This window comes from Neocloeon triangulifer, unplaced genomic scaffold (genome assembly GCF_031216515.1).
Source record: "Neocloeon triangulifer isolate White Clay Creek 2 clone unplaced genomic scaffold, ASM3121651v1 ptg000014l, whole genome shotgun sequence".
Lineage (NCBI taxonomy): Eukaryota > Metazoa > Arthropoda > Insecta > Ephemeroptera > Baetidae > Neocloeon > Neocloeon triangulifer.
In genome coordinates, this window is record NW_026775556.1 from 18,142,080 (window position 1) to 18,618,178 (window position 476,099).

At 36.2% G+C, this 476,099-nt stretch overlaps 42 protein-coding genes and 1 long non-coding RNA gene across 70 annotated transcripts; 19 read left to right on the forward strand and 24 right to left on the reverse strand.

The window, feature by feature from the left end:
• Positions 1 to 1,429: 1,429 nt before the first annotated feature.
• Positions 1,430 to 3,340, reverse strand: LOC132200756 (collagenase-like). 2 transcript variants are annotated; one of them, XM_059626449.1, is made up of 7 exons: positions 3,206 to 3,340; positions 2,995 to 3,148; positions 2,759 to 2,933; positions 2,390 to 2,541; positions 2,237 to 2,338; positions 2,050 to 2,189; positions 1,430 to 1,998 (listed from the first exon to the last, which is right to left on the reverse strand). In XM_059626449.1, exons 1-7 carry the CDS (start codon positions 3,251 to 3,253, stop codon positions 1,828 to 1,830), a joined length of 942 nt encoding a protein of 313 aa, XP_059482432.1. In that variant the 5' UTR covers positions 3,254 to 3,340; the 3' UTR covers positions 1,430 to 1,827. The 2 variants fall into 2 exon arrangements, with proteins under 2 accessions (XP_059482432.1, XP_059482431.1); XM_059626448.1 differs by having other exon boundaries at positions 2,390 to 2,550.
• A 662-nt stretch (positions 3,341 to 4,002) lies between these two features.
• LOC132200755 (brachyurin-like) lies at positions 4,003 to 5,569 on the reverse strand. 2 transcript variants are annotated; one of them, XM_059626447.1, is made up of 7 exons: positions 5,483 to 5,569; positions 5,268 to 5,421; positions 5,026 to 5,206; positions 4,777 to 4,937; positions 4,611 to 4,715; positions 4,401 to 4,558; positions 4,003 to 4,351 (listed from the first exon to the last, which is right to left on the reverse strand). In XM_059626447.1, exons 1-6 carry the CDS (start codon positions 5,531 to 5,533, stop codon positions 4,410 to 4,412), a joined length of 801 nt encoding a protein of 266 aa, XP_059482430.1. In that variant the 5' UTR covers positions 5,534 to 5,569; the 3' UTR covers positions 4,003 to 4,351; positions 4,401 to 4,409. The 2 variants fall into 2 exon arrangements, with proteins under 2 accessions (XP_059482430.1, XP_059482429.1); XM_059626446.1 differs by having other exon boundaries at positions 4,006 to 4,351; positions 4,419 to 4,558.
• Positions 5,570 to 20,212: 14,643 nt separating this feature from the next.
• LOC132201829 (collagenase-like) lies at positions 20,213 to 21,539 on the reverse strand. Its single transcript, XM_059628329.1, has 7 exons — positions 21,474 to 21,539; positions 21,254 to 21,410; positions 21,008 to 21,194; positions 20,790 to 20,950; positions 20,629 to 20,733; positions 20,439 to 20,578; positions 20,213 to 20,383 (listed from the first exon to the last, which is right to left on the reverse strand). Exons 1-7 carry the CDS (start codon positions 21,522 to 21,524, stop codon positions 20,213 to 20,215), a joined length of 972 nt encoding a protein of 323 aa, XP_059484312.1. The 5' UTR covers positions 21,525 to 21,539.
• Positions 21,540 to 31,292: 9,753 nt separating this feature from the next.
• On the reverse strand, positions 31,293 to 32,627 carry LOC132200720 (lipopolysaccharide-induced tumor necrosis factor-alpha factor homolog). The gene is made up of 4 exons (XM_059626393.1): positions 32,565 to 32,627; positions 32,274 to 32,334; positions 31,699 to 31,819; positions 31,293 to 31,638 (listed from the first exon to the last, which is right to left on the reverse strand). Exons 2-4 carry the CDS (start codon positions 32,326 to 32,328, stop codon positions 31,536 to 31,538), a joined length of 279 nt encoding a protein of 92 aa, XP_059482376.1. The 5' UTR covers positions 32,329 to 32,334; positions 32,565 to 32,627; the 3' UTR covers positions 31,293 to 31,535.
• A 2,493-nt stretch (positions 32,628 to 35,120) lies between these two features.
• LOC132200718 (uncharacterized) lies at positions 35,121 to 36,190 on the forward strand. The gene is made up of 4 exons (XR_009442185.1): positions 35,121 to 35,230; positions 35,281 to 35,463; positions 35,748 to 35,960; positions 36,029 to 36,190. It is a non-coding gene; the product is annotated as an uncharacterized LOC132200718 (long non-coding RNA).
• Positions 36,191 to 44,552: 8,362 nt separating this feature from the next.
• LOC132200717 (mucin-5AC) lies at positions 44,553 to 141,106 on the forward strand. 2 transcript variants are annotated; one of them, XM_059626388.1, is made up of 12 exons: positions 44,553 to 44,835; positions 69,883 to 69,950; positions 92,171 to 92,265; positions 121,048 to 121,230; positions 124,274 to 124,692; positions 125,322 to 125,618; positions 125,807 to 126,075; positions 127,078 to 127,303; positions 134,040 to 134,309; positions 138,165 to 138,308; positions 138,625 to 138,976; positions 139,402 to 141,106. In XM_059626388.1, the coding sequence occupies exons 3-12, from the start codon at positions 92,196 to 92,198 to the stop codon at positions 140,037 to 140,039; spliced, it is 2,868 nt and encodes a 955-aa protein (XP_059482371.1). In that variant the 5' UTR covers positions 44,553 to 44,835; positions 69,883 to 69,950; positions 92,171 to 92,195; the 3' UTR covers positions 140,040 to 141,106. The 2 variants fall into 2 exon arrangements, with proteins under 2 accessions (XP_059482371.1, XP_059482370.1); XM_059626387.1 differs by having other exon boundaries at positions 44,555 to 44,835; positions 126,889 to 127,303.
• On the reverse strand, positions 102,530 to 104,489 carry LOC132201016 (brachyurin-like). Its single transcript, XM_059626875.1, has 8 exons — positions 104,408 to 104,489; positions 103,995 to 104,103; positions 103,793 to 103,931; positions 103,567 to 103,738; positions 103,354 to 103,514; positions 103,197 to 103,298; positions 103,008 to 103,147; positions 102,530 to 102,946 (listed from the first exon to the last, which is right to left on the reverse strand). Exons 2-8 carry the CDS (start codon positions 104,043 to 104,045, stop codon positions 102,746 to 102,748), a joined length of 966 nt encoding a protein of 321 aa, XP_059482858.1. The 5' UTR covers positions 104,046 to 104,103; positions 104,408 to 104,489; the 3' UTR covers positions 102,530 to 102,745.
• Positions 107,291 to 108,577, reverse strand: LOC132201424 (brachyurin-like). Its single transcript, XM_059627584.1, has 6 exons — positions 108,430 to 108,577; positions 108,209 to 108,380; positions 108,001 to 108,158; positions 107,738 to 107,839; positions 107,543 to 107,682; positions 107,291 to 107,488 (listed from the first exon to the last, which is right to left on the reverse strand). Exons 1-6 carry the CDS (start codon positions 108,575 to 108,577, stop codon positions 107,315 to 107,317), a joined length of 894 nt encoding a protein of 297 aa, XP_059483567.1. The 3' UTR covers positions 107,291 to 107,314.
• Positions 109,989 to 111,849, reverse strand: LOC132201023 (brachyurin-like). Its single transcript, XM_059626884.1, has 7 exons — positions 111,773 to 111,849; positions 111,554 to 111,713; positions 111,323 to 111,494; positions 111,099 to 111,265; positions 110,490 to 110,594; positions 110,283 to 110,428; positions 109,989 to 110,224 (listed from the first exon to the last, which is right to left on the reverse strand). The coding sequence occupies exons 1-7, from the start codon at positions 111,821 to 111,823 to the stop codon at positions 110,048 to 110,050; spliced, it is 978 nt and encodes a 325-aa protein (XP_059482867.1). The 5' UTR covers positions 111,824 to 111,849; the 3' UTR covers positions 109,989 to 110,047.
• On the reverse strand, positions 112,516 to 114,242 carry LOC132201426 (collagenase-like). The gene is made up of 7 exons (XM_059627585.1): positions 114,192 to 114,242; positions 113,980 to 114,133; positions 113,751 to 113,922; positions 113,530 to 113,696; positions 112,952 to 113,056; positions 112,747 to 112,892; positions 112,516 to 112,692 (listed from the first exon to the last, which is right to left on the reverse strand). Exons 1-7 carry the CDS (start codon positions 114,240 to 114,242, stop codon positions 112,516 to 112,518), a joined length of 972 nt encoding a protein of 323 aa, XP_059483568.1.
• Positions 141,107 to 147,483: 6,377 nt separating the features above from the next.
• On the forward strand, positions 147,484 to 194,455 carry LOC132200375 (tetraspanin-2A-like). The gene is made up of 5 exons (XM_059625800.1): positions 147,484 to 147,684; positions 164,727 to 164,924; positions 173,494 to 173,670; positions 188,883 to 189,068; positions 193,998 to 194,455. The coding sequence occupies exons 1-5, from the start codon at positions 147,592 to 147,594 to the stop codon at positions 194,076 to 194,078; spliced, it is 735 nt and encodes a 244-aa protein (XP_059481783.1). The 5' UTR covers positions 147,484 to 147,591; the 3' UTR covers positions 194,079 to 194,455.
• Positions 194,456 to 201,100: 6,645 nt separating this feature from the next.
• Positions 201,101 to 211,929, forward strand: LOC132199302 (protein O-mannosyl-transferase Tmtc3). Of its 2 annotated transcripts, none has more exons than XM_059623910.1 (12): positions 201,101 to 201,367; positions 206,462 to 206,660; positions 206,909 to 207,045; positions 207,108 to 207,189; positions 207,246 to 207,461; positions 207,873 to 208,045; positions 208,102 to 208,357; positions 208,468 to 208,838; positions 208,980 to 209,291; positions 209,352 to 209,424; positions 209,562 to 210,032; positions 210,344 to 211,929. In XM_059623910.1, the coding sequence occupies exons 2-12, from the start codon at positions 206,463 to 206,465 to the stop codon at positions 210,623 to 210,625; spliced, it is 2,571 nt and encodes an 856-aa protein (XP_059479893.1). In that variant the 5' UTR covers positions 201,101 to 201,367; position 206,462; the 3' UTR covers positions 210,626 to 211,929. The 2 variants fall into 2 exon arrangements, with proteins under 2 accessions (XP_059479893.1, XP_059479892.1); XM_059623909.1 differs by lacking the exon at positions 201,101 to 201,367 and adding an exon at positions 204,524 to 204,863.
• A 656-nt stretch (positions 211,930 to 212,585) lies between these two features.
• Positions 212,586 to 218,702, reverse strand: LOC132199303 (uncharacterized). Of its 5 annotated transcripts, none has more exons than XR_009442098.1 (10): positions 218,545 to 218,702; positions 217,938 to 218,152; positions 217,712 to 217,858; positions 217,404 to 217,627; positions 217,246 to 217,349; positions 217,048 to 217,195; positions 216,588 to 216,972; positions 216,350 to 216,491; positions 215,323 to 216,274; positions 214,753 to 214,901 (listed from the first exon to the last, which is right to left on the reverse strand). XR_009442098.1 is itself a non-coding variant. In XM_059623912.1 (9 exons), exons 2-9 carry the CDS (start codon positions 214,746 to 214,748, stop codon positions 212,721 to 212,723), a joined length of 1,320 nt encoding a protein of 439 aa, XP_059479895.1. In that variant the 5' UTR covers positions 214,749 to 214,872; positions 215,323 to 216,111; the 3' UTR covers positions 212,586 to 212,720. The 5 variants fall into 5 exon arrangements, 3 of the variants coding, with proteins under 3 accessions (XP_059479895.1, XP_059479896.1, XP_059479894.1); XR_009442099.1 differs by having other exon boundaries at positions 218,549 to 218,689; XM_059623912.1 differs by lacking the exons at positions 216,350 to 216,491; positions 216,588 to 216,972; positions 217,048 to 217,195; ... (3 more) ...; positions 217,938 to 218,152; positions 218,545 to 218,702 and adding exons at positions 212,586 to 212,839; positions 212,897 to 213,047; positions 213,336 to 213,720; ... (2 more) ...; positions 214,239 to 214,456; positions 214,515 to 214,661 and having other exon boundaries at positions 214,713 to 214,872; positions 215,323 to 216,111.
• A 4,739-nt stretch (positions 218,703 to 223,441) lies between these two features.
• LOC132201237 (LIRP) lies at positions 223,442 to 232,981 on the forward strand. 3 transcript variants are annotated; one of them, XM_059627234.1, is made up of 4 exons: positions 223,442 to 223,614; positions 230,389 to 230,545; positions 231,116 to 231,247; positions 232,266 to 232,981. In XM_059627234.1, the coding sequence occupies exons 1-4, from the start codon at positions 223,540 to 223,542 to the stop codon at positions 232,445 to 232,447; spliced, it is 546 nt and encodes a 181-aa protein (XP_059483217.1). In that variant the 5' UTR covers positions 223,442 to 223,539; the 3' UTR covers positions 232,448 to 232,981. The 3 variants fall into 3 exon arrangements, with proteins under 3 accessions (XP_059483217.1, XP_059483215.1, XP_059483216.1); XM_059627232.1 differs by lacking the exon at positions 223,442 to 223,614 and adding an exon at positions 227,207 to 227,446; XM_059627233.1 differs by lacking the exon at positions 223,442 to 223,614 and adding an exon at positions 227,207 to 227,446 and having other exon boundaries at positions 230,389 to 230,521.
• LOC132201238 (mitochondrial import inner membrane translocase subunit Tim8 B) lies at positions 232,771 to 233,695 on the reverse strand. Its single transcript, XM_059627235.1, has 2 exons — positions 233,476 to 233,695; positions 232,771 to 233,390 (listed from the first exon to the last, which is right to left on the reverse strand). The coding sequence occupies exons 1-2, from the start codon at positions 233,596 to 233,598 to the stop codon at positions 233,217 to 233,219; spliced, it is 297 nt and encodes a 98-aa protein (XP_059483218.1). The 5' UTR covers positions 233,599 to 233,695; the 3' UTR covers positions 232,771 to 233,216.
• Positions 233,696 to 233,974: 279 nt separating this feature from the next.
• Positions 233,975 to 240,970, forward strand: LOC132200111 (cytoplasmic FMR1-interacting protein). 2 transcript variants are annotated; one of them, XM_059625317.1, is made up of 22 exons: positions 233,975 to 234,114; positions 234,274 to 234,487; positions 234,554 to 234,733; positions 234,790 to 234,971; positions 235,027 to 235,357; positions 235,419 to 235,814; positions 235,876 to 236,090; positions 236,200 to 236,327; positions 236,885 to 237,055; positions 237,115 to 237,197; positions 237,530 to 237,598; positions 238,041 to 238,114; positions 238,167 to 238,340; positions 238,398 to 238,629; positions 238,691 to 238,890; positions 238,951 to 239,084; positions 239,197 to 239,388; positions 239,454 to 239,657; positions 239,710 to 239,804; positions 239,934 to 240,172; positions 240,236 to 240,383; positions 240,442 to 240,970. In XM_059625317.1, exons 2-22 carry the CDS (start codon positions 234,278 to 234,280, stop codon positions 240,661 to 240,663), a joined length of 3,879 nt encoding a protein of 1,292 aa, XP_059481300.1. In that variant the 5' UTR covers positions 233,975 to 234,114; positions 234,274 to 234,277; the 3' UTR covers positions 240,664 to 240,970. The 2 variants fall into 2 exon arrangements, with proteins under 2 accessions (XP_059481300.1, XP_059481301.1); XM_059625318.1 differs by lacking the exon at positions 237,530 to 237,598.
• On the reverse strand, positions 240,958 to 243,659 carry LOC132200112 (protein spartin). The gene is made up of 7 exons (XM_059625319.1): positions 243,275 to 243,659; positions 243,088 to 243,212; positions 242,728 to 243,023; positions 242,279 to 242,413; positions 241,841 to 242,215; positions 241,529 to 241,781; positions 240,958 to 241,475 (listed from the first exon to the last, which is right to left on the reverse strand). Exons 1-7 carry the CDS (start codon positions 243,416 to 243,418, stop codon positions 241,238 to 241,240), a joined length of 1,566 nt encoding a protein of 521 aa, XP_059481302.1. The 5' UTR covers positions 243,419 to 243,659; the 3' UTR covers positions 240,958 to 241,237.
• Positions 243,660 to 243,864: 205 nt separating this feature from the next.
• On the reverse strand, positions 243,865 to 256,681 carry LOC132199753 (alpha-N-acetylgalactosaminidase). Of its 2 annotated transcripts, none has more exons than XM_059624710.1 (11): positions 256,536 to 256,681; positions 252,398 to 252,566; positions 247,527 to 247,701; positions 246,468 to 246,642; positions 246,186 to 246,280; positions 245,419 to 245,580; positions 245,163 to 245,360; positions 244,847 to 245,011; positions 244,598 to 244,670; positions 244,412 to 244,546; positions 243,865 to 244,350 (listed from the first exon to the last, which is right to left on the reverse strand). In XM_059624710.1, exons 2-10 carry the CDS (start codon positions 252,553 to 252,555, stop codon positions 244,431 to 244,433), a joined length of 1,317 nt encoding a protein of 438 aa, XP_059480693.1. In that variant the 5' UTR covers positions 252,556 to 252,566; positions 256,536 to 256,681; the 3' UTR covers positions 243,865 to 244,350; positions 244,412 to 244,430. The 2 variants fall into 2 exon arrangements, with proteins under 2 accessions (XP_059480693.1, XP_059480692.1); XM_059624709.1 differs by lacking the exon at positions 256,536 to 256,681 and adding an exon at positions 254,124 to 254,284.
• A 374-nt stretch (positions 256,682 to 257,055) lies between these two features.
• LOC132199752 (protein kinase C and casein kinase substrate in neurons protein 1) lies at positions 257,056 to 274,712 on the reverse strand. Of its 3 annotated transcripts, XM_059624705.1 has the most exons (10): positions 274,483 to 274,711; positions 260,793 to 261,180; positions 260,311 to 260,499; positions 260,185 to 260,196; positions 259,666 to 259,892; positions 259,485 to 259,605; positions 259,173 to 259,280; positions 258,850 to 258,992; positions 258,423 to 258,604; positions 257,056 to 258,361 (listed from the first exon to the last, which is right to left on the reverse strand). In XM_059624705.1, exons 2-10 carry the CDS (start codon positions 261,153 to 261,155, stop codon positions 258,255 to 258,257), a joined length of 1,452 nt encoding a protein of 483 aa, XP_059480688.1. In that variant the 5' UTR covers positions 261,156 to 261,180; positions 274,483 to 274,711; the 3' UTR covers positions 257,056 to 258,254. The 3 variants fall into 3 exon arrangements, with proteins under 3 accessions (XP_059480688.1, XP_059480691.1, XP_059480690.1); XM_059624708.1 differs by lacking the exon at positions 259,173 to 259,280 and having other exon boundaries at positions 274,483 to 274,712; XM_059624707.1 differs by lacking the exon at positions 260,185 to 260,196 and having other exon boundaries at positions 274,483 to 274,710.
• A 6,100-nt stretch (positions 274,713 to 280,812) lies between these two features.
• Positions 280,813 to 283,829, reverse strand: LOC132201017 (E3 ubiquitin ligase RNF121). Its single transcript, XM_059626876.1, has 7 exons — positions 283,723 to 283,829; positions 283,451 to 283,491; positions 283,243 to 283,384; positions 283,028 to 283,182; positions 282,741 to 282,969; positions 282,555 to 282,688; positions 280,813 to 282,383 (listed from the first exon to the last, which is right to left on the reverse strand). Exons 1-7 carry the CDS (start codon positions 283,771 to 283,773, stop codon positions 282,161 to 282,163), a joined length of 975 nt encoding a protein of 324 aa, XP_059482859.1. The 5' UTR covers positions 283,774 to 283,829; the 3' UTR covers positions 280,813 to 282,160.
• Positions 283,830 to 285,283: 1,454 nt separating this feature from the next.
• LOC132200313 (uncharacterized) lies at positions 285,284 to 288,473 on the forward strand. Its single transcript, XM_059625695.1, has 3 exons — positions 285,284 to 285,443; positions 287,424 to 287,520; positions 287,864 to 288,473. Exons 2-3 carry the CDS (start codon positions 287,485 to 287,487, stop codon positions 288,221 to 288,223), a joined length of 396 nt encoding a protein of 131 aa, XP_059481678.1. The 5' UTR covers positions 285,284 to 285,443; positions 287,424 to 287,484; the 3' UTR covers positions 288,224 to 288,473.
• A 553-nt stretch (positions 288,474 to 289,026) lies between these two features.
• On the forward strand, positions 289,027 to 297,166 carry LOC132200085 (AP-2 complex subunit alpha). Of its 3 annotated transcripts, none has more exons than XM_059625278.1 (16): positions 289,027 to 289,170; positions 291,217 to 291,323; positions 291,708 to 291,919; positions 291,982 to 292,175; positions 292,316 to 292,547; positions 292,609 to 292,717; positions 292,771 to 292,921; positions 292,973 to 293,141; positions 293,195 to 293,332; positions 293,430 to 293,942; positions 294,049 to 294,389; positions 294,520 to 294,788; positions 294,843 to 294,987; positions 295,066 to 295,270; positions 295,410 to 295,448; positions 295,642 to 297,166. In XM_059625278.1, exons 2-16 carry the CDS (start codon positions 291,260 to 291,262, stop codon positions 295,717 to 295,719), a joined length of 2,859 nt encoding a protein of 952 aa, XP_059481261.1. In that variant the 5' UTR covers positions 289,027 to 289,170; positions 291,217 to 291,259; the 3' UTR covers positions 295,720 to 297,166. The 3 variants fall into 3 exon arrangements, with proteins under 3 accessions (XP_059481261.1, XP_059481264.1, XP_059481263.1); XM_059625280.1 differs by lacking the exon at positions 289,027 to 289,170 and adding an exon at positions 290,328 to 290,445; XM_059625281.1 differs by lacking the exon at positions 295,410 to 295,448.
• LOC132200086 (uncharacterized) lies at positions 297,166 to 316,872 on the reverse strand. Its single transcript, XM_059625282.1, has 4 exons — positions 316,553 to 316,872; positions 301,041 to 301,410; positions 298,837 to 298,985; positions 297,166 to 298,201 (listed from the first exon to the last, which is right to left on the reverse strand). Exons 1-4 carry the CDS (start codon positions 316,628 to 316,630, stop codon positions 298,049 to 298,051), a joined length of 750 nt encoding a protein of 249 aa, XP_059481265.1. The 5' UTR covers positions 316,631 to 316,872; the 3' UTR covers positions 297,166 to 298,048.
• Positions 316,873 to 320,162: 3,290 nt separating this feature from the next.
• On the forward strand, positions 320,163 to 326,337 carry LOC132200931 (BOS complex subunit NOMO3). Its single transcript, XM_059626726.1, has 14 exons — positions 320,163 to 320,336; positions 320,491 to 320,590; positions 320,652 to 320,780; positions 321,164 to 321,408; positions 321,461 to 321,761; positions 321,812 to 321,980; positions 322,039 to 322,333; positions 322,398 to 322,796; positions 323,729 to 324,258; positions 324,315 to 324,678; positions 324,926 to 325,097; positions 325,158 to 325,478; positions 325,537 to 325,610; positions 325,784 to 326,337. The coding sequence occupies exons 1-14, from the start codon at positions 320,200 to 320,202 to the stop codon at positions 326,082 to 326,084; spliced, it is 3,537 nt and encodes a 1,178-aa protein (XP_059482709.1). The 5' UTR covers positions 320,163 to 320,199; the 3' UTR covers positions 326,085 to 326,337.
• A 923-nt stretch (positions 326,338 to 327,260) lies between these two features.
• On the forward strand, positions 327,261 to 328,828 carry LOC132199754 (uncharacterized). Its single transcript, XM_059624711.1, has 4 exons — positions 327,261 to 327,451; positions 327,577 to 327,844; positions 328,294 to 328,431; positions 328,489 to 328,828. The coding sequence occupies exons 1-4, from the start codon at positions 327,325 to 327,327 to the stop codon at positions 328,655 to 328,657; spliced, it is 702 nt and encodes a 233-aa protein (XP_059480694.1). The 5' UTR covers positions 327,261 to 327,324; the 3' UTR covers positions 328,658 to 328,828.
• Positions 328,829 to 331,532: 2,704 nt separating this feature from the next.
• LOC132199927 (uncharacterized) lies at positions 331,533 to 332,960 on the forward strand. Its single transcript, XM_059625034.1, has 2 exons — positions 331,533 to 331,693; positions 332,138 to 332,960. Exon 2 carries the CDS (start codon positions 332,142 to 332,144, stop codon positions 332,670 to 332,672), a length of 531 nt encoding a protein of 176 aa, XP_059481017.1. The 5' UTR covers positions 331,533 to 331,693; positions 332,138 to 332,141; the 3' UTR covers positions 332,673 to 332,960.
• Positions 332,961 to 333,025: 65 nt separating this feature from the next.
• LOC132199926 (uncharacterized) lies at positions 333,026 to 335,523 on the reverse strand. Its single transcript, XM_059625032.1, has 3 exons — positions 335,379 to 335,523; positions 334,255 to 334,740; positions 333,026 to 333,650 (listed from the first exon to the last, which is right to left on the reverse strand). The coding sequence occupies exons 2-3, from the start codon at positions 334,736 to 334,738 to the stop codon at positions 333,358 to 333,360; spliced, it is 777 nt and encodes a 258-aa protein (XP_059481015.1). The 5' UTR covers positions 334,739 to 334,740; positions 335,379 to 335,523; the 3' UTR covers positions 333,026 to 333,357.
• Positions 335,524 to 335,897: 374 nt separating this feature from the next.
• Positions 335,898 to 337,308, reverse strand: LOC132201029 (uncharacterized). The gene is made up of 2 exons (XM_059626890.1): positions 337,107 to 337,308; positions 335,898 to 336,597 (listed from the first exon to the last, which is right to left on the reverse strand). Exons 1-2 carry the CDS (start codon positions 337,265 to 337,267, stop codon positions 336,153 to 336,155), a joined length of 606 nt encoding a protein of 201 aa, XP_059482873.1. The 5' UTR covers positions 337,268 to 337,308; the 3' UTR covers positions 335,898 to 336,152.
• A 2,069-nt stretch (positions 337,309 to 339,377) lies between these two features.
• On the forward strand, positions 339,378 to 341,342 carry LOC132201089 (uncharacterized). Its single transcript, XM_059626993.1, has 3 exons — positions 339,378 to 339,527; positions 340,085 to 340,323; positions 340,868 to 341,342. Exons 2-3 carry the CDS (start codon positions 340,094 to 340,096, stop codon positions 341,178 to 341,180), a joined length of 543 nt encoding a protein of 180 aa, XP_059482976.1. The 5' UTR covers positions 339,378 to 339,527; positions 340,085 to 340,093; the 3' UTR covers positions 341,181 to 341,342.
• Positions 341,343 to 342,256: 914 nt separating this feature from the next.
• Positions 342,257 to 355,409, reverse strand: LOC132201088 (major facilitator superfamily domain-containing protein 6-like). Of its 2 annotated transcripts, none has more exons than XM_059626992.1 (10): positions 355,293 to 355,409; positions 349,677 to 349,793; positions 347,853 to 348,007; positions 345,882 to 346,283; positions 345,380 to 345,690; positions 344,760 to 345,182; positions 344,247 to 344,410; positions 343,984 to 344,187; positions 343,757 to 343,924; positions 342,257 to 343,002 (listed from the first exon to the last, which is right to left on the reverse strand). In XM_059626992.1, the coding sequence occupies exons 2-10, from the start codon at positions 349,768 to 349,770 to the stop codon at positions 342,656 to 342,658; spliced, it is 2,268 nt and encodes a 755-aa protein (XP_059482975.1). In that variant the 5' UTR covers positions 349,771 to 349,793; positions 355,293 to 355,409; the 3' UTR covers positions 342,257 to 342,655. The 2 variants fall into 2 exon arrangements, with proteins under 2 accessions (XP_059482975.1, XP_059482974.1); XM_059626991.1 differs by lacking the exon at positions 355,293 to 355,409 and adding an exon at positions 354,005 to 354,197.
• An 888-nt stretch (positions 355,410 to 356,297) lies between these two features.
• LOC132201356 (uncharacterized) lies at positions 356,298 to 362,766 on the forward strand. Of its 2 annotated transcripts, XM_059627468.1 has the most exons (16): positions 356,309 to 356,456; positions 356,896 to 357,013; positions 358,157 to 358,236; positions 358,308 to 358,497; positions 358,696 to 358,867; positions 359,105 to 359,476; positions 359,868 to 360,141; positions 360,201 to 360,382; positions 360,474 to 360,585; positions 360,641 to 360,782; positions 361,091 to 361,236; positions 361,294 to 361,503; positions 361,561 to 361,707; positions 361,767 to 361,927; positions 361,986 to 362,229; positions 362,347 to 362,766. In XM_059627468.1, exons 3-16 carry the CDS (start codon positions 358,188 to 358,190, stop codon positions 362,490 to 362,492), a joined length of 2,547 nt encoding a protein of 848 aa, XP_059483451.1. In that variant the 5' UTR covers positions 356,309 to 356,456; positions 356,896 to 357,013; positions 358,157 to 358,187; the 3' UTR covers positions 362,493 to 362,766. The 2 variants fall into 2 exon arrangements, with proteins under 2 accessions (XP_059483450.1, XP_059483451.1); XM_059627467.1 differs by lacking the exon at positions 356,896 to 357,013 and having other exon boundaries at positions 356,298 to 356,456.
• Positions 362,767 to 363,364: 598 nt separating this feature from the next.
• Positions 363,365 to 366,398, forward strand: LOC132201360 (sedoheptulokinase-like). 2 transcript variants are annotated; one of them, XM_059627474.1, is made up of 9 exons: positions 363,365 to 363,454; positions 364,313 to 364,475; positions 364,537 to 364,684; positions 364,739 to 364,950; positions 365,011 to 365,233; positions 365,314 to 365,454; positions 365,522 to 365,671; positions 365,743 to 365,935; positions 365,988 to 366,397. In XM_059627474.1, exons 2-9 carry the CDS (start codon positions 364,320 to 364,322, stop codon positions 366,169 to 366,171), a joined length of 1,407 nt encoding a protein of 468 aa, XP_059483457.1. In that variant the 5' UTR covers positions 363,365 to 363,454; positions 364,313 to 364,319; the 3' UTR covers positions 366,172 to 366,397. The 2 variants fall into 2 exon arrangements, with proteins under 2 accessions (XP_059483457.1, XP_059483458.1); XM_059627475.1 differs by lacking the exon at positions 363,365 to 363,454 and adding an exon at positions 363,561 to 363,823 and having other exon boundaries at positions 365,988 to 366,398.
• Positions 366,366 to 367,463, reverse strand: LOC132201362 (uncharacterized). The gene is made up of 5 exons (XM_059627478.1): positions 367,218 to 367,463; positions 367,032 to 367,153; positions 366,841 to 366,968; positions 366,706 to 366,785; positions 366,366 to 366,652 (listed from the first exon to the last, which is right to left on the reverse strand). Exons 1-5 carry the CDS (start codon positions 367,372 to 367,374, stop codon positions 366,534 to 366,536), a joined length of 606 nt encoding a protein of 201 aa, XP_059483461.1. The 5' UTR covers positions 367,375 to 367,463; the 3' UTR covers positions 366,366 to 366,533.
• A 49-nt stretch (positions 367,464 to 367,512) lies between these two features.
• LOC132201357 (calpain-5-like) lies at positions 367,513 to 370,588 on the forward strand. Its single transcript, XM_059627469.1, has 11 exons — positions 367,513 to 367,799; positions 367,853 to 367,984; positions 368,043 to 368,248; positions 368,304 to 368,526; positions 368,599 to 368,717; positions 368,782 to 368,871; positions 368,925 to 369,071; positions 369,131 to 369,458; positions 369,511 to 369,740; positions 369,795 to 369,916; positions 369,968 to 370,588. The coding sequence occupies exons 1-11, from the start codon at positions 367,608 to 367,610 to the stop codon at positions 370,285 to 370,287; spliced, it is 2,109 nt and encodes a 702-aa protein (XP_059483452.1). The 5' UTR covers positions 367,513 to 367,607; the 3' UTR covers positions 370,288 to 370,588.
• On the reverse strand, positions 369,968 to 372,994 carry LOC132201361 (polymerase delta-interacting protein 3-like). 2 transcript variants are annotated; one of them, XM_059627477.1, is made up of 6 exons: positions 372,756 to 372,994; positions 371,936 to 372,257; positions 371,618 to 371,783; positions 371,204 to 371,558; positions 371,048 to 371,120; positions 369,968 to 370,979 (listed from the first exon to the last, which is right to left on the reverse strand). In XM_059627477.1, exons 1-6 carry the CDS (start codon positions 372,809 to 372,811, stop codon positions 370,818 to 370,820), a joined length of 1,134 nt encoding a protein of 377 aa, XP_059483460.1. In that variant the 5' UTR covers positions 372,812 to 372,994; the 3' UTR covers positions 369,968 to 370,817. The 2 variants fall into 2 exon arrangements, with proteins under 2 accessions (XP_059483460.1, XP_059483459.1); XM_059627476.1 differs by having other exon boundaries at positions 371,912 to 372,257.
• Positions 372,995 to 373,101: 107 nt separating this feature from the next.
• On the forward strand, positions 373,102 to 376,787 carry LOC132201359 (ras GTPase-activating protein-binding protein 2-like). Of its 2 annotated transcripts, none has more exons than XM_059627473.1 (6): positions 373,102 to 373,262; positions 373,982 to 374,102; positions 374,188 to 374,575; positions 374,762 to 375,190; positions 375,394 to 375,849; positions 375,986 to 376,787. In XM_059627473.1, exons 2-6 carry the CDS (start codon positions 374,005 to 374,007, stop codon positions 376,145 to 376,147), a joined length of 1,533 nt encoding a protein of 510 aa, XP_059483456.1. In that variant the 5' UTR covers positions 373,102 to 373,262; positions 373,982 to 374,004; the 3' UTR covers positions 376,148 to 376,787. The 2 variants fall into 2 exon arrangements, with proteins under 2 accessions (XP_059483456.1, XP_059483455.1); XM_059627472.1 differs by lacking the exon at positions 373,102 to 373,262 and adding an exon at positions 373,542 to 373,752.
• Positions 376,788 to 377,806: 1,019 nt separating this feature from the next.
• On the reverse strand, positions 377,807 to 383,745 carry LOC132201358 (uncharacterized). Its single transcript, XM_059627471.1, has 7 exons — positions 383,492 to 383,745; positions 381,319 to 381,528; positions 380,997 to 381,167; positions 380,255 to 380,632; positions 379,674 to 380,104; positions 378,919 to 379,271; positions 377,807 to 378,547 (listed from the first exon to the last, which is right to left on the reverse strand). The coding sequence occupies exons 1-7, from the start codon at positions 383,580 to 383,582 to the stop codon at positions 378,085 to 378,087; spliced, it is 2,097 nt and encodes a 698-aa protein (XP_059483454.1). The 5' UTR covers positions 383,583 to 383,745; the 3' UTR covers positions 377,807 to 378,084.
• Positions 383,746 to 383,960: 215 nt separating this feature from the next.
• LOC132200701 (nuclear transcription factor Y subunit alpha) lies at positions 383,961 to 389,028 on the reverse strand. 2 transcript variants are annotated; one of them, XM_059626366.1, is made up of 6 exons: positions 388,869 to 389,028; positions 386,402 to 386,769; positions 385,989 to 386,122; positions 385,748 to 385,936; positions 385,607 to 385,695; positions 383,961 to 385,325 (listed from the first exon to the last, which is right to left on the reverse strand). In XM_059626366.1, coding segments are annotated over exons 1-6 (942 nt in total). In that variant the 5' UTR covers positions 388,871 to 389,028; the 3' UTR covers positions 383,961 to 385,165. The 2 variants fall into 2 exon arrangements, with proteins under 2 accessions (XP_059482349.1, XP_059482350.1); XM_059626367.1 differs by having other exon boundaries at positions 386,402 to 386,799; positions 388,869 to 389,026.
• Positions 388,601 to 390,461, forward strand: LOC132200700 (uncharacterized). Of its 2 annotated transcripts, none has more exons than XM_059626364.1 (2): positions 388,601 to 389,175; positions 389,367 to 390,461. In XM_059626364.1, exon 2 carries the CDS (start codon positions 389,392 to 389,394, stop codon positions 390,343 to 390,345), a length of 954 nt encoding a protein of 317 aa, XP_059482347.1. In that variant the 5' UTR covers positions 388,601 to 389,175; positions 389,367 to 389,391; the 3' UTR covers positions 390,346 to 390,461. The 2 variants fall into 2 exon arrangements, with proteins under 2 accessions (XP_059482347.1, XP_059482348.1); XM_059626365.1 differs by having other exon boundaries at positions 388,980 to 389,171.
• Positions 390,462 to 395,540: 5,079 nt separating this feature from the next.
• LOC132201625 (homeodomain-interacting protein kinase 2) lies at positions 395,541 to 414,144 on the reverse strand. 2 transcript variants are annotated; one of them, XM_059627927.1, is made up of 17 exons: positions 413,808 to 414,143; positions 402,892 to 403,287; positions 402,347 to 402,730; positions 402,074 to 402,292; positions 401,814 to 402,021; positions 401,245 to 401,657; positions 400,945 to 401,187; positions 400,627 to 400,887; positions 400,092 to 400,572; positions 399,794 to 400,034; positions 399,377 to 399,490; positions 398,573 to 398,812; positions 398,245 to 398,520; positions 397,847 to 398,143; positions 397,547 to 397,615; positions 396,887 to 397,096; positions 395,541 to 396,750 (listed from the first exon to the last, which is right to left on the reverse strand). In XM_059627927.1, exons 2-17 carry the CDS (start codon positions 403,282 to 403,284, stop codon positions 396,540 to 396,542), a joined length of 4,260 nt encoding a protein of 1,419 aa, XP_059483910.1. In that variant the 5' UTR covers positions 403,285 to 403,287; positions 413,808 to 414,143; the 3' UTR covers positions 395,541 to 396,539. The 2 variants fall into 2 exon arrangements, with proteins under 2 accessions (XP_059483910.1, XP_059483909.1); XM_059627926.1 differs by having other exon boundaries at positions 400,627 to 401,187; positions 401,847 to 402,021; positions 413,808 to 414,144.
• On the forward strand, positions 406,403 to 420,209 carry LOC132201626 (uncharacterized). Of its 2 annotated transcripts, none has more exons than XM_059627930.1 (5): positions 406,403 to 406,549; positions 417,953 to 418,279; positions 419,331 to 419,543; positions 419,591 to 419,780; positions 419,915 to 420,209. In XM_059627930.1, exons 2-5 carry the CDS (start codon positions 418,216 to 418,218, stop codon positions 419,943 to 419,945), a joined length of 498 nt encoding a protein of 165 aa, XP_059483913.1. In that variant the 5' UTR covers positions 406,403 to 406,549; positions 417,953 to 418,215; the 3' UTR covers positions 419,946 to 420,209. The 2 variants fall into 2 exon arrangements, with proteins under 2 accessions (XP_059483913.1, XP_059483912.1); XM_059627929.1 differs by having other exon boundaries at positions 406,405 to 406,549; positions 419,591 to 419,806.
• A 692-nt stretch (positions 420,210 to 420,901) lies between these two features.
• LOC132200625 (signal peptide, CUB and EGF-like domain-containing protein 1) lies at positions 420,902 to 429,823 on the forward strand. Its single transcript, XM_059626242.1, has 21 exons — positions 420,902 to 421,034; positions 421,660 to 421,849; positions 423,004 to 423,267; positions 423,708 to 424,064; positions 424,309 to 424,428; positions 424,997 to 425,254; positions 425,897 to 426,136; positions 426,199 to 426,315; positions 426,536 to 426,778; positions 426,838 to 426,960; positions 427,097 to 427,315; positions 427,368 to 427,490; positions 427,544 to 427,802; positions 427,861 to 427,964; positions 428,022 to 428,168; positions 428,230 to 428,397; positions 428,668 to 428,829; positions 428,893 to 429,087; positions 429,243 to 429,395; positions 429,451 to 429,530; positions 429,585 to 429,823. The coding sequence occupies exons 2-21, from the start codon at positions 421,780 to 421,782 to the stop codon at positions 429,732 to 429,734; spliced, it is 3,552 nt and encodes a 1,183-aa protein (XP_059482225.1). The 5' UTR covers positions 420,902 to 421,034; positions 421,660 to 421,779; the 3' UTR covers positions 429,735 to 429,823.
• Positions 429,824 to 430,697: 874 nt separating this feature from the next.
• Positions 430,698 to 475,062, reverse strand: LOC132199604 (ras association domain-containing protein 10-like). 3 transcript variants are annotated; one of them, XM_059624450.1, is made up of 3 exons: positions 467,127 to 467,314; positions 444,877 to 444,994; positions 430,698 to 433,151 (listed from the first exon to the last, which is right to left on the reverse strand). In XM_059624450.1, exons 1-3 carry the CDS (start codon positions 467,182 to 467,184, stop codon positions 431,825 to 431,827), a joined length of 1,503 nt encoding a protein of 500 aa, XP_059480433.1. In that variant the 5' UTR covers positions 467,185 to 467,314; the 3' UTR covers positions 430,698 to 431,824. The 3 variants fall into 3 exon arrangements, with proteins under 3 accessions (XP_059480433.1, XP_059480434.1, XP_059480435.1); XM_059624451.1 differs by lacking the exons at positions 444,877 to 444,994; positions 467,127 to 467,314 and adding an exon at positions 474,764 to 475,062; XM_059624452.1 differs by lacking the exon at positions 444,877 to 444,994 and having other exon boundaries at positions 467,127 to 467,288.
• Positions 475,063 to 476,099: the final 1,037 nt, after the last annotated feature.

Here is a 476,099-nt window from a genome sequence, read left to right on the forward strand (position 1 = left end):
TTCTTTTACGAAAATTAGTCAAAGAAATAAATAGAAAAGTAGCCATGCTCAAATTATGCAACATATTTGTAAAAATAGTTGCTGATTTATATTTTTGCCCGGTCACAGCGGTCACAGTTTCAGTTAATTGCAGGAAGAGACGTGACGTGTTGTTGTAATTTATGCCTTTCTTTGACCGGCGGAGTATCTTAATGATGGTGGCCGCGGGTCATTAAAATAATCACTCTGATAAAAAGTGAGGAAGCAGAAAAAAGGACGCAATTACAGCGCCATAAAAAAAAAAATAAGGTTAGGTTGATGTAAACACGTGGCTTTTTTGTCAAAATTCTTTGTATAAAATTGCATTGCCGTTTCAACATAAATTTGCTTAAAATGAACCACATTTTTTTAATCACGTATACATAGCTGATAATTTGTAAAGTAATCAAATAATTGTTTAAAAATCCAATCTCTTATAATTTACCGTCTATAACAAATTATTAAAATATACTATAAAATATCTTTGTTACTTGTCTGATCTCACATACAATCAATTTAAGACCAAAACCCAAAACTCACAAGTCGTTGATGCACTTTGCTTGCTTATTTGCAGTGGTTAATCCAATTGTCCAGGTGCCAAATCATCGCCAATCAAAGAGAAGAGACCTCTGCTGCAAATCAAATCCGACACATCAAAGCTCAAATGTCTAATAACAGAGAGAGAGAAACCCCTAATTCGTCTAATTCCTCTTCGGCCCCGGTGGCAATTAAGCATTGAGGTTAATTTTGCTCTCTACCAGAGAGAGGGAGGCAATAGAAAGGCCGTTTTCGCAGAAAGAGCGGGCAAGAGATGTTTAATTGAATAATAATGACACGGGGCAAAACTGCCTTTGAAAGAGAAGGCGGCTCTATTATGCGGCCCGTTTGCATCTCTCTTCTGGCAGCACAAGTCAAAAGCGGCTGCGAAATTGAACGTAATTGGCGCTGTATGCTGTCTCGTATGAAAACTTTATTGCATCACACGCTCTGTGAGGTTTCGCCTTGTCGGGGATAATTGAAGTTATTCATAAATTGAGCAAAACACTGCGTTACATATTCGCGAACTGTGCACCGCCAAGTTCTATGTAATTCTCTCTGGTGCCTTTGCAACCCTCCGAACAGCAATAAAGCAATAGTTAGTACTTAGAGAAAGTGTTTATTTAAGCTAACACCTTATATCAAAAATTAATGATGGTAGATAACAATTAAAAACTACGGAAATTTAGTTACAATAGGATTTTAAATGGATTATAACCTTTTTTATATTTTTGATGTAAAAAAACTTCTCACTATTGGTTCAATAAGTTAATCAAATTATTGTATCTTTTTTCCTTTTGAGTTTGTGTAAATAATTTTTGTGACATTTTAATGTTATATTAGAAGGTGGAATAAATATTTTCCTGCCCTTTATTAAATCGTTTTATTAATGTTTTCAAAACTTTTCTAAATTATAAATAGTACAGATACTTAAAATGTGCAAAGTTTATAGCAGTTATTTGTCTTTCCCTCTTGGGAATGGCACCAGCGGTGGCGTCAGGACTTCTAAATCTCAAGGGCTGATCTCCCTCTCAGGTCATTGACATGATTGTTCTGAAGCAATTACATAAATTTAGTCTAAAATGAGAGTGTATCATGAGAGCCAATCTCTGTCCATTTGAAGTAAGAAACATCATACATTATAAGAAATGATAAAAAAAATTAAATCAATTAAAAATACAAAACGTTAAAAAAGGAAGGAAAATTTAATAAATTTCGTTCGAAATTTTTTTCATTTTAAATATAATAAAAACAGATTAGCTTAGCAGAGGATCACGCTAGAATTTGAATTCCAGTTTTCTCAGAAATCCATCCCAAAAAGCTGGTCACTCTGGTGTAGGTTGAGATGAAGTTGATGCAGAGATCGGGTCCAGAGGACACAATTCCTATTGCGGTATACTTTTTATCTTTTTCTTGAACGTTCAAAGCGCCTCCGCTATCACCCTATTAAGAAACCTTATTTTTGCAATGATTTCTGTTGTTAAAAAATCTCACGTAGCATGCTGACTTTTTCTTATCAGGTCCCGTGCAAATGATTGAGCTGGTCACATATTCGGGTGCATAAAGCAGCGCACATTCAGTGTTCGTAATCGTTTTCATAAAATTGTACATCATATATCTACTGGATGCTCCCACTAAAATAAAGAATTTTTAAAAATTAAAAATTGATTATATTGTTTACCGTCGGCAGTTTGTCCATATCCAGCAAGTAGGACTTTCTTGTTGTCAAATGCGTTAGTAGCGTCAGAATATTTCGGCAGGCGAATCAAATTGACAAATTTATCTGAAAACGAATTTTAATTGTGAATAATTTAACACGTTATTTGTGCACTACCTAGGGTGAATAAAACTTTAACCAATGCAATGTCATTTTGGGTCAAGTTTGCATCATAATTTTCGTGCTTAATTAATGTCGCTGAACTGTATCTCTGCTCGTTTTTTTCTTGCTTATTTTTCTGATCAATTCCACCCGCATAGATGACAACACTTGAGGCACTAAATTAAGAAATTTAATGTTCAATCTCCTTTAACGACTTAAAATTATTAAATTGAAAGCAAAATAAATGCTTGAGGTGTATTTCATTAATATATTAATGCTAAGTATAATTTAATAAATCTATAATAAATGATCTTTACTTGAATATTTAAGGTTGTTCAAAATTCAATTTCCATTAGACATCTAGACAAACGAAATTTCTCTCACCCATCAACACAATGAGCCGCAGTCATGACCCATTCGGAAGAAATAAGTGAACCTCCGCACAACCAACCTTCAGTAGCAAGTAGCAAGATTTGCCAGGGAAACATCTTTTGCCGCGCTCTCATTCCACCAGTGATTTGCATTGAAATTCCAACGTCGTAGCTAATTCCAGCGCTCTCTGATTGTTCAAAAAACACTTGAATAAAAAATACTCAAGTATTTTCAATTAAAATGAGTACGATCTTGAGGCTTGGTGGATTTATGGTAGACATAGTCAACTTTGGGCTTCCAGTTTGACGGGTCCTTTTTGTACTTGAGCCATTCTTTAGATGTCACCGTCCGATTCTTGATGCCTAAATTCTTAAATTTGAAGTTTTCTTCCTGACATTCGCCCTGCAAAATGAATTAACTTTAGGTTTCACTAAATCCTCTAAATTATTGTTTTTTTACCGTCACTGAAAAACTCAGAAGAGCAAGCAATATTGGCAGAGCATTCATTTTCCTTTAAGAATGCTGCGTTTAATGAAAAACAAGACAGGTGTTTTCATTTTCCCATTAACATATTCGCACTCTTCCGCAATGGTAAACTCGGTTAAAGTCACAGCAAATGGATGCCAAGCTTCCGGCCTGCTTGCCCCTGTGCTACTTTTTATTTGACGTCATGCGCAAAACAAAGTGAAAATATTATGATGGAAGAAATAATTAAAAAATTCCAAAGTTCAAAATTTTTAGTAATAAACTTCAATAAATTCTCACTGTCGAGAATTTTAAAGAGCTCTGCATGAAGTTTCTAAACGATTTCCTATAATTAAACGCATATAATGAAGCCAATTTTCCATATTTTTACATAATTTATGTAGGTTACATTTAATAAACTGTTAACAATTTTTATTTATTAATAGTTAATCATTAAAAATAGTAAAAAAATAGAAATTGATTATTATATCATAGTTTTTAAAGTTTGATTAAAATAAGATGACGAAAATTTAAAAATTTTGACCCATCTTTCGAAGTGTTCTGCGTTTTTGAAAATTCAAAATTCAAGGTTTCCTCGCTTTTATATCACTGAAATTTCAAAAGTCAGGAAACTGAGTGAAACGCCCAACTGTAATTATTTTTATCAAACGGCAGCGTCATTAGCGTCAAAGTCACCAGCGTTGACAAAGCAGTAAAGTAAGTGTCATATCATAACTTGCTTTGATATATACAAATGAATTCATGGTTCAATTATAAATAAATTATAAATTACTTAAAATCATAATTGCTTATTTTATGATGGAAAATTGGTTAGAAAGTATCACTGGAAAACAATTTTTTTTTAATGCGTTAAATTTCCAGTGTAAAGGTTTATTCCGCATTTTAAAATAGAATTTCATTATATCATTGATCAACCATTTTTGCTAACTCTCGAAATCCTCAGAGAAATCACGTTAAAATTTTGATTCCAGTGTTTTTGGAAATCCATCCCAAAAAGCTGGTCACTCTGGTGTAAGTTGAGATGTAGTTGATACAGAGTTCTGGACCACCAGAGACGATTCCAATCGTGGTGTATTTTTTATCTGCCATCAGAATGTTCAAAGCGCCACCGCTATCTCCCTGAGCAGTCAAGAAATTAAAATAATTGGCAGCTAATTACATTTCCTACTTGAATAGATCATCTTACAAAGCATGCTGATTTTGTGGCATCGGGTCCTGTGCAAAGAACAGAGTTGGGCACATACTCAGGTGCATAGAGCCGCGCACATACATTGTTGGTAATCGTTTGCATGGTAACATACATCAAGTATCTGCTTGAGTCGCCAGCTTTTAAGTTTTATTATGTAAGGTAGAAAGAATAGTATTTAATTAAACTTACTATCAGCGGTCTGTCCGTAACCAGAGAGCAAAACATTGTCCATGTTTTCAAATTTGTTAGCCCCGTCTGAGTAACGTGGAAGGCGAATGAGATTCACATCTTGACCTTTTTAGGAAATTTGAATGTTTAAAAATGGAACGAAATCATCAATAACAAATCATCATACTTAGATAGAATTTAACTTTGACCACACCAATATCGTTATGAGCAGTTGTTGAGTTGTAATTTTCATGCATATTTGCAATTTTTGACAGGTACGTTTGTTTGCCTTTTTCCCGATCGTTTAACTGATCGACTCCTCCTGCGGCAATAAAGAAACTCGTGCCCCTATTTTATGATAAACATTTCGTTATACACAATTTTAAAGTCACTAATTTATTTTTAATCGGAATTGACTCTATTGATATTGTCTCACCCGTCGATGCAATGTGCCGCAGTCATGACCCATTCGGTGGAAATAAGAGAACCTCCACACAACCAACTTTGGTCGGCGATTAGCAGAATTTGCCAAGGAAATTGTTTTGGTTTTGCTCTCATTCCACCGGTAATTTGCGTTGAAACCTTAGATGGTATCACAAAGCTAACTCCCGCGCTATCTGATTAATGAAATAAAATTTTAAAAACTGGGTGATAAAACGACCTTGCAAACTACTTTACCTGGTTGGGAATTTTTTGATCCACGGTAGATGAAATCAACTTTGGGTTGCCAGTAAGAAGGGTCGCTCTCGTACTTTGCCATTTCTTCAGGCGTCACTGTACGATTCTGAATACCCAAGTTCTTAAATTTGAGGTTCCCTCTCGCACATTCGCACTGCAAAAAATTGTCCATTGTATTCACTGAATCCTCTAAAATAAGCGTGAATTTATTTTGCCTCCATTAAATGACTCAGTAGAGCAACCAGAAATACCAGGTGAGCTCTCATTTTCCCAGCTCCTTTTGACAAGGAGTGAGAAATATGAGTGCTTCAAAAAGCAGAAAATGATTTTTCGCATTTTCACATATTATCATTCTTTCCATCCGCCTGTGATGTCAAACGTATTGGAAGCTCCAGCAAAAGGAAGTTGGACTTCCTGTTTTCCTGTTGCCCCTGTGCTACAATCCACTAAAGAGTCGCCAAATTCACTAATGCAGCAATAATTTTGACGCGTGCTCTGATACTCTCAATATTTTGAGAATATTTCACATTTAAAAAAGTTTACGTCAACCAAATTGTTATCAAAAGACTGGCAAATGAACATTTAACAATGATTTTGATTAAGGAATTGCATCAAATGAAGTTTTTGACAATGTTGTTTTGAAAGCTTGAAATTTTTTATCAAATATTTTTTTTCCAATTGAGAATAATACCTTAAAACATAAAAATAATTCAGACACGCATTTGCGAATTTGAAAATTTTTCTATTAATAGAAAAATTAATTAATATTAAAATTGATATTTTACTTTTTAATTTGCTTAAAATTAGGAAAGCCTTAATAATATACAGATATACCCCAGACTCTTCAATTATCTTTCTTGCAACTTTAAGTTGTTTTATTTTATAGAAAAGGTTAGTTTTTAGTGCAGTAAGGAATACTAGATATAATCTAAATAATAGTGTTAATTAAAAAAAAAATACCTTACAAAATGTAAAATATTTTTATTTATTTATTTTTATTTGTGAGTTAATCAAAAAATTCATTGCTTCACAAAAACGTCCAGTTGTATTTTATTGGATAGCTTTATTTGCTCATTCTCACATTTCTCAGAGAAATCACGTTAAAATTTTGATTCCGGTGTTTCTGGAAATCCATCCCAAAAAGCTGGTTACTCTAGTATAAGTTGTTACCAGGCCTGCACAGGGATCTGGGCTGGACGACACAAGTCCGATCACGGTATACTTTTTATCTTCCATCATAATGGTCAAAGCATTACCACCATCACCCTGTTTATTTAGAACATAGAATTATATTGTTATTTTAGATTCATAATTTAATTAACATCTCACAAAGCATGCAGATCTTTTCAAGTCTGGTCTCGTACAAAGAACCGAGTTGGGCACATATTCAGGTGAAAAAAGTCGCGCGCATACATTGTTGGTAACTGTTTTCATGTAAACATACATCAGGTTTCTGCTGTAGTCGCCATCTTAAACATTTAGTTATGTGAATGAATTGAAAAAAAAATTATTTTTTAGCTACCTGCTGTGATTTTTCCATATCCAGATAGTACAACTCGATCTCTATTTTCGAATTTGTTGCTATGGTCTGAATATCGTGGCAGACGGATAAGGTTCACATTTTTATCTTCAATAGGAGGAGTCTCATGATTTCAAATCTAATAATAAGCAATTCATATACCGAGAAAGAAATTAACGTTGACCAGAGCAATGTTGTTTAGGCCAAATTCGGGGTCATAATTTTCGTGCATTATCGCAATTGTTGACAGGTATGTTTGTTTGCCATTTTCACGATCATTCAACTGGTCAACTCCTCCCGCGGCAACAAAGAAGCTGGAGCCACTAATTATTATTATTATTTTAAAACAATTTTACATCTGCAATGCGAATTTTAGAATTTTCTTACCCATCGACGCAATGTGCGACAGTCATGACCCATTCGGTTGAAATAAGTGAACCTCCACACAAGGTACTTTGATCAACAACTAGCAGAATTTGCCATGGAAATTGTGTCGGCAACGCTCTCCATCCACCGGTTATTTGCGTGGAAATGACCGAATTTTTCACATAACTCTTTCCAGCGTTTTCTGATAAAAGTAAAATAAAATTGAGCAAATCTCCATAAAAAAGTTCTCAGAAATATTTTACTCGGTTGGGGATTTTGTGCTTCACGGTAGACGAAATCAACCTTGGGTTGCCAGTAAGTAGGATCTTTAACGTACTTTTCCATTTCTCCAGCCGTCACTGTTTTGTTTTTGAGGCTATTATTCTTAAACTTCAGGTCTTTTGCCGATTGACAATTAACCTTTAAAAAAAATCGTGTCCCAAAATCGAATATTAATTTAAAAACTTTGAAAACAGGTTGATTTTTACCATTAAAATTGAAAGGCCAAGGAGAACCAGAAGCGCCCAAACCCTCATTTTCAGAGTGAAATGTTGTCAACGAAATTTAAACGTGAACTGAATACTTTTTGTGCGTGTCTTTTAAATAATAAAATGCAAAAGGGGCCTACAGCTTTTTATCAATCTAGACAATACATTATATTGTCACTTTTAAAGGCGGAAACGCAAAGCAATTAACAATTTTATCTTTTAATTGCTTTTCTCTCTAAAAAAACGTTTTAAAGTAATTGCACTGCTTTCTCCAGTTGGAAAATAATTTATTAACTGTATAAATAATTAATTTTACTTAAAAATTAATCATTAACAATTGCACCTTTTTTCTATAATGTAGGTTTGGAGCACGCAATCCATTTTTAAATAATTTAAATTTTTAAATAATTTTTTTGTGAGAATAGCCACTTTCAGTTTCTATATGAAGAAATGAGTGAAATGCGGAATGGGAGCAGTAATTTATTTTATCAAATGTGAGTGTTCCAAAATTAAAAATTAACTTGATAAATTTGAACCCTGACTTTTTTACCATTAAAATTGAGAGAGCAAGGAGAACAAGAATCGCCCAAACCCTCATTTTCAGAGTGAAATGTTGTCAACGAAATTTAAACGTGAACTAAAAACTTTTTATTTCCGTGCCTTTTTAAATAAGAAAAAAATGGAGTGGGGCCTTCAGTTTTTTATTATCAATTTAAGCAATAAATTATAATGTCACTTTTAAAAGCGGAAGCGCAAAGCAATTAAAAACTGTACCTCTTATTGCTTTTCACTCTTAAGAAAGTTTTTTTTATTCATTTTTAATTGCTCAGCTTTTAGCAGGTAAAAATCTGGTAAAAATTAGTTTTATCAATAATAGTATAAAAAAATTAATTTTCCTTTATAACCAATCATTTACTGATTGCAATTTATTTTTATAATGTGTGATTGGATCACGCATTCATTTTTAAATAATTTTTTGTGAATAATCACTTTCGGATTTTATTGAATTAAAAATAAATTATAGCTTAAATCATTACCAGAATAAAGTCATGCAATCTACTTTGTACTTTCTTTATTTAAATTCAATAAATGCAATAAATTGGCCATATCGTAATGACTTGAAAAGCTATAATCTGTTTAGACAGAGTAGTTAATTTTAGTTTTGTTGGTTTTGATAAAAGTCTGATAACAATTAGATTATATTAAAATTGTTATATTTCTAGATAACTGATTTGAATAATTATGATAACTACAAACAATTATCAAATATTTTACCACTTGGAGTTTTTAATGAAAATGAATGATAAAATTAAAATGTGTAATTATAATATTAATGTATTGAATGGTAGATAAAGAAATAGATAAATAAATCATTAAAATATAAATTATCAAGCATTTTGTCAGTCTGCATTTCCCCCCCGTTTAAATTCATAGATCTGACCAAATATCCATTGCTAATTACCTTTATTTTTTTCAATTCACGATTGATTTGACTGATTGAAAATAAAAATCCGGGGCTGAAATACTCTGGTGCTGTATCGATTTTTACCGTTTCGTGTTACCTGACACGTCTTGCGTCGTTTCGTAGGTGCAGGATTTTTGCGCGAAAAAATATCCAAAGCTTTGAGTCGCTTTCTTTGTCTTCAGGGTGCTGTTGCCGCTGGGTAGAAAAAAAACCAAGTAGCATAAAAGAGGTTTGCACCGCAAAAAGCTGCTGCAGAGCGAGTTCAAGTTGGCAAGAAGGGCCCTCTCATGTTTCAGCTTCTTGTGTGACTCAAACAGCAGTGCAGCATACACGCGCGAAAGCAAGAGCCGTTGAAACTCTTAATTGCAAAGTTGCTTTCCGCGTGTGTGCGAAACAATGTGAGGCCAACTCGGTGCCAATTAGGCCACCGTGGAACACGTGTTGCCGGTGAAAAGAATTAAACAGAAAATTATTTTCCTTTCTAAATAAGAAGAAGAAGAAGTGTTGGTATTTAAAACCTAATTAATTCCCGATAATGAGAAACAATTCATTTATTGCTCTTAATTACCCGACTAATTACTCCTTTCTGAGAGCGAACGTGATAAATTGTTTGCAGCTTTAGTTGATTCCGGCAACCTCTTTCGCAAATAAAGTGCCTCGGCGCAATTTATCATTTTCTCTTTCCCTCCTTTTCCAGCCGCCTTTTGCACCCTATCATATACATATCTAGAACGATTAATCTAAATTTAGTACAGGGCGCGTATTTATTTATTTATTAACTTATTTTGGCTGAAAGTTATGTAGGTGTTTCGATTAAAGCAAAATATATATAGAGCCAAAGGAGGAGATACGAGCGGCGTCTGCCACGATGATAATTGCATTTGACGCAAGTTTAGTCCGCGCGTCGCTGTTTTTCTTATCAAAGCTGGCGAGACAAAGATTTATAGCCGGTGGCCATCTCGTTTTTCCGACCTGCACCCCGTCAAGGAGAAAACTCCCCCGCGACGTTTCTTTATCTATCTGCTAAAAGAGAGAAATAAAATTAAACTCTCGGCCCTGCTGCTCTTTCCGTGAGACGCAGGCGGCAACAGCCAGTGGAGGAAAAAGAGAAGGACAGGGATTCTCTTCGCCAGAACGATTTTTTTCTTATCTACTTGCGTTGGAAATTGGATACCAAAGAAAAATATAAAGCGAAGGTGATTTTCTTTTGTTAGATCAAGAAAAAAGCTGACATTGGCTGACATGAAGATTTAAAAATTAGAATTAATATAAAAATATAAACACTTTCGCTTTTGTTTTTAATCCTCGGTAGATTTTTTGAGGGTTGATTTATGGTGATTCGAATTTAAAGTCGGCTTTTCCTCTATGGGTTTTGTGAGTTGCTTATTGCTTAAGAAAAAAATAATATCCTGCTCTGCATGTTTCGGATGCTGGCTGCAGCCATAATTCATGAGCTGTGAAAACATTTTCAAAAGAATTAGTTCAATAATCAATCAATTTTTTGTACCAATTCTTGTCAAAATTATTTCACAGCGCATGAACTATGGCTGCAGCCAGCATCCGAAACATGCAGAGCAGGATATTGTTTTTTTTTTTTTTAATATGCAACTCACAAAACCCATGGAGGAAAAGCCTACAAATCAAATCACCATTTAACTCGGAATTCTCTGTACCAAAAATTTCAATCGTTCATTAAAATAAATAATTATATCATCTACTTAAAAAAAATTATATACTTGTTATTTCGTTTTATTTGAGCTTTTATGAAATTATTATTTACCGCGACAAAATATACTTCTCTTTGAATATTCATGATCCTCTTTTTCAATTTAAAGAAAAACAAACATTAAATTCTATTTATTCATCTGTTTCCAAACAACATGCATGTATGAAGCTTTCTGTTTTCATATTAAATTTCGCTCTCTCGTCATTCACAGAGTTATGATTTCTCATTTTGAAAAGCGTTTCAAGCTCGCATTCATTCAGCGCTCAACTCGAACTAGCTGTTTGTGAATGCCGTTGTGCAAAAGTAACTCATTTCGCCATTTGTTCAGTAGCAGAGAGTTTCAGAGAAGCACAGAATCCAACCAACCACACCAGACCAACATCTATTCTGCTCTCAGACTGCATGAGCGAGCAGTTGACTCGCGAAACACACACGCATGTACATCAACACAAACAACATGAATAAGCAATTCAATTAAACCTCACCCAACCCAGCTCGCAGATTATGAACACGAAGAAAACGCGAAAATTGCAAATTGCGTTCTCTGAAGGGAGACAAAACAGGCTGGAGAGAAGCCGCGAAATGATGTTACGCATTTAAAGTCGAGCTAATTAAGAGACACCCACTTGCTAAATTCAAGTTTGTTTGCTACAGGAACATAATATGACCTTTATATGTATAATGTGCATTGCCAAGATTGTGGCTTTTGAACAGAGAATGAAATTTTTAGGTTGACTCTGCAGCAGATTGTTATTATTTTTAAATTTTTGAGCCTAGCTTTCCGGCAGTGAGGATTTTAATTTCTTTCATTCGGAGAGGTACTTAAAATTTCGAAGAATTTGAAAATTTAGGAATTGATTTTTAACCATTTTCTTATTTTATAACTATTATAATGAACATAAAAACCAAGTCAGGAGAGGCCTTTCAATTATTCTGATGTGTTTAAGAAGATTATTATGTTATTTAGCGTCCAGTGAATTTTTGGCACGCCTCTCTCTCTCTATAGTTTGATATTCCACTGTATTTTGCGCGTCCTTTTGCGGAATTCCATCGGCCTTCTTGCTTTATTTGCTTGGGGGAATTCAGTCAATTGATTTGAATGCGAGATGAGTTTTTGCTCGCAGTGCAGAGGGTTATTGCTCTCTGGTGGCACTTTTGTTCGAATCCGCCGAGTCAACGTACGTGCTTTTTAAGTTGGAAAAAATCGCGCGCCGGCCTTTGTTGGCTGCAAAAGTTCGTCAAACTGCGCGCCTTCTCTACGCGGCCAGGCTGAGCAAAACTCTGACTTTCAGAGCAAAATGCAGAGAGGGACTCTTGTATAAAAGGCCGCTGTTCATGTCAAAGTTTCGTCTGCTTTACATTTCTTTGTAGTTCATTGCAAGCTTGAAGATTAATTGGTGTCTTACTAAGTTAAAATAAACGTGTAAATTTCTAAAAGTCAATAAAAACTTTTTAAAGCCTGATCACATTGAAACAATTTATTTGTTTCGTTTTCAGTTTCAAATTGAAATGTTGATGTTACAAATTAAATTTCTTATTATGAGCTTTATGCACCAAAATATTAAAAAATTTCTAGTTTGATTAAGAGGGTGGAAGTTTGAATACTTATAAATATCAATTTGTTTTATGACAAAAATAACAAATATATTATTTGATTTTGATGTGAATATAATTAATGCCTCTCATAAAAGGTTAGATTATGTTAAAATAAGTTTCTTTCAGATATTTTTTATTTACATTCAGAAGTAAATTTCGTAAAATTCATTGTTTTTTTTAACCACCAATATTTACGTTTTAATCATTTTGAGAGAATTATTTGCAAAAAAACTATTAAGAAATATCCATATTTTATTATGATGGCAATAAATTTAGAATACTTTCAATGCCAACTCTCGTATTATCTATCAAGGATTACAAGAAGAGACAACTAATTAAAGCCTTTACAAACCATTTAATTGAACTCGACAAAGCTCTGATGAAATCCTCAGTGTATAAAGAAAATTACTCTTTATAAAAAACGGAAACGCGCTAATTAGCTATTGAAGTGATGTATGACCATTTAATATAGAAACTAGAGCAAATAACAAGAAATTTTTTGTTTGCGAATCGTTTTTTTTTCTTCCCCGAGATTTATTTACTTTGCAGTGACGACGGAGTGTTAGAATGCATGTAGATTGTGATTTAATGAAGTCGTTTAATGCGCATTGTTTCACTCTCTGCAGTGTTAGTGCAATAATAATAATCTCGAGCTGCGCCGGTCCGCTCTTTGTTTTTATTTACACTCGCTGTGAATGCATTGTGCTCTGGCATTGGCCTTTCTATTATGTAACTGAATGCGGCAGTACATTATGTGTGTGTCTATAGAGAGGATGGAGTTTCTGCGCCGCGCCGGAATGCGGTTACATTAAAAATCCACGACACGCGCGCTTTGTTTAGAACTGGATCTATTTGCCTATATATCTCTGCTACACACGTGTATATAGATAAATTTGAATGAGATAATTAAATTACATAATTAAGGTTGCACAATTAGAATGTCTTATGAGGAGAGCCCGGAGGGGGTCAGTGCACCGGGATAATTCTGCCTGCAGGTCTCGCTCCTTTGTACTTATTACCGGGAGGTTTTATGCATGCTAGACTCTCTGTTCTCGCGTCGAGTGGTGTGCAAGTAGCATTACATTCCGACTAGTTAAGTGCTCCCTGGCTCCGAGCGTACTCAGTATGTACGTACGTATGCTCCAATTGGCGTCGCGAATAATCGCATCATGCATGGCATGCGGCAGTGCGCTCTGCGAGGGAGTTTTGCACTCCGACAGTGCAACAATCGCAACTGCTCTGGGGCTCAATCAACTTTGACAGAACAGTATAACAATGCTTAATTACGAAAGGCGCACTATTACTCATATTACAGCACAATTACACTGAATAACACCGCAGCTTACGGCGAATAAGATATTTGGTGCTCTAGGCACAAACTCGCAGATTTTATCCATTTGTTATGCATAAATTTCTAAAATTGCATATTCTTTTTTGTCCCAAACACCAATTGATCATGAATTTTGATTGACTCCCATATAGTTAACAAAAAAGTTCACAAAATTTATATTCTTAAAAAAAATTATATTTCCGAGCTAAATGATGATTTAGCGAAACGGAATAATTTTAAATAGCAGATATTTTGAATTATAATTTTTATAATTCAATATACAGCTCAAATAATGGGGATAAATCACTTTAAAATTACTTGAAACTTTAAATGAAAATAATTTTCTAGAATGAATTTTCACTGGAATAAATAATTTTTGTTTTATGGCATAATTTTTTGATCAAATATTAATTTTTTTAGTCTTTTAAAGTGCTAAAATTCCAAGGTGTGAAGAGTTTTGCTTACAAGTAGGCACAATACATGCTTTTTCAATAGAAGTTCTTGGAAACGAACACAATTTTTCTGTGCTTCCAAAGTATCTGAGAAGTAATAAAAATAATTTAAACCCATATTTATCAAAATGATGGAAACCTTATCAATTTTGAAATAAAACTAAATCTTTATTACAAGCCATATGGATGCTTAGATTGCAGTGAAGTTAATAAATAATAAGAGATATTTTGAAATTAAATTCATAATCATGGTGGAAATGAATCTTTGTTTTAATTCTAAACAATTAATCATTATTGATGCAGAAGGAAACAGAGGAAAATTTCCAAGTAATTGAAATATATATATTTAAAAAATCGTATAATCATTGTGTACTCTTCACAAATCAAGTCACATGTAACTTTTAATTTGATGGATTTCATGACACCAGGTAAACCTTGTTGCAAGAAAAAATAGAAATTTAAAAAAAAATTAAAGACAACTGACCCTAACCCTATTTAATAAACAACAACAATAAGTTTCAAAATAAACGAGTTCTTTATGTAATCTATTTTTATCCTTCAGAACTGTATACCATGGAATATAATCAAGTATCCGGCTTTCTGCGTCGTTTGCCTTCATAACTCCATTACATTTTTCTACTTTTTCTGCACACACATAATTTATAGGCGCATTTTCGCAGGCCACTTTGTGCACACGTACCATTCCATCAAGCCGAGATTATTTCTTCAAAGGCACGAGAACGGAACAAGGCCGCGAGTACGTCGTTGAGAACGCCATTTATCATCTCCCTCGCAGAGCGAGCCGTGGCCAAATTAGATAATAAAAAATACACTTTCGACCGCGATTTGCGACTAGACATCAAAAGCCAACAACTTCATACACACAACACACATACGCGGAGGTCATCAAAAGGACAAATGGGCCTGCTAAAAGCTCAGGTTCGGATTGCGCCAGAAACTCCCCTATAACTCACAGTCACCAAAATTCTTCCTTTCTTTCTCGTGCAATAATGAGACCCCGCTCATATAAAAGTAATGGCCCGACATACGTTATACGTTTGCGCAGACCTTTTCCTTTTCCCTCTGCTAAAGGAGGATTATTTCAAAGATAAATTAGCCCGTCGGCAAAAAATCTCAATACAGTAGCGATCGCTCAAGCTCGACCGACATCAATCAGCTGACACATGCACACATAGGCGAGTGAAAGTAAATTATTTTGCTTTGTGTGTAAATTGAAATTTTATTTAATCTCCAATCTCTGATGTGAGTGCGTCGATCGAAGTAGCGCACAATCACATTCTTTGTCGCCACCGATTGTATAATTACCCGCGTGGCAGATCATGCGTAAAATTAAGTAGGCCATGCCACACTGTATTATGCTCACTTCTTCTTCCGGATTATCTTTCTGTCGGAAGTGTACTCGGGCGCGCGCAGGCGGCGAATGTAAATTGATGACTCGGCTGAATTTTTTTCCCAACCGTGTGCAGCGCATCGATTTTACGTCAGCCTCAGCGCGGCACAATAAGAAAGGAAAAAGGTAAATGATGAGCTGCAAAGCGGCCAAATTATTTTATAAACGCCGCAGACTGCGCTGGCTGGAGAACCGCCGCCGTCGCTTATCGAGCGGAATTAGACGGTGCTGGCGCCGACGGAGGGAGCAGGAAGAGAGCAAACTTGGATTTGAAATGAAGAAGGGTTGAAACTTATTTGCTCTTTTAATTTATTTATATTTATTGATATCTTTGGCGAAAAATTTATTTTCAGTCACTTTGAAATAAATTTTAATTAAATATTATATGAATCTTTAAGATTAATTGATATCATAGATTTAGATTTTTTCAAAATTATTTTCGTTATAATAAGATATGCCAAGGCTAACTTCGCTGCCTTCTTTTTCAGGGTGACACGTTTTGGAAAAAATGAGAACGTGGACAAACAACAGTTTTTCTGTGCGTCACAACTTTTAATTAGGAAAAAAATGCGGGTGGGCCCCTGTTGCAAAGAGCACTTAAAAAAACAGAAACACATGTCAAAACAAAAGAAATCATTATCATCCTCTAAACTGTCAACGATTATCTTTCTTACTCATGCTTTGTGCTAGTAGGACTATGACGTACTTCTTCAAAAGCAAAAATTATGTTGAATTGTTGGAAATAATATGATATAATTGTTTACCACTGAGCAACTATTTTTTTTTAATTGATTGTTACATATCACATTTAGCTGAACAGAAGATGACTCGTGAATTTTGTTCCCCAATTCATGTCGCACATTTAAATTTACAATTAGACAAGATGCATCTGATTTACTGAAGGAAAAAACTGGTTATTCAAAATATATAAATCTTATGTTTTAAGATATATTAAGAAAATATCTAAATTAAATTTAAGCCTTTTATTATATTTAAATTATTTAATAAGGAAAAGTGATTACAATCCCCCTTAAACTTTATATTTATTCTGCATCAAGTAGTCAAGTTTTGATAAAAAAAAAAAAAATCGCACTTACTAAAATTTGACAGTAAGTGTCGATTAATTATTTATTGCATTGTAGCGTTTGCAATTGATCTGGAGCGTGTAAAGAATGCGTATAAAAAAAACTCATTTTTTCTTCTATCACTCTGCTCTGCTCTGTTTCCATTCCCAAGTGTGGCCCTTACTAAAAGTGTTTTACTTGAATCCATCTATCTTTCTCTCCACTAGTTTGCTCCTGCAGGAAAAGCGGAGCCGGTCACGTCTGGCAGATTAAAATTTAATTAGAACGCGTGTAAACAAAAGCTGACCCGCGGGTCGCGCGCCGCTCTCAGGTAACGCAATTTGCTCCATATTTTTGAATCGCGCAGCCGGGGTGAAAGGGTTATCAAATATCCAGCATAATATTATATAATGTATACGCGAGTGGATTTACGAGCCGAATGGAAATTAATTAGAACGCATGCCGGCGGTCTCCACATTCATACCTTTGATTAAAATCGCTCGAATCAAGGCCGCTTGAAATCAAAACCACCAACAGAATTTTTTTAGAACTTGCTATTATATTTTCGCAGTTGTGCAATTGCAATAAAAGAGGCAATTAATTTTTGAGATCAAACTATTATTCTGAATATGAAATACCTGCATAGAGCAATTAAATTTACATTTCTATTCTAGTATAATAAACGATTATCAAGTCATTTTAAACTGAAGGGAACCTTTTTTTTGATAATTTACTTAGTTGCAAAAGAAATTTGCTTTACAGTAGATACAATCAACTTTAGGCTACCAGTACAAAGAATTGCTTTCGTACTTTGCCATTTCTTCTGGCGTCACTGTTCGATTATTAATGCCAGTGTTCTTAAACACTTCAGGTTTAGTGCTTTTTGACAAACAACCTGTAATAATATCGTAACACAAAATGAAATAAATAGTAGAATTAATATGAACAGTGCTTAATATTTACCTTTAGAGTTGAGAGGCCAAGGAGAAAAAAAGTGCCCAAACACTCATTTTAAGAGTGAAAACTTGTCCACGTTTTAAAAACGTGAGCTTATTTTTTTTTGCTACCTGGGTCCCTTTTATAATGATTAAAAAGAAAAAGGGGCTCCTTGTTATTTTTTATCATTATAATAACGTATAATAATGTCACTTTTAAAAACTTTGGCGCAAAAGAAAACAGCATTATCATTTAATTATTCAGCACCAACGCCATATCTTTTTCCCTTTTTAATGAGCTTTTGGCTTTTAATTGCACTGCTTTCTAGGTGAGAAAAGAATAACCGACAGTAATTTTCGATTTCACTTTTTTTAATTCCTTTCATCGAATACACAACATTTTTATATCGGTAAGAGAAAAACACGCAAGGAACAATCCATTTTCTTAAATATTTTGTGTTTATTAAATTGAAAAATAAATTTCAAAATGTAATTTTACCTGATGTTTTTTTAAACTAACTAACAAAAAAAATGTATCATTATTGTATTATTGTATCTTAATTAATGTTGTACACCTACGGTGTATAATAAATACTTCATTTATTCACTATTTCATTGGTTCAATATATTATTTCATAAAAAAATAAACAAGATTTCATTGATCAGCTTTATTTGCTAATTCCGGAATTTCTCACATGCACAGAAATCAAGTTAAAATTTTGATTCCAGTGTTTTTGGAAATCCATCCCAAAAAGCTGGTGACTCTGGTGTAAGTTGAGATGTAGTTGACACAGAGCTCTGGACCACCAGAGACGATTCCGATCACAGTGTACTTTTTATCTGGCATCAAAATGGTCAAAGCACCACCGCTATCGCCCTGCAGAGTTCAAAAAATGAAATTTCTTATATTATTTCTCCGTTTTGTAAAATCTCACAAAGCATGCTGATTTTGTGGCGTCAGGTCCCGTGCAAAGAACAGAGTTGAAAACATACTCAGGTGCAAAGAGTCGCGCACATACATTGTTGGTAATCGTTTGCATGGTAACGTACATCAAGTATCTGCTGGAGTCGCCATCTTTCAAATTCCATGTGAGTAAGAACAAAATTTACTATTTAATTCAAGTTACTATCTGCGGTTTGTCCGTAGCCAGAGAGTACAACATTATCCAAGTTTTCAAATTTGTTTGCCCCGTCTGAGTAACGCGGCAGGCGAATAAGATTCACATCTTCACCTTTTTTGGAAATGGGAATTTTTAAAAATAGAACATCGTCATCAATTATTATTTGACATACTTAGATAGAATTTAACTTTTACCAGACCAATATCGTTATGACTAGTTTCTGGATCGTAATTTTCGTGTGCCATCGCAATTTTTGTCAGGTATGTTTGTTTGCCTTTTTCACGATCGTTCAATTGATCTACTCCTCCTGCAGCAATAAAAAAACTCGTTCCCCTAATTTACATGTGTTTAGTGCTAGCACTGCTGGCCCATAATGGGATAGTCTTATTTACATTCAATTTCATTTACTAAATTATCCATTTTCAATGCAAGTAATTTATGAATTTTCTCACCCGTCGATGCAATGTGCCGCAGTCAAGACCCATTGGATGGAAATAAGAGAACCTCCACACAACCAACTTTGGTCACCGATGAGCAAAATTTGCCATGGAAATTGTTTTGGTTTTGCTTTCAATCCACCAGTTATTTGCGATGTAACATTTGAAGGTTTCACAAAGCTTATTCCGGCGGAAACTAATAGTTATTTTAAATCAATGTATCTAAATTCTAAAATATTTTACATGGTTGGGCATTCTTTGCTTTACGGTAGATGAAATCGACTTTGGGCTGCCAGTAAGTAGGATCGTTTTCATACTTCGCAAATTCCTCTGGTGTCACAGTTCGATTATTAATGCCAGTATTTTTATACTTCAGGCCTTTCGCTTTTTGACAATCAACCTTTAATAAGGTTGTATTAAATTTTAAATAAACAGGAACACGGCTTCATGTTTACCTTTAAAATCGAGATGCCAAGGAGAAAAAGAAGTGTCCAAACCTTCATTTTCAGGCTGAAACGTACTCAACGACCTCAGAACGTGAACTTATTTTGTTTGCTGCATTTTTTTGTCCCTTTTATAATGTGAAAAAAGGTAGAGGGGCCTCTTGTTTGTTTTTATCATTTAAATAATAATATATTGTAATGTCCCCTTTAAAAACCCAAGCGCAAAACAAAACAGTTTTATCATTTAATTATCCAGCACCAACGCCTTATCTTTTCTCCCTTGTTTAATGAGTTTCTAGTTTTTAATTGCACTGCTTTTCTAAGTGGGAAATAATTAACCGACAATAATTTTCATCTACACTTTTTTTTAAAATCTCTTTCAATCACATTTTTATATGTTAAGAGAAAACACGAAGAGAGCAATTGATATTACTAAATATTTAGTGTGCTCAAATCAAGTTTTGCCTTTAGAAAAAAAATTAAGTATTTTTACCTGACTTTTAAATGGTTTATTTCACAAAAACCAGCATAAATAATTCAGTTATCAGCTTTATTTTTGCTTTTATTTTTATATTTCTCACATTCAAAGAAATCACGTTAAAATTTTGATTCCAGTGTTTCTGGAAATCCATCCCAAAAAGCTGGTCACTCTGGTGTAAGTAGAGATGAAGTTGACGCAGTTCTCTGGACCAGTGGACACGATTCCGATCAAGGTGTACTTTTTATCTGGCATCAAAATGGTCAAAGCATTGCCGCTATCGCCCTGCAGAGTTCAAATGATGAAATTTCTTATTATTTCCAATTCATTGATATCTTACAACACATGGTGATTTTGTGGCGTCGGGTCCTGTGCAAAGAACTGAGTTGGGCACATACTCTGGTGCAAAGAGTCGTGCGCACACATTGTTGGTAATCGTTTGCAAGTAAACGTACATCAAATACCTACTGGTGGCACCAGCTTTAAAGTATTCTTGTAAAAAAGAAGTAATAAAATTTATTTTAAGTTACTATCTGCGGTTCGTCCATAGCCAGAGAGTAAAACATTGTCCAAGTTTTCAAATTTATTAGCCCCGTCTGAAAATTGTGGCAGGCGGATTACGTTCACATCGGCACCTTTTTGGGAAATTCAAATGTTTTAAAATTAAACAAAGTCATGAGTCATTACATACTTAGATAGAATTTAACTTTGACCAGACCAATATCGTTATGAGCAGTTTCTGGATCAAAATTTTCATGCAGGATCGAAATTTTTGTCTCGTATGTTTGTTTGCCTTTCTCGCGATCGTTCAATTGATCAATTCCTCCTGCGGCAACAAAGAAGCTCAAACCCCTAATTTGTATTGTTTTGTTTCAATGGATTAGTTCAATAATTTAAAAAGTTTCTCACCCGTTGATACAATGCGCTGCAGCAAGGACCCATTCAGTGGAAATAAGAGTACCTCCGCACAACCGACTTTGGTCCACGATCAGCAGAATCTGCCATGGAAATTGTTTTGGTTTCGCCTTCATCCCGCCGGTTATTTGAGTTGCAGCGTTTGAATTTGAAGGCTTCAAAAAGCTTATTCCGGCACTATCTGTTGGTTCAAATAAATTTAAAATAAATTCGATGATATAATATTGAGAAATATCTTACAAGGTTGGGCTTTCTTTGCTTTACGGTAGATATAATCAACTTTGGGCTGCCAGTAAGAAGGGTCGCTTTCGTACTTCGCCATTTCTTCGGGTGTCACTGTTCGATTTTTAATGCCAGTGTCCTTAAACTTCAGATTTTCTGCCCTTTGACAATCAACCTAAAACATAATCGGATTTAAAAATTAAATAAAATGTTGAATAAAAATGAACACGATTTATACCTTCAAAATTGAAAGACCAAGGAGAAAAAGGAGTTTCCAATAAGCCTTCATTTTAAGAGGGAAATGTTTTCGACAGTTTTTAAACGCGAACTAAATTAATTTTGTTGCAGACCGCTTTTATAGGAATAAAACTGTTAAAGGGGCCCCTCTTGTTTGTTATCATCATTTTGTTCCACAATATTATAAACTAAATTAAAAAAAATGGAAGTGCAATTAAATAAAAAACTTTTATCACTTATAATTGCCGGTCTCCAACGCAATAATTCTTCTCCATTGTAAAGTGCTTCATTTTTAATTGCGCTTTCTAAGTTGAAGAATAATTAACTGATAACAATGTACGTCACATTTTTTATATTTCAACAAACTTGAGCCTAAATTTTGAGGGCGGAGATATCAGATTTCAGTTTTCTTTTTAATTGAATCAATTTGTAAAAGATTTCCTGAATTTTATTTATTAAATTCATAATTTAAAATCGATGCATCAGCCAAATCACTTTACCTTGAGAAATTTGTGACTGAATTTTATGCATTAAGTTATTGCCTCATGGCTTAGGAATATTGACTAGTTGCTTTAAAATTTTTGCTGTTGTTATTTTCAAAAGTACCAGCCATTTGAACATCTGAGCACTTTGACGTTTTTGTGAATACTCCTATGAAAGTAGAGAAGAGTTTACTTAAATGAAAGTTCATAATGTATTCCAATAGAGTTCAGATATTTTGATTTTGCTTAAATTGATCCAATCGATCAACAACCAGTATTAATAGTAAGAGATTTAAAAAAATATATATAAAAAGATTAAAAAATGAAATAATCGTTTCAAATTTATCTGTAAATTCGAGAGTTCAAAGAGACAAGTAAATTTCTTTTTCAGAGTGAAATGTATTCAATTAAATGAGAACGTGGAGCAATTGTATAGGCACGGTTATTCTGTGCGTCATACCTTAATCAGAGAAATAAATAACGCGAGCCACTAAGAGTTTTTTCATGACGCAATAAATTTTGAATGCCACTTAAAAAAATAAACCGGAAGCAAAATACAAAGTAAAATTATCACTCAACGTTGCACTATCGCTTCAACTCACGTCACACGTGCGTACACGTGCGCATTTCTATTTGTTGGACTTCTACGCACTAAAAAATTAATTAAATAGCTTAATAGCTCAATATTTTAACAGGTTTTGTCACAATTAGTAATTAATTAATTAAGGTATTTAATTTATTAAAAATTTCAGTTTTTAATGAGAAATTATTTACAGGTTTAAGTTTTAGCATCCAAAATATTTACGATTTTTTTAAAATAATATTTGCAATTTTGAAAGCAACGCATAAATCAGGAAGCTCTTCACCTTCATAAAGAAGAGAAAATTTTATATCGAAAATGTTCTTAAGGAATTCAATAACAACTCCATTGTAATGAATATATTTATTTTTCTCTTTTACATTTAGTGTCGAATTTATTATTAAGAATATTGCTTGTGTTGTATTTTCCTCACGCTTTTTAAACAAATTGATTAAAATTATTCATTTTAGTCAACATAATTGATCATAGCAACAACTTTGTAATATTTAAAAGTAATTTCGTAAATAATTGCTCTTTAATTGGGTTAGTTAGTTTACAGAGGGAATAATCAAAGAGCACAGAGTGAGCAATAACAATAACATTTCACCCTTTCTCAACTGCTATGTAAACAAACGCATCTCTTTCTCTCAGAGTTTAGGGCGCAAGGAGACGATTCATCTGGGAAATTGCGTTGCAGGCGGGCCTCGGTTCATAGGCGCGTGGCTTCTTTTTTGTCTCCTCTTTTCCGCTTTGCCGGCCGACCGAGTTTCTCACTCACTGCTCATCGTCCTCGGCAAACACAATCAACTTGAGTGAATGAATGAGCAAAGTTAGTTGCACTCCGACGCAAAAGCCGGGGTCTGTGTTGTCGGTGTGTAAGCACAAAGTGTGCGGCTGCATTTCGCGAAATTGGAGGCGCAGCTAGGCAAAGATGGAGGAGCAAATAAGCAAATATTGCTTGTGTTGGCGGCGGCTCTGGATGTTAAATATAACGAGCTCGCTGAATCGAGAGAGAACGTTTCGAGAGAGCGAACGCGGCAACAACATAATTTAGACTGCGCCAGGCCAAGAAAGCTAGGGGTGCTGCAACAGAATGGCAGAAAACGCGCGATCCTTGATATTATTATATATACTGCTGAGAAGGCAACAGTGTGCGTTTCCCGGCGGAAAAATAATTGGGACCAAAATGCTCACTGCAAATTGGCAAAAAATCGAGTTTCTCGACAGAATTGTATAATAATGACCTGAATAAAGGGAAATTAAGGTGGAATAAAATTTCAAGCACACAGCCACCACACAAATTTTTATAAATTTTTATAAAAGATAAAAATTTAAAGTATTAAATTTAATACAGTCTCTGATATTTGAATTGCCTCTGATTGAGCTATTTTTATTTAATTTATTCTCAAAGAGGCAAAAAAATGATGGAAAAGTAGAAAATCAAAACAAGAAATTATAAGTTATACGGCCAAAGCGTAATTAAATACCAGAGTTTGCTAAGTTTATTTCTGCTTCTTCCTTTTTCTGTATTTTTTAACCTGCCATTCGATTCTTTCATGTCAATTTAGCTTTAATGTTTAATCTTCAGAATTTCGAATAATTTACTTACATTCTGCTTCAATTTAATTCCCTTTACTTTACATGTCTGCAAAGTTTCCGACTAAAATAAAGATTTTTGCTCATTCATAGGACATGTTAAAACAAAGACAAATTAAAAGCCAGTACTATTGACCTGCCCTAGTATTGCCGAATAAAACATTATATGTCTGGTTTATTATTATTAACAATTAAAAAAAAAGTATATAACTACGAAAAAAGAGTACTTATATTGAATTAATATTTGTCCTAATTTAAAACTTGGTGAAAAGTAACATAAGGCACAAAGTAAAAATAAAAAATGTGGACAATCTACAACTTTACGCAGATTTTTGTTGTATCATCTGACAGCAGATTACATGGACCATCAGATAGAAGCAGCTTTTTCCCCAAAACACCTTTATTTCTGTTGTGTGTCTTGCGTGTGTTATTCCGGAGCCGCGTAATCCGAGCAGACACCTAACACTTTTCGCGCACTAACTAGAGAGAGAGAAAGAGCCATGTGGCGAAAACAAAGCGCATCAAAAGAGGCGGAAATGTGCGAACTTTGAACAAAGCGGCGGGTGCAGTGTGTAGTGTGTAGAGTTGCGAGGGACGACTCAACTTAATTAGAGTCAGCCAACTACACTTCACTTACTTTTCTTTCCACTACCAGCAGCAGACAAATCAAAATCCACGTTTCGCAGGGAGTTTTGTTATTAACTGCCGCCACCGCGCGCAAAACTTTCCGACGGCGAACAATCAGCGGCGGAAGAGAAGAAGACAGACTAGAGTGGATGAGAGAGCGGCTCTTGTGTGCTAAAACTCTGGAGTTGCAATGAGAGAGACTTGATTAAAATTAAAAAAAAGAGGAAAAAGCAAGAAAAGGAATATAGGGGGAGATTTGCGGCGAGGTCTCTTTGTCGAGTTTCACAATTAGTTAAGCGTGTTAAAGATGAAAATAAGACTGGCATAAAATTCCTCCTATTGTATTATTCTTCATAAATTCTTCTAAACAAACTTTGTTTTTGCATTTTTGCTCCACTCTGCACCAACACAACTCGTACAATTCAAATAAGTCTTCAATTCCAGACGAACATAAGAAGGTTGTTAAAAAAATCACTTTTTATGTTTCTGTTCTGTAAGTTTAGAAAATTATCTTTATATTCAAAAATAAAAATTGATTAAGCAAATTGCTCCCAAAGTTTCCCGAGCGCTAGTTTTTACCTGAAATTTACTTTGGACATCAATACACATTTAAGTATAGACTAGACTTATCAGTTTTTTTAAGCTCAAAACTAATATGTAATATTTTTGTTCATTTGTTAGAAATTAAATTTATTATTGACTTTTCACTTGTAAAAAATGTTTATCTGATTATATACTATGGATTTTAGTATTTAATAGTAAATTGTAATTTATTTTTATATAATTTATGATTCCCACTAAATTCTATCCCATTTAATATTTTTTACATACATTTTTGGATAAATTTTCACAAGCACACTTCTATAATAACATGTTTATGAAATTAAAATTTAAATGACTTTCACTTCAATTGTAATCTACCTTGTAAATAAACTTCTTTAAACAAAAATTTTATTATTTCCAGCAAATTTCCTGGAGCTTCACAAATTTGTTTATGGTTGGACAAAAATTATGACACAAATATTTATAATTTAACTTCTTCATTTTTTGTTTAAAAAAAAAAAATCAAGCGTCCCACTTTTAAAACGTGGCTACTTTGCCACTTGAGTTTGGCTTGGTCTGGAGTCGGCTCTGCCAATCTATTTGATGACCTGACTGTCTATGTCTCCCGAGTCCAAGACAGAATTGGCCGGAGCATACATAGTCACCAAGTTGCATCTGCCGTCTCTCGAGCGACTTGCTTGTGCAAACAAGCAGGGGGAACTTTGACCTTAATTAGTCGAGGAGCACTTCTTGGGCAGCGATCCAGTAGAAGCACCTCCCTTGCAATATTCCAATCGGGATGAAAAGCAGCCGGGCCGCCGTTGAAAAGCAAATCTGATGATTCATCAGAAAAAGCAGCTGATATATGGCGAGAGAGTGGAGCGCAAACTTTTAAGAGCACCAGCCCGGCCGGCGTGTAATAAAAGTTGTCAATAAGGCGGGCAGCAAAAGTTCCGGCGGATTTTCGTCCGCTGAATGCAAATCAAAGAAAGGCACGTACGTTTTGTCTCTCCCCAGACGAGCAGGCGTTTTTATTGTGATATTTTATGGCCGCCAGGTGCCGCTAAAAATGATGAATTTCGTCTCGGGGAAAATGTATGTGTGTGTTCAGGAAAATGAAAAGAAGTTTTTCCTTTGTTTTTTATTCCTATATGCAATATCAGCACGTCCTTTTCTCCCTTTTTTGGGGGATGACGTGTGAGATATATATGTGTGTGTGTGTGTGGAAAAAACAAAAGATCTAATATGCGTGCCGCGGCGGACGTGCCGAATTTTCCATCTAACAGAATTTTCTCGCGAATATTAATGTAGCTCAGGCATCGGGAATCGGAGCACATTTCAACTTTGCATCTCACCTCTCTCTCTCTCTCTGCCGGCAAATGGGCAAGTTTCTAACAGGATTATTAAACTTTTGACGAGCAGCATAGTGAGAGAGGAGCAGATAAATTATGCATTCTGCATCTCGGCCATCGGCGGGGTGCATGATACGTATATACGCAGAAAAGCTTTTTACTCTGTTCGGCAGGAAAACGTGCCTTGGGAAGAAAGTTGTCCATTGGTTGTGCAAACGTCTATCGCGAAAGAAGCTTTTATTGTTTGCCAACTTGGAGGCAAAAGTATCAGAAAAGAATAAGACGTATCTGCAGAGGAATTCTTTCCATAAGTCAAACAGTACAAAAGTCGTGACAGGTGCAAACGTTACTGACTTTGCATGAAAATAACAGCAGTCAGTAAATTGACTTGATGTGCAGAGTAACTTACTTTTTTTTTTAATTTTGTGTGTAAATTATTTTAACATTTATTATTATTGCATGGTCTAGTCATAAGACAGTATTATGTGAATTTAATGTAATGAATTTAATTCGAGCGTGTGTTGGAAGCTCCGTAAAAAAATAAATTTGATTCACTGTTCGCAAAAGTTTATTTGTTCCAAATGTATGAATTTTAATTTTTTAATTTACTTCTTCTGTAAAACATGAAAACGTGTTATAATTTCATCACATTAGATCTAGTTTAATTGATTGTTAGAATAAACAATTGAAACACCGTACTTTATTGTTATTGATAATATACATTGAATCAAATTTAAGGTGTTATAGTTGCATAATATTATATTTTTCTAATATAAAAATTTAAAAAATCTTAAAAAATATATACAAAATGTTAAGAATAAAATACAAACAATAGATAATTTAAAAATACGTTTTTCTTATGTTTATAAAATTTAAACATTCTTTAGTTTGATTAATTAACCTTGCAATTAGGATTTAGGTAAGTCAATTTAGAATAATGAGCAGCGTCAATTTGCTTAGCATTTGCATTGTCCAACGATTAACACGTCAACTAATGGCCTTTCGGCCATAGTTTGCTTTTCTTGCAAATAGAGACACATCGTCATCGCTCTCGTACCAAACCAAACCAAACAGCGCGGCAGTTTTGCGTTTTGCCCGGGCGACCGTTCGACTTCTACGGGCATTGTTTATTCAGCACTGCTTCATGCTTGGCTAATTACTCTGTTGTTTGCACGTAGAGAGACGACGGCAGTTTCATCAGTTTAGCTGCTTGACAAAATGCAATATACGCGCGGCGTGCGCGGGATAATGAATGGGCCCGTCCGAGCGAGCATTATCTGTTTGAATTATCCGTCGGCCAGCAAGTTACATCACCCAGTCACGAGAGCTTACTTTGCGCCGTCTCTGAAATATAATTAACAATTAGCAGGCGTACGTGTGTAGGCATATTATCCGCACACACACATACACCATCGGCCGGGGCAATGACAAAACGAATGCATTAGCAGCGGTTGTTTATGAACTACTATGGCAAATTATCCGCCGTGTTGTGGCGAGCCGTCCCTGTTTCCATTTTGCGTTTTGCTGCAAATATGTGTGTGTGGGCAGACGTGAAGTGCAAAAAAAGCAATGTTGATTACTTTGAAATGGGCTCATAACCAACATGCATGTTCTGCCACACACTGCGCTGATGGATAATGGACATTTGTTAAGCCTCGAATTTTTTATTATTTGCTATTATTTAATTCTATTCTGCGAAATGTTGTTTTCAAATTAAAAAAATTGCCTCGGATGCAAAGTTTTTGATTATAAACTTACTTTAAGATTGAAAGTATTTTTGATTACTTTCGGCGACAAAAAACTCAACAACTTTTAAAATCCATTTTGCTTGGGATGCAAAAATTGATTACACAAAACAAAGTTGCAGTATAAGATAAAAAAAAATACATATAACCAGAGAAAACAACCGTGGTGTCAAATTAAATGATAACTTGAGGCAATACAAAATTTACAGCCTGAATACAAATTTATTTTGTTTTGTTTTGTTATATTTTTCGTCTTTGTAAGTAAGAAACTAATATAAAAATTTCAATGAGTTATTTTCATTCATTAATTATTTAAATAATTATTTTTTAATTTAAAATAAATCTTTAATTAATAAATAATAATAAAAAATTTCCACAATCGCTTAAAATAAAAGCTTATTTTATTATTATAAGAAGTAATTTCTTTTGCATTTAATTTATCATGTATCACAGAGTCTATTGCCGCCTTTAATTAAAGATATGTTATTTTGCAATCAAACTTATCAACTACTTCTCACAATTTCGTGCATTATAATTTCCTCGACACTCCACTTTCAATATCGAAACGTCCTTGTTGTCTCTTTATATGTAATGTATTTGCATAAAATGCATCTCTCGGCGTTCCTCTGCATGCAAATAAATTCAGAGATTCAGTGCTCGATGTTATTGGATGTGTGTGTAATCAAAAGTAATCCCGCCTGCATTTAAATGTTCTACATAACGTGTGCACTCATCCTTCACATCCTTCCATCGGTTCTGATCAATATCAGAGAGAGATGCGGCGGCACAAAACACTCGATTTTTTTCCACATAAAAAAGTGTAAAATGGAGGTGGTGCAATTTCCTCCCAGTGGATGAAAATCGCGACAAAAAATCCGCTCTGATTTATGTTTGCTCGCGCCCGACTAATGATTTACGCCGCTTGGAGGAATTTTAATCGCTTTTGCCGCCGCGCCAATGCAATTTCCCATTTCGATCCCGCGGATCGCTCCCACACCAATAGTTTACTACTTTTTCGAAATGGCTTTCGTTCCACTTTTTCTTGCAGCTCATTATTATGAGCAGCCGAAATTTCGATTCGTCGCTCTTGGTGAGTTATTGAAAGTCTAACCTTTCACACGCACTCTCTGCTCTGATATGTGTGTAATAATTTATCGCGGCGGGCAAATGTGAAACCGATAATATGTATTATGTTGAGTGCTCGGCTGTATAATGTTGTTATTTTTTTCTCCTTCTCTGCAACCACAAACGCGCATTTCAGTCGGCGGGTAATTGACTTAATGCTCACGCCGCATTCCTTTTGATAAAAAAAAAGCGCGCACATGCGATTGAGTGATCGATTCGACCGCGGGCCGAAACTGACGTAAAAATTGATAAATCCGCGGTGACCTACAATTTGACGTTTAGGTGCAAATCAAACAACACGCCCACTGCCATAAATGTGAGTGGTATGCTTGGAATTTAATATCTAGATAAAAGGTTATTTAATAGTCATCATGCTATCAGATGTATTTGAAAAAAGGTGTCCAGTGACACGATTTACAAGAACTTGTCCATGTGATCTTTTTGTAACAACAATAATCTGATGGCAAATAAAAACCATCAAATAAAAAATAATGACAGATGACAGATTGTTTAGCCAATTAAAATATTTAAGCTTTACAATAAAATTTGTAAAATTCTATCGACGAATATGTATTTAAGTTTTCATAATTTAGCATTTTAACAATTAAGACAATCTTTTTTGATTTGAAACAGTGTGAAATTGGAAAGAAGCTTTAAAATAGAGTAAAGAGTGAAGTATTTTTTTAAAATGCCATTAATTCTAATTTAATCTCATGAAAAATGGAAATAAAAAAAATAAGGTATTTATAACTTGAGATTGTACTAAAAATATTAAAGACCTCTCTGATTTTTAAATAAACAAAACCTTTTAACCAGTAGAAGTTTTTTATAAGAGAAGGTTGCAGTTTCTAAATAATTTTTAAGTATTATTAAGAAAAGTAAAATTTGAAATTTTAAAGTATAAAAGAGAAGAGAAATTGTAAACAAAATCCAGAATTTTGTTTCAAAGCAAATATTAAAATAAATATAATATTTTGACTTAAATTTTTTGCAAGTCTCCATAAGACTAATCGAATCAAATGAAACCTTTAATAATTATTGACTTACTTTTTGAGATACCAACATGAATTCATTTCAATTAATTTTATGAAAATAAATTAAACGTTTGTATTATTTTCCTTAAAATATATTTTGATACACATCCTAAATTAATTCATATTTCAACATGTTTATTTGTATTTCCATTTTAAAACTCCAATTTGCATTCCTGCTTACAAACATCTTGCATTTCCCACATAAAATTAATTTCCCTCGCATTTTGAATGTCATAAATCATAAATCATCAATTAGAATTTCAAAATGATGGAAATCGTTGGAGCGTCCTTGACAAATTTGCCAATTCACCGCATATTAGTAAATTTCAAATGCTAATCAAAAGCTGCACAATTGCCGGCGTCGGAATTCTATTCTCCTCTTCCCACGCGCAAATTACTAGACGGGTTTGATGATGAGCAAATCCGTGCTGGCCTCCCTAATTAAAACGCAGCTCAATGTTTTGTTTTTGAAATTATTCAACGAGTTTGTGTGGGTCGGCGCTGATTTATTCGAATAATAACGGAGCATAAGGGCCTGATGAAATTTTTCAGCAATCAACATCGAAATGAAAATTCCTCTGCTCTCATAGCACAATTTTCCTCTTGTGTAATATGTCCAATTATATTTATTTTCAAACGGAAAAAATTAATCATCTGCTCTGATTTAGGTTTAACCACTAAACTTCCAGAGAATTTTGCTCTAATAGGGAATTGATTTATATTAAAAAATACAGAATCCAGATAATTTTGTTTTATTGCCTCCAATGCGTTAGTTTTTATTAATTTTATTTATTATTATTTTTTTTTTGTTAATTTATGGTTTGACAAACTTTTGGCTTTAACTGTATAAAAAAATTTTAAAGAATATCGGTTTTAACAGCAACATGTATAAATTTTAATATTAACAAATACATATAGCCTTTATTTTGCATTCTTTTAACCTTTAAACAAGACAAATGAATAGGAAATAAACTTGTGGCTAGTAAGCAGCGTGACCCAAGTAGGCTCCACACTGGGGGCAGAAGTGGTGCGGCTCTTTGCAGTCATTCCTGCAGTATGGCACCCAGGCAATGAAGCAGCAACTGTAATTAAAACAGATTTGAATAATAATTTTGTTGGCGTAAAAACTTATAAATATTTACGCGCAGCAGAGAAGCGTAGCAATGAAGTGAGTCTTAGCGTTTGGGTGATAATCCACTTTGGTCACCACTTGGTGGTCACAGCTAGGGCAGATGCGCTGGTAAGGCACCGGTGGAAGAGGCTCTAAAATTTTATTAATTCGTTGAATTTTGTTTGTTCTAAAGCGGCAAATTTTTATCTTTTTCTTTTTCATTAAAAAAATGTCTTATTTAAAACTAAAAACGTGATAAGTTTCAATAGAGGTTCCTGTAGATGGTTTTCTGGAACCTTTTGATACTTGATGTGTTCATTTTCAGATGAAATAAAATCCGGCCACCTCTCTGTGAAGATGGGCATCTTTATAGTTACAGAAAATCCCTGAGCAGAAACAATTAAGTTGTTCGTCTTATCCGAGGAAGCAGGATTATGTTTCAATCAAAAATGTGATTATTTGGCTTGATCACTTTTATAACACTTTTTCCTTAATGCGAAAACATATTTGAAAATTCTATTTGATAATTAATTTAATTAATTAATAATGGATAGACTAATTAACATTTTTATTTAAATTACATTGAATAAATATAGCATACGTTACCAGGTTTTTGAATGAATAAGGGCTGGGAAGTGACAACCTTAGGGTGAGGTTCCATTTTGTTCTGAAATTTTTGGATTAATAGATCACTGTAAATCAATCAGATACACAAGTTTGCATAAATAGTTTATCAAAATTTCCTTGCTCTCTTTAAAAACAAGGCATTATACAATAATTTTTAAAGAGGACTGCAAAAAAAACTTTTTCTCTTACTGTAAACTGACCCTTCTCAGAGCCACCCCAGCAAATTAATTGTTCAAACCACTAATTAAAAGTTAGGAGAAATATTCTTACTTTTCGGGGGAGTTGAGAATGTAGTTTAGTTGAGCTGCTCTGGCTGCCAAAACAAATGATAGCCTGCCGTCAATTCTGATTGGATTTATACCAACGAAAAAGATAAGCTATCTTTTTTGCGCACATAATGCACACTCCTAGTGTAAACGTATTATCGATTACGATTACACTAATTTCATGCGAGATTTAATGACGTAAGAACCGCTCGTCTCTATCTTGGACGCAACAAATCAGCCTCTTAAAAAAATTCCCAAAAGTCGTCAAAGTTCTTTAAAGTGTACTCTTTTATTCAATGACAATTGAAAGTTCAAAGGTTATGACGAATCGAAGTTGTAGAGGTGAGAAAGAAGTAAAATTATTTATATTTAAATAAGGAAATTTATATCTAAGAAAGGAAAATGTTTTTTTCGTCTCGTCATTTTCAAATTATAGATAGTCTCAGGGAAAGTAGTTTTAAAGCAAACAATTCTTATACATTGCGTAACATTGCTGTACATTGTATAGCAAGTTTTGTTTTTCAATTCCTTATAGAAATCAATAACCTATGAAGATATGTTAAGTGTATCCTTGCTGATAAGTAATTTTGGCATACTTGGTTTTTTTATGGAAAAACCAAGCATTTTTTTCAAAAGTCATTCCACAAATTAGCATAGCAATAGCTTAAATTTTTAATTAAATTTATTAATAACTAAAATAAATGTTGGCAAAACCAATCGAATGTATACAAAGTTTCTTACTCATTCAGAAATCCAAATAAGGTCTTAAAATAATCCATTTTTTTTTCTTTTTAGAAAATAAATATAAATTTAAGCGTTTACAAGGCTTCTACCAAATTTTTTAACTAAATGACTACATTTGAAAATCGTCAAATTAATTCAATAATTTTGAAGCTAATCAAAATGGTCAAAATTTACAAAAATAGTCCAGGTATATTATAATGAGCAGGGAATTGTAAATATGGTGCTTGAAAAAAGGAAAATATGGGGGAAAATGCCGAGCAGGAAAAGCAAAGCAGCATCTAGTGGTTCGCTTACAGCATATCTCGATAATGCGAATGGCGGCAGGAAAAAAGCAGAAAAGAGTCTTGCTCTCGCTCGAGAGTGTATAATAGCGGGCGGCGGAAAATATGTATATGTGCTTTCGCAACTTTGCATGAGAGCAGCAAGTATAATATTTGCAAAGCTCTTCCCGCTGCTGCTGCTGCTGCTGCGGAGGAATAAATGCCGAGCGCATGTTGCTCAACTTTTCTCTCTTCCTCCATATTTATATTCATGAGACGCGCGCGCGGCGCACGCACTCAAAAGAATCTTTCTTTCTTGCCGTGTGCAGCCATGGGCTCGCTCTTGACTTGCAAAATCCCCTAAATTCGCACATTGCGGATACATCCACCCCCGCGAACACCCACCGCTCGAATGGAATCATTATTTTCTTCTACAAGCGGTTTATGTTGCAAGAGCTTTTCTTCCTTTGTGTGCTGCCAACAAGTGCTGATGGAAATGCAAAGGAGTTTCTGTAAAAAAAAAAAAAAAACTAATGACACACACGAGCTTCCTGTTTTCAAAGATTTTTGAAATTCGATCAGACTAAAGTGATTTGCATAAAAATGCCAATTTTGTGTTATTTTCTCCAAAAAATTAAATAATAATAATAATAATTATAATGAGAATCTATAAGAATACTCCATTCATTGGTAGATCAAATACATTTTTATGAAAATGGAGATTTTTATTTGAAACGGTTAAATAATTTAAAATATATCTTCATAAAAATATTATATATAATTATTGTTTTTCTCCTCTGAAGCCAAGGAATTATACTCAATATTATTTATTTAGAGTTTACTTAAATAAGTTTTGGTATTTTGATCGTCTAAACCTCATTTATTAAATATTGCAGTTGCTGCTTTTATATACCCCTCTTTCTCTTCATTGGACAACATGGGAGAAAATATTTTCATTGTAGTATATTTATTCAGAGATAATAAGGTTTAATTCTTCTCTACAGTAACACTAATTGTAAACAATTTAGTTTACTGGGCAAAGGGTGAAAATGATGCGATGCTAGAGCTTTCTCAAGCAGGGTCTCCCACTAGTGTGTGGCACGTTTTAATAGAACAAGGACTCTTTGCTTGTGTGGCTGAAGTAGAGATATAAAAGTGGGTAAGATGGGCTGCAATGATTCCACAATCAAGTACCTCGCGTGTGTTATATACCTGATTTTTGCTGTGCGTTCCATTTTTTTAAAGGCAGAAAATTATAAAATATTGTTTAGGTTGGCGGATTGTCGATTGCAGGCATCGGAGCAGTTTTCCAATGGAATATTGGTTTTGCATTTAAGGTTTTTCATTTCATTTAATTCTTTAATTGCTTTATTTATTTTGAGTTTGCATTATTCAATTTACTAATAATTACTTATTAAAGTGACAACTCTATTAAGTAAGAAATAATAGAGTAAAATTATAATATTGAAAATACATTAATAAATTATTATTACAAAAATAGGAGCTTCACATGCAACTGATACATAAAATTATAACCCTGTAGGCGATGACGATCCCTGCAATCTTGATGATAATTATCGGAAGCTTAATTTGCATAATTGCCTGTTTCGGATGCTGCGGAGAGATTCCGGTATCGCTAAACATAATGACAACAATTAATTTATACGTATAAAGATTGCTTTTTACTTTCAAAATTAAATTTTACTGTCTTTACAGTGTGCAGTCATCTTGCTGGTTGTTTTTGTTACTCTAATCGTTGGCGGAATTTTGGCACTTCTATGTCAAGATAAATTGGATACGTACCTTAAAAAGTCATTGCGCGATCAGATGAATTTATATGTGCAAGAAGGAAATGAAGCTGAATTCGCTCGGAAATACTGGGACTCGATCCAAATCCAGGTAAAGAAAATGTTCTTTTATTTTACAAGGATTGCTTATTTTGCTGGTATGAAATAATTCTCAGTGTTGTAAAAAAAATATAGGCTAAAAAATATTGTATTTATATACATATTTTTTCCTTAAATCTGTCAAGGCAAACGATTAAACTAAAAATAGTTATGTATTGTGCGGCCCTCAACTTGAGAATTTTGTCACCGACTTACTAAATTTTATGTATTAGAACAACAATTATTGATAAAATGCTATTAGTGTACATAATAATCAAGTCCATGTTTACTCGGCAGTTTGAGTGTTGTGGAGTTGATGGACCCCTTGACTGGACCATGATGACCCCTAAAATACCGTTGCCACCAGCTTCATGTAGTTGCGACGCAATTTTGACCAGTGAATGCGTCGCTGGTGTTTACATAAATGGATGCTTCTCGAAACTAAGCGAGTGGATGAGGATGACTCAAAACATACTTGGTGGTGTTGCTATTGGACTTGCAGTAGTCGAGGTACGGAAAAATTGCTTATCTAATGGAAGGGACGATAGTTAAAAATAAATTATCTCTCTAAATTTTAGTTTATAGCCGTGATCTCCATCCTAGCGATTGCCATCCGTGATAGTTATAACAATATTTAGTACGATATTTTTATTTTGCAATAGGAATAATGACCAGAGATTACTATTTTTGATTTGTATTTAATTAAATCAAAATGAAAGCACGGTTGTAAAGTACCTCCAATAAAGTCTAGATATAATTGGAAATGAGCTTGTTTTTTTTTTATACTAACAATTTTGAAAAGCTGCTTGTTGCAAAAAAAAAAAAATCAAACGAAGCTTAAAATTTTGTTACTTTTGGTTTCTTTTAATTTTACATCTCAAACAAATTAATTTAATTCATTTTATTTTTCATTCAATTGAAAACTTCTATAATTGAATTGGAATTTAATTTTCAAAAAATTGGTCCTATGTACCTAAAAATGTTTGAATTTTACAATATTTATCTTTTTTTAGCTGATTTATAAAGACAGATTTCTCATTTTTAATTAACATTTTTTTTTAAATATTCTAATAATTTGAATTTAACCTTGTGGTCAAATCACTCAAGCAAGTGAGTAATTTTTTAATGCATGTGTCTGAAGGTAAAAGTGGAAAAACTGCGTTTCTCTTTCCGCTCTGCGGGATTTGGGCGCGGGCACGTCCGAGAGTTGCAGAAAAAACACCAAAATCCGGCGGCGACGGCATGTGGGTGTTGACGGTGCGTGTCGCAGAAGAATCAAACGCACACCAGAGTCAAAACACGAAACAAAAGCGGCGTCGGCGGCGTGTGAATGAATTTACATGCCGCGCCGTGTGAATAAATAAATCCACGCACACAGTCACAAACAGCTCGTTTGTTCAGGATGCGCTCACAGGGAGACGGACAGACAACCTTGTTCGAGTTTCGGTTCGGCTGCTGCGGGAACTTTTTTCACTTTTGCTGTGGTTTCGGGTGTGTACTTTGAATTTTTTTTTCGTTTGTCTACGCCGATTCCGGTCGGTTGAGAGAGAAAGCTGAAAAGTTCAAACGGCTTTTGTTTTTCTTTCTCTCGTCTTTCGCCGGCGCGGCAGATGCAAATTTTATGACGTGTGTGAGCTGAAGTAAGAAGTGTGCCCGGCCGGCAATTTTATTCATAAATGATGAAAAATTCTCTCTCTTTTTCGCCGTGTCTTTTTGCTCCCAGACGCGCATACATGAATTTGCAAACAAGAGACGCGCCGAGCAAATTGGGTCGCGCGAAAGAGAGAAGCAGCAAAAAGCGGCGGCCTTTTCGCCGCCGCGTGTCTCTTCCTCGCATCGTGGGCGCATAAAAGCCCAGCTTTTTCCTCTAAAAATCTTTCTTAACAAAATAAAAGTCCTTTTATTTCATGAATGCAAGACGGAAAGAACGCAAGTACACTCAAGAAAGGAAAACATTAACGCAAATTTTGAGGCTTGTTGATTAAATATGTATATTTAAAAAATGTTATTCTTTTCAACAATTTCTTTCATAAAACTCAACAGTCGCAAAGAAACTGAAGCTTGAGGAACATACATTTTAAATCTATATAGCCTTATTGTGGGAAAATTATTAATGTTTAATTCTTACATGTTAAATATCAATTTACAGAACATCGAAATAACTCGATAAATTGGTTTTACTTCTACACAAAAAATTGTATTTTATTTTATTTAATATTTAATCTAAAATATATATAAATACTCCTATTAATCAATTTAAAGAATTTTAATATTTTTAATATCTTTATAAGATTTTTATTGCTATAATCTCAAATTCAGATTTTTAGTTTTTAAAATCATATCAGTTATTGATGATGTGTCTTACTATGTAAAAGAAATAAAAAAGATTTTTATTTTTAATAAATTGTACCTCAATTTTTACATTGTGAAATGCTATAATGTAAGAGAAAATCGATTTCCTACTTCTTGGATACATGTTTTATTTTATTTATTATTTATTTATTTATCATACATTTTATATACAGTCATGAATACACAGCAAAAAACCTTATGTAAAAGTACAGAAAAGCTGAAATACATTTGAAAGAGACACATACCGTTGGGCTTCATATTTAATTAATGTAATGCGTAGTAGTGAATTAATATATCCAATTAATAATTATTGCTGCCTGAGTTCAATTTTATATATTACTTTCAGTTCCGGACCTGTGTTTGCAAACATTTCGGGTTTTAAAAAAATCTTCCACTTATATGTTCGGACACAAGCGTGTGTTGAATTATCAAACTACAAAAGGTGAAGAGACGTGCCTATCCATCATACATTTCATTTATCTCTTGAAAACTCATTCTAATTAATTGCACTCACTTTCGAATAATTTTCACGCTTGTCGCTTTTCTCGTGTGTGTGCAAAACATCTCTCGCCAGGGATTTCAATTTGCTCTCCGCCGTAATCAAACTTTCACATAAATGTGTTACCGCATGGTGTGATACATAATAATAGTAAAGCAGTCCAGCCTGGGATGAAATATTATGTATATTGACGGCGGCAGGTCGAGAGGTCGCCCAACCGACTTTATTCCATTCAGCGACCGGGCATTCAAACACAACTCATTTCATCGACGGCCAGCGCCGATTTTCTGACGGCTTGACACTCCAAGTATTGCACCAATGCTTCAGGAATGTGAACCGAAAGGGGTTTGATTCAATACAGATATATCAATAACAAAGAGCCGATGCATAATAATAGTATTATTTTATAAATACGCTTGATAGCATAATTATTGTATGGCTTGTAAATTTAGCTTTCAATTATGGTAACGCTTTTAAAAAAAATTGTATTTGATGTTTTTGAAAGCGTACTACTATAATATATATTTTTTTATTAAAAAATGTATTAAATTTTCTGTATAAAAATACTATATTTTAATTTTTGTACATTTAACAAAATTATTAATTTTTATTACTTTATATTTTATAGGATTATAAAACATTATTTTTTCATAAATATGTTGTAAATAGTATTTTACCAAAGGAAAAAATTAAATCAAAATATATTTTTTTGGAGCACAATTACGCTGTAAGAATCGATTGATATTACATACTAATACTACTAAATGACTTACTTTTTCTTTCTTATATGACAATTTTTATTTATATTTTATCAATAAAAACTGCATTCATCATTATGATAATAATGAAATTTTTAGCATTGAACTAATTATTTATGTCAAACAATAGCTGTAGCTTTTCTATTGCTCAGCTTCTTGGAATCAGAAGCTTAGTGAGCCTCTCTGGTGCGCATAATATCAGAGGCGAATGGCGTGTGTGTGCAACGTGCATTCACAGCGGGTAATTTATCGCCTTGCATGCTGATTGACCAGCGCACAGCTCGAGCTATCGGCCCGAGTTGCAGCTTGGACGCCATAAATTATCATTCCGGTCGCTGCTGCAGCAAACACAGAGCCATTGTTAATTAATAATTGCAATTGATAAGCGCGACGAATGGGGCCATACGTTACCAATTTGCCACGCTGCACTGACAAATTAATCGCTCTCGATTTTTGGCCCAGCGTAGCGACACAGAGTGTTTAATTGAAAATGACGTGCACAAACAAACGGTACGTGCACCTGCCAGATGAATTTATTGATTGCGATAAACATGCTGTTAAAGGCTCGAAATACATTTTGACAATATTTATGCATTATTTATTATTTGTGGTTGCCCTTTTAGTAAATAAATTCTATGAAAATTTTAAATAATGTTGATTGATTTACCTGCATTAGGACGAGGAAAATTTTAATTGAAGAAAAATATGTTATTTTATAATCGTGGAAATATTTTTAAATCGCTCCAACATTCATTCTGATTATATTTTATTTCAAAATGAATGCAAGACTTCAAACGAATGATGATTTAAAAAATTTCTGGACTCTCAAGTGAAAGGCGCAGATCATCAAGATTTTTTTCTTGACCTGCGCTGATCTACTAAAAAAATTGAATAAAAGTGCTTTCTATCTTCTGTGTGATAAGGAAATGACTAAATGAATTTGAATTTTTTTCTTCTTAATTTTATATTTCCTCGATTAAAAAAAATCTGAGGCTCACGGCGGCGGTGATCTATGAAAATTATTATTAAGTTATTCTACTGTGATACAAAAAATTTGAAATTAATAAGGAAAATGAGTTTTAAATTGTTTCAGAATATATTAAATGATGTCAAATAAATAATAAATTATCCAAATAATTACAGAAATATGCTAGAAGCAAATAGATTGTGTAAAAGTCTGATTTTTTACATGATATAATACATAACTCATTATTTGATTTTAATCAATAGTTTTTTCATAAAAATAAACGATTTTTTTTTACAATGTTAGCTTTTACCTCCGGGCAAATTTTTGCCGAGTAAATTTTAATATTTAAAATAGTTGCTATCCGTCGACCATTGATTAAATTATAAGTGATTTATTGCCACATACATAATACATTTTTCCTGCTTTTTTTATTTGATTCGGTGCAATGCTCCGAGCAATGGGAAACGTGCGAAATCAAGTGTGGAAATATAATCGCGATATCGCAGAATAAATTGCGCAGCACGCGACTTTTATTTTTCATTATTTATGGTGCTGCACTGATATTCATTCGGCCCGTCACAATCAGCGCTTTTAATAAACGGTGGCGGCGGCGACCGGCGGGTTGCATAAGCGGCAGGGCGGTTGGCCAACTTGCGTTTCGCAATCCGTGTTCGCAGTCCAGATATAATTTACAACCCTTTCTCCCTGGGCTAAAAAGCAGCCCTTTTCCCTGCCAGACAGGGGCCTCGTGTATTGATTCTCTGCGGTTTAAGACGCTGCATGTCCTGCAGATGCCGATTTCTCATGAAGCTTTTACGCTTGTGTGTGTTTCTTCTTTTCCCACCGACCTTTTATCGGTGGCTTGATGAGAGATGAGTAGAAGTGAGTAGTGAGTGCTCCTTGCCTCGAATCCGAGAGAGACGCTGCAAGCAAGAAGTGAAATGCACACCACTTTGCCATTTACAACACCTCACCAGCGATGTTACTTTTGATGGAATGGCATGTTTTTCCATCAAAAATGAAAAGAAAGGAGAATTGCGAGAGAGCAGCGCAGAGTGCATTTAATAGAATCTAGAACATTTTATATAGAACAGGCTTATTTCTCATTTTTTTTTCAGGCTATGTGATTCTGAAAAATGTTTATTTAATTTTTTATAAAAAGTTAATTACGTAATAATATTTTCACAGCTATATTAAATAATATATTTTTATTGCAATACAATATATTTGTTTTTCATAAATAATTTTTTATTTAAATTTACAGAATAATAGCATTTACGATGGATGAAAATATAATCAATTGTGGATAGACAAAATTTATTTACATATTTAACAAATATACAATAAATATATTAATATATATTTTGCAAGAACTTCGTCATGAATCTCTTAATGATTTTCTTCATTACAAGAATTAAATTGCTCTTCTTTTATTGTATAATTCTTCTCCACACAAATATATTAAACACGTTGAAATTTACTTTAAATGATAAATATGTGATATTCAAACATACAGTGTAGCTGTAATTTAATTTATTTGTCTACCTATGCGGTGTGCACTAGTGTACTTTATTTAAACATAAATCTTTCCTCAACTCACTGAGATTCAACATTTGCCTCGTTCTCATTTGCCTCGGCACGACAGCTGCATGTGTTCTTTGAGTTTGCACGAGATGAAAGGCTTTTCCAGCAGCGAAGCTGACGCATCATCATCGCTCTTCTCTCGGCTTAGCATATATTTTATTCATCGTCGGCATCACCGCCGCGCGCGACGTTTGGTAGTGAAGTGCATTTTCAATTTTCACATGCAGAGAGTCGGTTGCAGCTGCATTAATTTGCTCTTTCGCAAACGAGCGTCCCAGGAGAGTTGCTTGATTGCCGCGGCGGAAAAAAAGAAACAAACGAGGGGCGCGCCGTGGAGAGTTGACCCAGGTCAAGAGGTTACAAAGACGCGCTGTTTACAATCGGCTCGTCTCGGTGGTTAATGCACTCTTGGGAGCCGTATATGCCAGGCTGTGTGTACGGAATAGCGTGTGTGTGCACCGTGCGCCCAACACAACTTTGCAGCTGCACTTTCCGAAGACCTATTGCACAAACTAAGTTTAAGACGGGGGCAGTGAGAAAATGGGAATCAAGAAGGGAAATTCAAATTCAATGAATAAATTTAAAAAAAAAAATTGAAAATTTGATAATTTCCTGCAAATGTGAAAGTTTTTCCAAGATTAATAGGCAAAACAAAGTTCTAAATTCTGGTCGTTCAATCGTTAATAGGCATTCATAAAAAATTGCAGTATATGCTTTGGAATACAAAAGTAAACTCGGTATGTGATACTGAACAATAATTTTTTTTTATCCGTACATATCATTTACAAAAACTTAAGATTTCAAATGTATTTTAAATTTTGTTGTTCTAGCTATTTTACTATTACATATGTTTAACGTTTAAAAATTTAAGAAAATCTACATAATTTTAGACACTTTAATACATTTTAAAAATTATATTAAATAAATTTATAATTTAGACCATTACACAAAACATTTCTTTAGAGGAATAATACAAAATTTAAGTGCGATAGCAATGCAAAAAGACATTTTATAAATCATGAATCATGAAATTCTACATTTTGAACATCTTGAACATCTTGCTAAAATTTTTAATTCATTTGATAAAAAAAATAGTAGGTAATTGTGACGTGACCAGTCTGATTTTCTTGGTGGAATAAAATTACTATAAATAAGAAAGTCTAAATTCATTTGTTCAATATCAAATTTAAAGCAGCATCTTCCGTAATTTTTCTTCGTCCATTTATCACTGCCCTTCAATAATATAAAATCTCTCCAGCGCACCTTCTCGGCCGCATTGCCGGTCGATCTCTTACCTGAAGTTAAAGCATTATTTATATGGCTGGCGCGATGCATCTTCTATTAATGTTTCCCGGGAAACGACGCTCCTTTTACTCTCGAGATCCGCAGCAGCTGATTCGAGCGATGGAGAGAGAAGTGGCCACGGGGATACATACACACATTAAGCAGCTTCTCTCTTTTTCATCTCTCTCTCGCGGTACTGCGCTAAGTGCTGCGGCTTCAATTACTAATGAGAACAAGCTCTATATAAGAGAAGCTGCGTCTCATAATAAATTGCCGGTGGTCCTCCCTGGAGAGAAAAATAAGAGACCTTTTCCTTCGGGACTGTTATCGTAATACATACTCGCAATGCAAAATGCTTATCGGCCACATCGGCGAGGATAAAACTTTACTGCCTCTGGATTTTCTTCTTTTCTTTTTATTCGTTTGCTCGAGGCAGTAAAGTGCAATTGGCGAGTAATGTCTTATTGGAACGGTTTCAAAAGCGGCGGCTTTTCGCTCTTTGTTTCTTTTGCTTATCTCCCGATTCGTCAGTGTGCGAGGAAACTTTCCTCTTTTCCAAATCAGATCCGACTTCCATAGGTGAAGTGCTTAATGCCCACGTCACGTCGTCGCCCGCCCGTTTCATTACTTCTTGGGCAAGCGACGAGGATATTCGGTTACAACGATGGGTGCGCTTCGATAGGCGGCGTCATTAGCAGTCATTATGGCCTGCATTCACTTTCAAACGCGATGGCCTTTTGCGGCGTTTGAGACGTCTATTGTTGTGATTCAATTATTCGCTGATTGGTGCATCACGCCGCTTGCCAAATTTGATCGCAATTCGATTGACCTTTCTTTCTTGGTACATTGTGCGGAAAATTGTAAACAAACCGCGCTTTGCAAGTCGGATTGGAAACGAGAGATAAACATGCATGATTGTATATTTATGTGTTGCAATTTATTTCTGCTGCGCTCTTTTGTTTGCAATGATTACAACTTAACATCATCAAAGACAATTAAGTGATCAAATTCATTGTTAAACGATTACATACCAATTTATTTAATATCTCAATTTAAAACAATGTTTCGTTGTTGAAACATCATAAATTGATATAATTCCTAAAATTATATATAAAAATTTCAAAAAAAACTTGTAGGAAAAATAATTCTAAAATCACCAAATATTATGAATTGTCAACATTGAGAATATTTAGAAGAAAATAGATCTTTGGGCTAAAAAAACTACTTATTTTTCAGATAAAATGATTCAGTTTTTTTTATTAAAAAGTTGAATCACATGAAAAATTTTGATGAAGTTCAACTTTTAAAAATGAGTGGATTTAAATATGATACATTTTCTATTAAATTTCACTTATCATTCAGGATATTTTACAAGTTCATCAAACAGCTTGAGAATATTAATTAAAACAAAATGTTTTTTTTGTCAAATTTTCAAAATATTGTAATTTATGATGCTATCTTGTTCGTCAGATATATTTTTAAAGCTTACTTCATCTTAAAGCATTCCTTTTATTTAATTTTCCTTAAGAATCCGCCCACATGCAGATAAACGACAATTATTTTACATTATCCTTTTCCTTATTGTTGCAGCTCTTCACATACTGGTCGGTGACTCATCAGGTCATTCAGCTTGACTTGGGCTCGGGAATGTGCATTGTCGACGGCTGCCGAGAGCGAAATGAGGCTGCGGAGCGCGATGCAGGCAGGGAGTCTGGGATCGCGAGCACCTAGCCAAAGGTGGAAGGTGTTGGCGATTGAGCCGGTGCATTATTTTTTTTTCGAAAGAGTAGGCAGAACGAAGGAAAAGGTAGAAGGGAGCGCTCTCACTCACATCCTCGGCACCGATCAACAGTCTCGTGCCAGCCGCTCTACCTTCTGCTGCTCCTCCAAAGGATACCGGCGCTCCGAAGAGAAAGAAAGAACCTCTGGCAACAAGAAAAGGTAAGTGAACGAACTCTCTTTCTTCTCTTCTCTTATTAAGGGGAAAGTGGAGCCGGCGGGCAGGGGTCATCCGGGGCAGATCGCGCGTCTCAAATAAGTAGGCAGGGCCTTGCGTGCAGATGAGCCTCGTCGACTTCCTACTTTTTATTCTAGAATTTTTATCGCTGGGCTCGGCGCAATTACTCTCTCAAATGAAAATAATAATAATAAAAAAAAAAGAAACGAGTGGAACGGTTTCTTGCGTTATTATCATGTGATGCTGCAATTGCACACGAGGGGCATTTGTTATTTACGTACTTTTGGCCCTTCACCAACTTGCATAACGGTTGATGTACTGTGAGAGGGAAAAAGTTTCCCGGTTTGCAGATCTTCAGCCAAGTCTTCTTGTGCAATTAAAGTAAACGCCTTTTTTAAGTAATAAAATATTCTTTTTTTTTATAACAAACTAAATTCTTTTATATTATGATATTGTTAATATTTATTTCTTTTTCTATTAAATATTATAGTTATTTTCTCTTTTAAATTAAAATTTTCTTATTCCAAATTTTGAAAACATTAGTTATCCTACTCATTGACTTATAATCTGTAAATTTATTAATTTTGACCATTACCAGCCTTGCATATATTAATTAATAAATTCATATGAAATTAGACCGCATGAAGATTATTGTTAATATTATTATTAGTAAAATATTATTAGTTGATTTTTTTAATCAAGTACAGTATCGGGATACTTCAAGTAGCCTATCTCTGTCTATATTCCAACAAGACCATTATAATTTAAAAATTGTATAAGGCAAACTATAAAAAAGAGGAGCGTAAAAAAAATATACATATATTTATTTTAAAGCTTTTCGAGAAAATCACGGAGTTCTATAAATGTACTCATTCAGTACATTAATCATTGATTTTGAAAAAAAAAATTAATTATTATTAATAATTTTTCAGTTATTGATAATTAATTTTAACAGCAAGAATTGATACATTTTGATTACTGTGCTTTCAATTCTATTCACGATTAGTGGGAAATTTTAATGATAATTTTTTACAAAGTCAGCATCACACTTTGAAACAGACCCTGTGAAAATATTTCAAACATTTGTAACAATTTACAGAACTATTCAATTGAAACAATCAGTTACCAGATCGGGCAAAAAACTCCTACAGAAAAACAATTTATAGCCGTTTATTGCAGCAAGAAGAAATTCTCGGTGCAGCCAGATCGCACCGCGATTCGCGACTGCAATAAATTTCCGCGTGGAATGCAATATAGTCTTACTTAGATCTCTTGTTCGCGCCAACAGGGGTCAACGCGGTTCAAATTGCAACTCTTCCCGTGCATGCATCCACGCGGAAAACCATTTAGTATTATTATATTTATTAAAATATATCTGAACGCACCACGTCTTTCACTCTGCGGGCGCTTCCTTAGTTTCTCTATTTATTACACGCTCTTTGAACAATTATATTGTCTGGCGAGATTCACGTCAGCCCCGCGGCCACAACACTCTAAATTTGGCAAAACTGCTTTCACGTTTGATGGAAAAAAGCAAATTTTAAAACAGTTTTGTTTGCGAACGAAATGAGAAAAGTGGAACGAGAAAAAGAGATGAGCTTTTATATAGAAAGCGCTGGACGAATGCCATCTTTCTAATTCTTACATGAAAATATAAGTATGTTTCTTATCTCTGGGCAATTTCTGTCGATATATAGAGTGGAGCAATAACGTTGCATTTGCATGCCAAGCCGCGTGAATTTTATTATAATACGCGAGCATATCCATCTCTCATGCTCCACATCCACCGCAGCAGGTGCACATAGCTGCGAGATAATGCGATCGAAATAAATTACGGAGAGCAGCAAGAAGTGCACACGCCGTCTTAAGAGAGTACATGTTTGTGTGTTTTGCCAAGCGGCAAAATTATTATATCGCCTCTTAAGTCCTGTAAGATGAACGCGGGCTCAGTTTTGTATACTTACGGACGCCCTTCCTTGTGAAATTTCAATTACGTAATCCATATGCAAGAGAAAGAGGATCTGAAAAGCGATTGAATCACTCGTCTGTGAACGCACTTCCGACATTGCAAATGTGTGTGCCAACTTAAATGCTTTTCACAAAATTTATTTTGTCTTTTTGCAAATGACTATTTTTATACGTTTTGTTAGCTACTTTTATTTTACACGTAATTAATGTTAAATATTTCATAATTTTAAATTTAATAAAAATATTGAATTACTTTATATTACTTTTTTTTATTAATTTTTTTATTAACATTTTTAATTGCTAATTTTTACTCAAATAATATAATTTTGTAACAGTTTGTTACTTTGAATAAAATAAATACTTGCACAAGATCATTAATAGGCAATCGAAGTGTTTGAAGTAATTTGATTAGGTGAGCCTAATTATTTTTTTGTTTTTATAATTCGTCAGAATCCGCAGCTGTATTTCATGAATACGAACTCTATGTTTAGAAGTAGCTAAACAGTTATTTAAAATGTTACAAAGGAAATACAAATTATTCTCCTATCATTTTATAACTATTGATTTTTATATTAATTTCTTAAAATTTATTGATGATGCAAACAATGATCATTCAAATTAATATAAAGCTTTTTTTACCGTATTGAATGTTTCTTTTCTCGTTTTAATAAAGTTCTGTTTTTAAATTAATTTTTACCAATATAATATATTAATTTAAAATGATTAATAAAGAGTGGAATTTCATGAAGATTCAGAAGGTAGAGTCGGTGACGTGACAAGGCACAATTAATTTCGCGTATATTCGAAAATGTTAATGCCCTCTCTCGTCCGTGCGGTCGGCAATTACGGCAGCTTTTTTTTCACTGACCCAATTTCAGCAAAATTCTTCTCGCTCGTAAAAATCGCGAGCGCGAATTTTTCTTTCAACGCCTGCGTTATTTGTTGTGTATATTTCCACGCAGTCGCACACAAATAAACATTTCGCGATGTTTATGTTCTATTCCTGAGAACGAAAGTAAATTTGAAAAGCATGAAATTCGACGAGCTGTGAAAAAAACAAATCTCACAACTCGGTGCACGCAGCTAGGTGTGAAAAGTACATTCACAATTAACGACTTCGCGCATTTCTCTCTAATTAATCGATTTGAATTTTTTGCTTCTCTCCACACAGCTACGATAATTTCCATCGGATCTGTCATTATTAACTCGGAAAGTGAGAGAGATGCTATCTTAATTAACCACTGCCGTCGGTATAATTAGAACGCTCGATTTGTAAGCTTTGCTGTTTTTCCATCCTGAGCAGTAGAAGGAAAAGACTAAAAAAAATTATTATAGAGTGAGAAACTTTTATCGCTCTTTACATGCACATCCAGGTGTGAAACGAGGTTAATTGGAGGAACCCAATTAGTGCCGTGCTTAGAATTTTTGCATAGAGTGTGTTCCGGGAAAATGCATTAAAAAAACCTAATTAAATTCAGTGTAACGAGATGGGGAAATTGCTCGAGGTGCGAAAATAACGAGCTTAACGTCCTTGCCAATTTGTCAAAAGAAGAGAATTTATGCTCGGTTCGTGCCGATGAAAACGTACAAAAAACTTCATACCTACTGCTGAAAAAAGAGAATAAATCCATCATGCGGTTATTCAAATTTTTCTCACCGCGATAAGTCACGGCTCACTGCCAAGGTGAAAACGTCTGTTGAACAAAAAATGCTTCCGTTTTCACACTTTATAATATTATTTCACAATTAAAATGATAAAAATTGAGAATTTCATTCATGAGCCGAATAATATTGGATTTCTCTAGCCATGATTTAAATAAAAATTGACAATGTGCTAATAATAAAATATTCATACTTTTGGCATAATTTAAATTACAAATCTTTATCTTTGATACGGAAATAATTTTGATTGCAAGTAAATTGTAAATTGTTAGCAGACAAAAACATGCTAATTAAATATGATAAGCTTTGAAAATAAATCCGCATGTTGAAATTGCAATCAATCATCAGTTTTAATCCACCAAACCGATTTATATTTCATAATCATTGTTACCTTTCATTAATTGGGATTGCAGAGTTGTATTCATTTTTTATTTTATTAATCCTTACCGCTTCTAATTAATACTCTCTGTGTTGAATCAAAGCAAAGGGTTATTATGTTTTATTTCATTGCTCTCGTTCATAAGCCGATTTCTCGGTTCTCGTCTGACGGTTAATTACTCATTTCTGATAAAAGCTGCAACACAAGAGCAAAGCAATAATGCCCGCATTAAAGCGAGATTGAACTGAAATTGCATTTCTACAAAACCATATCATTGTGGATGTGGATAAATGTTTGATCCTTGTCATTGATAGCAATATCACAGGCTTATACAATATTGCATTCCTTTGTTAGAGAAAAGAGCTATTGTTTACAATAAAAATATGTAAAATTATCAATTAAAAATTATTACTTATGAATAAAAATAATTTTTTTTTTTAAATTAAATTTATATTATTATTTTTATGCGGACTTAGCATATAGAAAAATTTTATTTATCTTAATAATAACCAAAATTTGTATCTAAATAGAAAAATATAACATTAAATGAATCAAATTTATTATGTTTATTTTCCGGAAATTAATAATTTTTTCTTTTAATTTTTATATAAAAAAGATGCCAACAAACGATTAAAAATGATAATAGTTCAAGCGATATGATTCGGAAATTTTTCTTCTTTTTATTTATTTTATTTTTTTTTATTTTATTTTTCTTTTTGGGTCAGGCCAAGACAAAGTCTTGTCGGCCTGTGCCCTTTATTGGTGGTACAGAAGGCACCACCCAATTTATTTTATTATTTTTTATTTTTGTTTTTAGATTCAACTTTATTTAAAAAATGCTTATTACAGTTATTTTACAGTTATTAATATAATTTTCAATTATCTTTCATAGTTTTTACAATCAATTTTTTTACACAAGCATCTCTTCTTCATCTGTATGGCGGTTGAGCAAGTTGTCGCACTAATTTAGAGATCACACACGTGGCCCATTTTTGGAGATTGGATCGCGAATACTGAAGAGTGTGATAATAGGGGCAGTTAACATTTCATTTTGTTCAGTACAGAATAATATTCAAGATCAAAGCCACGGCCTACAAATTTCACAACTCGCCTTTCAAACTGGTCTGGGCGTCCAGCTGCATTCTTATATACAAGCGCAATCTGCTCCAATTCCTGACCGAGCAATTACAAATGTTAGAAAACATAATGTTTTATCGCCGGACGATACCGATCGGAACACGACCCATTGTAATTTAAATGCAGTTCTTGTAAAAACTTTTACACAACGTAATCGAAAAAATCTCCGGTATTAATTACGAAATGGAGTGAATTATTGGCGGTTGTGCAAATGAAGATAATCACGCACTGCACGTGTGCAAATGCCGCGGTTAAAAATAAAGTAAAAGACATTTTAATGAAAATGTGGGTCGATTTGCGTCTGCCGAAGGAAAGGAAGTATTTTAGGTCGCATCTCTTTCAAGTAGGCAGAGTCAAGGTTAGGAGAAAGTAGCGAAACAAGCAAGCCAGCCAGCTGACTGCCGCAGGCGAGTCAAGTGAAATGATCAATTTATTCATTCCACTCCTCCTACAGCTCCGAAGATGGAGCTGATTTATTTGACGTTCATCGTTAACAGTTTGTTGCAAAAAATCTGCAATTGATTTTTTTTTTTAAATAATTCAAAGAGAAAGCAATAAATCTCATAATATCATTTGCTGATCTATAAATTTATTAATGGGTCTCTTGAATACAAAGTTATATTTTTGGATTGAAATTAAAAAATTTAATCCAAAATTTATTTTGGAAAAAAAATTAATGCAATCAAAAATCCATCTTTCTGTCAAATAGAAGAGGCAGAAAAATATGCAGCACTCATTGTTGAATTGACAGTGAAATGGAGTGTCGGCTATTACATTATTAGATCTATATTGAATATTTGATTTTATCACCATTACAAATTTGCACTCCAAGGTTTGAAGCAGAGGTTCGTTTGAAGGCTCCTCTTTTCCGCACTTCATTTGAATCTTCTGTCTTATTGGTTGATAAATCAAATCATTCTTTACTTCTTGATTTAGAGGGTTTTCATGTTTTTGGTGGGCAAAGATGAATCGTTGAGAGCGCAGCTTTTTAATCACAATGTCTTCATCAGTCATGAAATTTCGTCCTCTTTTTCAAATTGAAGCGTAAAAATCATAACTGTAGAGGCCCTTAAAGTGACTGGTGATTGAGTCTAGTTCTGCTTTTTTTTTCATTGAGTGACATAATCGCTCAGCGGGAAGAGCAATTGTTGATTAGAAATTCGGCGTTGGCGCCAAACTGCGCTCTCTATATTACGTTGCAAAATGGGCGCGGGAATAATTTCGTGTTCACTCTTCACTGCGTCGCAGGCATTCTTGTCTGGAAATGTTATTTGTGTGTGAGAGTGTGTGTGTGTCTCTCTCACTGCTCGTTAAATGTGTTCACGGAGAGTTGCACAAAAGCATTTGCATTTTTAGCGAGTGTGGCACCAGGAAATAATAATTCCGAGCCGCCGAAAGTGAGCGTGCAGCGTGATTTTTGTACGTGCGAAAATGATGCCGAGCAGACGATTTGAAATTCAAATAGAAAGAGCTTCGCGTGACGCAAGCATTTTTTATTATTACTATTTTGGCAGATGCAACAAAACGTAATTTTTCTTGAACAAAAATTTACGAAACTTTTTGGGAAACCTAAAATAATCATTATAAACATAGCTCATGCTGATTATATAAATAAATAATACACATAATTAATCTGCGGAAGTTCTTTATTTATTTGAAATATAATTTATTCATTTTTATTAATTAAAATTTGAATTTTTTTGATCAGGTTGTTTAGCCGTGTTGTTTTTCAATTAGAGCTAAATCAGACACTGAGATCTTAACAAAAGCGTGTAATTTAAAAGTTAACTTTGAAAGCAAATTGAATGTTTTAAATTTATTGCAAAACAATTTTTTATTTCTTGATTAGCTATTAACTCATTTTAATTCAGAACTATTGACCACATTGAAAGTATACTCTTAATAATAAGAACTTTATTAAAGAATACCATTGAGTGATGAAAATAATATTTAAAAATTTATAAAATATATATAAAAAGATCGGGATTTTTCAGCAAATTTTTTTTACAGTAAAAAATTTAAAAAAATAACAAAACATTTATTTTGCATTAATAAAAATATTAAATTATATGTAAAATTTAAATTTAAAAATCTATAAAATTCAAAATACTATTGCGTACAAATTTTATTAAATGATTTTTTTTTATAATTATTTTAAAAGTAAAATATTATTATTAAAACGACACTTCTAAGTCTACCCTCTCATTAGATTAACCACTCGGAATGGCCATCCGTCTGTCTGGTGGCTGCTGTACTGACGAGTGAGGCTATGTGAATAACGGAGCGCAATTTAGAAGCATTTGGTGTGGCGCGATTCATCTTAATTTACTCGCGCCGCACATAAATATCTCGGCTGAATAACGAAATTAGCCATTTTTCGCCCTTCCTCCAAAACGCTTTCACGCGAGCAGCTTCGATTGCGTCCATAAATTTCGCCGCAAATTAGCACCGCAATTAGCGAGATGAATCGTCGGCGCTTTCTGTCTCTCGTCACCAGAAAATTTCCAGCTCGAGGAAAAAATTCTTAAATTCGAATTTTAATAACCGGCTGCTGGCTTTTGTGCGATACATTATATATTTTGTACACGCCGCTAATGAAGGAAATTAGATTGAAAAGCGAGTCGGTGGCGAGGAAAAATTGAATGAAAGCAGCTCTGCTGCTCGTTTGGAAAAGTTCCCTTCCGCTGGATTAAATTATTTTCATGTATTTATACATACAGAAAAGTGGAAAAGAGGCAAAATTGCTGACGCTCGCACGTGAAATTATTAATAAAAAAGAAGGGACGGAGTCGTTAATGACGAACGAGACGACGGGAAAAAAGTGGAGAGAAAAATTATCGCTCTGAAAGGGGAAAAGTACGAAGCCGAGAGATGAAATTGCGTTTTCAAAAAATAAAAAAAGGCACAAGCTCTTTTCTACTAAAAATTTTGAATTCACAAGCGCGAGATGCTTTCAATTACGATTATTCACGCTCGAGTTAATCCACAAACAGAATTTCTGAATTAAACCGTCCCGTCGCTTTGAATTATAAATAATTACCATTCGTAATTTCTCCTGCGAATGAAATTAAAAATTAAATTTGCATGCTCATTTTAATTAGAAGAGAGTAATTTCACCGTGAGAATTTCGCTCTTTCTCTCCATTGTTCATTCAATGCACGCTTGACTGATTGTGGGATGCGTTATTTAACATACATTTATACATATTGGTCTCACTTTATTTTATCTCAAGGTACAAGTGTACGGTAATTGCTACCGTGTGCGAGTGTTAATGGGAGTGGAAAATTGCTGATAAAAATCTGTGCCTCGTCGTGTTTCACTCGGCGTGTCGCGAGAGAAGAGGAAAGATGATCCTGTCGGCGCATTTGCATTTTAAATAACACATTGCAGCCGTGATTACATTGTCACGATGAAAAACAACAGCGCAGCACACTTTCCTCTCTGCACTATAGTTTCTCTCCGCAGCTGAATCGGACTCATGAGCATACCTATGCATACTAAGCAGGATTCAATTTGTTTGTTGTTGTGGAATATATTTAATTTTATTATGCACATCTGACAAACGTATTAATTTATATTCTATTGAGCAGATTAAAATTTAAAAAATTGAATAATCGTAGAAAAATCAATTGTTAGTCTAATTTAAATTTTCAGCTAGGATTCATTAAATAATAACAATACAAATTTTGTAAGTTCATTATTTAAAGAAGTTTTTTTATCATTTGATAATTAATAGAGTAGAAATACAGGCCATGTAATTCTGTTTCCGTTTGGTGTTTAATTGCAGTTTTAAATTTCTTATTAGTTTTTTTTTCAGCAATTAAATAGCTGAATAACATGAAAATCTTTCAGTTAAATTAAAATACATTTGTCAAAATAAACTCTATATGTTGAGCCTGATTTTTGACCGCTGGATTGATTAATTTTAATCCTGATTAAAATTAATATAAAAACACTCCAACAAATAATGAAACAATTGAAATTTCGTAGTGGAGATTTTTGGGGAAAAGAGCTTTCACACATTTTCCCCAAACTTTCTCGTCAGGCAAGCACAAAATGTGACACCCGCTGTTTGTTGTTGGTGCCAGTCCATGCTGTCGGCCGCGGCCACCGCGCACTTTTTCATTATTAATCGAAAAAAGTCTCGTGTTCACGTCGCGCTCGGAAACAACGCCGAGTCGTCGTAATCCATCCAGTAGAGAGCGAGCGAGTTGTGCAACTCGCTGCTCGCACTTTTTTCATTTCAGTATAGTATCCACATTAAAAAAGCATTTTGCTGCACCATACATGCGGATATAATAGCAACACTATATAAGTAAAGCCGACATACGGCCGGTCATAAATGTGCGCATCGAGCGCTTGTTCCGGACTGGAAATCGCACCGTCGATTTTTATCTCTCCGCCGGAGAAATTAACCCTTTTTACAACCATCCGCGTGGAAGCATCTTGGGAAGTGGAAAAAAATAATAAAATTCATCCGAGTCACGCCAACTGCGAGATTATCAAGCTGATGTGCACGATTAAACGGCCGTAAAATTATATGCATTTGACACAAATTTATCTTCACTTTAAGTAGAACGGTGGCAGCAGTGAAATAAAATTTCTTTCTTTCGTCCTATAGTATTTATTCCTCACTAAGGGCAATGAATTTTTAATTTATCAGCGTATTCGGTGAATATTTTTTTTTTATATAATAATTTTTGGTATGGTCCGTGCATTGTGGATATATCGATCGGCAAAAAGGGCGGCTGGCCCTCGAAGTAATGGGCCATTTCCCTCAATTTCCATCTCGCTTTGACAGCCTTTTACATACAGGCAGGGCCACGCGACACCAGACGGAAAAAGGCTGATTGCATGTCGCGCTCGTTATATTCGGGAGCGGCTCATCAATATTCTCCTCAATGAGAGAACAGCGAAAAGTTAAACACGAAATTTGACGGCGGATTATCGATCTCGGTGTTTGATTTCCGTACTGCGATGGGGAAAAATATGAAAGTCAAACAACGCTGATAATCAATTCGAATTTTGTGCTGCCAGGCGTGGGCGAAGTTTGTGTGCCATGAGAAAATGTTATTCTGGGAAATAGATTCTAAAATTTATGAGCATTTAATATCAAGTTCCACCCTTCACTTGACCCACGGCGTGGGTATTGTTGCTTGAAAACTTCACAGAACTCGCTGGACTGAAAAAAATTTACTAACCGAATGCGGAATAAAGAAAAAAAAATATCTAATTTTTTTTGTAAATTTATGACACTTATGAAATCAATCAATGTATATTTAGAATTTATAAACACAACTCAGTTGCAAGAAATTCCATAATTATTGTTTGATTTTTTTTTTTTTTGCTTTTATTGAATCCTTGCTGACCAGAATAGCATATATTATATCTTAAAATTGTGTTCAATGACCGATAAATATAAAAATAATCTGTTAATCTAATATGTACAATTCAAGAATGGAATAAATAGTTTTGTAATTTTTCAATAAAAATTTATTATTATAAATTGTATTACTATATAGTTTGTTCTCTTTTAGAACAAAGCTTTACTTTCAAAATGTGATTGCAATTTTAATGCGACTTTTAAATAATTTTCAAATGCTAATATTGTTCCAAATTCACAAAATAACAATTAATTATAATACAATTCCTATGCATTTTATTTTAATTTAATAATTTTTTTAAATAAAAATAAAGCATGCAATGATATTTTTATAATTTTAAAATTCCGTTTTCGATATAATCCCACTCTTTCATTACAAATTTAGCCCGAAAAATAAAAACAATTTCATTTACTATACAGCCTTTCAATTCAATTATTAGAAGTGGCCCATCAGACTTCTTTGGGCTCGCTGCCTCTTCTCTTTTTGATGAGAAGTGTCTAGCCTTCCTTTTCATTTCTATCCTTTCTTTCACCGCGCGATATTTCTGCGCCTCCTCCGACGATGAGAGCAAACCGGTCTGGCAAGGCTGCAATTTCTTCTTCTCGCCCTGACCACCGCAACACGCTTCCTTTTTAACTAGGCTAACGGTGCCCCCGTCTCTGAGGCTTCTTGTGCGAACCTCGTGCTCCACTTCATTCGGCTGTATTTTCGCGAAAGGAGGCAGAATAAAAGAGAGATGGAAAGGGAAAAAAATGAAGCCAGTAAAGCAACCGTTTGCTATTGTTTCACGCTTCGCTGGTAATGAAGCAGAATGCTCGTTTCTTCTCATAAAAAATTCATAACAATTCGCTCTTTTCACAAAACATTTCCAGCGCTAATGGGACAATAAAATTGCGAAATTTGCAATTTTCAGTCGCTTTGTTTATTTTTGAAAAGGACAATTTCGGGGAATTTTTTGTGAGATCGCAAATTGGGAATGGAAAAGCCGAGTTTTTCCTAACTAACGAGCTCCATTCCATTTTTGTTTATCAATTTGCCGTTTCAAAAATTTAATTGCAATTATATTTTTACTTTTGCTGTCAGAGAAAACAGACATACAAAATTTCAAACAAGTTCTCTTTTGTCTGTTCATTTCTTCTCTCTTTGGTGCTTCATATTATTCAGTCCTATTCTCTCAGGTCTCGAATTTCCTGATTTCGCATTCACGAAAAACAAATAAATATATAATCCACCTGAGGCGTGTCTCTGCTGTTCGTTCGCTTTATTTTCTCAATTTCTGCGAGAAGGGAGTTTCCATGTTGCCGCTGATTGCGCGCCCTTTGCTCTGTGTGCAGGGTGCGAATCGTGAAGTGGAGCACACCGACGCAAATAATAATATCGCTCGCGCCCCCGGCCGAATCAATACTACAGAATACTACAGAGCGCAGCACATACAATGATGATGACTATACAAGAAAATGTACTCCAGCAAAAATATGAAAAAAAGCAGGAGAGCCTTTTCCCACAAATTATTACAAACTTTTTGGCACTTTAAAAACATGACAAAAATCTTCATGAAGTAAGCAATAAAAAATATACAATAATCAATAATATTGTATACCAATATTTAATTTACCGTAAATTCATTGTCGAACTTTTAAAATAAATTGATGATTTCATTAAATTTCTGTAACTAATAAAACTGATTTCAAATTCTCCTTGCAAACTTTCATTGCTTTTTTTTAACAATTTTTATTTTTTACTTTAAATACAATTTTAGGTTTCTAAATCTTCTGTAAATCTACCTGATACAAGAAATTTTAATTAGAAGCATATTATTACCATAGGATATAATATCAAATTCTACTCGAAAGAAAATTAACCATGGATCTATCTATATTAAAAATTCTTCGTACGAACCCGTCTAATAATGTATTACATTAAATTTTTCAGATTTCATATATCCATATGCACATTGTACATCTCTAATACATGTATGACGATATTGCAGAAAAAGAGGAAAAAACTAACTCAAATTAAAATCTCCTATATATTGAGTGCTATTTGCGCATCTCTTTATTATTTCTCCTTTCAGAGTATATAAAGTCAAAATTAAAAATTCCACAAGCCATATCTTGCAAAAAGCATCCACATTATTTATTTATTCGCCTCTTTGATGGAAAACTGCAAAAGCGATATACACGGTGATGCCGAAAAGTATAAAAAACGGCTCTACACTCATGCAGCCCAAAAGAGAGAAATGCTTTCAATTCGCTCACTCTCGCTGATGAAGCGCCCTGCTCTTTTGAAAAATAAAGAGCCGCTCACGTAAATATGGAAAAAAAACTGAGGAAAAGCAGTAAAAAGGTTTTGTGTTTCACCGAAAACGTGTAATTTCGATTTGCAGGAGGAGAATTTTACTTAATTGTCACCGGATTTAGCGGCGGTGACCCAACGGAATGCAAATTTTTCCGCGTCAGCTTGCGTTAATTTCGGTCGGTGAATGTTTGGGGCAAAAAAAGGCAGTGTGCAGTGCCGTCTCTTAATTAGCGGAAAATGGAGCCGTTAATTACCGCGAGCATTTGGCCAAACTCCTCTCTCCCTCGGTGTGTTGCCGCAAAAATATGATTGCACATCATGCACGTGGGGACGTCGGACTAATTTTTATATACATCAGCCGGCGAAATTATAATTCCACGCAAAAAGCTGCCCATTGTTTGCTCGTTTCGAGCAAATTAGGATTCTGGACGCGCTGCTTTTGCCACTTTTTTCAACTTTCGCTGAAAATTAATAAGAAAAGAGGCACAAATTTTCCATTTATAGCAACCATTGGAGGGCGAATGAGAGAGAAAGTTTTTTATTGTCACGCAGGCTGGCGCCGGAAAATGATTTTTGAGCGGAAAAAACTTTGGTCGCAGAGCAAGCAGGCGAGTAAGTTGTAAAGTAGAAACGTGACAGATTATTTTTGATTTGGGACTTTAAAAAAAGGAAAGAAAAGAGCTGGAAATTTCTCTTTCTTTTCGCAGAACAAAACAAAAAGACAGCGCGAGTTTTTTATATTCTTGCCGGGACTTTTCTTCTTCTTCTTCTTTTTCGCACAGGCACGTGCGCATAAAGAATTCATTCGGCACGTATAAAATCAAAAGTTAAGCCCGTCGATGCGCGCGTAGAGCAGGGATAAAATTGAAACTGACTGTACGTTACTTTTTCCTTCGCTGTCATTCTGCTGCCGAAGCCAAGTTGTTTCAATTCGAGAGTGAATTTATGGCCGGAGGAAATGAAAATGTTTCTTTTTCCTGCTTCCCTCTCATAAGGAGATGCACCCTGTCAGTTTCGAGCAGACTTCGGAAAATAAACACGTGGCAGAGACAACCTGCTGTTCGGGCGAAATCCAATTAAGACGCTCGGCGGAAAATGTAATAAAAAATTTTATCCTCCCGCGTTCCGTTTTTTACCTTGCGCCGAAATGAAGTTCTCTCTCCCCGTGACATGATTTTATGAAAAAAGTGGAGCATAACCCGAGATGACGGCGCACCATTTTTCCTTCGAGGGGAATCTTTATTTATCTTCGGCGACAAAGACGCAAGCGGCAGCAAAAGTTTGGAATCTTTTAAAACTTTTCCCTCAAGGCGGAGAGACATAAAAAGTGGAATATTCGCGCATCTGCCATCCAAAATTGATGCATTTTTTCATTCGCCCGTCATAAAATTTATTGCCCCCGCGGCGACGCTACTGCTTTTCTCGCTCCCCGTGATTTGTGGTAAAGATTCGCAAATAAATTTTCCGATGCATTATTTTTCCATGGCAGCTCCAAATCAGATTGCAGGGTCAATATTTACCTTGTCCGAGAATGGAAGGGAAAAGTTTGTTTTGCCATTTTTCCCTCGTTCCCTTCCTGCGGAGAGCAAAAAGGCAAACAGCCATCTATCAATTTTCACGTGAATGATGTTTCGGGAAAATAATAACGCCCTATTTACTTTCGGCCCACAGAAGTTTGACGCACAAAATTAATGGCCGCTTTTCGAGTCCAACTTTTTAGGGGAAATTTGCAAAACTCCGCCGCGCGCTGCAATGAGATCGATTCGTTCACAAAATGCTTCCTTGGGAAATTTCGGGTAAATAATAAATTCCGGTTTGTTCCACATAAACACGTCAGCCGAACAAACAAACAAACACACACGAGAGAGCGTGGCTGTATTTTCGCGTTTCGGATTTGATGAAGTGCTCCGTTATAGCGACCAGGGGTTGGTTTTGCCGCCTCGTTCATTACGAAAACTACAAAAAACATGGAACTCTGTTTAGGAAAATGAAAATTTATGTAATTTTTTACTTTAAATTACTTTGAAAATATGCTATGCTCAAAATTTTGAGAGAACAAAAGAGAATTTCTGCATCGTAAAAATATATAACTTAATAAATTTAAAATCCCTCCACCTTTCAAGCGTAGTTCTAAATTAATGATCATAAAATTTTGCCAGAAAAAAACGTTTTTTAATACTTGTAAAACGCATATATCGGTTTCTGGATGTAATAAAGTTTTTAAAAATGTGTCCATATTTTAACATATTACTGACATCTAATTACTCTTAAATTATAATTTTTTTTTTCAAATAAAGATCAATCTTTTAATTATATCTCTTTTGAGAATATTTTATCTTAATGATTTGCAAAATTACGACGTTAAAAAAATTAAATTGTTGTGTAGTTTCTGTGGAAAATTTTCCCATTATTAAATAAATTTTTCCACTAAAATTATAAATCCCACTTTCTCAAGATTTACGCATGAGCCGTTGACTGGGGGAAACTTTTTTGTTTTTGTTTCGAGGAGCACCAGAGTAATGACAGAGCGGGTGTGTTTTGACAGAAATATTCAGCCTCTGCGCATTAAGTATGCAACCCACAGAGAAGAAGAAGGCGAAGGTGGGCGAGGGAGATGATGAAAAGGGACTGACACTCTCTCTGGCAACTTTTAAGAACATGATGGAGCGGCGGCCAGCTCCGTTTCAGCATCCCTGGATTTGGCTTGGCTTTCGGCCCTGAATCTTAATATGCTGCTTAAGTTGTCGGCCGGCGTGTCAAAGCTCGGAGAACGATCTTCGCGTTGTTGTTTTGTTCTCTCCGCACTTTGGGCAACTTAATTAAAACAATTATTGCGAATTTGAGCACCAGGCAGCAGAAGCAGCTTGTTTAGGCGTTCGCGCGCCGGAAAATTGCGTCAAAGCGGGCGGATGACTTTGTTCTCTTGTGACGGGAGAGAATCAAAAGTTTTGTCGCTCGTAAAGGGGTGAAAGTGAAAGGGCAAACTTAAATTTGAACAAGATTACCTTACGTCTCTCTGAACACAAAATCTCGCAGAGCACCAAATTTGGTGCTTTTGCAGGGATTGTTCTTCAAAAAGGATGTTTGATGTGTAATTGCATAAATTCTACGGAGTCTACAAGCAGCTTAAAATAATTTCAATTGTTATAACAATAAAATTACAATATTTGATAACAAACGTTTTTTTTTAAATGATGAAATTTCTATATTGTTTACGCCTGGGAAAAAAGTTTTTTTTTTAGAAGTTGTGACCCCTAGGTACTATTCAGAAATAAGGGTAAATTTTTATAACATTTTTTTTTTGTGTAAATTGCTAAACAATAATAATACTAATTAAAAAAAAAAACATTTCAAAAGTACTCTGAACAATTTATTAAAATAAAAATAAATTGCAAACGCCATGACCAATAAAATGGAAGTTTACAATGAATTGGAAATTGAATTACTGCAAAATATAAATCCGATAATGTATAAAGCAACGATATTGACATGGTTAGCATGGAAAATGAAAATAAAAATAGAATTAATGGATCCATTCTATCTTTAATTAGACCCCTGGTACAAAACTGGTTTAGACAAGGTTCAGAAATGGTATAGAATTGATGCAGAACAGCTGAACCGATCCTGCACCATTTGTGTACCATTTTTGCATAAGATCTGCACTTCTTATTCTAAATTTGAAAAATTTTATACGAAAAAGCTTTAAAATCCTCATTTTGATCTATTCAGAATAAAAAAATTATTTCAAATGCAACAAATTTATTAATATAAAAATAAACTACAAACGCCGTGACAATTTTAATGTCATTTTCCAATTCATTGTCAATTTTAATTTTATTGGTCACGTCGTGTGTAGTTTATTTTTATATTAATAAATTTGTTTTTAGAGTGCATTTGAAATGATTCTTTTATTCTTAATAGATAAAAAAATCAGGATTTTAAAGCTTTTTTGTATAAAATTTTTCAAATTTAGAATAAGTGCAGATCTTATGCAAAAATGGTACACAAATGGTGCAGGATCGGTTCAGCTGTTCTGCATCAATTCTACACCAGTTCTGCACCTTGTCTAAACCAGTTTTGTACCAGGGGTCTAATTAAAGATAGAATGGATCCATTTCCATTTTTATTTTTATTTTCATGCTAACCATTTCAAATATCGTTTTACAACTTATTAAAACTTGCCAACAATGGAATTATATAATAAGTGTTTTGTTCACATCATATATTAGGATATATAATTTATATGAAAGTAAAAAAAATCATTTTTAAGGAAGAGATAGGTGATAAATTTTGACAATATAAATTTAAATTTTGATTAAATTTTTGGGTGAGGTTAAAAAATAAATACGCATTCCATAAAATTAAGTGATATCACTGATATCATTTTTGCCTATAGGAGAATTTTCAGGCAAACAAATATTATATAATAGAAGAATTGAAACTCCATTTGAATGCTGAACTCATAGTGGTGGACATCAAAAGGGAGAGATGGAAAATGTATTAAAAAAAAATTCAATTTCAATTTTGAAATACATCAAAATAATTTGTAAATAAACATTATATATACACTCTCGTCCTGCTCTCGTCACCAAATATTTGTTCTGCATGCAAAAGAGAGAAGCAAAAATATTTTTTTTTGTGAAGAATGGTCTCTCTCGGCAATTCTCGCAATTCGTTTCCCCTTCACACTCGTCGCATCCTACACACACTGAAAATGTGTGGAGCATCTCTACAGTTTATTACCATACAGAGGGACGAGAGAAAGAGCGGCGAAAATTGGGTGAAATCTGTTTTGCTGGTGCGACACAATGCGGCCAATTTTCCGGCTGACGGACCGCTACTCTATCATACACGGGGCGGTGGCAGCGCCGATCAAAATTGTCATGTGCCGGCGTAGACGGTCTCTTTGAAAAATGCACGCCATTGTCGCAACTGACAATGCCGGACCATAGCAAGTCGGCGAAACGAGCTGCTTTTGCTGATGCTGCGATTGGCAATTTGGAAAACACTTTTCGCAGTAGAAACGAATGTACGGAAAGAGAGGAAAAACGCCCCGTTAGCATCCTTTTTGTCTGCCGATTATGCGACCTGTGTCCAATTTGCGTGGGCGTTCTCTTTTCGTCAGGTTGGCAAAATTTCTCTCTTTTTTTGCATTAGAAAAATGTGAGTCTGTTTGACATGTTGGTGGGTGAAACGAGCGCCATTTTTCTCCCCATCATTTGCCGCACAATTTGTTTCCTCCGCGAGCAAGATCTGAAATTGGCGTCTCTTTTCTTCTTTTCTTCTCCCCCGCTGCTTTTTCATCATCATCAATGCGAATCCTTTGGCAAGCAGCAACCCTCTTATACGTACCTTTCTCCCATACTGCTTTGTTTCATTATTACACAGAGGAATTCCTTTCATATTCCATCTCTTCGCTCGTCAATAGCAAAAATCCCCTCGCTCATATTCCACGTGAGGGAAGCGAAGAAAAATATATAAAAGCTCTCGTTTGATCAGCCTGATGATGAGATGCACTCTCTCTTATTCAGTCGAATGCAAAATCTCCTTTTCTTTTTCAACTGAAGGCATGGCCGTGAATAAAACATCAGCCGGGTAAGTCGAAGGAGAAGCGGAAAGTTCGATTTTTCACTTTGCTTGAATCGGAAAATAAGGAAGATTAGTGTTTTTCTTGCCAAATCCAGCACTTATTCTTATTGTTGGACTTGCAAATTCCTGGCAAGGGTTTCTTTGCTGAAAATAGACTAATATTTTTGGTATGTTATCGGCGAATTTCTGTTTGCTGCTTTTCCAGGGGTTTCTTTACGAATTCAAAGTACATGCTGTACATACTGTTTGATAACAATGATTATTTGCTGATTTTGAAAATCAGTATTTTAGGAAATATTAAAAAAATACCGTTAAAAAGAAATTCCAAAATATTATGTAGTTCATTAATCATAAAATTAAGTTTTAATAATTGTTTATTAAAATTATGCTTATTCTTACCGCAGCGTTTAGAATAATGAAATATTATTTACATTAAATTCAAATAATTTTTTTCTAATTGTTTGTATATTCCTTATTATTCTAAATAAGGAAAGCACTTTGCCTGAACTAGAGACGTTCATAATTGTTCAGACTGAAAATCAATAATCGAGAGCGTGCAATAAAAAAAAAAATACGATGGTGTCGGAAACACCATTATAAAATTACTTTTCGCGGTTCTTGATTTACGCAACAAAGCGGCTCGAATCGCGAGAAACTCTCTCGGTGGCGACGACCGCACGCAGCAACTTTGCGTAGCTCAATTATTCAGCCGAATCTCGTTAAATTCATCGCTCACGGCGGCGGCAGCTCGTCCGAAAATATGTTTTGCGGTGCAAAACTTCGCCTGCTTTTGTGCGTGCTAAACGATTTTTCTCGCCCGGCACACAACTCGCGAGAGTAATAATAATAACTCGGGGAGGAAAACTCTGCTGATGCTGGTGGTTTATGTTGCAAACTCGGGGCTGCTCTTAATCTGTCCCTCGAGGAGTTGCGTAAAATTTTATTAACTTTCGCCCCGGCGCCGACGAATATCCTCTCGCTCTGATCAACAGCTTTTTTCATTATTTTCTTCTCGCCCTGCAAAATTTTATTAAAAACTTTTCAAATAAAGTCTGGAAGAGACGATTTAAAACGGTGTATGATTCATTACGTTTTATTGCAAAAATATGCCCTGCTCGTAAAAAGCTGAAGATGGCGAATATATCTCTTTATGGAGCGCGCGTAAAATGTATAAATTCAAGTATTTGCGGATAAAACGTCTCGGTGGTGCTAGAAAATTATGCGCCGCTTAATCTTTTAATGCGCGAGCGAGAGAGTGAGCGGCAGTAAAGTTTTAAAAGCAGTTGCATGCATCAAGTAGAGAGAGATCTGTCGCTCGATATTTTAATATACACGTGCACACACCCCATAAATTCCGGGCAAAGTTTTAATTGCGCAACTCCCCGATTATAATACCCTGGCGACATTCGAGAGTGTAAAAAAATCGTCGCCGAGAGATTAGAAAAGTTATTTTAATAAAAAGAGCTCAGCTCGGGAGAAGAGATTAAAATATAAAAAATGTGTATCTCGTATAAACAGGTCTGCGCCTCGCTTTCTATTCTAATCCTCTTTTCGAACACAATAACAATTGACAGCGAAAGTTGTGTCGATAATTGCGGTTGATAAAAATTGCACGCCGCAAACAAACTGGCTCGCTCGGCGATTGCCAAAGAGTTGCTGCTCTTCTCGTCTCGATGCGCGATTCGTTTCCTCTCCGTTCGAGAGTAAATGTCACGCGGCATGCACGATATTGCAAAATATCGACGCCGAACGACATTTTTGCATGAGATGCCTTTTGGCTTTATTAAAAAAGTGGGTTGAGCGGCAGTTGAAGGCGAGCGCGCGCGGCGCCAAGTGTGCCATTTCTCGAAGAGCACCACAGGATCAGCCGGCTGAATGGAAATGTCACAAAAATGGGAACAAAAGTCGCGTTGTTTGCATGGATGGCTTTGTCAAATGGTGCTTTTGACCCGTTTACTGCCATGCAAGTAAAAAGCATCGAGTGTTGTTTCTTTTAGCAGATAGAGTTTTTTTAATCAATCAACTGTAAATCTGTAATTAAATTCAATAATCGAAAATTCTAAAAGCATTGAATGCATATTAATAATTTATAATTTTATATATTGCTCATGTGACTTGCAAGCTTGAGCTATTATAAATAAAACTATTTAATCGTGTAAAAAATAAAAGATTGAAGTTCAAAACGTTTTTATTTAAAATTGTTTTAAAATAAAATAATTGTAACAAATATTAAAATTATATTTTAATTTTTTAATTGTATTTAACTTTAATTTTATGTTAAAATTGTAGCACAAAAAATTAATCGAACACATAATTTTATATATTTATTATTTCTAATAGACCTCCATGATCTTAAGAAAAAATACTAAATCTGAGACAAAATATATTTTTAACTTTTAAAATTTGTGGCTGACTTGGCGAATAATTTCTTTTTTGTCGCAGAAGTTTTAGTAAAATTTTTGCAATTTTTTTTGTCAAAAAGGTGAGTTTCCCTCGATGCATTTTTTCTATTGATATTTAATTTATAAATTTTTGTAATAATTTGGACGTATAAATCGCAATATAAATCATTTTCTTTAAAATTGATTAAATTTTCTAAAGTTGCAAAAATATTTGATATTACCGAACTTTTATGATTCAATCTAAAATTGAAACATTTGCTGCAAGGTGATATTTATTATCAGTTAGAAAATTTACATTACCAATAAGATTTTTATTATTTTAATTTTCAGAAAATGGAATAAATCATATGTGTTCAGAAGAATAATGCTCTGGAGCACCCCATTAATCCATGAAAGTCAATTTTCCCCAAGATTTCCATTTTCTTTGCCACCTTTCACATGCACTCTGCTCGATCTCTCACTTAAGCTTAAGCCACTCTTGAATTACATCCTTGCAATTTAAATTTAAAATCAACTCTGCGCGTATGTCTCTCTCGAGTGTCTGATTAGATTTGCAGACACCCGTGCAAGTGCTTCCTTTTCCTCGAGTTCAAAAGTGGCTCTGAAATAAATTCACCGAGACAAAGAAGGCAGCCTGGGTGCTCGATGCAGTTGGGAATAAAACGCGCGCGGCCGTCGTTATGGATGGGGCAAAAGTTGGTATTACACAGCGTAATTCCCCGCATAAGCTTTCTTTAGCCGAGCTAGAGAAGTACGGGTGTGTGTGTGTGGATCTCTTCCAGCGAGGGAGCAAAAAAGAAGAGCCGTCGCTCGCATAAATCCGCACGAACACATCTCTCTCTAGCGCTCTCAGTCCGACTTGGCAATCAAATCGAGCACAGCCGCTTCTTACACGGAAAATTTTCCGCAGCTGCAGAAGAAATTTATACGTATTTTGGCCGCCGATCAATTTGCTCAGCTGCGGTTAAGGAGCCTCGTGGGGGCTGCAAAAGTGCATCCGGCACTTTACCCTTTTATCAAATGAAAAAGTCACAGTTTATTTTCAATTTTGTGGAAGAGTGTGTCTTAGTATTGATCTTAAAATTTTATTGAAAACGTTCGCTACAGAAGCCAATAATAAGATAACTGATTAAATGTAAACACAGTTACTATGAATTTAAAAAGTAAAATTTAAATATTTTGTTTAAAATATTTTTTATGTCATTTATTAGTTTTAACAAATATTTGTTTTCTACATATTTTACATTGAATCTAATTAACTTGTTAATTTTCATGGAAGCTCAAATTCAATCAATCCACCAATTATTGGCAATATTATTTGGCAAACTAAATAATGATATATTTAACAATCCATTCGCCTACTGATGATCATGTGTTTTTCCACAATACCTTTTTTGTGTGATTCCTTTTCTCTAATTAAATTACATGAAAATGCAATTTGAAATTAAAATTAAAGTCTTTCTCAACCACAGTCCCTTTTGATCGCGTCGGGATGATTTTTCTCTTCAATATTCTTATGTACTAAAATTAAATTTCAGTAAATAATCTTAAAATCAGAAGAGGATTAAGACATAAATATTGTCTCATTTTCGACGCACGTCTTGCCCAAGCATGATTTTCGGCCTAGGTGAATTTGAATAATTTACTGAGACGAGCGAGCGTGCAGAGCAAATGTTTACAATAAAAGAGCGGCGCGGCCCAAAGTCCATTAATTACAGCTTGCGCGACGTGCGGCATAATTAAATCTACTTAACACGCGGATTAAGCGCGCGTCGTCGTCATTCATTGGAGCGTTGGTGGAAGAAGAAGAAATTGCACGGAGCCTTTATTAAAACGGCGCAGAATTTAATTAAAACAAGCCAGCCAGCCAACAGCCAGACTGAGTTAAGAGAGCGAAAGAGGCAGATTAAATGCATCTTATTAGATAGAGCAGCTTGTAAATTTCGACTCTACTGCGGGTAAAAAACTAATTAGAAAGAAAATTGACGATGCAGCGCGCATACACGGGAACCAACTTGTTGAGACATACTCAAAAAAAAAAGGAAGCAGGGATTCGACTGCTTGGCTGTACAAAATAACTTTTTAAAAGGAAACATCTCAATTTTGAGAAAAAGGCGGAAAACGGCCTTAGGAATTTTCCTTGATTTTTTTTCGAAGCAAATTAAAGCAATTTTGCGGGCAAATATTGTGTTAAATTAAGGACCATCAAAATATTCGAAATTCAATATAATTATTATTCGAGTCGAGAATATCAAGTTTCAATCAAATTTCTAATTTGAGTCCAATAATTTTTTAATGAAATAATCTGTAAAAATTAAGAAAATGATCATTACAGGGGATAATAAAAATCAAAGTCTGCAAAAAACTTTTTCGTTTTAAATAATTAATAATTAAATAGAAATCATGGCAAGAATTTTCTTATGTACATAATATGTACTAAAAATGAGCACACAGAAAACTGTATTTACTATCAATAAATAAATTAATTGTATTTTTTTTTTAAATGTGTTACGTTTGAACACTTAACGATATTTTATTATCTTCTTTCCCTCTTGATTAGTTTAAAATGATCCAATCAATTTGATCAATGTTTGTCTTTGTTTATACTTTCATTCAGCCATCACCATTTATTACGCCTACTTCATCATGTTGAATAGAATTTATGGTCACAACAAAGATATACAAAAAACATCAAAACATGCTTAGAAACTACTCAGCCGTTGGTATTATGTTGAAGGTGTTACAAGATAAAACAATGGTCTTGCGCCCATTATGCAACGCTCATGTTCCCACAACACACGTCGGTGTCGGCGGATTAATTGCGCGCCCAACTGACTCACTCACGTGTTTCCCTCTACCCAGCAATCTTCCCATTGTTTAATTCTTCTTCGGCAGACTTTCAAATGCCGCCTTGAACTACTAATCCGCCGTGATTACGCGACTGATCATTATTATTATTACGAATCGATGGATGTGTCGTCTGCCTGTTTTAATAATACAGTGTTTGATGAATGCATTCACTACACAGAGAAGTACATTTTTATCTTCGGCTTTTATCAAGGCCGGCGAATGTATTAGTACGTGTTGTAAAATTTAATGCAGCCGCAAGAAGTCTTATCTACATAATATTGCCCAATTTTCTCACCCAACTCCACTCAAGGCTGCGCTTTAACACATTTATACGTGGAAATATTATGCACTCAAATTTTATAATCTACTTGAAAGGCTGGGATAGAGGGGAACATAGAAATTTTACTCGTTTGAAGACGGCACCTTATCTTTTGTGCTCAAAAGTGACTATTGAAAAGAGAGGAAAATTGTGGTTGTAAAATATCTAGATAGGTGACTTGTCGATTTCTTTGGTATCTCAGAATACTTTTTGTCAATTAAATTCATTGCATACGGGAATATTTGTGCTTGAAGTACTTAATGGTGTGACAGAGAAATTTATTTTTTAATCTAGCAGTTTTTCAACTCATCATAAAGCATTTTAAGCACAAATATAAAGAGAAAATCTTTTAAAAATTTTATGAAGTTACCTTGGTTAATAATTTTATTATAGTTTGAATCAAAAATCTTAAACTGGAATTTTATTTTCCCCAAATTTTGCAATGGCAATTCCTTACAGTTCAATAAACGTATAGATTTACTGGATTGAAAGCTTTCAATAATTGATGGAAATTATTTTACAATGCAGTATCCTTAAATATCATCTTAATATGAAGCTAATCAATAATAATAACCTTGAACCACATGCAACAGTATGCAAACACTTATTTTTAAATTGTAGAGTGTCATAATAAATAAGTGCATCTGAGGATTGCAAAATTTATATTTAATGTTTCATAAAAAGAAACTTTGTTTTCAATTTCAAGGAAATTTCACGAAATATAAAAGCAAAGTTAGACTGCAAACTATAAAAAAATAAAAAATTATTATTTAAAATTTAAACTTAAACAAATTAATAAAGCTGAAATATCAAATATTAAATTTAACTGATATGTTAAAATTTATTAATTTAACATTATATTTTTAGTATGTATCTTTTGTAATTCTTTTGATGTCGGGCGTTTTAACAGACATCTGCTAGTTGTGAACACTTTATTATCTATTTTTCCATTTTAAATTTTTTTGTATTGACTGAGAAGAATAAATAATATTAAATCTACATTTGCTTAAATGTTTCAATATTTCCATTCTTGCCTTTTCTAGATTCTCCCAACGCAGAGTCGAATATACCCTGCAGTCCTCTTCAACCAGAGCTCTTCTTCTTTTCCAAGGTAAGCAATTTTTCTATAACAAAAAAGGATTCAGCAATTTTCGGTCGTAAAAGTAACCTGCGCGCGGAAAGAGATTAAACTGGGTAGATCCTCTCATGCCGTGAGGGGCAGCGGCAGATGGGAAATTTCAAAAATGTCACTCGTCGCGCACACTTGCGTGTGTATGTCTCTTAGGTCTACGCTTTTCCCTCGGGGGCCATTTTCCAATCCAAAGGTAGCGATCAAATGACGAGTCTTTTTACTGCGCGTCTCTGTCTCCTCGCCTTTCATGCTCAGCTGCCCTAGCCCTGCTCTCGGCGTCCATTCGAAACTACTACCGTCCGTCCATTCCGCCTTAAAAGCCAAATTAACTCGACTTGCTGCTGCTTCTTCTTCTTCTTTTATTTTTATTTCTCTCGTCCTTTTATATACAGCTGCTGCTGCTTTCTTACTTTCAAGAGACGTGTGGCAGATTGATGATGGTGCAATTCTCGAACACCCGCGCGCGAGACCAATCGGTGAAATGAAACGCGCTTGTCAAACCGTGCGGTAATTAGTCCAATCTGTAGAGGAACAAAAGCACGAGACAAGGTTGTAAAAATATACAGATTCCGATCATAACATCCATCATGTTTTCCGATTGTTTGTATACAGAAATGTATACAATTGGCAACTTTCAGCCTGGATTGAGACAATCTATTGTATAAAGTGAGCAGGAAAACTTTTGTGTTAAGTGAATGTAAACCAACATGAACAATTTATATTATGTTCATTGACTAATTTGTTGTACACTACTTGTTCTAGTTTATTGATAATAGGAATTTAAGTTTTAACTAGCACTAAAAGTATGAAGAAAAATATTTGTCTTTCGCATCCAATTTAAAACGTTATTAAAAAATATAATAATAGCTTAAAAGTCGAAAATTAAGTGATATTGTAATTGATGGTGGCCTTCTGGATAAAAACTAGTTCCTTTTTATTTATTATTAATGCCAAAAGAATAACGTCATATCTGCGTAATGAATATTTATTAGGCTTGTAATAAAAGTTTTAACTTTTAATTTATCTTTCTTAAATAATTTTTAATTAATTTGAAAAAGTTATTATTTATTTTTTAATGCCTAGTTTTAAACTGTTATTTTTTTATTACATCAAAATTAATTCACTTTTATCATTTTTGTTAAATTTTATAATTTTTTATTATTTATAATTAAGCTTTTTTTGCTTTATATGAATGATTTTAAATGAAATTATTTAATTGTTTTAATTATATGAAAGTTATGTAGCAAGATATCAATACAATATGTTGTCTCTTGAGAGTCATACCATTTTTTTTAATGTGCATTGTGTAAGACTGTGGCTCGACTTTAAAGCCATTACACTAATCCCTGACTTAACTGTCATGAAAATTATTTAATAAATAGAGAACATATTTACATCCTTTAATTTAAAATCATAAAAAATATACATGCAAAACTCTCTAAATTTTGTTCTTTATATCAAAATTGTCTTTAAAGATATCAAACTTTAATTAATAAGATATAATAAATATCAGCTAAACATTTTTTAACCAAAAAGTCGTTTTCCTGTTTCATAATTGAACCTTATAAAATAACTTTCCAGCTCTTTCTGATTTTTATTTTTATCTTTTTACTCCAAATTTGTTTTCTTCTATATTTTAAACACGAATATTAGAATAAAAAAACAATTTTAAAAGAAACTTAATTAATAACACAAAAGAATAGTTTTGAATTATTCGTTCTCTTATCCTTTGGGCGCGCTAGTCAAATAATGAACGCGCCGAGTGCTGTTCTGCTTTGCTTTCATTGTTTTTCCGGCTTAAGCACACGTCGTCTTTGGATTCTTTGGGCACATTCCGCGGGGCACGTATATGTTTGGAAGTAGACAAAAGCCGAGACTTTTTGAATGTTGTCTTTGCGCAAACATTTGCGCCCGACGCCGCCGCTGCTGGGCTCGAAATTAATTACTTTGTCTTCTCGCTCACTCCGCCGCCGAGAAAATACGCGAAACACGACCTGCAGCTGCGTGTCAAGTAAAAAGGAGCAGCCACGTGAACGAACGAGCGATTTCTCGGAAAGCACATCAAAGAATTACAGGAGAGCTGCATTTGGATTCTGGGCCCAGGCATTAATTCACTTGGGTGCGGAGCGAAACTTTAGCCAGCCGGCTTGAGAGGCTCCGACCTTAAAAAATTTATATTTATTTTGTAGATTGAACTCTCCCACTTAGGCAAGCAGGTTGAGAGCCGCTCGGCAATCGGATCCGAATTTGCTTGCTCATCAACAAGCAACCACTTCCTTCAAACGCTTTGACACACTCCAAAATGTCATTGGTGCTAACTCGAGTTGAAAGTGAGTTAGGTTCACTTGGTCCAGAAGGGAATAACGCTTTTGGATTTTGGTTTATTTGATCAGAGTTTGATTTCACTCTCCAGGTTTAGAGTTTCTTGTTCACGAGAAGGAGAAAAGACAGCTTAATTTAAAGGAACTTACATATTTTTAATAAAAAAAAAAAAAAATTTAATAATAAGACTTATTTATTAACACATTAAATTTAATACATATTATTTTGTAGCTTTTTTTATATTCAATTTTTAAAAAATATTAAAAGTATTAAATATTACAACTGTAATATATTCATGCTAAATTTTTAATTCCTTCAAGTAATTCTTGCTGTTGACAAAGATGTAATAAAAATTTATATAATAAGTGCATTCTCAATGTGAGCAAAATATAAGTTTCTCGATTAAAATTGTCTCAATGAAAAGAGTTTTCTTGACATTTAAAATGATATATGAACAAATTAAATTGAAAAAAATAATTTAATATGATTTTTGACGCCGAATCACTGTGTTTTTGCTTTTTAATTGTCATTGATTTCCACTGTTTAAATAAAACTGCACGTTAGCTCAAGTCGTCTCCAACTTTCGCTTTCAAATTTACCTACCGTTTTTGGAGCGCTCGGTCAATATTTGGCTGCTCATTTTTCCTCTCCCGAAAAACTTTCGTGATCAACGAGCAAACTTTGGAGCTCGATTTTAATTTGCAAAAGTTTCCCTGAAATCGGATCTTCCTCATTATGTAGCAGGTGGAAGAAAACAAGTCCAATTTTGGCGGGGCCTCTTCTTTTTCGGCCGTAAATTACGCTGCAAGAAGTCGAGCGAGCAAGTGGGTCTCCAAGCGTGAAATGTCGCAACAGGAACTTGTAAAGAATCCCACGGCGTGTTTCTGGCCAAAACGCTCCCCGTTGTTTTGGCGCAAGAATTATATTATCTAATGACGTTTTTTTTTTTGCTGCTGTCGCCACAGGTTGCATTTTGGCAGGCGCCTCGACAAAATTATTTGCATTTTCGCTTTTTGATTCACATGCAAATTTGGTGACGAAAAAAAAACAGAAACTCGCATGCGCGCTCACCTACCTGTAAACAAACGGGTCCACTTAACAATTTATTCGTCTTGCCTCATAATAAAACGCGGCGGCCTTTATTGTCCCGCGATTTAATCAACGAATTCGTTAGCGTGCACCGTGGCGTGCTCTGCCCCAATAATATTCCGTTGCGACCCCTCTCGGTTTATTTTTGGCCCTTGATGTATTCATTTGGAACATTTTTATGGGCCCGCGTTGTAAAATGGGTGAAATAAAAAACGGGGAAAAAGGAAACGAGTGAAGGAAGGCTTACGATGAAAATCAATGCTCGTCGAAAATGACCCACTTAAAGTATTAAGATGAGGGTTTCGTGACTCGTCCGAAAGGAGAAGTAGAAATGTCATCCGCCTGTATAGATTTGATAAAACTGTGCCGCCGAACATCAATGTCGAGCCGGTTGCATAATATTATGTATTTCATAAATCACTTTTATACAACACAAATTTACTCGGAGAACGAAAATTGCCTGCAATTTTAATATTTCTTATTTATTTCCCTCGTTTGAAATGAAAAAAAAAATATTTTATTCCTGCAGTTTTAAGTATTCTTTAAAAATTAATAATAAAACACCACGCATTTAGGACTTTGCTTAATGAAATACTCCACTCGTAAATTCCTCCTGATTCATTTCAAAAGTATTTAAATTCCTAGCCGTCGGAATCCGCACGTATTTGCAACAAAGTATGTTTACGTCCTCGGCTCTCGCTCCAATTAGACACACAGCGGCGCAGGAATGCTAATCACGAAGTTCTCCTCTCTCTCTGTACCCGGTGTGTGTGTTTTAGTAAGTATATGCGTATGTTCGCTCAGCATGAACGTACGCGGGGCTCATCCGCACGCAAATTCAAGCCATCAAGCATCTCGTTAGAGAGTCGTAATCCGCGCCGGGGAATCTTAAAACTTCCCTCTTCTCGCTCCCATATTTTCCACTCGCTGCATCTACGTGCCGACATTATTTTCGTGTGCGATAAAATCCGCCGCACCTGAGGCAAGTGGAAGAGAGAGGCACATCTCAATCTGCGAGAGGGAAAACATGTGCCCACCCTCCTTGCATAACCTGGCGATTTTTCATTGCGCCCTTAACACTCCCACGTGGAAATTGTGGAAATGGAGCTGTCGGGATGAGAGACGGCCGGGATTGGGCACGAAAACGCGCCCTTTGTGTTTTGCAATTCATGCTAGAAACGTCAGAATCTAAATATTTACTGCTGTTTTACTTCCCTTGTTCTGAATAATTTTACTTAAATTAAATTCAATGTGAAGCTCAACAGCTTAACTTCATAGAAGCTGAGTGAATTTTTAATTTATTTTATAAATTTTGAAAAGAAAAAATGCCTATCGTTAATTTTATAGACATGACAGAGGGTATAATTTTGGAATTGTATTCACATGAATAAAACTTATATAAAATATAATTTTTCTAGGAGAAAAAAGTTTAAGAATATTTAGAATGAATTATTTCCTAATAATTTAAGTATTTTTGCTATTCTGTTCTTATATAATTCGTTATTTCTATTCAGTTGCATTTTGAATATCTCCAAATTACAAATGATGTGTTTTATAGTAAACAAAGAAAATGATACTTGGATTTTTTTTCAAATTTCGTGAAGAAAATTTTAATGACTCAATTTTTCATTAGGCGCTTTCAATATCTGCTCCACACAACAATTGAGAGCAAATTTAGACTTCTGGCTGCTACTAATTTTATTCCCAGCAATCAGGAATCTCAAACAATAATTCTACAGTGATTCACTGTTTTCAAACGTGGGCTTTCAGTAGAAAAATTCCAGTACTTTCCTAACCCTCATTTCTTGAAAATTTTAAATCAGTCGGCTTATTTTATAGAATTTTGTATGCAAATTTTCTGCACTCTTAGCATTTTATCTCGGGGTTCCAGCACGAATAGCAGTTGAGGTTTTCCACTCCACTTTCCGCTGTAAAAACCACCCTTACGCACCAGAAAGCTCTAAAATTTCGATATCAGCACCCCTGCCTGCGCGACACGCACGCCTGCAAATTGAATCACACTTTTACTTTTGCACGTTGCTTTGATAGCGCAAAAATCCGGCTTTGATCTCCGGCGGGTGCGGAGAAAACTCGAAAGCGAATGAGGGAGCGCCGGGTTATCGCGCGTTATTAAGCATAAATCTCGCCACCGTGCGCTGAGATAGATTCTGCAGAACGGGAAAAGCGACCGGCCCTTCCGAATTAGATTAGTCTCTTTCCTCTCTCTCGATATAGCCGCCAGAGTTTACCTGCCGACCCAAGCACGGTCTAATGCAATATCAATACACGTGAAGTGACGTAATGGCCCCTGGTCAAAAGACCTGCCTCGCGGCGAAAAACATTCTTCCTTTTGTATAATTTGAAAGGAAAATATTTTTCATGGAGATCTGAGGGGAATTTCGGCATCGTGTGTTCTGCGGTGGATTGCAGGGGCAGATTAAATTTGCTCATTGATTGCGGCTTGACGGGCAAAGGGAAGCCCGTCGTCGATGCGCGCTCTCGGCGCTGATGGCCACAATTTGCGGCTATTCAGCTCCAGCCAAATGTCAGTGGCATTAACTCTTCAAATAGCGAGCCCGGTGCAGGAGTGGCTCGTCTCGCTTTCGCACAATTCGCCAGCTCCGCTTTGGTCATCGGCAGACAGACACTGGCTCGTTACGCGTGTTTTTCCGGCCCGTGCAAATCCCGCCAGTCAAAACTTCACTCACACTTTGATGATGAGATAAGCCACAAACCCCAAACGTTGCTGTAGACACAGCCCAATTAGGGGTGGAAATTATTTATTTTCAAATAAAGTATCCATTTTGATCACCAAATTCTTGAATAATTTTAAAAGAAAAAAATCAATTGATGAATTATATTATTTTGAAAAATTTAATTTATAATAATATAAAATCAATATGTGTTGTGTGTTTCACATTATCAAAATGAAACGGATCCATCATAATAAAAGAAAATATTAAGTATGCTAAAGGTTATTACTAAGTAAAATTTATTCGTTTAAATTTTACTAATATCAATTTTCATAATTACTTGATCTGAATTATGTTAAATATATTTTTATAATTTTTGTTACATAATTTATGTAACCAGAATTTTCACCATTCCATCCTTAATATCAAGCATAACTTTTTTATGATTATTAGCAAGTCCAACATTTTCTTGATAAATTTTGAAGAATTAATCTAGCCGAGCAGATTTAGCAGCAAATAATGGAAAAGTCCGCAGGCGACAGCCAAGCGCCCTAATTTCGGTCGCTGCAGCTGAAATCTCATTTCTGCGCCACTAAACAGCAGCGGCAGCAACTGCCGTGAAAGATTGCCGCCGCGCAGCATAAGTGACATTTTTATTCCAGCGGCTCATGTCGCACGGAAATGTTTGCAATTCTTCATCTGTTTAAATAAAGAATATGTCGCCGCGCCATTTTTCGTGCCCGCCGCCTGTCACATTATACGCCGCGTGTGCATGCAGCGCACACATAGAAAGATACCTTTTGCCGCCGCCCTGCGATAAATAAAGCGGGCAGGCGAGTCGAGCAGCAGCAAAAAGAAAGAAAAACGCGAACGCCCGTGGCGCTTCGGGGTGGTGCGCCCTCGTAATAAGGAACGCTCGTAATTTATTCAGCACTTTTTACCCCCGGCGGCCCTCCTTTATTTTGATTACGCGCAAAAAGTATTGCCGGTATTAAATCCAGTGAGCTTCGTTTATCTTCAGGTAAGAAATTCCTAAGAAAATAAATCTGTGATCTTCATCTTTATTAGCTCAATAACAAAGATTAAAATAGTGAAAATACATTAAAATAAGAAATAAATAAAATTTATTAAAAAATGGAATGTAAATCTTTAAGAGCAATTTATAATTAATAACTGATTTGCATTGCAAATTTTGCAATTAGGAAAATGTACAATCGAAACAATTTTTAGAAAAAAAAAAACTTTAATTGCATTTTTTTATGAAACATTTTAACTCAAAAGGGACAAAAACTCAAAAAGCAAAAGATAGCGCGTCCACTTATTTTCCAAATAATCACACAATATAACATTTATTCTAAGCTAAAATGATAAAATAGTTTAAAAACTAATTTGAAACTATTTATTTTATTTCTAATCATTTTTGTTAGGAAGCATTATAGTTTCAATTTCATTACATCTACACTATCTCCCAGAATTGCGAGACTTTGAAAGAAAATTTAAGTACAAGTCCTTTTAACATTAATTCGCAAAGACTTATATTCGTCATAAAAAACTTTTGCTGGTTAAACCAGTTCGCTTTCAGATGTTGCTCCTCAGCAGATTTCCCTCGTCTGGCGTCGCCCATATAAAAGTAACTTTCCGTCGAAATCATCATCATCTACTCTCGTCAACAACTTTGCGCGAAATTTCACCAACTTTGTCAATACCGCAGCCAGCTTTCTCGCTTCGTCATCTCGCCGTCGGCAAACAACAAACAGATTAAAATCCATAAAAGCAGCTGCCGTAAAAAGAAGAAGAGAAGAAGTAATTTCGTCGAAAAGCATCCCACCCGCCGCCGCCGGCGCGTCTAATCCTGATGGATTCGTCAGTAAATGTGTGCTCGCCGCGTGCACGCGCGATATTTATTGTTTGTGTGGGCGGCAGGCCCTAATCCGGCCTGACTAATGTTGTCTCCCCGGCAAGAAGCATCAACCGACCGACCTTTTCCTTCTTTCCAGCCGAGATTGCAGATCTCGGGCTGGCCAAATTTCTCATCGGTCTAGTCTGGCCGCCGCCGCCGCCTCTGATGTTTGCTTTGCCCGAGTGAGTAGTGAGAGAGGCACCTTAATTTATGCCCTGCCGGGTCGCAGGCCGCGCCAATCGCAATCAATACGGATCACGCAAGGTCTGGAAAAGCAACGGCCAGTCTAGCCAGTGGACGAAAACCGATAACGGAAGACGCCAGGTCTATAAACGGGGAAAAAAGATTGAACGGAAAAAGCCATGTCGCTGCCACGTTGATAACAAAAAATTTCTAATTCATTTATAGATTTTTAAAGATAACATGATAATATTTTGAGTTTTTTTTAACCGAAGGATACAATGAAAAGAACGAAAAATGTAAAATTTCATTGACATTTTGAATAACCAAAACAATTTCTTCTTGTTTGACTTACATAAAAGTACTAAAATTTTATTGTTTGACTTTTCCCTATAGAGGTAAAAACACATTTCTAATAAGGAAGAATCAGATTATTTACATTTTGTGAAAGGTACTAAAATATTAATAATATTTATGTGAGAAGGAAAGCATCAATATTTATTCAATAAAATTATTAAAAAAAGCACATTTTGCAAAATTTGGCCAGATTTATTTATGCTGCCTATATCTGATTTTAAGAATAGTTATTGCAAAAGCATTTCCAATCATAATTAATACGGATTTTACATATTTATGAAAGTTTTCTATTAAAAATATTTTTATTTTGAAATCGGTCAGGCTAGAATGTTTCATCAGTTTGAAAAGCTTATGATGCTCCTCATTATTCATTAAATCATAATTTAAAAATTAATTTCAGTAATTTAATTTAACTTTAAATTTGCATGCATCGCAAACTATCCAATGCACGTTTATTTTCTTCCGACGAGATGCAGATTTTGTTAGGTTATGCAACCTGCTTCACAAATTGGTCCAGAAGGTTGCATATCTCTGATCTTTGACAACACTGCGAGTTGCTGCAAAGTTGAAAATTAATGAGATCCTCGCGTCACACGAAAAAGAAAATTTATTTCCTCAAAAAGCACTTCTAGACTTTTCACGGAGCGCACACACGCACACTCCGATTGTCAGAACAACAGGCTGGTCCTGGGCGCTTGAATTAAAAATTTACATTTTGAGAACCTCATTTGCGTCGAGCTAGAAAGAGTGCGCGTCGGTTTCGTTTTTTCCCCCTGCGCCGTCGTTTTGCGAAAAGGGAAGAGTTTATGCAGAGCCAAGGACGTGCCAAAAAGAGGCAAGAGACACCTTTGATGTTGTCTCTGGGCGACATTTCCGGCGGTTATTGCGCACTCTGGCATGCGAGGCGCAACAATAACCAAGGTTATGAGAGCGAAATATGCGAACGAGTGCTACGTACATATATGCCGGCGACGATGGCAGAGCGAGAAAGAGCTCTTGAAAACGCTCTTGTCGGCGCCGAAAGGCTTAAAAAGCTTAGTCGTGTTAACGCAGCTCTGCCAGCGAGAGAGAAACGTGTCTTTTGAACAGTGGGATAAACAAATTTATATGCATAAAAAAAATGATGCATTTTACTTAAAAATTTTCATTATTTTTGTAATAAAAGTTGCAAACCGTTTTTGACTCAATGAAAGTCACGATAAATTTAATTATAGGAAGTAAAGTTTTTCAGTCAGGGGAGTATGAGAAATTTAATAATAATTATTTATTAGAGGCTCACTGAGGACCAGGTATTTTTGAACTGAGAAGTTTAAGGAAATCATGTATTATGCTAGTGGTGGTTCCGTTTTGTCAAACTATTCCTTGTTTCACACCGAGAACTTGAAACTGCTTGAAACGGTTCAAAATTTTCATAAATGAGATTAGTTTTCTGTGAAAATTTAATTATTAATGTTGGAAAAAATTAGAAATTAGTTTTCAATGTTTTGCTAACTATAGGAATCTTTAATATTTTCATTGTGATATTTTTCAATTCATACCTTTTATTCACATTGTTGAATTTCCTTTTGAATGTGAAATTACAGACCTATTAAAACTTAGTTGTGATTCTAAACGTTAAATATTATTCTTGAAATCATTAATATATTTTCCTAGACGCATTTTCTTGTAATTTTGTTGCCGGCATTTCTGCAAGCTCTGTATTATTTTATTAGAGGCAAAATAAGAGCTGATTTAACACAAAAATTAATGGCAAATAAGTACCCGAATAAATTGTTTAGAGCGAATAAACAAAAAAAAAAGGAAGTGAAATTGCAGTTGCTCCTCATTCTCGTGCTTCTCCCCTGAGGCCGGGCGAGAAAAATCAGCTCTCGGAGAACGGATTTGCGCGCGCGACCGTTGAAAAACGAGAGTAAATTGCGCCCAGCGGCGCTGGCAAATAAACACGGCGACTTTATTCGCGCCAAGCGTGACTGCCGCTGCTGCTGCGATGGCGGAGTCGTTGGGGAAAAAAACGGCGACAGTCCATCTTCTTAAATAGTTATAGTTATGTGCTCGGCTCCCTCGCCGCTGCGCTGCTCGACGGCCGTAAAATAAAATGACGTGCTTGCATTCTATTTCCCTTCGAGGCAGCTCGACTTATTGTCACGACCCCCTTTGCCCTCCACCATCTTTCTTTTCTTCCTCTTTAAAAATTGACGAGGAACAACGCAGCGCAGCGGCAATTCGATTTGCGGCTGCAACTCGATTTCAGCCGTTTGATTTTTATCCCAAGCTAGATGCAAAGGGATGCAGTCGGGAAGCATTTCCATCACCATCCAACTCGGCAAGAGTGTTGGACTTACGGTTATGTGTTTTCTTTGCCGACCCATATATAGCGGAGGGGAACTTGCTACAGAGAAAAAGATTTATCAAGTTGTTTTATTTAAGAATTTCTTCCACATTTCTATTTAGTATTTTATTATTATTATAAAGTAAGTTGTAAGTAATACATTTGAAAATGAAATTCAATATTCATTTTTTAATTTTTTTATTTTTTATTTTTCAATTACAAAACCGTCAAATAAACGCATTTCCAACTTTTGGCAAAGTTATTTAAAAAATGCAATAGAGATATTGTATTATTAAATGATTGCAATATGAACTAGATTTAGAAATTATTTGATACAATTGTTACTTAAAATCTTGATAAAAATGCACCTTTAACGCTAAAAAATAAGAAAATTTCTTTCATATTCAAATATTTTCTTCATTTTGAATTGCAGGAAATTATTTGATTACTTTATCAGTTTAAGACTGTAAGTTTAGAAATTGAACTGATGAATAGTGATGATATATGTAAAAATTTCAATTTTTATATTTTTCAAGCTTTGAATATCAAAAAAGAAAATATTGTATTTTTAATTATCAAAGTATTTTAAAAATTTTTATGCTAGCAAAATTCTGGTTAATAAAATATTTGAAGAAAACTAATTAAGTTCATTATTTTGACAGAAGATTATCTAGTTGGTTCATTTTGATCCAAATGGGAAGGGCTTTCAATCACCACAGCTTTTTCAAAGAGCTGATTGCCATATTTTGCATAAATATGATTTGCAAAATTCCAAAAATTTTCTTCAGAACGCCCCTTCGATGAAGTGAGAGTAATTATTGTGTACATTCACTTTGAAAATTACGCGTAAATTTCCTTCCATCGTCACACAGCTTTTCGAAGCTTCTCCCTTTGAAGTGCTTAATATGATTAATTCCGGGCGCACATGACAAAAATACATGAGCCTTTTGAAAATTTTCCCTCTCTTGGAAAGTTATATATTTAATTAATTTCCAATCCTTTGGAAAACTTCCATACGAAGCAGATTTTAATTAAAAAAAAACCCGCCGCCATTTTTGCAGCTTTTTTATGCCAAAGTCTGCTTTTTATATTCGAAAAAGAAACGCTTTTCCATTCACGCGCGAAATGAGGTGAAGAGACAAAAAGCGGCCGCTTTTTACTCGCTGGGCAAACACAAAACTCGGCGCTGGAAATGAATTGGATGAAAGGGCGCGCGAATTCGACCGGCGACCTCGGCTCTGTACAACAGCCCTTTTGACATGTGAGCCGGCCGCTTTGATGTCGCGCCCGCTCGAAAGTGACCGCACCACCACTCGTGCTCCAGCACTCTCTATTTGCCCAAGTTCTTATTTATTTTCTCCGCTCGGCCCCGCCGAAAGCAGATAAAAATAAAAGAAAAGAGAGAGAAAGGACAAATTCGTATTCTGCTTGCGGTTGGTTAAAGCGGATCAATCCTCTAGACAGGGTGCAAATCCGTTTTTCCGTTTGTGTTTTAGAAAGAATATTCTTGATTGAATGAAATATTCAAGGCAGAAATTTATCAAAATAAAATTTAAAGCATCAACCCTGTTCCTTGAGATCCTGACGAGTATTTTTAGATTTATGAAAATGCAATTTTTTTTCGAATTCAAACAGTATACATTTTAGGCTCAAATTTTGGCTGAACTATAAATTTGATTCCAAGGCAAAAGGAAATTTTTTTGTGAAAATCCTAATTGTTCAGCAAATATTTACGAATTTATTAAACGTTTTTTTTTTTTTAATTAACAAGTCATTTCTTTTTTATGAGTTTTTGAATTGTCATGAAAGATTACTTTTAGGCAGCAAATTACTTGCTAAATTTGACTTCCATTAAATGTGTGATTTGGCTTCACAAGGCCGGTTGAAAAAATATTCTCAGTAGGGTAGTTAACGTGTCACTCAAAGCTGGGCTTCGTCGTTTCCGAGTTGTTGGAAACCAGGGTTGTAGCAGAATCTCTCAACTTTCCAAAAAAAACCTCAGTCAAACGTTAAAAGAAAAACCTGAAGTTTCTTGATTTTTAATCTTAGCACTATTTTTGGTTAATTGTGTTTTGTTTCAAAAGGAATTAGTAATTAATTATAATATTTTGCGAATTAAATTAATACTAAATTAGAATAAGAAGTAAAAAGAGACTGTAAAATTGAATATTACTCCAGCCCTCATTGATTTTCTTTGTCATCAAAGAGCTCATTTATGAATAATATATTCAGGATTATTATTATTTTTCTTTCTATTTTTGACATTGTGATTCTGCCTCAAAAGATTTTCCACCTTGCGCCCCTTGCTCAAGGCCTCTCTGCTACAAAAGAAATTTCCTGCTTTTCTCTGCGTCCTTTGTCGTAGAAATTCAAAACTGCTCGGTGGGAAATTTTGAATTCAAGTGCATTCACCCGTTTTATTGGCCAAATCGTTGCACAGAGCTTTGAATAACAAAATACGAACGCCACCGCAGTGCATTGAATATCGAATTCCCGGCGCGATTATTGTGCGGCCGCAGGGAAAACTTTCCTTCTCCCCTCGCAAACACCGGTGCGCGCACATATATGGTAATGCTTAAACATTTTCAATCTTTCCGCCTCCTCTAGCAAGAAAATAAAATATAAAATATAGAATAAAGAAGTAAAAACTCTCGTCTCATCAGGCACCGTTCCCTTTCCGTTTTACGAGCGGCGTAAGGTACAATAATGGGATCCATCATTTCGGTCCCGTTTTATTGTTGCTGCTTTTTAAGACGTCCGATAAATTTCGCCCCCGCTCCTAGCTTTTATCGGTTTGTTTTGCGACTGCGTATATTTCCTGGCGGAGAGAAATAAGAGCGGGCGTTTATATAGAAAAATGGTCCGACATCTTTTGGACACATGCCAGAGCGCGGCGGCCGGCGTTCGGGCAGAGAGTGCGAAAAGACGCTTCCAGAGCAGGCCGACACGTGACGCTCGTTTTCTCTCTTTCTCTTTTCACTCCAGGAAACATAATACACCATGTCAGAGCGACGAACAAAACCACCCCTATTATTGCGTCCAAAAAACACACCTCATTTCCAGCCCTTGCTTTCTCTCGCCCGTCGGCCGGGCCATTTGCATCTCCCTTTTTCCTTTTCCCTCCTCTCGAGAGCTGCGGCCGCCGAGGAGGGAAAAAATCTGCAAAGGAAAGCGGCACTTTTTGTCTAACGCTTTTGTTCGAGTGCTTTCGTTCCGGCAACGCGCCGGCCGTTTCAAAAGTGGAATGAATCAAACAGAGCTGTTTTCTTAATGCGCCAACGGAAGCGGAAATGATTCCTGTCTGTTCTCGTTTCTTGTTCCGAATTATTCCAACAAGTGAGGATTTTTAATGTTAACATTATGAAAAGGGTTAAGAAATGTTTTTTACAGCATGTTCTTGATAGAAAAAAAATTGAAGATTAAATTTGTTTGGAGGAATAAAGATTATTCCTCTTTAATTCTCTTTTTATTCTTTTCTTGAATTCAATTTTTATTATTCATCACTAATTCAAAAGTTTTCTGTAATCTAAAATAATTTTAGCTTCCGCGCGATTTACGAATTTTGATGGGAATGGTAAAATTCATGTTTCTATGAAACAGCTCAAAATTAACTTTCCGTAATTTTATTTTTTTTTTATGAGGTTTTCGTGCATCCAAATCAACTATATTTATAAAAATGAGCTGAATCTCATCTATTATTATGAAAAAACCAACATAAAATAACTCCAATATTTAATTCCTATTTTGAACATATTTTTATAACTTTGAGTATGTGAGTAAATTTGTCTGATGTTTGCGTTCCTTTTTGTAATCAAAGGGACACAAAAAATAAGTAAATGTTATTTGCACAAAAACAAACAAAGCTATATTATTTGATAATTACTATAAAAAAAAAAATTTAAATTCATGTTAATTTTTTTCCTGCATATATATAAAATTTGATTAAAAGATAATTATGTTTTAATATTTTATTTTAATATTAATGTTTACCTTCAGGTTTATTTTTTGTTATTTAGTTAAAATGCAATTATTTAAATTACTGACAATGAGTGTATGTTTACAAATAAAATATTTATATTATAAGTTCATGATGAAAAAGTCTGTTCACTGTGCAACCAGAGGTAAAAGCTGAATCAATCCTTTTGATTTGTGTTTCCGCCATGTTATATGTCCTCATACTTTCATAGAAAATAGAAATAAATGCGCAATTAATTTCATACGGAAATAATGTTTGTGTGTGTGTTAAATAATGTCTTATTATCAAATTGCATAATCTCGTCTCATTTTGCACAATGAATTTTGCTCCCTTGTAATCCAATCAATGAATTTACCATCCTATATCAGAGACGTTGTTTGCGTTGAAGCTCTCTCGAAGGAATATCATTCGCGAGTCGCAACTTCCCGTCCGTTGTGTGCTCTCGATGGGAAATTAGCAGGTGCCATTATTAGATAACAGCTTTGCGGGCTTGCGGGTGATCGCTTTAACAATCTCGTAGGCGCGTGCAGATTATACACATTAGTCCAAAGTTGCATCCACCTGCCGCGCGAAGAATCGTTCGATCGCCGCCAACTCGGTTAAATGCAAATTGCGTCGGCGGAGTAACGAGATAAATTATTAGCGCAACTTGTATAATCGCTCGCGTAATTAATTTCGCGTCGCATCTGCTGCTGCTTGAGATGAGCAGCAGAGAGAACTTGTAGCACAATGCTTAGGCTTGTAGTAATAAAAGTGATATTGCACTTCTTGCGAAAGACGAAAGACTCTGTGTTGCTAATGAACACCGAGCCGGATTTAATTAGTTTCAATGCGAATGTATTGCATACGCTTGATTGGGAGTGCATTCAATTTTCCACTTTTTAGAATGGGGTTAATGAAATGAGAGGAATTCTCTTCAACAATCAACAAAAGTAATATGATCAATGGGAAATATATAATATAAGTATACTGACTTAATTACTATATTGTCAAGAAATTGAAATATTAGAAAGTTTCACAAGTTATTGTTAGCTATAATTAATAATTCAAGGCAAAGACAAAATACAATTTTACCTATGTATTCATTTTCTGGTATTTAGCTTTCAGAATTTATATCAGTCATCGTCATCAGTGGTATTATTATTTATCAAGCAAAACCCCTTGGATTTCTTCATCAATTGTTAAATTTCATTTTAAAGCACCTGGATTGAAATTATTTTTATACTAATTTATGTTCAAATATTGCTCTTAATATGATTTTATAATGCGTTGATAAACATTTACTTTATTACATAAAAGATAAATTTATCAAATTAATCAAATTAATTAATATAACCTATTTAAAAATAAAATAATTTATTGAGGGGAAAAAATAATATTACCTAAAACGTTATATTTAAATTATTTTTATTTTATAACCTTAAAGGTTTTTGCCATGTTTTCTTGATTTCAACCAAAAATCTTGGTTCTTCTCTTATTTCTTCGTCGTCGGCTGAAAGGCTGAAGTGTATGTACATTACACTCGTCAGTCGCATTTACATTCAAATTTATCTCTCACGGCCTGCTGGTCTCGGGAATAAAACCTCTTTCCCCGGACGCACCCGTCTCGATTGTTTGCAAAAGACAGCAGCTTAAGCTCGAGTGGCGGCGGCGGCGTTAATTGAAGGCGACGCCGAATTAATTGCCTGTTGTGTACTCGCGCCGGCTCGAGTGAGAGCGAAAGATTATTTAATCACAGAATTAATTGTTGTCTGCGTGAGAGAGACTCACAGAAGGACACTCTTCTCCCAAAAGATGGTTTGTTTGTAATAGAAAATTCAACCTTGGCCGATTGCAAAAAAAAACCTTGGCCTCGAACGGGAGAGGAATTAGACCTGAAAATCGATCTGCTGGGCGAAATTAGTTTGCGAACGAACGAGTCCATTTGCACGTGGATGAAAACAGCAGTATAGGCTGTTTTGTAATTGCGTGTCTCTTTCCAGTCTGAATCAAAGGGCTCTGTGAGAAGAATTGCACTCGGCCAGCAGGCAATCGAAAACGTGCGCCGAATGCCAATTTTGATGAGAGCGGCGGCGGAGGCTGATTGAATGGCCGCCTCACTCTCTCTCTCTCCCGGGCTTTGTTTACGTTTTGAGTAATTACAAATGACGCACAGGCAGGCCCACAGTCGGTTCGGATTTGAGCTTTTGTCTTTCCTCGTTCTCGCAAATATTGGCCGCGTGCCTTTTGATCTTCTCTCGGCCGACGATATATTCATGTCGCAAAGCTTGAAGAGCAGTTTAAATGAAGAGGGGTTCTCTGATTGTTACGAATGGACCTCTAATCCAGCCAATCCTCAAATCTCTATATATCATAGCTTGACTTTCGATTTCAAATAAGAGCTTTTCAATCAGAAAAGAATGGATTTACTAGCTAACTAAAAAGGGGAGAGCATACAAAGCTTTTTTGATAACATTTTTGCAGTAATTGAAAAAAAACTCACTAAAATGGAGGAGAATCTAAATGTTAAATTGTTCCTTTTTAAATCAGCCACGAATTAGTAAGAATTTTAAATTTATAATAATTCTGAATTGTAACACTTAGGTGGATTTCATATGTGATAATTTAACTTTTTTTATAATAATTCTGCTTATTTTAATAAGATATGTTACATAATCACATAAAAAATTAATAATTTGTTTGTACTTTTTAATTTATATGGTAGGACTTAATAATTAATATTGAACTTAAGCCACAATTTATTCTGATATAAATAAACACAAATTTAATTAATAAATATCAGATATACAATTTTTTTAATTGCTTTATGAAATCACTACATATAAATTTCGATGGAATTATGAAGTTTATTTATGAGGCTAAAATAAAAATTAAATCATTTTCAGAGAAATAAATTTTTAACATTCTGGAATGAAATATCAATTTGCAGAAAGAGTTAAATATATGGAATATATTTTATCATTTTCAATTGTAGAAGTTGCAAGTTTTGTGTCACGTTTTCCAATTACGCGCAGTCTTATTATGAGGAATTACATTCGTCGCTTTTGCAAACTCGTCGCGACAAGCAAGCCGCTTCGAATTATCGCGATGAGCCAGCCGAGCAAACGCGGCGTCTTGACAAACACATTCCATTACCAACTTCTTTGTTTCGCCTCGTGTCTCGGCAGGCGCGGCCTAATTAAAGCTGATTAATGAGATTTCTATGCTAATTGGATGGCGAGAAAACACGCAAGCTTTTATTTGCGCACACAACTCGAAACAAATTTGCTCCGACGCGAATCCGAATTAAACAAACAAATTCATGGAGGCGCCCGCGTTGATAATTTGTTCGGCGGCAACTTTCAGCCCCAAATATGTGAAAGGAGAAAAATAACACGTTTCGAATTAACCCACCGAGCAATAAAAGAACACGCGGTGCTGATAATTTGGCAGTAAAACTCAATTATACTTTGCAACAGGGGAGTCGTAAAGCCTGCAGCATGTTTTCGGCCGGTTTTCAGCAAACTCTTTTTTCATCCTCTGCGTGCCTATTTTTGCGCATAATATCCGCCCGGCTTATCCTTTCTCTGCTGAAATTGGCTCGCAATGAAACGACGATTATGTTTACTCGCATGAATTATTATACGCCACCGGCGTCCAAGGTGCACGCACAATAGATGCTCGCTCTCTGTGATGTCATCTTTCGGCGCCACCGCTGTGCTGCTGGCGCTTTCTGGTTGCAGATCCTTTAACCGTGCTAAAGCGTTTGATCACAACCATAATTTAATTAATGCTTTTTATATTGATTTAGTGGCCGTGATAAGTGTTTGGATGTTTTTGTATTTAGGCTCTAAAATCAGATAAGATTTATTTTGATGATTATATATTTGATTATATATTTTTAGTAACTTTTATATCAATTTTGAAATCTGATATGAAAACTTAATAATTAAAATATCAAGAAATTTTCCAAAATTACAACTTTTTTCATCTACCTGGCTAATTTTATGTAAAAGGGGTTAAAATCAATCAAACCAAGATCACAATTAACACCCTTATTTAGTTATAAAGGAAAACAATTTCCTCAAAATTTTTAGAGTGTTAGGGAAACGTTGCAGTTAATATTTTTTCACAATCGGTGTGAATTATAACTTGATAGATTTACAAAAATTTAAATAAAACACTGATAAATAAGAAACAAATAATGTTGAATTGACAAATAGATTAATGACGGTAAAAATACTGTAAGCAGCAGATTCGCTTTTATGCAGCAATCTATACTAATTCTTAGCAGGCGTGTCCAGCAGGTTGCATTTTTCTTAATTTTTTTTCTCCAAAAATTTAATAGTGGTAATTGATAATGTTGAACTAGAGCAAATGAAATGAAAATTGGCACCTTAATAATCATTAGTTTATCAACTTAAAATAAAAAAATCAATGAGGATTTTTTTCTTAAAGTCTTTTTTTTATTGAAGTTATTTTATTTTAAAAACTACTTGGAATCTAAGTAATCGGTATTCCAAACAACTTTCTTGATAACTGAATGCAAATTAAATGTACTGTAGTGGAAAATTTACTCGAGTAGGTCTTTTCACTGTTCGAACGTGATGTGCAAAACTCGAATCAGTCTGGCTGCTGCCACTCGCACAAATTCCATTTCTCAAGAGAGACCTACCTTTTCAGGCTCTTTCACCATACACAAGCCCTGAATGGAGACACTCCCATTTAGCGGGACAATGGCAACGAATTCGCGATAGCGAAAGGCGCTGCTGCGCGCATTCAAAGCGCGACACACACACACAAAATAGAGGCGTGCGTGCAGATACAATATATTAGCGCGTGCACCCGGCTAGGCATTGTTCTTACTGCCGGGTGAGGGGGTGGCTCCGCCGGGGGTGGTTGCTCGTTACACCACCGCAGCATCCAGAGAGAACGCATTACGCAATCCTCACCCCAGAAACGACATTGCGAGCAAAAAAGAATCATCGCGGCGGCGGCGGCGAGCGAAACAGTTTTGCGGTTTCGCTCCTTTTTTTCTGTTTTTGCTCGACCGGACCGGCAAAGCACCAACTTTTTACGGCCGTGAAAAATGACGCCGAGGAAATGGCACAAGGAGCAGCCGTCCCTCTAACAGGGGATGAAAATGAGTGGTTGTTTTCGGGGGCAAAAACAGAACGTGTAATTCCGCCGTTAACGTCGGCGCAATTCCGTTTCCAAAAATATGTGGAGCTTTTTCAGTTTTTTTTTTCTAATCGTAGTTGGCCTTAGTAAAATAGTTGAACTATAAAATTTAAATATGAAAATTAACCTGCTCATAAAATTTACATTAAGAAGCAGTACATCCCAAATAAAAATTGTTAAATTTATAAAATAATTTAATAGTTATAAAATATTGAAATTATTACAAAAATTCATTTTTTTTAACAAAATTAATTAATAAAGAATTGAAAATAAAAATTTCTTAAATAAAATATTATCATGCTTAATTGATTGTTACTTCATGATCTGGTATTGGTATTTCTCAGATGTTCTTGAAAAAGTGGCCTTATCCTCACTGAGTGTTTTTTATCATATTTTTTTCGTTTTTAATAAATATTTTCCTGATGACTAAATCTATTTCATGTTCTTCATTAATTGGTGATTGTTTAAAAATACCAATAATTTCCATTTTCTTAAAAACAAGAAAAGAATAACAGGAATATAAGTAAAAGAATGTAAGAAGAGTCAATTTTCACAATAATTAGTGCCTAATTGCAATACAGTGCGGTGCTAATTAGGAATTGAATGATGCATTCGTGACGTGGGTGTGTCTCGCTCCGATTGTTTGTTTAATCAGCTCCGTCCTCTTCTCTCTCATTCACTAATTGGCAGAACGCTGACAAGTGCGAGCTAATTAACCTGCGCGCAAGCAAATCAGCGCGTTTCGCAAATGCAGTCGGCATCATAATAACGCGCGGCGACTGCCCTGTCATTGTTGGCGTTGAGATCGTGTTTCCAGCCGCGGCTGGGTTTCTTGCTATGCATATATTATTGTACGTAGGTTGCGAGCAGCAGCCGCGAGCGATGCGCGGAATTAATAACGAAAGCTCCGATAATGATGCTCCCCTGCTTGTTAATGAGCGCCTTTTTCGACACTCATTATACACGTACAATGCACAAGCAAAGCACGTCCAATCTTGTCATCGATCGCCTCCCTCTGCTCCCCACGTACATATTTATGCTCCGATACCGCCTCTTTGCAGCATAAATTTATTTTCAAGGGCTTTTCATGAAAGCCTGGCTTTGAATTTAGGAAAATTAATATTAAATAAAATATTATTTGAGCTCCTTCTTGAAATTTTATTTTAAAATAATAACTTTTTGGATAAAGTTGTTTGAGGACTGTCCTGGTTCAGTCCAATCTTCTTCACATTTTAGTATCCCTTTATAATTTATGAAGAATCAAAAACAGTTATTTAAAAATAATATAGTTTTAGTATACTCTATTTATTTGTCCTTCTTCTTTATAATCAAGCCCGTCACTGTTTATTGGATATTGCTATTGTAAACTAGTGATAATAAAACAAACAATTTCTATAGCATAATTGAAATATGTTTCCATAAATCGAAACAGCACGTTCGATTGTTTGCTATTAAATTTCCAATACACGTCCCGATATGTGTTTTTGTATACCTGCTCTTTGCAATACGCTCGCTCGGCTTTAATTACTGCGACGAACGTCAATCAGACCCGGAAAGCAATTACTCTGTAATACCAAATATATAATGGAGAGGGTTTTCCATTAGTTGAGAGCTAGCTAGTGGTGAGTTTTTCCGCTGGAAAAACGTTCGACTTGTTGGAGTGACTTGCTTTTTTAATTACATTGGCTGAACTAGAGTTTCGTAATACTTCAATCTTTGTTCTCAATCCTACTCTAATTGATGATCTCTCTGATTAAATTAGATTTGATTCAGGCTCTTCAAATTGAATTCATAAATTATCTAAATAATTATGACACACCGATAATGCTTTGATAGAGAGTAATATTAAATTTATATTAAACAGTCAACTTAAAAAAATTGCTCAAACGCAAAGATATTGAAAATTTATCATATTTCAATTCAACATAATTTAATTATTTTATTGAAAGTTAAATCCAAGGCACCCTAAATATTTTTTACAATATGCGTATTTTTTAATTTGTATTAAAACGAATTAAACCAAAAAATTTTTTTTATTATTATGAATTTGTGATAAAATTATTCTCTAAACCTTGAATTTAAAAAGGCTAATTTATTATCGAATAAATTTACCACTTCAACTTTGATCAGGAAATTTAAGAATTGAATTTTAAAACTATTGATTTCTCTAAATTGTTGGCACTTGTGTTTCAGGATACGTTCAGGCGATGAAAAAGGCATGAGGCGTCGCGGATCTACCATCGCCATGCCAGCAGCAGCCTCCACCATGTTCCTTGTCGCCGTCGCCGGTGAGTACATTTAAAGAATTGGAAAACGCGCGCGGATCTATTTGAAATGAATGCAAGCGGCGAAACCGCAAACGTACTCTGCATCGCCAATAAATCGCGAACTGGGCAGCGGTCAAACGACTGCTAATTGGAAAGAGGCAAACAGACGGACAGACCGTCGGAATAAAAGTCCAATTACGGGCCGGGTTCAAAGAGAGCCACTCGACCTGGCCGAACTTATTTCCTGCGCCATCAATTACAAATGCTCCGATGCCGAGTGAAATAAAGTAAGGGACGGTACCGCGTGTGTATCAATTAGGGCGACGACTCGTGTGCATGACAGACGGACCGACAGACAGAAAAGCGGCAGCCGACTATGAAAGGCATTTGGAAAGCAGGACCGGCCGGCGAGTGTGCTTGGCGTTCCATTCGAATGGGGAAATTTCGCCTGTCGGCGCTCCTCGAGCGGAAAACGACAGCTTTTGTTTTGGCACACGAATTGCCACTATCTTCAGCATTTATTATTTGTTTATTATTCCCAGCTTTTACTATTACAATTCAAACTAAAGCAAAACACAACGTTTTAATATTTTGTCATTTCACTCACATCAAAGTTAATTAGCTAATATTTAAAATCTTGATACATATTAAACAGTATCTTTATGTCAATAACTGTCTTCAGTTCTAAGTTAAACCATATTTTATTTAACATTTCGGTACTTCTAATTTTTACTGATTAATGCTTTATGACAAATGAAAAAAATTTAAATCACTTCCAAATTGTAATAATTCATTATTTTTTTACAAAAAAAGCTTGTACAAAATAACATTTTTATAACAAAAAGAATCCTTTTTTTATAAATAAATGATCTAGAATTGGCAACTTTCATAAAAAATTGAAAAGTTAAATGAAAGTTTCTTTAAGTTCAACATTTGTTTTTAATTGAAAATATCGGTTTGCTTTTTTAACTTTTAAACTGCAAAATATTATTAGGCCAAACATCAATAGGGCCTTCCTTAACTTGCACTTATGCAACGCGCTGGTCACCCGTGTGTTTAGCCTAACTAACAGGGGCTCACTTTTACAAATAATTATTAACCAAACAAACTATATTAATTAAGTTTGGTTTGTGTAACTGTACTTTGAAACAACATTTAAGAGAGGTCGTTGGTGCGAATAATTGTCTTTTTTGCCACTTTAAATGAAATTTCATCACAAATGGCGGTGGCCGTGTGTGTTGCACTGCGAATAAAATAGGGACGATAGCGCTGTTTACAGCTCGTGTTGTTAACAGTGCTTTGCCGCGGGCGCAAAAGTTTTATGTTTAAATTAAAATTAATTACCTCGAGTAGTTGCATACATATTTCGCATGTCGTTTTTCAAACGTGTTTGCAGCATTTAATATGGAAATGTATTAAAGCAGGCGGAGCGCGAAGAGCTTCATATTCAGAGCAAACGGCGGAAAAATAAAACACACAAACGAAATGCACTTTTATATTTGCATGCATAAACAGCAACAAGCCGTGCGCGAGAGAGGGAAATATAATTAGAAATATTAATTATTCACGCAGGACTAACTGTGAGCAGGTTTGTTTCCCTCTTCTCATGATTACAATTCTGCGGCGTTATTTTTTTCCCCGTCCAAACAACGGGGGCACACAATGGGCGACGTCGGCGACGAATAAATGAAGTGGAGATTTTTCTCCCGTATAATCTCATTATCAGGTTCGGGCGCACGAATTTAATAAATTACGCTCACACAGGCCGTAATCAGAGAAAGAATGAAAGAGGGTTGGTGGGTGGGGGTGCAGCTTTTTATTAATACTCTCGCGAAATCCCCGACGGGTGACTTTGAAAGAGGGCCGGATCAACGTTCGCATTAATTCCGAGCGCGCGACGGGGGCCCCTTTTTCAATGCAGAGAGCGAGCGCCTAATTCCTCTAGGCGCGCACGCATTTGCATCCGCTACCGCCGAGAGCTCATCGCGTCACCGAGAGCTGAGGGGACCTCCCATTATTTGCGTGCACAGACTTATTGTTCGCGCACACCTACGGGGTTTTGCTCTTATCCAGTGCGAGCGACGAGGGTTGCTTCTCCGCATTGAAATTGAATTCTATTCAAATTTCTCAAAGCCGATTTGCTCCGAATGCAATTGTTTACCTACAAGATTTACAACCACTTTCAAAGTTTTTGAATTTAATATTTATGAATTCCACTGCTTTTGTTCGTAAATAATCTTCAAAATTTTAGAAAGGAATTCCGAGTTATTATTTAAATAATCATTTTAAACCAAAAATTAATGCATAATAATTTTAAATTTTCTGAACGATTTGAATTATTAAATTTAGCACTAAATTTGAAATAGTTTTTATAAAATAATAGCCAATTGCTAGAGTAATTTGAAAAAAATTAATTAATTAGAGTGATTAAAAATGGTTTAACAATTTATATAAAATCATCTGCAACAACAAAACATTTTATTAGGGAAATTATCTGAATATAAAATTTCGTGCTATTATTAAAAGAGAATCTCTGCATGTTATATGGAATATTTTAGTTTCCTCAACTGCGCACATATCACGTATACCGGGCCTCCTCATTTATATTTGACTTCTGAAGTTTTTCACCCTTTTGACTTTTGAGGAAGAAATCTGATTTTTTTTCGCACCCTTTCACTTTTCACTTGACGACACATCGCAAATAATGAGTTGTCAGCAGATTCCTGGCTTTAATTCGTCTTCGACGCCTACACACGGTTGCGGCGTGTGTAATGACGAGAGAAGGTGTTCTCTAATGACGCCCTTCTATATTTTGACGCAAGATTTAACAACCGAGCGGCTCCTTTGATGCCTCAGTCGGCCCGATTGTGATTCGTAGTCGAGCAGCAGAAGTTGACACGCTCGTTAAGTCGAGCGTCTTGGTTTTAACAAGGAATCTGTGTCTTATTATAGACACATGCGCCCTCAAAATTAGACGCTCCGTTTAATCCTCGACGTTTCATTTCTACCTGGCTTTAAATTTCATTTCAGGCGCACGCATCTCGCAAGGACCCCTTGCGAAATATAACACTAGAGAGACAGAGTTTAATTGTACGAAAGCAAATGGAAAAGCTGGAGGAGATTAGTGTTTGCGCCGGCGGAGAGGGAATTTCCTGTGACAAGGATTAGAGCGGCAAATCTCCTTGCTCGCCGGCCACAGGATTAGCTTTTGCTGCGTTCATTATTTCAAAATTACAGTACGCCAAGGTACCGAGCCCCTGCGTACGGCAGCTTTTTGCACGCTGACCTCTGGTCTGGTGTGTTGTGAGAATTAAAATAAAATGCACGACGCCGTTCTGCCGGCCAGGCTGGCTCCCAGTCGTGCGATAATTGACAGAGGAAAACGCCATCGTCCACCACCGAGCCTATTTGCGCCGCTCCTAAACAAGGGGCACCTTGTGTAGAGGATGTACTAATTATTTGGAAATAATTTTGAGTAAGCTTTTCATAAATATTATTCTTTATTAATTGTTTGAAATTGCAACAAAACAATGTTAAATGAGAAATAACAGGAAAATAATTTTGTTAATTAATTATTAATATATGTTTCAATTTATCATTCCTTTTTTTGGTCAGATGAAACAGATGTAATGTTTTCCAATCTTAATAAATTTTTTAATTTTTTTAAATATATAAATTAAAATATAGTAAGTTAAATTAATTAATGAAGTTTATTCCCGGTTTATTCATAAATTATTTCTTTCTTGATAATTGTTAATTTATTGAAATTTTCTAAGTCCCAGAGTCTTTAATTGAATAAGCAATCGGAATACTAATGAATTTATCATTTTACGTGTTGTATTCGACAACTTTGCCTGCTCTTTTCATTCTTTTCTTCCTTGGCCTACATTTTAGAGAGCGTCATCTTTCTCGGTGTGTTTTTGCGAGAGTCGCGACGCTTTTCAATCAAGTAAGCTGCTGTTGCCCCAGAAAAGAGAGCAGCGAGATGGATTTTCCGCGAGCCGGGCGCGTCGGATAATTTTCCCGACCTGCTCAACGCGCGAGACAAATGAATGAGGCCGAGTGGAGCACCAGAGCTCTGCAGCTGCAATTTGCGTCGCGCACTCTGGCGCCATCTTGGAAATTTCACGGCCGAGCGCGTTGAATTTTTCTGCTCATCAGTTTTGACGAGGGAGGAAAACGGAAAATTGAATAGATGGTGGAGCAGAAAAAATTCCGCAATGTTGTCATCTCGAAGAAGAAATAAGCCTCGGAGAAAGATAAACATTTCTCTACGAAGTGCAAGCGTTTCTATGTATGTACATTCATACTTATTGATACAGGGAGAGACGGGAGTTTTTTTTTTTTTTTTTATTAATTTCGTTTGATATTCCTTGATCCTCAGGGAAATTACTTTTTCTCTTCTGGCTAGCCAGCCGGCTTTGAAGTACACCAGATTTGTCGCAATGCTCCTTCCAATGCATACAAAAATAAATTGAGACCGATACTCCGGACGGTTGACAGACAGTATGATATGGCTGGTAGATTATAAATCCTCAAAATACTTTTCTCTTGAAAATTCTGTAAATTTTTATAATAATTTTCCACAAATAAGCTAAAGTCACCAGAAAGAGAAAAAAATATCCATAATATATATGAATACTCTCATCAAAAACGAATTTGTAAAAAGTCTTATTAATAATTTTGTTACTTCACAATTATAAAACTTCCTGATTGGCTTCTACTGATATTTTGAGAGTCAATTATTATTTTTGTAAAAGTTTTGTATTATAACATATTTGAGTTTCAAGTTGACGACCCACAGAGAGGACGACCCGCAGGTAAAAATGCAAATAAGCCGGTAGAGCCGATCGAATAAGGAACTGGAGATTGAAGCGACGAGATTGCTTTTTGTGTTATTGCGCACCCGGTGAATAATATTTGCCTTATTGGTCGCCGAAAATCGCTGGCTGTTTTTCCCTCTCCGTCGAGTATTAAATAAAAAGCCAATACTCGCCGCCGAGAGTACATACGTCTCAATAAAAGCGACCGCCGTTTGATTCACGCAAACATACATTTTCCATATTGAAACACGTGCATGCATGTCAAAAAGGAAGCGAAAAAAGCGGGGCTCGATTTTTCACGCTCGCCGGTTTTCTGTTCGGGCGAGATTTCTTCCGCTCTGATTTTCCCGAATGCAGGCGAGGAGGAGTTTTTCATCTCGTCCCGCAGGATAATTATTCAAAGTCCAGCGGAGCGAGATATTGCAAGGCTTAACGTTGTTTTTCGGCAGAAAAAGGCAAAAAATATCTCTGATGGAAAGGGTGAAAGACGCGACCCCGTCATCCTTTGATGAAAATAATGGCAGCAAAATTTAGTTCAGCAAAAAAAAAATTAAAATTTATTGTAAAGTGAGATTGAATTTGAAAGATGTTCGTGGATTAGTAAAGAGCTGTGAGCTTTGCCTTGCTAATTTTTAATCCACACGAACATTCCATTTAGATATAAATTACGATTAGCTGCTTGATTTGGTGGAATACGCGGAATTACAAGCCACGCTTGTTAATGTTCGACACCCGAGGCCATCTCGTGAAGCGTGTAAAATATTTAATGCATTGCACGGTCCCGGTGTGTTTGTTCGTTGCTGCACGGTAGTTAAATATTGCTTTGTATTTTCCCTATTTTCCGTCCGCCACTCGCTGCGCCGTAATGGATAATTTTAATAAACCCGCCTCGGAACAAGTGTACGGAACACGCAGATAAGCAGATTAGCCGCCACCGCCAGCCAGCGAGGAAAAATGCGGCTGCAAATGGAAAATCAAAATAAATTATCTGGCGTGCCACCACTTTCGGCGCGCGCCCGAGAGAAAAAGGGCTTATCGGTGGCACTTTGTATTTCTGGCAAGCAGAGGGAAATATATATATTTTACATTATGGAGGGCAACACGACGAAACACGCATTTAATGGGTCTGTTTTGAGAGGCTATTTATGGAGGAAACTTTGGTGACCGTATATTAGATAAATAGCATGCTAATTGTTTTTCATAATGGGGGTCATTTATCATATTTAATGAAAATTTGAGCTCGGAGTTGATTTGTTTTGATTTCAAAGCAATTTTCAAATGAAATTATTTTGCATTATTAAACGTAAAAGTTTTGGAAGATGTAATTGCGTTTTTTTTTTAACATGCGATTCATTGAAATTACTAGAAATATACTGTAAACAGTAATAAGTTTATTTGAGCAACAATTTTAATGGAGACACAAATTGGTGTAAGAAAATTAAATTTTAAATTGAAATGAAAAAACCTCAAAATTCATTAAATAAATTGAAAAAAATGCAGCTAAAAATTTATTTAAAATTGAAAATTTCTTCAAGAACATAAAAATTAATAATTAGATTTGAGGAATTCTTGGTTTTTTAATCTAAAGAACCATAGACGATGCTATTAAAATTAAAATTATCAAACAGGTTAAAAGATTAATTTGAAAAGTCTAACAGGTAGAAAAATAACAGGAAGGAGAAGAACGTGCGTTTTCCATTGTGTGTCCAAAACTTGGAAATTAGTCGGAAAGTTTAGTTTCCACTCGGGGTCACGTGCGCCCGGCAAAAAGCAAAAGCTAGTTTTCCCCAACCGAAAGTCTTAATCATTTTACTGCGAGCCGGCGGCTCCTCTGCCGTGCTTGCCGGTCTATATCTAATTCGGCTGCGCCTGCTGGCAGCAAAAAGTTAAGAAAGCAATTGTCGGCGAGGCATCAAGAGAAATGGAGCATAAATTTAATCCAACGCCGGCTGACGCAATTACTCCAATTATACGTCCCGCAAAAAGTTTCATTCTTGTTTGCTGTGGCGTGTGTGTTTTCCCCTCACGGTGTTTATCGGCGCGCGCGTTTCTTATAACTCGGAGAAGAAGGATTCAATTATTTCATTAAACGTCCCCGAGGGACTCGCTGGCAAAAATGGAGCGCCAACAAAAGCAACTCTATGTTTCCAGAAGGAAAGTTTGTGTATTTTTTGCTCCCTCTCCTTGGGTGTTTTTTTTCCTTTTTTTTTCTGTGTTGTCATCTTTCTGTGTGACGCTCGCAGGCGCTCTCTTATATTCTTTTGTTTAAGTGGCAAACTTGTGTAATTTTAACAAAAAACCAGCCGAGAAAAGAATAAACACAAAGGAAAAGCGTGCGTGCAAGACGGGAAAAAATACTCGGATTTTTTTCATTAACTTTGGCGCAATTCTCATCAAGGAGAGATGCGTGCAGATTGTGCCCCAAAAGTGCCGTAGAAAAAGCAGAAATTTTAATTAAGAAGGTCGCTACTTTTAATTTAAGAGGCCGTAGAAAAGTTTGCTCGCCGCGCGGAATTTTGATGAACTCTTGCTTGCTTTGGGCGGGCATGAAAAATTTACTGCTGGAAATGAAATTATTTTATTTAGCAGCTTACCTTTGCCGCCAGAGCGAGGAGATAAAATCTGCATTTAAAGTGAAATTAAATTTGCATTTTTCGAGTTGATCTCATATTTGAAAAACGGAAAGAGAAATTTATCAAATTTATCATTGGTGCAGGTTGGGAAAAAAACAAGGCCGTAAAAGTGAAATAGGGCGATTTTGCTCGATAACTATAATTTTACTGCCGCAGGTGAAGAGCATCAGGCGCTCTCCAGTTTTATGTGTTTTTGCGCAGGTGCTTAAGTGCAGAACATTTCACTTGGCAAAAGAGCTGAATTATCATTTTCAAGTATTTTATCTTATTAAGATAATTGAAGAAGAAAAACTATAAAGAAGGTCATAAATCAATCAAAATTTGGTTCATTTTTCTTTTGCCATTGTTCCTTTTCTTGGAAGAAAGCATAAAAATACATACCAATGCCATTTTCCAGCTGCTTTACGATGCGAAAACGTCGGAATGCGCGACGTCGGCAGAGGAATTTTTCAAGAGGCTTCTTCCAGCAAATGGATGATTAAAGCGTAATTTTTTTGGTAATTTTCATAGAAAAGACCCTCTTTTTACTGCCGACGCTGAAAAATTCATAAAAGGCTTCTTGTGCAGGCTCTTCTTCGTCTCATTTCTGCGCTACTCTCGAGGGCCATTATATCGCCGGCTAGCATTTAATAAGGGCACACATTCGCTCGCTTTCGCGCAGACACAAAAAGATATCGCGCGCCCCCGGGATAAAAAGGTCGTAACCTTTGCGGGCCGAGCGCGGGACCTTTGGCTGAGCGCGCAATAAAAAACATCGTAAAAGGCCCGCACGGAATTACATTGTGTGCGGCCCTATGCAATTTTCATTACGTCCCCCCGCGATGAATACATTTTATGTATTACGGTACGTGTATTTAATCAGCCCGCAAAAAAGCATATTTGAAAGAGTAATTATTTTTAATGCGAGCGCTCCTTAAAGCGGGGGAGTCGACTGAGCTCCAGATTACGCCGCCGTAATGAGCAAAAACTTACCCCCTCCGGTACTCACGCTCTCCTGCTGCTCGACCAGATTTTCCACCCGCCTTAAGAACCCCGAAACATCCGAGCAGATGAGCAGCGGCCGTGAGAGAAGGAAAAGCAGCGCCGGCAGTAAAAGCAGAGAAATTCGGGAGGCATTTGTACGTGCGGTTGTAAAATTGCGCTTTAATGCTAACAACAATTTGGCTCTTCAAGCTTAATTTACTACCCACCATGTTTGAATTCGAAATTTCTACAAAAACTTTTTATTTTATAAAAATTCGATCAATCATTGGTATTTATTGTTTTTTTTTTTTTTTTGCTTATGTCTTTAATTGATGCAAATAATATATGAAAAAATTATTGAGAAAATCAATATTGAACTGCAGATGAATAGAGGGTATTTGAGGGAAAAATCAAATGAAATTTTCATCTGGAGTTAGTCACCGTGGTATGTTTAATTAAATTAATTGGCGTATTAATTGAAATTAAATATTAATCTATTTATTGAAAATTTAACTACAGAAACTAATTTTTTATATTTTTAATTAAAATATTAGATGAAAATAGAATCAAATATTAAAAAGGGTGAGAGTGTGAGGAAGGGTTGAATAATTTGCTAGAACATCGTCAGACAGTCAAGAGATGGTTATAAAGTTATAATATAAAGAAATGGCACGAAAGTTTTGATCGTTGATTTTATGATGCCATTATACCAAAATTTTAACTCGTGTCTCTAATAATAATTTTCTATTTGTCATCTCCCTCGTACATAGAACTCTCTACAGTCCTAAATATTAATGGATTTTGGATAAAAAAAAAAAAAAAAAAAAAAAAACTATGAATTCTACCTTTACAAGTAATTGAGTGGAGAACTTTTCCCATGTAACCAAATTTAAAAAAATTAGTTTAAGCTATTATGTCTCTGCCATAATTAAAATTTAATTGCAAATTACCACGTTTTTTCCATTTTGATCTATAAATAATGGACTAAATGGCTTCTCCTTGCAAATTTTCCACTCGGTTACGGAGTTTTTTTTCCAGCTAATTGCCGATCTGCAGCTTGAGCGAAAAGCAATCAGCGCCCAAATTGAGCCGCAAAAAACGTGATTGCGCGCCATTTTTCTCATCAACGCGCTCACGGGGCAATTCGCTGGTGGTGTGTCTCGTCTCTATATCGGCGCGGTTGCAATCAATTTTTAATTAGCCGACAGGAAATGTGCGCGTGCTCGGAGGCGTCAAAGTCAAAAAACAGCCAACCATGGCATATTGTGTGTACTTTTTCCAGCGGAATTTTCATCTCCGACGGCGAATTGACGTTGTTTGGCTTTTTCCTGCTGATTATTAATTCGCAATTTCGCTTCCATATCCCTGGTCGCGGTCCCTCGCGGCTTTGTGAATAATTCGCCTATGTACTCATCAGATTTTTTTTTTACAATCGGCACAGGCTTAAATCGCATACTAAATGTAAGTTGGAAAGTTTACAAAATTAAACGTATTGTGCACAAACATTTGAGCTGAATATAATTTATGCGATTCAGAGTTGTGCGATTTTCCACTGCCCCATCCAATTGGCAGTTGGGGATTGAGATTTGCCAACATGAATTGTGATTACCTATTACTATGAATGAAAATTGATTGCGTTAAAATTAGTCAGGTGAAATGTCTCTTTTAAAAAATTAGGTTTAAATTTCATTGATGAAATATCCGATGTTGATTATTTTAATGAGAGAGACACACTTATTAAAAAGATCACGTGAAAATCTTTACAGGAGAAGAATTATACATTATGTATTAATAAATCTAACAAGTAGCATTAGACAAACTTTATTCATTTTTATGACATGTTCACTAAAATGTTACAATCAGTACTTTTCACATTTTTCACATCCACAATCACCTTTTTCATTTTTGTGATATTTGTAATTTTTGCAGAATAGGAAGTGGAATGATAATTTTAATAAATTATTTTGTTTTAATTAAATGTCTAAATGTGGTGATTTAAAAGATGCAATCAGCTCAAATCTTGTAGTTGAAATAAAATAAAATCAAGAATTGAAATTTTAATCTTACAATGATAAACAATAATTATTTCCTATTTTTAATTTTAATTTTTCTGTCGTTCAAAATTTTAATTCCGGTCTGTTGAGAAATCCATCCCAAAAAGCTAGTCACCCTTGTGCACGTTGAGAGATAGTTGACGCAAATATCAGGTCCCGCAGACACAATTCCAATCGCAGTGAATTTTCCGTCCTTTTCCAGAATTTTCAAAGTGTTTCCACTGTCGCCCTATAATTTAATTAAAAAAAAAAATAAACAAAGGCAATCAACCTTTGGAATAAAATCTCACAAAGCAAGCAGATTTTGCAATGTCCGGTGCGATGCAAATGGTCGAGCTGATTACATATTTATCGCCAAAAAGTTTGACACAATCGATATTTTTCATCGTCTTTAAGACCGCATACATCAAGTATCTACTGGGGCTTCCCCCTGTAAGGAAATATTTAGCATTTGAATTTTTCATTTTAATTGTATTTGCCATCAGCAGTTAGTCCGTAGCCAGCAACATAAGCATCTTTGTCGGCTAATGTAGCATTGCCGTAAGAATATGGTGGCAGGCGAATTACGTTCACATATTGACCTAGAAAATATCAGGTCAGTTTTAAAGAGGAGTACAAAATAAATCAAAATTTTACTCAATTTGAAGGATACCGCTATTAGGGCTATGTCATTTGTATACAAAGTCTTGTTATAGTCTTTGTGGACGATAGCCTTTGTTGACGTGTACGATTTTTCGCCAGTTTCATTATTTCTGCTGCGATCAATTCCACCAACATTAACAGAAAACGTGTAACCACTAAAGCGAAATTAAATTATGGCTCAGCTTTTTCAATCAATCATGTCCTCACCCATCCACGCAATGGGCTGCAGTCATACCCCAATCACTGGAGATCAGTGAACCTCCGCAAAGCCAAGCGTTGTCGACAATCAAGAAAAATACCCACGGGAACATTTTCTGCCCTGCCTTGGTACCACCAGTGATCATCCTGGTTACATTTTGGAAAGAAACTCCCGCTCTCTCTTAAAAGGCTTGCAAAATCAATATTTAATTATTCCATAATGATATAAACGCACTTGTTTGGAGTTTTCGTGCTCCTTTGTTGACATAATCGATTTTGGGCTGGGAATGGGAAACGTCTTCATCTACCTCCACGTCTCGAATTTTAATTAAGTTTCTTTTAGGTTGAAGGTTAGCAATCCTATCACCGCTGCCCTAGGAAGAAAAATTTTAAACTAAATATTAAAAGAATTAATATTAAATCATGATTTTTCTCACGAAAATTGCAGAAAGCGTCAAGACGACAACGAGTTTCACTGGCGTCCTCATTTTGACCAAGCTACTAATAATTCAGAGCATTGCACTTTGTTTGATTTCATTATCAGAACTGAAAAGAAAACAAAATATTCATAAACCTTGGAATTTGCTACAAACTCGCAAAGAGAAGAAAACAAAATTATGTAGAGCGTGTCAAAATTTAATCTGTCCTCAGTGTTTCACTTTCTGAGCATAACAATTTAAAATTTTGTAAATCATCAATTTTAAAACATATAAAACATGATACAAAAGAAAGAAAATTAAATTATTAAGAAATTTAAAAAAAAAAAAAAAAAATTATTTATAACATTAAATTTAATGGCTTCCAACGCTGATTGTGATTGAGTGTTTTGGTTCAGAACTTCTTAAAATACCTGATAATTGATTGCAAAGTCAATATTAATTTGCAAGTTTCCATTCCACGGATCGGAATAAGTTTTGCAAAAGCTTTCTCGGCGCAAATCGGCTTATGCTGGAACTGCTTCGAGAGAAGCGAAAAGTCATCGGAGAGATTCGCGTTTTGCATATTATATACCTGCACGCGGACGGGCTGGTGGAAAAGTGCAGCGGCAACTTGTTGGAAGCTCCGTACTTTTAATTAAAGCCGGGGTCGCGCGACGAAAGTGGGGCGTTCGCCGTAATGCAGTTAGGGGAGGAAAGAAGAAAAGTATGGAGCCAACTTTTGACGCGGCCAGGATGTAATAACACGGCGTTGAGTGGCAGCTCGAGCTGGTTCTTCTTACATCGCATAACGGCGGAAATTTATCGATCAGGGCGCGAAAAAGCAGCGATGGACGGACGCCCTGCAATATGTGTGAGCGCCTTTTATTTTGACAAGCGCCCTCCAGGAGAAAGAAACATTTTTAAGAGCGCGCGTGTTATTTTTATGAGCGACGTTGAATGAGAGAGTTGATCTAATCAAGAAAAATGTTGCGCATCTCTTCTTCAAAGAGTGGAAAACACAATTTTTTGAGCAGATAAATCTGAAAAGAAAGGTTAATACTACTCAATAATGCATATATATGTATATCAATTTAACAATACAAAGTTAAATAAAAATTAACTTGTGTGCTTTTGATTATTTTTCAAGAATTCTGTTCATTATATAAATGTTTTAACTGGAAAAAACAAGCATTTTCTTGCTTAAATAAAAATTTTACTTTGAACTGGTTATGGAACCTTCTCTATATTTTCAAATTTATTTTTAATTCATCTAAATTATTTTGTTAAAAAACTAATAAACTTCAATCCAGAACACAAATCATAAGGCAGATATTAAGCTACACAACTAACCTTAGTAATAATTATGTTAATTGCAATCTGCAGATGCGCAAATATTTATACTATAATTTGTAATCTGATTATCAAATAGCGCATTTGAAATAATATCATTTTTAAAATTTTTATGTTACAAATATCCAACTAATTTTATTTAAAATCATAAATTAAAATTTAAATCTCTTTTAATAAGTAATTAAGTACTTCTTATATTTGTGTTAACTAGTTTTAAATTAAAATAAAATGTATATTTTTTTTTAATTTATTAATAATTATAATAAAGTTATAAATTGTTGCCCTTTTAAAGATTGTTCCAAAGAACTGCTAAACCAGTATTGACCATAGTGACTACCACTGTAAAATTGTAATGATGTCTCATGAGATCAGACGCATTTACAAAATTACTTAACTTAGGCTGAATAATTATAATTAAACCTTATTACTGATAACTTATAACATGTAATATTATAATTTGCGGAAAGTAGTTATTTTATATTAATCATAATAATTTCCAATATTTCTTATATTATTCCCCTTGTTAACGGGTTTTATCAAAAACTCTGAACAATAACACATCTTACAACCTTCATGGCGAAAGCCCGGTTCTCTTTTTCCAGCATCAATTATTTGTTATGAATTAAAAATATATAATTACAAAACACTGCTCAAAGCGATGCGTATGACGTCATTCCTTTTTACGAGTGGCTTTCAGATTTTCGTCCGCGGTTAGAATCTCTTCCAGAGAGAATTGCAGCCCTTTCTTTTTCCCGGGGTCTTTCTTGCTCGGCCGCTTTTGTGTCCGGCCGGCAGCAATCCTGATGGTCTCCATGTATATCCACAAACACATTTATATTTCGTGAGCAAGCCGCCGCTATTCAAACACGTCTCGGCGATGATAAAATATGGATCCGACCAAAGAGGCCCTCTGCCTGAATGAACGTTTGCTTGCTTGTTTACCCAGCGAGCAGAAAGAGATTCTCTTGTGTGTATGAAGGGAAGAAGAAGAAGAAGTCACCTCCACACTCTCCACCTTTCCTTCTTGCTGCCCCATGAAATATTCATATTTCTATCTCGGCGCAGGGATAGTTTTGTCCTGTGAAATCGCGCACAATGAAAAGCGAAAGCCCTCTGATGAAAATGGCCCGGCACACTTTTGTCTCCCTGCACGCGCAACAGCATAATGAGAAGGAAAAAGAGGATGTGCTCCCGCAGGCTTGGGAAAAAAGAGGCTGCAGAATAAAGGTCTGCGCTTGACCTGAATTCCTGCTCTTCTCGAAAGGAAAACACACCGAGGAATGGCTTGTTTGTTTGGTAGCCATAAATAGACTTGGGAAAGGGATATTTTCAGTATATTTTTTTTTTCACAAAAAATTTATCCTCATTAATTTGATTTCGTTTAGCATAAAGAGTTAAAAGAGACTGAAAAATTGAAATTTTTACAACATCCTCGGGACACGTCCCTGTAATTTTATATTTAAATTGGAACAATTAAAAAAAAATTAGGCGCGTGCAAATAAAAAGGATAGTTTCCTTTCATTTTTTATTTTTTTTTCTGTTGACAATGTACAAGTATAGCGTGGAATTTCAACTATATAAAATTTTCCTTCCAAATATAATTTATAAATTAAAAAAAAAAAAAATAAAAAAAAATAAATAAGTGGTAACAAGAAAAATTAGTCGCCTCTGCGCTGCTAAAAAAAGTGGCTTTACCCATTTGTCTAAAAATTGCAAAATTAAAACCATGAATACAAAAATGAGCAACAATCAAACAATGCCCTCCTCTGATTTGGATTGATCAAAAGTTCCTCTTTACTTAATTGTGTTCAAAAGTTAAATTTTGATTTAAAGCTCCAGCAAATATATGTTTTTATTTTTTTTCATAGCCACAAATTGAAAATTGAAACATTTAATCAAATCGCTCCAAAGCAAATTAAAAACTGAAAATTTTCAAAACGAAAAAAGGCTCACTCCAAAAATAATTAAAGATTCTCATATTTTACGAGTCACTTGTTTATCTTGATGTTGGTGTTTGCGGATATCCAACCCAAAAAACTGGTCACCCTGGAATATCCCGCAGGATATTTGTTGCACGAGTAAGCCGCTCCAAAAGAGACAACACCGATTTGCGTGTACTTCCCATCCGTCTCCTTGTACATCAAAGGGCCACCACTGTCACCCTTTTTAACAAAGTTTTACTTTTTAATTCAACGTGACTTTAGATTGGTTTTTACGCTGCAAACGGATTTCGTCGGGTGAGCTCCGGTGCAAATGATCGACGATATTATGAAATCGGCTCCATAAGACTCTGCGCACTTTGCGTTGGTGATTGTTTGCAGATTCACAAAATTCATGAACCTGCTCACGTCACCGTCTATCGTATCGGGAGTTTAAACGTTTTCTTTTCAGACATTTTTACTAATAGTTACTGTTTCTCGTGATGCCATAGCCTGACGCGGTTACAGTAACACCGGCAAATTGGTTGCTTGCTTGCGATTGTTTTGGCAGACGAATTGCACCAACAAACTCATCTGATATATTTATTTTCATTAAACGCAAATTACAAATTTATTTTTAAAATTGAACAAATGGAAGATTAAAAAGTAGGAAGAAATTGATTAAAGTTTTTTTTTAATTAACTATTTTTTTTTTTAAATAAGAATTTTAGTAATTTTAATGGTTTAAAAATTACCTAAAACGAGAGCAACTTGGATCACGGCTACATCATTGATCAGCCATTTGTCAGAGTAGTTCTGATGGACAATCGCCTTGTACGACGTATACTTTTGCTCGCCCGTCTCGCTCCTTTTGATGTCAATACCTCCCGCAGAAACGACGAAAATTGATGCCCTTGCAATAAAAATATGCGAAAATCCAATTATTTAATTAATGAAATTTACTGATAGGCGCAATGGGCGGCGGTCAGAGCCCAGTTTTTGGAAATGATCGATCCGCCACAAACCCAAATGCCGTCGACCTCCAAGAAGATCTGCCAGGGAAACTGCATTTTCTTTGCTCGAGAACCACCCAAGATTTCTTCTGACACTTCCATGTTACTTTTTCCGGAGTTTTCTAAGATTTTGATTAATCCTGTATTGAGATCAAGTGGAAAATGAGATACTTGGCTGAGGGTCGGTGCCAGTGGGAAGGAAGTCAAGTCTGGGTTTGTTGGCCGGATTTTTTGCGTAAGCGGCAATTTGTTTTCTTGTGGAATTTCGCTGAGGAAGCGTTCGGATTTTCTGTTTGAGCCTATCCTTTTCTTGAGCCATGGCCTGTTAAGGTAATATTTTAATACAATCCTTTGGACAAATTATTTAAATGATACACTTATGGTCAACCAAACAACAAGCAAAGGAAGAACGTAATTCGCCATTTGGAAGAAGTAAACGTTCTGTGAAAAAATGAACAAAACGCATGTGGCCTTTATACTGTTGAGACAGGACATACTGTGCATTTTTCAATTTTAAAAGTATATTACATGCATTTTTTTAATGATTTATTTATCAGGGTGCTTCCTGTCTGGCATGAACACGTACGTCCAGTTTTTAAAGTTTTTACAATTAAGCAGCAGTTGCAATTAAATGTGTTACTTTGCCTTTTCCTCGTATTTGATAAGACGGTAAGAGATAAAAATTGTCAATTTAAGTCGTGTCGCAAAAAAATAATTGGGTAAAAAGCAGGAAAAAATTCCTTTCAATGGCCAAAATTTACTGAAAACTTTATAGTTTTAAAAATATATATTTTTATTAAATTCCACACATTAAAATCAAACTATGAAGTTTTTTGAAGAAGTTGACACTCGAGGAGATGTTCATGGAAAAAAAAGAAGTCGGGCTGTTACTCGTTGCAAAAATTGTCTTTTTATTAAAAAACAAACTTTTGCAAAGAGGAACAGCCTGACTCATTTCTCATTTCTATGAAGTTTTTATTATTGATAATTAACATTATATCAATTTTATAATTTTTCCGGTGGTCTTATCGATTTCCAAAATTAAAGAAGATACATGCGTGATTTACTATAGAAAAATAATACTATAATATGTAACTAATGGCATTTTGTTTTATAGAAAGAGAACATTTTTTTAACAAACACATCATGTGTACAACTTAAATTAACAGGAGAAGAAATACAATTTATGCAATACAATAAATTTTGTTTTATAAAGACCATTAATTAAAATATAGCAATCTGGTAAGGGTCAAGTAAGGGTTGACGGGATTATAATTAAAATGACTATTAAATAATACAAAATAAAATCAATTCACCAATAGAATTTTGATCTAATACTTTTTGGCCAATCAAAAGCTCAGTACCATTTTGATAATATCAGCTCTGATTTGTCCACTAACTATGCAAACTTGATTATTTGTTCAATTAGGCCCTCACTGAATATTTTATAAATAATTTGAAACATAAGCGAGTGAATATGGGGGCAATAATTGCTGCTAACGTGTACAGTGTAAGCTACTCACTATTTTAATTTTTCAGTTAATTCTACTTCAATTTATATTTTCAAATCTGTTTGCTAATTCTAGTTAATTTTCATCGGGACTTTTACTTGATTATATATCATTTTTTCCTATTTTTAAACCTTCATCAGCTTTTTTTCATCGTGCTGTTTTAACTTTATACAAAAATCGCTTTTTGTATGAGGAAATTAAAAACATTACATACACAAAATATCAATCTTGCCGATCCAGGCACTTTATTTCACTTAAAAAAAACGGCATGATGTATTTCACGGTCTGATTGCCAAGTTCGTCACTTGAGAAATCCAGCCCAGAAAGCTGGAGACACGTGTGTACGCTGCTGGACGATTAGCGCACGAATAAATTGATCCAAAGGAATATATCCCGATGACCGTGTATCTGCCGGTTTCCGGGTCTCTGTACATCAAAGGAGCTCCTTCGTCATTCTATAAATATTTTAATTCAAGATTTTGATAATTTGCATGCACTCAATAGCTCCCTTACATGGCAAGGCGCCTTAGTGGGATGGGGGCTGGTGCAAATATTAGTAGAATAAAATTGGCTAACTCCAAAGTTAGCGACACAAACGGCGTTGTTCACTGTTCTTAAAGTGACGTATTGCATGAACCTGGAACCGTCTGTTGCAGAATCTGAAATAAAATTAGAAAAAAAAATTAAAATTTTGAACACAAAAAATCATAAAACGATCACCATCCGCCAGGTTTCCGTAGCCAGCAATTACGGCTGACACTTTTGTAAAGGTATTTGAAGTCTGAGACAGTTTTGGTAGGCAAATCGGTCGAATGTACGGATAATCTATTAGAAGAAAAAATATAAATTTCAAATTTTGATTTCTTGCCACTTATAATTCAACTTGGAAATTTTTGTCTGCCGTTTTTTTTAAGCATGCATCGTGCAATTAAAAGTAAAAAAAAAAAACGTATTGTATAAAATTAACTGAATAGGCAAAACAAGAGTGCTTGTAAAGAAAAACCCAATTAAGAGCATTGATAAATATGTGCAAAATTTAAAAAAAAAACATCACACCTTAATATGTTGTCTGTTTAAATATTTGCATTTGCCAATTAGGATATTTTTCTATGGTTTTTTTTAATACGTCATAATTATACTTTTTTGTTAATTGTGCTTAGAAGCAATGAAAATTATTGAAATTTTTATGAAATCAAGTGTACTTCGATTGTCAACAATGTGCTTAAATAAGGCTGAAAAATTAATTATTCTAATTGTAAGAAAAAGTGTGCACTTTATAAAAATATTAAGTCATTAAATTGTTGGAAAAAAAACTTAAATTTTACGTACAGTAGTCGTTGAAGGTTAAGTTGACGGGGATGAGGGCAATATCATTTTCAAAAGTGATTTGACTGTAGTTAGGGTGTAAATAGTAATTATCCGCGAAAACGATTTGCTCAAATTTTTCCTCCACATCTAAATCGACCCCGCCAACGTAGATTTCAAACTCATTGATGCTGCCAGATTAGTATTTTTATACTTCTGTCCAAAATATATAGTGTCCAATTAATTACTCGTAAACGCAGTTGCCAGCGGTCAAAATCCAATCTGCAGAAATGACGGCACCACTGCACAGCCAACGGTCGTCACAAGCCATGTAAGCGACCCACGGAAACTGTTTCTGCGACGCATTTGTGCCACCGAGGATCTGCGGCGCGAGATGATATTCACTGAGGCCCGCACGATCTGATCAAATTCAAAGTAATCCATTATTACTCTTTTGAATGAAACAGAAAGGGATATACTTGTCTGGGGATATCTTCCAGTGGGCTTGAAGTCCAGTTTTGGTTTGTTAGCTGGATTGTCCATGTAAGCTTTAATTTCAGCTTCGGTAATGGTTTGCAGGCTTATGGGTTTTGCTACATTTCTTTTCTTCAGTTCCCTCAATGTCTGTTGTTCAGATCGCTGTTGGCAAAATTCAAAAATTTAACCAACTGAATTTAATTTTTAATTAATAATTTTACCAGGATGGATATTATGATTAGTAGGAGAAAATAAGCAAACTTCACTGCCATGGTTGTCAAAGGAAACTAAATTTTCAAATTGCAATGGTGTTTTTTTTTCTTTCTATCTCTGGTTTTTGCTCATTTTACTGCTTCCGTTTCACAAATATCAACGTATCCGACAGGAAGCTTTTAAACGTTTATCTTGAAATGAAAAAAAAACCGTGGCGTAGGAAAAACAAAAGCCTGTGGTGGCCCAGCAAAAGCAATTAAAACCTGAAACTTTATCAACCAGGTCGTTCGTGTCTAACCTGAATGTTAAGCGAGGTAGAAATAATGGCATTGAATAGTTTTGAGTGTTAAAAAATAATAAAATATTTCATGTGAAGCTTGTTTGATTAAATTGACTAACAAAAGACGGTCAAGCGGAAGATAATTTACTAGGCCGAGGATTCGTGCAAATTATTTATATTATAGTTAAAGCTAAATTTTCAATTTTTAATTTTAATTTTGAAGTTCTGTATTTTTTTTCCAATTACTAACATTTCGTCACATTTTCGAGCGATAATTTTTGTAGCTCTCAAATCTCTGTCTGCAGTAAGGCTTTTTCCATCGTGTTTTTTTTAATTTTGCAAAAATTATACTTTTTGGTTGTTGAAAGGATTAAGCATTATTATTAATTAAATTGCTCATAAAACCAATATTGCCGATCACGGAACTTAATTTTATTTCACACAAAATAAAGTAGTTCTGCATTACATAGTTTAAGGTCTGATTGCTAAGTTCGTCACTTGAGAAATCCAGCCCAAAAAGCTGCTGACACGAGTGTACGCCACTGGACGATTGTCACACGATGAACTTGATCCAAAGGAGTAGAGCCCGATGACGGTGTATCTGCCGGTTTGCGAGTCTCTGTACATTAAAGGAGCTCCATCGTCATTCTGTGGATAGTTTAATATAAGATTTGATGTATATTTTCATAACGTGCCCTTTACATCGCAAGGCGCCTTAGTGGGATGGGGACCTGTGCAAATGTTGGTGCTAAAAAAATCGGAAGATCCATAGTTGGCGACACAAACGGCGTTGTTGACCGTTCTTAAAGTCACGTATTGCATGAACCTGGAACCGTCTGTTGCAGAATCTGATGAAAATTAATTTTTTTTTAATTTAATTACACTTTGCAAAGAAACAAACACTCACTTTCCACCGTGTCTCCATAGCCAGCAAGCACAGCTGACACTTTGTTGAAGGAATTTGAAGTCTGCGATAGTTTTGGTAGGCAAATTGGTCGTATGTAGGGGTAGTCTAAAAATTGAACAAGTTTTAATTTCCTTTTTTCATCCCTCGATTAGTAATTATTTTTTATTATAGATTTGCAAAATACGATTGGCTGCATTTTTTTTTAATTAGGATGAATCGTGAAATTGAAGTAAAAAAAGCATTTTTATAACATTAAAAATTAATTGATCAAAGCTGAAAGTACATTGGTAGAAAGTCTACTTTAAAGCGAAAAGTGAATTTGATAAAATGTGTGAATCATAGACACACAAAATTATGTTTGAATTTTAGCATTACGATTTTAAGATACTTAAAGTAATTCTATGAATTTTCAGCAAATTCAAACTAAAATCTGCTAAAATCTATGAAGTATTTAAATTTTTGTGAGCTCTAATGCGCACAAACAAAACACTATACTCATGTTGGATATAATAATTTTTTCAAAACAAAAACAAAAATATTCTGAGGAAAACTAATTAGGTCCAGATATTTGTACGCACAGTAGTCATTGAAGGTCAAGTTGACTGGAACTAGGGCAATGTCATTTTCATAAGTACTTGTGTCGAAGTCGGGGTGCCTATAATAATAATCCGAGAAAACGATTTGCTCGAATTTTTCCTCCACGTCTGTATCCACCCCACCGACATAGATTTCAAATTCGTCGACGCTGTCAGAGAAATATTTTTCAATGGCTATCAAAATTAAAAGACAAATTACGTACCCATAAACGCAATTAGCAGTGGTCAAGATCCAGTCTGCAGAGATAACGGCACCATTACAGATTGAACTCCCGTCCATAACCATAAATGCGACCCACGGAAACTGCCTTTGCGACGCATTTGTGCCACCGAGGATCTGTGGTGCCAGATGATATTCGCTAAAACCCGCACGGTCTGCTCAAATTCAAAGTATGTGATTATTTATTTTGAATAATTCTCAGAGGGATCTACTTGTTTGGGGATATGTTCCAGTCGGCTTGAAATCAATTTTCGGAGTGTTGGCTGGATTTTTCATATAAGCTATAATTTCATCTTGGGTGGTTGGGCGTGCGGGTTTGGTAAAGCCTTTCATCTTCAGTTTACTCAACGCCTGCTGTTCAGATTGCTGTTGGACAAAAAGAGAACCATAATTTAAACGACTGAATTTAAGTGCAGAAATTTACCGTGATCAAAACGATGATCAGGAATACAAAACAAGACAACTTCACCGCCATCGTGGTGAAAAGAAACTAAATTTTGGAATTCCGATGGTATTTCTCACTCTGATTTTTATTTATTTTACTTGCTCCCTTTTCACGAATATCTCATTGCTATCAACTTACCTGTCAGGAAACTTTAAATTTTTTATCATTAAATGAAAAAACACAACAACCTTGGCGACGCACAAACAAAAAACACAATCAAAAAGGCAATTAAAATTTCAAAACTTTATCAACCAGGTCATGCGTTTCTGACCTGAAAGTGAGGTAAAGTAAAAAAAGTAAAATGCAACAATTTTTTTTAATAAAACAAAATTATTTGTTCAAAATATAAGGTTCTTCTTATTAATTAAAATACAAATTTTTATACAATAATCAATAATATTATGTATTTTCATTTTAATAATATTCTTAATTTTGTAATTTCACAGTTATTCAGAAAATTTTACATTAAATTATTTCTCAAAATGTGTTTTTTTCTTATATAAAAATATGTATTTGTTCAGCCATTTTTACTACAGCACAATCATTATTTTTAAAAGTCTGGTAAAGACAATACAGGATTCTTTGGCGTGGCATTTAAAATGATAAAATTTGAATAATTAATGTGATTGTACTACTTAATATTCTTAATACCAACTTCTTATTTTGAGGAGTAAAATTACGTTTTAAATAAATAATTACTGCATGAAGGTTGATTTTTTTTATTGACTCTTTGCTATTTAGAAGTTTCCTATCATCTGCTCGGAAAATTGTCGCCATTCTCCTCCCACGCGAAAAGGCAAACAATACCAAACAGAAGTGCTTCGAACGCGACCTAATAGTGGCTGCAAATTCAATATGACGTTTCGAGCATATCAACGCCAATTGAAACGCTGCTCGGCTCATCGTCATCAGTCCGTCCTAGCCAGCGCAATCAAGTCACTCATTCAATTCAGGCGGGTCACTAGACTGATTGAATTCGCTGCAAACACACACAAAACGTGCCGGCTGCGAGAGTGAGAATAAATTTTCGCCGGCGAGAATTCCTAATTAATCGGCCGACGTGATTGGCAGCACCGAGCAAAAGAGCCAGTGGATTTTTTTGCTCCAACTTGCGTCACCGGATTTTGTGATTTATTCGATCCGTGTTATTTTTAACCGCCCACCTACGTGTGTGAATATAGGAACGCACTGTTTTTTATACATCGCTCCCTTTTGAGGGTGGCAATAAATTTCCCCGGAACTTTTTCCACCACCACGTGATAGATAGATCCGTATAGATAGTTGGGTGCCGAATCGGTTTTTGTTTGCCGATGAAAAATTACCAGATCCATCAAAGCGCGGTATCAAGGTGGGAATAAATTATTACTTGTGTGGAGGAGGCGGTTTGCTCTGTGTTTGCGAGGTCGCTTGGGGCTGCGAAGAAAAGCGGCGCAGGCAATCGCGGATAATAAATTCGCGCGCCGCACGAAAAACGGCGGCACAAGCTCCAGAGGAAAGGCACAGATTTGCTAGTTTGCCACTCGATCGAATACCACTTTTTCCTATCCATTCTCATTTTCTCTGCAACTTCACACCTTTTTATTGACTTCCGAAAAGAAAAAATCATAATTGTAATTAACAGTTACTTATTTACCAAAAACATAATATAATGAATTGAAATTTGAGAAAATGATAGGGAAAGTAATCCTTCAGTTTCTTAAAATCTGTAAAACGTGTCAATTTTTAGCATTATATTTTTCACACACACAAAAATAACTAATAATTGTTATCATTTATCTCTTTGAATCATCTATCCCTGGGAATAATTTTCCCTAAAATCATCTATATTATCCAAAAAAATTACACCTATAATTTCCTTTTTCAGTTCAATCATTAAAATAATTTATTTCACACAAAAAAAACATTCAAGAAATTCCTTTCAATTCATATCCCAAAGGGACGAAAAGAAAATTTCAAGATCTTTGTGCATAAAACTTCTGGGCTTTTTTAAATGGTGGGATAATTATTATAATTTATAATATTTAAAGTTTCCAGAAACCATTTATGATTTGGACATATTATTGTGATGGAAAGTTTCAACTTCTAAATTTTGTTCAGAAATAAATTTTCTACAAAAGTTATTAAAATCTTATAAATTAATTTATTTATTGTTATTTTTTAATTTTCACCTTTTAAATGAAATATATGTCATGAATTTTTCTTTCTTCATTTTTAAATGTCACTTTGCGACCGGTTTTTGCTAATTATCTTATGACAGCCTAATTACCGAGAATTTGAACTTCAGAGCATTTACGTATTGTCATAATTTTCCCTGCTCCCATTTCGTCAACGACATTCGAGTAATTGCACTAGTTTCCTCGGCGTGAAAAATTCGGTAAAAATCTTCAAGTGGCTCGTTCGAAGGGCACGCTCGACCGTCGCCCGTCGACGCAGATTGAAAAGGAAAGCGGCGAAGTGCCACTCGCATCACAAAAGCGAAAAATTCCTCGTTTTTTCCTGCGCTCAGACTCATTTGGGCGAAGCGGGTCGGGCTCTTAATTTGTGCAATCTCGAGAGTGGATCTCTGAAGTGCCCGAAAGGGGAATTCGTGCTGATATTTAGGGCCGGTTTTTGAAGGAGAGCTCGGCAATCTTGGAGACGCGGAATGACGGGCCGGCGGCGACGCCGGAGCCAAAAGGCCGGAATGTCTAAAGTGGCCCCTCGGGGTCAAGGGATATGAACCGGCGGGTCTCGAGTGCGCAAAAAGAAGAAGCGGCCGCCATGCTGGCCGGCGACACTTCTTTTTTTTTATGCGTTCTCGCCGAGCTTGTTTTTCACAACGAAAAAAGGGAAAAGAGAGAAAAAAAAATATATAAACGAATTGATAAGAGTTTTGCTGCCGTCGCGGCCAACAACTTCCGTGTATTTATCGCTCGAAAAAATAAGAAAGTGACCGCGTTTTCTTCAACGAAATAAAAAAGAAAACGCATTTTTTCAAGAGGAAAAATTGCCGGCTCGGACGGGCTCGCTTCTTATTTTCTGATAAATCTCCTGCCGCCCGTCAAGCGGCGCAGACGTGACGCAGATAATAAAGAGCCTTCCTTCGTCTTGTAATTGAGATTTTTCCGAGAGACGCTAGCGCGGGCCACGCACAACAACAAACATTAAACACTTGAAGGGCCAAAGGGTTCGGCCATGATTTATATTCACTTTCAGGCCAGATAACTGGATGAACTTATTTCCTCCCCGAAAAAGTCCCATTTCCGGGGGAAAACGCGCCGCCGCAAATCGGCATTATCAGAGCTCGTGTGTGCGTCGAATTTATTGAAAATTTGATTTATTTATTTTCCCCGGCTCGCGCGGCAGGTCTTAATGGATTCTCTCCCGGGTACGCTCTCTCGCACGGGAAAACTCCATTAAAATTTGCGCTCGTCGTGAAACAGGAATAAATCTGCCAAACCAATTGCGCCGAGTGGTTCGGAAAACGCACAAGCCGATGACAAAGGAGGGGCACTGGATTTGGCCCAAAACCAAAAGGTGGCATTCACCCCAAATGAGGGATGTTTTATTGCGCTCTGCTTGTGGTTGGGGACAAAAATTGGAACTTTATAAAGAGAATCATAAATTGAGAAGATATTTTGATGTGAAATTCACGCCCCAGTCTCACCCAAATGGCCATTCAATATATTATTTATACATCATATTTATTTAAAAATCTATTTTATTGCCAGCTTGCAAAATAATCCGTTTTATACAGAAAATTTGAAATACAGAGATTTTACATATTTCAGTTCGGTTGATGAAAATTTTAATTATAATATTTAAATACAAATTTGTTTTTTACCTTCTTCGTCTATTTTAAAATTTAAAAAAAGATAACTTAATTCATAAATATTAAATATAAAAATAAATAAAAAATAATTCTTATCAAAATTTATTGAATAATTTTATGTATAATCTAGGTTTGCAGGGAACAGTCTTCTGTCTTTTCATGGAATTTTAAATCCTAGGTTTGACATAAAAAGTAATTGTGGCTTTATAAATAGCTTACGTGCAGTGTCATTTTTTTTTATAATTATAAAACGACAGTACAAAGTTTGAGTTTAATTTTTTATTATAAAAAAAACGAATTAAATTAATCTGTTCTCTCGACAATGACGTCGTACTATAATTTAAATTATTTTGTGTACATTCAATTAGCGCACGTATGTATTAAATTTCTGCTTACCTGAACACGTCCCAAAAATTATAGCGTCCTCTGACCGCACCTTTGGTGTTTGGACGCCCTCCCAAATGGGATTAGCTTTTGCTGCTAGACGAGGAGCTAATTATGTTGTGGTCTACAAATATCACGCGCCTATGAATACTGGCAATATGGAATAAACGCAAACAATATCTGCACAAACACCTCCTTTTAATTTTAGACAAATTCGTCCAAAAGTCAATTTTGTGAATTTTGATCCTTCGGTAGCAGAGCGTTGGCCAAAGTTGATCAATCAATTAGGCAGCATAATTGAGCGGTCGGATGCGGCAACGTGCGGCCATAAATCGCGGCGCTGCTTTTTCCTCGCCACGCGCTCTCATCCTAATTGCAGGCGATTTATTTCGCGAGCTGCGCAGCTTTAGCCTTTAGCTGGTAAAAATAAATCGCTCATTTATTGAGCGAAAGAGCGCGGCCCACTCGGGATTTGATCGGATTATGAGAGAAACTGCTTGATTTTTTCAACGAAATTGGTTCGGACGCGGCAATTTGATGGCCTTAAATTGAGTGATACATACAGATAGCTTTTTTATTCTCTTTGGTGTATTTTGTTTTGAATTTTTGGAAAATATTTATCAATTTTATTGATATTAAGTAATATGCATTGATTTTACATGTTAAATGAAAATTGAAGGTAATAATTTATAAAAAAAAACAAAAACTTGAATTAAATTGATCAAAAAGTGAAAACAATAAAAGAAAAATACAAAATCCTAAAGAAAAATCAGTTGGCAAGGGCGGCTTTCATTGCTCATGTAAGGGAAATGTGAATTAATAAGTCACAAGTTCATACAAGAGATAATCAATTTTATTGAGAAACGAGTTAAATTTGTTTAAATAGTTGCAGTTGCATTAAATCATTGATGCCGTCAGTCACATTAATGGAAATCGTGATTTATCCTGTAAATAGGAATAAAACAACTTCTTTGAATAAAAGTGTTTATGAATCCTTTGCGATTGTTAAAAGAATTGCATTTAAAATTGGTTTCCTTAAAAATTAAATTTATTTTTTTAAAGATGTAATAAAAATCATATTAATTCTAATTCTATTCACTTAACACATACAAATGGAACCACTTTTTGAATTCAAATCACGTTGAAATTTTTCCGTATCCGAATAACATGTTTTCCAGTCCGCTCGTTCCTTTTTTTTCTTTTGGATTCAGCAGAGCGACTGGTATCGGCCTGGAATGAAAAATTACCCTCGCGTATAAATATTTATGGCAAGGAAATGGGCGCGCAATTTGAGTTGATTGCAGGCAGCAGTGCGATCGGCGGGCGTCGGGACGAGCGGTGATCTGGTTAAATATTTGGATCACACCGGCCCCATGTTATGAATTATTAATCCGCTCTGCTCTCGATGACCGTCCCTGGGGATGTCTATCGGTTTATGGCGCGCGCCGACCGCATCTCCATTGTGCTGTGCCTATTTGTGCATGCGGACGGATCCCGGGCGATATTCTCTGTTTGTCCGTCGGCAAACGTGATCGACAGACGGCACTTTATTCCTTGGCGAGCAAAGTCTAAACATCATCGGCCGCTCTCAAGCGGCCCCCGGCTTTGAATTATGCAACCAAAGGCGTCCGTTTGGTCCCTGAGGCGCCGAGAAAGGGATCAGCCAGATCAGCCCAAGAATCAGGGGGGACTTTCCAATTAAGGCCGGCTTTGAATTTCAAAAAGGAAAAAATGGCCCCTATGGCAATAGGAATAATTTAACCAATAATATTCAAGGAAGAGTTCAAACTGAAAATTTTCAAGAAGATATCGGGTGGAAACATTGGAAGCTTTATCAGCATTTTCCTTTTGATAAGACAAGATATTTTTCTGTTTTTTTTTCAGTTATTTCTAATGCTTTTTATATCTATCAAAATATACCATGCCTAATATAAAAAAGTTTAAATAAATAAATACAGTTCGCCTTCAGTCGTTATCCTTGGAAATTTTCTGATAATGCTTTTTCCATGAACTACTTCATAATAACGAAGCTCTTGTTCTGACGTTCTAATTGAATTAATTCCACGACAATTAGTTTAGCAAAGTTTGGCAACGATTCTCTTGCCAAAAAAAGAAAATCATTAACCTCATTACCAATTTCTGAGAAAAGCTCAGCTCTGTATACAATAAACATAACTAACTTAAGGGTTCTACAAAACAAACACATTTTTTTTGTTCTCATTACAAGGTCTTTAAATTTAGTTCCTATCAGTCCCTGCCTCTTTAGAAGATGTCAGATGATTCCTTATTCACCTAGCTATCAAAAATTAAAGTTATGATCATATTGTCCTTAAAATCTCATATTTTAGCTATAAAATAAAATAAAATACATTTTACTTTTTTCTTTTTAATTTCTGAAATTTTATACATGAAAAATAAGATTTATGGTAATAAAATGAAAAATTTTATTTTTTTAATTATAATATAATTTTTGTTAAAAAATAAAAATTATAGAAAAATAATAATTAACTAAAGCAACAATATATTAGTTTTTAAAATATTTGCGCATATTGGGCACAAAAGTAAAAATATTGTATTTTTTATTTTTGCAATTTATACTGGTTTTAAATAATTATTAAACTTAATGTTCTTTGTTCACAGCCGCCTCTATTTTCGGCGTCGGAGCTCAAGTTTACGTCAACCCTGACGCGCCCAGTTCCTCCTCGGCAGCGCCGTCGGGCGCCGACCTGGTGACGCAGACGGTGTACGGTTTCCTGGACTTCACGACCACCATCGGCAACACGGTGATGGTCTTCTCGCCGCAGAGCGCTCCCGCAGCCCCAGGTTTGTAGTGCACATTACATTACAAACCCTCATTAAAATGCACAACGATAAGATTTTACGGGGGTGTCGTAAAAAGTTCGCAAAAGAGGCGCAAAATAATGAGCTTGATAAATTTTGCCATTTTCCATTTGCTTCGTCTGCGAAAAAAAAGTGACTAAAAAAAAGAATTTTGTGTAAACAGAACATATGCATTGTGTGCGAAATAATTGGTAAATAGATCAAGATTTACAAATTACAGAGTCAGTTTTTTGTGTGTGAAATAAACAAATTATTTTTAGTCTGATTTTGTTATAATTTCTTTGAATTTCAAGTTGCTTTCAAGAAGGTTGAAATGGTGAAAAATTAAAATCAAGATTTATTAACACTTTCAAGAAAGACGGCCGATTGAGTTATTTAGTTTTTGGTTATTGATTTAGCCGTTTATGCTACATAAATTCTGTTTCAGCGTTGGAGTTGCCAAAAATTCATAAATTTCCTCACATTATAATGCAATTTTTTAATTAGAAAAAGAAAAAAAAAATTATTTTTAGTATTGAAATCAACTATTTAATAACGTTTAAAGGCGGGAATAACAAATGCAGGCAGATTTTATGTATTTTTTTTAACTTTGGTATTGAATTAGTTCATTGTGATTTATTTGATAACTTTACAGTAAGATCAAGTAGCAGAAACAATTTGTCAATCGATTAAGAATTTGCAAGTCGAATAATATATATATTTAAATATTTTTTGTATTTCCATCTGTGAAAAAGGCACGTGCTGTGTATAACTTTTCCAAACGCGCGAAATGGCATTCCGCAAGTTGCATTTTTGCAGAACAATGCTCTCTTTCTCCGCAAGGAGCAGAGCATTCAGGGTACGCAGCCATGCAGGAAAAGCAGCTCCCGCCGAGCTAACTGCCAAGGCCACCACTCGTACAATGGGCAAAATTATTTTATCGCCCGTTCGCGCTCGCCCGCCTTCCTCTCGCCGGGAATTATTATACTTTCCCAGCAGCCGGCTGCTCATTATTATTCCGGACATTATTTCTTTCCCATTCATCTTGGGCGACGACGAATGCTGGTGCCGGGCGAGAATAAATGCTGCGGACACAATAACACAATAAACTCGCCGCCACCAACTACAGATTTTTCTAATCACACGCGCGCACAGCAGATGAGAGCAAAATACCAATCGCAAATTGCTTTGTAGTCTTGAAAGAAAAATCCGACAAGTCTTGCTTTTTTTGTGGATCAATTTTATAACTGAGAAAAAAAGATTCATTTGAAATTTAAGGAATTTTTTTATTAATCCTTTTCTCCTTTATTCTTTTAAATGTTGTACACTAATGAGAAAAAAGGACTATCAATTTATTTTTAAAAAAATTGGCTTTATGCATGTCTTAATATCTAGTTCCCAAACTTTCAAATTGTTAAAAAGTTTATTTTTTATTTGAATTGAAACATGTTTATTGTGGCTTGTAGCTATTGAATAGAATATAACAGTAGAGAAATGATGGAGACATTCATGTTGTTCATTATTCATTAAAAATATAACACTACATACTTACTAATTACTTTGTTAATTATAAAATATTATAAAAAATTTTATGTTGAGACAAATCTTCAAATAAAAAAACACAAAAAACATTTTGACAGAATATAAATATAAAAGTATTAATTAAAATTAAATTTATAGCAAAATTTGTATTACTAAAATAATTTAATAAATATTTCTAACAAATTAAATTAAAATAATAATTTTTACACATTATCTTACGCGTCAATGCTTTCTTTTTATAAAGATCAATAACAAAATCTGTTTATTACTTAACTTTTTTTATTATGAATCTTGTCTGCTTTAAGCACCCTTTTCATGCAACCCACTCGAATTTAGTAACATGAAGTTCATTTCCCTGCCTGTTTTTTGCTTCGCGTTTCGGTTATGCACGTTAGCGAAAAGTAGCAAGTTAGTGTTTTTTACAGCCACGCCATAATCCGAAAATAATACACAATCGTAAAGCCCTGCTTCTCTTTCTCTCAGCACTGTATACACCCTTGCTGGCAATAATAAAACTATACTCACTGCCTCGCAACTGCAGAGAGCGAGAGAATTGTTTATTACGCCACCAGGCAATAAAAAGCAGCAGAATCAAAAGAATCTACGAGTCTGATGAAAAGCTTTATACATTTAACGCCGCCGATTATTATCAATCATTTTATTTGGATATAATATTCGGCCACAGCAGATTGGCAGATTGGAAAATTTATATCACTTACACGGATCGCAGCAGCAAATTGAAAGGGCTTTCCTCTATTTCTCTCCATAAAGGAACCGGAGCGTACGAGACACTTTTACAACTTGTAAATTTGCCGCCGAGCAGCAAAGCAGCCGCCGGCGGTTGAAATAAATTTCGCTTGGCCACTTTTCAAAGTTTTACTACCACGCCAGCCGCTGCTTCTACTGCTACACACACACCCTTTCTTTCACATATTGATTTTTAATGGCGAAGGAAATTCGTCGCACCGAATAAAAAAACAAAAGGCGTCTTGGAAAATTTATATATTTTTTTTTATTCAGGGAGGCAGAGTCATTTGCAGAGTGGAGAGAGCCAGAGGCGCGAAATATGAAGCCGAACCTGTTGAGTTATGGAAATTGTTATATCAAATTGGTCGACGACGCGCGCGCCGGGCTACGCCGCATAACAATGCGAAAATCCACCCCACGTATCGATTTCTTATTCCGGCAGCTAGAGCGAAACGATATAAAAATTCAAACAACTGCCGGACCGTGTGTAATATTCGCGTAATGATGCTCGGCCGGAATAAATTTTTTATTCATGTAATATTTTTATCGACGCCTGCGGTGCCGAAATAACGATATAGATGGAAAATGTAGCGCGCAAATTGAGCCGTCCGTTGAAAAATCTCTCCGGCCGGGAATGCTGATTAATACGAAGCGATTTCTTTCTCGGTGGTGCCGCCGATAAATTAACTCTCGTTTTTTCGCCGCCAGCAACACCAGCTCGATTTATTTTATCCCTCTTTTTTTCTTGTTTCTGCAGAGCCGCCAAAAAACACGCCGGCGCCCAAGCCGATCGAGACGAAGCCGCCGCCGACGGCGTCGCCGACCGCCATCACCCCTAGCAAGACCGTGACCGCCGAGAAGAAACCGGTGGAGAAGAAAAAGGTGTCCAGCGTGGTCGAAGTCCGAGTCTCGTCGGCCGTCGTCACCCCTCCTCCTCCACCCCCACCGCCGGTCGTCTCCAGCAAGGTCGAGGTCAAGGAAAGCGTGTCGAGCAAGGTCGAGGTCAGGGAGAGCACCCACGTGGTGGTCAACGCCGTCCCCGCCCAGCCGATCGTCTCCAGTGTGGTCGAGGTGAGGTCGAGTGGCGGCGACAGTTCGGACAATTTGCTGTCCCCGCCCGAAGTGTACGACTTCCAGCTGACCAACCCTCAATTTGTCAACGAAGAGTCCTCACGGGTAACTAAAAAAATTATATTTCAGCTGAAGACAAATTTAATGAAATAATTTTGATTTTATTGGAAAAACTCATCTGTGAACAAATTTGTTTTAACGTCACTTTAATTGTGAACACAATATTGAAGGATATTTAACAATCTTATTGAATTACTTATTTCATATTTAACATTTATATTATAACATGACCATAAATAAAATAATCATTTAGTAGGATCATTAACACTATACATACATTATCTCTATTTCATCTCTAGTAAAAGATTCATTTCACTCTTGTGGATCCCCTCAACATTTATATTATAGATTTTTCTAATAAAAAAAAAAAATAGTGATATTAACTTACAAATTTACTGCTTTTTTAAACTATTAAGTAATTCTCTTTTTATAATAAAATATAAAAATTGCAATATTGTGTTTATAAAAATAGAAATATCATTTATATATAATAAACATACAGAAAATAAAACAAATTAAAACTTAAAAATTATTTAAATATTAGTGCACATGTATTTTTTTAATTGACATAAGTTGTATTTGGCCTTTAAGAGCTACAGAAACTAAGTTAAAACTTAAATATTAAAAAAACTCACCAGTGTGAAAAATACAATTATTTTTCTATTATATTATAGATCTATGACCTGAAAGGCCCAAGCAGCAAAATTCTAAAGAATCTGCCTATCTCACACCGCCACGTCAAGCCTCAGCAAGTGGGCATCATCACCACCAAAGTGGACACCGTTGTTCGCGACGGTTTGACCACCGTGCACGAAACCACCGTCCTGGGCACCGTCACCAACGGCAAATACAGCACCATCGTCCAAAAGACGTCGACCATCAAAGCCGAGCCCGAGCAGCACATCATCAGGCCCTCAAATGTTCAAAGCATTTTGAAAACCGCCGTCCCCGTGTTTGCTCACCACGATCAGGTAAATACGAGATGCAATTAAAAAAGACACCTTGTTTGAAAAAAAAATTGGAGCAAAAGTAAAATTCTTCTTCACTTAATATTTGCAGTAAAAATTATGATATTTTTTTTTAATTAGTTCTAGGAATTTTTAATTTTGCTATCAAGATAATGATTATGCTAATATTTATTAAAATGAAATTTTTGCAGGCCCATCTGGAGCCAACACCTGCCGGTGCCGCTTACGTAGAAGAGACGGCGTTTAGTCCCGACGGAGAACAAGAGTTGAGCACCAAACCCCTGCGTCGTTCGGCTGTCGTCGCTGGAAGGAGCGATTTCTTGACCAGACTGCACCGTAGCCGCAGCGCCACCTTTGGAGACGATGAAGATGACTATGATGTCGACGCCAGCCCCAAGTTCGCAACAACAAAAAGACCAAGCAAGTCCAGGGTTTTGCAGCAAGTAAGACCTACCTCAAGGTAAGACAGTTTGATTTTTAAGTATATTTTAATATTTTTAGAAAAAGAGTTAGTTCTTCTAACTCAGAGCACATTATTCTAATCCTTTGAATTAATGACAATTATTTCATTAGATCCATGCATGACTTTGAGCATTGTAATTTGTGTATAGCAAAGCAAATTATGAAATTAATTTGAAGAAATTATGATATTTTAAAGGTTTTAGGAAACTTTTTTTTTAAGAATCGGGTTGATCTTTGATTAGTAAAGTAAAAATCTAATTTTAAATTGTTTTGTGCAAAAATTGGGAAAAACATTTAATAACTTTCCAAATTTCCTGGACTCAAATCAATTTTTTTTATAAGTTCTTGCTACCTATCCGAAAACCTGAAATTCATCAATGTTAATATTCCAAAAATTTATTTATTGAAATTTGTTTTTAACCAGATATCTTAATAGATCTCAGAAAAGAAAATTTTAAATTTTGTTCTTTCTAGACCCTTGAAATTAAATGATTGACTTAAAAAGGAGAAGGTTTTGCAGAATCAATGCTTTCGGAATTGAAAGGGAGATTTCTTCTAAATTTGCAAATAATTTAAACTTAAAATAAAAATTAATTAAGAATTTTTTTGGTTTAAACATAAATTTTTATCGGTTTTGATCTTCTCCTTTTTTTTGTAAATTTTGTAAATTCCATGCGCTCGCTCGCACGTCCCAAACTTCCATCGCACCACCCACCCTTTAATTTATAATTCGCACACTAATCGTCACCATTGACTAACTTCGGCACTGTTTCTCTGTCCCTGTCCCTGTGTGTGTGCACGTGTTCGGCAGCGCCCGTTTCGCCAACTCGCGATTCGGCCGCACGTCGAGCACCTCCGAGCTGGCCACGGTGTCCGTCTTCTCCGGCGAGCCGCGCACCCACTCGACGGCCAGCGTCGGCGGCCCGCCGACCCGCTTCAAGTCGTACCGCAACCGCGTCGCCACCAGCGCGCGTCCTAACACGATTACCGAAACCCCCAGTTACCAGCGCCGCGGCTACAAGTCCTCGAGGGCCAGCACCGGCGGCCAGGCCAGCCAGGAGGAGCGGCCCAGCGTCTTCCAGGCCCAGTCCAGCGCGCCCCTCAACAAGTTCAAGCTCAACCGACCCGCCGGCCGATGGCAGTACAAAACCACTGTCAAACCCAGGGTCACCATCCGCCAGCAGAACGGACCTGTCAAGACCAACGCAGTAGCCAACTCTGAACAGGTTAGTGAATTTTTGATCAAATTAACTCTAAAAAAGTAGATAAATTAAGGATTTTTAAATAAAAAAATTAAATTTCATGTTTTAAACAAAAAGTTTAATTTTCCACAGCTATAGAACCAAAATTTTTCTTTTTTTAACTTTTGAAATTGATATGCCCTTTCCCAATATACTTATATCAACCTTAACAGGAGCTTTTTCTTATTTACTTTAATTATTGATTTAATACCCATTGTACATATACATTTAATAATTGTGCTACCCTAATTCTCATTGCAGGTTGATTTTCTCTGCATAATGATACATGATACTCATGAACATGCATATCAATTTATAAAAAAAAATGCATTTAATATAAAAAATATATAAATTAGATTTGTTAGCTAATAGAATTAAACGTAGCATAAAAATCATATTATTATGTATGTAATAAAATTATATAATTTTATAAACATAATTATAAAAACCATATAAATGGTTATATAATATTTGAATTTAAACCAGATGTAAATAATAATCAGGCAAATATTTTTGTAGCTATGTTAAATAGCAATTTTAACATATTATATTTGAGGCAATCATATTAATTTTAAATTTCATTGTTTGCATTATTTATCGGTTTTACGTCCTGTTATTTCATTTTTAGAGTGCATAGTTGACCAACAGTCAAAATACTCATAATCTTATTATTTCCTCTACTGGACCAGGGAAAAATTCAAAATTTTCTTAACTTCGACGATCAAGATTTAACGTCTTTGCAATATTTTTGTGTAATTTTATATTTTAACTAAAAAAAAGCGTTTATACTGTCTCATCTGTTTTTCAATTAATGATAAATCAACATACATTTGAAATTGTAAATTAAAGTAGTTAAATTTCGAGTTCATTATGTACTAAATAAGTTTATTTTTCAATCCAATTGATTGATCTGGTTGACAGGAGAGCCAAAGTTTTTTTTCCACCGCAACGAAATTAATCCGCCGAGTAAATGATTAGTGGCGCCAGCAACTCCGTGGAGTACGTGCGACGTGCTCCACTCCAGCGGCCTTAACGAGATTCGTCGCGATCAACAAAGGCGGGCGTATTCAATTAAGTCGGTCCAATGTTGTCTCTGTGCGTGTGTGGCAAATTAGATTTCTGCGACTGCCGATCGTCAAATTTTAATTCGCCCCGGGGCTGCATAGTGTCTTTGCGGGGATAAAGCCAACACATAAACCAGCCGACGTTCGGCGGATTTTAATAGATACAAACGCGCTCGTGGGCGGATAGAGAGGGTGAAATGCCATTACTCGAGACCAAGTCTAGAAGCGAGCGGCAATTCCCTTGGCAGCGCTGCTTTTGATGTTTGTCACACAGAGAGCTAGCGAGGGCAAACTTTCGCCATCAAACCCCGACGATAACGATGATTGCCAAATATAATTCGACAAGTTGAGGAGCAAAAACACGCCGGCGTCGTAATTATTTACTGCGATCGCACCGGCAGGCCAATAAAACGTACGGGCCAAACTTTCGAGCCGAGGATCACGCGTCGGATTTTATTGTTATTACGGACGGGGACGAGAAAGAGCGAAAAGCCCGCGCATAAATTGGATAATAAAACCGGCCCGGAGTTTGACGCTCGACTGAGGTGTCACGCGCAATTAGACTTCGGATACGCTCTAATTTAGTACTAAGCCCTCTCGCAAATTGAAGTCCCTTTGCCTCCGGCTAAAAATAAAGCTTAATTACCGGCGCTCGCTCGCTTTTCTGCTGCATTTGCGTTAAATTCCCGTATTACACTCGGTCTGCCTGGCGAGTTATGCAGCAAGCTGGACGTCGCTGCTTTGCGGTCGGGCATAACCATCAGGGGCCGTGGAATGCAGTCGCCACAACAAACACAGTTCTCAGGAGCAGCTTCAAAGCTTGATACTTAATTAGTTCAAAACGTTTGCACACGGTCTTGTTTTTCCATTAAAATAATGAGGTAATAATCCAGTTTATAAAATTTAATTTAAATTTAAATTATTGCTGGAATAAAATGTAATATTCATTGAATGTTTCATTGAGGGTCTCTTTATTTACATAACTAAAACAAGATTCTACCAATAAGGAGTCCCTAACGAATATAATCGTAGCTTGAATTTGGCAAAGGCAAATACCTCTGATGACAATTTATTGCTGTATTAACAAATTTTTTGTTGAAAGGCATTTCAATTTTGAGTTTAAGCTAAAAAAAAATCGTTGGTTGTTACTATAATCTTCTGAAAAATAATCAAAGTGAATAATTTTCATCAAATGGAAATAAAAATTTACGTGCCTGTGCACATTGAACGTTAGGTATAAAATACTATTAAAAAAAAGTAAGAAAACTGAAATTTTTTGTAGAATATGAAACAATTGTGTGATGTTTAATAATAATTTTAGTAGAAATAAAAAGTATTCTTCACAACCGTGACAGTGAATTACTTTTTTGTGAATTTTTTACATAGCAAAAAATGCTGTGACTCGTTTACTACTTGTTTTCCAACTCCCAAAATAACTCCAGAATTCCAAATTAGAAAGTCTTGATTAATTATGAATGCAAACGACGTTGTCAAGTTTAAAGTGGCCAACCCTGATGTCCAGCAACGTCGTTATCTGTTTTATAACGACGTTGTTGATGCACCGGCCGTCGCTCCGGAGTGCACGAGGGCGCGAAATTCCTGCCGGCTGGTTTGCTTTAGTCGGCGTGGATCCATTAATAAATTAGCACGCGTGCGTGTCCAGAGGCGTAATTAGCACCTGGATAAACAGAAGCATCTCTAGTGGTGCGACGAAAATATGTACGCCGGTCACTCTCGCAAACTCGGACGGACAAACCGAGAGCGCTTTCGGGAGCTGCTCTCGCCACCTGGGACCGGAAGCAGGCGGGCGAACGAGCCGGCAACACACTGCCGCGCGCCGGATAATTGCAAAATTTATGAGTTTCGAAAATGCGGTGCCACAGCCCCGAATGCTCGGCGGCGCTTTTGTTTCTAAGAGCAAAAAGGAAGCACTAAATGTTACAAGTGCTTTTTTTACCTCCACGGTCGACACATTTTTTGCCAAATCTTTTATATAAAAGTAATTTTTATAACATGATCCTAACTCGTTCTGAAAATTTTCTCCAATATAAACCAAAAGAAAATAAGCGAATTTTTTAGTATAATTCCAATATCCAGGTTCCGTTTGACTCATGATGAGTTTTTCTGGTGGGGAAGGGGGAGGGGATGAGATTTTTTTTCTTTGAAAGGGCGGATCACATATTTTAGTAATGAGAAAAGCTTAACGTTTCAATAACCTTAATAAATTGGTCTATGGAGAAAGCGGAAAATATTGTATTGGAAGAGAAAAAAAATATTTGTATTTATAGCAGAATTATTTTTATGATTTCAAAATGATGGGAATTCATTTTGATGAAGTGTACAATATTGGTTTTCTTTATTAATTGAGGAATTTTTGTATTATTCCTGAAAAAAATCCACTTATTTATAATTTTCACAGCATTAATTATTATTTTAATAGAATTTATACACACAAATATTATGTTTAAGAATTTTTCATTAATGAAATCTATTCTAAAGAACATTATATTTTGACAGATAAAAAATTCATTATGACTCTGTGATGATTGTGATGAAGCTAATTTTGTTCCCTTCTTCAAATTTTCTGCTTTGATGCAGACCCATAAAAACAATCTGAATAATATCACTGGATGTGCTGTTTTTATGGGTTTTTTAAATCTCTGACCATCAGGCAAAAATTAAAAGGTCGGAGCAAAACAGTAAACCGGCTGCAAACTAGTTAATGGTCATTTTCATCAGCTAAAACAACAATGGGCAACATTTGGGCTGGAAATAAAACAAACAGCCGCGCACCGCCACCGCCACTTTCGCTTCGCCGCAGCTAAAAACTAGCGAAAGCACTCTGCAAAATTAATGGTGGCGTAATACAATTTTATTGGATCCGACGCGGTTCGATGCACTTTTGCCGCGCGCACACGCGACGTAATTGCGATTAATGCAAATTTCATAGTCACACACATAGGACAAGCTCGAATTGCACCAACCGTTGTCGCCAATTAATTATACCAGAGGGTCCCCGCGGTGCATTGATTAAACGACAAACATGTACGCAGTGTGATTGTGAAATTTTATTCGTCATCTGCGACGCTTCCGTTCCTGAGCGGATTAAGAGCCACATGGATTATTTCCTGTTTTTACCTTTTGCTGCATGAGCTGTTTTATATTGATTGCATTCTGTCTGCAAAAAAAGATTGATTTATTTTCTGCACATCAAAAGTCAGATGAAAAGGAAATTTGTGTAAAATAAATATTTTTATTCAAAGGTTACATTCTTCATCAAACTGGCAATATTAGTCAATCATGGAGTACTTATAGTCAAATCAAGTCTTTTTACAACAATGTTTTTTTCCCCTTTAAATTTACAATCATTTCAAAAAATAAATTATATTTTTGTAAGAACTTGATTTGAACTATACCAATAGGGAGTCCTGAATTAAAAATTTTGTAATTATATAACAGTTTAAATTGGTTTCAATAACGAATTCATCTTCGCTCACGTTATCTTTTTTTTCTTTTGAATATTTCTATAAATTATTTTTCAAAACTTTTCATGATTGACAATTATTGCAGAGATTTTTGCGATTTTTTTATCTTTCGGATATTGTAATTTTAGTACAATGTATTTTTATTTTTATCAACAACACAATCATATTTTTTTTCAAATTCATTTTTTAAAATAATTGTGGTTAAATGAGCCTCCTTTCTTTTAATTACTTGTGCTCCTCAAGCTTTTTCAAATTGAACTAATTTTATTGAACTTTCAAAAAGCAATAATTGCTTTTTAGATGTAAATTTGATCAACTGGCACATTTGCTTATTATTCAAACGCCAAGTTTAGAGCTCATTTAACGAGGCTTAATCGCCGTCGGATACACGATTTTAATTCGCCGCGGTGCAATTTCGGCGCGCTTCCTCGTACGCACGTGTATAATGAGCGTTTGCATAAATCAAGCGACGATTATTGTCCCCGGCGAAATTATTTCCAACGGCGCGCGCGAGCGAGCGAGCGCCTGCCCGCCGATTTAATTTGCATTGTGCGTGCGCGCGTTTCGGGGGGCGTCCATAAATTAGGCGGCGGCAAAACGTTTATTGCCCCCCGTTTTACATCCACTTTGCCGCGAGCAAGCGAGAGAGAGGAAAAGATAAAGCGCCGGCGTTGCACTTTGCAAAAATGCTGATGAGCGCCGCTTTTTTCGTTTAAAATATCGTGCACTTTTTAGCCTTAATCGCCTTTTTCTCTCTCGTCACGGCAGCACCAGTTTTCGGCCCAAATTGAAAAGGTGCACCTCCATTATGGGATTAAGTATCCGCGCCTTTTTAGCACTCATCTCGTTCGGCCCGGCTCTAACGCCATTAGCATAACTTTCCATTATTGTAAACACAGCAGTGGGTGGAAAAAACGCTCACACACACACAAAACGCCCTCGAGGCTTATCTTCTGTTCCTCCTCTTCTTATTTCTGGCCCGAAACTTTGTTATCAATATTCGGAAAGTTTGCCCGACTCGCTTCTCCTTGTAATATTTTATTGGCGCAAGCAAGTTTTTCTCTTCCTCTCTGCTTATGGACCGCGCGCTCTGTTATTGGGGCGGAATTTATATATTTTTTCCCCGCCGGCCGCCCCGGGGAAATGTAGTGGGCAACTTTTCTGACGGGAATTCCATTAGAATCTGTGGAACACGCTATATTGGACTTGATTAATCGCTACTCCTCTCTTTCTCATCCTGGGCGAGATCCAATCAAAGTTTAATTCGCCCTTCAAAGGCGAAGGAAAAATGCGGACCGGCTTTTCTCTTCATTAGCCCGATTTAAGAAGCCCTCCCTGCCTGCTACTTGAGCCGCCTAATCTCGAATAGATAAAGAGATTTGCTCACAATGAGGGTGGCGAGACCGATTGCTCGGCGGATTGTGAAAAATTGCACACAGAACAAAGAGAGCAAATCCCTAGACGGGGCAGAACGATGGGCGCGTTTTTATTTTTCCTTTGTAATTTATGCTTTGATGCAGAAATGAAATTGTCGTTGACGAAGAGCTTAATGCTAATGAAATTTGATTTTGCATACTGAGCCGTTTTGAGGATTGATGTAGTTTTAAAAATAAAGTTAAAATTTTGGAACTCAAAACGTTTATCCAAAAGTGAACCGTAAAAATTTATTTACTGCCTACAATGTGTTCCGTAATTTTTTAATTTTGAAGTTTTTTAGTAATTATTAGCAGTTATTAAAATTTTGTATAATTAATATAGGCAGTAATTTTAAACTAAACATTTATCTGATTTATATAATATTGACAATAATTGTTTTTAATTTATTATTTTTTTATATTTTGCATTATATGAAACTTAAACTGTTAAATATAAGGCTTCAAATTTGAAAAAAATTTAAAATGTTTTAATAAATAATCAAGAAATTTTCCATTCACATTGTTTATACATATTAAATTAACAGCTTAAAATGAGTCACATGCAATGGCAGGCCTTGAGTGGTAGGCCGTGAGTAAAAATTAATTGTTTAAATCCTTAATAATTGGAATATAATATAAAAATTCGATGATGAATAAAAAAAATCCAATTCTAAGGTTGTCTAGAAAATTAATTTTCCACAATATTTTTTTCAAACATCCAAATTAAATAATTAAATTCCTTTTTGACACTTTACAGAGCCTCGAGGAGGACAATGTGAACGGCCTGTCCGCCTCTCATGCGGCGCTGACGTCGCCGACGCCTGGAAACGGCATCGCCGAGCACCGTGCCGACGACAACGGCGCCACCGAGCCGTCGCCCGAACTTCAGGCCGAGGGCGCCGAGGAGCACCACGTGCACGAGCCGGCGCCGGCCCAGGAGACGATCCGCGTGGAAATCTCGACGCCGGCTGACTTCAGCGACGTCTACTTCGAAATCGCCACCATCAGGTCGCCGTACACCTTCCAGGTGAGTGACGAGATAGAACGCGCTGGACCGTGTTACTTTCTGCGGGCGTTTTCGCTTCACCTGCCTAATCTGCCCTCTCGAGAGTGAACGCCACCGTTGCACACCAAGTTTCCCACTTTTTTGCACGCGAAAGTTTATAGGTCTTTGCGCAAAGTGAGAACAGACTTGGGCGGTTCGTGGGCTTTTGAGTTCGCAGAAGCAGAAATAACGGCCAAAAGCTCTTGAAAATCACTCAAGTAAATATAGGATCAAAATTTTATTACGAGATTTTTTTCCTTGAAGAAAGTTAAGATCTTGAGCAATAATTTCAAAATTAAAAAATTGAAAAAAAAGGAGAAAGCATACCGAATATGGTGGGTTTTTATATAATCCAGTATAAAAATAAGCAATTTAGATTTTTACAATGATTGCACATGCAAGTTGTTTGAATTAAAATGTACAAAATGATAGATTCGTAAATTTCTAGGATTCTATACGAAAAATACTCATTTTGAGATTGTTTAATATTTCAAGTTTCAAGGAAGAAATTTTAAAAACAATATTACTCTAGGAAAATGTGAAACATAAGACACTCTAAATTAAATTGAATTTTTTTTCTCTAAACATTATAATGAAAGAATCTACCAACACCAATCTATTTAATTTTGCTCCAATAAATTAAGACCAGGTAATTTTATAGTAGCTTGTATACAGTTTAAACAACTTAATCAAGGATTCTCTTGGGAAAAACTCGTTATACACTTTCAAGGAGATGGTTACAAAGATGTAAATATATATTGATTTTTAACCTTAAATTTGATTAGATCATTTTGAATAAATTTCTAAAAAAAAAATTAGAGCAAAAAAATCCAAAGGAAAGTAATCAAAGTATTTGTATAAAAATTTGAAAAAGTCCAAGTATCCCCACAATTCAGTGAATTTTTTTTTTACCGAACCAGTCAATTTAGTCTCATATTTTGCAAATCAAAATAGCACAATTCTAAAATTAAAAAAAAAATACCAAAAAGACTTTTTCACCAAACTAGTCACGCTTTATTTATGCCACTCGCTGTTCCATCTACAGAACTTTCGTTCTCCCCCTCTGGAATGGCAGTCGATTCTTTTTTCGAGGAGGATGCAGAGAATTTCTCCTTCTCTTCAAAAGTGCGCTTATTTTGTGGTTGATTTATGCGAGGGCGGCGGAATTCGCTGGCTTCGTGCATCAATAAATGTTATTAACTTGAAATTTGAGCGCGCTCTCGCTCTCGCTCTTTTGCTAAGAGAGTCGTATATTGCAGGGTGTGCCAAAAGTAGAAAAATGCTCCCCTCGCCGTGGCTGCGGCTGCTTTTTATTGGAAATTCAAGCACTTGCCGATAAACCAGCCGGCAGCTGCGGTCGGGGCCGATACACCGATGCTCGTTTTTCGCCCGCGGCAAAATTAATTGCCTCGTTGCAGCAGAGCGAATTTTTCTTCTGCTAAAACAATCTGTCAAAAAGCGGCGCCGAATTGATTCAGCTACGGCAACAACACAACTCTGATTAAAAAACCATCTCCGCCGGGCCATGTTGCGTATCATGCAAATCAACGGGTGACTTTTAATTCACTGTGTACACGCACCGGCGCTACTTGTTTGCGAATTCGATTCGCTTCCAATTACAATAAACCCGCAGCGGCAAATTATTCTGCGCATATATGCAAATTCAAAGAGTTCCAAGCGAAATTGGTGGTGCGAGCCAACGAACGAGCGGATTGATTTGTGTACAGCGACGCAACAAAATGAGCCCGCGCCTCTCTCTCTGTAAAACTGATTCGCAAACGAAATTACGCATACCTTTTGCTCGTTTCGTGTAATGATATGCAACATGAGGGCGCATTTTTCTCCCTTTGTAAAACACGTTTCACAATATACAGGCACATTGTGGGGTTTTCATTGATTAAAATCTGCAACATTCATCTGGTTCTTTATTATGATACACGCTATGTAAGCCGATTTTATTAATTTAGAGTTGGCTTTTTAATCCTCATTCGGGTTTTTGAGCCGTTGATTCAATTTTTTGTATATCCTGCTCTACATGAATGTATGCAGCTGTGAAAGAATGTTAACAAAAATATTTGAAAATATTAATAATAAGGGAAAAAAATTGTTAATCAATCATTAAAAAAAATTATTATTTAATGAAGCATGAACTATTTTTTTTTTTTAGTAAAATTGAAAGATAGACAAAATATTTGGTCCAACAGGAAAGTTCAATTTGAAGAAAAATTATATTTTGAAAAAAAAAACTTGAAAAACTCATTGTGGAATGGCCAAATTTAATTTTTGAGCCTGAATCGTGAAATTCTCCTACAAATAATAAGTTTCAGCCTCGACAAGCACGATTGAGTTGCATGCATAGTTGGTGTTATTGAAAATGGGAAAAATTGATGTTTGTTTGTGGAGGAACTTTTCACAGAATAGTAAACCAACTGAGCATAACTAATTTATTTAAAGACAGTTAAGACTAAGAGTTGTCATATTTTCATTAGCCTGACATAATTATGATCCTTCAATTTAGCCTTTTCTCAATTAACTGTACCAAAGTGTGCTCATAAACAACAGTAAAAGATATTTGATAATTATTTTTATCGAAAAACCAACTGTGCTACTTTATTTTTCAAAATTTGTTAGTGATTTTCTTGAAATATAAAAAAAAAAACTAGCTTCATTTGAATTATTAAATATTTTTATATTTTTATGTCTTTCTACCATTTGCATTCAAATAAAAGTGAATTAACTAATTCACTTAATTAAAACTACATAAAATATACTGAAAATTTTACACGCAATTATGCCATTGTAATTTGACTCTTTGTCAACTTTGCTAATTTAGACATTTTGATGTTGCTAAAACAGACCAGTGCAATTACGAGTCTCACTACTTTGTCTTGCACGCGCGCGAACATACAGGCGAAACAATTAAATTAATGAAACGCCGCGTGGACGAACGTCGTGTTCAAAGGTGCACGACACACCTTTCATGTGCATGCGTGTGCCCTTTTGAGAGCACGCGCGGCGATGCGCACATCAAATTTCTACGGCTGAAATCCAAAGCCGCCGACGCTCATTTTATTTCCACCCTTCCTTTCTTTATTTCCCTTCCATTCTCTTTCCCTCTCCGTCATTACCGAGACAGGAAAACACACACTAGAAAATTTGCGCTCACACGGTTCCAATTAAAATCTCTCGCCTTTGTTCCTCGACTGGAATTTCACTTAATGAGAGAGAGGGGAACATCTCATGCGTAGGTGGAATTCAAACACAAATAGTCCGTTTTCGCGCTGAAAAACAGCAGCTCGAGGGTCCTCAGCATCCCCCTACTGATTTTTGCTTTGATCGGTTTTCTTTATGTATATTTTTCTTTTTAATAAACCATATCAACCAAAGGAAACTTGCTTGATTGCTTTTTGGCCTACGTGATTAATTAATTAATTTTTAGAAAAATCCGCTTCTGCGAAGATCAAACTAATTAAAACTTTGCCCCTCACGGCAAAGGACCTTTCGTCTTCAGTACCCGAGGGGATGAAATTCTTCCGAAGCATCACACGCCGGAAATTGAAAGAAAATAAATCGAGCTCATTTAAAGGCGAAGCAATAAACTTTCTCGTTAAAACCTCCCTTCCGCCTAATTTGAGGGGAATTTTTCACCGGGGCTAACTATAATTAAAGGGCGATTTGCGAGAGTAAAGTGGCGGATTTTATGCGCTTTTTATTTCAATTAGGCTTCGTTTGCCTGCGCTGCGCGAGCGAATTTATTACACCCTCTGCTCTCCGACGGCCGACGTGTCGTGCGCTAGCACTTTGCTCTAACAGTTATTACTCTTGTGCTGTGTGCAGGTCGGCACCGTTAAGAACACCCGCTTCATCACGGTGACGTCCACGATCGAGAGAAGCCTCGTCACGCCGACCGAGAGTCCCGAAATTCTGCCCACCGAGCCGCTCACCGAGAACATCTTGGCCACGTCCACCCAGTCCTTCGAGGTAACCACGAAACTCATCAAAAGTAGAACTTCTCGAGAACCATTAATTATAGTTCTTGCCACTAACTTGAATAGAATTATTTAAAATTTCTTTAAAATCGAAATTACAAAATTTTGAAAAATTATATTTTTTTCAATTGTTTATCTATATTTTGAAAAATATCACATTTTTGCTGAAAGGATAGCTTTGATAAACATTTTATATTCTTAATTTTTATGCATTTATTACAATTTTTAAAAAAATTTCAAATTAAAAACGATTTTATTTATTTTTATTTTACTTTCAATCTAATTATTTCTCTTTTTGTAACAAATAGGCTGCGAATCAGTTGCCAGTGGACGCGAGCATCGCCACCCTGCCGCCGATCGTTCTGGCGACCAATGTTGAAACGCCCCCGCTCGAGACTGTCACCGAGACCTTCAACACCACGCAACTGATGCTCAAGACGCACGTCCTGCCTGTCATCCAACAGGGTGGCGTTGAGACGAAAATGTACACCCTCATCCAATCTTATCACATCACGCGTTTCGTGACCGCCGTGAAGACGCTGCCGCCGTCAGACGCCTTCCAGTTCCTTCCCAGTCGCGCCCTAAATGAATTCAACACTCGTCTGGATGAGGCTGGATCCGAGCTGCACGAACTCGAAGTCTCCGAGAATGACCAAGACGGTAAGAATAGAAATATAGCTGTGTTGCAATTAGGATGGAATCCTTTGATTTTAATTACTTTTTTAATACAGTTTTATAATAATATGAGAAAATTGTTTCAATTTTCAACATTTTTTCGCCCCTTAAAAAGCAGTCAAACGAGCAAATGACGCTCCTGGATGAACTAGATATTAAAAGTGTCAAAAATAAACTTTTTTTCTACATCATTTTGTTTAAAAAACATATTTATATTATAAGCCCAGATTTTTTTAACTGTTTAATTATAACGATCATGATTATTGGAAAATCATTCAAATAGTGTCAAAATTATCTAAATATTTGACTTTTAACTTGAAATCTAAAATTATTTTTAAAGGTAAAACACAATTAAATTTAATAAAATTTAGAGCTAATTATGAGGATTTTCTTTGACTTTTCTGTTTTAGGCGAAGATGAGCAGCGCCGACTGATCCTCCCCCCTGACCTTGACCTGGCCCAAATTGGCGGTGACTTTGACCTCGACCGCCTGCCCCAGCGTGCTCTCACCCCTGCCCTCCCTTCAGCGTCCACCACCCCCGAGCCTCCAACCACCCCTGCCTCCCCTCAATTGACCCCCGAACAACTGCAGCAATACGCCCTGTTGCGCTACCTGAACCCCCTGGCGCCGGTGCCCGCAATCACCACCTCCAAGCCCATCGTCAAGAAGGAGACCATCTACGAGAGCCACGTCATCCCCCTCTTCAACGGCCTCAGCACCGTCTACACCACCATCTCGCGGCCGGTCAGCACCGTGGCCAGAACTGAGTACGAGGTCACCACGATCGCGCCCACCGGCCTCATCCAACCCCAGTTCACCATCAGCAGCCAACCGGTGGTGACCCAGACCATGGTCACGCAGACCAACTCCAAGGTCATCAAGCTGCAGTTCGGCGCCAAGACAGTCTTCACGACCCTGTACCAGTCGACCGTGGTGCCCACGGTGCTCACCACCTACATCACAACGCAGGTGCCAGTCCAGCCCACGGCGGCGCCTTTCCCCGGCTTCTTCCCTGGAGGCTTCCCCGGATTCCCCTTCGTCGGGTGAATTTGATTTTGAAATATAACACCCATTATTTATGAAGAGCGTATATTGTTGTACTCCCGAGCGCCCCCACCTTCTTTGTATAGCAGAGGAAGTAAAACAATAGAAAGATTGATTACACACTGCAAATTTTAGGTTTAAAAAGTTATTCCCAAATTTTCATTCTAGAAACCTGTAAATAAAACACAAACAACTAAATTTAGTTGAAATATTGTGGGAGTAACGAAAACTTGAATTGAATTTCAGAAAATTTTTATGTTACTTTTTTTAGTTTTTAAACACTTGATGTATGAAAAATTGATTTATTTTTGACCATTATTCTTACGAGGTAAACACAAATTATGTGGATTTTGTGTCTTTAAAACATAAAATGTTGTAGCTAGAATTAATTTCCCTCTGCTCAAACTTTTTTAAAACTCGCATATTTTTCTCCCTGTGCATTTCCTCAAACAGAATTTTTAGGCCGGGTGTGGAATTGTTAAAATTTTCAATTTCCTTTGCCTTTTTTCTCGTCTTTTGTGTTTTCTGCGAACATTGTGTGCCTCTCGGAAGTGAGAAAAAATTTAATTCCGCTACGCAAACGAGAGAAGAGGAAAGTCGGCTGCGAATTATGCGATGATGAAGGCCGTATCAAGAGATTTGCGACAGAAATTACGGCAGCTCTCTCTCTCGGCTGGCGAAAACACACAAATGGAGCGGAAAGAAAAGTGACTCCCTAAGGATCCGCGCCCTACTTCCCACTCTGCTGTCTGTCTGTTGTGAAAAGGTGCATGCATTTATAACTAGGGTGAAAGGAAAAGATGATGAAAGAGAACGAAAGCTGAAGAAAAAACTGTACAAATGAAGAAAGAAAAAAGAAAGAGAGAATCTCTTGTCAGAAAAAAGACTCGCACGCGGAAAATGGAAAAAGTGATCGTTTATTTTTTTATGCTTGGCATATTCTTTGCGTTGGAAAAAAGGATGTATTTTTTTTTAATATAAGTTGTGTGATAAGGAGCTGTTTCTTTTCTGTAATATTTTTTGTATGAAAAACCGAGACGTGCGAAATAAAACTGCGATTAATAATCTTACGAGTCGAGTGTTTATATTTCATCCCTCGGCATGAAAAAACAAGCTGCTGCTGCAAGCAGATATTATTTTCGCGTTTCGCTCTCGCGGCGCCGCCCGCTTTTTTTCGCTTCCGTTATTGCGGAGAGGAGGAAATGTGTTTTCTTTAATGGTTTCTAAACTCGGCGCTCTTGCTAGACCCTCTCGTGAACTTGCAAAAGGAAAACTACCGCCATCAAGGCCAACATGAGAGAAAGCAGTGAGAGAGAAGAAAATGTAATGGTGCGTAATTTATGGAGTTCGTTTCTAATAAACTCACAGAAAGAGCGAGCGAGCCTTAAAAACACGGCCCATTACGACGAGTCTGCTCTGCCGGTTCGCTCGGCACGTTGGGAAAATCTGCTGGATTGCGTGATGAGCGACCTTTTGCTTTAATACGCTCCTAAATTTTTCTTTCACCGAAATTTTTTGGCACTTTGCTGCAGAAAAAGTAAAAAATGGGAGCAGCAGAAACTGGCTTTTGACCTCAAAAACGAAATAATAATAGCGGCGTGGAAAGAGGGCCACTAAATTTACAAGCCTGCAATAGCTTTAGGTTCAACAATGTTTAAAAAAAGTAAAACTTTTCCCATGAGAGTCGCTTATTATAATCTTGATAATAATTCTTTCATTCTTTATTCAATTTGCAAGTGAGAAAATGAAAAAGAAGCCTTTTAATTATTTAAACAAATTTTTATACAGAATATTTCATCCAAATAGAAAAGAATGGAATAACAATTAAATATTTTTTCATAATAAACAACAAATTTATATTTTTTGCTTTAATAAAAAAAAAATTAATTTGAATAGTCCCTTTGCGATGATTTAATTTTTTTATTTATCACTTTATTATTTCATTTTATTATTTGTTTTCATCTGTCAACACCAAAATTTAAAAATTAAATAATCATCTTAAGATTAATTTGAATTATTATATAAATATTAAATATTTAATTAATTTTAAAACAAAAAAATTGCTTGTAAAAACTTTTGCAAGATCAACTTAGTTGCATTTTAAGTTTTACCCTTCAAAAGAATCTCTGAACTTTAATTAAGTCGGCCGCCCCTGTACTTGGAAATATATTCCACTTTTTCAAATTGACACCCTCAGCTAGGCCGAACGAGAAGCTCGCCCATTAATCAAAATGACAAGTGCATTAAAAAAAGGTATAGTCTCGCTCGGTTGACAAGTTAACACTGACACGTTTATGGAGCGGCGGCCGCTGCTTCTCTTTCCAGTTGGCACAGAGCACCAAAGGACAATCTTCATGATAATGCTAGAGAGGCACCATATTCTTATCTATATTTATAAGCGAGATAAGCCGCTTATATACGAGCGCGGCGCCCCTCTTTCTCTCTCCGCGGCCGTCGCCGCGCCGCTGGATAATGCAATCACCGACAAAATATCAGCTCTCTATATTGGACGTGCGAGGCGCGCATACCTTGCAGCAAATCGTAAAATACAATACACACACACACACACGTATGAAAGAAAGAAACTGGTATTGATCCGCCGCCGGCGTGTGTGTATCTCTATAGAAATGAAATATTTTTTATGAGCGTCCCTTTTCGGTGCGACGACGAGAAGAACAAAGGATAAAAATTTGATCGAAAGGAAGCTGCAGAAATAAATCACCGCTTTCCGAGAGGAAAACACGCCAATTTTTCACCGATTGTCCCGGGGTGTTTTTGCCCTACGTTCGGCATAACATATTGCCGGCAGCGAAAAATCGCAATTTCAATTGATGTGCAAGTATTGTTCTTATCTCGGAGGGTATTTGTTATATTTCCAGACGCCGACGGCGAACCGAAAATAAATCATATTGTGCTGAAATAAAAGTATAAGTGAGGCTTTAGTGAAAACGCTCAGGTACTGCGCAAGCTACAATTAAATTAACAAACAGGGTCATTCAAATTATCAGCCTTTTTTCATGTCAAATTATTTTGTAAAGTTTGACCGACAGCACGTTTGGCGCATCATTATTGTCAAATGAGTAAAAACGGTTAGCAGAGGCTGTCAATTATAATGCTTGTTTTTTATGTCGATGCCAATTAAAAAAGGATCAATGATCCGTCTTTTTACAATACAAAGCCGAGAAAAATACTGAGAGGGACCGAGAACTATCAAATTTCAGTTACCTTTATGGTCTTTTGCAATAATATTTATATGCAGGAAAAAAGCTTTGAGAAGAAAAACCCGCTCAATAATTATTTTAATAGAAAAAGCAAGTATTAATAGTTTTGAAAAATGTAGATCAATTTTTCAGTTGTTTTAAGTATATATTTTTTTTTATTTAGTTAAATAAATAAAGTACAAAGTTGCAAACATTCAGTTAATAAATATGTCAATAACTACATTATGTATTAATATTTATTTAAAAGGTTTACCGCATGATTTTATTACCCCATTATTTATCAGAAAATACTCAACGCACAACATAAATTAATTGTAAGATAAATTATAGGTTATGTCACTACATCCAATTATCAGTTACAAAAAGCGAACTCTCTGGTGAAAAATATGAAGGCTCCAAGGATTTTCCGAAGGCTTTCCAAAGTCAAAATCGAGAATCTTGAGTGCTGGTGCATGGGTGCACACCACTTGGATAAAAAGGCTCCACTGGTTAGCCAATGTTTCAGTATCAACTCCGTGTTCATCCATCCACTGCTGTTGAAAGCACGCTGAGCCCCGAAGTTCAACAAGGCTCGGGGAAACGTCCTTTGGCTCTCGGTCTTCCACTGCTTTCTCCAGGGTTGACGACAACATCTTTATTTTCCAAAGATGCAAACACTCTAGCTTTGGAAGAGAAAGCAGTTGAAACAAAAGCTGAATGCGCCAGCTGAGAAAAAATAATTCTCCCGTTGAATTTTACATAATTTTAAAACATAAAAAAAAAAAAAATGAAATTTATTTTATTGTATATTTTACAATGAAGCTAAATTAAACATACCTATAATCCCAATTTGTGATAGTAATTTTTGTCAACGTAGGCAAGAAGCTGGAGTGCAAACAGTTGTTGACCAAATCGAGCGTGAAATTGAAGCAGAAACCAAAACTTTGCAAGTTGGGGCAGAGTGTGTGAATCTCGTCCATGGAGATGCCAGGATGTGTGCCTGAGCAAAGCATCTTCAGGGTAAAGCTTTTCAGGCGAGTGCCGTAGGTTCGCAACATTTGGAGCAGCGGTTTCTTGTCGTGAATATTTTGTTCGTACCAAATCAAACTCTGTAGGTTTGGGAATTCAAGGAGTGTACTGACACTTCTGTTTAGATCATCTGTCAGAAAAACCTTAAAAAATAAACTTCATATTATTTTAAACAAAAGAAAAAATTTTCAAATTACTCTGAGAGCAGTGACGTTGGGCAATCTTTGGGCTTGATAGGGAGTCAAAGGTTTATCAACGGCCAAGTGCTGCAGTTTGCGGGGTTCTCCATTTTTGAGATCATTTTTATCTAATTTGTGAAAAGTCAAAGCCCCGACTCCCTCTTGATGATAAGTATCTCGGTCAGTCCTAGTGCCAATCACCTTCAGGTTCGGAAAGTTTTTCAGAGAAATGCCCATGTGGCCCGAGGGATTCACCCAGTAATATTTCTCATCGTCCGCAACGTATCCTAGGAGATTGAAAATAAAAACTTCAAGATTTTTCGCTGGTTCAATGGCTTCAGCAAGTTTTGCTGGTTCCAAATTGTGAATTTCGCAGCTGAGGTGTTGTAGTTCCTCAAGAGTCGTGCACAAGAGTCTCAGGTTCGCCTCTGAAAGGATGTTTCTATGCAGCTGCAAGTGCTGCAGATTCTTCAAGTGTGTGATGGTGGCCATGCGCTCAATCGACATTTCCCTAATCAAATTGCAACCAGGCTTGGAGTGGGTAAGTCTCCGAAGGTTGGGCCTAGGCTCAGAAACTAAAAAATTGTAAATCTTATAAAGAAAAAAATTAAAACATTTATTATTATTAATTTTCATTTTTCAATTATACCAAATCATGCAGCTTTTTATCTTGGCTAGGCATCGCATGGCCTCGCCATTCAATATTAAATTCATTGACATCGGGACTAAAAAGACAACCGATGAGGTGCACAATGCGTTCTCGTGAAATTAGATCAAAAACGTTGACTCCGTAATTGGCAACCTCAAGCTTTTTGAGCATCATTTTTTTCACAGTTAGGGCTGCAATATAATATTATCGTGTGTCATGTTAACAATTCTAAAAGTAAATAAACATCTAACTGCACTTACGAAGCTTTTCAAGCACACCCTTCTCGACCTTAAACAACTCAGGCTCACTTCCATCGTCTCCACATGACTTGGGCCTCAAGTTTTCAATAAGCACGTTAAGGCACAGATTTTGCAGGGACGAGTTAAGGAGCAGTTTTGAGGTGTGACGGTGAAGTGTCCTTGAGCAGTAGCACACAAGGTAACTGCATTAATTCAAATTAATGCTACGATATACAGAAGTTAGATTTGAAACCTGATTTCAGGTAACAAGACCCGAATTCACGTCTCAAATATGTATAAATAAATAGTAGCATACTCATCATAGGCATCACTTGGAAAGTCTTCAGGGTCAGAATCCCAGTTGTTATAATCCTCATCATCTTCAGTTTCATCTTCACCTGCAGTTTCGTCGCTGGAACTGGCTTCGACCGAATTATCTGACTTATCATCATCACCACACATGTTATTCCTTTTTTTAGAATTGCCAATTTGGTCAGCATTAAAAATTCCGATGAAAAGGTAGCCGCTGAAAAATGCATGCATATGTATTAGAATAATAAAATTTGTGTTTATGTTGAATCAGGGGACGATACATATGTATGTACGTTTTTATAAATCAGGCCAAGATGTTTTTCAGACCTTATTTTTCTGGTGCAGAAGGTACCACCCATTTTTTAATTAATAATTATTATTTTGTGTTAATAATTTAATTATTTTTGGTGGCATAATTATCATCATAGATTGGCGGTCAAAAATAATAATAAAGAGACCCTGCGCGTAAACACAGAGAGGACTGAACTAATAATCCAAATATATAAATATAAAATTCAAACTGACCTGTTTTGTATGCAGACTCTTGATTCAAGATTTATCTTCGAATGAAATCTGAAAGCAGATTGAAATAAGTCTATGACTGAATTGACAGAAACCTCGTGGATGTCGTGCTGGTGGAATCGTAAATTAAACTGATGCTCTCAAACTGATTGTGCTTTGATTGTCACAGTCGACAAGCGTTATTATATAGAGTCACCAAAATCAAACAAATCCAGAGACCGCCAGCAAGAAACTGCTGGAAACCACCTTTGAAATCCCAAAAATAGTCTGGACATCTCGAAAGTTTTTGACCTTTCCCTTGTTTATGAATATGATGTATCCAAAATAAATGTATTATAATTATCTCGCACCACACCAAGTGGCCGTGGTTGTTTATCACTTACTGTCACGTACGCCAATAAATAAATAGTATCGCTTTTCACTCAGGAACTATACGCACGACAGTAAAATTCATGGCTATTATCAAAACATAGTATAGGACATGTCAATATAGATTTTTCAATGAACAAAGGAGTTTATTTGTCATCACATCCAAGTGTAAATAGTATAATATGTAATGCATGCAAGTTTATAATGCACTTAATCGCTTTAAGTGCCTTAGGATAAAAATTGGAAATAATTCATACTTATTTTTTCCAATCAGTTTATTCAATAGTTGACTTGTAATATTTAAATTACATAAGTAAGAGCAAAACAAAGCATGTATACAATAAACAATAATACATAATTTCATTTGATAATTTAGCAAATAAGTAGCGCGTTACAAAAGAGAAGATAAAAAGACCAAATAATAAAATTTATATAAAATATTTTAGAATGTATCTATTTCACAAGGATGGACAAAATCGCAATCTTTCACGATTTTTTGAAAAGATGATCGCAATCGCAAAAGGTGGTCGATCGCAGTCGATCATTTGCGATCGCTGAAAGCAATTTTAATGCTTAATCTGGAAGAATTTAGTGCAAAATCTGGAAGAAAAACTGTCAATTTCAGGTAATTTGATAGAAAAATTTCTTTAACAAAGACTTTTCATTTACGAAGTTCATTTTTTTTCCGCCTGCTTGTTCTGAAAACAGAATTTAATTAAAAACCATTCAGAAATTTGTTTTTTCAAAAATATATTTGGTCGCAAATAATGGCAACGTAGACCATAAATATTCTCCTTCCCGAAATACAATTTTTTTATTTTATTATCTCGTATCTCATCCCAAATCCTGCACCAGCTGAGATAAGGAGAGCGAGAAAGAGAATGAGCCGAGTCGTGACGTGTATTTTTTTTTTTTTATCAGCAGCGCAGATTAGATGAGAGCGGGCACACCTCATCTCGGTCGCTCAGCAGTCGTAGAACAGAGTGTGCGGCCTCAATAGTCGTGGATAATATTCGTCAGTGCCGTTTTGCGTGTTAATCAGGACAAAGCAAGGATATGGCGGGCAAAGGCAAGGGCCGCGGCACCGGCTTCGAGAAGGTCATCAGCGGCACCAAGTACACCCTTTTCTGCTTCACCATCATCTCCTTTGTGAGTAAATAATTCCGTTATGTGAAAATTTTAGTAAAATTTAATTTGCTAATAATTATTTTAGCTTAAATAGAAATTATTTTGCAAGAAATTTATTATTAGAAATTGATATAAAAAGAAGTGACTATCCCGGTTGTCGTTTCGTTATTAGAGATGATTTTATCTCTGTTTGCGGCAGAGGTAGGTGACTTATCGCGCGTCATGTGGACTCGTGGTGCAATCTGATGTGTTTACCTAGCCGGTTACTCACGCTTACTTCTTCCTTAAGCGCGCCTCATCATCGCGCGGACACGCAACCGTCCGAGCAATTTCATGAAACGGCAGGAAAATTAATCATCGAGCTGAGTAAATAGAACACTAATTCTCAAGTTTAAAGTCTTCCTAACAGTGAATTTATGAGATTAAAAAGATTGTTTAAAAGGATTAAAATAAAACTGCCAAGGGTTTGAATACATTGCAATCGATTTTAGTGTCAGCGGCTGTGACCCTAGGAAATATTAGTTTTATTCATATAAGATTTTTTTTAATTTTATGTTTGCTTGATTTATATCACATAATTATATTGCAGGTTAATAACCGTTTTTCTCACCATTTTTTTGTGATTTTTTTTTACAAAGTTAATTATTAATCACAAAATCAACTATTCATTGAAAAAGAAAATTAATTTTTTAATGCAGTAATTCACTAAAGAAATTTGATTTTTCTTTATAAAATAATGTCATGCGGCAAAATGCGTGAATCGTTCAATTTTATCACAGATCTCAATACTTTTGGCGTTTCCATACAACTTTTAATCAAGAAAGGAACAGTCTTGACTATGGAACTGTTCTGTGGTTTTAAGCGCATAAATATATTTTAAATATATCTACTAAATATAATGCGTGTTTCTGCTTGTTTCAATTTCATGATTTCATTTTTTCTCTTCTAATGCATGCACTTTTACAATGTAAAAAAACAGACAAAAAAAATGCAAAAAAAAATTGATAATTTGTTTGAAGAAATTGACACTCGAGGAGATGATCATGGAAATGAAGAGATTGGGCTTTTCCTCGTTGCAGAAAAAATTAATAATATTAATAATAAAAGAACAGTTTCGTAATAATAAAGGGGAGATTATGTTATAAACTGCTAGAAAATAATTAAAACAACTTGAGTAACAATATGATAATTAGATAGAAAATTTTCCTTCCCCTGACGTAAATTAACTTGTCAATTTGGCCAACCTTTCTGAAGATCCACTCTTGCCCCCCATTTTAATAAACAAATTAATTTATTTTGAGCCGCGTATCTGCGTGAAACAGACGCTGCAAAAGTGGCGAAACCTCAGGAGTTTTTCCTCGACGTCAGCGGGAAATTGACTTCTCTCGGCTCCAATCAGATCGAATTAAAAATTTCCCTCCGGCTGGCAACAATCTTTCCTCCGACGGAAAACGACCGCAGCCAGTGGCCCTGCTTTCCCTCCGGAGAGAGAACAGAAATAATCAAATTAAAACACGCCGCGCGCTCGCTTCTTATTAATAATCAAATTAGCGCGATGAAAAGAAGGGCGGCGTGTGCGTGCATTAGGCAAAAAGTGGAAGAACGGGAGGAGGTCGTAATTTGATTTCGGCAACGCCACTCCTTCTTCTTCTTCTCTCCTTTCTTGCTCTCTCCATCGATGTATGGGTGCAACTGTAACCGAGACGCACCCTTTGATACCGCCAAATGTATTAAATGAACCCTAAAAAAGAGAGCCAGATGAAGCATGACTACTGCGCGCCCCGACCAAAAACCACGCCCTATGAATAAAGAAGCCTCGGAAACAATATCCGACGACGACGACTACTCTTTCTTTCCTCCTTGTGCGTGTGTAAAAAGCAGAGAGTGAATTCACAGATGCTTCCCTTCTTCCGCTAGTGCCCTTTTTTGCGAGCCAATTTCCAAAGTTTGCGTTCGTCATCGCACTCAACTGCTGCTGCGACGCGCGACGACAACGCAGTCGGCTCTTTCCCAGAATCGAGAGACAACCAACTTTTGACGCTGAAGTGCTTTTTTGCTTTTGACTCTTCCCATATATGCGCTTCACAATTTTAGACGGTGACAAGCTGGCAGATTTCCATGAGACAAAAAGTTGAAATATTCATTAAAATTTAAATAAATTAATCCACATCGGAGCTCATGAAATTAAAGAATATTTCAAACTAAATTATTTTATTAAAACTTTTTTAAATCTCTCAATTCTTATTTATGTTTTTTAAGTTTTTTTTAAATGATAAATTTATTATTTAAATATAATTTAATTTATTAATTATACTATTTAACTTAATTAATATACTGTTTTTTTTCTTTTACTGATTTTAACAAATTGGAGCGCTCTTTAAATAAATTTGATATTTTTTTAAATAAATATTTTAACTAGTCTGATGCAGTTTAATAGCATCATAATTCTGATGAAGAAAATTTACTTCCTTTGGATTTGATTAAAGCTGTGAAAAATTAAGCGCTCACCTGAAACTATTTCGAAAATTTTTTATTTGTTACAAAATCTGTTTGGAAAGATAGAAGAAATTCTTCTGAAGAATACACTTAAAATTCCTAATTACGTCCAATTCTTACTATAGTTTTATATAAAACTCAATTTGGCTTTTTGCATTTTCACTTACAAATCTTCTTCTGAATTTTTTCAATCGTTAAAAAAAGTAGATTTCAAGGAAATTTTTTTTTTGAAAATTGACTTGGTCTAAAAATTAGTGATTATATTTCTTTTCGAGCAAAAATTATTAAGGGCTTAGTGAACTATTTTTCTCATTTTTTTCCTATTTTATTTTAGTTTTTTTTTCGTACTTATTACTGTAGAATTAACAGCAATGCAATAGGCATTAACAAATGGAAGTATTTTTTTTATATTTAAAAACTTTAAAGCGTCTTTTTAGACTCCCTGTGGCTTCTTGATTGCCCCCTGCCACGCGTTTCCCATGCAGAACTTAAATTATTACTTCTTCCCCTTTTTTTCTTGTGATATTTTTTCAACTTTGGCGGCGGCGAGATGTTTTCTTCTCATTTTGCAACAAGGAACGAACCTTGGCGTCGCCGCCGCCGCTTTTGAAAACTTCTTTTGCCTGCCGCTCTTCTTTTGCCTCTGCCTCATAACGTCTAATAGATAAAGTTTCGGAGGCTCTTCTCCGCGGCAAAGGGTGAGTCTCGTGTAGCAAATCAAGTACAAGAAGAACTTTCTGTGCGGCAAAGTCAAATTCTATCAGCTCCTCTCTTTTGTAGCAACGAAAATCGCGTATGCAGATCAAAAAGCACTATTTCGCCAATTCTTCGCCGCGCCCTTTACTTACCGCTCGTTCTCTTTCTCCTTTTCCTCTGCGCGCTTCTCATCCGGTACCTTTTTGACGAATTTTCCACCCAACTAGCTCGACTCGCATTCACGAGAAGGGAATAATTTGAAATCTAGCCAATTTTGTCGAAATGCATTTACGTGGGGGCACAAAAGGAGCTCTTTATCCTTTGACGGAATACCCGATAAGGGTTTTTTCTTAGCAAGAAGAGTATTTTTTATTCAATTAATCTAAAATTTTGTTTACAATTATTGTAAATCTTCTCTATATTCATTTCAATTTAATCGTGAAGGAATTATCTAGATATTAATTTTCATAATTGAAGCAAATTGTGGTCGAAAAATAAATTAAAATCGAAGTCAATTTTTTACAAATTATTTGCCACATTTCAAGAAAACAATCCAAGATTATTTTGATTTCTCCGTTGATGCACTAGTAAATGGGATTAGAGCGTCAAATATGTGTTGAATTTATAATAAAAATTGAGTAAAATAAAAAATAAATAAATCCATTCACAACTACTTAATGGACTATAATGCAGAAAATATAATATAAAATATTTTAAAATAAACATTAAATTAAAATTGTGCTTTTAAAACTGAAGTTTAACTTTAATTGTTTTGTTTTTATGATGGTTTTTTTATATTTTATACATTATTTAAAAAAAAAAAAATTTAATTTCTATCGTATTTTATAATTTTCAATCGTACGTTGATTCAACTTATTATTTAGGGGGGTAATTTATCCCAAACAAGAATTCTAGCAGGAATGGTGAAGAATTTATAATACTTGCAGATTAAAATTTGACCAACATCTTTATTTTGGCAGGTCAATTATTTCAAAGTTGAACTTTTGCAGCACTATTCAGTATGCTTTTAATGCCATTTCTAGATGTTTTCAAGGATTGCAATTAAATACTGAGATGTGAATCATTTTGAAAAAAATTGAGAATTTTAAGGAATATTATTTTTTATAAAGTGCGGATTTTTTTTATAAATTAGAGAAGGCTATGAATGTCTGTAATTAGGCCAAGTTCGCGTCTCCGGTATAATATTATTTTCATTTATTTATGAATTATTTATAGAAAGTTTGTAACTTTTTCATTAATTTTTATCCTGTATATCAGATGAGACAAGAGAGGAGTGACAACATTATGTTTGCCACGCCAAATAAGGCAGTGACGATAATTCGTCATCACCTGTGTGTGTTTCTCTCTCACTCATTCAGACAGCCATCTTGCTTAGCTAAACGCACTTGTCGCGAGATAAGAAAAGCTCTCGTCGTGACACAATTAGGCAACGCGAGCAGAGACGCGCCATTCAAAAGCAGCGTTTCCTCCAAGGAATTGGCGCGCGAACTGTTTATTTGTTTTCTTCGCCTGAGCCAAGTGCCGAAATTTGATAAAACGGCGCCGTCGTCATCGTGCTCGAGTTAATTTCGAGCCGCGGCTTTTTGCGCTCAGGTGCGTGCGTGCCAAGCGGAAAAGCTCCAGACGGAAAACACTGGCTGAGAGAGAGAGAACCTTGTGCGTTATAGAGCTGTTTGTTTTTCTGATGAGTATCTGCGCCGTCGACGGAACTAGTTCGATGTTTGCGGCTCCTCTTTGTGGCGCCGTTGAGAGAATTTGATCTTCTCAAACTAAAAGGGGATTTTATATATAGATGGTGTGAGGAAACCTATATTTAAGTAATTAGAAAAGATAATAATATTCTTGGCAATTTAATACCATAACATTGGCAACAAAATTAGAAAATTGCATACAGTATACAGACCACAAAGTTTTTTGAGTGTGATAAATTTTTTTAAATATTCTTCATAAAACAAATAAATATTATTTTTCTCTTTTTTAAACTACATTTTAATTTTAGTAATTAATAATTCAATCCATTTATTTTAAGACAATTTTTTTTTAAATTTATTTATTTTATTTTCTATGTCTATTACAGAGAAATTGATTTAATCAATTTTGTCCCTTAACCAAGTGAAAAAATTTAGATTTTTATCAACTTCTCTTAGAATATAGAATTCTTTTGTAGTAATTCTTCTAATACTTTTGAAAAGAAAATGCTGAAGTCCAATTTCATGGATGCTTTAAGAAAAGCAGGTTTCCCTGTAATTAATTTGCCAGTTCATTCCCCATATTTTAATTACAAATGTCATGGTGATGATTTTAAAATAGCATTCACCATTCAGCGTAATTAATTGAGAAAATAATGAGGAGTGAAACATTCATGCTCATAATATCCACACAAAAATTTCTCCAAATATATTTCCAGTGTTCTGAATTTGCTTTGAAAACGCAGAAATGAATCAAAACTAAATATAGCAAAGATTAATTATTGGGAATCTGATTTTATGTGCTTGATATACGTATATAAACTCTGAATTATATCATGCTTCTCAAAATTCCAATTTCACTTTAATACGCTTTCCTCGTCTGCACATCGAGTTTGTGTCACTCGCAATCGTCAAAGCCGCAAAAGCCACTCCGAGAGATGTTTGATATTAATTAATAATTTAATGTGTTTCCCGAGTGAATCATCTGCTGAAAAGTCGCAAAAACATGAGCGGTCTCATCTCTGTTTCCTCGAAAATAAACACACACTTGACAGGTGATCAATTTGCGTGTGCAAATTAGAGCTGCCTGGGGCAAAAAGTGGTGTCTGCGTTTGGCATTAATATCGGTTGTTTTTGGCCGAGCAGCAGGGCGAGGGTGGCCCGCAGCGAAATTGCAGCGCAGGGGCTTCCTAATGCGACTTGGCGGTCCGCAAAAACGCCCAGCGTTTGTTTAATCTCTGGCCCGCCGGAGGTTAAGACTTCGATTTTGGCTCAAAGCAAGAGGGACGCCCGATGAGGATTCGCGTCCTGCTGGTTTTTGCGACCGCCAGCGGCGAGGCAGCCTGGGGTTGAAATAAATACGAGCATGGAAATTGATTCTGATACGGAGTGAAGCTGAACCAAAAAGGGTTTATTGTGAGAGGAGGGTCCCTGCTTTAGTAATTAATTACCTACTAATGCAATTAATACCTGCAGACTCTGCGATATAACAAAGGCGGATAAAAGCATTCAATTAAAATTTATTTCATTATAATTAATCTAATTTGGAATTTAGAAAAAATTTATAAATTGTTATTAATCTTTTTTGATTTGTTTGAAAATGATTATAATTTCAATGCAAATTCAAACAATTGATTTAAATTTAAAGAAAAAAATGAGTATATTTATTTCTTTTCACTCCTATATGGTAAAAGATAACGCGATCAATAAGAAAGGAATTTTTTTGTTTTAAAATTGTTTGTAAATTTGTTTAAAGCTGAAAAGTCACCTTTTTAAAAACTTAAAAAGAGACTCTCTAAACAAGTTACCAGTTTCAGTGTATTATAAAATAATTTTTGTAGTTTTAAGCGGTTTTAAGCTTCTCTAATGCCAAAATATGTTGAAGAGATTAAAACGTTTTCATAACAAGATTGTGTTGTACTATTAAATTTCTGAACCAGAGATACCTCGAAATTATTATCTTTTTTCATTATTAACTCAGAATAAAATTCAATTTTTATTAACTATTTATATAATAACTATTCAATCGCATAGGCCCTCTACAAATAAAACAAAACAAGAAAATCCATCTATAAGCAGCATTTCACAATAATCGCATTCAGCAGACTAGAAATAACAACAGACGCAGACATGTAAACTTATTCAATGGTAAACCGAGCCATTTCCGCGCAAAAGTAGGTCATCCTAGGCTCTCTTGGCTGCTCATATCGGTTACAATGTGACGTATAGATGCACCTTTTGCCGCACATTTCACAGAATTCTGATCCGCTCTGGCGTCGCATAATGCAAAATTGATGTTGTTGTGTCGCTGCGCTGACACGGTGTCGCATATCGGAATAAAAGAGAGACGCGCCTTACGGCTTTGCGCCGTTTCTCGACGTTTGCGTAAACAAAATTGAAAAGTGCGCGCAAACGAACTGGCTGCAGCGCCGGATTGCCCGTGCTATCCTGGAGGGCAATAACGACCCCCGCCTCGCCGCTGGTAATGTTTCCCCGCAGAGAGATTGAGCCACTGCTACTAGCTGCTCTCGCGGATATTGATAAACGGCAGATTATTAGGGTGGAAAAAAGGGAAGAAGATATGCGGACGGAAAGTTTTCGTTCGGGGTATGCAACCCGCGCGAGCCCCGTGACAGGCAAATTGCCTACCTTTGTCGACGGGGAGGACCACTTTCCATTTATCTCGCACGAGCGGAGGAGAGACACCGCCAAAGTGGCTCGAATTTTCATGTCAATACCAATTCAGACGAGTGTGTATTTTTGGATGCGGACGACGTCGTCGGTGTCGAGGTGCTTTAAAAAAGAAATAACGGCAAAGACACGCCACTTTGCCATACAGGGGGGAGGGCTAATTTTGGCTGACGTGCAATTTGGAATTCTAAAGGCATGAATTTTTCTAGAAGTTAGAAAAAAAAGTTGGAGGATGTTGCATAATAGATGTTATTTCATTTTCAACTAACAAAGATCATCATCATCATGAGTCTAAAGAGTTTAATTAAATATTTTTAAATGAACTTATTAAAATTGTCATAATTGGTGTAATATGAATTAACATATTTTTTATTTAAAAAATATTAATCTTCAGATAACTCAGTTTTTCTTGCAATTTAAATAATTTACGTTTATAATTAATTATTATTTATATATAATTAAGTTAAAAGGTTTACATTTTTTATAAGTAATATTGCCATCGCATTTCTATCCATTTTTCCGCATTTTTCTATCTATTTTTTAAATTTGTATTATATATACATTTTCAATAATGTGATGCTAACTTAATCTAATAAATGATGATCAATTATCTAGAATTGGGATAAGAGCGTTGTTAGTCTATTATATCATTCAATTTCGTATCAAATAAAATTGTTTATATGGATTCAAATATTTATTTAGTCATTATTTTTAAAGAGTATAGGTCACTCTGAGCTTAAGCTAACACCAGGTAAAAAAAACACACCAGACAATTCTCCAGTTGAATTTTTTGCGACTACTTTTTAGAACAATGAAATGAACATATTATTTCAAGATAAATGAAAACAAAAATATGGGTGTTTTTTCTTCATATAATAGCATTTTCTCTGTTTTTCAAATTACAACATTTCGATTACAACGATATTGACTAAAGATACTCCTAATTTATTTTGATAAAGGATTTTATGAAATAAATATTATGTTGCCACGTATAGAATGGAGTGCAGTGAACTGTACTCGTATCTGCCAAAATTAGTAAACAACGCAAAAAGCCTGGCGAATTAACCAAACAGAGCACATTCGTAATTTCCCACGAGATCAGAGAGGCTTAAAGAGAGCAAAAAGCGTAATCAATTCGCGCACACTGGCTCAAATCATGCGCTCAATCAAAACACGGCGCGCCTAGGCTGAGGCCTGCGGCAGGCTCGGAATAAATTTCGGCACTAATCGAATGCAAAGCCAAACATCACAGTGGCTGCGTACACGCGTGGGAAACCGGCGGTGGCTAGATTAATTAATGGGATAAATCATCGGCTGTGTGTGTGTTCCTATTTCGAGGCTATGCACTCTCGGGCGATGAACACGTGCGAGAGTTTAATCCGCGTTATCGGCGGGGTCTTCTACGTGAATCATCCCCAGCGAGAGAATTTAATGGGAGAGCAGACGAACTGCTGGCAGCGATGTGTGTGTGTGTGCGTGGAATGCGTGACAAATAAATATTAAATCCGCAGCACATGCCACGCTTGCTCGCGGAGAGGAGGAGAGAGCACAAAGCGCTTCCGCAACCGCAGAGACCCGTCAAATGGGATCATTGCCGCCTCACACTGCGCGATGTGGAAAAAGAGGCGAAAAGAGTGAGGAATTTCGGGGTTGATGAACACACAGGGATGAACCTTAGCGTGCTCTTCGATTGATTTTTTGCTTCATTAATCAAAAATTTTATAGGCAACCAAATCTTTTATTTAACATTTTTTTAGTATGTTGAGAAAATTAAGTTTTTTTTTTGTTAACTAAAAAAATTTCAAACATAATTGAGATTTCTTTTAAAACTTCTCAAGAAATTAATATTAAGAAGATAACTTTATGCATGATAAATAATTATCTACCAAAAATCAAAATTGTATAATAGTTTTTCACAAATTGAAACATGGTAGACTGAGATAAATTTTCAAGCAGATTTTTATTTTTTGTTGATTGAGAAAAAGTAATGTATAATATGTTAAAAATAGAATTAAAAATCATACCCTGAGATTAATTCCATGGATCCCATATTTTTGTGTGGATCTATCTCAATGCACCCATGAAAAATTTTTTTTTCCATTTTTGTCAATAAATAAATAAATTTCAAAATTTTGCATTTTCGATATGTAAAGTAAATATTTATTTTAAAATTATTTTTCCTGTGAAACAGTAAATAATTAAAAAGCCCTATTGAGGAAAGGCTGACTTTTAATTAAAGTCACCCTATAGAGAATTCAAATAAAAGTCAACTTTTCCTCAATGTTTTGTGCAGTCATTCGTTCTTTCATAGAAAAGCAATATCAATCCCTACACGCCTCAAGTAGAGCATGATATTATTATGTCTATCAAACATTGATGTACTTGAAAACATCCAACGAGGAAAAGCAGGCTTTAATAATTTCAACATATGGATCGATATAAAATTTCCTGCACTTATTTATTTTTATAAAATTTTTTTATAATAAAATTAATGTTGAAACAATGTATGCAAAAATATTGTTTCAAGTGTTGACTGTGAAGTTTTTTTCAACCACAAATTTTGTCACAACGGGCTGAAAATATCTGAAATCATAATTATCAATTTCTAAATATTTTAATAAATAAAATACTTTACTCGCCAAAATTCATTTTCCTTTTGAATCGTTTTTATTGCAAATATCGCTCTATATGCCTTACTAAATTTGATTACAACCCCGAATTTTCCAGATGAAACTCCAACTCTCCCTATATACGTTTGGGAAACTTGCTGCGACGATGATCATTCGGAAGTAAAAATTAACGACCCCATCGGAAGTTCCAACTTTCGATTCCGCGCTATAACCATTTCCAACTTTTCCCTTTTTATTGCGACCATCAATATACACACACTCGAGAGAGCCTCGTCTTGCGTGCAGCTTTACTATGCGTGTGTGTGCGCGAAAAAGCGACGCCGCATGCAAATGCAGGAATATTGAATTAGCAGGATAATATAATAGGTCGGCCTCTCTTCTGTGCGGCGCAGCAAGGGAGAGATGAAACTATCGAACTGCTGCCGGAGCCGCCGCCGCCGCTGCCTCTCGGAAAAACTTTTAATTTATGACGAAACTTATCCGTGAGAGCAACACTGGAGGAGCAGCCGAGCACCCAAATAAATACGAAGAGCTAGGGGTGCGCGCCCCTGAGCGTCTTACACTCTGCATGATTTGTTGCTCGCGCCCCACAATGCGAAATCGAATGGAAGAAGCAGGCCATTGTTGCGAGGAAAAAAACTCTGGACTTTGTTGCCGAATCAGCAGGGAAATGAGTTGCGCTTTCGAGAGAAAGGATGTAATGCTGAATAATTGGAAAAATCTTCTTTTGTATCGTGAAAAGTTTTCTTGACAGAAGCACTCCAAGTCGAATTAGTTTTCTTTTGTTAAAAGTCTTTTAAAGAAAAATCGCTGCGACTTATTTGGTAAAGAAGCCTGCTTTTGCTCTAAAAAACGCCTGATTAAAAAAGCTTCAGCTTTTTTTACCTCGTTCCAGCAAAAGATCAAGACGAAAATTCTTGAGAAAATTTCAAAATAATTGCAAAATGAGAAAATAGTAAAAAGAAAAGTAATGAGTCTGTAGGTGAGAAACAAAACTGTCCATTTCTCAATGAATGAAACTTTTATTATTGTTATTTGATTTTTATTGACCCCCGGAGAAATATTAAATATTTTCATTAATCAAAGAACTGCCTCTCAATAATATAACACGTGAATTAGCATTTGAATGTTTTCAAAAACTTATCACAAGTTTATTTTATTATTATATCCAGTGACTAATTTTCTTTTTTAGACTAATTTTTTATTTTGATTTGTTAAATGTTTCAAGTTAAGTTTTCTAGCTCAATAAAAAACCAAATTTGTTGCAGCTGTATTTCTTTCAAATTGTTCCAACGGAATTAACCGGTTCCGACGAGCAAGAAAATTGCCGTTCCTTGTTCAGTTTAAGTGGCCGCATTTGGCCGGAGTTGCTGCATAATTGATATCCGATAGTGGCCGCAGGTCGCGTTCTCCCTTTTTTTTCTCCAGTAATGCAGCCGCAGATTTCGGACGACGAGAGGTGTGTGCGAGCGAGCGAGAGCGGCGTGTGCACGCGGGCGGCGCGAAGGTATCGATCCCCCTTTGGAGGATGTTGCACTCTTGGTCGGCAGCGGCGGGCGGGCGGGTGAGCGCGAGATCGATGCGTGTGCGCGCAAAGTGAGAGAGAGAGAGAGAGAGAGAGAGAGAAACCACCCTCGAGCCGGCCCGAGCAGATAGAGAGAAAGACGGCGGCGCAAGGCTCTCTCTCTCTCGCACACATTTTCGCAGAGAACAGCGCGAGAGATGAGCATTTGGGAAATGTTTGTCTTCGCAATGGGTACGGATTGTCCCACCAACCACTGAAAATAATTCTTATTAAAGGTTGGATCAATGAAAATAGAGTTAAATAATTAACGTAAAAATTATATAATTTTAAAATTATTTAACGCAAAATTATTTTGCAGTTTTTATTTGATTTATACTTAAAATAAGAACATTAGTATTTATTTTTAAATAATTTATCTAAATATTGCTGTTTAATAATGTCAGATGATTGCAAAAGTAGAAAGCAAATTTGATATGTCACCTATTAACGAATATTGTGACCTATTAACGAATATTGTGACCTAAAAATATATTTAAAACAGAGCACATAAGTTTCATTAAGTTAAATCAATTGCTTGTACTCTTTCTGTACCTTTTACTTTGAATTTGAATTTTTATTTAGCTAGTTAATCATTCAAAATAAATTGTTTAAAATTTAATCAAAATTATATGCGTAATAGTTTGAAATTGAACAAAATCTGCAGTGCTTAAACTTTTTGTTAAGGAAATTTCCGTATTAATAGTTCGTAACTACAGTTGCAATTGTTTCAAATGATTATTTAGTACCATGACTTGTCATGCAAAAAAAATATTTTATTTTGAATTTATATTTGAGCTCTGTCCGTGCCTGATCACGCTCGTGGCTGGCAAGGAGAAACACACACCCCGAGCACATGCACTTCTCCTGCGAGACTGGCTCGTTTTCGCTCATCCAACGTCGCTGCTGATGGAAATTGCGGCCGTGTTGAGGTTCGCCCGCTGTTTTGCGCCGGCCGCACTCGTTTCCAGATTAATTACGCAATAATTAGAGAGCGTTTCCTTTGAAGCGTATTATCATTTCGGGCGCAGTGACCAGCATAGAAGCTGTTTGAAAATAAATTTCCAGCTCGGACGGAAACATATTGCACACGCAGTTGATACGGAAAGGGGGAACACGCCGGCGGTGCGTGCTTGGAATTTTCTCTTCTGGGGAGAAAAGAGTTGCAAAACTAACCAGTAACGACCGGCAAATGCAGCTCGGTGGAAGAAGATTTTTTTTCCCGCCAAAAGACATGCTTGCAAGCGGTTTTTTTTTTAATTTCTTTATAAAACCGTGGTGCTTTTCACGGCCGATGAAAAGACGGGTGCGTTTTCCTCTTTTGAATATATGCGGGAGAAAAAAATGAGCAGCCGGAAGAGGTGAGTGGGTGATTTTTTGCGCTCTCTCGTTCAAAAGTAGCGAAGATTAAAGGCTTCGCTCGCTCACTGCTTGGATGTGTAGATCATTAACATGTAGTCGCCTTCTTTCCTGCTCCGTTCGCGGGGAAAACGCCGGCGCCACGCTTTTCAAAAGAAGCAACTTTTAATTGACGACGACGGATTCCCTGCTCTTTCTCGCCCTGGCGTTGCACTCGTCGTCGCTCAACGCATTCCTGCGGCTTTTTAATTAATGGCGCGAGAATCTTTGAAGTGCCCCCGGCTCAGAATAATTTATGGTTCTTTTGTGCCAGATATCTGCAGCGAAAAGTTTACTTGAGATGCTTGCTTGCCACTGGGTGAAGCGAAAAAGCAGCTGTTTGTGAAAATAGCATTAAATGTTATGTCGATGTAAATTAAATCCCATAAAGTCTTTTTTTATAATCTGATTAGAAAGTAAGTGACTATTTATTATATTAAATTCGTTCCCCATGCATAAAAAAATCAAATCTTATGAACTGTTCATTTCAAAACATTACAATATGGAAGTAATATGCTAAGAAAACTAACAGAATTAAATAGCTCAGTGTTGCAATTTTAATTGAATTGTTGAATTTCAATTAAGAATAAAAAAAGGATCTATGAAATATGTCATGCATAAAATTCAAAATTAAAAGAGGAGAGTAAATAAGCATTAATAAACACTTAACCAAAATTTGATAAAAATTTCATGAATTTGATCCGCAAGTATGAAAAATAGAAATATTTTTAAAATAAAATCACCATAGCTATCAAATCTGGTCAAAATCAGTTTTAGGTTTTAAGTGGGTTTCAGGTGAAATATATTCAGTCAAATGATGATGTTTTTAGTTTCGCATTAAATATTCGGTAGGTTATTTAAGCTAATTTTAAGCACAATAAATAAATATTTGGCCCAGTTGCGTTCAGTTTCCGCCACTTTGTTCGGTCAAAAGCTGTTTGTCGAAATTCCTATTACCAAAATATTTTAATAGCTTCTTGTAAATTAGCACCGCTCTTAATTTTTCAAGTTGTATTAAACCATACTAATTTCAATATATCATTCCGTTTCAAGTTAGTACTTTTATTAAGTTTTAATGCACTCAGAACATCCATTAATCCGACCAAAACCGTATTCATGCCTCATTCAAACGGTGGTAGTAAAACTCACATTTAGTCGCAAATCGCCGCGTTTTAAGCGCGAGACCGAGTTGGTCGGCATATTATTTTTGCGCCGGATAGGTGCCTAATGCAGGAGTGGTGTATTTGCATTGTACTTTGCTCGCGGCTGGATAATAAAAGCGGCAATAAACGGGCAAATTTATTGTGGCGCGTGTTTTCGCACACACACACATGCACGCTGTTTCTCTCTCTCTCTCGGCAGTATAAATTCGCTCGCTAATGAGAATAATATTCGTAATTGCGCGATAATTAATACAGATTCGAGGTCTTTAGCCACCCCTCTCATCAGGCGAGCACAATGCAGGTGGCAATTAAAGTCGGCCGTAATTCATCGCGCCGATCCCTGGGAATATAATGGTAATTGCCTCCTTTCTTTTCCTTCTTTTTCTCTCTCACACGCGCGAGCGGGCGAGGCTACCGGAAAATGTGTGATTTTTACGACGTGTGGCGGCGAGATTTGTGGACCGAGCTCTATCTCAAGGGGAACTAGCACTGTTTGTTTCTTTTATTTGCACGGCATGAGAGTTTTACGGCCAGCTGCAATTCGCGGGGGTCGAAAAATGGCGCCCCGCAAGAACGGAGGAATAAATCTTTGAGCGGCGCGATAAAGATGATTTGTGAACGCGAGAGAATGTTGCTTTTGATTGCACTGCTTTCTGTGTTGGTATAAATTTTTGAACAACCTGTGAACCCTAGATTGTAGATTTAATTCAATTCAGTGCATAACTATATTTTTACTCATATGGCATTTTCCTAATAAATTAAAAGAAATGGCAACTTCTTAGATTTTAAGTTTCAAGCTCTCTTATTGTTAACATTTCACCTTTTCTTTGATAATTTGCCTCAACAGCGATTACTTAAAATTCAATTAGATTTTATTAATTAATTTACTACATTAAAGATTTTTCATCCACAAAGTTGCATGCAGATACACAAGGAATATTTACTCAAAAGACTATAATAATGTGTTGCCACAACATTATATAAATGTTTGAAAATCATGTCTAAAATACTCGTATAAAATAATTTGTCACTTCACCGATAATTCAATTGTGATAAGCGCCACTTATTCCTATAAAATGCTATTATGTAGTTTTATATTTTAAAACTTTAAATCTGTAAATTTAATATTAAAATGGAAATAATTAAAGAATAATATTAAATAAATATTGTTTTTTGTTAACTTTCATTTCTTTTTTTAAATCCATTTACGATAAAACACATACCCGTATGCTGATTTTGTAGGTATTTAGTACTATGAAAACACTGACAGCCAGCAAAAATGCATTTAACCATAGGAATTCCTCACACATTTCATTGGGAATTCGATGCGCAAACACGAAAATGAAGTTGCGAGTTATGCAACCCGCGTCTCGCAGGATTCCAGCGGGCTGCATATGTGTGCAAAGTCGGTCGGAAAATTCAAATTCAGAGAGCGGCCGCAACACTTTGCAGAGCTGCTGCGGCTCCTTTGTGCGCTGCGAACAGTGTAATCAAGAGCAGACGCGAGTAATTAATTTAATAAAGCCGCCGAATAGATGGCTGGCGTGCCTTTGGTTATTAGCACACGTGGGGCGCCCCACTCACAGAATGGGCGACAAACATGTCCGGGAAAGTTAATTCTTGCCGTTTGTTTTCTTTGCCGCGGCAAGGGACACGAAAAGATAAGAAAAGGAAGAAATGATGTAAGTGGTGCTGCAGTTTCCACAAAGTGCAGCGACCGGATTTATGTATTTGTTTTTGCTAGGCAGGCCGCGCGCGCGTGACTCGACTCGGGAAAATGAGAGTTCTTTCTCCGTAATTGGCCGCACATCCGTCCGGGGAAAACACACAATGCTGTCCAACAAGTGCGCAAATTCTGCTCTCACAGTAAACACGTGCAGCTAAAAGCATTCACGATCCCTTGAAAGGATTGAAGCGCTGAATTTATAGATGTAGTTTGCACATTTTCCATTACATTTAATAATTCTGTTGTGATACGAGCTTTTTTAGTGTAATTGTTTGCAAATCTATAGTTTAATATTAGTGTGTAAATTTTTAAAACTTGCATTTATTGAGTTTTTTTTTTTAATTTTTACAACTAAAATCTTAACATTATTGCCAAAATTCAACTGATTTTCCAACCATTTTTCCAACGCAAGAAAGAATTTCAAGTTTACAATTAAATTCACCTTTTTACTTGATGGGTTGCTTGATTGTTCAGTATTTCAAGCAGGATATTTTATTTCTACGCAACAATAAACCATTCACCTATAAAATCTGAGTATCAATTCAAACACTGTGAAACAATCCTGTATCGCGAAATCCTTCTCCATAGAGTAGCTAAAAAAAAAATTGTTTTATGCTGAATTAAATTATTCAAATTTATAATTATATATTATTTCATTGTCTGTTAAGATTATTTTTATTCCAATTACATTGATCAATGTGCTAAACAATTTTTTTCTTTAATTTAAAATAACATACTATAGTTTTGTGTCAACCACAACATACTGTGGTAGGAAAATTATGATAAAATGTTCTAATGTTTGAAAATTTTCTGTCATTATTATTTTTTTGTTTACATTTCCCTTAATAATGGCATCCCTCTACCCATTCATCAACGTGAATAACTTTGAATTTTTTAAAGTCCGCCCTTCACTTGTGCCTAAGGTCCTTTGATGTCCCCAACATTTCAGACCGTGTTACCAACTCACTAACTTTTCGGTCGTTCTGCTTTCAGGCCTTGGGTATTGCGATCATCGCTCTGTCGCTATGGATGCTGCTGGACAACGATTTCCAGGAGTGGGTTAGCATGCTCGAGATCCCGCAGTTCTTCGCCGGGATCTACGTGCTGCTGATATGCGGGATTGTCGTGATGCTCGTCTGCATTTTGGGCTGCCTCGGCGCACTCATGGAGCAGTCGGGAAAACTCAAATTAGTGAGTAAATCCTTTGATCTTTTGAGCGTAGAAAGTATTCTCGAGGAAGAGAGAATTTCCGCGAACACATAAAAACAATTTTTGCTCGCTTCCGCCGTAACGCAATTTCCAGACAAACACACTCGATTGGCAGAGAAATTGGCAAAGTTCGAGAAGCAAACTCATTTTGCGCAGCAGTCGCTCTGAAGTGGCCGGCAGTTAAATCAATCAGGCTGGAAATAAATATAAGAGTGACTTACGACGCAAACCTCGAGTGTATTAAATTTCCACCCTAGGCCCCGTCGAGCATAAATAAAATATAAAAAAGGTCTCTGGTGCCGCGTGCGGAATTTTAACTCTTTTCACGCACGCTTAACCCGACCGGCCTTGTAATAATGTCTTAAGCGCGCACTCGCATTTACCACCGCTTTTTTTCATTCCATTTTGCTACGAGCCTAATTGAATCACTGGCCGAGAGTAAGAAAGAAAGAATGAGGGTCCACAACACCAAAAGTTGTGTGTTCGCCTTGAGATATTCACTGCAAATTAATCAGAGCAGCTTAACAAGTTGTTTTGTTAAAAAAAACTATACAAAAAAATATAATTTACGCATTTAAATATTTGTATTATTATAATATATCTTTAAAATTTTCAATAATTATTTATTTTTTAAATTTTATGTTGTTCTATTTATTTTAAATTTTATTTAATATTATTTTAATTTTACAAGTTAAAACATTTGAATGAAAGAAAATTTAATTCATTGTTAATTAATATATATTTTAATTACCACCAATGACCATTCACGTGAAAATGTGAGAAAAATTTTATGCCTTTTAGTCCTTTGATTATTGTTCGAAGTAAAAATTCAAGATCATGAACGAAAAATATGAATTTGGCAAAAAAAGCAACAAAACTCCGCACTTTACAACAATGAAATACACGATTTGATTTCGTTTGAGCTCCATGATTAAAATTTTATACCCAATAAGAATGCTTAGTGCCATTCCAAATTTGCAATAATTGTTGCAATTAACTGACGACTTTGTCGATCCATTGGGGAACATGGTTTAATGAGCTAAATATTCTTCTATTTTAAGCACATTTTAAAAAATTTATTTCAGTTTTAAAGTTCAATTCCAATTCTGGAAAAATTTCAAACACTGTCAAAACACCAAGTATGTTTGACAGTTGTTGTTTTTAGATTTTAAACGTCTTTAAGGTCAAATGGTTTGTATATTTTTTAATTCTTAGTTTTTTTTTTTACTAACTTGGTTAAATTCAGTGAAGAAATTATAAATTGATTGCGAAACTCAGAGCCAAATCAACTCTTTCAATTTCCATGGCAGTTCATTGTTGATTATTATTGCGAACGAGAGAGAGTGTTCGCTCGTCAGCCGCTAATTGCGTCAGAAAGGCATGTTTTTGCGCCGACAGCCCTCTTTTTTATTCATAAGTTGGCCGGGCTCGGTCATCATTGAAATTTCATTCGGTCTGGCTTCCAACGCCGCGGGTTGCTCGCTCGACAGAGGAGTTGGTCAGTGAGTGCGTTTTTTTTTACACATCCAAAGGTAAACACAAAAGGCAAAACGGAAATTGGCTAAACAAGAGTGCGCGCGCTGCTGTTTGCGTTTCCTGTCGAAATAAAATAAAACGTCTCTCGCGGCATGTGCCATTTTTCAAACACGGGGGCGTCCTGGAGCCGAACGCGCTGTAATTTGATTAAAACGAAATGTAAATTTCAGCGGGACGAGATAGACAGAGGGTCAACTTTGGATTGTTTGCCGACGGAAGGGACTGTTTGCTCGGGAATTAATCGACATTTGCTGCGTGTAATTGCAATCAGCGCGAATTTGCTTTCCGAATTTCAACAAATTTGAACAAGTTTGGCATTCAGGAAAATTGGGACTGTTTTTCGTGAAGCGAAGCCTGAATTCTCTTGTGTGGAGTTGAAATAAGAATGAATTTCTGTTATAATCAGATGATTTTTTATAAAAATTGTTACTCAATGTCAATTAATGCAATTGAGTATGGATGAAGTTTATTTGATAAAAATCATCACTTCATCACACATTTTATTGCACCAATAGTGAAGTATTTATAAATAAATTTTCTTTTACACTAATTGACTCCTGAAATATTAATATTTAAATAAAACATTTAAGAAAATGTAACAATTTTTTACAATTAGTTATTATAGTTCTAAAAATAATTATTAAATTTTAATATTTTATGGTCTATTTTGTAATTTTTTTATTTCATCTTTATGTAAAAGAATTTAAGAAAATAATTTAAAAATTTTGCTTTTTTAATTTTTTTTTTTTTTTAAATATGACAATCAGAACAGTGAATTGAATACTCAGTATCCATTAAATTGAAATTTATGAATTTTAATATTTTTACGAACGTAACTTATTTTTCATTTGATTTTTGATGGATAATTTTATGGGCGAAACCAAATCAGATCCCAAAACAGTTCAACTCTCTTAAAAAATGAAATAGGCCACCGCACTCATCCCACCATACCTGTTTAAATAAATGCTTTTCACGAAAAGGCTCCTTTCAATTAAACATTTCCACAAAAGGCGAGCCTTGAATCTATTTCAACCCTTCAAGTTTCTGCGCATAATGCGAGTCTGCGAAGCAAATGAACTCTTATAGAAGAGAAATCTCAGGAGTGCGCTCATTGAATAAAGAAGCCTCCTCTTTTTTTTTTCATTGTGAGCGAAACCGCTGGTGAACTTTTTATATTCTTTCCGTCTGGATTCTTTTTATTCACTCAGCATTTTTCCTCTCTCTCTCCGTCTGCTGCACGCACTCTTTTATTCCTGGCTAACTCGAAATGAACCTCTTGGCGGTGTACGTCGAGCAACACACACGCTTCGAGGGCGAGACACGATGTGCGCGGATGATTGAGCACGCCAAACAATCCGAGTGAACGGAAGAGCCGCCGAGACTCTCGAAAGTCCATCCATCAATCGGGGGATTACGTCCTGCGTTTTTGCTCCAGTCGCGGATTGACGAACTGAACTAGGCGATTAATAACATGAAAGGATCAAAATATTAAAAAATAAAATCTGAAATATAGCATTATGTATTTTTTATAATTTTTGTAATTTATTCTTTTCGTGGAGAGATTTAGTGTTTAATAATTTTAATTTCCTACAAATTTCACTACATCAATTTTTTTTAAAGTCAGTAGTGCCGGGCCAAAAAATTGAGGCAATATTACTATCATCAATTTATAACTTAATTAATTATCTAAAATTATAAACTTATACTGTTAAATAGAGCTGATGCAATTTTAAATTTTTTTTATGCAATTAATTATGTATAATTTAGAAAAGATTCGTTTTAAGCTCAAATTTTCTCCCGCTGAGGTTAGTTAGGGATTGGATTTTAGGTCTACGAGGGCTTTTCTGCAAAGCCAAACCACTCTTGATATCGCGTAGATTTGCCTGTGCTGCTGCGGTCGGCGGTTTGCAATCCACTACTTCTCCCCTAGCTATGGTTGCTTTCAATTCAAGGCGCACGTATTTTTAATCTCGGTCGGAAATCGATGCCGAATTCACTCAACTCTCTTTTGCGCGGGAATGCAATTTGGGAAGAGCCTCCCCCGAATACATGCACGATGGATGTTTTCATCAAAAGCAAATTATTATGATTGCGCGCCGAGCGAAGAACAAAAAGCAGCTCTTTGAATTCAAAACGTCGGCAGTCCATTCATTCGCTTCTCTCTATTGAGTTTGCGCTCGTCAAAGAAAGAAAAAGAGAAAAGAAAGTTGATCGAATCACACACAACTGCTTTATTGAAATGGAATGCAGGGGGAGACGAGGAGTGCAGACATAAGAGAAAAGAGACCTCTTTTATTTTCCTCTCCCGCTTGGCATTTGCCTTTTCAACTGACTGACTTGACTGACTCGTGCAATTTCCCTGGCAGATATGCAATTGCGCCAATGTCTTTCTTTCCTCTTGCGACCCCGCGAGACAGAGATGCGCCGCGTAGGACTTTTCAGCGAAATGAATGCAATTTGCGAGACGAGATTGGCTCGTTTGCATATTTTACGCTGCAATGGTGCGCTTTCTTCATTAGAGATTATGGAAATTACCGAGCTACTTGCATTAATTCTGTCTTTGCTACTCGCTTGTAGATGCTTCATTCTTTTGTCTTCAAGTGAATTGTAATTGATTATTTAATCACCTGGTTTTCCACGACGATGGAATTAAAATAATGAGGTCTGTGATGACTTCCAACTTCAAGTGTTCCAGATTGCAATAAATTAACTTAATTACTTTTTTAATTGGCTGCGTAATTTGACAATAATCAGTAACCGTAAATTTCATGGAGCAAAAATTTTATTATTATTCTGCATTATTTTATTCTACTTTGGATGCTTCAGTTAAAAATTCTTGATTATACGTAATTTGTAGCTCAATGTTATGCTGGTTGAATATGTCAATAAATTTATTTGCAAAAACGGATTTTCCGAAATATTGTCTGTTTTTAATATTACTGCTTTCAACTTGCTGGAAGAGAAATGAGAATAATTTATTGAATATTTGTTACTTTAATTATTAGAATTTTTGCCTCCAGTACTATATAGTTCAGCTTTTAAACTTAATGTTTAAATTAAAGAAACAATTAATTATAATAATTTGTTATATCATTAAATGTGTAAAAACGTTTTTAATATTTTTGGATAATTGTTCTAAAAAAATGTCTTTAATTTGATTATTATTTTTTTAATCAATTAATTTTATAATATTATTTGTATTTCATGATTACATTATTCAAATACAACATTTAAAAATGTATTTATATGAATATATAAGTAAATAGTTATGTATTATAAGATTTTAACTACAGTTTTGCGATAAAGTCAGATACCCCAGTAAGTAAAATTAAAAAAAAAAAAACTCCATTTTAGAACATTCTCGTAACTGATATAAAATAGCCTCAAAAAAGTTTCACAAAATTATAAACAATCAAATCATAACGACTAACAAAAAATGGTAGTCATGCAATTGTGCATTTTACTGACCCATATTAAATCTAACGTAAAACGTGCTCGACCCAAGTAGATTTTAACGACCCCACTCGCTTACGTACAATTTTTTATGTTGGCCCACGCATATGTGTGCGATATTCATCTGCAATTGTTAAACTGTCTGGATGGAAATCTAGCCGGCCAGCCATTACAAACTCAAACTCGAGTAATTATTTTCCCGAATTCGGCGCGTTCGCTGTCGCGACAACAAGTGACAAATCGCAGTTTGCCAGCACGAGATGCAATTAATTACATTTTCATTGCGTACTGGAGACGGAAAGAAAGTGGGGTTAAAAATTATGCGCGCGATACCGTCATTATCAAATAAAGCGCCGGCGCTAATTCGCGGTTCGCGTGCTCGGCTCGTACGAAAATCTCTGCTAGATTTTTATCGCGAGGCGAAATTCCATCAAAAGCCCTTCCCATTTTGTATGCTACGGCAACTTGTATATATATTTTTATTTGTCTCTGTGAATGGAAATGCTGTTTATTCTGCGCGATCCATTAAAAAGATTGATTCGCGTACAACGACCAAAAGTCGGCCTGGCGAAAAAAAATTGCACGCCAGCCAGCAGCAGATGAACCCAAACGAGATTACGAAAGAACGTGCACGCTGAAAATGAAAAAGCTTCGGTGCTTTACTCTCTGTCTTTAATTTCCTGCCGATAAAATCTTTTTGCCAGCACTCCGTGAAAACAATTTGTGCACAATTGTGTACAGCTTTATTAATTTTAACGTTTCCATTTTGTCTTTTATTGTTGTTAAAAGATAAAAATTTACTAAAAAAATGTAAATAGCTAAAAAAAAATCATCGTTGAAGAAGTTAAAATTGAATAATTGAATAACTTCAAAATTTGAGAAACAAAAGGAGAAGTTCCAAGTAATTGAAATTTTTATTTGCCATTAAATCCTTAAGCAACGATTTTTTTTTTTAGCTTGTTCTTATCAGATAAATTAAAGTAAAAGGATGAAGAGTCGAAGTAAATAAACGAAATTTGATACAAAAGTATTACTTTTCCTGGATCAAAACAAAAAATGGTAAATATTAATACAAAAAAGTGAGTTTTTATTTTAAAAATGAAAACTCATTTTCTTTTGCATTTTCCTCTCCAACCTGCCGTGAAAACTGATAACCCGCCCAAGGCATTACACTTTTGAGCACGAACTTTTGACAAATCTCCCTTGTACGTACACATTCCCTATCAGATTTCACAAGAAACACGCGTTTTTCAGACTTGATTTCGAGCCGACAAGTGATCTTGTTAAATCCCCCGAAAAATCCGTTGCAAAGAAACCAATTTCCGTTTTCTCTGTACTGCTCCCTCTTTCCGATCAGTCTTTTGAAAAGTTTCTTGATGTTTTACTCTACAATGAGCAGCAAATAATTTCATTGTCTCTGTAATTTATGGCGTGTTTCGTGAGCAAATACATCAATTCCGTACTCTGAAAGCAGCTAAGAGCGCTTTCCGTGTTTACACGCGACGCGAAAAAAAACCTTTATTTCTCTTTCTTTATTTTCTCGCAGCCGCTACTGATGGGAGATGCACAACTATATACCAAGGAAAGGGGTAATAACAATTTCGAGCGCAAATGGAGCTCTCGTGTGTGTGCGGGCTGAGTGCATGCAGCAGCTAACTCAAAACTCACCTACCTGCGATCGCAGATTTTCATGGCACGCGAGTGGAGAAAACGACGGCAAAATTACACCGGCGCGCGCGGGATTCCACTCTATTTCATAATTTTCTCTGTCTGTTTGTTTTACCCTCTGGAGGTGAAATATCGGCTGAGAATTATTTGCCAACAGCACTCGGCTGTTATTAGCTCCTGACGCTATTTTCTACAAAAGTAATTCATGGCTCCATATTATATTTTGCTACAATAAAAAAGGGGAAATTTTTTAAAGGTTCTTTTTTTCTCCTATGTTGTTTATTGAATAAAAAAATGCCTTGCTACAACTTAACACTTGCAGCATAAAATTTAATTCATTTTAATTATACATTTTGCCGCTTTAAGCAGGCTCATTTTTTTCATTTTTTTTATGATACTGTTTACGTATTTCACCACAATATTTACATTCATAATTATCCAGTGCTTCGCTTTTCTCCTTTAAATTTCATTTTTAGTATTCAATTTAAATAATTGAATTTGCTATTTGGTTGCATTAATTGGTCATAGCAATAAGCATTACGTCTAATTTTTCATGGCACACAATCTGCTAAAATTTAGATTTCTAAGCTGACTATAGCTTTGATAGTTTTAAGATTTTATACGTGAAGTTAATTAATTAAATAATTCCTCATTCAAGTGACACAGACGTTACGAGCATCCTCTGGGAGTTCTTCTTAAGAGTATTTAACCTATTTTTGGCTTCTAAATAATTTTTTTTTTTTAACTTTAGTTACAATAAATTTTGAAATATCATAGTTTTAGGTCTCAGCCTTGAATTTCTAATTTTGATCAAATAATCATTAAATTATTTATAAATTAAATGCAATGTTAAAAAATATCCACAAAAATTATAATTTAAGCCTTAAAAACAAAATAATTTACGAGTTATAAAATTTTTAAGTAAAATAATAATACTTAGCTTGTTTAAATTTTTTTTTATATTTCTCTATTCATGCTATGATGTGACCTGATGCAATTGGTGGCGAGTTCGGGGTCATTTTGGCCGGGCTTTTCCCCGTTTTGGTGGAATCATACTCGCGTCATCGTATGTTTTTAAGAGGATTAACAAAGTAATATGCCCGTTAATGGGGGTTGGCTTTCGGCAGCGGTCGCACCTGCCCCCGCCCGCTAATGACACGAGGATTACGCGGCTGAAAAAGCTGCACCGGGGCCGTAAATTTATCAAGACAAAGTGGTGCTGCTGCGAACGACCGCAGGTGCGCCTCAATGGAGAACGAAATTTTTCCCCGAAAAGCGAATTACACACTTTTAACCGAACGAAGGTGGGAGGAAAAAAATAAAATGAAAAGGAAAGCTAAAGATATATAAAAAAAAAGTAGTGTCTCTTTTGCTTTCTTAGCATGCACAAGTAGTTTGGGGTGCATTTTCTTGCAAAGGGCGGACCGCGCGCTCGGCATGCAAATGAGAACTTTCGGCGACGGCGGCGGCGCAGGTAATTCCGAATTAATTTCCTTCTGCCACCGCCGCTGGTGCGAAACAATGGGCTGCTGAGTGAATAACAATCGCGAAAGTGCGGCGGTACTCCCATTTGGCCACCTGCCAGCCCGGAGCCAATTCCGAACCCTTTATGAATTTTAAACGCACGCGCCGCCACCGCACTTCCTATCGGTCACTTTTCTGCTCAAATTGGTCAATTTGGGCTGAGAGCAGCTTTGTAATTTCTTCGCTAAAAGCTCTCTCTGGACAGGAAAGGAGAGGAGAGGAAAAAATTGACACAAAATGGACTGATTGACCTTAATTGTCGCTGCACTGCTCGGTCTTCACCGGAAGCAAAAAATTGCACAAATTGCTAGACCTAATCAATTTTCTTCCAAAGAAAAAAAAGTAATCAAATGGTTTTCTCTTTCTTCAGTTCGCAGGTCTGCAGGTTTTGTGTTTCATCCTAGCCGTGGTTGGCTCGGGTACGCTGATGGCGTTCAGCACCAAGGGCTCCGAGTTGCAGCCGCTTATGAGACTCACCCTTCGGAACCTCATAATGGACTCCTTCAACCATAAGTCCGTCGAGAAACTCCGCATTATCCAGGAAACGGTAAGTTTCGCAATTTAATTTATTACGTTGCGGAAATTTCCAAGCTTGAAATTAAAAAAGTTTAGATTTAAATAAGTTTAACGCGTAAAACTAGTTAAAACATCAGGTTAAATAGAAAATGAAATACTTTAAATTTGACAATATTAATAATGCCAATCGCTACCCAATTAAATAATTTATGCATTCAAATTCAAAATAATAAATAATTAAACAACATAGTAAAGACACACAAAAACGAATGAAAACTAGTTATAAATAATTTTTTTATAAGAAAATAGGCTCTAGCTGATTTGAAAATTATCTCTTCAATTAATTAAATAGAAATTTGCAATCATGAATCTGAGAAAAATCAAATCAAATGTTGATTTTTGTGAGGATAAGAAAAAACAATTTATAAATCCGAAAAAAAACCTTGGTCCTCATTCGATGCAAAAAGCATTCCTCTGTGTCTCTTTTGCACATTCAAATTAGAATTTTGATATACAGAACAAAGCAATACCTTAGGGGTAGTTGTTGACTTAATCCAATCAACAGAAATGTAGCAAAAGGTAGCACCGGGCAGTTTTTTTTTACAAATCTGAATCCTGACGTAATATTTTTTACACCAAACAACATTTTTTTTATCTAAAAAAACTTACTAAACCTACAGATTAATTTTTAAAAAAAATTAATGATTAAACAAAATTTTATTTTTGTATTTTTACCTGAAATTTGTTTATAAATTATCTTAAACTTATTATTAAATTATTATTAAAACACTCTTTTGAATTGATTTATGAAAATAAAAAATAAATTAATTTGAATATTTTATAATATGCATCATTTAAATTACATTCAATAGTGAATAATTTATTTGTTAAACACGGAAATCCACAATTTTATCTCAGAGTTTCGAAACTTCCCGAATACTCATTTTCCACTCGTGCAACGAAAGCTGAATGAAATCTTTATCGCTTTTATATTCATTGGCTTCTCTCATTACAAATTAATTCAAAACACAGAGCAGAAGCGTTCCAATTCAATTCCGACTTCTTGTTTTCCCTTCCTCTGGGGCCTAAATAAAAGTACATTATTATCGAGAGCCTCGGAAACTTTTAACAAGCCCATTTTGGTCGTTTACATTAATGCAAGGCATGGCTTTTTGTCGACCGGCGGCGGCAACGACGGTCCCCGCCCCCAATTTAAAGTCAAGTGGAAATTAAAGGGGAGCCACTTTGTCTCGTGAAATCGAGCCCCAATTAAAAGTAACACGCCGAGAGCGAGTCGATCGATTTCCTCCGCCGAATAATTTCCCAGCCCTGCGTTAATGCCTGATAAAACAAAACGCGAGAATTGTGGTTTTATTCAATTCACTTTTGAATCAGGAAGGATCAGAATTTGGAGAAATATCCCCTGCGGCCGAGGGTTTAATTTTATCTTTCGCTCGCACATTGCAATAAAGTGCGCTTAATTCTTAATAATAATCCAGCCTCCTGCGGACAAAAGTTTAACTCTGTCATTATGTTGAATAAATTTCCATTTCCTTTTCGGGGAGAGCGGGAAATGGCGTCGAATTTATTTCCATTGTTAAGGGTTGTTTACGCGGCACTCAATAAACATGGGGCTGATGTAATAATCATCGATTGGCGCGCGACACACAAAGAAAAGTGCGTGAGAAACGCGGCATGTGATCGCATATATAAATTTTGCATCCATTCGTCCTGTCAGTCACGAGCCGAATATAGACCGCTCGGCAAGGCAGTTAATGGCCAGGGACGTGTGTCTGAAAGACCCGTCGAAAATACTCGCGAGAGACGCCGCAAACTACTTCTTCTTCTTCTTCACTTCGAGTGCTCGGCAGAGAACACGCGAATCAAACGAGCAGAGCACGACTGCAGACAAATAGAAAAGTGGAATGGGGAATAGGGAGTACAAAATAATGCACTACTGAGGCTGTGGGACAAAATGTATACATTTTATAGATTCATCGATCTGCATGAAAATCGGCAGGTCAATAGATAAATGGTTCAAATTGGAGTATTTCCCGATTCTCGCAATATTTTTTTGTGTGAATAAAACATAATTAAATTTGATTATGTGTATGTATAAATTTATTGATTACTGACGATATCCAAGGGAAATTTTTTCAAGTTACTTAATGGTTTAAACTAAACAAATTAATTTTATCTGTGTGTATAATAATAAATAATATTATTAAAAATCTCTGGAGATACAAATTTAACTATTAAAAAGAGAATTGTGAAATTTTTTTTCTTTTTGAAAACTGATCTTTTCTGACGTTTGACATTATAATATCGGTAACTGAATAATCTAACTGATATTTGTGATATGTATTCTCCTCAAGGGTGTGCAGCCAACTATTTCTTTTTGATCAAATGTATTTAAAAAAAAATTAAAAACCGGAGTATCAAGAGTGAAAATATAAGGCAACTTATTAATATTATCACCTATCAACTTCTGCGTTGAATATAAATTTCAAAGATCAAACAATGCATATTATTAAAATATAAATAAGAACAATGTTGGATTGTTTTTTAAACTATTCAATTTAATAAAAATTGCAAAAAAAATTAAAATAATAAAATTTAAAAAAAAATTAAAACTGATAGTATTTTGTAAATCATAGTAAAAAATTATTGTAATATAAAAAGCAGTTTTTGACACAGTTAAAATAATTACTTATAACATAGCAAATTTAAGTATTTGCAATGTTCCTAATGGATTTTAGTAAATCAAAATCACATTTTCTATTATTTAATGCTCCTCAGATTCTTCTTACAATTAACAATAATTAAATATTATATCAGTTAAATTTGCTGTTGCATAAAACTTTTCCAATTAATTCACAGCAATCATAAATTGTAGGATAATCTAAATATATATACCTTTATTTACAAATTGTCAATCCCGTCAATAAAGCTGTTGGAAAAATCTCCCCCATTTGGAAAGTTCATTAAATTTTGTATTCAATTTTCATTCGTAGCTCTAATTCCCAGTAGCAACATTTAAGCAGAATTTATGAAACAATTAGCTCACCGGGGGGCAACAAGCAAGCTGCTGGCTATAGTTTTATAGAAACAACCGCAAACACGAACTTTTCCCATGTTAGGTTCAGAAAACCAATAATGTAGAGACAAAAGAGAGTTAGGGGAGGAGGAAGCGCGTGATTGTGTGCATGATGAAAAATAGACGGGGAGATTTTAATTAAGCGCGGGAGGGGTGGCGCAGGTGAAGTGAAATTTCTCTAGCCAGACAGCGTTTGTACATACAAGGGAGGCCGGGTGCTGAAAATTTAAGATATTGCCGCCGCCGGTGTTGAGTGTGCGCGCGTTTAGGGTAATCTCGTTTCCTTCCTCCTAGAGAGAAGAGAGAGAGGGAAAATGAAAAATAATTGGCGGTGAGTTATGGGTGCGTCTCGCGAGCGGAAGGAAGCCTTGAATTCTGCCGAATTACTCGCGGGCTTAGGCAACTAAGTCGCGCTTTCTCGAGTTTCGAGCACGCACTTGCTCACACCAAACTACTGGCAAAACGCCTCGCAGCTCCGAGAGGAAACAAACGTACGTGAGCAAGAGAAGAAATATTTATAGAAATATACCTCAAGCTCAAAACTACGAAACTTGCTTACCAAGCAGAGTGCACATACATTTATGCCTCCAAGCGTGGGTTTAAATAATTATTCCAATTACCCCTTGCTTCTTGTGTTTTGGAACAAAAATTTCATCATTGAATATCAAAGTTTGGAAATTTAGAAGCAAAAAACGTTAAAATTTGTGAAAAATATGAATTCAAAATGTAATTTATTCGTAAAAAAATATATGGAGAACATTATTTCCCTTAATTTTAATTGAAGTGTTGTGAAGCGCCCGCGTTATTTAAAATTAATTTTTGCAATACTTTTTATTTTTTTCTCTTCATTTCACCCAATTTAAACAATTATCGCTTTTTTTTTGGTTGACAGTATTATTTATAGAATTTTAGTCTAAAGACAGAATTGCATTATTTATGGGGGAAATATAATAATATATTTATAATTAAATATAATACGTTTCCACATTTTCCAACTTGATTTTGCGTTTTCAACACTCATGGAAATCAAATTTTACACTCTGCACTAAATAAACATTTATGAATATTTTTTCATCTCTTATAGTCCATTATCCATTATGCTGATTTTAATCACATATTTTTTAATGAAGATTTTTTATTGAAAATAAATCACAATAATGAAGTGTTTTTTTTTTTTAACTTTTACAGACTTTCATGTATACTTTTTCGCCCTCTCAATTCTTATTTCCACGCTTTCCCATCCACTTTTTAAACGTTTTGATAAACTATGTAAATCAGTTTAGGCTGTTGATTGATTAGCCCCTTCTGTCATAACAGAGTGGCCCAGATAATTTTATTACTCCACTCTCTCCTCAATGTTAATATTCGTTGCCGCACGTGCTTTTGATTTCCACCCCAACTTCAAAGGAAATAGAAAATAACCGATAATAATAACTCTCTTTCCGACGTGAAAATAATAATAATGACGCCCCTGGCATTTTTGATGACCCCCTTTGATCCTTGCAGCTTTTGAAATCAGCTTAAACGAAACTGATGAAATATTATCTCGCATGTGTGTCTCTTTATTATACGAGGCCCGGCGGCTTTTACGATTGCGTATCGCCACACGTAGTACAAGAAGGAGTTCCTTGTTGCACGCAGGCAGGCAGGCAGGGGTTGTTGAGCAAGAAGCCCTTCTTTTAATATCACTCGTGCATATTTCCGAGGGGAGCAATATTCGCTGCCGACGCAACAGCCGCTTATAAAACTGGGATTAAGCAAAAGCATTTGAAGAAGCGGTGGCGGCGGCGGCTTCTCCTTGGGTGCTCCTCCACTCGTTACATGCGGCTCGCCAGATTAACCCCCACCCTCGCTCCGACTCGACTTGACGCCCCATTAATTTTTCGCAGAGAGCGGCGCCCGAGCGAGCGAGAGAGCGAGCGACCCTGTTAACCATTTGCGACTCAGTTTCCTGTCGCGGCGGCTCAACCCGTTCGCTTGATCTTTCGCTCGCACACGCGACTTTCGACCCTCTTTGAAGCAGCGAATTCGGTCGAGAGGATTAAAGGGCGCGTCGTTTGTGCGGATGAGCCTTTCTTGGAAAGGTTCTCGACTTGTTCTGACGACGAGCGGCTTAAAAATGGCTGCATTCGTTAACTTATTAGAATATGTGGGTCAAAAAAACTTTGAAAGGATTAATTTTTACACGGGTTTCTCAGGTTAATCATCCAAAGTGGAGAGATTGAAAGGTACATAGTACATATTAATAAAGTTCTTTTTTACTAGAGTAAAATATTACTGCGACTAATGAGCCATGGAATTACCAGGAATTCCGTGATAATGAGATCTTTATATGTGATGATTTGATGCAATAGTTTTAATTATAATGTCTTAGTTCCTAGACAAAAATAATTAATTAACATTGGAAAAGAATTTAATTTCTTATTCACGAGAATCTCAGCGTATACAGCAAATTTTTTCTTCTTTGAAAGGCAGTAGAATTAAAATACTTTATAACTTACAATGAATTACAAAAAAATGCCTCAATAAAAAAGACTTTCCTTGCAATTTTCCAACGAATTTCTAAACTAAAATTTTAGCCTTAAAAGTGGCTAAAAAAAGATACTTAATTCATCAAATTAAATATTATTTCAATTCCAAATTAATAATAAGATGGTAGTTTAAAGAAAAATAAATTTTAATGTATTGTATTGTATTTAAAGAACTCTTGTGAAAACCAGGTCCATTTTTCCCCACATTCGGCGGAATTCAATTCGGCGTTTAAATTTGCATGGATTAATTCCGGCTGATTCGGCGCCCAAGGGCAGGGTCTCTTTTGCAACCGAACGCACGCACACTCGCGGTCCACTTATTTATCTGTGGGCTCAAATGCAAATTCGGCGGCTCCGTTGCTGCTGCTGCGGTGAGCAGTGGCCGTTTCAATTCGCGCCGAAATTGTTCCCAGCGTGGTGCTTTTATGCTCTCGCGGCGTGTCCATGTCAAACGTAAATGATGATAAACCGCACTCCGTGCGCTAAAGGGCCTCCGCCGCCGTTGCCGCCGGTGCTGATCATTAAAATATTTGCGCGCGCATTACATACACGGGGCTTTTTCCCTCGAGTTGTACAACGACGAAAGCAGCGAATGAACGAACCCGTGGCCAGAAAATCAATTAGTTGTATGAGCAAGGGTGATTGATGACGGCCGCCCGGCCTGTCGTGGCGCTCGAGCCGCCCACTTTGTTATGCCAGAAAGTTGCGAGTCTGCCTGGTAATTTGCGTTTGCACCATTATTGCACATGTAAGTGACGCAAAAAAAAATAGCGTGGAAAATATATAAATTGGAAAGTAATCCAGATTAAATTTCTCGAGCTAATCGTGTCTGCTCATCGTTACCAGCCCAATCGATAAGGCTGACAATGGGACTACCCATTCACCCCGAAGTCTCCCTTTTTCACATCCGAGGGCTGATTGATGATTTCTGTGGAAATTTAATATGCGAGTTGCGTCCATTAATCTTAGAAAGTATTCTACTTTTTTTAATTATTGCTACTTCTTGAAAATTAAAAGTCTCAGAACACAATGACTGAGTTGCTTGAATTTTAATAATCTGATAAAATCAGATTACCCTCTGAAATAAAATTAAATTAAATTTAAAACACTAACTTAAACAATGATTTGGATGTTTCTTTATACAGGAGGCTGTTTTTTTCCCAAAGATACCAAAACTACACCTAGGATTTAACTCTGTTTGAAATTGATTTTTTTTTTAGTTTACTTTTACATTAGTTGTAAAGTTGCAAATTGAGTTCACTTAATAAATAATTATACAATACATTACATTTTACAGCTAAAATCAGACTCAAATATATTTTTAGTCTTCATAGCAAAGCAGCCAGGTTCAAGTGTTTTCAACCCTGATTAAAAAAATCTAGAAAAATATGTTAGAAAGCTCAGCCTGCTTTGAAAACCCTTAAAGAACCAGTAAAACTCTAAACCCACCCTAATTTAAACTAAATTAGTTGCCTATTGTAAAAATAAATAGTTCATTTTCTCTCTCATAATTTGAAGCTTTTTTTTACAATCACTATTTTGATGATGTATTTCAATTTAGCATAGATTTAATTTTAATTTGCAAATAAAATTAAAGTAGGCAACCCGGACGTTCTATATGATTTGCCGGTTGCATAACGTTTCTTCCGCGTTCTGATTTGTCTATAATCCACTGGGAACTTTTCCTGTTTTGCTGAAGCAAATCAAGTTGGCGAGCGGCCGTTTCTCCGTAATTAAGCTGTTTGCTCGCGAAAGGGTTTTCATTCTGCACGCTCGGCCAGGTTCGGTAATCAGATACTGGCATGGAATCGAATACTTTGAGAGCTCTCTGTTTGTTCGCCTCGGCGTCGGATTTCATCATATTTCGCTCGATATTGCTGATGATGATGATGACGGGGCTCTCTTTGTGTATATGTTGTAATCATTCCCGAATTAGGAGCACGCACGGAACTGAATAGTAATTCGCAGCGTCCGCACGAATTACGCTTTGTTTGTTGTTTAAGCTCATCAGGTCTCTCTTCTTTCGGTATATAATTCTGAATTTACAGAGGGAAAAAAATGAAATGCAAGAACATGTTTATTGACGCACCAGAGGGAGTTCGTTCGTTTGATGCTGATTGAAAAAAAAAGTTGATTCGGCGCTCGTTTTTTTCTTTTTTTTTTTTATTCAATCAGGGCGTGTTCGTCGCTCTCTTCTGCAGAGAGCAAAAATCCACTGTAATGAGAGAGTGGCTGCTTGTTATTTCACACAATGCACGCGCTCGCCGAGGGCTCCCGTCGACTTTTATTATTACAACAATGGTGAGGCGCGACCTAGTTTTTTCCATCCTCTCGCGTCTTCTCTCTTTAATTAAGGGTCTGTCGAGCAGAATACGCGCGCGAGAGATGCATCCGCTGCTTTTTATCCTCGCGGGGATTTGCTGCGTGCGCCAAGTAGAAGTGCTGCGCCCCGAGCTGCACTCGCCTCTTTTTTCCTGCAACGCTCCCAACTGCCGCCGGGGGCAAAAATCGTTCGTTGCTCTCTCGCAACAAAAGCTGGTTAAGTTTGCGTTGCTTTTAAACTGCATAAGTGAGGGAACAGTCAGGAATAAATTCAAGAATTCATAAATTTTATAAAATTTTAAAAGAAAAGCCACTCTATGAGTATTTTATAATATTAGTCGCAAAGTGCATTTATTGATTTATCATAAGGCAATTACTGCCCAAATTAATCAGTGAATCTGCAGTACTATTACGATTTAAAAAGGTAGTACCTATTATTTTTGTTGTTTGTTTCTTCAATTGATATACAACATACTTTTGATTCCATTTAGAAAAAAGCAATCTTTCAGTTAAGCGGGGGAAATGTTGTAAAAAAAAGAAACGGTGCCAGCCACCTCTAGTCAGAATTTTGTTTGGTAAAAGAGAAAAAAAATTGAGTTGAAATAATTGATAATTATTACTTATGTTTATTGAATTAACTTTAATTTTTTTATTGTTTATAGGATATATCGTTTCACATGTCTGACTGAAAGGCACTTTGAGAAAAAGCTCGTTGCCAATGAATTTCTGTTAAAAAAAGTTTACTAATAACATAATGTCGACATTTGATAAATATAAATATTTAGAAACATCCCTATCAATTAAAACAATACGTTGGAGTTACGTTTGGAGGTTCTAAAAAACTGAAATAATCAAATCTAGATTTTTATAATTATATTATAAAAATATTTAAAACAAATTAATTTGTAAAATTAAATTAAAATATCGGTTTTAATTTCGTTAATAATTATTTTCTAAATATAAGATAATTTAGGTTTAAAAAATGTTTATTGTGTTCGAATTTAGGGCAACTATGCCCCATACATGAACTCATCCAAATAATTTATAGCTTTAAAAAAATATTTATAATATAATATTAATGAATAACCAAAAGTGTTAAGTTGAGTTTTATTTTTCTTTTTCTTTGCAACCAGACAGCCCAATTTCGATTTTTCAAAAAAAAAAAAATTTGCCGCTACATTTTTCATCTTCCCATAAAAATTTCCAAACAATATTTCATGGAAACCCTTTGATTTCTCTCATTTCATTTATCAAAGAAAACGTTTTTTTAATGCACAAATCTGTGAAATTTTCTCTTTGATTAATTTGCGAGTCAGCTGCATGTCGGCGGTGTTTTCGCGATATGAATTGCCTTTCATGTTTTTGCCGGAGCGAAATAATCATCCAGCAGCTGCTCGCCCAGCAGCCGCGCGCGATCCAGTCAGTCGAGTCCGGAAACAAAGCGGAAACCGTCATTCCAGATGAAACAAACTGATTTTGACGAACAATAAGAAGAACAGCGCAGCCAGCAACTGACGTGTAGTATGCATGCGGCTGACGAGAGCGAGATATTCACACAGAGTGCTTTTAATTCAAAAGCAGTGCTCGGATGCAAGTAATTATTTTATCACCGCGACCGACAAAACAAAACACACACATCTCTCGTTTTGCAAACAGCGAAAGAGAGAGAGAGACACACACGAAGAAGAGTGAGTATAAATCCAAATGAAAACGTCGCCAGCAAACGAGGAATTATTCGCGGCAAACACACGCGCTGCAGCCATTGTAAATTCAAATTTGCACGAGAGAGTGAAACACACGCGGATTATATTATTCGCTGTACTCCCGCCGCGAACGAATAAATGGCTTTTGTGTCGCTGAGAGGTAATTGGATGCATGCACACGCCGAGCGCAAATGCACATCCATGCTTTTGCTTGCTTGCTTTCTTTCTTTCTTGCTTCTCTTTATATGCAAGATGATAAAAATGAGCCGAGTGGGATTGCGTCTCTCTCGTTGTTGTTTCCCACTGAAAATAATGCTGCCGGCTTCGCTTTTTATCGCGACTGTTGCATCAGGTCATGCATGCACTTCTGTGCACTGTGCCCGTCGGATCAGCTGCTGGATAAGAAACCTAATTTCCAGCTGCATCTACGTGCCCTCGGACTTATTGTAATGGAAAATCGAGCCACTCCTCTGCTAGCGTTATTTACAATTTGTTTTATAAAAATGAATCTGCAACAATATGATTTTTAATTTTGATTAAATAAAATAAATTTAATTATTAAGTTTTTAAAATTTAATATTAATTTATTTACTTTTTTATTAATTTGCATACTACAAAAATTTATAATTTTAGTATCAATATTTTAATTTTATTTAGAGTTTTGAAGAAAATTAAATTTATAAATTTTTATCCCAATTTGGGATGGAATTCATTATCCAAGGAAAAACCCTCATAAAAATGGTCTGGCAATCATCGCTTTTAAGTTTTCTGTTTTACATTTTGCATTATGAACAAATTTGTATATATAACATCTGATCTGATTGTGGGAAAGAAGGGAATTCTAGACTTTTTATGTTTTAATATGGAGAAAACTTTCTGTAGAACATGAGAACTTTGAAGAGCTGTACAAAATATAAATAGAATATTAAATACAAAATTAACACCAATGGATGTAATTGCGTGATAATTGCCTTTATTATTCAATGGGAATAAGAAAATAATTAAATATTTTAAAATTTTAAATTTATCTTGACCAAAAAAAATCGTGTTTGTGTGTTTTTCATACATTTTCCATATTTTCATTAGTGCTTATTTCAAAACATTATTAAATTTTACCAAAATATCAGTTCCATCTTAAACAGTATTAAAAAATTAAAGGAAATAAAATATAAATCTCAATTTTTCGGCTTTTTTCTCAGACACGCTTGGACTCCAAAATAGATTTCATTCTTTCTTAGAAAAGAAAATCTATTTCCCCCTTTCCAAAGCTGTTCCCTGAAAATCGCCGAAGAAAAATCGGCGGCGTCATGGCAAGTAAATCTGCACGAGAGTGAATACAGTTTGGCGCCTAGACGACAACAATATCGGACCGATAAGACTTTCTGCTTGTGCTGAGCCGATTCGCACGTGAGCGGCTTATGTGCTGGGGGTTCTTTTGAAAAGCGGCCGGGTAAAAAATAGATTTACCTGCTCACTCGCTGAGAGTACTTTGAAAAATCGCCGCGCTCTCGAAATGCTAATCCGGGATTTCTGCGAATCGACTCGCGCATTCGCACGTCATTACCGCGTCACCGGCTTGAAAAGAGAGAAACTCTCTTTATTTCTGCTGAATAGAATGGAACTCGCTGCTTCTTTCTATCTCATCCAGCCGAGCAGAGAGAGAGAGCAGGCGAATTCCGGCGTATCTAAATCTTATTGCTTCGCCTGCAGCATATTTGCATATCGCATTTGCAGACGCTGCACCTCCTCTCTCGCTCACTCGCTTTGTTACGTTTTTCTCTTTGCCTTCACTCAGCTCGTCGCTCCGAACGAAAGAAAGAAAGAAAGAGGCGACCAAGCAGAAAGAAATCAATTGCAAGGAGAAGAAAAGAAGGCGACTTTTCTCTCTCTTTCTTTCCTTTTTCCAGCAGCAGCGGCGCCCATTATTTGTTTTGTTTGTGCTCGGATTTTCCAATTCAAATTAGCCCAACAGTGACGGATCGAAACGCCTCCTCGCCTTTTGTTTCGGCCGTTGTTTACGGCGTGTCCGACACGAATGTTGCTTGCCACGCGTTTTCTCCTAAAATCTTTTTGCTAGACCCACATTTTAAATCCGAGGCTGTCAAGCGGCTAGTCCAGAGGCAGACACAAAAAGTTTTGCCATGGAGGTTTTATATTTGTATAAAAATACTTGATGCAATTTCAAATTTAGTATATATTACTTTTATTTTTTTATCTGTTAATATAATTTTTAATAAATTATATTTTATGCATTTACAATTTTTTTTAAGAAAATATTTTTAACAATGCTTATGAAGAAGTGAAATCAATTGCAATAATAATTAACAGTTACAATAAATAATATTTTATCTTTCTCTCAAAGTAATAAAGTAATGTTATCTGAAAAGATATTATTTCCTCATGTACTTTGTTCCCCACTAAATTTGCCAATATTTGAAAAAATGACCTCAAAATAATTCCAACCCATTTATTGCTTTTATTTGGCCATTATAAGAGGTTCCATGAAAAAATTTTCCGACTTTTCCAGAAAATGGCGAAATTAGTAAGGGTTTGCTATTAAGCTTGTATCTCATTAAGTAAAGGTCCTACAACAAAAAACAGCATATATTCTGAAAGCTGATTAAATTTCCTATGTTTTTTGCATTGACGATGTTTTTCTATGAAAGGGTTAAGTACCCTGAAATCAGGGTCAAAAAATTTAGATGCCTGCCCCTGAAGGTATGCAACCGGAAAATTAAATCTGAGATAGCCAAAATTTGACGTCACTCATAGGCACAAACTTCCTCAAAGGAAATTATTTTTGCATATTCCATTTTTGAGAAAATCAAAAATTTCCCAACAAGGGTCAAATAGGGTTGGAAAATATGGGAAAGCCAGGAAAGGTTGGTCATATGGCACATTGATCGATTCGTCATCATGTTCTTACTTGTGTTTAAAATTTCAAAACTTTTTTTCATACCAATCAAAAGTTACAGCTGATTTACTAAAATGGCACTATCTCCGAAGCAGGAAAATTTACAAAATTTGATTGATGAAGAGAAATAATTAACATAACATAGAGTTTTATGTACAATAATTATGTTATTAGTCAGATTTATATAATTAAGGTAAACCATTTAGTAAAGAGGATCCCTTCTTGCGAGAGAACAAAAATTTTTGACGTTTGAAGTTTATCAAAGATATGGCTTTTCTTAACTAGTTTTTTTATTTTGTAGAAAAAAGCAAACATCCTGCTCACCTTAAATTAGATTGTGAAATTCTTCTGCAAAATTATATTAAATTCATTGTGTCAATAATAAACCTCAAAATTTGGGTTTTTCTTTGATTTTCTTTGATATAGATATCAAGTAACATGTTATGCTTCACACTCGTCGAACTGAAAACGAGAGCAAATCGGAAACAGGGTCGATTTGTTCTTTTCATCATTTCTTTCGTCACATAATAATTTTCCCGGAAGTGAAATGAAACAAAATGATTTTGCCTGGCAAATGCCGGCTCCCCTCGACGGTGCGAATCAAATTGGATTTGGCCCCGCGAAATCTAATTTCCTGCCTCCTCCTCCTCCTCCTCGCTGAGATTTTCCGAATTAATTTAAATATATTCACGTGCTGCACCTCTGGCTTCTACGAAACGTGCTGTGTTTCTTTCTCCAGCGCCCCCGGCGCAGGAAATGAATATTTTTTGAGCGCCCTCCTCCACGTGCTACGCAGAGAAAGATAGGAAGAAAGAAAGAGCTTCTGCCGAAAGCGTTGGCTTTGCAGAACGTCTTAATTAAAATTTACGATTGGCAACGGGGTGTGTGTTGGTGTATAAATAAAATTTAATATCGTCTCTGCTTTACGACGCCTCTAGTAACTATACATTCTTTGCAGAGTTCGGCTCGCGGCGTTTATTGCTTTCTCGATACGACGATAATATCAAATTAATGCCTTTTAATATTCTGCCAAAGTGCGCGTCGTTAATAAACTTCGTTAGCGCCGACCCAATTGATTGGCTTATTATTATTATTATCGCGAAATCGGGCCGGGGAGGAAAACGACTTTGCCGCTTTAATTGGCTTCACCTGCAGATGAAACGCGCCAAATTAGACCCACACTAATTATACATCAAGAGATATATTAATTACTCTTCCTTAACTTTCGATGGGGATAAGTTTTAATGCGCCCATTAATCCCACAAATGCCCTTTAATTATGATTAATCCATCTTTGCCTTCAACGTGATATTTTTGAAAAATTTCCCTCTCACCAGACTCTTCTCATTTTGTGCGAAAATAGAAAGAAAAAAATCGTCGTCGTGTTTTGCTCTCTCGGCAGAATTTGCATATAAATTTGGGCTGCTAGGCAGCGAATCCTCCGCCGACGCGGTGTTGGCGGTGCGCGAACGAAAAAGTGATGAGCGGCTTAATGAGTTTCAAGTCGTCCCACGACGCCTTTTTCGCTTTGCCGGGAACACGAGAGACGTGCCGTCGCATTTGCAAGAAGTAGGAAAAAATAAGCGACGAGATGGAGAAATTTTTGTAAAAGAAAAACGCACCTTGAGTTAGGGTTACGAGAGCTGTGAATTCAAGGGGGATTTCCAGAAGTTTCCAACGTTAAATGCTGTTTAGTGAAATATGAACGAGAAATTTCCTTTGATTAAAACGAATTAAATAATTTTTTTCTACATTCTCTGTAATTTTAAACTTTATGAAACAACTCAAAAACAATGTCAAGTGAGTAAAACTTCCGCCTTTATTTAGTTTCTTCGATTTCCTTAAGATTTATGATTTTATTTAAAGAGGTTTAGATGTAATTTTTTTCAAGATGAGGATTGTGAGGTACGAGTGTACATATAAAAAGGAACCCTGACACCAAAAGTCGACCCGCGGTCTGCTGGTACTTAAAAACCTAGATTTTTGTTAGATCCAAACTAAACTCAAGTGGAAGTCGGTTGGATTCAGTAACTGAAATAAAGAACAACTGATGTTCTTTATTTTTCATGTAATTATGTTCTTTGCAATGAGGTTTGCCGACTTTTAATTTTTTATGAAATGCACCTCCAGTGTTACCATTCAAAGTAAGATAAGTTTTGTGCATTAGCTAAATTGTGCTTATGAGATTATATAATAATTTAAATTTTTGCAAAGGCAGCAAATCTTGAAAAATTAGTTATGTTAATTACTATTTTCTAATATTCAATATCAGCTCTTTGTGCTCAGCTTATTTTATATTTAATTTTAGATCAAAACAGCAGTATAACTAGAATTTTGTCACCTTTTTTAAATTAAATTTTACGAATTTTATCATTTTGATTTGTGACTCAATAGCTTAATAGTTGAATAAAAAAAATTAATTCCCATAAATTAAAAATAACACAAATAAAATTATATGTAATATAAATTATTTATACATTTTTTAAATAATTTAATATGAATATTTATATTATTAATTACGATGTTAAGTTTTGCACTCGAACAGTGCAACTTCTTATAACAGAAATTGCCATAACATTTTATTTCAATCAGGAAATGGAACTTTCTCACATCGTGATGACGAATTTATAACCGCGACAGCTCTGGGCGAAATGTAATCGTGAATTTATCATTGCAGATCGGATGCTGCGGCGCTGACGGGGCACAGGACTACATCTCGCTGAAGAAGCCGCTGCCAGCAGAGTGTCGCGACACCGTGACCGGAAATGCCTATTTCTACGGATGCGTCGAGGAGTTCACCTTTTTCATCGAGGAGAAGGCCGCCTGGCTCGCTGGTATCTCCATGTTCCTTGCCCTCTTCAAGGTGAGACACACTAAATTATTATCTGTCTAATTTTCTACAGCGAGAACTGATCGTTCCCTGAATTCAAAATATGTACATTAAACTTCTTTCGGGCTTTTCCAAGATGCAATTTAACCAAATAAGGCCAAAAATATTAAAGCATACTTTTGTCCCTTCCATCTGCATTTTAATATTTTTGTCTTTGAATTATTTTATTAGGCGCTTTTAATCGGAAAATTCAATTTTTTTCCTCTTTAACTTTCATTAATCATTTTGCCTTGATAATTAATTTTCAATTTAAAAATAAACAATAATTTTTTTTCCAGAACATTTTACGAATTTAATATGACTGAAAATTGATGGCTATTTTCTTTCTAGTCTCATTATGAAATTAATTTTTTTTTTTTAATATCTTTCTGATTGACAATTTCGGAACATAAAAAAAAAATATCTCAATATCTATCCGATTGGAATCTTTTTTCGATGTCATTCAATAAAGCAGTGAAATCCGGTTTTCTTTTCCTTTTCCTGCTTGCGGCCCTGATGGAGAAAACACCAAATGAAATTTCGAGCCCTGGCTCACGTGGGCCGAGCCGAGTCGTAAAAGCTGCTGCCGGCCAAGATTGCGGATCGGCCCTTTTTCGTTGGCTTGCTTGTATGTATAATGGCTTTTCCATACACACACAAGCAATAAGGCCGCTTGCTCTCGGGCGCAGGCATCTTATATTACCACACGGCCCTGCCTGCGTAATTGAATCCTTTCTTATTGGAGAGAGCGAAAAAATCGGCAGTCAGGGCGGACATTTTTCCTGCTCCGTGCCAATCATCAGTTTTTTTCTCTGCCTCTTTAATCCCCGAGAGCAGCGAGGGATCATATTAAATTTTGGAAAGAGAGAGAGCGCGCAGGCCAGAGATTATGAAAATTTATGGGCCGCTCAATAAAAGCTGCCAGCGGGTGTATTGGAAGTGCGGCGGAATTCGATGCTGATAACAAGATTGATGGAGACCTGCTGAATTAGGACTCGCCCGCTTTTCACTCAAATGTATATATTTCGCCCTGCGGCCCCGATTGAACAGCGAAAGTCGCTTCCCGCAAGATCCCGCGGGCCGATTTATGCGCGTTTGTTGACGTGTTCAAGTGTGCGCAACGAGAGCGGTTTTCGCAAATCAGCCCACACGCGCTTGAGTGCTTTCAGCTCATTTTCCTCGCATATTAATTTTGCAAAAAGCAAAATCATTTTGGAAACGTTTCAGGCAAGCCAATTCCAGATATCCTTTTAGAACAATCTAGCACCAAGTAATTCATGTAAAATTAACCAATTGAAATTTTCGGAATAATTTTCCACCAAAATGAAGAAAAAAATTATATCATCACAATATTTCAATGAAGTTGTATTATTGTTGTTGTTTCCACGTGAAAAATCATACAATTGCAAACTGTTTTTTAATTACAAATTATTCGTTCTCCAAAAGTCCGTTTTTTAAATTAGAAAAACAGCTAAAAATACCTAATTTTTACCTTACATCATTCTAAGTTTCACCAGCTATAATTCGCTCTTTCGATTTCTTTGATAAATTTCTAGCAATCGCTCAAATCTGCAACTGAATTTAACAAAAAGAAAATATGACCCCCTTTGAGCTTTTGAAAAAAAATTATTTTCTTTAATCTGAAAAAGTTTGCCCTGGAGGATTATATAATATGGGATTTTACAAGCTTGATCAAGTTCAAACTACTTCCATAAAATTTTATTAACATTTACTTGGCCGCCCCCAGCCAAGAAAGTTCCCAAATTTCTACTTCCCCGATCAGCTTTCTGAAATTTAAATCAAAAGACTTTGCTCAAGTCTTGAGCAAACAAATCCTTTCAGAAGCAAAAAAAGAAAGCAGGCGGCTGCAAAACTTTCCAGGTGAAAAGCGTCCGCCCGCCCGCCTCCGAGCACCCACTTTTGCGCGCTCGAATAAAATCGCATTAATTCAAGCCCAACTCACTCACTCCCTTGCTCTGATGCTGCCAGGCCAATAAATTTGGTGATCGGTAAGAGCTGGCTGCTCGCCGGGAAATAATCGCTTTTTGTTTTCAACCGCACACCAGATAAATTATCTCCACTTTGAAATTTAAATCTTGAACCAAGAGCCTATATTTTATTCCGATACTTGAAGGGAGAAGCGCAAGTTTTGATGCCAATAATTTTATACTGATGTCACTATTATCCAAATTCAATGTTTGAAAAGCACTTTTTAAATTTAAAATTAAAACAATGCAAGTAAATTGCGACAATGTGAAATCATTTTGCAAGTGTTTGAACTATATTTTCTAAAATTTATAATTTTTAAATAAATAATAAAATAAAATTATATTTTTTACAAATTAATTTATTTATTTATTTATTTGTAAGTAGGTTTTTTAAGCAATTGGGGAAGGCAGCTCCTTTTTCAAAGAATTAAATTATGTACAAATTATTTAACTAACATCTAAGAATCAAAATTATTTGTAAAGCAATTTCCATAGACAATTCTTATCTTTTTCTTATGTTTCTGTTGAATTAATTCCAAGAACTATTTTCGCAAATGTGAATCTCCCTGCATGATCTTTGGTACGAATAAGACGTGGCAATTCCTAGAAAATCGAAGTCGCTCCATTTGCATTGGCGTTGCAGGCATAAATTTTAATGAGCACCCAAATAATATACACACTCGTATAAAACACCACAAAGATCGAAATCGTCTCGGCGGCTTGGTGTATAGGAAGGAGCGGGCGCACGTGAAGCAGCGAGCATCTTGATAATAAAATCGTTACTCGGCTGTAATCAAAGCAAAAGCACCCAAGTCTTGCTTTGTGCCCGTTGGAAGAGGAGTATCTTCACGGCGAAATTAATGAATTTGCACGAACGCAGCCGGGTGGGAGGAGGGAATTCTTAATAAAAACATCAACTTGAGCGATAACAAAAGCTGTTTGCATTTTAATTGAGCAAACAGCGGCGCCGCCGCCCCGCATATACACAGTCTTGTAGTGTGCTTATTTATATACCCAGAATCCGAGAGCAGGCCGGAATTACACAAGTACTCTCGGCACATATACGCAAATGGCGAAGCGATAAATATAGTTATTTCCAGCAGTTCTCTGCGGCGAATTCGTTCGATGGAAATTCGCGAGAGGAGAAAACGGCAGACACGCCTTTTGTCTGCCGCGCTGAAATCTTTTTGTTCCTTCTCGCGTTCATTGCTTTTCCAAGTGATTTTTTGCGTATAAAAGAGGGAAATTGTTTGCGAAACGATTTGTCTTGCAATCACACTACATTTTAGCAAAATTTCTTGAATAAATTGTTAAATTGGACTACAAAAGCGATTCACATATTCATTTTGTTAAAAAAACGTTCTGCTGATATTTTTTTTTTTTACAAAATCATTTTAATGATTTACCACTTTTCTGAAAAAAATCAATCTAATTCTAATTATCATTTTAATCTGTTGACAAGAAAATAATTTATTTTATTAAAGCAATTCAATTACAATTATAGCGGGTAAAATCAAAATAATGTTGTAAATCTTTAATTTTCCCAGCTTGACTTTCCCTACATTGACATATTATCATTATAAGAGGTTATTTTTCTAGCTTTTTGCATTCAAATAAGTTTAAAATTCATGAAGGGAAAAGTCAAGGCGTATTTTCAAAAGCTGTTTTGTTCAGAGCAACATTTTTCCTATAGAGCAACTTTTCGCTTTCCCATTTGCCTTTGCTGAAACACACGTTCGCGGCGATAAAAAAAATTCAGCCAAGGTTGAAAGCTTTATTTCGCTCTCACCGGGAGAGAGCGTGAACTCGTCTGCTTTCAAAAGAAGGTGCGTGTGTAGATGTCAAAAAGAGGCCGCTGCGCTCCTTCCTTTCTGAATATTTAATGCGTTCATTTCCATCCGCGTGATTATTCTTCATGAGTGTTTTTCCACGCAGCGTGTTTTTGCCTCTTCCAATTCTCTATCCCTCGTCAACACTTTTCTTTTCTTTCTCTTTTCGAACAAAATACATGTTTATTATGTGAAAAACCAAAGCTTTTTCTGCTTCTCTTTTTCATTATTTTTTTCCTGGAAATAAAATTTCGACGGCTCGCAGCGTAATTTGGAGTTCTTTTGCATTCGACACAGGGATCTTTTATCCCGGCGAAATAAAGGGTTGCGCGCGCGTGTCCCCTCCGCCCTTCAAAGCGCAACTTTTGAAACTTCGCCCCGTCTATTTATTCGCCCGCGGCGCCCCGGCGCTCCATGCTGCTTTTTTGCCAGAGCTTGTTAGATCATTTTTGCGAGAATAACCGAGCGAAGTTGAGGGAGCGCGCATAGGTCGTTCCAGTGCAACATATAATAACGCGCGAAAACCTCCGCTTTGATATTGATGCCTGCAAAAAGCAGCAGCGTGGGCTTGGAAGCTGAAATTTGATCCTAGTGCCCGATATTGAAAAGGATATCTGCTTGTGTATGGGAGGCGTTAAAGTTAAGCCCTGAGGATAACACAAAGATTGAAAATACCTTGGTATATAGAATATCTTACACCCAAATTATTCTGAATCCGTATAATTTATTTGCAAAATATCACTTATTTTGGTATTCTGCAATATCCAATCAACAAATTTTTTGAAGTTATTTTTCTCTTCTGCTGATGATTGTATTCAGCAAACTTTGAGTTTTTGTGTAATTTGTTTTTGAGAAAATACCGTTTTTATTAAATCACTTTACTTTAATCCTGATCTCTTGAAAATAATTTATATTTTTTCCATCAGATTTGTAATTTAAAGAGGCAAAATCTAATTAAATTTAGTTGCCTTTAAGAAAAATTATCACCGATTGGATCGTTTTATTACTAAAACGTTAATAAAATATTTATTTTAAGACAATAATTATTCTATTAATTATTGCACGTGTTTGTTTATTCTAATCTTTTGTTTCATCTTTGTTTTTAGGCGGTGAATTTTGTGATGACGCTGATTCTGGTGAAGGCAATCGCCCGGGAGAAAGAAGAGCTCACCGGCTACAAGGAGTAAAAACGCCATTTTCGTCCTATCCGGGCGTGAAATTTACTGCCTGACACTCTTTCCTTTTCCCTCATCACACACAGTATATTTTCAGAGCGCGTGTCATTTTCTCATGCAAATTCGCCTGTTGTTCTTGTATTATCTTGTGAATAGCAAACAACAGACCTTTTTCCCGGAGCGTTTCTTGTTATTTTTAATAAATTTAAAAGAATTTTAACCTTTTCATGTTAACATTTTTGATAAATATTATATATTAATTGTTTAATACGCTCCACTTTTTATACCTTAACTTAGTCGTGTGCGTTATTAAGCTGCTTCTTCTGATACATAATACCTGCTGGATTATTTAAGAGTTTGTATTAATAATTAAAAACGGTAGTAAAACCACCAAAGACTGCTTTTATTCGCTGCTGCGGCTTCCTCCTTAAAAGCCTTCTCGCTTTCGTTTTATATTTATTATTTTTCGCCGCGGCCGAGGAGGAGCAGCTGCTGCTCTTTTCCGAATTAGCCCCTAAGTAATTGGCCCACTCGAAAGCTCATTATCGCCCTGCTGCTCGAATATGTACATAATTGAGCGACTCCACTCTTCCTACTGTTTGCGCAAGGGCTAAAAAGTGCAGCGGAATTTTTATATTTTTCCTCCACAGCCTCCACAGCGAGCTTGAGGCTGAGCTTTCGTCATGATCTTTGTTATGCAAATCTTTGCAAATTAAACGCGAGTAGGGATTTTTCTTCTTTCTTTCTCTCTCTCTCTCATTCATTTCTGCTTTCCTCTCTCCGGTTTTGATATGAAATATAAAAATGGTGAGAGGAGGCTTTTGCTCTTTGCCAGAGCTCTTTTTAATTGGATTTCTTTGCCCAGTGGATTTACATTTTATATCCCGGCGGCCGGGCGTCTCTCGTCTCTCTTTTTCTCTCTTTCTTTTGTTAATTTCGCCCCCTGCTTATTAAAATATCCTCTCGCAATTTTCGCGGCCTAGCGAGCCAGTGAGGAAATTTCATTTTCGCCGCTCTGTTTGCTTTTCTGCGAACAAGTAGTGAAAGCAGAGAAGAACCAAAGAGAAACTGACGGATTTTGTTCGCATCACAATTTGGTCTGCAAGAAGAGAGAAACGAATGATCCGCGGAGAGAGTATAATTTCGCGGCAGACACGAGTAAATTGTGGCTTTGGGCTCTTCGAAGAAGCACTTTGAATTCATTCAGAACTAAAATGAGAGATGGAGAAGATAATTAAGTTCACTCATAGAGCGAATTTTCTTCCGTTACCTCCTTTTAAAAGTTTAGTTATTAAAACTGTATTTTGGATTTGTTCATTAAGTTTAATAAAATAAATTTAAAATTTTTATTAAATTTTTTTTTTACTTTTTTTAATTATTTAAATATTTATTTGATAATTTCTTTTAACAAAATCAACATTCCGACGTTTTAGAAATGCAATAATATTTAGCTGGTTTTAATACTACCCATTATGAGTTTCTTTTCTATTCATACTGGAGATGTCGAGTAAATTTAATGCTCTGCAAAAATGTGAGGTTAAAAATAATCCAATATTGGAACAGATTTAACATATCTGTCAATGTTGTGAATGGGATATTATAATTCTTTGTTAATTAAAATATCCCTATCATACTTCTATAGTTTTTTGTATTCAAGCCCCTTGTTCTGTTTTTCTTCCCTCGCAGCTGCTCTCTGTGCTCGTTCTCTCTCGTCAAACAATATTTCAAGCGAACAACGAGGGGGCTGCAGCAGCTCTCGTAGCTCGACACGCACATTCGCACGCAGAAACCGCACCGAGGACAACTTGACGTGTCGTAAAGGGCCGCGTGTGCAAGAACTCGCGCTCTCCTCGTCAGTCGGAAAGGTAGGTACGTTTCAATGTAAGTGCAGTCGGAAGCCCCGCGGGTACCACAACTGCTGCACAACCCTCACAGCACCCTAACAGAAAGATAGGGTTGGCTGTGCAGTAGAGAAAGAGTGCGGTGATCGTGATCGTGCAAATGGCAAAAAAAATGAAAATATCAAATAAAAAAATTTTAACTTTTGGAATTCAATATTCTGAATTGTATTGTTAGTAGAAATTTTTAATAAATTTAATTTTATGATTGTATAATTCTTTCTCACGTGTATGGGAAAAATGTGAAAATTGAAAAATTAGTCAAAAGAATAATAATGTAACATAATCAGCAGAGATTGTCAAAACGCAAGAGGGTTATTTTATTAATATACCTAATTTTTTTTTATTATTGTACAAATTTATTAGTTTAAAAATATTTTAGTTGAAAATAAGATTATTTTCCTGAGATGTTTTACAATTATCTAATATAAATTATTTTTAATTATTAAATTGCATTTATTTTGCAATTTCTTATTATAAAAGAATTATAATTTAGTTTTGTTATTCCAAATTATTAAAACAAAATAAATTAAAAAAATTTAAATAAAAACCTTTATTTGGAATACTAATACTAGTCAGGTTAAGTTAAACTACATGTAAATCTTGATTCTTGCGTTGCCAGTATTTATATTGAAGCAGAAATTAAAATACAAATTATTTAGGCTATCAAATCATAGAGCATTATTACGTAGAACAGAATTGTAAACTAACAAAGAGCTGTATGAAATTTTCAGTTTAACATTGATTAACACAAATAAGCCTTTTCATATTGTAAAAAAAAATATATTAAAGGAATCACAAGCAAATAATATTAATTAAAAAAATCATACCAAAGGATGAGGGTGAAGGGAATTATTTTATATTTTCCTGGATTTAGCTTTTCTATCCATTGTTATTCCATGGGCCCACAAATTTTAGCGCTGATTCTAACTGAATGCCTTTTTCTCTCCACGTGTGTGACAGAATCATCAACAAAGGTTGGAGCTCACAGCGATAAATTTTATTCGCGACATGTTTTACGGTAGAAATAAAAATGCCTAGTTTCGCTTTCCTCGACTGCAATAAAAGCGGGCAATTTCACATTTCACCCCTGCTCGCTAACTCGCCTTTGCTGTTGCGTGCGCCCCCTAAATATCAGGTTTCCATCTTGCGACGATTCCGCCCGCCCGCTCCAATCCCGGCCGAAAATTGTGACAATTTTCCGGCGCGAAACCCAATTTCCCGCGCATCTCTTGCCACCGAAAGGCAACAAGGCGTGAGGGAGACAAAAAAGCAGCTGCACCATCGCATCCGCTGCTCATTTCGGAGAAAATAAATCCGGCACTGCCGTTGGGAGCAACAAGCAAGCGAGGCGAAAAGCATTAAGAAGGAGATAATTTTTCGTCCAGAATTGCTCGGCGCGGCGTAAATTTCTCATCAACCGGCTGCGGCTTAATGGCGGAGGCGAAATTAAACCCAAAATAATTGCTCTCGCCTCGAAAATGAGTTTCTTTCCAATTAAAACCAACGCATTGTTGTCTCGCTCGCCTGTTGATGCCTTCTGTTTTGTAAGGTGAGGTACAGAAGTTAAATCGGCTTTTATACAAGAGGATTAAAAAATATTACAATTTCATCCAGAATGGAAACGCAACATAAAATTGAAAAACAAAATACCTAGGCAAACATTAAAATGAATCTTTTATAACTTAAGCTATTTTTAGACAGCAGAATTATAAATTTCAATTAATTGTTTTTGCTTATATATTTTGGGAACGACAAATCAACAATAGAAACTTAAATTTATAACAGAAGTGCTAACTTTGAATAAACGAGTAAATCTCTGGGACAACTTATTACTTTGCACGTTGTTTTCGCACTTTTTCGGCCAGGATGCATCGATCTTGGTGCTTCTCTCGCTGCTATTTATCAGCAGCAGTGGCCCTGATTTCCTTGGGGAGCGCTCGGGCCTCTCGTAGTGCCGGCGCCCCATGTAAATAGGCCTCCGCAGACATAATCCAACGAACGCTAAGTGCGCTCCGCCGACGATTATTTGCCTTCTTCGCCTCTTTCTCGCGATTTCCAAAGAAAGCAACAAGTTCGTTTTCCGATTTGATTTGGCCTCGCTCCCCGCCGCGTGCGTTATTTATTATTCACCGCGCGCGCCACACACGACTCGTCGTCGTCATTTTCATAAACGCGCGATGAGCGCACGGGGGAATGTTGATATTGGATTCCGATCTTATTTATTTTCATCGCCCGCCGCTTTCTCGGCGCGATTTTCCCTCAAGATTGCTTGCCAACGAGCGAACAGCAATTTCCCTCGATTAGCGCGAGCGACAGTGGAGCAATTTTCAAAACGCTCTTCGCTCAAGGGTGTTGCTTTTTGGAGAATTTTAAATATTATAGTACGTTGTTCACCCTTGAAAATCGCTCCAATTTTCTATTGCAAATCTTTCCCAACAAGAAATTATCAAAGGGAGTTTAAAAATTTATCCGCATTGTGGAATAACTAAAGTTTCTTATAACGCGTCTTAGCGAGTAGATATTATTTTATAATTTTGGCATATGATCAGATTTAATAATTTTCAAATTATTTAAATATATATCGTGAGAGTTTAGTGTCGTGTATTACCTTTAATAATTCTAAAATAAGATACCATTAAATTTCAAAATTTTATTTAATAAAAAATTTAAAACGTTATCTCCGTTATTGAGGATTTGTAATTTTGCTGTGAAAATTTCCAATTAACCAGAGAAAAATGGACAAAAGGATTTAAGCTTATCTCTTAACTTTGCTGAGGATATTTAATAATTTTCTTTTTTTAAATTATTTTCCTTGCTGATATTTTTCCTCTACAGATAAAAAGTGATTAATTTGGAAACTTCGGCAGTGATTTGTTCCCGATTTTCCCCCCGGAACTTCCTTCTGACGGTATTATTTCTTTTTTTTTGTGCTCAACAGACCTCGGAAGTTGGCCGGTCCCCGAAGGGATTATCAATATCGTGCACGTCGGCCAATCTCCTGCCGCTTTGACGAGACAAAAAGCGACGGATCAGCCAGCCAGTCCGGCGATATGTTTGTCAGACACGGTGCATTATTAATAAAATGCCGTGTGCGTACTGTACATACATGATAGACGAGCCGAGAGACGACGGAAGCTGGCAGACCTCCGCTCCCGGGGGATGCGAACGAAACACAGTCAGCGTCCGACCGCACGCTAAAAATACAAAAAAGCTGCACGCGGCACTGGGTAACGTCGCACCTAATTTATCTGAAAGAGGAAAGGTCGGTGGAAGAGGACGTCAACCGGACATTTGATTTTTGTCAATATATAGGGAGGACATTGTGTAACAGGGCTATTCAGTTTTTTTTAATAATCTTTCTATTTGTACCTTACATTGTATCTTTTTTACTACAAAAGAAATATTGTAGTGTAAAAAACCAGAGTAAATGCTATAAAAAGATGTCATTACATCGAGAAGGGTAATTTAAAGGTGATTTGAAGCTTAAATTTTATTAATTTGAGATTGTCATAAATTAAACAAGAATTTTAAATTTGTTTAATTTATATTGAGTATTGATCAATTTAGAAAGTAGTCTCACAAATAGAAATAGAAATTTGAGTCAAATGAACTATCAAAATTATGAAAGACAAGTGAAAGCACCCTAATTAATTTCTTGCCTTTGTCGCAGCGGGCGGAATGAAATTTCCCCGCCGCCGAGTAATTACATCCAGAGGCTGCGAAACGCCTTGAGTCGCGGCGAGTAGGCAACGCGCGCGACACGTGTGACCGGCGGAATGCCTAGCGAGCCGCAGACAAGGCCGCCGCTTGTTATTCGCATTCGCCGGCGCCGCGCTTTTAATTGCCAATTTAGACGTTTCGGCGGAGAGCGAGCGAGCAGGAAGTCGTCGCTAATTTGCGGGAATTAAGAGCAGCAGTTCGTCCAGCCGCTCGCCGAATGCGTTTAATTGGGGCTTGTGCTGCGGTGGGCGCACGGCTTTTTCGGGCCACAGTGGTAAACAACAAAGAGAGCGGATGATTAACAAGGCGCTTAGGGGAGAATTCTTTCTTTATTGTGCAAGTTTTGCTCGAAAATTCGGGCTTTCCGGATTCAAATCTAATTAAGCTGAATGTAAATTTGGGGGAAATTAACAACCCTATTTGGACGGTTTTAGTGTTTTTGTAAAATAATTACAAATTAATTTATTAACAGAGCAATTCACAGATCATGCCGGTGAGTTTATAAACTCAAAAACTGTCCAAACTGAAAATTTGTTTCTTATTCTATTTTACTATAATAATTTATCACACCAGCTATTTATTCTAATAATTAAGAGGATCTTTATAAACAGTAGTACAAATATACTTCAACGTCCTGAACAATGCTACATTTTAATAGTAAATAGATGCAACAGTTGATAAATTATTAGACGCAATATTAAAACAATAAATACTTCAAAAAAATCATGGAAGTACCATCGATTTGGATTTTTTTTTTCAGATTTCCATTTCCCTTTGTTGTATGATCTATGTTAGCAAAATAATATTTTGCCATATTATATACAAAAATTTCAATCCCTTAAATTTTTAAGTCTACAATATTTACCAAACAAATATGGAATATTGAAGACATAAATTAAAAATAAAAAATGAAACAAATGAATACAGAGAAAACTAGCAATTTTTTTAATTATTTATATAAAATTATCCAAATAATTATTTTCATACAATTTTCCCATCAATTTTTCTACCCCTTTTTCTGTATTATAGAATTTATATAGAAATAGATTAAAAGCAAGCCACTAAAATTTATCCATTATTTAGCTAACATTTGATTATCACAGTTTAAGTCTTTGGAAATTGGGCGTGGGTGTGCAAATGACAGGCGTTCCAAAACCAACTACGCTGAACCAGATTTTAATTAATTCCCTCTGGAAAAGACACACGCTTTTGCGGTGGAAATTTTCCTTGCCCGCTTTCTCTCTCTCTGGGAGCTATTTCTTGACGAACCGCCTCCGATCGAGTGGTTGTTCGCCTCGGTCGCTCACTCACCGGCGGCACCATCGAATGCCTCTCTTCAGGCATCGCATGCGCATGCCTCTCTGCGGAACGTGGATTTAAAAGCGGTCTGCTCCGACTGCCGTCAGATCCTGGAGAGTTGCCGGACGACGAGGTCCTCTTGCAGTTGAGAGCTCTCATCGAATTGTCCAGCAGCGAGTGCGCCAGCTAAAAAAAAGTAGTGAATCAAGAAGTGCGACTTTGATTATTGTCGTGTAACACAGCAGGAACCAGTTTCGCCCTGCGCTTTTTTGAGTGTTGGATGTGAAAAATTGCGGCCAGAATTTGCGTGTGCCATGAAACTCGGTGCTCCTGGAGCGAAGCCGTTCGCGTCCGCCGTCGGAGACTAATACTGCCCAACAGGTAATTACTCTCTTTGGATCTGAAGGAATAAAATGGAGGTCGGTGAAAGAGCGGCGTAATTGGCGCTCGGAGAAAGCGACGGCTCTCCGCACCGGCCGATAATGAGCAAAAACTACCGTTCAATCCGCCCTTTCTTCCTTTGCACCCTCAACGGTCTCTTTTTGGTCTTTTTGTTCTGCGGGAACGGTAATCAATTCGACGTAGAGCGCCGCAGAAACACCCATTGTTCGGTTGCGCGGCTGATTGGGGCTTTGTTTCCCAACTTCCGCACTCGATTCCAGTCGTAAATTTTCATTTGGGCATTGTGGATGGCCGTAAAAACGCGCGATTCCCCAGCGGACATAACTTTTCTGTGTTGCCGGAAAATAAAAATAAACTCGGAAGTGGCTAAAAAAAAACATGTGAATGGCACAAAAATGCCATAAAAAATTAACGAATTATAAGCGGCAAAAATTTGAACAAGAAGTTTCCAAATTTGACTGGTTCTCGTTTGGTGAAAAAGACCTTCCGGTTTTTCACTCACCAACCCCAAAAAGAGCAAAACCCATGCATGTTGGGAGTCTGGCGGAACAGGTCCGCAGAACGGTTGCGCTCTCGCCCCGCCGTTTAATGAAAGGTCCGACTTTAAGGGGGATGTACGACTCACTCACTCTACGGCGCCCCGACGAGCCCCGGCCAGCACCAAAAACTTTCCCAATTCGCACGCAGCATTTCTCTCTCTGCTCTGCTCCTGAGCCCGGCCGCCGAAGCGACCCGGCCGAAATACATAGAGAAAGAAAAGAAAATCAGCCGCCGTGAAAAAGTGGGCGAAAGAGAACGCGCCACTTTTTCGCACGCAAATTTCACCGAGAGAGAGAAAGAAAGAAGGGCTTCCAGGTGGAAGGGAAAGGATAGCAGACCGAGGCGTGCAAGAGACGAGAGCAGGAAAAGCGGAGGAGGAAAAGAACAAAAAGAAAGTTGTCACTGGATTACAATAAAGTTTGCCCGAAAATGCGCACTCGTGCAGATTTTCCACCACTTCACTCTAAAAAGCTTTGTGAAAAAAATTAATCTTTGGAAACAAAGCACCAGAAATGTAATTTTTATAAAATCTAATTTTAGCTAGCGCCATTGAAAAAAAAATTAGGGGAAAATTTGTTAAAATTTGAGTGCAAAATTAAATTTGTGGTTAAACAATGGGAAGCAATTTTGTTCCCATTCCAAACAGTTTCCCTCCCACTCGCGATGTATATTTAAAATTCGAAAAATGCTTTACCGAGCCAAACAAAGGAGAACGATGAATTGAATGAAGAATTCGCTTTACTCTGTGTGAAACAATTTTTTTACTTTGTTGCGAAACTGGGGTCATTGGCTGGGCGATGAACGGCTGGCTGGTTTTATTTCCAATAACGGCGGACGAACCGGCAGATTAAAATTTTATCGCGTGGATAAATCTGGTTTTGTGTTTGCCTAATGCGCGCGGATTATCTTTGTGTGTCGAATTTATATTTGCTCGTCGGCGCCGAACGATCGTTCCGCCGCGCGCCCTAATTGGACGGAAAACAATGCCGTTTGTTTTTACGACAACCAAAGACAACAGCGCGAAATCCAATCCTCCCCGTGACTTGCGTCAACTCATTATATACTTTGGTATAAAAAAAATATACTATTGGCATGTTCTGATAAAATTAATTCTCGCCGGTCATTTCACGCTCGTCTGCCCAACGGAAATCGATTCCGTGGGCCAAGCAAAGTCACGTTTTTGTCAGATGGACGTGGATTTCATTTGGAAACAATAAATTATCCGTTTTATATATAACTGAATATATATTCAAACACGCAGCGATAACAGAAGCGCCATTTATCTTCTTTAACAGGGAAAATAAAAAATGACCGCTCTACTCTAGAATGTCTTTCCATTTTATTTAAAATTCTAATTTGGTTCAGTATCAAAGTAGACCAGAAATAAAGTCGGAATTTAACGACTAGAACTACCACACTTCATGGTGAATAAATAATAACGCCTGGAGAAAACGAAGGTGCTGAAAATAGAGCCGGATGACAGGTGCCGCAGACGAGAGTCTCAATTTCGCTGCTCTGCCGGAGACTCACAGAGAAAGATATTAAATTTTGCAACAGAAAGCGTCTGGGCGGCAGATGCTGCGCGTCGAAATAATATTTTTATTTACTCTCCGCGATTTTATTAAACAGCTGGAGAGAAATTGGTTAGGGAAAATGAAAGTTTCCAACAAGAGGTCGATTTGCATTCTTTTTTTAAATATTATCGACGTGCGCCCGAATTTCGAGGCAAAAATGCAAATTCAGCTCGTCAAGTTAGATTAATGTGCAAACGCGTGCTCGGCAAAAAAGTGCTGGCGGATGCATTGTGAATATTTTACAAGTCGCGTGGGGATGATAAATAATATACACGTAACCGGCAGCGCCGCGTTTTCTCTCTCTGGCGCGCGTTTAAAATTTATCATTAAATTTTTAGCCGCGCGTTCACCACGTTAGCAAACAATAGAGGGATGGTTTCAATGTCAGCCGCGGGAGCACACATAGCAGAGAATAATAAAAAATAAAATAAAAAATGGCAACCCAGCAGCTATTAAGAAATTAATTTCGATGCCACGTCAAAATTGTCGCAATTCCGGTTAATCTGGGTCGTTTTTTCCCTGCGAGGAAAAAATCTGATAAGTTTTGGCTTCATTTGCATTTATGCGTTTATTTAGTAGGCAGGCAATTTTCATTTAAAATTATATAATCGTGGTTCAAAAAAAGTTCTTATATTAATTAATGCAAATTTTTTTAAATTTAATTTCTCCGCTCATTTAACAAATATGTACTACATATTGTACATAGTTGTGCTAGTTGTAAAATCTTTCTTCTCTTTTTTTTACCATTTTTAAATATGTATTGACCGAGAAGAATAATTAATAACAATAATTTCTCAGCTCATTTAAAAAATATGTAAAATCGTAATGTGGTTCATCTAAAATCACGATTGAAATAATCATTTGCAAAATTCCTATTTTAATCTTTGGAAGGCTTCGGTCCGCTCCCTTCGACAGCCCAAAGTGGAAGAACCATCTCTCCATGCAAGAGCTGAACACCGTTCTCCGATCGTGTCCGCAGCGCCCCTGGCGGCAGGGTTGGCAACTTCCGTGGTCACGTGACCGCAGACGCAGTGAGAGAAATGGAGGTCGGGTTGCGGCCGACTCTCGCGAATTTGACCAATTTCGGCCGCTTTTTGCGCTAATATCTGACGCCGGCGGGATCAACGCACCCCCTGAACGTGGCGTCGACGCGGTGGGGCCGACGGTGGGGCCCGCGGAGTCGACACGGCGCCGCTGTCGATCGCGCAACCAGCTGGGGTTGCGGATCGGAGCAAAACACTCGGAGCTTCTAGCTGGTGAAAGTGGCACCAAAAGCAGGGTGGCCGCCCTCCTAGGCGCAGGATGATGAGGCCCAGGGGCGCCAGGGGCCTCTTCAGCAGGGTGACGGCCCAAATAGAAAGGTGAGAGGCTGCTGGGGTCCGTATTTAGAGCGGCCAAACGTTGCCACTCGAGATATTCCGCGGTGCTTAAATATTCATCAGGGGCGGGGAAAGGAAAGGAGCAGCAATTAGTGTCTGGCAACCCTGGTAATTTACAGTTAATTTGCCGGCCAACAGGAAAGGGGTCAGCGGAAGCAGGAAGTGTAAACGAATTTTATGCGTTTTCATGACAATTATGCTGCGTGAATTACTGTGGAATTTTTGCATATTTTCGTGGAGACGGAAAATTATATTATAATTTCCCGCCGCTTTGGCAAATTTGCAAATTATTTGCGGAAGGACAATTTTTGCAATGTTATTTTTTTCTGAATTAGCTGCTTTGCGAATGATCTTTGGAAATGCTTAAGCAATTTTTAAATGATTTGTATTTAATAATTTGTTATCCTTTTGGAAAAAAAAATAAATAAGCTTGTCCCCGCATCAGTTAAAAAAGTTCACATACATAATTAATAAGTCTTACATGGAATCATAAAGAACCGTTACATCGGCAGGTTTCAGTCAGATTTTTTACCATTTGTAATTGAATCCCATTTTTTTTAAGGATCAAGTGCTAAAAATATAATATTAATTGAAATAAAAAAATTGCAGTAAAAAATTCATTATTTCATCCATATTTTTTTCCAATTCTTTATTAAATTTTTTATTCAATTCAATTGATTTTAATTGATGAAACAAAAATTATTGTGATATTTCACCATATTACATAATTTGAAGAATGGCTTTCTTAAATTAGTGTGCATTTATCAATTAAATTTCCCAAAGATAATTTTAATTCAAATCTGTAGACATTCGCAATTTACGAAGAAACGGACAAGTTTTACAAGTTTATTTATGTAATTTACTTTGCTGGAAGTACTGAATTTAATGGATTACACAAAACTTTTATCAAACTTGCTCGAACGTCAAAGTTTAATCTGCAGAAACGATTTGCGTTGGTGTTTTGACAAAAATTCGGGCCGTTTGCGAATTGGCAATTTCCACGCTCTATTTTTGTCTCGAGGAGTCGAGTGGTGAGTCAATCAGGCGCTGGAAACGCGCGACCGGAGTGTACTTGGATGTGCTCCAAATTGAATTCCAGTTCTCTCGTGTTTTGCATAAAGAGCAAACAAGATGCCTCGTCGTCGCTGCCGAGATGTAGCCCATAGTGTAGCCGCCTCGCGCGCGTAATGCGAATAACTCGTGTGTATGCAAAGTCGGTACAGCGAGCTGCCGAGCGCCAATCTCGTCGCACCCTCAAGGCGATTTATTAAATTTGTTGCCACTTTTCCAAAATATACGTATCAGACGTGCATAAATATACGCGCACAGAACTGGTTTCCCCTAGAGAGGCAGATGGCTTTGAGACGCGTATCGAGTTTGACAAATAATTTTGAAAATTGAGTGTTGAAATTCTCAACCCTTTAAAAATGTATACATATAAATTTTTTTAAGTAATTCTAATTTTCCTGTATAAATTCGACTCTCATTTCAATATTTTTATTTTAGTCTGTTTTTAAATGATGCTTTTTTTATTCGTCAATAATTCTATTTTTAATCATTTGTCTTGTTCGTGTTGACAGAATGGGCGTGGGTGGCGAGGGAGGCCACTTGCTGGCCGCCGTCGTGGTGGCCGCCTGCGTGGCCTGCTACTTGAATTGCCTGCAGTGCAGCTTCGTCTTTGACGACGTCAGCGCCATCAAGGACAACAGGGACCTCCGCCCCCACACACCCCTCGCCAACATCTTCCGCAACGACTTTTGGGGCACACCCATGCACAAGGTACACCCCCAGGGCATTTGCAAATAAAAAATTCACTATTGAAAAGTCAATAAAGTTGAACCTAGAAACTTTCAAAGAAACAGTATCACCAAAAAATGATGTCTTTTTTATATAAAAAAAAATGAGCCATCATGTGAAAAAAATATTTTAAAAATACTGTCAAAGTTAACCATTTTTATTATTTTAATTATAATATAATAAAAAAAAACTTATTTTCTAAACAATTTTTTTTTCTTAATAATTTTCAGGAGCAAAGCCACAAATCCTACAGGCCTCTGTGCGTCTTGTCCTTCCGACTCAATTACATGCTGCACCAGCTCGAGCCCTTAGGATACCATCTGGTCAACATGCTCCTCCACTGCCTTGTCTGCTTCATGTACTTCCGGTAAAAACTTAACCTTTGGAGTTAGAAGATTTTATAATTGTTCGAATAAAATTCACTTTCAGAATGTGTGCCACATTTTTATCCGAACTGGCAAGTTTCGTGTCAGCTTTGCTATTTGCAGTTCACCCCATCCACACTGAAGCGGTGAGTTTTTTTCTTAAAGCACATTAAATTTAAATTAATCCTTTTATCTGATTCAGGTGACGGGCGTTGTAGGTCGAGCGGAGACCCTTTCATCAGTATTTTTCATCGCCGCCTTCATGTTCTACACGCAGGCCACCAAAAACAGGCGACACACGAGGTGGCGGTCGCTTGTGTTGGCCTTGCTGTGCGTGGCCACGGCCATGCTTTGCAAGGAGCAGGGCATCACCATCATTGGCATTTGCTTTGTCTATGAACTCTTCGTTGTGCAAAAAGTGAGTCAAAATAAGAATTGTATTCATATCAGCTTTTTTTAAATTTGTTTGAAGAAGTCGACACTCAAGGAGATGATCATGGAAATGAAGAAATCGAGCTTTTTCCTCGTTGCAGAAATTGTTTTTTTTTTTTTTTTTTTTCAAAAATAAATGGCTCAAACCGCCTGCGATCCTATTTCATGAGCAAAAAAAAAATAGAAAAAAAATCACCAAAATTAAAAAACACACACACACACACACACATTTTAAGATGAAAAATTTACATCTCAAACTAACAAATTCAAGTACAAATCCAAGAGCCATTTGTTTTTCAATGAAAAACAATTTCTGCATTGGGGAAGAAGCCCGATCTATTAATTTATATTTTTAATACTCCAAAAATATTAACAAAAATTTATTTAAATCTTTCAGGTTCGTCTACAAGACTTAATACACACATTAAAAGCCACCCTGGAAGGCAAAAACACCCCTCTGCCGTGGTCAGTGGAGACCAGTAAAAGACTAGCAGCCCTTGTGGGCTCGGCGATTGCCCTGCTGGCGCTCAGAGTCCAAATCATGGGTGCTCGTCTTCCCGTTTTTACAAGGTTTGATTTTAACCTGCCTCTCAAACATTATAAAAAATTATCATGATTTACTTCAGGTTCGACAACCCAGCGTCGGCCGCAAGCACACCTGCCCGTCATCTCACGTATAACTACTTGCTGAGCGTGAACCTAGGTCTGCTGTTGCTGCCGTGTGACCTGTGCTGTGACTGGACTATGGGCACCATCCCCCTGGTCGCAAATATCAACGATCCAAGGAATGTGGCCACCGTGGCCGCGTACCTCTTCCTCATCATGCTCACCTACGTTGCCGTGACTTCGGAAAATCAACAGCAAGCGACTGCCCTTGTCATGGTTAGTTATTGTTTGATTATTTTTCTCAAATTATATTCATGAATAAAAAATTTTCTAATTTATTTTAGTAAATAAAACTATAAACTAATTTTTATTAAATTTTTCAACAGAGCCTTGCCTTCATGGTCTTGCCCTTCCTGCCTGCATCGAACCTGTTTTTCCCGGTCGGCTTTGTGGTGGCCGAGCGCATTTTATACATGCCCTCGATGGGCTTCTGCATGCTGGTCGGCTACGGCTGGTCACAACTTGCGTCACAAGCAAGACTGAAAAAGTTTGCCTGGTTCATGTTGGGGCTTCTGGTCCTCACCCATGGCTGCAAGACTTACCTGCGCAACCAGGACTGGCAGGACGAGTACACCATCTTCAGCTCTGGCCTCAAGGTCAATCACCGCAATGCCAAACTGTACAATAATGTGGGACATGCCCTTGAAGGCCAGGGCCGCTTCGGGGAGGCACTTGGTTTCTTCCAAACTGCTGTCAGGTGAGTTTTAAGAACACATGTTATAATTTTTCCACAATTCAACCCTTCAATTCTGGATCAATCAATTAAACTTCCAATTTTTGCATGATCTTATTAATTTACCTTTTTTTTTCATTTTCTCAAATAATATGTAATCAACAGGGTTCAGGAGGATGACATAGGAGCACACATCAACGTTGGCAGGACCTTGAACCACCTTAAAATGTACAAAGAGGCTGAAGATGCGTACTTGAAAGCAAAAGAACTGTTGCCGAAAGCAAAGCCTGGAGAGTCGTACCAGGCGAGAATAGCGCCAAACCACCTGAATGTGTTCCTGAATTTGGCGAATCTGATTGCAAAGAATGAGACGAGACTGGAAGAGGCAGACATGCTGTATAGGCAGGCCATCAGCATGCGAGCCGACTACACGCAGGCGTACATTAACAGGGGAGACGTACTCCTAAAACTCAACAGGTTAAAAATTTGATTTAAAAGTGAGAGACAAAAATTTAATAAATAAATTTATTGCTGCAGAACAAAAGAGGCGCAGGAGGTTTATGAAAGAGCACTTTTCTACGACAGCAACAACCCAGATATTTATTACAACGTGAGTTGATTTATTTTACCATTTTATAAAATCATTCATACCAAATATTTTTAATAATCAATTGCTACAAAATCACTTTCATAGTGGTGAAAAATTATCATGCAATTTTTAAACAAATTTAATTTATTTTCTTTCAGCTTGGTGTTGTCTTCATCGAGCAGGGCAAGTCGTCTCAAGCCTTAGCCTACCTGGACAAAGCTCTTGAGGTTGACCCTGACCACGAGCAAGCCCTGATGAACTCGGCCATCCTCCTGCAAGAGTTGGCCAGACCTGAATTCAGGCAGTTGGCCAGGGAGCGGCTGCTTAAGCTGCTGACCAAGGAGTCCGGCCACAACGAGCGTGTTTATTTCAACCTCGGCATGCTAGCCATGGATGACAACGACATCGCCGGTGCTGAGTACTGGTTTAGGAGGGCCATTGCGCTGAGGGAGGACTTCCGCTCAGCGCTTTTCAACCTGGCACTGCTTCTGGCCGATGACCATCGGCCTCTGGAAGCGGCGCCTTTCCTCAACCAGCTGGTCAAACACCACCCCGATCACACCAAAGGGCTCATATTGCTTGGTGACATCTACATCAACTTTATCAAGGACATCGATGCTGCAGAATTGGTATGAATGAAAATTGTACATCTAGTAATTAAAAATTTGTGAAAAATAATTTTTCAATAATAACAAATTTTTTTATAAAATATAATAATTTTATAGAAATTTTAAAGAACGAGTGACAAATTCAATTCAATTTTTCAAATTATTGAGATAATTTTATTTTATTTTCTAATTTATATTTACAAAATGGAACAAATTATTAAGGCATATTATTTATTTTATAATATTAATTATTATTATTTTTTTAAATGAAAATTTGATATAATAAATATAGTAAAAGAAAAATATTAAAATTAATTATTTAATTTCCATAGTGTTACAAGAGGATTCTGCAGATCGAACCCAATAACGTCCAGGGTCTGCACAACTTGTGCGTCGTTTATGTTGAGCGTGGAAATTTGGTGCGTGCCGAGGCTTGCCTGCGTCACACCCTGCATCTGGCGCCGCACGAAGAGTACATTCTGCGGCACCTAAAGATTGTGCAGGCAAGACTGGCCAAACTGAGCGAGCAGCAAATCAACGAGCAGCGGGCGCACCGAGACCCAGACTACGACAACTTCATGGCTGCCCTGCAGGCCAACGAGACAAAATCCTAGTGCAGATTATTCGTTAGTTACTCCTAATTTTTCACTCACTTTCTACGACTAGTCATTCGGCATCTACTGTGCTAGGTTCAAATTTTTTAAATCTTTGCTTTTTACTTTTTGGTCACAATTTAACGCGCCTCTTCGGAGCAAAGAATCCCACGGACAATCAGTTCTACTCGAAACGCGGTTGTTGCATTTTATATGAGACCTTTTTGCACACTTGAACGGCTGCGAATCATGCTACGATCAACATAGACTTACTCGACGAGATGATTTCTGAATAGCAAGAGAGAGATAAAATTATATTGATGTTAAATTATTGTGCCTTGTGAGAAAAATGAATTATTTAGCGAGCATATGTGCGAAGAAACAATTATCAGAACAAAAATTTATGTGACTCACGCGCAACCGCAGAAATTTTTTATGTCTACGGATAAAGCAAATTACGATGAAAGAGAAAGGATAAATATTTTTCTATGTTGACAGAGAGTAGAGGTTGCATATGGAAATAATATAATGATATAAAAGTATTCTATAAATGGATTCATGTTGTGAAATTAACGCTATCATTCAGAGAAAAGTGATAATGCTTTACTTAACATACTCAACAACACAGAACATTCCTCAGATGTGCAATTATTCTATTTTATTTTCATACAAAACAAAAAGTAACAATGAATTGAAAATTGATGTCCTCAGTTTGCATTTTTGATTGATTTCACTGCATTTACGAAAAGAAGATGGTCCAAAACAATCAACAAAACGAGATGTTCTGTGAGAAAAAGTAGTTCAGTGGAGTAGATTTTAAAGATAGGCAACGCTGGCTAGATACACGTAATTGCTCTGTGGATGTTGCATTAATCAATTCCCGTGATGGTGTCCCTGATGTTGAGAAATTAAAAATTCGTTTCCATCGAGACTTAAAAAGAAGTAAAAACTGCCTCACACTAAATGTTGTTTTTAACAAAAGAAATATCTAAAGATGCAGAGTATTATAACAGAAGTATATATGAAGAGCATATATTTTTTTGAAGAAACCACCCCACCGATAAAAATTTTCCACCCACCTGTTTTCATTCAACAACCACTGTACATAAGAATGGGACATTGATCACGAGAGAAAGAGGTACACACTTGAGGACTATGTTTGGTAGAGGAGCAGAGTGTTGTAAAAGAGTTTTGATGTGGTGTAAAAAACAAAAGCAGACCCTCAGCAGCTACGTATTCTGTGTTAAACGTCACTCACGCTAAAATTGCTGGATGTGAACCCTGTCCTTACAAGTTTCGTTTCCTTCTTACTGGTGGTCTCAATTTAACAAATGAAAAAATATTTTAAAATTTAGCAGAAAAAAATAAACTAGACCACCTGCGCACTTTCGAAAGCCAAATTAAGTTATAACAGGGGAACAAAATCACCCCAGCAGCAAAAGGAGGGACGATCTGAGTGTTTAGAGATAAAACTCGGTGTAATTACAATTAGTGTCAATTGTGTTGTCGGCGGACCTTGATAATTGCTTGGAGACGGTCGGCAACATGTTTGCCAACGATGTTTATGTTAGAGGCAGCAGCTATGTTTGTTTGTGAGACTAACGCAAAGCAACCCCTCTGTGTCTAAATGGTGTAAAATCAATTTTTCGCTAGCGCCATCATGCTAAAATCCTGGGCCGAAATCGAATAGAAAAATTTGTGAAATTATCGCCGTGGTACGAGACAATCCGCTTATATTGAAATTAAGGAGGCCGACAGAGATGGCAAGCACGCGATTCTCATTTTTGCCCCCCTGAACTTTTTTAGGTATTTTTCGAACCCTTGAAATGAATTATAAAGAACATACAGCATGTTCCCCCACAATCTATACTTTTAAAACGCTGAAAACAATGAAAAGATGGCAGAGAAATTTATATTCTAACTGAAATGTGGCACTTGGCCATGAATGTTTGTAAGTGACATTGTAATAAAACGAGGTGGAAATGGACCAAGAAACGATTTTTCCTTCATTTTTAATCCTATAGTCAACTAATACACAGCATCTAAATAATTAGCTAACTATAGCAAAATTAGAATCAAAAAACCAAAAAATACTCATCAACAGCTCACAATAGAATTATTTTAACATGCCGTTTTGATTTCTTTTCTTGTTCCTGTTTTGTTTGTTGCCAAAATCGGCTTTCTGCTTGGCATCGGCATCTTTGCAGTACTCTAGCAGACTCAAGTATTCTTCACCTAGAGATTATATTCAATGAACATAAATTTAATATAAAATTTTAAAGAAAGCTTTACAAAGATTACCAACAGTCTCTTTGCGATTGCAGTTGACATTTAACAAAACCGCATTTTGAATCTCAGTCTTGCCGAAGCAATCGTAATGAATTATTTTCCCAGCCTCGGAAGCAGCAAGCATTTGAATTTTGGCCTTGAGAACAGGATCACCCTATAAAATTGTGTTCGATCATTTATGAGAGAAAAAGTTTTTGATAAAATGAGATGATTTTTCAGTTTAAGTAAATTAAAAACAATTTTTTTTTTAAATTCCATTTAAGCAACAAAATTCACCAATAAATAAAGGAAAAAAAATATGAAAATTGTAATAAAACTAATACTGTTTGCACTTTTACTAGGGCCTCTGGAAGTCTTGTGACTGCCCAAAATTCACATCCTGATAAATCTCCAGTTCTAAATTTAATGCAATATAAAATACAATTTAAAAAGGCAATAATACCTGGAAACAGCCTCCGCCCCAGTTTCCTGATAAAATAGGCATTACGTCCACAGCACTGAACGCAGCATACGCCTTGCGCAGCTCTCGGTCCACATTGTGTTTCTCATACTGATACCACGATGGCTGGTTGCTAAAATCTAGTGCATCCATGGCCACAACTCTGTGACAGAAGCTTTCAGGGCTGCGCAAATCCAGGAAGCCTGTGCACTTGAAACTTTCAGCGTAACCCTGGTGCAACGAGTACTGGCGCAATCCTGAGACAAAGATTGCCTCGTTGTCCTTCATTTCAGATGAAAAAAACCTGGCAATGATGAGCTCAGGGCATGTGATGAACATGATCTCCTCCTGCAATGAGCCAGTAGCAAGAACTCCTCCTCCAATGCGTCTAAATAATATTTTATAATATATTAAATAAAAATTACTAGAATTTATAAGTGTATTATAAAATAAAAATCTCGTACTTGTTGGCAAAATCCACCCTGCACATGCCACTAGCTGGTACGCCTACAGCAATTCCACTTAAAATCAATTGTGGGGACACAGTAGGTATTTTTGAATTTGACCAATCCGGATCCTGCCTTACGATGCTTCTTGTCAGATTCACGGTCTCCTTCATGACTAAAAATATTGTTTTTTAATCACATACACCATACATTAATCACAGTTGATCGGTGATCACAAGGTATGAAATTTTGGTTTGAAATATAAAATATGTTACCATCTTCACGATAGTACTGAGAGGCTAAATTAAAGTAATTAAGCAGGCATTTGATTTTCTCCTTTTGCACAGAATCACTCTTCCAATTATCTCTCTTTTCAAATAGGCTGCAAAAAATTATAAATAACTTTTCTATCATAATATTGTAAGAAGTTTTGACAAAATTTAAACAATTCTGTTCTTACGTGGAAAAATTGAGAAGTTTGTCTTTGCCTTTACTCTCAGGAAAGCAGCAGAAGAAGCAGCAGGACAAGAGGTTGAAAATTTCTTGCCGAGAAAAAGTGACGTGGTCTTTGTTAGTGGTGAACTTTCCAACCAGATTGGTGCTTTTGGCAAAATCAACTCCCTCCTTCATGAGTGGAATTGTACCACCAAAAAATCGCGTTTTCTCTGCACCTGTTAGCTATTTTAAAATGATAATTGAAGAAAATCTTTGCAAATCATGATATTAAAAATTTTACCTTGTTGGCGACTTCAACCAAAAGATCAAGGTTTTTGCTCCACATAGAGCTACTATTGGCTTTGCTACTCTTGAAGCGAATCAGGTTGACCAGGTCATGACCATTTTTGACAGCAGGGTCGGAACTTCTGACCAGAGTTTCCTGAAGCTGAGCAAAGGATAAAAATTAAAATAAAGTGGCAATGATCAAATAACGTACCTTTTTGTAATCTTGCTGCTGCCCGTCTCCAAACATGACGAGCACCGGAGCCGAGTGTGCAAGGTACGCACCAATTTGACCCAGGGCGAGATATTTTTCGACAAGAGCCTAAAAATCCAAAGGCAACCAACAAACACGTTCTCCCGGCCCTAGTCTTTTCCTTCAAATCGATATTAAATATGTAGAAAGCTGCAAAAATATGTTAAAATCTCAAGCAGGAATTTGTAAAATGCAAGGTCATTATGAGGATCTTAAAATAAAGCTGAAAGAAAACACATATTTTGTATTAGATGTATGTACATAATATTATCTATACATATTTTTATTTTAAGTTTAATTAAAATTGTTATAACTTTCAATAATGCTGAACAATGTTTTCCATTAAAAAAAGAGCCAGAAATTGAAGGACTTTACAAAACATAAATCATCTATTGACACTAATGCTTGAGTAATTCTAATGATTAACAAAACCTTGCACTATTTTGAGGTGTCTAAAAAATGTAATGAATTTATATGCCAGTAGGCAGCTGGTGCTCAATTAAACTTGGTGTGAAAATAAAAATAATTATTAAAGAAAATAAACAAGAGATACATAGTAATTAATAAATACTTATCACAAGGAGGGTCGTCAGCGCTCAGCGCGGCTGAGTAATTCACCAAATTCTGCAAAAAGCTAGCACGACTCATATGTACAACTGAAGCATTGCTTGCAAAGCGAAATTTGATGCGCCTGCTCCATTGCCTACTCCACCACTACACCCGCTACCCGCTCCTCAAATGCATTCCCCATTCTTCAGGTTGTGCCAGTTGCATACCTCCCAAAAATGCAGGCGTTTCTATAGACCTAGCTATGCTTCACAAAATAACACAATTTGGGCATTAAGGCATAGAAATTTTTTATTATTTATTCCTTTCTACGTTGATTAAATCTGTCTGCAAAGTCCATATATTGAAAAATAAAATGCAAAACCTCTGTGTCTTATTGGTGTAAAATAAATTTCTTCTCTTGCGCCAACAGCCATCATGCAGAAAACCTTGGCCGAAATCATATAATGGGATTTTTTTTTATTTCTGTGGTACTGGACAATCATCCATTGAAATAAAGGAAGCTAACAGAAATCACATCAAAGCTAGTGACTTTTTTAACGAGCCCCCCTAAACATTTTAGATTTAAGAAGAGCACGATCGCTGAAAAAACAATTAAATGATGGAAATTTCAACGGAGATGTGACCATGAACATTATTGTAATAGGACAAGGTGGAAACAGACCAATAAAGGGTGTTCATTGATGCAACAAAAAAATATGAATTGCCTCACCTTGCACCTAACAGCAAAAAAACAAAAATGGAGTATTTGGATGCTTTTTAGTTTCAGTGCATTTTATGGCCCAAAAATCACCAGTTATAGGATCCACTTGTATGGCTATTAGAGTCAAGGCTATGCTTCTTGTAATATTTTCTATCTGGTCCTTTGTCAGGTCCTTTGTATGATGACATCGATGATTCTAAAGCTGAGCGAGCCTTTGCAAGGTAGTATTCGACCAGACTGTGGTATTCATCAGCTAAAAAAATGTTAAAAAAAAAATCAACCACAAACATACAATAATATATGAACACATCGACTCATGAGTGCTTACCGACTGTATCTTTGCGCACATTATATACTAGTCTTGACACATCATTTTGCACTTCCTGATTTTTGAAGGAATTGAAGTGGACCTTTTTACCAGCCTCGGAGGCAGCAATCATCTGAATTTTGGCTTTCAAAACAGGATCACCCTACAAAATTATGAGATGCAAATTTATATAATTTATTCTTTCATTTTAAAATTTTTAATTAATGAAATTGAAAATTAATAACAAATAATCAATTACCTTGAAACAGCCGCCACCCCAGTTTCCAGAGGCAATTTCCTCCGAACCAATAGCACTAAAAGCAGTATAGGCCTTGAGCAGCTCTCTATGAACACATTCTTTGGAGTATTGGTGGTAGGGTGGCTTATGAGTGAAGTCCAAAGCATCCATTGCCACAATTTGCATAGGAAAGTCAGAACTGCTGTCCAAAGAAATAACTCCCTTGAACTTGAAATCCTCGGCATATCCATCATAATTAGAATATTGGCGAACACCAGTAATGACAATGGCCTCGTTTTCCTCCATTTTTGAAGAGAAAAATCTAGCAATGATGAGCTCAGGACAGGTGATGAACATGATTTCCTCTTGCAATGTGCCCGAGCCAAGAACTCCTCCACCAATGCGCCTATGTGATTTTTTTTACAATAATTACATTTCACCACATAGCTTCTTAGGTTATTTGATTGAAGTAAAAACTCACTTGTTGGCAAAATCCACCTTGCACATAGATGCCATCATTGCGGTGTCACTGTATGTTACCTCCAGAGGAATGATTTGTTTCTCAGAGGATGACCAATCTGGAGCTCTCAACACAACATTTCTCTTCAGGCTCACAATCTCTGCCATGACTGAAATAAGAATTTTAAAATTTAAATTATGTAATATACTCAAAACAAACCTTCATTGCAGTAGAATTTTGCAGCCATGCAAAAGTAAGCCATCAAACACTTAATCTTCTCTTTCTGTGCCTCACCTCTAGATAGATAATTTTTTTCAAACAGCCTGCCAAAATAAGTTTGTAATCTTGATGACATGAAGATGAAAATTATTTTTTACTGAGAGAAATTGAGCAGTTCCGCTTTATTATTGTCACCACTCTCTGGAAAACAGCAGAAGAAGCAGCAGGATAGAAGGTTGAAAATTTCCTGCCTTGATAAGACAAGGGCATCTTTACAGGAAGAAAATCTTCCAAGCATGTTGGTTTTTTTTGTCATCAGCACACCATCCTCCATGACAGGAATTGCTGTTTCCAAAAACATTCTCTTCGTTTTGTTATTGGACTGCAGGAGAAAATAAAAATTAGAAATTTCTAAAATTTATTTTAAAATAAAAAACGAAGCCACGATTGGAAAGTATTATCGCACCTCATCAATAACCTCAATCAAAACTCTAAAGTCATTATTTTTTAGGGCATTGCCAGTGGCTTTGCAACTCTTCCAACGAATCAGGCTGGCTAGTTCGTAGCCACTCGTCAAGGTTGGTTTAAAAAGAGAGACCAACGACTGCTGGAGCTAAAAATAAAAAATAGAATGCAAAATGTTTGTTAAAAAAAAATCATTGTTAAAAGTAAAAATGCTAGAGACAAAATACCTTTTCGTAATCTTGCTGCCCCTTTTTCTCCCCCACATCTTCAGCAGACATCATTGATTGAGGGTAGATTGGAGTTGAGTTTTTGATGTAGGAAATAAATTGACCCGGCAGGGCAAAAAGAATCTGTTTCAGAAACCGCAAGACTTTGATAATCCACAGCAGGTAGGAATTACTTATGTAGCCAAGTGCTCTTTCCATCCAACTCGCAGCCGACCCTGAAAATTTTTTGAAAACGTGGCATGAACAAAAATGGATAAAAATATCACGGAAGCAAGGCTGCGAAGGAAATTCTAATTCCTACAAAATCTTATGCATTATAATGCATGTTTTTGTGTAAAAGATGTTTCAAAATTTTCTAAATATCAAAATTTGCCTTGCATCTTGCATTATTGAGTGGTTTAAAACTTTTTTTAAATTGCAAACTTTCAAACCAACGCCTCACATTAAATTTCCCACAATGCCTGAAGTTTTGTGCGTTAAAAAAGGCAAATAGGCGTAAAATTACATAGAGAATAGAGATACTTTGCGACGAAGGTTGAATGAACAAGAACAAATACACATCCTAATCAATATGCTAAAATAAATCAATTAATTTCATAAACCTTACCAACCACGAGGACTTAAATCTCCAATCTCCTTGTGAAAATTCTAAGACACAGAGATTTGTTACACAGCTGACATTATTGGTGATTCACCAAAACTGCACGAATGCATGAACAGATTGAACAGGAAAGCTAAGCGTCGCTTGCTATTTTGGAATGCGGCGTGAATGCGCTTGCTCAGTCCTCAGGAGACCCAACGTTGTACATTATTATGTACATACTACATTTGTTGTTGTACTACATTTTTCAGAGTTTTCAGACACGTACATTATCTCCTTTCTCTATACTCCTGACGTCAAGTCGTGCCAGTTGCATACCTCGCAAAATTGCAGGCGCTAAAGCCGCTCTTATTTCATTATAGATCAATTATTGTATTTTTCAGGATGAAGCGAGGAAAATTTAAGTAATAAAATATATAACTATTTTCCAATTTCATGTTAAAAGTTGTACTTTTTTGCAAAAGTAACAGTTGATGTATAAAAAATCAGCAAAAAAATAAAAATACAATAATACTTCTCCATACTTTTCCCATACAGTCTACCAGTGTCTAAAAATAAGAAATTATATTAAAAGCCTGAGTTAAGATTATTTTTAGAATGTTTCTGGAATTAAAAAAAATAATAAAAACAATGTGACAACTTGTGCTATTGTTTTCTTAAATTTTAGAAGAAGAGAATAATAATAATATAATAATAATAATAATATTTTTATTTATATAAATAAAAAGCTGTAAATCGTTCATTAAAATCCGTTAAAAGCATACAACTGATTAAATTCAATGCAATTTGAGATTGGCAAAAAAATTTCAATTTTATGATTTCTTATTTCGAATCAAAGAGAATTTATTTATTTTTAATTAAAATGATAATATTTAGAAAAAAGTTAAAGCATTAAATTGGTAGACGACCACTCCCATGCTTGACAGCCGCGCTTCATTGATAAATAATGATAAGTCGTGGTCGAGAAAGTTGTGCAAAAGTACAAAGAGCCGTCGCGATTGTGTTATTATTGGCGCGGACGCCTCGTGTTGCTGCAACGTGATTTTCTGATTCATCTCGTAAACACTAGCCGTGGCAGTGCGTGTGTGCGTCTGTTTTACAAACAGGGCGCTGCTGATCGGCGGAGGCGTCGCGCGTGTTTCCTCGATTAATCTGAAATGCAGGTCGCGTCGCGTGCGATCTGCGGCTGGGAGTAAATAAATATAGGCGCCTCGCGCGGTCAAGGGTCAACGAGGCGCAATTCAAACCTGCTCATGTCGTGAGTGAGTGTGTGGACTATAATAGCTAGCGTGTCCTTTCGCCAAGTGATCGTCAAAATGCGAGGGCATCCCCCTTTGGATTATTTGTAAATAGAACTCCGTGTAATAAGGATAAGACGAGGGTGAATAAAATTTCTGTTTTTTTCTACGCAAATATTTGCAATTTGTAAATATTTAAAAGAAAAATTTTCTTTTTCTTTTAGGAAAAATATTGTACTAAGCAATAAACACACAGTCAATTATTTATCTTCTCATTTGATTTAAAATTTGTTAAAAATAAACAACAATAATACAAATTTTATCATTGAAATTTTAAATACAAACATTCATAGGAAAAATTTTTTTCTTTTTATATTTAACAATGAAATTTTATCATAACAACAACAATGATTTAAAAAAAAAATACTAACGGAATTTGTATTATCCTTACTTGTCTGGCTGTGCTAATTTGTTCAATTTAGACTTTTTAAAGCAGACTCAAATTGACACAAATAAAATATAAAATTTCTTGTTCTTGTTTCAAACATTATCTTTTTATTGACCGGCGCTTCAAGGTTCGATTCAAAATAAAAAATAATAATTTTTATTGTCTGTCTGGACAAATAAAAATGCAGACAATTGGCAGCTATTGTAGAGAAGTATACTAGGCCTGGGTGCTTCGCCGCCGCAACCGTGAGATCTGCAGGCTGAATTCAAATGGGCTCTAATTGTCTGGTCGCTTCAAACGAAAGTGCCGCCCACGACACTGCAGCCGCGGCACAGATTTGCTGAAGTGATGTCAAGAGGGATTAATGCAAATGAACAGTACAACTTAAAATCAATACAAAGTTGCCCTAAAAATAAATTCACGAATAATAATAATTATTAATAAATAATATGAATTAAAAAAGATTTATGTAACCTCAAGGTCTGTTTTTAGTGTTTTACTTCTCAGAAGTGACTGGGTGGGAACAAATTGAAAATTTAGCAGAATGTAAATAATTTGTTTTTTGTTAATTCATTATTTTTTCCTGAATCATAGCATATACTTTCAAGATAAAAGATTATATTATTGATAATTACTATGATTGAGAGTTAATATTTATTTTTTTTACTGTAAATCTTGCTAATTATTTAAGAAATATCCAAAATATGTAATCGTTAATTAAATTTTATTTTCAAATTCTATGAATTAAATGTTAATTGTTCACTCAATTATTAACTCATTTATATGTGCATTCAGCATTTCCTTCCTTTGCCGTTGTATTATATTGCACTCGGAAAAGTTTTAACAAACCGTAATCAACAAAATAATTTTTTTTTTCTATTTGGAAATTGGAATTGCGTTTCTTTTTCTTTATTTTCTTTAACATATAATTAATATGAGATTTATTGCATATTGTAACTTTCAAAATTTAAATTTTTTAATATTAATCAAACTCAAAACGCTCTTATTGATAAATAATTACAAGTTAAATGATGATTTTTTATTTATGCAAATAAATTTAAATTTTCACCATAAAATAAATTGTCTCAAGAACTGCGCAATATAAGTGCCCGCTTCGCCTTATAAATAGCGGGGAAAACAACCCCTTTCTGCATTTAGCCTGGCCAGCAAGATAATTTTTGCGTGTGTTCGAGGGAAAAACCAGGACGTAGAGCTTCCGAGAAGTGTGTGCATCGGAGAGAGGAAAACATGAATGGGGGGTGCCCATGCACGCGCCGGCAGCGAGGTCGAGCTCTCGAGACACCTGCCTGTTGCGATTTGGCGCGCGGGCCGCTCAGCCGTGAAATTTGTTGCCCCGATTTCGGTTTGGCAGCAGGTTGTTCGGCCACACACGTGTCTGCTCTGTTTACACGTTGAGTTCTTTCCGGGCGCTCTCCTGGCGACGTCGGCGGCCCAAAACAAGTTTGTCGCCACCTAATAATCAACAGCCCGTGGGAGCAGCACCAAGAATGAATCGTCAGACAAAATACGCTTTGCGCCCCCAAGATGGTCAGGCCCACGTGCCCTAATCTTCTCCCACGCAATAAAACTCACAGACCCCGACGAGGAAAGATTTTCACAGAGATTTATAGGTTATGAGTGTATGAAGTCAGAAAATTTAGTGAAAGTTGTTTGCCTAAAACATGGGTTTGAGATGTGTTTTTCTTTTAGAAAACTTATTCATTTATTCAAGTTTTTGTTTGACTTTGACGTGTATGCTCTCCCCCAAAGAAAATATTTTTGTTTATCTTGATTTTAGCTTGATTCCAAGAGTTTTGCGGAAAAGATTTTTAATTTATGTTTGGCACAAACATTGCTTTTTGAACAGAAATTTGTAATCCTGGTTTTAAAGACTTAAGAAATCTAGAAAAAGCTTTAAATTAAAGATAAAAATTTTCTCTACTTGATCTTTAAAAAGTTGTTTCACATCAAGTATTTGTTTCCTATTTTTATTTCTGAGATTTGTTTAACTGGTTAAATTGTCTCCATTCAGCCTTGCAATATCGTCATTGGGTCAATTTAAACAAAATATAATTTAAGAATGCTATGTTTCGCTATGAAACCTAAAATATTATTTTTTAATTATTTCCTAATTTAATATTTTTCAATAGATTTCCCAGAGAAGGTATCAAGGAATACAATTTCAATTAAAAAGCTGGAAGTAATTAATTTTGAAAACGACAAGAGTTGGTCGTGTGTGCGTTTATAAGGCTGAACGCCTGCAATGACGAGGCTAGGCAACCGGCACTGCACGTTTAGTCATGATTATTCAATTAATTCAGGAAAAGCCGAGTAAAAGCTCTAGAAGTTTTATTTATTTATTTTTTCGTTTATTTATTTTCATTTTTTGTTTTATTTTTTATTTTATTTATTTTTTTTATTTTTTTGGGTCAGCCCAAGACGGAGTCATGTCGGCCTGTGCCCTTTTATGGTGGTGGAGAAGGCACCACCCAATTCCATCTATTAATATATTTATTTTAGGGTTTATCTTTATTTAAAATCAAGCATCAAGGGACGAGTTAAGAATAATTTTGTTCTCTTCGTTCTAGATATCGGGCATATAACCTTCTCTAAGAAAAAAAACTAATATAGTCTACTGAGGCTCACTGCGGTGGAGTGGATGGGTTCTCGGTGAGTTGATTTCGGAAGTTTTCGCGAATTTTTTGCAAGTGGTGTTGTCTTTTGGTCCAACAATTTGGAAGAATAAACAGCAATAATGGTAATACTAAAATTTTCAAAATAAAGGATTACGTATAAATTTTTTTTAAGAATTTTTCAAAAAAATGTTTATTTATTAATTTTGCTTCATTTTAATCAGAGCAAAAAATCAGACACTAATTTTTTTTTACCACTTTTGAAAACTTGAGAATTGCGAGTCATTAGCTTTAAATCACTGGCTGGCCGTGAGTTAAGCTTTGCTATACTTATTGCAGAGCGATCAGAGCGGAGTGCAACAGCACCATAATTCACCGCCCCCAGCTGCAAGTACTTTAACCTTTGCAAGCAACTAACAACACTGGCTCTTTTATTCTTGGCGCCGCAAACTTTTCTGGAAGCGTCTCTAGTATTTCGTCGACCTTGTGACCGTCTGGGAATTTTCGTGACTGGGTGTGTTTTGCAGAAATGCGGCGCTCTTTTGCGGAAACCGAGACGCGCGGGCGACCGAATGAGTTTTTTTTTCAGTCGTGGCGATGATGCGTGCGTCTTGGGCTGCCGATCTGCCGCGGAGGGGTCGCGCGTGCTCCAGCAGGGGTGCGATTCCAAGACGCCCCAATCATGTATAAAGGCGCGCACACACCTTGCGTCGGCGACACTTTTCGTCGTTCCCTCATCGGGCAACAACCGGATAAGGTGAGTTTTCAAACTTTGACTCTCAAGCACAGGTTATTTTCATTAGTAAAAAAGTCACTCCGATGCTCATTCATAATATTGCAGCACTACAAATATTTGTAAAAATTTATTGTTCTCTATTGTTAATGAAGTTTTCCATTTATTTAAAAAAATATATATATAAATATTTTCGAAGCATAACAAGATAATGAAATTTTTAATTAATTACTGGTTTGAATTATTTAAGATTGATAATTTGCTGATTATATGCTTTTCATGAAAATCTCCTGTTGATACATTTTTTATTTTAATTTGAACATCAATTGGTGTAAAAAAAAATTTGATCAAATCTATCTTACAACAAATTTTCTACCTATTCTCTTAACTGTTTTTTATTTTGATATAAAACATTCATTATATATTTTATATACATGGATGAGACATTATTTTAATACAAAAAAAAGTGTCTCCAAGATTGATTTAAAATTAATGTTGATCTTTGAAAATACCCAAATATCAATCTGCTTTAAGAAAATTCAGTGCTGTCATTTATCAAATTTTTTATAAATTAAAAAATTTCAAACAGCAAAAATCTGCGCTTTGCTTTCAAATTATAACAGTTTGTTTATTCCATTGAACCATATCACAGAGACCATTAAACTCTCACAACCGGCCGGATGGAATCATGCCCCGTCATTTTTTATTGTGTAAGACACACAAACGTTTTTGCAACACGAGAAGGCAATTTGCATCAGCACTTAAATATCACTCTGATTTTTTTTATCCGAGACCGTGTCTCATTTCGCAACAAGCCCGCCTCGTATATACGGCCGCACGTATATCATAATCATTCCGGGTGCGTGCATGCAGTTTATTAATAGAAATTGGCAGTTCATTGCTCCGCATCACGTCTCGATTTCCTGTATAGCGTCGCTCTTGAGATACGCAGCCACGATTTGTGCCAAACGCGATAAAAAGACCGAACAGCGGACGTTCGATCCTTTCTCGGTTTCTACAGAGTGAACAAAAAAAAATACTCTAATTACTATCCCACGTAAAAACTGAGTTGGTGGATAAATGGATTGAAACAAAGGATACGGGAGAAAGATCAGGAAGGACGACCTTTCAAAGTCAAAAGGGAGAAATTGATACTGGGCTAATAACGGGCTATTGAATTATTTATTATGTGGGAAAAAATAATAATGGATTGTGCACTTATGCGTGGGAGGGTCGCTGCCAACACCCGGAAGCCTATTGTGCAACCACCGAATTGGGGTGAAAAGCCGCCCATTTGGTGTCAATGCATAGGCCAAAGTTGAGGGTAAAAGCCAAAGGGGAGCGAACTCATTTTGTTTTGTTTAGGACTGCGTTACATTTAGTTGCAAGGGCTAATCAGTAATCAGAAAATAGCATATCCAAAATTAATAAAAACCGGCAAAAACTTTATTTTTTTTATCAAACAAAAATGAAGGCTAAAAATGAATTGACTAACGATTCTAATATAAAAATAAACAATTTAATAAAAAAATATATTAAATTTTTTTCTTCTAAATTATACAATAACTTACGGGGCAGTTAGTTAGTTATGAAAATGACTCCCAATTTCATTAAAAATGACGTAAGATAAATATGTAAAAATGGATCGCGATCGCAAAAAAATAATGACTTCAAAATTTGCCCTAACAAAAATCAGTATACCTGTCTCAATATTCATAGGCATCTTGTAATAATTTTTTTGTTTCAATAAATTAAAATACTTGTTCCTTATTTTTGCAATTCTTTACTACCACATCTAAATGAAGCATGATGTATTTTTTCAACTTCCAATATCATAATCATCCAGTTTTATTAAGAATATCACCTTTGTGAAATTTTTCTCTGTATTTGGTGGATACTTCGAATATCAAAATATAAAACGGATTTTTATTTACGAATAATTCACAATTAATTAGGCTTACCCGAGGCAAAATTTGTGATATATAATGAGAACAAAAACTTAGTCAATCAAGGCTCACAGCGGCGGATTGAGTCTTTTTGATCTCGGGAGTTTTAGCAAAATTCTTGCTCGTGGTGGTGCCGTTTTGTCCAATAATTCCTTTTTTCAAAAATTGTTTTCAACAATTGAATGCAAACAATGTATTTGTAACAATGAGGACAAATAAACAACAATAATAATTATTTATTTTTCGAAAGGGTTGCATACCATGCAAAAACTTCTCGCCTGATTTTGTTTTGGAATAAAAGCAAATTTAACTATTTATGCTAAGCCAATTAAAAAAACACTGCTAATTATTGCTGAAATGATAGCAATAAAAAATACACAAAGTGTACCGAGATTTCCAGTTTCTCCCACTCGTCGAGCGCGTTGGGTGCTGTTGGTGCCGCAATTATTGTTTGAGCCTTGAGACAAAATTGAGTCGATGGTCTTCCCGAAATCATTGAAACGACACCGCGCTCGTTGCGTGGAAGACCGAGGGCCCAAAAAAGGAGCCTCTGTTGCTATGCAGCCGTGCAATAGCAACAATGTGTGGCCGCTTTGTGAGCCGCGCCGGCTGGACTTGAAGGCGCCTGCATAATCGCTTCCAATCATCGGCTAACAAACCTCTGACTCGATATTTTAATTATTGCTCACGTCTTGCCATTTAAAACGCATCAATTTTCATGATTGCATACTTGGCGGCGCGGCGACTTGTCGGCTATTATGGAACTTTAAACGACCGCCGCCGTCTTTGAAGAATAAGTAATTGCAATTATTTCTGAGTAATTGGAAAATTGCTTGGCCCTTTGGCCACAAAAGTTGATAAATAATTGTTCTAGAAAGCAATTTTCGTACTATTTTCAAGGAAGATTTGCGTCTCACATGTAAAATTTTAAATAATTAGGAGACGATGGAAGATGGTTTGAATAATTGATCCAATTATAAGATAATGTAATAATACAACTACGGTTATGAGTTATATTTAAAATTTTTATTTGGAATAGACAAGATTATAAATTATTCCAAATACAAATAATATAAATTTGATTGCTTTTCATATTGTTTGAAAAAAAAACCAAACACTTCAGGCCCTTCATATTTTTGTTTTCAATTTTCTCCTTTCAAAAACAAAAAAAATAAGTCAATTCCTGTGCATTCTTAATGACAACTATACCTTTTCTACGTTCTGAAATCGCATTAGCCATTTTACATACGACTTAACCCTTTGAAAAATTCACACCCAAAAAGAATCAAAATCATAATAGCGTGAATAATGCAGATCGCGTTTACTTCAAATTTTTCCCTTCCTAGTAGTACTAAAAAAAATCAGAGACACGTGGAGGTTTTACTTGAAAAAAATTCCGATTGGTTTGTCGAAAGTGTGAATGAAGGTCTGCGTCTGAATGAACTGTCCGGAGACTTTTTTGGCAATGGCGCTTTTTGCCAATTTCGGTCACGCGCCAGACAAAAAAGATCAAAGGCGCGGAAATGCATGAAATACTTGCTCAGAATCCCGCAGAGAGCGTTCCGCCGAATTGGCAATCAGCGAAAAATAAAAAATCCTCCCACCACGAAAATGAATTATGAACCCAGCAAACGGCGCTGCGGAGTTTTTAATTGCGTTAATCACGTGATTATTTATGCACTAGTCTCGCGGGCAGTTAGTACTTGATGAGCTTTTGCCGAGTTCGGACGAGCTGTAGAGGGGCTTTGCGCGAGAATTACAAGCGCGGCAGGAGTGACCAAAAGCCTGCGCCCGAGGACACGCGAGAGACTTCGACGCGGCCGGCGAACGCGCGAGGCGCCTTCTTTTCCAGTTCCTCGGCCGACGGCGGACGGACGGGCAGTCGCTCGCACCTCACACTTTACTCTAAGGTACAGACAGGGTTTTTGGTAATCTGCAAAAATGGCATTACTTTTTAAAACATAAAATCCTCTTTTCAAGCGCTTAACATTAATTTTTTGTTGGGTTTTTTAAGGTTCTTTTAGTCAAATTAAGGTGGTTGGGTTGTTGATAATCGAGTTTTTTACAGTAAAATAAAATTTTAAAGTAGAATTATGAAAAATTAAGACAATCAGAAGCGATCTTATTTCATACAAATTTAGATGGATGCATAATAATTTAGCCGGTATTTGAAGAGATTTCATTTTAATAGTTAATGCTTTAGCAATAATATTTATATTAATACAATTATCTGATGCGGTAGTACGTAATGGGTGAAGAGTATTTAAGCAAAAAAGTGTTTCAAGTAATATAAATTTGAATTTTGACAATTTATTAATCTTTAATATTAATTGAGTCAAATATATTTTTTTACTTAAATTCCTCATTTAATGTTTATTCATTGTTCTATAGACGAAAAAATATTTAGAAAATTTGTAGAGAAAAGACTAAAAAATGCTCAGTTAAAAAAATTTAACTAAAATAATATTTTATTGACACGAAAGAATTCAAATTAAGATTGGTTTTGAGTTGTTTCATAATTATTAAAATTTACATGCGGTACACCAACAAGTGTTTAACTATTTTCTTTGTACCTTGATCAGGCTGTGATTCTATGGCAATCTGGCAAGTCTTGATAAAAAAAATTGTATTAAAATTAAATAATTTCACCTTTTTTTAATTTATTTTTTATTTTATTCTAATGTTTAAAAATAACTAGAAAAAATGTTCAATCACGATAGCTTCATTTTGTTTCAAAAACAAAGCTCTGCTCCTCCCTCTGTCAGATATAGACAAACATTTTTAAAGAAAAAAGAATACAAATTTATTTAAGCAAATCAGCTGTATCGTCTGCAGCTCTGAAATGTTTCCCGTCGAACTCAAACACGACCATTTTTAATTTACTTTCGCTCTGCCCGCCTCTCGCCGAACATTTTTCTGTACAATAGACGGATGAGAGAACGCGCAGCCCCTCTGCTCTGAATAATAAATTCTGCGAGTTGACATAATTTGTTTACCTACTGTCTGGCAGCAGAACAAATAGACTTGCACGCACTTTCATTCCTTTTCTCCAGCGGCGTATTAAATAAATATTTCCAAAAGGGCAAATGTAATCGAAGGCGGCGGCGGCGGCAACTTCGGCGGCGGCTCTTTCCAGGCCTAATCGATAAAGGCCTCTAAAAATTTCGGCGAAAAAAGAGGTGAATTTTCTGCATAAATAAACCCATCAATAAAATTTATTTACTAAAAACTTTTAAAGAAAGTAAAATCTAAAAAATATTAGCATCGATTTTGAATTTTAACTATTTTGCAATTTCCATGGAACTGGTGGCCACAATAAAATTAACACTTGTAACTTGAGGTGTCGGTCTGTTTTATCACAAGCACCTCCTGCACCTGTTCATCGCCAAACAAATCATTACGATTTGCACATTTGGCGCTGAAAATCGATTTGCCCACATAAAAGCCGAACCGGACATGCAAAGTGTTTTCCCCGACGCATTACATAAAAGCCGCTTTTCCACAGTACGACCCTCATATAATATGATATTATTGTGTGCCCCGTCCGTCGCCAGTTACTCAAGAGCAAAACTTGACCCAGAAACCCAGCTAAACTCTATTATATAGAGAGACGCGCCTCGTGCGATGTGTGCAATTCGGGTTAGAAAATTGCACTCACCATATTTTCCCTACGCCTAATGAGAATATATAAAGCGCGCGTGCGACCTCAAAGACATATTCGTTTTGAAAACAATTTTTTCTCCTTACAATGGTATACAGACGGAATAAAAACGCTCCGTCTTTCTCTATTTTTGTAACTGCATCAGGATCTCGGGTGAAAAATGTCCAAAAACAGAGGCAAAGGTTGATACGGAGTACGACGACCAGATGGGAAATAAATAATGTTCTGAAATAAAACAAACGTGACATACAAAAAGCTGCGCTGGCTCGATTACAAGCGTTGATTGTGATGAGATGAGGTCGAAGTGTATCAAAAAATAAATGACACACGGTCGGTCATGTATCTCTTCACTTCTTGTTTATCTCACAAAAACACCGAGATAATTAGTATGGTATGAAAGGGGTAAGAGGAAAATCAGAATCGTGGGAAATCCGCCAGTTTGAAGTTTTCAGAAATGTAAAATTTAGTTATTTTTTTTTAAAAATAATATGGTGATTAATTTTAAATTTCTTCAGTAAATAATTGCATAAGATTGAATACGCATTGTACTTTATCATTATGAATAATATTTCCTTTTTACACTTGATTAATACCTACCCAAGTGAACAATGTCTATTGTATAGGATGATGATAAGAGGAGATAAATTATTATTGATTTTCATCGTGCATAGTTACGTAATACCATTTATTCCGCATATTTTTCTATTTTTTATAAAAAATAATTCCAATTATAATTTCTTTCAATTTGATTTCGTTTGCTATGATTATTATTTTTCAAATTTTAACTTACTTATTTTCATTTGTCAGAGTCTTAATTTTATATAATAAAGATTGTTAAAAAGTCGATATTATAAATAAAAAAAATTTAGATTGCTAGTTTTTGAGAAAAAGTGAATATTAATATAAGTAATTTTCCTTATACTTCCCCGATTTCCAAGTCAAGAAGAGCTATAATTAATATAAAAACAGTGAAATGAGAGCGGTTGGTATGCCGGCATTTCCTCAATTACAGGCGCCTGTCTGTAAGTGAGCCAATTAATTTTGCTAATAATACAAAGACTGTGTTTATGTGTTTTTCCCCAAACCCTTCCGAGAATCGCCATGAGCGAAAAGATGTAAATTCTAATTTAAACACGCAGCACAGTATAATTAAGCACTTTTACTAATTCGGCTTGCTCTTATTTTTTGCAGATGTGGATCTCGATGGTGCGAGCACTGGCCGCCGTGGCCCTCTGCACGCAGCTGGTGCCCGACGCGAGCGAGGCGCTTCCGGCCGGCGTGCAGGACTTCGACGACATCAACTCGTACGCATCCTCGCTGGACGGTAACTCGAGACGAATAAGGCGGGGTACAGTGCACCACAGGATTTACTACTTGATCAAATTCTTATTTTATAAAAAAATTAACAATTCTGAATCGAATCTTATTCTCATAGGATAAATAATTTTACTCATTGGCATGGAAAAAAATAACAAAGTAGACTCTGTAGTGCATGAAACTCCTATCCTTAATTTAATTTGAAACATCAAACTAAATGTAGCAAGGGAACTGGCAAATTATTAAATCCAAAATAAATAAATAAATAGGGATTACAAAAATTAACAAGCAGCAATTTTTGCCCTTTTTAAATTACATAATTCCGCATAATTCCAGATTAACATAACATTTCCATGAAAATAAGAAATTCACCATTTGTTGAAAATATGGATTGATTTCTCTAATTGAAAAAAAAAAAATATATATAACATAATAAAGTTGCAAATTCAAGCGTGAATTAAACTAATTTTTTTACGCGACTCGCGAATATCAAGTTTTAAGTTATAAAATTCATGTGACCCTCGCTACATTATCTGCCTAAAAAAGATAGCGTTTATCTTTGACTAGAATTTTCTGGAATGTCTAATAATTTTTGTTACAGATCTTTTTCAAATCGAGTCCAAAAGAGGGGCTAACAACAAATACTGCGGCAAGCATCTAGCCAACGCACTGCACTTAGTCTGCGACGGCGTGTTCTTTAATCCTGGGACATGGAGTAAGAAATCCGTGCCAGGTAATTATTATTATTATTTATTTTCATTAAAAAACTGTGGGTTTGATAAAAAAATCATAATAATAAAAAAAATTAAAAAATTTGTATTCTATTATGAAGCACTTGATGAGGCGTACTTTTTTAATGGGGTACGGACGTTTGTGGATTATTTAAAAATAAATGCACGACACACGAGAGTCGTAGGTCAGGGTTTGTGCGTGAGGGCATCCAACAGAGAGCAAGCCGATTGAGAGCACTGGATCGGAGGCATTGACATTGCGCCATTATATAAATATATACTGCGACGCTTTTCCTCGTTGGGTTGTTATTGCATTCAAACTAAAACGGGACAATAAGATAATACTGGAATTGGCAAGTTGTTTTTCAATATCAATATTTGATGAAAGAAATTTTTAAAACAAAATATTCTTATTATTTATTTTTGTTGAGATTAATTAAAAAAATTAGTCGTATTTATTTTAAATTGCAGGTCACATGAAAGCAAAAAGTATCGAAGGCTAATATCATTAAAAAAATATATTAGAGCTATTTAAATCATAACTATTCTTGTTAAAATAGATTGGATATATAAATTAAATTATGCAAAATAAAAAAAAAACTTTTAAAGTGATCAAAGGGTACATTATAAGGAAAAATTTCACATCAATTAAATATCACTGATGCTTTTTTTATGTCTTTACTATATTTCTTAATGTCTTTTGGACTTTGGACAACTCAAAACTCAATTGAAAATAAAAACTTCCTCAAAATCACACATACATTTTTTAAAAAATACTTTGATTTTATGATTTTCTGTTTCAAACTCTGTGCGGTTTCTGGCTCAATGATACCTATAGGATTTTTAGGGCATTTAAATATTAAAAAAAAAGTATAGGTTTAGTGCGTTTGAGGATTTCATTTAATATTTATTTATTCGATGTGTGCAAAATTGTTTCTAGCAAAAATCAAATACTTAAGTAATTATCAAAGATAAAATTATCTTATTTTTTAAGTTTTTTAATGAATTTTGCCATTTCAGATCCTCAAGACTACTGGCAGGACGAATTGAGCAGCAACTTCCCGTTCCGTTCACGCGCTGAGGCGACACAGTTGATGCCCTCGAACCGGCGAGTGCGTCGCAAGCCGCGCGGCATCGTTGACGAATGCTGCCTCAAGAGCTGTTCCATTAACGAGATGAAGAGCTACTGCGGCCCTCATTGAGCAACAACAACAAAAAAAACCCCCATACAAAAAAACACATAAATACAATCAGCACGCATGAATTGAATGTAAAGAGCAAAAACCGCACTCATTCGCATCACACACCTTGCCGTTTTTTCTATTCCTCAGCAGGAAAAATAATAAAAATGATTAAAAAAACAATTAATATTATAGGCTGAGTAGAGGAATCATACACGCAATTTGCACGCTAATTATTCGATGGTGATGATGAAAAAAAAATCAATGTTTCGTAAAAATCAATGTCCTTGTGAGTGTGAGCCGATCGTTGATCTTTCAGTTCGTAATGTTAAGATGCGGTCAAGTTTTTTTTGTATTCTAGAATTTTAATTATTAATTTTTAATCGCTCACTCCAACTCATGATCATTTTTATCAGATTTTGTCCTTGAACCTCTGGCGTTCGTTGCCCCTTTTTCATGTCCCCTGGTGTTTTTCAGCTCTACTTAATTTACCAACCTCACACACAAAACAATTATGTTCTCACGGATGGAAATAAAAAATTCATGAAAAGTCAATTAGATGTTTTTGTTTAATTCAGAATAACTGACATATATTCCAACTTTTTAAACAACACCAAAACTCTTAAGTGAAACAACCAGGTTCTGTCTCGGAAATCCTGAGGAATGAAATTGATTTTCCGGCCAGGACCTTGATCTCTTCCACCAATCCAATGACATGTATTTAAAGATCTCGCATTAAATTGACTATAGTCCGCTTAAAACAAATCACGTTCGTTCCATTTGTGAAATTTCACATTCCACCACCGCTCTTCTGCAGAAGCTGTGCGAATCTGTTGGTGATAAAAAGAGAGACGTCGATAAACCTGTCCACGCAGTTGACCAGACACGTCTCGGAGCGGCTGTCCAGCTTTGTCCCGACCTTCTCAACGCACTTGTCCCAACAGATATCATTGAAGTTGTGGACCTGTTTAGAAAAGAAAATAATATAAAATACAAAACTGATACATAAATTTGAATTTGAAGAATTTTCTAGTTGGCACTAATTTTACCTGAGCACTGAACTGCGCCCTTTGTTGCTCTTTCTCGACGAATTCTTGAAGGTCGGCGTTGCCGCTGACACCAGGAGTCGTGCCGAAGTTTGAACTTGAAATATCACCAAAAGAATCCGACATATTTGAAGACTAAGCAGTCAAATTTGTGAAAATTTACTAGAGCGATGTATTTGTCGGCAGCGTGTTTTTCACAAATTTTCATTGCTTTCATCAGCCGGTTTAAATATACAAATAACCGGTTAATTTGTTTATAGAACCGGTTATATAGATTGTAAAATGAAGGAGATATCAAGAAAAAGTCACTTTAAATTTCATTAACCCTAATAATCAATGCCATAAATATTATTTTATAACAATTTGAGGCTAAATAAGTTTTAAAATGGTCGATAGAAGAATTCAATAATCGTTTTTTCAGAAACCGGTTTGTTTTTATGTTTTGCAAGAATGGAATGAATGGATTGGTGGCGCTGGTGTCGTGACCAGTCGTGACGTAGCGATCACGAAAACAAACAGGCACACCCTTGGCTTGTTTGACAGCTCCGGTTTTTTGTGTTTTTTCCCGGAAAAAGTCGCGCCATGCGACTATTTTATCTATAAAGCTTTCAGTCTACCACCCAGCTGCTGAAAATTCCAAAGGTTTGTGTTTTTTAAACTGAATTCACCGACAAATTTGCATCTAAAGTTCAAGGCAGGATGTAGCCGTGGCCCCATGGGTTCATATTTCCCTAGGGAGCCGCTTTAGATAATTGACTCCATTAACGCACTTAAAAACTTAAAAAAGTTTTATCTTTTCAGCGCAATGTCGACCGAAAAGGTGACTTTGGCGGATGCGCTGTCCAACGTGGACGTGCTGGACGAACTGACCCTTCCGGACGAGCAGCCATGCATTGAAGCCCAGCCTTGCTCGGTTGTCTACCAAGCAAATTTCGACACCAACTTTGAGGATCGAAACGGTTTTGTCACCGGCATCGCAAAGTACATTGAAGAGGCCACGGTGCACGCTAATTTGGTACGATCTGATTGAAATTTGACACTGAGAAGTGGCTTCTTTACAATGAGTGGTGTCCGGTTTCAGAATGAGCTGCTTGAGGAAGGTGTTCAGCACGCCGTCATGCTTTACACCTGGCGCTGCTGCTCGAGAGCCATCCCGCAGCCAAAGTCCAATGAACAGCCCAATCGAGTGGAGATTTATGAGAAAACTGTTGAGGTTTTGGCCCCAGAAGTGAACAAACTGCTCAATTTCATGCATTTCCAAGTATTTAGTTTTTTTTTGCGCATAACAAGCTTGATAACTATTTTTAAAACTTTCAGCGTCGCGCCATTGACAGATTTTCAGCCGAGGTTAAAAGACTGTGCCACTCTGAAAAGAGGAAGGACTTTGTGTCTGAGGCTTACTTGCTGACCTTGGGCAAGTTCATCAACATGTTCGCCATCTTGGATGAGTTGAAGAACATGAAGTCTAGTGTCAAAAACGACTATTCAACCTACAGAAGGTAAAAAAATATTTTTTTTTCTATACGGAGTAATAAATTTTTAATCATATTCTAGAGCTGCCCAATTTTTGAAGGTGATGGCCGACTCTCAGACTCTGCAGGAGTCGCAGAACTTGTCCATGTTTTTGGCAACACAGAACAAAATTCGGGACACCGTGAAAGAGACTCTGGAGCGAATTCAGGGCTATGAGGACTTGTTGTGCGATGTGGTCAACATTTGTGTTCACATGTTCGAGACACGCATGTATCTGACCCCATCTGAGAAACACATGTTGGTCAAGGTCATGGGATTCGGGCTCTTCCTGGTAGACAGCGAACTATGCAACATCAACAAACTTGACCAAAAGAAGAAAATCAAACTGGAGAAAATCGATCGCATTTTTAAAGTAAGTGCTCAATTCGATGATAAATTACATTTAGTTTTATAATTTTTAATAATAATTTTAGAATTTGGAAGTGGTTCCTCTCTTTGGTGACATGCAGATTGCTCCGTTCAACTACATCAAGCGAAGCAAACACTATGACGCCTCCAAGTGGCCCCTGTCTAGCTCCACTCTGATCAGCCCCCAGGCGGACCTGATGCAGCATCTGCCTCAAATCCGGGAAGACCATGTTAAGTACATCAGTGAACTGGCCCGCTACAGCAATGAGGTCACAACGACCTTCAAGGAGTCTCGCAGTGATGCTGAAAATAGGGACACAGCAGATCTGGCCTTGAGGGGACTGCAGCTGCTGTCGGAGTGGACAACTGTTGTCACAGAGTTGTACTCTTGGAAGTTGCTGCACCCCACTGACCACCACATGAACAAGGAGTGTCCAGCTGAGGCTGAAGAGTATGAAAGGGTATGTTGTTTATAAAACCCACTCTTTATTTAGTTTTAATAAATTCTAAAAACATAAACAGGCAACGAGATATAATTATTCTGAAGAGGAGAAATTTGCCCTGATTGAAGTGATCGCTATGATTAAGGGGCTGCAAGTGCTGATGGCTCGCATGGAGACAGTATTTGCAGATGCTATCAGGAGGAACATTTATGCCGAGTTGCAAGACTTTGTTCAGCTCTTTCTTAGGGAGCCTTTGAGAAAGGCTATAAAAAACAAGAAGGATCTTATCAGAAGGTCAGTATTTACAGCTATTTTAATTTAAATAGCTTTAAAGAAAAATTTCATTGAAAATCAGGATATAATTAATTAGGTTTATTAAAGAAGTACAAATTTTATGTTCTAGCATTATTGTCTCCGTTCGAGAAACCTGTGCCGACTGGCAGAGAGGAATGGAACCCTCGTCCGACCCTGCAATGAAGGGCAAGAAAGATCCTGAGAATTTTGGCATCAAAGTTCCGAGGAGGAATGTTGGTATGTTGTTGGCCAGTGGTTTTCTTTTTGGTGGCTTAGCTTGTAAGGTTAACATTCAAATGAACGAAGCACTCGCTGTGGACACGGCACTTTGACGCTTGCATTCTTCTTGCTTAAAGGTGTTGAGGAGGTTTCGGCAAAGGGGATTCGTAGTAGGAGAACAGGTTTGTCGTAGCGCTCTAGCGGTTTGGCTGAGTTTCTCGTAGTTATATTTGGAGCAAACATAAAAATACTATTGGCACTTTGACTGTCGCAGGCACTCCCTCACTTTCTTCTCTATCCAGGTGGCGGACAAACATACAACCTTGATTGAAATTTCCTCTAGTGTTGGTTGAGAAAAAAATTCACTGGTGCACTGAAACAGTGTGCACTACGTTGTTGAACAGCCTGAGAATGCGATTTTCTCAGCCGTATACCTATTTTTTTTTTGCGAACCTGATTGTAAACCATAAGACTTGCAAAAAAACCATTTTGTGGATGTTATAATTTTGAAAAAGCATGTTTGAATGAGAAGGGTTATATATTAATCATTAATTAATATCATAATATTGGAATAGGTCCTTCTTCGACACAACTTTACATGGTTAGGACGATGCTTGAATCATTGATTGCTGACAAGTCCGGCGGAAAGAGAACTCTGAGAAAGGACATCGATGGCCAGTATCTGGTCCAGATTGACCAGTTTCACAAAACCTCCTTCTACTGGAACTACTTGCTGCGATTCTCTGGTAGATATTTCATGTTATTTCTAGTTTTAAATTCAAATAAATGATAATGTTTTATACAGAATCCTTGCACGACTGTTGTGACTTGTCGCAACTGTGGTACCGAGAGTTTTATCTCGAGATGACAATGGGCCGGAGAATTCAGGTGAGCTGGTATAGGATTTCAGAGCTGTTTCTTCTTGAATTCGCTCTTTGCTTTGGCTTACAAGACTCGTCAATTAACTCTGATCATGCTGCGCATTATTATGTCTCGAACATATTCGCCCGTTCCTCGGAAATTCATATTATTTATCAGGGAAGGTTAGAATTTTAAATAAAAAGCTTTCTGGGGTCCGTCAAGCTTGCTTAGAAATGATAGATGAGAAAAAAGCAAAAGCCCTGCGCATGATGGTGTGTCTATAAGGCAGAAAAATCTAAAAGAGAATTGAAGTCGTATATAACAGGAGAACCAAAATGCGTTTTGTCTTGTCCATACAGAAATGCACGGTTCGGCACCAACATAATGAGGAATGCAGTGACCTCATCACCATGGAGAAGCGCATACAGGTACTTGTTTACCCAGGACCTGCTCTGAGTTAATTTTTTTTTTAATTATTCAATAAGAACGCTGCACCTATTAATTGGTAACATGTCTAGATGCACCACTCATTATATTTAGAATTAGATAAAAGCACTCATTCATTGATGAAAATAACTAACTTTTAATCAAGCTGTGTAATACATTTGAAGTGTCACTTGTTGTAATTCAAAGAATTAAGAAATGTTTTGCCTACTTTCTGCTTTTGTGTGTTCTGTGTTTTGCATGCTTTTGTGCTCGCCTGAAGTATTCTTTTATAAAAAAGTATTCTTAAATTCAACAAACTGTATAAATCCAAAAAGTGTTATTACTTGTAATTTATATTGTAAATTTTGTTTTTAATTAAAGCATGAGCAAGTAACGGCTTGTGTATGTGAATAATCGGTTTGTAATTTGGGATTCCTGTTACAGTTTCCCATCGAGATGTCAATGCCATGGATCTTAACTGATCACATTCTGAAAACGAAAGATCCTTCCACTATGGAGTAAGACTTCTTAATTGACCAATGTGCACATTTAACTAAATTTTATCCGCAGATACGTCTTGTATCCTCTAGATCTGTACAACGATAGTGCTCACTACGCACTTACAGTTTTCCGAAAGCAATTCTTGTACGATGAAGTTGAGGCTGAAGTAAATTTGTGCTTTGACCAGTTTGTCTACAAACTCAGTGAGCAGATCTTCTCTCATTACAAGCAACTGGCTGCCAGGTAAAAGAAACTAATTACATTAAATTTAACACTTCAATTAAAACAATTTATATTCAGCATTTTGCTTGACAAACGGTTCCGAGTTGAGTGCATAGCTCTAGGCACCTATTTGCTGCCTTTCCCTCGCGCCAACAGATACGAGACTCTGCTCAAGCAAAGGCATGTGCAGCTTCTGGGCAGGTCCATTGACTTGAACAAACTTATCACTCAGAGAATCAACGCTGACATGCAGAAGTCCCTCGATCTGGCCCTGAGCAAGTTCGAGGCTGGAGACATAACCGGAGTAGTGGTAAATTTATTCAAATTTAATAAAAAAATAAAAAACATTAACAGGATAATTTAATTTCCAGGAGTTAGAGGGTTTGCTGCAAGTGAATCGTCTGTGCCACAAACTCCTATCAAAGCACTTGGCGCTCGACAACTACGATGCCATGTTCCGCGAAGCTAATCACAGCGTGCTTGCACCCTATGGCCGTATCACTCTGCACATTTTCTGGGAACTAAATTACGACTTCCTTCCAAATTATTGCTACAATGCAGCCACTAACAGGTATAATTTTATGAAAGGGAAAATTATTGTAAACATTTTTTTAATTGTTCTTTTGTGTAGATTTGTGAAGGCAAGAGGGTTGAGCTTTGCTCAGCCAGTGCATAGAGACAAACCGCCACAGATGGGCCACAACTACTTGTGGGGCAGCAAGCAGCTCAGTCTTGCTTACAGCACTATTTATAGCCGCTCAGGAGGTACGTTGATCAGAAGAACATAAATATTTTGGGTTGAAAAAATCTTTATTATGATATCTAATTGTGATAGCCAGATGGTTTTTTAAGTTAAAATAAATTGTTTTTGTTTCAGGATTTGTTGGTCCTCACCACTTCCGCATGATGTGCAAATTGCTAGGCTATCAGGGTGTAGCGGTAGTAATGGAGGAACTTCTGAAAATCGTCAAGAGTCTGATTCAGGGCAATCTTCTACAATTTACAAAAACTTTAATGGAAGCAATGCCAAAGCTCTGCAAATTGCCCAGATACGACTACGGGTCTCCTGGTAATTATTATTTCCCCTATCCAACGAGTGAAACCAACCATTCTGAATTTGAAATCCTCAATCAGGTGTACTTGGATACTATCATGCTCAGCTGAATGACATAGTCATGTATCCGGATGCGAGAACAGAGTTGTTCCACATTTTCCGAGAAATCGGCAACACCATTCTGTTCTGCATGCTGATGGAACAGGCTTTGTCGCAGGAGGAGGTGTGCGATCTGCTGCATGCGGCTCCCTTCCAAAACTTCTTGCCAAGACCTCACGTCAAAGGTATTTCTTTTATTCTATTTAAGTACATAAAATTTTAAGTTTCATTATTCAGAGGGTGAAAAACACGAAACCAAAATGAAGAGGCTGGAAGAGAAATATGCAGCCCTGCAAATAGTCAATAACATCGAGAAGCTTGGCAGTGTCAAGGTAATTTGAATTAATCTTTTATCAAAATTTCAATAAAACATTACAACTTAGAAACTCTCCTAACAAAACCAACACCATAAGATTTCTGGGAATCTGCAAAATTTTGATCATCTTATTTATTCATTTTAGCAAGCAATGATAGCTAGAGAAGGTGATTTACTAACCCGAGAGAGGCTCTGCTGTGGACTGTCCATTTTTGAAGTGGTTCTGAACCGCTTGCGGTCTTTCCTGGATGACCCAATCTGGGTAGGGCCTCCGCCTACAAATGGGGTCATGAACGTTGACGAATGCACAGAATTCCACAGGCTGTGGTCTGCGCTACAGTTTGTCTACTGTATTCCCGTTGGTGGAACAGAATTTACGGTTGAGTAAGTGTTGCAACTAATTTGCCCTTTTTAAATAAATACTGATCTATTTATTTCTTCTTGAAGGGAATTGTTTGGCGAAGGCCTAAACTGGGCTGGCTGCACAATTCTGATGCTTCTGGGTCAGCAGAGGCGTTTCGAAGCGCTCGACTTCTGCTATCACATTCTTCGAGTGCAACGAGTTGATGGAAAAGATGAGTTGGTCAAAGGCATTGTAAGCTTTGAATGATCATTTAAAATGACAGATTTTGATCAAATTTTCTTATCTGCAGCAACTGAAGAAAATGGTGGACCGAATTCGCCGTTTCCAGGTGCTAAACTCTCAAATCTTTGCTATTCTGAACAAGTACATGCGTTCAGGAGACACTGAAACGCAGGCGGTGGAGCATGTCCGCTGCTTCCCCCCGCCAATGCATCCCTCGATGGCCTCCTCTCACGCCCACTACCATCGAGCTGACTACATGAGGAGCAGCAGCCAAAGCCAGCCCCAGTAAAACAAAGAAGTCATCTTTCGACAAGCATTTCCTTTTCCTGTATAGTTATTATTATTTATTCCGATTTTGTACATTATGAAATTGTTTGCGTTAAAAAGAAAACTCTCCTCATCCTAACCCATGCTAGAGTGCATTTGTATCAGCCTGATGTAGCTTTTAAGGTCTCCTCAAATACTAATCGATCGACCACTGTGTCAAACTAGTTGCATTTTTCTTCCATAGTTTTGGTATATTTATCAAGCTCATGTGCAATTTAACGTATAAATTTGCAGTTTAAAAATAAAATAAATCCAATCTTGGTTTTAAAATGAAATTCTTTTATTTCTTGCAACGAGAAGCTGAGGAACAACTGCAAATGGATCTTCTGTTAAACAGAGTGCAACTAAAAAACACTAAAAAACTGCTTTCATAATATTATAAATTACATAGACATAGATTCAGTTCCATGAATGTCGTGCGGCAAAAGTTACTTTATATATCTCGACTTGATCACATAGTAGACACCCTTGATTAACATCACATAATTTCATACATAGTTGCATTAGACAAACTTTTCCTAAAAAATTGCTAATTATCAGTTCTTGGATGGTCCTGCTTTGTTCTTGTCTTTTTCCTCTCCCTCGTCTTCGTCCTCTTTAGCCTCTTGAGCCACCTTGACCTGGTAATCCTCAACCAACGCCTTTCCTGCATTCTTGGCCGTCTTCTTGGCGATTCCCTTGACAGTAAAAGCTTGGGCTGTATGTCCAGCAACGACTGCATTTCCCACGGTGGCCAAAGTGTCTTCAGCGACCTCTCCCGCTTGCGGACCATATCTTCGGTGAAAAAATTATAAAAAGATCTGTATTTTTAGTTGTGTGAGTCTTACTTGTGCTGGACCACCTGAACAGTGTTGTCGGCAAGGTTTTTGGCAAGAATGGTGGCAGCGTTTTCCAAAGCTCCATAGACCGTGGTAAACCCATGGACGGCGCCAGCTGTTACCTCAAGTGCACCTTCCATTCTGCTACTGGCTTCGTTTTCTGAGAGTCCAGACATGCTGGTGAGAAGTTTAGTACCCTGGGCTTGCACATGAGGTGCTAAAAAGCGGCCAAGAGACATGGTGGCGGCGCCAACTTTGCCGGCTGGAAAATAGTTAAAATTAATTCTTAATTTAAACACAATAAATTTTTTAATTAATTACCAATGTAACTTGTGACAGTGACTGCAGTTCCTGTGACATCCCTGGCCACTTTGAGACTCTTCTTCACATTACGGGACACCGGTTTGGGTTCATTGGCTGGCTGGAGGTGCTGGATGAGCACAGGTGTGCCCTTGTTGAGAAGACTGCCGGCATATTCGGCTCCCTTGACCAGTCCGAATGAGAGATACTGGGCTCCAGTGACGATTCCCTGTGAGATTCGCTGACTGACCCTGTCCGCAGCAGGGCCAGCTTCCGGAATGGGAGGTGGGGGTACCCCAGTGGGTTGGGGCTGCAAAATGCCCTGGAGGAGGTCGTCCAGGATCTCCAAAACGGAGCCGTCAGCGTCCTCGGGTAAAATTAGCCCTACTGTGGAACCTGGGGAGCGAGTTTGGAATTGGAAAAAATTCGGATCGCGGCTCAAGCAATGGGGAATCGAACCTGGGACCGAAGCTTGGAGGTCGGGAATGATCAAGGCGCCGGACTTGGAGTGAAGCATGGGAGACACACCTGGCACTAAAGGGTAAACCCAGCTGCCGATGTGCATGTAGTAGGTGGGTGCGATTTCATTTTCAGCTGAAAATAACAAGTTGGAGGTAATTTGTAAAGGAAAAAGAAAATAAAGTAAAATTAATACATTTTAAAAAGAGGGATTATTTTTTTTAATAAAAATTGAATAATGTCCTCTGGAACTGATTTTTTTTATGGTTATAATTTTTAAAATTAAAAAAATTTAATCCTTTCTTTAGAATAGAATCTGAATTTTATAAAAATATAAATTCTTAGGAAATTCAACTGACACTGTTAAAATAAAAGTAGTTAAAATTCAAATCCTCTGATAATTATAATAATAAATTGCTGGTTATTTAAGAATAAAATGCTTTTCCAACCTTGAACTTGAGCAATGGTGAGAGGAAGAGGTTCCGACAAAGAGCTGACATTGCCGTCAGGTGCTATGAAGTACATTCGGACGCCATCCTGCCTGTACAGGACATCATTATCTGGAATGGCATTGTCCATCCTAATCTGGTTGAGGGCATGGCTGACGGTGGCGTAGGGCGACGTTGGACTTGTTGCTTCTTCATAAGATGGTGGGTCGGCTGGCAACTGCAGGTCAAGGTTGTTGCCACCATTCAGAGCAGCTGGAGGGCGTTGAAGAGTGGCCAAACGACTCTGGACATCTTTTCTGATATTGCAAAAAAAAATATAAAAAATTATAAAGCGAATTTAAAATTTAAAAAAAAAAATACTTGGCATTTTTCATCTTGACGATCTGCTCAAAGTATGTGTCCCACTGGGGATTGGAGTCACTCTCAATGTAGATTTCCAGGGCCTTGTCAATTAGTCCCAAGCCACTCTCGTATGACGAAACAGCCTAAAATTATTGCACAGTCATTATAATAATATGATATTGGTGGAAAATTTATAAATTTTCACCTCCTGCGTTCGTCCATCCTGTTCAAGCTCAATGCCATTTTCCACAAGTCTGAAGGCCGCGTCGTGCAGCTTCTTGAAATAAGCGTAGTTTTTGGCGGTCGCCGGTGAAGAGCTGGAGGACCCTGATTTCTCCGGAGCTGCCATTCTTCTCCCTTCGAAAAACTGGTCCCGAGAGTGAGCTGCTCTGTGTCAGCGTCCGTGTCCGTATAATTTTCTGCTCGATGGACTCTTGCCTTTTACTCAACTGCGTTCGCAGAACTCCCGAGTCTTGCACGCTCGAATTATGATTTTCTAGTGGTTTCGTTTGTAAAAGTCTTACCATGCATCAGATTACGAGAGTGACTCACTTATTTTTTTTGTTCTTTCAAAATAAATATAATCATGCGGTCACATGGTGAGTGACGTCACTTGGTAACAAACTCATGTCAAAACTGCCAACTGTCCAGGATTCTCCTAGCAATAAGTTTTTAATAAAAATCTTTGAATACCTTTTATCCCTTTTATTGCATGAAATTTATTCAATCAATCGAATTGAATCATGGTTTTTGGAAGAAAGATATCTTCATGAGGAAAAGCAAGAGAATTTTTTTAATAATTATATTTTTAAATTTATTTCTATACACATAAAACATTTTTTTTTTAATTCTAAAACAGGTAATTTTGATTTTTGTATAAAAAATAATCAAATAAGCGGAAAAGCAAAACGAGTCATTTTTTTATACAAAACTAGTCATATTTACAATTAAAAGGGTCACAATAAACTGTTAAAAATAAAATTAAAAATGTTACATTTTACACACAAAATTGCATCATCATTTAAATCATTAACAGCAACAATAAATTTTTTTTTCAATCTAATTCATCTGTTTAAATATAAATTTTCAAATTTACATTCAATTTTCCTTAGGAACTAAAAAAAAACTACACAAAATTTTCAATTTTAAATTAATAGCTTAGAGAGTCACATTATCTCGCATTATTTTCACCGCTGGTAACTTTGACAGGTGTAAATTGTAAATTGTATAGAATCCTTCTTGGTGCCTTTCTTGACTCCGCTGAGGTTCCTCTATCACAGTCTAATCACGCAAAAAATAATATTAGTCACGACGCAAAGATAAGACAAAATAGATTGTATACCTGCTGATTGTTTAAAAAATTAGAATTCAGGTCTCGCTGTGGATTGGAAGACGTGCTGATATGGATCGTAGATAGTTTTCTGGCTGCGTGACTGGAAGCGCGGCAAGTGAATGTTTGCCCTCAGAATCACAACTCCTGAATTATTAATTTTAATTAAAATCTCGAAAGTCAATTTCTATCACTCACCTGATGGGTTAACTTTGACTTTGATTTTCGTCTCAGGTGATAAAACTCCATAACTAACCTCTTCAAACAAGTCCTACAAAAAATACAAATCAAAATAAAATTTTGTTAAAAGTTAATGGAAAAAATTCTAAATTTACATTTACTATAGCCTATAGTGCGCAATTAAATTTTTATAAAACCTTTTTTATTTTCTTGAAATAAAGGATTAAATCCAAATAAATTTAGAATTTAAAATTCTCAGACAAATACCTCAACTGCATATCCACCAGGGTAAGCAAGGCCGAGCTCTTGAAGGGTGACAGCAATATCAGAGGGGGTGCCGTCAGTTCTTCTGTTTAGGAAGGCAACTGCATACGAAAAGTAGTTTTGGTACAATGGCGTAATTGGTCGAGACCAAATTTCTATTCCACTTTTCTGAAACAAATTTTTCATTGATAATAAAAAAACACAAAAATTTCATCATATTCAAATTAATAAAATCAGTTCTATCAGTTCATTTTACAAATTAATTTGAGTATTGTCAAAATGAAAATAAATTTCTATTTTTATTATAAATTATAAAAACCTTGTAAATTCTGCGTCCTTGAATTCCCAGTGGATCCTGGTCAACAGCAATGACACCCTTGTTCTGCAGGATGGCTTTGTACTCAGGTCTGATGGTTCTCAGGTCGACGGACATGAGCAGCGGCGCCGCCAGAATGGCCCAAATCGCCATCTGCGTCTTGCTTTGCTCGTAACTCAAACCGAAGTTTCCAATGATCAACTTAACGGGAAATAATTAAAATTCAAACTGTAAATATTTTCAAAATTTTATAACAGACCATGTCAGGGTCATTCCAGTGTCCAGGCCCAGCATTGGGAATTATGTTGTCCTGGTTGTCTCCGTAATAATCAATGATGCTCTCGACGCTGGCCCAAGAGTCCTGGATGTCGTCAAAGTTGCGCCACAAGTTGCAGTGCTCAATGATTGATGAGAAATTTGGCTAAGAAATTTAACAAGAAAAAAATTACAAATAATTGTTTTTAATTATTTTTTTATTAAGTAAGAAATTACACAAATTAAAAAGTTTTAATGCTTTGCAAATGTCAAACATTTGAAAAAATAAATAAACAGAAAACCAGTAAAACTAAAAGTGATGAGAGAAGGAAAATGGGAAAACAATCTGGGTCAAATGTCTCTTTTTATTCTTTTTATAATTTTTTTTTTTTTTAATTTTCTTGCATTTGAACTGTCAAATTTCAATTTCAATAATATATTTATTTGTTTCAATTTTTATTCTCAATGCGTTTTCATTTTATGTTTGTTCTCATTGGCTGGTTCCGGACCAGAGTTTAAGGTTAATTGACTCGAGGGGCACTTTTAAGGCACCGTAATTTCTCTCCAAATCAGGCGAAAACCAGTAGCCGCTCTCATATTTTAAAACCGCGCGTGCTTGCGGCCTGACGGCGGAGAGAGAGATAAAAAATTTGGCAGAAATTGCCGCTTTCGAACGTCAATCACTCAATTTGAACTTTGCAAATTTTAAACCTGTCAAAACAAACCCGCAGGCAAAATTTCAAATTCCTTTTTTAAATTTTTTTTACACACCTGCATTCCGGCGTAGATTTGGTAGACGGGCCAACTGCACGAGTAGACCATCTGCCTGCCAGTCCGGTTGAGGTAAAACCCAAATTCAGGGTATCCTGTAACAAAAGGAACAATGTCAAAAAATAATAATTCGCCACGCTCCACTCTCAAGGTAGCTTTCGTTTGCTCCGATAAATGAAAGTTGCCTGATCGAAAAAGGCACACGCCCGTGATGAACGAGATTTATTTATATTTTTGTGTTCGCATGTAAAGTGAATAAGAAAGTGAACTTAAAATGCACACCTCGGTCCATGTCCTTGGGGTGCGAGTAGCAGCCGTCCAGCTTGACAAAGTCCACGTTCCAAGAGGCGAACGTCTGCGCGTCCAACTCCAACGAGCCGAGGATGCCCGGATATCCTGCGCAAGTGTAGTTGCCGTAGTCCTCGTAAATGCCGAATTTCAGGCCCAAATTATGCACCTATTAATCAAATGATAAGCATTATTTTTTAATTTTTACTTTGCAACAAAGGTTTGCCCGGTTTCAATTTTCATATAAGAAATTGTGATTAAAAATATAACTAACAATAAAAGCGAGCACAAATTATAAAAGTGGAAAATTCCAAAATAGGATTTTATTTCTTTCACTTTTTATATTTTTATGATACTGGCCAACGTATTATTATATAAGTAAAAGAAAATCATTTATTGTTTGCTTCAAAATAGTTGATATTCAAACTGGTTGTTTTTTTTTTTTTTTTTTTTTTAGGGTCAGGCCAAGACAAAGTCTTGTCGGCCTGTGCCCTTTATTGGTGGTACAGAAGGCACCACCCAATTAATTTTTTTTTTATTTTGTTGTGAAATTGCTCAAGCCCTATAATCAAATTATTTTAGAACAGCACTCTTATAATGTGGATTTTTAAAGTCAAATTATGATAAATCTACATAGAGATTTATTCAAATCTTCAATTATTTTCTTTATTCAAAAAGTCCTGAATTTTTAATTTGTTATACCTTTGACGGTTTTAAATTAATAGCGCATACAAGTTTTTTTTATAGAAAAATAGCTCTACGTTGGCGAAATTTATTGCACACACGTGATATAAAAACATAAAACTGAGAGTGTCGCCAGCCTAGCTTTTCGATGGCTTGACGATCGAACTCTCGACTCGGCGATCTAAAGTGGACTAATTGCAGGAGGAAAGAGCGTCGTTAAATCACACTCTTTTATTGCGAAACGAGTTTGCCGAGCCACTCTCGATGTTATTTCCGAATACAAAATTATAATTATTGCCATCGCACCGGATGAATGCAGAACGGATGATTTTTTTAAATTTACAAAATATGTAATTCAAAGTTACATACGTAGTCGGAGAGAGCACGCATGCCGTTGGGAAAGCGCGTGTAGTCGGGCTGCAGCTGGCCGTTGGCGCCGCGCTCCTTGTCCAGCCAACAGTCGTCCACGTTGACGTACTCGTAGCCGACGGCCGCGTAGCCTTCGGACACGACCAGGTCGGCCATCGTCCGGAAAAGACGCTCGCTGCCAACACAAAGACAAGCAGGAAATTGTACTATAAAGATTAATCGAACTGGTTTCCTTTCCTAATCGCATAAATTTAATAAAGTAATTAATTTTATATCAAAAGAAGAAAAACACACCTGCAATGTAGAGTTGAACAATCGAAAGGTTTAAAGAGCATTCAATTGGAAACTCTAATTTAATTAACTATTTTTATTTATTGCAGAGAAATGTTGAATTAACAAGCCATTGTTAAAGATGGTTTTAATTTTTAATTCAGATAATTTCCGGATGGTCAGATTTCAATTGTTCACATGTCCTGTTTGCTACTATTTTTTTATTATTTATATTTATTTCTCTAGTTAATTTTTTCATGTTATTTGTCCATCTTACCTTCAGTTCTAAATTTGATTTTGATGTATTGATTTGATGGAGGACGTTATTTCCAGGTTATTTCAACGTATTTGAATAAAGAATAAATTATCATAGCTAACTTATTATATGAAAAAATTTCTTGCAAATTATTATTTAAAAAAAAATATGCAATCAACTCTGTGGTGTTGTATAAGGAATTATTGGATTAAAAAAATTTAATTGGATAGAGGCTGAATGAAATTAGATTTATGATTTCTCTGACAAAATCAGGCACATCTCTGATGCGAGTGCAACTAACTCATAAAGGAAAGTCACGACCTCCGGTTGCATAATATGCGCCCGGCGTGCTTCAATCTTCAATATAATATTTTTACAACCGCCCAATTCTCTCTCTCCCTCTCGACGAAAAATGCAAAATTGCAAAACACATTTACAACGAAGCTCGCCTATAACAAGAAGCGCACGCTCTCGGCCGCGATCGAATTCATCACCCAAAAAATTGCGCCATTAACCAATAACCACGAGAGACGCATGTTTCCAATTATTAATGTGCACGTCGTGCCCATTTAGCCGTCGCCGCGATTTCTCTCGGGAGATTTCAACTCCCGCACATCTCTCTGCGATAAATATGGAGCAGCACCCACGCGCCGTGGAGAAAATAAGGAGTTTTTTACTTTGGGCGGACGATCAATTTGATTATTTCACAAAAGCGTTTTGCATCAGATGAAATTTTGCGTCACTCTCACTCGCTGGCCTTTTATCCAGAGCAATAATAATCTATCATGGAATACCTCTGCATGGAAAGGACTTTCTTAATTTTAATTGCTCTCATCAGCGAGCGCGCGATTCACGACTTTGCACTTTTTGCTCAACCTGAAGTTTAATGGAAAGGTCATCAAATCAGTTGCCTACACAAATATGTTGAAGATTTAAATTTATGTGGTTATTTGATCAATTATGTGTGCTCACAATTTCTTTCCCATATCCTCACATAAAATAAAATTTTGGCTCATTTAATTTTTCAAATTAAAAAGTAAATTTTAAATGCCACAATTTCTCAATTAATAAAATTTAATATGCTGCATTTAAAAAAAGCCATTTTCTACTCTAGTGAAAATTAGTGACAACAACAGCTATAAAACTGCCTTAGCTTTGAGCACTCAATTATAAATTAATAATAAAATAACAAATACCCAAATAGTTGTAAGATTGGAGCTTTCTGCAAGCTCAAAAAAGGGCACAAAAAGACAAAAAAAAAAAATATCTAGACTTTGCAAACATTAAACAATAATTATTTTATATGAATTAATTGAAATTTATTCATTTAAATAGTAATTATTTTTTATCTTTTGATACCAGAATACAATAAGAAGAAATTACAATTAATCTGCTAAATGTATATATAAAAAATATAATTGGACAAAAGGGGGGGGGGCGCATTAACAGCTAAAATTGAAAATTGGGTAAAAAAAGTTATACTTGTAGAAATTGAAGTTATAACGCATTTTTAACATAAATTTTTCTTGTTGATGGCGTAATCCTTTTAGAACTGTATTTGTAAATTTAATATTTGAGAGTTTGATTTCTCGAATACAAATATTTGACCATCTCAACTTCCGCGAAAACTAGACCCAAACTGCGGACGGATTAGAGAGCTGCTTTTTCAAAGAACCATGAATTAAAAGTCGTTTTTTAATCAAGAAACAATTCATGCGTCCGGTGTTTTCTCCCAAAACGATAAAAAATAAAATACCTTCCCAACGACAGACACCCTGAGGCGACGCTTTGATTATTACTTTTTATTTTATTTATTCAGTGTATCTTTGACTCGCTAGAGAAATTTGCAAACAAATAAGCCCTAATAAGCAATAATAATAGTGGTGGAGTATAAAAAATTTGTTGCAAAGTCATTGACGCCTGAACAAAGGAGAGCGTAATTGAAAGAGCTTCCGTTAGCAGCAGGCGTTAATTGGCCGCTTTTGCATCTCGGCAGACAATAAATTAGCCAATATATCTGCTTTCTTTCTCCACGCGGCAGAGAGATCTTTTATAAAATATATTTACACAAACCTGTTTGCGCGTGAATATTTAAAAAGTGAAAAACGCAATCAGATCGGAATGACTTTGACTCGCAATCGGCGCGTGCGATTAAATTGTCGGTGATTCGTTCAAGGTGCTTTTTATTTCGATTGTTCACGGGCGTGACCGACGAACGGCTGCTGGCTGGGTCACCGGCAGGCCCAAAAAAGACAATGTAAATAACTCGGAATGCAGCTTTTACTTTTGGTGTAAAATGAGAAAGGAAAATAAAGTGAACAAAAAACGCGACCAAAAAGTTTCCATGCTTTTGTCTGACCCAACACTTAAATTGAGAAAATGTTTGTAAACATTTACAGAAAAACTTGACCAAAAGTATTTTTATGAAATGATTTAAATTAAAGTGCAGAATCCACATTAATTTACAGGATAGATAATTTATAAATATTTTATTTTGTGAGTTGTGTATTTTTGGTTGCGATTGAGCCATAATTTGTATGGTTTAAACTCCAAAAACTAATATATGAAAAATTCTGTCTTGAGAGATTTGAAATTCTAAATCTCTTACTTAGATTTGAAACTCTGACATTTCGTTTGGCCTTCTTAACATTGATTTTTCTCCCTCGTCTGTTTCAAATTTCAGTTTTAGAGTTCTTTACGAAACTTCGCTGAATTGGAATTTATACCTTGCATTTTTACGAAAATTATCGGATTTTAAATATTTATTTATAATCCTAGTGCTCATCAGTGTGTCATATTTTCAGAATATTCAATGCGACGAAATTTTCTGATAGTGGTACTTCAAAGACGTTTTACAAGTTATAAAAATATTGTATACAAAATTGTCTATTTTGAAATGAGAAGAGCAATTTATATTTTTACTGTTATAATTAACTGAGGTTACAAGCAAATTGTTAAATAACAAACAAATGGTACAGTTAAATGTGGTTAAAATAATATTTAAATTATATTAACGATTATTAATAATAAAAAATGGTTAAATCCTTGAATAATAATATTAATAATAATTATTAAAATAAACATAGTCCAATAAAATTTTTAATAAAAAAATATAACTTGAAAATTTAGTTACAAAAGCAGGGAAGAGTAGCCTCCAAACATTATTTTAAAAAAGTGTTTTGTCTAACCATTTCTGCGAGGCACATTATCATTAACAATGGATCCGATTGCTGCAACACTAAATAATTTTTCGCTAGACGAGCTGTTATTTTATGCTGCTTGTATTACACTCGTGTTAGTTTTGCCAGCACTATTATTTCAATCTAATCTTCGTCACGGTCGTCGCGTCCTTATTTTCATACGAGATATTCTTTTAGAGTGGGAATGAGTTATTAATTTCATCTTTGTATTAAGTAGAATTTGGCAATTTCCAGCATCACTTCGTCCTTGCCGAGTATCTTTTTCCTCGGCATAATTTTTGTGTGCACCACTCAAAAAGCCTGGGAACTTTTCAAACTGGCTGCCAATCACAAAACGTCCTGCGTTTATAACGTACACACGCGATCTTGCAGTAATAATAATAATATGGGAAAGACCAGCAAGATATACCACGGCGCTGACCCACATCTTGTTGAAAAACCGCGAGTATGTGTTGCAATTGACGAATGTAAACAATTAGTAGGTAATTTGCATTGTTTTACAGCTATATCGGATGTGATTTAGCAACAAGTGATAGTTAGAGAAATGTGATGTAACTTTTCTTTTGGTGCCAAATTAAATATTATATAAGACGGCTGATGTCAAATGAAAATAAAAGGCATTTTTCCTCTGACCAGCCCTAATAGTAAATAACTATGATAAAATTTAATAAACTAATTCAGTAAAATTCACTTGATTAAAATAAATTTTAGGTTTGTAAAGTTGCCATAATTATCTGAAAAATAAAATGTTCTATAAAAAAGTATACACAACATGCAGTGCTAAAAACTGCATGTATTTTATAAATTCCTTTCTTTTTCTTCTTTATTATGGATATTTTTATAAAAATTTTGTAATAATTAAATAATTTTTTTTAGTTATTTAAAAATAATCCGCATCTTTTTTAAGCATGGGGTGATTTATTAGCAATATAAGTTCCTGACGCACTTCTATCTGTTTTTCTCAATTATTATAATCTTCTTTATCATTTTTTTTTTACAAATAATTTTATTAGAAGAATAAATGAAGTAAATTTAAATTGCACCTGCACCGCAAGTAAAAGTACAAAACTCTCATTGTCAGTGAGAAAAGTGAATTGCGCACGGCTGCAGGCGAAATGTGTGGAAAAAGCGAGAATAAGACTGACCTGATGCAGTTTTCTGGGTCGTTCTTGCAGTCTGTGTTGCACCTGAAGCGCTCCCACGCCAGCCAGCCCATGGGCGGCGTCTTCGCGAGTCCGTTGTCGAGGCCGAGGGCCGCGTCGGGGCCCAGCAGGCCCAGCAGAAGCAGCGGCACTATCAGCATGGTGCTCCTTCCTGCCAACAAAAAATAAAAACATCTCATCATCAAAAGGTCCGCTCTCTTTTCGTCGCTCGCTCGTTGCACAACTGCGAAATTCACACGCGCCTTTGGCTCTCGTTTTCAAGCGCAATATATAATTTATGCACCTTTACGGCGTGTGGCGAAATGTGAACACATTCTCTCTTAAGCAGCTTCTTTTTGCGAGTTACGTGTCTAATTAATTGGAATCCTGATTTTCGCCGGCAAGAACACTGCCAAGGTTTTTTTTCTGCCAGCTGAGACTAACAAGTACACACAATATTCCAGCAGACGGTTTATGGTGTTTGCAAATTGGTCTCGGCACGACTCTCTTGCGGCCTTTTGGGAATTGCAGACAGCAATAAAAGCAGATTGTTAGCTAATTTCCATGCAAATCAGCTCTACCCCACAGACGAAATGACAGAATACATAGTAAAATAATGAATATTCAAACAAAGAAGCACCTTTATTATTCAGTGAAATAAAATTCATTTGATGCTAAACAAGACTTGCTTTTTTTAACTATAAAAAATAAAGTCCATAAAATTGCCCAACGTGATTTAAATCATTGTTAAAATTATTATAAGGTCATTCATACGCTATTCACGATTTCTGAACTATTTTGAAGGGAAAAGTTAATGAAGCCAAAAAATTCTTGATTGAATTTAAGCCGAAAAAGAAAAGAAAAAAATTAATTCAATGGTCCTTAATTTAATTTTTGTGCAAATAAGATAATTATTTATTTGTATTATTTAAAAAAAAATATTCTGATGTGCTACTTTTAACAATTAAATTAAGTTATGTAGGCTTTCCTTCAGCAAGAAGTGTACGGAAAAAAAGCATTTTTGTGGCAAAAGCTGATGGCTCAAAAACCTTTCAAGCATAATTATATTTGTATTTCTTGAAATAGTTTCAATTAATGATTTAAGTAATTTTGTTTCCTTAAAATTAAAAGATTGTCGGTTGTCACAAGATATTTAATAATAGAAAAACACGTAATATTTTTGAAAACATTTATCATAGTAGTCTACTAAAATAGCCAGAATGCAACAATTATAATTGCCCTTAATCAGGGGGAACTAAAAGAAGCTTATGTTATAGAAATTTTTAACCATTGTGCAATTTTTAATGCTTGCCAATTAAAATATTTAATTTAAAAGAGTAGACATAATAGAATTTATCTAACATGAATCAGGCATTAAAGACAAAATAAATCTGAAACAGCGACAGTCTCATTTCTTTATTTAATTTTTCCCGTCCAATTTTGATTCTGGCTAGAGCTAAGTACAAAGTAGAATGTGAGAATTAAATTAAAATCTTCATTCGGTGAGCATACAATTTTTTAAATTATGTTTCGAAAGTAACAATTGAAATTGATGTCATATTAAGCAAATTAAAAAGGAAATAATGTATAAAATAACGCTGTTAATTTTTCTAATTAACTTTTTAAATAAATAAATAATTAAATTTCTGTATTTCTGCAAAAAAGTTTGAAAAAAGCATTTAGATAAAAACAACTTGTTAAAAAATATTTTAAATAAACAAAAACTTACAAATTAGTCCTAGACGGGTATAGAAAACAAAGCGTGCTTCTCCACTAGCATTCGTCCAAAACGGAACTCGCACAAAATGTTTAAAGTATAAATAAGGTAAAAATCTCAGGTCTCTCAGGTGGGAACGTTGCGTTTGGGCGGCGCGCGAGAGACTGCCGGTCGAGCGGCGAGGGTGGCCCGACAGACGCGGCGAGGGAGGGAAGGGGCTGCTGGAGTTCGCGGTGCTCAATGACATCACTTTCACTCGCCCTACTTTTGGCGCCGCGGTCTCATAACTAGTTTTGAGGAAGTACTCTTGTATGTGCACCTCGGCGGTCGCTGCTCGGCTCAAAGCCGAGGACTACGAGATAGGTGAGGAGCTTTCTTTCGAGCTCTCTCGCTTCCTTGACCGAGAGACTCTTAAAAGTGTAGCAACTCCACCTCAAACGCGTGAAGACCGAGATTTTTATCAGCTAACGCCAAATGAGCCGCAAAATTTTTGATTAAATTTTAGGCAAATTGCTAGATCATCCCAAATTGATCTGTCTGCATGACGCACAGGGGAAAATTATTTTAAAAATGCTGATACGTTTACCAATCACGTTTTTAGAAAACCGTCAGAAAATTTTATACGATTTACATACACTTAGTACCTCATTGCAACATTTTGAAAATATACAGTTCAGTTTGCTCCTCAGAAATTAAAACCACATAAAAAATTTTTGAAGAAATATTACATTAAGTTCCAGGAAAATGATTTTTTTCTCATTTTTGCGAGCAGCTATTTAGAAAAACGTCTATAAAAATCTATAAAAAAAAGACAAATCAATAATATTTTCAATTACTAATGTGGATGTAAAAATAATGCTTTTTATGGTTCCCATAATGTTTTTTTATTCAACCCTGACTCATCCCTTTGTAATGAACGCTCCCTCAAACAAACGACTTTCCTCAAAATGTATTATTAAATTTACTCTTTCAAGTGTTGCTAGTTATTATAATACAATAATAATAATAATAATAAATAATATATCTTTAAATGTGTAATTGTCAATCGACTTTGAAAACAGTTAAAGAGCTATTTCCCCAATTAAAAAAAAATGAATAAGTAAAATAAAATACTGAAAATGATTCTTTACTTAAAATTTTACTTGCAAATTATTAATCCTTGTTTTTCGAAGCGAAAAATATATCACGATTTTATTTTTATATTCCATTAAATTGTGGGCACGTAATATATGTAAGAAAATATTCATTCCCCTGCAATAGACGAACGTAAAAAAAGTTGATCTGATCTCGCATGTGCATCCGAATGTGAAAGGTGGAGGGCGTCTTGTATAGGAGGATCGTGTCGGATCATTCCCTCCAATACTGCCGCAGGTCTTTTACTGCCGAGTGCGATCTTTTGCTCTTAAGTTTTGCAACACCAATAAAGAGAAAAGAAAGATCACAACCTCCTGCATTTCTTTCGTGCATTCATTCGACCCGACAAAAGATCTCAGCAAAGCCGTTTCCTGTGTAAACAATACTTTGTAGAATATATGGCGCTTTTGATACAAGAGATGTGTGGCAAACGAGCGCCGCAGATCGAACGCGCCCCGATCAAAACAGCAGATAGATTAATTGCGCCGTTTTGTTCTCACGCCGCCTCTGCAAAGTGTAACATCGAGACACTTTATACTTTTGGTGCTAGCAACACTTTCGCTTTGCATTTTCAATTACGCCTCTTCTATCAATTGGAGGAATTTTATTTTAATATTAAATTTAAAATACAGCCAAAAAAAATCCATAAATTAAAATAATCTTGTTCCTTTTTTTAAAATTATTATTGGTCAATAAAACATAGATTTTTAATTTGAATACTAAATAAATAAAAAAATATACTGATAATTCTTTGATGTCTTTGATGAAAAAAAAATTGTTAGTTTTGACAGCGCGGGATATGATTAATGAAGCAAGAAGAGCAGGAAAACTTTTGTCTTTAAAAAACATATTTCCAATAAAAATAAAAATCCAGAATACGCCTTTTTTAGAGCATTTTTTTTTCGAAAGAAAAAATTAGTTTTCATTATTATTCGTATTATACAAACATAGCCCTACTCCCCGCCATAAGGGATGAATTTTAAATACAATCTATTGAACTCTCTTTGTAATAAAATAGCTCATGCAGTCCAAAGGGCGTGGGTGCATTGGCATTTTAGAAATATTTCGAGCACATTTAGAAAGGCGAGATATGTTTTATATTATGAACTAGGCCAGGGTCCGTCACGCCGGCTCAAATATCACACCGTGTAATAATTGCACGATTGCTTTTTTCACTGGGTCCATCACTCTATGACCCGCCTTGATCAGTCGCGCAATTTTTTTGACATAAAATACGATTAAAGGAAGGGATTGAATTGTGCTAAAAACAAGGTTAGAAATAAAAATTACCTCAAAATTTTCCATTGCCAGGGACGACTTCTGGAGCCGACAATAACACGCAGTCACACGCGCAGCTGATGAGCAGAAAAAAACGAGACTGACGCGGCATGTGCGCGAGAGCTCTACAAAATTATCAAACCAACCAGTTAGGTACCTTAAACTCACGCGGGAAATACAAGCTCTTATCAATGAGCTGAGAGCTGATATAGCATACTTGACGATATCTTGCAAAAAAATACGCTTTAAATTTAATTTTTCTTTCGTATATTATGTTTTTTAATATATTGTAGGAAAAAACTTTACACAAGTCATTCAGAATCTAACATGTCAGTTCTGTGTTATATTTTATTTTGATTAAAAAATCTTTTTTATACTTATTTCCTTTGGAAATTTTTGTGTTGTAAAAAATTTCCCCTCCCAAGTCCTGAAGGGCGAAAGAGAAAAACACCCAAAAGTTTGCTCTTCCCGAATTTTCAACAATTCCATAAAGAGACTGTTTTACATGATGTTTCGTAATTGAGAGTCAAAGTTGTAATCATTTACAATGACATCTTTATTTACTGGATCATTTACTCGTAACATAATGGGAAGCACCTCTATTACAAAATTTCTCGGAGTGTACAGACACATGTGAGGGGAGGGCGTTTCGTCTCAACGATTAAGTATTTTTTTCCATTTTTCTCAAATATATTAATTATGTATACACATTTGATATACAGAGCACAAGAAGTAACTTCTCTTTTCCACAAGAGTTAGTAGAAGACAGGGGCGAAAATAAAATATCAGAGCGCTACAATTACTCAACAAGAAGAACAGAAGGAATAAACTCTTTTTTTATTACACTCGTGCTTGGATCGATCAACACGGAATTAATTGCAGGAGCACAAATTGAGCATTTTTCCTGCTGCAAGACAAAAGTCTTGTTTTGGCAGCAGCTTGATGGGTGTGTGACATTCAATCGTCTCATTTAATGTACAGCACGGTAATTTTTATTCAATAAATTGATGGATTAAGAAAAAAATTAATACTCTTTCCACATAGATAAACTCTGTAGATTACACAGAGCTGGAAACTTAAGTGTAAATTATCGTAATAGAATAATTAAACATCAGCATTAATGAGGAATGGTTACTGTTCATTTGAATTCTTCTCTACAGAATTCGCCCCGGCAGCCTCGGATACGAGTTTCCGGGGGTGTAGCAGTTGGTTGGTTGGTGGTACAGCCTTGGAAGGGCGGCGTGGAGGTGCAAAGCGGGACAAATCAACACTGATCCTACACTTCTTCAATTATTACCAAGTTGGCACAGTTTCAAATACTCTCGTTATTGCCTACAAAAGAGACAGAAAAATTATCTCTCTCCAATTCATTTTTTTTTTAGTTGGTCCACACAATGAAGTTGATGACGGACTCCGCCCTTAGACCCTAAACAAAAGAGAAGCAGCAGCTCTTGCTAAATTAATTACACTTTGTTTGCTTTCAACTTCCTACGACCTCGGAAAAACGAGTCGTTCGTTTTTCACGCTAACACAGAGATGAATGAGAGAAAATTATATAAATGACGTTCGAGAGGCTTGTCCAGGGGACAGTGACCCCGGCAGCAGGTGGGATGATGAGCTTCGAACCTTTCTTCTCCTCGAACCAAGTGAATAGCTTTTCGTTATTGTTGCTTTCGAAGTAGTTAATTGTTAATGATAACCATTTAGTCTTTAGTCCTAGTCACCACCGCGCTACACAGCAGCCACATAGTTGGCCGGGTACAGACCCACCCGGCCGTCTTTCCTCCCTTTACACCAACCCTGCTCGTCTTCGTCCTCCAACTTTTCAAACACATCACCTAAAATCAATTTTCAATAAATTTCCAAAGTTGAAAAATTGGTCAGCATGAGTTTTTGTACCAATTTTAAAGCTGAGCTCGTCTGACTCGGCGCCCTCGTAGTCGTAAAGTGCTTTCACAGGAACTCCCGGCTCGCCGTTGTCCTTTAATGCGCTGTCATCCTCCCATTCCTCTTCGTCATTATCAAACGGAGTGCTGTCTGATGAGTGCTGCGACTGTTGCTGCTGCGGACTCTTGCCATTCCTAAATTAAAAACAATTAAATTTCTTTCAACAAATACGAAAATTTTAGTCACACAGAAATTAAAATAATTTATGAAAAAAACCCAATGATTTTTCTAAATGGATTGATTTCAACTAAACAAATTAAAAAAGGAACAAAAAAATTTGAGTTTTTTTTCATTAACCATTAATATTCATCTTTTCATTTCTTCTGTCGTTAAAATAAATCGTGAATGTCTAGAATTAAAATATGGAAGTACTCCTTACGTTATAGTCGGAGTAGTTTGTCTGATGCTGTCAACCTTCTCTTTGCTGCCCTTGACGTCTTTGCCATCAGAGACATCATTAGAAATCATCCTGGCGGCCGTAACCTTGCTCTTGGACGATTTGTTATTTGTCGGCGGGAACTCCTGCGAATCAACAAGCAAAATTGTAAACTCTAACTTCAAATCTCCCTTTCATACGTTACCCGAGTCTTTTTATTAATTTTTGGCAAAAAAGATTTGTCATGCTTTTAAACAAAAGATGGAAATTCAAAAAGTTAGCCTCAAATAATCAAAAGGGTAAATGAATAAAATAAAACCGCGTACATGCAAGTCCTCGCTGACGCTGCGCTGGTGGATGAGGGTGATTTGGCCGGCGGGCAGACCGTCCTTGCCCTTGCCCTTAGAAATGTCGCGGAATTCCTCTGTGTATTCCTGTGACACGCAGCAACAAAAAACAAACGGAATGGCATGCACAAATTAATTTTAAAACGACACAAAGTTAACTTAATGAAAACTCATGCGAATAAAGAATTTGCAAATAAAATCTCTGAAAATATCCATGCATCGATATTTTGCTATGATTTTTTCTATTTTTAGGAGCAAACTATGTAAAATTGTTGTTTCCAATGAAGCTACCTCAAATTGTGGCCAGTTCATCGCCATGTTGATGCCATGGTTGTTGGACCACCATTTGAGGTCCTTGCCCTGGTCAGCATTGTTGATTGTATGGTAGAACTCTTCGTAAATTTGTGGTAGCCTAAAAATAGGTTAAAAATCATAATTAATAATTTGCGTCATTAAATGTAAACAAATTTACGTTGGGTCCTGGGAAATGTTGAGGTGCTTGTGGATGGAGAAGAGGATCTCCTTGAAGAACAGCAGTCGCTGCGCCTCATTCTCCTGGCACTTTTCGAAAACGACGGTCATGTCCTCCATGTACTTGGGGTTGTACTCTGTAATCTCCTTCAGCGCCTGGTTGTATTTGTCCTTGCACTTCTGCACCTCCTCCTTTGACTTCTGTACTCGGTCTTGCATTTTCTTCACCTGGAATTTCCAGCATTTGTTAATTTAATGGATAAAACAAATCGATCCCATTCCAAAAAAGCTTTTGCCGAGCAGGTTAATCACAATTCAAGACCTAAATAAATATTGTCATTAATTCACAAGAAAGCAATATTTGGTTAAAGTGCGTTATTAGGATGAATATTTGTCAATCCCGAGCGGTGAGCTACATTATTTATTGTGTTAGTTAGGGCGGTTAGCAAAGCGTCAAACTACGTGAAAGAAAAAAGAAATTTCGGAGACCACGCAACCTGCACCGATAGACAGCACTCACCAAATTGTTTCTCTGGAAAAAGATACAGAAACGAATCGATTACATTTCTGTGTGTGCCCTTTTAGAAAAACTCAAAATTTTGTACAAGGAGGGGGAGAAATGGCTATTCAAAAAAGAGGAAGTTACCTGGTCCTGGGACAAGGAACTGTCTCCGGTTGCGTTTCTCTCCTGGTTGGTTGCCGAGCGCTCCGTCTTGCACGCATTGTGGTAGTCGGCTTTGGCTTTGTTCACCTTGGTAAGCAGCTTGGCCCACGGCTTTTGCGCCTTCTTGAAATTGTCCTCCATGTCTTTCCTCTCCTTGATTTGCATCATCGACTAAAATGGGAAAATGTTTCAATTAACAAGTCATTTAAAAAAGGCAAACGTTTGTGATTAAAAGCTGAAAATGAACTTTTTTGAACGCGATTCGAATGATTTGGCAGAAGAATGGAATGTGAGCAACATCGAGCCTAACTTTGCAACATTTACAAATTACAAACCCCAACGAAGTTGAGACAAATTGGATTTTGAATTTCCGCAGAATTTTTCATATATTCCAGAGTGCGCGCCTTTTCACAATCAGAAACCGATCAGACCCGATTTGATTCAATTTAAATTCTCTCGCATACCTTTTTGTAATTTTCCTTCTGCCAGTTCTTGACCTGCGTGACGACGTCGTTGCACAGGTTGTCCCTGACCTTGGTGTGCAGGTCGCAGAGACGATCCGCCTCAACAAGGACCCCCTTGCACGCGGCTTCGGAGGTTCCGTACTCGGGACCCTTCTCGATCAGCTCGTTCCACTTCTTGGACCAGGTCTTGAGGCTGCGCGCATAATTCCTCTCGATCTCGGCCCGCTCCTGGATCAGCGTGATCAGGTCCGAGGACAACTTGTAGCCATCCTCGATGCGCTTGGTCGTGCGCTTGTAGTTGTTGGGCTCCCAGAACGAGTCGCTGGTCGCGATCAACATGTTGTCGTCACTGTGGTGCGACATTTTGCCTGGTCAAATTTGCCCTCGCCTGCAATCAAATGAAGGAAAGAAATTAGTTTCAGTTAATATTAATTTAAAATAAGTATTTTGCAAGTAAAAGGGGGAAATGTTTAAGGTCAGATTGGTATTTACCAACCCTGCGAGAACTGTTTAAATTTTTCAAGCTTTCAGGTGAATAATGAAATAATGCAAAATTTATGGATTTTTGTGGTCAGTGACCAATTTGGTAATATTTTTGGAGTCAATTATATTGGTGATCCTTCAGTGTTGATAAAAATAGTTTATTTTATGTTCAACAACTAATAATTAGTTTCAAAATTTTATGACTCAAAATCTTGACATTTTTTTCATATGCGTTGTTTTTTTTCGCAAATTTTTGTGGTTTTCGTTTCAAATTTTTGGAAATTTCTATGATACACTGCAATTTGCAAAGAGATTGCCTTGTCGTACACCTATAAAGAAGAATTAACAACAATAATAAGAAACTAAATTTGCAACAAATGCAAACGCAATTCTTCTAATCATCTTTGAATTCCAAAAATAAATTAATCAATAATAAAATACCTTAAATTTATTTAAAAGTATGGCTCGTGTTTCCAATGGAGCGAAGGCCACCCACAGTTTACAACTGACTAAAGGGATCAGCAAAGTCTTTGTATAAATTGTTATCGGATGCTGCTACCTCAGGCGCCAAGGATTGAGTGAGTGATGTCACGAATTCCAGTCGAGCCGATTAGATAAGAAAGACAACAATATTACCTGTTTTCTTTGGACTTTTCGTTTTGTTACAAATATGTGTGGAATGAGTGGAATTCTTTACGCCACTAGTATAAACCTTTATCGCCGGCAATTGAATGTGAGTAAGTCGCGGTCTCTTTTTTTTTTAGCGAAATCCAGTATTGTTCCATCTGATCGAGATAAACACGATAAAGGATGAGTCACATTGCAATATTGGTAGGAGCATCAGATAAACTGATCGTTTTTATTTCTCGGTGAATCATTCTCACTGTGCAGAACAATGAGTCGTTTGACGATTACTTTTCTTCATTCAAATTTCTGCAGACGGTTGAATAAATATGATTTTTCTGTTGGGTTTGTATGTTTGCAAGAGCTGGTTGGTTTTTGCGACATAAATGTACACGCGGGCCGCTAATCGCTTTTAAGGTCGCACTAAACGCATTGCGGGCCAGATAAGACGCCGCCAACCAGCATATGCACCTGCTTGCCTCATAAATGCCTGCCAAACAGAGAAAAAATATTGTTCCAATTTCTTAAAATTTCCCTACAAAACAACATAATTTAAATAAAAAAAGTCGTTTTAAATTTAAATAATAATAATAAAAAAACATATATAATCTTAAGTAATCTTAAATGGAGTAGTTATTTTTTTCCAACCAGGAATTCCACTTTTTATTTGATAATTTGTTTATTTATGGGACAAAGCGACTGATTGTAAATAAATGCAGTTATGTCGGTTAATTAGTCCCGATTATTTCCTGCTGGGAGTGCCCCCAACAGTTGTGCGGTGCTTTCTCACTCTTCGTCCGTCGTCTGAAGACGCGGCGGCGGCGGCTGCTGCGCGGAGGGTCAGGTCACGGCAGACCTGAGAGGAGCTGGCAGTGAGTTGCCGGCCAGGAATGCCGTTCGCTCATTTCTTTCATTCGTAGCCGAGGGCGAGCGACGAATAAGCAGCAAGAAGAAGAAGTGGCCGTGGCGAGCAGGATTTTGTTTGAATCGACGCAAATGTATAAAAACATCAACCCAATGGAGCAGCAAAAAGCACTCTTCCTAAACCGCAGAATTTATTATCTAATATCTATAGTATTTTTTGGTCTCTCCCAGAATGCAAATTGATTCCGAATTTCTCCAAGCTTATTTAAAATACATATATGATTTTTTTATCAACATAATTATAATTAAAATACAAAAAATTTTAAAATAAAAAAATTTTATGGGAATTATTTTTGCAAATACACAACAATTTACATATTTTTTTCCTTTTAAAAGTTATTTGTCCATATTTTTAGACGTCAGCTTGTGGCCACCCACGAGTCGGTGACGTATTTAGCTTGAGGTTTATTTTGGTTTATCGAATTGCATATTTTCGTGGCGGCGCAACTGACAAAACGAGCGACAGTGCACATTTTCATTATTTACGCTGTTTGCAGCGCTGCATGAATCGATTGTGAGATGTGGGCCGCTTTTTGGTTCACTGAACCCCGTGCCGCGGCGACAACAACGAGTTAACGTCGCTTTTTGCTGACTCCATTTGCCTTCTAATTCAATCAAGCAGCTCCAATTGCGCTCTTTATGCAAGCCGAGAAAGTACAGTTAAATTAATATTCTCATCTGATATCAAAAACGCACGCGAGATGAAAATAAAAATATAGGAAAATAATGCATAACCGTTATGGAAAAATAAATTTGCGGTCGGACCAAAATATTTTGCACAAACAAAAAAGCGCTAAACGCACGTCGTGTCCGTCGCGGATATTGTTTCGCGCTAATTTTGGTTTCTTCTTTTCATCTGGTCGAGCGATGCGTTCCAAGTGGCTGCCCCTCGCATTTATTTGTTAACCAGCCAGCGAGCCAAAGGGGCCGCAATAATAATAATTCGTTGGTGTACAATGGTATGGGATAAGAAGAGCGACGAGAATTGCGCGATATGCGAGGCGAGACAGAACAATTATTTTCGGACCAAGTGTGACGTCCATTAACAATGTACAAGAAAGACTGCACGCTTTGTGTTCTCATTCGCTCAGACGCAACGGAAGTTGATCAACTGTGAATCACCAAACGGTCCAGAGTGCAAATAAAATTGCAGACTTTTATGTCAAACGAACGGTCAAATTGTTTGCCAGGACGCATTTTCAAATCAAGTAAAGCAAAACCACTATAAAAATTGCTTTCCTTTCAATTTCTTTTGGCTTTTTATATGTGCAATTCCGTATTTTTTGTATAGTATTTCTATCTTATGCATTCTTTGTGTGCAGTTCATTACTTTTTTATGGGATGTGATGTAAATGATGTAAAATAATACTGATGAAAAAAAGCTAAATAAATTTATTTCTGTTTTTTCCAGGCAATTATTTTGGAAAATAGTTCTGAAATAATACTTTCCTAACATCTGCATCTATTTGAACTTTCTTGAATGAAAAGATCGAGAAACCAATACTCTCCTTTAATTAAATGCAAAGTATTGCAAAAGTCAAGCTTTTTCAGGGTTGGTCAGAATCTAAACACCTTTTGAGTATATTTGCACAAAATGCGGTTGTGTTTGATGTATTTTCAGAGGTTTTCACGCGGCGGATTGCAAATCTGGCAATAAAACTTTCAAAAGCCCGTAGCTTTAATTATTTTTCCAGGATTAAAATTCCTACTTCCGGTGCTGGAGTTTGCCGAATATTCACTGCAGCACCGAGCAACAAATTTCGCCCCCTATTTCACTCGACAGGTGTTGTGGGAACGAGATCAGACGCTTCTTCCTAACAATCGGTGCAAACGGTTTTGCGCGGGGATAATTAGCCGGAAAGGAACTAAGGTTGCGTGGCGAGGCACCGACATTCGGATTGTAACGCCACTTGCTGATGAATTTGATTTTATTTTCGACACGCCCGCGACGAGTGCGTGCACCTTTGCTATACGTGGGCGTCGCTTTCCTGTGGCCACCAAAGTGTCAAAATAACAAGTATTGATTACAAATTACACGATTTGCTTTTTCTCCGAAGAGGTTTTTCTCCAGCAGAGATAACGTCTCTGACGAACCAAAATAAAAATTGATAACTGTTTTCCTTCATAAATTCCTTAATTAGTCAATTAAAAAAGTTTCGCGTGAGTTGGAACTTCAGAAAGAGTGAAATCTTTTTACCTTTGCCTCCATTTTTCAGGGCAATTAGAGCACACCGCAGAGGTAAATTGCTTGCTGTTTTCTCCTCTCTTTTTGGAGCGATTTCGGGTGCCGCAAAGCAAGAGCGGAGCAGACTGACTGACGGTGTAGCTCGGCTTTAAGCTCCTTTCCGCAAATAACTCCCGACGGCTCCTCCTTCTCGAGAGGATTCGCCAAAACGCTCGAGCGGCCGCACGCCAAAAACCAACTCGCATCTCCAAAGTGCATCTCTCCACCATTTTCTTAGCCACCCAAGAGTGCAATTTGGACGAAACTCAACAAAAACACGGCAAAAAATTTTCAAATTTAATTATAAACTTTAAATGCAAGGAAAACTCTTGTGAGCTCAATTACTTTTTTAACTCGGTAAAGGATCATTGGCCTAATAAGTTTCACTTTCAGCCTCTATCGGCAATCGAAGGATATGAAACTTTGGCACGTTCTCTGCTCGTCCTCATCAGCTGGTCTCGTTTTGGCCTCACTCCACGTGCGCGACCGCCATCAGCCTCTAGCTGAGTTGAATTTTCAACCCTTTTCAGTCTGACTTTTTTGCACCGCCGAATCAAAGTGATGAGTCGACCTTCCTACCGACCTTGGCGTCACTTTTTCGCCCAAAAATGGAGAGACCCGTGTCATCAAAACGACATTCCTTTGTCTTTTTTGGACTCGGCGCTCGTGCGGCCGAAAACGAAAGTCTTGAAAACTCTTTCGCAAGAGAAATTGAGCCGGCGAGAAATTTTGGTAAAATATTTGAATTATTTATAGAATTCATATTCACCTTCAAAATGTATAGGGAACCGGTTAATTAATCACGCCTTTGTTTCTGGAAACAGAGGCGTCGCCATCCAAGTCGTGACGCGCGCTTTATTTGGGCTGCACGACGCGTGGACGGATTTGCTAATCACCTCTTTTGCTTGCTTTCTTTCTTGGGCCCTTTAAAAATTACCATTTGATAAAATATATATCACGGCACTTTTTAAATCATCTTTCTAAACAATTGAGATGTAAATAGCAGATGATTGTTGTTGAAAGATTAAGTGATGAGGATCAAACGGATATTGAGCATGGCGGGCGTTGCATGGGACGCAAGGTCGGTCGTCGAGAACCACGCCTCAAGCCGCGAGTGGTCGATATTTACAAATCTATGCGTTAAATAAGTAATTTAACGGCATAAGCTTGGGGTTTTCCTGTGATATTCCAGATGGCGACTGCGGTTGATCTACTGGAGAAATAATTTATCTCGACCAGAATCTCTGCCTAACAACTGATAATGAATAATTAAAACTTCACTATATGCAGTGGCCACAATCAACAAACTTCAAAACTTTCTCTTTTTGTTTTGGACGAAATTTCAATATTTTTATCATTTTTATATTAAAATATAAAAAATGAGCATTATTATTTATTTTTTTTATCACAGATTGTGATAATCTCGACCTTGCCACCAGAACATGATATTGATTTTCTGCACCCGTGCACCTCGGGATCAGCTGGCGCGTGCAAAAAGCCAGGCAGCTCTCTACTCGAGCCTCGCCAATTTCACGAACGATCGCGCTGAACCAGTAAAAAGTGAAAAACAAGGCTCTCACCAAAAGCACCATACTGAATGGCTACTCAACAGAAAATGCACTTTCGACGCTACAGTTTCAAGTTATCATGAAAAAAATTAGCATTTTAAGTTAATTAAGATAGCGTAATGAACACAAGAAATAATTCTATAAAAAAATCCTCCAAAACATTTGTTTTTAAAGTTTCTTCAATAAATGTTTTAACTTATGATGGAGCAAGGAAAATTCCATTAAAACGGGTTTCCTGCTCCAGATTTTGACGTTAAGCAATCTCTCATAGTCAGACTGTATAAAGATTCGCGTCCAAAATCGGAGTGGAGTGAAAATGCAAGTGCTCTTTCTTAGCGAGAGCTCGTTGGCATGAATTATTCAGCACTCATTCATCTCTCCTGCGAGTTAAGCACACACCTGCGATATTGAACTTTCACCCGCGCCGAGAGTGACAATGCGACGAGACGTAAATACACCGAAAAGGAAACAAACCCCGCCGCGGGTCTGCAGCCTGATGCCCGACCTAGGACAACAATACGCACGGCGCGACACGGCGAAAGTAAACGTGGAACGTCCGATTGGCCTTCTCGATAATCGATCGCGGCCACTGCACCGGAAGTCGAGCAGATTCCACTCTATATAGATGAGGTTTACTACATACGGCTTTGAAAGCTACAATATCAAGTCCATTCACCTTTCCTGGCGCAAATCTTTATTTTAGCAATTATAAAGTAAGTTTTGAAAGTCTAATTCAAATTTATTTAAAATTTTCCATTTAATTAATTTAAACAAGTTTTTAGTATTTTCAAGAATTTTTACTTCCTCTCCGGCCAAAGATTAGTTTTATACTTTCAGCCGCACAAACTTATCTCTCTGTGGCATGACTAAGTCCAAAGCAATTAATGTTAGTCTGACGTGAGTCAGTTTAAACTTCACATACGCTTCAGAAGACGTGAGCAAACTTAGCCACTTACGCCAGCTTGTTTAATTAACAGTTGGAGCTGACAAATATTTGAGCTGCAGTTCAATCTCGCGGCGTATAATACAAAAGCGAAAATAATCCTCTTTCCCGATGGGTTTTGAATAATAAATCAGTTGATGCGCTGGCAAAATAAATTGATCATCGCGGTGGAGCTGCATCAATGAGGATTATTTGCATTTTGAGCCAAACCCGGACGAGACAGCAGGGAAAATAAAACAGCTGGCGGTGCGCCAAACTCATTCAATTTCCACTCTTTTCCTAAAATGTGCTGACAATGAGAGAGCTGCGGCATATTTCAATGCTTTGTTTTAATTTAGCTAGAGTGTATAAAAGAGAGCAAAAGAGGGATTTAAAAGTTATACCAAATAAATTAAATGACTTCATGAAATATTTTTTTCTTCATTTCAATATTTTATTGATTGATATTTGCTTAAATTCACTTTATTTTGAAGTAAATAAAATCTCTCAACTTTTGATCGAGGTGAGTTATTGAAGTGTTCTATAGATCTAATAGTTTTTGTTCTTTTTAACGTCAAAAGTTTTTCACCAAAACAATCTGAAATTACGACTTTTCCACCGTCTAGATTGTTTGCAGTTTTTATCACGCACAATCGCGGCCCCTTTTTGCTTTCTTCGGCCTTCTTTGTCTAGCTGCAGAGGCGCTTACGCTGCTGCACGACGGTGGATTTGTTTGGAAAAGTGTGTGTGCGCTTTGCCTGCTCCCATTCCTACAGACGATCGATTTCCGCGCGACGCAACCCTTTCGCATGCCGAGGGCTTCCTCCTCCTTCCCCGACGTCTTTTCTCACTTTTCCGTGACGTCGTCGGCACGATATGCCGCGGTTTTTCCATCTCGGCTTCTATTTCTGGCCGCGAAATTAACAACAAGCGGCGAGATGCATTGACCGACCAACAGAACAGACCAGCACGGCCGCCCCCGACTCCAGGGCACGCCAATCGATACGATTACAGTGCAGCCGCAGCGGCAAACGTTAACCGCGGGCTTATCTTTCCAAAGCCCAGCTAATTTGGAAATATGCAAAACAGGCTCTGATCGTGCTCGGATTGGATTTTCCATGTCAAATTTAAAATTTCGTGACATATAAACGTACAAAACGACACCCTACATGACCTACTAACTACAAATTAAAATGAACCTGATATCAGGTATATACTCGAAAGGTACCTTTCAGGTTTTATAACCGTAGATAAGTCGTGTTTGGTGTCTTTCTGTACGTTCTAGAGCATGAAAATGTGAATTTCTGCACAAAAGTTCCGCATTTTGAGTTATTACAATGATTTGTTAAGAAAATGGGAATTTCCCTCTTCGACGGCCATCGAATGGATAAGAGTCGACCCTGCAGGTTTGCTCATTATCACAGCGGGTAAGGTCGGTCGGTGTCAGCGTGTTTTCACTTTCCATTTTCGCCGGACGGTGACGCAACGAGACCCATTTTGCATTGATAACTAAGGCAGCTCTCTTGAATGAACGGACGATTTGCATTCGAATGAGCCACGGGAGGATGTTTGAAAAGAGGCTATCTGCGCTCTTTCAAAGTCCATAGACAAACAGCTGCCTCTCATCCCGGCGGGTTGGTCAACAAAAAATGTGTACATTTCGATGCCACTTATAATTCGGGGAACTGCTACGCTAGCAAAAACACTGTTCTCTCCGCTAACTAATAAGAGCAATCTTGTTAGCTTTGAATTATAAACGCATTGATTTTTTGCTATTTTCGGTGCCGGTCCCTTTTGGTGCCTTTGTGCGCAATTTTCCGTCGCAACGCCACGACGAAATCGATCGATGGCATCCCCGCGTGTGAAAATTCAAACTTGACGTGAAAAAAAGTACAGGCATTTGCGCGTTTTTTTCTCCGTTTCGCCTGCCTGCAGCCGTTGTGTGGCTTCGCGAGGCAGAATTATATTCGTCACGTGCCGCGTATTTGTGCATTGCTCGGTAATAAAAGTCGCCGTGGCACTTACACACGTGACCAAACGTGTATCGCACGGAAAATGAATAGAAAGAAAAATTACCGATAACCAGAGCGAGACAGCCACCTTGGAACTCTTAAACGGCCACTTTTACTTATAAAAAATAAAGGTGCTTAATTTGTATGTAGAACAGCGGGAAATAAGAAGTCTAAAAACAATTAAGGTTTCCGCAATGCAAGCTAAACATAAAATAATTATAGATTTGTTTCATTTTAAATTATATTTTATTAAATATTAAATGAATATTAAAAAAAAAACTTATTAAAAAAAAGACAGATTGTGGAAATGGTTGGTAAAAAATAAGTTTTTTTACTAAAATATTGATAAAATATTGATTTTTTTCTACCAGTTACTAGATGAGCAGTACTTAACCTATAAAATGACAATTGGCTTTCCATTTATTGGGGGATAGAAGTTTAAATTTTTAATTATTAGTTTTCAACAACATAATTATCAATTCAATTCTAAATCTATTCAAATCTAAATTAGGAAATCTAGAGAAACACCATTTTTTTTATTATTTCTTAAATTTGAATCATTTTTAACTTTAAATATAGTGCAATAATTATTCTTGTATATATATAAATTACTTGAATTTTAATTATGGATGGCAGATGGATCATCAGAATATCATCGTAGGCCGTGACGCGTCTGTGCCTACGAGCGTCCCGTTCATTAACCAACACCTGTTAAATCACGTACGGGCATATTTGTTTTTGATCGGCCGCGGTGAACGACCTGCGCGGCCACCACGTATACAAATGCCTTTCTCTCTCATTCCATCTCTCTCTCTTTTTGGTGGTCAGTGTGACGCAATCCACTCTCAGGGGGGACCTTTTAGCCCGAGGCGGATTTTTTCCGTCGCGCTTCTATTCGAGTCTCATTCATTTACGGTGGAGACGAAAGAAGGATGGCGAACGGTACGGCACTGGAACGAGAGAGATGGATAGAGAAAAAAAAGAAGCAGAGCTCGTTTCGGGTTTCTTGTGTGAAACTGGAGAATGAAAATGAGCGGCGTCACAGAGAGAGTGAGCGAGCGAACGACTTCTTAAATTGCAGCGGCGCTTTTTTGCTAATCTCCTTTTTCGCAAGGAATCATCAAACAGCAATCTGTCATTTCTCTTGATTTCGTTTTAATTTATTTCAATCATTTAAAAGCTAATAAAATGCATCTATTTTAGAAAACCTCATTATAACATAAAAGAAACCGATTGGAATTTTTCTATTATTTATAAAAATAAATCTTTACTCTGTACCAGCTTTAAACTGTGACATTTTAATTTTAAACTATGAAGGAAAAATTGCAAGTAAATTTATTTTTATTGACTCATTTGATTGATGAATTGGACAATTACCACACCTGCACAATCAAACAAGAGATTAAAAATTTTACGGCTGCTCCGAAGGTCAAGATCGAACATAATCAATTAATCCCGCAGTTAATTGTTATTTTCAGTGACGATTGCAAAACAATTGAATCGCATCTCTTTGATCGAGTGTTTCCTCGCGCGTCTTTTCTCGTTTGAGAGATGCGATGATTTAACGCCGTGCATGCGGCGGCGGGCATAATTACATTAACGGAACCCCGTCCCATCCTCCCATGCGAGCGGTACACTCGCGGCGTTCGTTTTATTACGGAGCAAGGCTCTCTTTGAGCCGCGTTCGTTGTTTCTTTCTCACACACGCCGCGCGCACAATCTGCCAAATGGAAGCGAGCGCCGAATCTCGAGCTTTTCCCATGCGGAATCGCCGCGGAATTAATTTTTCGTCAGCTTTTGAAATTAAAATGAGAGAGATGAAAACGAGTGAGGACTCCACTCAAGTGAAAAGTGAAACACTCGGTGGAATTGTTTGAGAATTTTTTTAAAAACAACTCAATGAGTTAGAAAAAAACGCTTAAAAATGGAGAGCTCTTCAGAAAAGTAAAATAAAGGAGCAGGAAGATTTAAAATATGTAAAAATAATACTTAACAAAAAATTAATTATTTCCTTGTCTTGTAAAAAAATTAAAATAATAGCAAAAAAAATATTGAAGGTGTTATTTCAAAATTGTTATAAATATTCTTCTTCCTTTTTTCACCAATACAATAACTAACAGTTAAAGAAATTCATTGATATTTATATTATCTAATATTTTTTTTATCTTTCAATTGTTTTAAATTTCATAAAACGCATTTAAATTATTTTAACGACTTTTTCATGTTTAAATTTGTACTATTATTTATTGTTGTTTTTACTAGATAAAAATAATGAATTTTTTTTGCAGGTAAAATAATGTAAATAAGAATCAATTAATACATCACAACTGGAAATAAATAGGCTAATTAAATTTTGCTTTCACAACGCGTGTTCAACATCTAGAAATTTATTTAAAAAATCATTGGCTTTTAAGCTAAGAGTAAATTTGATAAATTAAGGAGCTCTTTGCCAATTTTCGTGTCAAACAAAAGTGCAGAAGACGGAGTAGGAAAGGTTACTGGGTCGTCGGTGTGGCTTCTCTCTTTCTTTCTCATAAATTTTCACGCGCAGGAAGGCGTACAAAAATTTACATGTTTTTATCCTCTTTCTTTCTTTATTCCCTTTTCGCCGCGCGTGCACTTTTATTTTTGTCTGTGTATATTTATTTTTTGCCTGACTCTGCAGAGCGATAATTCGAGCGAATAAAGCCCAAGAGCCGCCGTTTAGCCAATAAAAATTCACTTTCTCACATGTTGCTCTGCGCGAGTCTGCAATTTGTTATTTCAATTTGGCTCGAGTGGCAAAAAAGTCGCGCGTGTTCGGCCGAGTTGCCGCGAGATTTTTGGCGTTTTGGAGGATTTCCGAGATTTCGACTTCAGGCCATCGATCGCAAGGCTTTTGTCTCTTGATTGTCCCCAACTGGGTCAATGAATTTCAACGAGCTCTCCCTTTCTTTCCGCGCTCGCTCGCCAACTCATTGTCTTGATGGCGCCTCGAGTTTGCTCATTTCGTCAATGTTTCGGTAAATATATTCAAAATGAGCCGCTGATAGTGAAAAGGCGTGCAATTTGCATTTTCGTGCCGGAAAGTGCTTGGACTAGGGCTAATTCAAAGTTTGACTGCTGGAAGTTTGCACTTGTCGAGCAAACTAATTGACACCTAACACGGTACACTTCTGAGAAAGTAAAATCAAGGCAATTTTCAGGTACAAAAGAACTTTGCGAATAACTTCAATTGTTCACCGATTCGTCTTTATCTGTTGACAAAACCTGCTTTTAATAAAGTATCATAATAAAATGACTTTTTAACGAGAAATTTTTGGTGAAAAAGGACCAAAAAATATTAAAAAAAAGCAAGTAGTTTCAATATTTTTAAATTCTAGTCAATTTGTAAATTATATTTAAAAAAAAATAATATAATATAATCATATTTTAATTTTATGTTTTTTTTTTATATATTTAGGACATCACTGATCTTAAAAAATGAATATATTAAATTTAATATAAAAAAAATATTTTATGCAATGTGCAAAAATATATTTTTATAATTCATAAGTAAATTAGAAAAAGCCGTCAGATTATCCCTTTATTGTAAAACATGTGTCTAGGAATTATTATTAGGTTCTTTGAGGCCAGAAATTCGTTTTTTTTATTTAACTGATTTTAATAATAATAAAATTATTATAATCTCATTGTAAAATTTGGAATTTTCATGATTTATACCAATAAATAAGCAGCAATTTTAGGTCTATGAAATTTCTAACTCTTTCCATTGCGACAACTCCGAATCGATTGTGTCTGATTCACAAGGCTGAGGACAAAAGCACGCCGGGGAATCGAGATAAGGTGCATTTTTTGCCCCGACTGGGTCGTTTTCACTTATTATTAGTCGTTATCTTATCGCCTTCTAAGGACGGGGATCAAATCCAGGGCGACAAATCAATTGAATTCTCGTCTCCACATTTCTACAACTTGGCGAATCGTTGTACCGGCGTGAAATTCACGCACGCCTACGCACGCTGCAATACAAACACGGAGAAAGAATAAGCAAGCTGTAGAGAGAGATAAAATTAGGCGCTTGTGAAGGGAGAATGGGGACGTCATGCACACGAGTGAAAAATACAATTTTTCAACCTTCTGTCTGATAACGAGCGCAAACAGCCACTTAAATTGAGAAATAACATAGAAACTAGATTGGAATACCAACAAATTATGAGTAAATAGGAAGTGTTAGCGTCACGGGTTTGTTCCGACACAAGTTCAATTTGAATTATATGAAAAATTTCAAGGCAAAGATTATTTAATTCCGTTTAATTCATTTGACGTCAAACTTTTTTGGAGTTAAATTAATTTTGAGATTTAAAACAAAATTTTAAGCCAATTCTTGATGGGTTCACTTTTGAACCAAGTAATTAATAGCAAACAAACAAACTTGCACAGCTATTATTATTTTGGATGTTTTCATTGAATTACGGATAAACTGCTGGCTTTAAATTATTAACAAAAATATAGTTTTTTCTCATTCTTTTTTTTTTAATACTTTCATATTTTAATAACAAAAAATATTTAGTTAATTGTCACCAGGGCTTGAACGGCAAAAAGTCCTGTGCGGTGCTAATTAAATTGGGCTTGATGCAGCAAAAAGGCGTCGGGAGATCGAGGAATGCGCGACACGCAAAAATCCACCTGACCGGCCGCGCGCGCGGCATCATTTTGTTTTTCACCTGAGAGCGGCTCTCGCGTTGACCTTGAACCTGGAAGGCTGAAACCTGGCGTCGTCCACCCTGGCGGTGGCGCCGACCGTCCAGATTTCGCACAGGGGTCGCGTCCGACGCTGATAGGGGGAGGGAAGGAGGCGCTCGGAAGGTCGAAGGTGGCCCCCGGGGTTCCGGCCGGGCAACCTGAGGTGGCACGGCCTACGCGAGGCCCTCGGGCGGGTTCAACAGCTACTCACCCGTCGGTCGAGTGCTGCTGCTCTGTGTGTCCACAGGTGTCCGAAGGCCGTGCGGCTGCTCACTGAATGCGCCCTGGCGCACGCCCTTGCACCCACTTTTCGCCTCGCCGAAGGGTAAAAATCCGAACGGAGGAGGACCAGCACCGAACCAACTGCGACGACGACGGATGGATTCTTTTGCTCGCTCGGCTCCACACCACAGTTCACACAACCAGCCACTCCGCCCCTCTGATGGTTTCTGTCCTCGCCTGCAGAGGATGCGCAGGTCGAAGGGCTTCTGAGCTTCTCCTTCTGCTCTGCAGATGGCAAATCAAAGCTGTGTTGTAAATGGAGTGGAGTTGTGCGTTGAGAGTTGCATACATAGCTGCTGTAACATTTATTTAAAAACTGCTGCAATTATTAATGAGACTGCACAAAACGATATTATTATTTCAATATAAAATGAAGTTATTTAAGTAGTATTTATGTTATCTGATATAATTGCAAAAAATATCATTGAGATATTTTATTATTCATTTTCCCTCAACTTTTAATGCACATTAACATAAATCTGATGTAATAAGATTATTGCTATCAAGTTGCAGTTTTATTGATTTGAGCATCTGAAGGCTTTCTTCCCCTCTCAAAACTATTCAAGCCATAGTTCTGAATAAAAAGTGAAAATCTTTCGGAAATATTTGTTTATAGTGAACCGAAGAATGATATTATTTTATTAATACATTTTACAGGAATAAGTTCATTTTCAAGAAATTTTTTAACTACTTCATAACAAAATCTGGCAAGTTTAGGAGAACAAAATAAAAATGCCACAATGATATAAAAACAACTTTTGGCATACTATTACAATTAAAATCAAATTCCATTTTCAACCATCAACTTTTCAGGACTAGCAACGGAGCATAATTTCCCAACGTAACTAACCAACTTCAATAACTTATAATTTCTCTTAACTTGCCTATAGATAAAAATAATACCTATACTTTTTTCAATGGTGTAAGAATTTTTAACTCGCAATCGAGTTCAAGCATGCATAGAAAAACTCCATGGAATCACTCCCTGTCAACATGGTCGGTGTATTCCTACACGGTGTAGCGCTACCCCTCTTTTACACGCGTGTAGAAGACGTTTAAAAGAGGTATAGCTCTAGCGCGCTAGGTCTGCACGCATAATATGCGGTTTTTACACCTTAAAGATATGCGTATAATATTCGTACAGTAAATACGTGCACTAAATATTTCATTCAAATCAAATTAAAATTCTTATTTCTTTTAATTTAAGTGTTTTATGTACCCGGGTAGCACAAATAAAAATAATTTTTTAGTCCTTTTTTTAAAATTGATTGTTTTAAATTTCAATTTTCAGCAGGTCAAAAAATTCCAACCATATTTACGCCACATTAATCAATCATAAATATTAGTTTTCTCAATTATTACAATAATACCATTATTAATGTTAGTAGTTATAAGATACTTTTGGACTTGGAGGGAAAATCCTGTTTTATATCTTGTTTTAGCTATATTTGGATTTTTTAAGACATTTTCTAGACTTAAAGTATAAACATTCTTATATTTGTTGTTTTTAAAATTTTAATTCAAGTGAAAACTGGTTTAAATATTTAACCTAAAACAAAACGGCATGTATGCAATTTCTTATACATTGCTGCATATAGGTTGCATACTTTTAGGGTGCTTTGAGACATCATAAAATACACCCTTCTGTAAAAATATCAGTTAGGTTTCCAGGGGGTGCTGCAATCGGTTAAATATTTTTAGGTTAGTTACACAGATGGCAGTTTTTAGTTTAGGAAATAATGTGGCCCAACCGTGCCCAACAACAAGAGAAAAATCTGCTGCTCCTTTTGTTGCGAGGGGGTTCATTGAAGCGCATGTATGTGTAAGGGGAGGAAAAAGGTTATTGTGCTAGAGAGAAATCTCCAAGTGACAAACAACCTGGCTCGCGCTTTTCAAGTGTGCCACCGCCAGCTACTAGAAATAAAAACACAAAGCATTTAATTATAAATTAAATTGTATAGCTGTGTGAATTTTGAAAAATTTTCTCAGCTGAAGATATTTATAAAGTTAAAATAACTTACAAACTTTGGCAAAAAAAAAGTATGTAAATATTTTTAGCAAAATATAGTTAATTTTTCGCGTTCTTTGTAAAAATCCTGCACCTATTAATGAGTTTTTATTGGATCTCAAACGGGGCGGCAGAAAAGGACTCGGTTCCGCAGCCAGCAGAGTGCTCGGAGGTTTCCGAGCTCGGAGCGGCTCGGTCAGGCTCGCTGCTGTACAATTCAGCCGCGTTTGCGCTCTTCTTTCGTTTCGGAACTTAGACAAATCTCCCTTTTCGTGGCGGGAATTAGCTTGCAGACCACAAAATAATAAATACGTGCGGAGGAATTTTTGTTTTTTGTTTGTTTTAGGATAGAAATGTTTATTCCAGATACGTTTTGTTATAGCTACTTAAAAATTGGATGATAAATTATAGAATTTTGCTCCGTAATTTAAATATTTTAACTTAGTATTTTGTGATTTAAAAATATATTACAAAATTTAAATAATTAAAAAAATATATAATGAAATAATGCGATTTCAGAAAGAACTGCATGTTGAAAAAACAGAATCAAAAAATTTAAAATATTGTTGAAGTTTAAAAAATTGATAAATTTACAGACATTAAAATGTTAAATTATTAAATTTTTTAATTTAAAAATTTAGTATTTGTTATTTTAAGAACTAAATACTCATCCTACAAAAAATATGTTGAGGAAGAAATCAAAAGCATTAACAAAAAGTCTTAAATAAAGCAAAAATCAAGTCATTATTCCCATTAGCAACATTTCTACGAAAAAATGAAATCCATTATCAAAACGAAGCCTTCAATCTCTCTGCACACTAGCAGCAAGGTATGAGGCGCCTTCAGGAGACACGCAAAACACGCACTCTGCCGAGTTTTTTGTTGCTTCGGTTTAATTATCTCGGTTAATATTGCAATGAGAAATTAGATGGATGAAAATTTTATCAGAAAATGAGTCAGTGCAAAATTTTCCTCAATCAAATTTTGTGCTTCTGTAAATTGAAAGGAGATGTGGCACATTTTGTAATATATTTGTGAATTAAATACATTAAATAACTGAATACATTCTTGAAATTTGAAGGCCTGCTTCCTCAACTAATGGGCAAAAAGTTCTGAATCGCTCATGGCGCCAGTGTTAATAGAAATTGAGATAACAAATTTAAAAGGTGGAAAAACGTGATGATTCTTTTAAATTATCGAGTGAAACTGCAATGCTCCTAACAATCGGACAGACTTCATTTAAACATATTTTAGCTAGAAATTTTGTGGGCCATTGCAAGAAAGTATTTTGGAATGGAAATTTGACCTGGGTCACACCTCTGCCCTGATGACCCCAAAAATAAAATTATTTAAATTTAGCATCTTTGGAAGCGCCTTCTTTCAAGGATTCCAGTGGCGTTGACCAAATTAAATTCCGATTTCTAGAAGTAAAGTTATTGAATTTAAACGATTTAGAATTTTAAAGTGGCGCAGACTGTTTTTACTGTTATGCTGCGAGACAGGCGCGCGCGACAAAGAGCACTATGTGTCTCCCCCCATTGATAGGGTGTTATTATTATTATTGTTACATACATTTCACAGGTGCTTTTCATTCTCTTTCTCTCGAGCTGCTCTTAAACTATTTTTATATTGGTCAAATTTGCATAATTTGATTAAAAATCATGGTTTTTCCCTCACCGCCTATTTAAAAATTTTCATAATTTAACAGTCACATATTTCTGTCTCAAAAAAAAAAACGTACTCGCGCCGTATTGACAGCGCTACTCATTTGGCTTATTAGAGCCGCGATTTAGTAAATGACTCCGCACTTAGGGCGATTGATCTCCTTTGAACTTCTTCCCCTCAAATTTTAAAAATTATGAACGGGCTGGAACTATATGAAAATGATTTCAGATTTAGGATCGGCAAAAAATTGGAGCTCAACAAACTTTGATTGACATTTGTAGCATGATCTGCTCATATTATTACTGTCGTTTATATAAAAAATAAGTTAAAATTTTTATTAAATTTTTAAATGAATTTCTCACATACTATTAATTTTTTATTCTCCTTCATCATTAATTTTTTTTAATTTAATACAACCATCGCGTAACTATTAAAAAAAAAATTGCTAATCCTTCAAAGGACGTATTGTTGCTTATTTAATTTAGTAACGGCACCACGCCTAAGCAAAGGAATTTATTAAATTTTAGTAAAATAATGTAACAAAGAAAATAAAAATTAATTATGAATGATAATAATTATTTAATAAATTCTTAAAAATTATTTTGCTATAATCTGATTGCTAGAACTGAATTCAAAATTTCTTATAAAAACAAATTGTTTTTGCCGATTCCATTCCTGAAATCATTTTTCAAAAATTCCAATCCATTCATAATTTCAAATTTTATTCGAAAAGCAGGGGAAGTCTAGCGTTCCAGGAGCAAAATAATTTACTCATTCGCGGCGCTAATAGTGCCAAATGAGCAGCACGGTCAGGCGCCAGCCAGAACGGTCAGCAGCGCGTTGAGACCCACTGACTAAAATAAAGGTGCCAGGTGTGTAAAGTGCAATGCAAAGTGTAATGTATTGTGCAAAAGGTTTTGACATTGACTTTAAATGGTACATTCTAAAATAAGCACAGTTTTGTTTTTAGCACAGTACTCCAAAAGAATTTAAAATAAAAATAGAAAAAATAAATCAATTTAATAAATAAAATAAAAAAATGAATAATATAGAAACAGCGAGCGAGCAAGCAGGCGACCAAACTCTCGTGAAATATGTTCTTGTTTGTTTGGGAGAAAAAGCATCAGTCGTTGAAAAATACCCTTTGAAATCTCTCCCTCCTCGCTTGCAGGCCGATTGTTTGCTCCGCTTGCTCGCGGCCACCGTGTCCTACAATGGGGATGTAAAATTTTGGAGTTGCTGTATCAAAGAGGGGGTGGAAAAGGTTCTTCCTGGCAGTTGCCAAGTGGTCAACTATAGCAAAACCGCACAGAGCAGCGCATCACGCAGCAGCAGCAGCACAAACAAACCAACAACACACTTGTGAGGACGTTCAAGAAATCACTGCGTGTTTTTTGAGCTCATCAAATGGAATTTTAATTTCAAAGGTAATTAATACTTTTCTTTCTACATATATATCTGCCTTTATCTACTTTATTGAAATCTCAAGATTCAGATATATAGCCTTACAGACTCGTTTCTGTATGTTAAATAATTATGTTTTCTCTTTATATGAAATTTAATTCAAATTCAATGCTTTCAATTTTGCTTACGATTAAATTTCAGTTTTAGGCTATAAGTTTTACTGTTTATTTTTGAGGCGAAACTGTTGAGTTTTGATTTATTGTTGAATATTGTCAAAATTAATTTAAAAAAAAATATTTGTGAATAAAGCAGCGCGCATAGCTTTCATTAGTAAATTATTTATTTTTGTCTTTTTTGTCTAACTTTTTTCATATATAAATTTTTGCATCAAATCAATATATTTTCCAATATTCACAAAATCTAATTCCAAAAAAGTAACCAATCGGCACTTAATTAGCAATAACAATTTTATTCTTGAATTTATTAAGAATGTGCCTCCTTCAACTCCGGCACACCAGCGCATCCCCTCGATGGCGGAGATTCCTTAAACTTTTTCAAGCATCCTAGATCCTACCTACCCTATGCTCCGCCCTCGCAGTATTGCCTACCCTGACTTCTAACTTGCTGCTGCTCTATTTTTGAGCGTCGGCAAAAACAGTGCGGCAAATAGCTTTAGAATTTACGAGTATAATTAAAAGAGAAAAAGAAAAGTAGACTAAAACAGTTGTAATTTGAATATAACTTTTAGATAATTATGTTATTTGAAAAAAATTTAAAGAATAAATTATCTGACAAAAATGGCCTTAAACTAATCTTTTTAAATGTTTTCAGATCAAGAAATATGGACGATGAGCTGCGTACCATTATTCTCGTCAGAGTTAAATGGACAACAAATATATCTGAGGTAAAAGAATATTAAAAAATGTCAATAAACACATTGGCAATATAAATAACTATTAATTGTGGATTGCGGTTTAGTAAATCTAATATCTGTTAATTTAGTTCAAAGAAAATGTTGAAATTTAAAAAAAAAAAAAAAATTAAGTTATTTGTGAATTTGATATGAGTAAATTTAAAAGTGATGAATGGAGAGAGAAAAAGGGAATTTTTTAATTAATTACTTTTAACTATACTCAAATTAAATTAAAAGCTTCCGCAATGAAACACGGATTTAAAAAAAATAATATATTGACAATATTCAAATTTTGCACTCTTTAATAAGATTTTTTTTTCATTGTAGAGAAACAGCAAGATTGCAATGGTGATGCCACTGAAATAGACATACTTGCCAACAGCCAGTCAGCGCCAAGGCAGAGCAGAAAAATGAAGACGGGGCAATAAGAAGATATACAATTCTGAAAACTCTATAACGAAGACAATTTTGAAAATTATTTTATTGACTTCCATAATTTAAGTGATGTTCAATCAGATACTATTTGAACCTCCAAAGTGAGCACGCTATTCATGAAAAAATTGTCATGATCTGGCCTAGCCGTCGCTTTTTTAATGACGCTTGAGCTTCTTTTGAACTAATTAATATTTTTAATTTTCCCTTCAAAAAAGAGAGGAAGGAATGATATACCATTCATTAAATGTGTGCTGCTGGTTTTGTTTAATTTATGAACTCTTTTTTTTGGGGGGGCTTAAATTAAATAGTGTATTCCTTTATTATGCAGTCTTCCACTTAGTTATTTGTAGGTAATGTAATACTTAAAAAAATCTTTTAATTCAAAAATGTTGTATTCGGTACTGCTTTAGTTACTAAAAATAAAAGTAGTATCGTACCTGATTTAGTGGGGATAATTTAAGAAATCTCTGTACTTTTTGCATGGAGTTAATGGAAAATATAGTGTTAAAAATATCTCAAATTTATATTGCAAAAATTTTAATTAACCATCTAACTCTTTAATTTGTTCTTCGATCTTCGATGTATTTTGTTCTTTAATGGTATGGAACTGTTTATGTTAAATTACTTTCTGTGTTAATACTTGGAAATTTTTGTGATATATGGAATTTACGTGAGAGCTATTTAAATAAAACGAATATTGCTATAAATTTGACTTTCAATGATAATTACGAAAATACCTGCTGAAATAATTAATAGAAATATAAAAAGAACGCGAAAATATAAAGAGGTATAAAAGCCGCTTAAAAAGCGTTTAGCGTACACGGTGTAGGCCTATGCGCATATTACACGTATATTAGACGGACATTTTAGACGTGTAATATACGTCTATACACCATCTAGGCTATACCAAAATTATGCGTATAATATACGTATAATATGCCGAAAATACACGACTCATGCGCACAGGGCTCACATTCAATAATTATAGTTGTTCTCCCTTTTGTAAGAGATGAGAGGCACATTGAACAATACAAATAACATTTTTACATCCACTCTGCATAATTATTTCCTGAAGGAGCCAGAATGCAGTTTTCATACAAAACTGTGAGACTAGTTTCCTTCAAAGGTGTCAAGTCTGTGAAAGGAATAATTCAGACGAGTGCCAACGATAGTTGGACGAGTTCACTCAAGTCCGAGGACCCAGTTGATGCCCTGGACTAGAAAGAGGATCAGCGGCTGCCAGGCGACGAGCCAGCGGATCCAGTCAAGCAGCTGCCCGTAGAGGACGTGCGGCCGCTCCCACGGGTTGCAAAACATTTTCTTCAGGTCCACCTTTTCCTTGCAGTAGGGGCAGGTTTGCTTCTTGCCGACAATGCACCAGCCTCGGATGCAGAACTCATGGAAACTGAAAATGCTCAATTATTAACTATTGACTTTTGGTACAAATATTTTCAGCCTAAACTGATTTCATTTAAATAATTTTCTTCTTTTTCTTTGCTAATTTATCAAGTTCATCACAATAAATTTAATACCAATTTTAATCCTTAAAAAGAAATTCGAATTTTTATCCACTTACGTGTGATCACAGCTGAGTTTGTAAGTGTTTTCGATGACACCCTCCTCCTCGGTGGACACAAGCAACTTATTCCCACAAATTGCACACATGTTGGTTTCAAGCTGTCTTGTTGGCATGCCATGAGGAGTGTAATACTAAAATTAAAGTCAGTCAAATTATTCAAATATTATTAAACTATTTCCACACCCCAATGTGAGAGGCCATTTTATCTGCGCAGATCTCGGCAATGTCCCTGCCGAGGACGCCGTAGTACAGGCCATAGAAGAGATTGAGCAAACCAAAGTCCATCCAAGTGCTCGGCTTGGCGTTGAAAAGCAGGTTGAAGCCGAAGAAGGTCAGCATCATCACCGCATATCCCAGAATGCCGAAAAAGTAGCTCGCCTTGTAGATGAAGTAAAACCATTTGTACACCAACCTAATTAATTAATTACATTATTTTAGAATTTGAGACATGATTATTTTGCTGATCAAACCTTGGTGTGGTTCCTTCGACTGGTTTCTGAAGAGCTTTTCGAACAACCAGTCCTGTGATGCAGGAGAAAAGCAGCCAAGAGAAAATAAAGCGCCACCATTGGTTACGAAGACTTAGCGCCAAAGGAATAACCCACATTCCTAGTAGAGAGACAAACTGAAATTTTCATAAGAAATTAAAAGGTAAAAATTTGCATCAAATTTTGCTGAAACGTACTTGGTACGACCGGAAGTGCCGCTTCTTCCATTCAACCAGCACCACCTGAGCTACTATCAGGGTCACAATCAGGATGAATATCATCTCGGCGTGCATGGCATCGTGCCCTTTGTGTTTCTCGTGCATTTTTATATGCTCCAGTCTGCAATTTAATTTTTACATTTTTTAAATTACTAAATCAAAATAAATGAATTATTATGTTCCGAACCTCCATTTTTCCTCGGGTGTGAGATCTTCAATGTTGATAGTCTGCAAAAGGTAAGACACGTGTAGATCAGCAACTTTTCTCAAGATTGACTAGTCAGCATTATTATCAAGAAATTAATTTTGAAGCCGGTTGGAAAAATATGTCAGACATTTTCGTGGGGGAATTTTCAAGAATGAGGAGTGGCTTTCCCAGTGTCGAAAAAGAAGGATCGAAGTCTGGGGCTTCCAAATTAATTACTAAGAAGCGAAAAAAATAAGCACTGATTTTTTTACCTTATTTATTCCCCTCTGAAGCTGCTGTATGTGCTCTTCCAAGTCCGCCATCGTTGGTTGCTGCCCGTCCCCTTTGCAGACAAAACAAAACACGAACTTGACACGAACCGTGCGTGGGCGTGGCAAGTGCTCCTAATCTTGAGCGCGAGCGGGAGTTTTTCTGATTAATTTCTGACCTTTGCCTCCTCATATATGAAAAACAAAAAAATTTCTGTATTTAATGTAAAAAATATGTAATCAATCACAAGATTGTTAAAAAAAACCTCCGAACACAAAATTTGCTGAAAAATTTCCTGAACATTTTAATATGATTATTTTTATGAGAATTAAGACTGTATTATTAAAAATATGTGGTGATTTGAGTTTAAAATCGGCTTTTCCTCTATGGGGTTTTGTGATTTGTTTATTGTTTAAGAAAATATTTTTTTTCTGAAACAATAAAACAACTCACAAAAACCCATCGAAGAAAAGCCGATTTTAAATTCAAATCACCTATGAATCAACCCTCGATCGTGAAATTCTACCACAATAATTAAAAATACATTTTTTGTTCGAGTCTCTAACGGGTAACACAGACCTAATAACTATGATTTTAAAAAATTCAATGCATTAAAAAAAATGATATTTTATTTAAAAAATATGTATGATTTTTTTTTTAGTTTTGTTTTTTAAAAACTTGAGCAGAAAAATACGTTTAAAAAATTAGAACTTAGAAAAAATTATTCGTTGCTCTTTTTTTAATGTGAGCGCCATAAAATAAAATATCTCCAGTAATTAGTAATACGATTAATACCATGCAGGTAATTAAAAGAAGATCGACGGAAAATCTAAAATTAAATTAGAGGAAAAATCTAAAATTATATTAAACGTTATTCTCTAAATGCTAGAAGTTTGCATAGATATAAAATAAATCCCGTCGTAAAAGGCACACGTGAACATAAAATTAAAATTATATTTAACTCAATTAGCGCGGTCCAGAATCTTGATCTTTTTTAATTTTTTGCAGCTCTTTCAGCAGCAAACTGCAAAGTCTTTTTTATCTCGCAGGAAAGCAAAAAAAAAAAAAAATTAAAAGAAAATAATGATTAGTTTCCTCATTTTAGTTCATAGAATTCGTCACAAATTTAAAAAAAAAAATTGTAAAGTGCTTGCTTCTATTGTCTGTCTTTCCAGACTCCAACTTTTATTGCTCTAGTCGCCGGTGCAAGCATAATGCGGCTGCGGCGGATCAAACGAGGCCTCCGCATTCTGCATCCATACAAAAATATCAAAACTGCCTCATATGAAATATGAAACAGCGCAGAGCACTCTAAAAGTGTTTCGCCGATTTCTAGCATGTGCATGTGCGTGCCTCATTTACTTCTCTTTTATATTTTTGCTGTTCAAAAACAAGTTTGTGCATGCATCGGAAGAAGAAATTTTTTCTTGTAAAAACTCATCAAAAGTCGACCTTGATCTTCGGCCGGCAGCAGCAGGGATGGTGAACGAACAACCAATCAATGCTCCAGCAAAGCTTCCCCACCAGGGGTTTGCAAAATGCAATGTTGCGCCTGCACATGAAAGTGTCTGATTTCTGTGTTGCTGGGCTGAAGGCTGAATTAGACACTTAAGTATCAAGAGCAAGTCAGCAAAGGCGCAAACACAGACCGGACGTCACACGAAGCGGATCATCTCCTGATTCTCCTGAACAGGGCAAAGAACGCGAAATCGTTTCTCATTTGGTAAGATGAATTTTTTTATGTTATTTTTCACGTTTGCATAAATGTGCGGACGCATCGGGACGCATGACTTTTGTTTCTTTGCGAAGAACCCATTTAATTGTTAATTCAGTTAATTGCTCAAATGTCATATTTAAATGCATCCGGATAATTTCTCAATGCATAATAATTTAAGTCATACATATACTCGCATGGCTATTCCGATCTTTTGCTTACATTATGTCTGAATGTGTGAAATTATTACATATATTGAATTATATTATCTTTCTGGGCGAATCATTGTCAGTATAAAAAAGATAATGTAGAATGTAAAAAAGAAATTCTTAAATTTTTCTCAAAATACAGTGTCGACCTGGTGTCGACCATTAAAATTTATCAATTAAAAAGTAAAAACCTGATTTTATGGAAAAATATTTCATTTACAAGTCGGGTTTTGTACAGTATATATTCGTACATAGTATATTATAATTAATACATAATTTGAAATGAATGTACCTTGAGCCTGGCCTCAAAAAGTGGAATGGAATTTCTTTTATTTTATGTGCATTTTTGGGCTCTGGCAGCAATCTTTGAAATGTGAACACAAATCTAACCGGCCACATTCCAAAGTTCTTTCCGTGCGTGCCATGCATGTTCGGGCATTTGGCATTTTTACATTACGTTCTGTTCAAACCAAGGGAATTCATGTCATTTCTCGATGTAACAAGATAGAATTCCACAAATTCAGCAACGCGCTTTACTACATGTTTGCAGCACCACAAGCAAAGTAATTTCATGGTCTTCCATGGCTGCTGAAAAGAAACTTTAGCGGCAAAAAAGAAAAAAAAAATTATTCATAAATCTTAAATTGTACCCTCCAAAAATTTTTGATTATCCAATTTTTGGACTGTTGGTGAAAATCAAATCTGATGTAATTTTTAGTAGCAATTACTTTTTGGATTTTTTCTTTTTTCTTTTCAATTCTGAACTAAATTGTAGATCATAATAATCGAGAGCAATAATAATAATTATTGTCTTGAGAGTAGGAAAATGAAATGCAGAATAAATTGCCTACATGGGAGGCTCTCAAGTTGCCCATACCACGGTCAATAACAAAAGGCGACCAGCGTTGCATCCCCAAGTGACCACCACGTGAGCATGAAAAAGGGAGTGCATCTTTGTGTGATTTGCCGCCTAAGCCGCGAGTGCAATAAAAATTTCTCGTCTGCCGCCAGATTATTTTCCGTCTCTCAAAAATATAAAATATTATTTCTGCTGGTTGTAAATTTAGGAACGATCCATTGTATTTCCAAAAGCATTTTCTTTTGTTGCATTATGCGTTTGATTTTGCATCCTTGCCGACTTTATGGCAGTCGGCGCCGAAGAGAAAAAAGGAGCACGACCTCCAAGGCTTTGTCAACTAGTTCAGAGTCAGCCAGAAGGACAACCCACCCTCTGGATGACGACCAATGAAATTTCAATTATTCAATGTTGCACGAAAGCAAAAAAATCAGAGAAGGAAAGATCACTTCGATTTTGACTGTCCTCGAGTTCATCTCGCTCCAGATCGAGAGCTTCAGTAAAGTTATTGTATTTTTTATTTCGATTTGTCGCGATCTTTTAAGTTGGTCAGGCCTCAAGCTTGCATTTAAAACTGACAATCAAGTGAACATTTTATTGGCCTGACATAAGTTTTTGAAAAATAATCAAGTCGCCCCAGCTGTAATAACCCTTCAGCAGTGCAAGGAAAGGAGCGTGAAAAAAAGAGTAAATTGGCTGCAAGATTTTAGCTCATTGAATTGATAATTGCTCATTTTGTGTTAATTTTGCTCTTCTTTTATTGAATTGCTCAAAGACGGTGAATTTTTGCTATTGAAATATTTATTTCACCTAGTTTTAGATTTCCTTTCTCCTTCCTGCTACCTATTATTATTCTAAATGTCAATGGTTTTTAACCTGTAAAAAAAATCAAAATATAATGGCCATTTATTTTATTTGTTGCAGAGCTTGAATAAGCCGTGAAAAACTCTTTGAGGTGCTGTCCGTGATCAAGCTAACGTAGAAGATGGACAATAACTACAAAGTCAAGTTTGAAGTGAAAGTAAGTAAATTTTGATAATAAAAGCCCATGCGCATATTTCGTATAGACCCTGCAACACATTAAAATTTATTCATAAATTTTACACTTTCGAGGTTTGTCTTCTGGTCAACTTTTCCTCTGCTTTCCTTAATTTATTGCAAACCAAAATCGGTTGGCTTAGATGATTATTATGAATATGCAACCCGCGAAACACAATTTAAAAATCTGAATCGATTTTACATTTCAAAGTAGGCAAAAATGGAATTGTCCATTAAAACCTAAACCCAAATTTATTATAGCAGGTTTCAAAGAGCTTGGTTTGAATAAAAAAAAAACATTTTTTGATGACTGCTTTCATCAACAGGGAAACATGCCCAGCACTTCAAGGGCCATTGGTGGTCCTGGCGGTGCTCAGTACATGCCCACTGAAGGGACCGCCACCATGACCGTCGAGAGGAAGTTTGACTCGTCCAACGCTCTTGAAGTGATCAACTCCATGAAGAGGGCTTCGAACGCGGCCTTGAATTCGTTCAAGAAAGACATCAAACAGCAGCAGCAGGCCATTGACCAGGGAGGGCGCAGCTACGGCGGAAACAGCAGCAGAGCCATTGATTACAACCCTGGTGGTGGAAGCCGTTCTTCCTCCAGGGCCAGTGGAGGCTCCCGTGGCCAGATGGAACCTTATGGTGGTTCCCAATACAAACCCTACAACAGTTACTATTAGATCACAACAACTGCCTTTATTGTGGTCTGCAGAATGAATTATTTTCTGTTAAGAGAACCTGCAGCTGTTTGTTTCAAATTTTGTATTGATCAGGAAAACCACTCAAAGTATCTTTAACTAATAAATTGCATAAATTTTTGTTTGCAGACTACAATATAGATTAAGATTAAGGATAAAAATGTTGTAAGAATTATGAAATTATAACAATAAACACTTGCTAGAAAATAAAATGCTCTAACAAATATTCAAATATTGTTCGTATTATTCCTTTAAAACAATTCAAAACAATAAAATGTAATAGAATAATTGGCTATAGTAAAACTTAAAAAATAATTAGATTGAGATTGAACAGTTGAGCAATAAAATGGTTGATGGAAATTAGTTCTGACGTGATATATAAAATAACGAATATTAAATTTCAACATAATTTATTTGATTATAAGAAGTTAAAAACTTAAAAATGGACTTTTTTCTAAGGAAACTTTTTTTGATCAAATTTCTCCGACCTCTGAAGGTCAGGCACGCTATTAGGACAGTACACTTAATTAGTGACTCTTATTATTTCTACATTCTCTATGTACTACTGTGTTTCTTCTAAATCAATGCGACGAAAGGCGCAATCACATAGTAGGATCGTGTTTGAACTTGTTAGGATCGGTTTAATTCTTCGACAAGAAGAGTTTCGCGCGGCAGCATTGATTTGCTATTGGCTGATCAGCGGCGGTGGCAGTCGTGGCGGCAGTTCATGACAATTTATTATATTAGTTCTTGAGATGGCCACAGATGTCATCGGTGTCGTTCTCCGAAATCTGAAAAAGTGGGTGGTGCTTTTTCGGCAAATGGCGCACGTAAGCGCATGAAACGCGAAGAATCGCTTTGAAAACTGTCAGCTTTTTAGCAAATTTACCGGAAAGTTTTGCAAGTCCGTCGGCGATTCGAGATTCCAGGTGAGTTGTGCCCTATTCAGTAAAATTCGTCCGACTTTCCTCGCCGCGAGAGGCGAGCGTTGCCGTGCCGAAATGCACTTCCCACCGCGTACCGTTATTTCGGTCCTGTCAAAATGTTTTTGACTCCGGAAAGCCACTTGATTTCTTTTCTCGGTTCACCACTGGTGCCTTCAATTTGTTTTCGAGTGTCTGAAGAAGCCACTCGTGCCGAAACGATAAACGTCGGCGCCGAATTCGTAACGCAGTGACCGGAGGAATGCACTCGGCATTCCGGCTGTTGCAAATTTTTTTTGGAATTTTCGCCGCTGAGCACCGAAGTGCATTTTTATGTGTCCTGTCACGCAGCTCAATTTGTCAACGAACTGACCAAATATGGTGACAGTTTTTCTCGATTGGAATATGTAAATAAAATGTTGCCATGAAAAGATGTGATCTGAAAATTTTTGATTGAAGGATGGCTGAAAGAAAAAATTACTAAAATCTATTCAGGCTGCCAAAATTTTATTTGTATGATATGACAATTTTTATCTTTTTTAATTTCTAAAGATTTTTATACACATAATGTAATTTAAAAATTCATCACGTTTAATTCTTAGCTAATTATTGAGAGTAGAAAAATCGTAGTGAATAATTATTATATTTATAATCACTTCTTTTTGACCGGATGCTTGTGCTTCAAAAAATTATTTAATTTTTTATTCAACAACAGACTGAATTATTTTTCTTCGCTCTTGATGTAGTTTTTAGCATGAATGTCACTGTCCCTGAATGAGTGAAATAATTTGTGACCTTAATTCTCTATCTTTTATGTTATCATTTTCCTTATTTAAAAAAAAAAATTAATATCGCATAATTATCAAATCACAAGCATATTCACTGTCGAAGAAACAAGAAAACAACTAAAATATCGTCAGCTGTTTTATTCCAGTGATTTTTTCCGGAGATTTCTCCAAAATCCCCGCTGTCAATTAGCTTTTTTTTTTAAATGTCACGCTCCATTAATTAATCGTTTTGTGCGGAAAGGGTTGATAAGTTTGTCTGTCTCGCTTTTATTCCTGTTGTGGGCGTTTTATCCGAGTCATTTCTTGTGTTTTGCGATACGCGGCTTTACGTTCGGAGGGAGCAGCGCAAGCGTTGGAAGTGCCGAGATCAATATTCGCCGTCCGTTGGTGGCTCGTCGGTTGCAAGTCGCACCGAATATTAGACTAGGGCCGGCATGCGAGCAGACATCAGCTGCTGTGTCGCGGCCTCACAACTCCTTGGGGCGAATTTGCCGTAATTATACCCTCTTTGTCCGACAAACCAGCAAGCAGCCAGGTTAATTGGACAAACCTGAAATTTCTCCTGTATTCAGACTGAACCTGACACGTTCACGCAGATCAAAAAATCTCTGCAATTATCGATTCATACTTGCCCCAAATTTGAAACTGTTTGCAGAATTTGTCCATTTTTCTACGTAATAAAGTATATTTTCCATTTTTTTTTTTTTGCCTGTTTCTCTAACAGAAAAAAGTGAAATATTAGCCTTTAATTTATTGTATTTTTTTTTAGGTCATTTTATTTTTTACTTCAACGTGAGTTTTACATTGATTTGGAATATTATTCAATTCAAGGCTTTTTTGATAAGAAAATGATTTTTTTAATTAAATTTTTAATACCCTTTTTTACACTTTTTATCAGTTAAAAAAAATAACAATTATAAATTGAAAGTAATTAAGTTGATTAAATTTCAAGGGCAAGAAAATTTTTTATCGTTAATTATACCCAAATCAGCGCTTGCTTATTTTATAATAATGAATTGAAAGCGCCTACTTTTAAAACAAAGTGGGCAAAGATTAAAAGTCAATCCTTCACAAACTCAACGGCCCTCTTTCTTCTCCACTCAAATAAGTACCCAATTAAGCAGACAATGATGCTGCGAAGGGCATTTTTGATATGCCTCTCGATTCGCCGCGTCAAAGCTAGCTGTAGGGAAAGCAGCCGCACAATAGCATGTGATTTTTAAATTATGGCCATCTGACCCTTTGTTGTGGATTTTGTTCGTAGGAAGAAGATTGACAGTGAGCTGGTGGAGTGATAAGGCGGCAAGATGCCGGCAGTGCGAGGCGATGGCATGCGAGGGCTGGCGGTCTTCATCTCCGATATCAGAAATTGTGAGTCCCAAACGCCCCCATTATTCTGGTCACATGTCAGTTTGCACAGCTCTTGAACGGTTTAATTTCCCCCTATCCCACTGATAATCGCCCCAGAGACGATTCAGGGCACAAAAACTTCCAGAAAGTTTTTTCCAGAAAGTTTTTGTGGGTACAAACATTTTGCTCATTAATAGCTGTCTATTAAATAAATCTAATTTATATATGGTGTAGTTACTTAAAATTCATTTTGAAAAGTATGATATTTTTAAATTTTAACAACTCAAAAACCCCGTCTGTAGTTTTAAGCATGATAACATTACAGTGTTTTTCTTCCCTAAAAGCTCTCCTTTCATTTCGATCAGACTAAATAAAATGAATAATATTATGCAATGTTGTTTACAGGCAAGAGCAAAGAGGCTGAAATAAAGCGTATTAACAAAGAGTTAGCCAACATCCGAAGCAAGTTCAAAGGAGATAAGACTCTCGACGGATACCAAAAGAAGAAGTATGTCTGCAAGCTCTTGTTTATTTTCCTGCTCGGCCACGACATCGACTTTGGCCACATGGAAGCAGTCAATCTGCTCTCCTCCAACAAATATTCTGAGAAGCAAATCGTACGCCCTCTGATTTTTTTTTTTATATGAAATTAAAGCTATTAATTTTGATTCCAATTTAGGGCTATCTCTTCATATCTGTTCTGGTCAACACGAGGAGTGACCTGATCAATCTCATCAACCAAAGCATCAAAAACGATCTGCAGTCTAGGAACCCTATCCATGTCAATCTTGCACTCCAGTGCATTGCTAACATTGGCAGCAAAGAGATGGCGGAGGTTTTTGGTCATGATATTCCCAAACTCCTTGTGTCAGGGTAGGACATTTTTATGTTACAAATCACAACTAAAAAAATGATATTATGTTTCTAAATAAAAACTGGTTGCATAATTTTTTCCTCAGAAATGTTTATTATCAAAGTGTTATGTAACTTATTGTATTTTTCTCTTATTCTAGAGATACGATGGACGTTGTGAAACAGTCGGCAGCTCTTTGCTTACTCAGGTTATTCAGAACCTCTCCAGAAATCATTCCAGGGGGCGAGTGGACCTCTCGAATCATCCATCTGCTGAACGATCAGCACATGGGTGTTGTCACTGCTGCAACCAGCTTCATCGACGCTCTGGTCAAAAAGAACCCGGATGAGTACAAAGGCTGCATCAGCTTGGCTGTTTCAAGGCTCAGCAGGGTATGAAAACTACCTATTTGAAAGTTAGTATTTATTAAGTTTTTCTCTAATTTTGTTTTAGATTGTCACTGCCAGCTACACAGATCTTCAAGACTACACATACTACTTTGTACCAGCGCCATGGTTGTCTGTAAAATTATTGAGGCTTTTGCAGAATTATTCACCACCTGGTAGAAGACTGCAAACTTTTTATTTCAACTTCTAAATTATTTCTTATTTACAGACGATCCAGGTGTAAGGGGTAGGTTAATTGAGTGCTTGGAGACCATCCTCAACAAAGCCCAGGAACCTCCAAAGTCGAAAAAAGTGCAACACTCAAATGCCAAAAATGCCGTGCTTTTTGAAGCAATAAGTCTCATCATTCACATGGACAGGTTGGTTTCTCTATTTCTCACAATATTTTGAAAATAAAATACTTTTTTTAGTGAGCCAAACTTGCTAGTACGAGCTTGCAACCAGCTTGGCCAATTCCTATCAAATCGTGAGACCAACTTGAGATACTTGGCTCTGGAGTCAATGTGCTTACTTGCGACATCCGAGTTTTCTCATGATGCTGTAAAAAAACACCAAGAAGTCGTCATATTATCCATGAAGGTACAATTAATATTTTGGGTTTGATCGAAAAGTATGCTAAGTTGATATTTTAGATGGAGAAAGATGTCTCTGTACGACAACAAGCTGTTGACTTGTTATATGCTATGTGTGATAAGACCAACGCTGAGGAAATTGTGCAAGAAATGTTGAACTACTTGGAAACTGCAGATTACTCCATCAGAGAGGAAATGGTAACCATAATTTTATTTTTTGTTTTGGATGCTTCGTTCTTGTAGAAAAAGTATAAGGGAAAAATATTTTTCAATATCATATAAAAATTTGTTCTAGGTTTTGAAAGTGGCTATTTTGGCTGAGAAATATGCAACTGATTACACATGGTATGTGGACGTGATCCTGAACCTGATCCGCATTGCTGGGGACTATGTCTCGGAGGAAGTTTGGTACCGTGTCATCCAAATTGTCATCAACCGAGATGACGTTCAGGGTTATGCAGCCAAAACTGTTTTTGAGGCTTTGCAAGCACCAGCCTGCCATGAGAACATGGTCAAAGTGGGCGGCTACATCCTTGGCGAGTTTGGAAACTTGATAGCTGGTGACCAGAGGTCTTCGCCGTCGGTTCAGTTTCAACTTCTGCACTCCAAGTACCATTTGTGCTCGCCGATGACCAGGGCCTTACTGCTCTCGACGTACATAAAGTTTGTCAACCTCTTCCCAGAAATTAAGGGTCAGATCCAGGAGGTCTTTAAGCAGCATAGCAATCTCCGCAGCGCTGACGCCGAATTGCAGCAGAGAGCATCTGAATACCTCCAGCTCAGCATAATTGCCTCCCATGACATGCTTGTGAGTAATTTTTCTATTTTTTGTCAGAGATTAGCAAAAACTTGTACTTTTGTGTAAAAATGGCTGTATTTTCCTCCATTGAAAAAACTAATACGAACATTTTCAGGCTACGGTGCTGGAGGAGATGCCTGTGTTCCCGGAGCGTGAATCCTCAATTTTGGCGGTGCTAAAGAAGAAGAAGCCTGGCCGCGTACCTGAGAACGAGATTCGAGAACATAAAAGTCCTGTTCCTGGCGCCACAGCCAACCATTCGGAAGAAAGATCTGCGGCTAAAACAGTTTCTGCCAACACTTCAGCAGACCTGTTGGGTCTGTCTACACCACCAGCAGCCCCTGCTGCTGGCAACACAGGTGTCCTGGTTGACATGCTTGGAGAGCTTTATAATTCAGGGTCTCCCCAGCCACACTCCAACAATGTTGCTGCACAAAACGCTTACAATCCTGCCAAGTAAGGACTTACAATTTCTGCAATAATTTATAACTAAAAATAGCTGAATTTTATTAGTTATGAATTCTTAGGCCAATATTAATTCATAAGGTTTATCATAAATTATTTTGGTTTTTTCTTTGTATTCCAGATTTGTTTGTAAAAACAATGGCGTACTCTTTGAGAACGATCTGATCCAAATTGGAGTCAAGTCTGAGTTTAGACAAAATCTCGGCCGCCTAACTCTCTTCTATGGCAACAAAACGTCAGCCACTCTTCAAAACTTTGCTGCCGTCGTTTCCAATCCACCAGAGTGTATTGGAAAATTAAACGTGCAGAGCAAAAAGGTTGACCCAGCAATTGAAGCAGGCGCTCAAGTGCAACAAATGGTCAATGCTGAGTGTGCAGAAGATTATCCAGGTTTGAAAATAGATGAAATAATTTTAATTTTTAATTAACACTAAATGACTTTAGACGCACCGGGCTTGGCCATAACTTTCATGTGTAATGGAACACCACAAAAATTAAGTCTGAGGCTTCCACTCACTGTCAACAAGTTCTTCGAGCCTACCGAAATGACGGGCGAAGTGTTCTTTGCCAGGTGGAAAAACCTTGGCGGGTAAGTTTGATAAATTTTAAAAGACTTTTGCATATTGTATTACGAAATATCTATTAATTGATTGTTTAATACCATCAGAAATCAGCAACGCTCGCAAAAAATCTTCAAAGCCTCACAGCCGATGGACATAACTGCCATTCGCACGAAGTTGATCGGTTTTGGAATGCAGCTGCTTGATGGCATCGACCCCAATCCTGAGAACTTTGTCTGTGCAGGCATCATCCACACAAGCATGCAGCAGATTGGATGCCTCCTGAGATTAGAGCCCAACAAGCAAGCACAGGTTTGTGACACTGAAACTAAGTTTTGATTTTTACAAACTCTGTCTGGCACTGGTTATTACTTCATTCCTCTTTGCTGGTTGTGGCTTGGGTCTCATTGAATCATTGCTTCCAAGTCATTTTGCCAAATTATGATTTCAGGCGTCTAACGGATTTTATGATTCGCCAACCAACATTGATGTGAGTTAAACATTCTAAAGTGCTGTTGGTGGCTGGGCCGAGTAAAATCACAGCTAATTGCCATTATCTTGCTTTGATTTTAAAATTAATGCTAGACAAAGTTTTAAAGTACCTCGTAATGACAATTTTCAAAAGATAAACATTCCTTGGGATGGCTGTTAAATAAATCTTTGTGTTGCACTTTGTTTTGCAGATGTTCAGGCTGACGGTGCGTTCCAGTAAAGAATCCGTAGCAATTGCCGTGTGCGACCTTCTGGTGGATCAGTTCTAGAAAGTAAGCCAATGAGTAACAAACTATACGAGAGTTGTTTCTGTCTAAAATATTCTCTTATCAAACTGCGTAAGGTGTTATAAAAAATTGATTGTTTGTCAACACTTCAACTATTCGATCCCCTACGTAAGCCATGAATGTACACACTCTGTATATGCGAAAACTGAGAGAGAGAGGAAACCCCCCAAATGCTGGTGGAGCGTCATAATTTTTTGAGCACAAACGTGATTTTGTTAGTATCTAATCCAAATCAATAGAAAAAAATCTGCAGGAAAGGGAACAAGAATGGTGTATACAATTTTTCCTCCTAGCCTTTTATCCTTAGTGCTCAATACCCATGGCAAAATAGCAGAACAATAATTTTTGTGGCGTGTTTGAAGGTATAAAAATTTGAAAAATATTTGCAAGTGCAATGCCCGTGCATACTGTATTTATTGTCTGCACCAAAAATGAAGAAAAGACACAATGGTGGTGAATGGTCTAGTAATGATCGATACTTTTACTATTTGCTTTCAGTGATATTTGTTATTGTGTGGTTGAATCCTTTTCCTGAATGGCTGGCTAAAGAAAATTTACACATTTGTGGCTGTGTAAAACAAGCTCGCGTGAGTGTCGGGTGTAGAGGACGCATGCATTTTATTGAGTAAATCGCCAAAAATAACGTCTGGAATCGAAGCAAGCCATGAAAGAGTTGATCACAGGATAATTAAAAATATTTGTCAAACGGATGAAAAGTCTGTAGAATGGGAAGAGTGCGTTGTTTTCGCTTCCTCTTTTTACTTTTTATTGTTAAATGTTATCGGATGATTGAATATATGAAACTGATATTCTGTAACGCTAATTGCGAGTAAGCAAGGACATGAATTTACCTATTATGCATGTAGCGAAGTATTTAGTTTTTGATTTGCATCGGAGTAAATATTGCGAGTTTTTTTAATTCATTTGCTCAACTCAAAAGTTTGAACTTGTATATGCAAATAGGCAAAATCATCATTGTACATTAAGATCGAAAGTCTTATTAAATTTAATTCCTTTATACATAACTCTTCAAGGACAGCTATGAAGACGATGCTTTTCTAAAGAATTGGTTATTGTTATAAAAGATAAACTTATCATGTTACTGATGCAGGTTTTTCGCTCATATTGATTTTTCTATTTTTGATCATTCAACATTCCATTAAATGCAAACAGAACTTATTCAGTGACTTAAAGATGTTCTGCAAAAGATGAAGGATTTTGGTTTTGAACTGAGAACGAGTGTCTCGCTCGATCGTCACGAAAAACTATATCAATATTGTGTAATTGGCTATAACCAAAAAGTAAAAAAAAAAGAAAACTGAGAACCTAGTTTAAAATAGGTACATGAGTTGTTAGATTCAAAGTTGTAGTGGAAAAACTATATGCAAAAATGTAATGATATGAAATAAAATATATTGTAAAGTTAGAATCAGGATTTTTATATTTTATTTCCATGTGTACATCAAAAATTTTGAATCACAAAATTTGAAACATTTTATACAAATTTTTGTTTGTCTAAATTAATAGTTTCCGTCACTTGGCGACAATCTACATGTTAAAAGTGCTATGTTTTACATAAATCTACATCAATATAATTTAAGAGTTAAGTTCTACACCTTCAAAATCGTTTTTTGGTTTCATAAAGTACGCAGTCAGTCTAGATTTTGAATTCAATGTTCATAATACAAGGTTGATTTCTCGTAAGGCACTTGATAAAAGTTAAAAAAGAAAAAAATGAAATTTTGGACCGTCGAACACGAAGTGGTGAAATCGACTTGAATGATAAAACGAACACATATTTTCATATAAAGTCAAAACTAAAACGCAGCGCCAAAAATCATCATTAGCATTTCCCTTCTAAAGCCGGTGTGGTCGTCTCAAAAATCCAGCAGCATTTTCCAAACTTGAGCAATTGACATCAATTTGCAAATTCTAAAATGAGATCAAGACTTTACAACAAATAAAGACCCGATATTTCGATAATTGGCATTTTTCTATACAACGTGGATTAGATTGGACTCAATTTTTGGCATTTTCTGTCCTTCCTCAAAATGCGCCTTGTATTCCTCGTAAAACACTTCTTTTCTTTACAAAGCCTAGCTACATTCATAAGTCTCTATTTTTAATACTTCTCTCGGTAGGATAGTTCGTCCTCTTTACAAATCAAAATCCTTTCAATTTGATTCCCATTCAATTTGTACGACAATGGTTAAATAAAAGTTAAAATTAAAAAGCAAGTGTCTCTGAAATCACCGCAATTTGGTTCAAGCACTCGAAAATTATGGCGAAGCAGCAGAGCGATCTTTCTGCATTAGCCGATCGCGTCGGACTCTTCGTGTTTTTCTTCCTCGTGCAAAATAAGGGCCATGTCTTGCTGTCCTATGCAGATAACATCGTCGAAGTCATCGGGCGGTCTTATTTCTTTCAGTAGGGTCATTTCTTGGTCCAAACCCAAATGATCCTCCTATAGAATTAAATAAAAATATTATTAGACACGCAATCACAAGTGCTAATTAAGATTTTTTTTCAAGTGGTGTTCCCATTTTTCTGCGTTTTTCTAATATTTTTTCGTTACGTTTTTAATGAAACAGGTTGAAGTAAGCTGTGACCAAATTCATGGAGCCACTACAATACATGTGTTTTGCATAAACAAGTAATTTTCAACAAGGAATACTTTTACTTGAATTCCGTTATTAACATTAACCTTTTAGATATAAATTAATTTTTCTTAGTTGAAAAGTACAAATTTATTCAATAAAACGTGAGATAAATTATTAAATAATATTATAATGATTGTAACATATATTCTAATATTTAATGTTATAAAATCTTTTTAAATAAACACATAAGTTTACTTCTTTATTTTAAAAATGATAAAAATAAAATAAAAAATTACTATAAGCTAAGCTGATTAATGTTAAAAAATTGCAAAGAAAAAGTGAAAAAAATTCAAAAATTTATTAGTTTATTTCTCTGTGTTTAGAACTAGACAAGAATTACGAAATTTGAACTTTAATGGATGATAGTGTTAATTTCTCATTAAAATGGGGTGTTTCCTTTTAATGTAGAGGAAATTGGCAATTTAAAAATTACACAAACCTGAAGTTTGCGTGCGTACGAGGATCTCAGTCGGAGCGTGATGGTGACTAGAAGGACCGCGACGCCGAGAACGGCCGCGCTCGCCGCGCCTATTGTCGTCCAGTGCGGCCCTTCCGACGACGGCACTTTTAACTCCTGATGATCTGCAACTGATAAGCAAAAGGCAAACATGAGAAAACGCGCACATTATTTTCAGCGAAAATTAAGTGGACAAGCAAGAATGGCTACTTGCTCATGTCGGAACACATAATTTTGAGGCAGGCATTTCCGCCGGCGTGCTCCCTTTTAACATAAACGGCGCCTTTTCTAGGTATTACCACAACTTTGCTACAATTTATTAAAGCTTATCTTCAGCTTCCATCGCAAAAATATAATTCCTTTAAGAGTTTGAAGAATGTGAAAATTTTTAAGCTGCGTTTTGTGAACACAGAAGGTTTTGTTGTATAATACTTTAATTATGATCAATTAAGCCGAATTAAACAATAAATTTAAAAGATTTATTTAATGGCTTGTGTCTGAATTCATTTTGTTCCATAATTTTATTATTGCGGAGTAATTTATTTTATTTGTGTTGATAGCGATTTAATTTCATTTGCATTATCAATAGAGTATTTAAATGTAAACCATCAATTTAACTTTTCTTAAATTTTTTTGTAAAATTTTAATTAGCATTCTAATTTTTTTTTAAATAATTTACAAATTTCGCCAAAAGAAAGATTTTTTTCATTATTTCATCAGTCATTTGCAGTAAATTCAGCGCGTGATTAAAATATTTTTTATTAATTTATATAAATTATGGCCAATTTTTAAGTTAAAGCAGAAATCCTTTACATTATAATAATGTTAAAGATTCAGTAGTTTTATTATGAAACGAAATTCCTTGATAATTTTTCGACTGATGCATTTCGAAGATGTATTTATTTATGTGAGGTGACGCGTGTAATTTTCTCAACCAATAATAGACTCTCGATTCTGCTTGCCTGCGTATATGGCTCTGGGCTAAAAAATAAACACGCAGGTGCTTCTCGCTGCTGCGATGATGAGGGAGTTCGGAGAGTTGGTGTTTAAAAAGTGTTAACATATCGTCAGTGGTGCATTATTCAAACTTTCGAGGCAGCTGTAGAGCATAAAAAGGAACATTGCACCACCGCAACAGTCGCTGAAAAACCAATTTATATGCGTGCAGCTTGACTTTTTGCATACAATTAAAAGGAGCGAGATCCAAATTTAATCATTATGCATGGTACCTTTTATTATTGCAGGAAGTCGAATTCTGAATAAAAAAATTTAACAAGTTGTCATACAATTGCGTGTTGTATATTTTTTTAATATGTCCTTTGAATGGAATAATAATCGTTCTAGAAAATATGTGCCGCTATCTTTAATAATAATAATTGTGAGAGAAGTGTAAAAGTACAGTTTTTGTCAGCCGCATTATTATTATTCAAATTAGTGTCCATCGGCTCGCCACTCGACGACCCTTTTATTTTCGTCATCAAAATTGAATTTGCATATGAAATTATAACTGTGTGTCTTCTTTGTCTTTTATCGCGGTTTAATTGTTCGGGGAAAATCTTTCTTTCAATGGCAGGAAATCTATTTTCAAATTTTAATCATGATGTCCCCGCGCCCTACATTTTGCAGTCACGGTGTTAAATGTGTGGGCCATTTTATGCTTGGAATACTAATATATTGCATCAATATTTCAACAAAAATAATTTTAATTCGTTTGTCAATTTATTAAAACATAAAAAATCCAGAAAAAAATATATAATATGAATTATAGATTGGAAATACTCCCTCCTCACTTTAATAAAAAAAAACATATATTAAAATGAAATATCTATTTAAACTTTTACAATTTTCAAATATTGAAGGGTAAAAACAATATGCTATTATTGAAAAAATAAACCATTATTATTTAAAATTAATTTTTATTAATTTCAAAATATCCCAATTTAAATTGTGTACATTTTGTTTTTACGATTTCTCATTTTTGGTCATGATATTAATTGTTCCAAAATATTCTTGATAAAAAGCATAATTTTTATAGTTTTTTCCTGCATTTGTTTTTTTGAGCACCTAATTATATTCTAATTTAACGCTTTGAGAGTACTAAGAAATCATTATGTTTTAAATGATTGCAGAAATCCCATTTTGAAACACATTCGATTGATAAAATTCAAAAATTTATTTTCCCTTACCTGGGTGGTGTTCGTACTGAACGAACAATTCATCCCTCCTGGCCGAGGACGGCGGTGGTTGCTCCATGATGAAAATCGTGTCGTTGCAGTGTTTGGCGAAGAAGTCGCGGTTGTGCGGCCCCTTGATGGTGGCACACCGGTCACACACGGTGTCCGCGCGCGAGGTGCACGGATGCGCCTCGTAAAGGCTGGGGCCGCACCTCGAACACACGAAGCACGACTCGGTGGCCGAATTGTGCGACGAGTAGGTGCCCGGGGCGCATTCGGCGCAAACGGTGTCGCCCTCGGGGGTGCAGGATTGCACGACCCCAAAGCCAGGTGGACACTTTGAACACCTCAGGTTCAACGGACGCTCTCCAACAGTCGCGGTCTGCAACAACACGGCAAAGAAATTTTAGACGATTTCTCACATAATTGATTTTAAATTTATGAAAATGTCGATTCGTTTTACAAATTGGTTGAAAACAAGCCAGAAAACGTTGATAATGTAAATGAAATATGACATTTAGCCAAACGTTTAGAAAGAAATAAGGTTGGTATTTTTAAATGAAACCGTTAACATTCAATGTACAAGTTTTAAAATGTGTAGCCTCTTTTAACATTTAGTTGATAATATGCTCAATTTGCTGGGAAAGTTTCAAAAATTTAAACCTGACGTTAGTTGAATTGAGCATTTTTAACGCATCTTTTAATAAAAAAAAAAAATAAATATAATAGTCTTCTGCACTTGCAATTATTGGGAAAAAAATTAGGCCCCAAATAGTTAACGTATGTAACATTGTTAATGTTTACATAAAATATTAAACGCAATGAACCAACCATCAAAACTAAGAATTCTTCAGTTGCAATTTTGCACAGATGATAACAAATTACATGCTGTTCAATATATATATTATATTATTTAATTTAATTAAAATATGTTTATATTTTTAAACTAAAAAATTATTAATAAAAAAAAATTAAATTAAGCTCAAAATTAGAATTTGAAATTTTTAAAAAATATAGCAATCAAATTAATATATATCATACAAAAAATCTGAAATGGTTATTTTTAAATACCAAAAAATAAATAAATTTGTACAAGAAAATATGTTTATATTATAAAATAACGTGAATGAATTATATTTATTTTAAAATAGGGACAATTTGTCTATAATACAACAATTAATTTCTCTGCAGTTTTCATTACTTTATTAATTTGCCCATATTTGGAATGCTACAAAATATTACAAATATCCACTTTAAAAATAATCGGCATCTCCTATAATTTCCCTAAATGCATCTCAAATACCAAAAATCAGGTAGAAATCTGCTCTGTTCATTAGCTTCAGCCTCCGCTCCGTTTTCATGGCAACATAAAAATCGCTTGAGCAATAATTTTTTCGTGAGGCAGGTGGCGATTGGCGCGTCTTTTGTTTCGATCGTCGCACCGAATCATCTGCCAGAAGCAGCAGCATCAAGGGTGTGCCTGCTTTTTCGAGGGCAATTAGCGGAGATCGGCCAACGCGTACACCACCTGCGTCGCGTGGCAGCTTGCTTCTTTTTTTGTTATTTTTTTACAGGTCATGCACACATTCACATGTACTCCCATTTATATTGCGAGTGTTTTTGTTTGGGAAGGAAATGGCAAGGTGGTGGTGAAGGTAAGCCCTTTAAAAAAATTTACAACCGCAGGTGGATGTTGTGCTGAAGGTGAATTATCATTATCAGTTATTTATATAGTGAAGAAAATGATTTTTTTTATTTGCCTGTGTTTGTTATTGTTATTATTATACAGAACCTCTGTAAAAAAGTATTTAAAATTAAATTTTTAATTTACAGAGTTAATTGCTTAAAAATGGCTAGCAAAAAAGGCTATTTTAATTATTTCTGTCCAACGAAATTTGAAGTATTCAACATGTACAGAGAGAGAGACACATTAAATTTTACAGCACCTGAAGAACGTGAGCATAAATTTCAAGCTATACGCAAAAAAAATGCATTTCCCAGGCGCCCTGGTTGAAAAACGCGCTGGCCATTGTGCTCCTTCAAAGAACAAGATTTTCAGTTCGCAAAATTAAAATATTTTCTGGTGGGTGCATCGTCATTATCATATCTCGCGAGGAGTTGAAAACATAACCCTTTCGCCTGCATGAGCAATATAATAAAATATTTATGATAAAATCGTCGTGCCAAGGCATCATACATTAGCATAACTTTTTCACATACTTTTATATTTTCTAGCGATATTTTGCAATTTAATGAGTCTTTCCTGCTTTCTACCAGGAATCGCGAGGGGGTCTCCATTAAGTTTTAAGAAATTCGCACTCCCCCAAAATATTTGTATAGTTAATTTACTGCTTTTAAAGTGCGAACCTTGAAATTTTGCTTTTAACTCTATTAAAACAACTTGACGCCTTTTTTAATGATTTCCGTTGTTTGGCCAAAAAATTCGTTCTATAAATAACTGGAAATATTAAATATTCCATTTAGATTAGATCATATAATTTTGGCTACTTTTTGCGCTGAGAAATTCAGTCGCAAATTGCGCGTCCGCCCCTCTTTTTGCAGCAATTTGTGAAACAAACCGTGAAAATACCCAAAAAAATAAAAACACTCTCTTGATTTAATGCAACAACAAACTCCAAATAAATGCGTTTTGAACTCTCGAAAATATTATCGTTCCCCTCTTTCAGAAGTCATATCGCAATTTGGCAAGTTCATCGTTCCAACGGAAAACCGCTTGCATATCGTTCGTAGTACTAAAATATTCATTAACAAGGCGCTCGCTAATTCAAGCATTAGCCGCGACCGGTTTTTTTTACAGGTGCTTTGAGTACGTACGAACAAGTGCACATGCATGTGAGTTGTTTCGAGTCGGTGTTACATCACGAATAAATTTGCATGCTAATTACGCTTTTTAGTATTTTTTGCCTCCATGAGGCAGGGGTGGATCACCTCTCGTTCTGTCTAATTTGTGCACACGGTTATGCCAATGTGGGTGCAAACGAGTTCAGAGACGATCAAAAAGGCATTCAAAAAATTGTACCCACATACATTTGTATTGCATGTTCCACGTGGTAATAATCAAAAATCTTCTAATCAACTTGAATTATTGGTATGTAAAAGTGCTGATATTATTCTCGAAACGTCATATTGATCTGATCACTATTTATTTATTAGCATATTTTAAATATCTTCTATTCAAAGGTTACTTATGAAATCCTGAACAGAAAAATATTATAAAATTTAAATACCATAAAGTACCTTATTCAATTTAATTCCCATGCTGTTCACATTGCCAATTTTGAAATTGGTCAAATTATAACAATCAATTCATATTAAAACCAATAATAAAATTGTAAACATTGGTCAACTTTTGATTTTGAATTAACATGCACCAAATATCTTTTTGGGCATTTTTTCCATAATTTTTATTTATATCAGTATTCTAATTTTCACAAAATTTCAAGGCATCAAGTAAGTCATAATTTCAAGCCAGTGTTTGTGTTATGCAATTAACAGCATCGAGTAAGTATGCCGACAAGTAAGACATAACATATATTTTTTTCTGTCTGATTCCTTTCCTGCGTCGATTGCATTTGAGGATGGGAGAGTGCACAGTGCGATTTCTGCGTTCTTTCCGCCGGCGATAATATAGAGGAAAAGCCGGCGAAAAAGATCGAAGCGAGCAAGCAAAGCGTGGGATCAAATAATGAGCGAATGCAATTTCATTTTCCCACCGCCACTAATTATGCATTGCGGTTACAAATAACGAAGCCGCGCCAACTTTTTTTTAGTTTGCTCTAGCTCAAGGACTGATCCTTTATCTCGCGCCGCCGCAGCGTTTTGGCGAATTTAGTCAGCGCACGCACAATATCTCTTTCATTTATCAAAAATGCCCAGCAAACTTTTTTGTTTAGCTATTTGGGGTTTTGTTCAGCCAAGAGAGTGGTGCGAATTCCCATGCGGGTCGCCGCCGCGTGCGATTTATTTTGGCCGCTTGTCATCGTGCGAGCCGAAACATATCATTAAAACGGCGGCCTTGCTTGTCACGACAGGGTAATTTGCTAATTTGATTTTCTGGAACTGAGATTTTTTTATTCAGATTTATCATTTATGCATCCCTAGACCGAATTTCAGTGCAAATTTTTTATTGTATATTTATTTTTATACATTACATGATTTTTTTACCTATCAATGAGTAAGATAATTAATTTTGCTATTTTTAATTATTCCGTCAACAGATATAAATCTGCATTTTTTTTAAACTTCATCCTACTCATAAATTTTAAATTTAAACAAAAAATCCAAAAAATTTTAATAATTAAGATAATTTCAATAGATTTTTCTTTCTTCAATACTATTGCCTAATAATTGCAGTTAAATTAATAGGACATCAGCCAACCACTAAAAAGTGATAAAAATATTATTTTTACCGCTGAATTATGATAAAAATCTTTACCAAACACCTTTCTTTCCCCTCGCCTTTCTTATAGAAAATATTAAAGCAGCTGACGTTCTCTTTATGAGTTTCCTTTTTCAACCCCTATAGCCTATAGCCGTTTTATAACGGAAGGGTTGTTAAAAAAGCTGGTTTTGATTAAAAATCTGCTGTCAGCCAAGCGAGATAAAGGAAAGGTGTTTTCCACCCCTATTGCATTTTTTTTTATCTCTCTACGCAAACATTTGGTGTATGTGTGTCTTACAGATTGCTGCGGTAATTCTACCGATTAGATGCAATTGGAAACGGCAGTCATTATAGTCTGTTCCACTGATTGCCAGATGCGATTTTGGGCGCAGCAGCTGCAGCCGAACTTTGGCCCGCAGCAGCTTTTTGTTATTCCGCGCGGCCGAAGAGCAACAGGCGCCGCGAACGCGTGGCTCGGCTTTTTTCAGAGCAACGCAACCTGGCGCGCCTCCACCTTACAGATGTCGCGAGACGCACTGCTTAATTCTCTTCTTGTTTAATTCTTTCAACCTGGGCTGCACATCCAACTTGCAACATTTGCAACCGAGGCTGATGATTAGTTATTGCATCTGGCCAACTGGCGTCAAAATCTTTTTAATGATTTAGAAAAAGATCTCAATATAAGAGGAATTATGAAAGATTTTGTTTTACCTAGACAAAGTTCTTGATCTTTTATTTAAATTTAATTAATTTAGCAACATATCAAGGTCAAGAAATTAAATTAGTTTTTAAAAAATCGTCTTGGTTTACTTTTAACTATAACTTTATAGCCATGTGAGGAGGAATTTTAATAATTATTGTTAATAATATTTGAAGTTAAGAAATATAGGAGTTTTTATTCGATTTTAACTTAGAAAAAAAGTTAATAATTATTTAGATGAACAAATCATCCTGTAATTGAGATTAATATTATTATTTTTATATTTATCAGAGCAAAGTTTAAAATATTTTTAAGTTGAAATAATAAATAAATAGAGTATAAATTTTAATTTTAAAATAGAAAACGTGGATTTATAAAAAAAAATGCTTTATAAACTAAATAAATTTGAAATAATTAATAAATATATTAATAAAATATATTTTATTATAAAATTAAATACAAATGTTTAAACAAATTAAACTGTATAACAACCAAAAAAATTTTCAATTTTATTTAAAAAAAAATTGCTATTAATTACTATTTGTAATACACATTTCAAACTATACATTTTATAATTAAAAAATCATTTAAATTGTCTGATGTATGCTATTTATATAACAACAATTATGATTAATGATCTTGCAGCATTAGTATAACATTAGAAATTTTTAACTTGGATTAGCACCAGTCCTTGAAAGCTAACAAATCTTGCTCTCATCAGCATATTTCAAGCAAAACGCCGCCAACACACACAATAATTAGAGAATTATAAGCATTCTTGTAACACGCTGCTCTCCTGACACAAAGCTAGTCTAATTGCAAGTACAATGAAATTTCATGACATAAATCATGCGAGGGTCTCGCGCGGCAACGAAACAGAAAAGTGCTTTTTAAACTCAATCAGATTAAGCGCAGGGTTTAATTATGTAATTGCGACTGCCACTGCAAAATATGTCACTGGAGTAGAAAAGAATATCTTTTGAAACATCCTGCCAGACGCGGTTGGAAATTAAAAAAAAAAGCAAAAGTGTCACGTTGACAAGGAAATGAAGTTCTCCATACTTGTGTGGTTTTTTGTTGAGAGCTTTAATTGAATAATTGCCACGGCTTATCCGCAACAATCGCAAATGAAAATTGTACAGCCGTCAAATAATTTTTACTAATTTTCACACAGAAGCACAAAAACTTTTATAATTGTGAACCGGAATTAAAACGCAATTTCGGCGACAATTACATTGGAACCAAGAGATAACGTAAATCCAATTAGGACGAGACGCACTTTTCTTTTTACATTCCCAGTGAAAAAATTTGCTGCAACTTGGGCTGATGAACATTTAATTGGGGCAATTTAAAACAAACACGGGAGCGAACAAGGAAAATAAGTGCCAGAGGGATCGATAAACAACAAAGAAAAATTACACGTTAGCACCGAGTGGGATGAAATTTCAACAGAAATAATACACACCTGCCGCAGAACAAGTAGATTTTAAACCACTATCTTGTTTTTGGGGCCGTTAGAGAGTGGAATTTCAAATGTTCGCCAAAGATTAATTGCCACCTTCAGCAGAAAAGGAAGCGTTGTTTTTTCGCCGCGGCGGAGAATTGAAACTAATTATCAATTAAGTCAACGCTCTCTCGGAACAAGGAAAGAAAATCTGCGCGAATTTTTTTATCTAGCGAGTGCTTGTTCTCTCCTAGGCAGGAGAGCGAAAAAAATAGCACTTGAGTATAGGAAAAGGCAAATAAATATATAACACTCCTCCCTAATTTATCGCCGAAACGAGCGGCGCGTATATACGTTGTTATTAATTGTGCAAATTCTAAATGCATTTATTCAGCAGCGACGCGATAATAGGCTCGTCTCACAACGAGCGAAGAGTTTTTGTTGGGGGAGGACCTCGAATGAAACTCGGCGTAGTAGTAAAAGTGCAGCAAGCGTAACTAAGAAAAATAAAAAGTCGAAATACCGCCCACTCCGTACTCCAGCCCGCGGAATTAATCTCGGAGGAAGCGGAAAATTAAGGCAACGTGTGTTTTTCTCATCTCAATATATTTTATATAATGGAGGGACCACAAAGCCCAAAATTATAAATGAAGGCGCCCGTGTTTGAAATTGCTCGGTGCCCCCAAAGAATGGCAGAGTTGTTTTCGAGCTGAACTATTGTTGCTTTGTCTATGATGGGAGTCCGGGCAGTGCGAAAACCAGAAAAAAAATAAAGTTCCAGTTTATTTTATATTATGTAAATTTTATGATACAAACTTTTAAGAGGATTGATAAACAAATCAAAACTTTTTTGCCATAATTTTAGTTTATACTATCGATTATGGATAATTAGATATTGGTCCAAAGGAATTTGTACCGAAAGCTAATTATGTCAATTTTGTATCTAAATTTTCTAAAATGATATCTAAAATTTAGCTGGTATATGAGTAGAAATTTATCAACACGTTGTGGATATAGGTTTTAATTTATTAGTATTCAGTTAGCTTATATTATTCTTGCAAATTATGATACGATAATTTTGGGAACTAATCGTTCCCCCAAGGACATTAGAGGCCCAATAAACAATTTGGAATTTATCCACTGTAAAATCTTCTATCAAAACCGTTTAATATTTATAAAATTCTTCTTGCAAGCTTTATATTACATTATATTTTCTTTCTGCAAAAGTTTAATATTAACATAAATTACATGATAAGGAAAAAAGTTAGATACAATTTTAAATAAATTATTTATATACAATAAAGTTAAACTTAAATGATAAAATAACTAAAAATAAATAAAATAATATTGTACATATTTAGGCAAAATTTAAATAGCACATGTTTTAATTTAAATATTAACTTAACACTGCCCTGATAAACGGATCTCTTGCGCGGTGTTTCTATTTTGAATGCATTCACTATTTAATCTTATAGAGGAAGTGGGAGCTCGGTCGTAGGGTCGGATAATTTATTGTTCCAAATGGGAACCGCGAGCGCAAGAGCTGCACAAAAATAAAAATGCATGCGAATTTCGAGTAGCGTATGCGTGGGACGCGAGTATACGAAAAACACGCGTGAGGAAACAAAGCATTGTAAAGCAGGCAAACTTTTTTTAGTTAACCCATGCATGTCAAACGCATGCTGCGGCATAGAACAGCGTACCAAACAAATTTCACAAACTAATCGTGAAACTGCTTGGCCGCCCCCTCAAAATTTTTGCTGGACTCTGCCGTGTTATTAATCAGCCGGTAATTTGCCAGGGCAGCAGGGGAGCTTGTTCTTAATCAGCACTCGATCTGAATTCGTGCAAAATTGCCAGCATAAATAACGGAAAGTTGCTCATAGATAATTATTTTATAAACATACTTTTGGGTTTCTAAATTTCTTTTTTTAATTTTAATGAAACGAAAGAAAATTAAGGAACAAAAGTTTCAATAAACTAAAACTTCAATTGATTGTGGAATTTGAAAGCGGAAATTCTGCTCAATCGTCACGTGCCAATAACGCCAATTGAGAGTATTTTTTTCAAAGGAACAACTTTCAAATTGAGAGCGACAGATGCAGCACGCGAACTTATACCGAACATTTAAGCAGGTCGATTCAAATCATCGCTTTCGGCGAGAGTGGGTTAAAGATGCTGAGCAGCTGATTAAATTTCATCAAAAGCAAGAAATGGTATTAATTTTATTCTCTGATATCTTGGTCCGCATTTTAAAATACTTCACAAGAACCTAGCAGGTGGTTTTGAATAAAAAAAGGTTTATTGAAAAAGTTTCTAACTTGAAATTCAATTCAACCTTGGAAATCTACAACCATGATGTCCATGATTAATTTTTATTACTTTTCTAATGAAAAAGTAACATTTTGTTGGTAGATTTACAGATTTAATTTTTCTTTTGCGCTCAAAAAGACGGAACAAAGGTCCATGAAAACTGTAATTTATGGCCCTTTTTACTTTTTTTATGGCTCTCATTGCTGATTGCCGAGCAAAATTAAAGTGCACATCTGCTTACAGCCAAAAGTACTCCCACATTTAGTTATCAAACATTTTTACAACCAACTTTTTTATTGCACTGTCACTTTAAGCAGCAGTTGTGCCCTAACCCTTTTTTCGCACACCCACCTATTATTCTTTTATTGCATAATTATGGAAAATAATGGAAAAAATGTATCTGAAATGCAGATGGCTCGTAATTGGGTTTTATCACCACCTGAACAGTGCACATGAATAGAATAGGAAGGTTTTTTTACTTTTTGAATTAAAGTGCACCTTTGAATAATAATCTACAACGAGTGGCCGGTTAACAATGAAACGACTGCTGGCGGAAGGGTTGAACACAGATGCTGCCATTCGGGACACGCAGGAAGTCGCGCCAGGGACAACAGGTGGTACTGCGTGCTGCCGCCACTTTTCTAGAATTTCAACTCCCACTTTTGGTCTAACGACAAAATGTATGTTAATTTAATTGAATTCCTCCTAATATCTACATATTGATCCGTCTACTTCAAATTGGTAATTAACTTCAACAGCCTGTAATAATAAAATCATACGTTTTCCAAATTTTTGCATTAAATTAAATTATTTTAATAGAAAACATTGACTTTTAAATTTCATAATCCGAAAAAATATTTTCAAGCTCATTTAATGTTTTCTATACTATTTTTTTTACGATGTTCCTTGAAACTAATTGGTGCAATTTTGAGAATCAATTATAAGCAACACGTTTTTTCAAAGCCTATCCCAGTACAGAAGTAAGTGTTTCTTTTTTCCACAACAGGACGGGAGACAGACTGCAGCTGCTCGTTTGCATAAACTATCAAATTTTACTTTCAACAGTTGAAGCTTTTAAACTTTTAAACGCGCACCCATCGTGCACTTGTAACGTTTATTTGCATACGTATCGCGCTCATTAATCAGCAGCCAGCAAGCGAATTTCTCCATTAAAAGAGAGTCCAAGAGAGCCTTTTCCTTTTATACAAATGAGACAGGACGGCCGTGAAGACAAAAAAAGGTGGACAGCGAACATTTTATCAGTGTGCATTTTTGTCCCTTTCAGCGGCTGGTTTTGAGAGATAAAAAAACTCTGGCGGCCAGGAATTTAAAAAGGAGAAATTATGATTGAAAACAAATTAAAATAAAACAAATGCTGGTTCAAATTTGATGATAATTATATGAATTTTTTGTTTTGGTAGGAATTTATTGAACAGAAATATTTATTCAAATTTTGCTAAAGAATATTAAACATGGTCAAATAATAAGCCAATGAGATGAGAGAGACTGATTATTATGCAGGCCACGTCCAATCAACAAAAAATAAAAGGGCCACCATAAATTAATTTGCATTTATCATCTCTCAGCCGCGCTGACAGCTTAATGCAAATTATTGCACGCATTCTTTCTCAAATTATTGCACGCAGCAGCTGATTGTGGATAGTAATATTATGACGGTTGCAAACAAAGGAATATACAATGCCAGCATAAAAAACAAACATATTAAATAATTTATAATAATTGGATGCATAATAGCTTTTTTAAGTGATGAGACAGGTTTAGATTTAAATTTTAAATGTATACTCTTCAAAGGGCGACCTGAATTTTGTGAAAGTTGAAAAAATGCACTCATCTTGTACAAAAATCAAACAAAAGCCCAATTTGGATTTACTACTGCCATGGCCCCTACAAATTAACCTAAAATAAAATAATGGTGTATAATAAAATTACAAAATATTTCATAAAATTCGAGTAAATCGAATTTTAAAATATTTGAAATTTTATAACTGTTGAATAAAAAGAGCTTTTGAAAAACAATTTGATATAATTTCATGATTAAAAAAAATTGAGGCCGTTTTTTCAACGCATTTCGAACTAGATCTCGTCCGAGTTATTCAGCACCTTCGCCTTTGCAACTGGCCAGGATCATAAACAAAAGTGAAAAATACGGTGCAGTCGTTAATGTGACTGGAATCTGGTTAGAAAGGATGTTAAAGGATAATTCCACCTGCCGGGGCCGCCGGCGAGATGTGATAATGCAGCTGCTTCTGTGCCATCAAGCAGAGTCGAAGAAGAAAAGCCATCAAAAGGTTTGCCGTTTGAGAGAGGAGAGAAAAGCAGGTGACCCTCAAGGCTAAATAGGAATCATAGCACGTTGAGGCTTCTTCGTCTAAGAATTTTTGCCACTATTAACCAGTTTTTAAAATTTACTGTCAATTAAGGTGACAAGTTTAAATTAGCATCTTCATCTGCAGGTGGCCAAAAAGGATAATTTATATAATTAAAACAGTCACTTTTTTATAGAAATATATTTGAATATTAGGAAAAATATTTGCAATAAATAAAATGTTTGAAGTTGCCGAGGCGCCGCATTAGGCATTAATCATTCAAAATTACGATCGCGGCTCTCTCATTGTCGGGGAGACATCAATAGCTGCAAGTGAATATTTAAAATTCCTCTCCGGCGCGTCAAGTGTGATGGAAAAAAATTCGTTTGATTAATTAATAAAACATGAGCTGCGTTACATTCAAGCAATAAACATGTACATTTTCGGCGTCGAGGATCTGCGCCTCATAATAAGCATTCACTTGATCGTGTGTATATAATTTCCTGAAAGGTGAGACTACTCCCTTTTTATAAATTGAATTATTTAAATATTCTCGGAAAAAATAAAATAAAGTGGAGTCGCGTGCGCCTCACACGCCGCAAAATGCTTGAATTAATGTTAAATTTGCAAAGCTGATTATAATAATGTGGTTCTTATTCTTACATTTTAACTATATATCATTTATATTTTGATGATTTTTTTACGGTTTTGATGAATTAAAAAAACTCTAAAAATTTTAACGTAAGAATCTGAATCATTTGTACAGCTAATTTTTAATTGAAGTTTCAGCAAACCACAATTTGAATTTAATCCTCTGAAACGAAAAAAAATATATAAATTATAATTATCCTCATGTTTTTTTATATGTCTGCTCAAATTTTACTTCACCACCGAGAAAAAAATCGCAGCGGAAATATTTACATTTTTCCATTGTGATATTTTTTCTTTTAAATTTTCTCACATTACTTTAATAAAGATAGATGAAACTTGTCGTAAATTTATAATTTACCAGCACATTTCTGAGCATCATGCTGACAATGTGACAATTAAATCTGCACGGCGCACTCTAATTACATTTGCTGATTCTCACAATCATAACACTCGGTCTGCAATTGCGCAACTCTCACGAAATAAAAAAAAAGCTTCATAAATTAATTTTTATCACAATTAAGCCATAATTTTCAATTTTGAATCTAAATTTCCGTCCCACTCATAGACATATTTTTTTTTCAATTAACTGCAGTAAAAAAAAAATTAATGAAAAACAGCCAAACATTGTGTTAGTTTTTGCAAATTTCCTCCAGCAACTCATGGGATAGATCCCTCTAGAAGGACTCACTTCCGTTTCGAGAAGGAACAAACATAGTCTGAAAACGTCAAGAGAGATTGTTATGGTCCTCCCTCTTCTCGTCACACAGCGTTGGATGAACGCGTGATACGAAAAAGCTAGATTAAATTTAACATATTATGGTCGCCGAGCTGCATCTCTCTCTCTCTCCCATGCAGCTTCCGGCCTTGCTCAACCCGCAAAATGCACGCCGCACCTCCTCTCTCGTGTTTCTGTTTACATTTGATATACCTCTCTGCCTTCATGCAAGACCACCTTGATGGCGAAAAAAAAAGGAAAAAAGACAACACGCGGGTGGGTGGGGTTGGCTCTATTGTGCTAGGTTCTATGATGACGACGATTATATTCGCGTTCGGACGTGACATAATAAACCACCCAATTAAATAGCGCATCTGTGCGGCTTCCACTATAAATAAAATGCAGCTGCTTATCAAACAGAAATCTTAAAACGGTTTTTGCGGTTTTCTGCCCTGATGGACTTTTAATTGTCAAAAATCGTCAGGGCCAATTACGATTCATTTTTTATTCTATATTTAGAACTGCAGTAGCGATTTTGTTGGTATAATTACTCTTTCTCTCGTTTTTAAGAAAAATTTATTATATACGCGCCGATTATTTTTTTGTCAGTACGCTTAATGTTGTTGACAAAAAGGCCTTCTGTGCAACTAGTATAAAAATTTCTCCAAAAGCTTTTGAGCAAATATAGCAGCTATTTTAAAAAGACCTACTATATCAAGAATCATTTTGCGGTGCCTGGCTAAAAACACTCAATTCTGTTTTTTTTTTCTATAATTATCGTATTAGAGGAGTTTCTTGTTTTCAATCAATATAATTAAATTTGAAAGTAGAAGTTGGCACTCGAGAAGACGATCAAGAAAAAAGGCTATTTGCAGCGTTGAAATTTTTTAATTCAATATAAAATTGCTTATTTTTCAACATATAAAAAAAACAGTTTTCTTCACTTCTTAAGTTTAAAAAAAAAAAATTTCAAAAATATATCAAACTCTTTCTCCAATTTGAATTTCAAAAATAAAAAATACTTAAAGTGAGTTCAATATGCTTAATATTTTCCAACGCGTATATACCAAAAAAATGGCAGTTCTTAAAATTTGGCTTTTAGTCCGCAAAGCTTATTTGCGAAAACTGTTTTTGATCAGGCGCTTTTACCAAAGAGGCTTTTTGTCAATAACGCATCATATATTATGTGAAACTATGAGGTGCTTCACGTCAGTGCGTGTTTCGCCGTGAACATGTTGCGCTAATTAAGAAAGAGTGTAGTGAAATTGATTAAGCGGACAGCCTGTACGTTGTTAAAGAGTCGATTACGCGCCGAGTTGGGAACAAAAACGATCGTCTCGAGAAGGAAGGGTCTTGCGCGCTGCACGCTGCCGTAAGTGTATTATAATAACACAATGTATAATAGTAGGTGGTTGGAAGTAATTGCATGTGATGTTTTCATCCGGTGAAAATTAGCGCTGCATTCAGATGAGAGGATATATTTATGGGAACTGTGCAACTTTGTGTGATCAGAAATTAAAAACGGCAGAAAGCGAGAGATAGATAGAAGCTCCTCTCTCTCCCCCTCAGCCTTCGTTTTATAAATTAGCCTTCTCGACGGCAACAGAGGTTTTCTTTGTTGTGCATTTAGGTGGTGAGAAAGAGGAAAAAGCACACAAGCTGCCGTTCCTCTCTCAGGGAGAGTCACTCGGCTCCAGTTCCGCTCCTTCTGTTCAATATCTTTGCTTTAAGTCTGACCTTAAATATATTTGTACAAATCTTTATTAGTTTGAATTTTGCTTTTTGAATTTATTTTTGAAATCAATTTTCTTTTATATTGACCAATGAAATCAAATAACATGATGATACAATAGGTAATTTACACTACTCTAAAAATGCAATCTAGTAGCCGGTGCAATAGATTTATTAAATTAATAAAAAAACTTGGTTTTATTTACAATTTAACTCATCTTTAATAGAATTTTTATGACGTTTTTATTTTTACGTATTAAATAAAATTATGAATATATATTATAAAATATTTTTTTATTTAAAATATTATTAAACAGGGAAAAATCTGTTTAAAAATCATTTAACTTAACATTAATAATAAATAATCATAACAAAGTTCCACCCAGTCCCATGCCACTTTTTACAGAAAAAAAATGGAAAGAATATACAAAATTCCCCGTTTATAAAAGAAATGTTTCTTGTGAGAAATCAGAATTGGAACTTGAGAGGCTCATTTTAATATGGCACAAGAGAGCAGGAAACGGTGTGACGGCGATTTTCTCCTAATTATGCCCGCTTTGCTGAGAGAGGCATGTCAAAAACTACATTCATTATATTGAAAGTACACAGTGCGCGGCTGCAGAGTAATAAAAAATGCGCTACCGGCTGCAGCGGAACCGCCGCCCCCGCACATATTGCACCTCACTTCAGAATGAAAAGAGGCTTGGTTCGCTCTCCGCTTCAGGCTTGATTATCCCACCAATTTGAATTTTTTCACCATCCGTTTAAAATTCGTTTGAGAAGATTGCCCATGTTACAATAAACTTACTAGAAAAATTAAATTATTTTAAGAAATCTCCTGCAAGGACGCGGGTTTTACGAGGTGCTAAATTTATCGTGGGAAGGAAACTGACAAGGAAAACTTTGAAGAGGATCTGACAAAACATGAATTTTACATTATTTGCACCTCAATGGGCACTCTTCTACTTGGGTGCGCATTTTTTCCAAAGCGCTTTTCGTACAATATGCACCTCTCGAAACCACAAGAGGATTTCTGTCAAAAGAAATAATAAATCAGGAAAATGTCACCAGAAACTCTTCACGCTTGAATTTAAAAAATAAAAACCTCCAAGCTGCTTTTTTTTGTTATTCAAGGGTAATTCAAGTTTCAGATTTTTAATTATCCAAGTAATATTTGATGATGAATTTTTCTTGAATGAAATAAAATAAATATTTTAATAAAAGAAAAAAATGAGACTTACTTCAGATGTGATGAGGAACTGAAGGGCCACGAAGACGAGGACCACTTCCCTTCCACGGCCAACTTTGAAGTCCAGCATTTTTGTTTGCCCAAGGAGTGATGAAAATGGTTTACGATTCCATTTTTCGGCTTTGTCAAAAAAGCTCACGAAAAAGAATCAGCAGCGGCAATTTATCTGCGGCGCGTTATCCGTATCCCGGGCGACTGCTTTATCTCGGCTGCCTCCTCTTCTGCCGCGAGCACGCGCGCGAGTGAATGAAAATAAAGGAAGAAAAGGAGCAGATGAGAGAGCTCGAGGGAGCGCACGTCGGTCGAGGGCGTTCGTCGGTGAGCCGGAGCGCGAGTGAAGCCGCGAGTCGCGAGCGCAGGGTTCTTTCTCCCTGCGGTTCTCCCTCCCACCACCTCCCTTCACCGTTTGAAATTTTGTGTTTGTGGACCTCCAATTATTTTTCATTACCAAAAGCCCAATTAAAATTTATACAATATTAACTAAATAATAATATTTTAAAAAACTAGTTTGTAAAAAAATTAAATTTATTTATTAAATATTGTTTTTGTTATAATAACAAAGAAATTTTATATTTTTATAATTATTTTTAAATGTTAACTTAAATTACTTAGATTTGTCACATAAAAACAAAATAAAGGAATAAGCAAAAATGTAAACTTTTAATGTTTTTTAAAAGTAGCTCAACTAAATCTCACTAAATTCTCTCAAAAAGATATAAAAATTCTAGAAGGTTTTGGCAGTTTAATGAAATTGTGTTATTCAAAAAGAAAATAGATTAAATTCATTATAATGCAGTTAGAAATCTGATGAACTAATATTCTACCCATATAATAATTATACCCCCCCCCTCCCCGAAATAACCAAAATGAGTGATGATTTTTATTTTAAATTTGAGTTATGTCAAAATATTTAAAGTTAAAAGTTACCTGCAGCGTAGAGCGTACACATTATGTCACCATCACTATCAACCATCACCAATGAAATATGTCAGGTGTTTCAAAATTGGGCTAGAAAAGTTGTTTTCAAATATTGTTTTTTTTTATCTTCAATCAAAGAAATTAAAAAAATTCATAAACATTTTGAAAATAAATTGGAATCTATTTTCTGACATCAGGGACATGATTTTTCAAAATCGCAATGTTTATTATTCATTATAATTATCAACTTGTGACCTTTTTAGAGTTTTCATTCTTCAAACTCGGCGATGGAAGATTCAGCTCACAGTCCTCACACCTCACATACCCGTCACTTTAGTAAACAAAAAATTATTTGTGACCTAACTGCCGTGGCTTAAATGTGCAGAGGGTTCAAAATGAAATTAGATCCACTTTAATGTGCGCCTCAAGTAGAACACACACGCTTTGCTGCATTCTGCCCGCCTGCCGTTCGTCGCTTCGTCCTCGTCTCCCTCGTTTTTTGTCAAAAAAATATAATATATTTAAAAAAAAAATTTGAATGAGAGACGTGCGCTCAATTTTCCCCAGCAGGCAGCAGCTATAGGTGTCAAATTTCTTCAGCGGATAATTCACCGATGCTGAAAATTTATAGCTTGGAGGCGGTGTGTGTTTTAAATATTATTTTGCATTGGGTGTTCTTTAAAATTAAGTCACGCAAACCGCAAGATATTTCTCTTTTGCGGCGACGTTTAAAGCTTGATCGGTTAAGAGATAATTTGCATTTTACTTCTCAAATATATTCTTGAGGAATTACTTTTGACTGGGGTTTTTTTAAGAGGAAAAATTGTTAGTAAACAAAAAGTAGAATTATTTTTTAACAATAACTAATAACGCACACTATATGTATTCTTTTAAATTGACATTAAAATTAGAAAAAATAATAATCATAATTTAATTTTTGAATAAAAAATAAATAAACTGAAAAATTGGATGAAATAAAAAATTGGGTAAATTATTTAATGTAAATACAATGCTTTTTCAAACACAACACTACTTACTATTGTTTAATCTAATAGTTTTAGAAGAGCAAGTTAAAAAAAATTTTTGTCTCAAGCTACGCCTGTTTTTGAATTTCATTAAGAGCATATTGACCTGACACATTGTGCACAATGGCTTATCAGATTAACTTTTTTTGTTAATTTTTTTCCAGGCGGCTTAAGTGCACAATAACCAACCTAGGGTTTTTTTGTGCAAACAGGTTCGCATAATTCGCGTTCAAGCGCCTCTGCTCATGTGACTGAAAGCTAAAAAAAAACGCTGCATGTGAGGTCATAAACCGCGCACAAAGTTATGATAATATGCAAATTACACGCTGAAGTGCGTTTGAAGCGAAGAGTTACTCCCACAAAATGAGATAATTTTGTCTAATTCAAAATAAAAAAAAAAAAAATTTAAGCATAACAAGTGCTGAAATTTGTTTTAAATTTATTATTCTTCTTTTTACCTTTTTCTTCTTCTTTGTCTTTATAAAATAGATTTTTATACTCTTAAAAAAAATGGAAAGGATTTTGATTATCTAAAACCGTTTTTTAATTTTCTTCTTCTATAATTTCAGTTTTTTTTATTACTTAAGAAAGTTGAGAATCTGAATAAATATAATTTCCTTTAATTAAATTTAAATTACTGCTTTTTTTTATTTAAAATGTGTTAAAAAGCTTTGAACTTTTAGCAGATGTGCCTGTAATTCAGCATCATTTTTTAAACGAATCACAAAACCGCGCAGGGTGCTTCATTGTAAATTCAGGTACTCTTCTCTCTGGAGCATCTGCCCATCCAGGGATTTGAAGGGGAGCAGCTGCTCTTTCTCTCCAGCCGCCTTTCGTTGGGCCAGCTGCGGGGGATGAGAGAGAAGATGCGATAACAACGAAGCCGCAGCCGCACTCTCAATCCAAACGTGCGCGCGAGGCTTTTTGGGCAGTTACAATATTTAGCAAGGAGAAAAAAAAAGACAAAAAAAGCTGTTGCTCATCTTTCTCTCGCGAGCAGCAGGCGCGTGGCTCATCTTTTGCAGGCCGCTGCTCTGCTGCCGTCGCGAACCTGATCGCGCCTCAGGTGGTCCACACCATTCACCTGTGATCCACTTCTGACTCCCAAATTCATCAAACGATAAAAAAATGATATTCTTCTGTCGCCTTTTACCTTCACTTTATGGATTTTTTTTTGTATTAATATTTTAAATGACGTAATTTTCTAAATGGAGAACGCAATTTTTGTCCAGAAAAAAGATGTGCACTGATTTTTACAAGCTCAAATTTTGGAAATCTCAATTTTTTAATGAAACATTATTCCTTCTTTTTGAGGTTGCTCCTGCTTCCCATTCTTCCCATAGATACTAATGTTGATTATTAAATTAATCACTAAAATATTATAAAGTTAAATGACATGCACAGATTTATTGTCAGAAGTAATTATTACACAAAATAAAGAGTAGGAACAGCTTCTTTTACCAGTCTTATAATAATTTTAAGTTTCCTGAATAATATATACAAAATACAAAATATAAAAGTTACACACGTCAAGCCATAACTGTAAGTATGCAACAGGCTTCTCTTGGGAGCTCGGCGGGCTTGCCCGAATTCGAGACATTCCTGATTAGTACCGGACGAGTTCGTGTGGCGTCGCTCGTGCTAATTTTGCTGCTTTTGATTCAGCTGAGTTGGGCTTGGGCCGGTCGCGCTCAACATGCTGATCAATTATGCGTTTTTTGTGATTTTTTCAATAACAGCCCCATTACTGACGAGCGGGGACGAAATTTTGGGCTGCGGCGGATTCATCAAGAGCCACATTCCCATCGAGTACTCGCGCGTCGAAGTCGGATTGTGAGTTGGAAAAATTCACACACGTCGCGGCATCGCGTGTGCACCATTATGGCTTTGCTGCTACTTATTCAATTTATGCATTTAATCGGCATTATTTTTAGCATCTTAATTCGAGTCAAATTTCATCGTTTTATTAACGTTCGCTTTGGCGCAGGTACACGAGGCAGGGAAGCAAGAAGGACGTGACCGACTGCGCCCCCAACAATGGTTATTATTTCCTTCCGGTCGATGACCACGGAGAGTACATCCTCAGGGTACTTTAATTGAGTCATGCATTTTAATACGGACACATTAATAATTGAAATTATTTCAAAGGTGTCTGCTCCGGCCGGCTGGAAATTCGAGCCTAGTGAAGTGGCCGTCAATGTTGACGGACAGAACGACCCGTGCAGTTTGGGCAAAGACGTGAATTTTGTCTTTGTTGGATTTGCTGTGACTGGGAAGGTCAATATTTAAGATTTCTCTTAGTCAGAACAAAATAACTGATATTTTATCTGATTCATTTAATATTCTGGCCCCTTGGTTATGAAAATGCTAAGGGACCGGAATTGAATTCTAATTTATTTTATATTACATACTTTGGCAAAAATAGACCCTTTTATTTGTATATCCTGTGAAAACTTCATGTAAATCTATGTCACCCTGACGAACTATTCAACTATATAAATGGGCACCTGCAAAATAATATTTTTTCCCTTTCAGTTCTGTCAATTTTCCTACCATGATTCGAATCAAACCTTTTTTCACTTTTTTTAAACAAATTTGGCAGTTGTGAATTGTTATATAATATTTTAGTTCAAAACTAAAAAATTGGTTTATCGTTCCAGGTCGTAAGTGCTGGTAGTGATGAAGGCCCAGAAGGAGTCACAGTTGCCCTCCATGCCAAAGGAGCCATTGAACCTTTGATAAAGGTCAAGACCAACCAGGGCGGCACCTTCTCCTTTCCGAGAGTAGCCCCCGGCCAGTACGAGTTGCTGGCTTCGAGACAAGGATGGAAAATGTCCAAGGAAAAGGCGAGCCTCTCCGTCACTGCCGACAACTACAAAATCGACGGCACCCTCACCGTCGGAGGGTAAATTCATAAATAAAAACCATCTAAATTTGTTCATGAATCTTATAATTAGATATCCTGTGTCTGGAAAAGTAACAAGTGACAAGGAACCAATTGGAGGTGTCAGTTTTGTTCTGCATGGGGAAAGTTCGATGAAGACGAAGCCCCCTGGTTGTCTCGAGTCTCCGACCGGTCTGTGCAGAGTGGAGTCTGGACCGAATGGGGAGTTTTCCTTCCCTGTTCTCCAACCTGGCGCCTACAGACTTGTCCCTCACTATGCAGCCAGCAAAGAGGGAATTGCTTTCGACGTCAGACCAAAAGAGCTCAAGTTCACAGTCAAACACGACAGCCTCACTCTGACGCCAGAATTTCAAGTGAGTTTCAATTTTTGCACAATGTTTCCAGAATTAAATTTTTGTTACAGGTCAAAGGTTTCACTGTGACTGGAAAAGTGAAGTTCGCCAAGAAGGGCGCTGGAGTTCCCGATGCCAAAATTTATCTCAACGGCCAACAGAGAGCTCTTGCGGGTCAGGATGGAAACTTCAGACTTGAAAACATGCAGGCTGGAAACTACAGACTGAGTGCAGTTGCTGGTATTTAATTTTATTTAAATTTTTTAACAGTGTCGCTTACATAATTATTAAATTGCAGATAAATTGGAATTCCCTGTGATCAACGTGAGGATTTCGCCGAGCTCTCCCATTCTTCCGGATCTGCTTCCATCGGCCTTTGCAGTTTGTGGAATTGTCCATCAGCAGGAGGCCCACCTTCCTCTAGGTGTTGCCTCTGGACCAAGAACTGTCCAAGCCGTCTCTCTTCCTGATAAGGTCCGAGTGCTCAACACGCAAACTGAAGCTGACTCTGGAATCTACTGCATCATGCTTTCTCCCGGGGAGTACATCATGTCCGTCCTGGTCACTGACAACGAAGTCAAGAAAGGGCTCAAGTAATTTAAAAATTTATATTTTTTTCTCCAATCTATTTTATTATTATTATTATTGTAATTGTAGATTTTCACCCTCGACTCGCACCGTCAACGTGGTGGACAAGTCAATCAGTGTGATCGATTTCTCCCCTCTCCGCGCTACCCTGTCAGGCCGAATCAAGTGCATTGGCAAATGTGCGGACACCATCACTCTGATCCTCGTCTCATTTGACGATGAAATTCCGCCTGCCAAGCAAACCATCAATGAGGCGACGACCTACACCTTCAAGGACGTCCTACCCGGACAGTACGATCTACACATCAAATCCGAGCAGGGCAGTCTCTGCTGGAGGGACAGTGTCCAGAAGGTCACTGTCTCAACAGCCACAACAACAGTTCCTGAATTCATTCAGACAGGGTACACAATGGTCGTCAAGTCCAGTCACGATACTGCCGTTGACTACTTCAACTTAGATAATGTCAAGTAAGTCTATATCCATTTGTTGTTATTTATGTTTTCTGATGATTAAATATTATTTGTAGATGTTTTTGTTGTGAATTATGTTTTATTAATTTTGTAAATGTAGCTGTGGCGTACACAAACAAGAGGGATGTGATGTTGTCTTCGTTTGATTATTTTATTTATTTTGGCATGTTGGCTGTAGGAACTTCCATTGTGGTATGGTGCATTCAAAACTCGTGCCTCACTGGGAGTTCTCAAAGCCCGCGTGTTTTTATTTTCTTGAGTGTATTTTATTAATTTTATTGATTATATTTAGTTTTTCAAACTAAATCTTTTAATATAGTTGTATGAAGCTTTTCTTTATAAATTGAAATTTTATTTTGAATCCAATGAATTTGTGTTATTTGCAAACTGTGATGTTCTTCGGCTACATCAAATGTCAAAAGAACTTATTGCAGCTCAATTTTATTATATCTATTTTCTTTAAATTATATTGGTGATTCAATAGACTTTGCTTTCCTGGTTTACAAGATATCCTGGGATACATCTAAAGAAGTAAAATTTATCCCGCTGTTGGCGATGTCCCACCTCCAACTTTTTTTTTCTCCAACCCTTTTGGGATAAATTTTTCTTTCTTGATTCTAGGATATCTTTTATACAGGGAGAGCTATTGAATCTCCCCCATTATATACTATTGTTTAGTTTTAAGTACCCAAACTACCTGAATAATTGAAATATAAAGAATACAGAACTTTAAACTTAACTTTAACTGATTGTAAACTTAAATAAACAAAAGTGTAACAAAAAAATTTGTAAAATATATTCCTGAAATGATTATTTAAAATTATATGCACTTCAAATAATCATAAACTCATAGTAGAAATTTAAGATATTATTAATTATAGCGTTCTAAATAACTTTTCCTCTACTAAAATCAAATTTCAAATTTGTAGGATCGCTTCTCTTCAAATGCACCGCGGTTCCAATGAGTTTTGTGTTCCTGGTCCCGGCCCTTACATGATCGTCCCTGTCAGCTGCCATGAATTCCCAGCGCCCTGGTTCTCCTGGGAACTTGCCACTGGCCCTGTCGTCCTCGAAGCTATCAAACACAAGTTCGGAGGAGTCATCTACAGTTCTGAGCAGCAGGACGATGTCATCGTCAACGTCGCCCGAGAGGACGGAACCAAAGTTGCTCTGGGACCGTTGAAAGGAACTCGAGGGCAAAATGGCTTCGAGTACAGATTTGAGGTTCTGGCCAAGCCTAGAGAAGAACTGAAAATCGAGCCGAGCGCAGACAAACTCATTTTTGCTCCGGCGTCCAAGGTGGTCAGCACTGGAGAGGACTGTTTGGCCGACGCGGTAGTTTTCAGAGGAGAAAAGGGATTTTTTGTCGAAGGAAGCGTCAACCCACCTTTGGAAGGAGTCGAGGTCAAGGTTTCTCAGGGCGGAGAGCAAATTGCTGTTATGATCACTGACAAATTAGGTAATTTTATATTATTTTAATAATAATTGACTAAAAAAATTAAAACTCATTAAAAGGTCAGTACAAAATTGGTCCCCTTCCAACTCCAAGTCCAGGAAATGAATACGAAATTGTGGCTGAGCGGGAAGGATATCAAATGTCAAAAATCAAGAATGGCGTTTTTGAGGCGCGGAAACTTGCCGAAGTGGTTGTCACTGTGACCGACTCATCCGATGGATCGCCCCTTGCTGGTGTCCTCCTCTCTCTGTCAGGAGGCGATTACAGGAAGAACAGCCAAGCTGGAGCAGATGGAGTTCTTACCTTTTACTCCTTGTGGCCAGGAGAATACTTTTTGAGGCCCAAGCTGAAGGAGTACAAGTTTGAGCCGCAGTCAAAGATCATCAATGTTGCCGAGGGTGCTACTGTCCAGGTCAAAGTCAGGTGCGAATTTTTCAATTTAAGAGAGGAAGAAAACAAGTAAATTTGTTGTTAATTTTATTGGATTCTATTTTTCTATTTAATTCATTTAAGTAAAGTTAAAAGTAATGACTTCAATTGATATAATGCTTTTTAAATTAATCATTGCTTTTAACTTGTATTAAATTAATGTTTCCTAATAGATCCCAATTTTAGGATTAAAAGAATCCATAAATTTTTTTAGTTTAATTTTTATCTAATTTTCTTGCAGTGGAAAGAGGGTCGCATTCAGTTGTTTTGGTGCTGTGACTTCCTTGAGCAAAGAAGCGGAGCCTGGTGTCATTCTGGAAGCAATTGGCATTGGCGATTCCTGCAAAAACCAACAGGAAGAAGCAATTTCTGAAGTCTCTGGACAATTCAGAATTAGAGGTCTTTTGCCAAAGGTAAATTTGAAGAATTCCAATTAATTTTACACATTTGATTCAATTTTTTTTTTATATTAGTGTGAATACTCGCTGAGACTGAAGCAGGGTGTTGAAGCCAATCAGCACATTTCCCGCATCTCTCCCTCAAGCTTGAAAGTCCGAGTCGAGCAATCGGACGTTTCCGACGTGAGGATCATCGCCTGGAGGCCTCCACCAAACTGTGATGTGGCCGTCCATGTGGTCAATTGTCCCACTGGAGTGAATTTGCGCGTCCGCCTGTATAGGGAGTCTGAGCCCGACGGTCACATTTTTGAAAAGAAACTGGAACCATCCACTGTGCCGCAACATTACTTCATTCTGCCAGTATTGCCCAATGATGGAAAGGCATACTTTGTTCAGGTACCAACACACTTAGGTTAATTGAGTTGTGGGGCTCATTTTTGTTGCTTGTTCTCAGCTCGACCCTATTGGCAATCAACAGAAGAGAGTTGAAAGTCTGACCTCACATTTCTCAGCTAATTCTTCATTCAGGTAAAATTAATTGATTATTACCTAATTTGAAAATGTAAAAAGTTGCCTAAATTTTCAATTAGGTTTTATTGAGAGTTAATTTTTATTAATATTTGGAATAACTTCAATTACTTTATTTTTAATTACATAACTTTTTAATTCAAATTAAATTTTATATCTGAATTTGATTTTAGATATGTTCGACTTGAGTTGGGAGCCCCGTTGATTGGCCCTTCCCGAGGTGACTCTCGGGATGAAGAAAAGAGCACCAAGGGCTCGATCATCTTCTTCACCCTGGCGGCTGTCCTGGCGATGGCCTACTTCAACCAAGACCACGTTCTGCCTGTGTTTGCTCAGATCGGAGGGTTTGTTCGACAAGTGATCGCCTCTGCACCCACCGGAGCCCCCTCGGCAAATCCTGCACCCATTCCGCTTGACGATGACCTGATGGTTGAGCCTGTGTCCAAAAAGAAAGCCAAGCTGCGCAAAGCCTAGTCTTCAATTATTGAACTTTCCAGTTGTAAGTGATGAGAGGAGAATGACCTTCTGATTTTGCATGTAAATAGAGTAATTGACGATAGTTTGAGATGGAACGAAAGATTAAGTGCCACCATTATTTGTTACAATATTTCCTTTTGTTGTTGATGGTTTCTGTTTTCTTTGTGTATTAAAAGGAAGAAGTTTGAGGTGAAATGTGATTTGCTAAATAAAATATTGTGTATTTACCTCATAAAAAATATTTTTGTTATTACTTCACAATTCAATATAAGTAGCAAATCTAGACGTAATATCCCGCTGCCTCTGGGTTTGAATTAGTAAATCACACACCTTGGCATAAATCAAAGTCAACCATTCCTTAGCGCCCTGGTGATAATTTCATCTTCCAAAGCATACAAGAAGTCCACACATGATGTTCCTCACATCCGCAAATATGTAACGGGATCTCTACCCATTTTCAGCTTCTTTTGCCCTCTGCGACACTTTGGTGATAAGAAAAAGTTGGATCATTTTATGAAAGCCTATTCGTTTAATTTCGATTTCTATGCAAGCTGAATATGGACTAAAAAGTAAAACTGTTTTGTCGTTTCCTCAGTTAATGAGCATATCAAAGTGTGTATTTTCTCTTTATGCATATAATGCAGACATTAAGTGGTTGAGTTATTTTTACTCGGAGACTGCTCATCAAAGCGTTGAAGTGGAAAATTATAGAAAGTGATACAATTTATTATTCTCATCGCAAATAATTTCACATCTTCTTACGTTTTTCATATATCTTCAAATTAAAAAATAATGCTAACATTAATGTTGATAAAGTGGACTTTTTGCAGTCGTCAAAAGTGAAGTTCATTAAAATACCACAAAATTATAAAAATAGCTTCTGAAAAGTGAATTGCAATTTTTAATTCATACATGTTCAAACTTACTTAGTAAAAATATCTGTTAAAATTTTATCTGTTTTGAACTAATATTTTTTCTCAAATCTAAATGATTTTATGAGCGCCGCTTTGGCTACTTATCTGGATCACTCCATGGCTCGTCAAACAAACAGAGCAATGTAGGCTAGTAGGCAATTTGTGTCTGCAATGGAAGGGGCTTTTCGCATCTTCGACGCACCCACGCACATATATAATGCACCCAGGGTGCTCATTTTTTTCATTTGCATTTCGTGAAGGTTGCGAGAAGATAAAGCACTACTGCCAGTTTTCTATTTACATATATCTTAAAGACTGACAAAATGTTCAAAATTTCGCCAAAATTACTTATAGTGCTTGTGATTTGTGTTTTCGAAGTCACACACGCAGCATACGCCTCAACAGCCCCAATGGAACATAGGTCCCTGGAAATTCCACGAAGGCGTCCATGTAAGATTTTCCAATTTTCGCTTTTTATAATTTCTACTATTTATATTTTTCCTTTCTTTAAATCAAAATACACTATACAGTATAAAATGTGGAATTTAGATTTTTTTCATTCTCATGAAATATAGTTGGAATACTTGGAATTGGAAATGCGCTGGGCTGGTTGCTTGCAATCAAGGCGAAAATCGTGCTAGTGGTGATTGCAGTCGCAGCGGCAATGGCTTATAGTGCCAAATTTTGGGGCCCTGGATACTGGGGTTGTTCGACTTCGTACTCAAGTGCAGGTGAGCCCTGGGTGGAGGAATATCCCGGACCGGGAGGTCCTGGAAAGACTCTCGAAGAACGGTCCGACAATGGAATTGAAGTTGAATCTCTCACGTCAAGAGTTATGAGAGGGTACCTATTAATTTAATTAATTTAATAATGTTAAATTATGGTTGGTTAATTAAATTTGTCTTTATATTTATTTTAAGATATTTAAATATTTTGTTTTATTTATTTCTTTTTTTCCAAATCTTACAGTGTTTTTTTTTTTAATTTTTATATGATAAAGATTGCAATTTAACATTTTAAATGTTATATTTTTATGATTTGAAATTACAAATTATTATTTCGTCATGTTTATGATGTACCTATTTATGTGCAAATAGTATCGTTTGCATAAGATAAATTTCTATGAATTCTCGCCCCAATCAATAAGACAATTCATGCGAAAAATCAAAATAAATTGGATTAAATATATTTCCTCTATCCATGCCCTCGTAATGAGAGTTGAATAATAATTATTGACAATATAATATAATAATTTAGGAAAACTTACACCAATTTTTGCACTCGACTTCTAGAATTGAACTGGCTAACTTTGGCTACAAGGCGATCACTGAAAGCGGCGATGAGACCGCGTGCAGAGCTCGTTTGGCTTGCGAGGCGCGACAAATTGCCAAGGAAAGTCCACCTCTGGCGAAAATGATCAAAGTTTTTGGGTAAATTAAATTTTAATTAAGTATTAAATTTCAAACTAATATTTGATGTTACTTTAGTTCAACGCTGAGGTCTTACGAATCTGGAGAGACGAATGATTGCGAGCAAATTGGATGCTCTTCAATCAGGGTTAAGAACTCTGAAAGTGATAAAAATAATCCTGCGAACTCAACCCGTTTAACACTAGATGAGCGACCAAGGAAGGAACTTGGCAATTTCTATAAATGATGAAAATTTGTTCTTTATGCTATATCAAATATTAATTATTTTTGTCTCTTGAAACACTAGTGTTCATTCTTATTTATTTATTTCACAATTTCATTTTGTCACATTTTATTTTTAGTAATTCAAGGAAAATTGTCAGAAGCAATAAAGAGACTTTTTCTTATCTATAGCAACACGAAACTTGCATTTATATATTTCACCCAACCTATCCCTGTCTCTATAGCACTTGCACCCCCTATTTTTCTTTCATTCCCTCCTTATACCTCTGCACACATTAAGCAGGTCAGTGACTTTTCGTAATTCCGCCTTGCCACACTGCAGCGGAGATTTCGAGGGATGCAACAGCACAAAGCGCTCCCAGGGGTAATTGTTATCTCTGAAAGGCGCATTCCAATACATTCGCGGCGCCGTACGACCTGTTGCCGGGGGATGATCTTGACATAAAAAGGGGCTGCTGGCTCACAGTGGCACGGCAGTTCACCTTCTGCAGCCACAAACACACCACCACTTCCTCCACGGTGCGTAAATATTTATTTTATTACCTCTTGTATTGTTCATTCTATAAAATTATTGAAATGTTTTTTATGCTTTTTAACTCAACATAACTTTGTTACTTTATATGATATATTTCAATTTATAATGAGTAAAAACTTTTTGGTAAAGTGGATTGACTGTGTAAATTTTTTTAAATTATTTAGATTAAAAAAACTTTTTTCAATTTGTATCTTCTGTTCATGCAAAATAAAAAATTCTGTTTTTTTGTCTGGAGTTAATTTAATTCAATTTTAAAATTTCCAATTTATTTTTATTAATGTTTTTGAAATGTTTATTCTAATTTTCTTAATTGTGAAAACAGATGTTGAGAACCTTGTTCGTGTTGATGGCGGTGGCTGCCCTGGCCATTGCGGCGCCGACCGAGGAGATGGACTTGAGCGAAGTGGCCGAGGTGGAGAACGTCGGCGCCGAGCGCGCGTCCAACACCTCGAGCGTGCTGACCCTGCCGGGCGTGGGCGACGTTTCGTTCAACACGTCCTCGCTGATGAACTTCCTCGTCTCAGGCGGCGCCATCGTGCTCGCCTTCGTCGGCCTCGCCTCCATCCTCACCGTCGTGCTGCCCCTGTTCGGCTTCAAGGTAGGCAACCCGTTATGACCGACACGTTGCAAGAATATTAAAATTGTGACACGATTTGGCCAGAAAATTACTGATACATGGTCTAATCAGTTATGCTACCTGCTGGGCACCTGCGGCAACGACCCCGCGGCCAACAGCTACATGGCCGGCAGCGCCCTGGCCAGCGGAATGGCCCAGGCCTACGACGCCTACCACACGTACCAGCCCTCCACGGCCGCCTACAACACCCAGCCTGCCGCCGCATCTCCAACGTACCAGAAGCGGTAAGTCCAAATTTAAATTTAAGAAAATAATTTAGAATTGATTTTATAATTGATTTTTTTGTCAGTCGCAACAATGAAATGCTATCTTATTATAGAGAAATTTAAAAGAAAATAATAAGATATTAAAAAAAAAAAAATGATTATCAGGAATATTAAATTAACCAGCTAAGGTAGCCCTGATATGGGTCTGTTTTAAATTTTAGGGGAATTTAGTTTTAAATGGGTCTTATTTTTTCTACAAAACTTTATTAATTTTTTATATAAAAAAATGTTATTTTTCTTTTTTAATAATTTCTTCATTAACAACATTTATTTTTTTAAATTTGATCTTTTATATTTATTTTTATACATATTTATAAATTTCATATTTATTTCCAATTTCAGTTCAATTGAGTACTTTGGACCCATCCTTAAGGCCCTGAACGCCGCCTACGCAAAATACGAGTCGATCATCCCGAAACCCACCCCGGTCAAGATGGAATAAATTTTGATATAAGAAGTCACGCTCTCTTTTAAAAGTCGGATCTAGATTGTAAATTATGGACCACCGCTGCTCACGCCCGTTGTCTTTCTCCGTCCAATGTGAACTACCAAAAATGGCCTGTTTATTGGTGCTCACTGTGTTTAAAATAGGATTAGATTGTAAATTTTTATTTTGAAAAGAAAAATGATAAATCGAAAAAAGCATTGTGTGATTGTGAATTCGTTTCGGACCTTTGATGGCAAGACTGAATTTTTGTCAGTACAACAATGTGACACTTCAAAATTGCGTGTTTGAGACTTTTTGTAATTTCTTCTGCGCTCTCGACAATTTGGATTATTATTGCGCTTGAAATTATTTATGAATAAAATTTGCAATTTAAATTAAATTGAGAGTTTGAATGGAACATACAAATCCTAATTTGCCTAATTAATTTATCTTCTATTTACGTTTGACTCAAATTATTAAGAAAATTGAAATAGTGAAAAAATTTGTTATTATTGCCATGTATGAAAATGTAAAAAATAATAATAATAATAGAAATAATAGTAATAAAATAATAATGGAATAATAAATTTTTTTATATTAAGTAATGGTTGGCTTATAAATTTAATAATTTTACGATGCAAAAACACAAATATTAACATTTACTTTTAAATTTGTAATTAATTTTTTGTTTTGTATGGAATTAATTGTATAATTTATTATTCTATTAATTGCGGCGGCTGTATTTTTAAATGATGGACGTTTTATCAGGCTTCTGACGCAGTTGTTAACTCTTTCTTCTCTCATTTTCTCTTTTTTTGGTAAAAGCGCTCTCGCGCGATTTGATATTATTATTATTATTTTTCATGGATGGATCCAACAGTTGTGGACGCAAAAAAATATTTTGTTTTCATTTCACTACTGATGAAGCGTCCCAATTAAAGATCACGCAAGGACGGGGTCATATTAGCGATAAACAGCGAAAACGCTGTGGAAAATTATAAAGCGTTTCTCAACAACGCGCGTGCACTTGGACTCTGGCCACATTTCAACGCAGATAGCGCAGCCGCCTCTCATATCTACAAGCATTTCCCTTCAAAAGTAAAGGGCTCGGTCGCAGTCGGCAAACGCATTTCGAGGGAACTCACGTCAATTTTGTTAAATTTACAGCAAAAAAGGTAAAGTATTCTAAGGTTTAACACGTAAAAGCTTTTTTAAATAACTTTACTTGAAGTTTCTTTAGACAGAAATAAATTTCAAAGGAATTAAACCTGTAGAAATTTATAAAATTTAAGAAATTATTTTTTGTATTTCAATTTTTTAAATATACTATTTTTCCTAATCAATTTGTATTGGTGATTATTTTAATGTTTTGTAACAGATTTTTCAAGAATGGTTAAATGGCGAGAAAAAAAATGTATTTTATATGTTGCAACTCAAATTAAAATAGCCAAATCATTACCTCTAAATAGCTTTTGACCACGTCAGCACAAAATTAAGAAGAAAATCATTTAATTTTTGTTCTTTATTATAATAAAAATCAAAGCATATCATGATGTCATTTTTTAAATAAGTTAAAAATTGTTCAAAATAATGATTTTTTTTTTAAATTTATTATATAGAAAAATGTTGGCTCGCATTTTCTTCGTCCTGGCCATCGTCCAGTTTTCCAACGTGATCGAGGCTCTGGAAAAGCGTTTGTCTGACTCGGTCGTTCTCGGCACCAGCTGCAAAATCCGCAGCAAGGCCCTTCCCGACGAGTACCTGACGCAGCTGCCCAAGGACCAGGCAGGTCTGGTGGCCTCGGCGCCGCTGAACGGAAGTCCCTTGAACGCCAAGTGGCGCATTGACCAACTCACCGTGGACAGTTACAACTATTTCGAAATCTACAACCGGCAGTTTGAAACGTACCTGACCAATTATTACTACTCGGAAATGTGGATGGCCACCGGCGCCAAGCAGAACTTCGCCTCCTCCAACAAGTGGGACACTCTTTGGATCGTGGAGCCTGCCCAGCTAAACGTGCCCGTCACCATCAAACACGCGGTCACTGGTTCGTACCTGACCGTGCCCAAAGGGAACTTTGCCCAGAGGCACGTCATCCTTTCCAGCCGCCTCAGCAGCGGAAGCGAATCCAAATGGGAAATTATTTGCTAAATTTTTCCCTTTTTTTAAAGTAATCTCAGTAATGATTTTTATTTGTGAGTCTGAAATAACTCAAAAGTTTCATTATTTAAATTGAAATTAACGATTGAAAAATTTGCACTCTTTAGGGTTGACCTCTACGGCCAAAAGCGTTTTAGGTGCGAATTTTTTGATCGCGATATCGATTTCAGTCATGAAATGAGTTATCTCGAAATTAAAAAATGAAATCATAACTGCAGGGGTACTTTGAATCATTTGAACATTTTTTTCAAATAAAGAATATACAGAAACGAAAACAGATTTACTAATTTAATTGAATTTAACACCAGTAAAATTTAACCCCCTTGTTTTTCCCTATGCGTATGCAATTGAAAAAATATATCCAGAGTATTTATCTCAACACTTATTATTCAGAACTTATCTCTTTCATGAAGTAATTGTTAAGAAATGGACTAGAATTAATACAATTCTAGAAGATTTATAGATATAGCAAAAGTCACAAATATACAGATAAATTATATTATTACAAGCTTGGCGAAGTTTCAAGAATAAAAAATTAACAATTTGTATGAAATCAAATAACTTAAAATGCACAAAACACCCCAGTTTTTATAAAAAAAAAAAACACGAATCCATAACCAAAATTTAAATTTGTTTGTGCATTAAGTTGTAAGATTTCATATTGAATTAAAGCAGGCTATCTTTCTTCAAATTTGTTGTTCGAGATAGCATCCATAATTTGCTGGAAAGTGCGCACTGACACAAGGGAGCCGATGAGTCCGAGAGGGTTGGTGCCTGGTTTAGTAAGGGTGGCGTCTCCAGATCTGGCCTCGTCGTAAACCTCGTAGTCGACGGCTGAAGTGTTGAATTTCGCATAGTAAATTGCTGCGATGGCCGAGTAAATGAGCAGTCCAGACGCCAAAAGCATGTAAACCGCCCAGAATTTGTACGAGTACTCATTTACAATGAAGTCGTAGTAATTGGAGAGACCTTCAACATTAAATATGCGTTTACTTAGCAAATTTGAAAAAAAATATTTATTTGGTTGGGCGTTTTAGTATATATTATGTTTTTTTTTTAATGCCGTTTCTGCTCCTTTTTTTAGGTTTTTATTTGTTTTATAAGTAAAAAATATCATTTTAATTTGTAATAGTAAACAATTAAAAATTAAATACATATTATTTTAAAATATTAAATATTATAACATTTATAACAATGAAAAAACATTTTAATTATTTTAAAATATCGATTTTAAATTATAAAAAATTAATAAATTCTTAATAATATTTATTATATAATTAATAAAGTCTAATAATAAAAATTATATTACATTTAAATGCAATAGATTTTACTTAAAAACTGCGATCGCCTTGAATTCAGTGACATTAATTGCAAAATAAACTTCCTTTAGAAGCAATAGAAGTTTTGAAAGAGCAAGATTTTTTACATATTTTAAAACTGAACGGATATATCACCAAAATAAAAATTTGAGGTAAAAACTACAAATGAAGTGAACAACGATAAAAATTTTAAATAAAATACTAATATGCACAGTGAAGTTTAATTTTGTAATGCAATACCTCAAAATTCTCACCTTGCCGGCCTGTTTCTGCAACCTGCCGAACAGTCCGCATGAAGGTGTCTTTCAGGACCTTTTCCGAATATCCCTCGTTCTCGTTATTGTGATCGTCAAAATCCGCGTATTCGGCTTCATCTTCAGGCTGAACCCTTTTCTGCTGACCTCCACCATTGAAAAGGGGTGCCATCAACTTCATGACGATTCGAAACGCGTAACCCACGTTGTTAATCAAATTGGTGACTGAATTGTAATAGCTCGGTGCAGGTCTCTGAGTTGTGGCGACGGCCGTGGAATTGCTCGCCACGGTTGTCGCAATTACAGGGGCAATCGTCGTAGATGAAATTATTTTTTCTGTCGTCGTGGAATTTAATTCATTGGTCGTCTCCGTCGAGTTCTCTGCATTTTTCTCAATGGTCGTCGAGCTTTCGCTCTCGATTGGCAACGATTTTGCGGAGGCCAAAAATAGCAGCAAGGCGGTGCACACGAGAGTTGGCTTCATCGCTGCCAACAGAGGGTAATTGCATGCATCAGACACGAGGCTTAATTTTTAATTGGAGCGGCAAAATGTGTGCACTTTTGGCAAACAGACTCAAAACAAATGCGGAATCTTCTAATTAGGGGTGTAGAAATTCTTTTTTAAATGGACCCGTCTAATTATTTTTAATCGTTCTTTAATTGGAACCAAAGAGGATGAAATTTAAGACATTAAAAATGGTTTGCCTCATTTCCCTTTGTTTTTGTAACAAAAACCAATTTGCGTTTTCGGATTCATATGAAAAATAACTAAGCTGTACCTGAGATGTACCTATCTGCAACCCGCACAACAAAAAATAATTTTTACCAGTTTTATTTTTCTTCCTTAAGAAGCAGTATTTCTTGGGCTCTTCAAATTAAATTATTTTGAAAACTTTAAAGTTGCCAAAATCCTAAAATATTGGATATGATTTTTTTTTTACTTATTTTAACAATAATTAAGGAGAGAAAAGATCCTCCATCGCAGCTCCATCGAAAATAATAGTAAAATTCAATTTTTGAGTTGTGTTGGTTGCATATTAGACACTAACGATTATACTCTCACATTACTCTATTTAATAATTATGATGGACTAATGTGTAGAAATAAAAAAAAGTCATCCTCACCTGTACACAAATTGATCCGTCGTTTTCAATCGATCAAAATTACTTCACCTTCATTTCCGCCAATAAAAATTGTCCTTAAATTTGTAATCTAGTTGGTTCGCAAAAGGTTGTCGCAGGACTGGTGCGGTGCAAGTCGTGTTCCTCTCACTTGCCGATTGGAGAAGATGTTAAACGATTCAGGGTGAGTGGCCCTTGTGCGTCTTGTCTGCGGCGCCTGCACTCGTGGCACGCGTCTCATGTTGACACAAAAGTCATTCACTCACACGCGCGGCAGCTCCTTTTAATGAATTGGTGCTCGTTAATGCAAACAGTCGGCAAGTAGAAAAACAAATTTGAACTTCCAAAGTGACGAAATGTTCATTAGAGGAATTTGCTCCAATTAAATAAAAAAAAAATACCTACATGCATTTAATTGACAAATTTCTCATATAATCGATTTTTTTATGATTTTTTTATTTCATTTTTCAGTACTTACATTTTTAAAAGTTTTAATAAAACGAGGTTTAATCAGTTAAATTTTCTTTATTTATTCTTTTTATTTTGAAACGATGATCACAGCGTAATAAATTTTTAAAATCTGATACACAATGACCAGAGCTCAAAATTTAACATTTTCATTTACACGTCTACATTTTTTCTTCAATAATTTAATCTCAAATGAGTTGGCACCATATAATATCCAGTTTTTTGAAACATTCATTCGACAGAAAATTTAATTACCCTCTTCATCTTCCCCCACAACCATTTTTATAAATAAAAAAATCTCAATATCTTTCACATGTACTTCAAAAGCATATCTTCCAATATCTGGTTAATATCGGCGGTCTTCTCGTTGAGGCTGTTCTCCGTGCTTTGGTCGTCACCGAGAGACCTGCTGGACGGCGTGGGCAAGCGGTCTGGGAAGGTGACCTTGTGTCTGGAGATGGCCCTGATGATCAGGGCGGCCACGTAGATGACGAAGTACAGGCTGAAGTACAACGGGACGTACCACAATTTGCGGCCGATGTAGTAATAACTGTAGGGCTGTTGGCGCTTTTCCTCGGGGGCGGCTGGTGCGGCCGTCGGAGGCGGCGGGGTCGGCGGCATCGGAGGCGCGGGGGCCTGATACGTCTCGGCGTGCGAGTAGGTGCTCAAAGGGTACGTCTCGATTTCGGCACTTTCTTCGATCGGCTGCACCTCCTTATGGTGGTAATAGGATGGCTGATAGATCGTTGGATCTCTGTAAATATTGAGTGATTCAAATTTTATTATGCAATATAATTTGAATATTTTATATTAATTCATAGTTTTGCAAAAGGTATTAAAATATTAAGTTCAAATATTTCTTCAAGTTAGTTTATAAATAAATTGTAATTCTAACCTAGATTGTTTTAATTTAATGAATTTTACTTTCTTGATATGAAACATTTTTGATTAAAGATATATTTAAATATACTTTTAATTGAATTCATTTTTTTCATACATCAAATAAGAAAAGTAAATATTTCAAAATGTAGTTAAAAACATTTTTATTAAATTCTATTAAAAAAATATAATATATTTATATTATTTAATAAATTACTTTTTATTTCAAAAATTAAACCTTCATTATATTTGATAGTAACAATTTATATTCATATTAAATATATTAGACAACAATAAAATTATCATGTAGAAAAAAAATACTATTTACAGATCCTTTTTGTAGATCCCGAGAACAATTTTGTTTCGACTTTTGACTTATATTACCTGTACAAAACACCCATTCTGTCTTTTTGATCATCGCCCTGCGGAGGTTCTTCAGTCGTAGGGTCGTTCACTCTAAACCCTGCGTATGCCATGTTGTAATACCTCGCCTCGGCCGAGATCAACACCGCCCAGAAAGTCAAAATCAAAACCTTCTTCCGCATCCTGTTTATATCTGAAAATATAAGAAATCGACACACGTCTTTCTTTATCGGCGCGACATGGCGGCGTTTGGTCCGCAGGGTGCGTGATCGACTGCCACAGACGCAAAATGCGGAGCAAACGAGTGGCATTGTTAATTGGGTGACAAACAAAATCGACCGTTAAGTCTCGCTGCCTTTTCCGATCATGATGACGCCTTGACCACGTGCGTTGTTTCGACCGAGTGTGGTCATTAGAGCCGAAACAGGAAAAACAATCAAAGGCGTCAATTTCGGAAGCAAATGTTTGGATTACGTCGTCGATGGTAAAGATAAATGAATGAGGTGGAAGACAAATGGAATATGAAAAAAAAATGGATGTGCTCCAATAAAACAGGGTCACTTTTTATAATACATTTTTCCTTAAAATAAAAATATTTTAATCTCATTGGATATATGGGGTTCACATATCAGAATTAGTTTAAAAATTAACAATTTTATTGAATATTTTTGGTTTCGCTAAATAAATTAAAACAGAAAATTGAGAAACCCTAAAACAGAACAAAACATGATTAAGAAATAATTTGCCTCTTATTTTTCTCCTCAATATCAGATTTTATTTCCCTAAACAAAACATTCCTCTGCTGAATTATAGTTCTTAAAATTAAGGATTTTTATTAGAGGAAGAAGAGGCAATTTTGTATTTCTCTTCTTTCTTCTTTGTACTTGAACAAACTGGTCCTCCCAAAATTTATTGCTTTGAAACGCGTGCTTAATTGCTGTAACCAGTCTAAGAGTAATGTTTTGTCCCTTTGCAAATTATTGCTGGTAGAACGCACTAAATTCTAAACAGGGCCATTAATTTGTCACCTCCACGCTGCGACTCCGCCCGCTAGATATTTTATTTTTCTATCAACGCAATTATTCTAAAATTCCACTTCCCGCCGCGATTTTTTACAAAAGTTCATCAAAAAGGTCAACGTTTTTTTGTATATCCTTCTTTTTTGATAATTTGGCTATTAGAAAAGAATTAGTTGTAATTATACGCGCATATTTTTTTCTTCCGAAACTAATCTCGTCCACGGCAGATGAATTATAGGAAGGCTGGGCGATAATTTATAGGATGAGAGAGAGAGAGAAAACAAGCGAGCGCCGCTCACCTGCGGGGCCTTCACGAAAAACGGAAACTAATAAATACATTAAAAGGCGCAAAATTACTCTCAAGACATGATTTCAAAAATTATTTTTCTCAATTTTTTCTTTTACGCTGCAGTTAATAAGTGGCAATTGTACAATAACCGTTTATTTTATATAATGGCCTCAAGCGAAAAAGTACCTCAAAATAATATTGTATGTTCATGAAAAAATAATCCTCTTTTATAATCCCTTGTTATTCCATACAATTACCAGGATATTTTGAAATCAGTAAATTGCAGTCTTCTTTAATTGGCCAATTTTGAGGCATAAAAATAAATATGTAAAATAACTCAGTAATTTTATAAGCAAACTGCGCAAAAATTTGACCTTTGAAATCCACCTTCGTTATAATCTAAAAATAAATTTCCGCTTTTGTGTCTATTAAATCACCTGGTCTATGAAATCTATATTTAGGCTCGGTCCATAATTATTAAATTCCCATCCGGCGCGGTTGGTGGTGAGCAAAACTCATAAATAATTCCCTCCCACTCCCTTGGGATTTTTATTGAAAAGGTCGTTAGGTGCGAAAATTATGACACTGAATTTGCATACAAGCACTGAGGTCAGTGCAATCTCACGTTGCATGATCATCTCTAATAAGCAACTTTTGAGAGAGAGAAAATATATATTTAAAAAAAAAACTCTCGAAGGAGCCGAACGATATCCAATTAAAAAAGAACCGTCAAGATCAGCATAAATCAGATTACGGTGAGGTCAGGATTTTTTTTGTGAAAAAATAAAACTGGCGGAGTGTGAGAGAGAAAAGGAGATGGAAGGAAGATCGGCGATTTCATAATTGCAATAAATACATCAGGCGCGAAGCGAAATTTATTTTGCGTTCCTGGATTGTTTTAATCTCTGCTGGACACGCGAATTTTGAGTCTCGTCCGCACTCATCCTTCCCCCTCCGCCTCAACGTGAGCGTAAAACACCCGAATTATTTATGCTGGGCAAGAAAAGCGACCAGTTTCCTTTGTTGTGGCCGTGACATTTATTGCGGGCCAAACGGATAAAACTGGACCCGCAGACTCCAGAACCGATCAGTCTGCCACAGGTGCTCCTCCGATCAGACAACTCATCAGAACAGGTCAGAAATTCCATACTAATCCAATCAGGACAGTTTCATTTTTCTTTCTTTGTGGTGAAATTTAAAAAAAAGGTTCCAAAATCTTCTTTGTGAACTATCATAATAGTGTATTTATTTCATCTGTATGATCTGCTTACACACTTTTTATTTAATTTTTAGTTGTTTCTAAAGTAGTTTTTTTTTATTTTGGGACGCTTATCATTGAAATTTAGACTCCCACAACCATGCTGCATTGCAATCAATTTAATTACTTTAAATGTAAATTTTACTTATTCAGACACTATGTTAAGTTATATTTATTAGCAATTAATTATTAAAATTAATAAAAACTAATACTATTTTGTCAAAACTATTAAAAAGACAATGACAAAATTATATTTTATAAATTAAAATTAATATAACAAAAAAATAAAACAATGTATTTATACAGATTTACACTTAGAATTTAATATAAAAGACAAATTTAACAAATTTTTTTATGTAATAATAATACCATAATGTAGCATTTTATGTCTTCTACGTCTTCTACAACAATTTTGCTCTTTCCGTTCCATTAGGGCTTCAACATGCAGCTGTTCGTCTATTCCGCGTGCGTTCTTTTGCTCGTCCTGTCCGCGTCAGGACAGACGCCCCGTGCCTTCAAGTCTACACTCGGCAACAACTGCTACATCAGAAACGTCCTGGCGCATCCCAACGACTACCTCGAATTCACTCCCGGACAAAGCAGGGCGGCCACGTCTTTGAAGAAGGGCGGCATCAAGGAAATCGACGAGTCCGGACAGTGGAAAATTGATAAGTAAGTAAATTTTATCAGAAAATCGTGTTTTGATGTTTTCAAATATTTATTCACAGTAAAATTTCATGAATTAATCTGATCATAAAAATTAAACTTTTGTCTCATAACATAATTGATTGAAATTCGTTGATTTCTTCCATCAATGAATATTTTAATTAATTTAATTAATTGTACGTTGAAAAGTTGTGCACATTTTGTGTTTAATAAATTTCTATATAATTTCATTAGAACTCGAAAATATTTATTTCACTTTATTCTTCGAATAATTGTCAATTATAAATTATTCAGATTATGTTTTTTTTTTAATTTTTCTTAGCTTAATAAAATAAGGTCTTTTAAGGAATATTTCTTGAAGAGAATAATTCAATTTTTTTCAAGCATTAATTGCTAATAAAAGAAACTCACAATGAACTATTTTTTTTTCTTTTTACGATTTTTCATTTCAATTTAATTAGTGATTTTAATATAATTATTAAAACAAAAACCATTCAATGAAAATGAAATATAATTCTTTCAGCTAAATTAGGAATTAATTTTGTTTCAGGTGGGTTGTCAACGGCAGGACCTTCTTCGAGTTCAACAATCGCATGGACCAGAAGTACCTGAGCCACGGCACCAACTTCGCCACTGGCCAGGTCGGTCTCCTGGCCACCAGGGCCTCCTACCAAAACACGAAGGACTTGCGGAACCTGTGGGAAATCAGCCCTCCGAAGACCAACGCGATCGTCACCATCAAACACGCGCGCACCGGCGGCTACCTGTTCGCACCCAAGGGCGACCTGAAGAAAAGGTTCGTCCAGTTGGGCAGCAGACCCAACTCCGGCACCGAGTACAAGTGGTTCATCACTTGCAACTAAAAATTCGCATTTTTCACTTATGCATCTCTTATGAATTATGGCCGTGTTGTAATGTCCCATTCATATGCACTTATTCCATTCTGGCCATTCATTCTTTCTGTAATTTATAGCTAAAGAAATATGATCATATTTTGCGAGGAAATAAACAAGTAACAAATAACATCTGCTGCTGCCTTTGAGTTTTGCAATAATTTATGTACTCGGCGTTTCCTACACGCGCGAGTACAAGATTTTTTTTCCAACAGAGATAATAAATATTATTTGTGGTCATAAAAACCTTGTCATTATTATTTTTACACGCGAAAACACGTGGAGGTCTTTTGTCAAAATTCAGGGTCTAGAAGTAAATTAAAGTTACAAGAAATCAGTTATAGTTTTTTCATTCATCGCGATTTTCGTCGCGAGTAAGACAATGTTGAGTTGTTTTTGCTTGAACTGCTAAATTTTGGGCCGTTCCTTGTCGACTTCAATAATTCATTTTGAACAAAAAATAAGGCTAATTCGCGGTCAATCAGTCGTATGGTCCCATTTTAGACAAAGATTCAATCTGCATATAAAAGGCTGTGTAGCACGACCTACGACCTCCACGCTGCTTAAAATGTCATTAAAGATATTTGTGTTGCTCTTTTTCAGAAAAAAAATGTTTTAATGGTATTTTTTTACTTCTCCAAGGCGTTTGATACGGTTGGTTGATCACGACATTTTTAAAGAAAAATGTCTCAGATTAAGATTAATTTCTCTCCTCCCATAATGCAATGAGTAGCAAGTTATCTTTCAGGTAGAATGCAAGCCGTGAAAGACCAGAATGGTGGCTTTTCTACATGGAGTGTATTTCAATTCGTTACGGTGGAAGTACAAGTATACATAAAATTAATAAAAAAAAACATGAATAAAGCAATTACAGTTTTATTCTCCGTTGAAACTTTTGTTTTGCATATCAAAAAAAATTACAGTAAAATATAATTTTAAAATAAATAATATTTTAATAAACGTTTAAAAAAAATTGAAAAAAAAAATATTTTATTGATTTAAAAAAAAAACATTATAATTTCAATGTCATTGTAATCAGCAGTTTGTGTTTGACAAAAATTAATCAAAATTACGATAAATTCGGATCGCCCTCATCTGTATAAATTTAAGCACGCCTGACATTAGGATTTGACTGACAAATGAACAAAAAAATAAATACATTTTTATTAAACTTCCTTGTTACTTGATTTTATTTAAAAATTTCACGTTTTTCACAGCTGAAGATTGTAATTTTGCTTAAATGCGACTTAGAATTGCAAATTATTCCAATCTCATTAAATTTATTTATTTATAACTGGTCCAGCCATTAATTGATACAAAATACAAAAGATAAAATGGATGAAAATAGCTCACATTTAAATTAATCACTTAAAAATATAACTTCTTCTGTCACACTCTCGAGTTGAAAAGAGTCAATTTATTTATTATTTCTCACTTTGAAGCTTTCAATCGATTCTGGCTTCGTTTTCTTTGTTCTTGCGCTCGACGTCCTCGTTCTCGTACGCCTGGTTGTCGAATTCGTTCTGCTGCTCGAGGGCCTGTTTCTTGTCCTCGATGACCGGCGGCGCACCATTGATTTCGGTCTCCTTGACCTTGTCCAGTTGGATTTCAGGATCGCTCGGCTTCATGATGTCGTTCATTCGGCGCTTTGGCCTCCGCAGAGTGAAGTAATTGTGGAAAAGGTAGTAGACGCCCGCGAATCCAGCACACGCCGCCGCGAAAATTTGGTACGTCGGCCGCGTGCCAACTGCTTTGATCATGAAGCCGCCAATCAAGCTGCCAGCACCTTTGCCTGGTGATAGAAAAAATGCATCACATCAAAATTCTAGTCGGATTATTTTAGCAAAGTTTTTAAGCTTTTTTTGTATCTGTTTTTTTCTAGGTTGGATTTCTCAATTAACCAGTTTAAGTGGAAAAAATAAGTATTTAAAAACTAAAAAATAATACACTTGAAACTGCTCTCTAGGAAGGTGCAACATTGATGCTGTCACTGGATATTTATATTTGTTTTGAACGGCAAGTGTATTAAAAATATTAAGTAATTCTACGCATCAATTCAGAAGATTTTATCTCATTTAATTGCATGAAGTAAATTTTCCATACTTTCTAATAATAATGAATAAGTTGAATAACGTTTAATTGATAATTTTCAAATAGAAAAGTGATATATATACATAAAAAAAGAAAAATAAAATAGGAAATAGGAAAATATGTATCAAACCCTGAATTCAAACCCTGCAATGAAGAGTTGAAATAAAAAATTCAGTTAAATAAATATCTAAAATTGTAAACCTTTAATTGAAATCTCTCAAAGTTGAATTTTGTTCAAAAGGTAATGTGCTCTACAACATGAGGAAACTGTTGCTTATGCAACTGGTAGGACTTTCGTGCAATGCGGGCTAGAATAACTAGCATCACATGCAAACGGTAGCAAGGTTATTGGTATTGTCAAGGATTTTTCGCTCTCTGTTTTCTCGATTTGTCCTCTAATTTCATTTCTTTGCAAAATGAAATAAAACTAAAATAACAATGAATTTTTAACTCACCGACTCCATAGTAAATTCCTCCAATAAGACCCTGAATGCTTGAGTCTGTCGAAGAATTTGACAGTCTGGCTGTGTAAGTGACCACGGCCGTGAAGGTCAGTGACGACGTGACCCCTTCCATGGCTTCGAAGAGCAGACAAATCCACGGCTGATATAGCAGAGAGTACCCTGAGAAAATCACAAAATTAGGTTTAATTTAAGTTTTGAAATTTTCGATTCTTTAGTACCGATTAATCTGACTGTGTAGAACAGGAAGCCAATGCAGATTATGTTGGCGTGGCCAACCCTTTCGATGATGGGACCTGACAGGGCCAGCAAAGGCAACCCTGCCAATCCGCCTACCGTGATCGTCAGACCCATCAAAGTTCTGGAGGCGCCGAGATCCTGGAGGAGCCAAAAGAGGAAACTCTCGAGGAAACCCCAAACAGTTCCTGATTAAAATATAATAATAATTATAAAACTTAATTTTCTAATTTAAAATTACACAAACCTAGTAAAAAGCACGCTAGAAGTAAAGCAAAGAGCTCAATATTTCTCAGAACTTTGAAAACATCTTGCACGACGCCAGGTGCAGGAGCTTTGAAGTCCAGACGTATGGTCAGCATCAAAATCCCACCAATCACTTTCAAAACGGCGTAAAGATAAAATGCAGGTCTAAAAATATTCAACAAAAAGTAAAATAATATGAGACTGCAATGAAAAAAAAATGTTTGAGATTAAAGTCATAATTAGAAAATATATTTAAATTATGTATGGGAGTTAAGAAAATTTTCTTTTGCAAGAAGACTATTTAAAAAAAAAGTGAAAATAATTTACAATGTTTAAAAAAAAATGGGTATTTAATTTATTCTATGGGTCGTTTGACAAGAGCCTTAAAGTGGAAGTTTATTTAAAAGATGAAATTTTTTGAATTCTATTTATAATTAAAGTTCATCAAGAAAATTTTTCGCAGCAAATTTTTGAACTGCCAATTAAACGATATTTTTTTCTGTATGATTTTTACCTGAAATCAGTGTATTCTTTGCCTCTTGAGACGTAATCAATGAGCAGACCAGTCAGGGGCGAGCTGATCATGCCGCCGATGGTTGCGTAGATTCTCTGCATGCCGTAATCGGCCTTGTACTCTCTCAGGGTGGCGATCACCGCACCTTCGAACATGGCGAACGCCGTCCCGCTGATGATTCCGATCAAAACTCGGACGCCCAGGTAGAACCAGAAGGTGAGCGAAGGGTCGTAAACTTTTTCTCGCTTCAGATCGGAGCAGATTTGCTTGCGCGGGGCGGACGCCAGGCAGAGGGGACGGCAGGACCGCAGGTTGACGCCGATGGTGGGCATTGCCACCACCAGGTCGCGAAGGGCCAAAGGGTCCTCGCACTTCAAAGATGACGAGTTTTTCGAGAGAAGCTCAAACAGTGCCAAATGAGATCTAGACGAAAAAAATATTATGAGCTACATATTCAATATATTCAAATTATTAAAAAAGAGTGTATATTCAAATGAAACAAGAAGAAAAACAGTTAAGAAAATTATTAATTAAATAAATTAACATATAATTAAAGAAATTTTTAAGTAAAAGAATAAAACGTATGAAAATAATAATTTAAAAATAATTCATTTTTTAACCTTGTTAAAGGATCGTCGATGTTTGTCTCATTTTTAGGGTGTCTTTTTGCTCGGCGGTGGTTGGCAGGGTCGTCGGTGAAGATTGAAGCAACAGCTTCGTTTTCTGACAAATTGGTGCGTTTGAAAAAGTACCTCTTGGCAAAAAATGAGTCAGTGGAGGATCTGGTCGCGTTTCGGAAACTCAAGTCGCCATCCATGAAATAGCACATGTCGCCCAGACACGTTATGTTGTAAATTGTTGAGGTGGGGAAGAACACGTGGTCGGAGGCGATCACCCTTATCGCGTCGTTGTAATACTGAGGTTTTTCAACCTGAATTTGATCAAAACAATATAGCTATTTTAATTCACCGCATTTTTAATTTTTTGCCAAAAAAATATTCTAAATTTTACTGCTTGAATATTTAATTTCAATTTAATAAGATAATTTTCTGTAAATTATATTTGTTTTGTTTAATTTAATTGCATTTGGATTATAGTAAAATAAACTTAAAATAAACTTACACTAGCAAATCTAGGGTCACCTTCAACAGGAAGGTTGTTGACCTTGTTGAGCACCACCGACGGTGCATACCAGAAGTCTTCGGTCTGGCCGTCGTAGTTGACGTCCACCCTGTAGACGGGCACCGAAGTGACCAGGTTGAGGTCAAGTGTCGAAGGCGCTTGGCAAACCAAACCGCAAGACTCGAGATTGAGACTGATCGGGGTCGTAATGTTAATAAGGTTGCAGGGCGGGTCCTTCAGAAGGGTGACTTGCAAAGGGGAGACGGAGCTGAGGTTGATTTCGCCGCAGCCCAGGCCGAGGGGAATCCTCGAAGGGTAGGGCATCGAGAATCTGCCCACGGGGACCATGAGCAGCAGCAGAGAGGCAATGCCGCCGATTGTTGAGAAAAAGGAGAGCATTATCTGTGAGAAGAGGTAACAAAAAATAATGGTTTTCATTATTATAAAGGCGTACATAAAAATTACTATATTTAAAATTAAAGTGGTGACTACAATCATTTTTTTTCCTTTTTTACTTTTCACAATACAATGAGCTATAAAAAGGTCAGCGCTTAAGGAAGTGCTAGAGACTTGAGATGGTTGAAATGTCCATAAGTAACAACCAATGACATATTATCTAAACTATAAATTTTTAATTAAAAGGCAATGAACCTGTTAAGCTTGCTTGGGAAACATTCATGCTAGCTGATGAGACCTGGATTGGTCGAAACAGCTGTCCTAGCCAGTTAAGTGTGGCAAATTGTAAATTTTTCTCAAAAGTTTCGTTGCCTTTGAATTAAATTTAAAATAATATATTATTGGTTGTTTAACTTATGCACAATTCTAGTCTCTGGCACACCCTTAAGAGCGGATCTTTTTATGGCTCAAAAAAATAGAGGGGAGGTTTTTTTTATTAAGTTATATTTTATACAATAAATATTTCCTGAAAAAGAATTGTACAACATAAGTACGTTACCATTGTGACCAATTTTTAGAGTATATTAACACTGATTAATTTCCAATCAACTGGAAAACTATAAAATGTATATTATAATTTAAAAAAAAAATAGTAGCATTAAAAAGTACAATAGGTTTAACAAGGTAACTTAATTAAACTTAATGAATTGCAAAAAATATATTACTATAAATGAAAGATTATAATTTGATAACAAATTTAGTAAAGTTATCAAAAAATGTAAATCTATAAAATAAATATAAAATATGATAAAATATAATTATATAGCTAAATTATTTTTGTTGTAAATAGTTGTTAAATTTTTTAACGATTTAATAGCCAATTGTTATGAAAAGCCATAAATCCTTCAAGACCTGCGCAAAATTTGGCGTAAATATCATTAGTTTTTTTTTCAACCTTCTTACAAAAAACAAAAAGGAACAAAAGAGGAAGTTCGTATTAGGCCGGTCTCACAAAAATTATGTGAATTTCACGTAACTTTTCTAGTTAATCAGGTGGTTTAATGCAAGTGCACCTGATTTTAAATTGAAAGCGGAAAGCGAATTTTATTTCGTCGGCATTGTCAATTAAACGCCGGCAATGTCACGGTTTGCAATTACGAGCCGCTTGCAACCAGAAAATGACGATGCAGCCTAGTTGCACACGAAACGTGCCCTTGGCACGCCGCGGTGCATGACAGCAAAAATATTGTGAACAAACAAACAATCGTAATTTGCAACTGTCCGCAAATGCATTTCGCTAAATCCTGTTCTGTCAACGCGGAAAAAAATTGCTACGAAAATTAGCAGCAAATATTTAGTTCTTCTATTACGTTTGTTAAATGGAAATGCTGCTTAGCTAATTAGATTATCACTGACCGTCTGCAAAATATTTTTGCACTCACATTGGTTACAAGGTTCAATTATTATTCGAAATTGAAACTTATTTTCGGGTTTAAAACTAAATAAAAATAAACGCAACATGATTGATTTGCTGATAAAAAAAAATAAGAAAGATTTTGAAAAGAGAAAACTTACTCTGAAGTTTCCAATCCTATCAGCCACCATTCCTGCCAGGGGTGGCATAATAATCGCGATTACCGGCGTAACCGCATTCATCACAGCCGTTTCTTCGACACTCACGCCTAGTTCTCTCATGTGGATTGTCAGGTACGGGTACAACACAAACAGTGCTGAAAAATAAAAATTTTCAAATTTTTAATTATTCCTAAAAAAGAAGTTTAATTTACATGTGTTTTTATGAAAATAAAAGCGAGTTACAGATGAAAATAGCAAGGGAAAATTTCTTCGTGAAACTAAAATTTTACCGACAATAATTACGTAAATTAACTAATCTTTTAAAACCGTTAAAGTAGAAGAAAATGGCATGAATCAGTTCTGTTTTAACAAACATAATGCAGCAAAATTATTTAATAACCAAGAAAAAGATATTTTAATATTGATTATTTCAAAACGTGTAGAAAATTTTTGTTAGATTCTCACGCATAGTTCAAAATGTCCAAACAATTTCTATGAAAAATGAGTTGAGAATAATTTTAGGATCATAAACTAAAAAAAAAAAAAAAAAAAAGGAGATTGCGTACAGTTTATTATTAAAAATATTTTCAGCGATTCTTATATAATTTGCTTATGTAATTACGTTTTTCTGTACTTTAAAATGAGTAATTTTTCAGAATGGGCAATTAACTGTTGTTACTTGTATGTTCAGATTATTTTGACGTTAACAAAAGAGTTAAAAACATGCAAATGAACCAGCCGAAGCACTTAAGCTCTCGTGATTGTTTCAGGGAAAATATTCTTAATGATGGCTGAAGAGTGTTGATGGATAAAAGGTTTTCAAAGGTGCATGACCTGGCCAAACACGGATATCATTAACTCTATTCACTCCGAGGCGAATATAATTGACAGTCGTTTAAAATAAAACAAATGGATGAGAACACAGGAGATTTAAGAAGAATAGAATTTGAAGAGGGCAATTGCAAAATAGAATTTTTTGTATATTGCTTTTTGTTGCTGATTTTAAGGAAATGATTTTTACATTGTAAACTAATAATAATACTTTCGGAATTTAAAAACGTTCAATTAGTTTTAAATAACATTTAGGAATAAATATTTATTTTACTTTTTTTAATCAACAACAACTGAATTTATAATTTCACAATAAGAAATAAGTGAAAAACAAATATATAAAATTTATATAAAAATACAATCGCACCACACAAGGAATTTTGCCATTATGAAAGGATGCCTGCAGATATGGTTAATAATATTATTGGATAATGAGAGAGAGGCGACTGGCGGCGATTATTTATATGAGAGAGATGGAGAGATCATGAAATCACGCTCGTTAGAATGGTGCTCAACTCATACGACCCAACCAGAGCATCTGCAACTGAAATGATTATGGTTGGCGTCGCGCGTTTATTAGGTTTATTGCGGGGCCTAATATGAACATAAGTACAAGAACGTAATATGCAGAGAGATGAATTGCCTGGGGCAAAGAAAAATGTTCCTCTGCAGCCGTGTTTTGCGACTCTGAACTCAATTCCGCGTGGCAACTAAAAAAGTATTTGAAAACTACAACACCTTAAATACTATGGAGAAATTATATAGAGCGCTACAAGTTTTGATCAATTTGAAATTTTAATGCATTTTAATTTAGCTGGATTAAAAAAATCAATTCGATGAAAATTACAACTTTTCCATTTAAAATAAAAAATTTGGTAAATTTCTTTCGGCCTTGATGTTGATTATGCTCAGGTTCAGAAGCCAGAAATAATCCCACAATAGCGCGCAAGTTTTGGAAGTAAAAAAAAACCTGCTACCATTGCTGCCACTCACTTGAGGCATTGATGAAGAAGAGTAGTTTCAAAGGTATCAACTCCTTCTGGCGAAGGTCGGCTGCAACCCGAGTCCATATCGTGGCTAGAACCATCGCGCTCGCTGCCTATTCAGCTCCTGTGAAAATCACATAATCATTCATTATAAACAAGTGAAAAGTTGAGAAAAATTCAACATTTTATAATTTGAATTGTTTCTAACGATTTAAACAAATGGACAGCAATAATATAAAATTAATTATATTAGTATATCTTAATTATATCTTATCACAGAAGGTTCCAGGGTAAGGATTTGGGGAAAAAATTGAAAAAATAGTAGATGGCCTTCAATGACTTATATCATTTTGATTTTTGAACAACTAAATCTTAACACCCAAAAGACCTTCAAAGAGAAAGACAAAAAGAAATAAAATATTTCATACATTAAGCGGTCGGTTTAACATTTTAAAGAACTTTGTGTTTGAAATATGAATAAACAGTAAAATTGAATAATAATAATAATAATGTCACTGTATAATTTGAATATAAGATTATGCATTTTATTTTTGTGTTTTACTAGTCTTAGTACTCTTTAAGAGTCGCAAAAAATTTTCACTGATTAACGTAAAAATACTTTAAATGGAAAGTAATTGATTAAAAAATGATATTATAAGGTTTAAAATGTGTTTGAACTTTTTTTTCTTTGCGCACTCTTATTGTTTAATTAAGAGACGTGCAATGATTTCCGTCTTGCATTGACGTGGGCGTCATTAGGAATTGAATGCAACTGGTGGCGATGAAAAGCGCGAGATGCTGCAAAGAGGAAGCGCAGACAATGAAAACGTGCTCGCTCGTCGCCTCGGCGGCTCCACAGGACCAAGGACGCGTCGGCGGCCACACGAATAATGGGCCAATTTGATTACCAAATTATTCAGCAGCATGAAAGTGCTGCGACGTGTGATCCCCTGCTGGGGGGCGCTTCTCCGCTTTAATCACTTTCAATTTGTAGTTGGAGCTCCATGCTTATTTATTTCTCTGCTCTGCTTTGCCACAAGTGTTGTGATTCGCCTCTTCCAAACATATAACAATTTTATAGGTACTGCGCCGGTGGAGTTAATTTTTTTACTCTTTTTTATTTGGATGCTTTAGCAAATTCGTGCAAGTGGTTTAATGGGTTTGGTCAAATAAATGCTTTTAATTTTAATTTTTTCTCAAAAAATTTATGTCATTAATTTAAATAATTTAAAAAATATATATATTGACATTGACCAACAACAATGGAACTCTGGTTGAACACCATAATGACATTATAAGCTGTTAGGAACAAGGTCCGAACATCACAACAATCAGGAAATTTTTAATTTTTTCTGAGTGTAAACAAACTTTGACACAAACAGAGTTCTAAAGTTCAAATTGTGTTTTATAACGAGTAAAATAGCAGAAAATAATAAATTTAAAATAAAATTAAATATACGCTGAATTCATGATCATGAATTGCACGCCTAAATTGATTTTTCTTTCAAATAATTTCTGTAAAGTAGAATGGCAAACAAACTTGCCTCAAGACCTTGTCAATCCTTGTAAATAATAAAAATGTTAAAGAAAATTTGTATGATGACGCTTTTGTACCTTTTTTTGCCACTGATTTATTCATTTCCGCATTTTTTGTGTTTTTTTTTATCTATCTACTGCTGCTACTTTGAATTTTTTAAATGATTTAGGAAAAATTAAGTACAATAGTATTTTTAGAAAATTCCACAAAAGAAATTAAACTGTAATTATTTTTTAAACTTGTAATTTGGCTCTTCCCATTTCTCATGAATGTCCTTTTGCCCTTAGCTAAAATAATTAATCCCTCGCCTTGCTAATGTCACTCCAGAACTTTAAAAGTTGACATTATAAAGTTCTTTATTATCTTTCCGGTCTGAGGAGCACAAAATCGCGCCTGCGAATGCGGTGTGCTCGTCTGCCGAGACGCATTAGCGGCGAAATATCATTTAATTGCGGTGCACACGCGAAAAATCGAGGCCTTCGTCGTCGTTCACGGGAGAAAAATCACTAATGAGAGATGAGATTTGACACAATCAAGCCCAGCGGAACTTCTTGCTCGTCATCTCTCGACACACCGGACTGCGAGATTCAGGTTGCCAAGGTGTAACTGTACTTCTTCTTTGAAAGAAGAAAAAAAAATAACATGCAAGTGAGAGGCACACATTTGAGAGACGCTTCTGTTTATCTTGTAAAACAACTTATCAAATCGAACACACGCTCATTATCAATATGACATTAAAATTTTGCACAAATATATTTGCAACGAACAGGATAGATTTCAGGTTTTAGGAAGGACGTTCACCTTTTTGCTCATTTGAGTTGTTTTCTTGGAAACAATAATTATTTTGTCCAAATTCACGACGAGATAAAGCGAGCAATGCTATTCTAACATGAAACTTAGTAGACTTTATTAATTTAATGTTTATAATTAGTAATTAAATAAAAATATAAATGTTTATTTAAAAATAGTTATGGTATTGTTGAAATCTGCAAATTATTCTTAAAAAAAATCATGCTATCAAAATTAATTCAGCAGAAGCCCCCGTTTAATTATGCAGTGTAGCAAGAAATGCTGGAAAAATGAAAATTCCGGTTTTCATGCCTCGAGCTCTTTTAAAAAGTGCAATGACTTTGCAAGTTTTTGCATAAATTTCTCCCAAGACGCACGATTGGCACAAAACCAACTATGTATCTTGGAAGTCACATGGAGATAGCACTCGGCATATAAAATACAAACAGCTATCCGCGTAGTTTGTTTGTCCTGCGGCGTTATTTTTGCAAGAAAGCGTGACACGGAGCTCGGCAACTTCTATTATCGGTGTGCGTAATTATGCCTGATTGAAGCAAACTGTTTGCAACAATAACATTAAACTCGTGTACATATTTTACAGTTAATTTAGCACGTTGTTGAATAGATAATTAAATTCGCTTCTGCCAATCGTGCGTGCTATTTGCAATCATTGTCACGTCTGTTTTATTTTTTAATTCAATAACGAGGCTTGAGTTTGTTTTTGTGAGAAATTCTTTTTTGGTTTGGATAAAAATGATATCGGTCTTTCCGACACAGCAGGGCATCGATGAAAGTGAACGAACTTCTTGCCTCTCCGGTGTTATGTAATCTCTAAAGCCGAGAGTCAATATTTGCTTGCCCTACTGTTGCAGCTGCACCAATTAAAATCTCCATGGTGATGAGCAAGTGCACAAATTATCAGGCACAAAATATGTGTTAATTAGAGAAAACTTTGATCAAGATTGTTCTTCAAAGTAGAATCAAATCCTCATTTGCTCATTTGTTGTTTTTCTTTTGAATTTTGAAAAGGTTTTTAAAATGTATCTAGAAAATATTTTTATGACATTTGAAAGAAATTACGTTATTTGTGAGCTTTAGAATGAATTATTTGAATGAAGAGTTAACAAATAATTAATAATTTAATTAAAAGGAAGAAAGAACATAATAATTACTGTAATTGTGCGAATTGACAAGAAACAAGTCTTGACTGAAGTTTGGAGTGAAAATTGGTTCTCATTTAATGATAAATGATCTAAAACGTTTTAATGAATTCCTGCGTAATTTTCGGATCTGCTCAGATTTTTTATCTCATCCTTTTTCAAGTTTCGGCATCCTCAAAAAAGCAAAAGGCAAAGTGTAATTTTTTCAAATTAAACTAAAGTGAGACATTATTTATTGTGTTTAAAAAAAAAAGCTTAAAAACCCGAAAATGCAGGTAAAAAACTTTTTAAATCATTTTTTTATGTATTTTTAAAATACAGTAAAATATTATTTTTCTGTTAAATATTAATTTAGGATTATTTTATTTTTAAAGTGGACATTCTACTATTCCTCCCTGGATAAGAAATGCTTTTAAAATGTGATTGCTTTGGTAGGACCACTGAAGTGTAAATTTTTGAGTAGTTTTTTATGCTTGTGAACACGCTTATTAATTTTATATAATTCACATTAATGTTTGCTATGTTTGTGTTTGTAAAAAATATTTTAAAATTCTACGAATTAACAAGTTTCTTTATAGTATTATTTTTGTCTATTCGCAAGTTATAGGAGCTTTAGCCTCCAACAAAAAAATGTTTTTCAGTTGGTCGCATGTCCACAGCATGACATAAGAGGAGGATTTCAGTAGAAAATCATAAGAGTGTAATAACAGAAATAATTAATATAAAAACAATGATGGTTTATAATTAATTGATTTCAATTTTAGTTCCTTTTATGGAAATAATTCTCATGCAATTTGAATTGTACCAATTTTGCATAGAACTAAATAATTATCTCTTTTTTGGTCTTACCAGTCACAAAAAAGCTGAAAACGTCAGCAAGAACTACGCAGAACGATGCATCTCTATCCCTTTGCAATGGAAAAGTCCCGAATCACTGTTTGAAATTAACTCTGGTTCGTCATCTCAATTTCGAGCACACGCAAATTGAAATAATAATTCACGTTTGCAGACTGGTGAACGGGGTCTGCCAAGAGCAAGACTGGCAGCGGCGAACGCAGTTAGGCTAGTCCGGCGCGCTCGAATCGCTCTCTGCAGAGAGGGGATTTCAACTCTCACAATGGCAAAGCACACAATGCACACCACAGTGCACGGTCATTATCCAAACCAACTAAATGAAATTGATTAAAAAGGATGCGCGCGGTCAACTCTTTACTTTGTTTAAACGTCCTCCTTGTTGACATGCATGTGCGTGCGATTTTGCAATCAATCGGAATTAATTTTTAAATTAAGGATCGCTTGCGTGGTTTTCAATGGAAGTCGCGGCATTGAGGTCTCGTTTCATTAGGTGAATTAAAATCAGTGGTTTGATTGAATATTGAATGGACCAGCGCTGCATGTAGTGCGGCCTTGGGAAGAGTAATTGCGACTGAAAAACAGCAAAATGTATTATATTTTCCCCTCTAATGATTGGTAGTTTAATTTCACACAAAAAAGTATTGTTGTTAATTTTAATATTAAATTTGTTAAATTTTATTAATAATTTAATGCGTAATTTTTTCATTATTTTCTTTAATAGTTTTTTTTTTAAAAACCATTAAAAATTATTATTTTTGTATTTAATGTGTATTATAAAATTTTATTTTTGTTTTTATTTTTTTGATGCAGGATATTTTGAGTTCAATCATTTAACTATTATTTAATTAATTCTATTTATCTAATCAAAATTATAATAATATTAAACAATAATAAAATTATGCTTCTTCTCTTTCAATATGTTATAATGATCACTATTTTTGTGCAAAATAAACAAATAATCAGTTTAGCACTCTCATTAATCTTTTTGGTTCCAAGCGAGGATCAAAGTGAAAGTGTCACAAGTTTTGCTTGAGCTGAGCCAAGATTATCTCACTGGCGTTAATAGCCGCGGCAAAAAACCTTTGAACCCATTATTCCCACCTTGCTAGTTGTTTAATGAGCTACGTAGATATATGTCTCAAATGTATGCTAAAATCCAACAGCAGAAGAAAATTATTTTACGCTTAATGAAAAATATTTTATTGACTGATAAATTAAAAATGTTGGAATGGAATCTATTTTTTGAACTTCAAATCCGCTGAGAATGAATTTTTTTACTTACTTTAGAGAATTCAACAGGGTCGATGACCAATACCCATAATTAAGGTGTAAAACAACAAAGAAGGGACATCGTGGCAAGAAGTGATGATTTCCAGGAGTAGTTGAAACGCATTCTACGTAGAAAAGCAACAAACTGAGTTGGAAGTGCGGCGGCCACCTTGAGGAACAGCTTGTGCTTGTTATCATTATGCATGGCCAGGTTGATTGTTATTCGTGTCAAGTTTTATCTGGCGTGCCTTGACTGTGGGTCACCGTCACCATCAAACTATGAGCGAGTACTACTCGCTCGACAGTTAATAAATTGTCTGTTTAAATTTTCCAACACTTAATTAATTTTTTTAAATACATAATTATATTCCGTGTTGCAATAAAGCATTTTTAGATTTGCAGATTTTTACTTGGTTCCAATATTTGTATTTTCAGCAATTATTTTTAATAAAAGGAAGTTAAATAATCTTCAAACACAAAAATTAAAATAACAAAATAAACAAATTGAAGTTATAAAATTATATTTGTTTTAAAATAAAAATTTAATAAAACTTTAAATGAATTTAAATGTCCAATAAAAATATTATAAATTATTAATAAATATTTTCAAAATTTGTTTGTTTTAAAGAGTTTGTTTTGTAAAATTTTATTCATCACCATCAGTTATCCATCTATTTCTATAAATAGTATCAATATTCAAAATTGTTCTTCTTTAACAAAAATAACCAATGAAAGCGAAAATTATTCTTAAGATTTTTATCATTCAGTCAATCAAAAAGGAGCCGACTTTCCTTATTTGGATGTAGCTTATGAGTAAGATTTGTATGCTTAATGATAGCTGCTGAATTGAGCAATTGACGAGTTTCCGGTAAAATTGATTAAGCGTTCGTTAATGATGCCGCACGTCATCGCGTCAACAGCCGCGGTGTTTTATAATTATATTTTTCCTTTCTGATCGCCCTCACTCTCTCATCTCGCCTGTTATCAGTGAGTCAGTCGTATGCTCTGTGATAAGGACTCGCAGGTAGAGAGAGAGCGGATCAGCTAAAACAAGCACACTCGGCCTGTGATCCACCTTTTTCGGCTCATTCCGACTTTGTGTGTGGCTCCAGATAGAACTCGGCGGTGCGTGTTTTATTTCTCCAGCTAAGCTGCTCACGCCCTACTCATCCTCAAGGTATGAAACGATTTTCGCATTCTCTTCTAAAGCTTTTTGGATAATTGCCATTTAAATTAGAAAGACATAAGTGCAAAATTTTCTGAGCCGCGGGTTTTTTTACAGTTTCTGCTTCAAAAATAAACATTTTTGATTTAATGATTCCTTGAAACATTTTTCGTTACTTACTAAATGGTCAAATTTAAGGAAATGCCGCTATTTTGGTGGATAAAAAAACACTTCTAGAAGTAAAGTAATCAAATTATTCAAGCTGCTTTATTTTTTGTTAGTGTTTTAGAAAATCATTAATTTTCCACATCAAAAGCTGTGCCGCTGGTACAATTTTCTTTGTAAATAATTTGCCCTTTCTTGTGAAATCTGCTGTCTCTAAAATAAGTCTATCCATGTTGGATTTGCTCACGATGAGCGAGATAGATAAGTTATCACTCGTCATTTACAGGAGTGGCGGCCGACTCCATTTACACAGCACCGCGCCGAGAGTATTTCTCGCTTATCAGACGCAACGCCGTCACCAATATCATATAATTCTCACTCTCTCGTTCGTATCCCGCCGCGTGGTAAGAGACCAGTCAGAATCATCATAGTTTAATAATTGCATTATCTTTCCTGCTTTCGGAAAGAAACGCCCTGAGTGAAATTGCAGAAGTTGCTACAACTTTATCACTCATAGGCGAGATTTTTCGTTGCGAAAATCCTCTTTGTCATCAACGAACGTTTAAAAGTTTTTCAATGTGTGCTCAGAATTTGTATGAATCCAATTCTCCTTTTTCTGTTTTGAAATCACTTAATTGTGAATTTCATTTGGTAGAAGCGAGTAGAAGAAATTGACAAATATGATGAATTTTAATTCAAAATTTGCATATCCTTGATGATTATTTCATTAATTTATTTTTAAGGAAAATACAACATGTCAATTTTAAATTCAAATAAAATTCAACAAAACCTCATTTTGAAAAACAAAAAACATTTTCACTGGGAAAAATTACAATTAATTTTCTATTATAATTGTTTGAAGCGGTTTGAAATGTATTTTATTTCTATTTAGCACAAATTAAGGAGATTAATTCTATAATTACATTGCTCAAAACTGATATCAGGCTGACTTTGCTATTATTTTTATTCCACAAACTCGAGATTTATTAAGATTTTAGGAGGAAGGAAAAGCTTTTGATAAATCAGACCATTATTTTATTGTCTGTTATTTTCATTTAGATTAAAAAGAGCAACAGCAAGACTCTTTCTCTCCTCCCTCAAAATTTCAGAATTTTCCGAATATGCGATTTTGAGCGGAATTTACCAGGCCATATTTTATTATGTAGAATTCTCCTTAAATTGACAAAGAAATTTCAATTTTTCTAATGCCTCCGTATTTTAAACAACCTCTTTGGAGCCCCTTTGAAGTAAAAAAAATTACCCTTGTATTATTATTATTTTAACGATATGAAGGAAATAATTTTTTTGTTTAAATATCATTTTATTTAAAAGAAATTGACAAAATTAAAGATTGCGCAGAAAACTCGTTGTTTTTGTATCCCAATCAAGGATATCTCGCTTTTATTGATTTACTTGCGCGCTTTTGATAAGCCAAACCGATGAGCAACCCAGATTACTGCACGAGTGAAAATCACACGCCGCTTATCAACCCCTGGCCGAGCAAATAAGATTGTTGAGTAATTTTCTCTTTTTTTTTTAACTTCCAGGCACGTTCCTTTCCCCTTGGACAGCTCCACGATGGCGCAAAGTCGCCTCGTCCTCTCCATTTCCGTCCTTTTTTTAATTGGTGAGCAAACATGATATTTTATTTCTCACTTCTTGTCTGACACACGAAATTTCCTTGTTCAAACAAATCAGGGTATGTGGCGGCGCAAGGTCGGTCGAACCGCCTCCCGCAGGTCGAGTGCTACGAAAATAGAACCTTGTACGAAAGATCTTTGCGCATCCCAACTACAATGACATCTTTCATCTCGCTGATTGACAAAATCGAGCGGATACCAGGCATCAACCAGGACTTGAGAACTCTGTCCTCAACTCTTTTGCACAGGTGAAAATTTAAAAAAGATCAATTCAAGAAATTAATTATAAATATGGTTAGATTAAATAGTTTTGGTTGTACCAATGAAAATATTACAAAATAATTGTAATATATTAAATTGAAAATTACAATGCAACATTATTATAAGAGATCAATTTGTTTTCAAATATTGTTAATTTAATTACAAATTAATTTAAAATATTATAGATTTCGCACTGATGGTGTCGAGCGCGATCCATTGATCACCTCGCCGGTCGATGGAGTGGTACCATTTTTGCCTTCAGGTTTTCAAAACGGAAAGCATCGTCTGTTGCTTGAAAAGCTCATTCCAGGCAATGCCCTCAATTTTCCAAACGCCAGCTTGACAAATGAAGAAAGGGTAAGCATTTTATTTAAAAGAAAAATCTTGTTTATGTCTTTGCTAACTTTTTAAAATAATTTAAAATATAACTTGCCAAAATCTTAAAAATAGAGTAAATTTAATAAAAAAAATCTGAAACCATTAAATAAAATTTAAGACAACTTTTTCACTAATTTATTTTATTAAGAAAAGTTTTAGTTTATGGCGTAACATAGTATTGTGAATGAACTTTATTAATTAAAAAATTTTAATTAGTGCGGTCTGCACTTCATGATGTCGCACACGGTGGACAGGTGGGAGCGTCGCGACGAGTCGCAGACGTGCAACCGTCTGCAGAATTACAGGTCAATGTCGAGGATTCCTCGCAGCGTCCACGACCACCACCATCACCACCACGACCACAAGGAGGCGGAGGAGAAGGAAGAAGAAGTCAAAGAGACCCTGGACTATGATGAGGTGCCTCAGGATCATGACAGCGGCGCCGACGATGACGGAAGGGCTGCCAGGCAACAATCGATTCCGGAGAGCGCGTGCCCCATCGAGGAAGGCGCCCTTTGGACCCCGTGGGGCGCTGTCAGTGGAGGAGCCCTCATTGCAGGCATCGCTGCTGGTCTTCAAAGACAGGAGGTAACAAACAAACAATGAAAAATGGGAAAAATGTTAATATTTTTATTGATAATTAAATTTATTTTAATGAAACATTAAATAAAATATTAAATAATAAAAGTATACAAAAATATCTTACTCTAAACTAAATTTATTACAAATATATTTAGCAATATCCTTTTATTTTTAAACTTTTACAAGCATGTACACATATTTATACTTTCTTTGATTTTGAAAGTGAAATTAAATTGTAAATTAAAATTAAATTATCGTCAAGTTATTATAAAAATTATCCACAAATAAAGTTTCATGAACGTATTATCAAATTAATATTTTTATTATGTAACTTTAATGCAATTTAGAGATTAATCAAATTTTATTTTGTTTTAACTTTTTTCTTTCGCTTAACCAGGTGTCAGTGAATCAATTGCAACTGACATTCCCTTCGAACCAAGATTCACCGCGCGCCTTCGCCGCTGCCGGTCCAGTCGACAACGTTTTTGCGGCCACGCTTTCTGGAGATCTGGCCGAAGTTGTTCTCCGCCAAGGACCGCGTTCGCAACTGACGCCAATGAAAGTCGGTTCCACCGGTGGCTGGAACGACACTGCTGTGCCGAGATATTACTTTTTGAATGACAACGAAAATTACGAAATGACCGACGCCGAAATTCGAGGCGCCCTGGATGGTGACTTTAAATGATTTGAGAAAATCATATTTTATAATTTGATGATTTAAAAAAATTAGGACTCATTCTCGGTCTCTCGCTGCCAACTTTGCAATCCTCTTTCGGAAGTGTCCTCAAGTTGTCCCAGGTTTTGGACATGTATTACTCTGAGCGAGGAATCCCAACTCAAAGGTCATACCGAGCTTGTCAAAGAAGGGAGCAGCTTTCAAATGTGGCCCCGTCCGAAACCATTCAAACACAGGTTAGTTGTAAACTTAAAAATTTCTTTTTAACTCTCAAAGTTAATTAAAATCAATACAATTGATTAAAATTCATTCTTCATTGAAAATAAGGTGCGAAACATTATTCCTGCTCTGGGCAACTATTTGGTTTCGGCACCAATCAGGGACGAAATTCTCGAAACTTACATTGCCACCGCCGTTTCTCGCCTCAACGCCTATGTTCGTAAGTTTGATGCATTTATATTTTAGTTGCTTTACTAAAAATTTGTCAAATTCAGCCGGTATGAATGATAGACAGTGCGAAATCAGAGACAACCAGCAGCCGCAAATCACTGCAGACAGGACAGCAGCACCCTTGCTGGATCTGTTCCTTGTGATTGACCCCACTTGGATGTACGAGGATGCGATGCCGACCCTTGCGTAAGTTGCGAAAATTAATAACATTAACTATATCAGTACAAGATAGCTCATCATTGTTATAAAAATCAATTAAATTAATTAAAGAAAAAACAAAGACGAATATATAAAATTTAAAGAAAAAAATTGCAGCACATAGTCTGGCTAAAGTTATACTTTTAATCTAGATTTAAATAATTACTTTTCATTCAACATGACTCGTTTTTTTCTTTTTAAATTAAAAAGTTTAATGAAAATCATCCAGTCCACATTGTACATTTAAATCTTTCATTCCATTTGTTAAAAAATTTCAACATAAATTTCAATTACAGCGCTTTGCTTCGGGAAGTTGCTCCTCATCCTCAGGCCTCAACTCTGACCCTAACTATTGGTTCAAATGAACAGATGCCTATGATTAATTACACAAGGACTCTTCTTGATTTCTACGGAAACTTCACTTACGAAAAATACCAAAACTGTAATAAAATTTGTTTTAAATTTGAAGAAGACTACATTAATTATTTTTAATTTCTAGACCGCGGATCGGCTCTGGACGTTGTCAAATCATTGGCGCAGTTTAGAAATGTATTTTTCAATATGAGGGAGGAAGAACGAATGGCGAATCGTGCTGGCGGCCGATCGCAAGTTTTGCTTTTCATCGTGAACACGGCCAGCGGAGCTACGGACGAGAACAGCAGGTGGCTTTTGCAGAACGAGGCTAGGGTCTTCAGGGAAAGGAACCCTGGCAAGTTTATTTTGATTAAAAAATTGAAATTTTTCTAATTAATTTTAAAATTTTCAGATGTGAGGATTTTGTTCTGGACCTCAGGCAACAAGGAGCGTTTCAAGGACGTCGTGAGTGACCCTGAAAAGGACCTTTTCCTCCTGACTCCACCTGGATTCCAGGGCGTTCCTGACGTCAAGCCCGTCGTCGACAGGCTCAAAATTTGTATGTTAAAATTTTACCAAATAGCATTGCAAAAAATTATAATTAATAAAAAAAAATAGTGCCCCAAAGAATGACCAACCCTGCTTGCGGAGGGGAATGGAGAATGGAAGGTACAAACGGAGGAGGTCAGGAGATGACCTGGTACGCAGACACTCAGGGCGTTTACTACTATCGCCTCAGCCCTAACTATTTCATGCACAGCGAATCGACCACCGTAAAGGTCAGTTGAAAAATTGAAAGCAAGTTCAAAAATTTTAAATTATTTTTTTAATTTTCAGTTCCAAGGAACTGGTCAAGGTCGCCTGACCGTGTGCTTCTCGAGAACCATCGCCCAGCCCATTGCCAGTCAGGGCGGCCAGGGCTCTCAGAGCGGCGTGACCTGTCGGCAGCTGCAAGGGTCAGATTCAACAGAATTCAGGGTTGAAAGGCCGTGCGATGGCCAATGGTTTGCCATCGACTGCAGACCGCAGTACTTCTCGGTTGTGGCCACCGATTCCACCAACAGATGCCAAGGAAGAAACAGTAATTATTATTCATTTTAATTTTTTAAATGTTTATTTAAATTAAAAAAACACAATTTTTATAAAGTATGCTTCAAATTTTGATGGGCAATTTATAAATTTAATTTTGTTTTAATAGCGGTCGACAACGGATGTCGCTACCCCGACTTGGTGCGCTTCACAGTAACAGCCAACGGAATAAATTGCCACAGCGGCGCCTCCGTGGTCTTCATCTCCTCCTTCCTAATCCCAACACTCGCGTTGCTCCTCAGTAAATTCAGTTAGGAATTTTCGAAAAGCTTAGCCAATTAAAAAAAAAGAGAAAAGGCTTGAAGCCACATTTTACCAAATTTTGTATGTAATCTTTGTTCAGAAGTGCCATGTCATTTATAAAACACCTCATTTTGCATCAAGCCAAAACCTTCCAGATCAATTTTTACTGATGTATTTGCCAATTTTAGTGTTAAATAAGTAAGTTTTGTCATATTAACTTAATTTTTGCAGCTTATTTCCAGTGACGTGTATTTTTTGTTAATAAAAATCTATTTAAAATTTTCAACTTGGTTGATTTTAGTCGCCGTTCATTCCCATAAATTCAGTCCTAAAAGCACTAGCATCATTTGTGCTCAAATCAAAAGACCTACAAAAATTGCCTAATAAGTTCTTAAAAAGACATGATGTAATATTTAAAAAGATCACTTTGATAAGTCATGCCTAGACAGAAATTTCATTAAATAAATTAACTTAAAATTATTAGAAAATTCAGGTTTAAAAAACCAGCCAAGATTTTTAACCGTACATAAAATAACGAAAAGGTGAATTATATAAAAAAAAAAATCCCAATGAGGAATAAGTAGCCGTCAAGCCATTTAAATTTTAATGTTAAGTCGAAATTTAAGGAAAAATAATTCAGGACTCAAAACATTTAGGGGAAATGAGATAAGGGCAAACGCGATTTTTCCCTTCCCTATTTTTTATTTTTATTCTAAACGGAGGCACGTTTTGTGCTGAAGAGGTCATTACTCGGTTTGATTGAAATTCTATCACGCTGGCAGGGAATGGAAATTAGCTGTCATTAAAAGTGCTAAACGGTGCTCTCGGGCTGATTTACGGCCCCGCTGCGGCGCCGTCGTCCGAAGCGCAGGCGCCCCGGCTCCGCTTGTGACGTAGAACCCCGAGTCACGTGATTAAAAAATCGAACTTCGAACGAGAGTCCGCCAAGAAGTGATATCGTCAGGGTCGCACAAGTAAGTGCTTTAACATTACATTAGCCTATTAGAAATGCCGCATTAACTTTGCACCACCTTTGGCTAACAAATTAGCGCATGACGCTGCATAGAAAAGGGGGCGAACGTCATCAGAAGGGCCCCTGATTGACTCGAGTTGTGTTCAGCCAGTCCTCCACTTTTATTTATTCGACAAAAAACGTGTTTTGCAACGTACTGGCCACTGCACTATCTCCGCAGTTCACGCAGATAAAGCCTTTGATTTGCTGTCAAAGCAAATTTGGCCTCGTTTATAACAAACTGGAACTCGAATTAATTCAATTGCACGGATTATTGCAAGAAGTTAGTTTTGTTGCAAGTCGCACTGCGGACAATAGCGGCTGATTTAAGGTGTTTATAAATAAATCTTGTTTACGCGTTGTGCTATTTTCGCTTGTGAATGCACATCAAACGGGGACCGACCGCCCATTCAAGAATTTATGGCCTGACTAATAGCAAATCAATCGTCTTTCAAAGTCGTTCACATTCGTCTTTATTTTTTTGGGAGAAATGTTAACGATTTTGTTTACTGCAAAGGAGCGCAAAGTATAGAACTCTGCCTATAATAAAAAGAAACGAAAAACGTGAAAGTAGCATTTAAACTTTAGGTTTAGTTTGGATAATCTGTAGCGAAAATTAAAAACAGAAAGTTTTATGTAATTTTTAAACTCTGCCAATAAAACTGCTATAAATTTTTGCTTCTTTTTCAAAATAAAAAAAAATTAAAAAAAAATTGTTTTCTTCTCATTTCGTTTTTAATTTTTTTTTGTTCTATTAATATTTTATCAAAGAAAGACTAATTAAATATAACTATCTAACTGATCATTTTAAATTTTCTAGATCAAAAATGTCAGCAGAATACGTTTTAGGGGTTGACATAGGAACTACCTCTGTAAAAGTCAACCTTATCGACATATCAACGAAAAAGCCAATAGCCAGACAGACTAAAGACACCCGAGCTGATTGTCCCAGTGAATTGGGCCCTGCAGCTGGAAATAAACAAGTCCGACTTTAAATTTTAACAATCAAATAAAATTTAATGTAAATTTATTTTAAAATTGAAGGATGCAGCTCGAATCGCCTCTGCATTCCACGGGTGCGTTTCGCGCCTGCCGAGGGACAAGTTGAAATTGGTGACCAGCATCGGGGTGTGCGGCCAAATGCATGGGGTTGTTTTATGGAAGCAGGGCAGCGCCTGGGGCTACCAAGGAGGTGCATTTCCAACTTTTAAAATCTTTTGAAGATATTAATTTTTAATTTATTTAGAGAGGTTGGAATTGAGTACGCAAGCGTCAGGGGCCGTGTCTGCCGTTTACACCTGGCAAGACAATAGGTGCACCCCTACCTTTTTGGCCTCCCTGCCCCACCCTGAGAGCCACTTGGGACTTAGCTCTGGTTTTGGCATTCCGACTGTTTTCTGGATGGCCAAGAACAAACCGGAGCGCCTTGAGAAATACGACAGAGCTGGAACGATTATGGTAAAAATTAGTCACTTGGCTCGGGCTGTGAATAAATTTTGAAATCAAAATTTGTGGCAGGATCTGATTGTGGCAATGCTCTGCCAGTTGGAGGAGCCGGTCATGTCCAGCCAGAATGCTGCCAGTTGGGGATATTTCAACTCGGTGACCGGCGAGTGGAATAAACAACTTCTGGAGGACGCTGGATTTCCTGTTAAATTTTTGCCACATGTGATTCCAGCGGGCGGAGTTGCTGGCAATTTGAAACAAACTTGGCTTGGCATTCCAGCAGGAACTCCTGTCGGTAAGTGAATTTTTTTTTTTAAATTTGCTTTCAAAAACAAGCATAATCTTTTTTAAGTTAATTGAATCAATGTTTATTAGGTGCTGCTCTTGGTGATCTACAGTGCTCGGTTTTTGCCAATTTGCTTCGGCCAGGTTTGGATGCCGTCATTAATATTTCTACCTCAGCACAATTAGGCTTTGTGATGCCTAATGATTTTCAGCCAGAAATTAAATCAGCAGGTAAGGTAGCTTGAAATTTAACCCTGAATCCTTTACTTAATGTTAGATTAAAAATTTAAATGGCTAGATGAGGATATTTCCTCCGTCCAGTATTTCCCCTACTTTGATGGGCAGTATTTGGCCGTAGCAGCTTCGCTAAATGGTGGCAATAGTTTGGCTTTATTTGTCAAAATATTGCAGCAATGGGCCCACGAGCTTGGCTTCAGCGTACCGCAAGGTAGGAGAATAAATCTTAGTTTCGTTTCAAAACGTTTATATTTGATTGCTTTTATTTTCAATCAACTTTAGATAAAGTTTGGCAGCGGATTTTGGATCTGGGGGCCGCAAATGAGTCGACAACTTTGCAAATCAACCCTACTTTGCTTGGGGAGAGACACAGTCCAGAAGTAAGAGGCAGTGCATCCAATATCGACCCGAGCAATCTGAGTTTGGGCAGTGTGACCAGATCTTTGTGTCAGGGCATCATTTCTAATTTACTTCTGTAATTATTTCATAATTTTGCATTATCTTTTTTATAAATTTTTTTTTTGCAGAATGATGCCTAGGGATTTCCTTGTTTCTCATGGGGTTGAGAGGATATTGGGAGTTGGATCTGCAATGACGAGGAACGCGGTTCTCCAGAGCGAGGTCAGCAAACAGTACGAGTTGCCGCTAGAGGTTTTAAGTGGCGGAGATGCGGCTCTAGGAGCTGGGCTTTCTAGGTTGCTTCACATTTAAATCAAGCTCAAATAAAAGCGTTTTAAATCGAATTAATACTATGGCTTTAGGCGCTGTAGCCACAATAAAGAGTACAATAGCTTAAATATAACTAAACGCTGCCTTGCATGAAATATAAAAATTGTATGATGTTCCGTGTATCTGCTATAGCAGGAACCAATGCCAATGATTAGCAATAAAAAATAATCAAAAGGTGCATTACATCGCTAGATTGCTTTATATGAATAAATCCTAATTGTCAGGCTGAATAATATAATATTACTAGCAGATTACTAGTTAATATGAACGGTCCCTTAGTTACAAAATACATTTCAGCAGTTGTTCAGAATTGAACAGTTCACTCACTTTGGAAGTCTTCTTTCTTACTGGCTGTTGAGCTCTTCGATGATTGACCACAGCTCTTCAGCAACTTCCAGCCTGTTATTTTTGACGATACTTATTTCAAATGGCCTGATCCTTGAGAACGCCTTGCTCTTAACGTCTGGAAAATTATATAAATTTCAAAATGTTCTGAGAAATTCAAATTTTGCTCACATCCAGAGAGAACTTCTTGGTTGCAGTTTGCGAAATCCCAGTAAACGCCAGAATACTCACCGAGGCATTTAGTTACATTCCTGTAAATGAAATAAAAAAATGCAATCCATTGGAAAATTAAGATGTTAAAATTACCTCAGTGAATTCAGTTTTACCACCGCCTCATTTTCTTTCTCCTTGATGACTTCATCGTACTGCATTAAACCATTTTCCAACCGCTCTATTTCCTCCCTGCAATCTTCAATGAACTGAGCTTTTTTCTCCTAACCAAAAACGGAATTATTACAAACATAAAAAGACCTGATAATTATTAACATATGACTTACAAAATCAATTTCTATCTTCCTGTCTCTGTCTTCCATCCTCATCTCCGCTTCTGTCGCTTTCCGGAATGCAGCTAACTCTTGATTTACAGCTATTGCATTTTTATTGATGCCTTCCTGCACCTCTATGGAAGTTTTCAATTCAGTTTCATTCAATATTATTAAAAAAATCACAGAAAAAAATTATACCTCGAATCTTGCTTGTGATATCAGAGGCTTCCGAGGAAATCCTGTCACACTGCTGATTGACGCTGACACGCAGTTTGTTCAGCGACTTCCTCGGACTGTCCGCCTCGTACATTTGCTTCCGAATTTTTTCCAAACCACTCAGAAATGAGTCGTCCATCGCTGAAGAGAAATTTTACCGAACTAAACAAAATCAAGCGAAAGCAAACGTTTGTTTTGAAATCTCAAGGTCGCCGGCTGTTTTAGCGGGAATCAAAACAAACGAGCGCTGGAACGAAGATCTTTCCTGATTGGCTGAAAAAAAAATAAATAGTGGAGAGCGCGTGTTTTAGAAAAAATCACCGAGTGAGCAACGCCTTAGGAATGTGAGAGGGTTCAGCCCGATTTCCAGTCATGGGGTGCCTTTTTAGCAAGAAATCGTGCGTCAAAAATTACAGGAGAGACCAGACCTACGCCAAAATCCGAAAACACTACTCGAAATTGAGCCACAATTTGTACTTCAAGGATTTGAAATTCCCAGCCTCGGATTCCATCCTCACCGTGGGCACTGACATTCCTCGCAACATTGAGTGGAAACGCCCAAACGTAACGACTATTTTACTAGATTTCCTCATTTTTTAATAATAATTAAATTACAGGACCTCTCTGAATCACCTTTGCTCGTTTCTGGTCTTCTCGGAGACCACACAGTGACTCCTGGGATTTTGTCACCAGCATGGATTTCCTCAGCTTTGGCTCTCTTGTCACACAGACCTGAGCTCTGGCACTGGGTATGCTATTTTTTTATATATAAATCACAAAAAAAATCTTCAGTAATTTTTCTTTAAGGTTGTTCCCCAGTATCGTCTGCAGTGTTGGGGCGAGGATCCCACCATGCACCCGGGAGTTTTCCACTTCAGATTGTGGTACCGAGGCGCTTGGGTTGATGTTGTGATTGACGACCAACTGCCCATTCTGGACGGAGACCTGGTTTGTGCTCAGAGCTCTTGCAAAAATGAGTGGTGGCCTTCCTTGCTTGAAAAAGCTTACGCAAAGTTTGTTATTTTTTGCATAAAAAAAATCGGTTTTTTTATAATTATTCTTCCTCAGATTGCTTGGCTCGTACGCTGCTCTCAAAAGTGTCTCTCTGTCAGACGTATTGGTTGATTTGACCGGAGGAGTTTCTGAGATATGGACTGTTCCCACCAAAGTGAATGGATGCAACGGAGACCACTGTGCCGACGAACAAGATTGCAATTTCTTGAACCTATTTTTAAAACTCAAAACAGAAATTGCCCATCAAACACTTGTGACAGCTTATGTTCGTAAAGAGGTAAGATGATGTCAGTTATGATCAGACGATCAGAGGCACCTTAAAATATTTTTTATTTTCAAAACTGTATAGGCTGTCGAAGAGGAATCATCAGACCGAACTTCTCTGGGGCTGATTCTGGAGCAACCATATTTAATTGTATCTGTCAAGAGGATCCACTTGGAAAACTCAGCTTTAAAAGGAATTCTGAAGTACTACTAAGATTTTAATAACTTAATTTTTAACTGTTTTCAAAATCTTTATTACAATTCCCAGAGGCAAAGAAAAAGTGATCCTATTGCGCCTTTGCAACCCAGCCGTTGTCATTGCAAATCCTCAAGATGCACCCCCATTGGATGCTAAAAAGTATCTAATTTTATAAGCTTGTTGGTTTATACCTAATCTAATACGTAATTTAGTGAGGCAGGGACATCAGAAAAACCTGACTTTGTTTTCACGCACAAACACCTCACCCAAATGCTATCAAAGGTCCCGGAATGGGCCAGGCTCTCTGAAGAAGAACGACAAAAATTAGGTCTTGCTGTTGACAATGACCGGGAATTCTGGTAATGGTTTTTCACAATTTATTTCCATAAAATTTTTAAACTTTTGTTATTGAATCTAGGATTCCAGCTGAAGATTTTGTAACACAGTTTGGAGAGTTATGTGTGTGTCGCATTTTGGGTTGCTCTGGTGCACCCTTAGCCTGTGTTATGGGCGAACAAAACTGGAGAGAGAAAGAGTTGAGTGGAGCTTGGGACCTAAAGGGTAGAGGTGGAAGTGGCAGAGGTTCAGGACGCTCCACACCTACCCAAAATTTGCTGCAAAACCCTCAGTTTGTCCTTGACATTCCCTCTGATAAAGGAGCCAATGTGGTAATCCAGCTGCTCCAGTGGCCTAGCGCCACTATGGAATCTCAGGACTATCCACCCATTGGCTTTTCAGTCTTCAAAGTATATAGTTAATCTCATAATAAATTTTAATTTAGTATAATTTTGATCATAGGTTGAGGAGAACCGCAAGTATCGCTTGCATGCCCTCTATGGTCACAGCAATGTTCTGACTGCTGGTCCACTCGCAAGAAGAGAAGTGAACAACCAGTGCCACTTGTCCCATGGCAGGTATCTCATCATTGCACAGACAGAAGCTGCAGGGCCAACTTCTTCGGCTCAACTGCATGTTCCGAAGCACAGCTTCTTGCTGAGGTGCTTTATTACTGAAGGGTGCAAACTATTGTAAGTCAACGTCTGTTTAAATACTTCAATCTTCTAACAACTCAACATCTACAGTCCTGCTGATAGAGATCTGCCTACAAAGCACTGGTGGCATCCTTTTGCTCATGATGTTCAAAATGTCAGTGTTGTCTCTGTCAAGGGAGCCGAAGATTTGAAATACCACAGCAGCTTTTTCAGTAATTTGTCTTTCATTTAAATTCTTCTGCATTCTAAAGTTGTTTTTATAGAGTGCAATCCATACTGTGTGATTAAGTGCGAGGGAGTAAGTGTGGAAACGAAGCACGTTGAGCATGACAACAACCCATCGTGGGAGGGCTCGTACGTGTTTTACCGCCGCACTCCAGCCATCCCAATGTCCGCCCGAGTTTACAGCCACCGTCCACTGATACCAGACGTTCTGTTGGGACAAGCACAGATTCTTGCCCCTGTCAACCACCAGTCCACAATCATCAGGGCCGACTTGGGCTTGCCTGGGTATGAAGACGAAACCCCACGGGGTATACTAGTACTTGAAGTTATCACTGAAGATGATCTTAACGCCATATAAAAAGAATTATCATTATCAGAGTACAGAAATATATTTTAGGAATGTTTAAGAGAGATTGCACAACTAACGTTTTTATCTTTTATAAGTATTTACTAACTTTATTTTGACAATATATAATTGTGATCGACATTACGGACAAACGGGACACTCCTTTGTAAAAGGAAGAACAGCAATAAAGACTGCAGAAATCAAGAGCGTCGATTCATTGAATTAATTGCAAGTTAACGTGTTTACCAATGGTTGTGCCTAATTATAAAAAGAGCTGATAATTCTTACAATAAAATTACAAGATTTTTTTTAATGTGCTTGGTTTCATTTCACCAACTTAACAAAATTATTTTTTTTTGTGAGTCACAAAAACGAAAACTTGTTGCATTGAGGCACAATCATACAAATTTGAGAGTAGAAAAGTAAATCAGTAAATCCATGGTTGTTTCAACCGAGCTGCAAGAGTGTCAGATCAAAGTGTTCGACTAACACAATAGTTCCACTCTTTGCTCAAAACGGGCTTTGCTTTAGTCTGCTAAGCACTATTCCACAAAGGTGACGGTCATGGGTTTGCCGTCCAACAAGCGTTTGTGGTACGAGTCAACAGCGTGAATGGCATCATCTCGCTCTTTGTAGTAGACCTCGGCAATGCCCCCAGGATAAATTTCCCAACTGTTCAATTCACCAGGGTCAGAAAACAGCTCCTGAAAGCAATTATTGTAATTGATTTAAAAATTCTGATAACGCTTTAAAAAATAATAAGTCTTGCTACCATAATGTCGTCTCTTGTAACACTGGGTGCAAGGTTGGAGACACGAACTTTGTGCCCAGGAGGCTTCTTATAACTGGAAGTCATGGAAAAATGAAATAATAAATTCACAACCATTATAATTTAAATAATAAGAGATGAGTAGAAAAATTAACTCACGCCCTGGGAGGTGCAACATTTGAACTTTGCACTCTTCTGAACATGTTGGTGGTGGGATGAGCTTTTGTCTGGATGGTCCTTCCCATGAACTTGGTTGGCTGAGGTGGACCGTCATCTTCATACTCCATTTCGTCCACTTCCTCTTCCTCAGACTCTTCCTTGTAGTACTGATCCATCCTCATGCTCGAACTGGTTTTCCTGTAGATGGGCTGGCTTGGGGCAGCAGGTCTTCTGGCCACAGGCTCGGGAACATTGCGTTGAAGTTTGTTCCTTGCGTACATAGCCAGCAACTCTTCGTAGTCAGGCATACGCTCTCTTCGCCTGGGAGGTGAGCGTCTCTCAACTGCGTCCAAATCTGATATTCCAAAAAAACTTATAATGATTTGAAAATCAAAGGTGGAGGTTTTCAACTACCGTTGTAAACGTCAACATCAATGTCGTGTAAAGGTTGAGCACGGCCGAGTCTTCCAATCTGTAGATAGTTTCTCGGGGCAGGATCTTGGTACACAGTTCTGGTCAAGGCTGCAAGGGGAACTGCCTTCGCTGGCTTTACTTGCTGCCTCTTAGTTACAAATCCGACCTGAATTCAAAATTTCAATGACAACCTGGCAAAACACAGACTTTTGGGACAACACAATAAGAATAACCAAAACCGTAACATAAATTATTTCCAGATGAAGAAAAGAGAAATTAGAAATTGGGACGTACGCTGGCTCTGTTTTTGTTTCTCACCCTGCCCTTTCCGGCACCGCCACTTTTCAAGCCCCCCAAGGCTTTTGTGAAAAGAGATTTTGGTTTGTCAGCTTGTTTCTTTGCCCTGATCATGGTCAGCTTATCACGGGCGTCCGACTGCCTGGCAATTTCATTCAGTTGGTCTCTGGCGTCGACCAAATTCTGCCTCTTCTTAGCGATGATCTTCATTCTTGCGTCGCCCAGCCTGCTGGCCATTGTAGGTGCCGGTTTCGCAATCCCAAGGCGACCTGCCTTTTTCGTTACCAATCCACCTCCAACGCTGGCAGTACTGCGGAACGTGTTGAACTTGGTTCTGACTCCACTGTTGAAAGTATACAGAAATTAATTAAGTTTTTCATTTAAAAACAAAAATATTCATTGCAGATTTATTGGAATGAAGAATGAAAAAAAAAATTAATAAATTTGAGCATTCTTAATTTATGTAATTAAATGCTTTGATAACTTGAACTCAAAATTAGAAAACTGTGAATATATATATATATATATATATATATATATTCTTTAATGATTAAATATTTTAATATAAAACCAATCAAATCCTTTAATAATATTCAAGGTCACAGGTGAAGGTAGAAAGATTATAGCAACTTCCAAAAATTTAATGTTCATGCTGCCCTATGAACAAATAACATTTTCTACCCCCTGAAGTTGATCTTTAAAATGAAGAAAAATGTAAAATTTAGCCATCCTTAAATTTTCTTTCATATTTAGTATCAGTTCCACACTTTTAAGCGCTTTTAAGCACTAAAATAGCTGCCATTCTAGCAATAAATCTCGAAACTTCCTGGACAACGCTTACCCTGCCTTGGAAACGAGTCGTCTGTTCTTGATAATATCGTCCAAAGTCTGGTTCATCTTTCCTATCAAAGCTGTTCAGTCTCACGAGAAACAAACGTAGGGTATCTTGAGAGACGCGGAACAGTCAATAGCCTTAAAATCTGTAAACAAATTTGGAAAACCGAATTTTTCCACGAATATTTCTAATGTTTCGCCGTGTGTGTTTTGTTGTTGCTTGTTGATGAACGAGCCGGAAAAGTTTCTGAAATCCGCCACGCTGAAAGTACGGCTTTAATTGAAAAAGTAGTGGCGCTATGAGCGCTAATAGTTCCAAAAAGTAAATAAGAGGGCGCGCATACCGAATTGTCGGCCATACTTGTCGCAAATTCGCGGCACAAAATTTTCAAAAATTCATCATGTCAGTGACATTGTGATCCAACTTTGGCGATCGTCGACGGGCACTCGGCCTCTCTCTTATCACGTTTTCAACAGCAAAAGCACCAACTTGCGCGGCACTTCTTCGTTATTGGTGAGAACGAACGCCCGTTTTTGCGTTTTCCGGCCGCATCGGCCCGAATTCTTCGATTCGTTTCTGGAAATTCGGCTCCAAAATTCCGGCCCTGGGCACCATGTGCTTAGGCCTGCGAGGCTTTGAGCCGGAGTTTTGGCTGCTTCATCGAGTTACGGCTTCCACACGACTTTTTTCCGCGAGTTGTTTACGCAGGGTGACTAAGTTCGGGAATATGCAACGATCTGCCGCTATCAAATGGACTGGTATCGATCAAGTCCGTCATTTTGCGCCGACGACCAGGCTCGATCGAACCTTCTCTTCTCGTGTCGCAAACACTTGAATACATTTTACTTTATTCCAATCGATTCACTCGTCGCCACTCACTTTCAAGCGCATCTTTCGTCTGGAGTGGACGTGAAATCGAAATTTCTTCTCTTACCGAGTGTCGATTTCGCGCCTCAACTTGTCCCTTCCGCAAAAAGGAGGCAAATTTCGGGCGTGACCTTGGGTTGCTAAGCTCCTGTGTTGTTTAGAACGTAGTAATTTTCTGAGGCCTTCCTGGGGTCTCCTTTTGAAAAGTTAAATTAAGATAACTTCTGATATTCAATTCTTTTATAGGAAGCGTTTGCTAAATTCCTATGAATTTAAATTTTTTATTGGAGGGAAATTTTCCAAGAATTTCTTACGTATTTCTCAGAATTTTTGTAATGCATACTTATACTTTGAAAAATTTGCAGAATCTGAACCAAAATATCAAGGAATGGTCATGGAAGAGACGCCAAGCCCTCATGTCGTGGGCCGAGAGTTTGTACGACAGTACTACACCCTTCTTCACCAGGCTCCCATGCACCTGCACCGGTATACTTTAAATTTCTTAGTGTTATAATTTAATCAAAATGATAAATCTACGAGTAAATGAAATTTTAAAAATTTTTCTCCACAGCTTCTACAATGAGCACTCGTCGTTTGTGCATGGCGGTCTGGACAGCGGCATCCAGGAGACAAAGCCGGTGATAGGCCAGCGTCAGATCCACCACTGCATCCAGCAGCTGGACTTCCACGACTGTCATGCCAAGATACAGCAGGTCGACTCTCAGGCCACCCTTGGCAACGGCGTTGTCGTGCAGGTCACTGGCGAGTTGTCCAACAACGGTGGACCGATGAGGCGCTTTACGCAGACCTTTGTGCTGGCGCAGCAGTCGCCCTTGAAGTACTACGTGCACAATGACATCTTCCGCTACCAGGATGAGATGGTCAATGATGAGGAGCCGGAGTACGGCCGTGCTGAACATGAGGCTGACGAGTCCACCAAGGAGCAGATCATCAATCAGGTAAAAACTAACTTGAAATATCAGTGCAAGTTTAAAAGAGATTTTTTCATTCATATGGTGTAGTTGTTTATATAGGATAATAAAATCTAAATAAATGAACCAAAACTATTAGAATCATTCATATTTACATATTAAATTAAGTAAATAATTATGCTTCAAAACTTCATGTTAATCTAATTTTTCCAGGCTCCAAACATCATGAATTACTACAATGAAACCCAGCCTTCTGCCCCAGTGATGCAGGCGCCCATTGTGTATCCAACTCAAGGCCCAGTTCCCATAGTAGAGGCGGCTGTTCCTCAGCCAGGCATATCAGTGGCCCCAGTGATGGTGCCCATCACCAACTACCAGGCTGAGCCTTGCGAAATGCCACCTGTCGTGCAGGCCCAGCCTCCGACCATCACTCCAGTACCGGCCGTTGCGGAACCTGAAGAGGTCAGTGCTGAAGTGGAAGTCATCGAGCCCAAAGTTGAGGAGCCCCTGCCTGCTCTGCAGCAAGAAGAGGTTGCCATTGTCGAAGAAAACAAAGGCCCCAAGACCTTTGCCAGTGTTTTCAAGAGCAAGGGCCAAAGTGGACCACCACCTCAGGCTCGCACCAAGTCACCTGTCGTTCAGGTAAATTTCTTGCCAAAAATGTCTTAATATTTATGAAAGTTGTATGATTTTGTTTAAATTAGAGTGTCATTTAACATCTGAAATGGTATTAAATGTTGAACACTATCTATTCTGTTATTTCTGCTATCCAGACAAAGGAATGGTTTTTCATTTTATTACTTCAAAATAATATGCAAGTAAAACGTGATTCAATTTGATTTCAGCCGGCTGAGCACCAGCAGACTCCAAAGCCAACATCCCCACAGTCAGCCCAGGGTCAACAAGGAGGACTCCCTCCGCGCCAAGGCATGAACAAACAAGGTCCTGGAAACAAACATGGAGGCGGAAACCGAGGCGGTCCCATGAGAGGCAATGACGAGAAGCGTGAGAGTGTCGGTCGTGATAGGGAGTACAGAGAGCAAGGCATGGACGACAGACGTCGTTCCCTTGGCGGCACTGGCGGTGGCCCCAACAGGCACCCTGACAGCCACCAAGTGTTTGTTGGCAACATCCCTGTTGATGCCCACGAGGCGGACGTGAAGAATGTCTTCTCCAAGTATGGCACCGTGGTTGACCTTCGCATCATCAACTCTAAAAACGTCGCAGGCAAAGTCTTCCCCAAGTATGGATTTGTGATCTTCAGTGACACCAACGCAGTTCATAATTGCCTCAGCTCGAAGGTGAGTAAAGAGTGAAGTTTTTAATTGAAATATTAATATTTACTAGCATGAATGGGATTTCTACCAAACATATTAATAATGTGATATTATTTAATTTTATTAATATTTTACTTTGAACTATCTTGATTTTTTTCAGCCTGTGTTGATGCCCACTGAACCACCCCACAACCTCAACGTTGAAGAGAAACGCCCCCGTCTCTATGGCGACCGAGGTCCTGGAGGCGATCGTGGAGGCATGGGTGGCGGAAACAGAGGTGGCCGAGGTCAGAGGCCCCCGTACGAGCGCGCTGAGCGGTAAAGAGTGAGAGTTATGGCGAGGTAGAAGTTAACGCGAGCCAGCCAGTAGCTACTGGGTTAAAGAATCAGCAGTTTGAACACTTAACCTGCATACCCACGTTGCAAACTTTCCTAAAAGTGCCCTAAGTTAAACAAAAATAATGTTAAAAAGAGAGAAAGAGAGCTCGGCTGCCAAGTTGCGTATTAATTTATTGATGAAGAAAGATTGAAAGAAAAAGGACTGCAGACGCACCAAAGGGCTGTAATCGGCCTGCATGGCTGCCTGAGAAGCTTGGTTGTGCGATCAATACGCGTATTTTATTTTGTGGCTTTGGATTATTCCTCGAATTTCCCCCAATAATTCAATAATTAATTAATAACTAACGGAAAGTGATTTTTCATTACTTAATTAAGATGGTCAAATGTGATTTCATTAAGGTGTCATTTTTAAAATAAAAAATAATGAATATAAAATGCCGATTGGTGCTTAAACCCGCCGCTTGCAGGAGAGGTACGGTCAGTGTGATCAACGATTTGTGAATTAGTAGTGTACGAATGCAAGGAAGCGCTTTGATATTCCTCAGCAAGTGGCGTGTCTTCTTGAGAGGAACAACTCCTGTCCAGTCGCCTAATTTTTTCACGTACTTGTCGGAATCATCATCTGGAAAAAATGAAGACTTTGAAACTTAAAAATCAAGCCAAATTACAGACGTGGTTCAAAGACAGTGATATGCTCAAATCGATTCAAACTTAGCTTTCATAGTCCTGAGTTACTTTTAGTTAAATGCTTTGCTCATCATCGACCTAGACTTTGCCCATCGTTTAATCCCGCATTGAACGCGTGCTCTGTAGTTTGACTTGATACACTCTCTGTTGCTTTTTCTTATCACCACTACCACATTGTATGAGTTTTGTAATGATTTGACTCTGGTGGAGTACCAATGAAAATAATTTGAATCCGATAAAACCATGCAGCTTCCCTGATTAGAGACTTGTTCGCAATTCCACTGTGTACGAATTTGATCAAAACTCGAAAGTGAGTCGTGCTGGATAGAGACGCATATTTCAGTGTCCCCTGACCCTAATGAAACTGAGATGATGTTAGTGGGGAAAAATTCACCCTAGTTAATTTCCAGCACCTCCCTTGCCTTTTGTACATCATGTTCAATTTTTGCTCTTATAGTTTCATGAGACAAAGAAGATATCAATTATTACCATGTTATCCTTTCTTTTGGTCAATTTTTCATTATTTTTCTATTGTCCCCTACCTGAAAAGAATACTTTTCTCGTCTCAAGCTAATTTTCTACCAAGATCGATAATTTTAATTTATATAGTTTGCGGAGTTAGCGCGTCACCACGACTCATCCATGACTGTTTTTCCTTAAAAAAACTGCTTGTTAAAAAAGAAATGAATATTATTAAAAACTTTTGTAGAGATGTGTACTCATATCTGCTTACCATGTATTATTTTTGTCTTGCTAAACAAAAGAAATAAAGTCAATGTGAGAGACAAATACTTAAAAGCATTTTCAGAATTTTCCTAAAATAATAACGAAATGCCAATATTTTTTTTTCTTAAATTTTATTTATGATGAGAAGTACAAACTGTTGGCAAGATTTTATTGATAAATGCCACTTTTGCAAAAATTTGACCTGAGGTTTTAATTTCATATTTAAGTGTTTTCAGTTTCACAAAATTTTGATTTCTTTACACAATTTTATTTGCAAATTTTGGCATTGGACTATTTGAAGACTTGCAATATTTCATGAGCATCTGCTAATATTTTTTATTGTTATCAATGTTATCCCTTTTTCTTTTCTAAAAAAGATAATATCAAATTCATTTGCCATCAATGCTACAATTTTGTGTTCTTTTTTTTTCGCCACATGAAATGTGTAATAATATTGTACATAAAGTTTAGAAAAAAACGATACTTTTTCACCAAACTTGAAAAATGTTAGTTTTCTTTCCCGTCCTTGTCACTGCTACTCTGTGCCTTGTCTTTGTCGTCATCAAGAGGCAAATTTGGCGAAGGTGAAATTGACCCTGGAATGGAGCAAGACGAGCAGGAGTGGAATTTCTGCAGTTCGCTCTTGATGGCGCTGATAAGGGGCATCGCAGGGTCGGCCTGTCCGAGCTGCGAGTCGGCCAGAATGTAGTCGGCACAAATCCGGGGCGGGTGCGCCGGCGGACGCCCTGCATCCCTCAAAGGTCGGTGGAAGGGTCCTGCACTCAAAGGTCGAATTCCTGCGGTGGCCGGTTCGCCTGGGGTCTCCCAGGCGCCCCTTGGTCCGGCACTGCTAGCCCTCGAGGCCGGAAGCAGCGGTCGGCGCCGCGGCTGCTGCATCAGAGAGGGTCGTCGCGGCTCTGTGGTGCGCGGCCTCGGCGCCGGAGGTGAGTCGGCCGGCGAGGAGACGCGCCTGTGTCACACAAAAGAGACAGAACAATCGGGTTACTTTGGTGTTGCTTGGTCGATTTTGACGATTTGCGATGAGCTCATTAATTATTCATTTTTGTTGCGTGACTCATTCCCGGAACGCAAGGCAGGTGCGCTTCCAGATTAAATTTGATTATTACACGGGACGCATCACAAAAATTACATTAAGCGTGGGAAGAATCGAACAACAAATGCAAAAAATAATAAAACTATATAAAACCTCTGTAATTTCCTCTTCCAAAAATAGAAAAAAGTTGAATGATGTAATTTTAAACAACAATGATTAATAATAAATTGAGAAACTTCCATTAAATAATTATTTGAGCAAAAGTAAGAGTTATTTTCTATACTTACAAGTAAGCCGCAGAGTGCACCCTGCTATCCACCTTTGGTGAGGGAGGTCTTGGGGGTGGAGATGGCGACCTGGAGCCGCACTTTCGTTCAGGGAAGATTCGTTGTTCGCCGAATAGACTGTAAGTGTCATCGACCAACTCCTGGAAGCGCCTTCGTGAAGTGGCCGCTCCTCGAGCCATTTGATACACACACGGGCCTACAACGCCCGGGTCTCCGTTGAGACTTCCGTGTCGAACGACAAGGTGTGCGGGAGGCGATGATGCGCTGGGCGGTTCAAACGCTGACTCGTCAGGGTAAACGTCCAGATTTTTTAAGCTCAGGTGATCCTTCTTCAGATCATCTTGCTGCAAAATCTAAAGAAAAAGGCATTTTAACGGCAAAAAAAATATATGAACTATAAAAATGAAATGAAGTCTTGGTGAAAAAAATTGTTAAATTAATTTTTTATAAGAGTTTGAATTAAAATTTATTAACTTCTGACATGGGAAATTTGAAAACGGTTTAAAAAAAATGTGAGACGTGAGACTTCAAGTGTTAAAAACTTAAAAAAAGAATATAATATATCTTTGCGGATAATCCAAATCTTTAGACAATAATTAAAATAATTATTTTTAAAATAAAAAATTGATATTGAATTAAAGCTTCTTTATATAAGTATGTGCCGTACGTTTTAAAAATTTTGAACAAAAAAAATCTTTTTTATTTTTGTCCTACGTTTTATACAATTTGTGCAAGATAAACAAAGTTATTTTTACCTGCGTCAATGGCTTAGGGACAATGTCTCCTCTGGGGAACTTCCTGACCGAGGGCATTGACAAGTATGACCCTGTCGGACTGGGTGGTTTGCTGTTTTTCCTGACGCCGCGCGCCACCGTTTTGGCAGCGTCGATTGCCGACTTGGCCCTTTCGCCCGGCTGCTGTCCCTCCTCAAGCGCCTCGACGCTCCAGTCCTCGGACATTTTGGCACCTGAACCGCAACTCTGCACCTCGGGCTCAAAAGACATGTTAGTGGCACCGTCCACTAGTCGGTTTGTCCGCTTCTTCTTGGTAGTTGCTAAATACAAAAGAACCGCAACCAACCCCAACAGACTCACGACGCTGATGGAAACGGCCGCCAAAACCCACGGGCTTGCAGTCATCACTTGACTTCCTTGTTCAACCGCTTCTTCTTTTTCTTTCAAATAAGCTGAAAATATTTAACTGTTCACAAATGTATAAAACAGTATAAAATGATAATTTGAAGGAAAAAAATTGATAAAAAAGCAAAAAATTTAAGAAAGTTTTCTTGTTCTATTTTTTTAATTTTGATAAAATTTCAAATATTCTTTTAGCTTACGTTCTGCTTTCGTGAGCACATTCATTTTCAGCTCCTGCGCAACCTCAGCGTCGCTCACGAGTTTCATATCGTGGACAGCCGCCCTGGCCAGGACAGGCTGACCTTTGACCTGCACCAGGTACACAAGTTGGATCCGTTTCGGACTTTCTTTGGTGACGTTCAGCAATCGAACCAGCACCTCTGGCGACCGCCTTTTTCGTTGCAGCTCCATTCGTCGGGCAGAAGTTGCGTTTAAAATTCCCAGGTGCTTTTCCTGCTGCCGCTTAAATGCCGTCGCGTACAATCGAGAGAGGCCTGCTTCAAACGGGGACTGCTGCGGCGATTCAATTTCGCCTTCTTCAACTACGGTGACGATCCAAAATTTTTTGTCTGGAGTGTCTGAAATTTGAAATTATTTACAATATATTTTAAATTAACTGTTAGATTTATGAATTAGTGTCTTTATAAAAAAAATCGTGATTTCACAGATAATTCCAAAAATTTACAGCAAATTTTTAATCAAATTAATGATTTCACTGATTTAAAAAAAAACCTTTACTCTTTATTGATTTTTATAATTCAAAACATTTGACTTCTAGAGGATAAAAAGAAGGTCGTATTCATGATTCTATTAGGCGCCTAAATGTTGAGAGCGAATTTTTTATTACACTAGAAATGCCGCATTTGTGCAATATGGGTTGGAAATGGAGGCGTCACGGAATGCTTTTAAGGCAGCAGGTGTCTTGCTGAAATCAATGCTCACCAAAATCTGCAGGCCAGACTGGAGGTCGATTCGTTGGTAACAAAGTGGCAGTTGCTGTGGCTACGACCGAAATGGTTGGAGTGGCCCAAATTGAGGGAGGAAAACTGCTCTCCATTTGATGACTGTCTGTAAAAGATGGCTCCAGCATTGCTGAAGATTCCAATTGCCAAGCTGAAATTTAAAAAAATTTAACATATAATATTTTCAAAATATTGAGAGATCTGGGCGCCTGCAAATACGCAGGGTTAGGCAACCAGTTTGGCACGCCGGTCTGCTCTTTTGCATGACCTCAAATAATTATTGTTTAATTTATTTTACTTACAAGGGGTGAGGCAGGGCGCCTTTTCACCAGGACAGGTGGCGGCCGTGACCATGGTGAAAGTGGCAGACACAGGGGTGGCCACCAGTCTGGTGGTGGTTTTGAACACTGTGGTGGTGACCCATGAGATTTGACCCTCGTCTCGCTCGGGGCCGTCTCCTGAACCTGTCCACAAAAAATCCTCCAGCGGGTATTCGCGGCGAAGCAGTTCATCTATTACATAAAATTTAAAAATAATTTTTGTAACAATTAAAAACTTACATACCTAATTAAAAAATATAAGAATTGGGAATTTCAAGTTCTAAGTTTGAATATAAAAAAGGAAGTTTTCATTAAAAGGGTTAATTTAATTTAAATAAAAAATTCCATTTCTCAATATTGTATTGTTATATAATTATTTCGTAAATGTATTTATTTACCACTTTTAGCAAGATATCAACTTTAAATTAAAAAAAAGGAAATAAATATACTATCTTAGTGAATTTTCTGGTAATATTTAAAAATTACACCTAAAAATTATTTAACTTTACTTTTTAATACATGCATTTTTAGCTAACATAGCAAAACACACAAATCATGAGTGTAGAGGAGTATTCAAATTATTTACTCGCAGTGAGAGAGACAACTTTTTTGAATGGAAGTGGACATCGATTTTTGTTGATATGGAGACTAAAAATGTACACACGAAAGCCATGGAGACGAACGGCGGCGGGAGTGCGTTTAGGAGGTACCTACAGCGCATTGTTCGACATGCGATATAAAATGTACAGGCCGATGAAAGAATAATTTGGTGCTGGTTTGCAAAGTAGAGATTACACAATTCACTGCAGATGTTAATTCTCACAGTTTATAAAATTAAATAGGAGGCAGGAGGCACCATTAAAACGTGTAGGCTTAGAATCTATTTATAGAAAATGGAAACATTTAATTTAAATAATAATTTTCAGTTTTGTTCTTATTATGCTTTTAATGTAAGTTGTTGCATTTCAAATTTACCGCATAAAAAATAATAATTTTAAATTCATCATCATATTTTCACAAAAAAAATCATCATCATCAAATAATTTAAATTAGAAAATAATTCTATATTTTAGCGTTCATTAAACTTGTACAAAAATTTTTAATTTGTGGCGATTTCATTTAAAATATTATTATAAATTATGCAAGAGAGACCGAGAAGTTTGAACCTTGCTCGTCAAAACTTCCAAAGCAATTCTACTCTTGCACTTCTTCAATTTTCCACCTAATTAGCATGAAAGAAGTCTGAGTCACACGACAAGCACGAACTTCAGAGGCACTTTCAGGCCAAATCGATTGGCTGTGCCTCCACTTTCGCACGCAACAAAATAACACAAAAAGTTTTTGATTCTTCCGCCTATATAGTTCTCTCCGATTTTGGTGGGCCAAAAAAAGGTGCAGCCGAAAATGAGCGGAAAAATGAATAGAAACGGGTCATTTTGGTTTTCAAACAGAGCAGATGACGCAATTATTTATAGGGAGAAATGTGTGGGCGCGGAGTCAAAAGTAGCTTATGGTGCTCACATTGCGGGCAGTCACGCGCGATACCGCTCTAAAAAGAGTTAGAGACTCGCGTTTTCAGGGGGAGTCGCTGATTGCCCGCGAGAGCGTTTTGCTTTTGTGTTAAATCGAACCAGAGGATAGAGAGAGCACCTGGCGCTATACCAGTAGCACAGAGTGCACCTTTGATTTTATTTATTTGTTTCTGGTGTGTTAATTTGTGTGTCGGCGGCTGCACCTGTTCTCATACCAAGCACATAATTTATGCAAATGAAAAATGCCATCACAGAGCTGGAAGCGAAAAATATCTCCTGTTATCATGTCTATGATTTTTATTTCTATCATCTTGGAAAAATTAAATAAAATTGTTTTGCTTTTTTTTTTTGCAAAAAGTTAAATGCTCCAAAAATTAAAATACATAATAATACACGGAGCGATTTATTTTGGATTTTACACGCAAAAGCAAGCACCGCAAAGATAGTTATCTAATTAATTGCTATTAGGTTTCCAGTTCAAATTCAGCAGAGCATTAAAATTGGGCCAGTTGTTAATTTGAATGAAAACAAGGTAGATTATAAATCGATCAAAGTTTTAAACGCATTAAAAATTTCAAATATTTGATAATTAATACATATTATTATTTTCTTTATAATTTTACCTCTTCTCTCTGGAATTGCGACAACAAACGTCCTCTGCGAGGTCAAAAGACACAGCATTAAAAGGCAGGAACTCCCACTGCTTCTGATCATCTCCGCGATTTTTTGACTATTATTTTCTTCAAAGCTGCCGAATAACTTGACAATCCAAATTTCCCTTCATCCAGCACTTCATTTTTTCATAACACAAAAACATAAATCCGAGTAAAGCAACACACACGTGAATGGCGAGTGGAGAAAAATGGGAAGTCCATCATTTGAGCGCACACAACACACTGGCCCTAGGAAACAGCACGATCGCTGTGGTGCGTGTTTCGTGGCGTGCTGGTTGCATAAATGAGAAATGCCGCAGGCGCACTAGAGAGAATATCATTCAATCCAAAAAAGGAAATTAATTTTTGTCTTATTTTAAGCACACTGGAAAAATTTCTTTTAAGGATTATTTTGAAACTAAATTATTGAATATTTTCTGTTTTCGAAAGTGATATTTATTTATTGTCATGCAATGATCGTGCACATATATATTGTTTTCTTTTTTCAATTCCACATATGCCAAATTGAGTAATGAGCAAAATAAATGAGCACTAATTGAATACATAATATATATCCAACTTCGTATTTTTACATTTTTCCACGTCCTTTCATTGCATAGCAAGTCTTTGCGTTAACGTCCCCTGTATGGCCCACAATACACTTGTGAATCCCAATCTTCCATTCGACCAGGATACAAAAAGTGCTAAATATTTTGCTAGTCTATCATGTTAAGTTGTACATTAGACCTTTGGAGATTCCATAATATACAAGTATCTTCTTTTACAAATATTGATGATATATTATTTTCTTCATAGTGTGTTTGTTAGGTATGCTCTTGTTATTTGGTCTATTTACAGTTACAGTAGTAAAATAGTTGCATGTTTTTATAATTATTCAAGTCTGCACAACTGAATTTGATTGTGGGAGTTGTTTTTGTGCTGCTGAGGTAAGAGATCGATCTGGACAATGTTCGGTACATAGAAATTTGCAACTTCGTACAAAATTGCAAAGATGTGCAGGTCCAATAATACTCTAAATAATAACAATTTTTATTAACTACATTGAAAATGGCAAGACAAGATTGATAATTTGAAAATTACCCATATTCGTGTAAAAAGGCCTGAAGCTCATTATCAAGCGCTAAATTCATATTAAGACCAGAAGCCCTTTGTATTGTTTTGTGCAATTTTTTAGTGATGATGGCATCTACGTCGATATTGTTACTTTTAGACGATTTAAGTAAGATGTAATTTTGAGTCTTATTGAATTATTTAGAAAAATCAAAAATAGTTTTACAAGAATGGGAAAATATTTCCATGTTAAAGAAAATCGAAAATGTTTTACAAAGCGCAACAAATCCAGGGATAAAATAAATTAAAGAATTTACATAGTGGTCTCAAAATAAAAAATTCTAGAGAAATGCCTTACGTTTAACAAAAGACTACAAATTTTGGGAAAATATTTACACGAGGTTGTTTACAGTCTCAGGTCACTCAAGTGGATTATCGCAAATAATTAAACTCCGCTTCACTCGTCTCTTAGACTAGGGAACCGGTCATGAGTCCACCACTTTGCAACACCATCACAAAGTTTTTCAAACTGTCTGCGGCCGTAGGAACTATCAGTTCCTGCTGACCCGTGTCTCACATGCTCGCCAACTCAAAGCCAGGCTGCACCTCGATGACCAAGGTATTATTGGACATGCTGGCAGAGGTGGCATCGACCTGCTGCTGGGTCATCTGATTGGCCGCTGCTGCTGCCGCCGCAGCCGCTGCAGCAGCTGCTTGCTTCTCCGCATTCCTTCTGCAAGTTCAAAAAGGAAATTAATCAATTTAAAAATTCTGATTTTAGTATTCAATAGATAAAAGAAATAAAAAATTTATTATTAGAAAAATCCCAACTATTTGGTTACCTTGAGGGAATATAATTGGTTGCTGAAAATGAGGATTAAAAAGAAAAAAGTAAATGAATTAAAAATGTTAAAGTATTTTACTTTACCAACAAATTAAGCTTGTATTGAATTTTTCTTAAATATAGGTAGTTCCTATTTAAATTGTTAAAAATAATTAATACATTGGCCATACCTTTTCTTCACAGAGCCAGAGTGGAATCGGCCGCCCTCTCCTCTAATCCTGTTCATCGCATGACGATGTCTTGACTCATGCAAGTATTTCTGTAAAAATTATAAATGAATCTTAATAATTTAAATTTTCCCCTTAACTAACCGGTCTCTCTTTGGGAATTCTTCCTTCCGCTTCCAGCTTGGCGCGCGCCTGTCGTCTCTTGAGGATGCGCCTGTACTGCTTGGCATTGACATAGAGCGGTTCTTCCTCCAGAATCTCGTTGGTGGCAATGGGCATTCTCTGGAAACTGGCAACGTTGCCTGAGCTGCTTGACGCATTGGGCACCACTTGCTGGAAAAAATTGTAAAAATACACGAAATAATGAGGCGTAAATTTATCTCACCATGACATAGTTGCCATTACTGATGCTCTGCGAAACTGCTGAACTAGTGCTGGGCTGCGCTTGAGTTTGCTGACTTGTGCTGGCGTTAGCCGTTGGGTTTGCAATTTGAAGTATATTTCCATTCAGGTTGATAACTGAAAATTTTTGTAAATATGCTAAGAGAAGGGAATTTTAAATTACGGATTAAATTAGATATTTCCTCACTTTAAAAAATCATACTTAAAAAATTAATGATATAACTTGTTTCATGTCTAATTGTAACTTATTTTCAATAACTTCTTTATTTTAAATTATCCATATTTATTTGATCACTTTATCAAAAAAATCAGTGTATGTTATAACTTTTCAAAATATTTAATTTTTTATATAAACTTAATTTTACTTTTTCCCTGTTTTAAATAATTTTTTATTACCGGTGGGTTGAGCTTGTTGGACAACATTGTTCTGATTTTCCACTGGCATGGGTTGGTAGATGAAGGTTTGTCCGTCTGATGTTTGGATGAGGTGCGGCTGCTGCTGCAGGACGAGCTGCTGAGTGCCGGTCGAGCCCTGAATCGCCGACATGGGCAGCACCTGAATGTTGCCTGGCGCCATCTGGATGGTCTGCGCACCCTGGGGAAGGGTTTGCAGCATGATCTGCTGGCCGCCGCTGCCCTGGAGGACCTGACCCTGGCCGACCTGCAGCACCTGCACCTGCTGGCCGCCCTGGACCGCCTGCATCACGGTCACTTGCTGGCCATCAGCGGTGGTCAGCTGCTGCTGCTCCATCTTGACGACTTCCCTTCAAAAATTTAATGAGATGAGATGAACTCTGCAATTAGAAGACACACGAGGGTGCTTAAAACCTACAAGCAGGTTGGCATTTTCACACAAAGTTGAGGCTTTCAAAGTGATGCCAACTCAAAAAATTTTGATTTCAACTCAGGATTTTATAGCTAAGTTCATAAAACTCTAAATTCGTGTTTATTATTTTCAAAATAATTGAAAATTTGAAAGATAAAAAAAAAACAAGAAAATTAAAATATTTATATCATGAATTCTGAACAATAATAAAAATTTGGTTATACAAACTATAGATCTTTTAGTATTCATGAATCAGTAAAAAATTGAAAAATAAATTAAAAATATTAATGTAAAAGCGCAAAATTATTGTATCAACCTGAAAGATTGTGAAAGTGCAAAATATTTCTTATAGTGAGACTAGTGAAAGAAAGCAATGCACCATCGTGATGATAAACTTAAAAAATAGTGCAAAAATAATATGATTTTATTTTCTATTATGCAGACAACAGAGCTTTCATAATTAATTAATTAAATTTATAATTATATTCATAATTAAATTATGTTTTCTCTCTGTTTAAAATTCAAAGAGAAAGAAAAGGGGCAACAGGAATGTCAGAATCATTGACTTTCTTGCCTTTACAAAATAACAGAAGAAATTCCTTCTCCACTTCAATGGAGGACCAGAGAGACAATGAATGAAAGAATATGCATGGAATGCGAGCAAAAATGTGATAGTCATGGTGTGTCAAATTTCAGCAAACAAAACAAACAGGTTGAGGCAGGCGGCAGACGCCAACCAGACACGCAGACTCCGCCACCCTCTCCTCCCCCACTCCCTCTAAACTATCCTTGCAATGCATTATGTAGTTGTTATTATATCTATTATATTATATAAGAAAAGTCCTTAACAGAAGTTGACTCGCCACTTGGTTCTTGGTTGCCGCTCATTGTTAAGGTATGATTTAAGATTACATTATTGCGACTATTCTTGAGATTAAACTGGTTCCATTATTATTATTTTTTTTTTGTATAAATATTGCGTCATTTCCTGAATGATTTGTAATAATTTTTTCTTTTTACGTCTTTCATATGAAGCTCATTACAATTCAAGTACTAAAAATATTGCAGTGGAATAAAAAAAATTCTTTTTCCGTGGCAAAGTTGAGTTAAAGCGGAAGTAGGAATCAAGAACACAAAAATACACACAAAGAACCCCAATAAAGTGGATCAACAATTTTAATTAAATAAATAAGTTTAAGCATAATTATATATTTATTTTGACTGCTCATCTCATTTTTTGTTTTCTTAAATTGCATTAAAATGTTAACGCCAATATCTTTTATTTTCATATTTAGAAATCTTGATATAACTTTTACTATGTATTGATAAAATCCATGATATTTTATTTAAAATAGTTTAAAACTTAAAAATAAAATCAAATAAGATTATAAATCATTTTTTATTGTCTAATCCACATTTTATTTAAAATTTTTTCAAATCATAAAATATTTAAAAAATTAAATTTGGTAATTAGCAATAATTTTTATAACTTAATCCACGGCATTTTAATTAAAAATATTTAAAATAATAAATTATAAAAAAATGGAATAAGATCATAAATAATTTTCATCATCAAAAATTGCTCTCTGGTCCTTTGGCTATGGCATGCCTTATACACGGAAGCGTGCACACATTACACGATAAAGTCGAGTGCACCTTTCAAAGCACACACATCCTTTCGACAAAAAATTTCCCCTCCCCTTCACGGTCAAAACAAAGCGAGTTTCCTCGAAGGGAAAGTGCCTGAAAATCCGCCACCCGCGAGCCAGTTTGACACCAAAGGGTTAATTAATTAGCACTGGAGGCGTGCGAGTCTCGTGCCAGCAGCGAAGCCAATGACTTTATTCGCAACAATCGACGCCGCGACTCGCAAATATGGCAGCCGAGTTGCGAACGCAACGTAGCTGGTCACGCAAATCGGACTGTCACCGCCGATTGGGACCCGAATCGGCGGCACCGCGGCGCCGAGAGGCAACCAGAGCCGGCTGTGCCTCAAAATCGCACTCAGAAGGAGTCCTAGATAATTTGTGAACTTACATTGGATATTTTCGACAACACTTTCCCAATGATTGGTCGGCAAATTGTTCACCAATGGACGGCGAATCACCAGCCCGACGATGCTATGGCCTAGCTGTGTATTGGTGCTGCCAACTACCACTCCCTGGCCACCGCAGCCTCGGTCGATGAGACCAAGCTTCTCGTTCGTGCTGCCGTTATAGCCTCGCACGCACGTCGCTGCAAGTGCCCGCCACCGACGCCAGCGCCACTTCGCCCCTTGCGTTGCAAACCTGGCGGCAGATATTCCAGACGAGGTGGTGCGAGGCTAGAACGACTACGAAAGTCGGTAAAGGCTTCAGAATTTCCTCTTCTGCTGCGAATCCGAAATTTTGAGCTGCGAATTTTTTTAATTTAGTTTTTGAAATTGTGGAACTTTTGCTACCCCAAGTCAATTCCGTATCTTTTTTAATTCTTGGAACCACTCTAGTTCTGGCAAAATTTTGGCGGGAAATAATTTCAATCTCTGTCTTGTCGTAGGTGTGTCTTGTTTACAACTTTGACGATGGATGTGGTCACAATTGATACGGTCCTCAACGCTGACTGCGTGGCCTGGTGTCCTCGACCTGACAGGCAAAACCTGCTGCTCTGCTCCACTTACCAGTTGGTTGACCAAAAGAGAACTGGCTCGTTGCTGCTCTTCGAAACCGCTCCGGAGGTCCACCTGATACAAACTGTCCTCAACCTGTCTGGGATTTTCGACTTCAAGTGGTCACCAGCCGGTCAAGATCTCGTCATGGTTGCCGCTGTTGATTCCGAGGGACAGATCCATCTATTCAAACTGGACATCGAGACCAACCTGCTGCACCTTGTCAGTGCCCTGAAAATTAGTGACGCTTTTGCCCTTTACGTAGACTGGCTCGACTCAAAACTGGCTGTTAGTTTTGCGGACGGAACCGTTTCAATATTTGAAATTAATTCAGATGGTCTAAATTGTGTGCAAAATTATAAAAATCACTCTTTGGAGGCGTGGACGACGGTTTTTGATGTGAACGAACCAGAAATTCTTTACTCGGGAGGAGACGATTCTGTGATGATTTTGTACGACACCAAATCCGAGTGCGTAATTAGCAAAAATAGATACCACACAGCCGGAGTCACTCATTTCATGACTTGCAAACAACATCCGTATAATTTTATTTCTGGTAGCTACGATGAATTAATTTGCCTTTGGGACAAAAGGCAAACGAGACGACCTGTAAAAGAATTGGGCTTGGGAGGTGGAGTGTGGAGGATTCAGTCGGAAATTGGGGTGCCGACACCAAAATTAGCCGTGGCCTGCATGTTCAAGGGTTTTTTATTTTTGGAATTGAACTCCGAGGGGTTTATAATTGATAATAGATTCCGAAATGAAGAGGGTTGCCTAGCCTATGGCGTAGGATTGGCTCAGGATAATCGGGTGGCCATGTGTACTTTTTACGACCATTTATTAAATGTCAGTAGACGACCCGTATTTTGAGATAAAATATATTAATTAGTTTAAAAGTGCCTTGCAATTTTTTCTTAGGAATAAAAATTCTTCAAATGTGATACATAATTGTTGTTCCTTATGAAAAATTAATAAAAATATAATAATAAATAAGATTAAAAAATTTTAGAATTTTTATTTAGAAAGAATCACATAATTCATATTTATTTAAAAAAATGCACACCAAGATAATGTATGTTATTATTATTGTTGTTTATTTCTAGCTTCAAAATAATTTATTTTTTTATGAATTCCAAAATTTTGAATGTGAATTTTTTTTTGAACTTGAAAAGTTGCAAAATAATTCACTCATCTGTTATTAATTTTTTTGATTGAAACTAATTGAAATTTATTAAATAAAGGAATATTTTTGGGAGTTTTGATATAAATAAGGACTGTAATAATTTCTTTTGTTTATGCATAATTTTATTAGTGCCAAATTTTACACGTTAATTTCATCTTGCCCATTAACCATAGAAGTGTATTATGTATCTGACTATATAGGCTGCTATGGAAAAGACTCGAAAAATTTAGGATCAAAGATTTTCTTTTTTCAAATTGGTGAGAAGTTTTGATTATTAAATTGGTAGAATGTCATGTGCGAAAATGACCCGCGCCGTTCACATATTGCGGCAACGAATTTAGAGAAAAATTCCAATTTCGACGGCGCGCAATTTTTTTGATACAAAGTGGCATGTCATTTATCATACATGAAAGTGTGGTGTGTGTGCGATACAGTGGACTTTTACAAATCTGAGATAGAGAGAATGTGATTTTCGCGCGAGTGTGGATTGTCAGATACAATAATAACTATTACAAAGGTATGATTACAATAACAGCACGTCGAATGTAATTGTTTTTAGTTCACGCTGTGGGCAGCAATAAATCTCAATCAGTTGTTTTGTTTCCAGCTCTATTAGTAAAAAACTAAATTGGCACAAAACACTCCATATACAGCACATTTTTCCATCATCAATATATAAATCTATTATGTACAAATTTGCCTACATTTTAGTTCATATCAATAATTAAGGGACAATTGTGCAAGCATGTCAAAAATCACTGACAGTAAATATAAGTTTTACAAATCCACAAGTATATAAGAAAAGACTTAACCAAATGATCATCAATTTTAACTACGGCCAATGCGTCTGTTTACAGCAATAATCAAATTTGTCGACACAGGTATGTTGATTTATTTGATATATAATTATATTATATAATAATCCGCGAGAAATCATATAACAATTGTATAGAAATGCAAACGACAAAAATTACACATGAAGGCACCCAGATTTGCTGAATTCAAGGAAAAACTCGCAATGCTATTTTTTTTTTAAAAATCAGTTCAATGAAAAAAGTGACGCTGTGTTCTTTTCTGTTCTGTATCAACTGCTGCTGTTGAACAATTTTGATTCGTTTTTATTGTTGGTTTAAATAAAATTATATATTTTCTCAAAAGATGTTCACTCTTTCTGAAATTTACTTGTTTTCTCTCGTAAAAATGTTTTTTCACTTTTGTAGATGCAGTTTTTCATATCTTTTAAATTTTATATACGTTATCAGTCTTTTTTTAGGTATCAAATGATCATTTTTAAAGCAGTCGATGTTGAACAGATTTTTCTTTCTTTCATTATTTGGGGGGCGGGGGGTCGTGAAATTATTAAAAGACATCACACATCTCAAATCCCACGTTGACAGGAAACACGTACTTATATAATTTTCAAGTCACAATAATGCAATTTGTCTATAGTTTATATACGAATGCGAGAGACGTGCACCTTCGCCAGTATTTAAATTCTCAGTACACATCCAGAAAGAGGGTTGATTCTTTTTTTATCGTAATGATAGCTTCTTTTTCTTTATAAAATAGTCCCTGTTAAAACTTAATCACTGGTAATAAGATACTTATTATGGATATTATCAGATATTTCTACACAGAGTTTCCTCAAACCAGGGATTAATCAGTAATACATCAAGTGGTAAGCAAAAACAGCACAAAAAGTGAAACATTATACTCGAGAGTTATTATTCTTTTGTAATCAGTTTATATATCACAACAAGAAACTTTCATCTGATGCTATAAGTATGCTTATATGTTGGTTGTAAGTTGTTTTTCGTTATTACTAATACACTATAATGCATCTCTTTGTTATTCAATTGAATGCATATAATCAATTAATTAATAATGATATCATGTATTTTTTATTACTCTACGATATCAAGAACTGGATCCCAAACCACACAATTTGTATGCAATACAGAATAATAAACGATTACTCTAAATATGGTGATTATCCTCTAGTTTAAGATAATGCAGCAGTGCTCGAACTTGGTATTTAATTATTAGAATGAATGTTTGTTTGCATGGCTAAAATATATTTATATTACTCCAACGCTCTACTGCAAGCTTTTAAACGCTTTCTTATTACACCACAGAACCAACAACGAGGTGACAATTAATATAATATATATGTAGCCACTTTGCATTTTTTTTCTGTTTTGGAGGTTGAAAACGCGTATTGAACACTGTATATTTTTAACTTGTTTGTATTATCATGCATTAAAATTTTGTGAAATTTTTCCACTCCAAAGTGCTCTAAAATTTTTTATATATTGGCTGTCGTTAAAACTGAATGCATGAATCTGCACTAGAACTGCACCCTTAAAAAATTTAGAATGTTCTCCTAGAGGAGAACATTTATAAGAGCCGTTCCGCATTTGTTCTCTTTTTAATTTGGAATAGTAAAAACCAAACCCATTTTAAATTATAACAAATTAACAACAATTTAAGTGTGTAAAAAATCTACTGGAATATTATAATAATAAAAAACTATTCAACAAACGATTCAAATCCCGTAATTGATAAAAAAAAAAACTGGATAAAGTTTAAGAAGTGCAGTTATATTGTGTGAAGTGCAATTTTAGTTGAATTTTGGCTAGAGATGTAGAGAGAGTAAATAAGTGTTTGTATGTGTTGCTTGAGTGCGTTGTGGCAGAAGCAAAAGTATATTTAACTAATATAATTATGTAATGATAATAAGCACACATTTTGTTTGTATTTGCATTGCCGATTTTAGTGTGGATTTTGTCGGATCTGATTGGAATTCCACAGAGTTTGTTTCTTACAACTTTCGGACGCTAATTGACTGAATTCAAAAAAATAATCAGCGGTTTCTTACTAAGTCATACTTTTGAGCATAAAACGAATTAATTAGTACACGCGCACAATCAATTGATTTCCAGGAACATTTCTTAATAATCTTATGCAATGTCAACTCATCTTTGGCAAATTGCGTTTGTTCATATTGATTTAAAAAGGCTGCTAGTTTCACTTCGTAATTACTTCCATATTTTGAATATGTCCAATTAACACAAAAAGCATTATTATTTTTCTTTTTAATACACGCATGACTCGACAGTAAACTATATAGTTATTATTTTGTTTATACAAAAAACACGCTATCGTTCTCAGTGATTGGACAACCCATTGATGCACATTAATTTTTTTAAACATTTCTCTTCTACTTGGCTAAACCACCGAATTGATACAAAGCAACAAGATGTGTGTGTTACTTGTTAAGGCAGATTCTGTACATCTATTGTAGGCGGTAAATATCAAAATATTTTTATATATTGTGTTATTTTTACCTACGGAAAATTGATCTTCTCAAATTCTCTTTCTGACACCAAAGCCCTAATTAACTATTATTATAAAATTGTCATTACACAATGTTCAGTTAATTCGTAATTTCATATTTTAATATATTGTGTATCACCATTGACGTAATTATCTATTTTGTAAAGTTATGATATATAATAATGTGAATGAATTTCTGATATAAAGCGATCTGCATTATTACCGACATTAACTATAGAAACTACAAAGAGTCGTATTGAGATGCAGTGAGACAAGTTTCTTTTTCCTTAGACGAGCTCAAGTCTACGAGACAGTATTTTTAACGTTAACAGCAGTATTATTTTAAACGTTATGAAGAATATTGTACTTTGTTATGTGTGAACAGGAAATCAAAACGCTATTTAGTCTGAGTGGTGTGGGGCAAACATTTGGATTAAGATTCTTAATTAAGTATTCGAGCTTAAGAACACCATAGTAGTAGTATGAACTAATAACCTCTAAACACACGGTAGCAGAGATAATATTATTTAAATGGTAGAGGACATTAGTTTCCTTGAAAATCATTGACAGCAAAGTATTATTTTTATCTCATCTTTGTATTCGATTCCACTATGCGAGCAAGTTCAAATTTCGTATAGTTTTTAGTATAGTGGCTGCTAATTAATTATCACATCTAGACATTTCTGAACATCCAAACTCTTACTTATTTTTTGTGTATTACAAAGTACAAACATGGTAGTTGTCTGTAAGTGTGTGATATTCCTCCGTAATAAGGCAGATATTTATGATTAGTTCTTTTTTTAATCAATAATTGAGGTGCTTGTTATAGAAAATATTAATTTGTGGAGCCCATTATTACTTTTTTGCTATGCAAAAACAAAGACTTTTGATTGGTTAGGTGACGGACATGGCTCAGTATTGGCAAGAAGAGACGGGATTTCCAAATACCATTGATGGCCTATACGAAGACAATGTGTTTTTCTATTCTCTATTTGAATGACGAAGAAACACCTTTTTACAAAATTTGATGTTCCTCTTTAAACGCATTCGAGTTGTGGGTGGGGGTCAAGCTTAGTAAAAGTATTTTAGCAACGTCCATTACCAATAATAATAATCATTAGATAGTTAGACATCAAAAGTTAAGTCATTCAAGATGTCGATTTGTAATTCAACTCGTGCGAGCGTCACTAACAAAATAGCAATTGCTTCCAACTCCCATTAACTAATTTAAGTAATGTAAAAAAACTGAACTACCCGAGCGGTAAAACTTCTTATTAATGTGACTAAACCTTAACGGCCTTAACATAAGGGATATTAACAGAAAGAACGCAAAAAAAAACTACCGCAAAATAATTTGTAAAATAGGATGGTTCCGACCTAACTAATGAGATGGTAGCCGCACTAAACACACTTACAGAGCAGAAAAGTGGTTATCATACAAATACAGAAATAGAGAGGTCCCATCAATACATCACCCATATTAAACACTTACGATTATTTGAATTGTTTCAAAAAGTTTTTCTCTCGTATTGTAATTAATTATCGATTAACACTTGTTGTTGGAACTCGATCTACACGTGAAGCTATAAGTTGAATTAGATTTATAGCATTCTCCATTGATTCTACTAATAACTATCCAGAACAGCCTTATTTTATTTGAAAACTACCCCGGTGTGTACACAAAATCAAAACGGTGTCTAGAAAGATTAAAGTAGAGGAACTAACGTTATGAAATTATCCATGATTGTTTAAAATATAATATCAGGACTGCTGTGAACTTAATCGTTAATTATTTACATTGAAAGGGGTAGTTGTTGTTGTTGGTGTGCAACGCAACATTATAAAGTAAACCATAAACAAGCAGTCCATCTTTTGTAATCACCGTAAAATGCAAATTAATGAAAGTTCAAAAGTATTACTCAAAATCAAGCTACATGGGTACACAAAGCTCTATCTTTCTTTTATGATATATCACATGGAAACATTGAAAATGTTAGGTCTTTCTGGAAAGACGGCAACTCGCAACTACTATGTGTAATAATTATGGTTGCAGCGTAAACGCTTCGAAAATACCATCGAGGTGACCAACCGAACACGAGTAATCAAATAATTGATATACATCATACTGACAGTTTAATGCACATGAGCTCAAGGCTCCGTCGGCTCTCCTAAATATTCTCCTTTGACTCCATTGCTTAAAAAAAGTAAAAAAAGAGTATAGTAAATGAAGACAATTATGCACACACATTGCATGTCTAATTCTTCCGTGAATAAAACATAAATGCTATAAACCGACGCACAGAAATATGAAACAACCAAAGGGAAACGGCTCATCCCAGTTCGTGTGTTCAATTCACTAAGTACCCAAAGTTTCCGACTTCCTTTCTTTCTCTTTCTTTCCAACTGAACCTGTTTTCGGCACAAAATAAAAAAAAATTCCTTCAGAACAGAAACTAAAACTGTAACTACTGTCACTTCTTCTTTCTTCCTCATTCTTCCGTCTCTTCGTTTTCTCTTTCAATCCTCTTTCTTCAACATGTTCGTTTTACTCGGTGGTGTACCACAAGTGTTGGTATTGCGACTTGGCTGGGCTCAACGGTGCATAGCCGTACGAGGCTGCAGCCAGCGCAGCAGTCGCCACAGCTTGAGGGTGCGCTGGGAACACTGCTGGCTGCATGTGGGCAGGCAGAGGGTGGCCCGGATGTGCTGCCAGCACTGGACGGGCGTTCGAGTGATGCGCAGGTGGTGGCAGAGCCCTTATGAAACAATAATTGTAAATTTAATTTGAATTTTGCAAATAATTTTATTTAAATAGTGAAATTTGGCTAAAAAAAATTGATATATGACTAATAAAATTATTTAAAATTTATAAAAAGAAGTAATTCAACTCACCCTGATGTGTATGAAGCCACCTGATGCCCCGCTGGCAAGAACGTTTGCTGAGTGTGTGTCACTCCGACGTAGACAGGAGGCCTCCTGTAGAGTTCTGGCTGGTGGTACAGGGGCTGTCCTGCCACCAAGGGATGCTGTGGAGACAACCTACTCGGGGCTGCCGCGTGGGGAATTGGCTGCGGCGATAGATGAGCAGCACTAGCGTGGCGACTGGAAGGTAATTTTTCAATCACGGAGGAGAATTTTTTTTATCTTGATGAAAGCGTGCAGTTTATTTAATAACAGAATTAGCAAAACTTACCAAAATTATATAATTGGAATATAAACCATGCGAAGTGAAGGTTTGTTACAAAATGAAAAGCGTGCCACATAAAGACCAAATCCAATAGATATTTTATGTTGATCCAATCCAAGTGATTTAAGCAGACAATGTTTGAAGATTTTGTTACAAATTACACATTGAAATTATAAGCAATGATTAGAGCACATTTGAAAAATAAGAACAAAATGAATTTGAAAGGGATGAATAATCCATCAATATAAATAGGAAATATTTACAAATGGATATCAACTCAGGTAAGCCACAAATTGCTAACAATGTTAACTATGAAGTAATCTAGCAAGCATAGTCACAGTCCTTCAAAAAATCTTTTAGCAGACCTGATGTAGTCGGTTTCTGGTACTCCTGTCGGCATGTACACTACGCAGCCTCTTTTCTGCATTCTCGGTCTATGAACAAGCGCAACGAAGAGGGTATAATTACGGTTCTAATCTAATTGAAAGACTTGTGCTAACTTGTTTTTAATTGTAAAGAGCATAATTTAGGGAGCAAATTTAATCTGATAAGTAATTATTCTGATGATAACTGCTGAACGAGCAAATGAAAGTGCTTCCTAAGCTGTGTATTTACATGTTTGTTTGCAAGTCGAATGAGCTGGCAATATGTATAATGAAATATACCTGTATCCTTGCTGCATCTGCTGGTTGCTCGATTGCCAAGATTTGTTTGAGTGGTGGGATTCCCTCTGTAAATCTGATCGCGTCGTGTGAGCAGCAGGCGGCTGTATGTAGTCTTTGTGCACAGCTGTGGGCATGTGATAGTCCCTGTGACTCACAGTCACCAGGGCTTCCCTAGGCATCTCTCTCTTGTGAGGCTGAACTATTGATTGCGGCTGCTGCGTGATGACAGGTTCTCGGTAGACTGTTTCCTGAGAGTGGAGCTCTCTCGAGTGGGCTGCTGGTGGAGCCATTTGGTCTCTAAAATCATAAATTAAAAATTGATTTTACAATACAAATAAAAATCATTTTGAAAAAACAAAAAATTTCTTATTTGAGAAATTACAATTTTGATTTTATACCTGTAGAACACAAACTCCTGAGAACTTCCACTGGCACTGCTCCCACTGCTGCAGGTTGCACCAGGTTGCGAGTTTGGCTGCAGATGGTTGTTATTATTGTTCCTGCCATACTCTCGTTGTGTAATGACGGATCCATTGTCGTACAAGTTCTGGTGGTGGGTCACGCCAGGCTCTTGCTTTGTGGGCACATTGTTGATCACACACTCGGACTGAGCTTTGGCCAGCAGACGCTTCTTCTGGGACTGATTGTGAGAGGCTCCACTAGAGTAGCTGGAACTGGAATGCAATTTTTAGTTTCAAGAAAGCAAGTTTTCTTTACAAATTCTACCTCTGTTGTGGCTCATGTTTGACCTCGTGCTTGACCTCTCTCAAAGTGGGCATCGACCCACTGACGTAGCTGTTCTGGCTGTGCAACTTAGCAGGACTTCTGTGCTCCTCATCACTGTCACCCACGGTAACACAAGAAATTACATTCTTCCGAGCCGCTTTTGTTGCTACAATTGGGCCCTGATGGCTTGTAGAGTTTGCCGAGGACGATTTGGACTCGCTCACAGGCGTAGGTTGAGAACTAGAACAAATTTATCACAATCAAGGGTTGAACTTTTTACAAAAATTAAACATGTTAGTTTGCCGGCCTGATTTTTATGGAGGCGGATAACATTTAATACAATTAGCGGTAGATGTAGCAGAGATCTAGCTTCAAAATTATTAGCGTAATATGATAAGATTATTGCTTAAAACTTGCGATGTGAGGGTACAAATGATGGAAGTGATTTCTTGGTGCGATAACAAAGACATACATTTAGTAGGGAAGCGACCAACCACCCAATAAAATTGTGCAAACACGTTTGAAACCGTGCATGCAGCGCCAAGATCGGTGAAAGGACTCCATTTTTGAAATTTGTTAGGTATTTTTTATAGCCAAATCCATATGGCAAATATGTACAAATTGTTACTGGAGAGAATTAGCAGCATGCCGACCAATCGAGCATGACTTGAGGACAACACAGTGACCGACCTACAGCAGCTTGATCCACCAACCAGGTTATTCACAAACAAGTAGTTATTGGAATTAAGAAACAAAGCAGCCAACAAGATGTTTGCATGTGTTTTCGAGACAGGCGAAAACTACCTGTTGGGACACTGCATCCCGGACGATGAGGAAACGCCACTGCCATCAGCAATGTGGCACGTCTCGCTCAGCTCATCGCCGTGGTGGCACGCAGAGCACTCCCTATCTTTGCAACTACAACACAGCACATCCAGACTGTGTAACTTCCATAACTCATTGTCAAATAAATAAAAAAGGGGTATCGTGAAATTTAAAAATGGGGTTTCAATGCTCAAGTAAAAAAAAAAATACAATTGATAAGCCCTAAAACATTTCGGACACGATGTACAATAGATTTTGAAAGGAAATTTCTTCTTTCCCAAATCAGGTTATTAAAATTAGGTTAAACACTGCACAAAGCAAATCCCTGCCTCATGCAATCCTACACTTAGTTTCATAGATTCCACATCGTTTCACAAGATTGAAAATAGAACTCACCACTTGGTTGGCGCCTCATCCTCGCTATCTGAAATCGTGATGACAGAAACTGCAGGTGAGGGAGTGTCGTGGATGGTGATGGTCTGTTGTCTAGCCGGACCAGAGCTTTGATGGTGGCTGCTGCTGTGATGTTCTTGCTTGGTGCTTACAACCTGATGTTGGATGGGTTGCTGTTGCCAGTGGTGGCTTGTGACCACAGCTGCTGGAGGGGAGCCTCTCAAGCGCGAATACGTGCAATTGTCTGTTGAAGTAATAAATTTTAGTTTTGGTTATTAAAAATAGTTTTTGCAAAAATTACCTGAAGGTGGAGTTCCTTCCTTGACCCTCTTTTTGACGGGACTGAGTTGTGTCGCCTCCTTTTTGTCCTGTCTGTGGCTGATTGGTACTGTGAGGTGGTTGTTGCTCAAAATGTGATGTCCGTGGTGGGACGGCTGGTGGTGATGGTGGTGTAACTGGCTGTTGGAGCCCTTGTTGCCTCTCTTGGAGGAGGACCAGTTTTGAGTGGATTGTGGAGGAGCGAGGTGATGTGTTTGTTGTTGCAGTACCGAGTTTGCTGCATGCTGCTGCTCCATCATTGGATCGTAAACTTCAGACACCTCAACGGGAAACATTGACCGTTGAGGGATAAGTGAACTGGACTCAAGCAGAAGAGGCCTTGCCCAGTCAGCAGCATCTGACAGGAGAGGTTGTTGAATGGCAGCATGTTGTGGTGGAAGTTGTTGCCAAGAGGGGACAATGGCCATTTGGCGGTTTGTGGGCCAGGATGTCTGAACAGCATTCTATTAAAAACAAGCAATTAGTTAAGGAGAAATATATTTTATTTTGTTTATTACCGTTAACAGCATTTGACGACCACCAGGCTCAACCATAGAAACTGGGACGTATTGTTGCTGAGGCTGAGATAGAATTGCTGGAGGAGGTTGGATTTGAAGTTGGGGAGGCTGTTGAACCACAGTCACGTGTTTGGTCGGAGAACCCATTCCTTGGTAATTAGGTTGGCAGAGAATCGAAGAAACAAGAGGATGAGGGAAGTGGTCGGCTCGGGCAGCACTTGAATACTGCCTGGCCACTGATCGTCCATTGTATAGTTGATACTGAAAGAGTTCAGATCTTGGCAGTGCGCTCACCATCATTCTTGGTGGACTAATTACCTGGTTGCTCAACTGATTGTTGAACGTTAAAGTGACGTTGCCGTTCGAGTTAGGTACAAAGTTTGCAACCAAAGGAGGAGCTTGCGATGACTGATGGCTAGGTGAAGAGCTGAAGCCGTTTCTTCTGCACACCTCCATCATCTGAACACTGGCTTTCACGTTGTTGCAGTGGGCATAGTCCACCAAGTGAGCCAGCGTTACAAAGTGGTGGTTTAGCGCTTCGCCAGGAGTTGTGCGACGCTCCTGAAATTTAATTATTCATTAAGAATTGAATTTAAATTTATATTTTGGGAAAAATACCTGGTCCATTGTCAGCATTCGTTTCAAAAGGTCGATGAATTCTCTCCTGTCAGCTTTTTCGGCAAGTAGTTCACCTCCCTCGAGATCAGTGGGCACATTCACTTGCCCAATGTCATCAATGCAGTTGAAAATGTACTTCCGGGCCTCTTTCGACTTGATGCCCGTCTCGGCTTCGTGTTCTTCAGGAGTCTTTAGTCTCCAGAAGGGATATGTGCTGTCCATGTCCCTGTAGAAGAACTTGGTGGTTTTCGAGGCGTTGTTGAGCATGTGCTCAGTGGGCAGTCCTTGCGTCTGGCTGATGTAGCGAATCTGGTCGTACTCGGATGAGCCAGGGTACAGGGGCCACCCAAGGAACAACTCGGCTACAACGCAGCCAAGAGACCACATATCGATCGCCTCGCAGAATGGCAGCCCTGAAACGAAGCAGGTCAGACAAAATAAGACCAAAGTACATAAAACCTCATTCTGACTCGAAAAATCTACACTTTGGGGACAGAGTTTGAGTGTCAGAATTGCATTTTCGTAACAACTCCCACTGAGCTTGGGGGGCAAATTGCAAATTTTCCTACTTCTTGTCGCCAAACGGTGTCTTTGGGACATACCCAAGATGATCTCGGGAGCTCTGTAATAGCGACTCTGCAGGTAGGTGTTGCACACTGCTTTGCTGACATGCGAGGCGCTTCCAAAGTCAATCACTTTCACTCTGTACGGCTGCCGCACTGGGTCCACCAACATGATGTTCTCCGGCTTCAAGTCAGCATGAATCAGACCCAGTTGCTGCAGATATGAAATCTTAGAATTTTGCAACATAAATAATACAAAAATCTACCTTCAGCTTCAAGAGGGCTGTGAGGACTTGTTGCAAAATCGGACGGATGTACTTGAGAGGGAGTGGACTGAACTTGTTCTGCTTGAGGAAGTCGTACAGATTCTGCTCCAGCATTTCAAAGACCAAACAAGTGTGGCTTTTGTGCTGGAAGCACTCGTACGCTCGCACAAAGTTGAACTCGTCTGCATTTTCTTGGCTAAGTCTAGACAAAATACTAACCTGAAATTGAGGTTGAAATTAGCAATAACATGATTTTTAAATTCAAATACATACTTCAATTTGTCCTTGTCTGGCGTAAGAGGGGTGGTTCTTGAGAATCTTGATGGCAACTATCTCGCTGGTGCCCTTCTTCCAGCACTTGACCACCTGGCCAAAGGTGCCTCTGCCGAGGAATTCCAGCACTTCATACTGGTTTGTCATGGAGTACAGCACCTCGTGCTGCACAAGCTGGTAGTCACCCTCCACGCCATTACTGTTTCCAGTCGCGGCCGTGTTGGTCACCGCGGCCGCAGTGTTACCAGAATTGGCGGCCTTTCCGCCATTTCCAGCGACAGCTGCGGCCGAGGCGACGGCCGTCGTCGTGCTACTTGTCGGTGCCGTGGCTGCGGAGTTTGGGCCTGAGCCCGGACCATTACCCTCACTATCCTCCGACTTGCGCTGAAAGTTGAAAAAAAAAATAATGAGAAAACATTGTAATATTTTTAAGATTACTGGGAATAAATTAAATTTTAAAAACTCCTGGTTTAAAAAAAGAAATGAATTTATTTTGTAATTTAAAATTTATGTTTACATTTCAATATAAACAAAATTGAACTCACTTTTTGTCCGCAGCGCTGGTACGTGTCTAACAACTTAATTGTGGACGCTCTGATGAAGTTCTGAGGGAGCAAACCCGCAGCCCCATTTGGCGAATACTTGTGGTGCGACCTGGACGAGCGGTGGTGATGGTGGTGCAGCACCGAGGTCTGGCTGTACGCCGACGAGGCCGCCGCGAAGGTGGTGTCTGCTGCTGTGCTGCTGCTCAGGTACTCGACGTGGCCGTGCTCTAACTTGCGCTTCTTGTGGCTGATGATATGCTGAGGGTGGTGCTGGTAGTGGTGGTGCACTCCAGACGAAAAAGAGGAGCCGGTCGTTGCTGCTGCACTAATGATGCTAGCCCCACTGCTACTTGTTGTGCCGGAATGCTGGGGTGAAATGAACATGTCATGCATTCCCTGCAACACATGGCGCAATAAACCTTTTAGTCAGTGGAAATCTTAAGAGAAAATACCGATTTGCATAGGGGGGAAAATCGGTTTCAAACGTTGAAAACAACATGAATAAGTACGGTATATAAAAGGGGGAAAATAATTAGAAATTGAGAACAGTTTTTACTCATTAAATAGCAATTTTTAGCTTATCTATTTTCATATTCAAATAAAATTATGAAGAAAGTAACCGGTTTTCGCATACGACCTTTCCGGTCTTTCCCAAGAACGCGCAACCCCTCTACCCATGACTCATTCATTCATACATGGCTGTTGGGTGGGGGGTGGGTTTGTGGGGCCAGGCCGGGGTGGTCGACCGGCCTCCAAGGGGATGAAAACGCGCGCGCGCCAAGCAAGCCGGTTTTTCCTATGAGCGCGAATTTGATCTGCTTTTTTGACGATGCAACCGTCGCGTTTTTATTTGAGGCGGACATAAAATTTTATCTGTCTGATTCGAGTTTTTATTTCCAAACTCGTTTAGAGCACAGTTAACCCTTTCTCGTCAAGACCGCCATAAAAGTAAAGAAAATATACGTGGTGGAAAAATCCCAGACCTGAAAGTAACGATCGATATTGCACCTCTAGAAAAGTGACGCTTTAGAGATAATTTAAAAAGTACAAATAATAAAATAAAAATATATAAAAATTCACAATATGATAACTTAATATAGTTCATGGATGCATAAACATGGCTCTTAGTAGCTGAATGTAAGGTTAGAAAACGATCTTTTCATTTCAAATTAAAAACTTCCTGTAAATTTTAATTTTGACTTTTAAAGTTTTCTTTTGGTTCTAGAAATAAGTCTGCGTGTTTTTCAAAGATCAAAGATTTCCTTATCTGGAAATTGAACTTTCTGTGTCAGTCGGCGTTTGTTTGAATGTGGCCGGGATCTATTTTCGGCAAGTGTGTCGCACATTATTGTGTTATGCATGCGACGGTCAGCGTTGGTCGGTCGGTTTGCTCGCCGACGGTACACCTTCGTGCCGGCAATAATATTTGCCCACTTGTGAAATATCGATTTTCAGGGCCGTTCGTAATTGGCCTATTTTTATTGGGCGTATTTTCAGAGGGGCTGGAAAATCGATGCGCGGAAATTTGATCTCGCCGACCTGATTAAACATGATTAATGTTTCATCAACACGCGTATTGGACGGACGGACGGGGTTGGGCCCAGAAATAGCCTTAAAATCAAATTGAAATGACAAGCCTAAAAGCAGACTTCCTGCTTACGCTCTGAAAAAACGAACAGGGCCGATAATGGGCTGCTTGGCATGAAATCTATTGCGGCAATAACAGAAATGATAGATAATAATAACGAGCAGCAATTGACATTTATCAGCAGCGGCACCGACCACTCTTCTCTCTTTCATTATTCAAAGGTTTCGGGTTGCTGCCAAAAATTCGGGCAATGCAAAAAACAAGAGTTGCACCGAGAGAGCTAAACTCTCTCTGGCGAAAGTCCAAGATTTGCGGTAGCGCGCCCGGCTGTTTTGCGCCTGAAAAATAAATTTATACAGAAAAATTCGAACAGGCAGAGATTTACTGCGTCCACTTTGGTGCATTATCTCATTGCAAAAAGTATTTAAGCAGCTTTTTTTTTTAGATCGAAGACAAATTTCAATGCGTAAATTCTGGCCAAGGGTAATTATTTTTAACCGATTCCAAAACTGGTTGGCTGCAATTAGCGTCTACAAACATTTTTCCTCATAAACCAATATTGATTTAAAAAATTTTAAACGAAAATAATCTGTTTTCTGTGCCAAAAATGTCTCTGCAAATGAAAAAGATTTAAAACTTTTTATTTTCAACTTATTTAATTAAAAAAAAAACAATAATTTATAAATCTTTGTCTTAAGCTTGGCATCGAGTTTGATTGCGCAAGTGTCAGTATAATTAATTTATTTTTAGATTGACTCATTTTCCAAAACTGGTTTGCTGCATTTTTGCTTTTCCACAAAAGGCTATTCAGCGTTCTGTAAATGATTTACTCAGTCGTCCACGTCGGACGAAAAATTAATTTATCTCTACCATCATGACATGACGTGCGGCGGCGGAGGCGAAACTCGGTCGGCAGTGCGGGCTTGTATAAATTATATTTCGAGTTGCTTATTGATTGACATCGAATTTAAGTCTGTTGATTTCCCCTGTTGCCGCATGCCTGCTGCCAGTGTGTAGTGAAATTGCTTTCCTAGATTACACTTACTGGGTCAATTCGATTTGAATGCCGAGCGAACGGAGGCGATTTCTTTTTAATGCTGAATCACCCACAGCAGTCAGGCCAGAAGAGCCTCTCGTTTGTTTGCTAATTAAACCTGCATTCTCGCCCGAGTTGCTTTGCACTTACGTAATTTCGCCGCGCCAACCGGGCGAATCCGAACGAAAACGCGGTTTAACCTGGCACCGCCAGCTTCCAAGTTTTTCGCACAATTCACGCGCAAAACTTAATTGCTCGTGCCACTTTGTTCTTTCGCTTTGGCACGCAGCGAGATTGGGCAATCATTTTGACGGCGCCGCTGCTCGCAAAACGACTCCGCTGCTCTTTTGAAACCGGCCGACATCGCCTCGGGGATGGTAGGGTTTGAAAGAGTCGGCCGAACGTTTAACATTTGAATGAGTTTTTTTTTATAAAGAAAAAAAAATAAAATAAAGGATTTTTCGGTAATTGAAGATTGAATACAAAAGTAATCCCGAGGTAGAATTTAAAGGAGGTTTTTTTTTTTATTATTAATTTTACCTTTTTATGCCAGAAAGGTTTTATTAACTTTTAAAATAAGAATTCATGAAAAAGATTTTCTATGATTTTTTTAAAGATGGTTTCAATTTTTTTTTTAAGTAAAAATTCCGGACAGGCAACATCTGGCGAAAATTTGCCTCGGCAACAATGTCACTTCACAACGGCCGCTTGATCAAAACAAACGACACGTCAGCAAGTAGTGTGTGCGTTGTGCGTATGTATGCTGGTACATATACGCAAGCGTTTTTTCAGCACTCGCCGCCGAGTCCCCGCGGGCAACAACCGGCGGCGTTCATTCTTTCTTTTATCTCCGTCGCGAACTGCGTAGTTTCTGGCCCAAATTATGTAACGTGGCCGGTGTGTATCGCGCGCGAGAGAGCGGCGGCGGCAGCTTCCACACCGCGATCGATCCAAGGAGGGCGACCATCCACAATCCTGGTGCACCACCCTCGCCGGCTAGCTGCCGGGCTCAATGGCCCGGCTGAATCCAACAGGTTTTACGCCGCCTCGATTCAAACTCGAATGCAAATTCGGCGTGGGCGTTTCGGTGCAAACCTTTCCTGCTTCGCGATTATTACGGTTGTTCGCCGCCGAGAGAGGACAAACTTTCATATGATATTGTTTCTTTCTCTAAAAGACAGACCCCTTCCTTGAATGTGGCTTGCGCAACCGAACGATTGTGCAACGTAACGTACTTTTAGGCAATCACGCCGAAGGGTTTGGGTAACAAGACATGGTTTCGGCTCGAACGGTCACGTAATGTGATTTTAAATACATCAATGCTAATTTGCGTACCCTTTCGTCCCAATGTCAGGCACCACGCGTAATCACGTTATAGGCTAACGTGGCGTAAGGACTTATATTGAGCCACGGGCCTTTCCAATGAGGAAACTGGCAAAGGGAAAAATATGAGGAAAACTAATCGTGGAAGAAAATCAAAGTTCTTTACGATTTTGTTTTCTTTGAAACCAAGTTGAATCACGAATTATTATTTATTTGCTACAATTGAAAAAAAAAATAAAGTTTACCATCCAATTTATGTTTTGATTCAAATATAAAGAGGCGATTGTGGCCTTAAAGTGGTCGCGGATTAAAGTTGATTTTTTTTGGTGCCAGGCCAACAAGGCGAATATACTCATAAAAGAGAACTGCGCTTTATAAGGAAACTGGCTTCAAATTCCCACTGGATGCCAAAAGTTCACGCGGACGACTTTCGTTTCTACTTCTCTAAGCCGGCGTAAACAACAATAAAAAAAGAATGCATTGGAAGAAAAATATCGGAGCGATCACTATCGGAGCGATCACGATCAGAGAGATCCTCTTTCTTATCGGCGCTCATGAGCAATCAAAAGGTCGAACTGACATTTAAACAAAGGGCTGGAGAAAGGAACTCATGTTTATCGGCATGCCTGCTACAAAAACAGATCATCGTTTAAAAATAAAAATTGCTCAGTGCTATCTCGGGGAATTTTGGTGAAAATAGAAAGTGCAATCGTGATTTCAAGTAGCTTGGTTCTGGGTAAAATGACTAGTTGATAAGAGAGACTTCTTGTTTTTACTTTAATTAAAAATTATTTTGATATATTCCCAAAATTATAAATTAAGTTAAATCAATTTACATTTATTTAAAAGTGCCTCATTGAGTAATCTCGTTTTCTATATAAAGTGTCTGCACGTCACTCTCTGTACTGATTCTGCACATTCATAATCAGCTTTGCATCCCTCGGCTGACAATGAGAATGGCAGAGAGTTTGTTTTTGCGTGGCAAACGAGCGAGCTGGAGAATATAATGCGATTAAACACAAAAAGGTCAGAGTTCGTCATATAGAGTTGAGCAAATTATGCGTGTGCACGTCGCTTATTGATCGATAAATTTAACCAGATTGCTGCGTTTCTGGCAGACGATAATTTGATTTGCGGCGCGATTAAAATCTGACAGCTGCGCCGTCGCCGCCACGTCAAACGACCGAATCGAAAGAAGCCTCCGGTGTGGGGCTGCCTCAAAAATGAGATTCTCGCAGCCATTCGCATACATACGTCTTTCCAGCTTGCGTGCCCCAAAGTCTGACTGACTGAAGCCAAGCAACATCATTTCGTCCGTCTTTCACTTCACCATCAAGGGTAAAAATAATACAAACGAGCCTGCGGGGATCGAGAGGAGAGAGTGTAAAAAACTGGCCCTCTCATTTTGGTTTATTGCCGGGCCAGCCAGGAGTCATTCCTCGACGCTTTTAAGACTTTTAGAGTCTTCTTTCTTTGAGGGAGGTCGCGCCGCGTGTGTGTTTGGCGGTGCCTTTTGCTGACACCACCAGCTTTGTTCTCCAAACTTTGTATATACATTTTTCAGGAAAAAATATAAAATGTTCGCAGGCGTAAAATACATACAATTTTTCGTATGAAAACATAAAACTGGTGACGGGAAATTTGTAGAGCCAGCGACGATGGAATGTTCTCCAGAGGTGGAAAAAAATCAAAAATTCTTTCTCTTTGATTACATAGACAGCACGTTGAGGCTCTGCGTGTGTAAAGTGCATTCAGCGGAGTAATAAATCTAAAGAAAATTTGTTCTTTGAAACCCGCCGCATATTCTCATTTTACTTAATCAAAAAAGGTTGAAATTTCGCAAAATGTTATACGAGAAATTCATTTCAAACCTTTTTGGATAATCAAAAATATTTACATTCTAGTTAGGTTATTGACAAATATCATCACGGACGGTGTTCAAAACTAGGCGAATTTATTTGGACTTTCGTCACAATTTGCTTGCAGCTCCACTTCCCGGCGCTGCGTGCGTCTGATTAGCGCGAAAACAGCATGGAGTCGTTCGTTAGTTTGTTCGTCAGCGGCGCAATTTCGTTTGGTCGAAGACCCGTCAAAAAAGGGCGAGCGTCGGCTATTATTTGGCAGCGGCATGCGCAGTTTGTGTTGCTCGGCATCCGAGCGAAAATTATGGACTGGCTGAAATTTTGCACGTACTGCTGTGAAACGCAGAACGCCAGGCTTTTGTCGAGACAACACAGGAATGGCATTAAAGTCGGTTGGTACGCGGCTATTATTTTGTTATTTCATACTGCACGTCGCGTTACGGCCGAGTGGAGAAAGGACCCTCGCAGGGAGGGAAAACACGAAAGGGTCTCGTTTTTATTAATTTATTGTATTCGGCCGGAAAGTACGCATGTGGCAGCCATATATTTATCTGATCATCTTTTATTTGAAACATATGTCCATGAGATAAAACCAACCCTTTTATTGCTCAATTCAAAAATTTCATTATTTATGTTGTTTATTCTTCACAATTCAAATCAAAAACGAAATAAAGAAGAAAAATTACAAAAATGTAAAGAAACGGCAACGCCTCTGGCGAACAAGTCGCTAAAACGCGAAACCTCAAGAAAGGTTCGCGCAGAGATGGGCCGCAAATATTAATTGGAAAAATCTTAAAAATTTCCATTTCACTTTTTATTTCCTTTTCATTTATTAGCGGAAAAGAACTGAAAATATAATAGAAGGAAAAAGTACCATAACTCTTTTCCCTGTTGAATGAAGTCGTATTTTTTACGGTTGGTCTCCTGCTGCTGAAAATATTGCGCTGCACCGCCTGGTGCGATGACGGGAGAGCGGGAAAAAAACCGCGCAGAGCCATTATAAATTTATTTTGCTTTCGTGCAAGAGGGTCTCTGCGCCGCCGATGGGTTGCTCCGAGTGCAATTTGCGACGCAGTTTTAAAGTCAAATTGTTTAACAACCGCCGCTGACGGCCAGGGATGTTACATGGATTGTTTTAATTTGAATGTCACCTTGGTAACTTTCTAATGCAAACTGCTCGATAGACAAGGTTTTGTAAGAAGTGCCTTTGAATACGCTTGTAATGTCAAGTTTTCTTTATCATATCTGTTGAATGATTAACTTGAAAGCAAATCTGAAGTTATAAAAATTAGCGGACTAAAAGCAAAAGACAAAATACTGATGAGTGGTTTCGCAATAAAATTTAATCTTTGTGTCTGGACAATGTTAAGATATTTAATTTAAAAAATTATTCTTTCATATAAATAAAAAGCCAGTTAAAATAAATTAAAAACATCAATGTGTTATTTTTTAAGAAATTGGAACTCAAAAGAGATGATCATGGAAACGAAGAGATCGGGCATTTTCCCAATGTATTTTTGTTTGCAATACTTATAAAATTTAAACAAAGAATTTGAAATATTTTGAACTTGTAATTTTCACATTTATGCCACGAGTTCTTGCTCAAAATATGAAGAACTTGAAGGATGATTTAAATTTGCAAAGTCAATAATTTGGTTTCCACATCTACACGCAGCTTGTTATATTTTGCAAGTCGCGATTGAAAGAAAGTTTTCCGTCGCGCCTACTTAGCCTTCTTAAAGTGATTTGCAGAGTTTGACACTTTTGTTGACTCTTACTCAGAAATAGAAATCCGACTTCTGCGGCCACGAGCACTGCATTATTTTACGACGAGAATAATGAAACAAAGGCGTTGTTTTCTTTATGCACCCTCATAAATTTTCACCGCGCTGATCTGCATCTGTAAAACGTCTTTTGAGCGAAGAAAATTTCACGTGAACTGAATTAATTTTCCACAGCGACTTCACAGCGGTCGTGAATTTTTCATAAATAATAAAGAACGAGACGCCGCAATAAAGGAGCATTACATTTCATATTCGACAGTAAAATTTAACGAGCGACGCACAGGTAAGTTGGAGATTTAAAATTTATCTCAATCTCGCTATATCAATTTTTAATTTTGTCGACTTTGCTTTTCTAAAAAAATCAGGCTCACATAATTAAAATTTTTCCAGACTCATTTTTTTTAATTGCAAATGGTTGCAAAGTTGGAAAATCTCAAATTCACGATTAAAAATTCAAAGCAAATTTTTAAAATCAGCTGGAAAAAATAAAACACCTGAGAAATAGTTCAAAATGTAACCTTTTTGAAAAAAATATATCAAAATATTATTAATTACTGGCTTTGCTAATTTCTCTTTTGATTGCAAGTCATTTTGTTGGGTCGATGCCTCCGCCCTCAGATTGCAGCAAAAAACGGGAACGATCAATTTTCAAAAGTAATTGGAGTCGCGAAATGTATAAAGCAGGCCGAGCGAGTGCACGGCAGCGAATAAAAAAAATTGGATTCGGCGGCGACAAAGTCTGTCTGCCTGTTGTGCAGATTGCACATCGAGAACTGAATCACGCAGCGAGTGCCGTTATGAGGCTGCTTTGTTCGTTCGGGGCCCCGAGCTGCCTGCGAATGTGGTCCACATGGCCACTTGGCCGTACAAACACGACTGTCGACGGATCGGCACAATTTCCAAAATAAAACACGCACACAATCGACGGAGCGAATTTTAAATTAGTATGCAACGGCGCGAGCTTTGCACGGCACAGAGGCATTCAAGCGATGCCATTATTTGGCTTGAATTAGTTCTAAATTAGTCTAAAATCGTGTATTTTTTACCCCAAAATTTTTAATTAATTCTAAAATATCGGAGTAATTAAAAATTAAATAAAATTGGAGCAATTGGTCTTCTGGTTTTTTGTAGCATTCATTTTGCTAAATTATTTAATTTATTTTGTAAGCCAGCGCAGAATTTAATTATAAAATTGAATATTTTTTTACTTACAATTGTCTCGAAATTACTATAAATTTCATTTATCAGTTTTTTCCAGCTCGACTTCAGACTTTCATGTCTGGAATGAAATCAAATAGCGGAAGAGGACAATTTTAATTCAGATTATTACATCCAAATTGAAGGTCAGACGTCTCTCCATCGCTTGCGACTCTTCGTCAATTTTGAGAGGCCACAGAGACGCCTTTAGTGAACCGAGGGTTCCAAACTGATCTCATGTATAGTTAGTTATGCAATGCTTCTTTTCCGATTACCAAAGGTCAAAGCATCAATACATAATCTAAAAGTAATGAAAGTGCAACATGTTTTCATTAAAGAGAACGGGAATTTGAATAATTTAAAATTCATCGATTCCTTTTTTGTCAGTTGAGAAAGTAAATCTTTTTTATTCGGAATGTATATTCAAATTCCCAACTTGAAATAAATTTGCTTTCATAACTGTCCACACATTACATTTTTTTCAATGATGTTGCATCATTTTCCAGAAAGCTTAATTTATAATTGTCATTTCAATTACAAAAATTATGATTGAAATAACTTTATTTGAAAATCAGTGCAGGTAATTTTGTAAACAACATCAAGCGTGAGTCATTCACCGGTTGACACTTATTATTTTTTTTAATTAGCATCCAGATTCCAGTTCAGCAACAGTAAAAAATCAGCGCGACTTCTCAGAATGATTCGCACCCATCGATAAATATTTACGTTTGCAATGCACATCACGAAAGTGCCCCTCCGAAGGGTGACCCTTATTTGACCGTGAAATTCAGCCAGAGGAAATTTCAGCCTTTATCGCGGCTCGTTTTCAATTAATTAACAACCGGCGTCCAAAATGAAAGAGGCTGATAAGAGTTGTTTTTGATAATTTCCTTAATTGCTTCTATCTGCAGACGGCAATAATTGAGTTGTCGCCACGATCCAAACACAAGGTCTGCAAATGATATTTATTGGTGCAAAAACAATTAAGGCGCAAAAAATTAGATGGTTTTAAGGAGAAAATGCAGGATTACTTTAGGAAAATAATGCGGTTGAAATAAAAATAAAAGCCTTGAAATTGTAATTAAAAAAGTTAAGGAAATGTAGAAAAAATCCACTCGACCTTAAATAAATCGAATGTGTCTGAAATTATTCATAGGCAAAATCTAATCATAAAAAGATTTTAACGCATCAGAAACTGGAAAAAGTGTAGTAATTTAGTCAGTATTACAAAATTTAAAGATTAAATGAAATAAATACAAGCCCTTGAAATAAATTGGAATGTAAACAGGAAAAAATTAATGAAATTAAAGGCCTTGAAATATTGAAAACTCTTAACGCATCACTTTTAATTATCAGATATTACATTTGCATTCTTGATCAGCTTTGCGTGATTACTGATTATTAATTAATGCCGATGGGATTGTGAAAATAAGAACTTTTCAACGAATGCCCGCAATACAACGTATTCGGAGCAAACAGGTTGCCTTTTAAAGTTGAGACTATTGCAAGACACAAGGTAATAATGAGTTTTTATTTTCAATCTGGTCCACTTTATTTCAAAAAAAAACCCACGGAAAATTAAAGATGTAAGATCTGGTCGTTTGAATTTGCTAGTAGTTTAAAACTAAAATTTAAAACAAGAAGTGATTTTAATTAATCTTGTCAGAATGAAATTTCAAATTTCCGCTCGGACTCAGAAATTAATTAAAAAAAGAACACTGCATGTACTATTAACAAGTTACAAAATTCCCGAGCCACTTAGCAAGTTAAGAAAACAAGAATCTTAATCATGGGTTGCCACCAATAACAGAGTGGAATGTTGTGCCTGTGTAAATAGCACGAGGAAAAGCGTGCGAAGGCCACAAAAAAGGCAATCCGACTCGGACAGCCACGTTCAACGTCACCCAAAACGGGCCCCCGACGGTTTAAAACTGTTCAAAATTGATGAAAATCCGGTTCGAAAGGGTTTGGGAACGGAAATATAGCCGAATTTCAGGCCGCATCGGTTGCAATCGCGACCAAAAAGGGAGGCCTGAGGCCACGAGAGCACTCGCGTTTTGGGGTCACGGGAGTCGGCGAGGGGGTCTTTTGGGGGTCCGTGCGGAAGTTTGGGGGGGCCCACTCACCTCTCGTTGTGCTCGGGTGCCACGCAGGAGCCTCTTTTCATAGTGTCAACATCCGGGGTGAGTCCGTGCGAGTCCTTTAAAGCTGCAGCTCTGCCATCTTGTCTGGCTACGTAAACACTGCCACTTTCACTCGCCTCCGCCGACGAATTCGGCCCGAAAGCGCCGCTGGGAGGGGCCCCGCCTGCAGCCGGGCCGACGCTGAACGCTGCTGGGTCGGCAAGGGTCGACAGGCGGCTCGCTCACCCTGCCAAATGCTAATGTTTTTGTTTCATTCTTCGCACCCCGAGATACGTACGTGACCACCTCACTCTACAGACGCACTACAGACTCCCTCACGAAACCCCTACACGCGACTGTGGCGCCACCGATTCGTACCTCGATATCGATACCTCCTTTTGCTACTTGCCTGCGAGCACGTTCTCTTTTTTTACCAAATTATGTTTTCGTAGAGACTGAAAATTAAAATTTCTTTCACTTTTTGGTGGTTTTAGGTTTTGCCCAAGCTGATATTTTTATTTGAAATATTTTATAAATAATTTCCTTTTTTTTTTTAAGTAGAATAATTTAATTAAAAAAAAAAACACACACACACAAGTTCTTCATCTTCAAATTATTATTCTAAATAATCTTTAGTTTTAATGTATTTAACAAAATGAAAAAAATAATGTTACAAAAAGATATTCACATTCACACCATCAAATAACTTTTAATAATTTTAAATTTGTAATGCTTTTATTTGCTTTTATTGTAAAAAACCATTTTTTTTTTAAATTATCAAAATTATTGTATAACCCTTTCTTTTCTTTGTGTCTTTGAGTATATTTTCGAACAAAATTTGGAGTCCTGATCATTTTGATAAGGCTGAGTGGGAAGTTTTGATATTTCTGATACCGACAAGTACACATTAATAATTTAGCGCTTGCAAACATGCCATGTTTCGGCACTCTACCAGTACATAACGCGCCTGCACTCTTGCACGGCAACAGTTTTGCGAATTTTGGGCGATCGATGCGATAAAATTCCATCGATTTTATTAGCTTTTTTCTCGTTCCAACCCGAGACATGAGGAGAAATCTAGAAAGCACGGAGGGGAATCCGGAAACGAGTACTACGTGGTCCAAATTTCGACGGAGAAAGGGATATTTAAAAGAGTTAATTTTTACATCTTTCATCAATTTCTATAATAATATTTTAATACATTAGATTTAGAGTGTGTAATTTATCACTTATCAACGTTTTTGTTCATGGAATAAGACCGACAATAAGGAGGCACTTATGCATATTTAAGGTGAACGCGCCATCTATGAACAGCTCAATGAATTACTTCATGATTTTTTTTTATTTAATTTATTTATTATACTATACCGCTTGTTTGTTTTTAGTATAATTTTTTCTTCAATTTGACTTGTAAGCAACGTTTATATATTTAATTCTGATTTAATTATTAAAAAAATCAAAAAATAATTGCAACTTTTAATATCGCACCCTTGATATAATTATATTTATTAGAGTTACGATTTTATTTATGTTTATTCTCATTTTCAGAAACTCACAAATCACATTGAAAGTTTGGAATAAGGGAAGAAAATATATTAAAATTAGCTTTTGTCTTCTTTGTAAAACGCCGGACATCAAAATAGACAAGGCCGCGCGGCCGCTAGGAGTGAACTCGCAAATTCACGCGAGCTAGAATAAAAAAATCGGTACTCAAATATTTAAAGATCAACTGTATTTGGAGTTGACAAAATCTTGTTGTATTTATCGTATTTGGTACAAATAAATACTGACTATAAAAAAATAATGCTATTTTTAGAATAAAAATAATAAATTTCATTAAAACATCAACCAATTTTTTGCACATTGTGTTTACAAGTCAGATAAAGCTTTTAAATCACAGCCTAGAGCCCCCACAGCTGATTGATTGATTATTATTGATCCCGGAGATTTTTTTTTTTTAATAAAAAAACATTAATTTTGTGCTCCTGCTTTTCACCTCAAAACCGCTAAAAACTAGTTATTATTATTTAATATATATTAAACAATATGAACATGAAGTGCGCTGCAAGTTAAATTAATAAATGTAAAAAAATTATTTCACTTCATTTTTTTTCTTTGCATGTTTTGCAAATATTTAATAAATGAAATCAATCGTATGATCAACATGATTGTAGGGAAAATTAAATTGCCCGAGAATTTTTTGAAAGGCCTAATATAATTTATATAGTTTTGGTTCTATTTTATTAAGTAAGAAAAATTAAATAGACTCATAGGCATTTGCGCTCGCTTCGACATTATTTTGTGATTAACCTTCGTCACATGCCACCCTAATAAGCCCCGAAAGCATCCCCAGCAGTTTTGCATTAGGCAGAAATGACGCCGTTTGCATAAATTTTCTCCATCGGTGCCTCATCAAGTCAATTAATTTGTACTAAAGTAGCTGGTAGCTGTGACGCAAATTACTTAAGTCTATATTAGTTTAAGTCCGAGGGGCAGACTTAGGGAAGAAGGTGCGTCCTTGCATTCAAGAAATGGGGTTGTCCGAAATTGCAAGAGAACAATAGACGAAATTAATAATTAAAAAAAAGAATATAGTTACTTAATTATTTTCTGTATAAAAAATTTTAAAGTAAACTGAACTTCAAAAAATTTAATTATTTAGATATGGATTTTTAAGTGAAAATGTTAATTTTTCCTAATTTGCGCAACCCGCAGCCTCATACACATGAGAGCTGCGGGTTGCCTGGTTTCATTATAGACACACGCCAAATAAAAAGTTGGTGAGGGAAATCTTTTTTAGCGCAGAACTGAAGTAATTTCACGCAAAATGGGATTAAAGCAAGTAATTTTCGCGCTTAGACACATTGCTGGAAACAAAAGCATTAAAACGTCAGCGGCTACGTGATCCAACTGCCATATTTATCCACCACTGGCTTTGCTGCAGTTCATCAGCTCGAGTTTTCTCCCTTGATTAAAAGCACGTCTGAATTACATAAATCATGTCCATCAACCCGTTAATGGGATTATTTGTAATTTCAGCGCGTACCCAGCTTTGGAGCTTTAGACTGCACGTGTGTTATGTGAATTGCAACTCACAACAGAATTATATAGAACTGCAGCCTCGGCAAATCTAGAATCGCGTGCGCCACTAATAAAACGAAACATTAAGGGCGCGAGGGCGAATTTCATCCATTTGTTGCGTGGAAAACAATTAAGTTAAGCTCCGTGATCGCTGCGAAAGCCAACTGCTTTCCTCCGAGTTTTGAACGCGTGCGGCGCCGCACACGCACGCAACAGGTCGGGGGCGAGATTTGATTGTAATCAATCCGGAAACAGATCGTGGCCAATTTGGCGGGGGTGTTAATTGATTTATTCTATTAACGCACCCCATCTTCGTGAAATTCTCCTTCGCAAAAAGTTTTATTAAATTTTGAAATTCAATCCTCGGTCAAAAGTCTTCTTTTTTAAATATTAAAAATTCCACACTTCTTTACAGATTTATTTTTATCAGACCAAAGACATTATATTTAAAAAAATATGAAAACTGGAAAGAAAACTGCTCGCAGCAATTTGATCAACGAGCCTGTCTGGTTATAAATCCATTAATCCATATTATTCTTCAACGTAAATGCATTCATCCAGTTAATTTTTTTCAAGTAAAACTCCCTCAAATCTTTATATTTTTTCCTCTTTGTGTATCACGCAAGAATCAATCTTAAATCATCAAATTTAATATTTGCATAGCAATGGCAAAGTCCATGTTGCCATCATGGATGACTGAACGAATTGTATTTTAAGTATTTTACTACAATATTAAAGGGATTTTGGATAAAATTGTGCAATTAATTTGAGTATGTATTTAAAAAGGAAATTTTTTATTTTAGAATTGTATCTCAACAAATTTTACTCTCCTATTTTCGGATTTTTAAGCCCAGCAAATCCAATCTCGTGGGCGGCAGGGATTTCTACTTGTAGTCAATCTCACTAAATCGCGGTGTAACAAAACCCCATTTATCACTGTCTTCGGGGCAGCGCGAGAGATTATTATTATTATTCTCTCTCCTGCGAGTGTCGACAAAAATTGCATGTAATTGTGTGTGAAAATCGCTGGCGGCGGCAGCGGGGTTAATTTGGTGCACTGCGTTTAGGGCCGATTGGTATGAAGGGTTGTCCCGCCCACACCGGAGGGATGCGCCAAACCCTGTGCGTCAGACCTGTGCCCCTTGCGCGTGTATAAAAAGGTGGCTTTGGACAGTGCGAGCTGGCAGAAAGAAAAAGCAGTCGGCGCAACCCCAGAAGACGAGAGTCGGGCCCCGAAAAGAAGAAAATTCGCGCAAATTTCAAGAAAATCATTTATCATTTCTCGCGCCCACGCGCCTCTATAGACTATTTTATTAGTGATAGTGCGGAAATGAGCCCGGCTGCTATTATTTTCTCCGCCGTGACGTTTCTTGCTGTCTTCGGCACGGCATTAGGTGAGTTTGCATTTCGAGTTCCGGGAAAAATTATTCAGCACCCCTATTGTGCTCGTCTGTAAAGCCAATAACACATTTCGTACATAGAAATAACGCACATTAGTTTGTTGAACTTTAGAATTCAATTAAGTGGGACTTAATTTAAATTTTAATAAAAACAACTTGCTATTTTACAAGCAAAATTGGTATAAATGATTTAGAAAAATTATAAATTGATATGAATAATGCCAAAAAAAATCGTTACAAAAGTGTATTTAAATAAACTTCAATATTTTTTTTTTGTTTTTAAATAGGAAGAAACCAATTAAAAACTTTTAATGTCGGGCTTACGTCTAAAACTTCATTTATTTTACCATGGTATTTGAGAATTATTGTTTAAAAAAATTTGGAACAATATTTTGTTAAACATAAAAGGATTTCGTGTATAGCACAATATCCTCTCAAAATCTCACACGAATCTTGCAATCGTCCATATATTAATTTTTAAACCATAAAAAAATATATCATTGGTAACTTAATCTTAATATTGATGCGCGCATTTTAGAAACTTTATACGTTGCAAGACTTCATTTTTCCACCTCTCAAGAGAATTTCCAGCGACTCTCGTAGCAATGCAATCTCCAGGGATTTTGGCACAAAAACTTTATGCATTTTGCACTTACTGTTATGTAAAGTTGTCTTACATTGCAAAAAGATACATTTCCAGAGGAAAAGCTCACTCTTGAAATACAAATTTTTATCTATTCTTTTTATTCCATTTCAAATTTTCAATCCCACCAAATTAGATGATAAATAATGAGGCTAACGAGGTTTGTCAAGATTTTCCAAAATTTTGCCACACTTTCGCCAATCTGGTTTAAGAAATTTGCGGTGATAAATTTATTAATCTCTTGTGATGTGAGCGCTGCATGAGCACGCCACCGGCGCAGCAAAGATATTTATACCACGCGTGCATTAATCCCCAAACACAATTTGCCTTAATTTAGAAGCGATTAAGCCGAGCCAATTAACAAGCGAACCGTCGGCGCCCACCCTTTTCTCTCTGTTTTAGGCGAAGCGAACGGTGATTATCTAACGCCAGACAAAAGGAGCAATGAAAGGCCGAAAACGCTCTCCATGTTTCCGAGGATCGGACGCACCAAGGAGGAGGAAATGCAGAAAAACTGGCGCGGAATGATGAAACTTTTTCCTCGAGTGGGACGATCCGGAGGAGGCGCCGACGAATACGATGAGCATCCTCTCTGCCCAGACTGTTATTCACCTGGTAAGAATATATTTTTTTTTATAATTTTCATTGCAATATACATTTAGATTACATGAACTTTGATGGACTGCCCGGGAAAAGGCCCAACATGGCTGCATTTCCACGCATTGGTCGAAGGCAGCTGGCCGCTTTTCCTCGAATTGGCAAACGACAGCAGCAGCGACTTTTGGCCACTTTTCCTAGGATCGGCCGCAGTGGAAACAGAATAATTTTACCATTAAAAGGGCAAAGTGAAATGTACGGAGATTACGCAAACAATAAGGGTATAGATTATAAGTTTTTATTTTATTAAAAAAATAATAATTATGATAATTTTCTAATTTTTTATTTTAAACTTTTTAATTGCATTATATTTTTTGTTTAACTTGTAGGAGGCTGGGAAGGATTTCCAAGCTTGATTGAGAACGAAGCAATGGAAATGAAAAACGTGGCCGGCTCTGAAGAGGTCTGAGTTTCACCCACAAAGTAGCATCTAGTACCAAGACAACAATTATTACAACAATATATGATTATTTCAATTTGCGATTCATTTTGAGGCTGGAATTTCTATGGTATAAGCTTATTTTTTTTAGAGACTGCGCGCTTGTGTGATGTTTTGTTGGATTCACTATTGTTGAAACGAATGCTAAAAGAAAATCACAATAAATGCTGTGAACTGTTTGCAAAATATTTGCTCGGGGTGATTCATTATCTATTGCAAACCCACTTCAAAAGAGCCATTCGCGGAACCGGCACGTTTGTTCTTTCAACCTATAGCGTTGTATAAAATTAAATATCATTTTTGATATTTCCAAACCAAAAGCACTATAAAAATAAGTCTATAAATGACAAAAAAAAAAAAAAAAAAAACGGATAAATAAAATACCGAGCATAAAAACTTTTAATCGAATATTTTGTTTGGCTAAAAATAAATACAATTTTTGTGGCTTTTTTTAAATTCCTAAAGAAAAAGACGGCAACACGTTTTTATTGGAGCTATATTTGTAATCAAATTAAAGATTTTATTTTTAAACTCTTTTGAGGCTGAGAAAGGAATCTATTGATTATTGGATTCCACTTAAAACATAAGCAAGGAAAACTCACAATTTTGTAACTTCCCCTTTTTAATGGTGCTGATTTATGTGCTTGTTGTCTGACAAGGAAATACACACATACAAAATTGTTGCTAATAGGCTTGGGATGAGAGATGCCTATCGTAAAAACACATAAAAAGCAGCAGAAAGAGCAGCACCTCGCTTTCAGCCTGAAATTTTCTCCTTTTGGCGTCTCTCAGGTATATTTATTTTTTACGAAGGGCAGCAGCCTTTTGTGTTCTTCACACTCGCTCACAATCACTCTGTCAGTCCGTCCGAGGCAGTGAGACACAAAACACACACACTCCGAGGGCTTCTCTCGATCCGCCGGCCGAACCAACGCTTTGCTTCCATTCACTGCTGCGCTCCGCTGCACGAGACGTCGTCCCGGCCAGACAAATTATATCCTCGATTTCAGGTGACGCTTTTAATTGTTTTGCAACCAACGACATTTTGTCTGGATGAGTCAAGCAGTCCTATTTAAAAAGTTCCCTAAATGCTAGGAGAATTAATAAGAAATTTAATTTTTGTGATAGTCCAAAACCTGGTACAAATAAGCTTAATTTTGCATTATTCTAAATTTTCTCTTTGTATTCAATATATTCGTAGCTAGCCATTTTTCATTTAATTCCACTTAAAAAAACTTAAGAGGTGGAAAAATCATGTTCATAGCAAAAAAATTATATGTCTATTTAAACAAACAAATTTTAAAATATTTGCTCGTTTTGTTCCCCCAAATTATGATTACTCATTAAAAAATAATATCAAGATATATATTTTTGAAGTAAAATGAAATCCCTGGAAAGCTCAATTATTTTTCAACAACCCGTTTTTTTTTTTAATCTTATGGGACTGGAGATTTTATTTATTTTCCCCAAAATTTCTAAAACGTTGAGAGCTGTCAGGTTAAACAGCTTTTTCCTTGACATGACTCACACAAATCCAGACGTGAACGATGGTTATTTCGATTGAATAGCCCCTTGAAAGCTGCCCTGTGACAAAGAAGGCTCATCCATCCCCCTGTGTGTAATGTGTGCGCTCAGGAAGGAGGCGTCATGCTGTCGATAATTATTGTGTGGAGTGGCGTGAAAAATACCTTTCCCTCTGGCTGACCCCTGCTGGACAGGAGCGAGCGAGGCGCGTCAGGGTATTAAAGTTTCTAAATGGTGACAGTTGAGACGAGCTGCGTTTCCTGGAAAATGAATATCCCATTCTGGATACTTTTCGTCTGCTGTGAGTATATTTTCCATTTGTCTCGCCTCATTTGTAAAATGAACATTTAAATTAAAAGAGGAAATTACTTCCTTGAATGAATCAGGCATTGTGGAATTTTAAGCCTCACATCAGGGAATAAAAAATTAATATTCGATTGAATAGTTCAGCTAGGCAGAAATAACTAAATAATCAAAATTTTAAATTCTTGGAGGGCCAAAAATATTAATTTACCTCATTAAATTAGCATTGAAAAGTGGAGCTTTACTCTTTGATTCTCAAATATAGAAGCAAAAAAGGTAGATGGAAGTTAAAAACACGTTTTTCTCTCTCATTAATTTTCTTCTTTTCGTGGTCAGGGTTTCTTTTTCTAGAGGCAAAAGTGCGAAATTAAAAAGCGTGTTTCTCGTTTGTTTTTCGCATCGTTTTCATTTGTGAATTGTTTTCCTGGCTCCTTAATTAACCCACGCGAAAAAAAACTATAAAAATATATGTGTTTGCATAAAAAGTGATGATACCTCGCGGTGGGTCTTGACGAGATCGCTTCTAAGGATTCTCATTTTTAATTTGTTTTCCTTGGGCCTAAACTTCGCCGCGGGCGCATGGCAGCGGCTCCGAATGGCTTTGTTGCTTTTTATATCATTCTTGTATTAATTAAAATTTATTATTTTTCCTCCTCTTTGAAAAGAATATTACATAATATTGTCATTTCCTGCACACTTTTTCTTTATTTAGGACAAAACTGAACGATTGTTCACAAAATTTAAAGTAGGATTGAAAAATATTTCAATTTTTACTGATTTTTACTCAGCCAAGTTCCTTCTACTAACTCTCTCTAGTCTTTTGTGAAAGACGAGTGTGAAGAGTGAAGGGATGATTTTGGGTAAGGGGCGTCGGGGAAAACACATTCCTGAAACAATGAGACATCCTGATTTAAATTGGAAACCGTGGTGCGTGTAAATTGCTTTTTTTTCTGTTAAACAAAAACACAATAACATGCGCAGCTTATCTTTTTGCTCAACTTAATACGCTAAAACACGCAGCGCATATGGTTGGAAAAATATATATTTTTATAGAGTTGAAAATTTATTCATTTTTCAATTAATTTTTGCTTATTTACGTAATGATAAATAATTAGAATAAAGGAACCTTTCTGTTACGAATGCATTTTTTAGGCGCTCTCATCCAAGGCGCTCTTTCGCTGGTGGAGACGGTGCAGCTGGATTTGGACACGGGGGTTGTGAGGGGCTACAGCAGACTAGTGCACTTCCTGTACGCGCCATCGACAGGGTTCTCGGCTGACTGCAGCAAAAGTGCCGTTCTACGGGTCAATTTCGAGCCGAATCACCAAGCGGTCAAAATCTCACTGCGTTACTCAAAGCCAAAATCGTGGACCCTTCACATTGCTGATGGATTCAGAGCTGAAGGATACGGCCAAGGTATATTTAATTTGCTTTAATTGTTAAAAATTATATTCAATTGGCTAATTATTTTCCGATCAAAGGTATCTCACGATTTATAGTATTTTATTCAGTATATTGCCATATTTGTTGTACATAAAAACTACATTGAACATAAACCTTGAATATTCAATCTGTGTCCCCCTAGGAATTAAAATTATTTCATTATTAAAATACTTCTTTGGAAGCTTAAAAAATAAATAATTTTTATCTAATTCTCTTTAACTTCTTTAATAAAATTTTTAAGTTGCTTAAGATCAAATAATAAAATTCTAATAAATGTTTAAAATAATTAACAATTAAAAATATTGAAACAATAATTTAATGAAATATATTGTAATAAAACATTAAAAAATGTAAATTTTAAAATTATTTTTGTTCATTATATTATAAGATTTTTTAATCATTATTTTTTCTAGGTGAGCCAGGATCTCATCTTGAACTTCAAGTGGTCAATAGGCAACTTCGGGTGTACGGTCACTCGGGAGACCCTGAGCAAGGTCCACATCAGGCGTCCTTCGTCATCGCCGACGCTCCTCGGGTGTTGCTGAAGGCCCTGGATGGAACCATCAAAGTCAACGCCAAAGCCGACTTGTATATCAGCGCCGGCCCCACACCGAGCCTCACGTGGCATGACGGCCGTCTTTTGCAGAGTCTGCCCGCATCTTACAAACCTCTGCGGACTCTCTACCTCGGTCTCAACAGGGCTCTCGACGGACCTTGGTCGTCAGGGTCGGGACTGTGCGAAGTAAACATTACCATGATGGAGAAGGAAGGTAAGAAGAGTGCATTTATAGGCAGAAATAAATATATATTTTTTATATTATTTTTTTAAATGTTATAAAATGTTGGAAAATGTTTTTTTTTTTTAATACCATTCAATATTGGAAATGGAGAGAAAAAGTACTTCAAAATTTCCGCTTGATTTGATTTTTGAAAATAAACCTTCTAATTTTTTTTTTTACTTATTTTCAAAATAATTAAGTTGAAAGTCATTTTTTTTATTTTTAAATTTTTTAGATCAATGTCTGGAAGACGGCGGTCCAAAGTGCAGTCAGCACGCAATTTGCAGGCCGACGAGAAAATCTCACCGCTGCGTTTGCAAAACTGGCTGGGACGGTGATGGCGAAACATGCTCAGGTGAGTTTGAATGGGAGTTTTGAAAAAAATTTGCTCTGCGTGTGTACGCGAATGACCATCGCTCTACTGCCAATAATTATCCGCTGCTCTCCTTCGTGCGGCTAATGAGGCTGCCCTTCCAAGCGAATCTTTTGATTTTTGATGTTGCGCTGCTCCCGCAATTACAAATAATCGGGGCGCTGGCCTGTGTGTGTGCCAAGCTTTGATATCGAGATATCGAAATTTTTCTCAACAAAAGGCAGACTTGTGTAATGTGGCGCGGCGGTGCTCGGGGATTAAAGTATGACGCTTTGACATTTTGGTTCATGGAAAAAGGCAGTAATGATGCAGTGCGTGTACTTTTAAAATGTTTTTGAAAGAGGAGGACAAATTGAACCCATCTCGCGTGTGTTCTCAAAATTACTTTTCATCGATTTTGCTGAAAAGTTTAGCAAAATATGTAAATAACTGTGACGTAATTCTTATTTCTTTTTTTAAAACAGAAATTAATTTTAATTTCTGCTCTCTTTTATGCAAAATAATTGTGGATAAAATTTTAATTTTAAATATTTTTTACATTTTTGTAAAGATGTGGATGAGTGCCGTATTAAAAACGGCGGATGTGCCCACATTTGCGTGAACACCCCTGGTTCTTATTACTGCGAGTGTTACAAAGGATTTGTGAGCGACTCGGAGGATCCGCACAACTGCGTCGACCGGGACGAATGTCGTGCAGAGGGTGCGCACATCTGCAAGGACCAGCGGTGCGTCAATACCGTCGGCTCCTTCCACTGCTCTTGCCACTCGCCCCTGTTCACCCTCGACACCAGCGAGGTCCGCTGTAAACGTAAGTAAAAAAAAATGTAATGTATTAAACATTCTATAAATTTAAAATATATTAATATTTTTTATGCAAAACATCCTTTAATTTTAATATATAAAATATTTGTAAATTTGTTTTATTTTATATAATAATTCTTGTCATTTAATAATATATAGAATAATTTTAATAATATTAACATAGATTGTATTAAAATTAAATAAACAGTGTTGCTTTCTTTTTTTTTTAATGATTGCTTTGAACATCAACATTTTGTTTCAGTAGGTCTAGTGACCATTTATGTAAATCTGTGGGGCTCTCATAATTTCCTCCTGATTTTTCGATTCTATTGATACGATATTTCATTTCATTTATGAGTAATTAATTTTAAATTACATTAAATTAACATGTTTATGATATAAGTTATGATGATAGTTATGTAACCAAAATAACTTAGGCATCACATTGGAGCTATATAACGCTCAAAGTTATTTACTAAGTTTAGGATTATGTATTGAAAGTCTTTTATGTCATAAATTTTTACAAAAAAATTTGTTATGCTTTTCTTTTGACACGAAGTAGGAAAAAATGCATGAAAAAAAACACATATCTATATTTATTCCAATCTGCTTGAAAATTTGAGTTGTATTGTGAATTTAATTATTCTAGCGGCGCCGAGTGCGTGCGTCGGTTTTGGCTGCGCCCACAGCTGCGAGTCGAGCCCACGCGGGTCCGCTTCCTGCTGGTGCCGTCGCCACCACTTTCTCAACCCCGACCTTCGCTCCTGCACCCCCACGTGCAGCGCCGGAAACGGCGGCTGTCAACACCGGTGCGTGGACACTGAAAACGGACCCACATGCACCTGTGCCCTCAAGTACCTCCTCGGGCACGACCAGAAAAGCTGCAGAGGTACTCGAAATGAAAAAAATTTCAATTTTGAAAAATAATTAAATTTTACAATAATTTGCAAGCATCCTGCTCTGTGAATAATGGCGGGTGTGAAAAGCTCTGCGCTAACACTGATGTTGGCAGCGTGTGCAGTTGTCCCACCGGATTTTTATTGAACCGAGATGGAAAAACCTGCAGAGGTGAGAAAAAAATTAATATTAGAAGGATAAATTAATTTCTTACTTAAAATTTTTATTCTTTATTTGTAAAAAAGACTCATTATTGGAGTATTCAATCAAAATCAATTTTATATTATTTTGATTGAATATAAAAAAAATGAAAGTAAATCTTGATTTAATTTATTTCAACAACATTTAACATATAATTATAAATTTAATAAATGTTTACAATTGTTTTTAGATGTTAATGAATGCACTGAGGAAGGCAAGTTACGGTGTCAGCACCGGTGTATCAATTCCCTTGGAAGCTTTGAGTGCGTCTGTAATGAAGGGTTCAAATTGAGCGCCGATTGCAAATCGTGCGAGGACTTGGATGAGTGCGAAATTCAAGGTGTGTGCGATCAAAAGTGCATCAACACGCACGGCTCCTTTTACTGCACATGTGAACCTGGCTACCAGCTTTATGGACACACGCATTGCGCAGGTACTGAATGGAAAATTATTTAAATCTTTATATCACTTTTTATTGAAAAATAAATTTAGATATTGACGAGTGTTCGGTGGACAATGGAGGATGCCAGCAAAAGTGTGTAAACACACAAGGAAGTTTCTTTTGCACTTGTGAATCAGGATATCGATTACATTTTAATAAAAAGGACTGTGTTGGTAAGTTTAAGATTATTTAAGCTGATTTAAAATATTTAAAAAAATTAACAAATATTTTCTTCAAATGAAATTTTCCTGAACGGAACAATTTAAATGGCAATTTTCCCCAAAATTTTCTTTTCTTTGTCTCTTCAAGATTCAACGGTGTGCTTTGCCTTGAAACCAGCACCAAAAACTGAATTGAGCTGTCTGAGGGAAAGTGCGGTGCACAATTGCACTTTTCGGTGCCGGGAAAACGCAAGCGTTACTTCAGATCTACCAAAGACACTTTTTTGCGGCCTCCACACCAATTATTTGTGGCAATACGGCGAGAAAGTGACAAAGCAAAGCAACGACATCCTCCTTAGTTGCTCAAGTATTTAAATTTTTTCTCTAATAATTATTTTTGTAATAATAAATCCTAATAGATGATATTCATCCTCCGAGCTATATGACGCAAGCTAAAATCCTAATGGCCGGCACTAAATGCAACCTGACCAACATGAATGGCACAATTTCCGCCGCCAGCCAGTTTATAGATAGATTCGCAGGTCTGTTGATCATAAAATTATTTAATTTTCTCTTTTATAGCTTCAAATTTTAGGAGATATTCGATGTATGAAGCCAAATTGCAACCTGAGTGTGGTCTTGGCGACCTGCGAGTATTCGCAGAAAGCGCTCTCCAAGGCCGACCTGAAAAAGGGCGAAGCCACAAGACTGACAATTAATATTGTGATGGCACCAAAATCAAACGCTAAAAAACCAGAAAGCCCGAACAGCACCAGAGACATGACTGACAAAGCTCTGAAGGCAATGATAGGTTGGTTCAGAAAATTCGTCAACTCTGGGAAGTTCAATGGGAGGTAAAGCTAAAAAATTTAACTGGTTGCGACAAGCAGAAAATTTATTTTTCCTTCACAGAATTGCTGCAAATGATTTGAAAATGGTCCCAAAGACTTTACGGTTGCAGAAAAACTTTCTCCAAGTGTGTCCTAAAGGTCTTGTTAAAGTGGACAATATTTGTGGTGAGTAACAATAACTTACAATTAGTTTAAATTTATTGACATATTAAAATTCTCCAGTTGGTTGCGGAGTTGGTTCATATTATTCGGAAGAAGATGAAAAATGCCTGCCGTGTCCTCCAGGTACTTACCAGCTAATGGAAGGTCAAGACAAGTGTGTTCCTTGCGAGGCAGACCTTAAGAGCAACCTTCACCCCGCATGCATAGGTTCATAAATAGATTTAAATTTATGAAGATCATTTTAGTTAAGTTGATTTTATCTCATCAGGTATATGCCAAGCTGGGACCTTTTCATCCGATGGCCTCTTGCCCTGCCACCAGTGTCCTCAGGGCACATATCAACCTGATATCGGAAGGACAACTTGTAAATCGTGCGGTTTGAATGCAACCAGCATTTTCACTGGGTCGTCAAATTTTGAGCACTGCACCATCAAAGGTATTGAGAACGGTTTTAATTCAATATTACTGAAGCATTATTGCGCTTAACTGAATGTGAGCAAACTAGGCAACCTGCTTTACTTCTGAGTTGAGCAAGTTGCATAAATCTGAATTTTTAGATGCAAAGAAAGAGAGAAATATATAGCCATTTTTTATTATTTGCCCATAATCTTGAATAATTAAGTAGAATTTTATACATTTAAAGATAATATAAATAGTTTTCTCATAGGATTTTTTAATATTTTAAATTTAATTTTTTTTTTCTTAGAACCATGTGAACTTGGCTATCACCATAACATTTTCTCCGGGCAGTGCGATCCGTGCCCTACCGGCTACTATCAGGACCAAAAGGGTCAACCTTATTGCAAAAAGTGCCCCGGAAACTCGACAACCGATTTCGCCGCGTCTTCTGACGTCAGCGATTGCAAAAGTAGGCAGATTTCTTCTTATTTCATCTGAATTGTTTTATATCAACTTCTTTTATTGCGACTAGACATAGAATGCGTGAGTTTCATGGGCGAGCTGCAGGGCTACGTGCAGTCGCCAAATTATCCTGGAGACTATCCAACCAACGTCGAGTGTGTCTGGAATGTGAAACCTGGACCTGGCAGGAGGTTGCTGGTCATTGTGCCCGGGCTCGACCTCGCCGACGACAAGTGCGGCGACAGGCTCGTCATGAGAAAGTCAAGTGAGTCACTCTGCTCGTCTTTTCCCAGCCAATATATTTATTTATCATTCGCTTGCCAAGTAAAAGCGAGATCGGGCGCCACTCGACGTCTCTTTTATTACGACTCACAATCAGTTGCAAATATTTTGATTTATAATTTTTTCCAATTTTTGCAGAGTCTCCCTATTCTGCCATAACTTTCGACTCGTGCAAGAGTTTAAGTCGTCCCATCGCAATCACTTCGCGGACCAAAAATTTGTGGATCCAATTTCAGTCGGACGGGAATTTGACAGCCAAAGGCTTTAGAATTCCATTCGTAACTTACGAAGGTAGAAAAAATTCGATTTTTTTCTTATAAAGATTGTATAAAAACAATTAATTTAGAGGGGTACCAGACATTGATCGAAGATATAGTGCAAGACAGTAGACTGTATTCTTCTCACAACCACCTGGAGATTCTAAAGGTGAGAATTTGTTAAACGCTCCCTGAAGCGCGCCTTTATTTTTCGCATGCACAGGACCGAAAACTTTTGGACGCTCTGATGGAAGTGATTGCTCAGCCGTTCAACTACTACAAGTACGCCAACGAGCAGAACAAAATGTTTCCAGCCTCTTTTATCAGACTGATGACACCCAAGGTCAGAAGGTTCTTCGATTTGCACCAGTGACTTTCAAGTATTGATAGTGACTAAATAAATTTGAAACTTATCTGTTTGTATAAAATTGACATCAGCTCTGATGGGCAATCCTTGTGTAAATAATCAATTTAATAAAAAATTAATAATTCTTTCATAAGTAAAATGATCATTAGTTTTTCTCATTTTTTTTCCGTTGAGAATTGATACAAAAATTATTAAATCCATATTTTATTTCGATTATACCACTGGCGCTTTCGCAAATAACATTAAGTAGCCAAATCTCACTGTCAATCTGTTGCAAGTGAATGAGTCAGCAGAACTAGCTGTGTTGCGAGTTGGCGTTCGCTGGGTCGACGACGGATTTGGTGCCTCTCACAACCAACTCCTGTTATGCATTCTGAAGGAGCAGCTTTTTTCTCCTCGGCTTACTTCATTTGCCAAGTTGCATGGGCGCCTTGCTGAGTGAGAAAATCGAGAATTACACATTCAAACTCCGTAATATAAAAACTTGCAATAATCCTAGGGACGCGTACAATGGGTTAGTCGTCGTCGTCATTAGCCCCCTGGTACATCTCGGCTTCCTGCTTCACAGTTGCACCTTCTTGTTCTTACTACAGCTAATTAGCTGCAATGAGCTCTAACAATATAACATCAAGGTGAAATAAGTAATGTTGGATATCGTCAGAAATAAAAAATTAATAAGATCTTTACAATAATGTTACATTTTTTTTTTATAATTTTTTGTCAATAATTTAAAAAATTGGTTGGCTAAAATATCAGAAGACACTGAAGCTTACTTATTTTTGATAATTAAAATGATTTATGAACTTTTTTAATCAACAAAAGAATTAATTCAGTAAATATTTGATGATTTTTAGTGTCACAATTTATATATTTTTAATTTTTTTTAAACATAATACTAATTTAGCTCTATTTTATATTCATTTTCTTGGAATTAAAAACTAATTTTATAGTTAAATAAAACAGCGGAAATTTCGTGTATGTAATACAGATGTATCAAAGGTTTATTCAATGAACTGTGACTAGGAGACATGTACTTCTTAAAAACTACAAAATATCATTGGGGGCGATTATTAAATTATAAAAAAATTTGGTATATGTGCATAGCGGATTAATATTATGAAAAGTGGACAATTTTCATTCCTTTTTTTGATAAACGTGAGACTCGACTTTTTGTTGCATTACGCTTATTGAATTTTGGTGCGATTCGGTCTGGCGGTTAACGGTGCTCAGATTGGTTTTGGTGCCGACCGCCTTCAATTATTGCAGAATTTATTTGTTCAATTGTGCTTGAAAGGCACAGAATTGAATTAACGCGTGGTTAATTGTCACACATTGGAAGCGGTGAAATATCTCTAGACAATTAAACTCCTTTCTTTGACTCTTAATTCGTTAAACTGCATGACTCACGCTCCAATAACTTTAGATACAAATAAGCAAACGTGCCGTGAAGTATTTCGCCGACTTCGGTTTGTTTGATGTGGAAAATAATCAATCGGCGATTCCTTGAGGCAAACGCTACTGGCATAATAGAAAGTTTGACATTTTTTGTACTTCAACATTTTTTTTTCAGAAAAAAAAAAATATACATATATGCGTCCAGGAAATTTGTTGATTTAGAAGTGACATATATTAGGGACGAGAGAGTGCTGAATAGTCATTATTCAAATTAGCACGATCCATTGTGCAAAGTAAGATTATAACAAGACAGAAAAATAGAGAAGAGGAAGAATGGCTTTCTATAATGGTTCTCTCTGCTCTGAATAATCAAGAGTTGAATATTATTTGGTTATTAATGCATCATTGTAATTTTGAAACAATGCGTGACTACAATAGAAATACAATAAGGAAGGGAAGATATATATAAATTTCGACCAACATTTTATCACTTGACATCTGATTTCAAAATAAATAGACGCACTACTTTTAAATTTACACAAAGTGGTTCTAATTTTTTTTCTAAGCAATAAAATTATCAACAGGCATGACCGATATACGTATAAAATCCAGGGTTGGTGTGAAATCAAAACTTTCTCAAATACAATAATTTGTCCTTAATGCTAATGGTAATCAACGGCGCCTCAAACTCATCTCGCGACTCATACTAAAGTGTCCAACACGTACACCCCTTCCTCACTGCTGCTGTGCAGCGAACTGAGTCCCGTGTCTGAATTCGAGTCCGTGTCACCTTCGATCTGCTTCCTGATGGCCCCGGTGCTACTCGCCGGCGTTGAGGTCACTTGCGCGAACTGCTTGGTCAACATGGCGTGGTGCAATTGTTGCTGCTGCTGCATCTGCTGGTGCTTTTTATACATGGCCTCCTGGAGCCACTTCTTGAGCTGCTGCTCCTCCAGTTCGCACTCCTGAAGCTCTTCCTGAAGGTAATCGAGCAGACGGTGTCTCTCCTGCAGCTGTTCGCACGTTTCCTGCAGTCGCACGTCGTTTTGTTCCACCTCCATCTGCTGGGCCGTGGACAGGGCGTCGGCCTCTTCAATCTGCTCCTTGACAATGGAAATCGCTTCGCTCGTGATCAGGTCCGTCGCTTCCTGAGTCGGTTCGGCTTCGGACAATCGTCTCAACTTGACGTGAAGCTTGACCAGACATTGCTCCTCCTTTTCCAGACGCTTGTTGACCCTGACGACCCTTTCCCACAGGGCGATGCACGCTCGCGTCTCCACAAGCGCCCTTTGCGATTCGGCGTCTTCCCCTTCTCCACCCTGATCCTCCTCATTTTCCTCCTGAGCTTCCTCTTCCTCGTCCGCTTTGGCAGGCTCAACTTCGGCGACGCCACTGTCGTCCTCGCCGCCCTTGTTGGCGTCGAGGTCCTTCAAATAGGTCTCAAGGAGGTAGTTTGAACCGAGTCGTTCTTGCCGGGAACTGTGCACTTGGTCTTCGATGTGGATAATCTGCTCGTCACGGTCGTGAAGCCGACGTAGCTGCGTCTGAATGGTTTCGCCCTGGGCCAGGATCAGTTTCATCAAGTGCTCGATGGTGTCTGAAAATTGCTTGTTGTCGCCGTCGATCAACCGCTTCGGATGGACGGTCTGCAAAAGTCGCGCCCGGTTGTGGCCCCGCGAACTCCGTCGGTGGTGGTGCGTTTTGACCTCGCGGGGGGTGGTGGGGTTGACGCGTTTCAGGGTGAGACGCACCGCCTCCTGCTCGTCACCCCAAGCCGTCCAGACTTTGAGAATGCGAGATCTGCCGTCAAGGGGTCGCTCGACCTTTTTCCAGCGCTCGACGATCGCGTAGTGTTTGTTTTGGTGCTTCTCCTCCTTGTCTTTGTTCTCGGGGTTGCAGCCCTCGGAGCGGAGCAGCACACGGATGACATCATCACACGTCGTCTTGCGGCCAATGCCCGAGATCCAGCGCTGCGCCCCGTTTATCCAGATGGGAATTTCGGCCGGCTGCGCAGTCATACCTCCAGAACTGAAAGAAAACAAAACTATTAATAAAATTGCAGAACGAGATATTCAAAAAAAAATAATGGACTTTAAAAAAAAGTAAAAATGGAAGAAATAGGCTACAGTGCTCGGTTAAATGGTTTTGAAATAAAGTAATTAATTTAAAAAGTTATAGTTTCTTTTTATCTTTTACTTATGAATTAATATTTACTATAATATCTATTTTACCGTGCAAAAATAATTTGTTATCAGAATGATATTTTTTTGTTAGTTTTTATTATTTTTGTAAATTTTATGACCCGGTGAATCTTGAAACCTTGGCAATATTTCACGCAGCTTTGAAAGACCTCATCTTTCCAAATAACGTGTGAAGAGCACGTATATGATAAATATCCATCTCTTCACCAAAAAATTGTGTGCGGAGGCCCCCAACTTGGGTATATATCAAGAGAATTAACTCCTCAAGCATAGTTCCTTGAACCACGCACGTCTCTCTCCTTTCGCAGAGAGTAGGCTTCTCTCTCTCTCTCTCGCGAAGATAAACAAAAGTAAAACCAACTTCGGCGGTGCGTGTGGGTATAAAATGCAATATTCCGCTATTCGGAAGAGAATCGGAGAGTGTGGTGCGTGATGAAACGACACGCATGCACAACATAATGGAAAGGAAGGAAGCGTGCTGAAATAATTTTTTTTTATACATTAGAGGACCCTTGTTCCCTGGCGAACAGGTGAGATTTGGAAATCACGGGCCGATTTATTGATTCGCCGTTTTAACGAGCCGCTTAAGAGTAGTTTTCTCATATTGTTGGAGTCGATTATTATTGTGTCCCAATTATGAGAGGAACCGTTTAAGGATATAGAGACGGCAAATATTTGGAAGTCAATTTGCCAAGCAAGTGGCTGTGGGGGATCGTCCGCGCCGTCGTGACTTCTAACGTAAAAGGCTCCAGTCACGATGCTCACGATGACCCGCGATGTCACGCAGCGACTCAATGTGAACATTTATCAGCAACACCGGCAGCGCTTTGTACGCTCATACAATTTAATAATCATACACAAGAAGCGTGGTTAGTTGGCCCTCGATTGCGGTCGAGTGCCCAATTTAATTAGAGGCATTTTCACTTTCGTACAAATATAAAAAAAAATGGCTCGAAAATTAATTATGTTGCTGTTCTAAATTTTTGTGTTCCCTCTTCTCCCTTATAATTATAACAGAAATTTTGTTTTTTTTAGTTTAGGGACATGTTAATGGTCTAAAATTAGTGCCTTGCAAGGCTTTGATTTAGAGCGCTGCTTATTTATATTTGTCGCAATAGAAAACCAGATTTTTAAATCCCAAATTTAATAATTGCTCTCTGAATTTCCCGTTTTTGCCCTTTGTAAAAAACACACTTAATGAAGGCTTTAAAATTTTACTGCTTTAAATTATTTCTCTTTGATATAATTGTACGGGTCAGCCATTAAAGATCACCTTCGCCAGACATATTTATGGCACAAAAGATATGTGAACAATCCTTGGAGGAAAATTAATTATATGCGAATAGAGAGAAAGAAAAACTTTCTACGCACGAAAACTAACACAAAGCGAGAGTTCATCTGCCTGTGGGAAGACCATAAAACTGTGGTGAGCGCAGCCTTGGAGGTGCATTACTATTGATTTAATTGCAGCAAAATGCATCTCGGAGTTTCTCGAAAATCGCCTTCGCCGGTCTGTGTTTATGATGCATAGATAAACAACAAACGCAGCACCACTTCCGTTTTACTAATTATTTGTTTTCGCATTTACATGATAATTATGCCCGCCGTGTTTTTGTTTTTTATTTTGTGTCGGGGCTTCTCTTTCTCTATCATTAAATCCGGCAGCATTGCTCGTTCGGTTATATTTTTGTGAGATAAAAATCGTAATAAAATTGAATAAACCAGCGGCGGCGGCGACCGCTCATTCCACAGAGGCCGAAATTAATCTTATGGCAATTTGTGAGAAATCTCATCTCGGAGAGCAGCCAGACCGACCAAATTTTCTCATCACTCCCATGGTGGTTTTGCGCAATGGAGCGTGATTTATGTAAATAATCGATCCGCGTGGCCGATTTCCGTCAATCAGCCACATTTTTGTGGAGTAAAATAATATAAAGAGATTGGGCGAGGAGTTAATTTTCGCATTCGGATTCAACGTCCGGAAATGCTTACAAATTCTTCCACGTGCATATTAGATTAAAATCTGCTGGGTTCATCTAGCGCGACAGAGAGTTTGTTTATTTTCCCTCTCGTAAAAATTCTTCCCACTGCAACAATTATGAGTTGCCGAGTTCAGAGACTTTTATTTTCACCCTAAATTTTCATGAGAAAATATGCAGAGCAGAAACTTTGCATTTCATTTCCTTTATTTTAATATTAAAGTTCATCTGCCGTTGAGAATCGATTTCTGGCAACGAAGGAAATAGCGGATAATTTTTTTTTCAAAAGCTTTTTGTTCAGCGCCAAATTGCTGCTTTTGTTTCGTTCTGTTTTTCGGCCAATAGCATAATTTGAGGGTCGTGTTAAATAGTAATTTCTCTATTATTTTAAAGGAAAAGAAGAGAATTATTCACGGATCAGAGCGAAAGGGTTTTGGAGCTGTAATTTCATGGTTTGGCTCTCTCGCCGCTTGTCATATTTACGGTGCTCGGTCAAATCAGTTTGGAGCGTGTCTTTGGTGCCGCATGCACCTGCACTTAAATAATAATTATCCCAAAGTCTGTGTGTTTTCGGTTCCCTGAAGGTGAACCTTGAACCCAGTGAACCGACTCGAGACATGAACAAAAATAAAGAAAAAAGGAACCGACATCGCATGCGATCAGAAAAAGAAAAAAAATTATTCGAGAGCTTTGCTATTAGTCTTTAATTGGATGATCAAATCTCTCAATTGCTAATTAACATGTTAAATTTTTAATTTAATAACTCTTGGATACTTTCTTCTTCCTTGATAAAAATGTTAGATATTTCAAAAGTGCTGAAATTAATTGCCCAAATCGTAGGCAAATCTAACGAACTGTGCGCCTAAGTATATGAAAAGTGGCGGGTGAAATGAAAAAAAAGCTGTTAATTCAACACGCTCGGCTGACTGCCTTTCCGATAAATAAATTTAATTTCCATTTTATAAGCCAGGTATAAAAATAGCGGTCAAGGTGACGAGCATCTCATTTGGGCGGTTGAGAGTGAAACTAACGAACGTATACACTGCGTGCGTTATCATTCCCTTGGGAACTCGATCGAGGGCCCCCTGAAGAGCTTGTCGGGCGCAGGAAGAGCCTCGCAGACCCTCCGCCCCCGCCGCCTGACCTTTGATCCCTCTTTTACGAAGATGTGAAGAAAAAAAAATGAACGAGCGGAGCCTTCAAAGTGCAATAGGAGTGTGCGATCGCACGCAGACGCGACTTTATAGGAAATTCAATTTATGTAACAATTAAAATTTATTTAAAAAAAAACCGTTAGCTATTGACAAATTAGTTTAATTTTATATTTAGTATTATTATTTTTATAATTAGAAATCAAAACTTTGAAATATAATTAAATAAATAATTTTATTATTTTTTGTTATTTAACGCAATTTAAAACTCATTATTTTGTTACCAGGATTGTATGTAGTGAGATAAAAATTATTTATAAATTGCTCAGCCTCAATATGATTAATGTATACATTTCTCAAGAAATTCACTTCAATTTTTGCTGTGTTTGTTCAATGTTCATTAATTTAACAATGTAATTTAAATGTATCATTACAGTCACTGCACACAAAATAAATAACTTCACACAAAAAAAAAACTTTTTAATTATTGGTAATTATACCATGATATAAAATATTATATTCTAAGATACGTTCTTGTTATGAAATTTGAATTCAACTTATTGTTTTTGTAATCAATGTGACCATCCATTCATAAATCGTTGGATATGAAAATAGGCCGCATTTTAAGTTTGATAATCGCATTAATAAACAACGTTGCATTCAAATCACAATGAGTGAAATAGAATAAAAAGTCGTGACCACGCGATTTTTCGGGGCGAGCACGCCGCTTGTTTTCTTTCTCAACCGTCTCGTCGTGTGTGCCATAATATTATTTCTTTTTATTTTTGGAGGCGCGCGCGAGCCGAGAGGGAATATCCTTCTCTCTCCTTATGACTTCATAAGCCGAGAATCCAGCCCACCGGTAGCTCAATTAGCATACAATATTTTTTCTGCGGCCGATTATTCGTACGAGATATCCGCGAGATGGTGCACAGTTATTTGTCAGACACTGGCCATTCTTTATGGCTCCACATAATATATTATTTTATATATAATATTGACCCATGGGCTTTCTTTACGCTTATTCCATATCTAATTCTCCGACCGGCCAAGAGAGATGCGAGTATGCAAATTATGTGTGCTATTGATCTCGCCAGGCAGAGCCATTGAACTTGCAGCAAAACAAAAATATATAATGAGCACACACCACACTCACAACACACTCCACTCGTTTAATTTATGGACTGCTCGAGCTTTAAGAAATAAAGATCACATGCATGAATGTCGGGTGAAAAGTGTTTCAGAACCCAAAGAGATTGGCTATCTGTGTTTATCAAGTCGATCGAAAGAGGGCCTGACCTAATATAATATGATAAACGGAATTGTAAATAAATTTTGCGTTTCATTTTTTGCATTCAAAATTCAAAAGCAGAATTCAAATTTTATAATTTAAATTGACGATGATTGGACAAATAAATAAAAATTACTCATTTCAGTAAATTCTGTATTTACAGTATTGCATTTATTATTATCTATCGGAAGATAACATTCGATTTTATGTATAAATTTAATATGAGATGCTATGTTAATTTAACGTATTTTTAATGTAGAATAATTAATTTATTTATTGAACTAGTCAGCCATCCGAAAAAGCCAAAGAGGTAACTTTAATTTAAATTAACATTATGTATACATTTTTTTTGACAACAATATTTATATTATTAATCGCTTTTAAATATCACAATATATTTTTATATAACAGATTTCATAAATGAAAATTCAATTTTGGAGATAGGGATTGTATAACATTATTAAATAAAAAATATTGTCAATAATTTTAAATAACAAACAGTTTCCAATTTTACATATAAAAAAAGTAAAACAACAGAATAAAAATAATAACTTAAAGACTTAAATTATTAACATAATATATTAAAAATTTACAAACTTGTCTAAATCAGTCCCATCTTCTGGTTTGTACATGACCAGTTAAATCTTTCGGATTATAGAATATCCAATAATCCATCCTCATCGGCATAATGATCCTTTCCTTCAGGATGAGCAGAAATAAATTTTCATCACTTTTGAAAATTATAAATTAAATTGGATGTTCATCTTGAAATGAAATTTTTCATAAATTAAATTCAAAGTTTGGAAAATCAATAACCAATACGCTATGAATTGAGTCATAAATACACAAACACAAAACGTCCGCCTCTCTATTATAATTAACATTTCTGGGTTGCACTGCAGAATCGCTGTGTCACATGCGACATGCAATTCAGGGGCGGAGTGCAAATAGCAAAACATGGCACAATGTTGCGAACATCTCGTTTTCCCGGTCGTGAATCAAAACAAAATAAATAACTTCTTCGCTGTAAGTTTCTATAAAGTAAATTTCTGAAGTTCCTTAAGCGGCAACAAGTTGCTGGTTTTCTTGCAAAAGGGTCAGGGGTCGCGTTTGACATCAACATTAATTTGATATTATTGTGCACTCGCGGCTGTTGCAATGATATACAATTAATTGTACGGCCGCACTTGGCCGTAAACGGCGGTGTTGTAATCAATTACACGGCACACGTCGTCCCTCGTCTCTCTCTCTCTTTGGACAAGAAAACCGAAGAAAGAAAGAAAGAAAGAGAAACACAGTCATGCATATTTCACCAGCCATAAAACGCGGTTTCTCGCAGTGTGACAAATGGAATAAAATCAGCTGACAAACGAAAGGCAATGAAGTTTTCATTTTATTGCCTGCGGGGAGATTATTTTTCTCTCGATCTATCGAATTGCAAAGCACGTACATAAATGAACTTTCAACTTAATGTGTGTTTGCACATAATTCAAGTGCAGGGCAATAATTTCCGAACGGAAGGCTCTATAAATAAAGATATACTTTTTATTCAAGGTAGCTCGTGAGTTGCAAAGACAAGAAACAATAAAACTAATAATAAATAAATCGATTGTTTACTTCTTGATATTTAATAGTTGATTAAGTGCAATTTAAATATTGTTTAAAAATTTTTCATGATTGGCACAAGTGGAAATATTAAAATAAGTATGAAGATTTCAATTGAATTTAATTTTCACCAGCTTTTTATGTTTTAATGAAACGTTTGTAAAACAATAAACATCTTAAGTAATTTTCAAAATATAAATAATCAATAAATTATTGAAATCTCTCATAACCTAAATTTGAGTAAATTCTTAATTTTTTTCAGTCTGATGATCATCAAATTGATTTAAGTGATAAAAATGAGGTTACCCTCTGAGAACGAGACGCGTCTTTGAAGTTTTGATTCGTAGAAAAATATCGTTCAATTGAATTGTTTGTTTGTTTATTTAACAATATTGGAGATGCAGGTCAATGGAAAGTAGCATTTCCTTTTTATTTGTGTTCGCTTCAAAACCACGGCTTGAATGAGGCCGGACATCCTAATGAATTCAATGGAAGAAGTTTCTCGCATAAACGTCAAGCTAAAGTGCATCTCTTTTACAGAAATTGCATGCCATCAAATTGCCGATTTATTGGACAGTATAACTGTTCTTGACGTATTCAGAAGCGAGATCGAGTGATTCCCGATGATATAAAATACATAATAGTATAAATAAAATTAAAAAAACCAGCAGTGACCTACAAGAATTTCCGAAACTTTAAAAAAATTCATAAATTTTCGCTTACATGCCAGACGTGTCATTAGCATCCCCATTGGAATAAAATATATAATCAGACACGTCAACACATCAAGGTTATATTCGGAAAAGAATTAACACCAGAAATCCATTACCGGCGGCTAATTTAATTTAATTGAACACAATAAAGAATCGCCTGTACTCAAAGGGCAAAGGATAAAAAGATGCTGGCGCGCGAAATCAGGTTGTTCGTCAAAACGTCACTCGGTGCTTCTGGAATTTAAATTGCAATGCAATATCGGTTTATTTATTTATTTATTTGTCGTCGCATACTTCTTTTGCAAAGCCGTACATTTATCGACACACAAAGAGCACCGGGGAAATAATAATTGCCGCTTTTAATTGCGACTGACCATAAGAAAAAGCATTTTACAGTAATTATTCTGTAATGACCTCTACGTGTCTGCATGCGATATTGCTTCTTTTTTCGTATTTTACTGCGGACTTCGTGTAGGTAAAAATTAAAATGAATTTTTTATGGCCAATCCCCAACATATATGGAAGCCAAAGAGGTATAACATTTATTGCACGTGTAATATTTTGCTCTGGTGGAAAGTTTTTTTACCTCATTTATGTATGCGTGGGTTTGTATTTTTTTTTTCACTTTTATGAGAAAAACAGAAATAAACACATAACACTTCGTGAGATTTGTTTTCTAATACCTCATTAAAAACAAATTACGGAATTTTAACCGCCAAAGTGTGAAACAATTCGCTAATTGACATTAAAAATAAAAATTAACGATTGCAAATTTGCTCTTTAACTATTAACCATAAATTCTAGGAATGGATCTTTTTATTAGAACGATTAACCTATTCATTCTCCAAAAATAACGAGTAATTAGTCGCAATTATTTCTGTCTCAACAAGTTTCTTATTCCAGCCTTTTAAAGACGAATTAATTTAAAACTCCAATCGTAAAAGTGGCGTTCAAAAGGCAGACGCCGGCTACATAATTAAAAAGGACACGAGTCGTTGAACCAGCTCGAAGTTGAGTCACAACTTTTCATCAGAAGAAAAGCCGGCTGATTACATTACAGAAATAAATGAGCCGTCTGCGATAACCGAGAACAAAACAAATTTAGCATTTAAATTTCATTCGCCGCGGCGATAAACTTTACATTACAAATATTATTATTCAACAGATAGATTTATCTCTGCACACACACACAGACATATTGCCACAACGTAATGTATGAATTTCGTCACACATTGTCTGGCTCGTTCACTATACTTTCGCCTGCGAAAGATAATTTCCTCCCAGGTCTTGATAGTGCTAAAGTAGAAAACCGACAGATCTCGACCTTTCGAGTCGTGAAAATTGCTAAAAACGTTTCCCTCAATAAATTAAACACACGCACAATGAACGTGCACGTGGAAAGCTGCAAATTGCAGAGAGACGAATGAATATTTGCAGGGTTTTCTTGCGAAAAATAAAATCTCTCACAGAATGAATGAGTTTATCTTGTGTGCCATCAGTCTGCTTTTTCCTATTCAAATCAGAAGAGCTCTAGACACAAAATTTCTCCAAGTTGAGCAGTTTTTAATTTTACTAGAATCACATTAACTTAAAATTATTATCTATAAAATAATAAGAGTACTTTTAAATGACATGAAATAAAATTTTAACAATTTTTATCAATTCATTTATTTATTTTAAAATACACAATAAAAGTTTTGATTTCAGAACAAAATTTTGTATTTTATACAATAATTTTTTTTCACAAAAAATAAATCTTATCCCTCCGCAACTGCAAATACTAAATGAGTAAATAAAGGTGACTGAATTGTAAGCCTTTCGTGGTCGATTGAATAATTTTATAAGTTTTATCCACATCATTGAGATAAAATAAACAATTATTATTTTGCAGATCATAAAAATCAAACTATGCCATAATTTCATTTGATTAGGTTATAGTAAACATGAAATCTAATACCCGAGAGTATTTACAAAAACTAAATGTTGTGCTACTGTTTTACATACCAATTTAGGGATGCATATAAAATAAATAATTATAGTCATAGAGGAATTCGGGAAAAAATGTTATTATGTTTTTCCAAATTTTAAGTAGAGTAATAAGATTTTTCTCCTTCTTTAAACTAACTCCTTTGGCACGAGCCACGGCTCGTTTTACATTATTTTTTTCTGATAGACACCAAGTCGAGTCGAGACATACCCTGCGAGTCTGGCTTGGCACAGACGCTGGAATAAGGAAGGGGTCTTGTCTGCCCATTATTTGAGTGCGTCACGCTGAACGCACCGGTGATTTACCTAAATATCAGAGCCCAGTGAGCGCCGTAGGTGGGTTGTCGGCTCAGCCCAAGCCAGAAAATAATAAGAAAAAAAAGATTCTCCGTGCCAGATATAATTAGAACGCGCCTCTCAAAGGAAGCGAACATTCACAGGTTCAACGACTATGCTCGAACTTGGGTCGCGCAAAGGTCACAGGTCACGGCGAGAATAAATTTATATTATGCATTGCGACAATGAAATGCACTCGCTTTGTGTGCATTGTCGGATTCGTTATTCTTTTCTTCATGCGTGCCTCTCTTTGTAGTTTGGTCTGCTGCGTGTAATTTTAAGCCAGGATTATTCAAATGAGTGTATTATTTCTACTCTTGGCTGCTCATTCAGCAGCTCGTCTTATCTGGGCAGGAAACGCGTTTACATATTGTTAGACACCGGTTGGCCGGCCGTACAATCGTTTCGGATACATTCAGTGGCGAAAGAAAGGGTTGGCGGAATTTATTTTTTGTTTAATTGCGTCTTCAATGAGGTCAGTGTTATTCAATTGGAATTCATTGCTCTAAATGCAAAGAAGTTAGTAAATCAGTTGGTCCAGATCTAAAAATGCAAAAATAATCTCAAACGAGATTAAAATACTTAAATATTGTTCATAGCAATTGCATTATTTCAGAATTTTTTCTTGGAAAATCGAATTTGAAGTTTTTCTTATCAGTTGGATATTTTAATTAAAGATTGTTTCATCTGACAAAAGAATTGAAATAGACAAGAATTAGTTAAACATGTTTTTTAAATTGTAAATCAAATTACAAAAATTACAAGTTTAATTGTAAAGACTAAATAATTGAACAAGCGTAAAATTAAAATTATTTCAATGAAATATAAATATTACAAAATTTCATTCCTCGAACAATTCATGCTAAAGCAACTTAACTTGACCTACATAAAAATTTGACTTTTATTCAAAGAAACTCTGATTGGTGCTTTTAATGCCACATTTGGACATGAAGTGCTATTTGTGTGCTCCTTTAATTCGTTTTCCCCTTTCTCATTTGGGCACTCATCCTCGTCCTTGTGTCTGGATTATTTTTCCCATTATACGTTTGATTCTCACGTGGACAGACAATTCATTTTCTAATTTTGAGGTTAACCCATCCGCGGTGTACAAAGAGACGCCCGACAATTCTGACACCTAATTTCCAGCGTTTCACAGTTCCTTCGAAAAGCGTTCACAGTTAAATAATAATAAAACAACAAAAGGAAGTGGAACATTATTCGAGTCAGAGAATGAGAGAGAGAGAAACGCACCTCAACAATTTTTTATTATTTTCTCTCCAGACACTTTTCATTTCCGTGTCCTACTTTCGGAAAAGCGTTCCAACCCTAACGCAGCACACACGGTTATTACCTAATCACATTAATTAACCGACGGCCTCCCAGCAGGCTTTGAATCAGAAATTCTACATTGTATTAGGTCAGCTGGCCGGTTATTATTCGAAATGACACAACATAAAGCATTGTGAAGACAGCTTTACGGTCTCTCGCTCTCGGTTATTAGCTCCGGAATAACTTGATAAATAATATTTAGATAAAAAATATTATATGGCCCACCTCAAAATATGATTCATCTCATCTGCAGGTAAACACAATTTAAATCAGGAGCACCCGGAGAAATAATTAAAAAATGAATACCGGCGGTCGGTGCGTGTCAAACCTTTGAATAGTTTATTACGTCTGGGGAGTGCCTGCCCACTGTAACAATTATTACATCTTAAATTAGCTACTGGCTACGCCACGTATATTTATTAAAGCGTAATCACAGCCCGAACCGACCTGAGAGAGCCGGCTTCACTCTTAAGAGACTTCTGCGGTTGGAAATTAAAATTTATGAAGCGGCAGCTCGCCTTTTTGGTGTTGTTTTATTTCGCTTCTGTGCCCCTTCGCGGTCAAAATTGTGTTAAACGCCTTGTGAACTTTGAGTTAAATCATTGTTTGATGTGGGTTCTGCCTTTAATTTACTGCTTTAATACATTTTTCCTCGGTACATCCTTTTTTAAAATCTCCTCCTCTTTTGCCGTAAGAAAACTTAGTGTTCTAATTTTGAGCTCCTTCACCATTTTATGTAAAAGTTTAAAAAAATACGTAAAAATCCAAGGTGTGATTAAGAAAATTTAAAAACTTTTTATATAAAACAAAGTATGAAGGAAGCATATCATTTTATACAAATTTTGAAAAAAAAGAACCATATTAACTCAAACCTTTTTCCATTCCTAAACTTATTCCAATTCAAGTTTTTTAAACTGTTATTTTAAACTTTTAATATCCAAGAAGATAAAAATTTCTTCTCTTTTTTTTTCATTTCCCGAGTTTCAACTGAACTTAATAAGTCTCATATTTCAACTTCGAAGCTTCGGATTCCACTTTTAAATTCAAGTGATCTCGATTCGAACGACTTCTTCCTCATTAATAAGCGCAATATTGCCGAGGATTTATTACAAGGTGCAATTGAGAGTTTCATATCGTTACTTTTTATCACTCTTTTACTCACACGTTCGGCCGCTCGGCAAGCGAGCACTGCAGCTTTTTACGATTTATAGGCACATCGGCCTTATATATTAAAAGAAGAAGAAGAAGAAAATCAGGCCACTTGCAGTTGATGATCTCACCTGAAACAAACACAAACATTTACTGTAATTAAACCGCTTTAATTAAAGGAAAAAAGCAAAAAAGGTGTTTGATATCGAATAAGACTAGAGGTGGAATAAAAGAGAAGAAGTGTTTAATTGGAATAGAACACGTGCTCTCTAATTATCTCTCCACCTGATCTCCGACTTGCAAAATTGCAGCTCTCCGTCACTAATTTGTAATTAAATTGTAGCAGAATACATCAGTCTATTCTGTTTTAATTGTAAGTTGCATTTCAAAGTTTTTTTGTCCCATCTCATTTTTTAACAGGCCAGTGAAAACGAGTTGGACAGAAGCAAATGTGGATCAGGTCGGATTCCGAAATCGAGAGTGCCTCTTTTTATTTACATTATTCTTTATTTTTTTCTTCTGCATTTCCAGGAATCTGCAGAGGCGAGTTCATTCAAGAATTCGTCTCAAACTCAAAAAGCACGATATGGAACGACAGAGGGAGGAAACGAGCGTTTTATTCTATTTTTTTTTTTTATATTCTTCTAAACCAAGCATGAGAAGTTATTATTTTTCGTTCGAGCTCACTGATTTCGCCGCGCGTCTCTCTATTGTGCGTTTGATTTTTTACACGGAGCGCAGAGACAATGGAATATTTCACCTTGCTCCGTTTGCTTCTTTTTTCCTTTGGGGAATCATTTGTGCTGCTCCTAGGCTTGGTTAGATCATCGACGATTGTTCAAAGCGCGTCGTTTGTTTTTCGAACCGATCTCCTGCGATAGCTAGGGCGTTTTTCTCGTGTCTCTTGTGGAGCAGGATTTGATACGTGAAAATTTCCTGTTGGAGAACAAGGATCGCCCAAAACCTACCACAAACAGCTAGACTTTTGTCTGCAACAGGGAATTCCAAGACAGTTTGTGAAACTCATCTTCAACGCTATAATTTTTTTTACGTTTCATTAAAAAAAAAATATTAAATTTCCTGATTTACTAACTTTGCAAAACAAAAATTAAAAATTTGTATAACTATGAAATAAAACATTAGGAAAGTCAATTACTTTAAATTTTAAATTATAATTTTTTTTAGGTTAAATTACATTTTGTACTAGAAACGTATAATAAAACAATTAAAATAAATTACGCTACTTTAAGATAAGCAAAAAATAGAATTTTTTTTGCATTTTTTGCATTTAAATTTGAACATGAAATTTTTATTTTAGTTTTGAATATTTTTTATTTTTTATTTTCATTTTTAACAGAATATTAATTTTTATTTACAATTTTTTTATAACTCTTTACATAATTTATTTTTAATTTTTTACGCTAAATTTTATTTTATTGCATCGTCATACTACTTATGATTAGCTGTGAAGACGGTAAAAATTCCCGTATGAAGCCATTTGATTGATATTTATTTAAATTAAAAGAAATAAATGAGAATAAAAAAGTGCAGACAGTCCCGTTATAAATTTTAGAATAAAAGATAAAAAAATATTGCTTATTTTATGTACTTTGAAACAATTTTAAAAGAATTGGAAAAATTGACCCTTTCAAGCAGAATTTCCAATTTTTTTTATTTGATACAAAGTTTACTTTAAAAAAAGAGGTTTCCCCTGATCAAACCATTCTTCATCTTTCCAGCAGAGCAAGAAAGCCATAACTGGAGTTTCAGGACGTATTATTCTGAACGCACAGCAGCATCGGAGATTACGATTATTTATGGTTTAGTAGTAGCAAGTGGAGCCGAAAGCATTCCATAAATAACAAAAATTGACAACTCAACTTTGGTCATTTACAGCTAGGCGTCCGTCGCTGTATTTTTTTTTCACGATTTCCGCTCGAGAAACGCCATTTATTGATAACCTGCCGAGATGAGAAATGACTATCGTTTTACGTATTAAACACGCGCGCATGTGTTTGTTTAATTTTCTTTCGAGAGAGCAGCAGCAGGTGCAAAACGAGTCAGTGTCCGTTGCTCTTCAGCACGCAGATACATTCTAGATTACGCGAATATAAACTTCTTATTTTCAATAGTGAAAAGCACTTGAGGCTTTTAATATTATATACCACTTACTTATATTCACGTGCGTACGTATATGTGTTGGATAAGCATGAAATCAACATTTATAAGTGAGTTTTTACCCACACGACGTCCCTATATCTGCGTTCGGTCGCCAAACATACACATGTGCATGTGTGCCTTGAAACAAGTCTACTGATTAATCATTTTATGGCACGCGCGTGTGAGAAATAAACGGGAAAAAGAACTAAAATATTTAAGATTGAATTCACTAATTCTTAATATTCTTATGAGTAAATCGCATTTTGTTATTTGTGGGGTAATTTTTCCAAAATATTAAGCAATTTTAATGAAAGAAACCGTGTGCATAAATTATCAAGTAATACAAAATTCTCCAGTTTTAACTTTTGAATTCACTTTAGTTTATATTCTTTACTCTTTATCACTTTATTAAAATTTTTATCAAAGCTCGCGCAAAATGGTGACTTCATTGTTTTGAAAATGAAAAAAAAAGGAGATGATAATACATGACACTTTGAAAATCATTTAAAAATTTTTATTATCATTATATTATATGGAGCAAAATAATTAATATATTTAGCATTATCACTATTATCAGTGAAATGGTCAGTAATTATGAATAATTTTTTGCAATTCTGAACTGAATAATAATATCAGTTATTAAAATTCAATACCTCTAATGATGAGGGTATTAAATAATAAATAGATTTAAATTTAATTTTTTTTTATCCATTCTGCAATAATTGAAAAGTGACATAACTTTCATCAGACAATATAACCACTTCAAAAATTTTTTAATTAAAATGATTTTCTAATGTTGTAGCACGAAAGTGCTGCTAAATATAAATTATTACATTTTAAGATTAATTTATAAAAATGTGCAAAATACATAAAAATAAATTGAAAAATAAAAAATATAAAAACAAAATTAATTTTTTAAATAAAAATAAATTTGCATAATATTTTAAAAGAAAAATTATATTAGTCAAATAAATACACAAAAAAATTAAAAAATAGTAATTTTTTTTACCAACATGTTAATTAATATTTTAGTTAGAATATGTGACAGTAAAATTTCTTGCAAGATGCCATCATATTCGCGTTAAATTTTATCCACTCCTTTCTTGAGGCAAGTTAATAAATTTGTTGCGAGGAGATCGTCCAGAAGCCGCGGCTGCATTAGCACTCTTTTAATTTGTTTAATTTAGAGAGAAGCGGCGTTTTCATTTATACACATCACACAAAGTGCGGGCAGAATAGATTTAAAAAGGCCGTGCTCGTCGTAAAAGGCTTGTTAAAATGACTATAGTGGGGCCTTTTTGTGGCCGAGAGAGAAGTAGCCGCGTGCATGCATGCATGCTTTCTCGAAAAACAACTTTAGAGGCAAAACTTAAGCGAGCGGTACGGCTCAAAGGATTAATATTTGAGTCATGAACGCCGCCGCGAAAGCTGATGATTATTAACACGACGGACCGCCAGGGTTGAGAGAAGAGAGATGAGAAACGAGACCTTTCCTGCTCAACTTCGAAATTACACTTGGCCTTTTGTTTCAGGAAAAAATTAGACCCATTATTTTGGCGTCGAGAGCACCGTCATTATCGAATTGCTAGCCGAGTAAGACATAAAAATTTATATCTGTTTTGATAGATAACTATATGCCTAGCGGAAGGATTATTAAATTATATTTTACTTCTTTTTACAAGCAGGAAAAAGCAAAGCTTGTTAATCAAATTACAAATTATTTTCTTCTCGGAATTATAGAAAAAAAAAATGCAGCTGGGTGACGCGCATGAAGTGTTGATAATCAGCAGCCGTTTACTGGATTTTGTCAGCAGTTTTTGTATGCTTAATTATCGCAAGGCCGTTTAAATTTTGGACTAATTGCAGCTGGCGTGCTTCTGCGAATGCGATTATATCTTAATTAATCAGCAGAGAAAGAAAGTGTCCGCTCCTTGGAGAGAAAAATTAAATTGTATATAATAGAGAGAGACTTGTCAGCTAATTTCTCATGAAGGGGCCTTGAATCGAATGGGAAAATTATGCTATTATTAGGAGATATTATTTCGGCGATGCGTCAAGAACGAAATTGGCTCATTTAAGACAGCCGAGGTTAAGCAAGAGGTGAGGCCCTGAGAGATTATATAATGCAATTAATTAAAATCTTGGTCGCTCTTCAAAATTGTCTTGAGAAAGCTCCAAATTTTCACTCTAAAATATCAAAATGAAATAATTAGACTCTGGTATAAAAAGGGGCAATTTTATAAGTAAGCATATAAATTAAATTTGAAATTATTGCAATTATCATTTCTTGTTTTTTATTTGTCCACATTGTTATAATAAATTATTTACATTCAATTTTGAAAGCAATTTATTTAAAATAAAGGAATTTTTGGACGAAACGATAGCACCACTAGCAAGAATTATGATAAAACTTCCGCCTCCGCTCCACTCCATCCGCCGCAGTGGATGAAAAGAAGTTAGTTTTTTAAAGGTTTTTCTATATTTTGATCGATTACTTTTTGAAAACACGTAGTTTTCCTAAAATTTTCTGCTATTCATGTTCACACAAAAAATATCTTCTAGATAACAAAATGGGTATCAAAGTCCATAGAAAAATATTTCCAAGAAAGAGTTTTTAAGTCATGTGCACAAAATTTTAAATAATAACTTTTGAAGGAATTAAAACAAATCGGTGATATAGTCAAGAAAAAATAATTATTATTTCCGTATCTCATTTTCTGATGAATGGTTGGCGGATTTTGTTTTGTTTCTTGAGGTCATTCCCTCTCATCTTTCCGACCTTCACGTCAGTCACGATTAAAAGTTTGCCTGTGTGTGTGTCTAGAAATAACCACTATCAACAAAATAAATTTATAATCAAAACTCGGGAAATACAGACGGAAAAGGGCTCAAGATCAACGATCCCTTTGCCGGATTTTCTGCTGTTTTTTTCTTCTCGATCTCGGCGCATATCTATAATTATTATGGTGGCCAAGACCCTATCATTTTCATTACGGTCGGCGAGGTATTGATTTTGGCCGCGCGGCAACAAATGCACACATAATAATCGGTCGGCGCTGAACCTAGTTAATGACCGGGTATCGCCGGCAATTATTTGAAAGTGAGCGTGAAGACGGCGAAATTTACAATTCCCTCCCACCGCACAGGACTCATTAACACCGAGAAACTTTATACACAACCCTCCCCCAAGAGAGAATAAAGCGGGTGCTATTGTTTTTGTGTGAGAAATAAAAATATCAATGCTCTGATGAGCGGCTGTCGTAGAATATCAAATTTCTTATTGCAGCAAATTGTGATGGAAATTGAAACCAGAAGATTGAGATTTGGCTAACAATGGGAAAATTTATGGGTGCTAACGCATTATTAACACTTAATTAATCGGTGGGTGCTAAGTTTGTAATTGAGGATGATGGTTTGATAGGGGTTCTGCAGATGAGGGGAAAAGAAATCTGATCAAATTTATCACGACGTGATAAAAATAATAAATTACTTTTTCCTGAATTACCAATTTTGATTGGTATTTTAATTCTAGAAAAAAAGCCATAAAGTTTAATCTCACTTAATCTCCTCTCTAATTCAGCGTGGAAAGTTTTTTTATTTTAAGCTGATGATTTTGTATTTTTATGGCGGTTTAATAGTTTTGAGCGTTGACAGGCGATAATGGCACCAGGATTTCAAAATCTTCAACGCGATTATTTCTGGCAATTAAACACAAAAATTCAGCCAAATCCGTGATGTTATTGCTGCTGGAAATTCGAAATCTTCACGCACCATTACTCGTGTGTCAGTCTCAGCAGCAGCAGTAGTTTGCCCGTATGTAAAATAAGAAAATTACACTGCGCCAAATAAAATTGAGGTCTTTGAACTGGGCATCTCGTCAAAGTATCCGCCAGCGTGCAACTTTATTGCTGATGACCTCAACGTGTACCATTGCGCCTCAAACTAGAGTTGATATGAACAGCTCATACAAAAATAATAAAAATACAACCTCATCAAGTAGTTAAAAAGATTTGAAACTGCAGAGTTAGTAGGAGAATTACTTTGATCCTTGCCTCCAATTCTTTCATTTAAGTTTCTCGTTCTTATTAAATAAAATTTTTATTTGCCTATTTTAATAAAATTAAATTAATTTCAGAGGTCAAATTTTATCTGAATCATGTTAAAAAAATTTATTTGAATGTCAATCTGAATAATTTTAATGATACTTAAATTGAAAAAAAAAATCGCTGAAATTTAATCCCAAATCGAAAAAATTATCTTTCACAATCAAATTATTTAAAAAATCAAATAATTTGCGATGTTCAGATCCACTCTAAAGCCTCCAGAGAAGAAATTGAGAAAATGAGGTGATTCACATTTGCAAATCGCCCTGGGTCGGCTCGCGTGCTGCGTGAGGGGTCCGTTCGTGGAACGAGTCGAGACTTTCTGCGAAACAGGAAGCGCCGCTGAGAAGAGAGAAAAAAGGACGGATTGTTTAATTGCGCTTCTTCTTCTTCTTCTTCAGAGTAAAAAAACTGCTGCTTGCGTGATCGTTTCTGGCGAGCGAGTGAGAGAATTCAAATTTATATTTTCTCTACATACACGTGCATTGATCTCTCTCGGCAGACTTCGTGGCGGCCCCATAGTCGTAAAATTGCTCGGCGGCGGCACTCGAAAAGAGAGAGAGAGAGATGAAAGTCTGTCGGTCCAGCAGCTGTGTGTATTTTGATCCTCGGAAAGACAGACACAGCTAATTAATATGCGCGCCTCTCGCTCGCCTAATTCGATTTCCAAGCCATAAAAATCTCTCCGAAATAAGTGCGAGCGTGTATGAAATATGTGTCAGGGTGATTGTGAGCGAGAATTTATGGCGCACATCTAATTTATCGGCTGCTTTTATATACATTTTTCTCCCGCCGCCAGCTCTCGCTGGTTTAGCATATACAATTTTCGTGGACTTAAAAGGGTCCTAAATCTCAGCGGGTGGAGTTGGAATTTTTGTATAATTTTTATCCTTCTTACAGGGGTGAAAAGGATTCTTTTTGTTCGAATTTGACTATCCCTGCTTGAGGTCTGATTAATTATGCCGATTTTTCAATTTATTTGCGCATGATTAACTCCCGTCTGACAGGCGAGAGGCGGAAATTTATGATGCAGTTGATTAATTTCGAGACTTCTGAATTGCAAAACAGCCTTGGCTGAATCACCACGAAAGTGAATTTGAGGAGGAGTGCCTTATCAGAAAAAAATAAAATGAAATGAGCAGGTGTTGGAAAGGAGACTCACAATTTTTGCTTTAAAATAATTAAATTTGAAATAATAATTTTTTTTAAATAATTTGAGGAACTGCTTATTAGTTTAAATTATGCAGTTTTCCATTATTTCTGTGCCCATTTTCCGCAAAAGTGCTGACGAGTCAACACTCACAATTAAATTAATGTGACACGACTGAGAGGTGGATGCGGCTAATCAAGAGGCAATTAATTATCAGCCGCCATTTTAATAAGTGCATTAATGCATTTGTGTCAGGTTTTTATCACGTCGTAATTTCCACCTGGGAATTGACCTCCCAACACGAAGCGCACAGTGAGAGAGAGAGGAAGGAATTTTAGCCGTCCGTGGAACGTGATCAACGCTGCTCTGCGTTTGCGGGAGATTTCAACGCGTGGGGCTTGTGAAATCCAGAGAAATAACTACAAAGCTGCTGCTTTTTGAAACACTTGGACAAATGAGGAAACCATTTTTTTTAGTCGTAAATTGAAATCTGCAAATATTCTGTTTGTCAGTTAAATGCTATTAGAGATCAATACTGAATTGACATTATCTATAGATTAAGTTTTGTATAAAATAGAACTATATTATGTATATTTATAAAACTAAACAGTGCTACAACACAACCTATGTTAGGATTGTAACCTTAAAAAAATAATATTGTATGCAGTCATTATATATATTATATAAATTTAAGTAATCAATTTTAAATATTTGTAAAAGATGAGAAACATAAATTGATATAAATAACAATATAAAAAAATAAATAAATTAAATAATATGATAAATTAAAATTATTAAAAATGCATTTTAATAATATTGAACAAAATGAACATCTTAATCAAAAAAACAATGAAAAACAGTTATCATTTTTTATCTATATATTTTTTTGTATAAAAAACATTTATATTTTTTAATAACTTGTCTTGTTAAATTTGTTGAACACGCAGTTGGTAGCCGATGGGAACGAAGGCCGCAGGCGAATCTTCTCTCGCCCCCGGCGCCTTGCGGTGAATGGGAATCAAATCTCGGCAGCACCTTCTCTCACGTGTTGCCGCGCAATATAATAAAATCTCGGCACTTCGCTTTACTCTCTTGCACGATGGGAAAAAGCTCCCTCGTCTCTCTCGCAGCAGCAAAAAATGCGGCAGCAACCTTAGAGGTGTGCATCATAGTACGCGATAGGGTCTATAGTGGGTGGCCCACGAGGGCCCCACGCATCCTCAGGTGGGCCTCCCAGCACGTGTTTCAAATTCAGGCTGAGAATCAAATCATCTCTCTCACTCGGCAACAAGCGTATAATGATCCTGCCCAGTCAGGATGTTTGGATATTTGATATTTTTTCTCTCGCTCATCTATGCAAAATTCTGCCAAAATTCCATTGAGCTTTTGACATAGAAAGCAGATGAAAGGTGATGCCCTTCATTCACGTATTTGGGTCCTTTGAGAGGACTCTCTAGATGGCACAATGAAGGGGTTGATTTCACACACAAAGGGTTTCACTGACGTGCGCAAACCGAGCAATTGATACACTGCTAAGGCAGATCGGTTTCAAATTTGGCTCAGTTTGATGCGAACTTTTAGGGCAGCTTTTGCTAGACAGCTGTTTTCTTTCTAAAGATTTTAAGGAAAATAACGGAGTTAATCTTGAAACTTTGAAGTTAATATTTACAACAGCATCAGCAAGAATTTAAAATTTAAAGAGGAAAGAATGAAAATATCCAATTTTTTTTTCACAATGTTCAAACATGTGAACAGTTGAAATTTTCTCTATTAAAAAAAATCAATTTCTTTTCTGTCAAATCTTTTTAACAATAATTTTGACAATATTCATAGAAATTAAATTTAAGAACGGAAAAGGATCTATGAAAATCTTTACTTCAATAAACTGTTTTGAATTTAAAAAAAGAAAAAATACAAATTTTTGGACTAGTTTTTCCCAACTAATGAATCAAATTACGCTTGAACTACTGCAATATGTTGAGCTTCAATAAATAAATATTTAATTATCATGATAGAAATCATTTAATTCAGATACATTATGTTTGATTCAACGTTTCATTTGATGTCTACAGTGCAGAGGTGGTCCAAAGGGAAAAATTATATTTTACTCTTGTAAAAAATTTTATGCTATGTTACAAATTTGTACAAAAGATAATTATAAAAATAAAGAAAATATGTGTTATAATATTTTGCAATCATTTTTATTGTTAATCTATATTTTTTGGTATAAATATTTATTCTAAACTATCTTAAAATAAAAAAAGAAATAAAACCTACAAATTATTAGTCAAAACTTTGTTAAAAACTAAATATATAAAATAAAATTTACTTGTTTAATTTTTAATAAAAAAAATATATGCTTTTAAAAAGTGAGATTGTAATCTATGATTCGTATCCAAGCGAAGGTGCGAAGCTCGCTGATTATGATTGCAGGCGAATTAACGAGAGAGAAAGAGTGGCGCACCACCCTGTTAAATAATGTTGACCTGTCTGGGGCATTGTTCCGCCCAGGCGCACAGCATTTCTGCGGTTGTGGCGGCGGCGACGACACCTTTGGTGAGATGTGCAGTGGCGTCTGAGCCTGAGCACACCTCTCATTATGATGTCGCGCTATATTATGCTCGTTCTCAACAATCGCGCCGCAAATGTGAAACATTAATTCATTTCAAAAAGTCTGTCTGGTGGTGGCGAATCGCATTGTATTCAAAACCATCACACACTCCCTTTATTTTCGAGCACTCTCGCGAAAAATGAAGGTGTGGCGCCAAGGGGTGTGTTGATGTTTGATTGTTTCTGTCTAATTAGCATTTTCACGCGGATGCGAGCTCCTTGCAAAAATGTAAATCGAGACATTTTAGATTTTAAATTTATTGAAAGATTGATTTAGTCTTCAGAAATAGAAAAAAAATATGTCTTTATTTTGATTTGTTTTATATTTATGACACAGCAAATAAATTATATTAATACCTGAAAATTCTATATTTTAACGCACATAATGTGGATGATTATTTTGTATTTATTTGGAGATATTTAAAAAAAGGTAATCTCAATAATTTTCTTTCAATAATAAAGAAGAACATCAACATTCTTGTTTAAATCAATCCAAAGATCAAAATTACCTATTATTGGAAATGAATTTCGAAATTAATATATTTCATATTATCGACAAAAACTTCAGAAAAACTAAGCTGGCCTTTTTTGACCCAATTTATTTGATCTGGTTTTTATTATGCAACTAATTTTATATTTATAAATAGCAAATACTACCTAAAACTGGTACTATCATTGTCATTTGGCCTATTTCAAATTAATGGAATGGAAAAATATTGACATAATTTACTGTGATTTATTGATAAAAACCTTTGCAATTGGAATTTTCTTTTAATTATAAAAAGAATGTTATTTAAATTATTTGTCAATTTAAGATAACTTAGAATGCCTTAATTTGGGGATTATCTATCTCGGGAACCACTTTTGAACAGATCAACTTTATAATCTCAATAATCTGACAGTTGAAATTCTCTGAAGAGGAGGCTGCGTTTTGCTCATGCTCCGTCAGTAAAACATAATTTTCCGCTAGAGTTTGGAAACAAATTACGGAACAACTTCCTCGCAGCATCTTTCACCATCGTCTTCTTAATTCTTTCGCAGATACTTTAATTTTTCCGCGAACTTATCTGTCTGTTGTGGAGGAGCAAAAATGCGCGGAACAAAACTAACAACTTCATTATTGGCGGTTACATCATGTAAAACCCGCCGCGGCTCTAATTACGGCCGGAGACGCCATAAAAGTTTGCATGCTGATGATGATACGTGTATATATTTATTTCCAACGGCCGAGAAGGAAGCATCCGGCGCGCGGGAATTCTAGACGAAAGGGTAGAAATGATCGCGGCGTCGAGGTCGCTCAGATCACGGATCGGGTCACGCTGCTGCGGCGGGTCAGAGGGCACGGATTTGTTCGTTAAAAGAGAGCTCGCATGGCGCGTCGGCCTCACACATATTTTTCACCAGAAATTACACACAATTTTATTGCATTCATAAAAAAAGAGCGTTCCTTTTTGGGCGAGTGCTGGGCTCGTCCGAAAAATTTAATAATCCAAATAAGAAAATGAGATATCATTAGCCCGGAGAGCCAAAAGAGTGGGAATATCCGTTGGAAGTGCGCGCCGCTTGTCATAAACAGGCTTTTTATCTCAACAGGTGTACACCGTCACGTTTATTAGACAGTCAAACATCTTGATAAGTAATTATCGGTGGGAAATAAAACGGACAGAACGAAAATATCCCTCTCGAAGCCTGCAATTTGCCGATCGGAAAGGCTCGTCTACTCGGCAAGAGAGAGGAAACCCCTTTCGCAGACTGAAAAAATAAATTTACATGCCGGCCGGCGAATTATTATTGCGAGTATTGGAAATCGCACGAGCCGACGGACCTTGAGTTGTAATGACGATTTTCCGCCGCGCAAAATCAATTTGGCTGATTGGCTGAAATTGCGCTTGAGTGACGTACGGTTTTGAACGTTTGCAAACACGCAAAAATTATTCTTTAACACATGCCCTGCAGGTGCGTCATTTGTCTCTGGCAAAACCTTGAGAAAGTGGCGCACTTACGCCAAGTAGAATAAATTAATTCAGGTTTCCTTTAATTAAAATTAGAGTGATGTGGCTTAAAGAAAGGGTTCGATAACAAAAATAGCACATTTTACTTCCCCAAAAAGCCAGTTTTAAGTTAAGGTTTAAATCGTAAATGTAAATGTGAAGTCATTACAATGCAAAGAAAGCATTTGCTTCTGGTGTTTAACATATTTTTTTTTTTACTTTTTAAAAAATAAAGTAATATTTGAAAATATGTCTCAAAATAACCAAAAATTCTTATAGGAAATAAAAACAAAAAGATATGAGTCTCAAATTACTTTTTAACTTTAAAATTATGATAGTAAAAATACAAAGATTCATTCAGAACCTGGAGAAAATTTAAATAAAATTGATTCCATTTTAATTATTACAATAATAATCAGGGTCGCTAACTAAAGAAAATAAAACGCATTTCCACATTGGCTAAAAAAAAAATTTTGAATTGAATCGTTGTAATGTTTCCAATAATTAAGAACTTCTTATAATATAAGAGTTGAGTGATTCAGAACTTGAGGTAAATATTGAAGAATTTTTATTTCCCGTAGGATATATGAACAAATAATGTCTAGTTATTTGAAGAATGGCATTTCATTGAGCGCACGAAAGAGAGAGTGGCATAATAAATAAAACCCCCATCAACCACAATAAAAACAACTCAATTATATTCTAACGCTGCCAAGGCTCCAATAATACGTATAAGAATGAGAATACGATCAAGTGTACATATAAGAGTTGGTCGATCGCAACAAAGAACGGCCTAGGAGAGATTCAGACGGAGCAATCAAAATATTTCTCTCAGGCTGAAATGCTAATGCACCCATGTCTGTATGCCCGGCCGGCACAAATATAATCTCTTCACAAATAATCACGCTGGGTGGTTTTCCGTCGTCGGAGTGCTTTTTCATGGCACACCATAAAAATATAAACATTTCTTGCAGAAATTCCCGCCAAATTATATTTGTTCAAAAGTTTTCCGTTTATGATTCACGGAGGCTGAGACGTTAATGTTTGTGAATTACCTCGATTGCATTTCAAAATCAGCAGCAGAGCAAAATTGATTTACGACGTCGCTGCAATTTTTCCGTCCCACGCACGTTCATAAATAAATCCTTGCCAGTGGATTTATCGCCCAAACGCCGAGACGAGAGATTTTAATCACGCGTGCTTAGAAAAAAATATTGTAATCCTGTGTGTCTGATTTCCTGTTGGTTCTCGCGCATTGAGCAAGTTGATTAGTCAAGAGCGTAATTTATCTCAAGCATATGATGCTACACACGAGAGATGAGCACCGCATGATTGATGCACTTTCTTGAAATTCTCCCCCAGAGGATGTTGTGAGATCTCTCGTCATCCTCTCTCAGAAGACCCACCGCCGCTTATACGCGCTTCAAAGTATACCCCACGCACGACACAAGAGTTATTTTAATGCGTGTGAAATGTACAGTCGGATGCATCTGACTTCAAAAGGTACGTCTTTCAATTCAAAGATATCACAATATATGGGCTGTCAACGATCCTTTGGATGTGTGGTTTTTAATTTCATTTAAAAGAAATTTTTGTAAAAATAAATTTATAGCACATGTTGTGGAGAAGAAATTTGTTTTGAATCAGAATTGTGGTGAGATTTTTTGCATGTTCGAAAAATAACGAAAAGAGTTGATAAAAAATTTATTTTAAATATTTTATTTCATATTGATGTTAACTAGTGAGAAATTGAGATTTAGGACTCCTAGAATTAACATTAAAATTTTTCGTCGTGAATTATTAATGCTATTCAAACTTGATATTAATTTACTGTTTGATTTGATAATTAGATTATATTTTACTTAAAATGTAAGAATAATAAAATTCGGCGTCAGTTGTATTTTATGTACAATTTTTCATTTCAGTTTGAAGCATTTGTTAATATAATTAATTTGTATGAAGCGGTATGAAGTTATAAATAAAATATATGTTACAAATGCCCATCGGTCTCGAAAACAAATTTATTTTGTTAGTTTCATGATACAACACAATTCGAGAAAGTTAATAATTTGTAACTTTAAAAAAACATTTTAATGTCATAATAATTTATGATGTGAAAAAGTGTTAAAAACAAATTAAATGAAAAATACAAAAAAATTTTAACAAAATTATTACAATTTTTTATTTATTTATTTCAAACAATGTTTGTTTACTTAGTTAAAAGTTAAAAGTTTAAAATGAGTCAAAATATTTAATATTAAATAAATTTAAACTGCATTTTTGTAACTTTTTTAATTTTTACTTTTCTCGTGACTTTTTATTCTCGCGTCTTTAGTGAATGGACGGGCACACTGATGCAATCCTTCTTAATAAACCGTGGCTCGAAATGTGTCGCGGTGACATTTAAAAGCGGCGCATAAATTTTGATAATCCCGCAATAATTGCGATTATGTGAAACATTGTGGGCCCGGTGAACGCCGCCGCGTGCGCTTGCAGCGATTAATTCCGCGCCGTTTTATACGACGAGAGCGAATATAAATAATTTGTCGCGTCGTGCGAGGTGCAATTATGTTGCAGTGATTTATCGGGTGTGATAGTCCCACGATTATAATTTATCTCCGGAGCTATTTTGCATAAAACGCAATCTTTCAATAAGGTGCAGCTCCCCCGAGGTGCAATTACATAAATACAAGTTGATTTGTTGCAGCTCTCGGAATAATTCGCGACCCGTTTTAATATATCGGTTCGCTGTAAAACGATTATTCCTTTGTTTGCTTTGCTTATAATCGGACATTTAACTCTGGAATCTGAATGAGGGGGTGGATTTTCTCAGGAACCATCACATTAAATATAAAAGGTGCGTCGTGGGCCGGATGACTCTCAACTTTTCTCTCCCCACACCTTTTGGCCCGCAGCAACCCTTCATTTCTTAATAAACCACTCGAGTGGAGATTCGTATGTTTCTTTATTTGGGTCTCACGAACGCCGACGAGGAGCGCGTTGGAATGTAAAAGAGCCCATTTGCGTCTCGGAGGAAAATATGGGAGATTATAGCCTTGCGCAAACAAGGGGGTGGACAAAATTATCGACACATCTCTCAAGACGTGGGTCCACGCATCACTAAAATTTAATAATAATGGCCCTTTAGGCCAGAAAGAGAAAAAAAATGGGGTTTATGCAATATGTAGTTACAATTTACAATCGCGAGATTAACATTCTAAATTGAGATTTTTATTTCCGCAACTCCAATTTTTTTTATTTTATTTTTAATAATCAGATTCATATGCCACAAAAAATACATTACGGAGGAAAATTTGAAAGACTAATTCTTTTTTAAAATTTAAGATATATAATAATGCATTATCTGAAAATAGTTTTATTATTTATTAAGTCAATAAATTACATACAAATAAACAATAGTTGTAAAAATTTAAATTGATTAAGAAGTCAAATGCAATTGTTTCAGAATTTAATAAATTTAAAAATATATATTAATAAATAACATTAATAACAAAAATAATGAAAACGTATAGTTAAGTAAACTTTTAAATTGTTAAAAAGTCTATAAAATTTATTATTAATGTATTTAAAAAAATTAAAAAGAGTATGCTGAATTTTAATTTTGATAAAAGTTTTCAACAATTTGGATGTAAACAATGTGATATGTAACAATTTGGACAAATATACAACAACAATAATAATAATAATAGTTGGTGCCAACATTAAAAAGTTACAAATGATACCCTTTAATTGCCTATCCAATTCTCTCCAGGTCTTTAATGAGTGCACAGTGACGTGCTCTGGTTGATGAAATTTCATCACTAAAAAGCGCCGCCAAGTTAAGAAGGCCGCCCGAAAAGCAAATTCGTCTCTCCACAGCATAATTTTTTATTTTAAATTTTCTTTCAAGGCATGTGAGCTTCATTGATGCTTCCCCTCGCACAAGGATGGACACATATCCGTTTTATATAAAAGGAGAGAGAAGCTGCCGCCGGTTTTGCTGCTGCTTTTTTTCAGCTGGCGCTAATTCACGTACCTGCATGCCTCGCTGTCTTCACTTGGCATTTGATTCACGTAGCACTGCCCTTGAAATGAGCAAAGTATTTTGAGTAATAACGATATATCACACGAGAGTGAGTGAGCCTCTGCTTTTTCTCTTTGTCGAGGAGACAGAGAAAGACTGTGTCTCGCTCGGCGCATTGTTGGGAGATAAAAAACATGGGCGAGGTCAGCCCGGCGAATCTACATATATTTGGCATGCATCACACGACGAGTCTGGTCTCCTTCGCGGAGACAAGTGCCACCTTTCATCATTTTTATGTGCCCGGGTCGTGGAATTAATTCGGCATTAGCCGCTTCGGCGGCGTCTCTTTCATCCCAATTCCGCGACACAAACCACCGAAATTTGCTAAACCGGCGTTAATCCTACTCCAAGTGGTAGAATTTTTAATCTCAACACACTTTGGGCTCGGCGACCTAAATTCCACCACCCCGTTGAAAATAGGATGAAAGATGATGTCACTTTGGCCAAGAATGTCGCACCCTTGAGCAGGAAAACCACAAATGAATTCATTTTCGCGTCCATATAAATTTTTTCTATTCAAGAATTTGCGAAGGGGCGGTTTTATAGAGAGGTATTTTTTAATGAGCGTTCTTCTCTGATTGTGAATAGAAGTCACACAACTCTCAATGTTTTCTAAAAGTGCCAAGTATTTCCTGTTGCATTGTGTTTTTGGTTTACATCTGTAGAGCTTGCCAAATAGCCTTACCTCGCTCAAGGATACATCAAACAGGAAAGTGCTCTCGGCGGCCAAAAAATATCACCAACGGAGTGCGACCATTTTTTTACACAGCGAAAGTGGAAGCAGAGGATTGTTGTTTCCTTGATGCGGAATGCGACTTTCAGTGCAATTTCTAAAGGTCGGTCGTTAATCATCTCTAGTTCCAGTAAAAAAATTATATGAATCATTTGTTTATCTCCGGAAAAAAATGTGCTAGGATTCAGTGGGAGTAGCGGAATTTGAAAAATGACCAAGGAAGAAGTTGTCTTAAAATATTAAGGGTGTAGCCTGTCAAAATTTCCAAATGATGATTCGTTTTCCTCGAGGTTTTTGATCCACCTGCCATTGTTTGAGTATCTTTCCTTGATCCTTGACTGATTTTCGCAAACATATGCAACTGGAGTTACACACAAGCACGAAATAATATCATGTAATTATAAAAAAGGAATCAGCAGCATATTGTAAAGATAAATTTTTTTAAACGTCTCCTGTTAATTATAAAGTCACGAAAATTCTAATAAAATAAAATTCATGATCATATTATTTTTCATTTTGCATACTTTGATTACTTTGCTCGTTAAATTTTTTGACTGCACTGATTACAAAAATTTAAAACTTATTTGAAAATATATTGATTTTGGCTTCAAGCTTGTACTGAAATTAATTCATGTTATTGAGAATTAAATGTCCGTAAGCTTACAAATTATTAAATTGTAAAATATTCTCAAAATGATAAAAAAGGCATGTTTTTATGCAAAGGTTTTTGTTCTCTTTAAAGGTTCAATCAAAAAGATTTTTTCAGCAAAGATCCATTGTCTGAATAAAAATTTAGATCCAACAAAAAAGATATTCTTACCTCCAATGTCGTTATAATTTTTTCCATAAAAAAAATAATAATAGTTGGAAAGAAAATTAAAAATAAAAGATAATATGGAGCAGTATCATTTTTTTGGACATGGCATGATCTAAATCATGCTGCATTAAATTTTTCGAAGAAAGTTCAGATTTTTTATGCTGAACTTTACTTTTGCATTACGCAGGCCGAATAATTTGGTGTGCGTGGGCGGGTACGTATGACCCCCATTTAGCGAGTGGTTATTGTCCTATCCGTGTATGTCGTCCCACCAGCAGTGCGCGGCGGATCCAGTCAGCCGAGCGAGCTCTTTGACCTTCCAGTCACATTAGCACGTGCGCTTTATGTACACAGCTATGATATTCGGACGGTTGAGGTGCGCGCATTTGTTGTATTCGCTTTTTTATTCATCCATACACGCAATTTTTTTTTCGTGCACGTCTCGAGTGACAAAAGCGAATGCAGAGAAAGAGGCGCGTTCGCCTCGCTCCGTGGCGCAGAAAGAGGAACAAGAAAAAAGCAATTCTCACTCAGGCAAAATTAAAAAAAAAACAAAAAAGTAGCAGGAAGGGAGAGAAAACGAAATTCACTTGTTTTTATATTAAACAAGCCTCGGCCCAAATAAACGTGCGCTTATTTATTCGAAATTAGTGCCAGACGATATTAGAAAGCCTAAAAAAGTGCGTACAAATATAAAAGTGAGGAAGCGGCGAAAAAAAGTAAGCCGTCACGTCGCGAATATATAAACAGCAGGAAATAGGAGCTTTTTAAGGTGATCCGTTGTTTGTTCGCGCGCCGGTTGACGACCGCCGACATTTCTTCTTCCAAAAGGGGAAAATTAATGCAAAAAGAAGATTCCTAATTTGCGTTTTATTTTTAATGCGTCTGTCTTTCGCTCTGTATTTACTTTTCTGCTGGCTAGAGAAGAAATAATTTTATTCTATCCGCGTTTAATCGTCTCGGCGGATACTGGGTCACCGACAAGGCCAGTTGTTTGTACAGAGGATTATTTTATTTTCTTTTTGTGCCACCAACCGACTTATATGACACCATGCACGACCGCGCGCATGTAGTTTTGACAGCCGTTTATTAATTATTTAATTGAGTGTAATTGATTTGTACAGATGGAGAAACATGCCTGCATGACGCAGAATCAATTATTGTTTCTTTTTTATTATATCGTATTTTGCTGTCATTCAACATTCATTTTTAAAATTTCACTGCGCACAAATTTGCCCAACTTAAAAACCTGTTAAAAACATCATGCGTGCAAAATTCTTATCATCTGTTGATTATTAATTATTGGAGATGTGAAATTTGTGCGCATTAGCAGCGATTCATTATTTAGTAAGAAGTGTAAATAATCACATTACATAATTACACCAAAAATAACAATTAACTTTGTTTTACTATTGTTTAATACTTTTGTATTATTTTTTAGCATTATTAAAACTTGCTAAATAACTGTATTAAATGTTTAAATTTTATTTTCTTGCCATTTTATGAACTATTAATTTTAATTCAGACTTCTTAAATTATTAATTAATTTATTTCTTGCAATTTTTTAATATTTAAGATGTCTACATGCAGTAAAATTATTAAAATATAAAATTGAGAAATTGCTCCTGCTCCGAGGTTGGCTGATCAGTGGTTAGTTATGTAATGTATAATGAAGAGATCAAATATAATACCAAAAATGAAATGCGAACATGCTCATTCCAAACAATCTTTCCTATTTTAAAGTGACACCCAATTCTAGTTATGAAATGAGAACTGTGCCGTTTTGTTATTTCAATCTATATGGAAATGACTTTGTTTTGCTGCTCGCCTCTCATTTGAACCGACCCACTGTGCCACAGAATGAGAGATTTCCGATTTCGTGAGTTCATCACCGAAGAATTAAAAGCGCAGCCTCTTTCTCTCGCGGCAGCTGAATATATAGCGGATAACTTTTCTTGCGCATGCATGTGTTGAGAGAGCAGGCAGGACACCCGAATAATTAGAAAACGACATGCCCTGTTAGCGGACAGAATGCATCTCTCATTTTTTTTACCGATCGCCTCGGGTTTCTTCTCTCACTCGATCCAGGTTGAAAAATGCACCAAAAGAAGATTTACGGTTTCCATTGAAGGCAGTTCTTTTGCAATAGTGCATCTCAGATTGAGTTTTTCCGAGAAAAAGCAGCGCCAGAAAACAGTTGACCCAGCTGGACGCTAGTGGGACTGTTTTGTGACGTCAATGCAATAAATTCGCTCATTTTTAGTCGAAATTTATTTGAGCAATTTCTGGTGGACAGAAAGAAATTAAGATTAGGAAAGCGGATCTGAGATGCTGCTGGAGATGAAAAATATAAATACATCTCTGCCCTTTGGAAAACCAGTTGGAAGTGTTGAATAAATTAAAAGCGGAGGCCAGAGAGTGTGACACTATATTATCTCGCGAATGGTAGCCCATTCTAATTTGCAAGCAATAAAGCTGCTGTTCTTCCCTCCTGCGGGTATATCTCCTCATCTCTCTCTCGGCTAGACTGTCCTCTCCGAAACACATTCATAACATTTATTTCCAGAGCGAGAAAGGCATTATTAATACCGGCGGTTTTTATTACCCTCCTTTTTATTTTTACTGCCCGCGTTTTTTCCGCGAGAAAAATAAGGTGTCGGCCGATAAATTAAAATCATAATTAAAAATAACATACCGGCGCCGCGAGTGCTGCGATTGAATCGCGCCGAGATTAATTGAATTATGCGCCGAGTTGTCGCGCGAGAGGACAATATTTATTTCTTCTTCTTCCCCGCATCACTCGGTTTTGATTTGAACGCTCTAATTCACTGCCGCAGCTGTGATTTGTCCTTCTCTGCTACGCGCCCTAGTTTTAATGACCAGCCAATGATTTTTTTTTCCAATGTGAGAATTTGATAGAAAAGGCGGCTCGGCTCGTCAGCGAACATGTGTTTTCTGATGGACACGTGTGTAGCTTTCACAATGTACAAACGATTCTCAGTTTTTTGCCAAGAAATAATCAAGCTTTTCCTTTCGCTGACATTTGCGAGCAGAACTCTCACCTTTGCGAGACCAATTATTGTCAGATTCCAATCTAATTTCCCAATGAGTGATTTCATCAAAGCTGCAAAATTTAACTTTTAAACATTTGAAATCAATATGTTGTAATATATTTTAAAAATCTGAAGAATAGTCGGTTGATTGTTGAATAGAAAATTGTAATAATTCTGTTCCTATGAAAATAATTCATCAGCCCATTTGAAATAAATACACCAGGAAGTGAAAATAAAGCCCACATCAGCCCATGTAAATGGAATTACTTTAAGATAAATGATATTACTACAACCATGTAATATAAAATATAAATATATAATTTAAAATAAAAGAATTTAAAATTGTTCTACAAAATGTAATGTATACAATGTATTTTGACAAATTAAAAAAAAATAATATAATATAATTGGAAAAAAATTAATGAAAAAAAATAAATTAATGCTGTTTTTATACAATTTTAAAAGAATTTAATAAATTTTAATTTTTATATTGTTTTGTTTTACTGAAATCCTACACTAAAGTACATAGATGATCCAACTTCAATTTTGTTTAACTTGGAAGCTTGATAAGATAAACGATTGCAAAACTGCTGGCTAAGCGTCACGTTGCCACTGCTGAAAAGTGAAGATAAACAGCAGCAATTCCGTCCCAAGTCGCGAAACATAAAATCTGAATTCCTTCGCAAATCGTGTCGCAATTAATTACGCTCCTTGCTTTCGGCTTTAATTCGGTCCATCACACACAAACAGAGAGACAAGTAGCCGACGTCTAACTGTTTGCCGCGTCCTAAAAGGCAATTAGAAGAGAAGGTCCGCGAACGAAATTCCCTCGAGTATAAATTAGAGGCGGAATTGTGTCATGACAGGTTAATGCTAGTCAAAAGCCACCTAGCTTGATTGGCGAAGTCTATTAATATTACATAAAAAGAGAAGAAGAAGAAGCGCCGCCGATCTGTAACCGCAAATTAAACGGCTCTTTTCGATTCTTTGCGCTTGGAACGAAAAATAATGCCAAAAGAGATGTATAAAAATTTCCATATACTATTGCTCTCTGGCGAGACGTGATAATTCGTCCCTCGTGTTCGGACGATACCGCACGACTTTTGACGCAGGCACGCAAACTTTCAGACTTCATGAAGAAACCCGAGGGGCTTCCGAAAGGGACGGCTCCGAATTCAATTCCATATCATGGGAGTTCTTTGTCTGACAGAAAAAATTATTCCCTCAAAGTTCGTTAACACACAGGAGCTTACGAAATTTGAAATTTAAATGGTGCTGGGATCTATTTTCAAGAGGAGCTTTTTTGGATTTGCATCAAATGAGAGCTGAATAATAAATTTATTCCAACTGACGAAATATGAAAAAGGGTTATGAGATATAAATATTTGGTCTTGCTTTTCATATGAAAATGGAGATTTGACCACATTTGAAATTCATAAGATTTTGTTTCAATTCCCAAATTTCAGCCTCTTATCTTGTCTTCCTCATCAGATTGTGAGAGGAATTATATTTATTTAGTCTGTTTTTTCTTTCCCAAAATTTACAGAGTTAATTCAGCCTACCTGGCGTGCACCACAATTGCTGGAGTCTTGCGGCGACTGAAAAACATTCCCAGTGCATTAAATGGGAAAAAGCCGGTCGGTGAATGGGCCATAAAACGATTGGAAACACTTTGTCTGTTATTTTTGCTTCAATTGCGCTCGCTGTGGAGCTTTCGGGTAAAACGACTAGGCAACGAATGCGTGGCGATGACACACACTCGTAGCGTTATGGCCTTATCTCTGTGGAGGTGTTCACGTGAGACTACTTGTCAGCTTTCCACTTGCTGCAAGGAAAGGAAATTGGCAGCACCGGACATAATTAGCACTTTTATCTTCTCTCTGAGTGAAAATTATTTTCCCACGACTGACAAAAAAAATTAAAATTTCGAGGAAGTCACGATAAAAGACAAGAGAATTTAGAGAAAAAGACATTAAAATTAATTAATGAAGTAGACGAGCAGTGTGACATTTGGAGGGAACTGCTTTTCAAAAGAGCCAGAAAGCTGGACACTTTCTTGAAAGAAAGAAAAAATTTAAAAACACCTGTTGTCCATAAAGAGAAACTTTTAAATGCTCAAATGGATAATTAAATACAAATATATTCCATTTTAACACTTTTCACTTTTTGTTACTCAGCAAAATGTTTTAATTGTTTTTAATTTTCTGTAAAATTGCTAAATCAGGAGCAACAACAATAATTATTTTATTACAGCGCTCAGTGAACCAGAAACGCGAAGACGCAAAAAATGTGAGCTAATTATATGAAAAATTGCAGCGCTGTCGACCGAGGTGACTTTTAATATTATTTCTGCAGTCAACATACAATAAACACTTTGAAATTAATTTAATCTACGGTGGATTTATGTCAACTTTTCCTCTGAACACATTTAAAATTAATTGAATGAAAATAATAAGCAGCAATTAATCATTCAATTATGATATAATCGCTCTCTGGCACTTAATGTCACCAACGTGTTGATTTGCTTCTCAAGCTAATTAATCATATTAAAGTTGATATCAACTGCTCCGAAACAGAAAGAGAAAAATATAAAGATCTATTTGAACTAATTTTGCATTCACCACGAATCTCTCCTGAGTGAAATCATAACCACAAAAATTGTTCCGCAGCTTTCTTTGAAATATATAAAATAAAACTGCTCATGTGAAGAGGATTAAGTGCGTGCTCGAGCCGGCGTTGTTTATTGACAGAGGCAATTAATTGGGCCAGCAACTCGAGGCGGGACGAATTCTTAATTTCACCATTAATTTTGATTAATCGCTCGAATTCGCAGCCTCTCTTCTCCGGACTGGCGGCAGAAAATAATTAAATGTATTTCCCTCTCTGCCGGGGCTGCTCGCTCTTGCGGAATTTGATTTTTATGAAGCAATAAAATCAAACGAAGCGCTCGCTAATGAAAGAACCTCCCGGATTATGAGAAAAAAATATAAAATAAATGACCATAAGTTTCCATGCGCAAACGAAGAGGAATTCCTGAAATAATTCCGACGGACCACCAAGAGGGCCCCGTCGCTCTCCGAAATTTATCCGAGTAGTGCTGACGGAGCACCTGTTTTGCAAAAGAAAGTGAGAGTGATTTAGACCACGCACTACTTGAAGGATTATGAAAAGGTGACAAAACACAGCCCAGGGGTCAAGTGTGACCCAGATTGGGTCAACGCCAGTATATAATCCGAGCGAGTGGAAAGCTAATTTACGATCGGCCGTGTGCCGCCCTGTATAATATTATTTTGAGGCGCAAAACACAAACCTGATCTTGAGTTATAAAAAATCACTCATTTCAGAGGAAAAGAACTTTTGATTTCGTTTCGATTGTGAAATAACAACTTGTTGAAAAAAAAAAACGAACTTGCCGCTGAATTATGTTTTCGCGGACTGTGCTTCTTAATGGCCCGCGTGTAATTAGCGATTTGCGTTTATTTATATTTTTATGGGAGGGAAAATAAAACGTCCGCGTATTGCTAAATCCAGAGAGGCTTTCAGGATTAAGTAATTGACGCAATTACCGTGATCAAATTATGAGAGTCACCGCTCGGCCATTATTATTATTATTATATCGGCTTTTCCCCGCTCATAGAGCAAATATTTGCATATACAACTTGTTATTACCAAAGTACTTGACAAAAATATACAAGGCATTTCTCTCTCACAAGCTGATGAGTGCCAAATTTGATCGGAAAGGGAGAAACTAAAACATACATATGATACCAAATGAGAAGGGAGATGAATTTGCATTTAGAGTTGCCTAAAGAGCTCCGCGATGATAAGGAAATTTAAAAGGACAACCGGCAGTTTATTTATTACTCAAGAAAGAGTATTTAATTCCATAAACTTTCATCCACTTAAAAAACATGTAGTGGATTATTTTCACTTTTAATAATTTTGGTGTCTGCAACAAATATTTAAATAGTCATTGATATATTTTTAGGTTAAATGAATTAGTTTTTATTTTTAAATATTAAATTTTTATTAAAAGATGTGAATGTTACAAGAATTTAGGACGAAGTGGCATTTTATGAAATATGATTTTATATAAAGATAAAATTAGTCTCATTTAGGTTATTTGAAGGGAAACATGTTCATCAAGTGGTGATTTAGTTAAAATTGCCTAATTTTGTGAATTATTGATATTTATTAATATTAAGAGAATACAAACCAACAATTTTAATATCAAAACTGAAATCATTTTTTCCAGCCAATGGGTTGATTAGGCGAAATAAATCGTCGACCACAATTAACTTAAAGCACTTTCTCTCTAATATACTTTGGAATAAAAGTCATCAGTTTTGATTGAAGCCTAAATAAATTTGGCATATTTGGCTGGTTAAAATTTGAGCAGAGAATGCCAGGTGATACATTTTAATAAACACGATTTGAAACTAAAATGAAAAGCGACCTATTTGTGAAATTCACATCGTCCAGCAATCAATCTAACCTGATCTGCATCTTTTGTCCTTCTTTCGGCGGATTAGGGATTAGAAATCGCTGAGCTAGAAAAAAACCACGCGCAGCGGAGAACAATAGGCCTCATCTGCTGATAGACAAAAGCCGCAAAACGCCGGTAGGCATCAACATAACTTTCATTTTTCTCTTTCTAATGAGACACATCATGGACGGACGAATCGCCGATAAATGTGAGAAAATCACAACTCTTCACTCATGCCGCACAAATTGAAATAGGCAAGAGGCATTGCAACACCGGCGATGAGAAATTGAGGAAGTCCGTTGTGTGGTCATTGCACCCGAATAAAAATTATTCTTCCTTTTGATATGAGGAAGTTGATTTGAATGCGACTCGCATCGCCCTGCTCTTTTTGTGAGCGATCAATTAATTCAGATGCACGCACCAGCTATCATTGATTGCGCGGAGAAAGTCTTTTTTTCAGCAGGAGCCGAACGCAATTTAATAACATCATTATCATCACAGGGATCCCTTTTCAAAGTCCGGACCAGTCTCTCCGAACGGCACTTCTTCTTTGAATACTCTCCTTTTGATATCGGACCGTTCTGCTCGCAGGCGTTTTGTTTGTCTATATCTCCTCGAAAGAAATGAAATTTGAATAACAAATCGAAAATGTTTTTTATACATTTTATTTTCGTTCCAAAGGGGCCGCCGTTAGTCTCTCTTTTCGGCCCCGGCACAATTAACATATTTATTCTCCCGAGTTCGAGCGCCACATCAGAAGAGAAGCGACGTTTGTTTTTTCATTGAATTTCATTAGGCTGCCGCTTGGCTTATTAAAGGACGTGTCCGAGGCAGAATTTATGTGCGCTTGAAACACGCCGCGAGCCCCCGATTATAATTAGGTGCTCGTAATTCTCACTGAAATGAGAGCTAAATTAAAAATGAATCAGTCACTTCGCCAATGAGATTCGATCTTCGACTCTCCAAATTTATTTTTGAAATTAGAAAACTGATTAGTTAATTAACCTTGATAAAATATATGTGGTTTAGTCGGACAGCTAATTCAGAAATGTTCTATGAAGAATTTCATTTCTCTTTGCGGTTTAAATTTTTATTTTTGCCGGAAATTCTGATACAAAACTAAAAAGAAAAAAATTAAAGTTATTTTTCCTTGAATCGACTGTATTAAAAATTCAACTGTCACTTCTGATGTAAAATTTAAAAGAAAATTAAATATTGAAATTATAATGCTGGTCAAATCTAAATAGTTTGATATTGCCAAATGTTTTGGTCCCTTTAAAAATCGAATTATTTCCTTGATCGGAGCACACACACGGAACTGGCCCGGCAACGGGTTTGCCTTTTAATACTTTCACTGCCGCCGCGGCCAACTACTTACCGCTGTCAGGCGGCCAGAAATATTGTAATTAACTGGCCAATTTATTATTTGCAAGAGCACGCACTTATTTAGCCGGCCATAAAATGTACGCCGGCAGATAATACAAGCAATTGCCGCTGAGCGCGGCGGGTAGGTTGAAGGAGAAAAAAAAACCAAAATAATGTTTCAAGTTCAAGTTTCGGCAACACACACACAGCAACAGCCCTGCTGACGAGGCGGCGTTGAACTTTGCCGAGCGGCTATAAAAGGTGCAGCCCTGGCCTCGATTTTCAGCTGACTGCCAATCCAGCAATGACTTTGAAAATGTGATACAAGGACTTTGCGATTAAAAAGAAATTTTATTTCACTTATCTACGCACAGAAAGGCCAGAATAGATTCACTCTTCCTCTGACTGAGAGTGCGTGGGAATTTTTTTGCGAAATAAGAATATAAATTCAAATTTCTCCAAAAGTACGTCAGACCTTGGGAATATTTCTCACAGGGTTGACAAATTTTAGAAATCCAAGAAAATCTAGGGAAAGTAATTAATCTTGTGCAATAACAATTTCTCTCTTTTTGCACAAAACGGATCTCATCTTAATTATTTAAGCAAACGCCTAAAATAAGCCCTGCCGGTTCCTTCTTGTCTCAGTGGTTTTAGAAAGGCTTATCCTTGACAGGCGCCATTTTTATCGGCTTAATTTTTTTTTACCACGATGCGTATCAATTAATTTAGCGCTAATTTCATAATTAACAGGCTCATTAAAGGACATAAATATCCGCATGTCGCTTCCTGGACGAGAGTTTGACCCTGATTTTGGATTGACTCAATGTATATGGGCCGTGCGAAAAAGGCAATATAAAAATATGATTTTATTGCATTGTGTTCCGCGGCCGGTGCAGAAAATATTAAAATCCGCCAGCAGACAGGCAGCCGCCATAAAATAATGAGGAAAGCCCGCACTTCTCCTTGTGATGATCCCACTCGAAAATTATAAAAAAAAAAGAAGAAGTACCGCTACTGCGAATTATTTGCACTCAACGCAGACAGACAATATTATTATCATTTGTGTGAAACGCAGACTAATAAAATTTATACGAGATGCAAAAAGGCGGCAGCTGCCGCTTTTATATTAATTTAATATTGGTCACGAATGATGATCTAAGTCTTTCTCCGGTGAATAAACCAAGCGGTGAGCTCGTTCATCGTGTTCAACTTGATCATTCTCTGATCGCAATATTTGCTCGTCGTATGAAACATTGTGTGCTGATGTGCGAGAGCAAAGAGGCTTGAATCGTTCAGGAAAACTGCCCTTTGTTGAAACACCTGCTGCACAAATCAACAGACAGACAGACGGTTCATGAACTGACAATCGCAGTCATTTCTCTGTTTAATTTATTCATGGTTCACCTCAGTTAATATTTTCAATCATTTATATTTTTTAATATTTGTCGTTTTTGTAAAAGGAATTGAATGACAATATTGAAATGACAAATTTGGCTTCAAACAAACATTTGCGCTGTGGTGATGCTCATCGCGTACTTAATTAAAATTTTAATACATATAAAGTGTTTCTCATGTCCTTAAAGAAAAGAGATAAATTGCTATTAAAATTTAAAAATTAAATGGTAATTTATTAGTTGAATTATTGTAAAAAAAATTTAATCTAATAACTTTAAATCTTTAATCATCCAAAAAATATATTTAACAAATAATAGTTGACTTTTAAACTAATAATAATATAGCTCATTAAAAAAGAACACACCTTTTGCAGTCTTTAGAATTGCTGCATTTATTATCTTACTTGCCGCACAATTAAAAAATGATTTTGAAGCTATTTTTGTTTCTTTTATCGAAATCAGAAATTACAATAATTCAAAATTTGCTGGTATTATAATAATTTTGAATCAACAATTTTTGTGTGATTTGTTTCTGTGAGGATTTTGCACTCTTCTTTCAAGATGACTTTAAAAGTGCAGCGACAAGCAGGCGTTGCACCTTGTTGGCGGCAATAAATATCCATGCACTGCGAGAGTGCACTTTTATAGATTACGAAAGTCTGTCTCTCTTGGACAATGAAAATGCACGCGGCGCCGAGCAAACCGTCGTGGCGCGGCAGATTATACAATTTATTGCTGATTAAGAAAATTTATTGCACTACAGCAGCGGAGCTAATTTCCGAGATGCTCAAACTCGAAAAATCTGTCAGTTCGTAATTTGTTAGAGAGAGAAGAAAAATGCAGGCTGCTGATCCATTATAAATCGTATATATGTTTATTTATTTATGTATGTTTTTTCTCCCAAGCGCGGCACCAGACTAGCTCATTTGTGGAGCTACTTCTACTTTTTTTTCAAATAAATTTCCCCGGTTGAGAAGCCACATGGTCTCTGTCCGCTGCTTTTTTCGTTTTGAATACATTTAAATCAACCGCGGTGGGGATTATAATTAATAGGCCCCTGCTTTTGACTACCGGTTGGCTAGAAAAACAAACGGCCGTGTAATAAAATTTAGATTAGAAATGAATCACAGAAATATGACGAAAAAAAATATATGTGCCTCGCCGAGATTTACGTTTAATCCGGCAATTTATTATCGGGATCATGTTCGGAGGCCATAAATTTGTGATTCGGTTCGCGTGTTTTTAATCGGCAACCGCTGAGAGAGTGTTGTCATTATAACTGTTGCTCCTAAACAGAGCGATAATTAAACATTTTTGCTCTAATAACAAAGACGAAAAAGTTGATATAATGACGTAATTTTTACAACGCTGTGAGAATTAAGGCATTAAAGTGCCATATAGGCGTGTAATTCTCCTGCTACAGGTAATTTGCAGATTTTTTCCTTATCTTGATGTAATTTTGCTCCGTTAACCCTAATGATTTAACTTCTGGGTTCATCAGGGTTTGAAAAAATTAACACTTTTTACAGGGGGTTTTCAGATTATTTCAGAATCATCGCAAAATCTCGGGCGAAATTGCGTTTTAATTATAATAAATTTCAATATTGGCCATCAATTTGTTTTAAAATTGAATTGGAGTTAAATTTCAAATGGAATATTTTAAAATATAGAATTTCCTCAAGTTCAAGTTCAAAGTCATTTCTCAAAACCAACAATTGCAAATATTTGGTTTAAAAGAAAAATGTATTTTTTTTTGTATTTTTATAAAAATTGCTACCTTGATTGTAAAACAAATTAAATATGTGTAATATTTAATTTTTTGTTAAAACAAACTTTTGCACAAAAAATTGAGTCACATTTTTGCAACACAAAAAACTAATTTAACCTGTACGGATAAAACTTTGCAAACCCTGATATTGATAACACAAAATAGGAAATGAAGAGTTAATCCTACCTGAATTGCTTCTGCTGGTTGTTGTTGGGCTCTAGGAGGGTGTGGTGGGGCTCCCCTGCGGGGGCCTGCGGCATGACGAGGGCACCGCCGGACATGTCAAAGGCCTGCTGCTGATCTCGGCACAATCCCATTCACCGGGCACATAAATGAGCCGCGCGCTCGCAACAAGTGGTCGCAGCTCAGGGTGGCACTGCACAGGCGAGTGAAAAAGTACGGACAGGTGGTGTGGCTGTCGAAAGGCGCTCGGCGATCAGGTCGACTCGGCGCGGCTCCGAAACACCAACTGAAGAGAGCGCGTTTTTCTTTCTTCCTCGGCTCGAGAGAGCGCCGCCTCCCTTCCTCTCTCTCGCAGGAACCTGCAGCGCCGAGTCCTTCTTGCCCGCTTGACGTCACCATTACGTCACCCGCACCTTTGCCCGTCTACGACTAAACGCGTGTTGGCTGCAATTCTGAAAAGAAAAACAAAAATAATATAGAAAAAATTGATTTTTTAATAATTATATTAATCGTTAATATTAGTCTCAAGAAAAGAGAAGAACTCTTTAATTTTTTTTATGTACATAAATTAAAATTAAGCTGCATAGTATTTACTTTTAATCCCAAAAAATATTTTTGAAGTTAAGCAGGGGTAAAAATGGGAACATTAATATTTTAGTTAAATGCATTTTTAATAATTATTTTCATTTTTTTTTTAAATTAAAATTATTTTATTTTAAATGCGTTTATTACGTTAAGTTTTGTATCATAGATTTTATTATTTGCTGTATTTATTTTTTATTGAATATATAATAACACAATTTAATTAGTATTTATTGCATTATAAATAATTTTTTTGTTTTCTTAAGTAAATTTTGAATCTAATCCATCACGTTCCCCCATTCAAGTGCAACTGTCTAATCAAAGAAAAATTGAAAATTCGGATTAATATATCATTTTATAGTCAATTCAATAATGAATCGGTTGAAACTCCTTAAAACTTATAAAATATTACAAAATTATCAAAGAAAATTATTTAATTGCCACTAAATTTATATAAAATATAATAAGAAATTAGCAATTATTCTGCTATAACAATCCTGTACTTTTATGAAATTTCTACTACGATTATGAAAAATTTGACAGATTGATACCATTTAGAATAATATTAATACTGAATAAATTTTTATCAAACGTATAAAAAATGCAATGTTGAATTATTCCAAAAAGCCATAACTGTCTGTTTTCATTCTTTTGAAATTTAGTGCCAGTGGTTCATTGTACAATGACAGAGACAAAGTTGTTGATTCATTATTTTTCCCTCATGGTGCAAACGAAACATTTCACATAATTTTTCTTC

What these genes read in the sequence shown, in the direction of transcription:
- LOC132200756 (XM_059626448.1), bottom strand. Translation starts at nt 3,253, where the DNA reads ATGAATGCTCTGCCAATATTGCTTGCTCTTCTGAGTTTTTCAGTGACG. An exon ending in GCGGCTCATTGTGTTGATGG is followed by an intron (nt 2,551 to 2,758) that starts GTGAGAGAAATT and finishes TTCTTAATTTAG; the next exon opens with TGCCTCAAGTGTTGTCATCT. An exon ending in TAAAGTTTTATTCACCCTAG is followed by an intron (nt 2,339 to 2,389) that starts GTAGTGCACAAA and finishes ATTCGTTTTCAG; the next exon opens with ATAAATTTGTCAATTTGATT.
- LOC132200755 (XM_059626446.1), bottom strand. Translation starts at nt 5,533, where the DNA reads ATGAGAGCTCACCTGGTATTTCTGGTTGCTCTACTGAGTCATTTAATG. An exon ending in ATCAAAAAATTCCCAACCAG is followed by an intron (nt 5,207 to 5,267) that starts GTAAAGTAGTTT and finishes TTCATTAATCAG; the next exon opens with ATAGCGCGGGAGTTAGCTTT. An exon ending in CAAAGTTAAATTCTATCTAA is followed by an intron (nt 4,716 to 4,776) that starts GTATGATGATTT and finishes TTTCCTAAAAAG; the next exon opens with GTCAAGATGTGAATCTCATT.
- LOC132201829 (XM_059628329.1), bottom strand. Translation starts at nt 21,524, where the DNA reads ATGAAGGCTTATTGGAAACTCCTTTTTCTCCTTGGTCTTTCAATTTTG. An exon ending in CAAAGTTAAATTCTATCTAA is followed by an intron (nt 20,734 to 20,789) that starts GTATGTAATGAC and finishes TTTCCCAAAAAG; the next exon opens with GTGCCGATGTGAACGTAATC. An exon ending in CCACAAAATCACCATGTGTT is followed by an intron (nt 20,384 to 20,438) that starts GTAAGATATCAA and finishes TGAACTCTGCAG; the next exon opens with GGCGATAGCGGCAATGCTTT.
- LOC132200720 (XM_059626393.1), bottom strand. Translation starts at nt 32,328, where the DNA reads ATGGAACCTCACCCTAAGGTTGTCACTTCCCAGCCCTTATTCATTCAA. An exon ending in CTTATTCATTCAAAAACCTG is followed by an intron (nt 31,820 to 32,273) that starts GTAACGTATGCT and finishes ATAAAATTTTAG; the next exon opens with AGCCTCTTCCACCGGTGCCT. An exon ending in GCTACGCTTCTCTGCTGCGC is followed by an intron (nt 31,639 to 31,698) that starts GTAAATATTTAT and finishes TTTTAATTACAG; the next exon opens with TTGCTGCTTCATTGCCTGGG.
- LOC132200717 (XM_059626387.1), top strand. Translation starts at nt 92,196, where the DNA reads ATGAGGCGTCGCGGATCTACCATCGCCATGCCAGCAGCAGCCTCCACC. An exon ending in CGTCCACCCAGTCCTTCGAG is followed by an intron (nt 138,309 to 138,624) that starts GTAACCACGAAA and finishes TGTAACAAATAG; the next exon opens with GCTGCGAATCAGTTGCCAGT. An exon ending in CTCCGAGAATGACCAAGACG is followed by an intron (nt 138,977 to 139,401) that starts GTAAGAATAGAA and finishes TTTCTGTTTTAG; the next exon opens with GCGAAGATGAGCAGCGCCGA.
- LOC132201016 (XM_059626875.1), bottom strand. Translation starts at nt 104,045, where the DNA reads ATGAGGACGCCAGTGAAACTCGTTGTCGTCTTGACGCTTTCTGCAATT. An exon ending in TGACGCTTTCTGCAATTTTC is followed by an intron (nt 103,932 to 103,994) that starts GTGAGAAAAATC and finishes TTTTCTTCCTAG; the next exon opens with GGCAGCGGTGATAGGATTGC. An exon ending in AGCACGAAAACTCCAAACAA is followed by an intron (nt 103,739 to 103,792) that starts GTGCGTTTATAT and finishes AAGCCTTTTAAG; the next exon opens with AGAGAGCGGGAGTTTCTTTC.
- LOC132201424 (XM_059627584.1), bottom strand. Translation starts at nt 108,577, where the DNA reads ATGGCTCAAGAAAAGGATAGGCTCAAACAGAAAATCCGAACGCTTCCT. An exon ending in GCCGCCCATTGCGCCTATCA is followed by an intron (nt 108,159 to 108,208) that starts GTAAATTTCATT and finishes TTTTATTGCAAG; the next exon opens with GGCATCAATTTTCGTCGTTT. An exon ending in CCAAGTTGCTCTCGTTTTAG is followed by an intron (nt 107,840 to 108,000) that starts GTAATTTTTAAA and finishes TAAATATATCAG; the next exon opens with ATGAGTTTGTTGGTGCAATT.
- LOC132201023 (XM_059626884.1), bottom strand. Translation starts at nt 111,823, where the DNA reads ATGGCAGTGAAGTTTGCTTATTTTCTCCTACTAATCATAATATCCATC. An exon ending in TAATCATAATATCCATCCTG is followed by an intron (nt 111,714 to 111,772) that starts GTAAAATTATTA and finishes TTTTGCCAACAG; the next exon opens with CGATCTGAACAACAGACATT. An exon ending in TGGAAGATATCCCCAGACAA is followed by an intron (nt 111,495 to 111,553) that starts GTATATCCCTTT and finishes GAATTTGATCAG; the next exon opens with ATCGTGCGGGCCTCAGTGAA.
- LOC132201426 (XM_059627585.1), bottom strand. Translation starts at nt 114,242, where the DNA reads ATGGCGGTGAAGTTGTCTTGTTTTGTATTCCTGATCATCGTTTTGATC. An exon ending in TGATCATCGTTTTGATCACG is followed by an intron (nt 114,134 to 114,191) that starts GTAAATTTCTGC and finishes TTTGTCCAACAG; the next exon opens with CAATCTGAACAGCAGGCGTT. An exon ending in ACTGCTAATTGCGTTTATGG is followed by an intron (nt 113,697 to 113,750) that starts GTACGTAATTTG and finishes TTTCTCTGACAG; the next exon opens with CGTCGACGAATTTGAAATCT.
- LOC132200375 (XM_059625800.1), top strand. Translation starts at nt 147,592, where the DNA reads ATGGCGGGCAAAGGCAAGGGCCGCGGCACCGGCTTCGAGAAGGTCATC. An exon ending in AGTCGGGAAAACTCAAATTA is followed by an intron (nt 164,925 to 173,493) that starts GTGAGTAAATCC and finishes CTCTTTCTTCAG; the next exon opens with TTCGCAGGTCTGCAGGTTTT. An exon ending in TCCGCATTATCCAGGAAACG is followed by an intron (nt 173,671 to 188,882) that starts GTAAGTTTCGCA and finishes TTATCATTGCAG; the next exon opens with ATCGGATGCTGCGGCGCTGA.
- LOC132199302 (XM_059623909.1), top strand. Translation starts at nt 204,805, where the DNA reads ATGATGAGGCCCAGGGGCGCCAGGGGCCTCTTCAGCAGGGTGACGGCC. An exon ending in ACCCCATCCACACTGAAGCG is followed by an intron (nt 207,190 to 207,245) that starts GTGAGTTTTTTT and finishes TATCTGATTCAG; the next exon opens with GTGACGGGCGTTGTAGGTCG. An exon ending in TTCTTCCAAACTGCTGTCAG is followed by an intron (nt 208,839 to 208,979) that starts GTGAGTTTTAAG and finishes TGTAATCAACAG; the next exon opens with GGTTCAGGAGGATGACATAG.
- LOC132199303 (XM_059623912.1), bottom strand. Translation starts at nt 214,748, where the DNA reads ATGTTTGGAGACGGGCAGCAGCAAGATTACAAAAAG. An exon ending in GGGGCGGAGGCTGTTTCCAG is followed by an intron (nt 213,048 to 213,335) that starts GTATTATTGCCT and finishes ACAATTTTATAG; the next exon opens with GGTGATCCTGTTCTCAAGGC. An exon ending in AGAGACTGTTGGTAATCTTT is followed by an intron (nt 212,840 to 212,896) that starts GTAAAGCTTTCT and finishes TATAATCTCTAG; the next exon opens with GTGAAGAATACTTGAGTCTG.
- LOC132201237 (XM_059627232.1), top strand. Translation starts at nt 227,243, where the DNA reads ATGAGCTTTTGCCGAGTTCGGACGAGCTGTAGAGGGGCTTTGCGCGAG. An exon ending in CTCGAGACGAATAAGGCGGG is followed by an intron (nt 230,546 to 231,115) that starts GTACAGTGCACC and finishes TTTTTGTTACAG; the next exon opens with ATCTTTTTCAAATCGAGTCC. An exon ending in GAGTAAGAAATCCGTGCCAG is followed by an intron (nt 231,248 to 232,265) that starts GTAATTATTATT and finishes TTGCCATTTCAG; the next exon opens with ATCCTCAAGACTACTGGCAG.
- LOC132201238 (XM_059627235.1), bottom strand. Translation starts at nt 233,598, where the DNA reads ATGTCGGATTCTTTTGGTGATATTTCAAGTTCAAACTTCGGCACGACT. An exon ending in GGGCGCAGTTCAGTGCTCAG is followed by an intron (nt 233,391 to 233,475) that starts GTAAAATTAGTG and finishes TTTTCTAAACAG; the next exon opens with GTCCACAACTTCAATGATAT.
- LOC132200111 (XM_059625317.1), top strand. Translation starts at nt 234,278, where the DNA reads ATGTCGACCGAAAAGGTGACTTTGGCGGATGCGCTGTCCAACGTGGAC. An exon ending in TCAATTTCATGCATTTCCAA is followed by an intron (nt 234,734 to 234,789) that starts GTATTTAGTTTT and finishes TAAAACTTTCAG; the next exon opens with CGTCGCGCCATTGACAGATT. An exon ending in AAATCGATCGCATTTTTAAA is followed by an intron (nt 235,358 to 235,418) that starts GTAAGTGCTCAA and finishes TAATAATTTTAG; the next exon opens with AATTTGGAAGTGGTTCCTCT.
- LOC132200112 (XM_059625319.1), bottom strand. Translation starts at nt 243,418, where the DNA reads ATGGCAGCTCCGGAGAAATCAGGGTCCTCCAGCTCTTCACCGGCGACC. An exon ending in CACCATTGCTCAAGTTCAAG is followed by an intron (nt 242,414 to 242,727) that starts GTTGGAAAAGCA and finishes TGTTATTTTCAG; the next exon opens with CTGAAAATGAAATCGCACCC. An exon ending in CCTCCAAGCTTCGGTCCCAG is followed by an intron (nt 242,216 to 242,278) that starts GTTCGATTCCCC and finishes CTCGCTCCCCAG; the next exon opens with GTTCCACAGTAGGGCTAATT.
- LOC132199753 (XM_059624710.1), bottom strand. Translation starts at nt 252,555, where the DNA reads ATGCTGATAGTGCCGCTGCTTCTGCTGGGCCTGCTGGGCCCCGACGCG. An exon ending in CCCCAAGGACATGGACCGAG is followed by an intron (nt 246,281 to 246,467) that starts GTGTGCATTTTA and finishes CTTTTGTTACAG; the next exon opens with GATACCCTGAATTTGGGTTT. An exon ending in CTGGTGGATATGCAGTTGAG is followed by an intron (nt 244,671 to 244,846) that starts GTATTTGTCTGA and finishes TATTTTTTGTAG; the next exon opens with GACTTGTTTGAAGAGGTTAG.
- LOC132199752 (XM_059624705.1), bottom strand. Translation starts at nt 261,155, where the DNA reads ATGTCGCACCACAGTGACGACAACATGTTGATCGCGACCAGCGACTCG. An exon ending in AGAAGGAAAATTACAAAAAG is followed by an intron (nt 260,500 to 260,792) that starts GTATGCGAGAGA and finishes TTCCCATTTTAG; the next exon opens with TCGATGATGCAAATCAAGGA. An exon ending in AACATTTCCCAGGACCCAAC is followed by an intron (nt 259,606 to 259,665) that starts GTAAATTTGTTT and finishes ACCTATTTTTAG; the next exon opens with GCTACCACAAATTTACGAAG.
- LOC132201017 (XM_059626876.1), bottom strand. Translation starts at nt 283,773, where the DNA reads ATGGCGGACTTGGAAGAGCACATACAGCAGCTTCAGAGGGGAATAAAT. An exon ending in TTCAGAGGGGAATAAATAAG is followed by an intron (nt 283,492 to 283,722) that starts GTAAAAAAATCA and finishes TACCTTTTGCAG; the next exon opens with ACTATCAACATTGAAGATCT. An exon ending in ACACCCGAGGAAAAATGGAG is followed by an intron (nt 283,385 to 283,450) that starts GTTCGGAACATA and finishes ATTAAATTGCAG; the next exon opens with ACTGGAGCATATAAAAATGC.
- LOC132200313 (XM_059625695.1), top strand. Translation starts at nt 287,485, where the DNA reads ATGGACAATAACTACAAAGTCAAGTTTGAAGTGAAA. An exon ending in AAGTCAAGTTTGAAGTGAAA is followed by an intron (nt 287,521 to 287,863) that starts GTAAGTAAATTT and finishes TTTCATCAACAG; the next exon opens with GGAAACATGCCCAGCACTTC.
- LOC132200085 (XM_059625278.1), top strand. Translation starts at nt 291,260, where the DNA reads ATGCCGGCAGTGCGAGGCGATGGCATGCGAGGGCTGGCGGTCTTCATC. An exon ending in AATATTCTGAGAAGCAAATC is followed by an intron (nt 291,920 to 291,981) that starts GTACGCCCTCTG and finishes ATTCCAATTTAG; the next exon opens with GGCTATCTCTTCATATCTGT. An exon ending in ATTCGCCAACCAACATTGAT is followed by an intron (nt 295,449 to 295,641) that starts GTGAGTTAAACA and finishes TTTGTTTTGCAG; the next exon opens with ATGTTCAGGCTGACGGTGCG.
- LOC132200086 (XM_059625282.1), bottom strand. Translation starts at nt 316,630, where the DNA reads ATGCTGGACTTCAAAGTTGGCCGTGGAAGGGAAGTGGTCCTCGTCTTC. An exon ending in AGTTCCTCATCACATCTGAA is followed by an intron (nt 301,411 to 316,552) that starts GTAAGTCTCATT and finishes GTGTTGTTGCAG; the next exon opens with ACCGCGACTGTTGGAGAGCG. An exon ending in TCAGTACGAACACCACCCAG is followed by an intron (nt 298,986 to 301,040) that starts GTAAGGGAAAAT and finishes TTTGCTTATCAG; the next exon opens with TTGCAGATCATCAGGAGTTA.
- LOC132200931 (XM_059626726.1), top strand. Translation starts at nt 320,200, where the DNA reads ATGCTGATCAATTATGCGTTTTTTGTGATTTTTTCAATAACAGCCCCA. An exon ending in TCGCGCGTCGAAGTCGGATT is followed by an intron (nt 320,337 to 320,490) that starts GTGAGTTGGAAA and finishes GCTTTGGCGCAG; the next exon opens with GTACACGAGGCAGGGAAGCA. An exon ending in TTAGAGGTCTTTTGCCAAAG is followed by an intron (nt 325,098 to 325,157) that starts GTAAATTTGAAG and finishes TTTTTATATTAG; the next exon opens with TGTGAATACTCGCTGAGACT.
- LOC132199754 (XM_059624711.1), top strand. Translation starts at nt 327,325, where the DNA reads ATGTTCAAAATTTCGCCAAAATTACTTATAGTGCTTGTGATTTGTGTT. An exon ending in ACGTCAAGAGTTATGAGAGG is followed by an intron (nt 327,845 to 328,293) that starts GTACCTATTAAT and finishes CTCGACTTCTAG; the next exon opens with AATTGAACTGGCTAACTTTG. An exon ending in AAAATGATCAAAGTTTTTGG is followed by an intron (nt 328,432 to 328,488) that starts GTAAATTAAATT and finishes ATGTTACTTTAG; the next exon opens with TTCAACGCTGAGGTCTTACG.
- LOC132199927 (XM_059625034.1), top strand. Translation starts at nt 332,142, where the DNA reads ATGTTGGCTCGCATTTTCTTCGTCCTGGCCATCGTCCAGTTTTCCAAC.
- LOC132199926 (XM_059625032.1), bottom strand. Translation starts at nt 334,738, where the DNA reads ATGAAGCCAACTCTCGTGTGCACCGCCTTGCTGCTATTTTTGGCCTCC. An exon ending in TGCAGAAACAGGCCGGCAAG is followed by an intron (nt 333,651 to 334,254) that starts GTGAGAATTTTG and finishes TTAATGTTGAAG; the next exon opens with GTCTCTCCAATTACTACGAC.
- LOC132201029 (XM_059626890.1), bottom strand. Translation starts at nt 337,267, where the DNA reads ATGCGGAAGAAGGTTTTGATTTTGACTTTCTGGGCGGTGTTGATCTCG. An exon ending in AGAATGGGTGTTTTGTACAG is followed by an intron (nt 336,598 to 337,106) that starts GTAATATAAGTC and finishes CAATATTTACAG; the next exon opens with AGATCCAACGATCTATCAGC.
- LOC132201089 (XM_059626993.1), top strand. Translation starts at nt 340,094, where the DNA reads ATGCAGCTGTTCGTCTATTCCGCGTGCGTTCTTTTGCTCGTCCTGTCC. An exon ending in GGACAGTGGAAAATTGATAA is followed by an intron (nt 340,324 to 340,867) that starts GTAAGTAAATTT and finishes ATTTTGTTTCAG; the next exon opens with GTGGGTTGTCAACGGCAGGA.
- LOC132201088 (XM_059626992.1), bottom strand. Translation starts at nt 349,770, where the DNA reads ATGGTTCTAGCCACGATATGGACTCGGGTTGCAGCCGACCTTCGCCAG. An exon ending in CTTCTTCATCAATGCCTCAA is followed by an intron (nt 348,008 to 349,676) that starts GTGAGTGGCAGC and finishes TTTATTTTTCAG; the next exon opens with CACTGTTTGTGTTGTACCCG. An exon ending in ATAGGATTGGAAACTTCAGA is followed by an intron (nt 346,284 to 347,852) that starts GTAAGTTTTCTC and finishes CTCTTCTCACAG; the next exon opens with ATAATGCTCTCCTTTTTCTC.
- LOC132201356 (XM_059627467.1), top strand. Translation starts at nt 358,188, where the DNA reads ATGGCGCAAAGTCGCCTCGTCCTCTCCATTTCCGTCCTTTTTTTAATT. An exon ending in TTACGAAAAATACCAAAACT is followed by an intron (nt 361,237 to 361,293) that starts GTAATAAAATTT and finishes TTTAATTTCTAG; the next exon opens with ACCGCGGATCGGCTCTGGAC. An exon ending in CGTCGACAGGCTCAAAATTT is followed by an intron (nt 361,708 to 361,766) that starts GTATGTTAAAAT and finishes AAAAAAAAATAG; the next exon opens with TGCCCCAAAGAATGACCAAC.
- LOC132201360 (XM_059627474.1), top strand. Translation starts at nt 364,320, where the DNA reads ATGTCAGCAGAATACGTTTTAGGGGTTGACATAGGAACTACCTCTGTA. An exon ending in CGCCTGGGGCTACCAAGGAG is followed by an intron (nt 364,685 to 364,738) that starts GTGCATTTCCAA and finishes TAATTTATTTAG; the next exon opens with AGAGGTTGGAATTGAGTACG. An exon ending in GCCAGAAATTAAATCAGCAG is followed by an intron (nt 365,455 to 365,521) that starts GTAAGGTAGCTT and finishes TTAAATGGCTAG; the next exon opens with ATGAGGATATTTCCTCCGTC.
- LOC132201362 (XM_059627478.1), bottom strand. Translation starts at nt 367,374, where the DNA reads ATGGACGACTCATTTCTGAGTGGTTTGGAAAAAATTCGGAAGCAAATG. An exon ending in GGAAGATAGAAATTGATTTT is followed by an intron (nt 366,969 to 367,031) that starts GTAAGTCATATG and finishes GTTTTTGGTTAG; the next exon opens with GAGAAAAAAGCTCAGTTCAT. An exon ending in CCAAGAAGTTCTCTCTGGAT is followed by an intron (nt 366,653 to 366,705) that starts GTGAGCAAAATT and finishes ATAATTTTCCAG; the next exon opens with ACGTTAAGAGCAAGGCGTTC.
- LOC132201357 (XM_059627469.1), top strand. Translation starts at nt 367,608, where the DNA reads ATGGGGTGCCTTTTTAGCAAGAAATCGTGCGTCAAAAATTACAGGAGA. An exon ending in GACCTGAGCTCTGGCACTGG is followed by an intron (nt 367,985 to 368,042) that starts GTATGCTATTTT and finishes TTTTTCTTTAAG; the next exon opens with GTTGTTCCCCAGTATCGTCT. An exon ending in ATACCACAGCAGCTTTTTCA is followed by an intron (nt 369,917 to 369,967) that starts GTAATTTGTCTT and finishes TTGTTTTTATAG; the next exon opens with AGTGCAATCCATACTGTGTG.
- LOC132201361 (XM_059627476.1), bottom strand. Translation starts at nt 372,811, where the DNA reads ATGAACCAGACTTTGGACGATATTATCAAGAACAGACGACTCGTTTCC. An exon ending in GAAACAAAAACAGAGCCAGC is followed by an intron (nt 371,784 to 371,911) that starts GTACGTCCCAAT and finishes TTTTGAATTCAG; the next exon opens with GTCGGATTTGTAACTAAGAG. An exon ending in TTACAAGAGACGACATTATG is followed by an intron (nt 370,980 to 371,047) that starts GTAGCAAGACTT and finishes AATTGCTTTCAG; the next exon opens with GAGCTGTTTTCTGACCCTGG.
- LOC132201359 (XM_059627473.1), top strand. Translation starts at nt 374,005, where the DNA reads ATGGTCATGGAAGAGACGCCAAGCCCTCATGTCGTGGGCCGAGAGTTT. An exon ending in CCAAGTCACCTGTCGTTCAG is followed by an intron (nt 375,191 to 375,393) that starts GTAAATTTCTTG and finishes ATTTGATTTCAG; the next exon opens with CCGGCTGAGCACCAGCAGAC. An exon ending in ATAATTGCCTCAGCTCGAAG is followed by an intron (nt 375,850 to 375,985) that starts GTGAGTAAAGAG and finishes GATTTTTTTCAG; the next exon opens with CCTGTGTTGATGCCCACTGA.
- LOC132201358 (XM_059627471.1), bottom strand. Translation starts at nt 383,582, where the DNA reads ATGATCAGAAGCAGTGGGAGTTCCTGCCTTTTAATGCTGTGTCTTTTG. An exon ending in CGCAATTCCAGAGAGAAGAG is followed by an intron (nt 381,529 to 383,491) that starts GTAAAATTATAA and finishes TTTATGTAATAG; the next exon opens with ATGAACTGCTTCGCCGCGAA. An exon ending in GGCGCCCTGCCTCACCCCTT is followed by an intron (nt 381,168 to 381,318) that starts GTAAGTAAAATA and finishes TTTAAATTTCAG; the next exon opens with CTTGGCAATTGGAATCTTCA.
- LOC132200701 (XM_059626366.1), bottom strand. An exon ending in CCAACAAGCTCAACCCACCG is followed by an intron (nt 386,123 to 386,401) that starts GTAATAAAAAAT and finishes AAAAATTTTCAG; the next exon opens with TTATCAACCTGAATGGAAAT. An exon ending in TCTGGCTCTGTGAAGAAAAG is followed by an intron (nt 385,326 to 385,606) that starts GTATGGCCAATG and finishes TTGAACTTGCAG; the next exon opens with AAGGAATGCGGAGAAGCAAG.
- LOC132200700 (XM_059626364.1), top strand. Translation starts at nt 389,392, where the DNA reads ATGGATGTGGTCACAATTGATACGGTCCTCAACGCTGACTGCGTGGCC.
- LOC132201625 (XM_059627926.1), bottom strand. Translation starts at nt 403,284, where the DNA reads ATGCATGACATGTTCATTTCACCCCAGCATTCCGGCACAACAAGTAGC. An exon ending in CCAGACAAGGACAAATTGAA is followed by an intron (nt 402,293 to 402,346) that starts GTATGTATTTGA and finishes CCTCAATTTCAG; the next exon opens with GTTAGTATTTTGTCTAGACT. An exon ending in CCAGAAACCGACTACATCAG is followed by an intron (nt 397,097 to 397,546) that starts GTCTGCTAAAAG and finishes ATTACCTTCCAG; the next exon opens with TCGCCACGCTAGTGCTGCTC.
- LOC132201626 (XM_059627929.1), top strand. Translation starts at nt 418,216, where the DNA reads ATGAGCCCGGCTGCTATTATTTTCTCCGCCGTGACGTTTCTTGCTGTC. An exon ending in CCCAGACTGTTATTCACCTG is followed by an intron (nt 419,544 to 419,590) that starts GTAAGAATATAT and finishes ATATACATTTAG; the next exon opens with ATTACATGAACTTTGATGGA. An exon ending in AGATTACGCAAACAATAAGG is followed by an intron (nt 419,807 to 419,914) that starts GTATAGATTATA and finishes TTTAACTTGTAG; the next exon opens with GAGGCTGGGAAGGATTTCCA.
- LOC132200625 (XM_059626242.1), top strand. Translation starts at nt 421,780, where the DNA reads ATGGTGACAGTTGAGACGAGCTGCGTTTCCTGGAAAATGAATATCCCA. An exon ending in TACCATGATGGAGAAGGAAG is followed by an intron (nt 424,065 to 424,308) that starts GTAAGAAGAGTG and finishes TAAATTTTTTAG; the next exon opens with ATCAATGTCTGGAAGACGGC. An exon ending in AGATGGAAAAACCTGCAGAG is followed by an intron (nt 426,316 to 426,535) that starts GTGAGAAAAAAA and finishes AATTGTTTTTAG; the next exon opens with ATGTTAATGAATGCACTGAG.
- LOC132199604 (XM_059624450.1), bottom strand. Translation starts at nt 467,184, where the DNA reads ATGCACTGGGAATGTTTTTCAGTCGCCGCAAGACTCCAGCAATTGTGG. An exon ending in GCAATTGTGGTGCACGCCAG is followed by an intron (nt 444,995 to 467,126) that starts GTAGGCTGAATT and finishes TGTTTGTTTCAG; the next exon opens with GTGAGATCATCAACTGCAAG. An exon ending in CTTGCCGAGCGGCCGAACGT is followed by an intron (nt 433,152 to 444,876) that starts GTGAGTAAAAGA and finishes GTTTTCTTTCAG; the next exon opens with TTCTGGAGGTATGACTGCGC.